This window comes from Hemitrygon akajei, chromosome 30, assembly GCF_048418815.1.
Source record: "Hemitrygon akajei chromosome 30, sHemAka1.3, whole genome shotgun sequence".
Classification (NCBI taxonomy): Eukaryota; Metazoa; Chordata; class Chondrichthyes; order Myliobatiformes; family Dasyatidae; genus Hemitrygon; species Hemitrygon akajei.
In genome coordinates this window covers 33,688,981-34,154,071 of record NC_133153.1, presented here as the reverse complement: position 1 = coordinate 34,154,071, position 465,091 = coordinate 33,688,981, and the positions used below count along the sequence as shown (strand labels likewise).

At 42.9% G+C, this 465,091-nt stretch overlaps 6 protein-coding genes across 11 annotated transcripts; 3 read left to right on the top strand and 3 right to left on the bottom strand.

Moving 5' to 3' along the window:
- The first annotated feature begins 52,654 nt into the window (after window positions 1-52,654).
- Window positions 52,655-118,298, top strand: st8sia2 (ST8 alpha-N-acetyl-neuraminide alpha-2,8-sialyltransferase 2). The gene is made up of 6 exons (XM_073032574.1): window positions 52,655-53,027; window positions 62,643-62,705; window positions 82,600-82,734; window positions 92,769-93,026; window positions 104,064-104,357; window positions 117,000-118,298. Exons 1-6 carry the CDS (start codon window positions 52,930-52,932, stop codon window positions 117,289-117,291), a joined length of 1,140 nt encoding a protein of 379 aa, XP_072888675.1. The 5' UTR covers window positions 52,655-52,929; the 3' UTR covers window positions 117,292-118,298.
- A 606-nt stretch (window positions 118,299-118,904) lies between these two features.
- LOC140718606 (endogenous retrovirus group 3 member 1 Env polyprotein-like) lies at window positions 118,905-125,861 on the bottom strand. Its single transcript, XM_073032573.1, has 2 exons — window positions 125,517-125,861; window positions 118,905-121,421 (listed from the first exon to the last, which is right to left on the bottom strand). The coding sequence occupies exon 2, from the start codon at window positions 121,127-121,129 to the stop codon at window positions 119,459-119,461; it is 1,671 nt and encodes a 556-aa protein (XP_072888674.1). The 5' UTR covers window positions 121,130-121,421; window positions 125,517-125,861; the 3' UTR covers window positions 118,905-119,458.
- Window positions 125,862-153,590: 27,729 nt separating this feature from the next.
- On the bottom strand, window positions 153,591-174,836 carry fam174b (family with sequence similarity 174 member B). Its single transcript, XM_073032575.1, has 3 exons — window positions 174,498-174,836; window positions 171,914-172,048; window positions 153,591-160,218 (listed from the first exon to the last, which is right to left on the bottom strand). Exons 1-3 carry the CDS (start codon window positions 174,809-174,811, stop codon window positions 160,215-160,217), a joined length of 453 nt encoding a protein of 150 aa, XP_072888676.1. The 5' UTR covers window positions 174,812-174,836; the 3' UTR covers window positions 153,591-160,214.
- Window positions 174,837-178,782: 3,946 nt separating this feature from the next.
- Window positions 178,783-255,029, top strand: ctc1 (CTS telomere maintenance complex component 1). The gene is made up of 24 exons (XM_073032572.1): window positions 178,783-178,932; window positions 179,700-179,887; window positions 182,245-182,509; window positions 184,965-185,194; window positions 187,241-187,382; window positions 190,264-190,572; window positions 191,915-192,043; window positions 195,066-195,292; window positions 198,215-198,389; window positions 201,841-202,041; window positions 208,323-208,455; window positions 211,259-211,373; window positions 217,352-218,024; window positions 223,542-223,631; window positions 225,353-225,493; window positions 225,888-225,982; window positions 226,453-226,562; window positions 226,962-227,127; window positions 228,168-228,245; window positions 229,347-229,512; window positions 231,901-231,965; window positions 235,532-235,697; window positions 238,921-239,050; window positions 254,545-255,029. The coding sequence occupies exons 1-24, from the start codon at window positions 178,891-178,893 to the stop codon at window positions 254,688-254,690; spliced, it is 4,182 nt and encodes a 1,393-aa protein (XP_072888673.1). The 5' UTR covers window positions 178,783-178,890; the 3' UTR covers window positions 254,691-255,029.
- Window positions 255,030-258,993: 3,964 nt separating this feature from the next.
- On the top strand, window positions 258,994-381,830 carry chd2 (chromodomain helicase DNA binding protein 2). 4 transcript variants are annotated; one of them, XM_073032568.1, is made up of 39 exons: window positions 258,994-259,509; window positions 259,723-259,991; window positions 287,551-287,773; window positions 291,950-292,036; window positions 296,569-296,630; window positions 299,898-300,062; window positions 302,104-302,241; window positions 303,699-303,832; window positions 306,110-306,335; window positions 307,029-307,129; window positions 316,912-316,956; window positions 318,915-319,096; window positions 321,356-321,480; window positions 325,395-325,611; window positions 326,951-327,040; window positions 330,246-330,436; window positions 332,212-332,400; window positions 335,993-336,155; window positions 338,857-339,009; window positions 339,925-339,996; window positions 342,528-342,677; window positions 343,998-344,146; window positions 345,353-345,449; window positions 346,493-346,585; window positions 349,659-349,832; window positions 352,791-352,969; window positions 354,577-354,618; window positions 356,842-356,984; window positions 359,030-359,168; window positions 365,571-365,721; window positions 367,170-367,292; window positions 368,663-368,794; window positions 370,894-371,031; window positions 373,770-373,901; window positions 374,183-374,361; window positions 375,786-375,888; window positions 376,330-376,543; window positions 378,840-379,080; window positions 381,307-381,830. In XM_073032568.1, exons 1-39 carry the CDS (start codon window positions 259,501-259,503, stop codon window positions 381,629-381,631), a joined length of 5,745 nt encoding a protein of 1,914 aa, XP_072888669.1. In that variant the 5' UTR covers window positions 258,994-259,500; the 3' UTR covers window positions 381,632-381,830. The 4 variants fall into 4 exon arrangements, with proteins under 4 accessions (XP_072888669.1, XP_072888668.1, XP_072888670.1 ...); XM_073032567.1 differs by having other exon boundaries at window positions 296,566-296,630; XM_073032569.1 differs by having other exon boundaries at window positions 258,995-259,509; window positions 296,566-296,630; window positions 375,786-375,882.
- Window positions 381,831-405,876: 24,046 nt separating this feature from the next.
- On the bottom strand, window positions 405,877-463,973 carry rgma (repulsive guidance molecule BMP co-receptor a). Of its 3 annotated transcripts, none has more exons than XM_073032566.1 (4): window positions 463,047-463,973; window positions 429,685-429,818; window positions 417,190-417,698; window positions 405,877-407,139 (listed from the first exon to the last, which is right to left on the bottom strand). In XM_073032566.1, exons 1-4 carry the CDS (start codon window positions 463,058-463,060, stop codon window positions 406,450-406,452), a joined length of 1,347 nt encoding a protein of 448 aa, XP_072888667.1. In that variant the 5' UTR covers window positions 463,061-463,973; the 3' UTR covers window positions 405,877-406,449. The 3 variants fall into 3 exon arrangements, with proteins under 3 accessions (XP_072888667.1, XP_072888665.1, XP_072888666.1); XM_073032564.1 differs by lacking the exon at window positions 463,047-463,973 and adding an exon at window positions 432,825-432,912; XM_073032565.1 differs by lacking the exon at window positions 463,047-463,973 and adding an exon at window positions 432,477-432,768.
- Between the last annotated feature and the right edge of the window lie 1,118 nt (window positions 463,974-465,091).

The following is a 465,091-nucleotide window of genomic DNA, read 5'->3' as shown; positions in this document are numbered from 1 at the left end:
ATTCCTTGCAGGCACGGCGGTTATTGAATTTAGGTCACTGGTACTATAAAGCGCTGTACTAACCATTATGCTACCATGTTGCCTCCTCATCTTGCAGAAGGACTAGTATTGGCCATTGTTTTATCAATCTGATTCTGAAAAGTGATCGCTGACCTCTCACATTTGAGTCTCTTTTCCACTTTTCCCTCTCTCTTTCAATCTTTTTATTAATATTTAGAATATTATGAATGAGATACAATTCAAATAATGGTAAGGGATTACAAATATATAGACTCCCATTATACATAAAGAAATACATAAACAATGAATACAGCATAAGTAAGTTTCCCAAAACATAAACCATATAGTATATATATGAACAAGGTAAGTTTAGATATTCCATAATATATAGTATAAAAAAGAAAAAAAAATCTATCTAAGAAAGTTAGCTAATCTACTAATCTAGTATCAAGAAAAAGAAAAAAAAACTAAGAAGAAAAAAAACTAAAAAAAACTTTTAAAAAAAGAGAAAAAAAAAGGGCTGTTCATAGTATCTCACGAGCATACATAAACATCAATGACGTCAACTCCGATCCTCTCAACATACATACGATTAAAGCTGAAAAAAAAAAACGATAAGCCTGGCACAGGGCCATTACATCATATGAAAATATTGAATAAATGGTCTCCATATCTTTTCAAATTTAATAGAAGTATCAAATACAGCACTTCTAATTTTTTCTAAATTTAGACATAACATAGTTTGAGAAAGCCAATGAAATACCGTGGGAGGATTAATTTCCTTCCAATTCAACAAAATAGATCTTCTAGCCATCAAAGTGAGAAAAGCAATCATTCGACAGGCGGAAGGAGATAAGTGAAGTAAGTCCATCATCGGTAAACCAAAAATTGCGGTAATAGGATGGGGTTGTAAATCAATGTTCAATACCACCGAAATAATATCAAAAATATCTTTCCAATATTTTCTCAAAAGTGGACATGACCAAAACATATGAGTTAAAGAAGCGATTTCTAATTGACATCTGTCACAAATAGGGTTTATATGAGAATAAAAATGAGCTAATTTATCCTTGGACATATGGGCCCTATGTACAACCTTAAATTGTAATAATGAATGTTTGGCACATATAGATGATGTATTAACTAATTTAAGAATTCTATCCCAATTCTCAATAGGAATAATAAGATTAAGTTCTCTTTCCCAATCATTTTTGGTCTTATCAAAGGGCACTGAACGTATCTTCATAATTATATTATAAAGTTTTGATATAAGCCCTTTTTGAAAAGGGTTTAATTCAAACAAACTTTCCAAAGTATCTGAAGACAGAGAATTTGGGAACGAAGGAAGTACCGTACTTAAAAAATGCCTAACCTGTAAGTATCTAAAAAAATGAAATCTAGGCAAATTATATTTATTAGCTAGTTGCTCAAAGGACATAAAACAATTGTCCAAAAATAAGTCGGAAAATCTTAATAATCCCTTAGTTTTCCAAGCCAAAAAAGCATGATCTATAATTGAGGGGTGGAAAAAACAATTAGATACAATAGGACTATTTAAAACAATTAGATACAATAGGACTATTTACACTTTTCCCTCATAATTAAGGCATGAAATTATTCCTTAGTAATGTGTGGTGAAGAGCCCCACAAGTGACAAATAATTGTAGCCTCTGGTGAAGTATTATTGAGAGGAAAGAGTCGGTCACAAATGCTACCATAGTTCATTTCCTTTAAAAACCATGGAGTGATTCCATGGCCCTTGCTATCAGCTCAAACCACAGATCACAGATATGGCATCACACCATGGAAAAGAATGTTGAACTACACCTCAGACAGCTGGACCTCATATCTGTGAGAAGACCATGGAGTTCAAGGTCCACTCCAAAAACTTACACACTGATGCTGAGGCTGAAACACTGGTGTTGTACCGAATGAACACTGCAGTGTCAAAAGTCCATCTTTAGGATGACTCACTAAACTGAGGCCTTGTCTTGAAGATCCCTTGACACCATGTTGTACAATGGCAAGGATCTTGCATCTTGTGTCAAGGTTTATCCTTCAACCTTGTTCAGCAGGGCAGATTATCTGCTCATTATTTCCTTGCTTTTATGAAACCTTTCCAACAGCTGCTGATATTTATTTCACAGTACATTACTGCTAAATGGGCCCTGTCCCACTTATCAGACTTGATAGTTTGAAAATGGACTTAGACAGGAAGCATTAGAAAGGCACTATTTTCAGATGTGAGCTGTATTCCAAAGATGTTTCAACACGGACGTGGCTCACTCATTCTTTCGGTTAGTTCTCTGAATTGCAAAGAAGGGAACATGCCAATCAGAATGAAAGGTTTATGTGGGGGAAGGAAGGAATTAAGAGTCATAGAGTACTAAACCACAGAAAAAGGCCCTTCAGCCCATCTAGTCCATGCTGAACTGCTGTTTTGCCTAGTCCCATTGATCTGCACCTGGACCATAGCCCTCCACACCCTTTCCATCCATGTACTTATCCAAGCTTCTCTTGAATGTCACAACCAATCACACATCCATCACCTCCACTGGCAGCTTCTTCCACATTCACACCACACAATAATTGAACTGAATTGAATTGAATGATCTTTATTGTCATTATACATAGGTACAATGAAACTCTGTTTGGCTTCCTCTCAGGCAATCAAACAAAGCGGTAGATAAAAACAAGACAGTAATAGAAAAACGGTATTAAATAGATAAGTAGCAGAAAATAAGTTGCAGCAGCACCAGAATATGCATAAAGTGCCGTTAGTGCAGGTATTTGAGTCCTTGTGTGTGCATGTGTGTGCTCACAGTTTCAGTCACTGTTCTGTGGGAGTGGTGTGATGGAGGCCACAGTTCTGGGGTAGAAGCTGTTCCTCAGTCTACTTGTTCTGGCTTTTAGTGTCCTGAACCTTTTGCTGGACGGAAGCAGGTCAAACAGGGTGGCCGGGGTGTGTGGTGTCTCTGGTTATGCTGACTGCTTTCCTCCTGAGTCTGCTGGAATAGATGATTAAGAGAAGAAGTTCCCCTCAGGTTTGCCTTACATATTTCACCTTTCACCCTTAACCCATGACCTCCAGTTCGTGTCTCACCCAACCTCAATGGAATGAGCTGCTTGCATTTAGTCAATCTCTACCCTTCACAATTTTGTATACCTCTATCAAATCTCCCCTCATTCTCCTACACTCCAGGGAATAAAGTCCTAACTTATTCAACCTTTCCCTGTAGCTCAGGTGCCCGAGTCCTGGCAACATCCTTGTAAATTTTCTGAGCCTGAGGTCACTCACAGTGCCTGGATCTCATGTCACGGCTTACTGAATAACAGTACCGTAATGGGGCAAGCGATATTTTCCTTCTTACAGATTCAGGTTGTGTGTAACCTTGGAAAGCCCAGAGGAAAAGATAAATAAAATGAATGGGAAGGAAAAGTACCCTTTAGGATGAATATATTACAAGTGCCTAGTGATAAGTAGTCAGAGCATAGGAAAGGGTGGAACGAGTTATCCGCCAAGAATTTCTGACAGACAATCATTTCTGTGAGATTCATTGAGGGCTTCCTGTCCTTACAACATATCAGTCATCTTTATGATTTCTCTATTTCCTATGTCCTTGGTTTCTCCTAAGTGTGAACGATGAGTCATGCATATTGGCAGCATATGCCGCCCAACAAGCAGTGTTGTAATTTGCCCAAAAGATCACCAAAAAACCCCAAAGAGATTATGGAGGTAAGTACACATGCAAATCCAGTGCATGCCCCTCCAAAGAGCAACAGTTTGAAAATGCTGCAGAAACACTAAAGCTGTTCAGACAAATGAGGCTTTAATGTCAACGAAAGTCACTCTCACCTCAGTTCTGCAGTTCAGATCATAGGCAGAATTCAGAATCAAGTTTATTTTCACTAACATATGTCGTGAAAATTTTGTTTTGTGGCAGCAGTACAGTGCAATACTTAAAAATTTACTGTAAGTTACAATTAAAAATTTTTTAAAAGAGCAAAAATAGTGAGGTAGTGTTTGTGGTTTCATAGACCGTTTAGAAGTCTGATGGCAGAGGTAGGGACCAATAATTTCTGGAGCTGTTGAAATCTGCAGTGGCGGAGGTGGGGACCAAGGCTGTATTAATGTTGAGGTCTGGCATCGGTGAGCAGGTTATTGGAGAGTGAGTGATGCCTGAACGTGCTGTTGGCATTTTCTTCCATTGTTCCATTGATGATTGAGAGTTAACTGGCTGCTTGGTCATAAATTTGATTTGATCCGTCCTGCTTTCTGTGTACAGGGAGCTACCTGGGCAATTTCCCACGTTGTTGGATTAATAGTGTGGAAGAGCTAGGCCGGGGACGCAGCTGGTTCTAGGGTGCAGTGCTTCAGTATTGCAGTTTTAATGGTATTGCTGCAACAAGCTTTGAAGATAAAGGATTAGCGTAACAGTTAGTGAAACATTATTACAGCTCAGGGTTTTCCAAGGTTTGGAGTTCAATTCCGGCGCCGTTCCGTAAGAAGTTTCAGCATGTCCTTCCCGTGGCTGTTCTCCAGGTGACCCAGTTCCCTCTTACAGTCCAATATTGTACCGGGTAGGTTGATTAGTCTTGTAAATTATCAACTGATTAGGTTAGGGTTAATCAGGGTTCCAGGGGCAGCATGGCTCAAACGGCCAGAAGGGCCTTCTCCATGCTGTACCACTAAATAAACAAACAAATCAGCTTTATTTGTCACATGTACATTGGAGCATACAGTGAAATGCATGGTTTTGTGTCACCAATGAGGAACACCGTCGAAGTACGTGGTGGGGGCAGCCCGCAGGAGTCAACATGGTTCCAGCACCAACGTAACTTGCTCACAACTCGCTATCCCTAACCTGTACTTGGGTGGATTGTGGGAGGGAACCAGAGCACCCAGATGATACCCATGTGGTCACAGGGAGTACGTACAAACTCCGTACAGACAGATTGAACCCCAATCTTCCGACCACCGGTGCTGTAATTAGTTATGCTACCATGGCAGATGCCTTCTCATCATGTCAAGTGAATCAGATTGTCTGTGCTGGTGGGGATCTCAGGGGGGGGATTTGTCTCTATACTAAGCTACAGCTAAATCAATGAAGAGCTGCAGGTCCAACCTATCACATTTTCAATCCCTGCCGTGCTGCAGATCCCCTCAGGAAAGCTTTGGCAGTCTCCCAGTGCACAAATTCTGATTTGTCCTTATCTTTTAACCCGTACACTTTGCCATTTTTGCAGCTGCTCCTCAGCTGGTAATTTAAGTGCCCAGACTGGCCGACTGTGATTGATTAGCTCTGGGACCTGGAGCATTCCTCCTCTTGGACGGCTGTCCTCTAAGTGCGGGGTGGCGAATCCGACCAGCTCTTTCATTGTACATCTCTTTTCAAGCACTGAAACCCTCAAAGGCTCTCCTTTGGCCGACAGCAAGGAATCTCAATGCCAGGAACTTAGCAATTGATTTCACTTGCCTTATTAAATGGTGGCTGGCAAAGTCTCGCTTCTCTGCTTCCTTTATAGGACTGGGGTTTGTAGACCTGCAGTGCTCCCTGTTATCTGGAGTGCTGCACATTGTTCTGATCTCCATAGTTTAGGAGGTGCTGGTGGCAATGAAGAGAAGGATAAATAAGGTCATTCCTGGAATGGAGAATCTATCTTCTGAGTTTGTGCCAATACTTATTCAAGTTTAGAGGCATAAGAGGTAAAACAAAATAACTGGAGAGGGCTTAACAGGACAGATGTTGTGGGGTTGCTTCCGCTGTGGGCAATCCAGAGCAATGGAGCATAGTTACACTGATGTATACCTCTGTATGATGTTCAAGCTGAACAATGCCAGTGACAAAGACCTTAGAGCAGAGGTTCCCAACCTTTTGATGCCATGGGGTAATACTATTAAGCAAGGGGGTCCGTGCAGGTTAGAATCTGGGGGGAGATGGTGAGGATGTGGGGAGAAGTTTTAAAAATGGGATTGATGTAGGATTACTGTAAAATTGGGCAGCACCGACTCAATGGGCTGAAGGGCCTAGTTATTTACTGTATCTCTCCAAGTCACTGGATATATTGAAAGGGGAGGTTGATAGGTTCTTGATTAGTAAGGGTGTCAAAGGTCACAGGGAGAAGGCGGGAGAATAGGATTGAGAGGGATAATTAAATCAGCCATGACAGAATGGTGGGAGCAGACTCAATGGGCTGACTGGCCTAGTTCTGCCCCTAGGTCTTATGGTTTTATGACTCTAAGTGAAGTTCGCACTGTGCCTAAAGACCCAATGTGAAAAGCAATCACTTAATCTCAACCCAATTCCAAGCAAGTCCCAGACCTTGTTGTACAATATTTGAGTGAATGGGACTTGCACAGGTGACTTTGGATAACTTCATGGAAGCTCCTCAAGTTCTAAATGTTCTCGAGGTCACCACTTACTTTGTGCACCAATCGCTGATGTCACAGACAGATTTCAAAGTGCACAAAATTAATTGGATCCTCAAAACTGTTTCCAAAGGCAACGTGACAGCCATGCTCTGTGAGACGGACCTTCTAGTCAGGGCAAGTTGAACAATGAGTAAAGCGACTTTTTTAAATAACAGTTTCCATCAATTGTCACACCACAGCAGAAGGCCATTTGGTCCATCAAGTCAATGCTGGATTCCTGTAGCGCAATTCCAACATTGCCCTTTCCCTGTTATTCCCCACACGTTAACTCCCCTTCAAAATGCTTATGCACAATGTTTCCACCAACGCTAGAGGTAATAATTTCCAGATTATAAAGGCATCAAAATGTTTTCTTTCACATCCCTTTTAAATCTTTTGCCCACAAAATTGAACTGTCTCCTTCACCTTGAATCATCTGCTAACGGAACCTGCTTCCGTTTATCTTCCCTCTCTACCCATCATATTCATGGTCACCTCTGTTAGATCTCCTGCCAGCTCTCTTTGCTTCCATGAAAACTTTTCAGCTGATCAAGTAACAATAGCTCAATTCTCAGCTGGGAAGTTTACGTGATCTGGAGTCTTCAATTAACCATGGCAAGTACTGAGTCATAGGACACAGAGATTGTGGAGGCATTAGAAATGATCTCTCAGGAATCACGTCCCTGGGGTGTAGTCCATCTGGTCTAGCTGACTTATCTACCTACCTTTAGACCTTTCACCTTCCCAAGCACCTTCTCCTTGGTAATAACAACGACACTAACTTCTGTCCCCTGACACTCTCGAATTTCAGGCATACTGCTGGTGTCATCCGCAGTGATGACGGATGCAAAATATTCATTAAGTTCATCCACCATTTCTTTGTTCCTCATTTCTACTTCTCCAGCGTCGTTTTCCAGCCATCCGAACTCCACTCTCACCTCTTTTTTACTTCTTTTACTCCTCTTTTATACTATTGGCTAGCCTCATCCTCCCTTTGGAGCATTTCTTCATCTTTGGCTTTCCAAACTGCCCAAAGATGTGCCAGCCACTGCTGTTCATCCCTGCTAGTGTCTCCTTCCAACGATCTTTGGCCAGCTCTTCTCTCATGCCTCTGTAATTCTCTTTACATCACTGTGACACTGATACATCTGACTTTATCTTCTCCCTCTCAAACTTGGAGTAGGTATAAGGTCATCACCAAGACCAAGGAGATGGTGGTGGACTTTAGGAGATCTAGGCCTCATATGGAGCCAGTGATCATTAATGGAGAATGTGTGGAGCAGGTTAAGACCTACAAGTATCTGGGAATACAGTTAGATGAGAAGCTAGACTGGACTGCCAACACAGATGCCTTGTGCAGGAAGGCACAGAGTCGACTGTGCTTCCTTAGAAGGTTGGCGTCATTCAATGTCTGTAGTGAGATGCTGAAGATGTTCTATAGGTCAGTTGTGGAGAGCGCCCTCTCCTTTGTGGTGGCGTGTTGGGGAGGAAGCATTAAGAAGAGGGACGCCTCACGTCTTAATATGCTGGTAAGGAAGGCGGGCTCTGTCGTGGGCAAAGTACTGGAGAGTTTAACATCGGTAGCTGAGCGAAGGGCGCTGAGTAGGCTACGGTCAATTATGGAAAACTCTGAACATCCTCTACATAGCACCATCCAGAGACAGAGAAGCAGTTTCAGCGACAGGTTACTATCGATGCAATGCTCCTCAGACAGGATGAAGAGGTCAATACTCCCCAATGCCATTAGGCTTTACAATTCAACCGCCAGGACTTAAGAACTTTTTAAAAGCTATTATTAATGCTTTTTGAGATAGTGATTTAGATGCATTTCATATTTTTTACTGAGTTAAGTATTGTATGTAATTAGTTTTGCTACAACAAGTGTATGGGACATTGGAAAAAAAGTTGAATTTCCCCATGGGGATGAATAAAGTATCTATCTATCTATCTATCTATCACAGCATCAACCTTGTACTGTTCTATATTACGCAGTACTGTGCAAAAGTCTTAGGCGCATATAAGCCATTGGGGTGCCTAAGACTTTTTGCACAGTGCTGTACAAGGATCTGCTCCATTTGGAAATTGGGTCTGGCATCCCACAATTGCACAGTGAAAGGTTTCAGGTATTTGTACAATGGCCTCTAATGCTAGAAATGGGTGTTTGGAAATTAATATTGGTGCGGACATAGTGGTGGTGGCAGGGTGACATAGTGTTTATCATAGTTCTTTACAGTGGTGCAGTCAGGGTTCAGTTCCAGCTGCTGTCCATAAGGAGTGTGTACGTTCTCCCCAAGACCGTATGGGTTTCCCCCCTGTACTTCAGTTTCTTCCCTCATTCCAAAGCCATACAGGTTAAGGTTAGAAAGTTGTGTGCCTGCCATGTTGGCTTTGGAGACATGGAGTACTTGTGGGCATCCTTGTACTATGTTGGTCATTGACACAAATGACAAATTTCACTGTATGTTTCAATGTAGGTGTAACGAATAAAGCTTACCTTATCTTGAATTCCCCATTTTCCTTCAAATAGGGTCACAGAATTTTCCCTTGAACAGCCAGAGTAACAGGAAGTTGATTTCTAATCTAGGATTCAACTTTCAGGATGTAGCAGTCCCTCTGTACTGGACTTGAATGCAAACTCTATTATAGGCTGGAATATACATTACAAAACCTGACCAGAAACTATAAAAGAACCAGCCCAACATTTTTTATTGAAAAAAACACAAAAAATTATTGAATTACATATTTCTTTTTTATGAAGTCCCTCTAATACTATATTTAAATTATGATATCCATAATTTAGCATTGCCGGTACCATTTATTTTTCATTCTGTTTTTGTGTAAAACGGCTTCTTATGTTCAGCTTTTATGTTCCGTCAATAGCCAAGTGCCTTATCAGCTGTGGCTTAAAATCATTGTTGTTTTCTGCATAGTTATTCACCTAAATCTTCCTCACACCCTTCACTTCCAGGTCCCCCTTGTAAAGTCAATATCTCTTGCTTTGAGTAGTGAGGAACTGTGCTGAAATAGATTTTTACCAGGCAGGTGGACCCACTGAAGAAAACAAGTAAACAGTGTATCAATAAGATTGAAAGGGCACAGAGAAAATTAACAAGGATGGTATCAGGAATTGAGGACATAAGTTACAGGGAAATGAAGAATAGGTTGGGACTTTTTTTCCTGGAACGTAGGAGAATGAGGGGAGGTTTGATAGAGGTATACAAAATAGATATAGAGCGATCAGGCACTTTGCTGGGAGTTCAGTGAGGTTTAGAGCTAAGTGCCCACGCAGCCTAGAGGCCTGGATGCCTGGGGACGGGTTGTGAGACCGTGATTGACTCCATTGCTTCTCTCTGACTGAGGCGTCGAGCAAGGTTGAAGTCGATGAGGATGAGAGCATGGATGGGTGGGTGTTGTGCATGTCTACCTGTGTTTGACTAGTCTTCCTCTCCCCCCACACCCCACGAGTTGCTGTCAGAGGAAAGTGCAGGAGTCTTGGGATCAACGTTGCAAGGATTGATGGGCTAGGCTGTGGACTCATTTTGGGGACTTTGAGGTCGATGTTGCACAGGTTCCTGGATTCCAGTTACGTTGTTTTTGCTGTTTTTGAGCGTTTTTCTTGGGGTGATCAATATAAACTGGGGTGCTTCGGCAAAGACTGGTCCTGCGCCTGCAGTGCCCTGAACTGAACTAAGCTGAACACCACTGGTCTCCTGGTTTGGTGTCTGAAATTCTGTGTGTCGTTTGTTCGCTCTCTGTTGTTTGTGCAATTTGTTCTTTACTTCATGTTTGATCTTTTCTTGCACAGGTTCCACAGTGTTTCTCTGTTTCGTGGCTGCTTGTGCAAGGGCAAATCTCAGAGTTCAATTCTGTATACATACTTTGATAATAAATGTATTTTGAACCTTTAAATCTTCAATAGGGTAGATTGCAAGCAGGTTTTTTCCACTGAAGTTTGGTGATACTGTAACTGGAGATCATAGGATGAAAGGTGAAATATTTAAGGGGTACGTCTTCATAAGTTTGATTTACAACATTTAAGAGATACTTGAATGGGAGGGTTATGGAGGGCTATGGTCCAGATGCAGCTCAATGGGACCATGCAGAATGGAGTAGATGGGCCAAAGGGCCTGTTTCTGTACATTAGTGCACTAGGACTGGAAGTCTAGCCAAGCTTATCGTCACGTGAACAAGTACAGTGAGGTACAGGTACAATGAAAACTTCCTTGCAGCAGCTTCAAAGGCTTCTGGGTACCAATAGTACACAGAACATAACTTGCAAGTAAATTATATGGTAAAGCAAGTGGTTCCCAACCTGGCGTCCACAGACTAACTGTAGGGATCCATGGCATAAAAAAAAAGGTTGGGAACCATTCACTGAGTAAAGAGAGGAAGAGAGGGAGAGAGAACAAAACAGACTGTGTAAAAGCTAGACCTTAGTATAAAAAATGCAACGATACAATCAGAGGCAAGTCCATTGTAATGCAAGAGGTGGTTCATAGTGATGCACCATCAATAACTCACTCTGAGACGTAAGAAGCGAGATATCGGCTTTTATTGACTGGAAGAATGAACAACACTACATCCTGGAGAATGAGGCCGGGCTCAGGCCTCAATCGCCTTTATACAGGGGTCTGTGGGAGGAGCCACAGGAGCAGTCAGCAGGGGTCTGTGGGAGGAGCCACAGGAGCAGTCCAGACAGGTATATGTAGTTCACCACACATAGTGAGGTAGGGTTAGCGTCTGGCAGGTCGGTTCAATCAGAGTCAGGTTTAATATCTCTGGCATACATAGTGAAATGTGTTATCTTTATGGCAGCAGTACAAAGAAATACATGATAAATAAATATAGAGGAAAAATGGTTACATTATGTATATGTTTACTAAATAGTTAGGTTAAAATAAGAAATAAGAATGTAATGTGGTAGTTCATGGATTCAATGTCCATATAGAAATTGGATGACAGAGGGGAAGAAGCTGTTCCTGAATCACTGAGTGTGTGCCTTCAGGCCTCTGCACCAAACTTCCCAATGGGAAGAGTGTGAAGAAGGCCTGTCCTGGGTGGTGGGGATCTTTAATGATGGATGCCACTTTCCGCTCCTTGAAAATGTCTTGGATACTTCGGAGGCTAGTACCTATGATGGAGCTGACTGATTATACAGGTTTCTGCTTCTTACTTCAGTCTTGTTCATTAGCGCCCCCCCACCCCGCCCGCCCCCTATACCAGACCTTATGTTCGAATGTAGCTATTCCTGAACCTGGTGGTGTGGGACTTGCAGGCTTCTGTACCTTCTGCCTGACAGTAGCAGTGAGAAGAGGACATGACCAAGATGGTGGGGTTCATTCAAAGGAGAAGACATGACCGAGACGGTGGGGTTCATTCAAATAAGAGAGCACGACTGAGATGGTGGGGTTCATTCAATGAAGAGAACATGATCAGGATTGTGGGGTTCATTCAATGAAGAGAACATGATCAGGATTGTGGGGTTCATTCAATGAAGAGGAAATGACCGAGATGGTGGGACTTACTCAAAGAGGAGAGCATGACTGAGGTGGTGAAGTCCGATTCATCAGAACTTCAAATTCAACAAAGGTACAAGAGACAAAAGGTTAACAGAGAAATACAAATATAAAAAAAAACTAAATTCAAAAAATTTTGAAAGAGTATTTTTGCAGAGGAAGTGCCTTGCCATTTTGATTCATGAATGTCAAGGCTGCTCAGGGATAATAAGGGAAAGTTATAAAATATTCAGCGTACTGGGATTCAGAAAATATTTCTGTTTGTGCTTTTGGTTTCAATGTCAACTCTTTCTGAAGATTAGGACTTTGCTTGAAGTCATTTATTTCTCCTAATTCTTTGTAAAGGGCTTGGCTGAATAGAGTTAGAACGAAATTTGGCATTTATTTAGTCAGCTCAGTATTCACTTCTGACTGCTTCATTGGAATGCCTGCTACTTTGGGCATTAAGATTTGAATTTTACCCGAAGGAGCTATCCAGCCCAAAATGCTGAATGCTAGCCTGTAGTCTCAGTATAAATCAGCTCCTATTCCCTCTCAGATAACTTTATTATGTCTTTTTTTAGAGGTAGAGCTCGGTAACAGTCTTTTCAAGTCCAACAAGAACATGCCACCTAATTACACCTGGCAATGTAACGATTAACTTGCCAGCCCATGTGTCTTCAGAATGTGGGAGGAAACCAGAGACCCTGGGGAAAACCCATGAAGTCACAGGGAGAGGGCAGTGACTCTTTACAGAGAGCAGTGGAATTGAACCTGTGTTGCTGGCGCTGTAATAACATTGCACTAACCTCTATTCTACCATGCTACCTTTAAACATACCTAACTGTTTAAACAAATCTTCTATTCCTGTCACCTGCATTTATCTGGCTCCTTCTTACATGTATCCATGCTACTAATAAACACTAGAAAATCTGCAGATGCTGGAAATCCAAAGCAACACACACACACACACACACACACACACACACACACACAAAATGCTGGAGGAACTCAGCAGGTCAGGCACAATCTATGGAACAGAGTAAACAGTTGACATTTCGGTAAGGGTCTTGGCCTGAAACGTCAACTGTTTACCCTTTTCCATAGATGCTGCCCTACCTGCTGAGTTCCTCCAGCTTTTTGTGTGTGTTCCATGCTAGTTATTCCGGTTAATCTCTGTGGCATGCATTGGTGACCGTCCCATACTTATGATCTCAGGATTCCTCAGAGGTGAAAAGACCTTCTTTGAGACTTTAAGACCTCACACCCTCAGCTTCTTTTATTTGAAGAAAACAAGGCCTGTGTATTTCCTGGTGGGATAGTTTCTCACTTATATATCATATTTTTAAACTTTCTTTGCACCATCGTCAGTGTCTCGGAGTGTCTTTATATTTAAAATCAAAGTGTGGAGATCAGAGCTGCTCAAAGTCTACCTCATGGGAAAACCAAGGTTCAATATAAATTGCTAATCATCTGAAGGATACTCATCATCATCATTGCGTGCTGTGTCGTACAACGTGGGCGATCATGGTCTTCCCATGACCATAATTGTTCTTGGCAAATTTTTCTACAGAGGCAGCTTACCATTGTCTTCTTCCGGGCAGTGTCTTTACAAGATGGGTGGCCCCAGCCATTATCAATACCCTTCAGAGATTGTCTGCGTGGCGTCAGTGGTCGCATAACCAAGACTTATGATATGAACCAGCTGCTCATATGACCATTCACTACCCATTCCCATGACTTCACGTGTCCCTGACCGAGGGGCTAAGCAGGTGCTACACCTTGTCCAGGGTTGACCTGCAAGCTAGCGGAGGGAAGAAGTGCCTTACACCTCCTCTGGTAGAGATGTATCTCCACCCTGCCACCCAAGAAGGATACTACGCCAAAAAATATGCAGCCCCTACTGATTTGCCTTTTAAAGTGGCGCATAGGGAGCTCAATTAACATGACTTAATTTGTCCTTAACTCCAGATGTTTAATCTTTAACTGTGTGAATATTAATTAGGTGCCCTTCTCCTATTGGGACACTGTTTCTCCTCCTGTGCAACAATGGAGGGGAGTTATCATTCACATATGTCATGAAATTTGTTTCTGTTTGTGGCAGCAGTACAGTGCAATACATAAAATTACTACAGTATTGTGCAAAAGTCTTAGACACCCCAGCTCTCTACAGTATATGTGCTAGAGTGTCTAAGACATTTGCGCAGTACTGTAGTAATTTTAAAAATTGCACTATAGTGCTGCCACAAAAAAAGATCATGACATACAGCATGTGAGTGATGGTAAACCTGATTCTGATATGGGTCTCTATTGTGGACTGGGAGTGGGAAGGGGACAGGAAGAGAGGAATCGTGGTTGGACAAAGGGGAAAGGAGCAGGAAGCACCAGAGAGACATTCGGTCATGATCAATAAGCCATTTGTTTGGAAGCGAATGACCTTGCCTGGTGTCTCAGGCCTGGGTGTGTCTGCAATCATGTCACCTCACTGTCCCTGGCACTCCTCCTCTGCCATTCACCTGTCCCACACCCCTCTCTCACCATTCCCAACATCCTTTGCTCCCGCCAGATTTACAAGCTCACTCTCCACTCCACGTTGACAATTACACGACCGTGCAAAAACCTTAGGCAGCCTAGCTACGCCTACTCCTTTGAATCTTACAATCTTATACACCAGTACATCAAGGTGGTATAAAAATAGAAAACTGAATCCAGAATATAATGTTTCGCTTATGGAGAAACTGCTGTGCAAGCAGATAAGTAACTGCAAGGCCACAAGTTAGATTGACTGAACACCAGTACAAGCCATGTTCCCCCAGACTTGTATCAGTAGTCATGACATCTGAAAACAAAAGGTGGGGGTTTTCCTGAGGGAGAGGTTACAAGGGAAACATAATTGCCATCGTGTATTTCTCAAGCCAAGCAGCCTGTTTTCACACAAGCTTATCCCAATTACTCGATGCCCCAAAGAATCGAATCGCTGACGGTTCCTGGTGTTTTCCGTCAGTGATGTGACTGCAGGTGTTGCAATGGGATAGACCAGCATTAAGCTGCACACAGCGCTGATGTTAGTCACAATGATTTGTGTTACTAAGGCATGTCTCTCCCTGGCTGCAGGCAGTCCTGCCTATCATGTAACCACACGTGCAAGTTCTTAATTAGCTGTCTGTCACACACAGTGAGCTGTGCATCAAGAGCTAAATTGGGAATTACTTTCCCTGAGAATATGCAGGAGATGTTTATAGAATATCCCCTCCCCTGGGCCCTTCTCTCCATCTCCCAGCACAAACTATGGCGGTCCTTGAATTGTCCCATAAATGACGCCCCTGTAATTGAAATAGCCTGCGTACACTGACATAATGGTGTGGGTTGTCATCTGGAAAGCTACTGTGAGATTCGCATTTGGCCTCGTATTTGGAGGGGCAACAAGTGTCGATAATTATGAGAGGTGGGCTATTTGGCCCCTCAAGATGCTGTCCCATTTAAATTGGTCACTGCAAGGCTGATCCTCAACCCCTACGATGCCACCTCAGCACTGCTGGCACGCCTTCTTTGAAATTGCATCGATATGTTGGGCCCAGGGTGGGTCTTTAGAGATGTTGATACACAAGACTGAGAGGAGAAGGGAAGTCACTCTCACAGATGGTAATGAATCTCTGAAAATTGTGGAGGATAGTTCATTGGTATTATTTAAAGTAGAGGTAGACATATTCTTAGAGGAAGGGGGTGGTAGTGAGAGCCATGGGGTATCTGGCACAAACAATAATTTGAGGATTGGGGTAGATCAGCTATTGTGTTACTGAATGGTGAAGGTTTGAGGCCTAGTGGCCTCCTCCTGCTCCTATTTAAGAGTCATGATGTAAAACAGCATGGAAGCAGGCCTTCAGCCCAACTTGCCCATGCCAACCAACCTGAGTGAGTCTTATTTGCCTGCCTTTGGGCCATGTCCTTCAAGCCCTTTCCCTTCCATGCTCCTGGACTCAAGCAAAAGCAGATGCTGGCACTGAGGGCAACAAGCAAGATGTTGGAGGGAAGTTGTGGGTCATGCAGCATCTCTGGGGAGAACTGGATGGTTAATGCTTCGGGTCAAGACACCACGTCTGGACAGATGTTCCAGATGTTAGCAGCTGCAGTCTCTTGTGTGTCCATTTTTCTACTCCTCTGCCAAGTATTTCCCACTTTTCCACCTTCAGGGATTGTCTGGCTGGTGTCCTGGGCCACATAACATATCCACTACCTGCTTCCATGACTCCACATGACCCTTATCGGGGGTGGGGGGGGGGTGCCTAGTAGATGCTACACCTTGCCCAAGGGGGACCCGCAGGTTAGAAGAGGGAAGGAGTGGCTTAACACCTCCTTTAGTAGAGACCGTACCACCCAGCCAATGTTGCAAGCTCACTAATCAGTAACCCTAACCGTATGTCTTTGGAATGTGGGAGGAGACCGGAACTCTTGGAGGAAGTGCAAGTCATTCTTACAGGCAGCAGTGGGGATTGAACCCCAATCGCTGATTGCTGTCACTGTAAAACAGTGCACTAACCACTTGTAACGCGGAGGCAGGTTCACGGGTTTGCTAAGAAGACACTAATTAGGAATAACCATATTAATCACTTACTTACAAACAGTAACTGATTCTATCAAACATCCAGATCCCCCCAAGTGACACAAACTGCAAAACTAAATTATCAACGAGCAGGTACTTAGCCAAGAGTGCATGTGCAGCATATTTTCCCAGTGGTTCTCCAGAACAGGTCACGACCTCGTTATGAAAATGAGAGCCATGAAGACAAAGGAAAGGTGCCTGAAACCAGACGCCCGCACCATGGCACACAAGGCAACCAATGGGAATGAGCTGTTGCATCCTCCAAATGTGCCAATCGATGTCCGGTACTGTAGAAGCGGCTTTCGATCGACACCGCAAAGCTACCGTCTGTGTGGAAAAGTTGCCCCTCAGGTTGCTTTTAAATCTTCCCCCTCTCAATGACCAAGGTCAGTTGAAGGACTACCCTGTCTGTTAGCTGAGAACAGTGCCTTCAGTCCAAACAGCAGTGATTTCAAACAATAAATGTGGAAGTTAAACTTTGGTGTGCTAATAAAAAAAATTTCCCTTTTCTCATTTATGGAATTATTAAGATGTTAGATGATCCCTCATTATATAATAATCGAATGTTATTTGGCATAATGACTCAGTGCTATACACCTGCAAGTCCCTCAGTTCCACATCAGCTGTGTTAGAGAGATCGACACGAGATTGGAAATTAACTTCAGATGATTTTCACCCTTGAATCAACAACCTTCGATTTTCTAGTCCATAAAAGTAACATTCGAAATTGTAATGAAAATCAACAAAAACTGCAGATACTGCAGTTTGAAAATAATGACACAGTGGTGTAGCGGTTAGCATAACACTATTACAGCACCAGCGAATTGGGGTCAATTCCCGCCAATGTCTGTTTGGAGTTTATACATTCTCCACATGAACACATTCAAAGTTCAAAGTAAATTTATTAGATGAAAAATTATTTAGATGAAGGGATTAAAAGTAACATTAGCAAATTTGCTGATGACACAAAGCTGGGTGGCAGTGTGAAATGTCAGGAGGATGTTATGAGAATGCAGGGTGACTTGGACAGGTTGGGTGAGTGGGCAAATGTATGGCAGATGCAATTTAATGTGGATAAATGTGAGGTTATCCACTTTGGTGGCAAGAACAGGAAGGCAGATAACTATCTAAATGGAGTCAAGTTAGGAAAAGGGGAAGTACAACGAGATCTAGGTGTTCTTGTACATCAGTCAATGAAAGCAAGCATGCAGGTACAGCAGGCAGTGAAGAAAGCTAATGGCATGCTGGCCTTTATAACAAGAGGAATTGAGTATAGGAGTAAAGAGGTCCTTCTGCAGCTGTACAGGGCCCTGGTGAGACCCCACCTGGAGTATTGTGTGCAGTTTTGGTCTCCAAATTTGAGGAAGGACATTCTTGCTATTGAGGGAGTGCAGCGTAGGTTCACAAGGTTAATTCCCGGAATGGCGGGACTGTCATATGTTGAAAGATTGGAGCGACTGGGCTCCAATTTAGAAGGATGAGAGGGGATCTGATTGAAACATATAAGATTATTAAGAGATTAGACACTCTGGAGGCAGGAAGCATGTTCCCACTGATGGGTGAGTCCAGAACTAGAGGCCACAGTTTAAGAATAAGGGGTAGGCCATTTAGAACAGAGATGCGGAAAAACTTTTTCACCCAGAGAGTGGTGGATATGTGGAATGCTCTGCCCCAGAAGGCAGTGGAGGCCAAGTCTCTGGATGCATTCAAGAGAGAGTTAGATAGAGCTCTTATAGATAGCGGGGTCAAGGGATATGGGGAGAGGGCAGGAACGGGGTACTGATTGTGTATGATCAGCCATGATCACAGTGAATGGCGGTGCTGGCTAGAGGGGCCGAATGGCCTACTCCTGCACCTACTGTCTATTGTCTATTGTCTATTATCAGAGTATGTATATGTCACCATTAACTACCTTCATTTACCTGCAGGCATTCACAGTAGAACAAAGAAATACAATAGAATCAGCAAAAAAAATGCTCAAAGACTGACAGAATTAATTTGCAAAAGAAGATAAACTGTGCAAATACAAAAAAAAAGTCAATAAATAACACTGAGAACATGAGTTGTAGAATCTGTGAAAGTGAGTCCATAGGTTGTGGAATCAGTTCAGTGTTGTGGTGAGTGAAATTATCCACACTGGCTCAGGAGCCTGATGGTTGAAGGATAATAACTGTTCCTGAACCAGGTGATGTGGGGCCAAGGGGTCCTGTGCCTCCTTCACAATAACAGCAGCAAGAAGAGAGCATGGCCTGGATGGGGTGTGTCCATAATGGTGGACCAGGATGGTGCAGGTTTGTTGATGTACGGGTCAGTAGATTAATTGGCCACATGGTTGTTATTGGCCAGTCACTTGGATGGAAGGGCTTGTTGTATCTCTAAATCAGGGGTTCCTGACCAGGGGGTCCACTCACCCCTCGTTAATGGTAGGGGTCCATGGCATAGAAAGGGTTGGAACCCCATGTTTTAAATAAAGCAGTCCTGATGAATGGTCTTGGCCCAAAATGCTGGCTCTTTGTTCCTCTCTATAGATGCTGCCTGACCTGCTGTGGTCTTTCAGCATCTTGTGTGCGCTACTGGAAATTTCCAGCATTGGCAGAATCTCTTGTGTTCATAAATTAACCAAAAGATGCTGGAAATACTCAGCAAGTCAGACCAGATCTCCAGATTTCTGATGAAGGGCCTTTAACTTGAAACATTAACTCTCTTTCTTGTCCTGTTGGCGTGAGTCTGACCCTCTGAGCATTTCCAGCATTTTCAATATTTTGTTTGAATCCGTGGCATTTTCTTCAACTTCTGGGCACATTGTGTTGAGCCTGAATGTCATACAAGTGCTCTTAATTAACACTGAGAAACCTGATGATAGAATATCATTTGTCTCAGTCACCCTTCCTGGCGATCTGGAGGACAAAAACTGGGACATGATCCTCAGTGAGTCATAATGAACAGTCAATCCCCTCTACGCCCCTTGCCTGTGCTAAATTACATATCATCTGCACAGAACAAGGATCTTGGTCCCATATGGCCTCTGTCAGCATTTTATGTTCTGCACAAATTTTCTTCTACCTCCTTCCATCAATCCCCATCAATGTAACCTTCAAATCTCTAATATCCCCTTAAATATAATGATTTTATTTGCCTCAAGTGCTCTGTGGATGTATAAGTACAGAGAAGCTATTGAATTCAGAACATAGCACAGTACAATGATGACTTTTTCCACTGAGGTTGGGTGAGAAGAGATGTAAAGTTCATAGATTAAGGGTGAAAGGTAAAATGTCAAAGGGAAACATGAGGGGGAGTTCTTCACTCAGAGGGTGGTGAGAGTGTGGAATGAGTTGCCACTGCAAGAGCTGGATGCAGGTTCAATGTCAACATTGAGAGAAATTTGGATAAGAATATGGATGGGAGGGTTCAGGAAGTCCAGTTATAAGTCTATAATTAGGCCATTTGGCCCATCAAGTGAGCTCTGCCATTCCATCATGGCTGATCCATTTTACCTCTCAGCCCCAATCTCCTGCCTTCTCTCCATTGTCTTCATGTCCTGACTAATCAAGAATCTATCAAGCTCTGCCTTAAATAACAAATTCCATAGATTCACCAAACCCTGGTAAACAAATTCCTCCTCATCTCCATAGAACCATAGAACATTACAGCACAGAAACAGACCTTTTGGCCCTTCTTGGCTGTGCCGAACCATTTTTCTGCCTAGTCCCACTGACCTGCACCTGGGCCATATCCCACCAAACCCCTCTCATCCATATACCTGTCCAAGGTTTTCTTAAATGTCAAAAGTGAGCCCGCATTCACCACTTCATCTGACAGCTCATTCCACACTCCCACCACTCTCTGCGTGAAGAAGCCCCCCCCCAATGTTCCCTTTAAACTTTCCCCCTTCACCCTTAACCCATGACCTCTTTTTTTTTCCCCTGGCCTCAGTGGAAATCTCCATTCTAAATGGACATCCTGCTATTCAGAGGCTGTGTCCTCCGGTCTTAGACTACCCCACCATAAGAAACATACTCTCCGCATCCACTCTAATTAGTCCTTTCAACATTTGACAGGTTTCAATGAGATCCCCCCTAATTCTTCTGAATTCCAATGAGTACTGGCCCAGAGCCATTGAACACTCCACATATGATAAGCCTTTCAATCCCAGAATCCTTTTCATGAAATGATGGGTCGATGGGATTTGACAGAATAATAGATTGGCACAAGCTGGAAGGGCCAAAGGGCCTGCTTCTGTGCTGTAGTGCTGTATGTCAGTGCCAAACACAATACCAAATTAAACTGAATCCCTTCTGCCTACACATGATTCACATCCCTCCATTCCCTGCATTTTCATGTGCCTATCAGAAAACCTCTTAAACATCCCTGCCTGCTTATCTGGCTTCCACCACTACACCTGACAGCTATCACTCTCTGTGTGAGAAAAACATTGCCCGCCTATCTCCTTTAAACTCTCCCCTCTCGCTTTAAATGCATGTCCTCCATGTCTCTCTTTCTCTCATGTAAACCTGACTCAGAGGAAAAAGATAGAGACAAAGAGAGCCCTGCTCCTGCTCAAAGTTGTTTTACTTTGTCTATAATAAAAGCCACCAGAGGAGATGTAATTTTATAAAAAAAAAACCAACAGCAATCTGTTTGCCTTCTGACATTTTGAAATGAAATCTCTCCAGAAGGAACTAAATAATTAAAGAACTGATCATATTTTTTTCACTGGTTGCAAAAACAGCTAGAAGGTCAGGAGGCTGAAATCTAGAGACATAAAAGATAGCATGGAAATGTATCCCTGGGTAATAGCGCTGAATGGGGTCTGCACGGTATCTGCTGCATGGTTGTGTTATCATTCAAGCTCAGTTCCATTGACATTGAATTGCAAAGGAGAACACAACATCACACACAAAACGCTGGTGGAACTCAGCAGCACTGGCAACATCTAAAAGAGTAAGCAGTTAACGTTTTGGGCCGAGGCCCTTCATCAGGACTAAGGAAAAGGAGAGATGCCTGAATTAAAAGGTGAGGGTGAAGAAAGAGGCTAGCTGGAAGGTGATAGGTGAAGTCAAGTGGGTGGGTGTGGTGAACTACATATACCTGTCTGGACACACCTCCCCTGCTGACTGCTCCTGTGGCTCCTCCCACTGACCGTGGCTCCTCCCACAGACCCCGGTATAAAGGCGATTGGAGCCTGAGCCCCGGCCTCAGTCTCCAGGATGTAGTGTGGTGGTCAATTGCTGCTTGTTCTTTCTTCCAGTCAATAAAAGCCTATATTTCGCCTCATGTCTCAGAGAGTTATTGATGGTGCATCAGTGGGAAAGGCTAAGGGCCAGAGAAGAAAGAATCTGATAAAAGAGGAGAGTGGACAATAGGGGAAAGGGAAATAATAGGCAGGTGAGAAGAAGTCAAAGGTCAGAGAGGTCGGAAAAGGGGCAAGGGGAGGAAAATTTTGTTCACCAGAAAGAGAAATCGATATTCTTACCATCGCCCTAGCTCTATATACGTGCCTAAGAATTTTGCACAGTGCTGTAGTTTTTCAAATGCCTTTCTCTGCTTCAGGAAAGATGACAGCTTCTTTTATATCAATCTGAAACGTGAGTTAGGACCTTGCTTAAAGATTTAAAGATAAATATTAGATTTATTTGTCACATGTAGATTGAACCATCGAACATACTGTGAAATGCATTCTACACACATTGAATGATGGTGGAGCTTAGCAGGCCAGGCAGCGTCTGTGGAAAAGAGTACAGTCGATATTTCAGGCCAAGACCCTTCATCGGGACCGGAGGAAAAGAGATGAGGAGTCAGAATTAGAAGGTGAGGGGAGGGGAGGAAGAAATGCAAGATGACAGGTGAAGCTGGAAGGGGGGCAGAGGGGTGAGTAAAGAGCTGGGAGGTTGATTGGTGAAAGAGCCAACCTGATGGCATGAACATCTATTTCTCGAACTTCCGGTAATGCCCCCCTTCACCATTCCCCATTCCCTCTCTCACCTTATCTCCATACCTGCCTATCACCTCCCTCTGGTTTTCCTCCCCCCTTTTCTCTCTTCCATGGCCTTCTGTCCTTTCCTATCAGATTCCCCCTTCTCCAGCCCTGTATCTCTTTAACCAATTAACTTCCCAACTCTTTACTTCACCCCGTTCCCCCCTCCCGGTTTCACACCTCACCTTGTGTTTGTTCCTCCCCTCCCCCCATCTTCTTACTCTGAATCCTCATCTCTTTTTCTCCAGTCCTGATGAAGAGTCTCGACCCAAAACGTTGACTATCCTCTTTTCCATAGAGGCTGCCTGGCCTTCTGAGTCCCTCCAGCATTTTGTGTGTGTTGCTTGGATTTCCAGCATCTGCAGATTTTCGCTTGCAAGTGAAATGCGTTGTTTGCGTCAACAACCAACACGGTACAAATACGTGCCGGGGGTCACCCGCGAGTCCGGCCCCACCATGTTACCTGTGTTCCTGGATTCTGGATAATGTCGACTGTTTATTCTTTTCCATAGCAGCCTGGCCCGCTGAGTTACTCCAGCATTTTGTGTGTGTTGTTCTGGATTTCCAGCATCTGCAGATCTTCTTGTGTTTGAGAGTACAGCATATTGGCAGCACAATAAAGTGTGCCTACCCCTTATTTTCCAGGCATTGAAAATCAACAAACTACAAACATTTGAAATAGCAATTAAAAACAAGAAATGCACAAAATATTCAGCAGGCCAGACAGCATCTGAGGGAAGAGAAACAGAATTATCATTTTGCCTCAAACAGCGACTCTGTCCACAAGTGTTGACTGAACTGCTGACTGTTTTTATTAATTACAAGGCAACCATGTCTCTATTTTGAAGAAGAGCAGCTCAGATATTTTTGGCTAATGTTTATCTCTTGCAAATTGTAAAACAAATCGCAGATTAGCTGATTGTTTTTATATTGCTGTAAAATTATTGTAGGCAAAGATTAAAGTGAAAAGATTTTTTAAAGATTAGCTTTATTTGTCACATGTACAGTACATCAAAACACACTGTGAAATGCGTTGTTTTGCGCCAATGACCAACATAGTCTGAGCATGTGCTGGGGGCAGCCCGTATGTGCCACCATGCTTCCGGCACTGAAGTAGCATGCCCACGACTTACTAACCCTACATCTTTGGAATGTGGGAGGAAACTGGAGCACCCGGAGAAATCCCAGGTGGTCACAGGGAGAAGGTGCAAACTCCTTACAGACAGCGGCAGGGTGTCGAACCCCTATCACTGATCACTGGCGCTGTAAAGCCATTGTGCTAAGCACTACACTACTGGGCCTCCCATTATGCTAACGTGCACTATATTTCGAAAAGCACTTCATTGGCAAACCAATAGATCCCCTCCGAACTCCTCGACTTGCAGCTCAGGACCACCCGAAGTGGTCAACCAAGCACATCTATCTTCGTCTCCTCTCCTCGGGGCACCTCCTGGCCTCGGACCCCCGCTTGGGGTCTGTTCCTCGCCCAGTTTACAGCATTACGTCCTCTCTCCCTCACCCCCTCGCGCCGATCTCCCCTAAAGCCCGCCAACAATAGCTTACAGACTCAGAAGAAAGAACAGCATTAATCCCAATTGGTTTACAAAGGAATACAATTCTCGTTATCAGTAAGTTTGAACCCAAACAAGCTTCCAGCACTCTCTCGCAACAAAGAAGCCTTCCTACTTTTAACAAACAAAGAAGCCATTTTGATCAACATACGCAGTAACAAAGAAAAAGAAGAAACCTCCTTTACACTTCGCTGTTGCTCGCTTTACAAAGGCAATACGTTTTCTGCATGGGAATCCAAACCTTTGGAATTCCTCACTATCTCCAGCCGTTTTCAGACAATCTATAAGCTGCTCCAACCCCAAGTTTGGTTTCCTCAAGCCCAGAACTGCCTCTGCATATAAACATCCTGAGAGTTTTCATGAAACCAGGCCCCATGCTAGAAAGGGGATGTTCCCTGCAAGGCCTTCTCAGTCGACATGGTCCTCAGAAGAACTGAATTCAGGCTTGCCGGCCTTGTTGAGATATTTTCAGCTAATTCTAGGGACAGAGGGGCCACAGGAAAGTATTATAGCACTAAAGGAAGCGGAATTACCCCACAACAATCAGCTGAACATTTCCCAGCTCTGCATTAAAATATAAAGACGAATTAGCTGCTGGCCTGTCCACAAGAACTAGAACAATGTTGTATTGGACCTAGCTGATTTACTCAGGATGTCCTAACGTAGATGTCAGAAGCACATGCAGGGAGCCTAATATTTCTTTTAGAAGCTTGAACATTGTTTAATGCAATGACATGGACCAGTAGTTCAAGGTTACAGCAGTCGTGCAGTGCTTAGCATAACACCATTACAGTGCCAATACCCGCCGCTGCCTGTGCGGAGTTTGGAAACTCTCCCTGCGTCCGCATGGATTTCTTCTGGATGCTGCGCTTTCCTCCCACGTTCCGAAGACATAGGTTGGACTAGGTCGCATTCCAGAAGATATAGAGTTGTGGCCATGCTATGTTGGTGCCAGAAACATGGCAACGCTTGTGGGCTGACCCCAGCACAGTGTTATTCATTGACGCAAACGACACATGTTTTGATGTTTTGATGCACATGTGATAAATAAAGTCAATCTTTCTATCTTTCTTTTCTACAGGTAAGTGGGATTAGTGTTGGTAGGTTCAAGGGAGCATGCACAAGGGGCCTGTTTCTGAGAGCACAACCCTCACTCATTATTCACTCCGTGCAAATTTTGGATTTTTTTGATTCCTTTTATATCTACGGTATCTGTGGTTCAAATAACTTCACATAATCAAGCGTATGCCTTATTCTGGTAGCTTGGCTACTTCTTCCCCCCCTTTGATATGTCCTTCAAGGCTAGTCAGCGTCTGTTGATAGGTTCAGATCTGACTGCCTCCAAAAGAGATCATGAGCTCATGTCTTCTGACAGGACTAAATTTCTTTGCTCAGGAACCTTCACTTTATGTAAAGTTAAATATTAAACAGAAGTCACAACTGCATAATCAAAAGCTCCCAAGGCACTGCTTGAAGAAAGCAAGAGAACCCTTCTGATATCTTGATCAATATTCCACTCTCTATGCTTGTCATCAACTGGTCGCTGGTGTTTGTGAAATCTAATGGCTGCTGTGTAGCTACTGCTTTGCTTCAGAAGTGTTCAAAAAGTTCAAAGTAAATTTATTATCAGACATGTTACCATATACTACCCTGAGATTCATTTTCTTGTGGGCATTCACAGAAGAATAAAGAAATACAATAGGACCAATAGAAACTGCACACCGAGACTGACAAACAACCAATATACAAAAGACAAACTCTGCAAATACAAAACATAAATAAATAATAGATAATAAATAAATAGATAGATAATACCGAGAACACAAATTGTCAAGTCCTTGAAAGTGAGTCTATAGGTTGAGGAACCAGTTCAGGGTTGAGGTGAGTGAAGTTACCCGCACTAGTTCAGGAACCTGATGAGTGAAGGGTAATAACTGTTCCTGAGCCTGGTGTGGTGTGGGACCTAAGGCTCCTGTACCCGCTTCCCGAAGGCAGCAGTGACAAAAGAGGATTGCTTGGATATTTGGCGGTGGGGGGGTGGGGGGGGGGGGGTGCCTCGATAACCGATGCTGCTTTCCTGTGGCAGAGCTCTTTGTAGATGTGCTCAGTGGTGGGGAGAGCTTTACCTGTGACGGACTGGTAAAGACGTCCACCACTTCTTTGTAGGCGTTTCCACTCATGGGCGTTGGTGTTTCCATACCAGCCTGTGATGCAGCCAGTCGGGATACACTGTGCACCTGTAGGAGTTTGCCAAAGTTTTAGAGTATGTGCTGAATCTGTGCTGCCTTGCCTGCTTTGTGACGGTGCTTTTGTGCTGGTCCCAGAACAGATCCTATGATAACGTTGGCCATTGTCTATTGATCCTGCTTACAGTTACTGTTCTTTAGATTTGTTAAGCATGCCCGCAGAAAAGGAATCTCAGGGCTGTATGTGGTGACATGTATGCACGCTGATAACAAATTGAACTTTGAAGAAATTCAAAGCTACTAACCCTCTCTACCTCCGATCCCCAACCGAGAGCTGGCTCATGGACCCCTCGTTTCTTCCTCCCGTTGTCACTAATCAATAATCTTGCTGTGCATCAGGTGCTTTAAAATCATAAGCTGCTACACAAATATTTTCCTCTTTCTTGTCCGTTATGCATCAAAATGTTGAACAGTTTGTCCCTCTGTGCTTGACTGATTGAATAAAAGACTTTAAAGGTTTCATGGTTAATTAAATCCATCCCCATGGGTAACCTTTCAAACATGGCAGCAAGAAATTACCAGAATGGATCTGTAGTTCATTTTTAATGCAGTGGTGAGCTTCAATAGCCTCAGCACTGAAATACTTGCTAAAATGATTGAAAATTGTTATTTTAACAGCCAAAAGTAAACAAGGTATTTTTTTTATCCTTGCTAATACAATTTTAACTATATTCAACAACCTGTTCAATAGACCTCAGTATTCATACAGGGATTATCTCTGTGGATTATCAACAAGCAAAATAATTTAATTACTAATGTAACACACACAAAATACAGGAGGAATTCAGTAGGTCAGGCAGAGTCTATGGAAATGAATAAACGTGTATATGTTTCAGGCTGAGACCTGTCATCGGGACTGGAAAGAAAGGGGAAAGAAGCCAGTGTAAGAGGGTGCGGGGAGGGGCAGGTATACAAGCTAGAAGGTGATAGATGAAGCCAGATGAGTGGGGGAGAGGGTGTTTGAAGTACAGTGCTGGGAAGTGATAAGTGGAAAAGGTAAAGTGTTGGAAAAGGAGGAATCTGATAGGGAAGGAGAGTGAACCATGGTAGAATGGGAAGGAGAAGGGGCACAGGAGGAAGATAATAGGCAGGTGAGGAGAAGAGAAGAGGTAAGAGGGGAGCCAAAGTAGGGGCAAGTTCCCACTGTGGTAGCGAGCCTAGTCCAAGAGTTGGAGAGTAGCATTGATCTCAGAAGGGGAGCAGTGAGAGTGTGCCTTCAGGGTAGGTACACCTTGAACAGACTTTGTAGTGGAGCAAGCAAATCTCTTAATTACCAGTTGGCTGATGGAGGGTTATGCCCAGACCATATCATTCACAAACAATTCTCCAACAATGTTCACTTTACAGACATAACTGTTAAATCTGCTTTGTTTTTTTCTGTTGCTCCAATTTTCAGGGGAACCCAAATATCCAAGAGAGTGTAATAAAACCGAGGCCACTCTACAAAAGTGGTTAATTGACACAGTTTCTACTTTTGCATCAGGCTCATTCTGTGACTGAAACTGAAGAGCTGTGCATGAGTCAAAAATTGAAAGATTCTGCAAGATGGCTCTGGACATACTTACACAGACAGAGGCTTGGAGGGGTCTCATTTCAAAGAAGTTTCATTAGATGTTGTGGCTGAGAAATCAGTCTCCAATGATGAAGACGACGAGGTTCCGATTCATTTATTTATCACATGTACACTGAAACGTTCAGTGAAGGGTGTCATTGGTGCTAACAAGCAACACAACCAAAGGATGTGCTGGGGCAGCCTGCAAGTACTTCCACACATTCCAGCACCAACACAGCATGCCTACAATATTGAACATGAGCAGCAGCAGGAACAGCAACAACGGAATAATAGCAACATAACAGCAACAAAATAAGCCTCTGTTCTCCCTCCCAGCCCCTCCCCCCCCCCACTCTCTCTCTCTCTCTCTCTCTCTCTCTCTCTCTCTCTCTCTCTCTCTCTCTCTCTCTCTCTCTCTCTCTCTCTCTCTCTCTCTCTCTCTCTCTCTCTCTCTCTCTCTCTCCTCTCTCTCTCTCTCTCTCTCTCTCTCCCCTCCAATCTCAGGACGGGCTGCCTCCAAGTCTTCAGCCACCAGTAGACTCGTGGGCTCACAGTCATCGGGCCCTTGACTCCTTCAGTGAACCTGCAGACTCGCAGACCCAAGGCTTCAGCTATTAGGCTCGATTTCCAGATTTCCAATTGACCTACGGACTTCAAATCTTGGTATCAACCCAGGACTCACTGATGACAAGACCCTGAACTCCAGGCTTTGAGCTCCAGACTCACTGATAATTGAAAACCAGGTGACGGTCAAAGGATACAACTTGCACGTCACGAACAAACAATGCTCACTCTCTGGTCATGCCTTGTGCGATGTTTTATTTTGCTTGTTGTTCCAATTTTTACCCATATGTCCGGGAGCAGCAGTCTTGTGAGTAGTTGACACGGCTGCCTCTCAGCTCCATGTCCCAGGTTTAATCCTGACCCTGGGTTTAATCTGTGTAGCGTTTGTACGTTCTCTCAATGGCAGTGTGAGATATCATCAAATGTTCCAGTTTCCTCCTACATTCTGGCACAGTGTAGTGGTCAGCACAATGCTTTACAGTACAGGTGACCTGGGTTCAATTCCCGCCACTGCCTGTGAAGAATTTTTACATTCTCCCTGTGACTGCGTGGGTTTCCTCTGGGTGCTCCAGTTTCCTCCCACAGTCTAAAGACGTACCAGTTAGTAGGTTAATTGGTCTTAGTAAATTGTCCTGTGATTAGGCTAGGATTAAATTGTAGAGGGGCGTGCTGGTTGGCATAGTTCTAGGAGCCAGACAAGCCTGCTCTGTGCTGTTCTCAATAAATAAATTCAAGAAACATACTGGTAAATTAATTAGTTGGCATAAATTTCTCCTAGCACAGGTAACTGGCAAAAGAATCAAAGGAAAGGGGCTGGTGGGTGATGCACCATCAATTACTCTCAGAGATGTGAGGCGAGATATAGGTTTTATTGGCTGGAAGAAAGAAACAAGCAGCAATTGACCACCACACTGCATCCTGGAGACTGAGGCCGGGGCGGTGTCCCCAATCGCCTTTATACCGGGGTCCGTGGGAGGAGACACGGTCAGTGGGAGGAGCCACAGGAGCAGTCAGCAGGGGGGTGGGGGGGGCGTGTCCAGACAGGTATATGTAGTTCACCACAGTAGGCACATGAAAGACTATGTCATAGGGCTACAAGGGGCTGGGGGGGGGGGGGGGTGGTTAGGACAAGAGGAAAAGGGATGGGTGGAATTATTTTACTGGGAGCTGCTGGGCTGAATGGCCTCCCCTATCTCATTGTCAGTAATAGGTCATTTGGCCCTTAGCTCCCTCTCACCGTTTCTGCTACAGCTTCTCCACCTACCACTCATCATCTTACGCAGGGGTTCCTAGTCTGGGGTCCGCGGACCCCTCTGTTAATGGTCGGGGTCCATGGCATAAAAAACGTTGGGAACACCTGATCTAACGGCTTCTGGAAGAATACGCATCGGCCTAGTGTTGTGTTGCTCAGGTGCTCACTATGTCAGCCCGGGCTTTGTAGACAGTCTCTGTCCCACCAGAGGCAATGCGGAAGCGTAGTGATGAGCATAACACTTTCAATTCCCCCCCCCCCACCCCACCCCCAGCTGACTGAAAGTAGTTTGTACATTCTCCCTGTGACAGTATAGGTTTCCTCTGGGGGGGGGGCTCTGGTTTCATCCTATGTTTCAAAGACATACGGATTAGTAAGGGTTAGTGAGTTGTGGACATGATGCGTTGGCGCCAAAAACATGGAAGTGCTTGACAGCTGCTTGAATGTGCTGGTCATTGATGCAAATGACACATTTCACTCTATGTTCCAATGCTTTGATGTACATAAGACAAATAAAGCTTTGCTTTTCTTTGATCTTCAGGAGGTATACTGCTCCAGAGGTTAATGTGTCCACATCAATATTTGCAGCATTGTTTTTCTCTTTCCAGAGATTCTGCCTGACCTGCTGAACGTTTCCACCGTTATGACTGGATTTCCAGCATCTGGAGGAAAAACGAGATGAGGGACAAGAGAGAAGCAGAAGGAAAGAGAGGGTAAGCAAGAGAGAGAAAGAGGTAAAAAAAGAAAGATTGAAAGAGGAAAAAGAGAGATGGAGGGAGAAAGGGAGAGAATAAAAAAGATAAAAGAGGGAGAAAGACAGAAAGGAAGCAAGAGTACGGAAAAGAGAAAGAAAGTGAGAGGGGAAATAGAAGAAGAAAGAACAATGAAGGACTGAGGAAGAAAGAGAGAGATGGATAGTGTGATAGCCAGATAAACAGATTTTTATGGAAAGGTAACACTGATTATTGGGGAACATGGACATACGAATTTCTGTCGGGCCATGGTATTCTCATTCTATGTTGCATGGCCACAGAGACTGGACTCCTGTCAGTGGACAGGCTCATCATCCAAGGCTGCATCACAGAGCGGAGGAGGGATAGAATACGCAGAAGATCAGAAGGTGAACAAGATTAAAACCGTGGACTTCTAGTGTTGGTATCAGACTCTTCCATTTGAGCAGAATTAGATCCAAAGGAAACTTCAGAGAAATGCCAGACGGGAAACTTCAGTGAAGTGTAATATTTCTCAGTGTTCCCTGCAGTAACTAAATAATACTGCCAATCGGAGCTGGTCTGAAAATGGTCTTTATGTTGAGGGTCCGCACCCATTGTGAGATGGGTAGAGACTGCACAAATTCTGTTCCAACAGGACAAAAGGCAGGAGTTCAGGTGTACAGACCTTGATATAAATCTGCTGGGAACACTTAGGTACATGAGGTAGACCACTTGTTGAGATAAGGACTAATTGTTCGGATCCACAGATGATGTCTGACCTGCCAAATGATTCCAACGTTTTCAGCTTTTCATTTCTAACTAGAAACATCACAGGCTGTCTCTAATCCCTCAGTCAAGATTTGAACCCAAGTTGCAGAGATAAAAAAGCAAATATTTAGCTAACTGTCCCAGCTTGTTCAAGTGCTACAGTTTTAAAATCAATAAACTTTTCAAGCAGCTCTCTTTTTTTATCTTTCCCACTGGAGAATTGTGATTCATTATATGCCAACATTCTCTCTATAAAGATAGCCCAACCTTCTCAGTGCTGGTTAAAAGGATCAAATAAAAACCAAGTGGGACAATTGTGATGCGAGCTGTGTTGCAAATCCAGATGAACAGATGGCTAAGTAACATATTCCGTCACTACTACTTTTGTGCACATATTTTATTGATTATTTAATGACTCAAAATTGAATTTGTTTCATTGGTTTGCACAATACAACTAAGACATTAATGGAGGTGAAAGAAAATGACAAAACTATAATGTACAAAATTCTGAGAGATAAATGCAAGCAGGCTTTTTCCACTGAGGTTGGGTAAAATTAGAACTTGAGATCATAGATTAAGGGCAAAAGGTGAAATATTATAGGGAACATGAGGGGGAACTTCTTCACTCAGAAGTTGGTGAGAGTGTGGAATGAGCTGCCAGTGGAAGAGGTGAATATGGGTTTCATTTCAACATTTAAAGGAAGTTTGGATAAGTACATGGATGGAGGGTTATGGAGGGCTATGGTTTGGGTCCAGGTCAAGGGGACCAGGCTGAATAATATTTCAGAATGGTCTATTTGGGTAAAAGGGCCTACTTTTGTGTTGTAGCAGTCTATGATTCAGAATGGAGCCACAACACTCAAATAATGTCACGACGTGCTGAATGGGAAACTCTTCCCGGGTTGAAAGCTAGGGCTTGGATGTTGGACTATCAGCTTCAGAATGGATAGCTACTCAGCTGATGGAGAGCATCACAATCCTGGCCGCTCATATCTCTGCTCAATGGACACAAACACAGTGCACGCACATGAAACACACACACACACACACACACACACACACACACACACACACACACACACACACACACACACACACACACACACACACACACACACACACACACACACACACACACACACACACACACACACACACACACACACACACACACACACACACACACCATTGCACTTTGTCTATCACAGGTCCTTGTCCTGTTTGAGTAAGGTCTGGACACCTCCACCCTCTGAGTGTTTCCTCGCAGAGGTCGCACTGAGATTAGAAACTCTTCTGAACAGCAGGAAAGCCCAGAGCTGTGCACACCGATTTCCAGTGTTTCACCAGCTACATCTGCCTTATACTTCACAGAGATCTGTGCATCAGAATGAAATATTTGCACACAGAAGGCTGCCACAACGGAATCAATCACCCTGAAACATTAATGGAGTGAGAACGGCACCTGCCTTTCTAGAGCAAATGACTTTTCCATTCCTCACCCAATGTGCCGAAATAGAAATTTCTCCAAACACGTTTCAAGGTAATATCTCTTTAAAATCCAAAGTCTTGGAGCAAAATCAAAGCGCAGCTTGCAGTTTCTAACAGTTCACTTTTCAGGATGTGCATCCCCTGCACATCACTTGAGATGCTACGGACGAACTCCTTCGTTGACCCTCTGGTGAAGATACTCCCACAGAGTTGCTGAGGAAGAAGCTCCGTGATTGAGACCAAGCGACTCTGAATGACTGAGGATGTAGTCATGACTGAGACTGGGGACATGGGTCAAGTGGTGAACTTGACCACTCAATGCCAGAGTGGTGAACGTAACGCTATTACAGCGCCAGTGACCAGCGATCGTGCCGCTGTCCGTAAGGAGTTTGTAGGTTCACCTGATGACCATGCGGGGTTTCTTCAGGAGCTCCAGTTTGCTCCCACATTCCAGACACCTACACATTAGTGTCAGTAAGTTGAGGGCATGCTATGTTGGTGCTGGAAGCGTGGAAACACTTGTGGGCCGTTCCCCAGCACATCTTCAGACTGTATTAGGCATTGACACAAATAATACGTTTCGCTCAAGATTTCAATATACAGTACAGTGCAAAATTCTTAGGCACATATATATATAGCTGGGGTGCCTAAGGCTTTTGCATAGCACTGTAGTAATTTTATGTATTGTACTGTACTGCTGCTTCAAAAAAAAACAATAATGTGAATGATGATAAACCTGATTCTGATATGGACCCCTATTGTGGACTGAGAGTGGGAAGGGGGCAGGGAGAGGAGAATCATGGCCGGGAAAAGGAGCAGGGAGATGGGAGGCAGCAGGAAGCACCAGAGGGGCATTCTGTAATGATGAATAAACCGATTATTTGGAAACAAATAACCTTGCCTGGTGTCTCTGGGCTGGGTGTGTCTGCACCCGCACCACCCCCTGTCCCTGGCACTCCTTCTCTGCTGCCTGTCCCATGCCCCTCCCGTGGCACTTCACCCTCGCCATTCCCAACTGCCTTTACTCCCACCATATTTACAAACTCTCTCTCCGCTCCACGGAAAGTACTATGCAAAAGTCAGGCACCCTAGCAACAGTGGTCTTAATATGCGCCGAAGGCATTTGCACAGTACATCACATGTGACACATGAAGCTAATTTTTATCTTTCATAGACGTTGGGATGGTGTAAGATTGGGAGAGAAAGCTGCAAGTTGTCTGTTCCATGAACCTGCTGCCTCTACCCTTTTTGCTAGTGGAGGTGCTATTGGAGTCGCCCAGGTATTAACCACAGAGCGCTTTGTGGGAGGTACATTTTGTAACTTCCACAACATAAGAAAGAATTTTTAGGATGGTGGATGAGGTGTTGATCAAGCACCTTATTAGTTACACCTGTATACCTGCTCGTTTATGCAAATATCTAATCAGCCAATCATGCGGCAGTACCTCAAAGCATAAAAGCATGTAGACATGGTCAAGAGGTTCGGTTGTTGTTAAGACCAAACATCAGAATTGGGAAAAAATATGACCTAAGTGACTTTAACCACAGAATAAATGTTGGTGCCAGATGGGGTGGCTTGAGTATCTCAGAAGCTGCTGATCTCCTGGGATTTTCACACACAACAATCTTTAGAGTTTGAAGAGAGTGGCGCGTAAAACCAAAAAAAAAAAAATCCTGTGTGTGTCAGTGCTGTGTGCAAAAATGCCTTGTTGGTGAGAGAGAGGTCAGAGAAGAATGACCAGACTGGTTCTAGCTGACAGGAATGTGACAGTAACTCTGATTACAACAGTGGTGTTCAGAGGAGCATCTCTGGATGCACAACATATTGAACTTTGAAGTGGATGGGCTACAGCAGCAGAAGACCACGAACATGCAAGAGATACCTAATAAAGTGGCCACTGAGTGTACACTACCAACACTGCCTTGAGGTTCATTTTATTTCAGGCATTTACAAGGGAAAAAAGGAATGCAGTACTTTATCATGAAAATCTATATATAAACAAAGACTGACAAACAACCGATGTGCAAAAGAAGACAACTGTGCAAGTAAACAAATATTGTTCTAAGGAAATGAATTACAATGAGTCCTTGAAAGTGAGTCTGTAGGTCGTAGAATCAGTTCAGAGTAGTGAGGAATGAAGTCATCCACCCCAGTTCAGGAGCATGATGTTGTAGAGTAATAATTATTCCTGAAGCTGGTGGCGGGGGACCTAAGGCTTCTGTACCTCCTTCCCGATAGCAGCAGCAAGAAGAGAGCAAGGCTTGGATGGAGGGGACCTTTGGTGATAAATGCTCCTTTGTTGGGGCAGCACTCATTGTAGACGGGCCAAATGGTAGGGTGGGGGGGGGGGTGGAATTTGCCTTTGATAGACTGGGCTGCACCTACCACTTTATGTAGCCTCTCTTTCCTGCCCTGCTGGTGAAACTCGATATACCTGGGAGTTGAGAAAGAGGAAGCTGGCATATTGTCTGTAAGATCAGCTTCTGTCAGGATACTCTTTGGCTGCTCTCCCAGTTTAGGCACAATCTGGATGATTTTTCAAGGTTGTCTGGGCTGCGAGCAACTATACTGTATCCATATTTGGCACAAGGTCAATGCTCAGTGCCATATCCAACTTTCTTCTTTTCATTTTAAACATGGTGGTGTTAGAGTCATAGCCATGAAAACAGGCCTTTTGGCCCATTGTGTCCGTTCGTGTCATCAGGTACCTATCTATGCTAATTCCCCTTCTGGGCACCTGCCCTGCAACCTGCATTGCCTTGGCAACTCAGCAAGTCAAAGCAACACACAAAGCAGGTCAGGCAGCATCAATGGACCATCGAGTTTGCATGTTGAGCTTGGAGAGAAAGAGGGGAGACAACTTGCTTAAAGGGGGAAGGGGTGGGACAACTGCTGGCAGGTGATAGGTGGATCTGTACGAGGAAGGGTAATAGGCAGGTGCGGAAAAGGGGGCGAGTGGAAATTTTGAACAACCATTGTGCTAAAGCAGACAAATAGTGCAAGTAATAAATATTACTGAGGACATGGGTTGTAGAGTCCTTGAAAGTGAGTCTATAGGTTGTGGAGTCAGTTCTGTGTTGAGCTGAGTGAAGTTATTCATGCTGGTTCAGGAACCTGATGGCTGCAGAGCAGTAACTGCTCCTGAACCTTGTCGTGTAGGACCTAAGGCTCCTGTACCTCCTGCCTGATGGTAGAACTGGGAAGAGAGCATGAATCCGGTGGTGAGGGATCTAAAGCACTTGTACCTTCTGCCCAAAGGCAGAAAGAGAAGAGAGCTTGGCCTGGATGGAGGGAGTCCTGGATAATGGATGCTGCTTTGTTGAAGCCACAGTCCCTGCTAGTGTACGCAGTGGTGGGGAGGGCTTTGCCTGTGATGGACTGGGCTGTATCCACTACTTTTTGTCGACTTTCCCGTTCCTGGGCATTGGGGTTACCATAGTGGTAAATTGGGAAGACATTCAAAGACTCTTTGCAGAAGTGCCATCACATGAAGTTGAAGACAAATTTAGGAAACACAGGGCCAAGAACAGAATGGGCTCAGGGATGCACTTCTTTCCCAGGGATCTCACTGCTTTGCTCTGCCGATTTAGATAGAGCACAATTTTAGAGTAACATTGTCTCTTGTCCTTCCTCCATCACCAAAAGCTTTGAGATGGGAGACAGATCCCTCCCAAAGATGTGGGATAATGGTTGCACATGCATGATCACCTCATAACTAAAAAGACACACTGTCCCCTCCAAATTCCAGGAAATTTGAATTCAGACAATAATTAGATCCTGACAGCCATCAGCAGCCCATCTTACATCTGGCCCAGCCTGTGAACAATCCCTCCTACTGTCACCAACAATATCTTAATTTCCCACATTGGCAGTCTTCCAGCAACTCTCTCTGAAAGTCAAGGACACGTTTCAAAGGTGGGCTGTGACTCTCCTGACTCATTCTGGAGTGAAAGAGAACTGCAGGACATGTATCACGGAACATTCCTTTTGTACAATGGTGTACCAAATGCTTCAAAGACTAAGATGCAGTCAATTAAATCAGTCAGATACTATAATGGGAAGCAGGTTGGACTGGTGTTACATTAGAATGAGGTCGGACAGCTGAATCACTGCCTTCATCAGAAATCTATGTGTAGATGACATACAGTTGGTGGAGAAATCATTCTGTGTTCCTTAAGATGGTTATCATGATTCACAGTTGCAAATATCGAATACTTATTAATTCATAGCATTCTCAGGATTAGGTTTAAAGTACACTTGCAGTTTCATGTATGGTAGAGGGATGAATCAGCCCTTGGTAATGTTGAAGCAATTTTTTTCTGTTTACTAAGATATCCTAGAGGGCTACTCCAGTACTTAGAGGTGAAGCTCCAACAGTGGTAATTGCTTTTCTTACCATAGTGATAGTCAACTATTCCTAAGCACTTCACTATTTTCTGTTTTTCCATCAGCTCCAGAATTCCTTCTACAATAAAACTCCGAGGAACTGCTACCCATGATTTTTCAGAATATTTTTGTATTTCTGTAGTAAACTTTGTTCATAATAAAACACATATAGAGAAGAAGAAACGGTGCAATTTTTTTTACATTCTGTAGTGTAAACTTATTTTTAAAACCATTATACCATAGCTATTTACATGGCCCAAAACCCCATAAGACATATGAACAAAATTAGGCCATTCAGCCCCTCCTGTCTGATCCATCATTCAAGCACGGCTGATTTATTTTTCCCACAGCCCAACTCTCCTGCCTGCTCCCTGTAATCTTTGACATGCTTAATATCCAATAATCTATCAACCTCCAAATTAAATATACCCAGTGGCTCAGCCTTCACAGCCTCCTGTGGCAGTGAATTCCACAGATTCGCCATCCTCCGGCTAAAGAAATTCCTCCTCATCTCTGTACAAAAGGACATCTTTCTGTTCTGAGCTTGTGCCCCCTGGATTCTCCCACTGCTGGAAACATCCTCCCCACGTCCATTCTACATAGGCTACAATAAGATTCCTCTCCTCCACATCATTCTTCTAAACTCCAGAGAGCCCAGAGGCACCAAACATGCCTCATACATTAACTCTTTCATTCCTGGGATCGTTCTTGTAAACCTCCTATGGACCCTCTCCAATGAAACAAAAAAACATAGAAGCATAGAAAACCTACAGCACGCTACAGGCCCTCCGGCCCACAAAGCTGTGCTAGAATAGATATGTGGCCCAAGACAACTCACAATTATCCAAATGTGGTCTGATCAATTCTTTATAAAGCCTTGCTTTCATATCTAGACGCCTCAAAATGAATGCTAACATTGCATTTGAGTTTCTTAGTATTGGCTCAGTCTGCAAGTTAACCTTTCGAGAATCCTGCACTACAACTTCCAAGTTCCTTTGCACTTCCGTTTCCTGAGCTCACATCCCGTTTAGAAAATATCGTGCTTCTATTCCTTCTACAAAAGTGCACAGCAATCCAGCTTCCTACACTGCATTCCATCTGCCACCCCATTGCCCATTCTCCTAATCTGTCCAAGTCCTTCTGCAACCTACCCGCCACTCCACTGATCTTTGTACCAGCTGTAAACTTTGCCACAAAGCCATCAATTCAACCATCCAGATGATCACGATACAAGGTGAAAAGTAACCAACCCAACACCAGCCCCTGAGGAACACCACTAGTCACAGGCAGACAACCTGAAATCAACCCTTTGGCTGATACACCCTTTCATTGTTTGAGGGGCTTCCCCATCCAACTCTGCCTTGTGTGTGTGTTATGGGAAGTAACTTAGACTGTGGTCTATCCTTACTGAAGCTTAGCATCAGCTTCTCCAAGCTTCAGTGCAATCTCAGCACATACTCCTGCTGCCTGGAATGAACCAATCAACAGCATTCCCTTCCTGGCATTACCTGGCAGCACACCCTTACAAGCATCTCCATGTGCTGGAAGGCCAACAAATTTCAGACAGACCAAAGGACATTTTTCACCAAGTTGATAATCTTCCAGCAGCGCTTGATGTCTGCCTCAGCATGTGTTCCTGGGGGAGCAGCCTATGGATCAGAGAGTCCTCTGGTACTGCCAGGGATAAACAAGATCACAAACTCTTGCATCTGTCTCCACACAGTCTGAAAAGAAAAACATTTCTTACCTGCCACAGACAGCCGAACGGCAGTGTACAGTGGGGTTGACATGTTGCCTGTACAGGAAGGATCTGATTTGAAGAGCCTCTCTCAATACCAGCTAAGTGAGGTCTTGGTGCTTGCTGGTCAGATCCGGTGATGAGGCATGCTACCAGATGATTTGAACTATATGCTCAGGGAAGAAACCCATCGATTCCATAGTGTCTTGCTCCCACAGTGTCTGCAGGATGTTCTACACTGACAACTGCCTGATGGACTTGAGACCAAAGGTGGTTAGTTGGAAGAACTCTTCCGCAAAGGATGGGTTGTGTAGCAACGTCCAACTGACTTCAGCATTATGCAGTAGAGAGGCCAGGCCTATTCTCCACAACAATGAGGACTGGTAAAACCCCAGCATATAGTGACACTTGGTGTCCAATCACCAAGTGATACAGCCACACATCAAGGTGGTCTTTAGGATGATGGTGACATTGGGTACACTTGTGCACAATTCTCTGGGGACTTGTGCAACAAAATCATTCCATCTTGGATCTCCAAATAAGCTAGAAGGTGTCCTGGGTTATTACTGAGGCAGAGAAGTTGGGGACATGCACCTACACCAAGTACAGCAGTCTTGAGAGAAGATCACACCAGATAGCCAAGTTCTTCCAGTTACTGACAGAGAACCCCATTCCCACAAACCAAGTTTTTGTTTTACTTACATGATCAACTCCAGCCAATTCTTGTTTCACACCTCAACTCAGAACCAGATCTGCAGTACTTTCAGTTTCCCCTCTCCACATATAAAAACACTGGAGCTTGGTTCTCACACTCCCTTTAACCTCACTGGGCCCCTCTTCTCAAGCTGTTTTTAGATTAGATTTATTAGTCAAATGTACTTCAAAACATACAGTGAAATGTGTCATTTGTATCAACATCCAACACAACCCAAGGATTTGCTGGGGGCAGCCCACAAACGTTGCCACACATTACGGCACCAACATAGCATGGCCACAATATTCAGCAGAACGTCATGCAGCCAACATACAACAAGACAGATGCAATGAAAGGAAAATAACAAACACAACACATCAGGCAGAATCTATGGAGGGGAATAAGCAGCTGACATTTCCGGCCGAGACCCTTCATCAGGATTGGGATTCTCCAGCATTTTGTGTTTGTTGCTCTGGATTCCAGTATCTACAGAATGTCTTGAGCTTATGAACTGCAACATGAGCTCCTTCCTACTCCCACCCCCAACAGGGATCACTGGCCCTCATTCTCAAGGTCCACCAACTATCATCCTTGACCTCATGGGTGGCAGGCCTTGACCCTCAACACCTGCCATTCTGACCTCCATTCTTGAGGATCACTGGAGTCTGACATCCAGACCTGCCAACTGACCTTGGTCCTCCAGACCTGCCTGCCACGGACCACTGACTTTTAAACTCAACAGAGTCTGGTTTCGTATGGTCCCTTTAAATTCTCCTGGTTCTCTGGAAAATATATTGTACAAATGCATAACAACTAAGACAAAATTGAAAAATGTGCTGCTTTAATCTTTACAAAGTAAATTTTATTATTAAAGTACATCTACGACACCACAGACAACCCCGCCCTGAGATTCATTTTCTTGTGGGCATACTCAGCAAATCTATAGAATATTGACCATAACAGGATCAGTGAAAGATCAACCAAAGTGCAGAAGACAACAAACTGTGCAAATGCAAATATAAATAAATAGCAATAAATAATAAAAACATGAGATAAAGAGTCCTTAAAATGAGATTATTGGTTGTAGGAACATTTCATTGATGAGGCAAGTGAATGTGGTGATCCCCTTTTATTCAAGAGCCTGGTGGTTGATGGGTAGCAACTGTTTTTGAATCTGGTGGTGCAAGTCCTGAGGCTCTTGTACCTTTTACCTGATGGCAGCAGCGAGAGGAGAGCGTGACCTGGGTGGTGGGCATCTCCGACGTTGCTTTCTATTTGTTCTAAAAAAAATCTTTCGATCCAGCACCATCAAAGTCCCGAGGATGCTGGATTCTCGGAGTTTTACCGTACTTTCCGAAAGTTAACTGTGTGTTATAACTCACAAAGTCACACAGGAACATTTTGTCATGTTCCCACTTTCCAGAGACTGGGCTACAAGCAGGGTGAGATGCTTACAATGCAATTGTAATGAATAAGTGATAAGAGCGGAGCAGATAACAAAGGAGTATTGTGATTGGTTGGCCAAGAGCCATTATTCCCAAAACAATTTGCTTCAAAAGATGCTAATTTCAATTCTTCATTGTTGGCTTCCTTCTGCAGTTTTGATATTAGAGCTATCTTGTCAAGCTGGCTGTGTGTAAGTGATAAGCTATTTGCATGGAATCGTTTTCATTTCTGCATTTGGATTAGATACTGTGGTATCTGGGGTGGTGGGGTAGAGTTATGTCTCTATCAAAGGAGGTGTAAGGCATTCCTTCCCTCCGCTAGCCTGCAGGTCACCCCTGGACAAGATGTAGCACCTGATTCGCCCCCCTATCAAGGTCACATGAAGCCATGGGAGCAGTTGATAGATGCTGCTATGAGAAGCAGGTGCATATCACAAGTCCCGGTTATATGCCACTGATGCCAGGCAGACAATCTCTGAGGAGTATTGATGATGGCTGGGGTCACCTGTCTTGCCCAGAAGAAGGCAATGGCAAACCAATTCAGTGGAAAAATTTGCCAAAAACAGTCATGGTCATGGGAAGACTTTCTTCACCCATGTCATACAACACAGCACATAACGAACAATCTCTGGTATCTTTAATCACCGATGAGGCCTTTCTCTCTTGAGTCATACAGAGTAACTATGAAATATCCGGCCTGCATCAGAATGAGGTTGAAACACAGGGTGGTCTTCAGAGATCAGGTAAAGGCAGAGACTGACAAGGACAAGGAGTCACCTGACCCAGAGACCTCATTGCCTGATGATAGAGCAGCCATGGAAATAATGTTTGAAGTTTCAAGTAAATTTATTTTCAAAGTATTTACGGTGCTGTGCAAAAGTCTTAGGCACCCTGCTATCCATACGTGCCTAAGATTTTTCCACAGTACAGAAAATGTCTCCATATACTACCCTGAGATTAAATTTTTGCAGGTATTCACAGTAGAACAACAAAATACAATAGAGTCAATGAAAAAGTATACAGAAACAAGGACTGATAAACAACCAATGTGCAAAAGTAGATAAATTGTGCAAATACGAATGAATAAATAAATAAATAAATAAATAATACAGTGAATGTGAGTTGTCGAGTCATTGAAAATGAGTCCATACGTTGCCTTCCGTGATCACTTCAGTGTTGAGGTGAGTGAAGTTAGCCATGCCAGTTCAGAAGCCTTATGGTTGAATGGTAATAACTGTTCCTGAACCAGGTGGTGTAGGATCTAAGGCTCCTGAATGTCCTTCCTGATGGCAGCAGTGAGAAGAGAGCATGGCCTGGATGGTGGAGGTCCTTGATGATGGATGCTGCTTTCTTCTGATAGCTTCCAGATGTGCTCAACTGTGGGGAGGGCTTTGCCTGTGATGGACTGGAAATGGTGGACGTATCAGTTGTCACTTCCCCGAAACCTATAGGTTTTTTTTTATTTTCACGGATTGGAGTATGGCAAACATAACCCTGTCATTTGGAAAAAAAAGAAAACAGAAAGTATATATTAGTTAGCCGGAGGTCACTTTATTACCTCCTGCACCTAAATTAATGACTGCTGAGTATGTTCATGGTCTTCTGCTGCTGTAGACCATCCACTTCAAGGTTCGATGTGTTGTGTATTCAGAGATGCTCCTCTGCACACTGGTGTTGTAATCTGTGGTTATTTGAGTTACTGTCTCCTTCCGATGAGCTTGAACCTATCTGGCTATCCTCCTCTGACCTCTCTCATTAACAAGGCATTTTCACTCACAGAACTGCTGCTCATTGAATGTTTTTGTTTTGTTTTGTGCCGTTCTTTCTAAACTCTAGAGAGTGTAATGCATGAAAGTCCCAAGGGATCAGCAGTTTCTCAAACCACAGTGTTTAGCACCAACAATCATTCCATGGTCAAAGTCACTTTCCCATTCTGAAGTTTTTTATATTCTGCACGATTCTCTGTAAACTCTAGACCAGGGGTTTCCAATGTTTTTTAATGCCATGGACTCCTACCATTAACTGAGGAGTCTGTGGACCCCAGTTTGGAAAACCCTGCTCTAGAGACTGTTGTGTGAAAAAATCCCGGGGAATCAACAGTTTCTGACATACTGTCTGGCACCAAAAATCATTCCATGGTCAAAGTTACTTAGATTGTATTTCTTCTCCATTCTGATGTTTGGTCTGAACAACAACTGAGCCTCTTGGCCATGTCAGCATGCTTTTATGCATCAAGTTGCTGCCACATGATCACCTCATTAGATAGTTGCATTAATAAGCAGGGGTACAGGTGTACCTAATAAAGTGGCCACTGAGTGTTTATAAATGGGGTGGGAGTTGCTTGAGTCTATTGCCAAGCGTGAGCTAACAGGACACTTGGAAAATATCAACAGGATTAGACAAAGTCTTCATGGATTCTGGAAGGAAATTTTTTTTGACAAGTCTATTGGTGTCTTTTGAGAATGTGACTGGTAGAGCAGATAAGGGACAATCAGTAGATGTGGTTTATGTGGATTTTCAGAAATACTTTCATAAAGGCTTTCATAAACAGAAAATGTTTGTGTGCAAAACTTGTGTATTGGCATGGATAGAAGTTTATTTGAAAAGCAGTGCACAAAGTAAGAATAAATGGCACTAACTAATGGAATATTCCAGTGATAAGATTCAAGATTCAAGATTCAAAACCTTTATTGTCATTCTAACCGTACACCAGCTCTGCAGGGCAGAATGAGACAGCGTTTCTCAGGAGCAGTGCAATCATAACACAACAAATGCAACACTAAATAATAAACATAACAATAAATAGTAAAACACAACAGCCACATGTCAGTTAAAAACAAGTTATAAGTGTCCAGTGCAAGTTAAAAGTGTCCAAAGCAGAGTCAGGTAGAGCAGCTACCGGTATTTAACAGTCTGACTGCCTGTGGGAGGAAGCTGTTTAGTAGCCTTGTGGTTTTAGTTTTGATGCTCCTGTAACGCTTACCTGAGGGCAGAAGAACAAACAGTTCATGGAGAGGGTGTGAGGGGTTTTTAATGATGTACCGTGTCTTCTGGAGGCATCGACTCTGAAAGAGATCTTGGACAGAAGGTAGGGAGACCCCAATAACCTTCTCTGCTCCCCTAACCACCCTCTGCAAGGCTTTTTTGTCAGCAGCACTGCAGCTTGGGCCCATTTATTCACATTATCTCCCAATGGTTTGATGGTGGGAACCAGATGTAATATTTCAAAGTTTTTCATCCACACTAAATTGTGTGTGATTGGCAGAATTGTGAGGGTGGGGGTGGGGTGCAAAAAATTTTAGACCAATTGAGCAAATGGACAGAGTATGTAATGCAACTTACTGTAGGTAAATGTGAAGTTATTCGTTTGCACCTGAGAAAAACAAAATGGAGGAGTATTATTCAAATTAAGTTAAAATAGAAGTTGTGACTTTAGAGACCCTGTACACCAGTATCCGAAACCTTATATGGTGGATCTTTAAGGTTGTCATAGCCAGGGGAGGTAGTGGGGTAAGCTGTTCAATGCTCTCCACAGTGTAGGTCTCAAGTAGACTCTGGCAACCAAGTCCAGTTCCCAGCCTTCACAGGTGACTTAGCGATTAAGCTCAGTGGACCATTTCTACTGACAGGAGAAGGGGCAAAGGTGGACTACTGGCACCTTAAAGCCAGTAGCTTCAGGCATATTAGGCTCATCAGCTGTGGTTGGCAGCTCATCTAGGAGAAGGAAAACTCTGATCTCAAACCTCCACTGTCTAGCGGCTATTTCAAGTCAAGGGGAAGGCTATTGGAGTAAACCCCACAGAAAAATCCGGAGCTAGAGACCCAAAGGCATGGAGTTCAATGCTGACTGGCAACTCTTATTGGTGCCAAACTGTATCTGTCTCTGCCATCCCTTCGGATTCATTGGCTGCTTGGGCAACAGCTTGCCTTCCATATCATACTGCCCTGGCTTGCATGTCATGTAGACAGCTAAGACGCAATATCCATGGTCACCCCCACCATTGGGGGGGCTTCATCCAGAGATGTAGCAAGCGGCTAAGAAGTCAAATAACATGACCTCATTAGTTTCCTCCAGGTGTTGTGGTTTACTCCCACATTCCAAAGATGTACGAGTTAGGAGAAGGGTTAATAAATTGTGAGCATCCTATGTTAGCACTAGAAGCATGACGACACGTGCGAGCTGGTCACAGCACATCTTCGGACTTCTGTTGACAATGATGCATTTCACTGTGGGTTTGATTTTCTAATATACCTGTGACAAATAGAGTAAATCTTTCACGAAATTTGCAGAACACAGAGAAGTAGAGAGGGTATAGGTTTGATGGGATTGCTTAACTTGATAGACCCAATAGACTTATTCAAAGTCATAAGCGAAAACGACTATATTCTTCCAAGGTGCATGTAGCACTTGATCTTCACCGATGGCTTTGCCCCAGCACTAATGGCACTTTTTGGAAGGAACATTGCTTGCTGTCCTTGTTTCATGGCACAGAACTGTTCCTGGTGGAAATGCTTCTAAGAATACGGAGATTCTGCCATTTTTATTTTAGATGTTTTTTTAATCCCATGGATCCCTACCATTAACTGAGGTTGGAGACCTCTGTTTTGGAAAAGGCCCTTCTGGCCTACTGAACTGCGCTGCCCAGCAACCTACAGATTTAACCCCTAGCCTAATCACAGGACAATTTACAATGACCAATTAGCTTACTAACCGGTATGTTCTTGGACTGTGGGAGGAAACTAGAGCTCCCGGAGGAAACCCACGTACACACAGGAAGAACATTAAAACTTTTTTTTTACAGAGGACAGCAAACTCTGACTCCCCGAGCTGTAAGAGCATTGCGCTAACCATTACACTACCATGGTGCCCCTGCTTGTCCCACGGAGGGAACAAATTCTTAGACCCAGTGATCAATGCTCTCATTGACAGGGTGAGCGACCCTGGTTGACCATGTCAATACCATCAACACTCAGAAAGTTAGGTGTTCCTCTATCCTGTTCCACCTCTGATCCACCAGCATAGCTTGATTATCTATATCATATTTTTCTTCATTTTATCTTTGAAAACAAACTCGCACCGAGTCCTATTCACTCATAAGCACAAGAGATTCTGCAGATGCTAGAAATTTTGAGCAGCACACGCAAAATGCTGGAGGAACTCAGCAGGTCAGGCAGCATTGATGGAGAGGAATAAATAGTCGATATTTAGGGGCCAAGACCCTTCATCAGTACTGCATCAAAACAAATCAAACTAATAAAATTATGAAAATTAACCTTGGTAATGGGTCAGACCTGATAGATGGTCTCGGCCGGAAACATCTACTGTTTAGTCCCCTCCATAGAAGCTGCCTGACCTGCTGAGTCCCATTCACTGATTGCCCATGTGTTACTGACAACACACACACACACACACACACACACACACACACACACACACACACACACACACACACACACACACACACACACACACACACACACACACACACACACACACACACACACACACACACACACACACACACACACACACACACACACACACACTGTTACGAACCCCGTAACTGGGTCACTTACCAGCAAAGATAGAGAGGTCCGTTGAAGTCTGATGGTACTATTTTTAACAGTATTTATTAGTAAAAATACACAAAAATAATATCAATGCAAACATACAGATAATATTCGTCGTCAATACTAAATCTAAAAGTGCGGGTATAATAATAATCAATAAGAAATAGCTCTATCGTTGTCTAAGGGATAATGTATTGTCCGATGGAAATATAAAAGTCACTCAGTTCATTCAGGCTGCAGCCTTTTGGTTGGAGAGAGAGAGATTTTTAGAAACCTGCCGGCTTTCCTTTTTTATGATTTCGATCCGTCAGAAGTCCCATTGGTGTGGCCGTTCACTTGTGGCCTCTCCTTTAGCTAAGCCGTTCTTCCATGGTAAGGCCGCCAATCCCAGGCAAAGGGAAAGGACGCACGCGAGCCCCACCGGCTGTCGCTATTAAATGCTGTCACGGAATTTCTAGCATTTCTCCTGGTGCGTCTAAAGGGGTTGTTCCCCAGACCCTCTTTTATCCTTACTCATGGGGTCTCAGATGTCAATCAGGTTGGGATGATGCAATCCCTCAACCAGCCCACTCTGGTCATCCCTGAGGGGCTTCAATGAATAGTACAGTACTCAATACACAATTCCGTCTCCAAGAGACAATAGCCGTTATCAGGGGTTTTGTTTTCACTGAGGCCAGGACACATTCCAAAACCTTGTGGATTCTCTCTCATTTCCTGGGTCCCAGACCCGAATTAATAGCGATCTGGTGATTCTCAAAAAGGAGGGGACTTTGGCCCCTCAGAGTTGTGGCACATTCATAACAGCACACACGTGCATTAACACATGTGCACACACACACACACACACACACACACACACACAGAGTAATAGAACTAGTTAACCAACACTTCAATTTAAAATCACTTCCTGCCTCTATAATCTTCTCCAGCTTCTGAGAGTTTCACATCTGCAGTCCTTTACTGTTAGAAGTTTCTGTGTGCTGCAAACCACCTCAATATTTAGTTGCTGTAAAAGGAACCGGGCTCCTGGACCGGCGTGGAATGCTTCGCTCGCCTCTGCACTGAACTGACGGCGCACCCTGTGAACTCACATTCAGGGACTCAGCCTCTGTTATGCATGGTTTCTCATGGATTCTACTGCATTTCTTTGTTTTCCTGTGGTTATCTGCAAGAAAATGAATCTCAAGGTTGTATAGAATATAGAACCTACAACAGTACAGCACCGGAACAGGCCTTCAGCCCACAATGTTGTGTTGAACCAAATAAATTAGTAATCGAACGGCCAACTAAACTAATCTCTTATGTTGACATAATATCTATATCCTGCCATTTCCCTCACATTCATGAGCATATCTAAACATCTCTTTCAATTCCCTAATGTATTTGCCTCCACCAGGTAGTGCAATCCAGGCACCCACCACTCTCTGCATAAGAAATTTGCCCCTCATATCTCCTTTAAAATTGCCCTCTTTCACCTTCAATGCATGCCCTCTGGTATTAGACATTTCACCCCTGGGAAAAAGATACTGTCTGTCTACTCTGTCTATGCCTCGCACAAACTTATAAACCTCTATCCAATCTGCACTCAGCCTCTGCCATGCTAGAGAAAACAACCCAAGTTTGTCCAGCCTCTCATTTTAGCACATGCCCTCTAACCCAGGCAACATCGTGATAAACCTCTTCTGCACCTTTTCCAAATCCTCGCCATCCTTCCTATAATGGGATGACTAGAACCGTACGCAATACTCCAGATGCAACCTTACTAGAGTTTTATAAAGCTGCAACATAACTTCCTGACTTTTGAACTCAATGTCTCAAGCATGCCAAATGCCTTCTTAAACACTATCAACTTGTACAGCTGCTTTCACGGAATTATGAACTTGGACCCCAAGATTCCTTTGCTCATCAACACTGTTAGGGATCTTGCTCTTAGCAGTGTATTGTCTTTTTTACATTTGTCCTACCAAGCTGCAACACTTGACATTGGCCAGGTTAAACTCCATCTGCCATTTCCCTGCCCATATCTGCAACTGATCTATATCTGCTGTGTTCTTTGCCAGTCATCTATGCTATCCAGAACATCACCAATCTTCACATCATCTGCAAACTTACTAACCAACCCATCTACATTTTCATCCAGATTATTCATATACATCACAAACAACAAAGGTCCCATAACAGAACCCCGAAGAAAACCACTAATCACAGATTTCAGCTAGAATAAATACCTTTAGCCACCAACCACAATCTTCTATGGGCAAACTAGTTCTGAATCCAGATGACTAATTCACCATTGATGTCATGCATCTGAATCTTCTGGATGGGCTTCCTATGAGGGACCTTGTCAAATACCTCACCAAGATCCATATAGACAACCTCCCCGGCTGTAGCTTTATCAATCATCCTTGTAATCTCATCTAAAAACTCAATCTAGTTAGTAAGACATGACTTGCCCTGCACAAAGCCATGCTGCCTCTCCCTGATTAGTCAATGGTTTTCCAAATGCCCATAATTCCTATCCCTAAGAATTCTCTCCAGTAACTTCCCTACCACTGATGTGAGACTCATAGGTCTATAGTTTCCAAGATTATTCCTAGTTCCCTTCTTGAACAATGAAACAACAATAGCTACTCACTAGTGCTCTGGGACATCATCTGTCACTAGAAAGGAAATAAAGATATTGGTCAAATCCCCAGCTATTTCTTCATTTGTCTCTCTCAATAACCTGTGGTCTATCCCATCAGGCCTTGGAGACTTATCCACCTTAATGCTCTTTAAGAGTAGCAACACTACCTCCTCTTTTACTTCTAAATGCCCTAGCATATCAATACATTCAGCACTGATCTCCTGACCCTCCACATCTTTCTCCTTGATCCAAGCAAATATTCACCCCTTTATCTTTGAATGGTCCCACCTTCTCGCTAGTTATCCCGCCGCTCTTGATGTATGTATGGAATGACTTGGGATTCTATGATCCTACTTGCCAAGGACTTATCATGGCCATTCTTGGCCTTCCTAATTCCCTTCTTGAGCTATTTTCTGACTTCATTACAATCCTCCAGGGCTCGGTTTGGCCCGAGTTCCTAAGCTTCATGCACATTTCTTTTTACTTCCTGACTAAATTCATTACCTTCCTTGACATCCGAGATTCTTCTGCCTTGCCATCCTCGTCCTTCCTTCTGACTGTAACAGACCTGTCCCGTACCCTGTGCAATTGGTCTTCAAATATCCTCCACTTGTCAGATGTGGACTTGCCCAAAAACTGTTCCCAATTAACCCTTCCCCATTCCTGCAGAATGCTCTCATAATTTGCCCTGCTCCAGTTTAATTCTTTCCTGCAAGATCCACTCTTATCCTTATCTATGGCTATTTTAAAGCCTGCTGAGTGAAATGGTCACAGAAGCACCCTGCACTGACTGCTTACTCCCCTTATTTCTCCTGGTGGTCACACATCTACCACCTGAAGCCTGCGCTCTGGGCGTGACCACCTCAGTAGAAGTTTCATCCATGAGGGTTTCAGCCTCCCGGGTGGTGCTGAGTGCATCCAGCTCCAGTTCCAGTTCCTTGACCTTGTCTGTCAGGAACTGAAGCTGGGTGCACTTCCTGCAGCTGGAGACTATTAGGTACCCTGAATTCCCATATCTTACAGGAGGAGCATTCTACCGGCTTAACCATCCTGCCTGCACTGAACTAAGGACTAAGGATTTACAGACAACAACAAACAATTACCTGCGCTTTCTGTTTTGAATATTTGAGTTTCACACTCACCTAGGTCACTTTCTCGGCCTCCTCTCACTGAGCTTGTCTCTAACTACTCTAGCCCATGTTCCACAATCGAACCAAATGATAATAAATGACTCAGCACCCTTAGCCCCTGACTGTTCTCACTAAAGCCTACTGAGCCAACACCAGGCCTCTTGAGCACTGGACGACTCATGCAATAGCTGCTCCACTTAAAACTCCATTCTTTTCATTGGATTAAATAAAAAGTACTCTCACCGAGACTTGTTCATTTCAAATGGTTCCTGCCCTGCAGCAACATTGCTCTTTCATTCATTCATTCAAAGAATGAATTATATGTTTTACATACATTGACAATAAATTTACTTTGAGCTTTGGAATTCCGTCCATAAAACTCACCACCTCTCTCTTGTCTCCTTTACGTACTTCCCTCAAACCTATCTATTCAACGCAATCTGTAATGGTCTTCCCAGGACTTCAGGCCTCTCTGCCCAGCAATCCCCCGATTTAACCCAAGCGTAATCACAGGACAATTTAAAATGACCGATTAACCTACCAACCGGGACATCTCTGAACTGTGGGAGGAAACCAGAGCACCTGAGGAAACCCACATAATCACAGGGAGAATGGGTAAATGCCTTACAGACTGAGGCAGGAATTCAACCTGGGTTGCTGGTACTGTAAAGCGTTGTGTTAATCACCACCCCATTTCACTGTGTTAAGTGCAATGAATTGTCATTGTAGTCACATTTACATTATAAACCTCCCGCTCTCTCCTACTTTTAGCTCAGAGGAATCTAATTCAAAATCCACTCCGTTCTCAGCACAGGAACGATGAAATATTCCCCTCAACTTCTCTTCTGATGGGCGGTGGGGGGGGGTTGCAATTTACAAAAGTCAATTAGTCTACCTGGGTGGTATAGTGACATCCGCGCTGGACCTCGAAGGAGTGGTCCCGGGTTCAAATCTGGCCGGCTGCTGTCACACTTTCCATCTGAGCTGGGCTGAGCGGCAGCTAGCAACCCCGCCTCGTAAGAACAGACAAAACTGCTGAAGGAACGGAACGGCAACAATTTGTCCACCTGCCCCATGTAGGTAGGTAGGTATGGAAGAGGAACACAGACTCCACATGGGCAGCACCCGAAGTCGGTCTCAGCAAACAGGCCACGCATTTTGGGATAGACGATTACAGGCTTTGTTGAATAGACATATTTCAAAAGGAAGAAAGAGAGTTTTGCGGAAGGAATTGCCGACGCCAAGGTGCAGCAATTAAATCTAGAGGTTGTCTGTAACACACCGCTGGGCCAGCATGAGCCTGTCTAATTAAGGGAGTTGCTAAGCAAGTCTGCAAATAAAATATTGTCTAGGAACCGATTATTGCCATTGGACACTAAGGTTCTGCAAACATTGCTGGACTGACACCACATAATGATGTTTCTACAATAACCCTAAACTGTATTTCTGAATAAATTGGGTTGCAAGCAGAATAAATGACGCAGCGTTTGAGACCAGACATGAGCTCAAAATAACTAGTGTTCCCTTCATAGAATGTGTTGGTTTAAAGGGCTGGCGCCACTCCGGTGGGGCAGGGTTTTGACAAGGGACATTTTCACTTTAAGGACGACGTTTCTTCACGATGTCTTCGGAGAGACGCCCGGAAGAAACTTTATTGTTGCGGCCCCCCTTCGCGTTGCTCCAGCCCTATGCAAATACACATGAGCTGGGATTCCAGTCCCACTGGATTCCGAGGAAACCTTGGAAACGAGAGGAGGCAAGGAGAAGAAAGGGACGCGGTTGATGAGATCTGGGCAGCGGGTGATGTGAAGTGGATTCAACTACGTTTGGACGGTGGAAATCGCGCGCGCACACACACACACACACAGAGGGTAAAAATTGAGAGCCAGTGAAACAAGCAGAGAGACAGATAGACCGACAAGCCGGTGAAACACACACACACACACACAGAGTAAAGGCACAGAGAACTGGTGGAACAAACATCACACACACACACAAGGTAAACACTGAGAGCAGCTGAAACAGACGGAAAGGTAGACAACGGGTGAAACACACTCACACACACACACACAAATACGAGGTGAAGGCACAGAGAACCGGTGTGACAGAGACAGAAAGAGGTGAGAGAAAGAAAACGGGTGGAATACAGACATATACCCACACACAAGCGACCGATGAAAGAGAGAAAGAGTGGAGACAGCGGTGGAACATGCACATAGACCACCGATAAAACACTCACGAGTGAAAGGAAGACAACGGTTAGCACACACACACACTCTCACATACACACACACACACACACACACTCTCAGAAGGACAGTGCGTGGAACAGAGAGGGAGAGAGAGAACAGAAACATTAGGGACAGCGGGAGGGAGAGAAGGAGGGGAGAGCGGAAGGAGCGAGAGAGGGAGAGGGGAGAGAGGAAGGAAAGAGGGAGAGGGGGTAGAGAAAGAAAGGACAGAAAGAACGGGGACAACGGGTAGAACAGAGAGAGAGAGAGAGAAGGAGGAAGAGAGAGGGGGACAGAGAAAGAAAGTAGAGGAAGATCAGGGACAAAGGGTGGAACAAACCCACACACACACACACACACACACACACACTCAGCATTAGTTCGGGAGTGACGATATCAGCAACTTGCAGATTGCCCCTCTGCCCTGCGAAGTGTAAGTGTGCCTGTAACACATCTCAAAGTGTGGCACAGAATGCGCCTGGAATTCACCAGCTGGATGTTTGGACTCCTCGCTCTGCTGGCAATCCTTCTCGTCCTGGCGGATATTTCCGAAGTGGAGATAGAATTCGGGTAAACCTCTTTTGTATTTTTAGTACTGAGACGTGTTCATTCACCGCCACCCATCCCCCGGCATGTCAGATTAGCCGTTCAATTCTTTTCAGGAATGTGGGATTACACCAGGGTTTGCTGTTTCAAATCCTGTTGAGATGTTACATTCCTTCTGCCCTTTTTCCAAACGCCGGGCAGATTCCAGTTACTTTAAATGTTCAGTGATTGGGGAGAGGGAGTCTCGATGTTAACGTCCACACCTTCCTATTCTGTCGCTTTATTCAAATAAAAGCACAGAATCGACTTTCAGAATTTACTCACATCCTACTCGGGGCCAGCTTCTCACTTGACTCCTACTGTACGGTAAATATCGCTGTTTCCCTCTCTCTCTCACTCTCTCTCTCTCTTTCTTGCTGTCTATCCGTTCCCTTCACTCTGAGCCTCTTCTCCATTCTCTTTGTTTCCTTCCCTTTCTCCCAACCTTCCTCTGTCTTCCATATTTCACACCCCAAGCATTGTTGGATATTTTCATTAACTGCAGCTATGCCCCCCTCCCTCTCTGCCCCCTTTTTCTGTAGTTCTTTCTTGCTCTCTGTCCCTTTTTCTGAAACAGTTCTCCTCTCAGTCTCTTATGGTCGATCTCATTCTATCTCTGCCAATTTCATTCCCCTCCCCAAGCTGGTTTTTATTTTGTTCAGTCTATATTCATTTATTACTATGTATATGATGTGATTTGATCTTTACTTACTCTTACCATGTTCAGACGTAATTTACCACCATTATCCTGAGTACATTAGGACTTCTCAGCATCACGGTCTCTACCCATATATTTTATTCTTGCCCTCTGATCTGCACAAGTTCACAACAAATTCCACTGGGGCTGCAATAGATCGGAGTATGGAAACACCAGTGCCCGTGAACAGAAAAGTAATGGATATAGCCCAGTCTATCACAGGAAAAGCCTTCCCCTCCACTGGGCACCTCTACAAGGAGCGTTGTCACAGGAAAGCAGCATCCATCATCAAGGACCCCCACCATCCAGGCCATGCTTTCTTATCTCTGCTTTCATCGGGCAGGAGGTGCAGGAGCCTTAGGTCCCACACAACCTGGTTCAGGAACAGTTATTACCCTCCAAGTATCAGGCTCCAACCAGTGTGGACAACTTCATTCACCCCAGTATGGAGCTGATTCCATAACCTATGGACTCACTTTCAAGGACCCTACGCTTCATGCTCTCAGCATTATCATCTTTGTATTTGCTCAGTTTATCCCCTTTATTGGCATTCCCCACTCCAATTCTGACACATCGGTCCATGGCCCTCCCTACTTCCACGATGAGGCCACTCTCAGGTTGGAGGAGCAACACCTCATGTTCCACCTAGGTAGCCTCCAACCTGGTGGCATAAATATCGATCTTGCCTTCTGGTAAAAAAAATTTCCCTCTTCTTCTATTCCCTACTCTAGCCTTTTAGCTTTTCTCACTTGCCTATCACCTCCCCTTGGGTCCCTTTCTCCTCTGGTCCACTCTCTTCTATCAGAGTCCTTCTTCTTCATCTCTTTATCTTTTCCGTCTATCACCTCCCAGTTTCTCACTACATCCCCCTTCCCCTACAAGTCTACCTTCCCCTCAGCTGGCTACACCTATCACCTTCTAGTGTGTACTCCTTGTCTTTCCCCCACCTTCCCATTCTAACTTCTTTCCCCTTCCTTTCTAGTCCTGATGAAGGGTCTCAGCCTGAAATATCGACTGCTTATTTCTTTCCACAGACGCTACCTGACCTGCTAAGTTTGCCCAGCATTTTGTGTGTGTTACCCTGGATTTCCAGCATCTGCAAAATCTTGTGTTTCTGCCAGTGTTTGTTAGTGTGTAGTTTTTCATTGGTTCCATTGTATTCTTTTCTTCTACTGTGAATAGCTGCAAGAAAATAAATCCCATTTGTTTATTGTAAACCAATTTTTTTTTTAAATTTCATGATGCGTTACTTCCTAGTTCATCTAAGAGTATTTGCAAATGTATTCACAAACAAAACACATGTTCAACGCCACAAGAAAACACGTTATTAAAATTAGCACAAATGCAATACGAAAGAAAAAATAAATCTCTACAGCAGTAAGTAGTAGCAATGTAGAAACCAAAATAACACTCATCATTCCCTAAATGAGCTGATCTGTGGAACGCCATAAAACTTTCACGCAGCCTCTTCTCTCTCTCCTCCAAGTGGATGACAACCTTTTCATGGTTTGGAGGCTTGTGTGCCTCAATGACCCGAAGAGCTATGTTGGCTGGCTTCAGGGCTTTATTCTTTGGCTCTTGGTAGGGCCACACATGCCAACAGGTCAAAGGGTAGAGGTCAGACTAAGAGTGGTCTACTGGTTCTCCAGGTTCAGGGGTTCAGCTCAGGGGTAACAACCCTGACTGGTAAAATGAAACTTGTGGAAACAGCAATGCATCTCAGTGGCCAAGTACAGACAGAGATGGAAGATCTTCACTGCTGCCCTAAATGCCAGTGGTGTAATGGGCAGTGAGTAAGTTTTCCCTCTCTCTCTCTCCCCCCCTCCCTCTCCCTCTCCCTCTCTAAGCATACTCTGACTCCCTTGACATATAGTTCCCTATCTCAGTGCTAGCCACCAACCGTGACCTAGCCTAGGGCAAAACTCTCTTCCCTTGCACCAAGAAGGTGCCCCTTTTATACCCTTCAAAACCCCTTACACTGGTACTTTTCTGTGCATTTGGTCACCTTCCCATGAAAAACATAGTTTTCACCATCTTCCACTGTTATAGCTGTATGCTTGTACGGTACTCACTTCACTTTCTCAAAACATTGTTGTGGACTGGGTCTCCTGTATTTCCTCAGAACAATCCCACTCCAATCTAACAACATTTTGCCCTACAAGCTTCCATTGTATTTTAGCATATACTAAGGAGGAATCAAGTTTAACTTTTTCCTTCCATATGTGGTGACATATAACTACTTTGAATTTATTTATTTAGAGATACAGCACTTTAACAGGCCCTATGAGCCTGTGCCAGTCAGTTACACCCACGTGATCAATTAACCTACTAACCCATATGTCTTTCGATTGTGGGAGGAAATTGGAGCACCCAGAGAAAACCCATACATAAATGTTTGCAAATGTAATTTCTTTTGCTTACAATAGGTTTCAATAGTTACATTTCGTGTCAGAGAAATGTATTCAATGTATATCATGAAATTCTTTTTCTTTGCAAATATCCACAGAAACAGAGGAGTGTCCCAAAGAATGAAAGACAGTTAAATGTTAGAACCCCAAAATTACCCCCCCAGCTCACCCTCCCATGCATAAGCAGCAGCAAAGCAGTGACCCCCCCCCACCAGCAAAAAAGCAACGGCACCCCCCACCGAGCACTCAAGTGTGCAGCAAAGCATCAATAAAGACACAGACTTGCAGTACCCCAAAGCCTACTCGCTCACCCGGTATAGTGTGATCATCAAGACAATGTGCGGCTAAATGCAAGCTGAGAGTGGCCTCATCGTGAAGCGATGACTGAAACGTCTGTCACCTCTGGTTATTGTCTTCTGTGTAAATTGCCTTTGTGTGATAACTTACAGAGAGTGATCTAAGCCCCTCCACCTTCCGATCTCCATCACTTTGGCTTGTCAATGAATACTGTAAACACAGACAGACAGACAGACGTACTTTATTGATCCCGAGGGAAATTGGGTTTCGTTACAGCCGCACCAACCAAGAATAGTGAAGAAATATAGCAATATAAAACCCTAAATAATTAAATAATAATAAGTTAATCATGCCCAGTGGAAATAAGTCCAGGACCAGCCTATTGGCTCAGGGTGTCTGACACTCCGAGGGAGGAGTTGTAAGATTTGATGGCCACAGGTAGGAATAACTTCCTATGACGCTCAGTGTTACATCTCGGTGGAATGAGTCTCTGGCTGAATGTACTCCTGTGCCTAATCAGTACATTATGGAGTGGATGGGAGTCATTATCCAAGATGGCATGCAACTTGGACAGCATCCTCTTTTCAGACACCACCGTCAGAGAGTCCAGTTCCACCGCCATTACATCACTGGCCTTACGAATGAGTTTTTTGATTCTGTTGGTGTCTGCTACCCTCAGCCTGCTGCCCCAGCACAACTTGAGAGGTACTGTAAACTCAAGAGACCCCACCTTCTTATTCTGCCTTCCTTCGAATCTTGATGAATTGTCTCGGTCCGAGACGTTGACTGTTTATTCCCCTCCACAGATACTGCCTGACATGCTGAGTTCTTCTAGCTTTCTGCATGTGTTGCTCAATAAATAAGGATGTTTCCACAGTACAAAACCAACCACACTTTAACAAGTATCTAATTGGCCACAAAGCACTTTCAGACGTTCTGAAAAAGATTTAAGAGACACCAAAGGGTTCTTTAAGTCTCAGGCTTAATGCTCATGCGATGCTTGTTTCAGCAGGGACATCGGCTGTACTTAGCAACAACCTTGTTCTCAGTGAACAAAGAGGTTTCTCTGTACAGCAGCCAGAACCCGTATTGTTCTTCTATCTCTCACAGCACAGTACCTAATTTATGATTGTGGACACTGGTGCCCCACAAGGCAGCCTGCTCTATTCTCTGTACACTCATGACACAATAAACTGGGTAATTATAGGCCGGTGAGCTTCACATCAGTAGTTGGAAAGTTATTGGAAGGGATTGCCACAAGCAGCTATGGAGGCCAAGCATTTATGTATATTTAAGGCAGAGGTTGATAGATTCTTGATTGGTCAGGGCATGAAGGGACATGGGGAGAAGGCAGGAGAGTGGGGCTGAGAGGAAAATTGGATCTGCCGTGCTGAAATGGTGGAGCAGACTCAATGGGCCAATTGGCCTAATTCTGCTCCTATACCTTATGATCTTATTGTATTCTAAGGGACTGGATGCGAGTCTTTGGAGAGACATGGACTAATTCCTAATTAGACCATGGCTTTGTGTGTGGTAGGTCATGTCTAACAAATTTTGTTTGTAAAGGAAGTTACCAGGAAAGATTATGAAGGTAAGGCAGTGGATGTTGTCTACATGGAAAAATTCAAGGCATTTGCCAAGGTCCCTCATGGGAATTTGGTCAAGAAGGTTCCATTGCTCCGCATTCAAGGTGAGGTAGTAAATTCAGTTAGACATTGGCTTTATGAGAGCAGCCTGAGAGTGCCAGTAGATGGTTGCCTCTCTGACTGGAGGCCTGTGATTAATGGATCGGTGCTGGGCCCATTGTTGTTTGTCGTCTATATCAATAATCTGGATGATAATGTGATTAACTGGATCAGTAAATTTGCAGATGGCACCTAGATTTGGAGTGTTGTGGACAGCAAGGAAGACTATCAGAGCTTGCAGCGGGATCTGGGCTAGCTAGAAAAGTGGGCTAAAAATGGCAGATACAATTGAACGCAGACATCTGAGGTGTTGCATTTCAGTAGGACAAACCACGGTAGGTCTTACACAGTGAACGGTAGGGCACTGAGGAGTGCTGTCAAACAAAGGATCTGGAATACAGGTCTATAATTCATTGAAAGTGATGTCACAGGTAGATAGGCTCATAAAGAAAGCTTATGTCACATAAGGCTTCATAAATCACAGAACTGAGTACAGGAGATGGGATGTCATGTTGAAGTTGTATACCACATTGGTGAGGTCTCATTTGGAGTATTGTGTGCAATTTTGGTCACCTGCCTACAGGAAAGATGTAAATAAGGTTGAAAGAGAACAGAGAAATTTCCAGGGATGTTGCCTGGACTGGAGGACTGGGAGAGCATTCTGACAGGCTGCATCACAGTCTGGCATAGAGGGTCTACTGCACAGGACCGAAAGAAGCTGCAGAAGGTTGTAAATCTAGTCAGCTCCATCCTGGGCACTAGCCTGCAAAGTACCCAGGATATCTTTCGGGAGTGGTGTCTCAGAAAGGCAGCGCCCATTATTAAGGACCTCCAGCACCCAGGGCATGCCCTTTGCTCACTGTTACCATCAGGGAGGAGGTACAGAAGCCTGAAGGCACACACTCAGCGATTCAGGAACCGATGCCATCCGATTCCTAAATGGACATTGAAGTTTTGGACACTACCTCACTTTTTTTAAATATATACGGTATATCTGTTTTTGCGCATTTTTAAAAATCTATTCAGTATATGTAATTAATTTACTTGTTTATTTATTATTATGTTTTATTTTATTTATTATCATTATTTCTCTCACTCTGCTTGATTATGTATTGATTATGTATTGAACTGCTGCTGCAAAATTAACAAATTTTATGTTCCATGCTGATGATAATAAACCCGAGTCTGATTCTGATTCTGAGTTATATTGAATTGAATTGACTTTATTATTTACATCTTTCATAAATGTGAGGAGTAAAAATCTTTATTACGTCTTACGTTTATAAGGAAAGATTGAATAGGTTAGTACTTTATTCCTTGGAATATACAAACTTTGTAGAAGTTTGAGGGGAAATTTGATAGAGGTATACAAAACTATGAGGGGTAGAGATAGGGTAAATGCAAGCGGGCGATTTCCACTGAGGTTCAGTGGGACTACAACTAGACATCATGAGTTAAGGGTGATGCACCATCAATAAATCTCTGAGACGTGAGGCGAGATATCGGCTTTTATTGACTGGAAGAAAGAACAAGCAGCAATTGACCACCATGCTACATCCTGGAGACTGAGGGCCACGGTCAGTGGGAGGAGCCACAGGAGCAGTCAACGGGGGGGCGTGTCCAGACAGGTATATGTAGTTCACCACAAAGGGTTAAAAGCTGAAAGCTTTAAGAGGAGCATGAGGGGAAACTTTTTTTCTCAGAGGGCATGAGAGTGTGGAACGAGCTGCCAGCAGAAGTGGTGCATGTGAGCTCGATTACAATATTTTAAGAGAATTTTGGATGGGAGGGGTATGGAGGGCTAAGGTCCCGGAGCAGATTGATGGGAGAAGGCAGTTTAAATGGTTCAATGGTTTAACTGTTTTAAATGGTTTAACTGGATCTGCCGAAGGGCTTGTTTCTATGCTGTACTTTTCTATGACTCTGTGGCTGTGTGGCTAGATTCTGCTCTTACTCCACTCCAGAAGTTTGCAGATGATACCACTATAGTAAGCTGCATCTCAAATAACGTTGACTCAAGTCGAGGGAGGAGATTGAGAACTTAGTGGCATAGCGTCATGACAACAACCTTTCTCTCAATGTTCAAAACCCAAAAAGCCTGTCATTGACTTTAGAAAAGGGGGCAGTACACATGCTCCTGTCTACATCAACAGTGTTGAGGTGGAGAGCTTCAAGTTCTTAGGTGTGAACATCACCAATTTCCTGCCCTGGTCCAACCACGTTGACGTCACAGCTGAGTAAGCTTACCAACTCCCCTACTTCCAAAGGAGGCTAAAGAAATTTGCCATGTCTTCGTCGATCCCTACTGAAGATAATCTTTGCACCATAGAAATGATTGTGGCTGCAAACTGTGTCAGTATGGCATCTGCTCTGCACGTGACAGCAAGAAACTCAGAGACTTGTAGATATAGCAGAATGCACCCTCCCACTTGTCAGCCATAATGATGGACAGTGAAGAAACTCCCCCTTAGAGTCACCCTTAAATATTTCACCTTTCACCCTAAATGTAGGCATCTACTTCTTGTCTGTTTCACCCAACCGGAGGGGGGAAAGTCTGCATGCGTTCACCTGTCATAATTTTGTGCATTTCTCTACGAATGTGCAATAAGTATGCATAAATGTTAGAATTTACTTTATCATTCTGTCAAAGATTTGTTATATTAATCAAGGATCAGCTTTATTCACCATATACTGTACATTTACATGGATTTGGAGTAACAAAATGCTGGAGGAACTCAGCAGTCCAGGCAGCATCTATGGAAAAGAGTAAACAGTTGAGATCCTTCATCAAGGATTTTCCATAGATGCTGCCTGGACTGCTGAGTTCCTCCAGCATTTTGTGTGTGTTACTTTGGGTTTCCAGCATCTGCAGATTTTCTCTTGTTTATGATACAAGTATTTAAAATTTGCTGTGGCAGTGTTGGTGCAATGTGCAACAAAAATAATATTCAACAATTATAAAGAACAACGAATTATATAAATAAAGTTAGAGGTTAAAATATGGAATAAAATGTGAATAAATACATAAATAACAGCATGCATTTACAATGTAATCAGCATTATAATGCTTTTTCTTCAGGCTGGATTATTGTTTGAGAATGATATCAAGATGAGGAAATATTAACAATATTAAAAATCTTAAGCAGTTGATGTTCCAGCCATATAGCAGTAACTAATGGTCAAAATCACTGATAGAAGAATTTGATACAGATGCCCCAGTCAAATTTATATTAACATCAGACAGGACAAATTTGAAGTGAAAATTAACAGTGATGATCTCAAACAAATACTCAAAGTCACAATAATTCAATTTACAATTCAAAGTATTGGTCTTGGCATTTGAATGAAATATTAGCCTTTGCACCTCTGGTAAGTATCTGTGTCAATTGTTCAATCATTTCTAAACATTCGGACCATTCACTCTGGCACTAACATGGTCCCATTTTGGGATGTACATTGGTTGGTCTAGTTCACTATGAACACCCAAAAGGTTTGAACAGGACGGTTTTTGTTATTGAGAGAGCACAGTGTAGAGGCAGATTACAGAGGACAATCTTAAGAGAAGACATCATCAAACCCTACCTCCCACCTTGAGCCTCAAATTAGATGGAGTGTTGAGATCCACAGAGCTGGTCCCAAGTTAACGCACAATCACACACATAATGCTGGGAGGTCTCAGGAGGCCAGGCAGCATCAATGGAAAAGAGCAAGCAGTTGATGTTTCTGGTTGAGACCCTTCATCCGGACTGGTAATTGATTTTCAGCATCCGTAGACTTTTTCATGTTTGTGGTACCAAGTATACTGATTGAACCAGGCAAGGATATACTTACTTTTTTTAAAAACTTTTTTTATTGTGTTTTCAAATAGTTACAGAATAAAAGTGTGTGAAAAAGAAAATATGTGTTACCCATCCCCCCCTCCCCTTAACCCCTCCCCCCTAACATCCCTATTGAAAGAAAGAAGAAAGAAAGAAAGAAAGAAAGAAAGAAAAAAAAAGAAATGCCTGGATATTGGAAGATCCCCACATGCTCCATGGAGTTCGTAATAACTTTAGTATATATCTTTATTTCTTTCCCCAAGTAACCAATTGTTTCATCTTCGGAGCACCTATATATTTAATCCTGTCTTTTGTAAATAAGGGCGCCAAATTTTCAAAAATGTTTCATATTTATCTCTTAAATTATAAGTAATTTTTTCAAGTGGAATACAGCCATAAATTTCTTTCTTCCAACAATCTATACTTAAATATGTATCCGATTTCCAAGTAACTGCAATAGTTTTTTTGGCTACTGCCAATGCAATTTTTATAAATTCTTTCTGATATTTATTCACTTTGGATGAAGGATATACTTACTGAAGAAAAAGAGAATGATTCTAAGAACCAAATATTAAAGAGAGAGGTTGAAAAGGGAGAGCATTTAGTTTATTTTATGGGGAGATGAAATATAATTTTTCTTCTGTTGGTTATCGTTGAATATCCTCATGAATAATGATAATTCTCTTTCGGTGTAGGTTTACAGAAGGAAAGAGAATCATGAAGGCTTCCAAAGAAGCTCTACAGGACAAGTGTTTCAGGTATGTCGATGGTGATGGGATCATTTCTCTGTATCTCATTAGGAGAATATGATTCATAATTTCATAAGGAGAATTGAAATTCCAAATACTTTTCATGCTTAGAGGCAAATATGTTTACACAAAGCGTGGTGCTTTGGAATCATAGAGCACTACAGTACAGAAACAGGCCCTTTGGCCTGGTTCTAGTCCTTGCCAAACCTGGTCCCATTGACCCTCATTTGGACTAAAGCAGTCCACATACCTCCCATACACTTACGCGGAATAAACTGCCAGAGGAAGGTGGTTGGGGTAAGTACAATATCATCTTGTGAATGAAGTCTGAACAAGTACATGGATGGGAAAGGTTTTCATGATTCAAGATTGTTTATTGTCATTCTTCAGTACACAAGTGCAAAGGCAAACAAAATTCTTGTCACTCTGGATTCGACGCAGCATTAAAAAAACATAATAAGCATAAAGAACACAATAAAAAACAAAAAATGTATATAAATATAAAAGCACTCCTGCAAAATAATGTGTAAGTATAAGTTATATACATGGATTAATTGTGTGTACATAAAGTAAAGCTAGGTAATGTGTATTTAGTGGTGAGGGGGTGTGATGAGGTGGGTTAGTAGGTGGAGTGTTGATCAGCCTGACGGTCAAAATCAAAATCAAAATCAAATTTATTATCAGCATACATACAACCCTGAGATTCTTTCTTCTGCAGGATTACTTAGCAAGTCTATAGAACAGTAAATATAAACAGGATCAATAGACAACAAACTGCAAATGCAGATATAAATAGCCAACATGAAATAACAAAATAAAAGAGTCCTTAAAGGAGTGTAGTTATCCCCTTTTGTTCAAGAGCCTGACGACTAAGGGGTGGTAATTGTTCTTGAACCTGGTGGTGCAAGTCCTGAGCCACCTGTACCTTCTACCTGATGGCAACAGTGAGAAAAGAGCATGGCCTGGGTGCTGAGGATCTCTAATGATCGATGCTGCTTTTCCTATGGCAACATTTCATGTAGATGTTCTTAATGGTTGGGATGGTTTTATCCATGACATACTGGGCCAAATCCACTACCTTCTGTGGGATTTTCAACTCAAAGATATTAGTGTTCCTAAACCAGGCCACAATACCACCAGTCAGCACATTTTTCACCACACATCTATAGAAGTTTGCCAAGGTTTTTGATGATATGACGAACTTCCGGTGACTTCTGAGGAAATAAAGGTGCTGTGGTGCTTTCTTCGCAATTATATTTGTATGATAGGTCCAGGACAAGCCCTCTGAGATAGTGACATTCAGGAATTTAAAGTTACTGACCCTGTCCACCTCTGATCCTCCAATGATTACTTGCTCATGGACCTCTGGTTTCCCTCTTCTGAAGACTACAGTGAGTTTCTTGGTCTTATTGACATTGAGTGAGAGGTTGTTGTTATGGCGCCATTCAGCCAAATTTTCAATCTCCCTCCTGTATGCTGATTCATCCCCACTTTTGATACAGCCCACAACAGTGGTGTCATCAGCAAACTTGCATATGGTATTGGAGCTATCCTTAGCCACTCAGTCATAGGTGTAGAGTAGAGCAGGGGGCTAAGTAAACTATCCTGCAGTGCTCCTGTGCTGATGAGGATTGTGAAGGAGATGTTTTTGTCAGTCCAAACTGACTGGGGTCTACAAGTGAGGAAATCCAAGTGTTGCAACGAATGAGACGAACCCAAACGCAGGACACAGGCACGGAGATTTAGTTAGGATGCAGACACGGCCGTGAACATTGAACGGCAAACAAGAGGGAGGGCAGGAGACAGGCAGAATTAATCTTGACACAGAAAAACTGGGTTTCACAGCTAAACCTTGGAACTGGAGTAGAACTTAAAAAACTGATCTTGACATGGAGAGACTGAGTTTCACAGATAAATCTTGGTACTGAAACAAAACTTAGGACACACAATCCTAAGCGGCTGGGAAGCGTTAATTACCACACTGGCAAAACCAATGATCTGGCAACCAGTGGGTGCAAAGCTGGGGTTCTTATGCTACAGGTCTTGATGAAAACCAGGTGTGTCGTCATCAAAGGGAATTAACAGTTGGAACCGTGACACAGTCAAAGGGACAGTTGGGACTGTAACACCCAAGATCCCAATGCACAAGGGGGTATTGAAGCACAGATCTTGGAGTTTACTGATTAGTTTTGAGGGGATGATGATGTTAGATGCCGAGCTGTAGTCGATAAAGAGCATCTTGATTTGACATCATTGCTGCCCAGATGTTCCAGGGTTTGTGGGAAGTAACTGTTTTTGAGTCCAGTCATCCTGACATGGATGCTGCATAGCCTCTTCCCTGATAGGACTGGAACCAGGTAGCCTGGTGCCAATGATCAACTGGACATTTTTAACTACCAGTCATAGAGGGCTGCAATCCAGCACAGTGCAGTTTCTTTACCACACAGTGATGCAGCGTGTTAGGATGCTCTCCACTGTGCATCCGTAGGAAGTCATGAGTATTGCTGGGCGTAGACCAGCTCCCTTTCATCTCCTCAGAAAGTAGAGGTGTAGGTGAGCTTTGTTGACTGTAGAGGATGTGTTCTGGAATCATGTGGGTATGTGTGAGATGTGCATTCCCAAGAGGACCAATTCAGATTTTAATGAAGTTTGAAAGGAATTCCCCTACCACTTTGTTATCGGAAAGGGAGGAGAGAGAAAGAATGAAGAAAAGGCAGTGGCGAGGCTAGGAGAGCCACTAGTTTGTATCTCCAGCAGATGGGTTCAGTCTTGATGTCTGGTATTGTCTTTATGAAGTTTGGACCTTCTCTGTAAGACTATGAGGGTTTCTTCCTAAGTGCTTCTGTTTCCTGCATCATTCCAAGCAGAAATACTTTGTGTATGTAGGTTGGTAGGCTAACTGACCACTGTGATTTTCCATGTAGGTGAGAGGTGGAAAATGGGAGCAGAGAGTTTATGTGAATGTGGGAAGTTTAAAATGGGTCAGGATAGAACTAATATCAAAATAAGCTACTAAGACCATAAGAAATAAGAGGAGAATTAGGCCATTTGTCCTAACAAGTCTGCTCTACCATTTGATCATTCAATCATGGGTGGCTTATTCTCCATCTCAACCCCATTCCTGCCTTCTCCCTGTGACCTCTGACACTAATCAAGAACCTATCAACATCCACTTTAAGTATACCAATGATGTGAAATTCTTAAGTACCTCGGTTTTAATTGAACCACCTTACAACCTGGTAACCATAAGACCATAAGACATGGAAGCAGAATTATGCCATTCAGCCCATTGAGTCTGACCCTCCATTTCATCATGGCTGATCCATTCCCCTCTCAACCCGTTTTCTTTTGTTCTCACCGTAACCTTTCACACCATGACTAATCAAGAACCTATCAACTTACCACCATAAATACACACAATGACCTAGCCTCCTCAGCCATCGATTCACCACCTCTGGCTAAGGAAATTTGTCCTCATCTCTGTTCTAAAGGAACGTCCTTCTATTTTGATTTTGTGCCCTCTGGCCGCAGTCTCCCCTACTATAGAAAACATCCTCTCAGCATCCACTGTATCTAGGCCTTTCAACGGCTGGTGTGGACTCAGTGAACCGAAGTGAAAACTTTGTATCTCACTCGGTCTCTAATAACAGAAAATAACAACTTGACCAATATCCTGAAACTCAAGAGCAAATGATTTGGCAACCCTATTTAAGGATCGTTTCTGGGGGGGGGGGGGCGCAGAAAGAGGCTGCAATTGGATTAAAAACTTCTCCCATTTCAGAGACAAAGGCAATGAGGCTTTGGGATTGGCTGAGGGACATTACAGTAATAAGGGGTTTGCTGCATGGTCAGAAGTTCTGTCTTTCGCCAGATGTGTTAAAATAAGGTGGCACCTTCTCTCTTAATTGGATAGAAAGATAAAGCTTCATCTGCTGCTGTGAGTGATCGCTGTGCATGATCTGGTTGCTCTGTTTCCTATATTATGCCACTGAATTTCATTGGCTACAAAAATACAAAGTTCAAAGTACAATTTATTATCAAAGTACATATATATCATCATGTACAACCCCGAGATTCATTTTCTTCTGGGCTTACTCAATTAATCTATGGAATAACAGAATCAATGAAAGACCACATCAACTTGGGGGTTCAACCAGACTGAGGAAGACAACAGAATGTGCAAATACGAAAAGAATAATTAATAAATAAATAAGCAAAGATATTGAGAACATGAAATGAAGAGTCCTTGAATGTGAGCCCACCATCCTGAGGTAAGCAGTGAGAAGAGAGCATGTCCTGGGTGCTGGGGTTCCCTGATGGTGGGTGCTGCTTTCATGTAGAGGTGTTCAATGATGGGAAGGGCTTTACCCATGACGGCCATATCCACTACCTTTTGTAAGATTTTCCATTCAAGGGCATTGGTGTTTCCATACCAGGTAGTGACGCAGCCAGACAATATACTCTCCACTACATAGCTATAGAAGTTTGCTAAAGCTTTAGATATCATGCCGAAGTACTTTGTGGTTCAGGTTCATGTTCATTGTTGTCATAGGCATCAGAATGAATGGTATAAATGCCATGAAAATCAGCTTTCTGCAGTAGCACAGTTTTCATGATTCAAGGTTCAAAAACTTTATTGTCATTCTAACCGTACACCAGCTCTGCAGGGCAGAATGAGACAGCGTTTCCCAGGAGCAGTGCAATCATAACACAACAAACGCAACACTAAATAATCAACATAACCATAAATAGTAAAGCATAACAGCCACATGTCAGTTAAAAGCAAGTTATAAGTGTCCAGTGCAAGTTAAAAGTGTCCAAAGCAGAATCAGGTAGAGCAGCTATTTAGCAGTCTGACTGCCTGTGGGAGGAAGCTGTTTAGTAGCCTTGTGGTTTTAGTTTTGATGCTCCTGTAACGTTTACCTGATGGCAGAAGAACAAACAGTTCATGGAGAGGGTGTGAGGGGTCTTTAATGATGTACCGTGTCTTCTGGAGACATCGACTCTGAAAGAGGTCTTGGACAGAAGGTAGGGAGACCCCAATAAGCTTCTCTGCTCCCCTAACCACCCTCTGCAAGGCTTTTTTTGTCAGCAGCACTGCAGCTGGAGTACCAGGTTGTAATGCAAAAGGTCAGCACACTCTCAACCACGCCTCTGTAGAATGTAGTTAAGATGTTAGTGGGGAGTGATGCTTGTTTAAGCTTTCTCAGAAAGTGCAATCTCTACTGGGCTCGTTTCACAATCCCAGTGGTGTTCCTGGACCAGGTGAGATTGTCTGAGATCTGCACCCCCAAGGAACTTGATGTTTTCCACTCTCTCCACTGTGGAGCCGCTGATACTGAGGGGCGTGCTCAGGCTGAGACCGTCTGAAGTCGACGTTAAGCATTAAGGTGTTGTCACTGCACCAGCTCTCTAGGTGTTTGACCTCCTCCCTGTACATTGTTTCATCATTTTTGCTGCTGAGCCCCACCACTGTGATATCATCAGCAAATTTAATGATCAGGTTCTCCTTGAATCTGGCTGCACAGTCATGCATTAGCAGTGTAAACAGCAATGGGCTAAGCACACAGCCTTGTGGGGATCCAGTGCTCAGTGTGATGGAGACAGAGATGTTCCTGCCAACACGGACTGACTGTGGTCTCTCTGTCAAGAATCCAGAATCCAGCGACACATGGCAGTGTTAAGGCCAAGCAGCGACAGTTTCTCCACTAGTCTCTGCGGGATGATGGTATTGAACGCTGAACTGAAATCAATGTACAGGATTCTGGCATAAGTGTCTTTGTTGTCCAAGTGAGAGAGAACTGTGTGCAGTGTGGTGGATATTGCGTCCTCTGTAGAGCGATTTGGATGATAAGCAAACTGTAGAGGATCCAGCGATGAGGGGAGGCTGGCTGTGATATGAGGCTTGACAAGCCGTTCAAAACATTTCATCACTATGGGGGTCAGGGCAATGGGACGGTAATCATTCAGACAGGCTACAACTGATTTCTTTGCTACAGGGATGATTGTGGAGGTTTTGAAGCATCTGCGGACAATGGCTTGACTAAGGGAGATGTTGAAAATGTCTGTCAGGACATCTGCTAATACATCAGCACATTCCTTGAGCACACGTCCAGGGATGTTGTCGGGACCTCCCGCTTTTCGTGGGTTAACCCTGGCAAGGGTCCTCTGTGTTTGCTCTTTTTAAAAAAAATTTTTTTTATTGAATTTTCAAATGGTTACAGAAGGAAAAAAATTATCAACCCTTCCCCCCTCCCCTTAACCCCTCCCCCCAACATATCCCTGTAGAAAGAGAAAAAAAAAGAGAAAAAAGAAAGAAAGAAAGAAAGAAAGAATGCTTGGATATCAGAAGAGCCCCACAAGCTCCATGGAGTTCATAATAGCTTTAGTATATATATTTACTTCTTTCCCCAAATAACCAATAATTTTATCTTTGGAGCACCTATATATTTAATCCTATCCTTTGTAAATAAGGGTGCCAAATTTTCAGAAATATTTCATATTTATCTCTTAAATTATAAGTATTTTTTTCAAATGGAATGCAGCTGAAAGCTATATCTATTTTCATTTTCTTAATGTATGTTAAAATTCTTTTTCTTTTCACCGGTCCATTAAGCCCATTAACATTAAAACTTTAAAAATTCAGTAAATTAGTCATTATTTTTAACAGGGTTACTCCAGTCTATAGTAATACCTAACTTTTCAACTTTCATAGTACCTTGGGGAATCTTTTTAAAATTCTCCATGTTGCTATGTGTCTCCCCCCCCCCCCCCCCCCCGATTGTCCAGGCAAAGAAAGAAAGATGAAAGAAAAATAGATTATAAAGAAAAAATAACAAAATACCCCCCTACTAATGTTGTGAATAAAAAAAAACACAACATTACCCCCTCCGTTGTACGGGTCATGGCAATCGCCAATTTTACTGATGTGAATCCCATAGCAATCGATCTGAAGTTCCCCCAGCTCCCCCGTAACATAAAAAAGTATATATATGAGAAGAAAAAATAATATCACTACTCTCGATTAATATTTCTCAAATTTTTACCTTTCTCCCCCTGTATCATATAATTAAGAATATATTTAAATATTCTTCTGTCCTTAAACATCCATCAACTCCATTCACTGTCCCTGTCTTCATCTTTAATCCATTTCATGTTTAAATCTTTGGCTGTGGTTAGCGAATATTTGGGAGTTCTTGTGCAAATTCTTCCGTATCCCGATAATCAGTAAAAGATCTTCTTTTTCCGTCATCCAAAAAAATTATCAGGGTTGCCGGGTGGCGCAATATAAATTTATAACCCTTTTCCCATAAAACTTTTTTTGCTGGGTTAAATTCCTTTTTTCTCTTCAAAAGGTCATAACTTATATCAGGATAGAAAAGAACTGTTTTCCCTTCTATCATCAATGGCCCGTTTCTCTTTCTGGCACGTTGGGCAGCCACCTTCAGGATCTTTTCTTTATCTTGATATCTTAAGCACTTTATCAAGATTGATCATGGGTTTTGATCAACTTGAGGTCTTGATCTTAAGGCTCTGTGAGCCCTTTCAATTTCAATTAACAGTTCCTTCTTCCAGTTCCAAAATTTCTGGAATCCATTTTTGAAAAAAATTTATTGGATCCTCTCCCTCTATACCTTCTTTAAGTCCAACAATCTTAATATTATTTCATCTGCTAAAATTTTCAAGTACATCCACTTTTTCCAACAATCATTTTCTTTCTGATGTCCAGGCAGAAATATTATCTTCCATTTTATTCACTCTATCAATGGTGTCTCCCATTGTTTCTTCCAAGTTTTTAATTTTCTTGTCCATTTTGTCCTGTCTTTTCATCATTTTATCATACATAATCTTCATATTTTTAATATCTTTTTTATTACTTTTAATACTTTTAATTTGTACATTATTTGCACCAAAGATTTTTTTATGTCTCTAATATCACCTCCAACCCTTCTTTGTTTGTCTCTTCATCTTCGTCTGATTTATCCAGAGAATCTGATTCCACCTCATATTGACTTTCACTTTCAGTTCCGATCATAGCTGGGATTTGTAGTTTGGGTTGCTCATGTTTGTGCATGCCCCTTCCTTCACGCATGCGCAATTCCTGTTGCTCTTTTTTTTTGGAAACGGTTGATGTTGCCGCAGTTTCCTGTTCTGTATCGCCAGAGGTAAAATGCACTTGAGCCAGAGGCTCTTTCATGGCGGCCGGCCTTGATTCTTTTCCAACTTGTATTGTCTTCAAAGTAGTAGTTTTCTTCTGCTTCTGTTTAGGAGACATATCTTAAGACAATCCTGAGTAGTTTATAAGTAATTTTTAAAAAGTACTTACTAACTTTTCTTCACAAACATTATTTTACTGTTCTTTTACGGGAGAGCTGGATTTCCACATCTCGATCCTACGTCATCACGTGACGTCCCCCCCGTGTGTACTCTGAATCAATGATTGGAGCCGGTTGGTCAGATGGTAAGAAGGGATTGGCTCTCCCCCTTGCTGTAGTGTTTGATGCTTCGAAGCGTGCAAAGAATTTGTTAAGCCTGTTAGGAAGAGAGGCGTCGCTGTCATCAGTTTTCTGCCTGATCTTGTAGTCTGTCAGAGCTTTAATTCCCTGCCACATCCGTCTGGTGTCACCTGTGTCACAGAAGTGTCCATGTATTTTGCCTGTGTAGGCATTTTTTGCTTTCCTGATTCCTAGTGAAAGCGCAGACCTGGCTGAGCGAAGCGTATTCCTGTCCCCCGATCTGTGGGCTGTGTCACGGGCCTTCAGTAGCGAACGCACCTCTGTTGTCATTTTTATAACCACGTGCAGTGAAGGTTTTCATCACAGCGACATCCTCCGTGCATTTAGCTATGTAGCTGATTACTGCCTCCGCATACTCCTCAATGTCTATATGGTCATCATAGGAGGCTGCTGTTTTGAATTTTGTTCATTACAAGGGGAGGATAATAATGATGATGATGACGTTGACTCAGGCCTGAGAGGCCAGCGTTGGGCATTTTCACGCCTTACAAAGCGCGGAACGAAAGACTGTGTGGCTCGCCACTCCTCACGCAGACATTTCGCAATATTTTTCTTTATTTTGCGAGGTTGAGTTGCAGATGGAAAGCGTACTCAGGAATGGCCCGTCTGCATTCGAACCTGGGAACCTCCGTTCCGGAGTCCAGCGCTGATGTTATTATGAGGATAATAAGATAACATAAACTTAACGTAAATTATACATAACTCACATTTGGTGGTCACTTTATTAGATTCTATGCACCTGCTCATTAATGCAAATATCTAATCATGTGCCAGCGACTCAATGCAAGAAAGCATGCAATCATGGTCAAGTGGTTTAGTTGTTGTTCAGAACAAAAGATCAAAATGGGGAAGAAAAAGTGACCTTGATAGTTGGTGCCAAACAGGGTGGTTTGAGTATCTCAGAAACCGCTAATCTCCTAGAATTTTCACCCAAAACAGTCCCTAGAGTTACACACACCAAATGTTGGAGGAACTCAGCAGGTCAGGCAGCATCTATGGAAGTAAACAGTCAATGCATCAGGCTGAGATCCTTCTTCAGGACTGAAAAGGAAGGGGGAGGATGCCGGAATAAAAAGGCAGTGGGGGAAGGGAAGGAGGCTAGCTAGAAGGGTTAGGTGAAGCTAGATGGGTTGTAAAGTCTCTAGAGTTTACAGAGAATGGTGTGATAAACAAAAAACATCCAGTGAACGGCAGTTCTGTGGGAGAAGACGCCTTGTTAACGAGAAAGGTCAGAGGAGAATGGCCAGGCAGGTTCAAGCTGACAGGAAAGCAACAATAACGTAAATAATGATGTGTTACAACAGTGGTGTGCAGAAAAGCATCTCTGAATGCACAACATGATAAACCTCGAAGTGGACGGGCTACAGCAGTAGAAAAACAAAAAGATACACTCAGTGGTGGCTTTATTTGTTTAGAAAGTACGAAGTAAAGTGGCCACTGAGTATACAGTACATGCCAAAGTCAATGACAGTTTTATTATCAAACTACATACAATATATGTCTCCATGTACTACTTTGAGATTCATTTTGTTGCAGGAAAATAAAGAAATACAATAGAATTTATGAAAAACTATGCATAAACAAAGACTGACAAACAACCGATGTGCAAAAGAAGACAAATTACACGAATAAAACAAAATAATACTGAGAATATGAATTGTAGAGTCCTTGAAAGTGAGTCTGTAAGTTATGGCATCAGTTTAGAGTTGTGGTGAATGAAGTTATCCATGCTGGTTCAGGAGCCTGATGGCTGTATGGTAATAACTGTCACTAAACCTCGGTGGTGTGGAATTTAAGGCTTATGTTTCAAAAACAACTTCCACCCCTCTGCAATCAGATTTCTGAATAGTCCATGAACCCATGAATGCTACTTTATTAATCCTTTTCTTTCACACTATTTATCTGTAATTTATATTATTTTCTATGTCTTTGCCCTCTGCTGCTATCACAACATAAAAAATTTTAGGACATAAAAGTCAATGAAAATACAGCTGATTCTGATCCTATCTGAACACGGATTCTGATCTGAACACGAATCTATCTACCCAGTTGACTTTAAAACTTTCCATCTGTTGGGCCGCTTACACTTATCAAACACTGGTATTGGGTTTAATTCTTCAGATACCAGTGAGGAATAAGGAGTTAAAAGAAACTTTGAGTGAACTTTTACAACAGGGTTGTTAACCTAGCTATAAGTGAAGGAAACTGAAGAGTTTAGTGCGAGTGCACTCGTGGCCAATAAATGTAGAGAGATGGGGGAGGATCATGGTGAGACACTGGGCAGATGGAGATTTCTCTGTCTCTCTGCACATTGGGTGCTCGTTGGATTTTTCTTTTAATAGGTTCTTTTGGGTTTTTTTTGTTTTGTGGCTGCCCGTAAGGAGATGAATCTCAAGGTTGTATCATGCACACATACTTTTATAATAAATGTACTTTGAACTTCAGAACTTTGATGTGCGGCTGAGTGCTTACCTGGAGAGTGGAAGGTCACTGAGGATTACAGTTCTGGGAATGTGAGGAGTTGCACTTCGGTAGGTCTAACCAGGATAGGTCTTACACAGTGAATGGCAGGGCACGGAGGAGTGTGGAAGAGCACAGGGATCTGGGAATACGGAATGAAAGTGGTGTCACGGGTAATCAGAGTGGTAAACAGCTTTTGCGGCACTGGCCTTCATAAGTCATGGCAGTGAGTACAGGAGTTTGTATGTTATGTTGAAGTTGTATAAGATGTTGGTGAGGCCTCATTTGGAGCGTTGTGTGCAGGGGTCACCTGTCTACAGGAGATCTATCAATAAGATTGAAGGAGTGCAGAAAACATGCACAAGGATTTACTGGGACTTGAGGATCTGAGTTATCGGAAAAGGTTTGATAGGACTTTATTCCCTGGAACGTAGGAGAGTGAGGGAGATTTGATAGAAGTGTACAAAGCTATGAGGGTATAGATAGGGCAAATGCAAGCAGGCTTTTTCCACTGAGGTTGGGTGAGACTGAACTAGAGGTCATGGGTTGAAGGAGAAAGGTGAAATAATTAAGGGGTACACGAGGAGGAGCTTTTTCATTCTAATGCCTGTATACTGTTTCTCCTCTGCCCCCTCGAAACAAAGGCTACGATCAAAATTTGCAACCTTCTTAATTTTAAATGGGAGAGGGATACCAAATGTGTTATTCATCTTCTCAAAAGTTTGATTGCCAGTAAAGAGTGTCTTATGAGGAGAAGCTGAATGAGCTAGGACTGAGTGAAGGAGGATGGGAGGTGACTTGATAGAGCCAGCTCCTTCTTCCCAGAGCAGAGGCCGTAATTCTAAAGAGATCGGAGGAAAGTCTGGGGGGGGGGGGGGTGGTCAGAAGTAGTTTTTCACAGAGAGAGTGGTTGGGTGTGTGGAATGCACTTAAAGGGATGGTGGCATAGGCAGAAACATTAGAGACATTTAAGAGACTGTTAGATAGGCACGAGCATGAAAGAAAAATGGAGGAGGGAAGGGTTAGTTAGATGTTGGAGCAGGTTAAAAGGTCAGCACACCAACATGGGCTCAAGGGCCTGCACTGTACTGTACTGTTTATTTAGAAAGAAAAAGAATTACCGGCATGAATTGTCACCAGCAGCCAGCCTGACTGAGGTGTCAGTTTGAATGTTGCTCTGAGAAAGGACAAGTTTCGACAGCAGGAATTATCACCAGCTGCGAAGTCAATTCACTTGATGGTGCGGAGTGCACACAACCAGCCTCGAGCTTATTTTAAGTAGCAGTCTATTTCTGGCCTCTCCTCTTCGATTAGAGGCCACAGCAATTGTTCCCCTCTCACTTGGTTTGACATTCCTGCAGAGAGTCTATTGATTACCAGCTGCAACGCCTTGAAAATCTGCTCCAGCTCATGGTCCCTGTAATTTCTCAGCCTATGACAGGTGTTGCTGAAAGTTGGCACGAATATTCTTTGAACCACAGCTCATCAAAGCAGGGGAGTTAACTGCAGTTTCAGGCCTGCACAGGCAGGCACCGCCCATTTTCCACCCGGCTAACTGGAGTCCCTACCATTCGTTCCCAACTCGTCACCTGCAGCCTATTTAAACCCCTGTCCTTGTTCACTCATTCAAACCAGCCAGCCTCAACCAATCATTTGCTCCTAGCCTTCAGTTTCCTTGTTGTATTGTCCTATTGTATTGTCCTTGTGGCTTGTAATTTTGCAGTTTGTTATTAAAATGATAGCTCACTGCTAAATCATCTCAGCTGCTCTGCATTTGGACCAAGCCTCCTCTACATTTCTTGACACATAAGATCTGATCGCAGATTCCAGGAGTTGAGGAGTAGGGTCAGTCCAAGGGATATGTTGAGCGACCTGGAATCAGACTCTTTGGCTCTATGTGCATGCAGGAGGCAGAAAGGGTGAGTGACACTCCCAATCCCCAAGAGGAATTCTACAACTTCAATGTTCTTTGGTGCTTGGAAAGATGCACTAAACAAGCCCAGGAATGTTCTGTTTGCTGCAGATTTCCAAAGCCCACGCTACAGTTTATAGGAGAGCCAAACAAGCACAGTTAGGAGGCAACCTCAGAGGCATTAAGTAGGAGCTGGCCAACATTGTTTTGAAGGGAACACTAGCAAGGATGATGGCAGAGCAACACTGATTGGAGTGTCTGAGAATAATTCGGAGGACACAGGATCGGTTTGTCCCAAAGAAGAAGTATTCGAAAGGGAAGATGAGCAACCATGACTGACAAGAAAAGTAAAAGACAGCATAAAAGCAAAAAAAAGAGGGCATACAATGTTGCAAAAACTAGTGGGAAGCTGGAGAGTTAGGAAGCTTTTAAAAACAACAGAAGGTATCTCAAAACACAATAAGAGGTGATAATATTCTAAAAATGAAAGGGTTAACATATGAGGATTGTTTAATGGCTTCGGGACTATACCCGCTGGAATTTAGAAGGGTGAGGGGGATCTGATTGTAACCTACTGAATATTGAAAGGCCCAGATAGAGTAAACATAGAGAGAATGTTTCCTATAGTGAGAGACACTAGGAGCAGAGGGCACAGCCTCGGAACAACAGGATGTCCCTTTAGTACAGAGAAGAGGAAGAATTTCTTTCGCCAGAGGATGGTACATATGTGGGATTCACTGCCACAGATGGCTGTAGTCAAATCATTGGGTATATTTATAGAGGAGATTGATAGAGTGTCAAAGGTTATGGGGAGAAGGCAGGAGAGCGGGGGTTTGAGAGAGAAAATAAATCCCCCATGATTGAATAGCAGAGATACTCGATGGCCCAAATGGTCTAATTTTCTCCTATTCCTTACATGGTGTCGTAGCAGCAACGTCAAACGTGCGTGGATCAACAACTGATGTCACTGCTGTGAGCTCCACAGCCTCTATGCACAAATTCGTCACAGGTACAGTTCGAAGTTGCCATAAGGACAGTATGGGCTTGGAAGCTCCATCCAGTTTGGGTGGCAAAGTTACTATCCAATCATGTTAATAGTAAAATCACTCACAACATGACTGAATGTTTTGGCCAGTGGCATGGTAGCGCAGTAGTAAGCGCATTGCTTTAAAGCAATCACTGGCAGGGTCCAATTCCCACTGTTGTCTCTAAGGAGCTTGTATTTTTTTTTAGTTTTTTTTATTTAGATATAATATACAGCATTGTAACAGGCCATTGTGACCCAAAAAGCCTGTGCTGCCCAAATGCACCCAAGTGACCAATTATATAGGAGGAAATCAGAGCACCCAGAAGAAACCCATGCTGTCACAGTCACAGTTAATGGCAGGAATCAAACGTGGGTCATAAGAGTCATAGAGCAGTACAGCTCAGAAACAGGCCCTTTGGCCCATCTAGCCTGTGCCAAAACCATTTAACTCCCACTGACCTGCACCAGGACCATAGCCCTCCATGCCCCTACTATAAAATGTACCGATCCAAACTTCTCTTAAACATTGAAATCGTGCTCGCGTGGCACTGTAATGCATTATGCCAGCGTGCTGCCCCGTGACCATGTGGATTTCCTCCAGGTGCCCTGGTTTCCTCCCACATTGCAAAGACATTCAGGTGAGTAAGTTGTGGGCGAGCTAGCTTGGAACCAGGAGTATAGCAACACTTACAGACTGCCTCCAACACAACCCTCGCTGATTTGATTTGACACAAATGATGCACTTCACTGAATGTTTTGATATAGATGAGACAAATAAAGCGAATCTTTCTTTTAAAGAGAAATGCGTTGCGTTTCCTTTCCAAGTCAGAGATTCCTACTCTTTGCGCTATTGGCAGGGAACCAATCTGACTCGGGAAGCTTGAGCGGCTTCAGGCTTCTCAATGAATATGTAATCACTGCTGGCAGCAGGGCACCCTGACAAGCTTCGGGTATCGCAAGCACACAGCCCTGCTGACGGGTCTGCACAGAATGTTAACCAACATCATACACACCAGCAGCTCACTGGCACGCTGCAAGGAGCGCGGATTGACACTGATCTCTCATCCACAAATTAGACCATTTGCACCCATCAATCAGTCTGGCTCCCAATGGAATATTCACAGATCAACGGTTTGTAAAGCATTATTTGCATTTGCTGAATGTGTAACTCCTCTATTCCAGCTGTTTGAGAGTCACTAACGATCCTGAGTATGATTGAAAAATTGTAATTTATTTTCGTTTTAATTCTAAGGGCAGGGATAGTGAACATAGAATGTATTTTGTTTTAATGAAACACAGTGTGGAAGAGGCCCTACTGGCCCCTCAAGTCACACTGCCCGGCAATCCCCCTATCCTAGCTTAATCACAGGACAATTTACAATGACCAATTAACCTACTGTCTTTGAACTGTGGGAGGAAACTGGAGCCATGGGGACATCATAGAAACTCCTTATCAGCAGCAGCGGGAATTGAACCGGGGTCACCTGTGCTGTAAAGCGTTGTGCTAACCACTATACTAAAATGCCACTCCATTAAAGTACAGTACAGGCCCTTTGGCCCACAATGTTGTGCTGAGCTGGGGCCTCTTCAGTCTATAGTTCCCTTGGTCACCAGTGCAAGGTTGGCATGGTGGCATAAGGGCTGCACCGTAGCATAAGGTAGCAGTTAGCATAGCGCTTTCAGCGCCAGTGATCAGGGTTCAAACGCCGTGCCTATCAATAAGGAGTCTGTACATTTCCATCAGGCTCTCTGTTTCCCTCCCACATTCCAACAACATATAGGTTAGGGTTAGGAAGCTGCCGGCATGCTACATTGGCTGCACTTGGGGTCTGCCCCCAGCACATCCTCGGACTGTGTTGGTCATTGATGCAAACAACGCATTTCACTGTTTCAGTGTCTACGTGACAAACAAAGTTGACGCCCAGTTACGAGGATGACCTCCTGTGATCTCTCAATTGACCTCGTCGTGGCCCCGGCTCCTTATTTGTCCGCCTGCTCCTCACTTTCTTTGTCACTACAACACTAATTCTGCTTTCTGTTTTCTTTTTCAACATAACTATTTATAGAATAATTCAAGTGGCTCGGTGGCTCGGTGGCGCAGTGGTTAGCAGAATGCTTTACAGTACCAGTGACCTGGGTTCAATTCCCACTGCTGCCTGTAAGGGGGTTGTAGGTTCTCCTCGTGACCTCCCACAGTTCAAAGGTGTACCATTTGGTAGGTTAGTTGGTCATTGTAAATTGTCCCAGGACTAGGCTAGGATTAAATTGGGGCTTGCTGTGTCGCGTGGCTTGACGGACCAGAAGGGCCTATTCCAAGCTGTATCTCAATAAATAAAACAGTGAATGAATAATCTGTGTGAATTTCACACAAAACATAAAAGCTCAAATTATTATTGTTACTGTATCTCGATAGATATGACAATAATAAACCGAAAGCAATAAAGCACACAACAGTGTGTACTAGAATGATACAACAGTGTGTACTAGAATGATACAACAGTGTGTTGCCAACAGCTGTTTCAAAGTAGATTATCAAAGTACATATGTAGAACATAGAAACATAGAAAACCGACAACACAATACAGGCCCTTCGGCTCACAAAGTTTTGCTGAACATGTCCCTACCTTAGAAATTACTAGCTTACCAATAGCCCTCTATTTTTCTAAGCTCCATGTACCTATCCAAAAGTCTCTTAAAAGACCCTATTGTATCCACCTCCACCACCGTTGCCGGCAGCCCATTCCACACACTCACCACTCTCTGAGTAAAAAATTTACCCCTGACATCTCCTCTGTACCTGCTCCCCAGCATCTTAAACCTGTGTCCTCTTGTGGCAACCATTTTAGCCCTGGGAAAAAGCCTCTGACTATCCACACGATCAATGCCTCTCATCATCTTATACACCTCTATCAGGTCACCTCTCATCCTCCGTCACTCCAAGGAGAAAAGGCCGAGTTCACTCAACCCGTTTTCATATGCTACCCTGAGATTCAATTTCTTGCAGGCATTCAGAGTAAATACAAAGAAATACAATAGAATCAAAACTACGCACAAACAAAGACTGACAATTAATGTGCAAAAGAAGACAAGCGCAAAAATAAATGAATAAATAAAGAGGTAGATGGATAGAGAAAGAAATAAATAATAGTGAGAACATGAGTTGTCAAGTCCTCGAAAGTGAGTCCATAGTTTGTGGAATCTGTTCAGTGTTGAGGTGAGTGAAGTTATCCACACTGGAACCTAATGATTGGAGGGTAAAAACTGATCCTGAACCTGGTGGTGTGGGACCTCAGGCTCCCGTAATTCCATCCCAATGGCAGCATTGAGAAGAGAGCATGGCCTAGATGGTCCTTGATGGTGGATGCTGTTTTCTTGTGGTTTACTGTCATAAACAAGGAGATTCAGCTACTCTTTTCTTGTGTTCTGTGTAAGTTTCTCAATTGGTGCATTGCAATCTGGACATGGCTGGATCTACTCCAGGGAAAAATAAACAGCTGGAAGAAGTCACGACATTCCGTGATCTGATTTCTGGAGAAAATAGTTGCACTTCTAGTCACTCACATATTTAGATCTGACGTGAGGAGAAGATATCAGAGAGGGCTGTTGATCTGTTGCTTTCTGACACTAGCAGAGGTTGCCTCCCCCAGATCTTTACGTCACAGGCTGAGAATGACAGATGCACCTCGACCCAAAATGTCAACCGTCCCTCGGTCTCCACAATGCTGCCAGAACCTCTAAGTCCCTCCAGCAATTTGAAGCTTTGCTAGAGAATGAAAGATCATTGAGGAAGTGTGCAGAATCACATCAATGGTCTCATTGAAGGATGGAGCCAATTCTAGGAGCAATTCTTGCTTCCACTATCTGCACTTTAAATTTATAACTTATGTTCCTCTGTATAAGCAACAATTAACCATAGAATCATAGAACATTACAGCACAGTAAGGCCCTTCAGCCCTCCATGTTGTGCCAACCCATATAATCCTTGAAAAAAAGTACTAAACCCACACTATCCCATAACCCTCTATTTTTCTTTTATCCATTTGCCTGTCCAAGAGGCTCTTAAATACCTCTAATGTTTTAGCCTCCACCACCATCCCTGGCAAGTAATTCCAGGCACTCACAACCCTCTGTGTAAAAAACTTACTCCTAATGTCTCCCTTAATCTTCCCTCCCTTAATTTTGTACATATGCCCTAAATTCTGGTGTATCCACGATTGTAATACATGCCTGGGTAATAAATGGACTTTCAACTTTGAATATGCAACATGCAAGGGGGCAGTTTCTGTGTAGTGAACTCCCAGAAACAACTATAATGACTGTTTAATCTGTCTTTAGTATCTCTTATTTGCTGGCAAGTCCTGAAGGTTTGTATAAAATACAATCACTATGAGCTAGGGTTTTTCTCTTTGAAGCGAAGGAGGATAAGAGCTGACGTTTGTAAGATAAGCGACACTGATGGATTGGACACATCTTTTCTCCCAGGGAAGAAATGGCTAATACAAGAGGGCATAATTTTAAGATGATTGGAGGAAAGTATAGGGAGAGATAGAGCTAGGGTTTTTCACAGAGGGTGGATAGGTTCATGGAAATTCCTTCCAGGGGTTGGTAGCAGATGTATATAGATTAGGGACATGTAGGAAACTCTTAGATAGGAACATGAATGAAAGAAAAATGGAAGGCTATGTTGGAGAGGAGGATTAGATTCAGTTTGGAGTAGGTTAAAAGGTTGGCACAACATCGTGGGCTGAAGAACTATGTTGTACTCCTCTATGTTCTATCAAAGGTCAAGCATCAACTTTATTCACCATATACATTGACATGTTTTAGGAATTTGCTGTGGTGTGTTGGCGTGACATGCAGCAAACTATTATACAGAATGAAGAATTACATAAGGACAAAGTTAAAAGTGAAAATATGGAATAAAATGTACAGAAATACATAAATACCATATACAATTTTAAAAGATGGCTTAAAGTGTTTACAGTGCAATGCAGTGACTGAGTTTATAGATGGGGTGGGAGGGGGCTAACTAGGACAGTTGATCAGGTTAACTGATTGGGGAGAAAATTTTCAAGATGGCGTGAAGTGCACCTTCAGGGTGTGGCTCTCTGGCTCTGCGGATGACCCATTTCCTCGCCGGTGTCGACAAATGGAGCGTCGTGGGTGCGGCTGTCCGAGGCCTCTGCACTCGAGCTCCTTCAATGGTGCGGGAGAGTTTGCTGCTGATTCTCGAGTCGGGGGAGCTCTAAAGAGATGCTGCAGACTGGAACATTGAAACAGCGAGCCGCTGACCTCCCCTTTCGCTGTGGCAGAAGTGACGCCCCTCGCTCCTTCATTTAGAGAGAGAGAGAGAGAGGGCCGGTTTTGGATGGACTCTAGATCATGGTCTGTTTGGGGATTGGTGGGTGGGGGGAGCTGACACTTTCTGCTGGAATAAGTGGGAGAGTGGTAATGATTCGCTGCTTTTTGTGCATGGGAGGATGAGTGGGGTGCTTTGGGGTTCCACATTTTTCTGTCATTCATTCTTTGGGGTTTTTCTTCTGTTTTGTGGATGTCTGTGAAGAGCAAGACTTTCAGGTTGTACAGTCAGTACATTCTCTGATTTTCAATGGAAAATTTAACCATTGAAGTGCAAACACGAGGAAATCTGCAGATGCTGGAAATTCAAACAACACACACAAAATGCTGGTGGAACGCAGCAGGCCAGGCAGCATCTATAGGGAGAAGCGCTGACGAAGAGTCTCGGCCCAAAACGTCGACAGCGCTTCTCCCTATAGATGCTGCCTGGCCTGCTGTGTTCCGCCAACATTTTGTGTGTGTTGTAACCATTGAAGTGTTTATTTTACATCCTGTAGGTTGAGTTAATCCTAAATTAATGTGTCTTTAAAAACATCTTGATAGTTTTATAGTGTAATATTAGATTTTACCATGATGATAAAGGTTCCGTTGCAACGGGCAGCACTAATATTCATCATTTTGATTCCATAGGGGGGATGTGATCACAGATGTTTCATCCAGCACGCCCCAGCAGAAGGCTGGGAATAAGGAGATCACGGGACCACGAGCAAGGCACCCTGATGTACCCGACTGGAAACTTAATGCCACGCTAACAGCAAGGATACGGTAAGGAGCTGCCTCCTGCGACAGGTGATTCTTCCAAGCTTTCCCGGTTCTGAAGGGACTGACGGCCACAGTTGCTGGAATACGGAGCACAGGGTGGGCTACTGGAGGAACTCAGAGGGTCAGGCAGCGGAGGTGTGTGGAGGGAAGTGGACAGGTGATGATTAGGGTTGAGGCTCTTCATCTGCATTGAAAGAGTAGAGGGAGATATTTGCACTGTTGCTGTCTCTGCCCTTCCCTCCCCCAGCTGACTCCATCTACCAATCACCTCTCCTCTCCTCCTTGCCTGTCAGCTTTCCTTATGCAGGGAATGGGCAGGATCATGTACAAGCAGAAAGGATTCGTTCTAGTCTGGCATTGCCATCATGGGCCTGTTCCTGCACCATACTGTTCTAAGTTCTACGTTGTCTTGTCTCAACCCTTCCCTCGACCCTTTCGGTCCTGACTCGAAACGACAACTGTCCCTTTCCCTCCACAGATGCAGCCTGATCCACTGGGCTCCCCCAGTAGCCTGTTCCTCATCCCATACCTCACTATGCTAATTCAAGGGTTCGAATGGGTGGTGCCTCCCCATCCAAGGGACTGTAACTCTGTAGTTCTGTCACATGGGGTTCCTTCGGCTACTCCAGTTTCAAAGTCATGGATGGATAAGTCAGATGACCCACCATAAATGACTCTTTTGTGTAGGTCAGTAACAGCCAAGAATCGAAAGGGAAGGTGACCATCATGTGTGAGAGAGAACAAGTTTCAGGTAGCACAGGGGAAATGGGACTATTAGAATTAGTCCCTGGGAGGGCATAGATCTGATGGGTCGAATGGTCTCCTTCTGTGCTATTATACAAGCAGTCCCCAGGTTATGACAAGGTTACATTCCTGAGACCTGTTCGTAATCCAAACAAACCTCATTTTAAGCAACACACACAAAATGCTGGAGGAATTCAGCAGGAGAGGCAGCATCTATGGAAAAGAGTAAACAGTCAACAGGACTTAAACAGACGATGTTTCAAGCTGAGATCCTTCATCGGGACTTTTGTGTCTGTCATGCCATTTAAGTTTGAAATGAACATTAAGTTTGTATGGAGGGTGGGGGTAGGGTTACAGGAGCAGCAGTGATGGGAGAGCGCACAGAACATCAAGGGCGGCCAACAGCCAGCAACCCTGACACAGTGAGTGAGTCTTGTCTGCACCCCGGGTCCACTCAGCTTGATGCAGACTGGTGCATTTGAGGGCAGGGGTCAGGAGCTGGGAAACGGAAACCTCCAGAAGTGCCCCGTTCCCACCGTTGAGAAGGTATCTGCACCTGGCAAGTCCGTCCCCATCCATCCTGCCAGTCAGCTAAGTATTCATTCATATGCACAGGTCACAAAATCAGGTGTTTGCAACCCGGAAAGGACATAATTGTTACTTTCCAATTTTGTATTCCAATGTCCTCACCTCTACTACAAAATATAAACAATGGAAGCAGCATAGGCCATACTTTTCATCAAGTCAATCAATATTGATACAACCCTTGCTCTCAACTCCTTTGTCCTGCCCACTCCCCAAAAATCAGGGGTTCCCCAGCTTTTTTATGCCATGGAAAGACCCCTACCATTAGCCAAGGTGTCCATGGACCTAGATATCCCCAGATATTCTGAAGGTCTTTCCCTGTCGAGAATGTATATACAGCGTAAAGCAGCAAACTTCAGATGCTGGAGATTTGAGAGGAAATATAATAAAATATAATAGCCTCTGTGGAAAGGGAAACTGGGTAAATATTTCAGATTAATGATCCTTCATCAGAACTATGAAGGTGAGAAAACAGTATGATTTAAATAATGGAGAGAACCCAGGGGATATCTGCTCAGTATGGAGCTCCTCATATTCAGTTTTCTTTCTATACCCTTTGGTCATTTCCTTTGTTGTCTCTTTCTTTTTCAATATTTTTATTGATTACTTACAAAAAAGAACACAGAGTACAGGAGGATGTGTATCATATGTCAATTACACTGTATGTGAATCACACTTATAGTTTCATTACCCCATATTCATGTAAATTAAATTGAATTGTAATATTGAAAAGTAATAATTTTATTATTATACAAAAAAAATCTAAACCCACTATGGAGAAAAGCTGTTTGGTAAAGAAAGAAAAAGGGGAAAAAAATCCTTATATAGTAAAACATATGATTAGCCAACATCTGTACTTGATAACAAATCAAAGATTTTGAAAGTAATTCAAAAAAGGTCCCCACAATGTTAGAAAGTCTTGTCTTGATTCAGAATTTGCGCAACAAATCTTCTCTAAATTTAAGCATGACATAACATTGCTCAGCCATTGATCATGAGTAGGCGGAGCAACATCCTTCCACCTAAGCAACAATGCGCTCCGAGCTATAAGGGAAATAAAAGCCAGAATGTGCAAATCAGGTGTCTCCAAGATAATATCTTTTCCTCCAACAATACCGAATAAGGCAGTCAAAGGGTTTGGTTTAAAAATCTTTGTTGTCTCTTGAGATTAAATTTATTCTGGTACATTCCATAAATAAAGGCAGGCCACTATCAACATAATGGTTCTCGTTGTTTGTGGCTGTGGCAGGGGAGTACTTTTTTGTGTTTTGTATTCTATTTCTTGCACTTCATTTGCAGCTCAGTTTTAGATTATCCACTTGTGGCCCTACGTGAGGTGGAATGCAGTGACTCCAGTGCAGACAGCTAATTCATTTGAGTTTTCCATTAATTATGCCTGAGGTGCATTTTCAATAGAATGGAGCAGCCAAAACACTTATTTAATCAGCAAAATAAATAGAGAATTATAATAAGCACGTCCGGTTTATCATAAGTTATCGGTAAAGGCTGTGCAGTATTCTTGCAGGTTTTGTAGGCTTCTTCAGCCTCTTACTTTTCCCACCTATCACCTTCCAGCTTCTTACTTCATCCTTCCCCCCCCCCCCCACTTCACCTGCCAGTCTGTACTCCTTCCCTGCCCCGCACCTTCTTCCTCTGACTTCTTCCCCCCTCCTTTCCAGTCCCGATGGAATGGTCTCAGCTCAACTTATTCCCTTCATTGATGCTACCCGTCCACTGAATTCCTCCAGCATTTTGTCCGTGTTGCTTTCATTACACTGCCTGATATATCAAACAGAATTCCAGCTGCATGGCGACAAAGGCTATGTGCGCGGGCGCATTTCAGTCACCGTGCTGCCACGCAGCTTAGAGGGAACAGTGGTTGCTCTAGATTTTCAGCACCTGCAGATTATTTTGTGCTTGTGCAGTGTTATTGCACACCTCCCAAAGGATATACCTGACAGGAGTTGTGAAAGTGAGGTATTTAGAGTGGCAAGGACCACTGGGACTAGATTGCACAGCAGATTGAGGAGAGTTGTAATTTATGTAAAAAGGGAGGATTAAGAGAAAGCAGCAATAAGAAGAATGACACTGAAAAGGTGACTATGTCAGTTCTGCAGAGACGTGTATGCAGATGTGCAAGGCATTAGAAATATGTTTTGAGAAAATGGATTCACTAATTAAAATGGAATGATACATAGGAGACTGCTTAAAAAGGTTGAAAATTAAAATCAATTTAGTCTCCTGAACTGAAGGATGAAAGGAGAGGATAGAGGTAAGTTGTTTTATAAAATTTGCTAAGCCATGGAAAGATTTGTTTTTTGTCGAAAATTTGTACTGGCACCACTTTACCTTCAATTTATTTAAGTAATCTGAATAAAAGGTGCTAATGAAGTTTACTGCGATAGCTAGTATAACATGTTCAGATATGGAGAGCCGCAGGTGGGCTGAAGTTGTAAATTAACATTGCGATTCTGGCTTCTTCCCTCTCCCATTCTGACTTACTGAATGCCCGTTACGCATTTGGTGTTTGGGGCAGAAAGGAAGGTCCTCTATCTCTGGTGATATTCAGGGCTTCCTTCATCATGTTAGTACCTTCCTCGTAGTTTTCACTACTGTCAGTCATGCAAGTCCTGGGTGAAGACTCAGGAATACCTTCACACTCAGATGTAGAAGGATTCTTCGTTGCTGCAACAGTTGTGTTTGACCAGTCAGGACTGTTGGCCCTAAGCTGAACCCCCAAACCAGGAGGACTGGGTAGACCACTCTTAGTCTGGCCTTTACCCTTTGACCTGTTTGGCATGGGTAACCCTACCAGGATCCAAAGCATAAAGCTCTGACTGCAGCCAACTTAGCCCTCTGGGTCACTGAGGCATGCAAGTCTCCAAACCACAACAAGGTTGTTGTCCTCTTGGAGGCCTCTCCATTCCAGTCTCAATGAAGGGTCTTGGTCCAAAGCATCGACAGTTTATTCCCCTCACAGATGCTGCTTGACCGACTGAGTTCCTCCAACATTTTGTGTGTGTTGCTCTGGATTCCCAGCATCTGCAGAATCTCTTGGGTTTATTATAACATTACCCACCTCCACGTGGTCCAACTATCAAACAAATGTAGAAAACAGGAGCAGAAATAGGCCAATTGGTCATTTGTGTCTGTTCTGCCATTCCCTATTCTTCTATATTTCCTTCCAATCCATCATATCACAAAGTAATCTCTTGTCCCCAATAATTTTCCTTGTAACCTGTATTCCTCACATTCCCATCAATCACACCTACCCCAGCTTCATATAATCACCTAATTTGCCGTGAAGATTAGCTTTGTTTGTCACATGTATATCAAAACATCCTCCCCCTTCCCCCCCCCCACCCCCATGGACTGCTTGTCTTGCTAAGTTCCACCAGTATTTTGAGCATGCTGCTCAAGATGTCCAGCATCCCTTGTCAAGGAGAGAAGCAGGTTAGTTTCAGGAGCAGATTCCCCATTCTGGCTCCCCTCTTACTACTTCTCTTTTCCTCACCTGCCTATCACCTCCCTCTGATTCCCTTCTCCTTCCCTTTTCTCCATGGTCCACTCTTCTCTGCTATCAGATTCATTCATCTTCAGCTCTTTACCTCTTCCACCTAGCCCCTCCCAACTTCTCACTTTATGCCCTTCACCCACCCACCCACCTTCTCATTCACCTGGTCTCACCTACCGTCCTCCATCTTGTACTCCTTCCTGTCCTCTCAGCCTCTTACTCTGGCTTCTTCCTCTTTCCCTTCCAGTCTTGGTCTGAACCATAGACTGTTTATTGCCCTCTAGGGATCAATTAAATCCCTTGCTTACATAAAGCTCACATAGGGAACAGTGTACTTGGCAATAGTAAATATAATGACAAAGTGTAAAACAGTAGAATGATGTAAAGTGAAAACTAAGATAGTGTAATAGACAATAGACAGTAGGTGCAGGAGTAGGCCATTCGGCCCTTCTAGCCAGCACCGCCATTCACTGTGATCATGGCTGATCATACACAATCAGTACCCTGTTCCTGCCCTCTCCCCATATCCCTTGACCCCGCTATCTATAAGAGCTCTATCTAACTCTCTCTTGAATGCATCCAGAGACTTGGCCTCCACTGCCCTTCTGGGGCAGAGCATTCCACATATCCACCACTCTCTGGGTGAAAAAGTTTTTCCGCATCTCAGTTCTAAATGGCCTACCCCTTATTCTTAAACTGTGGCCTCTAGTTCTGGACTCACCCATCAGAGGGAACATGCTTCCTGCCTCCAGTATGTCCAATCCCTTAATAATTTTATATGTTTCAATCAGATCCCCTCTCATCCTTCTGAATTCCAGTGTATACAAGCCCAGTCGCTCCAATCTTTCAACATATGACAGTCCCACCATTCCGGGACTTAACTTTGTGAACCTACGCTGCACTCCCTCAATAGCAAGAATGTCCTTCCTCAAATTTGGAGACCAAAACTGCACACAATTCTCCAGGTGGGGTCTCACCAGGGCCTTGTACAGCTGCAGAAGGACCTCTTTACTCCTATACTCAATTCCTCTTGTTATAAAAGCCAGCATGCCATTAGCTTTCTTCACTGCCTGCTGTACCTGCATGCTTGCTTTCATTGACTGATGTACAAGAACACCTAGATCTCGTTGTACTTCCCCAACTTCTCGTTGTAAAAAAAAAGTTAAAGTGAAAATAATGGAAGAGATAAAATTAAGAGTTCAAGAATTTGGCCATATCACCGGGAAGAGGCAGCTGGCCGGTAATGTAGTGACATCTGCACCAGACTTTGAGGCAAGTAGTCCAGGTTTCGAATCCAGGCAGCCCCTTGCATGCTTTCCATCCGTGCTGGGTTGTACACTGAGCTAGCAACTTGGCCCCAGAAAAATAAGACAAAAAAAATGCTTAAGGAATGACACTGTCCAATGTGCCTCAGGGAAGAACAATCGGGAAGAGGTATGAAAGATATGATGGTTCAGTAGTAGATCGATTTAATTTCCCGCTATGGAGATGCCAGAACTGAGAGAGTGCAGACATTTTGATGGTTGTAAGAATGTGGGAGATTACAGATAGATAGAGAGAGATAATATCATGATGAGATTTGCAAGTCAGACTTTAAAATCCAGACACTTGGACATTGATAATTAAAGCTTGGACAAAATACTGAATTCAGGCAAGCCATTGATTAGGTGGAATTGTAACCAGTAATTGTCATCCAATTAATTGACAAGGTTGACAAGTAATTGTCAACCTAGAAAAGCAGGAGTCATGAATTATTAAAAATACAAAAAAAGAAAATTTTTGATATGTTAACTAGTTTGAAAACTTCTGTGTTTGTATATAGAGAGGTCTGAATAGAAGGTTAAAGAAACTTTTTAAAATTTGAGAAAATTGGAGAGTGACTGATGAAAGATTATTTCTATAGACTGGACACTCAAGAACAATATTTTTGAAATTGACCCTTAAAGAGTCAGTGGAGAGGTTAAAATTATTGCTTTCAACTAATAGTATCAGAACGTAATTCGGTGAGCCAATACATTAACAATTTGATAGGATAAATACTTAAAGTATCAGATAAAAAGATTGAAAGAAGTGATGAGTAGAGTAAGAATAATCCTTCATGTAGCAAAATGGATTGAGGAGTAACAATAGCCTCTTTTGTATCATAGAAAGATTTTTAAAGATTAGCTTTATATAACACACGTACATTGAAACTAGAAACATACGGTGAAATGCATCATCTGTGTTCAATGACCAACATAGTCCGAGGATGTGCTGTGGCAGCCCACAGCCTACATCTCTGCCACCTGAGGCACTCCAAAGATTCAAAAGTTCAGTTATTATCAAAGTGTACAACTCTGAAATTCTTCTTCTCCGGATAGACACAAAACCAAGAAAGAAAAGGATCACCAGCCCCCAAATCCTCCCTCCCCACACAAAAGAACAAACAAAAATGGAACAGGCACATCGGCCCCCAAATCCCTTACCCACACACGAGAAAACGAGAAAGATCAAGCAAAAAACACAGAATATAAAAAAACTATAAGATGGGGGGGGAAGTCTATAGTCCAAGGCCACATCCAAAACGCAGAAAACCTGGGTAATATTCTCCGGGCACAGCAACAGGCTCTCCTCTCTCAGGTCACAGAGTGATCTCCAGCTATTAAAAGGCAGGCAACCGGTGCTCACCTTCCACATTTGCCTCAATGTTTCGACCTCCCTCATTGCTTTAATTGGTGAACTGTGGAAGCTTTAATTGGCAGAATGGAGTTGAACAATAGCTCATGCCCCATCCCGCAGACTTCTTGCCATGGAGTTTACATAGGCTGCCTCTGTTTCCCAGAATCCTCTTGGAGACTGCAGAGCACCGAAGCACTGAAACGAACTCCAAACTTCCACATTCACCTCGGCGTTTCAACTTCCCTTTTTGCTCGGTGAAATGGAGTCAAACATCAGCTCACAGCCTGCCTCACCATTCCCAACGTCCCTTTCTACTGCTGGATTTCTGACCTCGTTCTCCGCTCTACGTTGACAAGTACAGAACTGTGCAAGGGTCTTAGGCACACTAGCAACATATATGTGCCTTCGACTTCTGCACAGTACTGTAAATTTCCTTTCTCAAGATTCATTCTCCTAAATTCCAGAGATCACAACCACAATATCCATAATCAGTGACACTTGGAGTGCACATCTCTTAACAAATAATCCAACGTTTGGTCAAAGAACAAGATTCTTAAAAGGCAAAAGAGGTAAAAAGAGTTGGAGATCAGAATCAAGTGTGATTACTGTGAACTTTATCGTTTTGCAGCAGCCTTACAGAACAATACATTTTAAAAATTACTATAGTTTAATTTAAAGTAATTTATTTATTATTTAGAGAATAGGCTTTTCCAGCCCAATGAGTCGTGTCACTCAGCAAACCCACCTATTTAACACTAGCCTAATCACAGGACTATTTACAATGACCAATTAACCTACCAACCCAGTACGTCTTTGGACTGCGGCAGGAAACCGGAATACCTGGCAGAAGCCACGCGGTCATGGGGAGAACGTATAAACTCATTCCCGACAGCACCGGAACAGAGCTCCAGAATCCGAACGACCCAGGCTGTAGTAGCGTCACCCTAACCACTACACGACGATGGTGGCCAAAGTTGTAATGAGAAGGTCTTACAACTAAATAAATAGGCAAGTGAGGTTAAATTCCAGCAACAAGGAGCCAAATGCAAACTGCTGCAGGAGTTCAATGGGTTGAGCAGTATCTGTGGCGGGGGGGAGGGTGGGAAGCAGATAGCTGACGATTTGAGTAATGACCCTGCTCAAATTGTGGACTTGTATTTGCACAGTGGGTCTTCTTTTGCATATTGGTGTTGGTCAGTCTTTGATTATATTAATTATATTGTATTTGTTCTACTGTGAATGCCTGCAAAAATGAATCTCTGGGTTGTATCTGGTGACATACACATACCAATAATAAATTGACTTTGAACTTTAAACTTTATCCCTCTGCCTCCACAGATGCTGCTTGACCCCCCCTGAACCCCTCCAGCAGTTTAATTTTTGCTCTAGGTTCCAGCACTTGCCTCTCCCATGACCCCGGAAGTTAGGACTTTGCAGCTGAAAGCACGGCATTCAAAAGTGAAATAATAATTACGAGTTCAGAATTGGAGGAGTGCCAATATACTGCAGAGTTGTAGGGTTGAAGGAGATCACTGTGGTGGAGAGCGGTGGCGCTTTGCAAAACTTTGAAAACAAAAGAGTAGGAATTTCTAAAGCCAAGATTTATATGAATTTCTAGACTGCGATGTTATAAATGACTATTTTTACAGAGAGAAGAATAAAGGGTCAGACCAGTAAAGGAAAATCTTCAAAGTGAAAATTCAAGTTCAATTTTTCTAATCAGTCACGAAATCAAAGTCTGTGAGCAAAAAAAAAATCCATTGAATTAAGCTAGGCCTGAAGCACCAAAAAGAATTCAAATTGAACTTGGGAATTTTGCGGATTGAAATTTTGGAAAAGCAGAGAAATAGAGAAGGGAACAATAAGGACTGGAGATGATCATAGTTTCATATTACTGTGGTTGATATTATTACATTTACCAGGGTAAGACACAAGAAAAAATACAAATTGCTTTTAGATTTATATTTTGTTTCAGCCCTTCCCTCTGAGTCCAGGTCATCGACTCATTCAATGTGAAACGGGTCCTTTGGACTAACTAGACCGTGCCAATCAAGACAACCATGTAAGCTGGTGTCATTCACTTGTTTCGGTCCACAGCCCTCTAAACCTTTGCTGACATTGTACCTGTCGAAGTGTCTTTCAAATGCTGTTAGTGTACCAGCTGGTGGGTCAGATTGAAAAGGTCAGGATGTTGGGTCCGGAGTTCAGCTTGCTGCTCAGGAGGTTTAATTGTCTCTGCACTGAACTGAAGCTCTGGCCTACTAACTAATGGGCTCCTGGCTCAGCTGTGACTTGCTTCCTGGCTGTGAGCTCGTTTTCATCAACCTTAGTTCTGAATGTTATTTCCTTACTTTTACTGTTTGCATGATCTATCTATTTTTCTGCACACTTCATGTTAGACAGTCTTTTTCAATGGTTGCTGAATCAGTGCTGAAGAAGGGTCTCAGCCCAAAATGCTGACTGTTTATTCATTTCGATTTGAGTTTTGTGTTTGTTGCTTCTTCACTTAAAGTTGGCTTTCTTTTTCCGTTCCTAGGAAAGACATTCTGAGGTTTCTGGATGCAGAGAAGGACATTTCAGTGCTGAAAGGCAGGCTGAAGCCGGGGGATATCATCCATTATATTGTTGACAGGGACAGGACTCTGAATATATCCTACAGCCTGTACAAGCTATTACCAAAAATATCGCCAATGAAAAATAAACACTTCAAACAATGTGCAATTGTTGGGAATTCTGGAATTCTGCTCAACAGTGGCTGTGGACAAGAGATTGATGCTCATGAATTTGTGATAAGGTAATACTAAGAGTTTAATAAGATAATAGGCCTTGAAAAGCAAAACTCTGCAGATGCTGGAAATCTGAGATAAAAGCTGAAACTGCAGAAAATACTCAGCAGGTCAGGAAGCATCTGTGGAGAAAGACACAGATGACATGTCATCTAAGTGGGGAAAATTTAGAAGGAAATTCTGAATATTCCCAGATCTGCTGAGAACTCATTGATTGAAATGTCAGTTCTGCTTCTCCTTCCACAGATACTTCCTGAATGGAAGGTAACGTACCTGTTTGGAGCAATAAGGAAAGTTGATAAACACTGAATATCCTACTTCAGGTGAAGGAAGTGCTGCATTTTATTGGATAGAAGAATGGCTGAGCTACTGGAATGAGTGGGCAGAAATGGGTCTTTGTCTGGCAATATATAATAAGTTTTGTGCTAAAGGGTTGGTACTGGGGCCTCAGCATTGTATAAATTATAAGAATAATTTGGGCAAAAGCATTGAAGATGAGACTGCCAAGTCTGTTGAGGACACAAAGGTAGGTAGGGAATTAAGTTTTCGTTGATTGTATTGTATTTCTTCCTTCAAGAGGACCACAACCTTGCCATTGGGTTTGGAGGCTTGTGTGCCTCAATGACCCAGAGAGCTGTGTTGGCTGGAGTCAGGGCTTTATGCTTTGGCTCTTGGTAGGGTCACCCATACGAAACCGGTCAAAGTTTAGAGACCAGACTAAGAGAGGTCTACCGGTCCTCCAGGTTTGGGGGGAGGGGTGGGGTTCAGCTCAGGGCTAACAACCTTGACTGGTAAAACAAAATTGTTACGGGAACAGCGATGAAGAACCCTTCCACATCTGAGTGGCCAAGGACAGGCAGAGATGGAGGACCTTCATTGCTGTCCTAAACACCTAAATGGGCAGTAAGTAAATAATTGTATTTCTGTGTTTTACTAAGAATCACCAAAAGAAAATGAATCACAAGATAGATCATGGTGACATATATGGACTTCAATAATAAATTTACTTTAAACTTTGCAATGGATTCTTTCCATTCAAGGTGATGATCAAGGATGTATAAAGGTTACAAAGGGGTATAGCTAAGTTATGTGATAGGGCAAAGATCTGGCAATGTGGAGTATAATGTGAGAACACGTGATGAAAGATTTCATAGAACAGAAGGATATGTGCACGAACTGGAAAAGTCTCCTGTGCTGGTACAGCAAATAATTAGAAAAGTTAACAGGAAGTTATCAATTATTGCCAGGGACATTGATTAGAAAAACAGGGAAGTGGAGTGAGTTTATAGAGGAAGCTGTAGGCAGATACATTACTATATTTAACAGACTTTAGACAGGTACAAGATAGAAAAGGTTTGATATATACCAAACAAAGGCAAGTAGGCTTAGTTTGGATTGACATCTTGGTTAGCATGGATGAGTCGGGCTGAAGGGCCTGGTTCTGGGCTGCATAACTCTATGACCACACTCAGTGGCTGGTTTATGTAGTGCAAATATCTAATCGACCAATCATGTGGCAGCAACTCAATGCATAAAAGCATACAGGTGTAGTCAAGAGGTTCTGTTTTTGCTCAGACCAAACATCAGAATGGGGAAGAAAAGTGACTTTGACCGTGGAATGGTTCTTGGGGTCGGACAGGGTGGTTTAAGTATCTCAGAAACTACGGCTCTCCTGGGATTTTCATGCACAGCGATCTCTTGAGTTTATAGAATTTGATGTGAAAATTTTTTTAAAAACATCCAATGTGAGGCAGTTCCGTGGGTGAAAATGCCTTGTTAATGAAAGAGGTCAGAGGTGGATGGCTAGACTAGTTCAAGCTGACGGGAAGAAAAAAGTAACTCAAATTACCACACATTACAACAATGGTGTTCAGTAAACCATCGCTGAATGCGCAACACATCGAGTCTTGAAGTCGTAGGCTACAGCGGCAGAAGACCACGAACATACAAGCAGTGGTCACTCTATTAGGCTACATCAGGTACCTAATAAAATGGCCACTGAGAGTATAACACTGGCAAAACTTTAAAACAGCTGCTGTCTGTCGGAATTTACCACCTGTAGTTGGCTTCAGGTCGAAACCATGGAGATCATCTTTCAGCAGCAGCTTAAAACTTGTAAACTGCTTTGAGGTATCCAGAGGATGCGATGTTGCTATCGAACTGCAAGTGGATTAATTTGCCACTGTAAGCTGTCTGAGTAAATTGGTAGCATCTGGGGGGAGTTAGAAACATAGAAAACCTACAGCACAATACAGGCCCTTCGGCCCACAAAGTCGTGCCGAACATGTCACTACCTTAGAAATGACTAGGAGTTGCCGGGACTGTGAAAGGAATAGGCTGTCGACGGCATAGTCTGCTCAGTGCTCTCAGCTCCACCCAGCCCCTGATTTTTGCAGCTCAGGGCTAGGGAGAGAAGGCACAAAGAATTGTCCTGTTCCATCTGGCAAAAGTTGACTGCAACCCATCCCACCGATCCTAAAAGCTTGTTCGTATTGTGGGCTGTCCATAAGATTGATTGCCACGCGTACATCGAAACATACAGTGAGATGTGTCACTTATGCCAACGAACAACATAGTCCGAGGACGTGCTGGGGGCAGCCCGTGATGGTCGCCACACTTCCGGCACCAACATAACATGCCCACAAGTCACTAACACTAAACTGTACATCTTCTGGAATGTGGGAGGAAACCCGAACACCAGTGGGAAATGCATGTGGTCATGGGAGAGAATGTGTAGAAGCTTTCTTTACAAGCAGCAGCAGCAATTAAACCCTAATCTTCTGATTAATGGCACTGTAAAGCATTACGCAAACAGTTACACTACAGTGCCGACCTGTTTGTAACCTAGGCTGTTGCCAGGCATTCGTAACCTAGGGAAGAGCTGCAAATAAGAAGCTAACACACAGACCAAGTCATCAACAAATAGTAATTTTTTTAAAAAGGACCTAGTGCTTTCCTGGCGTATACCCAGCTTGAAGCACAAGAAGAGTTTCTTCATCAAATCGTAATTTCTAAACTTTTTATTTTTAAAAATGTAGTAACATTTAACCTTCCTAAACTGTAGTCTTTCTGAACTAGGTGCATTTCTCCTCTGAGTACAGTGGTGTGAACACACCATGTTGTGAAAATGATCTGATCTGATGTAATTCAGAGGTGTCGATGTCAGCGTCAGCCATCTTGGAAGTCGTTGTTTACAAATGTCGCTTACAGCCATGACCACTTTATTTGCTCATTCTATGTCAACATAACCCTGGGCACTATAAAAGTCAGAATTGAGATTAATGGTATTTTTAAAAAGATGAATAAAATCCTGGTGTTTAGTTTTTTAGAAGAATTTCTGAAAGGCTGCTCCGGGGATTCGGCTCTACGGACTCAAGTTGGTTCGGAATGCTGTTGCTCACTTATATGGTTTGCAAGACTGTGTTTTTTTAATTGGGTTCTTTTGGATTTCTTGCTTTGTGGCTGCCAGTGAGCAGACAAATCTCAAGGGTGTATAATTTATACATACCTTGATAATAAATTTACTTTGTATCTTGAATTGAGATGAAGTAGAACAGATAAGTCAGTACAGACCTTGGTTAGATCATAATGAAGAGCTCTCTATATCATTCATATTCTGCTCTTTCACTACCTCGCTGTTCTAATGTGATGAAATGATGTGCCTAGACAGCATGCATAACTAAGGAAGTTCTTGCAGAGGGAGGTAAATAGCTGGAATTCCCTACCCTAGAGGCTTGTAGAATATGAATTGCGGGCGATACTTAAAGGAGAGGCAGATAAAATGTACTGTTGTAATGAATTAATCTGTACGAATGGCACGCAAGTCAACTTTTTCACTGTACCTCGGGACCTTAGCGAAGTGGCTAGCACAACGCTTTACAGTACCAGTGACCCAAGTTCAATTCCCGCTGTAAGAAGTTTGTACATTCTCCCCATGACCACATGGGTTTCTTCCAGGTGCTCTGGTTTCCTCCCACAGTCCAAAGACGTACCAGTTGGTAGGTTAATTGGTCATTGTTAATTGTCCCGTGATTAGGCTGGGGTTAAATCAGGGGTTGCTGGGCAACGCAGCTCAAAGGGCCGGAAGAGTCTATTCTGCACTGCTTCTCAATAAATAAATAAATATGATAGTAATAAACCAATGTGCCAATTTTCACAATAAGAACACAAAGGGTATGACAAGAATGATATCAGTACTGAGAAATTATTCCAACCACCAGAAAAAGGCTGAAAAATGATAGAGGATTTGATAGATTAGATATATAGAAGGGTAATATAATAATTCCAACAGAGAATCCAGAGAAAACTATCTTGCCCCAGAGGGGTAAGAATATGGGACTTGCTGTAGCTCTTTTTCTATTTATTGTTACAGTCATTGTGTGATCAAGACAGTATATTTGTTTCAACTATTTCCTTTAATTGATGTATTTAAAGAAAGTTTGGTATGAAAGGAATGAAGGGATATGTAGGTAGAGACACACAAGCCACTAACTCACGACAGCAGAAGCCTATGATCAATCCCGACTTCGATTGCTCACTGTGTGGAGTTTGCATGTCCCCCTGTGACCACATGGGTTTCCTCCAGGTGCTGTAGCTTCCTCCTATATCTCAAAGATGTCCATATTGGTTTAAAAAAAATAAAGAATAGATTAGCTTTATTTGTCACAAGTACAATGATATATACGTCATTGGCATCAACGACCCAGCACGGTCTGAGGATATGCGGGGAGCAGACTGCAAGTGCCACAATGCTCCAGGTGCCAACATAACACATGCGTAGCTTACTAACCCTTACTAAGCTATACGTTGTTAGAACATAGGAGGAAACTAGAGCATCCGGAGGAAACCCATGCAGTCACGGAGAGAACGTACAAACTCCTTACAGACAGCGATGGAATTCAGAGTCAGAATATAAAGTTCAATATCACTGACATATGTCATGAAATTTGTTGCTTTGCAGCAGCTGTACAATGTAATACATAAAAACACAATGAATTACAATAAGAAATATATATTGAAAATTAAACGCAATAAGTAGTGGGAAAAGAGAGCTAAGTAAAAATAAGGTGGTGTTCATGGGTTGATTCATTGTCTGTTCAGAAATCTGATGGCAGCGAGGAAGAGAATGTTCCTAAATTGTTAAGTGTGTGTCTTCAGGCTCCTGTACCTCCTCCCTGATAGTAGCAATAGAAGAGGACATGTTCTGGGTGATGAAGGTCCCTAATAATGGATACTGCCTTTATCGAAGCATCACCTTTTGAAGGTGTCTGGGAAGGCTAGTGCCCATGATGGAACTGGCTGAGTTTACGAACTTCTGCAGCTTTTTCCACTCCTGTGCAGTGGCCTCTCCATATCAGACAGTGATGTAATCAAATAGAGTGTTCTCCATGGTACATCTGTAGAAATTTGCTAGAGTCTTTGGTGACAGAATGAATCTCTTCAAGCTCCCAATGAAATATAGTTGCTGACATACCTTTTTTGTAATTGCAACAATATGCAGGGCCTAGGATAGACCTTCAGAGGCATTGACACCCAGGAACTGGAAACTGCTCACCCTCTCCACTGCTGAACTCCGGCCTTCTGATTGCTGGCTCTGTAAAGCGATACATTAACCGCTAAGTTAAATTACCCCTGTGAGTAGATGGGTGGTAGTACTTAAGGCAGTTGATAAGGATGTGAGAATTTAGTAAAATGGAATTAATGTAAATGAGTAGTTGATGGTCAATGTGAATGTGGTGGGCTGAAGTACTTGTTTCTTTACAGTGTGACTCCATTGTTCTACGTTGAAAGAGATTAGTTGATAAAAGATAGAAGCTAGAATGTAATATAAACCCTAGCCTAAACTAAATGGGCTGAATGGCCTGTTTCCCTGCTCTAAAGATTATGTGACACTTCTAAACTTGCAGACTGCAGCCCAGTAGTCTACATGCAAACATCAACAACTGCCGTGTCTCCTGTGGGCTCTTCTTCACACTCCCTGGCTGCCTGGCATTTTACAGTCGTACTTAATGCTCCTCTAATCATTTAGAAATTCCTGAACTGTCAGGCACATTTCATCTCATTTCCACTCTTGGACTTAACAGCTGGATTCTCCTGAGAACGTTGGATTAAGTCCCAACATGCAGTTCAATTGGATTAGCTGGTTCCTGCTGCCTCTCAGTCTGGAATGAAATTGATGCATCTGTGTACCTTCAAGCTCTCAATAGACTCTTCTGTACTCGTTTCATGTATACATTAGAGCAGAGCCTCTTGTCTATACAGAATCCCGCTAAAATTTTCTTCTAATAATACTCTCCTCTTCAAGCTTCTTTCTTGCATGTTCATTCCATTTGTAATCTATTAAATGTAATAATTACCTCAATATGAAAGCCTTCTGAAAACTTAATCTTCCTTGATTCTAACCCCGCTCCGTTCTCCTAAGAGGCTATTGTGTGAGTGGACAATCCCGATGGCTTCTTACCAGAAGTATCAACCAATGTATTTCTAAACTGAAGCTGTAAAAGAGCAAAGACTCAGAATAAAAGGATGTCCCTTTAGAACAGTGATGAGGAGGATTTCTTTAGCCAGAGGGTGGTGAATGTGTGGAATTCATTTACCCAGATGGCTGTGGATTCAGATTCAGATTCAGTTTATTGTCATTTAGAAACCACAAATGCAATGCAGTTAAAAAATGAGACAACGTTCCTCCAAAATGATATCACAAAAGCACATGACAAAACAGACTACACCAGAAAATCCACATAATGTTTGGCAATCCCCAATCCAGAGTCCGGAGAGTCTGCTGCGTATTAATATCGCGCTACCATCTTAGCGCATTCCCCAGAAAGGAGCTCCAATCCCACTAGCCAAAACAAGACCAAAAACTAAAGCTACAAGACCTGCACAAAACCACATAGTTACAACATATAGTTACAACAGTGCAAACAATAGCATAATTAATAAAACGCAGACCATGGGCACAGTAAAAATAGTCCAAAGATGTTAAAAGACTATAAGTTCAAAAGAAACCACCACACAGTTCCCACAAGTCCTCAGGGTCCTTGATAGACTCGCCATCCCATGCCGGCGGCAGAAGGGAGTACCCCCGCTATGGATTTCCAGAGCACCGCCCGACTCATCCTTGCAGACACAGCACACAATGAAAGCTCCGTCGAACCCAGCCTCGCAGACACGGCACACACTGAAAGCAACCTGACCACAGCGGACTCCGAGTCCGTCGAACCTCCGAGCCTCCGATCATCCCCTCCGGCACAGCTTCTCCGAGCACCATCCTCTGCCGAGCGTATTAAGACGCCCCCGCATTGAGGCATTGGGAACATTTAAAGCAGAGGTTGATATGTGCTTGATTAGTGAGGGTGTCAGAGGTCATGGGAAGAGCGCTGTAGAATGGGGTTCAGAGGGAAGATGTATCAGTCATGATTGAATGGTGGAGCAGACTCAATGGACTGAATGGCCCAATTCTGCAACGTCCAATAGTCTAACTGCGTGTTCACTCTTTTCCTCCATCTTCTTCATGTCCTTTCTTTCCTTTTCCACTCTGTCTTTTTATTTTCTTTCTTCCTTTCTCTCACTTTGTTAGTACCTACCCTAATGCGAGGTTGCACAGAGTGGTGGAACAAGCTTGGTGGGAGGCCACTTTCTGAACATAATAACTTGCAGTTGGGAGACGCACTTTGAAATTCTTCAGTGCATTGGGTTTTCCCTTGACTTGTGTCATGCAAGCTTTGCTTCCATGGCTGCTGGAAATTAATTGCTTCATATAATTTTATTGAACCTTATTCGGAAGTTGAACTTCCTCATTTACATTATGCCTGTAGAAAACATTAAAATATACACTCAGTGGCCACTTTACTAGGTATAGTTATACACCTGCTCATTAATGCAAATACCTATTCAATATTTTGTACAGCTGTAACTATTGTGTTTGATATTGGGGGAGAGTGCAGAGAGCACACCAGCACAGCAGTACGCAGACCATTCAACTGAATTTTATTGATAACCTCCCTTGTACAATATGTGAACTCCTCCCACGTGGGTGCGGCTGCGTGGCATAGGGTTAACCCATTAATGACCATAACACTTCCTCTTCTTGAAACAAAAAAGAAAAACTAGGCATGTGCTTCTTGTCTATGGAACTACACTGAAAATATATTCACTGAAATTGAGTGATTCAGTTCACTTCACCCATGGCACGCAACGTGCGCTCCTTACATAAACATAAAAAAGAATTGCAAAAGTATAACTGTCTTTCAATTTATTTTTAATAGTCTCTTTGTTTTCCTCCTTTTATTCACCAATTCCTTTTTTTGTAAGAACAGTCTCATTTTGTGAAATGTTAGAACTCTTAAGAAAAAACTGAATCTAATGGAGATCAGGGTAGACTACCTGAGCACTGTGGCAAAGTGAGAGGATTACTCTGCTCTTGCCCCAAACTATTAGACTCTATGTGAACTCCTCCCATGTGAGAACAGCTCATATGTGAGTGGCATAGTATTAACCCATTAACTACCGCACCAGTAACATGAAGTTGGACTCTTATTCTCAAGTACAACCTTCAGATACTATACCCTGTTCTCAGACCCTCAGTATTGGTTGCCCAAGTCCATCAATGTCTTGCCCCTCCATCTCACAAGAAACTGGAAAACAAACAATTAATTACAGAAAATAATAAAAATATTCAGCAGGTCAGGAGACATTTGTGGAGAAATAAAACAGAGTAGATGTTTCAGATCGAAAACTTTTTGAATGCTGACTGAAAGGTTCAAGGCTGTCCTTTGGGCAACATCTTATCCTCATCTACAGTAATTTTATTTATAAAGAGATGGTGAAATCAAAATTCAATATTTCCAATTGTTACGTACCCCGTAACTGGGTATCTAACCAGCAGAGAAAGAAGAATCCATTGGAGTCTGGTGGTACCAAACTAAAGGTGTTTATTAATAAAAATAAGCAAAACCATATCAATAATGCAAATATACATATAAAGCAAGTTAGCAGTAATAAACCTAAAAGTGTAGGAATAATAATAATCAATAATAAACAAGCTCTATTGATGTCTAGGGGTAAATAAATGGTCATAGAAAAGTATAAAGTTCAGTTCAGTTCATGAGTGCTGATGTAGTTATGGTTGTTGTATTGTAATCGTTGGGGGGAGAGAGAGAGCAAGAGCGAGCGAGAGGTAACAGCTACAGCAGCCAAACCTTCCTTTGCTTTCTTAATCCGTCGTATCGTTGTGGTCATTCAGTTATGACCCCTCTGGTCTTCAGCCAGACCGTTCTTCTGTGGTGGACTCATCACTCTGGCATGAGTGGACACACACACAAGTCCCCACCGGCCCTGCTGTCACACTGATAGCCTTACTGACCGACCTCCTGGTTTGGTCTTCGAAGCCCCCACCTTTCTTGTGGGTTCCAACACTCAATCAGTGTCCACTGGCGTGTCTGGAGGGTGTCTCTCCAGACCTGTCTTTTTATCCCTACTAACGGAGACTCAGCTATCAATCAATTTTGAATGACTGTGTCCATCAAATCAGGCCACTCCTTCAGTCCACTGAGGAATGTTATTGAGCAAACTATTGTCCTTGCAGCGAAACAGTAAATAATTCAAAAAGGAGTCATAATACAGTTAATCAGCAATTTCCCCCTCTCTCTTATCTGTCGCAGATGTTCTTACCTGTTTTTCATCTCTTTCTCATGGTCAGCATAACAACAGTAATAGTTCGTGGTTCTCAGGGGGGATGGTTAACTCTGTATCCCATTGTCCATCAGGTCTGTTCATCACTCATAACACAATGTAATATTTTTTAGTCTGGCTATGCACCTTTTCTGGAAAGCATCCTCTCTCTCTCCCCTATCTCTATTGCTGGGCTTCAGCCCTCTCTTCCCTCCCATTCCTGATGAAGGGTCTCAGCCCGAAACGTTGGCTACTCTTTTCTCACGGATGCTGCCAAACCTGCTGAGTTCTTCCAGCATTGTGTACGTATTCTCTCTCTCTCTCCTTTGATGCTGTCAGTGGATGGTGCTGGAGTTTGTGGTTTTGGGCAATGTTTAATCAACGTAATTTGTAGATTGGATTCTGTAATTCATGTTATGATGAGTTTCTGGTTTTTGTTTGCTGTCACACAGTTGGCTGATAAGATATTTGCATTAACGAGCACGTGTACGTAATAATGTGGCCATTGAGTGTGTACTTTTGCATGATTGCTGAGCAGTTTGATGATTGCCCTGTATAAGAAAGTTATGGTTTTATATGTAGACCCTTTCAACTGAATATGAAACTGGAAGGTAAACAAGCTCTTTTAGAACAATAATGGAATTCTGGTAGGATTCAGGAGCTGATCTTTAATAAGGAAACTTGTATCTTTAATTATGTAAGTAACAGGATTTTCAAAAGGCTGAAGAGAGGAAAAAGTTAAAGACACAAATGACGCTGAAATGCTTTCATTAAGTCCAACAAGAGTGGGTGAATGACAGGTTAATTGTTAGTGTTATTGTTTCAGGATGTCTGACCATTCCTGAAAACTTCTAGCATCTTCCTTAAATAGTCTATGTGACAGTAAATAGCCACTGAAGCAAAGAAGTGAGCTGATAATATCTGAACAAGAGTACAGCACTCCCACTGTGGTTCATTAGAGCTTGACCCTGAATTATATGTTTGTGGTCTGAAGTTCGGGTTGAACTTTCAGCTTCTGTGTTCAGGGACACGGACTCTGTTGGATATCAAGGAATTGACCAGTCAAGCATAAACACGAGAGATTCTGCAAATGCTGGAAATCTTGAGCGACACACACAAAAGGCTGGAGGAATTCTGCAAGTCAGGCAAAATCTGTGAAGCAGAATAGGCTATAAGCAGTTTGGAATGAGATCCTTCATCGGGTTTATTCGTCTCCATAAGTACTGCCTGATTTGCTGAGTTCCTCCAGCATTTTTGTGTCTGTTAATCAATCAGTGTCCTTTTTTCGCTTTCAATATTAAGATCCAGCACAGTGCCCACTTAGAATCAGGGATAACGACAAATGATTAATTTGCAAATTAATTTGTTTTAAGGTGTAATCTTGCCCCAGTTGAAGAGTATGCGCAGGACGTCGGACTGAAGACTGATTTGGTGACTATGAATCCTTCTGTGGTTCAGCGTGCATTTGAGGATCTGAAGAACGAGACATGGAAGGAGAAACTACTGCACCGGTTAAAGATGCTGGACGGCGCAATTCTCTGGATTCCAGCGTTTATGGCCAAAGGGGGAGAAGAGCGCGTAGAGTGGGTGAACAACCTCATCATAGAGCACAAAATCCACGTTCAGACAGCCTATCCATCACTAAGGCTTCTACATGCAGTACGGGGGTAAGTACCAACCTCACACCAGAACCCACATGCCACTTGGCCAAAAGCCTCCAAAATACACGCAACACTCACAAAATACCGGAGGAACTCAATGAGTCAGTCAGCATCTATGGAAGGAAGTGGATAGTCAACATTGCTGGCCGAAACCCTTCACCAGTCCAAGTGAAGGTTCTCAGCCCAAAATGTCAAACAACCCCAGTGAAGGGTCTTGGCCTGACATGTTGACCAATTCATTTCCCTCCATAGATGTGCCTGATCTGTTGAGTTCCTCCAGCATTTTGTGTGTGTTGCTCATGATTTCCAGCATCAGTAGTCTCTTATGCATCTCCAAACTGCACAGTCGATTTCACTGTCTACATAGAATTATGAGGGGGGGAGATGGGGTAGATAACTAGAATCTGTTTCCCATGGTAGAGGTGTCTATAATGGGAGTGTAGTCTTAAGGAGATAAGGGAGCTTTATGGGGGATCTGAGGAGTAACATGGGAGGCATGGTTAGCGTAATGCTATTATAGCCCAATGACCCAGATTCAATTCCACTGCTGTCTGTATGTTCTCCCCATGACTGTGTGGGTTTTGTCCAGGTCCTCTGGTTTCCTCACTCATTCTTAAGACAATATGGATTAGTAGGTTGACTGGTCACAGGGGCGTAAGTGGGTGGCCCGTTACTGTGTTGTATCTCTAAAGAAAAAGCCTTATCACACCAATACTAGTTAGTATCTGGAATGGTCTGTCAGAGCAGGTGGTGGAGGCAGGAACAGGAAAAGGAGCAACAGGGCCATCAGGACAGGTACGTGAGTGAGCAGGGCACAGAGGAATGTTAAATTAATGCAGGTAAGAGGGATAATTACACTGGACAACACATTTTTTGGAGGTATGGCTTCCTCAGAATTTTGTATTGTTTATGATTGACCATTTAAAGCTGAATACAAATATCATTTGAGACAATGTGTATCACATAGGAATTTGGGGAAACTAGCAATTAACTTTTATTGAATACAATGCATTTAATTGCACAATGATGCTGATGCTTTTCATTTGTATTCAGTGTCTGAGGCTTCTCATTTAAGTGTCTGACAGTAATCAGACAGCATTCATGGATTCCGGTTGTTCTGATACTGTTTCTCCATGAGCACCACGTCCTGGTGAAACCTTTCACCATGCTCGTCACTGGCAGCAGCAGGAGTTGCAGGGAAGAAGTCTAAATGGGAATGCAGAAAATTAATCTTTTGTGACATGTTGCACTTCATTGTTTTTTTAATGCTTGATGCATGTTGTCAACCAGCTGCACGTAGTCTGATGCTCTGTAGCTGCCAACAAAATTTTCAACAACATTCTTGAATGCCTTACATGTGATTTTCTCCGGTCCTGCTAGAAGTTCTTCAATTTGCTTGTCATCAATGACCTGTCTGTTTTGTGAACCAACAATATGCCATCCTTAAACTTGGTATCAGTTATTCTAACTTGAATTGTGAATTAAAATAACAAACACAGGCAATTTCAAAAAATGTTGCATGATAGAGAAACTCCATGGAGATTTTCATTATGAACAGTCCAAAATCCATAAGATCTGCCCAAAAATGTTTAGGAAGCAAAATCTCTGTTGTCCGGTGTTATTAAGATGGTCACAACATGGACGCAGTAATCCACAGGATCTATTTCGGTGCTTTACAGTTCAATGATCGGTAAAGTCATTGCCCTACTGGCATCTCCTGAGGAAGGCTGGCCTTAGTCCTGTCACAGGCTCAATATTCTGTTCGAGGCAATAAATGAGAACCTCACACTGGTTGCAACCTCAAAAGAGATTATGGTTATAATGAGGGCATCCATATCAATACCGGTGGAGATTCATTGTGGCCAAAATGATTCATTTGTCCCTTCATGGAGAATGTTCCAGCCAGCAATGCCATTTGATTTACAAACATGTCTCAGATTCAGATTCATTTACTTATCACATGCATATCGAAGCATATGGTGAAATGTGCGTCGTTTGCATTAAAGACCAACACAGCCTAAGGGCGTGCTGGCGGCACCCTGCAAGTGTTGCCACACATTCTAGCACCAATGTAGCTGGTCTGGTTGGAAGCTGATATCAGGAATTGCCGGGGAAAGCCCAGTTCGATTTTTGCTCTATTAATATGAATGAGCCAACAATTGTGCAGCATGTGCTTCTGCTCATCCAATTGCCAGGTGTACGTCTTCATACATAAGGTGCAGTTGCTCAATAATTAGCAGTAGAAACCCAATGGATTCTCCCCAGACTAATGCAAGGTGTTTGAGGCTAATTTGCTGCCTCACTGACTAAACCCAGTATAACGGCAACTCACTTTTTTATGGTTTTAACAGCAGCAGAAAGTCCCTTGTTGCCTCACGAGCACTTCACCAAATATCAAGCCACATGAGAAGATTATTAGAGCAGGTGAAAAAAAAATTGGCCGAAGTAGTGGATTTTAAGGGTAAGAGGAAAATTAGGAGGCTAGGACCTTGGCGTCTGAGATCAGAGTCACTGGAGATAGAATGATTAAATCTAGGGCTGTTTGGAGGGACTTTAGAGACAGATCACAGAACGGACTCTCTGGGCCACAATGTTGTGCTGAAGTAATTAATCGAGTAATTAGATGTCTAATTTAATTAATCCCTCCTGCCTATACCATGTCTATATTCCCTCCATTCCCTGTGGAATCATGTAGTGTCGAAGAGCCTCTTAAACACCTCTTTCTATTTGCCTCCACCACCACTCCTGGCACCAGCAACAACTCTCTGTGTAAATGAAAAACTTGTCCAGCACATCTTCTTTGAACTTCTCCCTTCCCAACGTAAATGCACGCCCTTTAGTATGAGACATTTCGAAGATACCGATTCTCCACTCTACCTATGCCTCACATTATCATATAAACGTCTATCAGCTCTCTCCTCAGCCTCTGCCACTCCAGAGAAAACAACTCAAGTTTGTCCAAGCTCTCCTTATAGTACATAAACTAATCTAGGCAACCCCCTGATAAATTCTTGTGTGCCCACTCCAAAGCCTTCATAGCCTTCCAGTAACAGGGGGGCAAGAGTTGAATGTAATGCTCCAGATGTGGCCTTTTAGGAGTATTATAAAGCTGCAACATAATTTCCAGACTCTTAAACTCAATGCCTCAACTAGCGAAGGCAAGCTGGCCATTCACCTTCTTTATCATCATATCAACCTCTGCAATCACTTTCAGGAATCAATGGAGTTGACCCAAGATCTCTTTGTGCATCATCTTGCCACTAATAGAAGAGCAAAAGAGTAAAAGGGAGGTAAGAGTTGATATTGGACCACTGGAAAATGATGCTGGTGAAGTGGTAATGGGGCACAAAGAAATGGCAGATGAATTTAGTAAGTACTTTGCTTCAGTCTTCATTGTGAAAGACACTGGCTGTATGTCAGAGGTCCGTGAGTGTCATTGATATTACAAAGGAAAAAGTGCTAGGCAAACCGAAAGGTCTTAAAGTGGATAAGTCAACTGGACCAGATGGACTACCAGGATGCAGTGGTCATGATCTTTCAAGAATCACTTGATTCTGGCATGGTCCCGGAGGACTAGAAAATTACAAATGTCACTCCACTCTTTCAGAAGGGAGGAAGACAAATAAGAGGAAATTATAGGCCAATTAGCCTAAACTCAGTGGTTGGGAAAGTGTTGGAGTCCATTATTAAGGACAAGGTTTTTGGGTACTTGGAGACTAGTGATAAAATAAGTAAAAGTCAGCATGGTTTCTGTAAAGGAAAATCTTGCCTGAAAAATCTGTTAGGGCTCTTTAAGGAAGTAACAAGCAGAGTGGACAAAGGAGAGGCAGTGGATGTCACTAACTTAGATTTTCAGAAGGCGTTTGATAAGGTGCTTAACAAGATAAAATCCTATGGTGTTACAGGAAATATACTGGCATGGATAGAGGAATGGCCGACAGGTAGGAGGCAATGAGTGGGAATAAAGGGGGCCTCTTCTGGTTGTCAGTGACAAATGGTGTTCCTCAGAGGTCAGTATTAGGACCGCTACTTTTTACATTGTTTGTCAATGATTTAGATGGTGGAATTGATGGCTTTGTGGCAAAGTTTGCGGATGATATGAAGATAGGTGGAGGAGTAGGTAGTGCTGAGGAAGCAATGCAATTGCAGTGGGAGTTAGACAAATTGGAAGAATGGGCAAAAAAATGACAACTGTTAGGAAATATATGATAATGCATTTTGGTAAAAGGAACAAAGGTGCAGACTATTTTCTAAATGGGGGGAAAATTCAGACATCAGAGGTGCAAAGGGACTGAGGAGTCCTCGTGTAAATACTCCGAGAAGGTTAATTCACAGGTTGAGTCTGTGGTAAAGAAGGCAAATGCAATGTTGGCCTTTATTTCAAGGGGGATAGAATATAAAAACAAGGAGATAATGCTGAACCTTTATAAGACACTACTCAAGCCACACGGAGTATTGTCAACAATTTTCAGCCCCTTATCTCAGAAAGGATGTATTGTCATTGGAGAAAGTCCAGAGGAAGTTTATGAGGATGATTCCAGGATTGAAGGGGTTAACTTGAGGAGCATTTGGCAGCTTTGGGCTTGTACTCACCGTGAATTTAGAAGATCTCATTGAAAGCCACTGAATGTTGAAAGGACTGGGTAAGGTAGGTGTGGAGAGGATGTTTCCTCTGGTGGGGGTATCAAGGCACAGCCTCAAAACTGAGGGGTGACCTTTTAGAAGAGTGATGAATCTGTGGAATGCTTGGCCACTGACTGTGGTGGAGGCCAAGTCCGTGGGTTTATTTAAAGTGGAAGTTGATAGATTCCTGATTGGTCGGGGCATCAAGGGATATGGTGAGTGGACAGGTGTATGGGGTTGAATGGGATCAGGGATCATCCATGATCAGATGGCAGAGCCGACTTGATGGGCTGGTTGGCCTAACTCTGCTCCTATGCCTTGTGGTCTTATGGTCTAACAAACACAAAAATGCCGGTGGAACTCAGCATCTATGGAGAAGAAGGAACGGTCGATGATTCGGACCGAAATCCTTCATCAGGACTGGAAAGGAAGGCGGAAGAAGCCAGAATAAGAAGGTGGGCGGAGGAGAAGGAGTTCCTCCAGCGTCATCTGTTTGTTCTTCTGTGTACTCCTTCCCCTGCCCCCACCTTCTTATTCCAGCTTCTTCCTCTTTCCTTTCCAGTCCTGAAGAAAGGTCTTAGCTTGAAACGTCAGCTGTTCATTCCTCGCCATAGATACTGCCTAACGGGCAGAGTTTATTTCATTTATTCATTTATTTGGTGCTACAATGTAGAGTAGGCCCTTCTGGCCCTTCGAGTCATGCTGTCCTGTCCAAATCCACTACCCTGATTAACCCTCACCTAATCACGGGGCAATTCACAATGACCTATTAACCTCGCTGGTACATCTTTGGACTGTGGGAGGAAACCAGAGCACTAGGGAAAAACCCACACATTCCACAGGGATGATTACAGTGACTCCTTACAGAACGGCGCTGGAAATGTACTCTGAACACCCTGAGCTGTAATAGGATCACGCTAACCACTACATTACATTCTGAGTTAGTTCCTCTACAGAATGCTTTGTGTTTATGATTTGCAATTGATCTGGTGGAGGACTGTAGAGATTAAGGAGGTAGTGACATTGGGAGCCAATGTATTCAGTGTGTTTGGGTAGATGAGATTCTGGGAGAAGATAGGATATGGGCAAAATAATTTTGGATGAGGTCACACTTATGGAGAGTGTTTGACAAGGGACTGGGTATTTGCCGTCAATGGGTAACAGAGACATTGACGAAGATTTGAAGATCACTAGTGAACTCAGGTGCAGGGATCACAGAGACCTTGGCAATTCAAACAAAACTGAAGATTTATTACATAAATTAACAAGAAAAACTAACAAGTGCTCAGGCAAACTATACAGATCTCAATGAACAGAAATCTCTAACAATACACAGAAGAACTCGGTCTGAGTTTCACCTGACAAGGAACCACAACGATCTAACAGAGGGAGGTTGGCACGACCCCTTGAAATGCACCCTGGAGCACATAGGAATTCCGGACATTGACAATACCATACTAATTAAATGATCTCAAATTGAATAAAAGTGATTAGAAACAACGAGAGTTTAACAATCCCCATGATCACAAATGAGAAGCCTGCAAAATCAAGTGGAAAACCAGGGCTAGTGCAAAGACAAACAATTAAACATAAAAAGCAAACAATCCAAGGACAACAGATACTCACAAGGTGACATTGAGAAAATACAGTCCAGGTACTAACTGACAAAAAAAAAATCAACCTTTGTCTTTAAAAACGAGCCCTGGTTGTGACAGAATGTTTCAATAGTGCAACTGCTTGGTGAGATCACTCAAGTGGGAACAAGTCGTGTTAGTCAGAAATATAACATAGAATGGGCAGACAGGGTAACTGCGTTGAATTTGACACATTCTCCAAGTGATCACATGGGCTTCCCCCTGGGTGCTCTACATTCTATAGACATGCTAGTTGGTAGGTTTATTGACCACTGTGGATTGCCACTCATTAGTGGATGACAGGATAATCAGGGTGAAGTGGATGGGCATGTGTGTGATGTAAGTGGGGCAAATGGGACTGATGGAATTGCTTAGAAAGCTGACACAGATTCCTCGGGCTGAATGGCCTCCAGAGTTATAGAAGGGAAGACACAGTATAAACACAAACGTACTGTGCTTTCAATGTCTGCAGCACTTTTGGAGACCCTTTCACACTAACCTGGCCAGTTGAGTATCACAGCAGACAGAACATGTGTAAGAGGTTTCCCTTGACAAATTTCAGTGCTAATAGTTGAGTATCTTCTCTAAGCTTCCACACACCAAGAGTGATTGAACATTTGGCTGGGAAGATCAGAAGAAGGTGTTGCACTACTGAATCACCTTAGCCCTTTTCTTAAATTGGTAGATTACTTACAGCATACAGTGAGCAAATGATTTAAAACCCTGATACCTATCCAGCTTTAGATAAACACTTTGACGCATAATTAGACTTGGCAAAGATGCCTGGAACTGTCATGACAAGATGCTCGGAGGCAAAGCAACAAAAATTATTCCTTAGCCAATTAGGAAAATAAAAATTAAGTAGTTGTTGGCTAATATTCACTAATTTAAAACATTCCTCAAAGAAATAAAAATGTTGAGCTCTTGCATGAGATTATGAACAATTTTAATTACAATTTTAAATTTGTTCTGACCGTGTGGCTGAAACAGAACTCTAGGAAAGGAATGACTGACACAAATATCTCAGTAATATAATAGAACTCCTGTTATCAATTGTTTCCTATGGTGGGGGAGTCTGAGACCTGAGGACACAGCCTCAGAATAAAGGGAATCCTTTTAGGATTTCTTTAGCCAGAGAGTGGCGAATCTGTGGATTTCACTGTCACAGGCAGCTGTCAGGGCCAAGTCATTGGGTATATTTAAGGCAGAGGTTGATAGATTCTTGATTAGTCAGGGCATGAGGGGTAGGGGAGAAGGCAGGAGATTGGGGCTGAGGGGAAAAATGGATCATGATAAAATGGTGGAGACTTGAAGGGTTAACTGGCCTAATTCTGCTCCTATATCTTATGGTCTTTTGGTTTTAGTCAATTTATCTTATCACTTCATCACCAGTATGATTATGAATTCAAGCTCGCTTCTTTTAATCTGTCCACTGTGCTAGGAAGCACCCCGGTGGATTTTACTATAAAGCTACCGTATGAATGCAGTCAATAGAGTCATACAGCACAAAAGCAGGCCTACAGGCCTAACCTATCCATGCCAACCAAGATGCCTAACTGAGCAAGTCCCATTTACCTGCATCTGGCCCATATCTCTCTAAACCTTAACAGGTCGAGGAGCATCCGTGGAAACGAGCAGTCAACGTTTCGGGCCGAGACCCTTCGTCAGGACTGAAGAGGGAGGGGGCAGGGGCCCTATAAAGAAGGTGGGTGGAGGGCGGGAAGGAGAAGGCTGGCCGGAAAGATCAAAGGGTGGGGGAGGGGAAGCAGGGAGGGGATAGGCAGGAAAGGTGAAGAAGGAATGTGAGGTGAAAGCACTGTGTAGTTGACCACAGCATCTGCAGTGTACTTTCTGTTCTTTCTAAACCTTTCCTTTTCATGTACCTGTCCAAAGGTCATCATTGTACCTGCCTTTGCCACTTCCTTTGGCAGTTCATTCCAGGAACCACTCAGTCCTGCTGTGAAGAAAGGACCGTGGGTCAACTTCATTTGCCCTATACATTTACGCGTATGCTGTGGTGTGTTGGCACTACCTGCAACAAAAAAAAACTCAGCAATTATAAAGAATTATATAAAATTAAGTTTAGAAATACGGATATGAAGGATTATTGCGGAATTCACAGGATCAAGGATCACAAACACAAGAATATCTGCAGGTGCTGTAAATCCAAAACAACACACACAAAGTGCTGGAGGGTCTCAGCAGGTCAGGCAGCATCCATAGAAACGAATAAACAGTCGACATTTCAGAGGCAGATCCTTCTGCAGGACTCAAATCAAGGTTCAACTGTATTCCCCAAAGGAGTGAATACGGTTATACACCAATTACACAATCATACACCAATTACATGTATTTGGAATTTGCTGTGGCATTGGCATGATGTGGAACGAAAAATATGACATTCAACAATTACAAAGAACAAATTCAGAAGTACAGATATGGAATAAAATGTGAATGGATGTGTAAATGCCAGCATGTATTTACAGTGTGAGCAGCATTATAAAAAGTAGCTTAAAGCATTTCCAGTGCAATGCTATGACTGGGGTAATAGATAGAGAGGGGGTTTGGGGGGGGGGGCTAACTAGAACATTTGATCAGATTAACTGCCTGGGTGACAAAACTTTTAAGATGTCATGAGGTTTTATTTTAATAGCCTGATTGCGCTTCTCAACAGAAAGCGTTTGGAAAAGGCAGTTTGCAGGGTTGGTAATGTTTGCAACGTCCCTACTAAATCTTTCCTTCCTCAATTTAAACCTACGCCTTCTAGTTTTGGACTCCCCTACCCTGGGGAAAAGACTGTGGCTATTCACCCCATCCTTGCCCTCACAATATTATTAACCATTAGAAGATCACTACTCTGCTATTACACTCCAGGGAATAATTTCCAAGCCTATCTAGCTTCGAGTTATAGCTTAAAACCTCCAGTCCTGCTAACATCCCTGTGAATTATTGTTGTTCCTTTCCAGTTTAATGACATCCTTACTGATGTGAAAACCCTAGACAACTAGACCGCAAAACAAGCTTAGAACACAGTCCTGTCAATACACACACACAAAGCTGACTCTCACAGATTCCCTGGACTATACCTCTTCCCACCTTGTTACTTGTAAAAAATGCCAACCCCCTCCCTCAATTCCTTCATCTCCACCGCATCTGCTTTCAGGATGAGGCTTTTCATTCCAGAATTAAAGAGATGTCCTCCTTCTTCAAAGAAAGGGGCTTCACTTCCTCCACCATCAATGCTGCCCTCAACTGCATCTCTTCCATTTCACGCACGTTTGCCCTCACCCCCATCCTCCTGCCATCTCACCATGGTTAGGGTTCCTCTTGTCCTCACCCTGGTTAGGGTTCCTCTTGTCCTCACCTACCACCCCACCAGCCTCTGCATCCAGCACATAATTCTCCGTAACTTCTGCCATCTCCAACAGGATCCCACCACTAAGTTCACCTTTCCATCCCCACCACTTCATGCTTTCCGCAGGGATCGCTCCCTACGTGACTCCCTTGTCCATTCATCCCTTCTCCACTGTTCTCCCTCCTGGTGCTTACCCTTGCAAGTGGAACAAATGCTACACCTCCTCCCTTACTACCATTCACAGCCCCAAACAGTCCTTCCAGGTGAGGCTACTCTTCACCTGTGAGTCTGTTGGGGTCATCCACTGTATCCGGTGCTCCTGGTGTGGCCTTCTGTACATTGGTAAGACCCAACATAGATTGGGAGACCGCTTCACCGAGCACCTATGCTCCATCCACCAGAAAAAGAGGAATTTCCCAGAGGCCATTTTAATTCCACTTCACATTCCCATTCCAACATATCAGTCCATGGCCTCCTCTACAGTCACAACAGGGTAACACACAGCTTGAAGGAGCAGCACCTTATATCCCAGCTAGTCAGCCTCCAACCTAATGACATGAACATCAATTTCTCAAACTTCTGGTAGTGCCCCCTCCCTTTGACCATTCCCCATTCCCATTTCCCTCTCTCACCTTATCTCCTTGCCTGCCCATCACCTCCTTCTGTTCCTCCCCCTTTTCTTTCTTCCATGGTCTTCTGTCCTCTCCTGTCGAATTCCCCCTTCTCCAGCCCTGTACCTCTTTCACCAATCAACTTCCCAGCTCTTCACTTCAGCTCTCCCCCTCCCAATTCCACCTATCACCTTGTGTTTCTTCCTCCCCTCTCCCCACCTTCTTACTGTGACTCCTCATCTCTTTTCCTCCAGTCCTGATGAAGGGTGTTGGCCCAAAATGTCGACTGTACTCTTTACCATAGATGCTGCCTGATTTGCTGAGTTCCTCCAATGTGTTATTTGGATTTCCAGCATCTGCCGATTTTCTCTTGTTTCTGATTGGAATGCAGTCCTATTTGCCAAAGTTTAAACCATACCCCTCTAGAACTTCTCTGTATTTTCTCTGACAATTTGTTCCATATTCGTTCCACCCTCTGTGTGAAGAAGCTCTCCATTATGTTCCTATTGTATTTCTCCCTCTCTCCTTAAACCTGTCACGAAGAGCGCTGGCAATATTGGAACTCAGGTGTGGAGGAAAGACAGACTCCAAAGTAAAGACCACGACACAAGCTTATTCATAATAATTCCAAAAGAGCATCAGTGGCTTGGCCCAGCTACATCGCAAGAGGTACCTCCTCAAAACTAGGACCCCGCGATTAGCACTCATCAGGCGTCCGCTGAAATAATACAAGCAACGTGGAATCCCTGAGCCTATCAAAATAAACTTACCAAACTTAAGCAACGAGTACTAAGACATAAACACAAGAAAATCTGCAGGTGCTGGAAATCCAGAGCTCACAAAACCCACAAAATGCTCGAGGAACTCGGCAAGTTAGGCAACGTTTCTAGAAATTCATAGATAGTTGCATTTCGGGCCAATACCCTGGAAAGGAAAGGGGAAGATGCCAGGGTTAAAGGGTGGAGGAGGGGAAAGAAGCTAGGTGGAAGGTAATAGGTGAAGTGGTTTAGTTTCATTTGGTATAATGTTTTGTGCAGACTTTGTGGGCCGAAGGGCCTGTACCTCTGTGTTCACACTTGTCAGGCTGGGACCTACTACCTTCTTGATGATAGAATTTGTATTTTAATTCTAATTTCTATCAGAATTTGTATTTACGATTTCAGCATACATTGTAGGAAAGCGTATGGTCATGCACATTGGTAGAAGGGATGAAGGTGCACACTATTTTCCAAAGGGGGAGAAAACTCAGAAATAGGAGCTGCAAAGGGGCTTGGTGACCTAGTGCAGTCCCTCCAAAAGATTAACTTGTAGGGTCAGTCAGCAGTAAGGAAGGCAAATGCAATGTTAGCATTCATTTCGAGAGGGCTAGCATAGGCTGTAATGCTGAAGCTTTACAAGGCATTGGTCAGTCCGCACTTGGAGTATAGGGAGTAGTTTTGGGCCCCATATCTAAGAAAGGATGTGCTGCCATTGGAGAGGGTGCAGAGCAGGCTTATGAAAATGACCTTGGAAATATACATCAGTTCATCTCTGTGTGAGAGGTGAACTGACATCATAGTACGATAGCCTCCGCTTTATTATTTTGTACGTTATTATTGCACATCAGTACACTATTTCATATTATTACTATTTTTACTTTATTATTATTCTGTATATATTATGTAGTTAAGCACACCGCTAAGTGTGTTTGTAAATATTCCTGCTGTAATGAAAGTATTTCCCACTCGGGGTCAATAATGTATTATTGTTATGAAAGGGTTAATATATGAGGAGCATTTGATGACTCGGAGACTGTATTTGCTGGAGTTTGAAAAAATGAGGGGGATCTTGTTGAAACCTACCAATAATTGAAAGGCCCAAACAGAGTGGATGTTAAGAGGATATTTCCAGCAGTGGGAGAGTCTAGGACCAGCGGGCACAGCCTCAGAATCGAAAGGTGTCTCCTTAGAACAGAGATGAGGAGGAATTTCTTTAACCAAAGGCTGGTGAGTCTGTAGCATTTATTGCCACATTTGGCTGTGCAGGCCAGGTTATTGAGTATACTTAAAATGGAGATTCTTGATTAGTGAGGATACCAAAGGTTTTTTTTAATAAACTGTATATATAAAGGAGGCATAATATTAAGGTGTTTAAAAGGAAGAATGGGGGGCGGTATCAGAAGTGATTTTTTTATACATAGAGTGGTGAGTGCATGGAACACCTGCCAGGTTGGTGGCAGAGGCAGATACATTAAGGCCACTTAAGAACTTCTTAGCTGGACACATAGACGATAGAAAAATGGAGGGCTGTGTGGGAAGAAGAGGTTGGATAGATCTTCGAGCGGTTATAAGATTGACACAACATTGTTGGCTGAAGGGCCAGTACTATGCTATATATATATTCAAATACATTTGTATTTTAAAGTATCTGATTTCCTTCTCCCTAGGTACTGGCTGACTAACAAGGTCCTGATTAAACGCCCCACTACTGGACTCTTGATGTACACACTTGCCACTCGATTCTGCGATGAAATCCACCTTTATGGTTTCTGGCCTTTTTTTAAGGACCAAAAGGGAAATACAGTGAAGTATCACTACTATGACAGTCTGACCTATGAGTATAACTCACGGGCTACTCCGCACACAATGCCACTGGAGTTCAAGACACTGAAAAGCATGCACCTGCAGGGTGCATTGAAGCTAAACGTTGGAGCGTGCAAGTTGGCGACACAGGGTTAGAAGGAAGTCTAGGGAAGAGGGAGACTCTCCACCACTAACACTGTGGGATGAATGGGAAGATGGATGAATCCAGGTTATCCTCACGTCGGGGGAATTGGCCACTGAGAGAACAGACTCATGTGGACGAGGCGTTGGTGCTGTGAATGCATGAGCATTCGAAACGGGAGTCAAACCTTTTGTATGAGGAGGGGAGCAGCAACACGGAGAGACCTCCACAGCGCAAATGGGCTTTTGCGAGATGCAGCACAGGCCCTCTCTGTCAGGAGAGATCTCGCTTCTTACGGAGCTGGGTCCCAGCATCAGAAACTTCAGCTCTTAAGTTTTGATCAAATTACGTTTTTCAGTTAAACTTGTGACAGATTTTGAATAAACACAGGAAACATTATTACTCACCCAAAGTGATTTAAGAATTTGTAACAACAGAAAGGCACTTTAATTGGAATTTCTGCTGGAGAGATTGTCTGCCTGTTTCCCTAACTTCAGTGGTCACCTGAAGGTAATGCCACCAAACTAGAAGAGTGAACAGAGTAATAGAAAACTGGATTAACTGAGTGAGAATAATTCAAATGAGAGATCTAAAATCACGAGATTTAATCAAGCGGTTGGTGTGCAGTTCCAAGCTGTCATGGAATCTGTAATGGACTATCACCACAGTTTGCTAGTCTCTGTTGTAATTCAGGGGCCACAGTTCTGTACGGTACAACCCAGAGTCAACTTCTCCTCTATTATGTCTGCAATTTTGCTCATTAAAATTACAATTGGTATACAGAATCTAGAATTCCCCACAAAATGCTGCCTAAAACTTGGAATGCAGGGTCTTTGGATTCCCTGTAATATTGTATTGCAATTGAATACAATGCAGAATCAGTGATTCCCCAAAATTCTGATCTGTAATTCTCAAGGCTCTGTGATTTCCCCATAATTCAGGGTTAGCTTTTCCCCATTATATAGTCTGTGATACACATCAATACAGAAGCAGTGATTCAAGCCAATTAAAGGTGTACACTTCACTATAATACTGCGTGCACAGTGCTCTGCAATAAGAGTCATTTTTCTCCCCCCCTCAGTAATACATCACTAACATTATGCACACAGGACTACTGCTTTCAAGAAGATGCAAGCTTCTGAGTGACAAAGTAGCTTAGCTGATAGAGGCGCTGCCTCAGGGCGCCAGAGACCCAGGTTCGATCCTAAACTCTGGTGCTTCCATGTGGAGTCTGCATGTGGGTTTAATGCTCCAGCTTCACCTCTCCCTCACAGGATGCTGTGGGTTGTTGGATAAATTGGCCACTGTAAATTGTACCCCTACTTCCTCAGATCTCCTCTAACCCTCTTACTCTTTATTGAAACCTATGCCTTCTGGTTACAAACACCTGCAGTGGGGAAAGTTTCCTACTTTTCACCATAGTTATCCCTGTATAATTTAGTATACCTCTATCAGAAATGCCCCTCTGCCTCCTCTGCTGCAAGGAAAAAAGATTCACCCTACCCTGTTTCTCCTTGTAATGGGAACGTCCCATCCCAGGAAACATCCTGGTGCATCTTCTCAACACTTTCTCCAGTGCCGTCACATTCCTATTGTTAGAAATAATCTTACACTCTGAGTCTCAGCAAACTGCAAAGCGGCAAAGCTTTATTTTTCACGAGTCTGCAGAGTCGGACCCAAAACTGCTCCAGCAGTATTGAGCCCAGAGCATTACATTTCATTTCCTTTTATACAGTTTCAAGTAGGTTATCACGTGTCCCTCAGTTGTTGTATCATTCCTACAATTATTCATAGTCAGCTCCACTCTCCCCCTCCCCACAGGCTTGTACATTTCGGGGGTCACATACACATTTTCTCATATCCTCTGTCCTTGGAGTTAGCCATCCGCAGAGCCATGTCTGCCAAGTTTTCAAACACTTATCGGCCTTGGAGTTAGCCACAAGAGTACAGCTTATCTCCATCTGTTTCATCCACCTCCGCTCTCAGCTCCTAGCTTAATGACTCCTTTTTAGTTCTTCATGATTACCATAAGGTACAGATTGTACCTATACAGTTTTGCAAGAATCTTATATCCTTATTTAGCAATGTGTCAGCATATGTTTTGTAAGCTTAGATCTTAGCACAGTCTAACCTTAACCCTTTCTCTTCTTACAATTCCACCCTTTTTCTTTTTAGAGTGTGCTAAGGATTTGTCCAGGGATTCCACTCTTCCAGTTCTCTGCCTCGTTGCAACAGCATTTTAGCCGGGTCAGCTGGGTTCCCTGGCTGCATTACCTGTACTACTACTCGCGTTATTAATGCTCTCAAGCAGGGTATTAAGCATGGTAATATGATTATCATTATGAGTATTCCGCCAAATATTAACAGGGCTGTTCGCCACCAGCTTCCTCCCAGCAGACTATCCAGCCAACTCAGGTTCCCTAAGGATCTCCAAGTTTGTACTGGCACATGGGCCAACTTCCGAATTTTGTCGGATATTTTCAACACTGCCTTTCCATTATCATTTATCTTTAGGCAACAGTTTGTCAGATTGAACTTTCCACAGACCCCTCCCTCGGAGGCCAATAGGTAATCCAATGCTAATCGATTTTGGTATATGGCTGTTCTCATCTGGCTTTGCTGCTCAGCCAGCAATTCCAGAGCCAATGCGGTTTGGTTGGTGATCACCTCTACTACAGCTTGTAGGCGTATTATTCGATTTAACATATATACCGGGGTTCGGTAACCCCATGACCCATCCTGGGCCCAAGTTGCTGGTCCGTAATATTCAATGATGCGTGCTGGAGGCCACTCGTCGCCCCATTCTCCCACCTTTATCTCCCGCTTCTCCCTTCTCAGTGAGTCAAATAACTTGATTCCCAATTCCCTATCTTCATCCTGGGGTAGGAGGGAGAACTCTGGCCTTATAAGGCCTAAGAAACAAACTCCTCCCCATCCTTTCGGCAATTTGGTGTATGCCTGATTCCCACAAATCCAGAACAGACCTTCTGGGACAAATCCTCCTTTCCTTGCTTTCCGCCAGGCTTTCCAAACACTGGGAATTCCTTCGTACGGGTTATGCCCACTGCAATTCCAGATTCCCGAATTGTTTCCCATAGCCGTACAATTGTCCTTTGCCCCTTTAGTTATGTACCAAGTCGGCTCCTCGGGCCACCAAGTGGCATTATTTTTTGTTTTAGCCAACTTTATACTCTGACATGGGCTTTCTCCTACTTTCACCTTCCCTTTTCTTTCTACACATACTTGTCCTTCCGGATAGTTTGTTAACTTCCATTCTTGCGTCCTCCCAGTCCTTTTCTTATCCCAATCATGAGCCAATAGCTCCCACACACTCAAACTCTCACCTATCCATGGCCATTGCTCGCTCATGTGGGGTCCCCCACAAACCCAACAGTCACTTACATTTAAACTTGTAGCTATTCGAGTTGCTAAGTCTATAAACAGGTTTTCCTTCATTTCCGGTCTTGTTTTTCCATAGGTTCCCCATTCTTCTCTGACTCCACCAAACTCTGCCCTTCCTTTTTCTTTCCTTTCACATATCCATTCTGTCTCAGGGCATGTACTTTCTTGTACACTCCAACTTCTCCCTTCTCCTTTTTCTTCTCTCACTGATCCACCGGGGTATCCCCTGTTCTTTCTCAGGGTATATTTTATTCCTCCCTCTTCACATTCCTCTTTTTCTTTTCCATAACATTGGTCATTTACATGTGAATGTGACACAAGGGCCCCGGGTCGTTCTTTTCCTTTCTCCAAAACTCGGTTCCTACACTTGTCACATTTCCCTTCTATTTTTCCCACATACAGAATTAAATATATTACAGTCAATAATGTAACAGTCCACATTGAGTTCATTTTTGTTGCCTTTTCAGTTTCACCACCAACGGTTCTTCACTGGGAACACAGGTCCACTCCGTGTGTCCCTCAGGCTTAACTGGTCCCTTTATTCTGGATGCGTGGGTCCACCCTTTCTCTTTTGTTCGTACGGCCGCCTCGGTGGTTAACAGGACCTGGAAAGGGCCTTCCCACTGTGGTTGTAACTTCTCCGGCTTCCAGGTCCGTACCAGAACCCAATCTCCAGGCACGATCTGATGTAAAGCAAAGTCGAGCGGCGGAGTCTGGGCCAAGAGACCCTTCTTCCGCAGTTCTGCAAAGGAACGAGATAGTGCCAGTAAATAGTTCCTTATAAAAATATCACCCCCTTGTAGCGTGGGGTACCCTTCTACCTTATTCCAATACGGGAGTCCAAACAGCATTTCATAGGGGGAGATTCCTATATCCTTCCTGGGTGCTGTTCGGATTCTTAACAGGGCGATGGGGAGACACTTAGTCCAGGGTAACTTGGTTTCTAGCATTAATTTGGTCAATTGCGCCTTTAAGGTACTGTTCATCCTTTCCACCCGTCCCGAACTCTGGGGATGCCACGGGGTATGGTATTTCCATTGGATACTCAATGCATCACAAATCAACTGGTGCGTCTTGGAGGCAAAGTGTGTCCCTCTGTCCGAGTCTATGGACCCCATGATCCCATATCTGGGGATTATGTTTTCTAGTAGTATTCGGGCTACTGTAGGCGCATCGGCCTTTGTGGTCGGGTATGCTTCCACCCAGTGGGTAAAATGATCCACTATTACTAACAGGTACTTCCATCTCTGCACTGAGGGTAGTTCGGTAAAGTCGATCTGGACTCTATGGAACGGTCTCATGGCCAGTGGCTGGCCACCTCTTGGAGTGGATCGCATCACTTTCTTGTTTATCCGCTGGCACGTCGGACATCCAGTTATCTCTTGCTGGGCCAGTGTGTATATTCCTTTGCATACATAGTCCCTCAGAATTGTGTCGCACATGGCCTGTACTCCCCAGTGGGTTTGATGGTGCAACTGTTGGAGGATGTTGCGGGTTACTTCCTTATTTAGTACCTGTCTCCCATCCGGGACCGTCCATTTACCATCAGTGTCTTTTCGGGCTCCTAGTTGGTTCATGCTATCAATCTCTATTTGGGTAAACATAGGTTGTTTAGTAAGTCCTTCCCTCACTGGTATCAAGGTCAGGAGTTGGATCGGGTCTTCAACGGCTGCTCGTTTGGCCTCCCCATCGGCTAGACGGTTCCCTACTGCTTCAGGTGTTGATCCTTTTTGGTGTCCGGGTACATGTACTACCGCAATCTCATTTGGTAGGGCCAGGGCTTCCAATGTCATACTTATCATTTGCTCGTGTGCCAGTCCCTTTCCTCTGGCCGTTATCAGTCCTCTTTCTTTCCATATCTTCCCAAAGGTATGTACTATCCCATAGGTGTACTTAGAGTCAGTGTATATTGTTCCGATCCTCTTCTCCAATATCCTCAGAGCCCTCTGGAGTGCGTATAATTCGCATGACTGGGCCGACCAGTTTCCCGGTAATCTCCCGGACTCCACTATTCTTTCAGTCTCTCCGTCAATGATGGCATATCCGCTGTGCCGTACTCCATCAATACATCGTGAGGATCCATCTATATACAATTCCTGTCCTTCTCCCAGGGGAACTTCCTGTAAGTCCTCCCGGCTCTTTGTTTGCAAGTCCAACAATTCAATACAGTCGTGTTCTGACTCCTTTTCTTCTAGTCCTCCATAGAGGAACTGGGCTGGGTTGCAACTGGAATCCTTTGCGAAGTTTAGGTCTTCTCCGGTCATCAGTATAGTTTCGTACTTTAGAATGCGGGAGTCAGTGAGCCACCGATGTGCCTTCTGGGCTAGTAGGGTGCTGACCGAGTGGGGAGAATGCACTGTGATCTTCCCTCCAAAGGTTAGTTTCCGGGCTTCCTCTACCAATACCGCTGTCGCTGCCACTGCTTGGATACAGGTGGGCCATCCACGCGATACCGGGTCTAACATTTTTGACAGGAAAGCCACGGGTTGCCGCTTTCCTCCTCTTAGTTGGGTGAGTACCCCTTGGGCCATTCCTTCGGCATTGTTGACGTACAGCTGGAATGGTTTTTCCAGGGCTGGCAAGACTAACACCGGAGCACGGATCAATTGCCCCTTGATATAGTTGAATTTTTGCTCCTCTTCCTTTGTCCATTTTACTGTTTGCTCATCTTGCCCGAGTTTATCATACAGAAATTTCACCAGGGGAGTATAATTCTCAATTAGAGGGCTGATGTTCAATCCTCCCCTATTTCCCTCTCTATACCACACCTCGGGCTCTATTTTCTGGTCGTCCTCTTCTTTTAATGCGAATAATTTTACTATTATTTCTCCATTGTTCGGCACTGTTCCAATGCCCAGTTGCACTTGCAGGTCCCTTCCTAATAGGTTGAATCCTGCCGAGGGCAGCAGGAGAAGGTCTTGCCTTGTTGCCCTATCTTCATATCCGACTTCCACATTGTCCACAATGGACACTTGTATCGTTTTTCCTCCGATACCGGATACCTTCATTACTCTTGTTCCTGTTCGGGCGCCGGGAGGTATCTGGATTACACTGGATCTTTCAGCACCCGAATCTACCATAAAGGTTGTATCTGACCCTTGGGGACCTAATTTCAGATTTACCAGGGGTTCCTGTCGATAGTTTCTTCTCCCCAAGGGTAGGAACCCCCGACCCCCCTAGTCTTCGTCCTCCATCATGGCATATGACCTGACCTCTCGCCGATACTTAGGACATTCCCGTTTAAAATGTCCTTCCTCGTTACAGTGGAAGCATCTTAGAGTCCTTCGCGTTTTCCTTCCTGGTTCTTGGCCATTGCCTCGGTCTGACCACGTTCCCCTCTTTTCCCTGTTTTCTGTGGTTACTTGCTGTACTGTCTGAACCATTATCCTAGCGGTCTTTTTCTGTTTCTCCTCGTCTCTTCTTACAAACACCTTCTGTGCTTCTCGCAGTAATTCGCTCAAGGGTTTTGAATTCCAGTCCTCTATCTTTTCTAGCTTTTTCCGAATATCTGGCCAAGCTTTTGATACAAATTCTACCCTGATTAACTGTTGCCCCACCTCTGTCTCCGGGTCTACCCCCGCATATTGTTGCATATTTTTCCGAATTCTATCCAGGAAGTCAGTTGGGGTCTCATCGGGGTTTTGATGACTTCCAAATGCCTTATTGAAATTATGACCCTTGGGGACCGCTTGTCTTATCCCCTTGATCAGGAATTCCCTCATATCCCTCATGTTTCCTCGTCCTTCAGGAGTCTGTTTGTTCCAGTTTGGCTCCGTGAGGGGAAACTTAGGTGCCCCTTCGGTAGTCTTTTCTTTCTCCCACATAACTATAGCCGCTTGTCTTATCATTTGTCTCTCTTGAGTTGAGAATAACGTCCCCATGATGGAATACATTTCATCCCAGGTGTATATATTAGGCCCGAGGAACTGATCCAACTGTTCAGCCAGTCCCATCGGATCTTCCAGGAGGTTCTTCATTTCTTTTTTAAAGGTTCTTACCTCAGTGCTGGTCAGGGGAACATTCACATACCCCGTTCCCCCATCAGGTCCACTCATCGGGACCTCCCTTAAGGGGCATAACTTGGGCTCCTCTTCCTTTTTCACCCGTTGTCGTGTCCGGGAGCGCGTCATAATAAAGGGGGGTCCTGATTGTGGTGGATTCCCTTCCTCCCACTTCTTCCTTTCTTTTTCTAACCACTCATCGTATTCCTCTTTTCGTTTTTCTTCTTCTTCCGCCCATTCTTCCCGTTCTTTTTCCTTTTCAGCCTCCGCCTCCCGTGCCGGATCGTCCGGTTGGAGGGGGGCAGAGGGAGCCGCCTCCGGTTGTTCAGGCCGGGGCACGTAAGGCGGAGGTAAATGATTCAATACTTCCCAAGGAGGTTTCTCCTTGTTCTTTGTTTCCAATTTGTAACTTCTGGCTGAGTCTCCTGGCCCCGAAACCCAGCAAGAGGCGTATTCACTTTCTTCTTCTTTTACATTTGGCTTAGAGTTTACATATATGTTTAAGGCCTGTCTAACCCAATCCTCATCTGACCCAAATGGTGGCCACCATACCGAGGACCCTTTTATTGGCTGTTTGGACCATAATTTGCAATATTCTACCATTCTCTTTTTCTGCTTTCCCTTTGTTCGTCCATATCCCCATCCTGCAAACATTCTACCGAGGGGGCTATCAGGAGGTACCTTCGGGAACAAACCCGAACTCTCCGGCTCCTCTTCCTTTGAGCTTCCCCCTCCCATTATTCCCTTCCCGGCCCGGTTCTTTTTACTCTAGGTGTCGTCACACCTAGTTTACCCGGTCACACCCACCTAGATCTCAGTTAGCTAGTCTCACTTACCCGGTGTGCCGTAGAACCGTCTCCTTTCCTCCCTGCTTTGCCGCCTTGCGCTGTCCGGATCTCACTCGCTCAAGCCGTTTCAGACGACGAGCAAGGAATCAGGGACTGCCGAACTCGGCAGGGTGCACCTTCTCCGATGTCCTTCCTCTCGCCCTCCACGACCGGAGTGGGGATCCCGGGACGAGCCCCCAAGCTGTTAGAAATAATCTTACACTCTGAGTCTCAGCAAACTGCAAAGCGGCAAAGCTTTATTTTTCACGAGTCTGCAGAGTCGGACCCAAAACTGCTCCAGCAGTATTGAGCCCAGAGCATTACATTTCATTTCCTTTTATACAGTTTCAAGTAGGTTATCACGTGTCCCTCAGTTGTTGTATCATTCCTACAATTATTCATAGTCAGCTCCACTCTCCCCCTCCCCACAGGCTTGTACATTTCGGGGGTCACATACACATTTTCTCATATCCTCTGTCCTTGGAGTTAGCCATCCGCAGAGCCATGTCTGCCAAGTTTTCAAACACTTATCGGCCTTGGAGTTAGCCACAAGAGTACAGCTTATCTCCATCTGTTTCATCCACCTCCGCTCTCAGCTCCTAGCTTAATGACTCCTTTTTAGTTCTTCATGATTACCATAAGGTACAGATTGTACCTATACAGTTTTGCAAGAATCTTATATCCTTATTTAGCAATGTGTCAGCATATGTTTTGTAAGCTTAGATCTTAGCACAGTCTAACCTTAACCCTTTCTCTTCTTACACCTATGGTGTGGTGACCAGACCTCCAAGAGGACCACAATCTTGTCCTGCTTTGGGGGCTTGCATGCATCAATATTGGCTGGAGTTGGGGCTTTATGCTTTGGCTCTTGGTACAGTCACCTATGCCAAAGGGTAGAGGCCAGACTAAGAGTGGTCCACCAGTCATCCAGATATGGGATTCAGCTCAGGGATAACAACTCTGACCGGTAAAACAAAATTGCTATAGAAACAGCAATGAAGAGCCCTTCTACATCTGCGTGCAACAGTATTCCTAAGTCTCCACCCATGACTGTTAGCAGTGAAAACCGAGACATGATGAAGGAAGCCTTGATGGAGATGGAGGACCTTCAGTGCTGCCTTAAGTACCAGAAATGTAACGGGCTGTAAGTAAGCAAAGGCAAGTGTAGAATCCTGGCGAGTTGATGGGATTGTAGGATCAATGGGTGGTTGATGATTGGCGCAAATTTGATGGGCTAAAGGGTCTGTTTCCATTTTGATTTTTTGCCTGACCCTATAATCTTTATTCCAATGTCGTAATTATCACAGCATCTTGAAATTATGGGTCATAGAAACAGGCCCTGTGACTCATTGCGTCCAAGCTGTCTGTTACATCCAGCCCACACCTGCCATTATTTCTCACACTTCTAGGCCCTACCAATAAAACCATAAGATATAAGAGCAGAAGTAGACCATTTGGCACATTGAGTCTGTTCTGCCATTCCATCACGGCTGATTTATTTTCCCTCTCAACCCCATTCTCCTGCCTTCTCCCCGTAACCTTTGATGTCTTTTCTGAACAAGAAACTATCAAGCTCTGTTTTTAAATACACCCAAAGACTTTGCCTCCACAGCTGTCCATTGCAAGATTCACCAACTCTGACTAAAAAGTAAGCCTCCTCACCTCTGTTCTAAAGGGACATTCTTCTATTCAATTACCTGTCTCAATGCTTTTTAAATCTGTTATCATTCCATCTCTTCCTTTGGCAGCTCATTCCAGATACCAACTACTCAGTGTGTGCAAAAGGTTATCCGATATATTCCCTTTAAATCCCCTCCTCCTCCCCTTAAATCTATGCCCTCCAGTTTTAGACACATCTACCATGGGATACCAACTATCTACTCTATCTATACCTCATAATCTTATAAACCTTGACCATGTCGCCTCTCAGCCTCTTTCCGTTCAGGAGAAACTGAGCCAGTTCTCCTCATAATTCAAGCCTTCCAATCCAGGCAATTTCATGAATCTTTTCTGCACCCTGTCTACTTTAATCACATCTTACCTGTAGCGTGAGCTAAAGTGCACACAACACCCCAAGTGCAACCTAACCAATGTGTCGTACACCCATAACATGATGTCCCACGTCTAAGAAAGGATGTGCTGGCATTGGAAAGGGTCTAGAGGATGCTCACAAGAATAATCCTGAGAATGAAATAGTTAACGTATGAGGAGCGTTTGATGGGACCCAAGACAAGACTCTTTGGCCTCTCAGGGCCCATCTCAAGTTTGTCTACAGCCAAGTTTCGTAGCTCTGTCCCTGCAATGTTCTGCATGTACTGATTCCCTTTCAGTTTTGATGATACATTTTCCATTATTTTCACAATTAAATGATTAATTATTAGGCACCTTATCTCCTTTCAGCACTTTGATAGGGAGATAATTCCATTTAGAATTCAATTTATTTTTATGATCTCTGAATGAAAATCTGCAGACGTTCTTGAGCTGGCTGGATACAATGGAAGAAAGTGGAGAGGAAATGTCAGCTTTATAGGAAGTTTTGACCATGAGAAAATGGGGAATATAAATTTTAATCTGTGGGAACAAAGCACTTATGTTAGTGGTCCTGAAAGTAGGCACACACTCAACATAAACAGCATGTATAGTTATATTTACAGAGACACACACACACATGCACTCAAACACAAGCATACACAAACAAGAAGACACCCACAAGCATGCATGCGCATTGCACGACACACACATACACAGACACATGATGCAGCCACATACACAAAAACGCAGACACGGACACAAACACATTGGCACTGGCAGAACATGAACACAAAGACATGTGCCGCCAAGAAAAGATACAGACACACATGTAAGCACACACACAGACATGTAGAGACAGACATGGACATAAATACTTTCCCATTCCCTCTTTCTCACTTAAGGGTAGAGGGAAGGAAAAATGAGAAAGAAGAAAAGCTTCTCTCTCGCTTTCCCAATCCCTCTACCTTTACTTTCTTATTTCTCCACACCATAGCAATGCCTCTCCTTCCCACTCTCTCCCCTATTCCTCTCAGCCTTCCTACATACCAATCACTCCAACTGTCCCCACAGGGTTCCCCACAAACAGCTAGGAGTTAGAGGGGTCTGCAGAGAAGAAAGTTCAACACAGGCCTAAGGCACTGGCTGAAAGTGACAAGTGGTGCTCTCAATATCCCCTCAAATTCTTGGTTCATTAGAAGAATCTCGTCATCATTATTTTGCCATGTTGTATGACATGGGCGATCAGAATCTTTCCATGGACCATGATTGTTCTTGGCAAATCTTTCCACAGAAGTGGTTTGCCATTGCCTTCTTCTGGGCGGTGTCTTTACAAGATGGGTGACCCAGTCATTATCAATACTGTTCAGACATTGCCTGGCGTCAGTAGTTGCATAACCAGGTCTTGTGATGTGCACCAGCTGCTTGTACCACCTTGTCCCATGGCTACACGTGACTCTGATTGGGGAGGGGGGTTGCTAAGCAGGGGCTACACCTTGCCCAAGGATGACCTGCAGGCTAGCAGAGGGAAGGAGCGCCTTGCACTTCCTTTGGTAGAGACGTTTCTCCACCCCGCCACCTAACAGAAGGGTCTACATGGCCCATTTTAGGTTATGCTCAGTCCTGATTAAGGGCCTCGGCCTGAAAGGTCAACTGTTTATTCCCCTCCATGGATGCTGCCTGACTTGCTGAGCTCCTCCGGCATTTTGTTGTGTTACTTGGGTTGTGACCCATGCTTTAATAACATTGCTCTGGAAGATGTGTCATCTTTGCTTCAATACAATATGCCTTTGTGGAAAATCATGTTGTGGCAGTGGAACTGGATAATATGTGTTTGACAATAAGGTAGAACTGCAATCTCATTACAAGGCTCTCCACCTCTCTGAGCTGCCTAGAACAACCATGGCTTATTTAGGATCAGAATCCAAATCCGGAGCAGAATCACCAGCAGATGAAATTTGTTGATTTTGTGGCAGCAGTACAATGCAATACATAATATTAGAGGCAAAAAACATTATTTACAGTAAGTATATAGAACGTAGAAATCTACAGCACATCGCAGGCATTTCAGCCCACAATGTTGTGTCGACCATATAATCTACACTAAAAACTGCCTAGAATTTCCCTATTGCATAGCACTCTATTTTTCTAAGCTCCATGTACCTATCTAAGAGTCTCTTAAAAGACCCTATCGTACCCGTTCCCACTGCCCCCGCCGACTGTGCATTCCATGCACCCACCACTCTCTGTATGAAAAGCTTACCCCTGACTCGGTACTTACTTCCAGGCATCTTAAAACTATGCCCCTTCGTGCTAGCCATTTCAGCCCTGGGGAAAAAAGCCTCCGACTATCCACACGATCAGCGTCTGTCATCATCTTAAACACCTCTATCAAGTCACTTCTCATTTTCCGTCACTGAAAGGAGAAAAGGCCAGGTTCACTCAACCTATTCTCATAAAGCGCATTCTCCAATCCAGGCAACATCCTTGTAAATCTCCTCTGCACTCTTTCTATAGTATCTATCTATCTATCTATCTCTATCTCTATCTCTATCTCTATATATATATATATATATATATATATATATATATATATATATATATATACATACATACATACATCCATATAGTTAAATACATAGTGCAAAAGTAGAAATAAACAAACTAGTAAGGTTGTGTTTATGGGTTCAATGTCCATTCACAAATTGATTGGCAGAGGGGAAAAAGCTGTACCTGGATTGTTGAGTGTGTGCCTTCACACTTCTGACCCTCCTCCCTGATGGTAGCAATAAGAACAAGGTATGACCTGGGTGATGGTAGTCCTTAGTGATGGATGCCACCTTTTTGAGGCATTAATCCTTGAAGATGTCCTGGATACTATGGAGGCTGGTGCCCGTGATGGGGCTGACTAAATTTACAACTCTCTGCGGCTTATTTTGATCCAGGCAGTAGCCCTCTTTGTACCACATGGTGATGCAGCCAGTTAGAATGCTCTCCACGGTACACCTGTAAAAATTTGCAAGTGTTTGAATTCACATGTCTACAACGCTCAAATTTGCTTTGGCTGGCCGTTCCCACTGGAATTACGTATGAAATGAGACCTTTAAATCGATGTTGCAACTCTTTAACATATCATGCAGATGACCTTTTGGTTTAATAACATGTTGCAGTGCCAAGAACTCGTAACGAGGAAAGATGACGTCATTGATTTGAAATCCTAAAGAACTGTAAATGATGGAAGCCTGAAATGAAAGCCAAAAGTGCTGGAAACACTCAGTGGATCAGGCAGCCTTTGAGGAAGGAGGAACACAATTCAAATTTCTGGGTCATCAACCCAAGAGATTCTGCAGATGCTGGAATTCTTGCAAAAAAATAACTGGAGGAACTCAGAAGGTCAGGCAGCATCTATGCAGAGGAATAAACAATTAACTTTTTGGGACAAGACACTTCATCTGGATTAGAAAGGAAGGGGGAAAGAGCCAGAATAAGGTGGTGGGGAGAGGGGAAAGGGTAGAGGTCGTCTCTCCAGCATTTCGTGAGCGCTGCTCTGGATTTCCAGCATCTGCAGAATCTCTTGTGTTTATCATTTGGTGTAGTGCGGTCACCTTGAAGTATACTTACCCTGAAGAAGTTTAAACCTTCTCTCTGCAAAGAGTTCAGTGAGACCCTCTTTCATTGCTCCCCCTCTGTGATCTCCGCTGTTCACCTCCCAGCTTCTCACTTCATCACCTCTCCCACACCACCTACCTTCCCCCTCAACTGGCTTCACCTATCACTTGCCAGCTTGTACTCATTCACCCCCGCCCCCGAACCTTCTTATTCTAGCACCTTCCCCCTTCCTTTTGAGTCCAATGAAGTCAATAAGCAGAATTCTGTTGTATGTGACATCATTTTCCAGGTGGAGCAGGATGGAGTGGAGGGCAGAGGCTATGATATCATCAGTGGACTGATTTGAGTAATAAGTGAACTAGAAAGGGTCCTTTGGAGCAGGAAAATGGACCCTTTATGACTGAATCAAAAGCAACAAGCCAATAAAAAAATCTAAATTTTCTCCTGATGAAGGGCCAGGGCCTTTCATCAAGGGTAATATTTACTTACTTGGGCCCTTAGCAACCAGTGGAGTACAGGCCATCAATGAACTCCCATCTCCATCACCCTCTGAAGCCGATGAAATTCATCGATGCTTCTGCAATCCATTGTATCCACTGTACAGAAGACAGGACTATACAGCTTCACCAGAGCCCTATTGGCTGGCCTTACCCATTTCCACCTCTCACGACAGGGACATAAGTTTGGACTTTGAGGGGCATCAGCGGCAATTTTGAAATTTTATTAGTGTGATTAGCCAGTGAATTGGCCCCAAACCATTGACCGTTGATTCCTCTCCCCAGATGCTACCTGACCTGCTGAGTTCCTCCAGCAACTTGTGTGTGTTGCTAATGTTTCTGGCTGACGGCTTTGGAGTATTTTCTGGGGTCACTAAATTATTTGGTCATCTGCAATTATTCGTTACTGCTGAGGCACTCAGTGTCAGGGTTAGAAAAAAGAGAAGCTTGCATTGAAAGGCATGGCAATGCTGAGTAAAGAATATTCTAAAAGCAGTACAGCTAAAACGGTCCAGTCGTAATGAAGGGTCTCAGTCTGAAACGTCGACTGCTTATCCCTCTCATAGATCAAGGATTAAAATTAGATGCTGCCTGGCCTGTTGAGTTCCTCCAGCATTTTGTATTTGTTGCACAGCTAATGAAGTACTTTGGTAGCTCAGCAAGATCCCATACAGGTAAGACAAGAGCAACCTTTAAGTGACAATGGTTGAGGAATAAGTAATGGCTAGGTCACAGTAGAGTTTTTTTTTGCTCTTTTTTGAAATGATGCCATCAGGAGCAGGAACTCAGTTCAGTATTTTATCTGAAACACACCATTGTTTTAAGTGCAGAACTCCCTGATAATTGCACAGGGGACATCAACCCCAAAGTTACAGGCTTGTAACACAGCTGACAAGGAAATTGCGTGCACATCCTAAAGAAACATTGGTCTAGCTGTGACCCGAGAACAAAGCCTTTCAATGGATCTATTGTGCCACTTTCTATTTGATGGCATAAAGGCTCACTCCACTATTAACTTCCTTTATTTGGCAGTTTGCAATTCAGAAATAAAATGGCTCAGTCTTAGCTCCTCAGATATTCATGAAAGTGACTCTGAATCAGTAGGTTGTGGGTTCAGGGTCCACTGTGAAGACTCTAGTCTAGGCTGATAAATTCAGTGCTGTTGCAAGGGAATGCTAAGTGGATAAGTCATTAAGCCAAATTTCCTTCTGTTCATTCAAATGGCATATCATCTGCCACTGTAAAACATGCACTCAGTGGCCACTTTATTAGGTGCACCTGTACACCTGCTCACCAACGCAAATATCAGCCAATCATGTGGCAGCAACTCAACGCGTAAAAACATGATCAGGAGATTCAGTTGTTGCTCAGACCAAATATCAGAATGGGGAAGATATGTGATCTAAAGGACTTTGACTGCTGGTGCCAGATGGGGTGGTTTGAGTTTCTCAGAAACTGTTGATCTCCTGGGACTTTCACACACAACAGTTCCCAGAGTTTGCCGAGAATGGTGCGAATAACAATAAACACCCAGTGAGCAACAGCTCCGTGGGTGAATGTGCCTTGTCAATGAGGGAGGTCATAGGAGAAAGGTCAGACTGGTTCAAGCTGACAGGAAAGCAAAAGTGGGCTGAATCGGCTACAACAGCAACAGACCATGTACATACAGTCAGTGGCCATTTTATTAGGTATAGGAGATACCCAATGAAGTGGCAACTGATTGTAAGTCTGCTTGGCAAGGAAATGCTTAATAGGGCAACATCCATTGGTTCAAGCTGACAGGAAGAAAACAGTAACTCAAATAACCATGTGTTACAACAGTGGTGTGCAGAAGAGCATCTCTGAAAGCACAACACATCAAATCTTGAAGTGGATGGGCTACAGCAGCAGAAGACCATGAACGTACAGAAATACACCCAGTGACCAGTTTATTGGGTGCCTCCTGTGGCCACTGAGTGTAAGATCACTGACTCGGACAAGGGGACGTTAAATACATTAAAAATTGAAGTAATTCAGTCCGGAATCCTGTGCTGCCTTGGTGAAGGAGCTGGGAAATTAATCTGCCTTTCCGTATCCTGGCTACTACTTCTTTCAAAGTGTTTTATTCAATTCCCTTTGGAAGCTATTAATGAGGCTGCTTCCACCATGGTACAGTGCAGATCAGAAATAACACACCACATTTTTTCTTCCTGCAACTGCATGTACTGCCAATTAAGACCACTGCTAATAAATCCCAGAGAAAATTCAATGGAAGCAACTCTGCTGGGAGGGTAGTGTAAGGATGGAAGTCTTTATGATACACCGAACCTATGGTGAACAACGGCTTTCGGGGAAAGCTGAAGAAACTCATGAGAGAGAAAGAATAGACGGATGGGGTGAAAAGCTTAGATCAGGGGTTCCCAACCTGGTGTCCACAGACCCCTTGGTTTATGATAGGGGTCCGTGCAATAAGAAAGGTTGTGAAGCCTTGGCCTAGATGGTGTAGAAAGGAAGACCATTGAACAGGAAACCCAGTAAAGGTTGATCGGCCAAATTATGTTCCTCTGCCACAAGTTCTACGCAAAGTAGAAATGATGTCAAGACTTTGGAGAAGGTGCAGAAGAGGTTTACCTGGATGCAGCCTGGATTAGAGAGCACGTACTGTAACAAGAGGTTGAAGAAAATTGGGTTGTTTTCTCTGGAGCGGCAGAGCCCAGGTGGGTTTATAAGATTATGAAAGGCATAGACAGTGCAGAGAGAAAGTATATTTTTCCCCAAGGTTGAAATGTCTAACACCAGAGAGCGTGAATTTAAGGTGAGGGTGAAAAGTTCAAAGGAGGTGTGAAGGACGTTTTTTTTACACAGAGTGGTGGGTATCTGAAATGCATTGTGGTGGGACTTTTAAGAGACATTTAGATAGACAGATGAACGAGTGGAAAATGGAAGGACATGGACACTGTGTAGGTAGAAGAGATTAGTTGGCTATATGATTAATAATATAAATGGTTCTGCACAACGTTGTGGGCCGAAGGGCCTGTTTCTGTACTGTTCTATGTTCCACACAAGTGAAGCAGAACTGTTGCCTTAATCCAATGCTTAAAATAAGTGAGCCCTGTTATGTTAGAGAAGTCGACGTTCAAAGTAATTATACATTTATACCATTATTCCCTAACTGTAAAACAAACAGCATGATATGCAAGTGAGAACAAGTGCTGGAGGCACAGTCCCAAGCTGAGGCTCTGCTCTTTGCATTAAAGGTAGAAGTTAATAAACCACAGACTGAGCCTTTATTTTTAATGGGAAGTCTCCATGGCAACTGATTCACATGAGTTATTAAAAAAAATGCTGCGCGCACGTGGCAGTCAGACAAAGAAACGCCGCTGGAGGTCAGTTGAACTGGAGGCTAAAAGGTATTGAGTAGGTGTCGACACACCAGGATCTTTCCTCTTGGCAGCTATTGACCAACAGAACAATGTGGAATGACTGACAATATACAGGACAGAGTAAAGCCTATATGAACTGTGTTATTCCACATCCGATCCATCAGTTTCAGCTCTGCCTTTCAGAAAGCCTCCCTTTTTCCTTTGACTCTCATAAACTCCTCACTTTTTTTTGTTGTTAGCATCTTAGCTGATTCTGTCCTGTTGGAATGAAGACCTTAAACAGTCACATCAATAAAATTCACATCTTGCACAACCTACCCCATTGTCCCATAACACTTGATGATGCTAGGGGTGATTCTTAAAACAGTTGGGTTAGTCTGAAGGATTCCTGGGAGTTGGTCTGAGCGAATGAATGATAATACCCTTCTTGCTGTGCACGAATGCTTGACCTCTTCATCTGAGTGACATGTTGCTAACAGTAAGGTGTAGGTCATGCCCAAACCATTAACAACAAATTAACCAGACAAAGAAACTGAATTTCAAAGTTCAAAGTACATTTATTATCGAAGTACGTATACTACCGGTATATACAATCTTGAGATCCATCTTCTTGCAGGCAGCGGCTAAACAAAGAAACACAATAGAACCTTCTCAGAACAGAGACCCTCCAACACCGAATGTGCAAAACACAAAGGACAAATCATGCAAAAAGCAACAAAGTAAACAAATATCACGCGGACTATGAACTGCAGAGTCCCTGACAGTGAGTTCACATCCACGGAGCCAGTTCAGTGCTGTGGCGAGTGAACTTCATAGAGGAGTGATCTGGACAACATGTTTTGCTGTTTGTTTCAATGTATGTGTGACAAATATGTATATGAAGGATATATAGAACTACGTGGAATGATAGAACAGATACTATGGCCCAAACCACCTAGTCTTGATCCTGTTTTTCTACATTTCTATGAAAGCCAGACCACGTGGAGGAGGGTAATGCTACATAAATAACAGAAATTCTGCCGATGCTGGAGATCCAGAGCAACACACGCAGAATGCGGGAGGAACTCGGCAGATCAGGCAGCATCTGTGGAGAGGAATAAACAGTCAACGTTTTGGGCTGAGATTCTTCATCAGGAGTGGAAAAGAAGGGAGAAGGAGCCAAAATAAGTTGAGGGAAAAGGAAGGAGTACAAAGAGGAACAAACACAAAATGTCAGAGGAACTCAGAAGGTCAGGCAGTATCTATGGAGAAGAATAAGCAGTCAAAGCTTCAGGCCAGATCTCTTCATCCAGACTAGAAATAATGGAGGAAGAAGACCCCTAGTAATGTCACGTAACACCAGAGTAATGTTACATATCCAACCAGAATCTCAACAAAGATGATGACACATCACAAAGGCGGTGAAAGTGGAGGGACACTGCAGTGAAGGGTCCCCAGTCATCTTGCATTCCATGCCACCGGACAAGTGTGCAAACACTGTTCTATCACCAAGCTGAACGACCACAACACTGATCATTGAACACAATCTATGGACTCCTGTTTAAGGACTCTACAACTCATGTTCTCGGTATTACTCATCTATCTGTCTTGTTACGTTTTATATGTTTGTCTTCTTTTGCGTATCAGTTGCTTGTCAATCTATTGTAATGCCCCGATTCATACTTTTACCGTTGTGCTGTACGTATTCCATTTTGGCAGTTCTGTACGAGCAGTCTGTTCTGTTTTCATGCTTGTTTGGGTTACTGTTGGAGATAAGAGATGAGGAGAAATGTGTGTCATCCGATTAGGCTGGTCGGATTAAAGGGAGGTTTCTCTGGTGAGGGAGACTGAGGTTGGGCTTGGAACTTTTGTTCGAGAGGAGATGAAAAGAGAAGATGCTGGGGAGAACCAGTCGTAGCGTACGATTCGGTGGGAGACCCATTTGTTCAAGATGGACCACGATCGACAGTCGGAAGGTGATGTGTGCTTTCACGTTGACTGAGGGCCCAGTGCGTGAGTGACAGAGAAGTTCAAGATGAGCTCCAACTTGTGCATATTTGACTGTTCAATCAGAGTGCTCCCTTTTCTTTTTGTTATTCTTTACTAACCCTTTAGTTAAGATTCATAAATATAATTCCTTTAATCGTATGCAGTGTACCATCTGTTATTTTGTGGCATTAATTTGTAAGAGGATAGCAAATGACACAGCAGCCACACTGGGGTGGGATCGAGCGTGCCTAAACTCACTAGTTTTAAGCAATTAGGCGGGGTGTTTCACTATTTTACTTATTTGTTCTACTGTGAACGTCTGCAGACATTTGAGTCTCAGGGTAGTATTTGGAGATGTATATAAGCTCCTTGGTAATTATAAATTTATTTTGAACTTCGAACAAGGTCATACATGGATGTTCCCCATTAAGGGAATCCAGCCTAACATCCTGGAATATGTAGATCCTGGGCCACCTTAGCCATCTGAGGAACCACCAATAGACAACCCCTTTGAGGAACATCATACTTGACTCGACTCACATTACACTACAACATCTACACATCCTTGTCTCAATCTTCTCTAACGTTATGTTTAACGTTAGTTCTCTAACTAACGTTATGTGCCAATTAGGCAATTATTTCTCCTCCCTTGATCAGAGAGCCTGAGAAAAGTGTTTCCTTGGGATCTCTGGCAAGAACTGCGGAACGACTGAGATTCACTGTAACTGCTTTCAGGCTCACTCTTTCGCAGCTCATAGATCAACCGCTTGTGCGGTTCCTCTGACGGAATTTAAAATTAGCTGGAATTCAGAATATATTAATTACAAGGACACTCTCAGAAACGTATGACATTACACAAATAAAAAATAGATTGTAGAATTTACACTGCCCCAGTAATGTGATGCTGTATTTCCATTAGGGGTTAATTCTTCTTGGTCTTTTTAAGCTCATCACCCCTATTAGACCCCTACAGAAGCTCAGTAGAGCCCTCTCTTCTGGGCCAGTCTTTGAAGTCGTCCTTTCCCATGTATGAGGTGTTTGGAGCTTCCATTGGCATTTCTGCAGTACTGAGTTTTTACGAGATGGGGCTGCTTGCCCCATGCCCAGCCTTCCTCCCATCTGTGGCGGAGTTATTGGGGGTTAATTACTGTTGTGTTAATGGTTAACGTGATTCCATCAAATTCCTGTCTCTGCAATTTGGAAGCAGCTGTCGGCACAAGCAGACAGGTTAATGACGGTGCTGGCACAATTAACACAGGTATTTGACACAAATGCATTAATTATGTGGAGAGCTCATTTTATGTGAATTAATTCTATTCATTGTGGTACTGATCAGCCACTCCAGCATTCTAAGAGGTACTGACCTGCCGCCGTCTAAGGCAGTCTTTGGATTTAAGCTTGGTGTGCTTTCAGGTTCAGTTTCAGATTAATTTATCGCATGTGCATAGAAACGTATAGTGAAATGTGTTGCTTGTGTTAACAACCAACACAGCCCAAGTAACACACACAAAACGCTGGAGGAACTCAGCGGGTCAGGCAGCATCTATGGAAAAGAATAAACTCCATCCCCTACACACCTTCCCCCTTCTCCTGCCAGTTTATACTCCTACCCCCTGCCCCATTTAAGTAATTTTGCGACTTCTAAAACCAATTGGCTGCACCAGAGATGATTCGGTTTGTCGTATTAAAGGGGGTGAATACCTATGCCATCAATTATTTTGTGTTTTATATTTAGATTACTTTTTAGAGATCTGTTTGCACTTTGACACGAGTCTTTTTCTGTTGATCAGTGTCAAAAAAGCCATATTAAATCCATTGTGATTCAATACTGTAAAACAATAAAACATGAAAACTTCTGGGGGGAGGGAGGGAAGAATACTTTTTAAAGGCACTGTATGCAACTTGGTCAGTATGGATGTGTTGGACCAAAAGGCCGGTTTTTATGCTGAATAGATCTACAACTATTAACCAGCAACTTGGGACAGACTTAAACAAATAACTAAATGATAAATGCACTTTCATCCATACGTTCACTCACAGAATGAACAATTAGCATTTATTATTTATACCTAATTACCCTTGGTTTGATGAGCCATTTGGCTGACCAATTAAAAGTCAATCACACTGCCATGGCTCATATGACGATAATGGTCAACTGTGTGAAAATAGCAACAAACGACCTGCTGGAGGAACTCCAGCAGTGCAAGCAGAACAACACACAGGCCAAGTGCAATCTGGGGGAAGAAAGGAATTGTTGACCTTTCAGATCAAATCTCTACATCATAGTGCTGCGGTTAGCGTGACACTATTACAGATTGGGCCAGAGTTCAGAGTTCAATTCTGGTGTTGTCTCTAAAGTGTTTGTACATTCTCCTTGTGAACCGCGTGGGTTTCCTCTGGGTGTTCTAGTTTCCCCCCAGAGTCCAGACATGTACCAGTTAGGAGACTAATTGGTCATTGTAAATTGTCTTGTGAGTAAGTTAGTGTTAAATATGTGAATTACTGTGTAGCACTGCTTGGTAAACCAGAGGTATCTGTTCCACGCTGCATTGCACTTGTGCTGGTTCTATTAAAGTGTTTTTTTTTGTGTGGCCTTAAACATGTGTGTTGTCTCTTTTTGTTTGTGAATTCCCTGAGCTGAACCAGGAAACAACACAATGAATTTTTAAATAATTTTCATTTTCACTTTGTTTTATCACGTCTAAGCCAGGCACTGCCACCGTGATTCTACATGAGTTTCAAATGCAGCAGATAATCCAGAGTTCTGTTATGGTCTGGTCCGGAGCCCGCATTCCGCGTCTTGATCCGGTCCACAGACTCTGGACTCCAGGTCTTGTAGCCGTCCCTCCTTTTGCCGTTGAGCCCAATTAGTCACACCTGTGGATCATCGTGGCTTGTTGGGGCTCAAGGAGGCGCACCTGATGCCCATCGGCTGGCGGTGTATATAGGGGACTCTGGGACTGAATGGAGTTGGGGGTTGCCCTGGTTTGGAGTTTCCCTTGTTAAAGGTGAGTTCTTTGAGTAAGTCTGGCAGTCACCCTGGATCTAGTTCCCTTCCTATCCCTTGCCTCTGTCAGGCAAGCCTGGCTGGACTGCTGTTGCCCAGTGGGGTCTCTGCCCCTACTTATCCCTCACTGCTGATGGGTTGTGCCCTGAAACCTACCCAGGTGCCCTGTGACCTGCTCAGGCCCCTGTGTTCCTGCCTGGGAGGTCTTTGCCCTGCCTAGGAGTTATGTGGCCTGCCCAGAGGTCTCTGCCCCTACCTAACCCTTGCTGCTGATGGGTTGTGCCCCATGACCTGCTCAGGCCCCTGTGTTCCTGCTTGGGAGGTCTGGGCCCTGCCTAGGAGTTATGTGGCCAGCCCAGAGGTCTCTGCCCCTACCTAACCCTTGCTGCTGATGGGTTGTGCCCCATGACCTGCTCAGGCCCCTGTGTTCCTGCTTGGGAGGTCTGGGCCCTGCCTAGGAGTTATGTGGCCTGCCCAGTGAACACTGGGATCCTCCTTGCCTGAACTTTTAGACTCTCCTGGGACCCCAGAATCACCTTGAATGTCAAGTCCCTCACGCACACCATGGTCACCACATCTTGTCTATCATTTAGTTGTTCCTGTCCTGCCCCTAGTACTTCAGTGCCTGTGTCCTGCACTTGGGTCCAGCCTCCTGTCCCCTTATGACAAGTTCAAAGTGCATTTATTATCAAAGTATGTATACATTATACAACCTTGAGATTTGTTCTCTAACAGGCAGCCTCAAAACAAAGCCAAATGAAAAAAGATCATCTAACACCCAGTGTGCAGAGAAAAAGAACAAATTGTGCAAACAATACTGCAAGGAAAAAGTGTTCTGAACTGAAGTCTGTAAAGAGTTCATAGTTCAGTACTGAGCCAAGTCATGGAGCAGCGAACTGAACCGGCCCATCTCTTGCCTCTGGCCCTGACACCCTGACCTTTTCAATCTGGCCGAGCGCCTTAATCAATGTCCAAACATTGGGTTCAATCGCCTCGATACTTTCTGGGGCCAATCCCAAATCCAACTACAATTTCACTAATGCATTCTGCTGCAAATTTCCAGGGTAGATAAGTGTGGGGTTCACCAACTGTAGTAAAAGAAATTATGAGGATGCTGAGAGACTGGCAAGTGTTGATGGTCAAAGCCACCTGCGTATCCTTGTAAATAAGTCTCTGGAGACTAACGTAAGTGTAAGAAGTGATTGAAACACAACTAAATGCTGGCATTAGTCAGAGTCCTAGAGCACTACAATGCTCAAACAGTCCTTCAACCCATCTAGTCCATGACGAGCCTAGTCCCATCTGCCTGGCCATAGCCCTCCAAACCTCTCTCATCCATATACTTGTCCAAGTCTCTCTTAAATGTTACAACTTAACCTACACCTACTACCTCTGCTGGCAGCTCGTTCCACACCCGCACCACGCTCTGAGTGTAGAAGGTCCCCCTTTGTTGCAAGAAATTTTAAATTTGTGCTTCACTTGGGCTTTTTCCCAACCCAGCTGAGGCTCACTTGGGAACACTCTTGCCTCCGAATCAGAGAATTCTTTACAGATTCCACCCCAGAGGCTTGAACATGTTACGAATGTGCCACAGCTCTGAGGGGCCGAAGGGTGCGGGGTAGCCCCCTCCTTTGTGAGAATCGCAAGATCACTGTTAAATCAGTTCAGGGGACCCAGGAAATGAGGGAAAGACATGCAGAATCCACAAAAGGGTTGGAATGTGTCCTGGCCTCCGAAAGGCGGACCCATTGATACCGGCTATAGTCTCTTGGAGACGGACTTGTGTATTGCATCCTGGACGATGCATCGAAGCCCCAGGCAATGAACCGAGGGGGAGGTTGGTGGAGGGATTGCATCATCCCAACCTGATTGACAACTGAGACCCTGTGAGTCAGGATAAAAAGAGGGTCTGTGGGAACAGCCCCTCAGACGCACCAGAAGAAACGCTAGCGATCCCGTAATAGCAAAAATCAGTGGAAGGTCACGTGCGTCTGTTTCCATTTGCCCCGGAATCGGTGGGCCTTTACCACGGAAGAACGGTTTTTAGCTAACAACGGGGAAATCAACTCCCAACAACTCTCGAAGGATTGACATCATAAAAGGAATGGGCAAGTTTTAACCCGTCTTTCTCTCCAACCAAAGGCTGCAGCCTACAGCTTGACTGAACTAAAGTGACTTTTATATTTCCATCAGACAATACATTATCCCCTAGACAACGATAGAGCTATTTCTTATTGATTATTATTATACCCGCGCTTTTAGATTTAGTATTGACGACGTATATTATCTGTGTGTTTGCATTGATATTATTTTTGTGTATTTCTATCAATAAATACTGTTAAAAATAGTACCATCAGACTTCAACGGACCTCTCTATCTTTGCTGGTAAGTGACCCAGTTACGGGGTACGTAACAAACACCATATTCATAATTAAGACTCTGGTGCAGCCTCCTATCCATCAGTCACGTATTTTCTACCCACAAGTGCATTACAAAATAGCCTTCAATGAGATCCTAAGCAATGTTGCATGGTTTGCCTCCAAAGCAGTACTCAGAGCAGACTGTACTATCTGAAGCACTGACTTTCAGATAAGGCTCTAACAGGAGTTTGTCCAGTGGATGTAATCTCAAGGCACTGATTTAAAGAATAGCAATAACATTAATCCCAGCGTCCAGTCCTGATGAAGGATCTCAGCCCAAAACATCAACAGTTTGTTCATTTCCTAGAGGCTGCCTGACCTGCTGAGTTCCTCTAGCCCTTCGTACGTGCTACCCTGGTGCCCTGGGCATTACATGTTAATCTGTATACAGTAATGGCATCAGGCTGTCTGATCATTATCATTTTGCTGTTTGTGGTTGCTTGCCTTTCTGTTTCATACTTCAGTGGTTAGCAAGGTTTCGGGGTAATTGGAGGAACATGATAAAATAGGCTGAAAGTCAGCATGGTGTCCTTCAGGGAACCGTTGCCTGACCTCTCTGCTGGAGTCACAGGCAGGACAGATAAAGATGAGCATGTGGATATTGTTTACTTGGATTTCCAGATGGCCTCGGACAAGGGTCTGCTTATGAGGCTGCTGAATAAGATGAGAGCCCATGGTGTTACTGGAAAGATACCATCATAAACAGAAGACTGGCTGACCGGCAGAAGGCAAAGAGTGGGAATAAGGAGGGCCTTTTCTGGTTGGCTGCTGGTGACTAGTGGTGTTCCACAGGGGCCGGTTGTTGCATCTGCTACTTTTCACGTTAGCGAGAATTATCCCAGAAATGAAAGAGTTAATGCATGGTTTGCATATGATGCATCTGGGCGTATACTTGCTGGTGTTTAGGTTGTACTGGTGGTTAATGCAAATAGCACATTTCGCTGTATGCTTCAATGTACATGTGTTAAAGGAATCTTTTTTCTGAATCTGAGATAGAAAAAGGATGCTATATGCAAGTCTTTCACTAACCCTAGGATATGGACAATGTGGTTATGTATAAACTTTATCAACATAAAACACTGAACACAGAAATTAAATGCAACACACTCAAAATGCTGGAGGAACTCAGCAAGTAAGGCAGCATCTAAAGAAATGAATAAACAGTCAACGATTTGGGCCGTGACCCTTCTTCAGGACTGGAAAGGAAGGGAGAAGATGCCAGAATGAAAGGGTTGGGGGAAGGGGAAGGAGGATATCTAGAAAGTCAAAGGTGAAGCTAGGTGGGTTGGAAAGATAAAGGGCTGGAGAAGAAGGAATCTGATGAGAAAGTGAAGGAGGAGGGGACCCAGAAGAAGGTGAGAGGCAGGTGGAAAGTGGTAAGATGCTAGAATGGGGAATAGAAGAAGAGAAGAGAGAAGGGCATTTTTTTTTACCAGAAGGAGAAATCAATATTCATGGCATCAGGTTTGAGACTACCCAGACGGAAGATACCGTGCTGCTCCTTCACCCTGAGGGTGGCCTCATCTTGGCACAAAAGGGGCCCGTGGACCAACATTTCAAAATGGAAATGGGAAATGGAATTAACATGTTAGGCCACCGGGAATTCCCGCTTTTGGCGGTTGGAGCAGAGGTGCTCGACGAATTGGTTCCCCCGTTCACAAAGGGTCTCTCCGATGTAAAGAAGGACACATCAAAAGCACCGGACACAGTAGACGACCCCAGCAGGTTCACGGGTGAAGTGCTCCTCATCTGGAAGTACTGTTTGGGGCCCTGATTGGAGGTGAGGGAGGAGGTGAATGGGCAGGCGTAACACTTAGCCCGTTTGCAGGGATAAGTGCCGGGAGGGGTGAATGGCTGGGAGCAAGACATATGGGAAGGCATGAGTGAAACACAGAAATATGTAGCCTGTTGGAATAGACATTATGTAGTCAAATGGTCCAATAGGCTGACCACCTAGTCCACGTGATCTCCTGATATTGACTGTCCAAAGGAAATTTTCAGCATTATTTTCCCTTACAGAGCTGGGGATTTTTCTCTGCTTGTTGTAAAGATAATATTTCTTTAACTTGAAGCCATCTCTGGGACTATATATAGGTCACTGCTTTAGTGAATGCTCACTGTTACAAAGCAGATGAATAATTCAAGCTATGCAATATATGAACAAGTATCCAGTTGCTAAATTGATGTGTGCTCTTTACATACCGTAAAGAATATTTTAATGTGCTTTGAAGGCTTAAAGAGCTTTCAGATATTCTTAAAATATTTGCAATCTGCTTTCTATATTTTGCACTTGCTGCTGCTCCCTGAAATAGAATCAAATTACAAGTATGCAGGTATAGGGATGAATATAGACACCCCGTGCAAGGTTAGTGATAGTTCAGCCTGGCTGTTATCTGTTTCCACATTCAAACGTTACTAATTGAAAGGTTGCAATGATTACAAATTAGGGGGTCTATACTCAAGTCAATTTTTTTGTAAGATTGTTCAATGGAAGATAGTTAACCCATTGGTATTGATTACCAGTGATTAGTTAATCCCAGGCCTGTACCTTGCTGAAGGGCTAGTTTTAATGATAGGCAGCTTACGGATCTGTGCGAGGGCGTGGGGTAGTTAATGGTAGAGCGGGGGTTTCCAACCTTCTCTGCGCTGTGGAGCCTTACCATTAACCGAGGGCTCCGTGGAGTCCAGGTTGCAAACCCCTGTAGTTGAGGGATAATACAATACCAAACACAAGGAAATCTGCAGACGCCACAAATCCAAAGCAACATACACAAAACACTGGAGGGGCTCACTTGCTGAGTTCTCCAGCATTTTGTATATGATACAAAACCAAAGCTGAACCCTCACCCACTCTTCCTTTTTATGCACACTTTTCAGCTCATCCATTAGTAGGAAGAACAATGACAGCCCCCTCGACCTCTTCCTACCTTAGTGCTGCTGAATTGTGAACATTTGGAGTCTCTTTTGCTTGAGGAATAAACACATACTCAACAGCTTCCATTTGTATCATCTTCACATTGTATTCCCACAAGTAAATAATAACCTTTACAAATGAAAGGTCAAATTGCTTTATCTGCAATTTAATTTGTGAAAGGCCACACTTCTCCGCGCAATATTGTTGCTGCGTTTTCTTTTCTTTCTTTGCCAAGACTGAGTCAATCAGTGACCTTCTAGCTAGGCTTTTCAAGTTCTCCGTTTGATTAGTTCCAAAGGGCTTTTATAGTTGCCACTGAGGGTTAATAGCTCTTGTAGATTGACCTTTTGCAGGAAACAAGTTTTACATTATTGCTTTTGTGGGACAATAAATCTTTGTTTGCCTTGAACAGCAAGCACTTATAAAGTATTTCCTCTTTGGAGTGAAGGAGGATAAGGGGTGACATGATGCAGTTGATGTTGAGGATCGCTGCCACCCATCCCACAATCATTTTGACCCACTACCATCAGAAAGGAGGTACAGGAGCATCAGGACCAGGACTGCCAGAATGGCTGACAGCTTCTGAATACCCTGCCATCACCGAGGTCTCGTCATTAGGACAGTGAGCTGTTTACTGTTTATTCTTTACCTGCCCTGCGCACTAAGTGCACTTTGAATTATATTTTATTAACTCATGTGTAGTATATTTTGTCTTATGTGCTGTGTGTGATATATGCTTTGTGGATGCACCATGGTGCGGAGGGATGTTGTTTTGTTTAGTTGATTATATATACAGTCAGATGACAATACATTTGAACTTAAACTTGATTTGGTACAGGTGTACAAGATGGTAAGAGGCATAGATTGAGTGGACACCAAGGGCAGAAATAGCTAAAACAAGGGGGCATAACTTTCAAGTCAAGTCAAGTCAAGGCACTTTTTATTGTCATTTCGACCATAACTGCTGGTACAGTACACAGTAAATACGAGACAATGTTTTTCAGGACCATGGTGCTACATGAAACGGTACAAAAACTACACTGAACTACGTAAAAACAACACAGAAAAAAACTACACTAGACCTACCCAGGACTGCATAAAGTGCACAAAACAGTGCAGGCATTACAATAAATAATAAACAAGACAATAGGCACAGTAGAGGGCAGTAAGTTGGTGTCAGTCAGGCTCTGGGTATTGAGGAGTCTGATGGCTTGGGGGAAGAAACTGTTACATAGTCTGGCCGTCAGAGCCCGAATGCTTCGGTGCCTTTTCCCAGATGGCAGAAGAGAGAAGAGTTTGTATGAGAGGTGCGTGGGGTCCTGCATAATGCTGTTTGCTTTGCGGATGCAGCGTGTAGTGTAAATGTCTGTAATGTTGGGAAGAGAGACCCTGATGATCTTCTCAGCTGACCTCACTATCCGCTGCAGGGTCTTGTGATTCGAGATGGTGCAATTTCCGAACCAGGCAGTGATGCAGCTGCTCAGGATGCTCTCAATACAAACCCTGTAGAATGTGATGAGGATGGGGGGTGGGAGATGGACTTCCCTCAGCCTTCACAGAAAGTAGAGACACTGCTGGGCTTTCTTTGCTATGGAGCTAGTGTTGAGGGACCAGGTGAGATTCTCTGCCAGGTGAACACCAAGATATTTGGTGCTCTTCACGAACTCTACCAAGGAGTCGTTGATGTTCAGCAGGAAGTGGTCGCTCCGTGCCCTCCTGAAGTCAACAATCATCTCTTTTGTTTTGCTCACATTCAGAGACAGGTTGTTGGCTCTGCACCAGTCTTTTAGCCGCTGCACCTCCTCTCTGTAAGCTGACTCATCGTTCTTGCTGATGAGACCCACCACGGTCGTGTCATCGGCGAACTTGATGATGTGGTTCGAGCTGTGTGTTGCAGCACAGTCGTGGGTCAGCAGAGTGAACAGCAGTGGACTGAGCACACAGCCCTGGGGGGCCCCTGTGCTCAGTGTGATGGTGTTGCAGATGCTGCCTCCAATCCGGACTGACTGAGGTGTCCCAGTCAGGAAGTCTAGTATCCAGTTGCAGAGGGAGGTATTCAGGCCAAGTAGGCTCAGCTTTCCAATCAGTTTCTGAGGGAGAATGGTGTTGAATGCTGAACTGAAGTCTATGAACAACATTCGAATGTATGTGTCTTTTTTGTCCAGGTGGGTTAGGGCCAGGTGGGGGTGATGGCAATGGCAACTGGTGAACAGTTGGGACAGTACTCAAACTGCAGGGGGTCCAATGAGGGGGCAGCAGGGTCTTGATATGCCTCATGATGAGCCTCTCGAAACACTTCATGATGATGGATGTGAGTGCAATGGGACAGTAGTCATTGAGGAAGGACACTGAAGATTTCTTCGGCATGGGGACGATGCTGGCGGCCTTGAAGCATGTTGGAATGGTGGCGCTGTTCAGGGAGATGTTGTAGATGTCAGTGAAAACATCTGCTAGCTGGTCTGCGAATCCTCTAAGCATTCTACCAGGAATACTGTCTGGTCCAGCAGCCTTACGTGGGTTGACCCTGCACAGGGTTCTTCTCACATCGGCCACGGTGAGACATAGCACCTGGTCATTAGGAGGAGGGGTGGACTTCCTCGCCCCCACATCATTTTCTGCCTCAAAACGAGCATAGAACTTATTCAGCGCATCTGGGAGGTGATGTTGTCCTGTAGTTGGTGATGTCCTGAATGCCCTTCCACATACGCCACGTGTCGCCACTGTCCTGGAAGTGGCTGTGGATTCGCTGGGTGTGTGCACGCTTTGCCTCTCTGATGGCCCGAGACAGTTTAGCCCTCGCTGTTGTTAGGGCTGCCTTGTCGTCTGCTCTGAGGTAAAGGTCAGAGCTAGGTATTTTACAAAAAGTGTGGTGGGTGTGTGGAACATCCTGCTATGGGTGGCAGTAGAGGCAGATACTTCAGGGATATTTAAGAGTCTTAGATAGGTATGTGGATGAAAGGAAAATGGAGCACTATGTGGGTGGGGAGGGCTAGACTGATCTTAGAGTAGGTTAAAAGGTAGGCACAACATCGTGGGCAAAGGACCTGTACCATGCTGTGCTGTTCTGAGCTCTATGTACATTGCAAAAATACGTTGTTTTCACTAATTATGTTGCAATGATTCTGTTGTCTGTAAACTGATGTCAACGTTGTAAAACTTGTAGACAATATTTTAACCTTCAATGCCAGCTTGTGTGAGAAGTAAATTTATTTTTACTTGTAACTGAGTTAGATCATAGAAACACAAAAAACCTACAGCACCATACAGGCCCTTTGGCCCACAAAGCTGTGCTGAACATGTCCCTACCTTAGAACTACCTAGCCTTACCCATAGCCCTCTATTTTTCTAAGTTCCATGTACCTATCAAGGAGTCTCCTAAAAAACCCTATCGTTTCCGTCTCCACCACCGCTGCCAGCAGCCCATTCCACGCACTCACCACTCTCTGCATAAAAATACTTACCCCTGACATCTCCTCTGTACCTGCTTCCAAGCACTGTAAAATTATGCCCTCTCATGCTAGCCATTTCAGCCCTGGGAAAAAGTCTCTGACTACCCACACGGTCAATGCCTCTCATTATCTTGTACAGCAGTTTAGGCAGAAAACTTGGCTATTTATTTTCATTTGGTCCTATAGGCTGCTTGCAGCATTTCATTTTTTTAAGGTAGACCAACTTTGGCACAGCTTTTGGGATTCTATTGTAGGAAGGAAGCCTAGATGAATTCAACTCTCTCTGCAAAGACTATTTAAAATCATTTTGCACCTCCTCCCCTCCCCAGAGTAGGCATATTCATAATTTTACATTTATGTAATGTTGACCATTCCTTCGCTTTCATTGAACAGCAAATTCTGTCAGAGAGAGATTTAAGAGGTTGTTACATAGGGCTCAGTCGATTAGTGTTTAGCAATGGGAACTCCTTTCCCCATAGAGTCTCTGTACCCAGCCTCAGTGCATCACTGAGTGTTCTCCTCCACTCAATTGTAGACAGCTCCTTGCAAGTTTAAGGCAAATGTAAGTGTGTCTTTCAATGAACTGATGATCTTCCAGCAGCAGTCGACACTTGTTTCACCAAGTGTTCCTGTGGAGCACAGAGTTCTGAATTGGATGGATCTTGTTAACTCCACCGCACCCTTTCACAAACTTTAGTCATGGAGTCAGAGCACTGCTACACAGAAACAGACCTTTGGGATCTATTCCATGCCAAGCTCTTGTTCTGCCTAGTCCCATCAACCTGCACCCGGACCATAGCCCTGCCCCCACCCTTTCCATCTATGTACTTATTCAAAACTTCTCTTAAATGTTGCAATCAAACCCACTTCCATCACTTCCACTGGCTGCCTGTTCCACACTCGCACCACCTCCGAGTGAAGAAACTCCCCCTCAGGTTCCCCATAAATATTTCACCTTTCACCCTTAACCTATGACATCTAGTTCCAGGCTTAGTCCAGTGGAAAAAAACCTGCTTGCATTTACCCTATCTATGCTCCTCATAATTCCATCTCTCTCTCTTAAATCTTCGCTCTTTCTCCTATGCTTCAGAAAGTAAAGTCTGAATCTATTAAACCTATCCTTATAAGTCAGGTCCTCAAGTCCCAGCAACATCTTTGTAAATTTTCCCTGTACTCTTTCAATATTAATGATATCTTTCCTGTAGGTCCGTAGGTGACCAGAACTGCACTTTCTGGGCAAAGGCAGGGAGAGCGATGGATGACAGTGCCACTTGCACTGTGACCAACTCAAGGGCAGTGTACAATGGTGCTCAGTCTCCAGCTGAGCCTGAAGAATTTGATGGGGAGAGATCTTCTCACTACCAGTCAAATAAAATCTTATTTGTTTGAGAGTTCTGGTGATCAGAACTGCCAAAAAACCTTCTTGGAGAACCATCTTAGAGGATTCACTGTCTCCTCAAGGACATTTGATGCCGACCACTATTTAATCAACTTGTGGTCAAAGTTGACCTTCTGCACAATCCTCTCAATGAGGAGACAGCTGGTGGACCATGTTCTGCAGCACCATGTCCAGGTTCATCCTTGTAATATGGATGACAGATGGAGCATCAACACAAAATCGCCCTTGGTATTGCAGGGTATTGCTCAATGCAGCTACATAAAAGCAATTATCAGAATGGGAGTTGTGTTGGCTATGCTCCATCCATCACCACCGAACAGACATAGAGAGTCACAAGGAACCGAAGGAGTCAGAAGGACCCGAGTAACCGGGGTTGGAAGTTCGTGCAAGTCCAGAAGTTGAAGCCCGAAGGTCAAATCTGTGATCAGGCGTCCCGGGGTGTTGTCCGAAGTTGGAGGCTCGAAGGTCAAATCAGTATTTGGTGTCTTGGGGTAAAGTTCGAAACTGAAGGCCCGATGTCTGCGGGTCTGAGAGTCGGGGACAAGAACTGGAGATGAGGAAACGGCCAGTCCTAAGGTTGGAAGTCTGAGTGGGTGTGTGAGTGAGTGGATGGGAGGAAAGAAAAAGGAACATTTTGTTGTTTTCTTGTTGTTGTTGTTGTTGCTGTTTCTGTTCTGTGGAACATTGTGGACATGCTATGTTGGTTCTGGACTAAGTGGCAACACTTTCAGGCTGCTCCCAGCACATCCTTGGGTGTGTTGGTTGTAAAAGCAAACAGCCCATTTCACTGCAAGTTTCAATAAAGAAATCCAAATCGTGTTCCTGCAGACACCATCCATTTTGGAACTCCAACTATGGAACCTGGCCTGGATGACTGCCGTAGAAACAGGGTATGGGTCACAACAGTATGCACCTGTAGAACCTCTTCATTCCAGAAAACAAGCTAAGATAGTATTATTACATTACTTTCTAGAGCAAGTGCGGTGAACCTTTTTGAGAGCATCTGCCCCAATCTTCTAAAATACTTCTCTCATGTGCCATTATAATTTTGAGCAGAGTTTATCATTGTTTAATGAGTTAGTAAGAGTAATTATCAACTTTTTTTTATGAAAAACACATCCTTTTGCTTATGTACATGCATTTACTGCTTAACTATTAATAAAAGAACATAAGAGCCAGATTGAAATAAATGAAGCATTTTAGAAAACCTATTCAAAAATTATTAATATTAATTTTTTTAAGAAAACAATTGAAAACATGAAGGCGTTTCTAAATAGCATTTGTATTGTAGTCATTTATTATCCAAATACTGATGTGTACACCAGGTCTTTGGGGATTTCAGAATTTATCATCCAGTGCTACATGTTCTCATTGACAGTTTGGCTAGTGCCAAGCTGATGTGAGACTTGTCCTGTGAAACTATCTCACTGCTCTTGGGGTGTAAAAATCTTTCCTGCTTCATTTAGCTGTAAATATAATCATTATACATCGTTTTTATTGCTGGGATTTTAAGAATTGAGGAGTGGCATTGCATGCTGTGCACCAACGTAATTTTTTTGCATGTGCCATCTTGAGTATGGGTGCCACAGGTTCACCACCCCTGTCTAAGGGGACGTATATATACAATATTCCAGCTATCTGCCCCCTAGGACCTTAAAGTTTCAGCAACCCATTATTATACTTACTCTACAATCTTGTGCAATCAATGCTATTTGTTTTTCTTTCTATTGTACTGCTTGCTCATTTGGGGTTGATTTGTGGCTAATAATTAGTCATCTCAGCTGAGCATAGAACATTACAGCACAGTACAGGCCCTTCAGCTCACAAAGTTGTGCCGACCTTTTAATCTAGGGGATCAATCTAACCCTTCCTTCCCACATAGCTCTCTATTTCTCTATCATCCATGTGCCTTAGAGTTTCTTAAATGTCCCTATTGTACCTCTACCACTAGCCCTGGCAAAGGGTTCTACACATCCACTGCTCTCTGTGTAGAAAAAAATGCTTTTACCTCTGACATCCCCTCTATGCTTTCCTCCAATCACTGAAAAATTGTGCCCTATTGGCCATCTTCACCCTGGGGGAAAAGGTGCTGGCTGTCCACTCCATCAATGCCTCGTATCTCCTTATACACCTCTATCATTTTGGGCTATTTAACAGTACAGTTAATAACACCTAAAGAGTAAAAGCACCACAGATGCTGTTTAGCCTGCTGAGTGTCTGTTTTTCTTCAATGGAGTTCTGAATCTGGACTCACGTAGTGGTGCAGTTATGAGTGGAAGACATCTTTTATGTGAAACACTGTCTTTTACTTTCCAATAAATCATTATTGCATTGGCTCATTGTCAATGTTTCATGAATCATTCAGAACACCTGACAGAATCCAAGACTACACTTGCCCTTCAGTAAAATGTCTGAACCAAAAGGATTCATTGTTTTCGTATGTTCCCACAATATTGGGCGTCACTCAGTTTGATCAGTCTGATCTCACTAGAGGTGGTTGTGAAATCAGTCCCCATCTAAATCTTATCAACGAAAACCTAGTCCAATGCTGCTGTTATAAACTGGGGGAGGTCTGCAACACTGCAGGTGGCATTGTTTGGATAAGATGTAAAACTGAATCCCATCTGCTTTGTTGAGCGGATACACTAAAAGGTAAGGATTTTAAAGATCAGCTGTATTTGTCACGGCACGTGTAAACATAAAATACATAACTTGCCTCAACACAATCTGAGGATGTGCTGGGGGCAGCCTGCAAGTGATGCCATGTTTCTGGCACCAACATAGCATGCCCATAACATACTATCCCTAACCCATGAGGCTTGGGAGTGCGGGAGGGAACTGGATAAAACCCATGTGGTCTCAGGGAGAATGTACAAACTCTTCAGGTGGCGGCGGGAGTTGAACTTCAATCACTGATGCTGTAAGAGCGTTAGCGCAAAGTGCTATGCTGCCACGCCACCCCAAATGCCAAAAGCTTCGGAAGAGAAGCAGCAGAATAATCCAAGGTCCTGACCAATATCTCCCCTACATCTAATACTTATAATAGAGTTCATCATTACAGAGGGTGGGGATATTTTGATGCTTTGAAAGTTGCTCTGGAAGATGGCTTTTAAACTATTTCAATCATTATGACTTATCGATAGTGACGCATTTCAAATTAATATCAGACAGTGTGTACAGAATATGACCTGAAATTCTTACTCTTCACAGCAACTATTTTGGAGAATGTGCAAAATCTAATAAGAAAGTAATCGATCCCCTGCTTTAACCGGCAATTTGACATTTCCATGGTGGGAGCAGTGCAGCTTCTCTGATGATGTTAAGCTGTGCCGAGATTTCTACTGGGAAAGAGGAACACATGTAAACTTGCACACACCCTACAGCTAAACAAATTAAGCAGGGCATCCAAGAACTCAGAAGTAATGCAAAATCACTCTGGTAGAGATATTTATTGTAAGTGAGTTAGAGTAATTACAATAAAAACCAGGATAATCAAATCACAGATTTGCTAATATTCCAGATTCTTTTTTATATCTTTTAGATTCATTTCAAAGATACGTTAAAAATCTACCCAAATTATCCAGTGTAAATTATTCCAGAAACTACATAAAACAAGCTGACAAATACAGCATAAAGAATAAGCACCTACTTGCTCTGACATAATTCTCCAGTGTAATACATAACAAATGGATCATAACTTAGTTACAAGTCAACAACTAGTGTTCTATAATCAAGATAATGAAAATTACTGTAACAGCATTATAAATTGTGGATACTCTGAGAAAATTAATTACTAAAACATCATCTATGCAAAAAGTAAGAGCAAGATCTAAGTGCAAATAATGCTCCAAGACCTTTCCTCCCAGTTGCACATAGATTAAGTGTGCTGAAAAGCTTCAACGTTATTTATATTGCAGCATCTCTAGAATCAGTTACTTTCCACAAGTGGGAAGCAATTCACTTCCATGGCAGATGTTGAGAACAAACAGAAATGTTAATGAGAATAGAACACTAGAATTTAAGATCAGGAATTGAAACTGATGTAGAATGCTCCAGTTGATATATTCAGAGTGGCACTCTACTCAGCTACTCGTCTGAAGTTTCTCACTGTGCTATATGTTCATTTCAGTAGTAAGGACAAATGCAATTGGAGTAGATTCTTTATAATTACTTTCATAGAGGATAAAAACAATCCAATCAGATAATTGTTTTAAATTAGAAAAAGAGAAACAACATTCAATCTTAAAGACACACAGTCAACATTTTAGGAACAGCTTCTTCCCCTCCACCATCAGATTTCTGAACGGACAATGAACCAACCATGAACACCACCTCATTATTTTTGCTCGCTTTTTGGACTAATTTATTTTTATATATATTTGTTATTGTAATTTATAGTTTGTTTAATGTATTGCACTATAATGCTGCCATAAAACAAATTATCATGACATAGTAGTGATAATAAACCTGAGTCTGATTCAATCTAATGGATCTGTGCTCTGCCCAGTCCTACTTAACTTCCCTAGCCTACCCAATGAACAAAGTCTTCTGTTGCTGCTTCTCCTCGTGCTAATAGGCAACAGTTTCTCCATGCTCAACAACCTCACTACTCGACACTTCTTCTGAATTACTTATTAACATTATATTTATAATTCTACATTTTAAAACTCCCACATTATTTTACTCAAATTATGGGATTATAGTTTCTGTAAATTTAGCTCAGATCTCAAAAATATCTGCTTATCATACCTTGACACTTTAGAATTCTCACAGATGGCCGTTTTCAATGAAATGCACACAAGCATGCATCAGCGACTCTACTCAACTACTGAGTATACACACCCCACTCAGGTATAGCAAAACCTTGGTCTCAATCTCCTCTTATTGCCAGTAAGTAAAGAATTAGGTAAATCAGGGGGGAGGGGAACAAGCACTTCAAGATATATTTACATTGTGCAACACTGTCCACTTGTAAAGCAAGACGTTGCAAGTGACAGCACAGCAGAGAGATTAATGCCTTGAGTCAAAGTCAGGAGCAGGTTACTGAAAAGAACTTTCCACTGTCTCGTGTTCTAGTCATCAAATTGGGGACAGAAAATAAAGCAGAAAATGCTGGAAAAACTCAGCTTGTCAGGAGAAGGAGAAACAATAAAGGCTTTTGAACCAGTGGATAACTTCACTCACCTCAACACTGAACAGATTCCATAACCCTCAAGGATTTTACAACTCATGTTCTCAGCAGTGTAGAGTTTTTCTTTGAATCTGTTGTATTTCTTTTGTTCTACTGTGAATGCCTGCAAGTACTTTGATAACAAATTTACTTTAAACTTGTAACTTCATTAATAGGCTGAAATAATGTAATTAAGACAAAGCAGTTTAACTCCCCTTAATGGCCACAACATTTTTAACTTAATAAAAAAAAGTCCCATTGTTTCACCCTTGGCACTCTGTCACCTTCATTAACTTATTGTCTTTCTCAGTCTGATAAAGGATCCCAGATCTGAAATGTTCGCTTTCTACTTTCAACAGATGCTGGCTGACTTGCTGAGATTAATCATAATTTTCTGTATTTATTTCAGATTTCCAGCATCTGCAGCTTTTTACTATTTTTTAAAACTAATTCCCACCAAAGAATATCCTTCTCTACCAGTAAGTAAATATTTAGACAAGTTCTTGTAGCGCAGTTTTAAATAGATTTCTCCCATTCCTTTGCTGACCTTACTGAGTTTTACATGTGACAATGAGACAATTAGCTAATGTGGCCGAACCTATCCTGATTGGAATACATTTTGACACAGCTGTGCCACAAAGGCCACCTAGTGGCTGTCTGCATACATGGGACACACAACCACCAAGACGGATTTTGGGAAAGTAATAGATTCATTCATTCCAGTTCCAATTATTCTTGGCCAATTTCCTGCACAGAGCTAGAGCTGGAATCAAGTAAAAAACCTTCAGTGATTAAAGAGAGTTACCTTACACAAGGGTAAAATTATTCAGTTTCATTCCATTTTGCCTATCACAAAGGTATATGGATTACCTTTACAAAAGGCTGCCTTGATTGCTTGATTTACAGATCTATTCCATGAGCTGAAATAATACCATATATTCTACTTTTAGTAAAAGTATTAGTTCTTAGTCTAGTTAATGGCTTAAAATGTTTTAATCTGCACCCATTATCCACAATGGTTTGTAAAACATTACTGATATATATGCCTAAGTTGACTGGAACAATTGCCAAGATGAGCAAGATACCTTATAGGGAAGTTGCATAAAACTGGCCAATAAAAATGCAAGTATGAGGGGGTCATTTAGACATACACGTGTCAATGGGGTAGTGACAAGATGTGCTTCCTCAAGACAACTTTTTATAATTTCACCTGTGAATTGTTAAATTGCTCACTTACTACCAACTTGTGCAGCAACTTTTACAAAAAGAGTAACACTTCTCTTAACTTATTTGAAGTTCTTAATTTCAATTTTAAAATTTTAAATCTAAGTTTTAAGCCTAACTCTTAAAGCTGTGTCTCAACAAAATAGATCCTTATACCCTTCACACTAAAATAGAAGTGAATAATTTTCAAAGGTCTTTATGTTTTATAAATGGTCTAACATGGATTGTCCTCATTCATTAACACCAGGCTCATTTCACTTTGTCTTCAGGCATTATGAAGGAAGAAATTAAACAACAGTTATGCATGCTACATTCAGTTCCCTTAACCAACTTCAAACTTCTGCTCCGAATACAAACATTACTATTATCCAAAAGAAAATTGTACATTGCATAAAATCTAGACAAAATATTTCTATTTGTAAAAAAATGTAAACATAAAACTTGCAATAGTAACATGATTGACAATGAATCTATTGTCATTTCAAACACATAAGATTTCTGTTCATTTCCAAGTTCTCCTGAAAGATTTAGTATACAAAGGATATAAAAGCCCATTGACTAAAATGTCAATAATCAAAGAGGTTCTGATTGTCAATATTCAGTACAAAATGGCACTTAAACGAGGAAATTAAACCTGGTCGTGTATAATGATTGGTAAGATCTGATAGATGAATGTGTATATATCTGATCTCCCACAATTTTACAGTCAGGAGTAACTATTAGAGAGACCAGAATTGCTGGCTATTTTTCTGTACACTCTTATGTCACAGATTAAATCCAATATTCCCCCCCCCCCCCACCACCCGCTCACCACAATCCAATGCTCATATTGTTCAAGTTAAAGAGATTCCACTTTCTTTGCTTAAACGTTACCTCTATGCTAAAAGCATTCTCATTTTCCCATCTCCTCCCAAGTGGCCACGTTTCTATCTAATTCCAGATGACATTATATCAGTACACTTCCAAGAATCGAATCCTGTCCCCACCCTTGGTACATCTTCCAGTAGCTGAATTGTGAGCCAGGAAGTATTTCCATCCTGTTCTCAGTCAACACTCAGGCACAGAAAATACATAGCAATCACAAAAGGGACATTTGCTGAAACACTGTTTAAGTGGAGTCAGAATAGACTACAATGAGCACTATAGCTAAGATTGCAGGTCTGGTAGAGGACGCAAAGTTTTTAAAAATTTGCTCACTTGAATTGTGGTGAAAATAGATTAACTGCAGATCTCATCCTTCCTATCTTTGGCTGCACTTTAGGGAATATTTAGCATGGTGGCATAATCTCATAATTGAATATTGGCATTCTCTAGCTGTGCTGACTTAGTAGTTCAGCATTTAACAACTTAGCATTTTATCTATGGAGGTGTAAAGAAAATTAGATTGCTACAACGGTTGACAGAGTAATAATTCAATGGATGTGATAGCTTAATTAGTTCAAGGACAAGCTCTTAGCCTGTAATAATCTGTAAATAAAATGTTTACGTTTATACCTGAGGGAGTGGCAGTGAGGGCAAGTTCCTGCTTCTGTAGAAATGGTATTCCAGCTGATTTTATCAGTCCGTCTTTCCAGCAGGACTGGTCTACCTTTCTGGGTTATACTCTTTAGTATTACGTCATCATGTTAAAACAAGCAATGCAAAGTATGACATTGTTTATGGAAAGTTGGTGCTCAAACATTTTGTTTCATACCAACATGTGTTTCTTTCTTCACCAAGGCAAAAACAAGTTGAGGGAGGATTCAAATTTCTATTCCTAGACAATGTGTGCTAGAAGTTGTTTTCCTTTAAAATATGCTAACAAAATTACTTTCAGTTATACTTCTCTTTTCACAGTAATCTCTACAGTTGCTGTCTTATCACGAGAGCAATCCATTGAGCTAACAACCTTCAGTCATAACAGGACATTCTCAACAGCAATTTTGTTGCATAGTGAAAATGTCCTACCCTTTCTCCAGACTTTAGTGATTAGCCTAAGACTTTTATGGTTGCATTCATCCAATCATGGGTTTAGCTTGCAAAGATCATTATGACTAGAGCAACATAAGGCATGTTGAACTAAACCACAACAACATGAAAAGTTATTGAAAACCACTAATGACATAGTACCACCAATTTACAATATAAACCAGTAACAAGAATGAGTGTTCTTCTATGAAGAAAAGTTCAGGTAGACCCACCCTAATCTAACTTCAGACTTGGGCAAGGATTTTTGTTATAAAGGACTCTGTCAATGTACTGTTTGAACATGAAATGCTTATGATTAGAGCAAATCAGATCTACTTGAAGTGCCTGTTGCATCGATTCAGTCTTTTTTAAATTGTCAGTCTTAAATTGTAACAGGAGTCCTACTATACATTTACCCTAGTTTGGTTAAAGCTTGAATCAGTTGGTTATCAGTGCACTACCATTCAATACCTGGTAAATGCCTTTGGTAAACAATTTATGCAGCTCTAATTCATTGTCTAATAAAAACCAAAGCAAGTTAACATATTTACTCAACAAGTTATAAATATAATGCTAGTTCCTCAGGGCCAGGTCCTGCTCTATGCTTATGTTAATCCACAATAGCAATGCAAATGCATACTGATTCCTATCTGTTGATTTGCTCACAATGCCAAAATTGTGCATACACAGATAAGCACAACTGTGTCTGTGAATAGTCAGAAGGGTTGGTGTTGGTACTGAAGGGTTAGTGTTAACTTGCTGAGATGTGATGTTTCACATTTCATATCCAACTACAGGCGCATTTCAAAACTACAGGATCAAAATCCATCCTGTTTCACTTGTGCAAAACATACACGATCGACTGTGTATTGCATTCCACTTTCAAAATAGAGTTTCACTTTTTAAAATTTATTTGGAGATACAGCACGGAATTGGTCCTTCAAGCTGTGCCATCCAGCAACCCACCTATTTAACCCTGGCCCAATCACGGGACAATTTACAATGACCAATTAACCAACTAATTGGTATGTCCTTGGACTGTGGGAGGAAACCGGTGCACCGGAAGGAAACTCACATGGTCAGGGGAAGAATGTATAACCTCCTTACAGGCAGCAGTGGGAAATGAACCCAAGTTGCTAGTACTGTACTGTAAAGCATTGTGCTAACCACTATGCTACCATGCTAAAGGGACAGAATTTTAAATGCACAGCAGCTACTCTGTATTGTAGGCTCAGCTCAAATGAATATAGATGAATTTCTTTTGTTTCTGAAAGCTATCACAACCTAATAGCAATACATATTATTTTAAAAACAAAGAATAAGTCCTAAACTTAATCCAAGGAAATAATTTTAAGCATTAATCTATATTCCACTTCACCTCATTATTGTAGTGCAGGTAGACCATTTGGTCGGAGAACAAATACAAAATTACTACCATAAGATACAATAATAGCATTTCAAAACATACACCATAAAATCTTGAGCTTGGATTTTAAAAATCCCTTCTATGAAGTCCATGGGAAACACATGAATATTGTGCTGGTGATAAACTGGATGATGACAATTTAATTTCCTATATACTTCTGTTTGCTATACACAACTAAGTGAATGAAAAGTTAATACACAGATGACAAAGGGATCCCAGTTTTCTTCCAGATGATCATTGTGGCACAGTGTGTTTGGCTTTCCATATAAGTTACTAAGCACAAATCTTCACCTGAGGAGAAAAGAAAGAAAAGTCAAAAGAGAAACAAACTTCATTCTGTTTCAGGAGCTTACACTGACTTATCTCTTCCTTTAGTGCTATCTGGTTAATTGGGACACATTGGGACCAGTACATTTTGGTCCAATTAAATGGCTGTCTCAATTAGCTGGTTTCATGGAAATAGTTAAAAAAAGACAAACTACTGTTTAACTGAGTAACAAATTATGTATTTAAATGAAACATAGAACAAATTAGAAGACTACCAATACTACTACAGTACTAGCAAACTGTGAAATAGTTCTTAATAGTTATCAATGGAGAAACTCATCCAGTGTACACTGACATTCTTTTGATTGAACAAAATCAGCACAGACACCTAGTACGGATAATGGATTGCTTTCAAACAATGCTGTTGATAATTGCGGCCTCCAAATGTTCATCTTCATAATCACATCAAAGGTGACTGGTGATACTTTCGTAATCTTCGTAGTGCCTAACTTGTTGAAGTAGTGAAATCTGGGCTGTTTCAATTGTGAATGCCTGAAACCACAGTAAGCAAAACAGTTCTGAATTGTCTTACTGCTTATTTCTCACTAACTATCAGAGACAAAAAAATCACTGTTTTTTGAACACAAGTACACCCAACTGACTCTAAATTGTTTGCTCCAAGTACAGTGCAGCATCTAATGACCTCACCAAATGAACACAACTGATGCTAGTTAGAAATTGTTTGGCAAGAGTCCTGTCCCAATTAAATGGCACAGTGTCCCAAATAAACAAAGGGAATCCGAGATATTTTCTTGATTAGTATTTGTTCTGTAACAGCTGTTCCAAATAAGCGACTGTCCCAGTAAACTAATGGCCCAATAATCTGGAATCCACTCTACATCCTGATAAACTGTAACTATGATTACCTGGATTTGAATATTTGGCTACTTTCTATTCCAAAAAAAGAACCATGTCATAATACTTAAGCTGTATTTTTTGGCTTATTATGTAATTAAAGTTTGTAACTATACATCAGCTAGCGACATCAATAATAATCTGGTAAGATGACTAAATATTTTTAAAATATGAGTTTAAGTTTTGTTGATGATGTAAATTCAGTTTAGTTGTATATTGTATGTAACATGTTAAATAGGATGTAACTGGTTAACTTTTCCTTCCACACATCCTACACTTACCATATTAATACAATTAGAATTACACCTGTAGTCAAATGCAAATTATGATCCTCAGAAATATAATGGAATTTAAATCAATAACATCATCTTCCACGCTTTCCTTGAAACTCAGTTCCATAGATTGACCATTCACTCACTGAAACTGTTTGTTCTCTTGGTTTTCAATGCACTCACACTTTTCAGGATAGATCTGGTTCTATTCTTCTGGACCAAGTGAAATAGCTTTTTTTTTTATTTTAATTTTTTATTTTAGCAATACAGTGCAGAGTAAGTCCTTCCAGTTCTTCAGGCCATGTCTCCCCAGCAACCCCCGACAAACCCGATGAACCCTATCCAAATCATGGGACAATTTACAATGACCAATTAACCTACCCAGTATGTCTTTGGACTGTGGGAAGAAAAGGAAGCACCCAGGGAAAACCCACGCATCCGTGGGTAGAATGGTGCCGGAAATAAACTCCGAACTCCAGAATGCTGTAATAGTGTCACGCTAACCACTACACTACCATGATGCCCAAGCTTGGTAAATGATAAAATAAAATGCAAGATCATTTCAAGATAGATTCTAAGGCCAAGAATCCACCTTATCGTACAAGAAGTCCATTCAAGAGTATAATAACAATGGGATGTATGGGACTTTTGTATCTCCTACCCAATGGGAAAGGGGAGAAGAGGGAATGACCAGAGTGGGTGGTGTCTTTGATTATGTAGGTTGCTTTACTGAATGAGCAGGAAGTATTGACAGAGTCCATAGAGGTGTTGCACTTTGGTTGTTTATCAGTCTTTGTTATTTATAGTTTTTCATAAATTCTTTTGTATTCCTTCCTGTGAATGCCTGTAAGAAAATGACATACAAGGTAGTATGTGGTGACATGTATTTTGATAATAAATTCACTTTGAACTTCAAAGGAGTAGACACAGTTTAACTTCTCACTTGATTGCTGACACCTCATGTGGCACTCTCTCAATGCTGCACTGGAGTGCCAGTCAAAATTATTGTGCTTAAGTCTCTCCAATGGGTCTTGAAACCAGATCCTTCCGATGGCTGTTCACTGACAGGAGAATAAAAATATTTCCTTCCTCTAGATTTTTCAATCCTATCCGGATGGGTCAGCCTGAGAGAACAGATGAACTTCTTGGCAGAAATATGCACTGCTATGTTTGGAGGAAAAAGAGCACTGCATACCAACACCAAAACCTCACCTCAACTCTGAAGCATGGTGGAAGGAGCACCATGGTTTTGTGGCTGCTTTGCTGCCTTAGGGCCTGGACAGCTTGCAATCGTTGAGAGAACAATGAAATCAAAATTGTATCAAAGCATTTTACAAGACAATGTCAGGGTAGCAGTCCATGACCTGAAGTTTAATAGAAGTTGGATGATGCAACAGGACAATGATCTGAAATATGAGAGTAAATTAACAACAGAATAGTTTAAAAAGAAAACACAAAGTACACTGCAGTTGCTGTGGTCAAAAAAGCTGGATGAACTCAGCAGGTCGGGTAGCATCTGGCCTGACAAAGGGTCTCAACCCGAAACGTTGACAGTTTAAAAAGAAAATTTGTGTTTTGGAATGGTCAAGACTCCAGACCTTAACTCAATTGAGATGCTGTGGCATGACCTGAAGAGAACTGGTCATGCAAGGTATCCCAGAAATATTGATGAACTGAAACAATTTTGTATGGAGGAATGGTCTAAAATTCCTATTTGTTATTATGCAAGTCTGATCAGCAGCTACAGGAAACACTTAGTGAAGGTTATTGCTGCTAAAGGAGGTTCTACCAGTTACTAAATACAAAGGTTAACATATTTTTTCAGCCTGGACTGTGAATGATTAAATAATGTGTTTAATAAAGACATGAAAAGTACAATTGTTTGTGTGTTATTAGTTTAGACAGATTGTATTTGTCTATTATTGTAACATAGATGAAGATCAGCAACATTTTATGAGTAATTAATGCAGAAAACCAGTTAATTGCAAAGGATTCACTAAATTTTTCTTGTGTGTGTGTGTGTGTGTGTGTGTGTGTGTGTGTGTGTGTGTGTGTGTGTGTGTGTGTGTGTGTGTGTGTGTGTGTGTGTGTGTGTGTGTGTATATATATATATATATCTATATCTATATATAGATAAATCACAGGACAATTTACAATGACCAATTAACCTACCAAACAGTATGTCTTTGGACTGTGGGAGGAAAGTGAAGCGTCCAGAGGAAACCCACACAGTCACAGGGAGAAGGTTTAAGGCAACGGTGAGAAATGAACCAAGGTCAGTGGTACTGTACCGTACCACTTTCTTGTGGACACTCACAGTAGATAAAAAGAAACAATGGAATCAATGAAAAACTGCATGAGGACTGACAGATAACCAGTGTGCAACAAACTATGCAAATACAAGAAAACCTCAACAATAGTAATAATAAGTAAACAAATTGCTTTAAAAGCCTCATGCAATTGACTACATTGAATCTAAGCTGCCAGCTTTCTGCTTAATTTCTAGCTAATGTATTCAAATTCTTTGGAAGATTAGCTCAGTCTGTTTGGATCCACTAGCTTTGTATCAGCTGTAAGTATGCAAACTCTGTGTGTTAGTAGCTTCCAAGTATTTGCTTATATATTAAACTAAAAAGATCCTTGCACAGATGTCAGTAGTAACCATATTTTCCAGTCCGACGACAATTACTGAACTACCAATTGAGTGTTTTACATATAAAGTGTATGACAATAAAACTTCCAAGTGATTGATCACAGTATCCGACACTAAACTATAAAAACATGAACTAAGCAGGTGATCAACATTTCAAAGCTCAAAGTAAATTTAAAGTACATATATGTCATCGTATACAAACCTGAGATTCACTTTCTACTGGGTACACTCAATAAATCCAAAATAGAATAATAACTATACTGTAATACAATCAATGAAAGACCACACCAATTTGGCTGTTCAATCAGATGCATAAGGCAGGTTTCAAGGGCTAGACATGGGGAGAGATAGTGGTGGCGCTTTGCAGGAATTTAGAAATTCCTCATGATGACAATAAAGACTTAGCAACTAATGGCAAGAATAAATTTAACTTTCTGCTTTCTACCAGGCACAAGACTCTGGAGTGTCAAGAGGTGCATCAGACTTTGCAAGATATGCAACTTCCAATGTAACCTTCTGTCATACAGCACCATTGATCAGAAGATTGGGAATCAAATACTACTGGTGTATGTAGGGAGTCTGTAAATTTTGTCCTTAATGCTGTGTGCCTCCTTCAGATGGTCTAGTTTCCTCCCACATTCCAAAGACATATGGATTAGGGTTGGTAAGTTGTAGGTATGAACCTCGAGAGCAGAGCTTAAGATGATGGCGCCTAACGGCAACTCCTTTGCTTGCATCTTCGGAAATAGCTCTATTTCTATCTTTAATATCTCGCATTTTTTTCCTTTTCAGGGTTCTTTTGAAGACTCTGACCTGGAGTTACACACTGATTTCAGTACTTTGCGAGAATGGGACCCGCTTTCAGTGCCTCATGACCAGCTGTTTGTCAATATGCCAAGGGCACGCCTTCAGGGTGCCAGATTTTCGTGGCTTTGGAGGCGGGTGGATTCAAGGTTGGTGCCATTGCAGGAAACTGGTGTGTCATGGGAGACGGAAGATCATAAGCAGTGAGCTGGCTGCTGGCTATGTGCCCAGAAACCCTAGATCTTTGGCCACAGAGCTTGGAAAAAGACCTTTAACGCCATAAATCAGCAAGTTGTTTTGTTATGTTTCCCCTCTCGCTGTGAAGTTATGTTTCTCCCTTTTGAGAGAGAAAGATTACCTGCAGAATGTCGAATTACTGGGTGCTGAATTGAATTGACTTTATTAAATACATCCTTCAAATACATGAGGAGTAAAAATCTTTGTTATCTCTCCATTCAAATGTTCAATTATAGTAATTTATAATAAATATTATGTACAACAGGATAGTCAATATAACATAGAAATAAAGTAGCATCAGTATGAATTAAGCAGTATGATGGCCTGGTGGAAGAAGCTGTCCCGGAGCCTGCTGGTCCTGGCTTTTATGCTGCGGCACCGTTTTCCAGATGGTAGCAGCTGGAACAGTTTGTGGTTGGGGTGACTTGGGTCTCCAATGATTCTTTGGGCCCTTTTTACACACCTGTCTTTGTAAATGTCCTGAAAAGTGGGAAGTTCACATCTACAGATGGGCTAGGCTGTCCACACCACTCTCTGCAGGGTCCTGCGATTGAGAAAAGTACAGTTCCCATACCAGAAAGTTCTTAGAATTTTTTTGGGGGGGGTCATACCAAACTTCTTCAATGAATAGTCTTTGGGGTACTGCAAGTCTCTGTCTTTATTAATGCTTTGCTGCACGCTTGAGTGCTCGGTGGAGAGTGTAGATGCTTTTTTGCTGGTGGGGGGGTTGTCACTTGCTTATGCATGGGAGGAGGGAGCTGGGGGGGCTTTGGGGTTCTAACATTTAACTGTCATTCATTCTTTGGGACACTCCTCTGTTCTTGTGGATGTTTGTGAAGAATTTCACGATGGATATTGTATACATTTCTCTGACAACAAATTGAACCTATTGAACGTTGACGACGGAAGCATGGCATCACTTGTGGGCTGCCCCCAGCACATCCTCGGACTGTGTCAGTCATGGATGCAAACAATTCATATCAATTTATGTTTTGATATCCAATTGTATATGTGACAAATAAAGCTAATCTTATCTTTAGGCTATTGAAGGTGGAGGGGGCGGAACGCAGTGATAGTAATGCAAAGGACAGGTGGGTACTCTCCTGTGCTGGAGAAGAACACTGTTTACTATAAATGGTTCAGTATTATTTGTTACTCATCAGCTCATGACCAAGTGTATTTTTGCCATTGCTTCAAGCAGGCGTAGGCTGCCTCATTTTCAGGGGACTTGTGAATGGCATTGAACTGTGCAATAGATGGTTGAAGATCAAAGGAACTCAGGCTGGGCCTAGGACACAGCGACAAGGAGTTCCTAGAGCTGAGTTGACTCGTTTCTAACACAAGCTCCATCTTTTGTGCAAGGTATGACTCCAAACCCTGCAGTTATTGACTTCAGTTTCATCAAGGCTTGTTGATGCCATACCTATTCAATGACTGTTTAAATATCATAGGCAGTTACTCACACGACCTCTAATCTCAAGAGGTCTACAGTCCAGTGATCCAGGGGAAACCAAAACTAGGCAGCAATGAGAAAGTTATTAGAAAGTTATGAAATGAAGAATGATGTTACTTTGATTAGACTAAATGATAATTAGAATAAGCCTATCATGCCTTTAGTGCTCACAGAGAACAGGGAAATTTTATATATTGCCAGCTAGGTTTGAGACATCAGTAGCAGGGTTTAACAAGTTTTCAACGTTTGTGTTAGTATTATAAGGAACCCTAGATTTTACTTTTTCCAGTGTTCTCAGCAGGTTGCAAAAAAGATGAAGATGATTGAAGTGCAGTTTAAATACACTCAGTGCACTTTATTACATACCTCCTGCACCTAATAAAGTGGCTATTGAGTGTATGGCCTCTGCTTTTCTGCTGTAACCCATCCACTTCAAGGTTTGATGGGCTGAGCATTCAGAGATGTCCTTCTGCATTCCACTGGTGTAACGCGTGGTTATTTGAGTTAATGTCACCTTCAACCATTCTGGCCATTCTCCTCTGATCTCTCTCATTATCAAAGCATTTTCACCTACAGAACTGCCGCTCATTGGATGATTTTTGTATTTCGCACCATTCTCTGTAAACTGTAGAGACTGTTCTGCATGTAAATCCCAGGAGGTCAGCAGTTTCTCAGATACTCAAAACACCCCTTGTGGCACCAACAATCATTCCATAATCAAAGTCACTTAGTTCACATTTCTTCTGCATTCTGATGTTTGATCTGAACAACAGCCAAACCACTTGAGAATGTTGCCATGCTTTTATGCATCGAGTTGCTGCCACATGATTAGCTGATTAGATATTTACATTAACAAGTAAGTGTATAGGTAGAATCAATAAAGTGGCTACTGTGTATAAATCAGGAAATGGTGATTATTCTTTATAGTTCAACACATTGACAGTTGAATGCTTACAGGAAATTTGAACCTCTCGCTGCTAAATATTTTGGTGCACACTTTTTAATTATTCATGAACTTCCTCCTATTTAACATTTAATACAGAACAATTCCTTAAACAACTTTTGCTGTCATCATGCCAGTTAATCAACATGGCCATATCCAAAGTACATTTGTTCAAAGTGAGAGTCAGACAAAAAAAGTGCAAAATCATGACAACTAGCTTAACAATAATGTCAAATGATAAAAAACAAGATTTTTTCTCAGTTTTTTAAAAAATGGTAGCATATATAGACAAAAAGAGGAATTTAAGTAAATATTTATGCGCAGGGAGAGTATGACTCAATTAATATAAAACCTAACTCCCCATTGTGTTGTGAACTATGAAGGAAAACTCCCAGAAATTATTCAGTAGTCTAAAGTGGGAGTAGCCTGCAAGGTGAGATTTATAACACTTGAACACATTCCAGTTTCAGTTTTAAAGGTGTCCACTACATTGAAAACACTCCCAGAATATGTTACGCAAAACATAGTTTCATCAACTATATTTGATCGTTCTAGAGAGCTGGTGTTTTGTTTTGCATCTTGCCTAATTTTTCTCTACAAACAAAATACCTTTTCTGTTTGAAAAAAACAGCATGCACGTTCCGCGAATTATTCAGCAGGCTTTTGCAGGAATTTGGAATCAACTTCATTGCCATTAAATACACTATGTTCTGAAATTTTTAAATGATCAAGTCTGTTCTCTAACTGCCTATGTGAATGATTTAACGTTGATGCCCGAATCTCTTCTACAGATTAGAATATTTTAATATCTCAAGGTGCTAAATTTACTAAAATAGAATGTTTTCAATGGGATACAATAAGTTTATCATGCTCTTGCATATAAATAATAGAAGAGAGAATCATTCAGCAAATTGACAGCATCTGGTTTCAGAATAGTCATTAACCAGTAAATTATCAACTATAATTCAGATACTGTAGTTGAATTGAATGAAGAAACCATTAGCTGCAGAAGTCCAAAGGCAGCCCTAATAAAAACCATTTAGTTCCAATCCAGATGGTATCACATTACACTGGAATTGATGTTTTAACACTGATGTTTGTAAGTATTTAAGAAGGCATTAGGAATAAATCTGCTAAGTTATTTTATTTACTCAAATATGGCTCTATAGATTTACTCACATGTGCCTCTATAGTAATTTAAACTTTTTTTAAAATTTAAATTTAAATTTGAACAGAGAGGCTATCCAGTTCCTTTGTATTCTTTTAGATTTGAATAAGTGCTGGTCAGAATGATAAGATTAAAAGCTATCATGTCACTATATGGACAATATTTTACAGCTGATACAAAGGGAAATGAAAACTAAATAGACTTGAATGTACAGGACTATTCAAACCAGTTGTAATTTATCAGGTCAAACTGCAAATTAAAATATGTCACAACATATCTTTCCATTGCTCATTGCTTCTTTCACTAAAAATCTATCCAAATTCCTTTTAGATTTGTCAAAGCCATCTATAGGTACTATGTTCATTATACGTTTGAAACATTTTCTTATATAGTCAGAACTCTGCCATCAGATTTCTGAACAGTCCATGAACACTACCTCCCTATGTTGCTCCCTTTTTGCACTATTTATTATTGTAACCTATGATAATATTTTTATTGTAAACTGTACTGCTGCTGCAAAACAACAAATTGCATGTCATAATCTACACTAAGAGGCTACTTTGTTAGTTACACCTATACACCTGCTCATTAATGCAATTATCTAATCAGCTAATCATGTAGCAGCAACTCCATGCATAAAAGCATGCAGACATGGTCAGAAGGTTCAGTGATTGTTCAACCCAAACATCAGAACAGGGAAGAAATGTGATCTAAGTGACTTTGACCATGGAATGATTGTTGGTGCCAGATGGGGTGCTTCATGCATCTCAGAAGCCCAGATCCCCTGGGGTTTTCACAAACAACAGTCTCTAGAATTTATAGAGAATGGTGCATAAAGCAAAAAGCATCCTGGGAGTGTCAGTTCTGTGCCTTGCAAGAGATCAGAGGAGAATGGACAGACTGGTTCAAGCTAACAGGAAGGTAACAAAAACTCAAATAACCACATATTACAACAGTAGTGTATAACAGAACATCTCTGAAAACCTTAAAGTGGATGGGCTACAGAAGTTGAAGATCACAAACATACACTCAGTTGCCACTTCATTAGGTACAGCAGATACACTAAAATGTGGCCACTCTGAGCATGTCAGTGATATAAATGTCATTCTGATTCTAAGCTGCTTCTTTTGTGAAATGAGAGAGGATTAAGCCTAATAATATACAATACCAAATAAAGAATTCTCTCACATGATCACTTTGAAATAGTTTCTGTTTACAATGTGGACTTAAAACGTGCAAGGTCAGGATAAATGCTTTTAGCTCTATCTGTAGAAAAGGAAGACAAGGTCAGTCAGAGGTAAGGAACGCGCTGATGAAGTGGCCTTAACGAAATGCTACAGTGTGTTTTTCAAGACAAATTCACTAATGCACAGCTTGCCCAGGGGATAGCATGCAGTCAAATAAGCTCCATCTTGGCTGGCTTCATCCATCTCAAGTGCTGCAAGAGCCACACTCATCTAGTCACCCACCGATGTTTCATGTCATGTGCCATGCACCTTGGAAGCAGTTAAAAGGTGTGTGAAGATTGAGTAGGCAAGTTACTTGCCATGTGATACCCAACTTCTGATGTGCCACTGTCAATAACGCAAAGAATGTCAATACCAAGGATGGCAAATCAGTTAATCTGCTACTGTGTTTCAGACTTTGTCATTAGAGATGGTCATCAGCTGGTGAAAATGTTCATGTTACTTATTGAAACCTCAGTTTCCCAGATCTTGATGCTACTTCAGGAGTTGTACATAGAATAAAACCCTGTTTTATTTTTCATATTATTATTATTATTACTAAGCATTTCTGTTTCTCACTTTTCTTATTTAGTTGTTTTTTTTTTGCTTGGATTAGACTATATTGAGATATAGTGGAGGGATGCAAGCACAGTCCCATAAAAAGGAATCAAAGAGCAAGTATTTGGTGAGGTGGTATTAGGCAAAACATAGTTGGTGCAGCTCTTTGAGAATAAACTGTACCCGGAAAGTTTATTTTTTTCCAGATATCTGTTAAATAGACACAAGAATGAGTCAGGAATAGAGGGGGTGGGATATGGAACATATATTGGCAGAAGAGATTTAATTTAAATTGGCACTCTGTTTAGCCTGGATTTAGCATGCTAAAGGGCCTGTTCCTGTGTCATACATTTTATATTCTATGAGTGTTGTAGTTCTCTGGGACAGCTAGAAATGTAGTTGTTTCTGGAACATAGGACCTCAGCAATGCAACTGAGCTGTTGTAGAGTCAGTTGTGTGAGTAATCAAACTATTCAAAGGCAGGTTTCTAGTGATGGAAGAATATAGCACAGGGGGCATCCACTGGCCCAATGTATTCATTGTGGCTGTTTGTAAAAGAAACTCTCAAACCCTCTGTCCAAAGAACAGGAAATCCTTGCCTTTCAGATACCTAACCTGCTCTTTTTCAAATGTAACTTCACAATCACCATTCACTGTGAATGCCAGACTTTAAGCATTCAATGGTTTATTGTCCCATCGCATTTAATTCTTTTGCCAATGGCTTTTATTTCACATCCTCTTGTTCTTCACCCAGCTGCTATGGAAACTATTACTATAGCATTCATGATTTTAACTACTTCTATCATACCCCTTGGAACTTTCTTTATATTGTTGTAACATGAACGAAGTCACTGGAGGGATGCAGCTGGTAGATAAAAAGGTAGTCTTTTATATTCTACAAATTGACACATTCTCAGGAGGAAGAGGCTTGTTAGATCCAATATTACATGACATTTTATATGTTAAAGATCAAAGGACAATTCTATAGTTAGAATGTATCTACAATGCTTCCTTTGAATTCCATATTATTTTCACACCTCCTTCTTTGTACCCACACTCCAGACACCCAAAATAAATGGTAATCAGCAATGTCTAGTTTTCAATTAACCTGTGTCTACAACTCCAGGAGACTCCTGTCCAGAGCTATATTTTAAATTTAATCTACAATGCATGTGCAGATCTAAAGATTGGTTTCTGAAATTACTATTTGTTATATACCCTAATTTCAGAATATACCCCCACAATACTAGCAAAATAACCTCTGCTTCTGCAATCTATCCATATAACTAAGGTCCCTCTTCCCTTCAATTACCTTGGTAAATCACTATTATATCTTCTTTAAAACATTTAGGAAAGATTTAAATCATGCTTCTCAGAATTGAACTGGTTTACAAAATATTAATCAAGTAAAAATGATCTTAAATAATAACATTATCACAGAAAATTAGCTTTGTAGATGTGACAGATGTCTTAAAAACTCCAAGTCATACCTGCTGTATTTCACGTCAAACACTGTTGCATCTTCATCATCGTCATTGTCTTCATTAAGTGGTGTCATTTCTACTTTTTCTGCTGGTGTTGTAATAATGTCATATTTCCTTGTTTTCCCAAGTCTTCTTCTAGACCTGAGAACAAGGGCAATGGTTTATTCATAAAGCTGCAGCTAAAGATTTGCTTCTTTCTCCTACCAAAAAAAAGCTATGAAACTCTAGCATGAGAGCAACTGTTTACAATGACGGGAGACCACACCATGCAAACACACATCCTGTCTCAGAATGACTGGCACTATTAGTGATTCAAAATTTGGCTGTTCCTTCCTTATAGTTTCAACTTTCATTCAGAAATCCCAGCACCAAAAATAATTATTTACTCTCTAGTTACTGAACTAAAAAAAAATTCTAACTTTACTTCAGATGTTCATTTGGCTCAGCTTTCTTGAATGCAAATAACCTTTTTTTTTGCAAATCCACATTTGGCATTACCCAGAAATGCGTGGGTTTTCCCTGGGTGCTCCAGTTTCTCCAAAGACATGCCTGGTAGGTTAATTGGTCATTGTAAATTGTCCTGTGATTAAGTTAGAAGTAATTGGGGTTGTGAGGTTGCCGGAGCAGCATAGCTTAAAGGGCTGGAAAGGCGTACACTCTGTTGTATCGCTAATTAGATAGTTAACTGAACAGACTCTATGCCAAGATAGATCTGAAATGAGCTTGGTCCAGTTGGTTGCATAGCTTGGATATTGAATTGAATTGACTTTATTTCTTACATCCTTCACAGACATGAGTAAAAATCTTTATGTCTCCAACTGTACCATGTAGAGACATGGTACAAGAACAAGTTTATGGCAGGGTGAGAAAATTCTTTGCAATTCAGCAATTTAAAAAATTTGCCAATATTATACAAGTTCCTAAATGTCTCCCAAGTGTCACCTCTAATTTCCCTGACTAAGGTATGATATAACTTGAGCAAACACGAGAAAATCTGCAGATGCTGGAAATCCAAACAACAACACACACAAAATGCTGGTAGAACACAGCAGGCTAGGCAGCATCTATAGGGAGAAGCAATGTCGACGTTTCAGGCCGAGACCCTTCACAGAGTCCTGACGAAGGGTCTCGGCCCGAAACATCAACATCGCTTCTCCCTATAGATGCTGCCTAGCCTGCTGTGTTCTACCAGCATTTTGTGTATGATATAACTTGAATTTGTTTTAAACAAGTTGGCAGTTTACCTTTTTTAAAAAAGGTTGGCTGTGTCAACTGATAAGAATTTCCTCCTGCAGTGCTGGTAAATTTGCTTCCTCCTCTTCAAATGTTGTGACTCACAGAATTATGAACTTGATGGTTCAAATGTATATTTAGATGGCTAATTTAAATGCTTAAATTGCAACAGGCATCGATCGTGCTATAAACAGATCTCTTACTTTTCATGATTTTTAATGGGTGATACACTGTGTAAGTCAACAACATAATAGAGAGAAGACAACACAAGTTAAATAGTGACATGAGCCTGTAGCTGCTGGAATCTGGAGCGACAACCTATCATATATATGAATAGGGAGGAAGAGAAGAGTTAAGGAGTGTCAAATTCCTTGGCAAAGTACTGGTAAAATATGTTGAACTGACATACAATGAGTCTTACTTTCAACAATGATTAATTGGCATATGTTGGACATCCAGTTTGAAACACAGGTGCCAACATGGCAATAGCAAGAGGTAAGTGGGACTAAGTTGCTGGTGCATAAATAAAGCAATACTTAGGGATGAGTTCAGGAAAGCATTATAGCAGTGAAATTGTATCTAAATCTATACAAATCTCTGCTGCTGATGGCCAATTGAGATAAGAGCACAACATTCCTTTTAATATAAATATTTATTTTTGGAGATGAATGCCAGGCTAATGTTCGGTGGCATTTCCAGCTGCCGTTTTGGTAGGATTTGAACTGGAGTGTCTGGATCTTCTGTACACGCCTCCAGGTCACTCATCTGGTAATTTAAATGTATTTACACCACCACACCCAGCTAAAAGTACTCCATAACCAGGGAAAGAGTTATGACTAACACTGACCTAGTCTAAACCTTTCAGTATACAACTTACTGCTACCATTTTCAGATCGAAAATAGAATCCTTCTGAACAGATGACACATCAGGTCATGTCTTTTAATCTATTGTAATATTATTAACAATTCTAATGTGGTTAAAATTATAAACTTCTTTGTTTAAATGTTTACTGGGAAGAAGTCACACTATGACTTGTGGTGGTGATACTTGCCTCTTCACCATAGTATCTCCCCACTCGCTCTCCTCCCCATTATTCCACCATTGGACCAATCCCCATTTCTCCGTGGTCCCACCAAAAAGACCAACCCTCAACGCTCTGTTTTCCCACGATTAGATCAAACCCCATGACTCCGTGGTCCCACCAAAAGACCAACCTTTAACGCTCTGTGATCCCACCATTAGACTTCCCACCACTTCCCTGTGATCTCACCCATCCCACCACTCTACCTTCCCGTGGACACACCATTGGCCCAAACCCCCTTCTACCACTTACACACAGCCTCCCCTCCAAGTTACCTGAACACCTTGACCGTCAGCCAGATGACCAACAGTAAAGCCACAGCGCAGGACGCTAGCACCAGGCCCTCGAGGGCCGGGAACTGTCGCAGCAGAGATCTCACGCTACCCAAGACGGTGGTGACGGATGTGGCGGTGCCATTGTGCTTGGGTTCGGATGAATTGGCACTCTTGCTGGAACGCAGGGTATCGAGGTTGTGCGATGACAACGGCGGCGGCACCAGCAGCAACACCAACCCGAAGAGCCAACAGCATATGACGGACCCCAAGGCCTGGGACCGGCGCGGCGATGCCCCCGGCGCAACGTTCCCCATAGTTACCAAGCGTCTGGCGCACCTCTGCCGAACCTCTGCCGAGAGAATTCGTCGTTTGATCTCCTGCAGCTCGCAATGTCCACCTGTCAATGGTCTAGAGGGATGTCGATCAACATGGTACCCCGCCTACAACCGGCCAGCATAGGTCAGATTCCACGCCAATCACATTTCCACCCCGCCCTCTTCACCGAAGAAGATTCTTCATTATGTGATTGGCTGATCCTCAACTGTCAAGTAAATGTCCGTCCCACTCCAAACTGAAAGGTTCAATTAAACATTTGTTTTCGTTTATTTTAGGATATATCTAAATGTCTTATAATTTAATAAGCAACTACTTTAACATGATAACTGGAAGTATAAATTGAGGACAACATATTGCTGTAGAGATACAAGAGATTCTGCCGGTGCTGGAAACTTGAGTACCACTCCACAAAATGCTGAAGGAAAGCAGCAGGTCGGGCAAAATCTATAGAAGGAAGTGAATAATCGGTGTTTCGGACCTAGACCCTCCATCAGCATATGTTGTAGAGATTATTTATACTCTATTAATAGCAGTAAGTTAGCTTTATTGTTTAACATTTCGAATTTCGTCAGGTATATTTGCAGAATTACATATGTAAGCCTCAGGTCCACCTGCTCACGTTCACCTAGGGAAATCAGCTTTCGGCCCTGCCAAACTGGGTATTCACGTTTGTACGGATGCCGTGTAATGTACCCCGATTACAAACCCGCAACGCAAAATATCAGACAGTACACCATATGCAATTAAATGATAGACTTTATGAATCTTAATCTGAATATAGGGTTAGTATGAAAATTAAACTAAACAAAAAAGGGCCCAAATTAAAGTCACGGTTTCAGTTGGAGCTCACTCAGCAGGCATTCCTCCACCATCGATCTCCACCAAACGTTACTGACCCTCGGATTCCAGTATACGCCGTCCGGTGATCTACCAGCGCTCTCCACACGCGTTCTTCCTCTACTTCTCTCCTCGACGAAAACAGGTGAAAAACCCCGGCTCCCAGACACACAAGAAAGAATCACATTTCTCCCATTGGTTAGCCACTCGTTATCTCTAGTTATAACCCAAACATTGCAGCTATAGAGAAACCATCGCCTCGGCAGTTAATATTAAAGAGAAGCCATTACACACATTTACAAAGTAGCACATACCACCTTTCAGAGCAGCTCTGAGTATCCAACTGTGGTGTTTGTTCCAAGAGTCCTGAGTACAAACTGCCAATACCTAAAACTTATCCCTTTTATTAGAGCGGTGAAGGATGGCTCCAAGAACACACTGTACAACTAACCAGAAAGTTAGGTGACAAAACAGATCTGCCCTGATCTGTGCCTGAAGTAGCCTTTAACAACTTGCTAATAGTAGGAACACTCATCTATTTTAACACACACAAAATGCTGGAGGAACTCAGCAGGCCAGGCAGCACCTATGGAAATGAATGCAGTATAGACAGTTGACGTTTCAGGCCCAAGACCCTTCTTCAGGACTGAGAAGGAAGGGGGAATATGCCAGAATAAAAAGGGAAGGAGGAGGCTAGCTGGAAGGTGATAGATGAAGCCAGGTGGGTAGGAAAGGTAAAGGGCTGGAGAGAAAGGAATCTGACAGGAGAGGAGAGTGGGCCATAGGAGAAAGGGAAGGAGGAAGGACCTAGGGGGAGGTGATGGGCAGGTGAGAAGAGGTAAAAGGCCAAAGTGGGGATTAGAGGAAGAGGGAAAGGGGAGGGAACTTTTTTTTTACCAGAGAGGAAAAACTGATATCCATGCCATCAAGTTGGAGGCTACCCAGACAGAAAAATGGTGTTGCTCCTCCACCCTGAGGGTGGCCTTATCTTGGCACTAAAGGAGGCCATAGACTGATATGTTGGAAAGGGAATTGGAATGGGAATTAAAATGTTTTCCCACCGGGAGGGTTCTGCTTGTGGCAGATGGAGCAGAGGCGCTCGACGAAGTGGTCCCCTAATTTACGACAGGTCTCATCAATATAGAGGGGGCCACATAGGGAGCATTGGACACCATAGGCGGATTTGCAGGTGAAGTGTTGCCTCACCTGGAAGGACTGTTTGGGGTCCTGAATGGTGGTGAGGGATGATGTGTACGGGCAGGTGTTGCTGTTAGACTCTTTGTAGGGATCACTGCTGGGAGGGGGCTTAGTGGAGAGGGACGAATGGAGGAGGGAATCACGGAGGGGGTGATCCCTGCAGAAAGCGGAGGGGGGAGGTTCAAATTTCAAAGTTCAAAGTCAATTTTTAAGTTCATATATGCCACCATATACAAACCTGGGATCCATTTTCCTACGGGCATACTCAGCAAATCTATAGAATGGTAACTATAACAGGATCAATGAAAGATCAACCAGAGTGCAGAAGACAAAGAAATGCAAATACAAATATAAATAAATAGCAGTAAATAACAAGAGGTAATGAGATAAAGAGTCCTTAAAATGAGATCATTGGTTGTAGAAACATTTCAACAATGGGGCAAGTGAGTGCAGTTATCCCCTTTTTATCAAGAACATGATGGCTGAGGGGCAGTAACTGTTCTTGAACTTGAGGTTCAAGTCCTGAGGCACCTGTACTTTCTACCTGATGGCAGCAGTGAGAAGAGAGCATGGCCTGGGTGGTGGGGGTCTCTGATTATGGATGAAAGTAGACATATGTTCAGTGGGATCTCTTTGGAGATGGCAGACATTGAGGAGGATGATATTTTTGATGCGGTAGCTAACAAAGTGGTTGGTAAAGGTAAGAGGAACTCTATCACTGTTAGGGGCAGGAGAATGGGTGAGCGTGAAATGGAGGAGATGTGGGCAAGGACAGTAAAATAGCACAGTACTGAAGAAGGGTCTCGGAACGTTGACTGTACTCTTTGTCATTGATGCTGCCTGACCTGCTGAGTACCTTCAGCATTTTGTGTGTGTTGCTTTGGATTTCTACAATCTGTAGGCTTTCTCATGCTAGCATTTTACAGGAGACAGGGTGGGAAGATAATGAAGATAACTGTGAAAATCGGTAGGTTTATACAAGATGCCAGTTGACAGTTTGTCTCCAGAGATGGAGACAGGGAGATGGAGAAAGGGGAGGGAGTTGTCAGAGATGGACTAAGTGAACTTAAGGGCAGGGTGGAAGTTAGAGGCAAAGTTGATAAAATTGATGAACTTGGCATGGGCGCATGAAACAGAGCCAATGCAGTCATCAGTGTAGCGGAGGAAGAGTTGGGGAGTATTACCAGGGAAGGCTTTGAACATGGACTGTTCTACGTAGCCAATGAAGAGGCAGGCATAGCTGGGGCCCGTGCAAGTGCCCACTGGCTACCCCTTGAGTTTGGAGAAAGTGGGTGGAGCCAAAGGAAAAATTGTTCAGGGTGAGTACCAGTTCTGCAAGATGGAGGAAGGTGGTGATAGAGAAGAATTGGTTGGTTATTTTGTCAAGAAAGAAGCAGAGAGCTTTGAGGCCTTCTTGATGTGGGATAGAAGTGTATAGGGACTGGACATCCATGGTGAAGATGAGGTAGTTAGGTCCGGGGAATTGAAAGTTACTCATGACTTCCCTATGTAATTTCAAAGGGATGGAATCAGTATGATTGGTTTCACTAGACACAAAGTATCAGTTGGCAATTAATCGTGTACAAGTTTTTATTTCCCGAAGTTCTTATGTTAGTTTATCCATAATTATGCTATCTATAAATGTTATGACTCCCTAACAAAATCAACTAACTGATTAATTGATCAAAAGTTTTGTGAGTTTTTAGGGAGTGTTTTCAGCCTACACGATTTTCTCTCTCTCTCGGTTGAAAGGTACCGCCCAACACGTTGGCGGTTCCAATTCATTTTTAATTTCCAATCCTTTCGCATTTGGGCACTGCAGATCAGACCTGGGGCAATCAATGATCACAGGACAGTGAACGCTGATTGGCTAGAGCCGACCGCCGCAGCGCGCATGCGCTTGGGTGAACTTCCTGTGGCCTGTGTGTGCCGCGCATTCAAAGTTCATTAGGTCTACAGCGTTGCATTTGTTGATATTAAATAACGACGTGTGTGTGATCACATTTAAGATGCATTGAGTAGCATGGAAGAATTTGTGGCGGAGTTTGAGGAGCCGAGCAGTGTTGTGAGTCACATTTTATTAACTAGGGGTTATAACAATGCGCATCAATGGATTGTGTCGCTGTCTCAGTTTAACTGCCAAGACTGTAGTTCAGATTATTTAGATGTCAGCTAGAGAATTTAAATTCTGTTAAATAACAACTTGTAAATGCTTTACCCCGTGACCTTGTGACATCTGGATAGATATGTCCACCGGGGACAGATCTGCTGTCCTCACCCTACATTACACGTTAACCCCACCACATCCGCTGATGTCTAACAGCCCTCTGGAAAAGACTCAACAAACGTTTGTCGAAGGGCAGTAAACATGTATCAAATCGATGCTTGCGACATAAAACGAAACTAGTTAATTCATTTCTTGCTGATTTCAGAATACTCTCGAGTACAACTTCCTTCGTATACAATGATTTTAAAGCTATCTTGATATATCTCTGATTAAAGTTTACTATATCTACAGTGTAGAAGTAGCTAAGAATAACTTGCACCATTCTGATCTTAAGGACTGTATCAGAAATTTAATATCAAATCCTTCGTGAAGATGCAGTGGGGGCAGTGAATGAGATTGCAACTTGAAGTATGCGCATTCTTGTGTAAATTGTCAATTCACATTTGGCATTTTTGATGAAATAATTACTGTAATCAATGGTGGAATTAAATGCTTTGAAAAAATGTCTGTTTAAGTTTATGCTTGTCAGTTATACTGTGCTACATACTTAGAGGTGAGGTTTATCATAATTTGAAGATGACTTTTTTTTTTGGATTGCCTTTCAGAATGCTAAGTGGCTCCAGGATTTGTACAGGTTTACAGAAGAGAACCTCCTTCCACTGGTGCATCCTGGAATTACTTGCAAGGAGCTGAGTAGCTGTCTTTTTAAATGCCTGAGCAGAGTTTGTCTCTATTCCGGTAATCCTTGCTGCCAACAAGGAAAAGATGGACTTATCCTCCCTTTAAACTACAGGTATTGTACACACAAATCGCATGTTTAGCAGGGTAGTTTCGTATATACAGATTTTCTAAATGTCGTGATTCAATTTTTTTTTAAAGCTTAGCACATTTATATAACAACACACACAAAATGCTGGAGGAATTCAGCAGGCCAGGCAGCATCTTGAAAAAGAGTAAGTAGTCGATGTTTTGGTCCGAGGTCCTTCAGCAGGACTGGAAAGGAAAGGGAGAAGTCACAATAAGAAGCTGGTGGGTGGGGGAAGGGAAGGAAGAAGTACAAGGTGGCAGGTGATACTGGGAGGGGAGAGGGGATGAAGTAAAGAGCTGGGAAGTTGATTGGTGAAAGAGATAAAGGGCTGGAGAAGGGGGAATCTGATAGAGGGCAGAAGACCATGGAAGAAAGGGAAGGGGGCCGAGCACCAGAGGGATGTGAAGGGTAGGTAAAGAGATAAGGTGAGAGAGGGAAACAGGAATGGGGGATGGTGAAGGTTGGGGTGAAATTACCAGAAGTTCTAGAAGTTGATGTTCATGCCATCAGGTTGGAGGTTACCCAGAGGGAATATGAGGTGTGGCGTCTCCAACCTGAGCGTGGCCTTGTCAGCCTCCTCACCTGCCATGATATGTCAGATTGGGAAGTAGAATTGAAATGAGTGGCCACCAGGTAATCCTGTTTTTTGAGGTGGACAGAGCAAAGGTGCTCAGTGAAGCAGTTTTCCAATCTGTGTTGGGTCTCACTGATATACAGGAGGCCACACCAGGAGCTCCAGATACAGTAGATGACCCCAACAGACCCTCCGGTGAAATGCCGCCTCACCTGGAAGGACTTTTTTGGGCCCTGAATGGTACTGAGAGAGGAGATGTAGGGACAGGTGTGGTACTTGTTCTGCTTGCAAGGATAAAAACCAGGAGGGACGAGTGGTCGAGGGAGTCGTGTGGAGGCTATCTTTGTGGAAAATGGAGGTGAGAGAAAGATGTGCTTGGTTGGGAAATCCTGTTGGAGTTGGCTGGAGGAGGGGGAATCTGATGACAGAGGACAGAAGACTATGGAAGAAAGAGAGGGAGGAGGAGCACAAGAAATTAATTTCCCAGCTCTTTATTTAACACCCTCCTCCCTCCAGTTTCACCTATCACCTGCTGCCTTGTTCTTCCTCCCCTCCCCCCAGCTTCTTACTCTGACTTCTCCCCTTGCATTGTATTTGTTGTCTTCTGCACTCTGGTTGATCTTCATTGATCCTGTTATGGTTACTAGTCTATAGATTTGCTGAGTATTCCCGCAGGAAAATGAATCTCAGGATTGTGTATGCTTACATGTATGTAATTTGATAATAAAACTTACTTTGAATTTTGATTAAGCAATGCTTGAATTAAAGTCTTGGGGCTTGTTTTTGTGCATCTGTGCCAGTTATTATGAATTTTGCTTTGACTTTGGTAGATTTTCTAGATGATGTGTAGCTTTTCACAATTTCCAGTTCTTGAGAGAAATTACAGAAGCTCGAGTCTTGAAGCTTGATGAGTTTGGATGGGATGATTGTGTTGAACGCTGAGCTGTAGTTGATAAACAGCAATCTAATGCATAATATTATTTATTTCTGGCCCTTCGAGTCACTCTGCCCAGCAACCCCCAACGACCCCAATCTAACCCTAACCCAATCACGGGACAATTTACAATGACTGATTAACCTATCCGGTACTTCTCTGGACTGTGGGAGGAAACCGGGTGTCTAGGGAAAACCTACACATTCCATGTGGAAGACGTACAGGGATTCCTTACTCCTAACACCTCAAGAAGTGTTACGCTAACTATTACACTACCACGGGGCCCATAATTTAAGTTTATATTGTCCAGATGGTCCAGAGCAGAAGGAAATCATTTCGGCTGTTGACCTGATGTGGCTGTAGGCAAACTGGAGCTGATCCAGGTCACCTGTGAGGCAGGAGTTGATTCACGCCATACTCAATCTCTTGAAGCACTTCATTAGGGTTCAGGTAAGTGCAATTGAGCGGTTGTCATTGAAACAGATCACCACACTACAAGTAGTGGAGGGGTAGGTTTCAAATCAGCTCACGTAGGTGCCACTAAAGTGGAAAGAGGCTATTGATCAGTCATTGAAACAGGAAGAGGGAGGTGGAGAGGTCAAGGCTTCAAACATTAACTAGTTGAATATCAGCTGTTACACTGGTCAGAGTAAATTTAATACCAAAGTACGTATATGTTACCATAAGTTACTTTGAGGCTCATTTTCTTGCAGGCATTTATGAAAAAATTAAGAAAAGTAGAATTTATGAGACACTACACATAAAGACTGACAAAGACAAGTTGCAGATTGGCTTCATTTACTTGCCCTATAACCGAATTTGATAATGTTGCAGATTTATATCTCTGTCTGAGCTACAATCACAGCAGAGGAGCCCATGTTGCAGTCACTTAACATGGAGCGCCTGTCAGTTTGAGGAGTGGACCCTGGACAAAGGAAACTTTCTGGTTGGTCACACGGCTCTCAGTCGCACAAGCCTGCTGCTGTGTGGTGTGCTGACAGACAAGATTGGTATTACTCAAGGTACTTCAGGGAGTGCAGAGCGGCGGAGTGATGGAAACCTGTACCTGCAGAGCAAGAATGGATTCATTCCTTGTGAGGTAAACAGATATCCAAACCTATTTGACTGGTTTTGAGGCAATTACTTTTGCTGACTTATCGAGTATATGGGATAGTTGATGGTGGAAAGTAACAATATTGCTTGGTTTTAGGAGTGGGTAATTTAGTCAAGTTGAAAGAATTCTTATGAATAAATTGATAGTACCATTAATTTTTTTTAGCAACTGTTCTTAACTAAAATATCTAATTTCTTCATAAACATACATTATGATGCATTAGAATCATAGATTTATAGAACACTACAGCACTGAAACAGGTGTCTTGGCCCATCTAATCCATGCTGAACTGTTATTCTGCCCGGACCTTAGCCCTCCATACCCCTCCACCAATGTACTTATCAAAATTTCTCTTGAATGTTGAAATTGAATCCACATCCATGACTTCTGCTGGCAGATCGTTCCCCACTCTCACTGCCCTCTGAGTGAAGAAGTTCCCCCTTATGTCTTCCTAAACATTTCACCTTGACCCTTAACCCATGACCTCTAGTTCTAGTCTCACCCAAAGCCTATTTGCATTTACCACTCGTAATTTTGTATACAGTACCTTTATCAAATCTCCCTTGATTTTACTACACTGCAGAATCTATCTGGACGTGACCTCAGATAGGCACAGTCAGGTGATAATTGTACAATTCTCTTTCAGACACTGGCATTCATTTTAAGCTATGAATAAGTTGTTCAGTGATGAAATTAACAACTGAATCTAACATTCAGATACTTTTTTCCCACATATTTGCAGGAAGTGATCTGCTCAGGTATAAAATTTAATATAACTTGAACTCTTGTAATATTTTACATTCCAAACTGCTCCTTGTGGTAATTGCAATAACTTGAAATATGCTGTTGTTCAGGATGCTTCCCAGGCATTTCACTGGTGCTCAATACAGTCCTGTATTGTGTTGACCCTGTTTGTGTTTGCATTTAAAACTTAATTGTCATGAGAAATGTGATCATATTTCAGTTGTGTTTGGACTACTGATGGCTGCAGGATGCCATTTCACAAAAATTAGCAAAACTCAAATGTTCTTAATTAGTTTTAGTTTGTGAATATAATTGGAATTGGAAAGCTTCACGTTTACAGGTTGGGAGCTAGAGAAGTAGTTGAATGGCAGTCTATTTCCTGGTTAAAAACAACTATCTAATTTGTGTGAATGGTTGACTTGGGTTCAGGAGATGGAAAAGAATTGAAATACTATTTTTTTTCCTTTGGAAAAAAAAGTACCAGGAATGAGAGCAATGAATTTTTTAAGCTTTAAATTGGCTCATAGTGCTTGCAAAATGACAAAGTACTTCATCAAACTATTAAATACCATTGGGGATTGGCCAAGTATATTTTAATATACTAAATATAGACTATTACGTTAAATATCAAGCACATAAGTGTAATTAAGAAGGCTTGTCTATGCCAAACTTGCTTTGGAGGTTGCAAAGATTTAGCATGACATTTAAAACTTTGACAAACTTCTATAGATGTGTGGTTTTAGAGAATATTGAATTGCTGCATCACAGCCTGGTATGGGAAAAATCAGTGCCTTTGTATGAAAAATCCTGCAAGCAATAGTGGATATGGCCCAGACCAACACAGATAAAGCCCTCCACACCATTGAGCACATCTACACAGAGCATTGTCACAGGAAAGCAGCGTCTATCATCAGGAATCCCCACCACCAAAGTCATGCTGTCTTCTCACCACTGCCATCGTAGAAGGTGCTGGAGGTACAGGAGCCTCAGGACTCACACCACCAGGTTCAGGAACCATCATGCTCTTGAACCAAAGGGGATAACTTCACTAAACTTCACTTGCCCCATCACTGAAATGTTCCCACAATCTACAGACTCACTTTCAAGGATTCTTCATTTCATGTTCTCAATATTTATTGCTAATTTATTTATTATTATTTCTTTTTGTATTTACACAGTCTTTTGCACACTGTATGGCCTGTTGGTACAGTCTTTGATTGATTCTATTATGGATATTGAATTTATTGAGTATTCCCCAAGAAAATGAATCTTAGGATTGTATATGGTAATGTATATGTACTTTAATAAAAAAATTACTTTGAAATTTCAAATATGTTAACAAAGTCAGATCCTTGTCTGGCTCTGCAAATGAGTTTAGGTGGAAAAAAATCTAGCAATAGAAAGAATCCTTGCCCATCTCCTAATATAAGTTAACCATTCAAGCAAATTGTATATTTAATTTGATCAGGAGATGGAGTTGTACGTAACTTTTTCTGTTAGATGCATAATACAGCCATCTGTGAAGCTGATACAGTCTCTCAATGTAAGCCGTTGTTTGCGGTGAACATGCAGATAAGAGTGTGAGAGAGTCACTTCATGCCACTGAGCTTTTTGAGTTTTGTACACATTTAATATGAAACTTTGAAACTTGTATATTTATATTTACTGTTTCTTTCCTGGTGCAATTTTTGACAAGATTCTCAATTTGGATCCGCAATGGTTGGAACATTTGGTCCTCCTTCCAAGCTGGAGTTATATTCCTGTGAGCGGTGGAGGTTCAAGACGCAAAGGGATTGAAGCTGGCTATCTTGAAGTAATTGAAGCGCCTTCCCTTGTGCTTCCAAAGCAGTCGGTTGGCAACTTTGTGGGACCAAAAGCCCTAACTGTATTGATGCCTGACTCAGCTATACATCTTCTGGACAAAGAGTAAGATCTTCTTGAAAAAAGTTGCTAAGATGTTTCATTGTGATGGTTCCTGTGTCTCTGAGATGCTTAAGACATTTTAAGAGTTAAACTATAGATTGTATTGCTGATTTTTCTAGCAATTATACTCCCATGCATCTTGATTGCAAAAACTGATCATCAATTCAGTTGTTTAAGTTCATGTGGTTGTTTTCAAAAGACCATCTGGTGTATTTAAAACAAAAATCAATGGTGACACATTCCCCTTTTTAATTTGAAGCAGTCAGAACAACTTGTGGATAATTTATTTTAACTGATCCTATCTACAGAGTAGTGGTAAATATTCATTACTTTAAGTTTAATTTAAAAGAAACCCCACAATTTTCCCCTTCTTAGAAGTTGGATAGTGTTTTGAAATCCATCCATTCCAGCTTAGCTCAACTGTAAATTTAAGAGCTACATGGGTGATAAGCTTAACCTGACAGCAGATCTCTGAATAACTACTTATCATACACTTAGTCCCACAGCCTTGGCAAAATTAAAAAAGCTTAAAATGGAACAAATGGAGTTTTACAGTTAATCCATACAAACAAATCTTTGGTGTTTAATTGACACTCCTGTATTTCTATCCCTGGATGACTTCTGAGAAATAGAAGTGAATTCATTCAATATGTTGTGCTCGAAAGTTTTCACAGATAGATTCCGCATCTTAAAAGTTTCTCTTTGCCCAGTATTTAAAAATGGTCCAATTTTACTTTCTATGAGGAAAGGCAGCCAATTGTATAAAAGAAAGGAGATGATGAGGTTCACCAGGTTGATTCCGGAGTTGAAGGGGTTAGACTATGAGGAGAGATTGAGTCACCTGGGACTGTACTCGCTGGAATTCAGGAGAATGAGAAGAGATCTTATAAAAACATATAAAGTTATGAAAGGGATAGATGAGGTAGAAGTAGGAAAGTTGTTTCCACTTGAGACTAGAACTAGGGGACATAGCCTCAAGATTTGGGGGAGTAAATTTAGGATGGAGATGAGGAAGAACTGCTTTTCCCAAAGAGTGGTGAATCTGTGGAATTCTCTGCTCAGTGAAGCAGTGGAGGCTACCTCAGTAAATATATTTAAGACAAGGTTGGATAGATTTTTGCATAGTAGGGGAATTAAGGGTTATGGGGAAAAGGCAGGTAGGTGGAGATGACTCCATGGTCAGATCAGCCATGATCTTATTTGAATGGCAAAGCAAGCTTGATGGGCCAGATAGCCTACTTCTGCTTCTATTTCTTATGTTCTTAAATTCTGCTCTGAAGCAGATAAAAAGCTCGAAAGCAGTTTAGGAATTCAAAAAGCCCACTGTGCAATTTTTAAAAAAAAACCCTTGTTACTGAAACAAACAGTAGGCATGGAACTCATTGCTTAAAAGGGTGGTAATCTCTGGTACATTATAGAGAGATTCAGCAAATAAGCAGGCTCTTGGACCCATCAAGTCCATGGTAACCATAAAGGACCTATATTAGCACACTAATCCTACTCTAACTCTTTCAATGTGATTTCACCATCAGAAGTGTATTGGCATTTGAGGAATTTGAAGGGACTGTTACCTTTGAAATTATATGGCCTGGTTTCTGTTATCGTCAATAATTATTGTTACATTTTACCAACTAACCCTTAGTAATGTAATACCATATGTAATGTGATGTATGAAATCCCAGGAAATCAGCAGTTTCTGAGATACTCAAACTACCCTGTCTGGCTCCAACAATTATTCCATGGTCAAAGTCACTTAGATCACATTTCTTCCCCATTTTGATGTTTGTTCTGAACAACAACTGAATCTCTTGACCATGTTTGCATGCTTTTTTTGCATTGAGTTTCTGCTAAGTGATCAGCTGATTAGATATTTGCGTTATTGAGCAGGTGTACCTAATAAAGCGGCCACTGAGTGTAGTGTGTGGTGTTCAATATCATCACTCATAAAGTCACTAAAGTCAGACGGTCAGATTTACTTGGAATGATATTTATTGGTCACTTGTTATAAATAGGAAGTGACAGTAATTTTATTGCTTTGTCTTTGCAAAGATTTCCTTGCCAAAGAGTGAAGCTGAATATAGCGGGAGAACTTTGCCGCCTCAGCTCAGTTTTGAGCATCCGAGGAAAAACCTTCTTCTTCTTCTTTCTCAACTCGTTTACAACTGATACTTGTCTTCCAGTTGTCATTCAGGTTGGTTTCTTTTAATGTTATAATCAATTTAAATTAGACTAAACTAGACTAGACTTGTGTCCAATGAATATTATATACTGTAAAATAATTGGAAACATATACAGTGATTTGTTTTAATCATAAGTTTTCAGAATAGTTGGTTTTCAAAGAAATGGCCAAGCTGATCTCATTTTATACTTGTATCATCAAATTTTTTTGGAGATGGGCCATAAGACATATGAGCAGAATTAGGCCATTCAGCCCATTGAGTCCGCTCAACCATTCCATCATAGCTGAATTACTTTGCCCCTCAGTGTTTCGTGTGGATGTGCTCATTGGCCGGGAGGGTTTTACCCATGATGTACTAGGCCAAATCCATTACCTTCTGTAGGATTTTCCACTCAAAGGCATTGGTATTCCCATACCAGGCCATAATGCAGTCAGTAAGCACATTTTCCACCACACATCTATAGAATTTAAATAGTGAAAAAGGCAAGTTGGCCTTCATTAGTTGCAGCACTAAGTATAGGAGTTGAAATTCTGTTACAGTTATAGAAGGCATTGGTTAGGCTGCACTCAGAGTACTGTTAACTGTTTGTTTACCCTGTTATGGAAAAGCTGTTTCTAAGCTAGAAAAAGTGCAGGAAAGATTTACCACATGTAACTCAGGCCCCCCCCCCCCCCCCAGTCCAGGCAACGAGGAGAGGTTGCATAGACTAGGACTTTGAGATTGAGGGATGACTTGAAGGTGTATAAGACTGTGAGGGACATAGACAGGGGGAAAGCATATGGACTTTTTCCCAGTGATGGAGCACTATAAACAAGTGGTATAGTTTAAGATCAGAGATGAGAGATTTAAAAGGGACAATTAGGGGCAGTTCCTTAGTGCAAAGGGTGGTGTGTATGTGGAATGAGCTGCTAGAACTAGTGGTTAAGGTGAGCACATTAGCAACGTTTAAATGACATTTAGATATGTATATGGGCAGTGGAGGTTTTGGACCAAAAGCAGGCAGATGGGATTAGCTCACTGGGCAGCACAGTCAGAACGAATGAGTTGGGTTAAAGGGCCCGTTTCCATGCTGAATGTTGCAATAAATGGCAGAATATTGGCTTATAACACTGACAGGCGGCTGCTGCTTTTCTCAGTGTGGCAAACTGACCTTCTGATAAGAGAATAACAAGTGCATTAGGCAAACTGTAAGAAATTACTGACGTAATGTAAAACATAAACTTATTGAAATGAATAAATGAATAAACCAGTGCTGAAAGCAGCAATTATATCTTGTCGTCTCCTTGTAGACTGGGTGGAGGAAACAGATCAATGTGCTGGTCCTAAGCAAAAAAGGATGTACCACTATTAAGAACGCATATATTTTAGATTCTTTCATTCCACTTGATTGGCAATTTGTAGCCTGCAGGGATAATATTAATAACAGAAGTAACTTAGTTCAAGTACCAATCTGATATTCCAATTCTATGCTTATATGAAATTCTTAATGAGAATATCATTTCATTCTGGGTAAACAAGTTAAAGCCCTTAAAATGCATGGTGTGGAAATTGCATTCAATAGTTTTTTTGCAATTCAATTGTAACGCTTTAGTGGAATGAGCTATGATAACTATTTTTTTTTTAGCTTTACTACAAATGGAGTATAACAAGTTGCCTGTAATAGTCTAGACTTAGATGATCAAATTCTGTCCATTTCACACCTCAACAACTAATTGCACACTTGTGATTTGTACTCATCTGCCTGCGGTAGTTTAAGAATGTCTTCTGTGAAAGTAAGTAATTACTGATTCCATCTGAGAATTCCTTTTACTGTTAGTGGTGTTAATTGGATATTTTTCATTCTGTTTCAACCTGATCTCTGAGCCTGTGTTTTTTTATAGTGCTATACTTTAACATTGATAAGGTGTCTGATAATACCACCTGGTGCTGGTATTATTTGCTTACTTTACAGCCATTAGCTTTCAAATAGTGGACCAAAATGAGTATGCATAGGAAAATGTGCATTTTCAAGTCTGAAATAAGAGTTCATGCCGTTTAAGAATTAAATTAGGTGTAAGAAGTTTCTAATTATGCTATGAATGGCCCCAAGCCTGACTGTGAAAGGAGGAGGGTTGGGCATGGGGCTAGCAACCCCATCCTGTAAAAACCTAGTGCTACAGAAATGGCAACAGAAGTTCTAACACCTCGTTTCTGGGAGAGGAATGATCTTTGTCTAGAAGTCCTGTCATTAAAACCGCAAGTCCTTGGAAGCCACGGGTGATTAGTCTATCATCCAGATGAAAGAATGGTCCAGGATAGAGGACCCTGGTGAGCTGCTGTCTTTGGCCTTTACCAGTAAGGGTGATGGGCTGACAAAGAATTTTATGCCAAACATAATTGGGCATTGTCAATGTAATGTTTTTTTTTCAGATATAAAGTATAAAGAATCTCAGAATAGAAGTTTGCCACCTTAGAGAAGATGAGGAATTTCTTTAGTCAGAGGGTGGTAAATCTGTGAAATTCATTGCCACAGATGGCTTTGGAGGTCAGGTTACTGGGTATATTTAAAGCATAGGTTGATAGTTTGTTGATTATTAAGGGTGTCAAAGGTTATAGGGAGAAGGCAGGAGAATGGGATTGAGAGGGATAATAAATCAGCCACGGTTGAATGGCGGAGCAGAATGATGGGCTGAATGGCCTAATTCTGCTCCTATATCTTATGGTCTAAAATACAGTGCAGATCATAAATGTTCTCATCCTCATACTTTTGAAGCAGTAGTGATGGTCATTTTTGTCAAATCAATTACTTGTAGTTTTGATATAAAAGGGGGTAATTATTTTGTATGTTGTAAACTCTATTTGAATGGGAAATGGATGTTTTTAACCCGAATTTGCCAATTTTTCTCCTTTTAGGTTCCTGCCAAACTAATGTGGCACCATTGCCTTGAGGTTTCAAAGAAATGCATTATTACAAAGGTCTTCGTTTCTGGTCTCCAGGGTACTGATTATAAAGTGTTTGTAGTGTCGTCATCGTCAGACTTCTATATTTATACTGAGGGACTAGTGAGAGAACAGACACTGGCAGAGTTTATGCATGCTTCAGATACAAATCGGATGCCATATAAAGAATCTTTTCAGAATAGAGTGTCCATGGACTGGTTAAATCAAAGCACAATCGAAGATGTTTACAAAAACAAAGAATCTAAAATAATTTCTTACCATGTGAGTATTCTGTGTTTGGAGGTAATGTCAAATTATACAGGGGTCAGAAGGTGAGGCTTTGGATCATTTTGGAGTTACCATGATCCCTTGTGCAACTTAACTTTGAAGAAGGAGCCTCTGTTTTAAGTTTAAAGTAAATTTGGGCAGGCTATTCAATCACAATGGGACAGTTGCTGCCTGGATCTGGTGGTGGTGTATGAGAACTTCATGGCAGAGGTTATTAGGTTATTTTCCAAAGTGAGAGTCCAATCAGTTTCTCTATCTAATTCAAGAGGTGCTGAGCCAAAGTCACTATTTTCTACTCTTTTACAGACTTTGCCAATTCATTTGTTACTGGACAAAAGTTCAGATTGACTCTACATTACTGAAGGTTACTTAGCTATTATATGCCCTGTTTGTCAGATGGATCAAGTCCAACAAAGCATTCTTCAATCAAAGTTCAAAATACATTTATTCATCTTATTACAGTCAGCTGCAAAACAAGGAAACCTCCCTGTAATCTTTGAGGCCATTACTAATCAAGAATTTATCAACCTCACTTTAAATATACCTAATGATTTAGCCTTCACAGCCATCCATGGTAATGAATTCCACAGATTCACCTTCCTCTGGCTAAAAAAATAAATCCCTCCTCATCTCTTCTAAATGGGCTTCTATTCTGAGTCTGTGCCCTCTGATCTACGACTCCCCGACCCCCCCCCCCCGCCCACTACTGGAGACACCCTCTCTGCATCCACTCTGCCAAGATCTTTCAATATTTAATACATTTCAATGAAGACCCCCCCCCAAAATTCTTCTAAACTCCAGTGAAAGAGAATAAGGTGAATTTTTTTTTTTTGGGTGCAAATTTTTGTCTGCAATAAAACCCGATAGGTATTTAGCTACCTACACTGAAGAAGTTTAAATCTTCTCTTTGACGGCCTACTCTGAAGAAGTTTAAATCTTCTCTTCGGTTCCAGCATCTGCAAATTTCCTCGTGTTAGGTATTTAGCTGATGGCCTCCCAGCACTCATTTGTTGTTATGAAATTGGTTCTCTGAAAGTTGCACAATGGCAGAGAGTGACTGCTCGCCATAATAACCAATCCCTTCCTCTGAGTATGTGTATAGCTTTCCCTGATTCTTTGTGTGATTAAACTTTCAGCTTTTGCTATTGTTGATTGCATGTATAAACCAGTGAAGTGTCTCTTTAGATTCATGCCTGGTGGGTTGTTGGATCTATACATTATTTGAAAGATTGTTTGTAAACTATTGATTAAGTCAAAGTCGAGTTTATTGACATATGCACAAGTACGTGTATGCTGAGTTGCCGCGAGAAATTTTAATTATGATTTTAAATTTCAGGGTGTGATAAGTAAGGTACTAAATTTTAGAGCAGGCCTATATGAACTGGATGGCAAGCTTGGCCTTTGTGTAGCCTACCAGCAGTTAGTGAATTATGGCCGTGGTTTACGTCCTGGAGCACGAGTGGAGGTAAAAATGTTTGAATTTTTTCTTCAGTTCTTCATTTTCCTTGTGATTTATAATGAACTTTATAATGTCTCATCTAGTGAGATTATTGGAGAAATTCTGTGCCAAAGATAGTTTAATTGTATCTGCTAATTGTCCAAGTTGTGTACAGTTAGGTCAAAGAATGATTGAACTTTTATATCTGATACTACTGAGCTAAAGTCTTCAGTTTATGTATATATCTTTCAATGAACAAGTGAAACTTTAAGACAGTCTAGTGTAGATGTGATACTTGAATATGGACATTGCTGAAAGATAATTTATGCTCAGCAGGACTTCAGGAGCCTATTGTCATCTACTGTTTGCTTAAACTAAGCTTCACGGAAGTTTATTTAAAGATACGGTGCAGAATAGGCCCTTCTGGCCATTAGGGCACGCTGCCCAGTATCCCCCAACATCCCCCAATTAAACAGTAACCCGATCACAAGACAATTTGCAATGACCAATTCACTTGTCCGGTACATCTGTGGACTGTAGGAGGAAACTGATGCAATGGAGGAGAACTCATACATTCCACTGGGAAGAGATACAAACTTATAGAGGATGCAGGGATTGAACTCTAAACTCTGATGCCCAGGATTGATAGCGTCATGCTAACCGCTACACTTGGACTGGAAAAAAGGAAGGGAAAATCTGTTTTTGCAAAACTGCTTTGAAGAGCTGTTAGCTTACAAATGAATCATCTTTTCCTGAGGAAGACTTGCACATATTTCCCCAGGGGTACTCTTGGCAGTGCTGATATACATGTAATAATGCACATTTTATTCCATATCTGTATTTTAACCACTAAATTATTTTTATACAATTCTTTATAATTGCGGAATGTTGTTTTTTGATGCATGTTGTGCCAACTCACCACAGTAAATTCCTAATATTTCTATATGTGTATGGCACATAACGTTGATCCTTGATCAGCTGAGGCCTTTGACATTGAGTTGATCTAGCAAGCATTTGTTTTTCTCTGCGATGCAAAATGCTCCATCTTGTGGCCTAGACATGAGTTTGCAACATCCTTCTGCTGAGAAGCAAAAAATGACTTGGGCCAAAAACTTTGAAGGTTGCTGCGTAGAAAGTAGTTGATGATGCATTTCTCCCACTTGTCAAGTATTAGAAATTTAAGACATCATATCTGTGCAGTTAATAATCATTTCTTTATATTCTTGGTACTGTGCAACATTTAATAATCTTTCTTCAAGCAATCATTCATAGTTTTTGTTTTCCTTGTTTTTTTTTTCAGAAATTAGAAAGTTCAAAGTAAATTTATTATCAATGCGCGTGCATGTCACCATATATGACCCTGAGATTATTTTTCTTGTGGGCATTCTCTGTAAATATAAAACCCAATAGGATCAATGAAAACTCGAAGATAGACTAAAAACCAATACGCAAAAAATACAGCAAATCGTGCAAATATAAAAAGAAAAAAAAATGTTGAGAACGTGAGTTGTAGAGTGTTTGAAAATTACACCATAGGTTGTGCAATCAGTTCAGTGTTGGGGTGAGTGAAGTTATTCACTCTGGTTCAGGAGCCTGATGATTGAGGGGTAATAACTGCACCGGGACCTAAAGCTCCTGTATCACCTCCCTGATGGTAGCAGTGAGATGAGAGCCTGGTCTGGGTGGTGGAGGGTCCTTTATGATGGATGCTGCTTTCCTGTGACACGATGAAGTACAGTAATTTGTGTAATTTTGGTGCTACAATCATTTTAAATGTGAAGTAGCGAATTGAGTACTGTTTTAGCCTTCTGAACCTGGATATTTGCTGGTATTATAAAGTATGTAATACAATGATGAAGTGCTGGTCACTGTAGCTGTGTTAAAACAGTGCAAACACAGGATATGGAAGCATTTTGAAGAACATTTAAAATTTAAGGATCATAAGACATAGGAATTGAATTAGGCCAATCAGCCCATCGAGTCCACACTGCCATTCCATCCTGGCTGATTTATTAATCATCTCAACCCCATTCTCCTGCCTTCTCCCCATAGTCTTTGATGCCTTTACTAATCAAGAATCTTTCAACTTCCACTTTAAGTATGCCCAATGGCTTGGGCTTCACAGCTGTCTGCGGAAATGAAGTCCACAGATTCACAACCCTCTGGCTAAAGAAACCCCTCTGCATCTCTGTTCTAAAGAGATGTTCCTTTATTCTGAGGGTGTGCCCCCGGTCCTAGACTCCCCCTCTATAGGAAACATTCACTCCATGTCCACTCTTACCTAGGCCTTTCAATATTAGATAGTTTTCAATGTGATATCTCCCCCCTCCCCATTCTCCTAATGTTAGCTCAAGTACAAGATTTTACCAACCTAATGACCCGAGGTTGCATTACTGATGATGTGTCCCAGTGCACACCCGGTTCGTTAAACCAAGTGGTGTCAGACCACGATAATGAAAGGCATGGGCTGGATTAAACTGGCTCCACGACACCACACTATTCGACATAGCACCTCATACCTCACCAGACAAAACTCCACAACTTTACCTCCCCCAGCCCCACATGTACATCTGCTATTCCTACCCTCAACCCTAATGCTAAGGTTCAAGGGGGGCACACTCCCCCACTAACCTGAGGTGCACCCGATTAACCCTGGCCACACCCCCACAAACTCACAACCTCTACACTACCCTATCCACCAGAACCCTACATGCTCAGCACTCAAAAGTCCACAACCCGATCTCTCCCAACCCAAAGTGTACATCCACCAGCCCTACCCTCAAGCCTAATCCTAAGGTCCAAGGGGGCACACACATCCACTAACCCTAGGCACGCCCCGATTAACCCTGGCCAACATTAGCTCAAGTACAAAATCTTACCATCTCTCCCAGAAAAGAGAACTCGATCCTGTGAGCAATCATTAAGAATTGACATTAAAATCTTGTTTAATCCTCCAAATCTGCTGTCTTTGTTCACTAATCATCTGTTTCATAAATCTTAAACTGAAAATGTTGAGATCCAGAATGGAGTGTTTTTATTCTTTCTGCAGGTCTTTGATGCCCACGTGCACGTGAAAGTATCTGACCATCTCCCACAGATCATGCTGTGCTGTTGTCTGAGGAGCACTTTGCACGTCACAGGATTTTCTCAGCTGAGTACAGAATATCAGCCCTTCTCTCCCAGTTGTAACGTATACATCAGCTTGCTGTTCAAGTATAACCTGGATCTCCCTACTTACTTGTGGCTAGTTCATGTTATAGACACACTTGTGCAAAGGTAACACTTAGAATGAGCTACTATTCAATTGAATATATAAGCTTGGTTCATCTTTGTGTGTACACTCAGTGGCCACTTTGAGTTACCTCCTGTACCTAATAAAGATGCCACTGAGCATATGTTCATGGCCCTCTGCTGCTGTAGCCTGTCCACTTCAAGGTTTAACTTGTGCATTCAGATGCTCTTCTGAACGTTTCTGTTGAAACATGTGGTTATTTGAGTTAATGGCACCGTCCTGTCAGCTTGAACCATTCTGCCCATTCTCCTCTGACCTCTCTCATTAGCAAGGTGTTTTCATCTACAGAACTGCTGCTCAGTGGATGTTTTTTTTCTGTTTTTTTTTTAATTGCACCATTCTCTGTAAACTCTAGAAACTGTTGTGGGTGAAATTCCTAGGAGATCAGCCGTTTCTGATACTCAAACCACTTTGTCTGGCACTAACAATCATTCTATGGTCAAAGTCACTCAGGTCACACTTCTTCCCTGTTCTGATGTTTGGTCTGAACACCAACTGAACATGTTGACCATTTGATGAGTTGCTGCTGCATGATTGGCTGAAGAGATATTTGTATTAATGAGGAGGTATGCAGTCACTGAGCATAGATAAATGGAACAAATTAGGCTCTCCACTGTAGCTTACTAAATTTCAACACTTGAATTAACTTCCTATGATTTGATCCCTTGAAAGCTGGTTGGGTGGATGGGAGGGAGGGATGAAAGGGGCTTGTTTTGCTGTTATGTAGTTGCTTTTTTAATGGTGTTACTTGTGTTGTCCTAGAGAACATGGTGGACATGGTACATTGGCACTGGAATGTGTGGTGACACTTCCCCCACATCCGTTGATTGTTAACACAAATGATACATTTCCCTGCGTGTTTCGATGTATATGCGATGAATAAATGAATCTCATTTTTGTTTTACCCTGTTGTCTTTTGACAACTGAATTTGCACTGTGGAGATCAGGCCAGGAGAAAATGCAGTTGATATATTAATGAAGTATAATGTTTGGACTAAAAGTTAAAGCTTTTTGAACATTTTCCAAACCCTAAGATGGTTTGGGTATCTGATAGGCATGTATTATAGCTGTGTATTTCATAACTTCCACATTCTTTTGTCAGCATTCTCATCTCTAGTTGCCCTCATTTCAACTTTCATGAACAATGGATGATGTTCTCACCTCCTACCTGCCCCAATTGATCAGTGAGCTTGTCTGTAGCATATCCCCAGAGTAATCCTGGTATTGCTGTGCCAGGAAGATTCCCTTTTTTCAGGATCTATCCTTCCCCCTTTTAAAGACTATCTTAGTTTGTCACATGTACATCAAAGCAAACAGTACTGTGTGAAAGTCTTATGCACGCTAGCTATAAAAACGTGCCTAAGACCTTTGCATAGTACTGTACAGTGAAATGCATTGTTTATGTCAATGACCAACACAGTCTGAGGTTACGCTGGGGGCAGCACGCGAGTGTCGCCATGCTTATGGTGCCAACGTAGTGTGCCCACAACTTATGAAACCTAGCCTACAAGTCTTTGGACTGTGAGAGGAAACGGGAGCACCCAGAGGAAACCCACGTGGTCACGGGGCAAGCATACACCCTTAACAGTGTTGGGAATTGAACCCGAATTGCTAGTGCTGTAAAATGTTGTGCTAGCAGCTATACTATGGTGCTCTCTTAACTGCCCAAGTTGACCATGCAATTTAATAATAACTTATTTTCTCCCTAGTTCTGTGAAGAATCTTCAACCTGAAATAATCACTTTCTCTTTCCTAAGATCCTGTTACATTGCATGCTTCCAAAGTTTTGTCTTTATTTTTAATTTTGAATGTATAACTTTGTACATATCCAATGCCAGAATGTATTCTTTCTTCCTCCCTTGACACTTGGGAATAAGCTTTAAAGTTTAAAGTCCAATGTAAATTTATTAAAGTACATACAGTATATGTATCACCGTATACCATTTTCTTGTGGGCATTCACAGTAGATCCAAAGAAGTATAATGGAATAAATGAGAAGCTACATACAATTAAAGATGGCCAAATAAGCAATGTACCAAAGAAGACAAAGCGTGCAAATACACAAAAAAAAGCAATAAATAATATTGAGAACGTGAGTTATTGAGTGCTTGGAAGTGAGTCCACAGGTGAGGCCTCACTTGGAGTATTGTGAGCAGTTTTGGGCCCCTTATCTGAGAAAGGATGTGCTGACATTGGAGAGGGTTCATAGGAGCTTCATGAAAATGTTTCCAAGATTGAAGGGCTTGTCATATGAGGAGTGTTTGATGGCTCTGGGCCTGTACTCACTGGAATTCAGAAAAATGAGGGGTGAACTCATTCAAGTGTATCAAATGTTGAAAGGCCTCAATAGAGTGGATGTGGGGGAGTCTAAAACCAGAGGACACAGCCTCAGAATGGAGATGAGGAATTTCTTTAGCAAAGAGTGGTGAATTTGTGGAATTTGTTGCCATTGGTGGCTGTGGAGGCCAAGTCATTGGGTATATTTAAGGCAGAGTTGATAAGTTATTGATTAGTGAGGGCATGGAGGGATACGGGGAGAAGGCAGGAGGTTGGGACTGAGAGGGAAGTGGATCAGCCATAATGAAATGGTGAAGCAGACTCGATGGGCCAAATGGCCTAATTCTGCTCTTGTATCTTATGGTCTTTTGGAATCAGTTCATGTCAAAGGTGAGTGAAGTTGTCCATGCTCAATGAACTATCAAACCCCAGACCTTGGAGCTTATTGATTAGTTTTGAGGGGATGATAGATCCAAGTGATAGCTTGATTTTCTGTTTTCTTTGTTTCACTGTTTTCTATTATGTAGAGAAAGCAAATTATTTATTTAACATTAGAAATGAAAATAAGCATGTTGTTGGTCACCATTGAGTTACACAGTCACTGTCATTTTGTTTGTTCTATATTGTAGGTTTTGCCCCTACTTTATGTCACGGAAGCACATGCTAAAGTGTGGAAGTGATATTGGCGTCATTGGAACATTTTTTAGCTCAATTCTAAACTATACTAAATGGAATTTACCCAAGACGACAAGGGACATATACCAGGAGATCCTGGCTGAGTCACATCACTGTCCTGTTACGGAGGTATTTCTACATTCTGCTTTGCTAGCTTGCTGTAAGATATGTTTTGTAATTTTTTTAAATTGATGCTTAACCTTTTAAACAATGATTACAGTGTATCATTCATTTTCTAGTTTTCATTAACCACACTCCAGCCTTATCAACATTATGCCTTTTTTTCTCCGCTAACTTCATTTTAATGTGGGCGTTGATTCCATGGAAGCTCTTTTAAAGCTTTTTCCCTTTCTTTACTCTTCATCAAATATCTTGGTTAAATGAGTTCCATTTTTAAAAAAAAATTGTTTAGGGATACAGTATGGTAACAGGCTCTTCCAGGCCAGTGAGACTGTGCCACTCAATTACACCCATGTGACCAATTAACCTACTAACCTGTACGTCTTTGGACTGTGGGAGGAAACTGGACCACCTGGAGGGAACCCACACGGTCATAAGGAGAACAGACAGATTCCTTACAGTGGAGGAATTGAACCCGGGTTGCTGGTGCTGGTGTAGTGCTACACTGCCATGCCAGTGTTGATCAGCAGTTTGTGGACCATCAGAACTGAGACCAAATCTGTTCTCATTCTTTTGATGGGAATGCATTGTGAACTAGAGTTCCAGAACAGATCTTCATAGACACAGAGACTCTCTGCTAATCATCAGCTGAACATGGAAGTAATTGACCTTGGATTAGCTGCAGTTGCAAAATTCAAAAGTAATTTGCAGAATATGAATACTGTCTGCATTTAAATCTGTGTTCATAAAAGATGTTTGTTTGTTTGATTGCTTTCTTTTCATTTTGTTTAGTCCTTTGCTGTACCTTGTATTGTGCTGGTGTTCATTTAAGGGATTTTTAAACAGAATAATAATTTTACTGAGATACTGTAACAACAGGAAAACCAGAACCTGTTTGCCAGGATTCCACCTCTATCTCTTCAAGTCCTCATGCCCTCATTTAATCAACTTCCTTTGCTCTACAACCGTTGACTACTCTCGCTGCCTGTGATCTGCCTTTTTTTTCATCTGTCTGACCCTGATTGTTGATGCCTTCACCTGTCTTGATACCTTTTCTGGAGTTTTGATCCTAAGCTTTACCCCCTCCCCAACCCTCTTAAGTCTGTCTGTATAACCTGCCCCCCCCCCCATGTAACTGTTGCTTTGCACCCACAGAAATAGTCCTATGTTAGAAATATTTTCCCATGTTTGTTACATTATAAATGCTGATCATATCATGTTCATGTTGTTAAACTCATTGGTAGCTTTCTTCTGCAAGTAATTTATTTGCATCATCCTTTTATAGTGTCTCCTAAATGAGTTTTCCCTAATTACTTGATAGTTCTGATCAAAGGATCCTGTCAAACTTTTCTCACCTCTTAACAAAGGCTGGATGATCTACTATATCGCTGCCATTTTAAGTTTCTCCATTTGCTCTCTTGACTGTTGAATGGTTCAAGGCATTGAGGGGCTTAGATCTGCTCTGATTTGAAAGGCGTGCTTGTAGTGCTTCATCCTCTTGGTCAACATTGTTAACATGTTGCGTACCTTCTGTGGTTTTACTTAACTTGTGACTCAGGCAACTTCCGAACAGACCTCTTGTGTGCTCAGATGGACTCTCAACCTCACAATCTAACTCATTTATGATCATGAACTTGTATAGTTTACCTGCACTGCACTCTTTTGGTAGCTCTTACACTTCATTCTGTACTGTTATTGAAGATGAGATTAGCTTTATTTGTCACGTATACAGGTTGTCCCCCGTTTTTCGAATGTTCGCTTTACGACACCTCACTGTTATGAAAGACCTACATTCGTTACCTGTTTTCGCTAACAGAAGGTGTTTTCACTGTTACGAAAAAAGGCAATGCGCACGCCGAGCAGCCAAATTCCTCCCCCAGAACTGCATTCTAGCCGGCATTGCTTAAACACATGCCTGTGAGCATCTGTGCTTTATGTCGATTTGTCCTGTGCATCCGTTAGCAAGATGAGTTCTAAGGTATCGGAAAAGCCTAAAAGAGCGCGTAAGGGTGTTACACTTAGCGCAAAACTAGACATAATAAAGCATTTTGATTGTGGTGAACGAAGTAAGGACATAGTGAGTTTGGCCAAGGAGGCTGGGTTTGTGGAAGTTGACGAAGATGATTTTGAAGAGGTTTTGGTATCCCATGAACAAGAACTGACAGATGAAGAGCTGATGAAGAGGGAAGGATAACAATTGAAGCCGAACGCAGTAGCAAACGGCCCGAAAGTGAAGTTGTCCAGGAACTGAACGGGAAGCAATTGCGTGAGATTTTCGCTGCGATTGACAACGCTGCAATGATTGCAGAAAAGTATGACTTTAATTTTGAAAGGGTACGTAGGTTTAGGGCATATTTGCAGGTTGGTTTGAGTGCTTACAAAGAACTGTATGATAGAAAAATGCGCGAGGCTAAGCAGTCAAGCCTACTGTCATTTTTCAAGCCTTCCACATCAGCCACAGCAGATGGTGAACCTCAACATTCGACATCGAGGCAGGCAGACATAGAAGAAGGTGACTTGCCTGCCCTGATGGAAACAGAAGACGATGACACCTCAGTCTCCTCTACCTCCCACCACCCCAACCTCCGACGACTCAGCCTAACACGCTGCTCACTGTCTTCCCGATTCCGGTAAGTGAAACTACACTGGGCGTACATTATTTGTACTTTATATAGGCTGTGTATTTTTATGTGTTATTTGGCAGCTTCATAGCTTAAAGGTTACTGGAAAGAGTGCTTCTGCCAAGAGCGCTTGCACTGAGTGTTTTTGCCGAGACCGCTTGTGTGAGATTTTCTTTACAGTGGACAGTGCTGCAATAATTGCAGAAAAGTATTCCTACATTATATAGGCTGTGTATTTATCAGATCATTCCTGCTTTTACTATATGTTAGTGTTATTTTAGGTTTTATGTGTTATTTGGCATGATTTGGTAGGTTATTTTTTTGGGTCTGTGAACGCTCACAAATTTTTCCCGTATAAATAAATGGTAATTGCTTTTTCACTTTACGACATTCTGGCTTACGAACCATTTCATAGGAACGCTCTACCTTCGAATAGCGAGAGAAACCTGTACATCAAAACATACAGTAAAATGCAGTGTTTGCATCAACAACCAACTTGGTCCAAAGGTGTGTTGGGGGCATCCGGCAAGTGTTGCTATGTTTCCAGTGCCAACATAACGTGCCCGCAATTTACTAACCCTAACCCATACATCTTTGGAATGTGGTAGGAAATGTACAGACTCCTTACAGACAGCGGTGAGAATTGAACCCAGATCACTCAGTCTGTAAAGTATTACGTTACCGTGCCATCCTGCTTCACCTGTTTTTTTTCCCCCCCTTCTGGCTCAGTGCTCTGTCTAATGATTTGATCCTTATAAATAGTATGCACGGCAAACTGTTCATTGTATCTTGGCACGTGTGTTAATAATAAACCAATCTCTAACTTCATATCTCTTTAGATCTCGCACCTGAATATTCCATGCCAGATTCCATCTTTGGCGGAAGTGTTATCTGTTGCTGAAGAACGAGCTTGGAATTCTCTCGACGTGTCCTCCTTGTTGCCTGATAACGAGATAAAACACTTGGTATCTTCGCAGCTTAATAGTAAGCTTGCTTGGTCTTTTGAAGTTTTAAAGCCTGAAGATTTCCAACCTCAGATGGTACTTTTTTTTTAATTGATACCTGCATTAATTTAACCTGTTTCCAATGACTTTTATTAATAGTTTGCTAAATCATTGCAAGTCAACAATATCAAGGAAGTTAAATACTATACTTGACCAGCATATCATTAGCCACTCTAAGCATTCATTGCTTGCACTACTGGCACATCATGGTGATATTGTGTACTTGTTACAAAATACCCTACAGCTACACGCTTGTCTGCTCAGAAAAATACCCCTTTTAATCCACAGCCTTTGCCTTCAGGAATCAAGTTTATTTGTCTCGTGTACATCAAAGCACACAGTGAAATGTGTCATTTGTAATTAACCAACACACCTGATGGTGTGCTGGGGACAGCCTGCAGGCGTCACCACACTTTCCATCGCCAATGTAGGATGCCCACCATGCTCAACAGGATAGCACTAGCAAGAGCAACATCACAAAAACAGCAACAATACAGCAACAGCAAAACAACCCCTTTCCTCTCTCCCTCCCTGTGTTTGTTTATCATGTGAATGTCAGAGCATACGGTGAAATGCGTCACTTGCATTAACAATCAACGTAGCTGAGAGTGTACTGGGGGAAGCCGCAAGGGTCACCACATATTCTGGCACCAACAATTGCTCAGCCGATCAACACAGCACAACAAACAGCAAAATAAACCCCGTTCCTTCGTCCCACCCACACACATACACGTCCTTTAACTCCAAGACAGGCCTCCAGCGTCCAGTGGACTCGGGCCTGCCGGCTCAAGTCTGTACCATAGAAAGATGGAAGTATACTGCAACTCCTCTACTGTCACTGTTTTAAACCTTGACACTTTCAGCAGACATTCAAGAAAATGGCTCACGTCTGCTTCCTCGAGGGCAATTAGGCAGGAGCAACATATGTTGTCCTAGCCAGTGATGTTCAAGTCCTGAAAGACTGAAGAAATAAAAATAAATGAATATTAATATGAGGACTCTTATCAGCTTTGCCATTGTATGAGATGATGACTGATCTTTTACTTGTCAGATCCACACATTCCTTGATTACCTTAAGTGCCACAATAGACCAGTGAAAGCTATTTTGGGGAAAAATTTTCTACATTTCTTTGTCCTAAACACAGCTGGTGACACTTTCTCTTGCATTATACTTTGTAGCTCTAGACCCTTCAGTCAGAGGAAACAGCTCTCTACACTCACTTTCAGATGCAACTTGAGCTCTATTTTAAGCCTATCCAACTCGATCTCTGTAGGACAGACCCCTCAACATTAAACTGCTTTAATGAAAAGTATGGCTTGTCCTTGGGTTGAAAAAAAATCAAACTTGCATGTTGTCCCTCCATGGCCTTGTACCATTACAGGAAGACTGTGCAAGTCTTGTGTTCCAAACCGCTTCCGTTACGGACCAACACTCCATTGGTTTCCATAGTTGCTAAGAATTCCTGGATGTTAACTTTCTGTGTTTCATGTACCTACTGAGTTAGGCTGAGAAGTGGCAGATGAAGTTCAACCCAGAAAAGTGTGTAGTGATTCACTTTGGAAGGTTGAATTTGGAGGGAGAATACAGGGTTAATGACAGTTTTTTATTATGGAGGAAAAGAGGGTTCTTGGGGGTCCATGTTCATACACTAGATTCCTCAAAATTGCTGTTCAAGTTGATAGGGTGGTTGAGAAATTGTATGGTATGTTGGTCTTCGTTAGTCGGGGGATTGAGATCAAGAGCTGTGAGTTGCAGCTCTATAAACTCTGGTTAGACCACATTTAAAATACTGTGTTCAGTTTTGGTTGCCTCGTGATAGGAAGGATATGGAAGCTTTAGAAAGGGTGTAAAGGAGACTACCAGAATGCTGCCTGGATTAGGGAGCTGTCTTTTAAGGAAAGTTTGAGTGAAATGGGGTTTTGTTCCTCTTTGGAGCAAAATAGGTTGAGAGGTGACTTGATAGACACGCACAAGATGATAAGACACATAGATTGAGAGGATAGCCAGACATCAGGCTGGAAGTATATAATTTTGAGGAGGAGAGTATAGGGGGTATGTCTGAGGAAAATATTTTAGATAGAGAGTGTGGGTGCATGGCACACAGTGCCAGAGGTGGTAGTAGAGGTAGCTATATTAGGTACATATGAGAAACTCTGAGATGTGAGGGAAGTATAAGATTGATCTTGGAGGTGGTTAAAAATTTGGCGCAACAGCATAGACCAAAAGGCCTGTGTTCAAAGTAGAATTAATCTTCTGGTGAATAGAGGTCCTTTCAAGAGTCTGATAACAGTGGGACAGCAGCTTAAAAATTAAGAAAAAAACATTAGCAAAGTAAGGATTACGATCTTAGAAAAATAGAGGGCTTATAGGTAAGCCCAGTAATTTCCAAGGTAGGGACATGTTCGGCACAACTTTGTGGACCGGAGAGCCTGTATTGTGCTGTAGGTTTTCTATGTTTCTAGTACTACTTGTGGGATGATGTACTACTGAGCAGGTAATACTCAAATGCAATCTTGGTGTAAATGCGAATCTGTAGTAACATTTCTCTGCCATGGGGTGGCTCTGTATCGAGATCCTCTGGCTTTGATGTGGAGGCTGGGTTCACCAGCAATCTGCATCACGTGTTGGCTAACGTGCAGTGATTGAATTGGGCTCAAAGATGTCACGTGTCACTACAGAGTTTCGTACTGCCAAGCAGACTTCGCTTCAAATTATGTGGAAAGAAATGCGTTTATGCTGGTGGAATTTGTAGCTTGTGGAAATGTTTAATAAGGGAAAGTGAGAAATAGATGCAGGAATAGATCACATGATCCTTTGACCTGCTCCTTCATTTTATCAACATCTTTCGCTCTGCCATTTTCTTGCAGTTTTCCTATCCTCTGATACCCTTACTATCCAAGATACATCAACCACTGTTTTGAATGAATTTCATGACTCTTCCTCCACAGCCCTGTGGGAAAGAAAGCAAATTCCAAGCATTCAGCATACCCTGTCTGAAGAGATTTCTTCTCTCCCTCAGTGCTAATTTTTTTATTTTTTTTTATTTAGAGATACAGTGTGGGAACGGGCCTTTCCAGCTCAAACGAGTTTGTAATACCCAATTATGCCCATGTGACCAATTAACTTTTAAACCCACACTACTTTGGAATGTGGGAGCAAATTGCATCACCCAGAAGAAACCCATAGGGAGAATGTATAAACTCCCCACAGATAGCAGCAGGAATTGAACCAGAATTGCTGGCACTGTAATTGTTACACTAACTGTTGCGCTACCATGCTGCCCCTAAATCATTCAAAGGAATCTGTTACAGCAAATGATATTGTCAGCAGCAGCAGCAGGATATGGTCTACTACTGGCTTTGGTTTTAATATCCCATTAAAGCCTCCTTACATTCTCCTCCCTTCTCAGAATCCCTCTTTATTTTGTCTCATCTGCAAACGTGGAAATAGGATATTTGGTCCTCTCAGCCAATTTGGTACTGTGCAAAAGTCTTAGGCATATTCTGTACGTATGTCTAGGGTGCTTTTGTACTGTACTTGTCAATGTGGAGCAGAGAGTGAGTTTGTAAATCTGGTGGGATCAAAGGATTTTTGGAATGGCGAGGATGGAGCTCCATGGGAGGTGACAGAAGGAGTGCTGGGGCAAAGGTTGGCGGGGGTGCAGACACACCCAGCCCTGAGACACCAGGCGAGGTCATTTGATTCCAAGCAATTGGTTTATTGATCATAACAGAATGTCTCTCTGGTGCTTCTCACTCGCTCCACACTCCCTTTCCCTTTTCCCAACCATGATTCCTCTCTCCCTGCCCACATTCCCACTCTGTCCACAGTGAAGACCCTTATCAGAATAAGGTTTATCATCACTCACATATGTTATGAATTTTTTTTGCAGCAGCAGTATGGTGCAATGCATAAAAATAATACAGTACTGTGCAAATATCTTAGGCACCCTAATTATATATATATATATATATATATATATATATATATATATATATACACCTATGACCTTTGCACAGTACTGTAGGTTATCATTGGCTGGGGTCATTGTAGTATTTCACTAGTCATTTCCTGCCCACCAGTGATAGACCATCTATCACTGTTCTTTCCTTAATATACAGGAGCCACTTCTTAATCTGCATCAATATATTACACCCATTTCTTTGTGTTTGAACATTGTAACTCATTGATTATGTGTGATCTTCTTGGAAGGCTTCTGAAAATCCATGTATCGCACATATATTGGTTCTTCCCTGTCCTTTTCACTTACTACGTGCTTAAAGAATTCCAGCAGATGAATTGAACGGATGACCAGAGTAGTTTTATTTAAATTGTGAAAGATTGCAGCATACCATTGTGCAGTGTGTCCTGGGAGTGCATGTGCATAAATTGCAGAAGTTTGTTTAGCATGCGGAACAGCTTTGTCAAGAAGACAAATGGGATGTTGGCCTTCATTGCTGGAGTCATTGAATTTAAGAGAAGAGAGGTTATGCTGCAACTGTACATGGTACTGGTGAGGCCTCTTCTGGAGTACCGCATGCAGTCCGAGTTTCCTTTCTTGAGAAAAGATACGCTGGCTTTGGAGACTGTGCAGAGGAAGTTCATTAGGTTAATCCCAGATTTGTGAGGGTTAGTCTCCGAGGAGAGATTGAGTCACTTGGGACTATTCTTGCTGGAATTCAGAAGAATGAGAGGAGATCTTAGAGGAACATAAAATCGTGAAGGAGATGAGATTGAAGCAGCAAAGTTGTTTCTACTGGACCAGGTGACATAGCCTTGATTTGAGGGAATAGATTTCGGGCAAAGATGAGGAACTGATTTTCCTGGGGAGGAGAATCTGGAATTCTCTGCCCAGGAAAGCAGTAGAGACTAAATCATCAAATATATTTAAGGCACAGATAGAAAGATTTTTGTATTGTAGTGGAATTAATGGTTTGGTGGAAAAGGCAGGTAGTTGGAGCTGAGTCAACAGCCAGAATCAGCCATGACCTTATTGAATGGCAGAGCAGGTAGACAAGCCAGATAGCTAACTCCTGCTCCTATTTCTTATGTTCTTATGGATAACCATCTCCTATACCATAGTTCTATAATTTCTTAATATAAAGGAATGAAATAAAAGTCTTAAAGAGAAAGGAGAACTGTTACACTTCCAATGACTGCTTTATTGTTATTATTAGTATAACAGTTAATTTCATAAATGACAAAAAATACTGTTACAACCAGCCATCAGAGAAATTAAATTTAACTCTCTTCATCCTCAACTTGGCTTGAGTTCCTGCATTGAAGCAATTCTGAAACTGTTCTTGCACAGATGTGCGGTTTGAATACGTCAACAGCCCACCTGTTTGTTTCACTAAAACTGCATAGAGAAATCCATGGCCACTGGGTAAACAAGAATTCTGCAATATTTCCCCCAGCAACATTTTGCAAAACTTTTTACTTCCTGCCATTACACCCGCAGTTCGGCCACCTGGTTCAAATACACTAAAATTGGACTAATTTAGTGTCTCTGGGTCACAGGAAGTGCTCTTGTAGTTGATTCATCATAAACAACTTTTAAAACAAGATCGGGTTAATTCGTCTTTGGCGCGCTTATTTGTTCTGGGAATGTACGTCATTACATATTCATTTTATAAAGGTGGTGTGACTTAGGTTAATTCACATGAAAATAGTTTGAAACGATTTTGATTTGCATGCCTTGCGCTCAGTGGCCCCTTGAACACCTGCTCGTTAATGCGAATAAGAAATCAGCCAATCGTGGCAGCAACTCAATGCATAAAAGTATGCAGACATGGTCGAGATTTAGTTGTTCAGACCAAAGATCAGAATGAGGGAGAAATGTGAGCTTAGTGACTTTTACTGTGGAAAGGTTGTTGGTGCCAGATGAGGTGATTTGAGTATTTCAGAAACTGCTTGTCTCCTGGGATTTTCATGCACAACAGTCTCCGGAGTTTACAGAGAATGGTGCATAAAACAAAAAAGAAATCCAGTGAGTGGCAGTTCTGTGGGTGAAAATGCCTTGTTAATGAGAGAGGTCAGAGGAGAATTGCCAGACTAGTTCAAGCTGACAGGAAGACAACAGTATCTCAAATAACCATGGGTTACAACAGTGATGGGGAGTAGAGCATTTCTGAACACACACCATGTTGAATCTTGAAATGGATGGGCTACAGCAACAGAAAACTGTGAGCATTCACTTGGTGACCAATTTATTAGGTACAAGAGATGACTAATAAAATGGCCACTGAGTGTGTAATTTTCAGTTGTGCTGTGGAGTTTGAGGTTTGGTTAACTTTTTGAATTTGCTTCTTTACAGATATTGAACGGTGTGTTCCAGGCTAATTCAGTGACGGGGTATTTGCAGCTTGTGGATGCATCAGGTTCACTGGACTGTGTGGTGCAAAACTCTGCAGTAAGCCAGACTGCATTTTGTGACACTTCATACATAGGTAAGAACTTGGTCAGCTTAAAGTGGCTGCAGTATCCTGTAGTTCAAATAATTCAAATTTTATTTCAAAGTAATATTTAATTTTAAAAACATATTGAACCTAAAAGAATTTCTCTCACCAATTAATTTGAAATTATGCTTTTCCTGTTATAATCTAATAATTTTGTAACAAGATTGTACACTTCCTTTGCGATGTGGATGTACTTCCTTGTGGAAAAGTTTGGATTTGGGAATGGTGGGATCATCTTGGGGGTAAATTTTCAACCAAATGATACCGCTCTCTCTTGAGATTTCTGGAGTTTATAAGCAGCTGCAGTTTTCTGAATTTGCTGCTCCAGGTCTTTACTCTAAGCAGACAGATCTCAAGATTGTATAATTTATACATACTATGAAAATACACACTTCAAATTTTGAACTTTACTCCCACTGGGATTGTTTGAATATCGGCTTCAGGTGGATTGCATCCATGTCCCATGACTTCGTTCACAGGAGATTCAATATAAATATTAAACTTGCTTGTCATAATTACATAAATAAAATGTAGAATGGATCTACTTTTGTAGAATTAAAAATATAAGAAAAACTCGGTTAATCCATTAAACTCAACTTCAGTGCCAAGCCAGCAGATTTTCAGGACTGTTAATTTTATTCCAATTAATATTCCAACAAACTTTAAATTCACTTTCACAAAAATACAACTGCAGATGCTGTGGATCAAAGAATATGTACACAACGCTGGAAGAACTCAGCAGGTCAGGCAGCATCCGTGAGAAAAGAGTAGCCAACGTTTCGGGCCGAGACCCTACTCTTTTCTCACGGATGCTGCCTGACCTGCTGAGTTCTTCCAGCGTTGTGTACGTATTCTTTAAATTCACTTTGATCTGATGTTACAGAGCAACATCATATATTCTGTAGTGAACTGGTCACATTAAAGGGAACACTAGAGACAAGTCATTAATGAGTTTCATGGAAGCAAGAGAAGAAGGGTTGCCAGAAGGGTGTGTTGGTGGGTGAGTGGAAGCCAGGGTCCCAAAATATTGGCGTGAGTACAGGAATCAACGTCTGGTGAACCAGATACCAACTCAATTGGATTTGGAGTTATATAGCATGTAGAAAGGCCTTTTGACTGACTGTGACTATGCTGACCACCAAGTACCCACCTATATTAATCCTGTTTACCAGCATGTGGTCTGTAGGCTTGATGATTTGTGCTCAGACAGATACCAAAATGTTGAGAGAGTACCTGTTTCCACCATCCACTCGGTTAATATGTTCTATATTGCAGCCCTGCTTTGGGTGAAAAAATTCTTCCTTGGGTAACCTGTAACAATCTTGCTCCTTATTGAAATCCATACCTCCTGGTTACAAACACTTCTGCAGTGGGGAAAGTTTCCTACTTTTCACCATAGTTATCCCTGTATAATTTAGTATACCTCTATCAGAAATGCCCCTCTGCCTCCTCTGCTGCAAGGAAAACAAATTCACCCTACCCAGTTTCTCCTTGTAATGGGAACGTCCCATCCCAGCTAACATCCTGGTGCCTTTTCTTGACACCTTCTCCAGTGCAGTCACATTCTTCCTTTGGTGTGGTGACCAGAGCTGCACGCGATATTCCAACTTGGCCTAACCAGCGTTACATGTCCCATGTCATTCAGAGCATGTTCCTGTATTCTGTGGCCCTGCTAATGAAGGAAATCATCCCACAAGTCACCATCACCTTTCTGTCTATGCTACGACCTTTGGGGATATATGGACTTCTACACTGAAGTTGCTGTGTTCCTCAATCCCCCTTTGGTGCTGTTCATCGTACAAGTCCTATCCATATTTGTCCTTCCTAAATGCATTGCCTTGCACTTACCAGGATTAAACTCCCATCTGCCATTTCTCTGACCCAGTTACCAGATAATTATCATTGAGAAGCCTCAGACTACCCACCTGGTTATCTACACCACCATACTTTGTTGTGTCATCTGCAGATTTGCCCATTGTGCCTCTTACATGCACGTTCAGGTGGTTAGTGTGTATAAGAAACAGTACAAGCCCAACTTTGGTTGCTTTGCTGGTCCACTGGTCACAGACTTCCATTCACAAAAACAATTCTCTGGCATCATCTTCTGTCTCATATTACCAAGCCAACTTTGGATCCATTTTGCCAATTACTCTTGGAACCCCAACCATATACTTCTGGACCAACCTTCCACGTGGAACCTCATCAAAGGTTGTGCTGATTTTCGACTAGACAGATCGCAGATTTTTGGAGTTTTACTCTTGAGTGACCTGAGAGGTAATTGCACAATAATGTTATGAAGAAATACATGTGAAGTAGTTATTTAAGAATCTAAACTGTGACAACTACGTCAATGTCGATGGGGTGGCACGATTAGCACAGCGCTTTATGTTCCCGCCACTGTTTATAAGGAGTTTGTACGTTCTCCCTGTGACCGTCTGTGTTTCCTTTGGGTGCTCTGGTTTCCTTCCACTTTCCAATGATGTATGGGTTAGGGTCAGTGAGTTGTGTGGACACTGAAAATGTGGTAATGCTTGTGAGCTGCCCACACTGCCCTTGCTGATTTGATGCAGATGATGCAATTCACTGTATGTTTGGATGTACATATGACAAATAAAGCTGACTAATAATGTTAAAAAGGACAATGATAACACATTGCTCTCCAACCACCATACCTTATCTAAAATTTGAAACGTTAGTTGGATTTCATGAGCTTTCACTATTTTCTGTAATTGGTTACTATTTTTGAATATTTTGTCTCTAATATGTCTGGGATTTATATTTGTCTCTCTTGCAGGCTGTCTGGTGCAACTGCAGAAATATCAGGTGGTTTTGGAGCGATTTATGAACAGTGATTTCCCATCCTCCAAACACCTTCGTGATCCAAGATTTATAAAGGAAAAGCACACCAGGTCAGTGTGTGGTAAATTTCATTAATGAAATTCAGAATATTAAGGTCAGTCTTGCAAGCTCTTAATCCTATTGTGACATGGTGTTACATTCCCTGTGACCTTGTTAGAATCAAACTCTTAACAAACTCATTGTATACGTATTGACAGTGAGTTTAACAAGTCAAGAACCCTGTGACCTTGAAGTTTAAAATTTAGGAAATGTTACTGATTGCACAAATTATTAATAAATCATACACTTTGTGTGTGAATATTGTTAAGAGGAAAGGAAAATTTCCAAGTTAGATGACTTGTACAGATTTATTAATTTCCCTTTGATGTTGCAGTTGTCGTTGTCGTCATTATCATCATCATCAAGTGCCATGTCACATGACAAGGGTGATCATGGCCTATGGCCATGATTGTTCTTGGAAAATTCTACAGAAGTGGTTTGCCTTCTGGGCAGCAACTTTACAAGATGATTGACTCCAGCCATTATCAGCACCCTTCAGAGAGTATCCACCTGGCATCAAACCAGTACTTGTGATATGTACCAACTGCTCATATGACCCTCCATCACCTGCTCCCATGGCTTCATGTGACCCTGATTGAGGGTTAAGTGGGTGCTACATCTTGCCCAAGGGCAACTTGCAAGCTAGTAGAGAGTAGGAGTGCCTTACACCTCTTTTGGTACCCTTCCGCCCATGTGGTTGTAAAAATAAATTAAAGTTAGCTTACACACCTTAAAATGAATGAGAGTTTAACCTTGCTCTTTTCCCATAACATTCAAATTCCTGAATATTTCCTAGCCTGATTTTGCATTCATTATGCTAATATTTAATAATTTCTCTGTCAAACTGAGATTGCCTTGCAATTTGATTTAAAAAGAACATTGGAAAATTCCATGAAGTTGTATCAATAAACATCTGAAGAGCTGCATCATGGCCATCTTGAGTAAGACCATGGCATCTATTCTGTGATATTGCGATGTGTATGGGGATGGCTGGTAACATTAATCAATGTTCAAAATTATTATTATTATGGTTACATATGAGGGCAAATCTAAACTGAATTGAAGTCCCATCAGCATGTGGAATTTCAAAGCATTCTCCTTTCATGTGTTTAAAATATCTTTAATGTTCAAAATTTGATTTAGTTTTCCTGGACAAAGCAAAAGTAAATTTCTGACTTGTCTACTCCTTATCATTGCTCAGCTGTCCAGATGAGAAAGAAAGAACAGGAGCAGGACTTAATGAACAAATATTTAACAATTACGGCATTATACCCATATCATTCAGTAAAATTACATAGAAGTTTACGGTGCAGAAGGTGGCTTCAGTACATCTTGTATGTACAACTCTTTAGAGTGAACAGAATCTCTCTCTTTCCTTGCCCTTGCACTTTCCTTGGGTGGTGGGGGTAGAGATGCGTCTCTATCAAAGGAAGTCTAGGGTGCTTCTTCCCTCAACTAGCTTGCAGGTCACCCTTGGGCAAGGTATAGCACATGTTTAGCCGCCCCCCCCCCCCCCCCTCCCAACAGGATCATATGATGCAGTGGGAGTGGGCGGTGGATGATGGTATGAGCAGCTGGTACACATCACAAGTCCTGGTTATGTGCCCACCGACACCAGGCAGACAATGGCTGGGATCACCCATCTTGTGAAGAAGGCAATGGCAAACCACTTCTATAGAAAGTTGCAGGGCCGTTGACCTACATTCTTGTTGGCAAAAATAAAAAAGGAAGATAACCACTGCTTGTTCAAAGAAAGTGGGAGTTACCGACTGACCAGCATTTATTGCCCATTCTTACTGAGTGCTTTGTCTGAGCATTTTGGGAATAGTTAATTAAAGCACATTTTAATTAGACCAGATTTGATTAAGAAGGCAAATATCATTTCCTGGAGAACATTAGTAAACCTGATGTTATTTTAGCCAGTTTGTTTGTTCCATCTGATGCTAATTTTTACTTGATTTATTTTCTAACGACTTGAATTTGAATTTCTCAGCTGCCGTGCTAGAATGATCTTGTGCCTCCAGATCAATAGTCTAGGCCTTTGGCTACCAGAAATAATGTAAAGTACAGTTGCACATTGGTTATTAAGAATCCAAATTATTCAGCTGCTAGAGAACAGTGCAACCACAAAATTTACATTGATATCTTTGATCTTGGAGGCACGGCGCATAATGCTACAGCCTCAGCGTTCTGGGTTTAACACACCACAAAGTGCTAGAGGAATTCAACAGCTCAGGTGGCAGCTATGGAGAGGAATAAAGATTCGATGTGTCGGGTTGAAACCGTTCATCAGGATTTGGCCCGAAATATTGATTGTTCATGTCTCTCCATAGATCAGGCATTTCCAACCACCTTTATGTCATGGACCAACACCATTAAGCAAGGGGTCCATGGATCCCAGTTGGGAACCCCTGCCGTAGATGGCTCTGACTTGTTGAATTCCTCCAGTATTTTGTGTGTGTTGCTCTGGATTTCCAGAATCTACTGAGGGTTCAAGGTTTGAGGTTTTATCCTATTCTTGGTGCTGCCTTTGTGAAGTTTGCAGGTTCTCATTATATCCCCCAAATGTTCCACTTTCCTCCCATATTCCAAGGACGTGCTGGTTGGTGGGTTCAATTACTTATGTAAACTGCCCCTCATATATGTTATTAAAAGGGGGAATTGGGACAGATGGGTGGAGGATGGAGATGATGTGAGTACAGGAAGGGAAAATGGAATTGGTGTAAGTCAATGCTTGATAACTGGTATGGGTGTGGAGATCAGAAGAGCCTCTTCCTGTCATGTTAGATGGAGTTATTATGTAACACAGTTAATGACATGGTCTTAGCATCAAATTGTTTTAGTAGTGGCTACAGGCCCTATTGCAGATAATTCTCTATTTGCATAAAAAAGGTATCAGATCATCTTAGTGGCAAATTAATGGAAAGGCAACAAAGCTGAATAAAGTAAATCATTCATCACAGAACAGAGGATGGTAGGTGACGATAGGTGTACGAAATGAGAGGCATGGAGAAATTGGGTAGCCAGAGGCCTTTTTCCCCAGGGTGGAAATGGCTAATGCAAGTGGGCTTAATTTTAAAATGATTGGAGGAAAGTATAGAGGGAATGTCAGAGGTAAGTTCTTTACACAGCAAGTGGTGCATGCGTAGAATGTGCTGCCAGGGGTGGTGGTAGGGGCATTTAAGAAGCATGGATGATAGAAAAGTGGAGGGTTATGTAGGAGGGAAGGGTTAGATTTATCTTAGAGTAGGTCAGCACAACATCATGCACCAAGGAATCTGTACAGTTCTGTATTGTTTTAGGTACCCAGTTTTTATAGAGTACGCTATCTTTGTAGCCATATTTTGATGTCGCTATCCACTGTCACGCCATAGATAGGACATGGCGATGGAAGGATGGTGGTGATACCTGTGAGGGTGTATGAGATGGTTGTTACCAGCCACTTCTTAGTCTAAATTAGGAATTAAATAAAATTGATATTGTGGATAAAACTGAATGCTGTGGAATTGTCAGCAAATTGACCTCCTTGACCTGTTAAGTGGAAGGTTTATTGAATTAATTTAAAGAAGTAGACTATAATATGTTTCCTTGGGATACGTTTTGGTCAGAACGTCACCTCTTTACAATTGACCTGAGTGAATACCAAGAAGGTCGGCTCATAATATATTTGCTGTCTTGTGTGTCGAATTACCTCTTCTGAGCACTATGGTTGAGTGATGGTTTTCACTTGCTTATAGGGTGGAGTGGTAGCAGGTTGATGGGTAGGATTTCTGACAAAATAATACCCATGCAGGTCTCTTGATAGGTATGAGAATTTCCTTTGCATGGTTCTCTGTTCCTCGGCCTTTGTAATTATTTGAATTAAGGACATCATTTTTTTTTTATTATGCTTCAACACTTGCCTCTCTCTGGAAGTAGACTTTTATGCCTCTGCTTTCTTTTTCGACAATGTCACTTTCTGTTCTAGCCCATTTCATACGATTTCAGCTGTGGATGCCTTGCCTGCACCTGCCTACTTCATCTCGCCTGACCCAACAACCAGTTCAGCCAGGTTCTGTTACTCTTTGTTGGAGGCTGTACTCAACATGATAGGTCCACTCTCTCAACCTCATAGACCTTTAATTAATGATGTCTACTTGTTGTTGGCACACAGGAACTTTTCTGCCATTTTCTTTGCTGGGTGGAAAAATAAACTAGATTTAAATGAATACGTAAATTTTGTTAAAGTTTGATAATGCAAGTGTTAAACATAAGTGAATTTATTTGCATTTATTTAAAGAGTATTTGTTTTATACAGCACCACTGTTTCAAAGCAAATTACAGCTAATTAAATGCTCAACTAAACACACAGTCAAGTTGAAGTGGATGTATTCTATATTCTGTGTCCAATAGCCCAACATCATTGACCATTCATTTTTGTGAAGAATAACCTTAGAAAGTGCCCAGAAAAACTGCTGAGAAGTCCTGATGCAGGGTTTCGACCCAAAATGTTAACTGTTCCTTTCACCCAGCAGATGCTGCTCGCCCTGCAGTGTTTCTCCAGCAGTCTGTATTTTTTTGCCACCCACTTGTTCCTGTGGCAGCCCTGACAAGAAGCAAGATAATGAGGCATAAAAACTAACTACTATTAAGAGAAATGGATCTGACATCTATTTATAAATTTGAATTGCCCCTCTCTAGGTTTTTAAAGCTATCTTTTTTTTGTAAAGTAGTAAGATTGCAGTGAAGTTGGATGAGATTTATAAATCAACATAGAGGATGAGAGTCGACTTGATCAAGGTGTACACGGTGGTAAGAGGCACAGATCAAGTGGACAGCTAGACACTTTACCCAGGTCAGAAATGGTTAATATCATGGGGCATAATTTAAGGTGATTTGAGGACTGTATGAGTGGGGGAGGGGAGGGGAGGTGGCAGGCGTAGGTTTTTTGACAGAGCTGTGGATGCATGGAATGCCCTGCTAAGGGTGATGCTAGAGGCAGATACATTGGGGACATTTAAGAAACTCTTTAGATAGACACATGGATGATAGAAAAATTGAGGGCTATGTAGGAGGGGAGGATTAGATTGATCTTAAGTTAGTTAAAAGGTTGGCACAACATTGTGGGCTGAAGGACCAGTACAGTATTGTCGTGTTCAATGTCGAATACTGAAGTTTTATATGTATTCAGAACAGATCCGTTCATCTACTCGTATACAGTGATTGTAAAGCATAGTACTACTCAAAATCTTTATATATGTAATGTTTATATCAGTATTTAATACAAAATTATTTTCGAATCTTAATCAGAATTAGTATTGAACCATTTCCCTCACATTAAACCTGAACTGGCAAGGCGAAGGCGACCAGGATTTTTTGAGGAGAGCTCTGCAGTATTTTTCCATTGGATTGTCGACGTGGCAGGGCTTGTCTTTAGGGGAATGACGAGAAAGGCATTCAGCTGTTGCAGGCTTCGCATTAAAACTACATGCAGTGAGACTTGATCACTGAGAGATTTTCTAATTGAGTGCCATCTTGAATTTAATTTGCAAATAAAAAGCACCTTGTACAGAATTTCTGCGCAGCATAAATAAAAGCTGCAGTGTGGAAAAGACGCCCAAACGTCCTTGCCCGCCGTGTTTGCTTTTTTGGAAGGAGGGCATATTTAGTGGCTATTATCTGCAATGCACGTCATTGTGAGCCGTCGGGGGATTTGCTGGGGAAGGCGATTGGTTCGGGCCGGAAGCGTAGAGGGCGGGGTAGCTTACTGCAGCAGATGTTTTTGTGGTTACTGAGAAGCCTCTGCTTTCAGCCACAGAGCTCCGCTTTTGTTGCTGTTGCCCTTGCCTTTTTTTAAACCCCCCCCCCAAAAAAAAACTGCGGGCTGGTTGCAATGCAAATACCCCCCCCCCCCAAGTACATACACACTGCAATATTCGAGTGCCCCCGTTCTCTCTCTGTGTACCAGTTTGTATTTTTATCGTTCTGATTGGTGTCCTGTTTTGAACAGGGTCTATGTCCAGTTCCGTGCGGGCGATGTGCGAGCGCTGGGCAAGGGGGCGAGAGGGGCAGGAGCGCCGCCCGTGCCGGTGCCGGTGCCGGTGCCAGCCGCCGGGGCGAGTGGCGAGAGCAGCCGCTGCAGTGGGGCATGCAGAAGCGATGAGGTCAGCGGCACCGCGTCCAATCAGCGGCGGGGCGGCCCTTCCCTTCCCAAAATGCCTCTGCTGGAGGAAGTTGTGCTGCAAGAAGGCCATGTTGGTGAAAGTGGAAGAACTGGCTGTTCACACCCATCATGGAGTGCCGGGGACGCGGCGGGCTGTGCGGGCGAGGAGCGGCGGCTGCGGGGAGCAGGTACCGGCGCTGGTCACCCGGCGGCATGCGAGGGCAAGAGGAGACACACGAGCCCCAGCGTGGGCTGCGTCGCACACTTAATGGTAGTAACTCACAAAGATGCCTTGATGCTTAGGAACTGTCAATATGGCAGAAACGAAGGCTTTGAGCATACTAATGGCTCTGGCGAGGTTTTCAGCAAGAGGACTAAGGCAGGGCTGGGACTGGCTTTCCGCGCTTCTGCCTTCGTTCTAGGAAGCCCCAGACAGTGGGAAGACGAAGGAAGCATCGAGGGATTGCCAGAACTGGAAACAGATCTCACTCTTTGTTCTGAATACAACAACCGTACACAAGTAAGTACTATTTTAATTGAACTTTGTCCTTGAAAACTAGTGTCTTGATGCAGCACAATTGGAGCTGCCTAATTATAGCAGCCATGGCTGTTCCTGTGCTGTGTTGTAATCTCTCTCAAATAGAAGTGAATTCGACACAAACTTCTAGTAGATTTGCAAACCTTATTTGGATAAATCTTCTAAATCACAAATAAACGACACTATTAACCCTTTAGGTTCTTTCCCCTAATAAAGCTCATTTTTTTGGTTTTGCAGAACTGCACAGAGGTCATGCTTCCAAACACTAATACCGTAGTAATAATCAAGCGACTAATATATTGCACTGGGTTAATAATAAAATAATGTTTGTTACTGATGACCTTCAGTGTGTTTACAAGGTTATGGTTGAAAACAAGTATTGCCGAGGTTGTGATCGATTAAGTTGTTTACTGAATGCAACTAAATCTGAAGTGATCCATGAGTTATTAAAAGATTTCTTTGTTTGGGTGTTGGCTTTGTTAACTGTTTGTACTGAGGGTGTCACATGATTTAATCGACCCTTTTCATGTATTTTGTATTTTTGCATTTTTAAGGTTTTGGTGTGGGGAAATTTTTAATCAGCCATCTTAACTATTCTGTTTAATTTGTAGTTGAGATTACTAATGGTGGAAGTACATATTCCTTAATTATGAAATTTTCAACTTTGCCCGGTAAAGTTCTTTATAAAACTGAAGCTCCTGATCTCAGAAATAAAAGAAATCTTTAAAATTGTCCTTAGCCAACAGAAACTATGCTGCAAAGTTTAAAAAAAATTCAGCTGCATTGATACTGCCACAGTACAAATAGCCCTTTATATTACACCAGCTCAACTCTTTTGAGAAATTGGTTAAGAATTAAGTCTGGCAGATATAAACAAAATCTGTGACAGTAAAATGATTGATTGCTAATAACTGTTTATTTAAAAAAAGTGGTCTTCATGTCTGAGCTTATTTATGGTTCAAGAAAACCGAAAATAAAACTGCTCAAGCATTTATTGATTGCTCTAGGTATTCACTTCAGAATTTCTTAAATTTTCTTTGATACACCAATTCAAACAAAAACTAAGCCGTGCGTAAACCTTCTTCTAACCTTGATCTTACTACGTACTTGTTTGAAAGAGTTGTACAGATATATTATACTCATCATTTTCTGTTTGCAGGATAAACATTCATTTGTCGTGTTACGGTGGCCTGATTAATTTTCTGAGTTCAAAAGTTCCTATATTGCTCTGTTTAAACTCATAATTATCTGTAGAAAGAATGGATCACATGAAGCATCAGAAATGGTCATCTGCATAATGAAGGGTGCAGTTTTTAAATCAGTATTTTATTATTTTTATGGTGATATAATAGTTTTGCCGTGAAATTTAGTAAATTTTTTGAAATAATTCAACTGTCAAAACCGTTTCATTTTCTAAATTTCTTGAACTACCCAAATGTAGATCTGTTTGATAGTGCATCCAAGTCTTAGGGTAGGGACTGAAATTTTGTAATTGTCACTTTTTTGTATTTAGCAATGCTTCGTTAATTTTATTCCAGCTTTTTAAAAACTATTTTGTGAATTTCCCAACATTTCTTAGCAGTCAAAAATATAGCTGAAAAAAATAACCCAAAAATTACAGGCAATATATTAATGACTTATTTTGTGGTACAGTTTCTGTTAATTCAGTTTTATTGTTTGGCAAATGTTGAATCAAGCACTTGATGTTTTTTTTCCTGGTTCAATTTAAGAACTGTAAATGCATAAATGAAGCTAATTGTTTTTAGCAGTTTTGACCTAATATTTTGTACAATCTTTTTAATGTTTTTGAATGAATTACTTTCATATGGTTCATATGACACTTCCCGCCAATTTATGGGTGCCCGGAAGTAGGTTCAGCTTTCCCTAGTCTGTACAGTGAAGACGACTAGCTTTGAGGAAGCGCCATTTTATTACAAAATCTATGCTTCTCCTCATGTACATTGGGGCAGTGGGGAAACCACACAAGCATAGGATTGTCATGATTACTTCTATTTTTCTGTTAAATGCTGCTTTTTGCAACAACTGCAGTCTGTCTAATATGTCTTCATTGTTCCTTTGGTGGGCTCTACAGTAAAAGGGTGCAAAATTAACTCTTGCATTCTCGGTAAATCGCAATGAAAAATACACTGCCTGTTATTTTTAATTTTCCATTTTCTGTCAGTAAAGAAAATATTCCAATGAAACTGGAATTGCGCATGAGATTTCCTTATTTTTTCAAATAGATAGTTTTGAAAGTTTAAAAAAACATTTGACCAGTTTAATTTAATAGTAAAATGGTGCAGGTTTCTTTTTGTTTGCAGTATCCATCATATGCCACCCCGAATTGTAATATGTGTGGAAGGTGTTGAGATTCAATTGGAGACATTAGAAGATCAATTAGAATAAAGAATGAGCAACTTAAATGTATCATTGTTTTTGGTATAATCATTCAAGTACCAATTGATCAGTGATTCTAGGTTTAACTTTTAATTAAATCCATATGAAAATATTTTGAAGGTAAGATTAAAAATGTATTTGGTGCAACAAATGACTCAAGTTTATTACTTCTGGTTGGCTTCTCTGTCCATCTGAAATTTAGAATGCAAGGTAATTCTGAATGCATTTCCGAATTGAAATGTTTAAAACCATTTTTGTTTCTAAAGATTGTAATGAAATTAAAATTGAAATTGAAATCTGAAAATGAATCAATAGCTTGATGGCATAAATAAATTGCTTCATTAATATTGCCATTTTAGTTTTTTAAAAATGTTGTCACTTGACGCATTCTCCTTGAAGTTTTTCAAAGAGGAGGAAGATGAGGTATCAGACAGGTGACTTTTCTGCTGCTTGTATGTGCTCAGTACAATGCAGGGAGTAAATAATGTGGCATTTTTTGTTGTTGAATATTGTCATGAAGAAACAATAGAAAAATGTCTTTCAAACATAAATCTGGTAATAACCTTTTAATTTCATGCTAAGATTAACATGATTGTATTTAGAAACGGGTATGAGAATGAAAATTGACTTGGGTTTTGCAAATGGAATATTCTTCAGCTGTGCCTCAGCTTGTGTAAATTTGGGAAATTTGCAACTGACCTTCAGTAGAAAATGATAGAGAAATGCATTAGGTTGTATGACGACATGAAAGATGTAGGTATCTAAAACATTTGCATTATTTCAATGTTGTCCTTTTATACAAAGAAACTGAGCCATTTGTTTACAGTAAAGTGGTAAGGATAGCATTTTGGTAAAAACCACAAAGTTACAGATAGATACTTTTTATAATAAGGTTTTCAACAAATTGATAAAACTATTACCAACAAAATGGCTGGTGGTGCATCTCTTGACTGGCTAATACAGTTATGGTTAATGTACAGTTTACAGTTTATGTACCAAGTTTCTTTAAAATAAGAATGAATGCGAAGAATATCTATTAGATGGTTGATTGGTGAATGTGTAGAAGAGAATTTGTTTATTTTGAACAGCATCTTGTAAGAAGCCCAAACTCTTCCTGATTGAAATGGTCAAAGCTGTCTAATGTTAAGTGATTAAAGCCCATGAAGTAAAAGGTGAAAGCGAAGTCCACAGATACAATCAAATTGTGGCCTTTTCTACACTTGAGGGATGAAATCCATTCTTGTATATAATTAGTATATAAAATGCAACCTGAATTTCTCACTAACATATTGGACAGATATTTGAGTTCCCTGTATGGTATTTCTTTATAGGCACTGTTATATTCGTTAATGTGGTAATTTGTTGTTAAGTGGTCCCAAAGTTTACCACAGCTCAGGATTTTAGTAGATGATTTTAATGCTGCATTATAGGTTTATGGATTCTGTATGTAAGACCAATCTGATATTTAGCAAATAAGGCAAGATTGATAATTAAAATAATATCAGATTCTTTGCTACAAAAGATTGATTCATGAATTGCACATCTTCCCTCCAGGTGGTTTCTCTCCAGGGCATTCTTGTAGGATCTTTTGTCACAATTTCTGTTGCTTTGTGTGACTGGCATTTGTATATCTCAGCTAATATTTTACACAACAATTGGACAAATTGTAGCTGCTGTTTGGCAGCTGGAGGTCCATTGGTTTGGAAGGAACCCTTTTTACCCTTATCCGTTCCACAGATAGACACGCACATGCAAATTGGCTTAAATCTAATGAAAGTTGCATTCTGTTCTTATTGCTTATTGCTGATTTCTGTATTTTTCTGTAAAATGTGCAAAAACTGTGAATGAGTTTCTTCTATGGATTTGACTTCTTTTGATTTGACTCCTTTCGAAACCAGAAGTATAGTTAATAGATTAATTGTAGCTTGGGTTTCATGGAAAGAAATCTTAGATGTAACAAATCCTTGAATGCAGGAATATGGGTGGTAAAAGACAATTGAAGTTTCGTCCTTTTTTTGTAGAAATAGTACAGATAACAGTTTGAGAAATGCCATTGTATTAAAGTAGTTCTGATTTGTCTGTGGAACTAAAATATGCTGTTCAATGTCAGGGTGGCCAAATTATAGAAGCCGTATGTTTCAGACTAGCTTTTTGTTGCTTTATTTGGGAATCAGTTTATGATTTTCAAGCAAACTCGATCAACTTGAGAAATAAAGGATTGCAATGCCATAGGTCCATTCATGTTTTAGAATTCCCCATTTTAATTTTCATGATTTTGGATCATACAAGCAGCAAATAAATTGTTTAATTTTGGGATCTAACAATCATTTGATCAGAAAAGCTTTGTTTAATCAGCAACATTAATTTTAGTAGTTTAGTTTATTGATATATTTGTAAATTTTAATTTTGAAAGCACTTAAAATGAGCTTCATGCTCGCTACTTCCTCTTTTGTCTCTACAGCATTGTTCAGTCATTTTGAACATGATTTGGTCACGAAACTGCTGAGATGAATTTTTGCCCTTCAGCTGGTATAGAAAATCAATTGCATTAAATGGCTGATGTGTTGATGTTAAATTTCACTCAGAATTTGGCATACCTTGTTTTAGGAATGGTATAAACCCTAAAATCAATGTTTTGATAGTATCAGGATAAGGAAGGTTATTACTTCAAGTGGCTCTGTTTTCTCCTTCCCCACTGCTATTAAAGTATTCATATTTGACTGTATGCAGGTGTTAATGACAACTTAATAAAATGCTCATTACAAAATATCAGCTATTTGAAAGCAGTCGATACACATTCAAAGTACTAGAATTGCATCTTTGGTTTTTGCTCTTGTGGTTTTTTTGTTTGTTTCATACTGATCCCTTACCATTGGAGTTTTTTCGCTGGCATGTTCTATAATAAAAGTGAACATTTCAAATGACTGCATTTAATACTGACTTTTTTTTACTTTTAAAGCTACAGCAGAAGTTTAGATACTTGAACGACGTAATTGTGGACAAATAAGAAACACTGGAGTAATTGTCTGTTAAGCTTTAGTCTTTTTGCACTAGCCATGAAGATATAAATAGTGTATAATATTTGCCTTCTGTCTCTTGCAGGTGCATTTGGATTTTGTGGGTGAAGCTGTGCGGTGGTACCATTTGATAAGTGTCGGGGGTGTGTACAGAGTCATTGGACCAAAGCAGGTGGTAAGGAACTAAAACCTGACTACAAATATACAGTCATGAGAGGCGGTTTGCATATTGCGGTTGCTTTTGAACTCATTGCCATGACAAAAAAAAAAATCACAACCTCTTGGCCCAGATTTTTCTGGTAAACGTTGACACTTCTGAAAGAGACCACTGGTGAACAGAAATGAGGAATTTCTTTAGTCAGAGGGTGGTGATTCCATGGAAAAGGGGCCGCCGCAGAAGCATAACAGAGCAACACCATTAGTGTTTGAGGCGTTGGAGTTCAGTTCTGTCATAACCTGTAAGGTGTTCTTCCATTCCTCCCCATAAACAGCGGGATTTCCTCTGAGTGCTCTGGTTTCCTCCCACATTCCAAAGACATACCAGTTCGTAGGTTAATTGATCATTATAAGTTGTCTTGTGATTAGGCTAGGGTTATGTAGGTGGGTTGCTGAGTAGCTTGGCTCATTAGACCGGAATGGTCTGTTCTGCACTGTATTCACTAAATAAATAATCACCATGGACATCTGTGGAGACCAAGTCATTGGGTATATTGAAAGTGGAGGTTGATAGGTTCTTGATTAGTATGGGTGTCAAAGATCATGAGCCGAAGGCAGAGAATGGGGTTGAGAGGGATGATAAATGTGTTGGAATGGTGGAACAGACTTGATGGGCTGAATGGCCTAATTCTGCTCCTTTTAACTCACTGTCTTATTCAGTTTAAATGGCAGCAAATTAGTGACTTTTGAACATTTGTAATTGAATGTGGAAGTTACAGATTTGGATGAAAGATAGCACCACATTTGTCCATTGTACCTCCATGGAGTGCAGAGTCAGAATGTGATCTTACTGACATTACTGGGATTTACACCGAAAAGTGTTTCCTGACACTGAGTTAAACCCAGGGCTAAATCTCATTCCCATAAATTTCAACAAGGATATGGGGAAGAAAGTAAATTCCTGTTTTAATTATTTGCAATATTTTTGCTTTTAATAAGTATCACTTTTTTATTAAGTTCTTGATACTTCAATGTTCTATTTTTTTGTACAGAGTAGAAGTAACTGCATGAGTGAATTATGAAGACACTGTTCCCGGATGCTTATTTTGTTGATACTGTAAAGCTCTCCCAGTGCTTCCCCGACATTAGCACTTGGGGTGGGGGAGGAAGGGGGCAGGAATTTAATTACAGGTTGTTCAATTGCCACAGAACAGTGACTGCTGTCTTTGGAAGAGTTTGTGTACCAACCTTTGTTGATGTACGCACAGAGTCCACCTCCTCTGGATTTCCCCAACAGGGAGCTCCTACTTGTACGGAATCAGGCATGTTGTTTAGCCGCCTTTCAGTGAAAATCAGAATGTAACAGTTTCTCATCTCTTTCTATGCGTTAACAGACTAAAAACCCTAACAACTCTGAGAGTAAAAGTGGTGTTAGCTTTGTTGATTTTGGGAAGAGTTTCTAGGGTACAGCTTCTCCAGTATTCAGTTCATGGTTCTACTCTACAAGCCTCATTGCTAGTATCCAAGATGCTTCAGGCAAACTTGGTTGTTCCCCACATCCCAGCTCAGGACAAGTTCATTCTTGTTGTGACTAGGAATTGCAAGTCCATGCAAGTGAGATCTGGCCCAGAAGGACTGCATTCTGATTTTTACTTTAATAAATGTTACAGCAAATTGATTTTGTGTAATTATCACTTAGAGAAAAGGTGGTTAATATCTCGTTTTACTTCTCTCATTCAGGGCACATCTGTATTTGAGCAGTACTCTTCCTCTGTTCCATTGAAGACTCTTCAGAGTGTGAACTGCCTTCGCAGCCTCGTTGTTCAACCTGACTGGAAGTTTCAGTATATTTCCACATTCTCCTCTTTACGCCAATTCCCAGTAAGCTGGTAATATAGAAATCAAAGAAAAACACAGGCACTGTGACATTTTTGCTATTTCAGGATTTTGTTGATGTGCTTTGGAGCATTAGAAAAGTTGTGCTTATATTATAATAGGCTTTGTATTATGTAACTCCTTGATGGTTTAAGATTGCAGTTCATGTGACTGGCTATGACAGTCAATGAAAGCAAGTGAAGGATGATTACTGTGATATTAAGAAGTAAAAGATCTATTCTTCTTTCTTACTCTAACAGGAATAATTTGTTTTATGGTTGTTGCTGTTTTATATACTGTATTAGCTTTATGGGCTCTGCCTCAAGTTTTTTAAAATACATTTGTCTCCAGGCAATAGAATTGGAACATTTTGTTTACTATAAAATTAATTACGTTGCAGCTTTCTGAAAAACACACAAACATGCCTGCTTACTTTGAAAAGTTGGCCTCAGAAATGCCTCATCTAAGCACGATTCAAGACATACTCTCTGGCAGGTAAGCACAGAAATGAGAAAGAATATTACCATCTTGTTGCTCTTTTGCTTTTCTGTCCTCTCATCTTTTGATTTACTATGACTCATTTATGGTTATACAAATTAAAGTAAATGTCAGAATCTAAATGGCCATTTTACAGATGAAGTTTAAACACTGATAGAAGAAAAAGGTTTTGGATTATGCACCGTTTTGTTATGTCTGAATTTAACCTGATCCTTTTTAGTGGGATCATTGGGCAACAAGTGGAGTGGGAATCCTTTAAACTACTCATGCATACAACACTCCATATTTTCAAAGGAATGTTGATGTTCACTTTATTTCTATAAATCCATATGTTAACTTTTGTTTAGCAACTTATCTCAAGTCTTTTTTTTAAAAATAACCTTAAATTTAACTAACAGAAATCCAAAAGGACAAATTGGCACTGTTGTAATATCCTCAATTAGAGTCTTATTTGGATTGTCTAACAGTTCCTCAGCATCGCTTGTCTCTTTCACTGGAATTATATTGGAAAGGGTGTGCTTAGAATCCAAACGATGGTCCAACTTTGCAGCTCCTATAACCGATATAGATACTAAAGGTAAGAATACAGTATTACCAACTGTACACAAAATTATAGTGTTTTTCTGAAATTGGTGTCCTGTGTTGGGTTGAAATATTGCAACGTATTGTAGCAATAATATTTGACAAATGCTGGACGCATAAATTTGTTCAGAATTTCTCATTAACTCCTAGATATTGCTGACCAGGGAAGATGCTAAGAGGTAGTTTCCTGTTTTCTCAGTAAAGAAAGGAAAAATTTACCACTTCCTTTCTCACCATAGGGAAGGTCAAGGAAAGAATTATCTTTTAGGTGGAGCTTCCAACTTTTTTTGTACTCGACATGTTTGCCAGGATGCTCATAGTAAGATTAATTTCTTAATGCTTACCTGGTGAATGAATTTTTTTTGTATTTAACACTGCCTCTTTCTTGTTATAGGTGTATTAGTTCCTGGTGGCTGGTGTCTGAAGTTCACTGTTGGACAGGTCCGGAATAGAGCCATGGCCTTGGATGTCTATGTAGATCTCTTAAAATTAACATACACCATTGGGATCTTACCAGGAAGTATAGTGGTATTTCGTAATTTGGAGAGAATTATATCCAGGTCAGTTTTTTTTTATTTCTGAACATGAAAGCCTTTTTGAGTCAGCTCTATCTCCTACTTTTGCTGGCCCGTTGATTTGATTTATTTGCATTGGCTGCAGCTCCCTTGATACGCTAACTTTACAAATCTATCACCTGGTCATCAGGGTGTCAGTAGCTCCATGACCTTTGCAAGGGGGCACTAGATTTCCATTGGCCTTTGTAGGCAAATGTGTTTTATGGCTGCAGCTCACCTTTTAGGATTGGATTTCCTCTTGCCTATCCACCTATGGAACTAATTACCATCTGTTGGTCATCTCAATGAGTCATTGAGGTGAAAGATCAGCATTTAATTTGTGGTGTTTATCATTTTTTGCATCCATCTGTTGGGTTTCAGTAATTATTGGATTTTCAATCTCGGACTTCCCATGATTGCTAATTTGTTACCATTTGGAACAGCATTTATGCTCACCTCTCAGGTTCAAAGGTTTAAACTCCTTACTGAAATGAGTTTTCTCATGGTCAGTCCAAATGAATGTCACTTGGGACCCTTGCAGCTGACAAATTGTCATAGTTTTGATTTAATAAATCTTGAATAGATTGTAACTGGGTCTCGAGGTGATTAATTCACTGCTTCTTTGGTCCTTCAGGGGCAGATAGCTTGGAAATAAAAAGTAAATAAAAAGAATGCTGAAATACTGCAGCTTTCGTGTAGATACTAAGTGCTGAAAGCATTTTTGTGTTAGTTGCAGTGGGCAAGTAGAAGGGTTACTGTTTAATGCCAGTTATTCTCCATTTCTTCACAAATACTGACTCGATGTTTCTGGCATCTTCGCCTTTATTACTGAGAAATGTATTTTTATTTTGTCTTGTTGATATCTTGTCTTATGTACTCAACTATATTTTTAAAGGACTATTCTTGGATCCAATTAAAAAGACTGAGTCGTCATGTCCTGTAGTTAAGATCATATGTTTGAAGGACATCACTGTACAGCCAACATGATTTTTTTCTTCTCGAAAATAAAATCCATCTCATTTTAATCTGTTCAAATCATGTTTCAGACACAACAATGTATACTGCAAATTTGTGCCTTCTAGCAGTGTCTCTGTCCTTGAGTTGTCTTCACTGGATGGTAAAAGGTTGGTATGGTTATTTGTATTTTGCTTACTCTAAAAGATTAACATACTAAGTTGAAAGAACCTGTGTATCACAGCAGCGTTCAACTGTTCATTGCTTTTGGGCTTCCTAAACATTTCGTAGTTTATAATTTCATTATTGGCATTGTAATTTATTAATTTTAGAAGCATAATATCTGTAGGAAAATAGTTTTCATATTTTGCTTTTTTTAAACTTGTAACTTAAATAACAAATTTGAAAGTTGATGTAGAACAGAATGCAAAAAATGAATTGTGGGCCTTTGAGAAACTTCAGCAGTTTCTCAGTCAATTCCCAACTCAAAAGCCCAAGTTGGTTCTAATGTTTGAACGACCAGGAAAGGGCAGAAAGACTCCTCTGTCACGTTTTGTCCCAATTCCTCTATTGTGTGTACTCCTATACAATACGAGAATTGAGAGCAGTTTAACCAATTATAGCTTCATAGTGTTACGAGGGCAAAGTCACATGACCAGTGATGTAATCTAGCAACTGCCGCTATTGTACACAAAGTAATCAAGCATAGCTTAATTCTTGCATAGCTCTGTAGAAGGAAAGCACTGTACAATTGAGCTGAAAAATATAACTTCCTTGAAGAGACACACACAAAATGCTGCATGAACTCAGCAGGCCAGGCAGCATATATGGAAAAGAGTAAACAGTTGATGTTTCAGGCTGGGACTCCTTATCAGACTGGAAAGGAAGTGGAAAAGTTGGAGTAAGAAGGTGGGGGGAGGAGGAAGAAGTTGCGAGGTGGTAGGTGAAAATGGGAGAGGGGTAAAGGATGAAGTAAAGAGCTGGGAAGTTGATTGTTGTCAGAGATAAGGGCTGGAGAAGGGGAATCTGATAGGAGAGGTTAAAAGACCATGAGGTGAAAGGGAAACGGTAATGGGGAATGGTGAAGTTTTGTATAGACACTGGTTGAAACTGACCAGTATGAAGTGAGATTTGGGAATAATGGTCGCAAGAATTTCAGTGAATTGACATTGTTAATGTTTAGGGAAATGGTGTAACTGGTTAATTTGAAGTCAATGATAGTTAATTTTTAATTTACCTTGTAACAATGTTTTCTTTGTGTCTGCTTTCAGTTCGTTAAGCAGCGCACCAATTGCAGAGCAGCCCTTCGTCTATCTTGGAAATTTAATCTCTGGGCAGGAGAACTGCCAACAAGGCATTGTTTGTTGCCACGTAGTTAATGTTCACTCTCTGAAACTACAGTGGGTTTGCAGTCGTTGCAGCAGTATTTTTAAACAGGTTTGTTTCATTTTTTTTTATGTTTGAAAAGATAGAAACATTGCTGGGACACAAGGGGCTATTCAGAGTAGGAAATGCAGCAAATATACAAAAGGTTTCTCCCTATAAGAAATTCAAGTTTATAGATGTTGAAAGATTAATTGGATTTCTGAATGGACATTGAACCCATGAACATGACCTGATTACATTTTTTTATTCCTGTTTTTGCACTACTTATTTAATATATCAATTCACATTTTCTATTATGCATTGCATTGTACTGTTGCTGCAAAGACAGCAAATTTCCTGACATATGCTGGAGATGATAAACCTGATTGTGATATGTTGATAAGACCATAAGATGCAGGAGCAGAATCAGGCCATTTGGCCCATCGAGTCTGCTCTACCACTTCATTATGGCTGATCCAATTTTCCTCTCAGCCCTAATCTTCTGTCTTCTCCCCATATCCCTTCATACCATGATCAATTAAGAATCCAGCCACCTCTGCCTTAAATAAGACTTGGCCTCCATAGCTGCCTATGGTGAAGAATTCCACAGATACACCGCTCTTTGGCTAAAGAAATTCCTCATCACTGTTCTAAAAGGATGCCCTTCTATTCTGAGGCTAAACACAAAGTACACTGCAGATGTTGTGGTCAAATCATCACGTACAAACAAGCTTAATGAACTCAGCAGGTTGGGCAGCATCCGTTGAAATGAGCAGTCAACGCTTTGGGCCGTGACCCTTCGTTATTCTGGGGCTGTGTCCTCTGGTCTTGTACTCGCTCACCATAGGAAACATTCTTTCCACATCCACTCTACCAAGGCCTTTCACCATTTGATAGGTTTCAATTAGGTCACCCCTCATTCTTCTGAACTCTGGAGAATAAATGCCCAGAGCAATCAAACACTCTTCATACGACAAGCTATTCAAACCTGGAATCATTTTCCTGAACCTCTTTTGAACTCTCTACAGTTGCAGCACATCCTTTCTAAGAAAAGGGGCCCAGAACTGCTCACAATATACCTTGTATTGGGAAAGTGTCCCTTCTATGTTGTTTGGTTTGTTACTAGGTTATACTGTACCAATATTCTGCTGAAATCAAAAGTTTCAGCATAATATTGGCTCAGTATAACGTGATAACAGATTACTATTCTCTCCAAGCCGTGCAGGTGTGCAACTGTGCAGTAACTGTAATGCTCCTGCGCCTATGGCCTTTGATGCCATACAGCTGGGGTTTTCTTTTATATAAATGTCCCATGCAGTTTTCAGGCCATGTAAAAAAAATTTCCTGTGCAGAGCAAAGGTTGGCCCTTGCAGTTGTTTTTTTAAAAAAAAGTAGAGGGAACATTGTAACAAATGAAAGCTAAATTTGATCAAATAAAACTTGATTTCAGGTATCAAAGGTTCAAAGGTCCAATTTAATGTCAGAGAAATGTACACAATATACATCCTGAAATGCTTTTTCTTCACAAACGTCCAGGAAAACAGAGAAGTGCCCCAAAGAATGAACAACCGATAAATGTAAGAACCCCAAAGTCCCCCTGTGGGTCCCCTCCCTCCCGTACTTAAGTGGCAGCGAGCAATAATGCCACCCCCCCCAACAAAAAAAAAGCAAGCATCGGTTCCACCTCCAAAGACTTAGTGTTTCATCCGGCATACGACATACTGCAGATTCTCTCCCTCCCTAATAAGGGAGAAGGAGGTCTCTCCATTTTTCACCAGTGAGTAGGGAGACATAACAAAACAACTCGCTGGTTTATGACGTCAAAAGTCCATTATGTCACTTTTTCCGAGCTCTGTGCTTGAAGATCGCAAAGATTTCAGGCCCACAGCATATGTCTTGAGTCCCCCAACGACACATGGGCCTCCTGCTGTGACACTGACCCTCGATCAGCTTGTCTCCAGAGCCCCGAGATCTTAGGCTTTTGAATTCGCGTGGACTCTCAGGCCGAACCCTTGGCCGGTTATGGAACCCCGAGAGTCAGCGTGTAACTCCAGGTCAAGGTCTTCAAAAGTACCCTGAAAGGAAAAAATAGAGATATTAAAGATGGAAATAAGAGCTTTTTCCAAAGATGCAAGTAAAGGAGTCGCAGTTTAGTGCCATCTTAACTTTGCCCTGCCTTCGGTTTGACAGAGTAGTGCAGATTAAAAATCTGTCACCAAATTTCTGAATATAATGATTGTAAATGGGCATAGTGTGGAAAGAAAAGTGACATTTTCAAGAGCTTCAAGCATATGGATCAAAGTACTTCCATGATGAAGAATACAGAATTATGTTTAAAAATAGTTGATTGGGGAATTAAAATTCAAGGTGAAGTTGAGAGTCTGGGTACTCATTTGGTGTCTTATTCACTTTTCAATAATGTATTTAATAATTAAATTATAATTTGATTTCTTCATTTAGGGAAGGTGTACACGAAACTCTGAACCCTGCCCATCTGCAGATGGTGTATTTCAAGCTTCTGCAAAGTAAGCATTGAGTATTTGGGAGCTGTTTTTTTTTAAATGAGCACCATAAGATCATTCTCTGTTTCAGCCACCCATGTGTTCAAGTCATAGAAAGTTAGCATTATCTCTCAGAATTTGGAATTCACTTAAATGGGGAAGTTTTAGCTCCTGATGACTAGAGTTTGTGCACACACTAGCTTACAAGTCAATGTAATCAAACTCAAAAGATTGTTTCAGTGTGGTGAATGTTTTCCCTCTAACAATGGATGACTAATATCTAAGCACACGTGCAAAAGAAGTTCGGACACAAAGGGTATATGTTGGAATGACACATGCCACAAATATTCAGCGGTCACTTCACTGTCACATATTGGGTTTCATGGTGTAATCCATGAGTTGGATTTGGGTTTCTTCTCCGTGATATTAGTTGTCATCTTTTCCTACCTTTTACTCCCACTTGCTTCTCTGGGCATCAGCTCTTTTAAGGTTTGCCTGTCAAACATCAGACAGAGCTCTCCAGATGTGTTTGCTACCCACACTTGGCTCATTAGCATTATTGTACCTGTTTCAAGAGCCCGTTTAACGCTGCTGGCATTTAAGGCAGCAATGAAGGTCCTCCATCTGCAACAGTGTTCAGAGTTTCTTTCATCGTGTCATTACAGTACACGTAAGTTTCAGGTGGAGACTCAGGAGCACCATTGGATGTAAGATTCTTCATTACTGTTTTTGTAACAATTTTGTTTTACCAGTTAGGGTTGTTAGCCCTGAGCTGAACCCCCCCCCCCCCCCCCCCACAAACCTGGAGGACCTCTACCCTTTGACCTGTTTAGCATGGGTGACCCTACCAGGAGCCAAAGCATGAAGCCCTGACTCCAGCCATTATAGCTCTCCGGGTCATGTAAGCTTCCAAACTACAGGAAGGTTGTGGTCCTCTTGAATATACCTGTGCAGCATTTTATTTCCCATGATAAATTTGCTTTTTTTGATCTACTGTGGATACCAGTCACGGTTTCAAATTCTCTGTTCTGCAAATTTCTTCCTTTTTATCATTTACTAAAATTAAGATGTTATCTTCATTTGAGCACTTTGACCTTGCCGAGCACTGTCTTCGTCTTCACCCTCCAGTGGTTTTCAGTTTGTAAGCGCTGTGTTTAACAGCAGTGAATCTCAACCTATTGATTTACTTTGATTTTTCTTTTTTCCTCCAACCTGGTGGTGTTCTGTATTTCTTAATAAAAATTTTGAAAACAATCTCTGGACTGTCTCCTTTAGATTTGGAATACAGCTTGTAATTGCAAAGCCACTTGTAATATGATTGCAGAAAAAGCATTTTAAAACAAGTGGAATGGGCAGAAGTGTTTAAACCAATTAATTTAGGATGCATGAATAGGCTTGTTTCCCTGAGAGCCTATTGCAAACAAGATGTTGAAATGGAAAATGTATAGTAATGCTCATTTACTCTTTAATTACACTGCTTCTGCAGACCTTTTATGTTATTCTGCATTTACTGGCAACACTTGTAGAAATAAGGAATTTCTATGACGTTGGCTTTATAGATGCATTGTTCTGGAGCAAGAATTTTCTTTTATGGGCTACATGTGTTGCTGATAGAACTAGCATTTATAACCCATCCCTGGAGTAGTTTGGAAAATAACCTGACTGGCAAACTGTTGAATTAAGAGTTGAAGATGGATGTTGCTTTGCATTCATGGCTATGATGCTCGCAATATTGCTGCAGCTTTGATCCACAATATTAATTGGTCCCCTATCACTATCGAAGCATTGAACAAATTTAACTCTTCCATGGAGCAACACTCACAAAAATGCTGGAGGAGCTCTGCAAGTTCAGCAGCATCAATGGAAGAAACTGAACAGTCCTGATGATGAAGGGTCTCATCCTTAAATGTCACCTGTTCATTTGTCTAAATGCTGCCTGACCTACTGAGATCCGTGTGTGTTGACTCAGATTTCCACCATCTGCAATCTCTTGAAAATTTCTGTGCTATTTTTTCTGACCACTGAACAGTTATATTTATTTTCCTGGTGCTTTCTCTCAAGGCTTTTTTATTCTTTAAGAGCTATAAACAATAAATTCTGTTTTAAAGTCCCCTTATTCTCTAGCTGTCACAAATCTCCCAACACTTGGACATTAAGTAATACGTCCCATGTATGTTCACCTCAGTTGCTTTTAATCTGGTGCTAGATCCCCTCTTGAGACTGAGGTTCCATTAATTAGTCATATTGAGAGACTGACCCGTGCATTAGCACATTGGACCTACTACTGATTTTGAAAAGTCACAGTCTTCACTCTGGGTTTTCACTGACATTTTATGGGCTGCTCATAATTTAGTTTTTTTAATGTAATTATCATGGTTCTTGCAGTGACTTCTGCCATGCTAGGCTAGTCCTTTCAGTGCTTCAGTGCTGTTCTGTGGTAGTACCTGGAAATGTACAGTAAGATTGAAGCTATCCTCTGGTTCCTGTCCGGAACTTGTGTCTTGAACCTTGGTGAAGCCCAACTTGAAAGTGTACAATACTTAAAACACCACTGAAAGCTAATCTATAAACTGTGGCAATTGCCTTTACCGCAACTCCTTTCTCAGAATTAATTCCTTCGTCCTGTTTTCAGAAACAGAATCACATTGAAAACATCTGCCGATTTACTTCACTTGCCAAACTTTTAACGACCCTTGTGATCAAAGAAGTCAAATTTAAGTTTTGCAACAGTGTGTATAAATTTGTGCAGTTATTTGCAAGCCAAGTTTGATGAGAGAGCTATTTAAAAAAAAATTCATGCCATATCAGAATTTCTTCTCTGAGAGTTAATCTGATCATTCATTCTAAGTAGTCAACCTACCCTTCTCTATTAATTACATCAGTCACTCCACTAAACAGTAAACACTTTAAACCACTTTTAAAGATGCTGTTTATGTTTGTAAGTGCTAGTTATGTACATTTTATTCCATATCTACCTTTTTTATATACTTCTTGAATGCTTTTTGTTGCGTATCGTGCAACATACTACAACACATTCCTAATGCATGTAAATACATATGGCACGAGGGGCCCTACAATGGGAAGTTAAACCTGCCCAATGTCATCAAGGACACGTATACAGAATGGTGCAGGTAAAAGGCCAGCAATATCACGAAAGATTCCACCTAGCCTACTGGTGCACTGTTTGTCCTACACCTGTCGGGGATGAGATTATGTAGCATCCACTCCAGGGCCACGTGACTCAAAAACATCTACTTTCCCCCAAGCTGTCAGGCTGATCAGCACTTGCACTTATAATCCAGCCCATCACCCATTAACCTATCCCCCTTGTCTGCACCGCCTATGTACACCTAGCACCAATTTATGTACTTGCATAGTTACCCACGTATATAAGTTGTTAATTTTGTTTTAGAGGATTGCTTTTATGTTTGTATGCTTGGGTATTTTATATGCTGCAATGGATTGGAGTAACAATTATTTTGTTCTCCTTTACACTTTTGTGTGCTGAAGAATGACAATAAACAGCCTTGAATCTTGAATGTAGTTGATCCTTAATGGCTGTGTTAATATTGAGATCTGTTGTGTTGCAGCATTATTGTGGAGGATGGAACTGCAGAGGCATGGGTGTACTGTAAAGATAAACAAATAGCACATTTGCTACAACTCAGCTCAACCGAGTGGGAAGGATTGCAGCAACATGTTGCCCAGCAGGGCAGTGTGTACTTCCAATACCAGGGTCGCAGTGGCCATGAACTGGTAAGTTGAATGTCCACTTTGTTTATAAAAATCCTTATTTTAGAGCAGTCTTGACTTTAATGTAGTCAGATACATTTCGTCTGCATTTGAACTCACAAGAATAACATTCACTGTGAGAACTTCTCTGTTGCCCCTTATATAAATACCCTGAAGTGTTTCGTGCCTGTCAAGTGTAGGGTTGTGTGTTGTGGAGGTGTTGTAGCCCATTGGTGAAGATAGCTGTTGCCCTGACAATCAAGCTTAGTAGTGTATGGCTAATTTGTCTGCACATAATTTGTTTCTAAGTATCTGCAGTTGTTCAGGTCATATTATCCTGCTTTTATTGGGAAAAGTTGCTGTACCTAGTTTCTATATTTTAAGAAGAACTTGTGACATTGTTTGATGCACAAACATCATATTCCAAGAAATACATGTAGTATTTTCAATAAATCCTTTCATGGGAGGTTCTGATGTACACAATGTGGCAGCTATTTTGCATACAATGCCTCAGACAGATTGTTTGATCAGTTAATCTGCTTTGGTATTTTGGGAAAGTGTTGCAGACAAGGACTTAAAATTCCCTGCTTTTCAGGAGGAAGTATAATATATACTACAAATGCCCCTCCTTACATCCGTGCCACATTTTAACTCGTGCTATTTCACATCAAATTGACATCATATTTCAACACACATGATCCTTGTCATCCAGTGTATTCATTTACACGTTGCTGTGAAAGGTGCTACACCATATGGATGCTCTTTCTGAATTTTGGGTTAGAGAAGCTGTTCTCATGTTGAGTTTCCTTAAGTATTTCAATAAAAATGGTGGGTGTCCAGCAGTAAATCATTCAGTTTACTCCAGGACAGCCAGTGTCTTTTTCCATGACAGAAATGACAAATTGAAAAAGCATAATTTTAAGGTGATTGGAGGAAAGTAGAGGGGCAAATTGGAGGTAGTCTTTCCCCCCCCCCCGCCACACAGTGGTCAGTGCATGGAATAAGATCCTAAGACATAGGAGTGGAATTAGGCTATTTGGCCCATTGGTTTGATCTGCCATTCAATCATGGCTGATACTTTTTTCCCCCTCCTCAGCCCCAGTCTCTAGCCTTCTCCCCATAAACTTCTATGCTGTATCCTATCAAGAACTGGTCAAGCTCTGCCTTAAATACATCCAATGACCTGGCTTCCTGTGGTAATAAATTCCACAAATTCACCACCCTCTGGCTAAAGAAATTTCTCTGCATCTGTTTTGAATGGGTGCCCCTGTGCCTGAGGCAGTGCCCTCTTGTCCTAGACTCCCCCACCATGGGAAGCTTCATTTCCACATCTACTCTGTCTAGGCCTTGCAACACTCGAAAGGTTTCAATGAGATCTCCCCTCGTCCTAAGTTCCAGCAATTACAGACCCAGAGCCATCAAACGTTCTTTGTATGATAACCCTTTTATTCCCAGAATCATCTTTGTAAACTTCCTCTGAACCCTCTCCAATGCCAGCACATCTTTTCTTAGATGAGGTCAAAACTGTTCACAATACTCAACGTGAGACCTCGTCATTGCCTTATAAAGGCTCAGCATCACATCCCTGCACTTGTATTCTAGACTTGAAATGAATGCTAACATTGCATTTGCCTTCCTCACCACCAACTCTACCTGCAAGTTAACCTTTAGGGTGTTCTGCATAAGATCTCCCAAGTCCCTTTGCATCTCAGATTTTTGGATTTTCTTCCTGTTTAGAAAATAGTCTGCGCACTTAGTGCATGACCATACATTTTCCAACATTGTATTTCATTTGCCAATCTCTTGCCTATTCTCCTAATCCAAGTCCTAATGCAGCCTGCCTGTTTCCTCAACACTACCTGCTCCTCCACCAATCTTTGTCTCATCTGCGAACTTGGCAACAAAGCCATCTATTCGATGATCTAAATCATTGATATGCAGCATAAAAAGAAGTGGTCCCAAAACCAACCCAGAATGCACTACAGGGGACGATGGTAAAAGCAGATAAATTAAGGATATTTAAAACAAGCACATGGATGAAATGAAAGTGGAGGGTGATGTGGAAGGGTAGGGTTAGATTGATCTTGGAAGTCAAAAGGTCGGCACAACATTGTGCTCTGAAGGGCCTGTACTGTGCTGTAATGTTCTATGTTCCGAACACACCGAAAGATGGACGTGGTGAAAACGATTTGTTTGTTTATTTCTGGTCTAAAAGAACTTTTAATATTTGTTTAACCATTCTGTTGACTTTATAATATGTTGTTCTCTTTGTTCTGTTTGTGCATTACTCGTGTATATCATGGCAAGCTCTTGACTGAAAATCAAGAGAACTTGGCTGTAAAGCTCCTTAAGTTGTAGGAGCAGGACTAGGCCATTTGGTCCCTTTGAGTCTTCACTGGCGTTCTATCAAACTCATTCACTTACTATCCCTCTCAAGCTCATTCTTTTACCTTCACCCTAAGACACCCTTACTAATCAAGAACCTATTGATCTCGGCTTTACATATACCCAGTGGTGGCCTCCACACCTGCCTATGCAATGAATTCCAGTTTCACCGTCTTTTGGCTAGAGGAATTCCACCTATCTCTGTTCTAAAGGAACGTCTTTGTATTTAGCACACAACGATGTGCATAAAGGAAATTTCTTTGTCTAAATCTTGAATCTTTCTAATCTTGAGTTCTGGTGCTCTTGAACTGAGTGTACTGGGAAGTCTGTGCTCTCCCATTTCAACCTTCTGTGCAGTTTTCCACTGAATGTTTCCTCTGTATGCTCATCCTTCATTCATCCATCTCTTTCCTGGTGTATTCAAAATTCCTGAGTTTTTGTCTTTCACTTTAGCTCCAAACTTGGTGCATCTCCTTGCTTTGCAATTTTGTCCCACCATCACACAACCTAGTCAGAAGTATCTCAATTTCCCCCCTCAGCCATAAAGCTTATGAACCAGGGTAGATCCACCAAATCGCATTTTGCCTGATTTCCTCCATTGCTCTCTAACCCTCTGTCTTCCATTGGGCAATAGATTTGACTTTTATTTTCAACTATTATAGGATTAAACTATATCATGTTCTTTGTTTGAATCAAATAGATGTGGACAGAATGAATGTATAAATCAGAGTTTCAGTTTTGGGTCTTGGATGCCAAAGTTGTATCAGAGAAATTAACAAAGTGATGTTAGAATATAATGGCATTTAATCACTACAATCAAAGTATTGCAAGTTTAATTCACCTTTTGTTTTCGTAATTGCAGCATGAAGAGAATATTGGAGATCTCTTAATGCAATACCTCGGAGTGGTCTGTGCTAGCCCTGTAGTCTGCAGATCCATTCAACTGCTCTTCAAAGTTGAGTCAAGAAGCAGACGCAAGTTAAAACAGATGGGTAAGTTGCTTTGTGGTCATTCTTCTACATTGGTGCTTGATACAAAATCGTGAGGATAAAACTGAATGAACGTAACCAAAATTGGTTGAACCTTTATTATCAAAAACTCACCGGAAGCTCAGTTGATATTGCTTGATGTTGAATTTAATTCTACTTCTGTTAATTGTCGTATTTGGCTGACCGCTCAATGTTATTTATTTAAAGTGTTGATTATTTCCTGTCAATTCAGCCGAATAGAATTTTTTAAAATTAAGTTTTTTAGTTTGTGTTGGCAGTGTTGAATTTGTAACTTCTTGTGATTGTGACATTAAAAAAAACACTTGTTATTTGCAACAATATGTCAAAGCAAAGAAATTTAGGATTGTTTTTAATTCAATACTCAGGACTATAATCCTACTTTGGGCTCATAAATATGTATGGTGGAACATAGCTTATCTAAGAATTTAATTCTGTAAAACACGTTAATCCCTTGCTTTGAAACCAAGGCAGTTGATAAAAGTGGCTGCCCATTTCAAATGGAGAATGTACATAAAATAACTCCTCAACTGCTTTTTGCATGACTTCATTTCTAAAGAACATTGGCTGTCTTTTGAGTGATCAATCTCTTTACTGAACCGACTTCCCATTACACCCCTGGTGTTTAGGGCAGCAATGAGGTCCTCCATCTCTGGCGGTGTTCGGAGCTTCATTCATAGTGTCTGTAGCTTCCTTTCGTGTTTTCACCAGTCAGTCATGCAAGTCCTGGGTGGAGATTCAGGAATACTGCTGCTCTCATGTGGAAGGTTTCTGTAACAGTTTTATTTTACCAGTCAGGGTTGTCAACCCTGAGCTGAACCCTCTGAATCTGGAGAACTAATGGACCACTCTTAATCTGGCCTCTACCCTTTGACCTTTTGGCAATGGTGACCCTACCTAGAGCCAAAGCATAAAGCCCTGATTCCAGTCAACAGCTCTCCGGGTCATTGAGGCACCCAAGCCTTCAAACCCTCTTGGAGGACTTTATTTGAGTTTACATGCAAATAGTTCTTTCATGATATCAGCTAACCAAGGCTCCACTGTAAAGCTTGAAGCCCATTATCCTTGGATCAGCATTGCTTAATGATTTCAGCTCTTGATTTAACAGTTCAATGTCATATTTTCCTTATAGCTTTTTTGTGAGGATCAGGCAAAATGTTATTTATTTTCAGATATTCTGGAGATGGTCACTCCAACTGTTTGAGGGTTAACAGTGCAGTGCAGAGTATGATGATGTTACACTCCCTCTGTGTAATTGCTCCAGACTGGCACTCCTTATTTCAGATGCTGAGTGCTTTATTGGGAACTGTGCATTAGGGAGATGGGGCCAATTCAGTTTCTTGAGTGTTTGTCCAAACTAGCTGTAGAGCAGTTATCTGTAAATTGTTTTTTGGCCGCGGCACTGGATGAGGTACAAAGTGCAGCATGTGCTAAGAAACAATATGAGCAACTTTTGCTCATGATAGGTAGTAGCTCAACAAAATAATATTTAGCTGAATGATAATGATTAGACATTAAGACTCGCAATTGAAGTTACTTTTCTAACTAGTAAACTACTGTTTCTCTTTTTCTACCTTACTTCTCCAAAGTTACTTTATCTCTAGCATTTGGTCATAGAGTACTAGAGCCACCATACAACAATGGAGAGCCATGGTAATGCAGCAGTTAGTGTGATGCTATTACAGCTTGGGGCGTCAGTGCTTGGAGTTCAATTCTGGTGCCATCTTTAAGGAGTTTGTATGTTCTCCCCATGGACTGTGTGGGTTTCCCTCCCCCAGTCCAAAGATTTGCCAGTTAGTAGGCTAATTGGTCATTGTAAACTGTTCTGTGATTAGGCTCGGGTTCCGTGGGTGGGTTGCTGGGTGGCAGAGCTCATTGGGCTGGAAGGGTCTTTTCCGTGCCGTAACTCTAAATAAATAAGCAACGTAGAACCAGGTCCGTCGACCCATCTGGTCCGTGCCAAACTATTAATCTGCCTAGTCCCATACGTGCACATAGAAAATAGTCCTCCAAACCACTCCCATCTACATACCATTCCAAACTTCTCCTAAATGTTGCAACTTGTTCCACAATCACACTGTCATTTGTTAACTTTTCCACAAGCTAACATATTTGAAGGCACTTCTGTCTGTGCATGAGTTGGTGAAAACTTCTCTGCATGCACTGCAATCAGTTTTTATTCAATTCTTGCTCATAGATTAAATGAGTTAACTGAGAATTCCAAATCTTGTTTCTTAATAATTAGTTGTTAATTGGATATTTTTCCTATTTCTTTCAAGAGAAGCATTTAGTGAATTTGCTATTTTGAGTTAGCTATACAAGTGAGTCATAATTTCAATTGCCAATATAATCTCCTGTTGTGTGACGCAAATAGATTGTAATGTACTGGTAATAATTTCCTTGATCACAATTGGGGTACAAAATCTGTAATGGCAGAATCTGCTGCCATCTTGTGTGATTATTTTTTTAATTTTTTTTTGGCTTTTCATGTTATTGATTAGACAGTAGTCATGACTTGATTTTCCAGGTGCTGAGAACACATGGGTCTGACTTGAACTTTTAGCCATATCATATTTGTTCCTAAATCTAAAGTTTTCTGTCACTGATGATAGTCATGACATCGCAGGTGGGAGATTTGGCAAATGTATTACTTTCAGTACCAAGGTGAGTTGTTTAGACCCATCCTTATTGAAGATGGTTATATGCTGATGGGACAGCAATGTTGCCTATCACATAATACTCAAGTCAGAATCTTTGATTAAGTTGATGTTTGTGACACCAGTGAGATGTGCTGTCTTCTCACTGCTGCCATCAGGAAGAAGATACAAGGACTCGAGACTTACACCACCAAGTTCATGAACGCTTACTGTCCTTCATTCATCAGACTCTTGAACCAAAGGTGATAACTTCACTCAACTTCACTTGCCCCATCAATTGAAATGTTTCCACAACTACTGGGCTCACTTTCAAGGACTCTTCATCTCATCTTCTCAATATTATTGCTTATTTATTTAGTTTTGTTTCTTAGCATTTGCACAGCTTGTTGTCTTTTCACTCTGGTTGAAAGCCCTAGTTTGGCAGTTGTCCATTGATTCTGTGGTTGTTACTGTTCTATAAATTTGTTGAGGATGCCCTCAAGAAAATGAATCTCAGAGTTCTATATGGTGACATATATGTACTTTGATAATTTACTTTGTACTTTGCCCTGTCTTAATGTTTTACTCTTGGGTGTGGAAGTTTTTAACACCCTGTTGGAGATTTAAATGACTTTGGTTAGTTCAGTGGAAGATATTTTTCTTACTCCACCCCAGAACATAATCTGCAGAATTAGTCATGTTTTGAGAGTTGTGGGCATGCCAAAGTGCAACATATCATTTAATTACTTTTGAAATGAATTCACCTTTGTAAAGGAGGCCCTACTTTCGCCAAGTGGCTCACCGTCCACCAAAGAGTAGTCAGAAATTGACCGGAGTAAAATGAGGCTTGTGTGTTTGGTAGCTAGAAACGGGAGACACACAAGTAACAAACAGTGACTATCTTCAATAAGTCATGTAGCCAACAATGCTCGTGACTAATGCCTTTGCTAAATCTTCTGCCAAAATCTTTATTTTGCAATGAATAGGCTGACACTTTAGACACTGTGGTTGTGTAATCTACAGTGAATAATTCGCCACCTGATTCCCTGCAACTACTTAATCTAAAAACCACAAGTCAGATGATGAATTCTTTTAGCTTCATTTCAAAAAAAAATCTCCTCTCTTGATACTGTCAGAACTGCACAGAACTATCACCTCACAAATTGTTCATAGTCGTCGTCACTATGTGCTGTGCCGTATGACATAGGCCATAATGGTCTTTCCATGATCGTGCTTATTCTTGGCACAGTTTTCCATAAAAGTGGTTTGCCATTGCCTTCTAGGCGGTGTCTTTACAAGATGGGTGACACCAGCCATTATTGATACTCTTCAGAGATTGCCTGGCATCAGTGGTCACATCACCAGGATTTGTGATATGCACCAACTACTTGTATGACCATTTGCCACCTGCTCCCATGGCTGCACTTGACCCTGATCAGTTGGGGGGAGCGGGTGAAGTTGTGGTGGCTAAGCAAGTGCTATACCTTGCCCAAGGAAGACCTGCAGGCTAGCGGAGGGAAGGAGTGCTTTACACCTCCTTTGATAGAGACAATTCTCCCCCCTCCCACTAGATTCTATAGTAATCTTCATCAAACTCAAATAATACACGTGCACAGTCTGTGGTTATTCTTGAAATGTCTGCAACCTTTGATTTTTTGTTTACATTTTGGTTGGCTGTCAGGGTTGGACTGCCTTTGCCTGTTTTTATTTTAGCCTACCCAGTCACAGTCACAGAATCTCCTACAGTGGCTTCTTTCCACCACACCATTACATGTATTTTATTTATAATGTGCTACCCTCAGTAATATTGTTTGAACAAGGTGGACATCATATTCCACATTATGCTGGTACCCTGCATTCCCTCACCACATTTTTCTGAATTGTTCTTCTGGCTCCATAATGTCAAACTGCTATGTGTGATCTTGCCTAAAATCAGCCAAAGTTCCATCTACTTAAACCTTGCTTAAAATGAAGCCATTGTCTTGGGTTCCCGTTTTAAAGATTAAAAGACTGCGTATTGGCTTTGTCACATGTACGTTGAAAAACAGTGAAATGCATCGTTAACAACAATGACCATCACATTCCAAGGATGTGCTGGGGTTGCTCAGATGTGTCTCCCTGCTTCCAGCACCAATTTAGCATGCCCACAACTTGCATGCAATATTACAATTTTTTTTTCAGTGCTGACTCCATTCCCTGCCTTTGGCTGAACTTGTTTGCCACCAAGGGATATCTGATGCAATGTTTCTCTATAGCATAAAGTCTCTCAACCACCACCACCAGAATATTGTCTACTTCAGCCTCATTCTATGTGCAGCTGAATCTCTCCTTGTTCCCATTGTTTCCAGATGCAACTGTTTTCGTATTCTGGTTATTCTCCTTTATTTAAAATTGAACTCCTGTCCAAATATCATACAAGGTTCTTCTAAATTGTAATTCCCCTGTATTTGCTGACCTACTCTAATTGTTTCTTCAAAGTTTCAAAATGACATTTTTTAACCTCCCTGCCTTCATCCCTCTTATTTTAATCTCTTACAATTCCACAGCTCTGAGATCTCTGCATTCCTCTAACTTTTTTTCTTGTGACATGTCTCACTATTTTTGCACCACAGTTGGTGACACTGAATTTAGGCCATCAATTCTCATGTCTCCAGTATTCTTTTTCTAAATCCTCAGATTTTGCATTTTTATTTACATACACTCTAAACTTTAGATCACCCATCATTGGCTCTGAGTTGTATTTTAGGCCTAGCAACAGTTTACAGCACTGATTGTGGCACATCAGTGCAGATTGTTCTAATAATTTGTGTCCTCTGGACTTAAAAGCGGCTCCAGGATCCTTAACAATCTGCTTCTGTGGGAAATGTAGTACGATTGGGCCAATATTGACATCTTAGAAAGAAGTATCTTTTACCAGGCTGTAGCAGAGGCCCAAGGTTTAAGTTATGAATATTGTACAAGTTGACCTCAGAATGTTTCATTGGAAGACTGACTGCAGACATAATGAACAGATATCTTTCTCACCCCGCCCAAAGTTAGCATGTGTTGGTGTAGTGGAAACCTAGTATTTGAATATTCTTTGCTGAGCTGAAAATATGGGAGTGCAGTCCAAAGAGTCATCCAGTGATGTGGCTGGGTGTTTTTCCGAGAAGGGAAAATCACTGCTCTTGGCAAATGGCATAGAAAGTAGGGTAAGTACAGGTTTCTTGCCATCCCTTTGATAGAATTGTGGAAACCTTAATATAGGAGGCAACCTCGAAGGCCTCAAGCCCCGTCTGATCTAGATGGCTGTGCATGCCCTCACTCAAGGGAGGTTATACTGCATCTACCCAATCTTCAAAGATGAGTTCACTTCTCTGTTTACTCTCCACACTGAATTTAACTGCCAATGTGCACTATTTGGGTCCCCCCCCCCCCTCCCTACCAAGGAGGAGATGCTTCCGGCTACCAAAGTAGTTTAAACACAGTTCATTTACTTTTAGTGATGTGTTTAAATTTAAACACCGTTCTTAAAGCATATCTAAAGTAAGGATCCTTAACTTATAACAGACTTCCAAATTACAAACTAATTTTGAAATACAAAGGATTTCCAAAACACAGGTACAATTCCTCGAAGCTAAAAAGACATATCCATGAGCTGCAGACAAACGATTCATTTCTCGCAGGAATCGAAGGCAGAGGAATGGATTCTAATTTGCCCCATGTTTCTGTCATTCTTCTTAATGTTCCTGGACCATTCTTTAAAAAGTCTGGACTGCTCTCTGCATTTATACTGTTTTCCTGCCGCTTGGGTGACTTCATGCGCGTGGTTTTTTTTTTCCAGATACCTTTTAACGCAAATATCTAAAAGTTTCTGGAGATAGAGATCTCGGGTACCCACAGTTAATGCTGTAAACTGATCAGCTGTTTGATATGCTAAGTGATAATATTAATCTGGTTTGTAAGCTTCTTTGAACTAAACAATTTAGCCAGCGTTATTGAGTTTGAAACAAGTCGAATTAACATACCCATTGTCTTTTACTGCACCTCTTCATCAGTTAGAACATAGAACAATACAGCACAGTACAGGCCCTTCGGCCCACAATGTTGTGCTGACCCTTAATCCCTGCCTCCCATATAACCCCCCCCCCCCCCCACCTTAAATTCCTCCATATACCTGTCTAGTAGTCTGTTACTAATGTATCTGCCTCCACCACTGACTCAGGCCCGGGTACTCACTGTCTTTTTAGCTTCAAATTGAGTATTGCTTGCAATTTACATTAGGAATTGAAAACTGGCTCCTGTTTACAATAGGCAGCTAAACAAAGAATATTGGTTGGAAATTTAACCAATATAAACAATACCTTGATTTTTTTTTAAGAAGTGTCGGCTGCTAGTGTTTAGAAAGCTAAGCTTGGCAAAAAAAGACCCCCTGGCCTTGGGTAGTGAATATCCATCACAGCTTTTCTCCAGGATCTAATTTGTGATTTTTGTGTTTATTCTTGTACCTTATTTATGTGATCCTCACATTTTTCCTTTAAGTTGTATAGTTAACATCTTTGACAGAAACCACATTTGTATTTATAGAATGTCTTAAATCTTCATGTGCAATCAGTTATCTTTGCAATGTAATGTTAAAACATTAATCATTGTGAACATAGCAAGTTATTGACAGTAGCAATGACAAACCTGATGGTGTTGATTTGCATAGTGTTGGCTGGATTGTATCTGTAGGGTCCCTTATTTTCAAGTAGCACCACATGATCTTAAGCATTTCATCCAAATCAGCCATTTCAGGTTTAAAGGACAAAACCTTTGTTAATGCAGCAGTTGGTGACACTGTATAGGTGTGTCTCTGTTTCTGAGTTTGAAAAACAATCAGAATTTGATAGGATGATTGTAATTTCTAGTTTGGAACTTCCCCTTTTCCCTTGCACTAATAGCAAATAGCTTTGGCCCTTTAACGTTCTGCAAACATTTGTGTCATACTAGATGGTCTGTTTTTTTTCCCCCCTGTAACTTGAAGATGGTAATAATTTAGTGGTGTTCATGACCTCTAGTTCTAATTTACTTTATAGTCAATGAGGTAATAAACAATAGCCACTATTGTAAAGTAGGAAATGTGACAGCTGCCTTGAGTGCAAGCCCAACAAGGCACTTGATCTGTTCCTGAGGTATAAACTAGTGGGTTTTAAAATACTTTATATGTCCACCTTGCGGAGAACAAATAGGCTTAGCTTATAATTCCTTTAAGAGGTAGCCCCTCCAATGCTTCAGTGCCTCCTTATTTGGATTCTGGATTATCAATTGAGTAGTTTGTATGAGGTCTCTGCACTGGGACCTAGTCACTGTCATACAACATGGATACAGGCCCTTTGGCCCAATGGGTCCATGCTGAAAACAGTGCCCCAACCATCTAGTCAAAATTCCTTCTGAGCCTCGCCCCTGCATGTACCTATCCAAGTACCTGCCTCAACCCCTTCAGGCAGCTTGCTCCATATACTCACAACCCTCTGCATGGAAAAAGTTGCCCATCAGATCCCTTTTAAAACTTTCCCCTCTCATCCAAACCATGCCCTCTGACTTTAGACTCTCTACTCTGGCGAGAAGACTGCTACCTTATATAAGGCTCTCATAATTTTAAACATTTTGGGAAGGCTACCTCCTCTTTCTCCTATATTCCAATAAAGACCTAGCCTGGCCAACCTTTCCCTACAACTCAATTGGTCCTTTTTATTTGGATGCATGGGTGCCCTGGTTCACAACTCTTTCAGGTGCCTTAAGTGAGATCTTTTCCACGTAGAGGATAGCTTCAACATTACTGATAACTAGCCACTTTGGTGCTTAATATGTTTTTTGAACAACTTTTTTCCCCTAAGATCTGTTCATGATTATCTCTGGATCTCCTCTTCAATATCACAAATCATATTAAAGATATTCTCAATCTCCTTTCCAAAACGTATTGCTTCACAGTGAACTGAGATTTCCACTTAACAATGCACTACGTGATATTTCACTATGCTAAAATCACTGGTTAAATTAGAGAACAAGGCTCAATGGGAGATACCTGGGCTCATGATTAACTGCAGTGTGAAAAAGGAAAAAAAATCTCATTTTTATTGCTCAATATCTTTCCTTTACCCTTTTTGTCCCAGAATTAATCTTTGGCAAGTTACTGTGTGTGTTCATCTTGTTTGTCTCTTTGTCATATGTTGGTGTTGAGTGAAAAATTTATTGCCAACATTGTGGTTAGTGCAGTTTGGTGTATCCTTTCCTGTTGTCTGTTTATCGTGCAAGCATGAAGGCACAGTTCTTTTGGTTGCAATTCTTCTTTCTTCTAGTGGTAGCTTGTTCTAGTGATTTCCAACTCTTCTCTAATTTGTTCATGTTGTTCAGCTGCATTGGTTGCACTTGAGCAATTGAAACAAGATTTTGAAGGAGAATGCTTGGTATCACATTTGCCTTAATTCTTTAATCTTTATTAAAATAAACATTGAGATTCTCTGCTGAAGGTTGCTACACAAGTCCTTATTGGTTGTGTACTTGTTGATGGCACTGCTTATCTGCATGGTCTTTTTCTTACTCACTTTCCTCAATGCTCTTGAGTTCTCTAGTCACAGTTTGACTCTGAAGTGGAAGATAGCCAAGCATGCTAATGCTACCTTGTATTGGATTTGCTTTCCCATTTCCAAATGTGGTTAAGGTTTTATAATTTTCATCATCTTAATTGATATTTGTAGAACAAAGCAGAGTTCATCCCATATCTCAGTTCTTTTAGCCTCTTTTTAAAAACACCATTTCCAAAGATGTGAGCAGTGCCGTTTTCAGAGATAGATTTGGAGATTGGCATAGCAGCATCTTATTTTTGTTAAAATTTGTCAGTTGCTCTGTCATTCCTCAGATGTCAGTTGTAAAATACTACAATGCAGAAGCGTGCCCTTTGGCCCATTCAGTCTGTGCCGAACTGTTAGTCTGCCTTGGCCTGTCAACCTGCACCAGGGCTACAGACCTCCATCCATGTACTTGTACAAATTTCTTTTAACTTTTGAAGTCTACCTTGCTTCCACCACTCCCACTGGCACCTCATTCCACACTCACAGCACCTTCTGAGTGAAGAAGCGTACACTTCCTCAGACATTGCCTCCTTGATTTCCATCACCAGACTAGGTTGGAATTGCACTTAAGGGTCAGTAGTCATAAATTGGTCCTGGCATTTCTCCTAAATATTTGAGCTATGCGTGGAGACCTATTTCCATCTTCCTAACTGGGGTGGTCCTCAGTGTGACTTGGATTTCGGCACAGAGGCAGATAATACATAAAATTTGTCATTCTCACCTCTTTGTGTTTATATTTGTGTTTTTTTCCCTTTTATTTCCATTGGTCGAAGGGTACAAAGCAAAGAATGGGAATAAGTGAGTCCTACAGTTTGCTAGATTGCTACCAATGCTGTCCCACAGCTATTCACAATTTGTTAATGTCTTGGACATAAAGATATTGAGTATACTATATCCAATATGACCAATGATGTAAAGCTTGAAGGTGTAGTGTGCTGTGAGGAAGTCAGAAATGTTCTTCAGAGTGGTATTAAGCAGGTGACCACAATGGTGGCAGATGGAGCACAATATGGAAAATAAGATGTTGTTCTTTTTGATAGATAGAATTGGAAAAGCATCCATTATGAATGTTGAGCATCTCTCAAGGCTAGGGGGCAGATGGATCTTGGTGTGGTGGTTCATGAAATAGAAAAAGTAAAGGTGAAGATGCCACAAGCAATTTGGAAGACAAATATGTTGTTCTTGATTGCAAGAGAGTTGGAGGACAAAAGTAAGCGAGTTTTGCTGAGATTGTACAGGGGTTTAGAGTACACTGCACTTTTTGCTTCCTTACCTTAAGCCTATCCTTTCAATTAGCTCAGAGTAGATTGGCTAGATTCACTCTGAGATAAGCATTTGCTTTATGAGCAAAGATGAATTAATTGGTATTCCCTGGACTTCAGAAGAATGAGAAGTGATCTCACAGAGGTACAAGATTCTGGAAGCAGTTGCCAAGGTAGATGCTAGGAAAATCTTTTGTTTTGAGATTAACTATTGATGCTGACCTAAGTGTTTTTTTTATTAATTCTCTACCTCAAGAGGATTGTGGATGAGCAGATATCAAATATATTCAACATTGGGATTGATAGGATTTTGCCCACTGAGAGAATTGAGGGATATATGGGAACTTGGTGGGATGGAATACAGGATCAGCCATGATCTTAATGTAAGGGCTCTGTGGCCTGTCTTTACTAGTTGTATTCTCTTTGTTCACAATCCACCTCAATTTCACTGTTCTATTTTGTTTGTCATGTGCAACAAGATTGTTGCTCATTTTATTGTCACAATTGTTCAAGTTGTGGTTTCATTAATTTGCATAGATGGTGACCGAGACATGATATTGCATTGTAAGTGTTGTATTACAGTATTTTTAATGCTTGGAATTAGTTTCTCTCTAAAACCGTGTCATAAGGAAATCATTGCACAGAAACAAATTCAATGGTGAGCATTAAACTTGTGTGAAACTTAACACGATTTCATGGTGTTTTTGCAGTGGTATATGATCAGTTCCTTTAACATAGCATTGTTTAGAGTCTTTTGTAGTTATGTGTACTGAGTACAATACCTTCTAATAATGGTCTATAACTATAGGACCGTATACAAATAATCTATCTTGACCGGGTTGAAAGTGATGCTCCCATTAGGGATATTTTTCTTTGTTGTAGTTTTCTCTATTCAATTTTTCCTATAAAGGAACGATGGTCCTTGCCTGTTCTTTGTCACAAAGAAATTTGTGTCCCAACTGTGATCCAGTAAGATTGTTTTTTAGGGATATCTAAGGTCTTTTTTTAAAAATGGGCATTTGGCACTGACTACTTGGAAAGCTTTTTAATTTAATAAAAATTCATAATTATAAAACTTTCAACTTTCTCTCTTCTCTTTCATGGAATTCATCTCATTCTTGTCACTGCCTTCCAAATGGTAATTTCCTATCCTAATGTAACTCTACAGTCTTATTAAAGTACTGAAAACCAGCTAAACTCATGGCTTAGAATATAGAACAACACTGCACAGGAACAGGCCCTTCAGCCAACAATGTTGTACTGAACCAATTAAATTAGTAATCAAGTGGCCAACTAAATTAATCCCTTGTGTCTACACAATGTCCATATCCTTCCATTTCCCGCACATTCATGTCCCTTAAAAATCCCTAGTTGATCTGCCTCTACCATCTCCCCAGGCAATGCATTCCAGGCACCCACCAGTCCATAAAAATAAAAAGCTTGCCCCACTCATCTCCTTTAACTTGCCCCCAATTGCTGTTCTATTCTGCTAAATTCCTTCATTTTCTTTAAAATGTATTCCATTCCTTTGCCCTCACCTTTGGGGGGGAATAAAATCTATTTTAAAAAGTTAATCTTGTGCGTACTGAGAATCACACAAGTACTTTCTCGGTACACGAGAAGAAAGTAAATGGTAAATAAGAAATGGGAGTGGAATTTATGGAAGAAGTGTTACCCATCAAATTTCAATTGCCACAGCCCTCTGAGTGAGACGCTACTCTTCAGTTTATTGGTCCTTTCCACATTTGGGAGTAGAGTGGCCAAGTAAGATGGCTGAGGCTAACACAAGGTCCAAGTTGGGACCTGGAGTTAGGAAGATGCTTCTATTTGGTTGTGAGAAAATGTGATGGTTGCAGAGGGAATTCAGAAGTTATTTACCTGACTGCTGCTAAGTCTGGAGAGATTTAATTAGGAAAAAAATAGCCATTCTATGGGTTGTGTTTTTTAAGAACAAAGGAGGATGAGGGAAGATTATTTGAAGTGTGGAAAATGGAGAAGATTAGATTGAACAAAAAGAACCTATTCGTTTGGCAGAAAGATCAATAGTTAGTGGCACGTGTAGATGGTAATTTATCAGAAGATTTAAATTTGAGGGGAAATGTTTCCTTCCAAAGTGTGGTGCTGTTTTGAACCACTCTTTGTGTTAAAGTGGAGCTGAGAAAGTACTTGGGTGAACTTGGACTCTTTTTGAGGATTAATAAATCAGCCATAATGGAGTGATGGAGCAGACTCAATGGTCTAATTCGGCTCCTATAGTTATTGTCTAACAAGTGCTGTGACCTAAAAGATGCAAATTGAATGTGACATTAGCTTCCATACCTTAGTTGACCATCAAGGACTTGCGTTGTGGGCTAAATCTCCTCCAGTGCCATGAATTTCTTGATTATGTATGCAACGAGTACGTGGTCAAAGGGTGCTTCAAAGGTTAAGTCTGTAGTATTACAAGCCATATGGAATTGAATCTTGTATCAATATTAATCCATCTTTTGATCAGTGTTGTCTACTCTTAGATTCAGATGCATTATAAAGTATTGTAGACTTTTTGAAATGCTAATTGGTGAAGAATGGCAGTGGAAGCTGTAGATGGAACTTGTTTAGTAGCTGTTGAGGCAGCAGCAATGCTATTTTGGTGGTGGTTTTGACAGTGATTAGTAATCCGCGTCATGAAGTCCAAAGGCAGGAGTCGCGAAAATCTGTAATTCAGTATTTTCTCAGTCCTTCTTGCAGACTCCCAATAATCTTTAATAATTTGTAAATTAAAAGGGTTGACTTTGTTAGAATTGGCAAAAGGGACCTAATACTTTGACTACTGTGGAATTTCTCATTTGTGCCCATTGACTTGACACCTTTCTCCAGGAGTCTACAGTTGATTTATTGAATGGAACCTCTTTAAAAATCATAAGTTTCAAAAAAAAAATGTAGTGCTTTTAGGTTTCGTTAAACTTTTTGAGTTATTGCTTTGTCACCATAAAGAACTGTATATATTTTAAATGGAATAATTATTGCACATGAATTGATGAAATTGTTTTAATTTATTGAGAATTATTTGACAAAGTCAAATCTGACGGGAGGCAAAGAGTAGGAGTAACTAGGTCCTTCAGCTGGAACCCAAGAGACTCACGGGATATTTGATTGATTTGGATGAGGGATTTAAACGTTGTACCTCCAAAGTTTGCAAACTGCAGAGTTGGGAAGGAGAGTGCATTAAAGTCCAGGTTGGTTTGGACTGGTTTAGGAAGTGAACAGATATGTGGAAGATGTAGGATAAATCTGATCTTATCTACTTTGGTAATAACAGGAAGGTATATTATCTGAATAGTGGTAGATTGGAGAAAAGAGAGGCACAACACGACCTTGGTGACTTTGTGCATCATTTGGTGAAGGTAGTCTTGCAGTTGAAGCAGAAATTAAGTCCTTAATAGTGAAGATCAAAATATAGGAGTAGGGATGTCTTGCTACAGTTGTACAGGACCTTGATGATAACTGCACCTTGAAGATTGTGCAGTTTTGGTTTCCTTATCTGAGAGTATATTCTTCCAGTGGAGCAGGTTCAGTGAAGGCTTAGTCAATTAATTCCTGAGATGGCAGGACTGATTATGAAGAGATTAGATCAGTTAGCTTTGTATTCACGAGAGTGTAGATGTTTGTGAGAAGATCACATAGAAACCTGCAAAATGTCAATAGGGCTGGTCAGATTAGTTGAAGGAAGGATGTCATCAATGGCCACAAGGTTACAATTTAAGAATAAGGAGAATGGAAATGATAAATATCCCAAAGTCACTGCTTTTTGAACGCCAACACATGCAACTGACTCTAAACTGTTCACCCTAAGCATGGTGTAGCATTTAACAGCCATACAAGTGCGCGCGACTGATTCCAGTTCAAACCTGTTCACCAGTAGCCTCATGGCCCAATTAAGTAGCATAGTGTCCCAAATAAATGAAGTGAATCCCAGCTATTTTCTAGTTTAGTTTTTATTCTTTAAGTGTTGCCCCAAATAAATGATGCCCCATTTACTGTTGGTAATAGAGAAGCTTTGGCAGAAATCCAAGGAATGCTCATCTTGGTTTGGAATGAAAATTAGAGGATGCCTTCCCTCCTTGCTGTGTCTTGTTTCATTCCTATCTTGACCCCCTCCCTCCCAAAGTAAAATGGAGTCTTTACTAAATGCTGCAAAAATGCACTTTGTAATATGGTAGAATTGTATCAATATCTGAATGTTATTCTGGGCAGTGCATTAAGGTGTTGGCAGATCGGGACTTCTAACTATTGGGCGTCGCAAAATCTAATCAATCACCTTTCACTACATCCAAAGTTTACAAATTATCATTTACATGTACATCAGAAGTTCTTAAGTTTTGCTCAGTTGCGGATAAATTCTGAGCAGGTGAATTTAAAGAACTGGGATTTGAACTCTACCAATACTTTTATGTTGAGATTTCTGATTTGACACAGAACAATTGGTTTAAGATGAGATTGGGTTCAAATTTGTTTTGATGTGGTTGCAGTAATGACCGCAAAGTTATTTTTAAAAAAATATTTGATTCGTAAATTCATTGATGTTTGTACTATGATTAGAAAAATTAAGATGTTACAGTATGCAATCATTGGTTTTGTATTTTTGTACATCTATCTTAACTATGAAGGGTTTACAGTATTTGGTTGACTAGTAATTAAATTAAATATTGTAAAGCATGTACATTAACATATTGAAATTATGGATTAAAAAGTGGAAAATAAGATGCTTTTACTGTAAAAGGTAAGATGCTTGAATATTTTGGAATGATGGAAAGAAAACTGCCCTTTGGATCTGATAATTACAAAATAGGGATTCATCAGACTATAAAATTTAATCTTACACCACAAAAATATGGAATTTGCTCTTTAATTGGAATGTGGTGTCATCTATGTGTTGTAATAATTTTGAAAGTGTTTTCCCTGTATTGCCAATATCATATGAACATAAAGATTTTCTCTCTCTCAAAAAGAATCCCTTCAAGTGAGGATATTGAAATGTGGAGATCACCAGTATAGCACCAAGATGGCGCCTACTTTGTCTTTGACTTGTTTGGACATAAAGGAAGTGGACTATCGAATGCTTTGTCACTTGGGAAATGATAGACTGATCCAATAGCAGGGCTGTTGGCCTGCATTGCCTTGTGCAGCTGTAGACCGAGACGTAATCCCCTGCAAGAAATCAAGAGAAATGATTGTCAAAGTTATTGCAAACTGAAATAATTGATGCATCACAGTCCATTGAGGAAAAGAACATTTTTATATTGCACTGATTTGAATTGACCAGTTTTGCCCAATATGCTGTTATAAAGCAATGCTTTAATTATCATTTATAATTAACAGAAGGTCCATGATGTTGAGTATTTTAGACTGCAAAAGTTGTATTTTGCTTTAATATAATTTGACTATATTTATGTATAGTGCGTTGTTTTTTAAAAATAAACCAGTTTTATTTAAACATTAATTAGTTGTGTATTTTGTTCTTGTACTAAATTACGTTTCTCCTATTTTCATTTAAGACACTAGTGCAGGAAGAATCGATGGGTTAGAATAGCCAGTGGAGTTATGTACATTGACCTTTTCCCCTCGGTGAATATGAATGAAAAGTTTCATCATTCCTATTTTCATCAGACTTTTGAAAGTATATAACAAACTTTTTCTGTCATTTTGCCTAATTACATCCTAGATGGTCAGATGATGTTGAAAATTAGTTACTTCCTGTTTCTTACTCCCTATCCCTCACTCGCCCATAAACATGGTTGATGGTAAGGTTGTAGCAGAGAAATTACTTTGGGGGAGATGGGTCTGTACCTTTGGTGTGCTGTTGAAATAGAGTTCAAGAGATCCTTGCAGATGAAAGTTAAAATTTATTGGATTGTTCTGGGAAATAGTTGGCATCCTGACTGATTTTGGTGGTCTTTTGGTTTATATTTTTCAGTTGTTAATCTTGGATCAATTCTTGTTTATATTTAGATCTTTGATCTTTAGCACGTGCTGGCAAATGCTGAGAACAAAATGTAAAGTTTTTTTCTTGCAATGAAAACCTTGCATGTAGAATTGAAAGTGTCTGAAATTATCATGAGAATCCTGCTTAATTTCTGTTTTGAGATTATGGATGTGTGATCATTGAAAGGGAAGATTATTTGATTATTTTTTTCATTGGAGTTGCCGTGTTGCCTGAAGCCTTTTTCATATTTATGTATATATGTATACATTTTTGTGCATATTACCTGTTATTGATGTGAAATCCTTGGTTATTTGTGCACTGAGATGCTATGGAATTGCTTGCTTGCAGTGATATGAATATGGGAATTAATATCTTTGGATCAGGGAGCAAGTCTGCATTTTGAGAGTGAAAACCTTATTGTTTACCAGAGTGATTTTTTTTGTATCCCTTCTTGAGTGTTGATTTAGGAATCCATTTGGAAGCTACAATGCCTCTGTATCTTCCCTTTGTGGATTATACCTACATTTGTATGTTTGAGAGCAAGCTGAGCCATAGTTTATGAAACAGTGAACATTTTTTGCTTACAAAGATTCATATTGTCTTAATGCTTTAAGTATAGCATGTGGAGAACTTATTAAATTATGTAAACTTTTAGGGCTATGTACAATTTCAAAGGGTTCAATTTGCAGAGGTACCACCACTCATTTGTGATAGGTTAAAGGGAATTAAGCATTATTGCCTTTGAAATAAGTATTGAGGATGGAGAGTTAACTGAATTACTATGGAAGGAGCATAATAAATGTTAAGCTATTTGCACTTTTACAACAAATGAGGCCAAACCTTGTCTAAATCTGGGGAATCCATTTACCTTGTGTGGAAATAATGGGTTAAATTTTGGAATACACTTCCAGAGGCTTTGGTGGCTCAGTTGCTCAGTGTATCAAAGGCAACCAGATTGGGTTTTTAGATGGTGGAGGAATGAACAGATAAAACATTTAATAAGAAAAGTGAAGCTAGGGTAAAAGATCCCCTCTGGTATTATTGACAGGCAGAAAAGACACAAGGACTGAGTGGTTTATTGTTAGATTAGATTTTGAGAACATTTTATTACTGAGTGCAGGGGCACATTGTGGAACAAATTGGTGCTAGTGGAGCAGGTTAAACTTGGGGGAAATGAAATGAGCATCATCAGAAGGATGGAAGAAGAAAAAGAACAAAACTTGTCATTAATACCTGAAAAGGAATAGTTGTATGGTATATTTCACAACTTTATGGCATTTGAAACTGGCCAATGAAGGACATTATTTTTGTTTTGAAATACAGAGCATGTAATGCACTCAGAAATTGATAATGTCGTTTGTTGGAATATTATGCTGCGCAAAGATGCTTATGAAGGTTAAAGCAATGCCCAATGGCTTTTGGAATGGTGTTTTCAGTGAATTTGGCAGAGAATAGTTTAAAAGTTGGTTTTTGGTGAAGATGTGTCTAATTACTTTGGTTTGCTGCTTGAGCTTACCAGCTCAGTTGAGTTTTCAAATGCTTTTTTAAGAATATTCCTCACGTTGAGTTTGGGATGCAAAAGTCTTGAATGACATGATGTTAGAACTTGGGAAGAAAAGGAAAATATTGTGTCTACTTGGTTTTGCTTTCTGGATTCCTCATGTTAAGCTTGGGATGTATTAAATCTTAGATATCAGAATGTTAGAACTTGGGGGGAAAATGAAAATATTGTCTACTTGGTTTTGCTTTCTGGATTTACCTATTCAAATATGTTTAGTACTGTTAAAAATGGTATGTATTCTAAATTGTAAAGAACTTGTTGCTACTTATAGCCAAACTAAGGTGCTTCATTATCTATGATTGTTGGGAAAACATTTGTCATAGGAATGTGGTTTTCTTATTGTGTTGTTTCATGACTTGGTGCTGTTGAACTGTTAACCAAAATCAATTTGGAATTTGCCTATCAATGTTTCCTGGTCATTCCCTGAAGCAGTCTTTTGGAGAGAGATTTATAAATGGGAAGCATTCAAGATATTGGGAATTTGTTGCTTTTTAACTTTCATTCATGAAGAATTGTCTAGATGTTGAAGAATGGAAATCTTGATGACTGGGAGGTTTTTGTTTGGAATATTCAGTTGTGCTTCCATGGAAGTTTCTGTGAACCTGGTGAACTTGCCCAAGAATTAACATATATCCAATGAAGCAAATGGGGTCCTTTAATTTGTTCACTACCAGAATACCAACATCATTAGTGCAGATCATAACATCTGATGGTCTTCAATGAACATTGGGAAGACCAGGAATCAGTTGATTTTCTTACATTATCAAATTCTATTGAAGAAGCTTGCCAGTTGGAACAATGGACCAAATTTGAGATATCCAAACAGGTCTTCAGAGAGAGCCTTTTTTGAGAACCCATGATTTGCTTTGATTTCATTCCTCCTTTTTTGACCAACATTTTTCTCATTGTCCATGTTTGGTGTTCATTTGCCATATAAATGGTAGGAGAAAAGTTGTTACCCGAGTTGATTCTGTTAGCTGTTTAGCTTGCACCAGATTTGAGGTACACCACAGCTGACATGAGAATCTACTTTTAAGTCAACTGGGCTGTTTGCACCATGAATGGAATCAGTATGCCATTGCTCAAGAAACTTGATCTATGTCAGATTTAAATATGTCACCATGTAGGATGAAGATTATTTTTACTCTTCTACCCAGTGGCTCTCTACTGGGTGGTTCATGGTCCTTGCTAAATAATGGACAACCAGTTGGAAGTCTTTGCTTCAAATCTCTCCATCTATGCCAAATCATTGGTATCACAAAAGCTTCTGGAAAACCAAGAAATACTCATTTAAAAAAAAACTGGGGAGTGGTGAAGGGAGTGGTGAAAAAAGTACATTTGAAAAAATGCCTCAAAAAGAAAACAGAAGACGACTAAAGTCTAAATTATTTATCTAATAAACAATGGTAAAAAGAATTCTTAGCCATTGGTTACAAATACATGCCAGTCCTTGAAGAACGAGATGTGGGGGTGGGGTGACCAGATCTGGAGTTAAATGGAAGCTGCTCCCTCCGTCTGTATTTAAGTTCCATTTTTTCCCCCTCCATATTATCTTCCTGAAGAAATCCTTGTAAGTCCATTTCCGGCCACGAGAGGAACTATTTTCTTTCTGACCAAGGGTATATTTTAATTGTTGAGAGAACAAGGGGGGGGGGGGGAAAGAACGACAAAAGAGATTTGCTTGGAGTCTCCCACCCAGGAGGAAAGGGGGCTCCCTCCCCCCTCCAGGGGTTGAGGATAGGTCCCAAGTCTTTCATGCGTGCCCCCAATGGGTGTGAGAATGTGTGGAGTGGGGCAGGGCTGGGTCTGGAGCTTCGGTCCAGCACCTGAGTCCGGGGAGGGGAGGGAGGGAAAAAAATGTTGCAATTATTTCGCAGCGTCGTGGCTGTCAATCAAAGGGAGCCCGGGCGCTTGAGAAGAAGCTCTATGGCGGCGGTGGTTAGGCGATATTCACTGCACTTCCAGTACACCTAATGCAACTTTTCACCAACTTCCACCACTGCAAGCCAGACTGCGCCTCCTTTCTGTGCAAAAACTCGCAGCCAGGAACCACTCCAGACCTGGGGCTGCACAGAAAGCCCCAGCACCCCTTTTTTTTTTAAAAAAAAGAAAGCCCTTATTTTTTTTTCTTTTCTTGGCTGTGTGTGTGTTTGTGATTTTTTTCCCCCTTTTTCCGGCAAGCAGATGTCGTTGTTTTTGAGCTTTGCAGACATGGCGCACCTCCATTTTTGAGCGACTTTGTGCGCTTTTATTTCTTCTGTGTATATTTTCACACGCCGGGATCAAAAGGGAAAAAAGAACAAGGCATGATTTTTTTCAACTCTTCGACTTTTTGGAGCCTTTGAGAGAGAAAAAGAAATCGGTTTCGTTTTAGCTAAGTTTAGTCGACGGTGCAGAAACTAGCTTGAGCCTCAGCCATACATGGAACAGGTATGTTTATTTTTAATAGAAATGTCTTAATTTTAAAAAATATTTAATATAAGCCTGCGATTGCGTAGTTAAAATTCACTAGATTGATTTTGGGTGACTTTTTATTTGATGCGTTAAGTTTCGGGCATGTCAGTTTCTTAGCGTGGCTTTGAAAGGAATGTACCTGTTCTTGTGTTGTATTTCTTTATTTTTAACCGGGCTGTTTTTGTGTAGAGCTTGTCGGAGTGCGACAATGGTATTGAGTGCTTAAACAATGTCGCTGCTGCGTCAGGGCTTTGCAAGTCGACCAGCGGGCAGTCGCTGACTCCGGTGGACTTGCTCGCTCGCTGCGAGTTTGACAGAGCAGAGCGGCGTTCGCTCAGTCCCCATCCACGTGTAGCCCAGAACAAAACCGAGCCCCCGAACTCGCCCGGCCCCACCACCATGTCCAGCCAGGGCAAAAACACAGAAGACGACGGCTCAGATCACAGCAATGCTTCCAGGTACGAGCTCAGTGTATGTGCGTGTGTCTGTCTCTCTCTCTCCCTCTCCAGCTCTCCGTGCCCTGTTATTTTGGGGGTTTGCACATCGTTTGCCTTGTTATCGATGCCTGTCTCCCCTTCGATCACCCAAGCAAAATTTCCCCATTTCGACCAAATCTTTAATCGATGACCTTGAGATTCCTAAAAGCCCCACCCTATTTTTTTGATCGCAGTTTCCCCAACTTATGATATACCATTTGGGCCTATATTAAGCAATGGAAATACATTACAAGGCCGTCGATCCTCCTTTATCGTTTATTTTATAATATTCCAACGAATATATTCCTTCCGTTTATGTTACTGAAGTAAAATGACCTTGTGGTTGCTGTTGCTGCAATGCACCATTTTACTGACAATGCAGACGGGTTTGAGAATTTGAGGATTTGGTGTCCATAGTAAACCCATAGAAGTAAATTGTAGTAAATATACTACAAAAAGTTACATGAATGAAAAAATTTTCATATTTATAGTTAAATTAAGAAGTGTCAGTTGGAAAGTTGCTTCTAAGTCTATATTTTTATCCCCACCATACCATTTCACTATATGTCTTAGGGTATTTTGTAAATTTTTATTACAATTTGGTGAAAAGTTTACCAAGCTGGTATCCCAAACTCCTGTGTTGAAATAATAAAGTACATACTTTATATTTAGGCTTCTCCTAGTATGCATCCATGCCCTGTGCCACGAAAACGCTTTTGTCTTTGTGGAAAATATTTTATTGTCTTGAATATACCTTTTAAAACTTAAAAGTTTTATAATTGTTTTAATTACTTTGCGATATTTTATACAGCTCATGTTGTATATCTATATGTGTGTGTTTCTTTCAATACTGGGTAAATGATGAATTTATACCACAAAAATAAAGATATTTCTCAAAGAAGTTGAAGCTTTTCTTTGAAAGACACTGAAACTTTTATTTATTGTTGAACTTTTAACAGGTCAATGGATATTGTGACTTCCAAACACCTGGCTACAGGTGATACTTATAATAGCAAAGATGTTAAGCTGGATGCATAATATTTTGCTGTAAATTTGCATCTTTAAAACAAAATTATTATCTAGACATTACCATAGCTATAGATTAACATGATTTGAATTGGATTTAGTTTTCATTTGAGATGTAGAATTTAATCATTCTTTAAAAGATGCTGCAAATCAATATTTATCATTTACTGTTTTTAATGTGATCTTTGAACATTTTCCCACCTTCCATCAGTATGACCCACTCGAGGTATATTGATTGAGATTTGTAGATAATTTACAATTTGGTCAACTATTTAATAGTTTTTCATATAAAAAATATATTAATCTGAACTTTTGGTGTTTTACTTTTACATGTGAATACATGTTTTTTTTGTGGATTTTCGTAAGATATGTCCACCATGGACATTTTTGACTTTTACTGTCATTGTATCTCTTGGGTGGTCACTTGAGGTTTAATATCTATGCTAAGATTGCCCTTGGGAATACCATGGGACTAGTTTCACTCTGGACCTACTCCACACACTCACAAGGTGACTTGAACACTTGAAACTATTAACTTTTAAGGAATTGCTCTTCACTTGCATGGGGGTTGATGCAGTCCTTTTGTGGATTTGTCATTGTCCTCTTGAGTTGATGAAGGACCAATGTCCATCCACCTTGATCTGGGCTGGGAGGGACAGTCTTTTTAGATGGGGAAAAATACTTCAGTTTTACTGGTTCTGTCATGAAAACTGCCAGCAGTGTGGAAATTGGTGTGCCTTCCATGAAAAACAGGCCATCCATTCATCTGGATGGTGTGATGGTCCTGATATAGGCTCTCAACTGGAAACATGGACTATCCATTTCCCTCTATAGATGTTGCCTGATGTTCTGAGTTCCTCCAGCTCTGCATCTGTAAATTTGAGTTCCCTTCATTAGGATGGCTTCAGAAACTTTCAAATATTTGATCAACTGCGAGCAGACAATGGTTTCTTAACTGTGGTTGTTGAGAATATTGGTTCATAGTGGACCAATGTTTGGAATGGATGGCTCTGTTCATTCTGTTGAGGGAAAGTTGCTGGTATTCCAAAACTGACAGCCATCAATATAGTCACAGGGTTTCTGTATCTTGTCAAATTCTACCATTCAAAACAGGTGCAGATTGAGTATGTTTACACATGCTGCCTGTTTAAAATATCTAAATAAAATTACACAACATACTTTGGGTTCTAGTGTCGTGCCTAGCCTTAAGAAAATATTCGCAGGTTGCTGGTATGTTGTGTTAAAGTAAGTTAAATTCAAACCAATTAGGGCAGCTAACTTATTGCAATGAGCGATTGATTACTCAGGGTATCTTGATTGTTCAAGACATTCTCATAACCAAATTGTTTTCCCTATTTTTGAAATACTTAGCATAAAAGTTATTCATTCTTCTTTGGGGTAAGTGAAGAAATTCTTGAACACTTACACCAAGCTACATTACTATTTGTGGAAAATAAGCGTAGAGCTTTGTGTAATGACAATTGAGAGAAGCACAACATTGTAAAGATTGCATGTTGGAAGTTGCTGGTAGGTTCATTTGAATTTCTTAAGTTAAATGTAAATATTAATAGAACAAGATGTTTGAGGACACAAGAGTGAGTGAAGTCATATATAAAGTTTTGATGCTGATTTCTTGTTAGCTCAGCAGCAAGAGGATAGGATGTGTGGTTATGGTTGAGTTTGCACACTGTCTCATAGAAAGGAACTCCTTTTCTGCCCATTGCTAAGGTTGTGGTGGGAGAAGGCAGAAAATAGTGTAATTAAAGAAATCTAACCACTGCCATCCATGCACACATCTTTTACAGTTGCAAAGACAAAGTCCATCCAAGCTGCTTTAGCTACTGAATTACCATTTCTGTGACAATAATATCACTGGAATGGAGCACGGTTTAAATCATTTGCCTTCGCCCATCTCAGATCCTGAACCTGGTCCCCACCTCAACCTCTCAGACTATGGGTGAATGTGATGTTGATCAAGGAATTACAGATTTAAAATCTAGCTCTCACCCTGATTCTTTAGGGGTATAATTGGGCCATTGATGTTTTCAGCAAATGTGGCGTACTTGCCTTGGAAGGCAATTTTACTACACACCTCCATAAACTTGACTGGTTTCCCCTATAGAAGAAACTTATCACCGGATAGATTATGGAATTATTTGGGATTTCATGGCCCCCATTTATGCTTAATGAGTAATGTTTATGTTTTATAAATTGTATTTATTGTATGGTTTTGGAATTTCCATGTTCCATTTGCTTATTCTGACTAACCAGTGGCTGCATTTTGGAAGGTTCTGAAATATTAATTCACTTGTGTATATGGAGAGCGTGGATTTATTGTGGATCCATTTATTGTACTGGATCCATAAGCAATATGGCTAAATATTTGAACTGAATTTTAGGTGCTTTGGTTTTGAAGATGAAGTGTAATATCCAGTTTTTTTTGCAGTCAAACCATTTAATAAGATGCCTTATCCCAAAAAATAACTGCCCTGAAATTTGCTGAGAATCAAAACAGAAGAATGTGTATTTGTGGGATAGAATAAAATATTCCTTACAAAAGGAATGCCCGCTCTCCTTGCATAGATTCCAGTTGTAAATGGAAATTGAATATTCTTCCATTTGTTATTGTACTGAAGTCAGGTTTATGGAGCAACAATAAAATGTTTAATTTCTGTTGTGTAAGATGGTTGTTTTCAAGGAGTCTTGTTTAAATATAAGTGTTAACAGTAATATATGATGAGTTATTTTATTGTCAGTATGGAAATTCATTTTGTTTGGGCAGTGTATGCTTGGGGATAGGTGCTCTTTGTTTCAAAATAGTTGTGCTTTCATGTTTTTACACTGGGATCCTGTCAGTTTATTTGGCAGCCATTTTATGAAGGTAGAAATCATTATCAAGAGCATGTTTTTAACATTTCTTCAAGAGGTTTCTGCCAGTTTTCTACCAATAAATTAACTTGTATGGCCAGCTGAAACCTTGTGTGCGTGCATTTGGCTGTTATGTGAAAGTTGGAGGCAGGGAAGAGTGGTTTAAAAGGATGGTATAGCTGTCTTTTTGAAAGCTTTTAGTCAGCTGCAGTCAACTTCAGAGAGACAAAATGGCTCTGCTTTACGCTGCATAACTAGACAGACATACTGCATTGCATAGTGTAGTTAGGAAGTACAGGAAGCTGGTGATGATGTAGCTGGGTTCAAAGGTTGTGCTCTGGAATTTGATTGGCTCTCCGCGTAGTAACAGAACTGCCTGCAGCAGAGCTCTCGACAGCTCTGTTCTGGACTGACGTCAGCACTGCCTTTGAAAGCCTCCCTTGTCAAGCAAGCCGCTCTATTTAGCTGAGAATTCTTGCTAAGCTTGCATCATGGCCAGCAAAATCTCTAGGATTAATCAGCTATTTTCCTCCACTGTGTGTATTTTATGTTTTTTTTAATGAAGCTTGCTTTTTTTTTAATTTATATAGAATTCTAATATATAGTTACTGGAAGCTCGTATATGATCCCTATTAAGCTCGGATTGATGACCTCATTTTTATTTTCTGAGATTCCCCCCCCCCCCCCCCCCACAATAACGTTTCTGCCCTTTTATTAATTTCAAGGAAATGGTACCAGCTGTCAGGGGGTGGGGGAGCCTACACTGGGGTTAGCACTTTTGTTGCTTTCTGAATGAGCTTTATAGGGATGAGGACAGATGTCTTGATGGTTCTTCAGCGCAGTTGGATAGCTGGTTAGGATCGCTGATCTCCCCTGCCCTGCTATTGTGTGCGAGTGCACATTGGTTAAACTCCACTTATCGAAGAAACTAAATGAACTATCTGACAAACTTTAGAGCTTTAATTAATACTCTGAAGGATATTATTTGCAGATTTTACTCAAATCTATTATATTTATTAACTGCTGCCTCCTCTTTAAAGTCATTAACTTGGATAAGGTTTGCCCAGTCACCTGATGCATAGCTTTGGGGTATACTGTGAATCACTCTTCCTCTGACTGTTTTCTTTACACCCCATTTCACAGGAGGGCCTATATTGTGTTTGCAGATGAAATCCTTTATCTTAAACCTCCAGTAATATGGAAGCTAATGTTTCATTCTGTCACCTATTGCTGAGATTGATGGTTACAGCAATTTCTTTAAAAGAAAGATACTGAAAGATCTTACAAACACAATTCCATGCTTAGGTTAATATATTTACTCTGTATGTTAAGCCAAAGTTTAGCTTCATGTATTGCTACTTGCAGCAAGCTCTGTTCACCAGTGCACCTTGCTATCTAAGGTCAGAGTAACAGAGTTTCGGATCAAGGATTCAGGAATGGGTTCCTCCCCTCCTCCATCAGATTTCTAAATGTTCAATTAACCCATGACTGTTACTTCAGAATTCTCCCTTTGTGCACTTTGATTTTCTTTTTCTATATATTTACTGTAATTTAGTCTTGTTATGCATTGCAATGTACTGCAGTAAAATAACAAATTTCATGACCCATACCTGTGATATTAAACCTCGTTCTGATCTGAGTGGCTGCTGTTATGTAACACAGAACCTTGATTCAATTTGGGCACCTGGGGACATGTTACTGCTACAGTATTGATAGCAGTGGCATGACAATAAACTGGAGATCAGAGAACTAACACGTGGAAAGTGCAAGAGGCAAACATTTTATGACTCTTAATTAGTCATTCCACAACTCTCATTAATACATAATTTTCAAATTTCAAGGTTCAAAGTAAATTCATTAACCACCCTTACTGGAGAAGGAGGGTTGAATTACAGTTGAAGGATCTATAGGTCTGGGACATCGGGAAATAAAACCCTTGCATTTCATGTGGACATTGGTGGGTGAATAAATTCATTAGCTCTGCAATACAAAACAAATGACAGTGTTGACAGTGAAACTGTTAGTTTGTGGTAATCCCATTCTGGTGCTGCCTTACTGTTCACAGATAGAAAGTTGCCATTCTTGGTGTGGTCTTTTTGTGGCTCCAGACCCACCAATGTGGTTGACAGCTAAACTGTTCACAGGCAGTTTAGAGGTGAGCAGTAGGTGTCAGCTACACCCACCAGCCTTGAGCTAATGAATAACACCACTTGGCTTCTCTGAAGAATTGTCACCTTGTTGAGGTGAAGATGCTTGAAAGTTCCTGAGAACCCAACAGCAATGTCATGTGGAGTTTAGCCATCTGGCCCCTTGCTCCAGGGAGGGTCATCCATGGTGCTAAGGTCAAAGGGGGAGGTTCCAGACAAAATGTGTTCCAAGGTGATCAGGCAGTGGAGCTAGTGGAAGGTGATGACACATCACAGCAGCAGAGAAGGTGGAGGAAGGCTGCAGTAGTGAAGGGTATCCAGTTGTGTATTCCACACTACTGGTTCTGGATCCTCATCTCTGAAGGATCGTGTGGTGGTTATCTTTGCACCATATACCCACATTAAACAGTCACACACAGGTATTCTCCATTAAGGGAGTCCACCCCAACATCCTGGTTTATGTGGATTCTGGATCGTTCTCTACAGCCACCTGGGACTCCCCTTAGACAACCCCTTAGGAGAACATCATAGTCGCCTTGTTACTGCACTTCTAACACCATTTGGGTTTATGCTGCCACTTGGCAATGGCAATTTCAATGACATAGCGACATTAACCCAAGAGGTGGCTACCCTATATTACGTAAGTTTAAATTCATTGTTTCAGGCCATATAAGTTATTGCGCAGTTTAATAAGGTAATATGCAGGTTCGTATTGGAGTTTGACACAAAAGTTTTCCTGCATATCTTTGAATATAGTAATGCATTATCTTAACTGGCTGATGAAATCACTTGGTCCTTTAGCAGGGATTGCGTGGAAGGAGGCCTACTTGACCACAGTTTTGAATTTTGTACACATTTTAGTAGAAATTGTTTTAAAATGTGGTTTGTCATCTTTGAGCAGGTTTACACACTGGGATTATTTTTAACCTTCAGCCAATTTGTTTTGATGGATTGGATTGTATTTGCAGTATCCAAGATGTGGCAGTGAACAAACTGCATTTCATTTTGCCTAAGCAAACAAAAATTTCATTGTGCTTCAGAAAGAAGTTTGATTGATGCAGCGTGCTATGCTCGTGTGCCATCTGGAAGACAAAAAACAAGCTGGTGTTTTGGGTGAGGAACCCACATCAGAGCTTGTGACTTTCAATCAAAGCACCGACCTGTTATGCAAAGACTTGGTAACCTTCACACTGTCAGCATTTCTTCTTTTGGATTTTAACTTTCTAATACATGGTCCTCCTCCAGATTTGTCTTGCTTTGTTTCTGGTTCGAGTCTTGTAAGTTGGAATGCTTTAGTCATTAAAGATTTATGGGACTACTGAGTAAAAAAACATCCATTGTACAATATAGAAATCTTAATTAAGTCAATGCAAGTGCTTTGAAATTCCAATTAAGGATGCAGATCCAATCTGGGAAAGAAACCTATGGTTCTTGGGTAGTCTGGCCTATATGTGACTTCATACCCATCGCTATGTTTGACTATTAATCATCTCAGTATAAAGACAAAGAGATGGACAGTAAAAACTGAATTGTCAGTTATGTCCAATGAGGAGTTTTAAAAAATAATTCTCTGAGCTTTGTAGGTATTAAGCAAAAGTGTAGATGCTTTCCTGAAATGAAAACAGGAAAATGTTGGAAATATTTAGCAGATCGTGCATCTGTGAAGAGCGATGAATGTTTCAAGCCTGGAAAGTGCTGTTGAAGGGTACTGTTCCTGAAATATTGACTATTTTTCCATAGGTACTGTCAACCCTCGATGTTTCCCACATTTCCTGGTTTTATTAAGGAATATTCTTTCATTTAAGCATGCCCAGAATGGTTAACTGAGAGAAATGGTTATATAGCAGATGGAGATATTTCAAATAAGAGACTGCTTGTTTGTACCATGTGTGGTAATGTTTTGCAGCTTGCAGTATTTCCCAAGGCAGTCTGACATACCTAACAACTAATCAGCGTATTTAAAAACAGTGTCCCCAGTTAACTGAGGGAGGGAAATATTCTCATCAATACATCTCTAAACTTTTCTTGCATCATATTCAAACCTTGTGCCTTTGAAAACTTGTTCTTCAAATTTTCCTGCATTGTGTCTTTTGAATCAAAGTGCAGGAAAGCAAACACAGCAGACTGAAGATGTGGGAATTTGGAGCTAAGAGCAACTATTGGAGTAACTCAGCAGATCGCGCAGCATCTATGAACAGGTGGAATTGTTCACATTTCCTGTTGAAACCTGCTTTAAACCCATAACTTAATTTATTTTTCCTTCACAAGTGCTGCTCAAATTCTTCCAGCAGTTTATTTATTTTTTGCTGATAAATGGGCCATTAGTTTGTATCTGTTTAAAACTTCTCTTTGGGACCTAGAAGTTGATGGGCATTAGAAATAAGAGAAAATCTGCAGGTGCTGGACATCAAAGCAACAAAATGCTGGAGAAATTCTGCAGGCCAAGCAGCATCTATGAAAAAAGTAAACAGTCGATGTTTTGGGCCGAGGCCTAAACCTTTTCTCAGGACATCGGGGTATTAGCTGTTCTCCGGTGCCTCAGCCTCATTGTTAGCCAGAACTGTACACTTACTATGGAGTCTAATGCAATAATCTGACATGAGATGATGGGGACTGGTGGGTATTTCGTGATGTGGTCTGCTCCTTACACGATTTTGGGTTACTTTTTGTGTACAAATGTCAAGTGGCCCAGCATGCCATTCAGTGCTCCTCTAATATGAGTGGATGTGAACCAGGAGTCAGTGAAGGAAGTTTATAAAAGGAAACACAACAAGAAGTCTTGAAGCAAAGATCGCCATCTCTCCAAAATAGTTATAGTATACTTCTCACTGGAAAGAATATATAGAGCTTTGGTTTAATGTCCCATTCAGAAGATGCTGTCTTTAAAAGTACTGCACTACCACAGTGCTGTACTGGAGTGTCAGTGTAGATTTGTTTGCTCTAATTTTTGGAAGGGGTCTTGAACCCACAACCCTCTGATTTCCAATGGTGACTAAGCTTTATCTGTGCCTTTGTATACTTAACCAAAGAAAAATAATCTGCAGTGTTTTTATTAGACTTTGGAATATTCAGTTCATTTAAGCACAGGGAACTTTCCATTTTGGGCAGCTGATGTTGATACTGACCATTTCCCATACACAGTGCATCTCCTCACTGAACTTGGAAGGACACCTCTCTGCCCAGAATGGCACCCTTCCATTTCCCACACCTCCCAGCTTCTGTGGCTGTACTTAAGGGGGACCTCAACAAAATATTTGTGCTGCGGAGTTCCTGCTCACCAAGATTGGATTTTGGTCAATAGGTTTCCTGAGATAGCAATGATACTCGCTGAATCCTTTTTTTTATATTTGTCCTTGTTTGCCTGACGTGGGCATGGAGAAGCTTTCAATGGGTCTTTCTTGATAATGGCCAAACACCAGTAATGTTAATGTTAGCAGGCAGGAGATTGTTGTATCAGTTTATTAGGTTAGTACCTAAGCTCTCCATTAAAGCAAGTGAACCAGTATGGACCAACAAATCTCTGCTAGTTCCCAGGGAAACAAACCTATCAGTTTCATGCCCAGCCCTCACTTTTTTTTTTCCTGTCATTTATTCATTATTGCCTCCTGTCAGCTCCCCTTTGCGCAAGCCCTCCAGAAGGTGAAATCCTCTTTGGAGGAGAAAAAAGGCTTGCATTCTCCCATTATATTGATTCACGGTTCAATTTATATAGCTGTTGTTGTAGAGGTGCAGCCATGTTGACTGGGATGGAAGATGATGAGTGGATAATGTTACAAACAGGAGATAATCTGCAGATGCTGGGCCTGAAATGTCAACTGTTTACTCTTTCTCACAGATGCTGCCTGGCTTGTGCTGACCTCCTCCCAGCTTTTTGTGTGTGTTGAGTGGGTAATGTTACTTCTGTTCTTTCTGCTGTCCCAATACCTGCAGTATATGCCTGGATTTCCTCCACCTGGTTACCAGTTGTACAACTAGGAAGAAAGCTGTTTCTTTCAATTTATTATCATCTGTCCTGGCAGTAATTTCCTGAATCAATTGTTTTTAATATTTGATAATAAATATTATGGTATGAGGCACGGCCCTCCAACCGAGCAGGTTATTGCTGAACAGCTGTAAAGCAAATGCAAAACCTGGAAAAAGTGCTTCACATTTTGCAGTGCAGACTAATAGATGATTGAATCAATTAACTGCCAGGAAACAAGGAAAGAAACACAAAAACATCATTTATCTAATTATTCCTTGCCTAATGTTTCAGAGTAATTGTGTTATAGATTTTCTGTGATGCATGAAATGTATTTTTGTGCATGTAAATTAAGATGCAAATATTGTATGTTCAACAAAGTGCAAATGGGATGAATTAAGCATTGAGTTTGCAGGTGGAAGGAGCCGGTTGGAGAGAAATTCACCATAAAATGACAGAATTGTTCAAACTTGAAACTCACAAAGTAGATTGGGGCACTTGGAACTAAGTCTTGAAATTCTTACACGCAAATCTGTTAACATTTTCGTTATGCAGCAATTGAGACACAGGTGAAACACATTTTATTTGATTTTGTAGCCATAAGTTACAAGCCTAGCAATCATGGCTATTAGTTCCTTCCTTCTCACTGTACACTTGATCTTGTGTTTACTCTCTGAACTTTATGCCTTATGGTACCCTAGTACTAGAGTGTAAATACTGTCTTGCGAAGCACTTTGGAATGTTTTAAAAGGCCTATATAAATAAGTTTTGTCGGTAACTACAGCGAGATTGTGCAAGTTCTCGAGAGCACTGCACTCGGAATCTATGCGTATTCTGAGCGGAAGTGGTGGAGTTCTTATTAGGCTCTTTCTTGAAATCTTTGGGCTGTTTTATAAAAACAACTTTCAATTGCCAGTACTCGTAAATTTGAAAAGCTGTTCATTTTATAATGTTTCTTTAAAAGGGTCACTTTGGTAAAATTTGATCCTTGTACAGTATTGCAGTCAGTCATAAGACATGGGAGCAGAATTAGGCCATTCGGTCCATCAATCTGCTCTGCCTTTCTATCATGGCTGATTTATTATTCCTCTCAATCCATTCTCTGGCCTTCTGCCTCTGCAACCTTTGCCACCTATGCTAATTAAGAACCTATCAACCTCCACTTTAAATGTTCCCAATGCCTTATTGTCACAGACAGCTGTGGAAGTTGAATTCCGCAGATTTGCCACCCTCTGCCTGAAGAAATTCCTCCTCAGGTCTGTTCTAAAGAATTTCTATGTATTCTGAGGCTGTGCCCCTCTGGTCCTCTCCTGCTACAGGAAACATCTCCACATCCACTCCATCTAAGCCTTATAATATTCCATTGGTTTCAATGAGAACCCTTTATTTGTTTAAACTACTGTGAGCGCATAATTTGGGTGAGTTGACTCATTTTGTCTTCCGATCTTATGGAAATATAGCAGCCTTCTGGATTCAATATCAAATTCTTGATGTCCAGATGGCTCATTTATTTTACTTCTTCCCTCATCGGAGTTGGTTCTAAAAGTTGACATGTTGACTTACCTCCTGAATATTGAAAGGACTAGATAGGATGGACATGAAGAGGACATTTCCAGTAGTGGAGAATGTATTGCTGTTGCTTTGTCTTCAGACAAAAGTTTTAGCATGTCATTCCTCTGTAACAGGTGGAGTTTTAATACTTTCTGTTCCCTTGGACACTTATTGGCTGGCCTTAATGTGTGAGCCTGTGTTCTTTGAGCATTTGCTGTTCAAAGTAAATTTATTATCAAAGTACATATATGTTACCATATACAACCCTGAGATTCACTTTGTTGTAGACACTCACAGTAACTACAAGAATCTATGAGAAAACTACACTATAGAATCTATGAAAGACTGTACCCAACCGGATGGACAAACACCAGTGTGCAAAAAAAAAACAAACAGCAAATACAAAAATGAGAAAATAATAATAAATAGCATATATTGAGAACATGAAATGAAGAGCCTTGAAAGTGAGTCCATAAGCTGTGGGAACAGTTCAGTATGGGATGAATGAAGTTATCCTTTCTGGTTCAAGAGCCTGATGGTTGAAGGGTAATACCTGCTCTTGATCCTGGTGGTGTGGGTCTTGAGACCCGTGTACTTTCTTCTTGATGGCACCAGTGAGAAGAAGGCATGGCCTGGGTGGTGGGAAACTTCAAATGCTGCTTTCCTGTGAAAGCCTTCCATATAGACGTGTTCAACAGTGGGAACCTTGGACCATGTCCACTACTTTCGTTGGTTTTTCCATACAAGGGCATTGGTGTTTCCATACCAGGCTGTGAGGCATCCAGTTAATATACTTTCCACCTCACATTCATAGAAGATTCGAAATATTATCCAGGGCACCTCAGTCAATCCAATCGTTACAAAGTTTGACTTCACGTGTAGAGTCATATTTATAAAGCACAGAAACCAGTCTTTTGGCCCAACTTATCCATGCTGGCCAAGAGGTCTAACTGAGCTAGTCCAATTTTCCTGAATTTGGTCCTTATCTCTCTTGATCTTTTCAATCCTCTTATCTCTAAATGTTATTGTACTCACCTTTCCAGCAGTGCTGAGGAATGGCAACCAATCAATGTTTTAATTTAAACTTCCCTCCCAGTCTTACCCAAGCTGGGGTTACTAAGGACAAATCTGACATGGTTACTCAAGATGGAGGTGGACTGAATGTAGAGTCTTTCAATTTCATGGCTTCCATTTTGGCAGTGTCCTGTAATTGTACTTAAATGTGTCCTTTCTTGTGCCATTCCTCTGCATCCGCACTGTTCCAGCAATAGCAATTGTTCTCGTTTGGTGAGCCTCCTGTATTAAAACTGGCTTCTTAATGTTTTTAAACAAGGACAGTGGATGAAGGTGCATGATTTGGTGTTCAGTTCTTATTTATCACTGTCTGAGCCTGAAGCTGGTTCAAGTGATCCTCAGCTAAATAAATTTAACAAAACAAACTGCAAAAAGAATAACTTAACATCAGGAAAACAGGTTGCCTGAACTCTTTGTCGGCTCACGGAGCTGAGTGGTGGCCATTGGTTACACTGTGTTATCTCGCACACCCAGTTTTAATCAGGGATGTCATTGATTTGATTGGGTTTTATTGTAGTTCTGAGATGGTGGAAGTAGAGTGCTATAAAATGGCGAACGGACCTGGCAAAATACCAAATCCCTGGAACTTTCTGGAACTGGAGCAGTTGAATTTCAGTGCTGCCATCTTGTAGTGGCTGAAAGAAATGTCCTGCCGGGCTATACCATGTCCAGGCTTATTTTTGGGTGGTGTTTAATGACAAATGAGAGATTGTTTAACACTCGAATTTAAATGAACCTTGCTGTAAGGTTTATGATTGTAAATTTATTTAAAAGATAACCATTCTTCAGTGTTTGTGTGTGACGTAGCATTTCATTTAAAATTCATCAGCTTGATTAATTGTCGTGTCTTATATTGAAGTATTTATATGCATGGAATCGCATTGATGGCCTCAATTTCAGCAACTTTAAAAATTAATATTTTTTTCTTGGGGGTGGAGGGGAGAAATCTGTTAATTCAAACCACTGCAGAAATGAGCATATGCAGCCTCACAGTATGTTGTGCTGTGGTGCATGTTCTTGGCAGCAGAGGGCATTTTGACTGCTCGCCTTACAGTGTGCAGTAAAATAAAATTCTCAATGTTATTTAAATTATTAAAATGATTTGAAAATTCTCTATGGACTGAAAACATCTCTGAATATTTCCTTTAAAGCCTTTTGTGGTTTCATCCATATGCAGATGCTTAATATACATAAAATTCATCAATTAGCCCTTTCAGAAATATCAGTACACCCGCATTAGCTTTGAGCTTTTGGGTTCAATTTAACAAGTGTGGTGTACTTTTATTCTTGCAAGTGAAATATTTTGGAATGTTATTTTCTTACAGGGTAATGTGCTTCAGAATTGGAGATGGCAGTTTTGATGCTTTTAAATTACCAGATAGAAACCAGTTACATTCTCATCCGCACCTCTGCCTCTCTCCCTTGGCCACAGAAGCCACTTTCAATGTGATCGGGAGAATGAACAGTAATTGAATTTTCCATCGTTTTCCCAGCTGTGAGAACCATCTGAGATGAATTATTATAGTGTTTTAACACTGAAGAATGTTACTTTAAAATCAAGTATTTGCCTATGACCTGACCAGTGGGAATAAAACTCATTCTAAGCATCATTGGTTCAGAAAGCTGGCACTTTTTTGTATTTTATGGTGAAAATCTGTCCCAGCTGTCTGTGTGATTTTGTTTAAAATTATTTTTAGCATTACATTAATGAAGCTGAAAGTATAGCTAAATCCAATTGGTGTGCCTATAAATATGAAAATAAATATGCTCTTATGGCTCACTTTAATTTTTAAATTCCTTTTCTTTGTATAACTGAGGTTTAAAAATGTAAACAATGACAAAGAATTGGTCTAGATCTCTAGAAGAGACAAGATTGTTGCAGTAAAATAATTTTAATGAAAGCATTTTGGGTATTGGCAGTTATTTTAAACTTGCTTCCCTCGAGAAAATAATGGACTACTATTTGTCCTTAGGAATCTGATTTTCTGAATGATTCTTGTGCTTGGATTTTTAACTGTAACCTGCTTGTATCTTGGGACCCCAGAGTTAATTCCTCTTGAATACAGTCTTAATCAGTAAATTAAGCTCTAGAATCTGAATCGCAAGGATTTTGATGCTTTCTATATGACAATATTCTCTGAAAAGTGAATATCTTACAGCCGCACTTAATCAGAATCAGGTTTAATATCAGTAGCCTATGTCATGAAATTTATTGCAGTAGCAGTTACGTTATTGCAGTAGCAGGACATAATTTAAAAAAACTATAAATTACAAGAAGAAATATATAATCATGTAGAGCAAAAAAAAAAGAAAAATAACTAGTGTTCATGTATCATTGTCCGTTCAGAAGTCTGATGGCAGTGGGGAAGAAGCTGTTCTTAAGATATTTTGTGTGTGTTCAGGTTCTTATACCTCCCGTCTGGTAGTAATAAGAGAGTATGTTCTGGGTGATGGGGATCCTTAATGACAGATGCAGCCTTTTTGAGGCATCCCCTTTTGATGATGTCCTCATTACAGGGGAGACTAGTGCCCATGATGGAGAAAGCTGAGTTTGCAACTTTCTGCTGCTTTTTCTGATCCTCTGCACCGGTCCTTGCGTACTAGACAGTGATGCAACCAGTTACAATGCTCTCCGTAGTGCACCTGTAGAAATTCACAAGCTTCTAAAATTGAGTGTCCAAATTCCCTGCCGGATCTCTTTTATCTAAATTAATCATGCTGTACTCGTAATTACGCACGTAGGTGTGTTAGTACTTGAGCTCACTCCTCCTCAGTGTGACTAAGCCAGCTCTGGTAGTTAATATCCCAGTAAATAAACTAAATTCATCACCACCTCCAGTCCATTGTCTCCTCAGAAAATCACTGCTTTCTGCTTTTCTAATGATTCCCCTGCTCTCTTTCACATCTTCCAACTACAGTTTGCTGAAGAGAAACCTCCCTGTGTGTAGTTGTATATTTATAATGTTTTGAAAATGTGGGTAGCCCCTTCTCTGGGTCACTGACACACAGGCTTTATGCTCAGAATTATCTTGCATCATGCCTGTGCTTATTGTACTCCATTGTGTTTTACTCCTACCCTGTAGTTTTTTTGTCTTCGTCGATATTTATCCGATTTTTCAGAAGGTAAAGCAAACCCTTCTTCCTCACATCAGACAATGGGTGATGGATCAAAATAAAAACACAATGTTGGAAATAGTCAGCAGGTCTTGTGGTATCTGTGAAAGAAAAAGCCTTTAATGTTTTCAGGTCAAAGACCCTTTAGAAACAAGGAATCCAATCTAAATTAAATATAAAGAAAAGTTGCTTCACTCCTGACCAAATTTTAACTTGTATCTGTGTTATTGAAAAGCACAGCACAGAAACTGGCCCTTCAGCCCATCTAGTTCATGGCTGAACCAGTTAAATTACCTACTTCCTTCCACCGGTTCTGGTACCGTAGCCCTCAATACCCCTACCATTCAGGAACCTATTCAAACTTCTGTTAAATGTTGAAGTTGTGATCACGTGCACCATATGTGCTGGGAGCTCATTCAACACACTCACAACCCTCTGAGTGAAGAAGTTTCCCCTCATGTTCCGCTTAAACCTTTCAGCCTTAACCCATGACCTCTGGTTGTAGAACCACCCAACCTCAGTGGAAAAAGCCTGATTTCATTTACCTTATTTATGCCCTTCATAATTGTGTATACCTCTATTAAATCTCCTCTCAATCTTCTACATTCCAATTCTCATTGCTTTCTACATATTTAACAGCATCTCAAAAGTATTGAACTGACACATAAAAATGTATTAAAGCCAGATTTTGATCACTTAGTACTATCTCCAAATTTCACTGTGGCACTGAACAATTTCATGTGCTCAAGTGGCTTCAGCATGCTTTTCTTAAGGCAGTAACCGTTTGAAGAAATGAGAGGCTAGATGCTGGAAACTGGAGCAGCAACAGTTCTACTAGAGAAAGGCAGCAGGTCGAACTGCATCTGTGTGTGGAAAGAATTATCCTGGTGTTAGTGTTTGACCCAGAATGAAAACAATTGTCTCCCTCTCTCCACCCATACATAGATGCTGCTCAACCTGCTGAGTTTCTCTAGCAGATAGTTTGCCTGAATCTCACCCCCCTGCATTCACCCAGATATAATCTTTATCGAAACATGCAGCAAAATGCATCATTTGCATCAGTGACCAGCACAGTCCGAGGATGTGCTGGGGCAGCCTATAAGTGTCACTGTGCTCCCAGCATTAACGTGGCATACACGCCCAGAGCTTACAAATATCTTAGTCTTTGGAATGTGGGAGGAAACTGGAACATCCAGAGGAAACTCCCACAGTCAGGAGAAGAGTCTTGTACAGCAAATTCACAGATGTTGCTGTCCTCGAAATGGCCTCCGTACTCTGAGCAATTCCATCTTGCCTCATAGAGAGGCAACGTGTATTTGTGTTACATAATTTAAAACGACTTTATATCCTGCGTGATCATTACAAGGGATGTAATTCAGATAGCTGAATGTTACCTTTCAGATCACTGTTTACTATATGCTGCAAAATACACTGGAACTGGATAAATAGACCTTGTAGAATTCTTTTTTCCCTAAATAAATCTGTTGTATCATGTCTTCTGTCATTTATTTTTATTTACTGAGATACAATGTGGAATAGGCCCTTTGAGCCATGCCACCCAGCAACCCCTGATATAACCCTAGCCTAATCGCGGGACAATTTGCTGTGACCAATTACCTTACCTTGCTTGTACATCTTTGGACTGTGGGAGGAAACTGGAGCACCCGGAGGAAACCAGCGTACAAACTCCTTGCAGGCAGTGGCAAGATTTGAACCCAGGTCACTGGTACTGTAAAGCATTGTGCTAACCACTTTGCTACCGTGTTGAAGCCTAGCATTATAAGACACCTTGCTAGCCCACAATGAACGATCTGCATGGCTTTTTTTAAAGTGTTAATTTTGTAAGGGTGATTTCTGAAGTTGTCACTTTACTACCCAGGAGAAATCATTCATGCTTCTGTGCAGTGCTTCAAGCTTCATTACCAGATTGTATGCACAGCATCAGATATTTGCTTGAGCCTATTAGCCCTCCAGTCAGAGCAGAAACAAATCTCTGAGGTTCTGACTTGACATTGACTAGGAACTCCTACGTAAATGCAGCCTGAAGTCTTTAGTGCGTGGACCCCCTCTCTTTTTTGCTGAGTTACACAAATAGGCGTCAGCAGGTTTCTGTGTATGCCTGTTAGTGGGATGTATGGTCATGTGATTTCTTCCCAAATTGAGCGTTTGTTCCACAGAGCTAAGTGTTTAGTCCGTGAGATCCATGATCCATGAGTCTTCCAAAGAATATTTTTTGAAGACTGCACATATTGGAAATCTGGGATCAAATTAGAAACTGCTGAAAGCAACTAGTACCTGCAGGCAGCATCTATGGAGAGAGAGAGAGCAGTTAACAAATCATGTTCGGGATTGATCATCAGAACTGGGAAGGAAAGTAAATCGAAGCCACATGAACCTTGTGCACTCTCTTGCAGACTGTAACCTCCAATGACCGCACCACTGATCTTGTCACTTTATGAGGATCAGGGGAGTGCCTTGCTAGTGTGTGAACTTGTTATTTCCTAGGAAAGCTGAGCTCCTGGCCGCAGAGAAAATCCCATGAAATTTGAGCACTGTTGCCCCAATCAAATGGGTGGTTTAATCCCTGGCTTAACTTGCTCTGGATTCCAAAGGCGTGCTGCGTTTTCTGAATAAGCTCAGACATCGCGATGTGAAAATCCCTGAGGGAGTGGGCTTGTGTGTCCCTCGCCAGGTGGAGCAATTGCATCGAAAGCCCTGAGCTTTACACAGGACACTTTTTAAGGTCTTCTGATGTAACCCTGGTGGCATTTACTGTAAACTGATGTCACTGACCATCTTCTTTCATTCACACTTACTTAGAACAAAGAGTACACTGTTGCAGATAGTAGTGGTGGGTATTTTCAGAGGTGCTTGTGTTTGGAGGGGGGCAGTCTGGGTGTGTGCTCCAGGAGGAACGGAGTGTCAAGCCTTCCCGATAAGTGACACCAGAACTGAACCTCCATGGTGAAAATGAAGCAGTGGGGGCTGGTGAATTGTGGAGGGTATGTGAGAAGGGTTTGGTCCAGGGTGGGGGGGGAGGGGGATGTAGATACAAGATGGAGTCGAGTTTGGAGGAGATGAGTTTGGTAAGGTATGAGCAGGTAGAAACTATAGTACTGTGCAAAAGTCTTGGGCACGTCCATATAGCTAAGGCGTTGAAGACTTCTACACAGTACGTGGTGCAGGGAGTGACTTTTTTTTAAAATCTGGTGGGAGTAAAGGATGTTGGAAATAGTGAGGGTGGAGCACCACGGTAGGAGTTTGGATAGGTAGAGGAGGAGAGTCAGGGGCAGGTGGTGGAGTGGGTGCAGACACACCAGGTAAGGTCACTTAATTTCAAACAATTTTGTTTATTAATCATTGCAGAATATCTCTTTGGTGCTTCCCACTTCCTCCCTTTTCCCATCCATGATTCCCCTTTCCCTGACCCCTTCAGTCCATTTCGCAATCAGGTTTATCATCACTCACATAAGTCATGATTTTTTTTGTGTGGCAGCAGTACAGTGCAATGCATAAAATTACTACAGTACTGTGCAAAAGTCCCTGGCTGAATATATGTGGCTACAACTTGTACACAAGTACAGTACAAGGGCAGTCCTATTTGTAAATCTTGGGTAGGAGGTAAAAAAAACAGGTGGTGTATGGTTGGGGAACAATTATTTGGAAGGTGTAGAATGAGTTCTCCAGAGCTGCTGAGGTCTGTGATGATGGGGGATACAGAGGTGATTATGGGTATGGTCTTTGCACTCTGACCTCTGCAAAGTAGAGGTCAGTCCACACTACAATGGCATCATCTTGTTTGCGTGTTTGATGGTGACCAACCTTGAGCTCACTCTGTTTTTTCAGGAGAGGTCTGATCCAATCTTTCCTTCAGTTCTTTTAACGTGATCTTGCCATACTCCAAACTGCTTGAGGTCTGAAAGCTGTGTGTCTCCTTTAAATATATTCAGTGACTGAATCTCCACAGCTCTCTGGGGTAAAACAAAATACTAGAGTCATGATACGATCAGAGAAGACATTTCTCATCTGTGGGCGATTTCTTAATCTGAAACTCCCCAGTTCCTGGTTTCTCTCTAGGGAAAACATCTCAGCATTTACCCTGTCAATCTTCTCTGAATCATTGACTTAATCTGATTCCTGTAAATTTCAGTGGCTTAGATTCAACTTGCATTTATTAATTGGCCTTGCATCCAAGGAATCAACCTGACTTCGCTGCAGTGGCTCCAATGTACATCAATCCTTAATGCCTGTGATATTTCCAGCTTTCTTAAAGGCGTCTTGTCAAGACTTCCCTACTTCTGTACTTTATACCTCCTACCGTAAAGACAACAACATTAGTGTTGTCGAACTCGATCAGGGAGGGGTTACGTAGCATCCATGCCAGGACCACCAAACTCAAAAACAAATACTTCCCCCAGTAAGGTCTAGTCAGTACCTCCATCCACTAACCCACCCACCACTACTTTACTACTTCCTGTCAGTCACCTTATGTACAGATCTACCCATGCTAGAGTCACTTTAAGGGCATACAGTACATCAATCTTTGTGTATATATCAAGTATTTATACTTATTGTGTTCTTTATCTTAGTGTGTTTTCTTCTGTGCTGAATCAGATCCATAGTAACAATAATCTTATTATCCTTTACATGTCTTAACTGGAAATGACATTAAACAATCTTAAATCTAATTATGGCCTACAGCTATATATATTTTTTCTTTTCCATTTACCAGATCCTTTGGTATTGCAACACAGAGTCATAAAGCACCACGGCACAGAAAAAGGCCCTCCGGTCCATCTAGTTCATGCCAAACTGTTTTTCTGCCTAATTCTATCAGTCCACATCGGGGCCATGATCTTCCATATTTGTCTCATCCATTTTCTTCTCTAAACTTCTCAAATGTTGAAATTGAACCTGCATTCATCACTTCCTCTGGCAGCTCATTCCACACTCACTCCACCCTCTGAGAGAAGAAGTTCCCCTTAAATATTTCATCTTTCACTCTTAAGCAATGACTTCTAATTCTTAGACATTCTGTAGTCTTGCTTTACTTTATATGATAAATCACTTTTCATTCGTCCAAAGAGCCCCCCCGCAGTGGTGACGTACTGGGGCTGCTCTGTGTTTGGAGAGTTAAATCCAGTTAGAACCTTAACAGTGAACAGGACCCTGGGGTGTGTTGTAGAACAAAGGGACCTTTTAGTACAGGTGTCCCCCCGCTTTACGAATGTTCACTTTACACCACTTCGCTTTTACAAAAGACCTATAATATTAATCTGTTTCACATTACAAAGAGGATTTTCGCTTTTACGAAAAAAAATTTCCATATAAATTAGTGGTTCTTTGCTTTGTCATTTCAGCTTAAGAAATGTTTTGTAGGAACGCTCTACCTTTGTAGAAGGGGGTGCACCTGTACTAGTACATAGTTCCCAATACGGTGCAAGAACTATAAATTACAAAAATAAAAGTTGCATATAAACAACAAGGTGGTGTTCATGAGTTTGTGGATGATTCAGAAATCTGATGGTGGAGAGGAGGAGCTGTCTGCTGTAGCTCCTCTCTGATGGTAGTAATGAGAAGAGGCCATGTGCAGAATGATGAGTATCCTGAACATTGGATGTTGACTTCTTGAGGCACTGCCTCCCACAGATGCCCTCAGAGATGGGGAGGGTCTGGCCCATGGTGGAGCTGGCTGACGTCTCTCTTGCAGGGTGATGAAGAAGGCTGGTGACACACTGGCTGTTAGGGCATTTAATGTAAAAGTTGGGAGGTCATGGTACAGGATGTTGATAAAGTTGGACCTGGAGTATTCTATTCAGTTTTGGCCAGCTTGCTAATGAAAGCATTAGTAAACTAGAAAGAGTGGCAAAAGGTTTATAAGGATGTTGCCAGGACTTGAGGGACCATGTTTTACAGAGAGGTTGGCTAAACTAGGACTATTCCTTGAAGCATAAGTGACTGATAAATGGCAGCACCTAGGATGTTGTGAAAAAAAAACCAAAACGATCAAAAATAACTGCATTTTGAATCAGTGTCTGTCAGCCTAAATTGATAACATAACATGAGCACAGATAACTGCACTATTTGAAAACCGTTGGCTGTAAAATGACGTAGTGTTTAATGTTCTCACAAGTACATGCGGCTGATGTTAGTTAGAAACTGTTGGCAACGGTCTCTTGTCCCAATTAAGCAGCATGGTGTCTCAAATGGACAAAAGGATTCCCAGCTATTTTCTCTTTTAGTTTTTGTTCTCTAAGAGTTGTCCCAAATAAGAGGCTGTCCCACTTAATCAATGTACTAGTTAACTGGAAGCCACTGCATTAAATAAATGAAGCAAAATCACATAGAGTGCATGAACCACAAAGCTAGCACAAGAGTGTAACAGATAATGAGGAACGTTGACTCTTGTATCTGTTAGTGGAAGCATAAGAGTATGGCATCTCGGGACAACAACATAAAGTGCTAGTGAGACCACGTGTAGTGTATGGTGAGCAATTTTGGTCTGGATGCTTAAGGAAAGATTTTTTTATTCAAAGTGGTTCAGAGATGTTCCAGTAGGATGACCCATGTCTGGAGATGTTGCCTTTTGTGGAAAATGATTAAACTTGTTGACTATCCACTCATTGTTAGACAGGGTAAATGCTGTGAGGTTGTTTCCACTTTTGGGAGGACTCCATAGCCAGATAGCATGGTCTCAGAGATGGAAGTGGGCTGGGGCTGTGCCTCCTTTAAGATTACGGTGAGGAAGAATTTCTCTGGGTACTCAGTACCACAGTCATGAGGACAGAGTCCTGGGGTACACTAAAGATTGAGATAATGAGATTTACAGGAAGATGTTTCCTGCTTGGCATAGCTGCCTGCTGCACCTCCAACAGTGCCCTTAGGTCAGCTGTAGGGTCATCAGCCAGAGACCATTCATTGATGCTTCGCTTCCTTAACCCTGGTGCATCTGGTGGCAGAATTGTGGCAGGGAGATCTTACCACTCCCTGCAACTTTCAGTGGGGTTAGTCGGTCCACCAATTTCTCTGCAGATTTTTAATAAGGGAATCAAGGTTTATGAGAAAAGGCTGGAAAAGAGTCCTCGGAGAATATTGGATCACCCATGTCTCTTATCAAGTGGTGGAACAGGCTCAGTATAGAGATGACCTCTACTAATTCTGGTCTTGTAAATGAGGGAGGCACAGCAGTGTAGCCTGTTAGCACAACACTTTACAGTGCACCAGCTGTAAGATTGGGGTTCAATTCCTGCTGTTGTCTGTAAGGAGTTTGTACATTCTCCCCGTGACAGCGTGCGTTTCCTCTGGGTGCTTCAGTTTCCTTCCACAGTCCAAAGATGTGCAGGTTAGGGTTGCTATGTTGGAGTTGAAGCATCACGATACTTCAAAGTAAATTTGTCAGTACATACGGCCCTGAGATTTGTTTTCCTATGGGCATACACAATAAATGTAAGAACCCCAATAGAATCAATGAAAGACCACACCCAACAGGACCAATGAACAAAGGACAACAAACTTCAGTACAGAAGGATTCAAAATAAATAAGCAATGAATATTGAGAACATGAGATGATGAGTCCTTGTGGGCATCCTCCAGCCCATCTCAGACTGTGTTGGCCGTTGATGCAAAGCAATGCATTTTACTGTACATGTGACAAATTAATCTGTGACTTTTATTATCAGTAACCTTGTGTACTCTTGTTTAATAATCTTTGATGTGATACCTTGCTGAATGTTTTCTGAAAATCCAAATACAACACACCTTACTGGTTCTCCATTGTCTACCTTGATTACATCATCGAGGAATTCCGGAAAATCAACCAAAGGTCATTTTCCTTGCATTGAGTCATGTTGACTCTACTTGTCTAATGATTTACAGGAGATTTGTCATAGACCAGGAGTTCCCAGCCTGGGGTCCATGGATCTCTTGCTTAATGGTATTGGTCCATGGCATTAAAAAAGGTTTGGAGCCCTTGACTTAGAGGGATATGGGCCATTTGCAGGGAGGTTTAGACTCGCATAGATCAGGAGTTCTCAACCTAGCTTAGTGGTGATGGACCTGAAAGCTTTTCTGTCTCTGGGAGGTAAGTAGCAAGCAACCAATGAATCTAATGACAATTGTCCCCAACCCTTTTTATACCATAGATCCTTTGCTAAGTGTGATTGGTCCATAGCATAAAATGGTTGGGAGTCCTTGGCATAGACCTATCGATTGATTGCTACTTACTTTCCAGAGAAAGAAATTGTTTTCAATTCCTTCCTCCCTGTAGCCCTTTGGCTGTTATTATTGGGGCATGTATTTTATGTCACGTACATGAAGACTGAATCAGAACACCAATTTAGAACGCTAGTCATTTCAGTCTTTACCATCGTTAATTCCCTCGTCACACTCTTAAGGGACAAATGTTCGATTTTGTGTACCTGTGTAGTTAAGTCATCATGATCATGGTAGAAAGCAAACAGACAAGGTACCAAACAGTTGCAGTTGTCTCTGAAGCTGCAGACCAGGTCACAGGGGTGGGGGGGGGGGGGGGGGGGGGTGGCAGGAGTGACGGTGTAAGGATTGATGATGGAGAACGTCAGGAGGTCCATTGACATCTGCAGCAGTAGCTGTGAAATTTCTCATGCTTGGCCCAAGCCTGTGTGCCTCCAATATTTTAAGCGGCACCCACCTCCGTGTATTTTCACCTTTTAACGTCTTTGGTTGAACTTGTAGTTTTAGCAATGTGTGGCTTGTAAGACTTGGTGAGCTGACTGTATTTGTCTACTTTGAGACAACTGTTGGTCCTCGTGGTTTAGGTAGGGAGGTGCTGGCGCCTACTAAATGAGCTTTATTATGCAGAAGGACTGGTGACCAAATGTTAAGAAGTAGGTACATGCTGTCTTGGTAGAATGGCATAGGATTTGTGATTGGGGGGGGGGGGGAGTGTTCAGATTGGGTTGCAAAATATTTATTAGATCTTTGAGCTTCTACCTGCATTTGATTCTGTGCTTCTCCCTCCAAGTTCTATGCGTCACCATCTCTGCCATGCAGAGGTATCTGCAAACACTGTCTCTTCATCTACAGCTCCGGGCCTCACTCCAACGCATGATGTGGGCCTCTCCAATTTTTTTTTACTTCTCACTTACCCATTTGGTGATGATCCTCTCCTTTCTCATGGTCCACTCTCCTATCAGATTCTTCCTCCTTCTGCCCTTTAACTTCCATCTTCTCACTTCATCCCGCCCCCCCCCCCCCCCCCTCACCTGGTCTCACCCGTCAGCTTGTACTCCTTCCCCTCTCCTCCCTTTCTCATTCTGGCTTCTTCCCCATCCCATACCTTTCCAGTCCTGTTGAAGGGTCTCGGCCTGAAACGTCAACTGTTTATTCCTCTCCGTAGATGCTGCCTGACCTGCTGAGTTCTTCCAGCATTTTGTGTCTGTTCCTCCTTCAGCCCTTTACCTTCTCTGCCTATCACCTTTCATCTTCTCACTTCATTCTACCTTCCCCCTCGCTTGTCTTCATCTCTGGCCTCCCAGCTTGTACTGCTTCCCTTCTCTCCAGCCTTTCTTATTCTTCTTCCTCCTTCCTTTCCAGTACTGATAAAGGGTCTTGGCCCAAAATATCAACAGTTCATTCCCTTATTCCCCCCCACCCCGTAGATGCTGCCTGACTAGCTGCATTCCTCTAGCATTTTGTGTGTGTTACTGTCTGAGCTTGTGTTCAGAATAGATTTGTTGCAGTAGAGTGGGTATTTGAGCCTGAGAAGACCTCAGTGACTCTTCTTTCTTCTTGGGTGAGAAAGCTTTCTCTTACTACCGGCATATCTGATACTTGAACCTTCTGGCTCCCTTTTTCCTTCCTCTCTCTCCTGCTGGGTTGGCGTACTCAGTTCTTGAATCATTTGAAACTTATGTGAATTTCCTCCCAGGGGAGCACGTGCCATTCCTTCAACGTTAGCACTGCACAAATTAAAAATACACTGACCAGTTAGTGAAATTTACTTCTGAAAAAGCAGGAATGTATTGTTGAAATAGATGAATGAAGGAGTTAACATATGAGGAGTGTTTGATCGCTCTGGGCTGTATTTGGAGTTTAGAAGAACGAGGGCGGTTCTCATTAAAACCTATTGAATATTGAAAGGCCTAGTTAGGGTGGATGATGTTTCCCACAGTGGGAGTGCGAAGGACCAGAGGGGACCAGCCTCAGAATAGAGGTCCATTACAATTACAACAGAGATATAATTGTAATTCCATTACAACAGAGATGAGGAGGAATTTCTTTAGCCAGAGGGTAGTGGATGTGTGGAATTAATTTAAAATGGAAGTCGATAGGTCTTTGATTATTAAGGGCATCAGTGGTCATGGGGGATGGGCAGGAGGCAGAAAAATGGAGTTGAGAGGAATCAACCATGATGGAATGGCAGAGCAGACTACAGTAACCGGGACTTAATTCTGCTCATGTGCCTTATGGTCTTATGAAGAGCAATAATTATGTGAATAGTGGAGCAGGTTCAAAGGTTGGATATATTTTTGCATAGTGGGGAATTAAGGGTAGTGGGGAAAAGGCAGGTAGGTGGAGATGAGTCCATGGCCATGATTCTATTGATGGTGGAGCAGGCTCGATGGGCCAGGTAGTCTGCTGCTGCTCTTATTTCTTATGTTCTGAAGTAAAGGGTGGAATGGACAAGTTTTGCTTCTAATTACAGTACTGTGCAGAAGTCTTTGGCACATATATATAGCGAAGCAGCACGCACAAATGCTGGATCAACTTAAGCAGGTCAGGCAGTATCTGTGGAAATGAATAGTCAATATTTGGGCTGAGACCTTTCTTTAGGACTGAGAAGGAAGGTGCCAGAAATAAAGGTGGGGGGAAGGGAAGGAGGCTAGCTGGAACGTGATAGGTGAAGCCAGGTGAGTAGGAAAGATAAGGGTTGGAGAGAAAGGAATCTGGTAGGAGAGGAGAGTGGGCCATAGGAGAAAGGGAAGGAGGAGGGGACCTAGGGGGAAGTAATAGGCAGGTGAGAAGAGGTAAAAGGCCAGAGTGGGGGAATAGGTGAAGAGTTGGGGGTATTTGTTTACTGAAGGAGAAATTGATATTCAAGTCATCCGGTTGGAGGGTACCCATACAGAATATAAAGTGTTGCTCCTCCACACCAAAAGAGGCCTCTAATCTTGGTACGAGAGGAGGCTCTGGCCTGCACATTGGAAGGGGAATGGGAATTAAAATGTTAGGCCACTGAGAATTTATAGCGAGGGTGCCTAAAGCTTTTTGCACAGTACTGTATTTGTCAATGAGGAGCAGAGAGCGAGTTTGCAAAACTGTCAGGATCAAAGAATGTTAGGAATAGTGAGGGTGGAACGCCACTAGAGATTGTGGGACAAGAGGCAGCGAAGGAGTGCCAGGGACGGGGTAGGTGCAGACGCACCCAGCCCCGAGATGCCAGGCAAGGCCTTTTGATTCCAGACAGTTGGTTTATTGATCACTACTGAATGTCTCCTTCCACTCCCTCTCTTCTCTCTTCTACTTTTCCCAACCATGATTCCCCTTTTCCAACCCCCTTCCCACTCTGTCCACAATAGAGACCCATATCAGAATCAGGTTTATCATCACTCACAAATGTCATGAAATTTGCTTTGTTTTTGTTTTTGCAGCATAAAATTACTACAGTACTGTGCAAAAGTCTTAGACAACATAGGCATATATACAGTATGTGCCTAAGACTTTTGCACGGTACAATGTATTTCTAACTCAGGTGCTGTCACACTGTCTGTAACTGTGATCAAGTGTTCAACCCCCGATGTTTCTTTTCCTCACTTCTCAGCAATTTAGCTTCTGAAGAATCCAACCACTCTGCCTCAGGATCAGAGTCGGGCAGCCAGTCTGAAAGTGAGCAGGCAAGCGAGTCCAACAACAGCAGCTCAGAGTCCTCCGAGTCCCAATCCGAATCGGAAAGCGAATCGACTGGCTCCAAGTTACAGCAGTCCGCCCCCGAGAACAAGGACAAGCCTTTGAGTAAGAAGGAGAGGATAGCTGATGTTAAAAAGGTACCTTTTAAAGATAAACGGGGTGTTACTTGCTTTGTCACGGTTAAGGTATTGCCTCTAAGCAAGCTCTGCTCTTCAACAGGAGGCTAGATCAGAAATGTCACTGTGCGTTTTCACACCTCTGTTTTGAATTGCCCAGTAGAAATTGTTTCAGCAACATGGAATATGATCACGTCATCTTTAAATAATCACATGGCATCTTTTAAAACAAAATTCTTGAGGCTACTTTGGGGTTTGCCTATGGAAAATCTCAGCCAGTTAATGAGGCATCAGGTGTTCAAAGCAAGTCATGAACATCTAAAACAAACAAAAAAAACATGAATAGTTGGTAGCTCAGGCAGGGTCTATGGAAAGAGGAATCCTGTCAATGTTTAAGGTCAATACTGTTTCATCATAACTTTAGCTTTTATTCATTGGTAAAGTTTGATTTTAAAGATGCAAATAAGCTTAAGTAGGATTTCATCCGTCATTTAACATCCTATTTTAAACAGTGTTTTCGTCTCATTTAATCAAACTAAGAACTGTTTTGATATTTTGTTAAATAAGGTTCTAGAATAATTAAAATGGTGGAAGGGTGCAGGCCTTATGTTGGTCTGTGAAGCCAAATTGTCACCCCAAACATCAGTTGTATCAAACAGTATACTCAAGATCCTCTCTACTACTAAATGCGTGGGAACCCTAAACTCCAGGGAAGTTTTGGACGGGCGGGAATTGATTTCAGTCTGTGCTTCCAATCCTCATACTTTCTGGTCACCATGCAGGAATTGAAATGCATGCATGCCATGTTCTCGGTCATTTCCCTCCAAATCTAGTTGCTTTCCCAGCTGCCACCCCGTATCTGATCACAGCTGGAAGTTCCTGAACACACACCCGGGAATTTGGCTTGATTTGTGCTCAGTAAGTATAATATATTAATACTTTATTCAATGAAAAGATGCTGGAATTACCTTTTTGGGGACTCAGACAAGTCCCCGAAGGAGGAAAATAAACCTATTCACTAAAATCAAAGTAAATTTAGTATCAGAAGTACGTATATGTCACAGTATACTACCTTGAGATTCATTTTCTTGCAGGAAAATAAAGATATTAATAGAATTTATGAAAAGCTATATAAAAAAAAGACTAACAACCAATGTGCAAAAGAAGATAGATTGTGCAAATAAAAGAATACAGAGGAAATGAGTTGGAAAGTGTCATTGAAAGTGAGTCTGTAGGTTGTGGAATCAGTTCTGAGTTGAGTGAAGTTATCCCACGCTGGTTCAGGAACCTGATGTTTGTAGGGTAATAGCTATGCCTGAGTTTGCTCCTGTGGGACTTCAGTGTCCTGTAGCTCCTGCCCAATGGTAGCAGTGAGAAGAGAGGGTGGCCTGGATGCAGGAGGTCCTCGATGATGGATGTTGCTTTCTTGTGGCAGTGCTCCATGTAAATGTCCTCAGTGGTGGGAGGGCTGTATGGGCTATGCTGGTTTGCTCCCCCGAGTTAAATTAACACGGTGTCTGATCAAACACAGTTTGCAGTCTTGGTTTCCAAGCCACTGAGTGTGGGGTGGAAGTGTGCGTAATGTTTCAGAGGTCTGGACTAACGATACCCCTTATTGTTTGAAAGCTTGCTAATCATCTGCAAGGTTCTTGTAAGAAAAATATGCAATGTGTGACTTGCTATATAAACTTACAGTGGTCCATACTTGCACCTACATTCCTTTTATTAATCTGGCCATGGAAACATAGCAGAAGACTAGGGGTATGCATGGGAGCATAGAAGACAGTGGAAGACATCAGGGGGTGGTAGGCATGGGCATTAATTCTGTGCCCAGGTGTAACAAAACCTTTCTGTGTTAGCAGCAACCTCGGGTATATCGTTTGATGTTTATTGCTGTTTCATGGCTTTTCAATGGGGTGTGTCCAGTATATGAATATTTTACTAGTTTTGCTATACAAAATGGCAGAGAGTGTATCACAGAAGGTCATAGCTGTTCTGACTGTGGCTTCCTCTCCGCTCGTTGCTAGTTCCTCATTACCCTGGGCTCCTCCACAGAACAAGAATGTCCCTGCCTCAGCCTTGAATCTGCCAAGTGATTAAGTCTCCATGGTTCTCTGGGGTGGAAAATCCCATAGGTTCACTCATCCTGTGAGGGAAGAAATTTCTTTCCATCTCTCCACTGAATGCCCTCTTTGAACCATACTGTCCAGTTCTGGACCCCTCTATGAAGGGCAGCGTCCTCTAAGCACCTCCCTCATTAAATCCCCTCACAACCTTGTATGTTCCAGTAGGTCATCTCTTACACTACTAAACTTCAATGAGTCTTAAGTTCAAGCTGGTTAACCTTTCCTCAAGACAGCTTCTTCACCCCAGCGCGCTTCTCCAGAGTCAAATTCAGACTCAAGTTCTCTTATTTATCACATTTAGCGAAACATGCAGTGGAATGTGCCATTTGCATTAACAACCAACCTAGGATGTGCCCGCGATTGTGGCCACACATTTCGGCGCCGACATAGCATGCTCGCCACGCTTAGCAGAACAACACCAGCAGTAACAACAAAACAACGGCAGCAAAGCAAGCCCCTTTCCCATCTCTCCCACCCACCCACACGCTCACTGTCCTCCAGCTTCAGGACAGGCCAACTTCTTGTATCTCTGTTCGGTGTATGTATATCTCCAAAATCAGGAGACTAGGAATGTGACTCATGCACCATTGTAGCATGACTCTCACTCCCAGCTTTGAAATAAGACCAGCATACTTAACACTTTCCTCATTAATGCTATCCATACACACTAGCTTTTTGTTTCATGAAGAAATCTCTCAGCAGCATTTTGTAATCTGGTGAATTGATTCCCCTTACCTTATAGTGGAATCACTCATTCTGTGAGCAACCATTGACAAGGTATTGTAACTGTACATTATATCTTTCCAGTTACCAAATAACACTTACGCTGCTAAGCTAAGTATTCTTATTTCTGTTTCTCAACCACCTTCCTATTTTAAACAATATACAGTACTGTGCAAAAGTCTTAGGCACCCTAGCTATACATGTGCTTAAGTCTTTTGCACAGTACAGTACGTGTTGCTGGGAATTCAGATAAGTAGTTTCAAAGGAATGAAGCGTTTATGCAGTTTACACAGTAGTTGTGACCCTTCTTCTCAAGTTTGGCACCATTGATATAAAGATGTGTTTTTACTGCATTCAGATACCAATGTAGTTATAGTCTTTGAATAAGTAGTCTTGGGTGGTAACTGGAAAGGTCATTGTGAACTGCACTCTGTGCAACTTTAATTAGGTACACCTCATTAAAATGCAGACATCTCATCAGCCAATCGTGGCTGCAGCTCAATGCATAAAAGCATGCAGACATGGTCAAGAGGTTCAGCTGTTGGTCAGACCAAACATCAGAATGGGGAAGAAGTATGATCTAAGTGACCTTGACCGTGATTGATTGTTGGTGCCAGAAGGGGTGGTTTCAGTATCTCAGCAACTCGATCTCTTGGGATTTTCACACACAACACTCTCTAGAGTTTACAGAGAATGGTGCGAAAACCAGAAAGCATCAAGTGACCGGCAGTTCTGTGGGTGAAAACATCTTGTTAATGAGAGAGATCAAAGGAGGATGGCCAACTGGTTCAGGCTGACAGGAAAGGCGACAGTAACTCAACTACGCATTATAACAGCGGTCTTCAGAAGAGCGTTTCTGAATGCACAACACATCAAACCTTGAAGTGGATGGTCTACAACAGCAGAACACCCACAAACGTACACTCAGTGGCTATTTTTATAGGTGCAGGAGGTACCGAACAAAGTGGCCACTAGGTGTATATCTCAGTGAAAAGATGGTGGTAAATTTCTTGGATTAGAATACTGTGCTAAAGCTCACTCTTTTTCCTGCAATTGTCAATGCAATATCTCGTTCTATGGATTTAAAGTTATTTGGATCCCTGAAGCGTATCAGTTTGTACAACAGTTGTTGTCACCCCTGGATTCATGGTAGAACTGTTTTACTTCACAGATAGAAATAATCTTAAATAGGACTTCATCCAAGTCATTTAAAATCCTATTTTAAACAGTGTTTTTGTCTAGTATAATATTCAAACTAAGACCTGTTTTGACATTTTGTTAATAAAATTCTAGTATAATTAAAGTGGAGGGAGGGTGCAGGCCTTATGATGGTCTGTTTATATTGCAGATGTGGGAAGAATATCCAGATGTTTATGGGGTTAGGAGGTCAAACCGCAGCAGACAGGAACCGGCTCGACTTAACGCTGGAGCAGAGGTGAGTAGTGGAGAAAATAAATATTTAAAACCAGGGACTCATCAGGTTAAATCGGTAGCAAAGCCCATAATTATATCCTCACTTGCCCCCTCCCCCACCGCAAATAGTCTTTCCATCATTCCTGAAATGGTTTGGTGTATTCTTTTGTAAATTATGCTTCTGTAATGTTCAGATGCATTACCAATAGAGAATGCCATCATAATTGTAGCCATAATCCTCTGTCCTAGCCTACTGACTTGTATCTCCTTATCACTTAGATAATGAACTTCATACCTGTTCCACCTCCCAAACTTAATTACTGTTCTTTTCTCTTTCAGTAAGCTCTTGTTCCTAGAAGCCACATCAATATTTTTTTTTACCCCAATAGCCATTTTCAGCCCTAGACTGTGCCTGCTCCAACTATAGTTGGCTTCAAAGTTCAAAATAAATTTATTATCAAAGTACGTATATGTCACCATATACTACCTTGAGATTTACTTCCTTGCATTTATAGGAAAAAATAAAATAACATTAAGAAAACCGATACACAGACAAAGACTGATAACACCAATGCGCATAAAAGAACAAACTGAAAATAAAATACTGAAAACATACGTTATAAAGAGGCCTAGGTACTGTAGAACATAGAAGATTGAGAGGAGATTTGAAAAAGGGATACAGATAGGGTAAATCAAGCAGGCGTTTTCCACTGAGGTTGGGTGGGACTACAACCAGATGTCATAGGTTAAGGGTGAACGGCGAAAAGTTTAAGGGGAACATGAGGGGAAACTTCTTCCCTCAAAGGGTGGTGAGGGTGTGGAATGAGCTGTCAGTGCAAGTGGTGCATGTGAACTTGATTTCAACATTAAGCAAAATGTGGATAGGTACATGGATAGTAGGGTTATGGAGGGATATGGCCCCGTTGCAGGTTGATGGGATTAGGCAGTTTAAATGGTTTCAGGATGGTCTAGAAGAGCTGAAAGGCCTGTCTGTTTCCGTGCTGTACTTTTCTATGACTCTGAGTCCTTGAGAGTGAGTTGGTAGATTGTAGAATCGGTTCAGAGTAATGGTGAATGAAGTTATCCACGCTGGCATGTTGTTTATGCCGTTGAAGTTATCAGCTGAACAGGGGTCAGTGAATAACAGTGGGTGGCTGGATGCCTGACTGATCTTTATATCAGCAGCCTTGGGCCACAACTCAGAGCTGCCACCTCATAGTTCAATCCTGGCTGTAAGTGCTGTCCGTGTGGAGTTTTCACGCTCTCCCTCTGATCATTGTTTCCCTAGGTTTTCACGTTTCCTCTCACATCCCAGGGATGTCCGTGTTGATCGGTTGAGTAGCCACAGTAAACTGCTCCTGGTGTGGAGTTGTAAATTGCACCTGGTGTCTGGGTGAGTGGTAGAATCTGGGGGAGGTGAACAGAATGAGAGGGGAATACAATGTAAGAGAGAAGAATTAGTTGAAAAATAGATGCTTAACACACGCTCAGAGGGCCAAGGGGCTTATTACTGTGCAGTAATTTTTTTTTGAGGAATAAATGCCATAGTGGAAATGAATGTTTGATGGTCAGTGTAATCTCAGTGGGCTAAATGGCCTATTTCCATGAAACGCAGCTTTATGGCTCTCTTTATTACTGGCCTTGCTGAGACTAGTTAACTTAGTACTGATTTTAGGCCTCTGCCAGATAATGTACAATAGATAACATGGTGTAAAGCATTGAACAATTCCACTGACCTGTTTTTCTGTTACCAAAGGAAGCTTGTCCTTAAAAACCTGTGTCTGAAATGGATCTGAAAAGGGCTTGCATTACTGTGGCAACCTTTACACTGGGGAGGGGGGGGGAGGGGGTCCCAACCTTTTTTATGCCGTGGACCCCTACAATTAACCAGGTGGCCCGTGGACCCCAGGTTGGGAACCCTTTCTTCTCAGCTTTTCAGGTTGGCCTACAGTCCTTGACAGCCAAGACCATTTTTGAAATGCAACCAATTAATTAACAGAGAGAATGTGACAAAAAAAATCACCCATAGTATCATCTCACAAACAGTCATAAGATGACAGCCAGGCAGTGCATTTTTGGCGTTGGTTTTTGAGGGTTAAGTATTGACCTAAAGGTCAGGGAGAACTGCTGCTGCTTTTCAAATGGGAACCTTTTTCATCCTCTTGTGCAACACCCAGGCCAAAAGGTAGTGCTTGTGGCAAAGCCACGGTCACTACTCTGCCCATCAGATTGTCAGCCTAGAGTTTAGTGCTGAAGTCACTGGAACTCAGAGAAGCCCACACTTTCATTGCTAAAAACATGGGTTATTCTAGGGCTTTGCCCTCCTCCAATTTCAATCCTTCTCCCCCCCCCACCCCCAACCTTCACCAGCCTGATTCCACTCTCACAGAACCTTCCAGTAAGTAAAGCTGGCAAAACATTACCTAAGTGTTTTGTTGACTAGAGATTTGCTTGGTATTAATCGAACATATCCAGGGCAAGGGACTGAACTTTGGAATGAAAAAGTCATGTTTTGCTTTGTAATACAGTTCTACTCTGAAGCTTTGCCTTCCTGTGAAATACATGGGACGCCAATAACTTTAACACCTTTTACTGAGAGAGGGCACTTTGTCTCGGCAACAGAATGTTTGCAGTGTTTGTGTAGCATGTCGCAGGATCTTTCAAAGCAATCTGAGACACCAGTTGCATCACCCCTAGGGGAGCTTAGGCCGCCAACAGCAGCTCACCAGAGTCCATTGTCCTGGGCTGGTCTTTCAAGTTGTCCCCAGGTGTAGCCCATCTAGGCGAAAATCCTTTCTCTCCCAGGGATGAGATCTTTGGAGCTTCTGTTGGTGTTTCTGTAGCTCTGGGTTTTTACAGAATGGGGTTGCTAAGCCCCCATGCATAAACCTCCTCCTTTCGCAGCCGGGCTTGGGACCGTCCATGGTGAAGTTACCTGAGACACCACGTTGCGTTGAAATGCAGTGTCTCGTACACAGGTTACTATACTGCACAAATCTGGTTCTTTTTGCAGTCTCCCCTTCACCGAAGTAGTGGATCGAATTCTTTAAATAATTTTCTGAGCGCTGAACACATTTCATGTTCACCTGATCTGCCTGAATTCAATGACTGAAGAATTTGTTTCCAGTCGTGGGGGAGTTGCTTGTTGGTAAAGTTTATTTTAAAAAAAATCTATTGACATGTGAGTGGGGGAGCAAGGATTTAAAAACTTGGCTGGATTTTTAAAGTTTTATTTTCCAGGAAATGGGAACATAAGTATTCCATGGAGTTAGCATTGTCTAATTTTTATTACAATGGTTAAATAAATTTCCAACAGTTGTTCTGTGTAGAATAGATGTACACATACTCCAATATCATCTTGGTGGGTGAATTTAAATGGGGCAGACCTGTTTCCCCTTCACAATATGAACTTCCTAATTTTTTTTTAAACCTTCCTCTTGATTATTCCCTTTCATTTGGAGTCCTGCATCCATGGGCGGATCCCGTGGTCCGTGTCGGTCAGGGAACGGATAAACTGGTCAGCCTGACCACTTGATAGTCATGTCAGTGAATAGCTGAGAGTCATACAACCCCATAGCACAAGAACAGGCCCTTCAGTCCATTGAGTCTGTGCCAAACTGTTATTCTGTCTGCACTTGGACCATAACCCTCCATATTCCTCCCATCCATGTACTTATCCAAATTTGTCTTAAATGTTAAAATCAAACCCACTACTGCTGGCAGCTCATTCCACACTCTCACCACCTTGAGTGAAGAAGCTCTCCCTCATGTTCCCCTTAGACTTTTCACCTTTCACCCTTAACCTGCGACATCTAGTTCTAGTCTCTGTGGAAAAAGCCTACATGCATTTACCCTTTCTATGCCCCTCATAATTTTATAAACCTCCATTTTTCCCCTCATTTTCCAATGCTCCAGGGAATAACCTATTCAACCTATAACTCAGATTCTCAAGTCACCAACGACTTCTACAACTTGAACATAATGTCCCAACTCCTCTACTCAATATACGACTTATGGAGGCCATGTGCTAAAAGCTCTCATTACAACCCTACCTAATTGTGACACCACCTTCAAGGAATTATGGGTCTGTATTCCAGGATCCCTCTGTTCAACTGCACCGCTCGGTGCCCTACCATTCCCCGGTCTGTCCTTACAGCACCTTACACTTGTCTGCATTAGATTCCATCTGCCATTTTTGAGTCCATTTTTCCAGCTAGTTTAGAGCGCATCAGAACTGGGAGGAAAGTGTTCAGAAAATGGGAGGGAGCCCATATTGGTCCAGAAGGCAGAGAGACTGGGGGCAGATAAATGAGTCCTCTCAACACCTGCGATTTATAACTAGCCCTGTTGGGGGCGGGGGGCAGGGACTGGTGTATTACGAAAGCTGTTAGCCCCACCAGAATGCAGGAGCCTGTGCTTAATCGCAAAAATGTGGAGTTGGAGGATTTCACTGGGTTGGGTGGGGGTCGGGTCGTGGGCAGTTGTGCCCCTCTTGTCAGGGAGGGGGATTGCAGTGAAACACTCAAGGAATCTTCTTTCTTTTAACTATAGCAGGAGAGCAGTGAAAACTCCGAGAATGAGGCTCCAAAGCGGCGAGGAAGGAGGAGAGCCACCAAGTGAGTGTTCGGAATGAGCTTGTGCTTATAGACTGTGATTTAATGCAGTGTGCTGTTATATTTACTGTGCCAGAAATCTTGGCTCCAGCCATGGGGCCTGTTGGTGATGGTGGGGGGGGCGGGTGGAATACTTACCTGAAGCAGCAAGGGTCTGTATTGAGTAGTCGCAGTGCAGGTACTGGAGGCAAGATCCTTAAGTGTTGCTGAGCGGAGAGATCTTGGGATCTAAGTTCATAGCTCCATGAAAGTGGCTACACAGGTCAATAAGGTGGCTAAAAAGGCTAATGGAATGGTTGCTTTTATTAGTCGAAGCACTGAGTTCAAAAGTCAAGAGGCTAAGTTGCAACTTTATAAACCACATCTGGAGTATTGCGTACGGTTCTGGTCTTCTCACTATTGGAAGGATGTCGAGTTTTTTGTAGAGGGTGCAGAAGAGGTTTGCCAGGGTGCTGTCTGGTTTAGAGGATGTGTGCTATTGTGAGAGGCTGGATAAACTTGGGCTGTTTTCTCTGGAGTGGGGGAGGCTGAGGGGGGATCTGATAGAGGTTTATGAGATTATGAGAGGCATAGATAGAGTACACAGGGAGTATCTTGTTTCCCTGGGGTGAAATGCGTAATACCAGAGGGCATGCATTGAAGGTGAGAGGGGGTAGGTTCAGAGGGGGATGTGAGGGGTCAGTTTGTTTTAACTCAGAGAGTGGTGGCTGCCTGGGATGTGCTGCGTGGTATGGTGGTAGAGACAAATGCATTAGAGGTTTTTGAGAAACGTTTAGATTGACACGTGAATGTGAGGAAGATGGAGGGATATGCACAACATTGTGGGCTGAAGGGCCTTTTCCTGTGCCGTACTCTTCTATGGTCTATGTACGATGATTCAGATGAGGGCTCCCCGGATATCCCATCAACTCTCTTGAGACCGGACTTTGGCTTAATGCTCCCTTTCTTTACGTCTGTGCCCAAATGTAAAGCAAGGGAGCGTTTTCTGACCTCATTGTAAAGAGGTTAATTGATGTGTACCTGACCACTCATTGTTCACACTAGGTAAAGTGCAAGAGCAGGTGACGTGGTAGTGTAGCGGCCAGCATAATGCTTTACAGTGCCAGCAATCAGGGTTCAATTCCCAGCGCTGTCTGTGAGGAGTTTGGTTGTTCTCCCTATGACTGCGTAGGTTTCCTTCCACAAAAATGTCGTGCTGTTCTTTTTGACACCTTGTGGCGCATCAGACGACATTTTCGCCCATCTCCGTAGCAGTTGACTGTTATTTTATGAGGCCAAGTTGCTAGCTTGACGCTCAACCCAGCACAGATGGGAAGCGTGCAAGGAGCCGGCCAGATTCGAACTCGGGGCCATTTGCCTTGAAATCTGGTGATGCCACTACACCATCGGCCGGCTTATTCCAGAAGTGTACTGGTGAGCAAGTTATGGCCATGCTGTATTGGCACTGGAAGTGTGGCTCCACTTGTGAGCTGCCCATAGCACATCCTTGAATTGTGTTGGTCGCTGATGCAAAGTGAAGCATTTCACTGTGTGGTTCAGTGCCCCTGTGACAAATAAAGCCGACCTTTTTTCAACTTATACAGCTAAATAATAGCAGCCTCCTTTGAGGCTCCCGGCTTAATACAAAGTTTAACCTAGTCTCGCACAGGGGTTTGGTGTATGCCATCCCTCTGCCATTGTATGCTTGGCACTGACGGCTGTATAGTAAGATGCCACGGTAGAGCAGCAGTTAGCATGACGCTATTGCAGCTCAGGGTGTGTGGCTTCGGAGTTCAGTCCCAGTGTCGTCTGTAAGCAGTTTGTGCGTTCTCCTCAGCACCCCAACGGGTTTCCTCCAGATCCTCTGGTTTCCTCCCACAGTCCAAAGACGTACCACTTAATAGGCTAATTGGTCATTGTACATTGCTCTGTGATTGGACTAGGGTTAAATAGGTGGCTTACTGGGCAGCGCAGCTCGTTGTGTCAGATGGGCCAGTTCCGCTCCGTATTTCTAAGTAGAATTGTGCAGGATTGGCATTTGGAGGTCATGATAGTAAACTGATTCTTAGATAGTTTTCCCAAATCTGGAATAATTTGATCTGAACTCCACCTTGGCAGCTGGGGGACCTAAACTGCAATTAATGTTAGCTACAAACATTGCAGCGTTCACTGGTCTTTGGGAAAGGAAATACTTCTGGCCTTTATCCTGTCTGACTTGTTTATGACTTTGGACTTGCTGAATTCAGCTCTTGTCCGCTCCCAGCAAGCTATGTCATTACCATCGCAAGGAGGCAGATTCCTGTGAGCTTCCTGAGGAAGGCGTGTCTGTTCAGGGAGATTATTTTAACAGCAATGACTGTGTGTTGTGAATGAATGTTAATGTTGTGCCATGTCAGATGGGTGTTGCGAAATGTTGGGTCAAAGGGAAACAGCTGATTTCCTGGGAACCAGTTAAAATTTTTAAAAATTGACTCAGTGCTCAGCTGCCTCTCAGTGTGCGTGCACAAAGCTCAAGTGAAGTTCTGGATGCACTGCAAAGTTAATCAGTGAAGATTTTTTAAAGAGTCCACTGTTTCTGCCTGCATGTGGTCCATAGCTTTCCAATTGCAGCATAATCACTTGCCTATCTAAGGACCTCTGTCTCCACCACATTCCCTGGCAGAGTACTTTCCAGGCACTCATCACTCGCTGTAAGAACTCACTCTGCCCTTCCTTTAAACTTAACCTCTTACCTTCAATGTTGTTCTTGTACCCACGTCACCCACTTTCCCTGGCAGCTTGTTCCATGTGTGTATCATTTAAATCTTTCTCCTTTCACCTTAAACATATGCCTCCCAAGTTTTTGACTCCTTTTTCTTGTGGTGGTGGGGGGGAGCAAATACCTGTTCATTCACCCTATTGTGCCCCTCATTATTTCACACACCTCGATATGATCGCTGACACGAGATTCTGCAGGTGCTGGAAACCCTGTGCTACACACACGGCATGCTGGATGATCTTAGCGGAGTAGGCAGCATCTATTGAGGAGATTAAACAGCTGATGTTTCATCGGTGTAGAGTCTTGGCATGAAACATCAGCTGTTTATTCCTCTCCTTGGATGCTGCCTGACCTGAGGACATTCAGCATTTTGTGTGTGTCACTCTGGCAGGGCACTCCTCATTCCCCTGTGCTCCAAGGAATAAAGCTCCCCTTGTAAGTCAGGCCCTCAACTCTTGCCATTGTTTTTTCCTTCTTTTCCAGTGTTTTGTCTCATCTTGTTTTGAGCTAACCACCCCCTTTTGTTCTCGTAGCAGTTGGAAGAACACAAAAGCCGAGATTGAGGAGGATGAGGATGAAGAGGAGAACGAGGAAGAAGGTGATGAGGAGGAGGAAGACGAGGAGGAGGAGGAGGCAACTGGCAGTGCGGAAAGTGAGCCTGTAAGGAAAGTGAGGGCCCGTCGCCCAGTTACCAGAAGGTGAGGGATTGAGGTGGAGGGCGGGAGAGTCATGGTCAGTCTTTCTTCTTTGAGAGCAACAATGCCTGACTGCAACTTAAACCTCTCAGGGTCAACTGGTATATAACATAGTTCATGAAAATTTGAAGCAACACACATGAAGTGCTGGAGGAACTCAACAGGTCAGGCAGCATCAGTATAAGCGAATAAACAATCAACGTTTAGGGCCGTGGCCCTTCATTAGGACATGAAAACTTCAGAGTGCCTTTTGCTAAATTGGCAGAACTTTCTGTCCATGGATGGTTAAAAGTTCATGGGCTTCCATTTGTCAGTTGTGGGAATTCTTCATAAATTTTGAGAGACCGTAAGACTTAGGAGAAAATTAGGCCATTCAGCCCATCGAGTTGGCTCTGCCATTTCATCATGGCTGATTTATCTTTCCTCTCAACCCCATTCTCCTGCCTTCTCCCTGTAACCTTTGATGTCCATACTAATCAAGAGCCTATCAGCCTCCACTTTAAATATACCCTACTTTGTGATTGAGTAAGAATGGGGTACAGGCAATTGATTGATTATTGTCACACTATAGTGAAAAACCTAGTTTTGCATGCCATACGTACAGGTCATTTCTTCGCGTCAGTACATTGAGGTAGTACGTGGCAAAAGTCAGGCGACACAGTAGCGTAGTGATTAGCATAATTGTGTGCTGTGGGCCTGTCACCGTAGCGATTAGCATAAGACTACTCCAGCACCGCGACCTGGGTTCAATTCTGCCGCTGTCCGTAAAGAGTTTTTACCTTCTGGCTGTGACCGCGTGGGTTTCCTCTGGGTGCTCCGGTTTCCTCCCGCATACGGGTTAGTAGGTTAAGTGGATACGTGGGTATAATTGTTTGCTGTGGGCCCGTCATCGTGTTATACCTGTGAATAAAAAGTAAAATTAATTTTAGTAATGGAATGCAGAATGAAATGTTACAGCTGCAGAGAAAATGCGGTGCAATAACGTGCAAGGGCGATGATGAGGTACATGGTGAGGACAGAAGTCCGTTTTATTGTATGAAAGGTCAATTCAGTTGTCTAATGTAACAGCTGGAGAGAGGTCCTCCTTGGGGTATGAGCACCTGATTTACAGACAACCCGAAAGTACTAACGAGGTCTGGGAGACTGACGGGATGGATGGGGTTGGTTCTGTGGGGCTGCAGGCATCTTCTATCGGGTGGGGTTTGGTATTTCCACGTGTCTTCTCTCTCCACTCACTGGGAGCACTGAGCAACCTCACTTGTTCACACAGCCAGTGGCAGCCACTCGTCCAGCGCCTTCTCGCTCTCTCACCACTGCTGTTCCTGTTATCCTGTCCCACATGTTGTTTGTTCATTCTGACTTATGGAGAGTCTGGTTTAACTATTCTCAGGAATGAATAAAGTACCATGCTGGACCTGTACTTGCCTTTTTGTCCAGTAGCCAAATTTACCACTAGGTCTGTTTGAAACATCCGTTCCTTTCTCTTCCCATCTCTGTGTCTCTGCATCGTTCTCTCTTCACCACCTACCAGCCTCAATTTCGATCTCAATTAGGGCGGCACAGTAGCTTAGGGGTTAGCACAACACTGTGACCTGTGTCCAATTCCTGCTGCTGCCTGTAAGAAGTTTGTACGTCTCCCTGGGACTGTGTGTCTTTCCTCTGGCCGCTCCAGTTTCCTCATGTTGGTAGGTTAATTGGTCATTGTAAATTGTCCGGTAATTAGGTTAGGATTAAATCAGATTGTTGGATGGCACAACTCGAGGGGTTGAAAGGGCCTATTCCGCCCTGTATCTCAATAAAATAAAAAATAATCAGTCTCCTGGTGCCTCTTTATCCTTCATCCCATCTCTTGGGGAAAAACTTTTCTCCAAAGGAGTCCCAGGAGTAACAAGAGATGGTGATGACCTGACACTGCAGTGGGTTTGTTTCATCTGGGGAGCATGGATGGATGTGATTGACCCAGGGGTCTCATTTGTTGGTAAGCTGCATGAGTGGGGTTCCCTGCTCTGAGGTGGGACTGATCCCTCACTTGTCCTTTTCCCAGACCTATGCCAAAGAGCCGAGGCAAAAGGCAAAACACGCGGAGGGGAAAGAAGAGGCGGAGGGATTCTTCTGATGAGGACGACGATGACGACGATGCTCCAAAGCGACAAACACGCAAGTGTGTGACCAAAAATGTGAGGTTAGTAGAGTCTTGAGCGATAGGCTCTCGCCTCACTGGAGTTGAATATACAGTCGCATTTCTCAGGCCGGGTTCTTGGAGAATAAGCATTCTGATCTATCATGGTAGAATGATCAATAATAAAAATTGCATATAAACTTTTAAAGTGGGAAAATGTCATGAAGCATTTCAGAGTTCTATCATGTACAACTGACACCAGAGATATGAAGGCAGCTGACCAGACTTGTAAAGAGAGTTGAATGCCTCGACAAATGTATAAAAAGTTGGGGCGCCAGAGAAGTTTTATAATGGATTTCCAGAGCTGAAGGAGAGGTAAAATTAGGGGCTGCTCAGTAGTTCAGAGTCGGAGGAACAAAGGTATACCTTGTTCAAGCTGGAGGAGATTACAGAAATAAAGAATCAGTGGTTTATTATTATACACTGTCATGCAGATAAATCAATCTATACACAACTTTATTAAGTTATTACAGAAGAAAAGCAAACATGGAATGTACAGTAGTACAGTGTTCTAATGTTACAGTAACAGAAAGTGACACGCAGGTGAAGTGCAGTGGCCATCACAAGATTGAGTTAAAAGTGGGCCATTCAAGACTCTTATTGCAAGAGGATAGAAGCTGTTTTTGAGCCTCATAGTACATATTCTCAAACTTTTGTATCTTCTGCCTGAGGTGAGGGGAGGGGAAGAGAGAATGACTGGCTGTTTTCCCAGGAGATTTGAAATCAGGAGTACAATTTTACTACGAAAGTACTAAGTGACTGAGAAGCAATGTGTGTCCAACATTGTACGGGCGGTGCTAGTTAGGACACAGGCAGCTACAGAATCTATAACGATCTCAGCTGCAGAAGGGTAGAGAATTTTACTCTAATGACCTTTCATCAGAACTGGTAAATGTGATTGACAAAGGCGCATTGGAAGATGCTGTGAAGCTGGGGAGGAGAATTGAGAACCAAAGGATGGTCTGTGATGGGTTGGAAAACTGGAGGGATTAATTGCCCTGAGATATAATGGTACAAATTTGGTTGTGTTGTGTTCTACATGCTGGTTGGTGTCTCAGTTCTAATTTGCTCAGTTAGGGGGCAGCAGGATAGCGTAGTGGTTAATATAATGCTATTACAGTGCTGCTGACCTGGGTTCGTTTCCCACCGTCTCTAAGGAATTTGTACATTCTTCCCATGACTATGTGCGTTTCCTCCTGTTGCTCTGGTTTCCTCCCACATTCCAAAAGTCATACGGATTAGTAGGTTAATTGGCCACATGGATGTAACTGGGTCACTTGAGCTTGTTGGGCTGGAAGGGCGGGTTACTGTGCTGTATCTCTAATTTTAAAAATAAATTAAAAATGGCTTATTTTTCTCTGTTACTGGAAAGCAAGATCAGTGAGGCCTGAATGGGTTAGTTTGTAGGCCCGGGGCAGTGGAAGATGGCCCCTGTAATGCAAGTGTCATTGTGTTTGCAGTTATAAAGAAGATGATGATTTTGAGACTGATTCAGATGATCTCATCGAAGTTACAGGAGAGCCAGCAATGGAAGAGAATGACGACAGTGAAACAATTGAGAAAGTGATAGACTCCCGCATTGGGAAAAAAGGAGGTGAGGTTGAATCCTTTTGCTGGAAAGAGCAGTGTGTGCTTTTGTATTCCATATTCTAGCCCGTGGACGAGCAGCCGCTGGTCATGGATCGGGCCTGGTTCCCCTGTTTGCACGAGTGGAATAAAAGAATTGCCTTCAGATCTTCCAAGTTATCAGGGAGTGGGAATTTCCCCCCTCTCCAACACGTAACACACCATCTGTTGGGAAACTCCACAAGTCAAAAACAAGAAGGGAGAGAGATTGTTGGTTGGTCCATAATGAGCCCCACAGGAGACATTAACTCTTTCTTTCTGAAAGGCAGCAAGTGCTGGTTTGATTCTAACATTGTGGTAACTTGGGGAGAGTCTTCGTCCAGGGAAATGTCCTCTCGCTTTCCCCATATTCCCTTCCCTCCATAGTTCCTCGCTGTCTCTTGCTCTGGAAGACCCTCTCCTTGTTGCTCCCAATTCTGTGCCCTTCCACCTCATGTCTTGTGTTCCCTCTCACCTGCTTTGCTTTCCTCCTTGTCCTTACACAAGTCCCTTGAAGGGATTGTCAGGGTCAATCCTGATGACTTGTTTCCTATTGGAAGAGAGGGGAACTTGGAATAAAGGTATTCACCACACAAGGCCTTGTAAACCTTTGGCATTCCCAAAACAGGAGCCTGGATGTTTGGTTGCCGAGTATGCTCATAGAGGAAATTGAGAAGATTTTGGAAATTAAAGCAATTGGATGAAAAACTGGATATAGTCAACAGGTCATTCGGCTTTCCTGGTGTGAGAAGCAGTTAGGGTTAATGGTTGATGACCACCTTCACATCTGGGGGGATTTGGAGATTAAACGGTCATGTGGATGAGGCCTGGGGTGAACTGAGATCCTTACCAAATGGCGAAGCGGACTCAAGGGGCCTTCAGACGTTCTCCCACATGTACCTGTGCCCACCTTCCTCAGTCTTTCTTCACTCATCCCTACCTTGTTCCCCCTCACCGTTCACCTTCCCTGGTCAACACCCTGTATACGTTTATACGGAAGCTAGCTCTTAGCTGACTTTGTGCAAATGTAGTTGCCTCTCCTTGTTTGGCATCACTTGAGGGCTGAGCGGTCAGGTAAAGTTCCTGACGGGAAATGGACAAGTTGACGTGTTGGGTTGAGACCCTTCATTTGGACTGTAGTTCCTCTAACTGTTTTGTTTCTTTACTCCAGATTCTAGTCTCTCTGTCGTGTCTCATATCTTGAGCTCAGCCTGAAGTGAGCTGACTTCAGTGTCGAGGTCACATTGGGTGTTTATTGAGACTGAATGTCGGTGGTGGGGTGGGTTTGTTCCCTTCCAGCCCAGCTTATTACTTTATCTGCATTTTCCTTGTCCTTGTTGTTTGATCCTCACACAATTGAACAACAAGTTTGAGATTAGTTATGTTTACATTGATAGTTTGACGGTAAGATTTAGGAGAATTAGGTCATTCAGCCCTTTTCATCTGCCCAGCCATTCATTCATGGCAAATATTTTTCTGCTCTATTGTCCTGAATTCCCGTAACCCTTAACGCTTTCAAAAATCAAGAAGCTTTCAGATTCTGCCCTAAAAATAAACCAGTGATTTGGCCTCCATGACCCCCTGTTGCAATGAATTCCACAATTTCAACCCCCGATCCTGGCTGCAGAAAATCTTCCTCCTCTCATTTCTAAAGCCTCGTCCCTTTATTCTGAGACTGTGCCCTCAAATTGTCGACCCTCCTACTAATGGAAACATCCCTTCCAGGTGCACTCTATCCAGGCCCTTCAGTATTTGGTAAGTTTCAGTGATAATTCCCCCGGCCTTCTGAATTCCATTGAGTAGAGGCCCAGAAGATTCAAATGCTCTTCGTACATTAAACCTTTCATTCCCAGGGTCATCCTTTAGAACCTCCTCAGGATCCTGTCCAAGACCAGCCTTGACCCAAAGTTGCTCATGGTATTCCAAATGTTGGCGGTCCAGCACCTTCTAAAACCCTGATCTTTGCTTTAGTGTTCTAGTCCACTCGCAGTAAATGCTGACATTGTATTTACCTTCCTTACTCCCAACTCAACCTGCGTTAGCCTTAAGAAGTTGGCTTACAGGTCATCACACTTGGATTGATTTCAAATTGGCTGCTGTTGCTTCACGTACCTGAGAAGAATCCTAATTGTCCTGACCTTGATCGTCAGTTAAAATAATGCACTGTAGTGGAGCCATCTGTCTGGTAGCTGGCGTGGTGATGGTCTGCTTGGCAGGGCTAGTGATTCCGCATTGGTTTTATATCTTCTTTCCTCTCCATCGACAGCTGTTGGAGCGCGGACCACGGTCTACGCTGTGGAGGCCGATGGGAATCCAGGCGCGGATTTTGACCCAGAGAAGGATGAGTCAGAGCTACAGTACCTGATCAAGTGGAAAGGCTGGTCGTACATCCATAATACCTGGGAGAGTGAGGAGACGCTGAAACAACAGAAAGTGAAGGGCCTGAAGAAACTGGAGAACTTCATCAAAAAGGAAGAGGAGATTAACCAGTGGTAATGGATGGTCTGTTGCTAGTTTTGTACTCAGTATTGACTGCAGAAGTTGGGATGTTATGTTGAAGTTGTATAAGGTGTTGGTAAGGCCATATTTAGTTCTGGTCACTTACCTACAGGAGCAATACCTTTCAAGATTGAAAGTGTGCAGAGAGAATTTACAAGTATGTTGCTGGGACTTGTGGACCTGCGTTACAGTGGAAGGTTGAATGGGTTAGGACTTTATTCCCTAAACTGTAGGATAATGAGGGAAGATTGAGAAACGGTATATAAAATTGTGAGGTGTTTAGATAGGGTAAATGCAAGCAGGCATTTTCCACTGAGGCTGGGTGAGACTAGAAGTAGAGGTCATGGGTTCAGGATGAAAGGTGAAATGTTTAAGGGGGAAGTTCTTCGCTCAGAGAATGGTGAGAGTGTGGAACGAGCTGCCAGCGGAAGAGATGGACATGGGTTCAATTTCAACATTTAAGAGAAGTTTGGATAGGTACATGGATGGAAGAGGTGTTGAGGGCAATTACTGGTCATATCATTACACCTGAAGGTTGCCTCTGAATTATTTAAGAGAAGTTTGGATAGGGATGTAGGAAGGATTTGGAGGGATGTGTTCCAGGACTAGGTAGATGGGACTGGTCTGGTTCATATGGGCTAGTTTCTGTGCTATATTAATTTATGACTTTTATTTCAAACCCGCAGGCTGGCCAAAGCTTCCCCAGAAGATGTCGAGTACTACAACTGTCAGCAGGAAATGACTCACGAACTCAATAAACAATACCAGATTGTGGAGAGAGTGATTGGTAAGAACAGGCCGACAGTTTTTCACTGTGTGAAACGAAAGCTAATGGTTGCGTTGCGTATGTGTGTTTCTGTGATCTGTTGAGAAAGGGAAGGTGGAAATGTGTTTCATGTTGATGCTGAATTAAATATTAAGATGTTAAACGTGATCTGTGCCTTAAAATGGAGGGGATCGCTGTTGAGACATAGGAGACTGGCTGCTGCTGGAATCTGAAGTGAAAACTACTGCCAGAGGAACTCGGGTCAGTCAGCGTCTGTGGAGGGAAACGGGCAGTTGACATTTGGGTCGAGACCCTTTATTTGGATTTAAATGTTATGACTTTGAGTATTATAATTGGCTTCTGTTGATCATCTAATGAGATACAAGGATCATTAAGCTGTTAGGTTAGTTTGGTATCCTTTAATCAATAGTCATATCATATTGCACCTGAAGCTTGCCTCTGAACTATTCAAGATAAGTTTGGATAGGTACTTGGGAACGCTTTGGAGAGATGTGGTCCAGGTGTAGGTAGACAGAACTGGGCAGAAGATCGGATCACTTTTGTTTGTAGGGATGCTGGGTCAGAGTTGGGCCAGGTTTATTACTCTGTTCTTTGAGACTGGACTGCAGTAGAAGCTGTTATAATTGTGATTAAAAAAATATGCAAAGCTTGTTTGGGATGTTATAAAGGTAAGATAAAACTTTATTTGTCTCAAAGGGAATTATTAATCAGTGCAAAATACAGATGTGGAATGAAACCATTTACTTATCTACTTGAGGAGGAGTTGTAGAGTCTTATAGCCACAAGGAGAAAGGATCTCCTGTGACGTTCAGTGGTGCACCTCGGTGTAATCAGTCTACTACTAAAGCTGCTCCTCTGTTTGTCCATTATGTCATGGAGAGGGTGAGAGGGATTGACCATAATGCTCTGTAACTTCAGCAACATCCTCCTCTCAGGCACCATCAGGGAGTCCAGTTCCCCCAGAGCAGAACCAGGCTTCTTGACTAGCTTATCGATCTTCTTGCTGTCACCTTGCTGCCCCAGCAGAGTGCTGGCCACCACTGAGTCGTAGAATATCTGCAGCCTAGTAGTGCAGCCGTTGAATGACCGGAGCCTCCTTAGGAAGTACGGTCGGCTCTGTCCCTTCTTTTTAGTCCTGTCCAGTTTATTGTCCAGGAGGTTCCCATTTATTTGTAGTCCTGGGTGACTTACACATCTGTTCCCTTGATGGAGATCGGAATACAGGGAATATTCACCTTCCTGAAGTCCTCCAACAACTCCTGTATCTTAGTATTGAGGGGAAATTCCATTTTGTCATTTGTTATCTGTCATATGACCTCAGCTTTCTGTGAAACACCTGAAGACATTGAGAAAGAGAAGCAGGAGTTGGCCATTCAGCTCCTGGGGAATGATCCACCATTCAATAAGTTAATAGCAGATCTCCCAGCAGAGTGTCACCTTCCTGCGCTATCCCCATGTCCCTTGATCCCTCCTGGGTTGAGAATTACAATGATTCACCATGCTCTGGGTGAATAATTTACTTGGCCCCTCTTTACTCGGGAGACAAATACATAATCTATAGAAGTGAGACAAAGTAGCGTGAACTTCATGAACCCTGTACAGATTGCAGAGGAGGAGGTGTTTGTTACCCTGAGGCAAATCAGGATGAATCAATTACCAGGACCTGACAAGGTGTTCCCTCAGACCTTGCGGAAGGCTAGTGCAGAAATTGCCAGGGCCCTAGCAGAGATATTTAAAACACTTCAGCACCAGCAGAGGTACCGGAGGGCTGGAGAATAGCCAATGTTGTTCTGTTGTTTTTTTTAAAAAAATCTGTAAATCAAAACCATGAAGTTATAGGCAGGTGAGCCTGACATCAGTTGTGGGTAGATTATCAAAGGTATTCTAAGGGACTGGTTGTGTCAGTATTTGGATGGACATGGACTGATGAAGGACAGTCATCATGGCTTCGTGCATGGTTTGAGGAAGTTACCAGGAAATTGGATGAATATAAGGCAGTGGATGTTGTCTACATGGACTTTAGTAAGGCATTGACAAGGTCCCACATGGGTGGCTGGTTGAGAAGGTCCAGTCGCTCAGCATTCAGGTTGAGGTAGCAAAGTGGATCAGACATCGGCTTTGTGGGAGAAGCCAGAGAGTGGTAGTAGGTGGTTGCCTCTTTTGCTGGAGGCCTGTGGCTAGTGGTGTGCCACAGGGATCGATGCTGGGTCCTTTGTTGTTTGTCATCTATATCAGTGATCTGGATGATAATGTGGTTAACTGGATCAGCAGATTGTGGATGACACCAAGACTGGAGGTGTGGTGGACAGTGAGGAAGGCTGTCATGGCTTGCAGAGAGATCTGCATCACTGGAAAAATGGCAGATGGAATTAAATGCAGACAAATGTGAGGTTTTGCATTTCAGTAGGACCAGTCAGGTTTTACACAGTGAACGTTAGGGCACTGAGGAGTGTGGTAGAACAAAAGGACCTGGGAATACTGGTACATAATTCGTTGAAAGAGGTGTCATAGGTAGATAGGGTCATAAAAGAAAGCTTTTGGCACATCGGTCTTCTGAAGTCGATGTACTGAATACAGAAGATGGGTTGTAATGTTGAACTTGTATAAGATGTTGGTGAGACATAATTTGAAGTATTGTGTACAGATTTGGTCATCTACCTACAAGAAGTATGTAAACAAGTTTGAAAGGGTGCAGAGAACATTTCCAAGGATGTTGCCGGGTCTGGAGGACATGAGTTATAAGGAAAGATTGAATAGGTTAGGACTGTATTCTTTAGAATGTAGGAGATTGAAAGGAGATTTGATAGAGGTATACAAAATTATGATGGGTATAGATAGCGTAAATACAAGCAGGCTTTTTCCACTGAGGTTGGGTGGGACTACAACCAGAGATCGCAGGTTAACAGTGAAAGCTGAGAAGTTCAAGGAGAACATGAGGGGAAACTTCTTCACTCAGAGGGTCATGAGAGAGTGGAATGAGCTGCCAGCACAAGTGGTGCACGTGAGCTCGATTTCAGCGTTTAAGAGAAGTTTGGGTAGGTACACAAACGGTAAGGATATGGAGGACCGCGGTCCTGGCGTAGGTTGGTAGGAGTAGGCAGTTCAAATGGTTTGGCATGGATTAGATGGGCTGAAGGACCTGTTTCTGTGCTGCACTTTCTATGACACTATGAGTCTTCTCTTATTTTGGGAATTTGACCCTTGGCATGAGATATCATAGCCACCCAAAGGTCCCAGACTGCATTTCCTTTGTTAGGCCCTTTAAGAATTTAGTCTGCTTTATTTCAGGTTACTGATCGCCAATTAGCAGCACCAGGATTGCCCCTTTTTGTCTGTTACACATATAAGCATCTTTGGATGAGATTCAATTGAGTTCCAAGTTGAATTTTCTTTCAACTATACATGAATACCTATGAGTAAAGCCAAGCGAAACAGCATTTCCCCAGAGCCAAGGAGCAAAACACAGTCTAGTAGTCATATATAGCACAAGGCACACAGAGCATTTATAAGACAGCGGTAAACATACTGTCACACAAAAACAAATATATATATTTAGCCCCAGTCCCTGAGTGACATGTCCTGTAAATTGATGGTGCATGGCTTTTATTGGCAAGAACAAGCAGTCCACAGGCGAATGTCTGCGTGCAGACAGTCTGGCTTGTCTTCTACAGAGCAAACACTGGAGGGTAGCACAGGAGGGGGCAGCCCCCAGTCCAGCATCGGTGCCAAACCAGATCGCCTCCTGCGACTGCTGCATCAGGCAAGCCCGCAGTATGAGGCCTAGCCCTTGCCACAGCCGAGGCCGCATAGCTGCCCCCACTATCAGTCTCGCTAATAAACCCGTGAACCAGAGTTGCAGTACTTCGCATTGGCAGTGTCCACAACGTGGTCTTGCGATCGCAAGAAAAATGTCCAAGGCTATCGCTCGCTGTTAGTTTGCACACCGCCGTCGTGGACTGACTCCCAGCACCTTTCTGGTGGCAGGCAGTGACACAGTCCGCAACAAGTCCTGCTCTTCTGCCAACGAGCAACTCGGGGAGGGGATAGATCTGCAGTACTTAATGTCCAACATTCTGTTGTGATTGTAAAAAAGAGAAAAACACCTGTGGTTGGACCTGGAGAGGCCGCTGCATCCATCTTTCTGGTGATACCATTCTAAGGAAGTAGTCTGCTGATGCTCTAATCAGAGGGGATTCTGCGGATCTGGACATCTAGAGGAACACACCTTCCAGCTTATACCCCTTCCCCTCCACCCCACATTATTTTGGCTTCCAGTCTCATCCCAAAACGTCGATTGTTTACACCCCCCCCATAGATACGGCTGAACTGTTGAGTTCCACCAGCATTTTTTTTGTGTGATATGTCTCCTGATATTACTCTTGAAGCTTGCACAAGGGAGATGTTGAGGGACGATCTACCCGAGGGAATAAGGCACCCAAGGAGTAGCATCCCATGTGCCTTTGGCATACGCCTAGTGCGGGGTATGATCCCACTGAGGTAGCTGTGTAACTTCAAGCCAGTGTATGACTCGGGATTGATTGGTGGTGTGGGCAACACAGACAAAATGCTGGAGAAACTCAGCAGGTCTGACCCTTCATCAGGCCTCTACAACTCTTGGTGCAGAACATCAACTGCTTATAAGCATCAGCAAAATCTCTTGTGTCTTGTTGTTAGAGACTCTTAATTCTCTCTAACTGAAGAGGCAGGTGTCTTCCCCCCCTGCTCCCCCGCCATGAACGAATAAACAAAATTCAACTAAGACTCCATCCCTCTGCTAGGTTTCTCCAAGGAGCAAAGCTGCCAGTTCTGATGAAACCTGATTGTTAACCAAAACCATACTTCAAATTGGCTCAAGAATTTTTTGATTCCTGCAGAGTTGGTGGCACGTAGTCTATGGAAATGCAAACTTGGAGGAATCCTTGTTATTTTCTTCGAGATTGGTCCACCTCTTAGTAATGTTCATTTTTTTTCCAACCAAGAGATTTTGCAGACACTGGAAATATTGAGCAACGCACGTGTGCACACACGCACACACAAAATGCTGGAGGAACTCAGCAAGTCAGGTAGCGTTTATGGAGAGCGGATAAAACAATTGATATTTCAGGCTGAGACCTTCATCAGGACTGGGAAGGTACGGGGCAGAAGTCAGAATAAAGATTGGAGGGCAAGAAGTACAAACTGGCAGCTGATAGGTTGAGACCAGGCGAAGGGGGTTGGGGGGAGGGGCTATGAAGTAAGAAGCTGGGAGGTGATAGGTGGGAGAGGTAAAGAAAAAGGAATCTGATAAGAGAGGTCAGTGGACCATGGAAGAAGGAGGGGAAGCAGAGGTTGATGATGGACAGGTGAAGGGAAGAGAAGGGATAAGAATATTACCAGAAAGGGGATTGGAAGAAGAGAGAAGGGGGTGGGGGGGCTGGAGAGATTACTGAGTGTTGGAGAAACCCATGTTCATGTCACCTGGGGTTATCCCCCTCTAAAGATGCTGCCTGACTTGCTAAGTTCCTCCAGCATTTTGTGTCTGCTGTTTATTTCTCCTCTCTCTCTTTTCCCCCCATGAGATCAGTTCAGTCCATAGTTCTCGCTGCCAAGCCACCTTGATGCAAACAACATCTGCTGCCCAGTGTTTCTTTGCCACCTAATCCGTGCCAAACCATGCTTTTCCAAATCCGTGCTGGCTGGCCAACCTCTTCCTGCCCCACCTGACCACCAAGCGAAGATTGAGAATAAATCCCAGGGAAGCACTCGGGCATTTAAGATGCAAGATTCAAAATGGTTTATTGACATTCGTCAGTGCATGAGTATAAAGGAGATCAAAATGATTGTTACTCCGGATCCAAAGCAGCATAAAAAAGCCACTAAGCATAAAGAACACAATAAAAACCCACTAAATATAAATATAAAGACAATCCTATAAAACACAATGTGCAAGAAAATGAGTGTGGCTGTATATACATAATATTAGCTTATATCGTTCGTTTGTTATGTGCCATGTCGTATGAGGTGAGCGATCATGGATTTTCCATGACAGGATTGCTCTGGGCAATTTTCTCTACAGAAGCGCTTTGCCATAGCCGCCTTCTGGGCAGTGTCTTTACAAGACGGGTGACCCCAGCCATTATTAACACTCTTCAGAGATTTCCTGCATGGGCGGCATCAGTGGTCACATAACCAGGCTATATGAGCACCAGCTGCTCATATAGCCATCCGCTAACTGCTCCCACGGCTTCATGTGACACTGATTGAGGGGGTGGGGGTGTGCAAAGCAGGTACCACAACTTGTCCAGGGGTGGGGAGGGATGGAGCACCATAACACCTGTTGATAAATCTCCATCCAGCCACCCATATATATAGCTTATAAACACAGACTAATTGTACGTACATAAGGTGACTCTGACAGGTAATGACAAGTGACTCTTAGTAACAGCAGCAGGGCTTATGAAAACACAGTGTAAGTATTGTAGCCAAGCAGATGTTCCAGGATTCTGTCACAAAACATACTGGAAATTCAAAACCAAAAACAAAATGTTGGAAACACTCAGGGGGCCAGGCAGCAACTGCAGAGAGAAAAACAAGGTCAATATTAAGGTCACAAAAAGTGAAAGAAAAAACAAGCGAGCACGCGGAGCAGGGAAAGTGGAGTGAATCCCTGTAATAAGCTTAATAAGCTGGTAAGGAAGGCGGGCTCTGTCGTGGGCAAAGTACTGGAGAGTTTAACATCGGTAGCTGAGCGAAGGGCGCTGAGTAGGCTACGGACAATTATGGATAACTCTGAACATCCTCTACATAGCACCATCCAGAGACAGAGAAGCAGTTTCAGCGACAGGTTATTATCGATGCAATGCTCCTCAGACAGGATGAAGAGGTCAATACTCCCCAATGCCATTAGGCTTTACAATTCTACCGCCAGGACTTAAGAACTTTTTAAAAGCTATTATTAATGCTTTTTGAGATAGTGATTTAGATGCATATCATATTTTTTACTGAGTTAAGTATTGAATGTAATTAGTTTTGCTACAACAAGTGTATGGGACATTGGAAAAAAGTTGAATTTCCCCATGGGGATGAATAAAGTATCTATCTATCTATCTGAATCCCTGTAATAGGGTACATGCTAACGTTGTCAGGGGAACCATACGTAACTGGTAATATACACAAAGTGCTGTGTTAACCTGATGAAGGGTCTCAGCCCGAAACAGGGACTGCTTATTCTCCTCCTCAGACGCTGACCGACTTGCTGAGTTCCTCCAGCGTGTTGCGTGCATTGCTCAGGATCTCCAGCATCTGCAGAATTAAGTGACAGCGCGTTGCATCACTGGGGCTGCGTGGGGGCATTCCCAGGATTATGATGCAACATTTGAGAGTGTGACCCTGAATCAGGGTGGCAGGGAACTCCTGTTCTTCCCATAATTTTTGCTGTGGTTGACTTTTATTTGTCACAAATTTGACAAGACTAAGTGATACTGATATTCCCCTTGCTTAGCCATTGCAGTATAGCTCATAGGTTAGTGTAGAACCCGACACAGTGGCGGGAGGATTGGATGATGAATCCATTGGCCACTACAGAAATGGTAGCTAGAGTCAGAAAAGACATGAGGTACAGCCATATCTGGGGAGAGAATAGGGCAAAAATAATGAAGCAGTTACCTTAAATTCAATATTAAGCCCTAAGAGGTTTCAGAGAACTCCCAGAGAAGATGAGGAGCTGTCCCTCAAGCTTACATTGGGTGGAGTCGGATCATTGCAGGAGGATACAGGTCTTGAGTGGAAGCTGGGCAGAGAATTCATATGACAGACAATTGAATTACTAAACTCTATTGACTTTACATCCTTCACATACGCGAGGAGTAAAAATCTTTGTTATGTCTCAATCTAAGTGTGCCATGTGCAATCATAGTAATTTATAATAAATAGGACAGTCAGTGTGATATAAAGTACACTCAAATCAGCATGAGTTCACCAGTCTGATGGCCTGGTGGAAGAAGCTGTCCCGGAGCCTGTTGGTCCTGACTTGGAGGCTCAGAGTTACTCTTGTGGTCTGAACGAGATTATTTCTTACCCAACATTACCATTAGCGGATAGTTTGATTATCGCATTGTTTATGGAATCTTATTGTGCCGAATTTGGCCACTTGTGTTTCCTGCATTGAATCCAGTGAGGTATTTTGAAATGTAAAAATCCTTCAGGTTACCACAAAAGAGTTGTGAATTGAACGGCCTAAATGTAAGTTGTCTCATTTCCTTGTTGAGAGTTAATGCTAGAGTTCAGGGTGAGTTTTCACAAGTTTGTTCTGTATTAAAAATCAGTCTTTTAGATATAAAACTACAGCGAGCTAAGGCAGCCAGCTCTTACTAGGAATACTGATGTTCTACTGGTTTCCTGGGTTCAGTCTCACAGAGGAATAGAACTGCTTAATTACCGTAGATTCCGGACTACAGAGCGCACCTGATTTTTAGCCGCTGGCACTAATTTTAGAAATAAAATCATTTTTTTAAATGTAAAGGCCGCACCGGATTTTAGGCCGCACCGGATTTTCGGCCGCAGGTGTCCCACGTTGTAATATGAGATATTTACACAGAAAGATATTACACGTGAGGATTTTTTTAACTTTTAATTAAATCCATATGGTAACAAAAACAAATACATATTGCAAATGCTTTTTTTCGAACCGTGCCCGTACGCGGCTACTTTTAAATATACGTTGCGTATACTTCTTTACTGAACAACATTCCAATATCTCCTAACGACTGGTAAAAAATATATATACTGCAGCCTACCAGGAAAAGTTATTGATACCTTTAACTTAAAAGCAGAGTTCGCTCGGATCCAAAGCCGCTCGCGGAATCCGCTCCCCCCCCCCCTCCTTTCCGTTTCATCGCAAACGGCATTTAAAAGCAGAGTTCGCTCGGATCCAAAGCCGCTCGCGGAATCCGCTCCCCCCCCCCCTCCTTTCCGTTTCATCGCAAACGGCATTTAAAAGCAGAGTTCGCTCAGATCCAAAGCCGCTCCGCCGCTCGACCCCCTCCTTTCCGTTTCATCGCAAACGGCATTTTCCCACAAGACGCGGCGAAACCGGGTGTGTCGTCATAGCATCCCGCGATGTAGTACAGAAAACAAATATAGTTTAAACTAAGAGGGTAGGTAGCACAATGCTTCGAGTGTTTTCCATGTTGATGAGGGTGAGTACAAATGACTGATTTACAATAATTTAATTGTGAAAGTGCGCTTGATTTATCGTACAATTTCATTGGACCTCTGTGAACTACTCATCAATTTTATTGGTCTACTGTTACGAGGCAAAATGTTTACGAGGCGGCATGAAAAAAAAATGCATTAGCCGCTCCGGATTATTGGCCGCAAAGTTCAAAGCTGTTCAAAATGTGGGAAAAAAGTAGCGGCTTAAAATCCGGAATCTACGGTATTTAGATCAAGGGTTCCCAGCCTGCAGTCCACGGGTTCTTTGCTTAATGGCATTTAAAAAGATTGGAAATCCATGATTTAGACCTTCCCTTTCTGATCAGTTCACACAGGTTGGGTTTCCATGTTGTCTTCACCCTGCACCAGTTAAGCATCAATAAAGCAAAAGATTGTGTGTAGAAGTACCAGAGAATTTTATGTTTAATTCTGCCACGTTAATTGTATAAAAAATAGTTCTGTAAGGAATTGAACTCATCAGTGACATAACAAGCCCCTGGAATTTTTCTGAGTCAGTTTGTGTGTCTACTGAGTGAATATTTGAGTATGCTGTGCAAACAGATTCCAAGTGAAATTATCTTTCTCCTCAGCTATGAAGACTAGTAAATCATCTTCCACTCACTCTGACTTCCCATGTAAGTATTCTTAAAGTGTAATCTCAAGGGAGTTTCTCCTTTTTAGTACCATTTTGTTCACTAATCTTGTCCTGGTTATTGAATGTAAACGTAATCTTAGTTCTCATTTCTATATTGATAAGGGCTATTGTTACCTGTACAGGGCAGTTTAGAAGCAGGATGTATGTTTCACAGATCGGCAGCAGCCGTAGGCATTCTCAGAAAATTATAAAGATGAGCTTTGTTTGTTATCTATACATTGAAAGATACAGTGAAATGTGTTGTTTGCGTCAAATAAAATCAACGAGGATTGTGCTGGGCAGCCGACGAATGATGCCACACTGTGTGTGCCATGGTAACATGCCCACATGCCAACATACCATGCCCTAACTGTACTTCTTCGGAATGTGGAAGGAAACCGGAGATCCTGGAGTGAAACCACACCTTATGGGGAGAATGTACAAACTCCTTATAGACAGCAGCAGGAATTGTACCCCAATCTAACAGCTGCCGCTGTTAGAGCATTGAGGTAACCGTGCCGCCCCATTCTTCTGTGACCATTCACAGATTGGAAACTTTTCCACTTCCCTGTGGCTCAAACTTGTACTGAGAAAATCATGACATTAAACAGCTTCAGAGGTCAAAATTTACAACATAGCAGCAAGGCCAGTCCTTTTCTCCCTTACTTAACGTGCTACCCGTTCAATACACTTGTACTTCTCACCTCAGGTCCTCAATGGCATTTGAAGGCAGAAGGCAGTGGAGGCCAAGTCTCTGGATGCATCCAAGAGAGAGTTAGATATAAGAGCTCTGATAGCGGGGTCAAGGGATATGGGGAGAGGGCAGGAACGGGGTACTGATTGTGTATGATCAGCCATGATCACAGTGCATGGCGATGCTGGCTAGAAGGGCCGAATGGCCTACTTCTGCACCTATTGTCTATTGTCTATTTCTGTAGTTAGTAATTAATTAATTTTACTTTTTTATTTTGAGGAGTGGTTGACGTTGGGTACTACTTTGGGATTTATTTCTGTTGAAGTCTGTACCCTCATTCATGGGCTGCTATCAGACCAGAGGGAGCTTGGGGTGCTCTTAAATGTAGGCAGCTCTGTGTCAGTCTTTATTTATTTAATTATTGATATGCAGTGAGGAGCAGGCCCTTTTCTGGCCCTTAAAGTCATGTTGGCCAGCAATCCCCTGATTTATTCCTAGCCTAATCATGGGACAGTTTACAATGACCAGTCAACCTACCAACCGGTATGCCTTTAGACTGTGGGAGGAAACCCAGGCTGTCACGGGGACAGCACCAGAATTGAACTTTGAACTCTGGGACGCCCCGAGCTGTCATAACGTCTCCCAAACTGCTTATGCTGTAAAATTAGGAGAAATAATTGTTAAAATCAATGTCTGACCATCAAATCAGGGGACTTATCTAGACAGTTTTAAAATTAGAACAAACTTTCTGGATAGTGTTTCATTTGGAGATACAGTGCAGTTAGAGAGTCTTTCGGGCCAATGCTCAGTTACACTCATATGACCAATTAACCTACTAACCTGTATGTTTTTGGAATGTAGGTAGAAACCGGAGCATCTGGAGGAATCCCACATGGTCACATGGAGAATGTACAGACTCCTTACAGACAGTGGCTGGAATTGAATCCTGATTGCTGGCACAGTGAAGCGTTACACTGTTAATGCTGCCCTGCATAACCGTGTGATGGAATTCAAAGTTACAGTTTTAGAGATACCTGAAGCTTAACTGTTCCTTAATCGGTTACTGCTTTTGCTTTCTTCAGTGCTAGCCAGTAATGTGGTTCCGGGTTGAACTCACCACTTGCAGCTGAGGTGGTCAGGGAATTGAAAGAACTAGCAGCCTTGTGAGTGACGTCTGCAAGCAGAGAATGAGCGAGTGATACTCTGTGGCTGCCTGTCGTTGTCCGTGTATTGTCTCTGACTCTTACCTGCCTCTTGCTCTGCAGCACATTCCAGCCACAAAACCTCGTCCTCTGGCCAGCCCGACTATCTCTGCAAGTGGATGGGTCTGCCATATGTGGACTGCAGCTGGGAGGATGGCGCACTGATTTCCAGAAAGTTCCAGGCGTGCATTGATGCCTTCGATAACCGCCACAATTCCAAAACGATTCCTTCCAAAGACTGCAAGGTGATTGTCATTTGTGAAGGTACCATGTTTATGTTCAGTATAATCTTGTTATCTTCTCCTCAAAACGCTCAAAAATTGTTGGGATTATGGCCAAAGTTGTAAAAATACGCAGTTATAAAGTCATAGAGTAAACTTGCATAGAAACCTTCAGTTCAGTTGGGCCATGTGACTAAGATTCCTGTCCATGTGACTAAAATTCCTATCTGTGTGACCAAAAATCCCATCTAAACTAGTCCTATTTGCCCACTCGTGTTTGCTCTGTAACCCTCTAAAACAGGGGCGCCCAACCTGGGATCCATGGACCCCTCGGTTAATGATGGGAGTTCATGGCATAAAAAAAATTAAAACTACTCTAAAACTTTCCTAACCATGTGCCCATCCTAGTGTCTTTGAGTTATTAATACTTGCCTCAATCACTTCCTCTGGCAGCTCACTAAACATACTCATCACCCTTTGGGTGGAGAAAGTTGCTCCTTGGGTTCCTATTGTTAAGGAATGCTGAAGCAGATGTTTTCATTAATGTAATCACAAACAAGAGAAAATCTGCAGATGCTGGAAGTCCAAGCAACACACACAAAATGCTGGAGTAACTCAGCAGGCCAGGCATCATCCATGGAGAAGAGTACAGTCACCGTTATAGGCCGAAACTGTTCATCAGTGAATTCAGCATTGGCCCTTTAAAAGGCTTGCGTGCCTTTGAGAGAAACAAGTTGTATCCCATACAAGAGAATCAAATATGCCCTCAACACCATCTCCTGCTGCTGGAATCCCCACCCCAGATCCACTGTAGTAGAGCTGTGCACTCTCTCCACTGTAGCCGCGAAGTGATATCCAGCAGATTGATTCTTGTAAAGTTAGATTCTTGTAAAAGTTAGCGTCACTCTTTTTTCACTGACTTGAGATGGATAGAGTTACGCATTTGATGGTTGAGTATATATCTCCGTGGCATAGGTGTACTTGAGACACCAGGTTTCATTGGCTGTCCAACCCTAGAGTCTCACTGTGATGTATTCAAGGCACGCAGTGCTTACTGGTGGGAGGTGCATTGGAAGAACCCCGTTCATCTCTAGAACAGGACAGCACAAGAACAAGTCCTCTGGCCCACGCTATTGTGCTGAACTTTAAATACCTAATTAAACAAATACCTTTCCACCTACGTAATGCCCATATCCTTCCAGTCCCTGCACACTTGTGGCTATCTAAGAGCTTCCTTAGTGCCTCTATCATATTCAGGCACCCACTGGTCTGTGTGAAAAAAGAAACCCTGCCCTGCACATTTCCTGTGAACCAACCCCTGCTGACCTTAAATGCATGCTCTCTGGTGTTAGACATATTGATCCTGTATGAAGGATATCCTGTCTTCTCTTTCTGTGCCTCTCTAAACTGTATAAACTTCTAACAGGTGACCCCCCCCCCCCCCCCAAGCTTCCGTCACTCGAGAGAAAACAACCCAAGATTGTCTGACCACTCCTTCTAGCACATGCTCTCTAATCCAGGCAGCATCCCGGTGAACCTCTCTTCTACACCTTCTCCAAAGCCTTCACATCCTTCCTGTAAAGGGGCAACCAGAATTGAATTCCAACCCTCTAGATGTGGCCTAACCAGAGTTTTATAAAGTTGCAACATAACTTCCTGACTCAAACTTAATGCCTAAGGCAAACGTGGCACACACACGAGGGGCAGTTGGCTCTTTAACTGGGGTCCACTGGCCACCCTGTTAATGGTCTGGGTCCATGACTTAAAAGAGATTGGGAACCCCTGATCTGCAGTATATCGTGGACTGGAATAGGACAGTGTCATATAGGCTGAATCACTGGCACCATTGATGGGTTTGAGTACCCACACCATTTAAAAATTTTTTTTATTGAGACACAGTGTGGAATAGGCCTTTCACACCCTTCAAGCCACACTGCCCAGCAAACCCCAATTTAACCCTAACCTAATCATGGGACAATTGACAATGACCAATTAACCTACCAACCTGTATGTCTTTGGGATGTGGGTGGAAACCCATGTGGTCACAAGGAGAAAGTACAAACTCCTTACAGGCAGTGGTGTGAATTGAACCTGGGTTTCTGTAGATTCTCTAGTATAGTTTTGTATATCCTCCCAAGAAAACAATGCCATTCGACCCATTGAGTCTTATACTAACTCTCCAAACAGTCTGTTTTCTTCCCCACCACTTATAACTCCCACTTTACAGGGGGCTTGCTAATTCACAGACAATGAAATAAAAGATACTCGATTCATCTTTTCCAGGTCTTGAAGCAGAGGCCGAGATTTGTTGCCATAAAGAAGCAGCCTACCTATATCGGTAGTGAAGGCTTGGAATTGAGGGATTACCAACTTGAGGGTCTGAATTGGCTCATTCACTCCTGGTGCAAGTACGTATTTGGATGCAATCTAAGAGTTGTGATTAATTTAATTTTTTTTTAAATTTTCTTATACGTTGGATGTGAGTGTTGTAAATGTGGCCCGCTTTAATTGGGCATCCTTATTTGCTTTCAAATTGATTGTCTAGTGAACATCAAGAATTGATTGACTGGTTAACATCATTGCTTGTATTGAAAGTCACATTTGGATCCGTATGAGTAGAAGGCAGTAGGTGTTAACTAACCCAAACCAGAGGGATCCAGCTGTCGGGTATATGCACCAATAATGTTGTTGTGCCGGGGTAGTTCAGTTCATTAGTGTTTCTGAACAATTACTTAGTTTTCTGCATTAATTACTCATAAAATGTGCTCTGATCTTCATCTAAGCCATAATAATAAATAAACACAATCTGCCTAAACTAATAACACACAAACAATTGTACTACTTTTTGTACAACATTTGAACAATCACAGTCTAGGTTCAAAAAAGTATGTGAACCTCTGGGGTAATTCCTTCTACTAAAGCTATTTGGAATCGGGTGTTCCAGTCAATGAGATGAGATTAGAGGTGTGGGTTGTAGAGGTGCCCTGCCCTATAAAAAAGACACACAAAGTCAGGTTACTGACAGAGCCTGCTCTTCTCAATAAAGAATTGTTTATGTGCACCATGCCTCAATCAAAACAACTTTCAGAGGACCTAGGAAGAAGATGCATGAAAACTGGAAAAGGCTACAAAAGCATTTCTAAAGACCTGAGTGTTCATCAGTCCACAATAAGAGAAATTGTTTACAAATAGAGGAAATTCTATACTGTGCTACTTTCCCAAGGAGTGGGGATCCTGCAAAGATCACTCCAAGAACGCAACGTGCAATGCTGAACGAGGTGAAAAAGAACCCAAGGGTAGCAGCAAAAGACCTGCAGAAATCTCCAGAACTTGCTAAAGTCCCTGCCGATATGTCCGCTATAAGGATAACACTGAACAAGAATGCTGTTCATGCAAGGACACCACAGAGGAAACCACAGCTCTCCAAAAATAAACGTTACTGCACCTCTCAAGTTTGCAAGAGACCACCTGGATGTTCCTCAACGCTTCTGGGACAATGTTCTGTGGACAGATGAGACAAAAGTTGAACTGCTATGTTTGGAGGAAAAGGGGCACTGCACACCAACACCAAAACCTCACCTCAACTGTGAAGCATGGTAGAAGGAGCATCATAGTTTGAGGCTGCTTTGCTGCCCCAGTTCCTGGACAGCTTGCAATCATTGAGGAAACAATGAATTCAAAATTGCATCAAGACATTTTACGGGAGAATGTCAGAGTAGCAGTCCGTCACCTGAAGCTTAAAAGAAGTTGGGTGATGCAACAAGGCAATGATCCGAAACACAAGAGTAATCAACAGCAGAGTGGTTTAAAAAGATGAAAATTTGTGCTTTGGAATGGTTAAGTCAGAGTCCAGATCTTAACCCAGTTGAGATGCTTTGGCAAGACCTGAAGAGGGCTGCTCATGCAAAGTATCCCTGAAATATTGATGAACTGAAGCAGTTAGTGTATGGAGGAATGGTCTAAAATTTCTTGCCGTTGTGCAAGTCTGATCAGCAGCTTCAGGAAATGTTTGGTGGAGGGTTATTGCTGCTAAAGGAGGTTCTACCAGTTATTAAATACAAGGGTTCACATGCTTTTTCCAGCCTCCACTGTGAATGATTAAACCATGTGTTCAATAAAGATTTGAAAAGTACACTTGTTTGTGTGTTACTAGTTTAGGCAGATTGTGTTTGTCTATTATGTAACTTAGATAAAGATCAGACCACATTTTATGAGTAATTAATGCAGAGAACCAGGTAATTACAAAGGGCTCAAAAACTTTTTCTTGAATATATTTGTAATGGTAAGTTATTTGATGCTGCAGTGTTTGGCAAGCTTGGCATTAGCTTGCAGACGTTTCATGACCAGTGGAGATGACATCCTCTGTGTGCAGTTGTTGGTGTTTCTCTCTGGGAGTGCTCGCTTTCATGTAGCATGGTTCCCTTCTGGAAACTCTGGAAACAAACATTGAAATAGATGCCATCTACAAACCTCTAAGAGCCAAAGAAACACAAGCCAACAGAATTCCAGGGTCCACTGACGGGGTAGCCAATCAGGGCTAAGGCAAGCGAACGGGGGCCTTTATAAGCGCGAGCACTCCTAGAGAGGAACACCAACAACTGTGCATTGAGGATGTCACCTCGACTGGTGATGAAACGTCTGCAATCTAATTGCCAAGCTCGGCAAACACCGCAACATCAAACACCTCAACCCGAGCCTCCAATATTCACCACCATCCTAATGGTAAGTTATATATCCACCTTCATGCAAGTGCCTTTTGCAGTTTGCTTCTAGAGCTTCACGTAAACAGTAGCACGTTAGAATGGTGAGGAATTGGAAAATGTACTTCAGATGTATCAAATAACTAAAAAGTGCAACGTACCCTTTGCAAGAGGTGTTAGAAGCCTTTTAGTAGAATTATATGGGGCCTTGGTGAGATCAGACCTGGAATATTGCATGCAAATCTGCGCTACTTTCAACTTGCAAGAGGGAAGTGCTGTGATAATGCATGTTTGTCATGAGGTGAGATTGATCGGATTGGGCAATTCTCAGATTAGATTTATAGTAGGTGATCTCTTTAGAATGTACAAAGTTTATCATGAAACTGGGCAGGGTGGACGTATGGAGTCTTAACCAATAGTGAATTAATAAAGGGCTGTTCGTTCAGGACAGAGACAAGTTGAAACTTTACCTGAGGAGTGATGAATCTTAGGAATTCTGTATCCAAGAGGGCACTGGAGACCTGGTGGATGATTATATATTCAAAGCAAATATCTTCGAGATACTAGAGGATTCATGGGGTTGAGATTATTGCCGGAAAATGCACTGTTAATAGATCAGCCATGGACTTCTTAAATGTCAGAGCAGGCACAAAGTACTGAATGGTTTCCTGCCTCACCGTGTGTCCCTTATGGGTTTAATTGCACATTAATCTCATTCCTGATGTTTCCTTTTGGCACAAGGCTAGCCAGAGTGAGTGGGGTGTGACCGAGAGCCTGTGCCTGTCCCATCAGTTCCCAATGGCTTGAGGGAAATATTAATGAACTGTGGTGTCCATTAGCAAACTCCTAGCCTTTCCTTCCATTGAGGGCAGATCCGGGGATCAGACCTCATTAGTGCCCTTCACTGCCAAAGTAAAATTGAGGAGGGAATTGGGTTGCAATTTGTCAAGGCTTCAAAACCGTTAAATATGAAAGAATATAACTAAAAACAGTCTGTGGTTAGATCTGGAAAATTCGTATTGGTATTGGTTTATTATTACCACTAGTACCAAAATACAGAAAAAAAAGGTTTGTCTTGCAAACTGCTTTACAGATCAAATCACCACACAGTGCATTGAGGGAGAATGAGGTAAAACAGTGGCAATGCAGAATAAAGTGTAAAGGTTACCCAAAAAGTGGAGTACAGATAAAGTGCAAGATCATAACGAGATAGACTGTGAGGCCAAGAGTCCATTATATTGTACAAGAGAACAATTCAGTAGTCTGATAACATGGGATAGAAACTATCCTTGAGCCTGGTGGTATAAGTTGTCAAGCTTTTGTATCTTCTGCCCAAAGGGAGAGGGGAGAAGAGAGAGTTTACTGGTGTGTGTGGTCTTTAATTATGCTGGCTGTGTTACGAGAAGTACAGACTGAGTCTGTAAAGGGGAGGCTGGTTCCTTTGATGTGCTGAGCTGTGTCCACAACTCTCTGCAGTTCTCTGCGGTCACGGGCAGAGCAGTTGCCATACCAAGCCTTTCTGCATCCAGACAAAGTTGATGTTGCATGTTTAGTTCCAATCACACCTTCCTTTTAGTAAGTCTTTTTTTGACAGCTTTTTTTTTCTTTCTCCATTCCCTCAGGGGCAACAGTGTGATCCTGGCCGATGAAATGGGTCTGGGTAAAACTATCCAGACCATCTCCTTCCTCTCAAACTTATTCAACCAGCACATGCTGTACGGCCCCTTCCTGCTGGTTGTCCCATTGTCTACCCTCACTTCCTGGCAGAGAGAGTTCGAAATCTGGGAGCCCAACATGAATGTGGTTGTCTACATTGGCGATGTCATGAGTCGTAATACGGTCAGTGTGACTGACGCCTTGCTTGCAAACACTTGGCCAAGATCGCGGAGTTTGAAATTACATCAGTTGCGGGAAATGCACTGCAGGTTAATCAGCATCTGATAAACTGGATAATGCCTGGGCAGTACTGGATGGAAATGTGACTAGTACCTCACCTTTAGATCCTCAGGCTCAGAGCCACTTGCAAAGCTTCAGCTCTGCTGTTTTTGTAGACTTGTTTGCCCGCTGGGGTGTGGTTCCACATTTTTAATGTACCTGCCAATGCTGCTCTTCTGCAGTTTAAAGCAAAAATGTGATTCACAGGGCCTAATGTGTTCCAGGTAATAATGGGCTGTGCCCTTTCACTATACCACCCAGGTGATCTTTTAAACCAGGTTGTTTTTATTTAAAGATCCCCCAATGAAACACTATTTTGCCATCTTCAAAAATGCTTCAGAGTTTAATTTTTCAAACTAGTGCAAAAAAATGCGTTAGGTGATTAGCTCCACAATCATTGTTTTTTTTTCCACAGTTCAATTAGTTTTTGGATATATTTCGTTCTTTCAGTAAGTCAATTCATTGTTGGTATTTTCTTCCATTGTGTGCCCAGTTGTACCTATGATCCAGCAGATGGAAAACAATCCAACTCCTTCCTCAGAGAGTTGGCTGTTTTATTTTTGTGTGTTTGCTTCAGAGATTGAGAGTTAGTGATTGACATTTGAAAATGTCAGCATCTGAGAAAGCCAGCTTTGCCTTTCTCTCCCTGCACTTTGATACCCGCTGCACCGTTTTCAGCCGATACGCTAGGGATCAGGCGACAGCCCAGAGCCAGGTTTTCCAGAGCTCAGTTTCCTGCTCACTTAATCAGTTGAGTGAGCTGGGGACTAAAGTTGCAGTCTCTCTGGGTGGCAGCACAGTCTGAGCCATCCCCACCTTGGCTGCATGTTGCGTGCTCTGCGTGTGCTTACTGACACGGTCGGTGGTCACACTTGCAAAAGACCATAACCGTGGCGTTGTTAGTAAAAGTCACTTGGTGACTGTCAAAGCACCTAATGCTTTGCTAATACCAGAGGTAACTGGAGAAAGGTTTAGGGAGGATGTCAGAGGTAGTTTTTAACACAGGCAGTCATAAGTGGCTGGAATGTATTGCTGGGGGTGGGGATTGAGGCAGATACATCAGGGACATTTAAGAGACTCTTGATAGGCTCATAGGTAAAAGAAAAAAGGAGGGTTATGGACTATGTAGGAGGGAAGGGTTTGATTCGTTGTGGAGTAGCTTAAAAGGTCATGGACTGTACTATGCTGTACTGTTCTATGTTAACCCCACGCTTAGAGCTAATTAAATCTTTCTGTCTCTTAGATCCGAGAATATGATTGGATACACCCTCAGACTAAACGATTGAAGTTTAATGTTCTGATAACAACATACGAGATCTTGCTGAAGGATAAGGTAATAAAACTTCAGGCTCTTGACTGATAACTTAAACAATAGTGCTGGGTCTGGGATATGGCCATTCTGGCACTGGGGAAGCATGAAATTTTCCTTCCACCCTGGCCTTAGGTCACTGCCATCCCGACCTGGACACTGCAACAGGGACCTTACCAGCTCCTCAAGCATTTCACTGAGATAATAGCAGACACCGTGTATCAACATCTGCTTCAGACTTCAGTGAGCATGGATCTCCCAGTCTCACAGAGGGGCAGTTTCTCAAGATCCATTGACCCAGCTTCAATCCTAACCCCTGGCGCTGTCTGCATGGAGCTTTCATGTTCTCCCTGTAATTATCTGCTTTCCTCCCACATACCAAAGCCCTGAGGGTTGGTAGGGTAGTTAATTGGCCATCTGCAAATTGCCCTTGTTGTGTACGTGAGTGGTAAAATTGAGGGGGGGAAATAAAATGGGGTTAATTTAAATGGGCTAGTATGGACCCAATGGGCCAAAGGGCCCATTTTCACCTTGTGACATACATTTCCTAACTTTACTCCTTAAAGACGTGGCCATATTGTCTTCCCTAATTCACAGCTTCCCACAAGCAGAAATATTTAACTCTCTTCAATATCATGAAAACTTCCATCGGTCCCACTTACCCTGGCCCAGCCGGAAAGCTGCCAGATCACTAGGGGAGTAAGTGTTTCTCACCAGTTCCTTAGGGGTGCGTACTCTTCCACGTTCCAGCACTGGGAATGTCCAGAATATAAGGCAGTGTTTTGACAAGTTTAAGTGTGATTGGACATACATGGGGGAAACAAGCACTTTTTCTGATCTTTGCCTTTCTGTCATGCTGTGGAGGTAGTGAGGCATCTGTTCGTGTACACATTTTGTACGTGAAGGGGCCCACTTGTGAATCAGAATCGGGTTTATTAACAGTAACATAGGTCGCGAAACTTGTTTTAAGGTAAAAAAAACTACTAAAAGTTACAAAAATACAAACAGTGGAATAGTGAGATAGCGTTCATTAGTTCATGGACCGATCAGAAATTTGATGGCAACTGGGAGGAGCTGTTCCAGAAACATTGTGTGTCTTATTCAAATAGTCATAGAAAGGTATGGCACAAACAAGCCCTTCGGCCCATCTAGTCTGTCCTGAGCCATTTAAATCTTCTACTCCTATTGCCCACAGTCCATCCATGTACCTATCCTGATTTCTCTTTAAATGTTGAAATCCAACTCTCATGCACCACTTGCACTGGCAGCTGGTTCCACACTCTCACAACCCTCTAAGTGAACAAGTTTCCCCTTATGTTCCCCATAAAGTTTTCACCTTTCACCCCTAACCCAGGAACTCTGATTGTAGTCCCACCCAGTCTCAGCGGAAAAAGACTGCTTGCATTAATCCTATCTGCACCCCTCATAATCTCATATATCTCTATCAAATCTCCTCTCAATCTTCTTCGTTCCAAGCAATGAAGTCCTAACCTATTTAATCTTTCCTTATAACTCAGGTCCTCCAGACCCGGCAACGTGCTTGTAAATTTTCTCTGCACTCTTTCAACCTTATTTACATCTTTCCTGTAGGTAGGTGACCAAAACTACACAATGGTGGTGGCATCCGTCGGTCTCAAGAGACCATGGATCTGCGCCTGGAGATTCCAGGGCGCAGGCCTGGGCAGGGTTGTATGGGAGACCGGCAGTTGCCCAAGCTGCAGGTCTTCCCCTCTCCACGCCACCGATGTTGTCCAAGGGAAGGGCACTAGGACCCATGCAGCTTGGCACCGGTGACGTCGCAGAGCAATGTGCTGTTAAGTGCCTTGCTGAAGGACATAAACATGCTGCCTCAGCTGAGGCTCAAACCAGTGACCTTCAGGTTACTAGTCTGATGCCTTGCTCACTAGGCCACGCGCCAACACTGTACACAATATTCCAATACAAATATAAACCATTTGGATTTTTTTTCTAAAAGGTGAGCAACTAAAATGTTCAACATAAAAGTGAAGACCAGGCAGATCTGGTCCCAGATCTAAAATGTGTATTGTTTCTCTCTATGGAGATGTGGCCTGACCTGCTTAGAGAGCTGCTTATGAGTATGTTCACCCTTGTAACAAGGATAACTGCAAACTACTCCCTTTGCTTTGCTTTTTGATATTGTGTAACCCCATCAAGCATTTCAGATGTAGCAGCATTCCTCAGAGCCAGCTCTTCACTGTGTTGGGAATGTGAGTGTCTCTGTGCAGACCTGTGGCCAGTTTTATTACCAGTAATCAGCCTGTTCTGGTCTGTGTAAGGGTGTAAGCATTTGTCCCTAATGCAGTATAAAAATAAACACTCAGTGGCCACTTCAGGTACCTCCTGTGCCTAGTAAAGTGACCACTGCACATATGTTGCTGGTTTTTTGCTGCTGTAGCCCATCCACTTCTAGGTTTGAAGTGTTGTCCGCTCAGAGATGCTCTTCTGCACCCCACTGTTGTAACGTGTGGTTATTTGAGTTACTGTCGCCTTCCTGTCAGCTTGAACCAGTCTGGCCAATCTCTCTCATTAACAAGGCATTTTCACCCACACTCTCACTGGATTATTTTTGTTTTTTTGCACCATTGTCCGTAAACTCTGCAGACTGTCGTGCGTGAAAATCCCAGATCAGCTGCTTCTGAGATATTCAAAGCACCCCGTCTGAAACCACAATCATTTTGCAGTCAAAGTCACTTAGATCACATTCTGATGTTTGATCTGAACAACTGAACCTCTCAACCATGTCTGCATGCTTTTATGCATTGAGCTGCTGCTACATGATCAGCTGATTAGATATTTGCATGAATGAGCAATTGTGCATATAAAGTGGCCACTGAGTTTATAAGACCATAAGATGTCGGAGCAGAATTTGGGCAGTCAGCCCAGCGAGTGCTCTACCATTCCATCAGCCGATTTATTGTCCCTTTCAATCCTATTCTTCTGCCTTCTCCCCATGACCTCTGACACCTTTACTAATCAAGAACCTATATTCAAGCCTCTGCTGTAAATATATCCAACGACTTGGCCGCCACAGCAGTGAATTCCACGATTCACCACCTTCTGACTAAAGAAGTTCCTCCTCATCTCTGTATAATGAAAGTAAAATAGAAATCTGATAGGGAGCCCATGGTGACTTTGAATTCATTGGGGAGATCACTGTGCTGAAATATCTGTTGTTGATCATTACTAATACTCTTTTCTTCCCTGTCAGACTGTTCTGGGCAATATAAACTGGGCTTTCCTGGGAGTTGATGAAGCTCATCGACTGAAGAACGACGACTCCCTCCTGTACCGGACCCTGATTGACTTCCGCTCCAACCATCGGCTGCTGATAACAGGGACACCACTGCAGAACTCGCTGAAGGAGCTCTGGTCGCTACTGCACTTCATCATGCCCGAAAAGTAAGCCGATCCCCTGTCTTGCTCACTTGTGAGCAATCAAGCGTGGCTTGGTGTTAAGGAAGAGGCTTTGCCAACTCCCTGATCAGTCTGATGGGGTTCAAAACCACTGTGGGGACTTGCTGAAGTGGCCCCCTTTATCTACCTGATGAGGGGCATTTGGCTTCCCAGTTCTGACCCTGTATGTCCCAGTGATAGCAGTCAGGAGTGTGAGCTCTTATCCAGCTATTCTTGACTTCTGTCCTAAATGGCTGTGTAAGTGCAATAAAGAATCTTCTGTGTATCCATAAGAAGTATAGCAGAGCTGTAGATTGAGCAGTGGATTGGAATCAGTTGGGTCCTCCTTGATGTATTTGTTTCATGGCACTTCTTGCACTTATGTTAACAAGGGGTGCAGTGTCTGTTGGTTCTCTTCCAAGTCCCCCTTTATCCTGACCCAATAATACAGGCTGTCCCCATTTCCATAAAGTCCCCATAAAGGCTTCGGTCTTGAGAACCGTCAGTGAGTTAGTTTCTGTCCGTTGGAAACATTCTTTTTCTCCAGCCGCTCATACCTACCGCTCCACGTACTCTAGCGGTAATCCTTCCAATTTGTGCTACCCATGTCCATGATGAAATGAATGGCTGTGTGTGCAGACTCCAGCTATCACTGAAACATTATCATTACTGTTGTGTTTGTGAGGAGCAAGAATGATATCAAAGTAGGAGGATTAAACTGTTTGCTCAGTTAAGTTAGCCACAGTGCAGCTGGTGGATTACTTGTAGCGCAGGAGCGACAAAACAGGCCCGCCGAGATGGAAAACGTGTACACTTGAAACCCTGTGCAAGAAGAGGGCCTTTTGTATATAGGAGACCCATTCAATTCACCATGCAATCAAAGTAGCATTTGCTGTCGTCACATTCAATCTACTATGGTTCAATTACTATCTTAAAAAGTAAAGATTACATGGGAGAATTTAGTTATGCAGGTGTGCTCCGCTTAATGTCCATTCCGACAACGTCCGATCGCATGTACGTCCGTAGTCCCGATCGGAGAACGTGACGTAGCGGACGTAACCAATCTCGTGCATCGTGTGTCTCTTGAGTATAGTAGCGTTATCTCTGTGTTTAATTTTCTTTGGAAAGTATTACCGTAAAGTGCATCATGACTTCCAAACGGAGCAAAACTACTCCTAGTGATAGCAGCAGTTTAAAAAGTGAAAGAAATTAAAAAGTTTAAAATGAAGTAAAAAAATTATAGTGTTTGTATGTATTATAGGGTACAGTATACAGTTTTAGTGTAAGTTCTTGGCTATTTAGTCAATACAGGTACACTACAGTTTTCCATATAGGTTTGCTATGTATATAATAATGGCGTTCGCACAATGTCCAAATCGTTCTGTGAAACATCTGATTTCACAGAACGTATCGTGGACATTAAGTGACGCATACCTGTACATAGATTTCCATCATCCCGGGCATCTGGGGAGCTCCTATATATTTTTCCTGACTCATCAGTTTGTCAAAGTTCTTGAATTTTTATCTTCAGTTTTGTTGTGGTAAGTAACTTCAAGAGGAGATCTGTAGTAGTCAAAGAGGGAAGCTCATCACCACTACCTCAGTAAAAAGTGAGCAGAACCCTCATTCCATGAAAGAATAAATAGCAGAACGAGAAGTTTTCTTAGTTTTGGTATTCATTAAGTGCTGCACCAGTGGAGGTGCTGTTAGTCACTTCTCGTTCTGGATGTGTTGAGAAGGTTCAAAGAACTTGGCTGATATCTGGTTATTTGTTCTTCCAGGTTTGATTCTTGGGAAGACTTTGAAGAAGAGCATGGCAAAGGGCGGGAGAACGGTTTCCAGAGCCTCCACAGGGTCCTAGAGCCCTTCTTGTTGCGCAGAGTGAAGAAGGACGTTGAGAAATCTCTGCCTGCCAAAGTTGAGCAAATTCTCCGGGTGGAGATGTCCGCCTCACAGAAGCAGTATTATAAGTAAGTTCCTCAGCCGCTGTATTTTGTCATCTAGAATGGCTTTGACAGCTGAAGAGGGCACAGGCTCTTTGCATTATCCGAACAGTTTCTTCTCCTATGCCTCATTTAATGAATTAAACCAAGAGTTGTATTGCATAGAAATAGGCCCTTCAGCCCATCTAGTGTGTGTTGCCTTTGGCAAAAGAGGCAAAAACTAGGTGGCCGTCAAAAGCACTGAGAGAGATAAAAAGATTAGCGTGTGTAAAAGTTTCTGCTGGGTGGATGTACAGCTGGAGTGGGAATGGTTCAATGAGTATCTGAAAGGAAAGGATATCTTAAAATCTACAAACGCTAGAAATCAGAAAATGCTGGGAGCACTCAGCGGCTCAGGCAGCAACAGTGGAAAGAAAAAACACGTAACGCTTTGTGTCTGAGACGCTTTGTCAGGCTTGAAGAGTCAACAGTTTCTCCAGAAGTGCTGCCTGACCTGCTGAGGGACTGCAGCGCTTTCGGATTGCATTTCTGAAACAAAAGATTCGTTTGGCTCACTTTTAAGGACTCTTCATCTCAGGTTGTTAATATTTATTGTTTTTTTTCCCCATTATTATTGTTTCTTGATTAATTGGTTAGATGTGAAAGGTGGAAAGCTTAAGGGGAACTTCTTCACTCAGAGGGTAGTGAGAGTGTGGAATGAGCTGCCAGCACAAGTGATGCATGTGAGCTTGATTTTAACGTTTTAAGAGAAGCTTGGTTAGACACTTGGGTGGTGGGGGTATGGAGGGCGATGGTGTTGGTGCAGGTCAATGGGAGTAGGCAGTTTAAATGATTTTGACATGGACTAGATGGTTTATGGTTATTATTCTGTAGATTTATCAAGTATGTATGTAAGGAAATGAATCTCAGGGTTGTGTATGTTGACACGTGTACTTTGAAATTTGAGAGAGTCTAGGGATGTGGGTTTAGTTGGTTTAATCTTGCTTAAAGAGGGAATACCATGGATAGGCTGAGCAGCCTTTATCTGTGCAGTAACCTTCCTGCAAATCTGTTCAGATACTGGTGGCCCGGTAGTCAGCCTGTCACCCAAGTGGCCATTCCTCGGGTCTGAGCGTTAACAGCAGGGAGAGATCTCTTTGCAAACTATTGAACACCGAAAGGCCTCACTAAAGTGGATGGCTCCACCAGTATGAGAGTCTAGGATTTGAGGGCACAGTCTCAAAATAAATAAACAAACCTTTAAAGCTGAGGTGAGGAGAAATTGCTATAGCCAGAGAGTGTTTAATCTGTGGAATTCATTGCCACAAAAGGCTGTGGAGGCCAAGTATTGGGTCTTTGTGATTGGGTGGTGTCTTGATTAGTAAAGGAGTTAAGGGTTATGGGAAGGGGTTTAAAAGAAATCAGAATGAGGTTATATATCACTGTTATATTTCACAGCATATGTCATGAAATTTGTTGTTTTGCGGCAGCAGTACATTGCAATACATAGTCATAAAATCTATAAATTTCAATAAGATGTATATGTATTTATAAATAAATTAAATAACTAGTGCAAAAAGAAAGAGAAAAAAATAGGAGATGTTTATGGGTTCATTATCCATTCAGAAATCTGATGGCAGAGGGGAAAAAGCTATTCCTGAATCGTTGAATGTGAGCCTTCAGGCTCCTGTACCTCTTCCTTGATCGCAAGGGCATGAGGGTTGATGGGGACCCTTAATGATGAATGTCGCCTTTTTGAGGCAGCTCCTTGCGCAGGTGTCTTAGATGCTAGGGAGGCTAATGCCCATGATTGAGCTGGCTGAGCTTACAGCTTTCTGCAGCTTTTTCCGATGATCTTTCAATCACTGCACATTGTCATGTCTTCGGTGTAACCTACATTGCAGCCGGCCCCTGTCCCTTTAGCAAAGAATCAGTGTATTAGACTCGGTTTGTTAATTTGAGAATTTACAATAGACTCTGTCTTGGAGCTGTGTCCTGAAGCGGGATGAGATACAGACTGGATTCAAGGGAACAAGCAACTTGGATCAAACAAAGGTCACCCGACATCTGACTGCAGTGATCACACACGTTGTATGGCGTTGCAATGTGGCAGACAGGTGGAGTGCCTTGCAGAAGAGCTAACGGAGGTGTTTCTGTTCTGAAGTAGGGTTGGCCTATGAACAGTGGTGGCTCTTTTTTTCTGCGCAGATAATTGGTTTATGTTGCAGTCAGACACAGCGAGAAGCTTGTCTGTTCATACTGTTTGTACAGATCAAATCATTACACAGTACGTTGGGGTAAAACAGTAACAGTGCACAAGAAGAGTGTAACAGAAAGTGCAGTGTAGGTAAACAGTAAGGTGCACGATCATAACGAAGTAGATCATGAGGTTAAGAGTCCATTTTAGCATACAAAAACTATTTTAATAGTTTTTCTCAGTGGGGTAGAAGCTGGCCATAAACATGGTGATATGTAGGAAGAACAAGGACGAGTTTATGATTGATTGCAAACTCAGGGTAGAGTGTATGTGGAGCATCAAATAACCTTTCTGTAATTGTTTTGTAGAATTAAGAACAAAATTGTGACAGGTTCAGCCAATCATTTCCATGTCAGTAGGAAAAAAACTGATCTCACCTTCCAGTGCAAAGTTAATAACCACAGCTTTAGAAATACACGTCCAAGTAATTTATAAATGGAGTGAGGGTTTCCGCTCTAGCACAGTTCACAGGTGGTGATTACCAAACCCTTTTCAACCTTCTGAATGGAAAATCTTAAACTCAGATCCATCTAATCCTTGTGCCAATTACATGGAATTTATAAATCAGTGTTATTGAGCACTCCTGTATAGAAACAGGCCCTTTAGCCCATCTAGTCTGTTCCTAGCTATTATACTGCCTAGTCTCCTCGACCCCCACCCAGATCACAGTCCTTCGTACCCCTCCCATCCATGTAATTATCCAAACTTCTCTTAAATGTTGAAGTCGAGCCCACATCCAACTCGACCTCTGGTAGCTTGCTCCATACTCTTACCACCCTTTGAGTTAAGAAGTGACACCCTCAGGTTCCCCATAAAAGTTTCATATTTCATCCTTAACCTATGATCTCTAGTTGTAGTCTCACCCAACCCCAATGGAAAAAGCCTATTTGTGTTTACCCTATCTATACCCCTCATAATTTTGAATACCTCTATCATATTACACCTCATTCTCCTATACTCCAGGGTTGGGGGAGGGGAGTGTTCCCAACCTTGGGTCCCTGGACCCCTTGCTTAATGGTATTGACTCATGGCATAAAAAAAGTTGGGAGCTCCTGATATGGAGGATAAAGTCCTAATCTATTCCATCTTTCCCTATAACTCAGACCCTCAATTCTTGGCAACATCCTTGTGAGTTTTCACTGTACTCTTTCAAACTTATTGACATCTTTCTTATAAGTAGACCGGACATAATACAACAAATGCCTCACCAACATTTTATGCAAGGTCAATATAACATCACAACTCCTTTACTCACTTAAGCTCCCTGTTTTTGACCTGTTTGACAAAGCAATAGGTTCTGTCTTGGCCCTTTGTAACGCCATAATACAGTTTGTGACTTTCCGCTGAGGTTTCCTTTGCTCATGAATTATCCTCTTGATGCAGGTGGATTTTGACGAGAAATTACAAGGCTCTCACCAAGGGGAGCAGGGGGTCTTCCTCGAGCTTCCTGAACATCATGATGGAGCTGAAGAAATGCTGCAACCACTGCTACTTGGTCAGACCGTGTGAGGAGGAGGAGACGCTCACCAGCCAGGAAGTGTTGCATGTGGGTTTCACCGACACACCGCCATTGCAGAGACACTTTCAATATTTACTCTGTCCCAGAGACAGGATCATCACAGACACTGTCTCCATTATGTTTTCTGCATTTACAGTCAACCCTGCCGCTGATGCCTCAATCGGAGACGTGTCTTAATCACTCAGTGTTTCAGTGTTTTTCCCATTCCACTTTAATGACGTTATATTCCTTTTCATCCCAATTTAATCGTTCACTCGACAGAAATTGCATTTTCTTCTGGTTAGTGTCTTATCCGTTTCCAGTGTCAAACCCTAAGCCCTTTGCAGTTTTTCTTGAAGAAACCCATATGTTCACGGTGGGGGGGATGGAGGGGTGGTGTGGAACGTGCAGATTGCTTACAGATGGCAGAGGGAATTGAACTCTGATCTTACAGCTGTAATGTGTTGCACTAACCACTGTGCTACCATGCCGCCCCCTACCTCAGTCTTCTGGGTTGCAATACTGGGAAGTTATTTTTCATAGCTGAATAGGCCCTTCAAGCTGTGCCGCCCAACACCCCCTCAGCAACTCCGATTCAACCCTAAGCTAACTAGACTATAAACCACGGGACAGTTTACACTGATCAGTCAACCCACCCCCTTTGGCTGTGGGAGGAAACCGAAGGACCTGGAGAAAACCCACGTTCCATGGGGAGGAGATACAGCGGACGTTGGGACTGAACTCTGAACTCCGACGTCCCAAGCTGTAACAGGGTCGCACTAATCGTTGTACTAAGACCCTTTGGCTCCTTTGCCCCAGATCCCTCCTGAATTCCACAGACTTGCGTTATCACCCAAATATTAATTTCTGCTTCGGCCGGATAGCGGCACGTGACAGGACACATGGCGGGTCTCAATTGTTAGATCACTGTAATGGGGAATGATGAAGGGAACAGGATCTAAAGCAGCTTCTCCCAATAAATGCCTCATTTAGTTTCAGAAAAATGGAATGAGTGGAGGATGATCGCACAAGCTATTTGTTTGGTATCGGTCACAGAACAGTGCAATCACAGACTTGATTGACGTGGAAACGATTCTGTTATTGCTACTCTGCCCAGCCATAACGTTAACGGCATGTGCAGTTATCCAGAAAGTGCATCCTTCACTCAAGTTTCTCCAATTTCAGGCTCAGTAATATCGAAGTGCATCTTTGGAAAGGGGCCTGTGTATTGATCTGTATTTGCATTGACACACTGAATACGTGCAGACACAAGAGAGTGCAGATGCTGGAATCTGGAGCGACAAACAGCCTGCTGGAGGGACTCGGCAGATTGAGCAGGTCTGATGCAGGGCTTTAACCTGAAGCTCTCAACACATCTGACTAGGTTTAGTTGGAATTCTATGTCATTGTCATTTACCAAAGGGAGCAAAACAATCCGTTCCGATAGCAAGTGAAAGAGACTGCTCTTACCACCCTTTTTTTAAAATCCGTTTTGTCCTTCATTGTATGAGAAGCCTCCCCTTAGTTTGAACTATCACTGCCTCCTGTCTCTGAAACCAGTGAAAGGTTCTGATGGAAGGTCGTCACCCTAAAAAAGTATTCCATTCCTCTCTCCATAGATGCTGCCCGGGCTGTTGAGTATTTCCACCATTTGGTTACTTTAAATTGGTAAACTTATTAATAAACTTTTGCAGCAATTTCAGTTCAATAAATGCACACTCCTTGTCAATTAAAAACAGTGATGTGCAAAAGTCTTAGGCAGAGTTTTATAGCTAGAGTGCTAAGAATTGTGTACAGTCTTGTATTTGTCAACATGGAGTAATGGAGATCAAGTTTGTAAATGTAGCGAAAGCAAATGATGTTGGGAATGGCGAAAGTGGAGCACCGCGGGAGGATGGTGGGACAGGTGGCAGAGAAGGCGTGCCAGGGGCGGGCGGTGGCACAGGTGCAGACACACCCTGTACTGAGATTGGATTCCAAACAATTGGTTTATTAATCATTACAGAGCATCTCTCTGATACTTCCCACTCCCTCCCCTTCTTCCAACCACGAATCCCCTCTCCTTGCCCCCTTTCCACTCTTAGTCCAGAATAGAGACCCATATAAGAATCAGGTTTAGTCTGTGCCAGGGTAGGGCCACCCTCAGGGTGAAGGAACAACACATATTCCATTTAGGTAGCCTCCAGCCTGAGTGTTGATTTCTCCTTATCCTCCCCCCTCTTTTCTCTGTTTCCCAGCTGCCTGTCACTTCCCGTTGGGTCCTCCTTCCCTTCCACACATGGTCCATTCTCTTCTCATATCAGATTCCTTTTTCTCCAGCCCTGGGCCTTTCCTACCCATCTGGCTTCACCTGTCATCTTCCAGCCAGGCTCCTTCCCTTCCCCCACTGTTTTATTCTGGCGTCTTCTCCCATTTCAGTCCTGAAGAGGGGTCTCGATCAGAAACGTCGACTGCTTTATTCATTTCTATGGATGCTGCCTGACCTGCTGAGTTCCTTCAGCATTTTGTGTGTGTTGCTCAGGTTTATCATCACTCAGATACATGTCATGAAATTTGTTATTCTTTTGCGTCAGCAGTACAGTGCAATACATAAAATTACTACAGTACTGTGCAAAAGTCTTAGGCACCCTAGCTATATATATGTGCCAGAGCCGTTTGCACAGTCCTGTAGAACGTAGATTTTCGTGGCTGTGGCTGTTGCTTATTTTTGGTAACATCAATTCTTTTGTCCTACTTTGATTCTCTACAGAATCTGATCAAGAGTAGTGGCAAACTGATCCTTCTGGATAAGCTGATGACCAGGCTTCGCGAGCGAGGGAATCGGGTGCTCATTTTTTCCCAGATGGTGCGGATGTTGGATATTCTTGCCGAATACCTGACCATTAAACACTATCCCTTCCAGGTAAAGTTTAACAGAGAAATTGAGCCCAGAAGCCTGTTTCACAAAGGATTTTGTTGGCTTTAGTCCCCAGTCAAGATGGCACCAAGCTGCAACCTCCATGGACGTTGCGGCTCAGTTTTAGTTGTTTTATTGTAGCGATATTTTTGGGGATCGTGGGGATGATTTTGGGGACAGAGAAGGAAGTCAGGGTCAGGTTAGGGTTTTTAGGGACAAGGATGTGAATTAGAGCACAGGATAAGCTGTTAAAGTGCTTGCAACTCAGAAGTGGAACCTCCACGGACTAGGCCGGGATATCAGGCAGACAGATCAGCGTGAACAAAGCTGGGGGCTCCCTCGGGGGTCAGTGAGTTGCTGGCGGATTCCAGAGTTGGAGTTCCATGTATGCAGGAGGAACAAGGCCCGATGACTCCCTGGAGTTCGAGACCTAGTGTTCAGAATGTAGGCATTGACAAGGCCGGAATTCGAGGCCTGGTGAGCGGTGGGTCTTGTGGTCGACGCTGAGAATTGGGGACCGGGGGGGGGTGGGGGGGGGGGCGGCGGGGGTCAAATCAGAAGTGCAAGTGTCGTGGTAAAATCTCTACAAGTCCGCAGAGATGGGCGTCCCCAGACAGAAATGGTAATAACACGTCCACCGTGTGCATTTTCTGTTTTCTGCTGAAGTCGCCCTTGTTCTTTGAAGCTCAGCAATTCAGCAGGTCAGTGCCAGAGAGCAGCGATACTGCACCACCAGCCAAACTCCCCTGCCACGGCTACCCAGTGAGGGAGAGGAGCCCTGAGACCTGTTGACCAAGCAAGAGCCAGGGTTATTTTGGACCAAGCATCAGAGTAAAAATAGAAATGAAATCTGAACTTTTCAGAGTTTCTATCTGGGCTTTGAGCAGGCATTGAAGCTGTTTCTGTTTCATCATTTTGCAGCGTTTAGATGGGTCTATAAAAGGGGAATTAAGAAAACAAGCCTTGGATCACTTCAACGCAGAAGCATCTGAGGTAAGGACACAATAATTTACAACCTTGGTAGTGAACTGAGCCACACCACTTCAAACAGACTTCGTAATCTGTTACTGGTTCTGAGATCATTTATCAAACTTTAAATCCTTCTTGGAATTGTTGAGTAACTCCTGTGTTATCCAGATACTATTTAATAATCCTTGCTCATTCTGCTATTGTTTACTTAATCATCACTGAAACGAGCAAACTTTACGGGTGAATCCTTGCCCAGAATCTTTTATTTTGGGCTATTCCATCTCCATTACCGTGTATAACTTCGTTTTGGGAAGATGCTTCATAAATGATAAATGAATCACGCATACACATGTAGCTCAAAGTACTCACAAAACGATCTTTATCATTTAAGTACAAGCTGTCATTTGTCAGTGCATGATTTATTGCAGAGATTTTCTGTGTAAATAGTTTGGTCAGTAAATGTTATGGAACGGGGGCTACACTGTAAGGGCTAAAGTTGTAACACTCGTCAGCAGCTCTATTTTTAGATCAGAACAGGACAGACCCTTCAGCCCATGATGTTATGCCAACCTTTTAACCTACTCTTAAGATCAATCTTAATGCTTTCCTCCCACGTGGTGCTCCATTTTTCTTTCATTCATGTGCCCATCTTAGAGTCTCTTAAATGTCTCTAATGTATCTGCTGGGTGGAGGGGTGGAGTTATGTCTCTACCAATGGAGGTGTAAGCTATTCCATCCCTCTGCTAGCCTGCAGGTCACCCTTGGGCAAGATGTAGCACCTGTTTAGCCCCCCCCCCCCCCCCCCAATCAGGGTCACTTGAAGCCATGGGAGCAGGTGGTGGATGGTCGTATGAGCAGCCGGTGCAGATGACAAGTCCTGGTTATGTGACCACTGATGCCAGGCAGACAGTAACTGAAGAGTATTGATAATGGCTGGGATTACCCGGCTTGTAAAGACACTGCCCGGAAGAAGGCAATGGCAAACCGGTTCTGTAGAAATATTTGGTCATGGGAAGACTGCGTTCACCCACGTCATACAACACGGCACATAATGATGATGAGTGTGGTTGCCTCGACCAGGCACTCACCACTCTGTGTAAAAAATAAACAACTTACTTCTGACATCCTCCCCTATACTTTCCACCATTCATCTTGAAATATTCCCCCTCATATCAGACATTATCACTCTATATATTCCTCATCACCTTGTACACCTCTATCGTCACCTCTGATCCTCTTGCACTCCAAAGAGAAAAGCCCTAGCTTGCTCAACCTGAGACATGCTCTCCAATCCAGGTAGTGTCCTGGTAAATCTCTGCATTCTCTATAAAGCTTCCGCAGCCTTCCTATAATGAAGTGACTAGATTAGAAAACACAATATTCCAAATGTGATCTAACCAGAATTTTATTGATCTGCAATATTACCTCCATCAGCCTCCATTACCTCTTTTACCTTGTGGCTCTTGAACTCAGTCCCCAGCTAATGATGAGCCAACACACCACACGCTTCTCAATCTTTGTGTTTAGTGCACGTTTCACTGTGTATTTGTGCAGTATGAGTTGGGGACGGGTTGTGTGCTTATTGATTTTTCACTGCCCAACCTGGCACAGCCTTGTGTTCCAGTTCTTGAAAACTTGCGCTGCCCAGCTCATCCACCTCACTACAGCTATCTTCCCGAAATCCATCTAGGGAGAATTCTAAACTTGGCTGTCCTGCAATGCTGCCGTCACCATGGCTCTTCTCACGTTTCCTCCCTCGTTCCATCGGAATCCTAGGAACCGTGTGCTGTCCATGCTTGCTCCTCCTTTGTGTTATAAATAAAGCACCTCTGTGTGTCCCTGAGGCCAGAGGCTTGTTTTGACCCCTCGTCTGAAGAATTCCGACCCAGAGCCTTGTGGTTTTGTATAATTTGTAGGGTTCTGTAAATTGACCCTTTTTGCCGTTGATGCACCACATTTATACTCTTCGTTTCATGGACACACAGGAGACTGTTGGAATCTAGAGTGACTCAGCAGGCTGGGCCTGATGACTATATACATGTATATGATCTGACCTGAATGAACAGTGTCTAAGCCAAGCTTTTCACTGCATCTTGGTACAAGTGACAAAGCAAAAGATAAAGTAAATTTAGTAGGTGTCGTGTAGGTAACTGATTAAGTACAAAATCATAATGAGGTAGATTGTGAGGCCAAGTGTCCCTCTTATTGTACAAAAGTTCTATTCAGGGAATCTGATGACATTGGGATAGAAGCTGTCCTTGAGCCTGGTGGTACGTGTTTTCAGGCTTTTGTATCTTCTGCCAGATGGGAGAAGGAAGAATGTCTGGGGTGGGCGGGCTCTTTGATTATGCCAGCTGCTTTACAGAGTGACCATAGAGGAGAGGCTGATTCCTGTGAGGTGCTGAGCTGTGTCTACAACTCTCTACAGTTTCTTGCAATCGTGTGCAGAGTCGTTGCCATAGCAAACCGTTCTATAGGTATTCGGGATCTCACTGTGTTCACAAGCTCTGAGTCCTTTCTGTACGTGTTAGTCCTGGATTACATTCCCGTTTCAGGATTTCTGCTTCCTCCTGTCCACGAGAGCGGGAGGACTCGGGATTAACCTGGCCTCTGCCGACACTGTGATCATCTTCGACTCTGACTGGAACCCTCAGAATGACTTGCAAGCTCAGGCCCGGGCTCACAGGATAGGCCAGAAGAAACAGGTCAGTGTGCTTGCCGGGAGTGCGTGAATCGTATCAGCGGCGCCACCACCTTGAATTTCTCAGCTTAAAAGCTTCTAAAGCACTATGTGGTAAACGTGGTGGGTCTTCACTGTGATATTCAGCATTTAATAAAACCAACCGTCTTGGTTCACTGCTTCAGTGGTTCCATTTAATATCAGAGAATGTATACAGTATACAGCCTGAAATTCTTACTCTCCACAGACTTCGATGAAACAGAAGGAAATCACCAAAGAACAAAATGTTAGAACGCCAAACTCCCCCCTCCCCACCCAAGCAAAAGCATCATCCCCCACCTGCCTCATCAAAAAGCATCAGCCCCCCCCCCCACTACCCGCCATGCAAGGAATAGCAGGCCGTCTCAGAGACCCATGATCTAGAGTCCATCAGAACCACCGTTCACCTCAGCTGTTCAATGTGCCATAATGTGAGCCGCAAGGCATCCACAAACAAGAGAAAATCTGCAGATGCTGGATATCAAAGCAGTACACACAAAGTGCTGGAGGAACTCAGCAGGCCAGGCTGCATCTATGGAAATTAGTAAACAGTGGAAGTTTCAAGCTGAGACCTGAGGATGGATGAAGGGACTTGGCCTGAAATGTTGACTGTTTTATCCATCGATGCTGCCTGGCCTGCTGACTTCCTCCAGCATTTTGTGTGTGTGGCGTCCACATAGCTTCCTTAAGCAAGGGGGAGCTCTTACAAAGAAATAAAGTATCGAAAGGGAAATTGATCCATGGTCCACTCTCCTGTCCGATCAAATTCTACCTTTCTCAGCCTTCTGCCTCTTCGACCAGTCATCCCCCACTTGTCTCAAGTTCAAGTTCAAGTTGCTTTTTATTGTTGTTTTGACCATAACTGCTGTACAGTACACAGTAAAAATGAGAGAACGTTTTTCAGATCATTCCCACTTCTTCCACCATCTCTCCCACCTCCCCTGCCTCCCACTCACCTAGATTCGCTTATCACCTGACAGCTTGAGTTCCTCCCCCTTCTGCCACCCTTTAATTCCAGCATCTGCTCTCTTTCTTGTCCTGACGAAGAGTCTCGGCCTGAAATGTCAGCTGTTTACTTCCCTCCAGAGACTCTGCCTGACCTGCTGAGTTCATCCCTCATTTTTGTACTATTACTCTGGTGCTAGTGTTTTGTTTCTGCCATTTTTCATAAACACGCCCAATACGTCGGACACTGACGTGAACACCAACAGCAATTCCAACTGCGTGGTCCTTCCCTTCACCAGAGGCTAATCCTTGCATGACCATCACTGTCCGTAGCCTGTAAAGTTCTGTCCCAATATTGCAGGTGAACATTTACCGCCTGGTTACAAAAGGGACGGTGGAGGAGGACATCATCGAGCGCGCCAAGAAGAAGATGGTCCTGGATCATCTGGTCATTCAGAGGATGGACACCACAGGGCGGACGGTGTTGGATAACTCAGCCCGTCCTTCACAGTAAGTAGTCATGTTAAAGTGCTCCTCACTATTTTATCTTCCCCTTTCCTCCCTTCCCCTGACTTTTCACTTTACCTCTATATTCCCTTCATAGCTTTACGTTCTCCTATCTCACCATACACAGCCCCCTAATCCTCCCACCAAGCGCACAAGAATATTAAAATAAAAGGCGTCATTAATAGCAACCACTTATCTCTTGAATTGTAGAAACAAAGGAAGTTATCCTGCAAGCCATGACTGGTCTGGTTAAGACTTTCTGTGGCTACAGAGCAATCAATGTGGGTAGCTCCTAATTGTCCTTTAAAAGCACCCAGCGGGGGGACCATTTCAGGGAAATCAGGGAAGAGTAATAAATGCTCACGTCAGAATCAGGTTTATTATTGCTGATGTATATCATGAAATTTGTTGTTTAATGTCACCAGTACAGTGCAATACATGAAAAAACTATAAATTACAGTAAGAAAAAATATGTATGTATATATTTATATTTTTATATACATATATGTATGTGTGTGTGTCTATATATATATATGAATTAAATTGATTTTATTACTAACATCCTTCATATACATAAGGAGTCTAAATGTGCAATGTGCAGTTTATAGTAATTTGTAATAAGTAGTATGTACAACAGGACAGTCAATATTTACAGTTGCGTCAGCATGAATTAAGCAGTCTGATGGCCTGGTGGAAGAAGCTGTCCCGTACTCTGTTGGTCCTGGCTTTTATGCCACGTTACCATTTTCCCAGATGGTAGCAGCTGGAACAGTTTGTAGTTGGGGTGACTTGGGTCTCTGGTGTATAAAATTAATGCAAAAATAGGTAGTTTTCCTGAGTTCATGGACCATTCATAAGTATGACGGTGCAGGGGAAGAAGCTGTCCCTAAGACATTGAGTGTGGGTCTTCCGGTTCCTGTGCCTCCTCTCTGATGGTGGTAATAAGAAGAGAACATGTCCTGGGTGATGAGGGCCCCTGATAATGGAAGATGTCCTCGATGCTGGGGAGGATAGTGCCCATGATGGAGCTGGTTGAGTTTTCCGACCCTCTGCAGCTTTCTTCATTTACTGTGCAGTGGCCCCTCCAGACCAGATGGTGATGCAACCAATTAGAATACCTCTCCTTAGTACACCTGTGGGAATTTGGTGACATAATGTGAACAAAAATTACTACTGTGTTCCTCTCTGATGGTGAATTTTTGCTTCCAGCTCAACACCATTCAACAAGGAGGAGCTGACAGCGATTTTGAAGTTTGGAGCTGAGGAATTGTTCAAGGAGCCAGAAGGCGAGGAGTCTGAGCCACAGGTATCATTGAACTTTGTTAAGGGACTCCTAGTTATTGAGAAAGCTATGGTGCTCCCATCAAACTTATCAACCGCTTCTTAGTAAAATCATCAGTGAAGTTTCACACAGCAAAGTGAAGAGGGTTGAAATGTGGAATATTAATTTGTGATGTCTGTGAATGTTCTAAATAAATAAATGGGGAGAACTATCTCTAATAACGGGGAAAAAACAGGATTAGGTTTATGAGGCAGACAGGAATGAGTTGTCCTTTTGGGAAATAGATGTCAGATTGTGACAGAATTCTGATTCGGGAGCAGCAACAGAGCAGTTAGTGTAAAGCTTTACAGAGCCATCGGTAGGGGCTCAGTTCCTGCCGTTGTCTGTCAGGAGTCTGTACGTTCTCTCTGTGACCGTGTGGGCTTCCTCTGGGTCCTCCAGCTTCCTACCACTTTCCGGTTGGGGTTACTAAGCTGTGGGCAGCTACACTGGCACTGGAAGCAGGGCGACACTTGCAGGCTGCACCCATCACATCCTCGGCCTGTGTACGTTTCGATACACAGGTGACAAATAAAGCTAATCTTATCATCTCGGCTTTCAGAAGGGAATTGGGTAGACGCTATGAAAGGAAAGGAAAAGGGAGGAGAGTGGGAATATCAGAGATTGCTTTCAGTGGTTGGTGCAGGGACAGCAGCCAGAAGTGCTGTTGTGAGGTAATTCTGTAGTGAAAACGGAATACTCTTGCAAGTACAACAATGAGCTGCTGGAAGAATTATCACCTTAAAGGCAGAAAAATGGTTGAGAGTGAAAATAATCAGCCATGGAGCAGATTCGATGGGCTGTGTGGCCTAATTCTGCTTCTATGTCTTATGGTCTTATGGAATCTGTGGAGAGAAGTGGGCAGTTGACTTTTTGGGTTGAGCTCTTCAGCTGGACTGATGGAGGGTTTCCACACATAATATTAAATGTTCATTTCCCTCCACGGACGCTGCCTGGCCATCTGGGGTCCTCTAGCAGCTCATTTTTAATGTCTCAAAGTTCTCAATCTTGTGTTTCTCCTCTTTCAGGAAATGGACATCGACGAGATCCTGAGACTGGCGGAAACGAGGGAGAACGAGCAGTCCGTGAGTCCCACTGACGAACTGCTCTCCCAGTTCAAGGTAAAGGCTGCGTACAACTGGTACGCTTCCTGCTGTGATGGCATACAGGGGATGCTTTGTAATTGCAGTGTTTACCTCACAAGCAAGATAACTTCATATTCATTACTGTTCCTGCAGGTGAATCCAAATCTGTAGCAATAGGTGGTTGCTTTTGACCTTTTCCCTAATATGGACACATCCTGGATGCAGGGAGGTGCTAAATGCACACTTCTCATTCATTTGTTGAGAAGGCTGGAATTCTTTGCTCTCTTTCTCATGCACTTAGGAGTCAATAATTAACACAGTCTACGTGCTCCTTCTTTAGCTTCCCCTTTCCTCCCTTTACCTGTCCTTTTCTTTTGCCACACTATTCCCTTCTTACTTCTTCCTCCTTGGTCACCATACACCGACCCCGCACTGAGGAGCCACTGATGCGTATCAAGTTCAAGTTTAATTGTCAATTCAGCCTTCACGTTTATAGCTGAATGAAACAGCGTTCCTCCGGGACCAAAGCGTGAAATACAGCACACGCACATAATGGTTACGGTAGCACATACAGTCACAAATAATATCGACACAAGTCCCCAAGTGGCATGGCCTGAAGATTGATGGTGCATGGCATGTTGTCCTTGAAGCCATATTTCTACACAAGAACTAGCTTGCAGCAGTTTCTTATCTGGTGCCGGGTCATTCGCAGTTGAAGGCAATCTGGATTGTCTTGCGAGGAGTGATCACTGGAGAGCCGGCCTGTTGGTGCCAGCTCCCAACCCAGCATGGACTCCAGCACACTCTGTTCTCTTCCACGCCGCCTCGGGCACCTGTTCTCCTGGGTGGCTGCAACAGCTGACATCGCGGCATGAGGGCCTGGTCCGCTCAACAGCCGGAGGTCACCCACTTCCTCTGCCGTTGGTCTCACCAATAAACCTGAATTACAGTATTTTGTTTATGGAGTCACAAATCCCAGACTATTTCAGGATGACAGATTTCCCTCCCCTATTTGGTTGTTTATGATCACCTTTACTGAAATCAGTTCTTTATTTCAAACTTGTTTAATTACCTGAATTTAAATTCCCAATTTGGTGCTTCAAACCTCAAATTTCAGATTCTGGATCACCTGCAAAAATCTTTGGACAAACGTTCAGAAACTTGACTGCTGAGGGAAATTGGGGATAAATACACAGGAGACTGCAGATGGCAGAATCTAGAGCAACACCTAATCTGCTGGAGGAACCCAGCGGGTCGAGCTGTATCTGTGAGACGAAAGGGATTGTCGACGTTTCCTGCATCAGTCCTGAAACGTCCTTTCCTCCCACAGATGCTGGTTAACTCTCTTAAGTTCCTTCAGCAAACTGTGATTGGCGATGAATTTGATTTGTATCATAAGTTGTAAGTTCCCTGCATTTCTGATTCCCTGCAGAGTCTTGACCCAGAACATTGATGGTGCCTTTCCCACCACAGATGCTGCTATCAAATATTGAAAAGCCTAGATAGACGGAATGTGGAGGGGATGTTTCCTGCAGTTTGTGGGGTTGGGGTGCCTAGGACTAGAGGGCACAGCCTCAGAATAAAAGGACCTCTCTTTAGAACATAGATGAGGAAGAATTTCTTTAGCCAGAGGGTGGTAAATCTGTGTAATTCGTTATCACAGTGGAGGCCAAGTCATTTAGTATATTTAAAGCAGGGGTCCTTGATTAGAATGGGCATCAAAGATAGGAGAATGGGGTTGAGAGGGATAATAAATCAGCCACGATGGAACGGCGGAGTAGACTTGATGGGCTGAATGGCCTAATTCTGCTCCTAGTCTTTTTCCTTCAGATTCCACAATCTGTAGTCTCTTCTGTCTCGTGGCCCTCAGCGCTGTTGGCACTATCAGCCAACAATTGACTTCCGATGAATTTGGAATACAGGTGGCCCCTGTTTTTCGAACGTTGGCTTCACGACAGCTCGCTTTACAAAAGACCTACTTCAGTACCTGTTTTTGCTAACCAAAGACGATTTTCGCTTTTACGAAAGAAAGATGCCCGCTTTATATGTGTGTTTACCCCGAGAAAGACTACCAGAACTGTGAAGCCTTGTGCGGACAGTTGTGTGCGCATGTGCGTACGCCTTGATTTTTTTTCTCCAAATCGATTTTGGCTCGCTGTCTTCCCGATTTTGTTAAGTGAAACTACACCGTACATACAATATTTCTGCTTTATGTAGGCTGTATATTTATCATATCATTCCTGTTATTTTAGGTTTTGTGTTATTTGGTAGGTTATTTTTCTGGGTCTGGGAACGCTCAAAACTTTTTCCCATATAAATTAATGGTAATTGCTTCTTCGCTTTACGACATTTCAGTTTACAAACGGTTTCATAGGAACGCTCCACCTTCGGATAGCGGGGGAAACCTGTATTCAGAATGCTGTGGCGTTACTTCCTTTATCACGCACTGAGACACAGGAACCCATGAACACTACCTCATTGTTGGTGATTTGCTCTAATAATGTATTCTTGTAACCTGCAGTAAATATATGTCTTGTACTGTACTGCTGCCACAAAATAAATTGCTTGTCATATAAATCTGTTTTGGAGCACAAAGTATGGTGGGGAGGCATTGGATTTATTTAATTATTTAGAGGTACACCATGGTGACAGGGCGCTATGATAGCGTAGTGGTTGGTGTGACACTGCGCAGCTCAGGGTGTCAGAGTTTGATCCTGGAGTCCTCTGTAAGGAGTCTCTTCAATTCCTCCTTGTGGGATGTGTGTGTTTGCCCCAGATACTCCAGTTTCCTCTCACAGTCTGACGATGTACCGGGTAGGATAATTGTCCTCTGATTCAATTAGGGTTAAATCAGGGTTGTCGGGGGGGTTGCTGTGGCACTACAGCTCGAAGGGCCGGGAGGGCCTACTCCCTGTTGTATTGCTAAAATAAAAATAACATAAGCAAGTTCTTCCGCGCTGCCCAGTTCCACCCGTGTAACCAATTAGTGCAACATAGAACAGTACAGCACAGGAACATTGGCCCACAGTGTTGTGCTGAAGGACTTTAAACCCACACTGATGCGTATTGTGACGTTATCCCCTCTGTGTTCCTTGTGTCGCTCCCTTAGGTGGCTAACTTCACCACAATGGAGGAGAACGAACTGGAAGTGGATGAGAAGCAGACCAAAGAATGGGACGACATCATCCCGGAGGACCAGCGGAAAAAGATCGAAGAGGAGGCGCGGCAGAAGGAACTGGAGGAAATCTACATGCTTCCAAGGAGCAGGAGTTCAACTAAAAAGGTATGGAGCAAGTCCGCCAAGGGTGAGACTGTCAGACATTGTGCGTATCCTCTCAAACAATCCAGAGTTTTTCCACAGTGTATAGGCATCAAAGTGTGGAGAATGGGATTGAGAGGGATAGTAAATATACCATGATGGAATAGTGGAGTAGACTCGTCGGTCCAAATGTTTAATTCTGATCCTAAGTCTAATACTATGTTTTTTCTTCCCTTCTTGCTCTCGGGTCTGGAGCTGGCTGGTCTTGGGACAAGGCTGATCATATTGGCCCAATAAGAATTTCTCAATCAGGCAGTACCTGTGGAGAGAGACACAGTTGATGTTTTGAGACAAAGACTTCTTGTCGTAATCTTCCATTTGTTCTCCTCAGCCTGAAATGCTGGTTGTGTGTCTCCTTCCACAGATGCTGCCTGACCTGCAGTGTGTTCCTCCTCTTAGCGCCTCAAAGTTTAGAACAGCATTGATTGAAGACGGACAAGTTCCAGTTTCTAGTAGCGGGGCCACTTTGTGTTTGGAAAGTTGTGGCACATGGGAACATCTGGGAGAGAGGAACAGTCCTTTCAGTGGAGCTTCCCCTTCCCTCATCCTTCAGAGGGACGTCCTCTTCTAGCTGCAGCTGATACCTAGTGAGTGTTCGAACTCTCTCCCTCAGTGGCTAGTGGAAGCAGGCTCTGACTCTTCCGAAGACAGAAGTAGATAGATACCTGGTCAGCGAGCCAGGTGTAAGGCCACCAAGACCAGCTGGAAATGTGGGGTTGAGGTTACAGACAGATCAAATAGTTGATTGATGATTGGTTGGCTGTTGTATCCGGTGGCAACGGAGTTGTGCAGTTCTTCTGTGATGTAAACTGCATGAAAAAAAACCTGTGTGGGAAAGTTTTTAAAGTGGAAAAGACGTTCCACTCTCTTAACCTTGGAAGTCCAGGTCCAGTGGCCTGAGTAATCATTCACTTCCTTGGTTACAGTGGATGACTGTGACTTCTCCGTGTCCTGGTATGCTCTCACAGCTTACTTGGGCTCAAGAGATAAAGGATTTACTTGGAGTTTCACTGACCTGTCTCCTAGGGTGAGGGGTTATACTTTAGAGTGAGCCTGCTCTCTGTAGCATAGAAGCTGAGGAGGATTTGGGGTGGATACGCTTAGCCTGTTTCCACTAGTGAATAAGGCTGAAACAAGGCGCACAGGCGTCTGATATGGGGGTTATCCACTTCGGGCTGAAATTCCTTTGCACTGGAAATGTTGAGGCTTCAGGATTGTTTATTGTCATTCTTCAGCACGAGTGTAAAGGAGAACAAAATGATTCTCACTCCAGATCCAATGCAGCATAACAAGCATACGGAACATCATAAGAAAAAACAAAAAACCCCACAATAAATATAAATATGAATGCAAACCTATAAAGCACAATTGAAGCCTGATTTATATTTCTGCGTCAAATCTACGCCGTAAGGTGACATGCACCTCCCCAAAAAGGTAACTCGCGCGTCATGGTGACGCAGACCGCAACAACTCTGATTGGTCCGCTTGGTAGCATCACATTTCCTCCTACGCATTTCTGGTAGCTGCTTCTCCGCCATGTCTGTAGGGTGTGTGTACACTGATGCGAAATAAGTGGTTGGAGACAACGGACCTAATCGTCAAATCTACCTGCTGACATCCAAAAGTATTTGAAATGCATTTCCTCGTCCATGTCTCTCACGAAGAAACTCAACACAGTGGCATAGAAACCCCACCGCCAACTAGCGTTTTGGCGTTGAGTTGCAGAGTGACACAGACACAACAACATACGCAGAAGTATAAATCAGGCCTACAGTGTAGCCCGTACGCAGAAGTATAAATTCAGCCTTTACTGTTACATACATTGGATTGCTTGCATGTACATAGAGTGACGCTGGGTGTTGTGTATGTAGAAGTGGGCAGTACAGTGGTTGAGGGTTCCACAGACAATTAGAAGACTGAAGGATTTTTTGATTGTAAACAGGATCCGTTAATTTGGAGATAATGAGGCCGCAGATTGGTTATCGCCCTGAATGGCAGCTCAGAATTGTGGGACTGTACAGCCTCACCCTATGCTGCCAGCTGTGTCCTTTCTATTTTAAACACAAGCCTATTGGTCCCAGATTCTGCTCGCTGGCCTTGCAAGTCAGCTGATAATCAGTCATGCAAGAGATGCAAGACAAGACCCACAGGATAGAAGAGTAGAATTTGGCCAGTCAGCCCATTGTGTCTGCTATTCCATTCAAACATGGCTGATTTTTCTTAAACCCGTTCTCTACTCCTCATAACCCTTAACTAATCAACTCCTTTAAATTCATCCAGTTACTTTACAATCCAAATATATCTGAAGACCATAAGACATTGGAGCATAATTAGGCCATTCGTCCCATTGTGTCTGCTCTGCCATTCTATCATGTCTGATTTATTATCCCTCTCAACCCCATTCTCCTGCCTTCTCCCTGTAGACCTTTGAAACCCTTTCTACTCAAGAGCCCATCAACCTCCACTTTGAATATACCCAATGGTTTGGCCTCCACAGATTCACCACCCTCTGTTTAATGAAATTCCTCCTCATCTCTGTTCTTAAAGACATCCTTATATTCTTAAACTATGCCCTCAGTTCGTAGACCCACCCACAAAAGAAAACATTCTTTCCACGTTCACTGTACCTAAGCCTTTGAATATTTCATTCCAGTGTCGTTAAGAGAAACAATTTGCACCCGCACCGATATTCCCTCCTTTGAAATTAGTACTATGTGATCCCTCATGGAACTGGATCCTGTACCGCTTGACGTTCCTGTGGCTCACTTGTTGTGTGGGCTCACACTTGAGCATCGTTCCTGCAGGGCAGCTTGTGGCCTTATCAGCTCACCAAGGAGGTGATGACAGCAGGAAGGGCGAGTGGGTGAAAGTGGGAGGAAAATGGAAAGCTGGTGTCCAGCCTAACCTTACCGCCGGTTTCAGGCTCGGGCTCACGGCAGCGATTCGGACGCTGGGTCGCGGCGAAGGCGGCAGCGCTCGTCCGGATCGGAGAGCGAAACAGAGGAGAGCGAAGATGAAGAGAAGCGGCCCAAGCGAAGAGGCCGGCCTCGCACCGTACGCAGAGACATGGTGGATGGCTTCACCGATGCTGAAATCCGGAGGTAGGTTGCAGTGATTTGTCCGTCCGGCCTACAAACCAGCTTGGAGGCACAAGTGACTCCAGGAACTGGAATCTGGAGCCGGAGGAACTCAGAACGCCGAGCAGAATCTGTGGAGGGGGTAGGAATTTCCAACAAGGAATTGAGGTAGGTTTTCGACCCAAAACAACAGTAGAAAACAGAAGAGCAGGTGCTGGAAATCCATAGCAGCACACCCAAAATGCTGGAGGAATTTAGTAGGTCAGGCAGCATCTGTGGAGGGGAATAAAGAGTCGACATTTAAGGCGAGACCCTTCTCCAGGACTGGAATGGAACGGGGAGGAAGGAGGGGGTAGGGGTAGGAGTACAAGCTGGAAGGTGAAGCCAGGTGAAGGGATGTGTGGGGAGAGGGATGAATTGAGAAGCTAAGAGGGGTGAGTAGAAAAAGGACAGGGATCTTCCTTCCCAGTCCTGATGAAGGGTCTCGACCTGAAACATAAACTATCCATTCCTATAGATGCTGCCTAAGCTGCCGAGTTCCACCAACACTCCTAATGTGTTAAACATGAAGTAGTTACTCCTGTCCACCTCACCCTTCTCCCCACACGCAGCTGTTTCTCGACAAGCTGAGTTCCTCCAGCAGATTGTTTATCCGTTCTTGTGTTTACGTTTCAAAGCCTTGGAAGATTTAGAAAGGTTGTGCTTACGTTGCTTGATTTTACTTTGAGACTTCAGAGTTCTACTTGCCTGTGTTCCATCTTGCGGCTGCCAAAAACTGTTCCTAACACCAATGGCTGCTCGGCTGTCACCCCTACCTTGCTAACCTGATTTACCTTCTGTTAAACGGTGCTTTCATTTTAAAATTCATACACACGAGAAAATCTGCAGTTGCTGGAAATCACAAAGTGATGGAGGTACTCAGCAAGCCAGGCGGCATTGATGGAAAAAAGTACAGTCAACGCGTCGGGCTGTCAACTGTTTACTCTGTTCCATGGATGCTGCCTGGCCTGCCGAGTACCTCCAGCATTTTGTGTGTGTTGCTTAAAATTCTTACTCCTGCTTTCAGTCCTTTTCTCCTCCAGCCCCCTCCAGCCCTCTGAGGTGTCACAGCTACTCCATTTCTGGTCTCTCTGACATTTAGTCTATTTTAGTTCCATTGGTGGGCATGCCTTCAAATGCCAAGGCCTGGATCTCCGCCACATATTTACCTCACTCTCATTAAAATCCTCCTTAAACGCTACCTCTCAGCAAACCTTTATTCATCCACTGCAGCTACGCTTTGATTAGTGTCTCACCTGACATTGTTAGACTCTGTATGAATGCATGTTGTTGTTGTTGTTGAATCCTAAGTCAAGCTTCAGGGTGCAAGATTGCAGGTTGTTGCTTACAGTGCGATAATACTTAGCTTTCACAGTTTTTCCCTTGAAATATGGGAATAAATTACAGTGAATGCAAGGCTGTTGGATGAGAATTGGTTGCACAGTAGCGTAGTGGTTAGCATAACGCTTTACCAGTAACACAGGTTGAATTCCCACTGCTGGAGTTGCTAGGCAGCCCGGTTTGAATGGCCAGAAGGGCCTATTCTGTGCTGTATCTCAATAAATAATTAGATTTTTATCATTTTCCTGCAGGTTTATTAAGAGTTACAAGAAGTTTGGTGCTCCTCTTGAAAGGTGAGGTTTCTTTCTGAAGAACCCTGAACCCTTTTAATTCCTCCTCCAAAGTTTTAGCCACATCATTGCCTGACTATTATATTTACACCTTATTTTCCTTCTGTTTTTGTCCCGGAGGCACGCTGACTCTTTGCAGCGGGCAAGAATCTCACCAGACCAGCACCAGCAATCTGCTAGAGAAAGCCAGTGTGTCAAGCAGCATCTGTGGAGGCTGAAGGATGCATCTACATATTACTTACGCACTTTAAACTTCTGGATCTCCTATCCACTCCACCCAACTGCTTCTACCTTTTCAATATCCCTCCCTTTATTCCGCTTACCACCTTCCTTATCGGCATCAGAAATCTCTTGCGTCTCCGCTAACACCTTCCAGTCTGTGTCCCTACCATGCGGCACGGTACCATAGCGGCTACTTCACCGCCTGCTAGTACCCGCGATTGGGAATCAGTTCCCACCACTGCATCTAAGGTCTTGGTACGTTCTCCCCATGACCCTGTGGGTTTCCTCCGGGTGCTCTGGTTTCCTCCCATGTTCCTAAAAGACGTACGGGTTATGCTGAGTGAGTTCTGGGCATGCTCGGTTGGTGCAGGAAGCATGGCCCTTAGCCCGTCTCCCTGACTGTGTTGGTCGTTGGTGCACAACAAAACTTTCCACAGGGCGTTTCGATGTACATGTAACATATAGTGCTCGTCTTTAACTTTAAATCTACCTCTGCCACACCGCCCAGCTCCATCCTTCCCCTCTCTCCTTTTAATAGATATCACCCACCAGCCACTGTCTCCCAACTCTACCCTGCACCTGGCTCCATCTGCTCTTCAACACCCCTTCCTCACCCGCTTCTACCTATCGTCAGCCTCGCCCCTCCCCTTCCCTCTTTGTACCGCCTGTCTCCCCACTATACTCTCAGTCCTGACGCAAGGCCTTGACTTGATATGTCGACCCATCTTCGGGCCCCCCCGCCCCCCGTTGATCGTGCTTGGCCTGCTGAGTTAGTTGTGCTGAAAATGTTGACTGAGCGATCCATTACAGCCAGTCTTATCATCATCCTAATGACCATGAACGTTCAGTCAGGACAGCTGTTTGGCTGAATGTATACTTGCCACTGACTCGACACAGTCTGGGTACACAGGACAACAACTTTTCAAAAGTGTTGCTTCCTCAGAAACTTTTTTTTGGTTTATCATCGACTGCTTGAAGTTGAACACATATAATTTCTGACTACTTGTAACATGTGGGAATTTGGAGAAACAAGTAATTAACTTTTATTGAATATAATGCATTTAGTTGCATAATGATGCAGATGCTTTACAGTAGTTCAACTAAGCTAAAAATGTCCTGATGATTTTCGTTTGTACTCAGTGCTTGAAGCTTTTTGCTGAAGTGTCCAACAAAATCAGCCAGTATTGATGGATTCCACTTGTCCCGATACCGTTTCTCCATGACCACGATGTCCTGGTGTAAGCTTTCACTGTGCTCATCATTGACAATGCCAGGAGTTGCAGGGAAGAATTCCAAATAGGAATGCAGAGAATTGAATCTTCAGTAACATGTTTCACTTCATGGTGTTGTGGGCTTGAAGCACGTTGTCAACCCGCTGCACATAGTTTGGTGCTCTAATGTCGTTGCCAAGAAAATTTTCAGCAATATCCTGGAATGCCTTCCCTGCGATTTTCCCTGCTCCCACTGGAAGCTCTTCGAATTGCCTGTCATTGATGACCTGTTTGTTTTGTGGGTCAACCAAAATGCCTTCCTTAATCTTGGCATCAGTTATTCTGACTTGAATTATGAATTGAAATAACAAATATAAGCCTTTTTTTAAAAAAAAAAGTGGTGCGTGCTAGAGAAATTTCATGGTGATTTTCATGAACAGCAGCTTAAAATCTATGAATTACACCCAAAAGTATTCAGGAAGCAAAAATCTTTGTGGTCCAGCGGTATTTAGACGTGGATGGTAGGGGTATGGTCCCAGTTCAGGCTGATGTGAGTAGGTAGTTTAAATGGTTTGGCATGGATTAGATGGGCCAAAGGGCCTGTTTCTGTGCTGTACTTTTCTATGACTTTAATGTTAGTAGCTCTTTGGTCTTTATATCTCAAAAGTGTGTGTTGGTTCCACCAGTTAAGACATTATGGAGGAAGTGATTTGTTTTTTAAAGTGCATTAAAATATATTTGAATGTTTCTTTTGTTAAAAACCAATGAAGATCTCCCTTTTGCTGTGTTCTAGGCTCGAGGGTATAGCACGCGATGCTGAGCTTGTGGACAAGTCCATTGCAGACCTGCAGCGGCTGGGTGAACTCATTCACAACAGCTGTGTGATGGCTCTCAAGGAGTTCGAGGAACAGCTGAAGGAGAATCCAGGCTTCGAGGGTTAGTTCCGGACCCTGGGCCCCTCCTCGCCCATCCCCTGGCCCCACGGCTCTAACCTCGCGCCGCTGGTGCTGTGAGGTCTGAGGGACCCTGGTGGGGATCCACCGACTGCAGGGCCGCCATGTTGGCGCAGCTGCCTCACAACTTCAGCGACCCGGGTTCGATCCTGGTTGCTCTTGAGTTCAAACCTGAAATTCGGATAAGTACACGGGTGGGAGGGGTATGGGGGGCCCTGGTCCAGGTACTGGCTGATAGGACTGGGCAGAATAATGGTTTCGCACAAACTGGATATGCTGAAGGACCGTTTATGCACTGTGGCAATCCTTTACTCAGAAGGTACAGTACAGAGTATGACACTGACAGTGTACTCACACCTCACCCAGATCAGTTGATAGGTCTTGAGTAAACTGAATGACCAGCTCCACTGCAGCATCGAATCATCATCAAGTGTCTGTTATGCTGCTGTCGTTTAGGGCAGCCATGAAGGCCCTCCATCTCTGTCTGAGCTTAGTCGTTTTCTGTATTGTGCCCCAGTTGTGGTTCAGGGTCTTGGTCTCAGGGCTTCCTTCATCGTGCAGTAGCTTCCTCTGGGTCTTCACTACTGTCGGTCAAGTAAGTCCCGGTGGAGACTCGGGAATACTGCTGTTGTATTGCTGTTTCCATAACAGAATGTTTTTGGATCAGTCAAGGTTGCTAGCTCTGAGCTGAACCCTCTCCCACCTACCCAACCTGGAGGGCTGGTGAATTGCTCTTTGTCTGGTCTTTACCCTTTGACCTGTTTGGCATGGATGATCTTACTGAGAACCAAAGCATGAAGCCCTGACCCCAGCCGACGTAGCTCAGTGGGTCTTTGAGACACGCAAGCCTCCAAACCTTGCGACAGCATTACGATCCTCTCGGCGGTTTGCAGCAGAGAATGGGAGCAGAACAAGGCCATTCATTCCTTCGAGTGTGCTCTGCCATTCCATCATGGCTGATTTATTATCCCTTTCAACCCAATTCTCCTGCCTTCTCCCTGCAACCTTTGATGCCCTCACTAATCAAGAACCCATCAATTCCCACTTTAAACATACCCAATGACTTGGCCTCCACAGGCAATGAATTCCACAGATTCACCACCCTCTGGCTAAAGAAATCCCTCTGCATCTCTGTTCTAAAGAGTTGTCTAAAGAATTGTGTTCAGTTCTGGTCACCTCATTATAGTAAGGATGTGGCAGCTATGGAGAGGGTGCAGAGGAGATTTACCAGGATGTTGCCTGGTTTGGAGAACAAGTCGTATGAAGCAAGGTTAGCAGAGCTGGGACTTTTCTCTTTGGAGCATAGAAGAATGAGAAGGGACTTGATAGAGGTCTACAAGATTATGAGAGGCATAGATAGGGTGGATAGTCAGTACCTGTTTCCCAGGGCACCAATAGCAAACACCAGAGGGCATAAGTACAAAATTAAGGGAGGTAAGTTTAGGGGAGACATCAGAGGTAAGTTTTTTACACAGGGGGTTGTGAGTGCCTGGAATGACTTGCCAGGGATGTTGGTGGAGGCCATCCACCACCATTAGGGGTATTTAAGAGCCTCTTGGACAGGCACATGGATGAAAGGAAAATAGGTTATGGGGTAGTGTGGGTTTAGTATTTTTTTCTTAAGGATTATATGGGTCGGCACAACATGGAGGGCTGAAGGACCTGTACTGTGCTGTAATGTTCTATGGTCTGTGTATTCTGAGGCTGTGTCCTGTGATCCTAGGCTCGTCTGATGTATCTAGGCCTTTCAATATTCGATAGATTTCAATGAGATCTCTCCTTCCCCCATTCTGATGGGCCAGAGCCATCAAAAGCTCCTGATATGTTAAGCCTTTCATTTCTATGGATCTCCTCTGGAGCCTCCTGAATGGCAGCACATCCTTTCTTAGATAAAGGGTCCAAAACTGCTCACAATATTCTGAATATGGTCTTTCCAGTGCCTTATAACGTCTCAGCTTTGCAGGGTGAACTCCCACAGTTGTTAATCCGTCAACAGTTCCTCTCACTGTTTCTCCAACTCTCTTTCAGGGAAGGGTCCGGGTAAGAAGAGGGGTCCGACCATCAAGATTTCAGGTGTCCAGGTCAACGTTAAGTCAATTCTGATCCACGAGGATGAATTTGAGGCTCTTCATAAAGCCATTCCCCTTGACCCTGAGGAGAGAAAAAAGTGAGTTAACTAATTTGTGATTGAGTTGGTAATAAATCGAGGCATTTATTTTTCTCTGAATACATTTCCCATGGTACCACTTTGAATTAGCTGTAAAGTAATTAAGGGAGAATCATCACTGAATGATGTGCATAACGTATTAGCTTACTGCTGTGTTGAGTAGCTGTCACTTTGAAATGCTGGTAAACTGGTACAACTAGTTTTGTTTAGATTCCAAATGAATTTTCTACAATGTGGTACAGTGCTTTTGAGGGGACACCGTAAGACTTTGGACGCGGAGGCAAATTTCTGCAGATGTACCTGGAGAGTATTCTAACGGGCTGCATCACTGTCGGGAGGGGGGAGGGGGGGAGGCTACTGCACGGGCTCGAATTAAGCTGCAGAGAGTTGTAAATTTAGCCAGCTCCATCACTGGCACAATTCTCCATGGTATCCAGATCATCTTCGAGGAGTGGTGCCTCCTCCTAAAAAGGCAGCGTGAATCGTTAAGGACCCCCATCACCCAGGTCCTGCCCTGTTCTCATTGCTACCATCAGGAAGGAGGTACAGGAGCCTGAAGGTACACACTCAACGATTCAGGAACAGCTTCTTCCCCTCTGTCATCTGATTTCTGAATGGACATTGAACCCATGAGCACTACCTCACTACTTTTTTATTTCTATTTTTTACACTACATAACTACTTATTTAATTTAACTATTTTATATATATATATATATACACACACACACACACACAGGCTTACTATAATTAGCATTTTTACTATGTATTACATTGTACTAATTCCACAAAGTTAACAAATGTCATGTCATATGCTGCTGGTATTAAACCTGTTTCTGATAATGATAGATCCAAGCGTGACAGAACTGAAACATGGTCCTGTATTTATTATCCAACAGCAAAGCAAAAACCTGCAGTTGCTGGAAATCTGAAGTAATAAAAAATGCCAGAGATTTGCAGCAGGTCTCGGTAGCATAGTGGTTAAAACAGCGCTTTACAATACCAGCGACCCGGGTTCAATTCCTGCCTCTACCTGTAATAAATCTGTGGCCATGTGCGTTTCCTCCCACAGTCCAAAGACGTACAGGTTGGTACGTTAATTAGTCATTATAAATTGTCCCATGATTAGGCTATGGTTTTTTTTATATTGAATTTTCAAATGGTTACAGAAGGAAAAAAAATTATCAACCCTTCCCCCCCTCCCCTTAACCCCTCCCCCCCCAACATATCCCTGTAGAAAGAGAAAAAAAAAGAGAAAGAAAGAAAGAAAGAATGCCTGGATATTGGAAAATCCCCACATGCTCCATGGAGTTCATAATAGCTTTAGTATATATGTTTATTTCTTTCCCCAAATAACCAATAATTTTATCTTCTGAGCTCCTATATATTTAATCGTATCTTTTGTAAATAAGGGCGCCAAATTTTCAGAAATATTTTGTATTTATCTCTTAAATTATAAGTAATTTTTTCAAATGGAATGCAGCTAAAAGCTATATCTATTTTCATTTTCTTAATGTATGTTAAAATTCTTTTTCTTTTCACTGGTCCATTAAGCCCATTAACGTTAAAACTTTAAAAATTCAGTAAATTAGTCATTATTTTTAACAGGGTTACTCCAGTCTATAGTAATACCTAACTTCTCAACTTTCGTAGTACCTTGGGGAATCTTTTTAAAATTCTCCGTGTTGCTATGTGTCTCCCCCCCGATTGTCCAGGCAAAGAAAGAAAGATTAAAGAAAAATAGATTATAAAGAAAAAAATAACAAAATACCCCCCCTACTAATGTTGTGAATAAAAAAAAAACACAACATTACCCCCTTCCGTTGTACGGGTCATGGCAATCGCCATGATTACACACGTGAATCCTGTAGCAATCGATCTGAAGTTCCCCCAGCTCCCCCGTAACATAAAAAAGTATATAAGAAGAAAAAATAATATCACTACTCTCGATTAATATTTCTCAAACTTTTACCTTTCTCTCCCTGTATTATATAATTAAGAATATATTTAAATATTCTTCTGTCCTTAAACATCATCAACTCCATTCACTGTCCCTGTCTTCATCTTTAATCTGTTTCACTTTTAAATCTTTGGCTATGGTTAGCGAATATTTGGGAGTTTTTGTGCAAATTCTTCCGTATCCCGATAATCAGTAAAAGATCTTTTTCCGTCATCCAAAAAAATTATCAGGGTTGCCGGGTGGCGCAATATAAATTTATAACCCTTTTCCCATAAAACTTTTTTTGCTAGGTTAAATTCCTTCTTTCTCTTCAAAAGGTCATAACTTATATCAGGATAGAAAAGAACTGTTTTCCCTTCTATCATCAATGGCCCGTTTCTCTTTCTGGCACGTTGGGCGGCCGCCTTCAGGATTTTTTCTTTATCTTGATATCTTAAGCATTTTATCAAGATTGATCGTGGGTTTTGATCAACTTGAGGTCTTGATCTTAAGGCTCTGTGAGCCCTTTCAATTTCAATTAACTGGGTTCCTTCTTCCATTTCCAAAATTTCCGGAATCCATTTTTGAAAAAAATTTATTGGATCCTCTCCCTCTATACCTTCTTTAAGTCCAACAATCTTAATATTATTTCGTCTGTTAAGATTTTCAAGTACATCCACTTTTTCCAACAACCATTTTCTTTCTGATGTCCAGGCAGAAATATTATCTTCCATTTTATTCACTCTATCAATGGTGTCTCCCGTTATTTCTTCCAAGTTTTTAATTTTCTTGTCCATTTTGTCCTGTCTTTTCATCATTTTATCAAACATAATCTTCATATTTTAATATCTTTTTTATTACTTTTAATGCTTTTAATTCATGCATTATTTGCACCAAAGATTTTTTTATGTCTCCAATATCATCTCCAATCTCTTCCTGTTGCTCTTCTTTGTTTCTCTGCATCTTCGTCTGATTTATCCAGAGAATCTGATTCCACCTCATATTCACTTTCACTTTCAGTTCCGATCATAGCTGGGATTTGTAGTTTGGGTTGCTCGTGTTTGCGCATGCCCCTTCCTTCACGCATGCGCTATTCCTGTTGCTCTTTTTTTTTTGGAAACGGTTGATGTTGCCGCAGTTTCCTGTTCTGTATCGCCAGAGGTAAAATGCACTTGAGCCCGAGGCTCTTTCATGGCGGCCGGCCTTGATTCTTTTCCAACTTGTGTTGTCTTCTAAGTAGTAGTTTTCTTCTGCTTCTGTTTAGGAGACATATCTTAAGACAATCCTGAGTAGTTTATAAGTAATTTTTAAAAAGTATTTACTAACTTTTCTTCACTTAAACATTATTTTACTGGTTTTTTACGGGAGAGCTGGATCCTACGTCATCACGTGACATCCCCCCGATTAAGCTATGGAGTTGCTAGCTGGTACAGCTCGATGGGCCAGGAGGGCCTATTCCGTGTTATAATGCAATAAGTAAATATATAAATAAAATGTTCAGCAAGATACAGAATTAATGCAATAGATCTGCAAAAAATGAGTTATAGTGAAAGGTCATAAATGGTATTACATAGTGGCAGGTCCACACGGTTAATTTGGGCATTGTTTTAGCTTTATTTTTGTTTGGCTGGTGGTGAAGTGGCGTCCGCATTGGACTTCGGGTGGGGAGTGGTCCCAGGTTCGGATCCAGCTGGCTCCTTGCCTGCCTTCCCATCTGTGCTGGGTTGAGTTTCGTACACCAGGCAAAACGCAAAAAGAAACAGCAAGGTTGCCGCCCGATGCACCAAAGGCTGCAAGAGGAACTTTACCTTTTTACCTTCAGCTTCATACCTAGTTCGGGAAGGACCTGGGAATTCTATTGTATTTTATGTTGTCCGAAGAACTTTACAGCCAGTGAGATTCTCTTGTAGGAGACACTGCAGCCAAAACTGATACTATTAATCTTGGGGTACTATTCAAGTGATGAGAATGATCCGGTGACCCTTCACTGCAATGTGTGCAGTGACCACCAACCTCAAGTGTGCTTGAGGACCAGTTAGGGATCTGTTCTTGATCCAGTGAGTGCCAAACCTTCCAGCCTGTGAATGTCAAACCTTGAAGGCTTCTAATGGGATGGAAATTCTGGAGGGAAGCCATTGCCTGATAGAACAATAAAGTTATGAATGTTGTCCTGATACTGTTATTCGTCCTAGAACGTCATAGAACATAGGCCGACGGGTACTGATATGGCATTGGACTTCGAGGTGAATGGTCCTATGTTCTAGTCCGGCCCGGTTCTTGCATGCTTTCCAACCATGCTGGGTTAAGCATTGAGCTAGCAACTCGGCCTCATAAAAACATTCAAATGTTATGGAAATGGCAACAATGCCACCCGATGTGCCACAAGGTGTGAAAAGGAACAACAATAATATAGAGCAGTACCACACAGTACAGGCCCAGAATGTTGTACCAAGTCATTTGCATTGTACCGTAGTAGTTCAGTGTATTGCACTGCACTGTTGCTGCAAAAAATGCAAATGCCATAACGTATATTAGTGATAATAAATCTGATTCTGATGTGGGTTTCTGTTGTGGACTGAGAATGTGAAGAGGGCAGGGATAGGAGAATCATGATTAGGAAAAGGAGAAAGGAACAGGAAGCACTGGAGAGACATTATGTAATGATCAATAAATGAACTGTTTGGAATGAAATGACCCAAAACGCTGCTGTGGCACTCCACCCTTGCCATTCCCAATACCCCTTGCTCCCACCAGATTTAGAAACTCGCTGTACTGTGCAGAAGTCTTGGGCGCCCTGGCTGTATACATGTGCCTCGGTCTGAAGATCGCTGTCACATGACTGATTAATTCTGGCCTCAATTCATCTTCTGTTTCTGTTCCTCAATCTATCAAATGTTTCTCCATTTCTTCTTTAAATGCTTCCAATTTCCCAGCTTCCACCACCCGCCAGGGCAGAAAACTCAACACAGGTTCGCAACTCTGAGAAATCTCTACATTATGTCAGAACTTCTCAAAATCTACTCTTTATAATCTCAACAATAAAGACACCTCCCATTCTTCTAAATTCTAACAAATACAGGCTCAGATTATTTCAGTTTTCTTGGTAGGACAACCTTGTCTTCTCAACCATTAGCCTGATGAATCTCCTTTATACTACTTCCAACGTTACTATGTTTTTTCACTAGGTAAGGGAAACAAAAGCATACACAATATTCCAGATGAAATTTGTCTAATACACTGTACAATTTCATAAAACTTCCCTATTGTTAAACTCCTTTGTAATGAGTCTCCAAAAGGATCATAGCCTTGTTGTAGGGTTTGAAGGCTCATGTGCCTCAAGGATCCAGAGAGCTATGCTAGCTGGAGTTCAGGGCATCATGCTTTGGCTCTTGGTAGGGTTACCCACGCCAAGCAGTCAAAGGGTAGAGGCCAGACGAAGAGTGTTCCACCAGTCCTCCAGGTTTGGCATTTCAGCTCAGAGCTAACAATTCTGACTGGTGGAGAAAAAATTATTACAAAAAAAACAGCAATAAAGTAACCTTCGTTGCTGCCCTAAATGGCAGTGGCATAACAGGCAGTAACTAACTGCTCCTTTGTAATGAAGACTAAAATGCTGTTTGCCTTCATCTCTGTTGTTTGGACCTGCTTGCCATCTTTTATCTGACTGAAGGACTAGAGCGCCTAAATCTCTCCGTGCTTCACTTACCCTCACTTGCAGTCTTCCTCCATTTAGATAACGGGGCGGGCTCATTCCAGCGCCTCCTTTGTCATCGCATCCCATCACAACTGTTCGAGCTGATCGCCCGTGCTCGAGGTTTGCAGAGGGGGAGCTCTGGAGGTGCCAGGGTTCAGAATGAGGCTTATTACCACTGCCTGGTACAATGTGAGATTTGTTGTCTGCAGCAGCAGTAAGGTGCAAAGACAAAATTACCGTGAGTTATATCATAAACCGTGCAAGCTGGAAACGGATAATGAGGTGATGTTCATGGGGGCTCACGGACTGTTCGGAGGGGAAGGAGGTAATCCTGTATCGTTGAGTGTGGTCTTCAGGCTCCTCCCTAATGGTAGTAACCAGAAGAGGACATATCCTGGTCAGTGACCAACACGGTTGTCCATGGACCCTGAAGACAAAGGCGTTCAGGGTGAATGCTGTCCAGAGCTCCTCAGCCCACAAGGATACAGCTGGATTTTCCATCAGTCGATGCCCTCCTGATTTACGACGGCACGGTTAGAATAAGGCTCTACAGCGCCCAGCAAGGGGCTATTACCGTGCAGTATCTCCAAATAAACATGGGTGGGTTGTAACACTGACACAGAAGGTAGCTCATGTACGGAGTATCCTGCAACTTGAATCGAACCAGTGAGTTGTAGTTCTTTGCAGTCAGTGTACTGTTACCATGGAGGTCACCTCTGTGTGTTATCTCGTATACGTTCCGTGCTTTACACGCTGTTCCTGCTATGTAGGTACCGCTTGCCCTGTCACGCGAAGGCTGTGCACTTCGACACAGATTGGGGTGTGGAGGAGGATTCCAATTTGCTGATAGGGATCTATGAGTGTGGCTATAGCAACTGGGAGCAGATAAAAATGGACCCAGATCTACAGCTTACCAATAAGGTAGGCCATTCCATGTTCCATTCAATAAATCCACATCCAGCGACTTAGGAAGCAAGCCAATTAACTATTTTTTCCTCTGTGATGTTTCCTCCTTTGAGGTAGATTTCTTGGAGAACTCTGTGATGTGATAGGTTCCTATGCAAAAAGCAATGAAGTCCAGCCCTATTGCGGAGTAATTCTCTCTAGGGTTCCGAGTGCAGTAAGTTTGGGCAGACTGACGAGGGTGGGCTCTTACCCAGAGAGGCTGTGTGGTGTGGAACAGGGTCACACATTGAAAGGGGTACTTGGCCGTCCCAAGTTGTGGAGAAGGGTTTACCCAACATCTAATGGGAGTGTGAGTTGGAAAGGGAGGTTGCTTACTGCTAAAGACTGAAATATGAAGATGTTCCACTCTCCAGCATCAGCTGCCCCTGTTGACGTGTGCAGTGTCATAAGGAAGGGAAGGGTTGCTCTCCTCCTCCCTTCTCACACTGGTGGCTGGTGGGTGAGATTCCTCTGCTGCCTCGTTCAGGCTTGTCACTCGGGGCCCACACCATTGTTATCGCACTGTCTTTGCACAGGAGAACAGCTGTGCTCAGAACATGGGAGATTTGCTTATGTGTGTTATGGTGAGTGTTATGGTGTGTGTGTGCTGGGTGAGTGCGCGTATGTTTTTACGAGTGCTGGGTAACTGTGTGTGCTGGGTGAGTGCAAGTGTGTGCTGAGTGCCAATGTGTGTATATTTGAGTACCTGTATATATGTGCTAAATGTTCACAAGTGTGAGTGCCAGTGTGTGTGTGCTGAGTGAGTGTGACTGTGTGTATGTGTGAGTACTGGATGAGTGCGAGTGTGTGTGTGCTGGGTGAGTTCAAGAGTGTGTGTAAGTGTGTGCTGGGTGAGTATAAGTGTGTGTACTGAGTGAGTGTGTATGTACTGGATGAGTGAGTATGTGTGTGTCGAGTGACTATGAGTGTGTGTGTATGTGTGAGTGCCAATGTATGTATATGTGAGGGTAAATGCAAGTGTGAGTAAATGCGTGCTGAATGTACACACGTGAGTGCAAGAGTGTGTGTGTAAGTGTGTACACGTGTATTGCATGTATGTGTGCATGCACACCACTGTGTTTGAAGGACTAAATCCCACTACATCAGTGGTTTCATACCAGGAAATGTCATTCAGTGTTGACTACTGGTTTAGTCTCTTAGAAAAACGCATCAAAGAACATTGGATGTTTGAAACCTAGTGTAGTCCCCTGTTATTTTACCATTGACATCTCGGTACATTTGCCAGGAGGCTAACACTGAAACCAGACATTGAGGAATAGAAGTGGTGTCTGAGAAGCTGTAGGCATCTAGTTAAAATGCTATGAGCTCAGAGCATGAAACACGTTGTATTAAGGAAGTTCCATGCGCTGTTTAATTTTGCTGCACGCTGTATTTTGACCATTGGCGCTATCTTCCCCCTTCAGATTCTCCCGGATGATCCCGATCGGAAGCCACAGGCCAAGCATCTCCAGTCACGAGCCGACTACCTAATCAGGCTGCTGAAGAAGGACATGATCAAGAAGGCTGGGCTGAAGCAGGAAGAGGAGGTCAGTTTTAAGAGAGTTTCCGGTGAGACCTGGGGTAGGAGAGGCAGAAAGCAGAGCCAGAGAGAGAGAAGGGGAAAAATGGAAATCAGGAGGTTGGTTAGACGGGACAATGTAACGAAATCAATGGACTCTTGGAATCCAGGAGGAGGACTGGGTAAGAAAGGTGAACGATTTATTCGTCACATGTCCAGGAAACCCACGCAGTCACGGGGCCAGTGTACGAACAGTGGTGGGAATTGAATACCCAATCTTACGGCTGGCACGGTTTTATGCTAAACGCTGCTCAAAGATGTGGAGCTGAGGACAGAATCAGGTTTATTATCACTAACATACGTTGTGAAATCTGTTTTGTGGCAGCAGTACAGTGCAAGACATAAAATATCATTCTAAATTAGAATAAATGGACAGAGTGAGCAGAGGGGGAATAGTGAGGCAGTTTGTTTATTTATGGAGATACAGCAGGAATAGACCCTCCTGGCCCTTCGAGCTGTACTGCCCAGCGATCCCCCGATTTAACCCTAGCCAGATCACGGGACAATTTGCAATGACTAATTAACCTACCAACCGGTACGTCTTCGGATTATGGGAGGAAACCAGAGCACCCGGAGGAAACCCACACGGTCACGGGGAGAACGTACAAACTCCTTGTGGACAGTGGTGGGAATTGAACCGGGATCACTGGTACTGTTCTACGCTACTGTTCATGAACCATTCAGAAATCTGATGGCAGAGGGGGAGAAGCTGTTCCTAAAATATTGAGTATGGGTCTTCGGACTCCTGTATCTCCTCCCCGATGGTAGCAATGAGAAGAGGCCATCTTGGATGGTGAGGGATGAGTTACAACGCTGATTAACATACATAAAATGCTGAAGGAACTCAGCGAGTCAGGCAGCATCTAATGAAAGCAATAAACATTTGACAATTTGGGCCAATACCCTTCATCAGGACTGGAAAGAAGAGGCAGAAGCTAGAATTAATAGGAGGGGAGGGAGTACAAGCTGGCAGGCGATAGGTGGGTGATTATCTTTTCCACCTATACCACCCAGCTTCTCCCTTCATCCCCTTGCCCCAGCCACCTTCCCCCTCACCTGGTCTCACCTATCACCTGCCAGCTTCCCCTCCCCCCACCTTATTCTGGCTTCTTCCCCCTTCCTTTCCAGTCTTCTCAATCGTGCTCCATAAGGTGGACCTCTTCACCAAGAATCATGAGACGTTGTCTGCCTTTTCCCAAGTTTCTCCTGTCCGCGACACAGCGGTGGGTTCAGTTGTGTTGGGCGTCCATCTCCAACACTTGAGTTGGCAGGCAGTGAGCGAGGCTGATGTGGAACCTTGGCACCTTTGTTAACCAGCACCATCTTTGTGTTGAATAGTCTAAACCAAAGAAGCGGAAACCGCGAGTGAAGAAGGAGAACAAGGCGCCCAGACTGAAGGATGAGAGTGGTAACGACATCTCCTCCCCTCGCCTATCTGACAATGCTTCCGAGGAGGATGGTGAGCTAAAGGTGAGTGGTGGGCCTTCCCTGCTTCAATCCAGCTTTCTTTTCAAGTTGGTACTGCTGGCCACTATCACCCACACTGGGGAACAGCTTTCCCTTCCTCTTTCATGAATTAAATTTACAACAAAACCTATTTCAGTTCAATCCTGCCATTGCCCGCGTCTGATTATTATGGATTTCCTCTCTGCATTTGCGTTAGGTCTTTTGCCTTTGTTTGAGTGAAAGCATTGAAAGGATGTTGCCTGGACTAGAGTGAATGTCTAATGAGGATAGCTTAAGTGAGCTAGGACTTTTTTTTTTGCAAAAGAGGATGAGAGGAGACCTGATAGAGAAGATCAAGATGATAAGGGTTATAGATAAAATGGACAGTCAGAGCTTTTATCCCAGTGTGGAAATAGCTGATACAAGAGGGCATAATTTTAAGCTGAATGGAGGAAAGAATAGGGATTGTCAGAGGTGTTTCTTTTACACCGAGAGTAGTAGATCCAGGGGTGATGATAGAGGCAGATACATTAGGGACATTTAGGAAACTCTTGGATTGGCACATGGATGAAAGAAAAATAGAGGGCAATGTGGAAAGGAAGAGTTAGATTGATCTTAGAGTAGGTTAAAAGGTCGGCACAACATTGTGGGCTGAAGGGCCTGTATTGTGTTGTTCTATGTTCTAGATGCCTCATTGCAATTAGATGGGTGTTTAGTGAAACCACACCAGGAATACTGTCTCCTAGGTAAGGGGAGGTTTACTAGTGACGGAGGAAGTGGGATATAGATTCTCCTGACTTAACCTGGGGATTAGAGAGGTAGGGGATGTTGAGTTGTGATTAGGACACTGGGTCTTTATAAGAAAGAGATCTGATCGCTTTGAAACGTACAAAATTCTTCCTGGGTTTCACAGGGTGGGCATGGTGACACTTACCCCGACCAGGACGTTGAGCTTCAGGTGTTGCAGCCTCATGAGAAGGGGCTGGCCTTTGGGACTGAGATTAGAACTTCCCTCACCCTGAAGTAGCACATCTTTTGGAATTCTTCATCGAGGAGCTTGGTGAAGGTGCAGTCACTGAGTTCAAGATTGAAATGGATTTCTGGCTGTTAGGGGAATCGGGCACAGTAGCTGTTAATACAGGGAAGGTGGAGTTAGTACAGAAAATGTGACTTGTGATGATCAGCTATGATCTTATAGAAGGGCAGAGAATCTTCCTGTTAGGGCTTGCATTGTTAAAACGATTACATTTTGGGTCATTTGCCTTTCATTGATTCTGCTTTCCCTCTCATATTATACTCAATACTTTTATTAGATCCCTCCAGCACTTCCAAGCCTAGATATCCCTTTTCTTTGTAGGGTTGTTCGCTGAGCCTGGAGGTTAGATCACATCACTGTCGACTGGTGACAAAATGTTTGTAACCTAACCTCCAGGCTCGATGAACAACCCTACAAACAAGCAGCCAACCCGAAGATGAGGTCATCGCATACAAGGCCAGCAATTATTGCACATCCTCACTTGACTTCAAAAGGTGGTGGATCACCCTGCTGGGTGATGGTTGTTGATATAGCCACTGTGCTTCCATAGTGATGTTACCCAAAATATGAAATCAGAAATATGTCTGTAGTCCAACGCCATTGAATCCCACAGCTCCAAAGGGAACCTCTGGCCTATTGTAGCTGTGTCATCATTATTCCATTCTAACTGTGTGGTTATTGGCTCATTGTAGCTGTGCCATCATTCACCCATTGCAGCTGTGTTCCCATTGGCCCGTTGTACCCGTGCCCCCATTGGCCCGCTTCCCCTTTTGTCTATTACAGCTGTGTCCCCATTGTACCCAGATCCCCATTTGCCCGTTACAGTTGCATCATCTCTTGGACAGAGCTGTCTAATTAGCCACGCTACTATTACTTTCCTGTTGTTCTCTTAAGGGTTTGTCCTTTTTTTTAATCCAGTTTCAATTCGACTGCTTCCTGTACCCTTCCAGCCAGCGATTTTAAGATTTACACTCAGTCATTGCATTAAAGCTCTTCTGATGGAGGTGAAACTGTGCTGAGGTGGACCGGTGTCGGTTTCTTAACCAGGTCTGGCTTTAATTTTTGGTGCTGGTTGCTCTCCCCTCAGGATGGCGGTTTGGACCAAACTCCAATGAAGAAAAAACTGAAGAAGAAGGACAACAAAGAGAACAAGGAAAAGGGTGATGTGAAGAAGGAAAAGGATGGTCAGAAAGGGAAAAAGAAGACCAAGACCAAGAAGGAGAAGGTATTGGAAATGCTGACCTGTGATAGATTAGAGTAAATGAGGGGCATCTGTTTGTCAGGTTCCTTTCCAACGTTCCTGTCTGCTCTACGTTTGGGGACGTACTTTTCCATGTTGGAGATCTGTGAAGAGAGTCTGATATTGGTTCTGTGGAACTCAATTCCAAGTGTTGAGTCCATGGTGACTTGTGCATGCGAATTACAGACATTATTGTGGTCTGTTGGATCAAACTTATAACCAGGAAAGAATGACCATCCCAACGTCCTTCCCTCTTCCATTCCACTTCGGATGAATGGTCTCAGCCCGAAACATGGATGGTCTATTCCACTCCATCGATGCTGCCGAACCTGCTCAGTTCCTCCAGCACTTTGTGTTGTTGCTGTGGATTTCCAGCATCTACAGAACCTCTTGTGTCTATGCTTTGATCGTCCTACTGCCAGCTTGCTCCGTGAGTGCTGGGAAAGCAGGGTGGACAATGAGGGCGAAACCCCAACCGCCAAGCTGATTACCCTGCCAAAGCATAGTTCAAAGCCAATCTGCCGGAAAACTCGATGTGTCGAGCAACATCTGTGGGGGAAGGATTAAGTCCTGACATGGGGCGCTGACCTGAAAAATCAATAATTTACCCCCGCCCTCGCCCCACCTTTCAGATACTGCTTGGATCCACTGAGTTACACCAACAGATTGTTTGTTGTTCTGGATTATGTTCGCAGTAACTCTCACCCATTTTGCAGGGCACCTGCTCATTTGATGTCCTTTGCCAGAGATGCAAGTTCAGGAGAATTTCAGGGTGATTCTGTGCGGAGGGTGAACTCGCGGCACCATATGCTTTGGGGCAGTTTTACTTGTTTGGCGAAGAACTAAACTCTGAAGTGATAAAGCTTCCAACTAGCTTTGTCGGGTAGCTGGCCAGTTTTACTTGGTGGTTTTGCTCATGGAAGCAAGGTCAAATGTTTGATACCAGAGGGCATGTACAGGAGATAAGTTGAAAAGGAGTGTATGGGGTATGGGGTAACAAGGCACAGATGCCTTGTGCAGGAAGGCACAGAGTCGACTGTACTTCCTTAGAAGGTTGGCGTCATTCAATGTCGGTAGTGAGATGCTGAAGATGTTCTATAGGTCAGTTGTGGAGAGCGCCCTCTTCTTTGTGGTGGCGTGTTGGGGAGGAAGCATTAAGAAGAGGGACGCCTCACGTCTTAATAAGCTGGTAAGGAAGGCGGGCTCTGTCGTGGGCAAAGTACTGGAGAGTTTAACATCGGTAGCTGAGCGAAGGGCGCTGAGTAGGCTACGGTCAATTATGGAAAACTCTGAACATCCTCTACATAGCACCATCCAGAGACAGAGAAGCAGTTTCAGCGACAGGTTACTATCGATGCAATGCTCCTCAGACAGGATGAAGAGGTCAATACTCCCCAATGCCATTAGGCTTTACAATTCAACCGCCAGGACTTAAAGAACTTTTTAAAAGCTATTATTAATGCTTTTTGAGATAGTGATTTAGATGCATATCATATTTTTTACTGAGTTAAGTATTGTATGTAATTAGTTTTGCTACAACAAGTGTATGGGACATTGGAAAAAAAGTTGAATTTCCCCATGGGGATGAATAAAGTATCTATCTATCTATCTATCTAGATTTTTTTTACTCAGAGAACAGCGTGCCAGGGATGGGAGTGGAGGCGGATAAGATAGTGGTGTTTAAGAGGCTCTTAAATAAGCAGAGAGATTGGTAGATTGGTAAATTGGTTTATTATTGTCACATAAACTGAGTTACAGTGAGACATTGTTTTGTATGCCATTCATACAGAGTAATTTGGTACAATCATGCATTGAGTTAGTACAAGGCTAAACAATAACAGAATGCAGAATAAAGTGTTTCTGCTACAGAGAAAGCGCTCTGCTGGCTGGCAGTGGGGTGGAAGGCTTTCCTGCCGTAGATTGACAGGAGTCTGTACCTTCTCGTTCTAGGGAGTCATTCAGTAATCAGAAGCTTTCCTTGAGCCTGGTGGTATCTGTTGCAGGCATTTGTTTTTGTCTTCGGCCTCGTGAGAGCTGAAGAAGAGGGAATGTCTAGGGTGGGTAGGGTTTTCAAGGAATACGAGACCATAAGACAGAGGAACAGCCTGTGGAGACTGATCCGCCATTCAATCATGACTGATTTATTTTCCCTCTCAACCCCATTCTCCTGCCTTTCCCAGTAACCTTTGATGCCCTTACTAATCAAGAAGCTATCATTCTCCGCTTTGATATAATTATTTTGTCTCAACACGGTGGGCTGAAGGGCTTGTTCCTGTGCTGTACTGTTCGACTGTATGTTACATGTCAGCAGGTGGGAGTATCAATGAGAGAAGCCAAGCTATCACTTCTCGCTGAAGGAAAGTGTTACCCCTCCAGTCTCAAGTCTACTGTGTGTCTCTGCTACTTCGCCGCACCGTCCCCAGCGGTGAGCTTTGTCGTGGATCTTGGGCGCCGTGGTAGCGCAACGCTGTTACAGCTGGGGCTCTGTGCTCTGTGTGGAGTCTCTGTACGTCCTCCCTGTGGAATGCACTGGTTTTCCCCTGGTGCTCTGGTTTCCTCCCATGGTACCAGGGCGTACCGGGTAGGTTAATCGGTCATTGTAGATTGTCCCGTGATTAGGTTGGGGTTAAATCGGAGTTGTTGGTTGGTTGCTGGGGTGGCACGGCTGGAAGGCCCCTGCTCCGCGCTACATCAAATAAATTTTTCACTTTTCTTCCCACCAGATGAAATCGGACGCTAAAGACAAGGCTCGGAAGTCTGTTTCCAAGGGTCCAGTGCACATTACGGCAGGTAATGACCCAGTGCCAATTGGAGAGGAGGGCGAGGACGAATTGGACCAGGAGACGTTTAGCATTGTAAGTGACCGCACCAGAATGAATATCTACATTCTCCTGCTTTTCAAATCTTTTGAAGGAAACGGAAAAGAAGCTTACACAGATTAATCTCTGTCTCTTTAATTTTGTGAGTTTTGTGCTATTTAGTTGGTGGAAAATGGCATCTTTCTGTGGCATGATTTTAGAGCGGGGCAAGCTAGGTAACAAAGATCACCTGAGGAGGCTGAGACAGCCGATACCTTTGTTTCCATGAATTAATTACAAAATGCTCTTCTCCCACCCAACCTCCCAAACCTGCCTAGTGCAAGGAGAGAATGAGGCCGGTGAAGAAAGCCCTAAAGCAGTTGGACAAGCCGGAGGATGGGCTTTCAGAGAAGGAACAGCTACAGCACACTCGCAGCTGCCTGTTGAAGATCGGAGACCGGATCACCGACTGCCTGAAGACCTACACCGACTCTGAACACGTGAAGATCTGGAGGAGGTACGTTAAGCTACCCTTCTACCTCCTAAGACCCACTCCTCTGTGCTACTGGCTGAACTTGGGGCTTGTAAGATTCAACTTTTTCTCGGGGTCAGTGTCATTTGCCATAGGCGTTTACATGTCTTAGAAACCTGATGAGGTGCGTTGGTCAGGGCACATCATGCAACAACATTGAACAATGATAAAGAATCATTTAAAAATAAAGTTACAGGTCAAAGTGCAGATGTGGAATAAAATGTGAATAAATATATAAATACCAGCATGTATGTACAATTAAACAGCATTATAGGGGTGGGGCAGTGGTGTAGTGGTTAGCACAACACTAAAGTAGCAATAACCCGGGTTTAATTGCTACCGCTGCCTATAAGGAGTTTACGTATTTTCCCTGTGACCGTGTAGCTTTCCTCCAGCTTTGGTTTCCTCCTACGTACCAAAGACCTACTAGTTGGTAGGTTAATTAATCATTGTAAAATGTCCCGTGATTGGCTAGGGTTAAATCAGGGTTGCTGAGCACCAAGGCTCAAACGGCTGGAAGAGCCTACTTTGTGCTGTGTATCAATAAATAAATAGATTATGAGAAGTGGTTTCAAGTGCTTACAGTGCAGTGACTGGCAAATCAATTCAGGTGGAGGTGAACTAGAACGGTTGATCAGATAAACTGCCTAGGAGAAGAAACTTTTAAGATAGTTTGAAATTATTGTTTTAATAGCCCTTCTGCGCCTTCCAGAAAGGAGTTTTTGGGAAAAAAAACAGATTGCAAAGTGGGTAATGTCTACAATGATTTATAATACCATAAGATATAGGAGCAGGATTAGGCCATTTGGCCCATCAAGTCTGCATTGCTGTTTCATCATGGCTGATGATTTTCACTCTCAGACCCAATCTCCCCATATCCCGTCATGCCCTGATCAATCAAGAATCTGTCAACCTCTACCTTAAGTATATGTAAAGACTTGGACTCAACTGCTACCTGTTGCAGCAATTCATCACCCTCTGGCTAAAGAAATGTCTCATTTATAATGCTGTTTATCAGAAATCTATATAATATACAGTTGTCTATTAAAACATGGTATGGGCTTTTCATGCCCTTAGTTAATCACAGCGCTGACAGTAATTCTGTGTAAACCTGTGAGGGTGTAATATACGTCTCCAATGCTGATCCAGTAGGTAATCTGTGTGCTGGGATGAGTTGATCATGTTAGAACAAACACATTTGAGCTGATTCCTGGAACTTGAATTTGTCTTTGTTGGAAAAAGTGCTGCATTGTCAGAGGTGCTGACTTTGGACCCAATCTCTTCTCTTCGCCCTGCCTTACTGGTTGGCTGCACTGGCAGCTACAGTTGCCACGTCTTAATTTTAAAAATATCACAAGTCCAAAACTGGTATGGGTGTTCAGTGAACCTTTCCCTTGTACTTCCCGCAGAAATCTCTGGATTTTTGTCTCCAAGTTCACCGAGTTTGATGCCCGGAAGTTGCATAAGCTGTACAAGTTGGCACAGAAAAGGCGGTCCCAGGAAGAGGTAAAGGTATTCCAGATACGTACTCACTCACTCCTTCCTCAGCACTGGTCGTGTGCGCTGCTCTTGGAAGCAGAGAGGGTTTAGGGGAGATGGTTTGGCTAAAGGGCTGAAGAAGATGGAATCTGATGGGAGAGGAGGTTGGACCATGGGAGAAGGGGAAGGGCGAGGAGCACCAGAGGGGGGTGATGTGCAGATGAGGAGAAGGGGTAAGGGGAGCCAGAATGGGGGATGAGTTACTGGACTTACTGAGTTCTACCAGCATTTTGTGTGTGTTTCTCTGGATTTCCAGCATCTGCAGGATTCATGTTTTTCTTTTGGTTTTTTATCCCTGGAATTGCTACGGATGTCTGGGAAGTTCCAGAACGACGGAGCCCCTCTGGTGTTTAGCTCCTGACTCGGGCTCTCTGACTCCGATCTAACATCCCTGGATGTTCTGCTTCCCTTCAGGAGGAACAGAAGAAGAAAGAGAATAATTCCGAGAACAAGCGGCAGTTCAAGCCAGAGCTGTCGGGATCGAGCCGGGACTCCATGAGCTCGCAGCCACACATGCAGCACGGGCCTCATGGTCCCCAGCTGCTCCCCCCGCACCACCAACAGCAGCTGCACCCCCACCACCGAGACCTCTACACCCAGCTCAACAAGAGGCCTTTCAACAACTCAGGTAAGATCCCAGTGAGATTCACCACGAGGATAAGCACAATCTGAGCTACCCACCGAACACCCGCTGTCCCTGCAGCTCGCCTAGTGCGATTGGATACATTGGGCTCAGGTTACCGGCTAACGCTCAGCTTAAGTGTCACCTTAAGGCCTGCAATCATGATACCTGCGGGCCAGTGCAGAGGGTTGAGTACCATATATTACTGGTCTATCATAAAGGCCTGGAGATGAGATTTAAAATCTCACGACAGCTGAAGAATTTGGATTCAAGTACTTCTGGGATAAAGAGCTCATGTTGGTAAAGGTGAGATTGCCAGGTTAAAGTACCTTCAATTTATTTAGAGATACGGCACAGTAACGGGGTCTTCTGACGCAACAAGCCGGCGCGCCCCCAACTACACCTGTATGACCAATTAACTGTACTCCACGACTTTGGAAACCAGAGCACCCGGAGGAAACTCGGTTAGAGTGAGAACGTACACAGACAGCGGCGTGAATTGAACCCAAGTCCTGGGCACTGTAATAGCATATTACTAACTCATATGTTACCGGTCCTTGCTCAGCCTGACCTGTAGGATTGCCCCACACTGCAGGAGACATACATATCTGAAAGGACAATGGTCCATCTCTTCTGACATTGGTCCACAATGCCAATGTTCCCAAAAGCACGGAGATGGGTTTGTGAATCTCAAGGGTCCGTAAAGGACACCGTTGACCAGTTGGCCCCAATGATGTGGGCTTTGTAGCTAGTGAATGAAGACACAAGGTAAGGACTCAGTCCCCCTTCTGACTACCTGGGCTGTGGTTTTCCCTTCTCCGTAGTTCACTCAACTTTCAACCTAGTTTTTACTCTAGGTGCCTCCAGATTCAATAGATCATTGTCACTACTTCTTGCATCTTCAGTGTAATGCCATCATGTGACACATCAGCCCCATTCTTTCTGGCATTCCAAAGAAACCATTCCCTGCCTTTTCTGTCCCACCTCCACCAACATTTTGATCCCTTCCTCAGAGCAAGTACCGCTGTAGTTGCTTCTATCCATCGCACCATCCCAGCACCTAAACACTCTGTGCAGGTGAAGCAACGGTTCTCTTGCGCTATCCCACATTCAGTGCTTGTGGTGTGATCTCTGCACAAGAGAAACGCTTCAGTTCAGTGCACAGGATTAACCCCGAGTCCCAGATCCCTGTCCGTTTGATTTTGTGTCCCACTCCCATTCTGACCACCTGCATTGTTGCCATGAAGCTCAAGGCAAGTTTAGGGAGCTGCAGCTCACCTTATGTTCAAGTACATGCAAGTTGTAGGACTCAATCTCAAACTCTTCACTGTCAGGTAAAGTGTTCTTTCTTTCTGTATGTATCACCTCTGACCATTTCTGGCTCTCATCTTGATTCTTTTACTGTCTGTAGACTCTGGCCTACCTGGCACGTACTACTGGCAATGTTAACATGGCTACTAACAATGCAGTACAGAAGCAAGTACAATCTGACCTTAACTGCAGCTACGTTTTCTCACTGGGTCTCATTCTATCGCAGATATTCCCTCTGTTTCCCCATCCCAACCTCACCTCCTCTCCCACTGAAAACTAACCTTTTCTCTCTTTCCCTGTTCTGATGAAAGGTCCCATGGTCCCAGACCTGAAGCCATTTCTCTTCCCCTTCCCACAGGTACTGCCTGACCCGTGGGGTGTTTCCAGCGATTTTGTTACTGATTTCCAGTGCCTGCAGTTTTTGACGTTTCATGTAAATAGATCATGCAGCTATGAATATGGACCGTAAGATGAGCACAATAAGGCCGTTCACACCATTGAGTTTGCTCCACCATTCAATCCCAGCTGATTTTGTTTTTCTCAAGCCAGTCTCAACCCCTTAAGTGGCTTAACAATCGAGAACCTGTCAGTGTCTGCTTTAAATTTACCCAGTGACTTGGCCTCCACTGGACTCTGTGGCATCAAATTCCACTGGTTCACCACCCGCAGGCTGAAGAATTAACCTGCTCATCTCAGTTTAAAGGAGACATCCTTCCATTCTGAGGCTGTGCCTTCTGGTCTGAGGTTCTCCCACTATCGGAGACATTTTATCCAGGCTTTTCAGTTTCAATGCGATCGTCTCATCCTTTTCAGCTCTATTTAGAGTACAGGCTCAGAGTTATTGAAAGCTCCTTGTAGATTAATGATTTATTGCTGTGTACGTGTAAGTCTGCGGGAGGATCTTGTAGACTGTAGGCGGTTTGTCCTGAGCCCTTGCTTTTCTGCCAAAGCGTGACCCGCTGAAGTTCTGGCTCTCCTTTGCTTCCTGTAGATCGGGGAGACCGGCAGAGGGATCGGATGTACAACTACAGCAACCAGCACTGGGCAGCAGACCGGCACCACCCCTACGACCAGCACAGGTACAAGGACCATCACTTTGGCGACCGGAGGCCTCGCGGAGACCCCCACAGGAATTCTGGCAACTACCGGCCGAACAACATTCACCGCAAGAGACCGTACAACCAGTACGGCAGCGAGCGTGACCACCGAGGTCATCGAGATTATTATGACAGGTGAATCTCCTTGCTCACTTGGTGCTGATGGGTACAAACACAAGGATATAAAGTATAGGAGCAGAATTAGTCCATTCAGCCCATCGACTGTATTGCTATTCAATCATGGCTTATTTGATGGAATTCCCTTGGCGTCCATTTCCTAACCTTTAATGCCTCCCTTCATTGAAAGACCACCAGGGTTCTGATGAGAATTTAGGATCTGTTGGGACTGGTCAAGCACACTTAGCTCTCTGTGGCTTAGCGGGGGGGGGGGATATCACTTCGGACAGATGTTGATGCAGGTTACACATCAGGGAGTTCAGGGGAGCTTCTGGTCAGGTGATTACCAACTAGAGGGGCAGTACTGGACAAACATGGGGATACCCCAACTGGAAACTGCCCTCAAAGTCACTTACAAGCCTGACTTTGAAATAAGTCGCCAATCTTTCACCATCAGTGGGTCAGAATCCTCTGTCCCTTGGAACGTTTTAGGGAGACCCATGCGTGATTGAATGGCAGTAGTGTCAATGGGTTGAATAGCGTTTTAAGAGGGCAGCTCACCCCCCACTTTCTCAGAGGGAGTTAGTGATAAACAATTAGTTACTGGCACAGCCTCTGTAAAGCTCAGCTCCCTCGAATGAATAGGTAAAAGGAACGATGATGCTGATGACCGTATGGCCACGTGGAACACTGGGCTGGACTTGGCCAGCAGCTCATAGGCAGATGCTGGTACCAGGCTGGTGCAGAGAGGTGGATTATATCGAGTCAACTTCTGTAGGGGAGAGATTTAGCCAGGCATTGATGTGGGGATGGTGACATTTCAACGTTTGTTTCTGATGTGGTATCTGTGGTGGTGGCGGGAGGTTTCACAAGAGGCAGATGTTTGGTGAAGCTGGACCGATGTTCACAGAAGATATCACACCAAGTACTCATGGGTTGTGTTCGTCTCAGCTGTGGATGGATGGTCCTGTACTGACAATTATCCCTATAGATCAGTGGTTCCCAACCAGGGGTCAACACCCCCCCCCCCCCCCACCCCCACCCAGGTCTTGGCTTAAAATAAAGTTGGGAATCCCTTGCTGTAGATGGATAAAGACTGTTGCTCCTTTGAGTGCATAATTCCTGCACCATACCGTTTACCTGCACTGCACTTTCTGTGTGCCTGTTGCACCTTATTCTGCATGGTTTTACCTCAGTGCACTGTTGCAGTGATCTGATCTGTATGAACAATTCACTCTATTCTTTTGTTTCTATTCGATCCATCGAGTCTGCTCCGCCGTTGCATTGTGGCTGATTTATTGTCTCTCTCCACTCCATTCTCCTGCCTTCTCCTTAACCTTTCATTGTTAAGATTACTTTTCCGGTGGTAAACTTGCAACGAGTACGACGTGTGGAGATGTTTGTAAACTTTTACTGCAAGTCAAGTCGAGTTTTATTATCGCATGTGCACGTATGGTGAGACTATCAACCTCCACTTTATATATACCCGATGACCTGGTCCCTACAGACTCACCACTCTCTATATAGAAATCCACCCTCATCTGTTCTAAAGGGACGTCCCTTTATTCTGAGGCTGTGCCCTCTGGTCCTAGACTCACCCACTATAGAAATCATCCTCTCCATGTCCACTTTATCTAGGCTTGTCAATATTTGATAGGTTTCAATGATATTCCCCCCCCCCCCCCACACACACATTCTTTTAAACTCCAGCGAGCTTAGCTGTGTGGCTACGTACAGCTCCAACACCTAATTCCAGTTTGCTGGTGACACCACTGTTGTGGGCCGTATTAAAGGTGGTGATGAACCAGCATGCAGGAGGGAGGTTGAAGGTTTGGCTGAGTGGTGTCATTGCGACAATCCCTCACTCAGTGTCAGCAGGACCAGGGAACCGATTGTGGACTTCCAGGAGAGGGAAACCAGAGGTCCCTGAGCCACGGATCATCAGAGGTGGAAGAGGGTCAGTAATTTTCTGGGTGTTACTATCTCAGAGGACCTGATATAAATGTAATTGCAAAGAAATTTACGTTGAACTCTTGAACACAGGCCCAGAGCCATCAAACACTCCTCGTACGTTAACCCTTTCATTCCCAGAATGATTCTGGTGGACCCCCTCTGGATCCTCTCCAATGCTAGGACATCCTTTCCTGGACTGGAGCCCAAAATGACTGCTACCATGTTAAGACTGTAACGTGAAACTCGGTACAATTTGCTTGAACTCAGCTGAGCCTCTGTTTGTCGTTGCAGGCGTCATCAGGACATGAAGCGCCGCAGGTCAGACGAGTTCAGACCTCAGGACCACCACAATCTAGGGCACCAACCAGACTTCCGCCGACTGCCTGATCACAGGGGAGCCGGGCCCTACCACAGCCAAGGACCTTCCGAACACTATAGACCATTTCACATTGAAAAGCCAATGGAGCACAAGGTGCCTGCGCCAGACCATCGCTCACCTCTCTCCCAGAAATCACCCCATGATTCGAGGTCCCCCCATGAGCACCGGTCCCCTCTGGACCGCTCGCTGGAGCACAAGAACACTCCCGACTACAACTGGAATGTGAGGAAAACGTAGAGTCGGTTCTGAGGGAAACTGCTGCAAGTTCTCTGTGTCTTGTTTGAATAGAACCCTCACATCGTTTTCCTCACTCACGCACACACACACGCACACACACACGCACATGCACACACTCACTCACACACACACACACACACACACACACACACACACACACACACACACACACACACACACACACACACACACACACACACACACACACACACACACACACACACACACACACACACACACACACACACACACCAAGGAGAGACTACTGTGATACCAATGGCAGAGCGAATGTGAAAAATCCGGGTACAATGGGAGAGGTTTCTGCTGCTTGAACAGAGGGATGTTTGCAATTTGGACAAAGACTCGGGTCAGCATCGGTGCAGAATTTGCCCTGGCTCACTCTGGAATCTTAACCAGCCTGGGAGGAAAGGAAAAATCGACCTTTGGGAGATGGCAACTCTTGCGTTACAGGCAATGATTCTATTGTTCTGTTTTTTAAACTAAAAAGAACCCTCGAGCAGGCTATCAGCAGAGAGTGTATTTCGTAAGGAAACTGTCCTATCTCCTGTCAACTTTGTCTGCTTAAACAACTTCTCTGTTTTACTTTAAACGTACGTGACAAATGCTCTCTGTGCTCAGTGGTGTTGGGCAGGTCCGTCCTTCTCCTAAGTAGATTTCCAAAAATCATGGAGGTGGGGGGTTTGGGGAGGGGGCAGGTCTCTGCTAAATGTCGGCAGCAGTACTAGTGTCAAGGTAGAGGGAGTGGTGTGGTGTCCACTACTCCATCTGTCTGACACTCCTGTAACTTGCTGAAGGAATACCAAAAAGAAAACGGGATGGGGGGGGGTGAGCAGCAAGTTCTTATTCTTCCGTAGACGAGGCTTTTGCGCCTCTTTAGAACAGAAAGCAGTGTGGTCAGGACTATCAGCACTTTGTATTCGGTTGGAATGTACCTTTTTCTGACGCTTCAACCTGTCTTTAGAATGTAGTGTCTTTATTTGCAACAAAGAAGTATTAGGATATTGCCTACTCAAGAATCAAAAGATTAGTACCTTGATTCTAACAGTCTTCAATGCCCACAATATTGAAGTCTTGGGCCGCGGTCTCTCACAACGTAAGCACTTTGTTCAATTCGCTTTTCTCTTCATGCTGCCTGTTCCGAGGCGCCTCGGTTTGTGTGGATCATTTTAATCCTCACTGTAAAATAACTTATTTTTTTACTACTTCGTTCTGACCTGTGTTTGATAGGAGGGGTTTAAAGAAATAACGTACTTTTTTTTGTTAAAAGACAGAGCAGGTGAGAAAAGATTGATTTGCCAGAGCAGAATGGTAGGTGGCTGTGAGAAATATTCTCAAAGCGACTGACTGTGCCATACAGTGTCAAGGTTGTCAGTGTTGAAGCTCCAGTGTGTCTCTGCATTTCTGGACCCAGGACTCTCCTGAACGTTGTTCTTTTTTTAAAAAGTTGTTTCCAGTCAAGGGGAAAATGAAGCTTTGTCTCCTTTTGTGCCCTGCAATCCACCTTCACTCTTCCCCACCAACGTGGCTGCTTTTTCACACCGGTTACAAGTTCACTCACAGCCAACAACACAACTGCACATGCCTGTCAACGGTTACGGCTGAGAGAACCTTCTGCATAACAGACCAATCCAATTTAACTTTTTGGGCTGGGGTGGGGAGTGTGACGGAGCAATTTGAGGGGGTTTCTGAACGTCGTCATGTTTAATTTCTTTTTTTTTTGAAGAAGTGAACTCCTGGAAACACTTTGCCCTTCAGTGGGGAGAGGAACATTTCTGGTCAGGGGCTCCAGCATTGGGGAACATAAAAGAAGCAGGCTTTAAATGATGGGGAGAACAAAGTGGACGTCTGTGACAGGGTAAGGTGGTCATGGTAATGGTTACTTTATGAACAAGACTAGCCAAAAGGAATGGGGACAAGGATAGGATGAATATAGAACACAGTACAGGCCCTTCGGCCCATTATGTTGTGCCTACCTTTTAACCCACTCTGTAAGATCTATCTAACCCTTTCCTCCTACGTAGCCCTCTATTTTGTCTATCATCCAAGTGCTTATCTAATGCGGAGTGAAGGGATATGGGGAGAAGGCAGGAACGGGCTGCTGATTGTGGATGATCAGCCATGATCAAATTGAATGGTGTTGCTGGCTCGAAGGGCTGAATGGCCTAGTCCTGTACCTATTGCCTAATGCCTCTAATGTATCTGCCTCTACTGCTAGCCCTGGCAGGGAGTTCCGCATACCCACCACTCTCTGTAAAAAAACTTAACTCTGACATATCCCCTCAAACACCTTAAAATTATGCCCCCTCGTCACAGCCACTTCCGCCCTAGGAAAAAGTCCCTGGCTATCCACTCAGTCTGTGCCTCTTATCATCACGTACACCTCTGTCAAGTTACCTCCTCTTCACTCCAAAGAGGAAAGCCCCAAGCTCACTCAACCTTTCCTCATACGACGTGCTTTCTAATTTGGGCAATGTCCTGGTAAATTTTCTCTGCGCCCCCTCTGAAGCTTGTCCGTCCTTCCCAGTGACCAGAACTGAACACGTATTGCAAGTGTGGTCTAACCAGAGTCGTACAGAACTGCAACATTACCTCACAGCTCTCGAACTCAATCTCCCCCCCGACCCCCCAAACTAACGAGGACCAACACACCATACACTGCCTTAACAGCCTTATCAATTTGCACAACAACTTTGAGGGATCTATAGTCCTGTGCCCCAAGATCCCTTTGTTGGTCCACAACGGTTACCTGAATTCAGTGTTTAAGTCCCTAGGCAGCAACATACCCAATCAGGAGAGATGGTGGTTTCCCTCTGGTCAGCATTCAATCACAGGCTTGCACTCTGCAGCTTAGAATGCTATTCTTTTGTGTTCTGATGCAAGGTTTTGGTCCAAAATACAGACTTTCACTCCTGACACGCTGAGTGTTTCCTTTTTCTGCTGCTTTTTCCCCCGATTTGGAGGTTACGTTTTCATTCTAGCTCCAATCGGCTTTCTTTCAAGTACAATGAGCTGAATAAATCATTTCTCATCTGTATATTGTTTGGGCACTGATGCACTAAGAGGCTGTGTAACCTTAACTTATCCTTCTCATTTCATGTTAAGACCATAAGATATAGGAGCAGAATTAGGCCATTTGGCCCATCGAGTCTGATCCTTTATACCTCTCAGCCCCAATATCTAGTGTGCTCCCCCTATCCCTTCATGCCCTTACCAATCAAAAATCTATCAACCTTTGCCTTAAGTATTTGTAAAGACTTGGCCTCTACAACGGCCTGCAGCAAAGAAATCCCCAGATTCACCACTTTGACTGAAGAAGATCCACCTCGTCCCCCTTCTAAAAGGACACCCTTCTATTCTAGTCTTAGACTCCACCACCATAGGGAACGTCCCTAGGTGGTGACTCTCAACCTGCTCCCATTTCCTTGACTTGAGAGGTCCAGTCAACAGGGACAGACAGCTCAAATAGCAGTGAAAAAGTGTTAGTTAAGCAATGCAATCCCTCTCCTCCCTCCCCCCCCCAGTTCTCACTGTGAATGTAACAATACCTCCTCCCCGGACTGAGTGGAATTATGAACTTTTTTAAGGAGTGCACAGCTAATGAATGCCAACTGAGATCTGGTCTGCTTGTCCCCAGACTTGAGCTTTGGCGGTGAACCTGGCAGTGGTTGGTTCAGTCGGTGATTGGAGGAGGACAAGTACACACACTACCTTATTCCTCACTGACATTCATTTTGTAACATTGCTACTTAGCCTTGTGTTTTCTGCTGCTAACCGTACCGTCCTGCAACTGTGGGGCAGAGATCCTGACAGTGTTAGCTGTTGAATGGCAGGTGTCAATTAAACTGCACTGCGCCATTGGTTCACGTAACATCACTTCAATACCGTAGTAACAGTTGGTTTAAAATATTAAAGAAGCATTAAGGGTTAAATTTAATGTTTGCATACTCCAAGTCTGAAGGAATGATGGTCACAAGGCTCCATGTTTCTGCACCGCTGGTCCAGGCGTGGCCTCTTAACCTTCATCCGGCGCTTGAGCCTGACCCCTTCACTTGGAATTCGCTCTTCCCTGTATTACCGTTCTCCTTGTTAGAAGTTGTGCCCGCTGGCTGAGGCGACCCACCGACCTTGCCCGACACGTTACTTAGAACGTAGCTGGCCCGCATGGTGTCCACATGTGATCCTCAGCATAGTGAGCAGCTTATTTCAGTTCTAGGGCATTCGGACACACCTTGCTGGGATTTGGTGGGGTTAACAGTACCGTGCCTGTGCTGTAGGTGCAGTGAACCCTGCGATAATTCCTATATTAAGTCACACAACCCCACACTATCAAGGAGGAAGTGAATAGTGGGTACAGAAGTGTCTGTAGTGTCAATGGCAGAGAAACAAAGGGGGGACTGAGCCCCACGGTCTGAACTGGTGACGTCTCCTACTTCAGCCCAGGATAAGCCACGTGTACAGTAAGGGAGTTAATGCAAAGCCAGATGATGCATTGTTAATGTGAAATCTGTCTGGGACGGCTGTGTGAGGACTAAAAGTTGGATTGGTTTGTTTCCTGACACTTTTAACTGTAAATTGGCTGTTTTCTCAATGCACAATTGCGATCAAACTGAACGTAAGGAGACCAAGGAGCTGGATGGGGAGATGTGTGGGATTTTATGGTCATAAGCAGTAGTACCCACTGAGGAACGAGCAGTGCCAGCTCGTCAGTGTGATTCGCACCTTCGCTGATGAGGGAAAAACATTCCCAGTGGTAACTCGTGTGAAAGGTGCCCTGGAGCCCCAAAATGGTGCTCCGGGCAAGGCAGTGACTCTCCCTCTGTTTGGATGAATTGTTCTGTGAGGAATTTGTAACGATAAACGGGAGCTACTGTGCTAATGAGTGATGGAGATTGGGAACTAGGGGGAAGAGCCCTTTCAAAGGGTCTTCTGAAGAAAATTCCTGAAATTGACCACTTAAAACTGATTCGTTTTACCCTGGTGTAGAACGCTATGTGTAGGGTGAACATAAACAAGTGCAACTGTTTATTGCTGAGGGTTCTGCAATGTGCAGTTGGTATGAGTACTCTAAATCTTCCATATGACAGTGTTGAGCTTCCAATGCTGCCTCTGTGTATCAGACACAATGTGAAGCTCTTAGAAGAATATATTACCCTGTTTTACATTTTTAAGGACATTTTTTAGCCACAAATCCTAGACAGTTATAATGATGGAGATGTCTATGGAATGGAAGAGGATGAGAAAAGAGAAATCAGCTGCCAAGCCCTATGTATTTTGTTTTGCTGAAATGGTCGGTACAGTTTCTGTAAAAACTTATGTGGACTTTTTAAATGACTTTAAAGAAAAGTAAATATTAATTTATATTTGTGAAAAGGCCACTGTTAGTGCATTTTGATGTAAATACTTTGTTTATAGTACGTATTAAATTTTCCTACACCTTAACTGTCTGCTGTGTAGTTATTACAGAGGGGTTACCATTTGATGGTGCTCCTCGATGTGCAGCGTGGGGACGGGAGCCTCTGTGATCAAGCTGACAATGAAATATTAGTGTCAGAATCAGGTTTAATATCGCTGGCATATGTCATGAAATTTGTTGTCTTTGAGGCGGCAGTACAGTGCAATACACAAAAACACTGAATGACAGTAAATCTATATATTAAATAATTAGTGCTCACGGGTTCAATGTCCATTCAGAAATCTGATGGCAGAGGGGAAGAAGCTGTTCCTGAGTCACTGCTGTACCTCCTCCCTGATGGTAGCAATGAGGAAAGGGCATGTCCTGGGTGATGGGGCTTTAATAGTAACATGCCTCACAGTGCCTTGACAAATAAAATCTAGTACGGATTACTTGAGGAGTTCTTGGGCCAGCAGTCAAAGAAGTGGGATTTAAGGAAATGAGTGTTTGGGAAGCAAATCAAAAGTTTTCTGGCCGTGCCAGGTGAAAGTACAACTACAAATGGAAAGGGGGAAAATAGAAAGCATTCACTGGCCATTTTGGTGCCAGCTGTATCTAATAAAGTGACTATTGCGTGTATGTCCATGGTCTCCTGCTGCTGCAGCCCATCCACTCCAAGGTTCAATCTGTGTGTTCAGGACATCTTTAAAAAGCAAGACGCCTCTAGAGGGTAGCATCCATCATTGAGGACCCTCACTATCCAAGACAAGTCATTACTATCAACTGGGAGGAGGTACAGATGCCTGAAGACACACTCAGCATTTTAGGAACAGGTTCTTTCCCTCCCCATCAGATTTCTGAATGGACTATAAACACTGCTTCACTAGTTTTGCTCTCCGTGCATTGCTCTTTCATTTTTTTGATATAATTGACGGCATGGTTTATGTATTGCACTGTACTGCTACTGTAAAACATTTCATAAGGTATCACTCAGTGGCCGCATCTTTAGGTACAGGACTGGAACCTGGTCTGGTTGTCTGCTGCTGTGGCCCTTCTACTTTGAGGTTTGATGAGATGCTCTTCTGCTCACCACCGTTGTAACACCTGATCATTTGAGTTACTGTCAGCTTGAACCAGTCTGGCCATTCTCCTCTGACCTCTCTCATTAACAAGGCATTTTTCTCCATGGAACAGCCATTCACTGGATTTTATTTTTTTGATTTTCACACCATTCTCTGTAAACTCTAGAGACTGTTGTGCGTGCTAATGCCAAGAGACCAGCAGTTTTTGAGATACTCTAATCACTCCATCTGGTATCAACAATCATTCCATGTTTAAAGTCATTTAGATCAGAATTTTTCCCCATTCTGATGTTTGGTCTGAACAACAACTGAACCTCTTGACCATGTCTGCATGCTCTTATCCATTGAGTTGTTGCCACATAATTGGTTGATTAGATACTCGCATTAACAAGCAAGTGTACCTAATAAAGTGGCCACTGACTAGGAGTAGGGCATCTGACATGGCCTTACAGAGGTGTATAAACTTACGAGGGACTTGGTAAATGCACACATTCTTTTTCCCAAACCAGAGGGTACAGGTTTAAAGTGAGAATGGAGAGGATTTAAAAGAAACCTGGAGATAACTTCAGGTGGATATATGGAACGAGATGCCACAGGAAGTAGCAGAAGCAGGTTCAACAACATCCAAAAGACATTTGGATAGATACATGGGTAGGAACAGAGGGGTATGAGACTAGATTAGATGGTTATCATGCGCAAGATGGGCAGAAAAACCCTGTTCCCATGATGTGTGGCCTGTCAGGTTTAACTTGCCTTTCATTGTCACTTGCTAGCACAATCTCGTCCCACTTTATTCTCTTGATATCCAGAAATCTCTCGTTTTAAATAAACTCAACAACTGGACTCTTTGTGGTGATGCACCACCATCAAATTTCTCATCTCACTCCTGGATGAACAACCCCTGGTTCTAGGCTCCTTGGCCAGAGGAAACTTTAAGCCCTTCAAACACTGTAAGGACTTTCGAGTTTAAACAGGATCTCCTCTCATTCTTCAAAACTCTAGAGGACTTAGTTTTTATCCAGTCAATATTTGCCACACTCCTATGTACATGCATCAACTCTTGGGTAAAAAGATCAAAACTGTTCAGAATCAGGTTTAATCTCACTGACATCTTGTGAAATTCGTTATTTGTGGCAGCAGTTAAGTGTAATACATAAAAAATACTATGAATTACAATAAATATTTTTAAATTATTTCAAAAAGAGATCAAAAATAGGTTCCTGGGTTTATTGTCCATTCAGAAATCTGATGGCAGAGGGGAAGAAGCTGTCCCTGAATCGTTGAATGTGTGTCTTCAGGCTCCTGTTCCTCTGATGGTAGCAATGAAGAGTACGTCCTGGATGATGGAGCACAGTGCCACCAAGATCCTAAGTAACTGCAGGTAATGCTTCCTTATTCCTCTTTTAAAGTCATTTTGAATAAAAAATGAACTGGAATTGTTCCATTAGAGAGAATGGGAGGAGCGTAGAGATCTGCATGGGTAGGTGAGACCACTGGGGTTTATAATTAGTTTTAAAATTGAGCCATGCACTGCACAAGTTGGGCTTCATGAGTGTTGAGACTGATATACAGGGTGACACAGGAAAGTTACATTCCTAGAGCAAAATAAAACAAACTGGAGGAGCTCAGAGGGTCCGGCAGTATCTGGAGAAGGAAATGGGCTGCTGAGGTTTCAGGGCGAGACCCTTCCTCTGGTTTGAAAGATAACCAGAAGCAAGAAGGGCGATCCAAATGAAAGAGGGAAGACCATACCTCCACCTAGATTAACCTATCACTTGTCAGTAAGACCAAGGAATTGATTGCGGGCTTCAGGAAGGGGAAGTCGAGGGGACACACTCCGGTCCTCACAGAGGAATCCGAAGTGGAATGGGTGAGGAGTTCCAACTTCCTGGGTGTCAGCATCTCTGAAGATCGTGTAAACTCATCTTGGGCTTTCAGCTGGGTACTGGTATCAATTATAACTGACGTTTCAATACCTGCGTTCGGCTGGAAACCCAGGAGAGCTACCCGCCATATACGCTGGGAAAACACTAGATCCTTTTTCTCTGAAAATCAATCCTGAGCCCAACATACTGAGGCAATTACAAAGAAGGCACGATAATGGCTATAGTTCATTAGGAGTTTGAGGAGAATTGGTGCGTCACCAAAGACGCCGGCAATTTTCTACAGATGTGCTGAGGAGAGCACAATACATCATGTTCTTGTTTGGAGGGACTGCTGCACTTCATCGGGAAAAAGATGCAAAAAGTTGTAAACTCTGCCGGCTCAATCACGGGCACTAGCCTCCCCTGCATCCCAGGGCACTTTCAAACGGCAATGCCTCAAAAAGGCAGTATCTATCATAAGGACCCCATCACCCAGGACATATCATCTCCTCATTGGTGCCATCGAGGAGGTACAGGAGCCCGAAGACACACACTCAATGTTTCAGGGACAGCTACTTCCCCACTGCCATCAGATTTCTGAATGGAGGATGAATCCATTATTTTTTCTCCCTTTTTCCACTACTTACGAGGGTGATTGATAAGTTTGTGGCCCAAGGTAGAAGGAGATGAGTTATTAACCAAATTTTCTGCATAATCACTCAAGGAGTTGAACTGCATGTGCATGTAACAAGAGCTGTATAACATATCGCCGTCTACCTTAGGCCACGAACATCAATCACCCCTGCTGTGGACACTTTCTGGAGGTCCAAGATCCGTATGCTCCACGGCCGCTGGACTAAGTGTGTAAATGTAGGAGAGGACTATGTTGAAAAATAAATGTGCTAGGTTCTCAAAAATTGACTCCTACTTTAGCCCATGAGCTTATCAATCACCTGGTATTTAATTTAATTTTCTTATTTATTGAGATACAGTACAGTGTGAAATAGGCCCTTCCCAACCTTCAAGCCGTGCTGCCCAGCAATCCTTCGATTTAACCCCCGCCTAACCAGGGGACAATTTACAGTAACCTACGAAGCAGCTTGTCTTGCAGCCGTGGGAAGAAACTGGAGCGGCTGCAGGAAACCTAGGCGGTCCCGGGGAGAACGGGGAGCTCCTTACAGGCAGAGGGGTGAAATAAACCCAGGTCTCTGATACTGTAAACAGTTGTGCTGTCCATTACACTGCCATGCCACCAGAGGGCAGCATTGCTTCAAGTTGCTCAGTGGCCAAGCCCCTCATCCATCACAGTAAATGTACCACCTGTCCTCTGCATCATAAATACTATATTAACATAGCCAAGCTAGTCAAATGTCATGCCTTATGGGTCAGGTATACTTATTATGGTTTTATTTCTATGTATTGCAATGTACTGCTGCCACAGGACAATAAATTTCATGACAAATGCCAGAGATATTAAACACGATTCTGCCTTTTGTTCCACCCCGCCCCTCCCCTCCCCTCTTTCACTCCAGGCGGAGAGTCTTGACCTGAACTATTGGCTGTCCATTTCTCTCCACAAAAGCTGCCTGGACACCCATATTTCTCAAGCAGCTGTCGATTCCCGCATCTGCAGTCCACTATATCTCCGAGGTACACTCCGAGCCGGCAGGGGAGTGCCGCACCAGAGAGTTGACATTTGACCGTGGTCGCCAGGTAGGGTTAACGATTCTCTGACAGCTCACTTGGTCACCCTCGAGGAGCCAGGAGAAGCCGACTGAGCTTCTCACAGTATTTGGCCTTAGGAATTAATGGACGAGGAAATGGAATTCTACCAGAGAGGGGGAGAAGGCTGATCCGATAGAAGCAAAACGCTGGAGGAGCTCAGCAAGCCAGGCAGCGCCCACGAAGGGGAATTTACATACAGTCGATGTTTTGGGACGAGACCTGACCTGCTAAATGTTGCCGGCATTTGGTGTTTTATTTCACCATTTGAACCTGTTGAACTCAGAATCCAGGTCAACAGTCTGCAATACTTTCAACTGGAAGATGTCCTTCTAGTGGAAAATAGGATTCAATAGCACAGAGTTACGAACCCCCAGGACAGTGGAATCAGAGTGGGTTGTTGGAGACCATACAAAGGATCTGATGACCTGAAGCTAGGAGTTATACTTGCAAACAGAACAAAATGTTCCCACTTACTGCTTGGTTTAGTTGCCTTCTGTTGGTTTTTAAAAGCTTCCCAGTCTTCTAACTTTCTAATAATTTTCGCTCTCTTTGGCATTTATGTTGACTTTGACTTCTCTTGTTAACCACGGTTGTGTCATATTGCCTTTAGAATATTTCTCCCTCTTTGAGATGTATATATCCTGTGACTTCCAATTTGCTTCCAAAAATTCCAGCCATTGCTGCTCTGCCATCATCCCTGCCAGTGTTCTTTTCCTTTCAGTGTTTGGTTTCCCTGAACAAAGAGGAGACTACAAGCCCAATATACTGACTCCTGTACTTAATACATGTTCATCCCAACATTAAACAGAAAGAGTTTCCTTTCTCTCGGAGTAGTTGCTCTTATCAGTCCCATGTATTTTTGTTGCCATCCATTAGAATACTGTGGAAGTATCAAGAGATATTTGTGTATTTTCGAACTTCTGAGCAACATCAACTTAAGGCGTAGCTTCCAAGGGGACCACGTTAGACTAGAAGACATTGGAGCAGAATTAGGCCATTCAGCCTATCGTGTCTGCTCCGCCATTCCATCATGGCTGATTTATTATCCCTTTCAACCCCATTGTCCTGCCTTCTCCCCGTAATCTTTGATACCTTTAATAATTAAGAACCTGTCAACCGCTGCTTTAAATATACCCAATGACCTGGCCTCAACAAACCTCCGGCGAAAAAAAACCCTCCTCATCTCTGTTCCAAAGAAAGATCCTTCTATTCTGAGGCTGTGCCTATTGGTCATAGACTCCCCCATTATAGGAAACATCCCCTCGACAGCCACTCTAACTAGGCCTTTCAATATTTGACGAGTTTCGATGAGATCTGCCTGCCTCCCCACCATTCTTCTAAACTCCAGTGACTGCAGGCGCAAAGCTACCTGGAGAATGGCTAGTACATTGTAAGCAACGGTTACAATTTACTAAATTGCAGGAATACCTGGTAAAGGTGTAGGGTTCTTGGACAATAGGGAGGGGGGAGCTGAAAGGGCAGATGAGCTGCGCCGTTTCCATTAAACGACTGGTTGACACATAGTTATTCCAGGTGTCGTGTACCATTGTAACCACCAGAGGGCAGCATTGCTTCAGGTTGCTCAGCGGCCGAGAGTCTCATCCATCACAGTAAATGGATCGTCTGTCTTCTGTATTATAAATACTGTATTAAAATAGCCAAGCTAGTCACAGGAAGCTCAAATGTCAGGCCTTATGAGTCAGATATTTTATTCTGCGGGGTGGGGGGGGGGGGTTGGAGAACAGATAGTTTCTCAGCTTGAGGCAGCTGAGAATCTTGGAGTGAAAGTCCACTGTTTTGGCCCTCTGTTCAATCAGGGTGGGGTGGGGTTGGGAGAAAGGTTTCCAGATTTAATGCCTCATCTGTCTGTCTGACCCAGGCCTTTGTCTTTATCCCGGATGTCAACCCTCGGCCTTTAGAAGAATGAGATTATTACCCTAAACCATTGGGGCTCCTGAACCAGCGTGGACAAAGTCACTCACCTCAACTCCGAACTGATTCCACCACCTACCAACTCATTTTCATGGACTGTACAGCTCATGTTTGTTTCTTTCTTTCCTTCCTTATTAATTTTTTTTTGTACTTGCACAGGTTTGTCTTCTTTTGCGCATTGGTTGTTTGTCAGACTGTGTGCGAGTTTTCATCAATTCTACCCTGATGAATCTCAGGGTGGTATATGGTGACATACACATACTTCATTAATAAATTTATTTGAATTTCAAACACTAATTGCTGGAGTAACATAAGCCACACTGCATCTATAAAGAGGATCTATGAAGACCTACCTGAAACATCGTCTGTCCGTTTCCCTCCACAGATGCTGCCTGATGTGTGGCATACGTGTTGCACTAGTGTAAATAGGTGACAAGAAATTAAGGGTTATTGATGGTGCTGAAAAACGGAACATAATATCCTATTAGTAGGTTCAAAGGTCAGCACAACGTCTCGGGCCAAAGGGCCAGTACTGTACTGTGATATTCTGTTCTATTACAGAGGAGTAACTTTGAGAATCGGTCTCATGGGAGTGCTGAGAGCTAGGTTATTCATGATGGGCTGAACAGCCACCTATTTCACAAGAAAATACAAGAAGCATGGAAATGATGTTCCCCCTGTGCAAGTTTTTACCCAGTGACAACAGCATGGGCGCACGGAATGATTTCTTCAATGAAAACAGTATAAATCAGCCAGTTCTAAAATCTGCAGACAAATCATCACAAACTCCACGTTGTCAACACCGCCTCAGAAACCGGAAAAGGAAACGTAATTGTGTACGATCGTGAAATATACCCAACAGGCCAGCGAGGTACAGGGTGACAAGCTTTTGTGCGTAGTTTAAATTTCTTGTGCGCTGGCATGCGCGTGCACACCTTAGAGGGAACATTGTACAGAAATACTAAAATATGAGAAACAAATACTAATGCTTCCTTTAACTTTGTTCAGAGATAAATATTGGCCAATAGGCCAGACTGAAATAGTGCAGATGCTGAAAGTAAAAGAGAAATACTGGAAATACGCAGCAGGTCGGGCAGTGTCCGTGGAGAGAGAAGTGATTTGTGTTCAGCTTGCACAGTTCTTGTCACCACATTGCTGGAAATTCAGGTTTTCTCTGGATAGGATGTGGAGATATTTATAGGAATATTAGGATCGGAACACTGTAATAGTGAGGAGGACTTGTATAGGGTGGGGTTGTTTTCTGAGTGGAGGAGGCTGAGGGGAAACTGAATTGAGGTGTACGATGTCATGAAGGGTTCAAAGAAAGAGCTTGGACTTGCTGTCCTTAGCAGAGGGGTTAAAATGAGGTTCTGTAGGCTTTAAACTGTGGTTCTTCACAAGGGCTTTTGGACGCGCTGTGCGGCCTGACAACTCGCAGTCTCCAGCAGCGGCCTGGAAGACGAGCGCCTTTGGGGAGTGGTCCCATAGTCGACCCAGTTCCTCGCTGATTTCACCGACTGCAACTTCGTGGGAGACGGAAACATCGGGACAGCAGGCGGGGTGCGCTGTTGTCGGGAGTAGGCCTCTGTGCTCGAATGCTTCCGCTCTCTTTTGATGGTGAGTGAGAGCCTGTCGGCCCCCGAAATGGGGGGGGGTGGGGGGGTGGGATTTGGAGAAGTGAGGCGGAAGATTGTAACATCGAAACAACGGGTTGCTGGTCTCCACTCTTGTTACTGCAGGAGTGACCTCTCTCTCCCTCACTGGAGAGGGAGAGCCTGTCTGAGGTACTGAACTGCTGTGGTTTTGATGGACTCCCGATAAAGGGGGGCTTTTGCTATTGTTTACATAGTGGGTTGGTGCTTCTGCTGACACAAGTGGGGGGGGGAGGGGGAAGTGGGAGGGTGATGGCGAGGGTTGACACTTCTGCTGTTTATGTGATGTGAGGGGGAGGGGAGCGTTGGGGTTCTGATGTCTCTATCGTTCATTCTGTGGGGATGTCTGTGAAGAGAAAGAATTTCAGGCTGTGTCCTGCATACATTCTCTGATATGAAATGGAACCATGTCAAACCGGCAGAAGGATTTGAGAGATGATGAAGGTGCGAGGAACATGCCGTCGGAAAGGGCAATATGAACAGAAACTCTCATCACCCCTACACAGCATTTGAGAGAGCTCTGACGTGCAGGGTTTGGACGCAGTGCTGGAGCTAGGATGAGGGCAACTGGCCTTCTTTGCTCTCTGTGGCCCCCTGCACTTTACTTCTGGAGTGGAATTTGAACCCAATACCTACTGGCTTAAAGGCAGATATCCTTTCCCCTCTTGCCCCCCCTCCCCCTTCCCCAGATGAGCCAACATCAGATCCACAGACCACTGCGAGGAGAATTCAATCCAAAGAAAAGTGTTTGGAATTTAAGTCTCTGCCTTGCTCCCTGTTTGTTCGTGTCCCTCAGGTCCTTGCTGTACAACTCTGCTGGAAATCCTGATTGAGAAGTTGCAGAACCTGGGCCTCTGTACTTCCCTTTGCAGTTGGATCCTCGACTTCCTAACCGGAAGATCACAATCTGTGCAGGTTGGTGATAACATCTCCTCCTCTCTGATGATCAACACTGGCGCACCTCAGGGGTGTGCGCTTAGCCCACTGCTCTTCTCTCTGTATACACATATGACTGTGTGGCTGGGCATAGCTCAAATACCATCTATAAATCTGCTGACAATACGACCATTGTTGGTAGAATCTCAGGTGGTGACGAGAGGGCGTACAGGAGTGAGATATGCCAACTAGTGGAGTGGGGTCACAGCAACAACCTGGCACTCAACATCAGTAAGACGAAAGAGCTGATTGTGGCCTTCAGGAAGGGTAAGATGAAGGAACACATACCAATCCTCATAGAGGGATCAGAAGTGGAGAGAGTGAGCAGCTTCAAGTTCCTGGGCTGTCAAGATCTCTGAGAATCTAACCTGGTCCCAACATATCGATGTAGTTATAAAGAAGTTAAGACAGCGGCTATACTTTATTAGGAGTTTGAAGAGATTCGGCATGTCAACAAATACACTCAAAAACTTCTGTAGTTGTACCGTGGAGAGCATTCTGACAGGCTGCATCACTGTCTGGTATGGAGGGGCTACTGCACAGGACCGAGAGAAGCTGCAGAGGGTTGTAAATTTAGTCAGCTCCATCTTGGGCACTGGCCTACAAAGTACACAGGACATCTTTAGGGAGCGGTGTCTCAGAAAGGCAGCGTCCATTATTAAGGACCTCCAGCACCCAGAGCATGCCCTTTGCTCACTGTTACCATCAGGGAGGAGGTACAGAAGCCTGAAGGCACACACTCAGCGATTCAGGAACAGCTTCTTCCCCTCTGCTATCTGATTCTTAAATGGACATTGAAGCTTTGGACAATCCCTCACTTTTTTAATATACAGTATTTGCCTTTGCACATTATTAAAAATCTATTCAATATACGTAATTGAATTACTTGTTTATTTATTATGTTTTATTTTATTTATAATTATTATTTTTTTCTCTCTCTGCTGTATTCTGTACTGCATTGGACTGCTGCTGCTAAGTTAACAAATTTCACGTCACGTGCTGGTGATAATAAACCTGATTCTGAAATAGGGAAATCGGAGCCGGGGCCTTCGGTGTCGCCAGCTCAGCGGAATTGCTGCCGCTCCTTTTACTCTGGGGACGGTATGTCTCTAACTCACTGATCCATCAATCAAACGGTGAGACAGCTCCAGTGCAGCGATCAACACAACGGGCTAAAAATACCCCGCGCTGAGTGTGCAGCCCGCAGTGGGATTTCTCGCTGCGTGCTTTCACTCCACAGAAAACCAGAGGGAAGACATTTGACTCACCACCAGAGTGGCATCTAGACTCGGCAACCCCGCTGCACAAGGAAAAGCCCTCTGGCCCACGAGGTTGTACTGAAGTAAGTCAGTGATTAAATACCTAACTAATCCCTTATGCCCTTAGGGTGGCCTCATGAGGGGCAGTGGCCCAGAACCCGTTTATTCCTAACTTGGGGTGGTGACGACAAAGCCAATTGACATGTCGTGCATTCAGAGACACCCTTCTGCGCACCACCGTTGTAACGCATGGTTATTCGCCTTCCTGTCAGCTTGAGCCAGTCTGGCCATTCTCTTCCGACCTCTCTCGTTAACAAGGTGTTTTCACCCACAGATCTGTTACTCACCGGATGCTTTGTTGGTTTTTTTTGCATTACTCTCTGTAAACTGTAGAGACTGCTGTGCGTGAAGATAGGAGATCAGGAGATCAGCAGTTTCTGAGATACTCAAACCACCCCGTCTGGCACCAGCAATCATTCCACACTCAAAGTCACTTAGATCACATTTCTTCCCCATTCTGATGCTTGCTCTGAACAACTGAATCTTTTGACCATGTCTCATAGGTTTCAAAGGTGCTTTTAATGTCAGAGAAATGTATGCAATCTACATCCTAAAGTGCTTTTTCTTCACAACTCTTATGCACGCTTTTATGCTTTGGGTTGTTGCTGTGATTGGCTGATAAGACATTTGCAATAACAAGCAAATAAAGTGGCCACTGAGTGTGTTTCTGTATGGTTTCCACTGCAGAGGAGTTAATCCAGCTGCATTCTTACTTGCAAGCTGTACACCGTCCTAAATTGCTTCTCCTCCATCTCACCGCGGGTCTAAATCCCGGAACTTGCTTTCTAACAGAGACATATTCTTACGAACAGTGAGCAAGATTAGGCCTTTCACCTATTTTTAACCATCTCTGCCATCTGATAAAATGGCTGACGTTTTTTTACCAAGTGCCACTCGCCTATACTAACCCGACTCTCTTTTACATCCACAATTCTATCAATGTCTGGCTTCAATAAACTGGGCAGCTGAACCTTCACAACCTTCAGACAGCGAATCTCTTTCCAAATCTGGCCTCTTATTCTTTGACGTTGACCCCCCCCCCCCCCCCACCCCAGGTTTGAAAATAAAAATCTAAGCCAGCGGCATGGCTGGGTAAAGAAGGACATCCGTGGACGTGAGGTTTTTCCCGCGGGAGGGGGGATTGGATCGGTGGGTTCTCGGCTTGGATGCCATTGCGAGCAGGAGGCCCTAAGCCTGGTCGATCGGTAAGACCTGGAGTCTGGAGCCCAGTGGTCGGCACTGAAGATCAAAGCGAGAAGGTTCACTGGGAAGTCCAGAATTTGAAGCCCAGTGGCCAAAGCCTAGAGAGGCTGGAGGCTGGAGGCCTGCCCTGGAATTGGAGGGGAGCGGGTGCTTGTGGGGTGAGTGAGGAAAGGGACTTGTTCAAGATTCAAGGTTGTTTAATGTCATTTCCAGTACACAAGTGTAAAGGAGAACAAAATAAACTGTTCCTCCGGATCTGATGCAGCACAAAAAAAAACACAAGAGCTAAAGAGCACAATATTGATAACAAGCAACAAATATAACTACACAAGGATAGCGTCTATAATAGATTGATTTAATGTCCATAAAATGACGCTAGGCACAGGAGTGTCTGTACATAAACTGACTGACAGGGAATGATAAAAGTAGTGGTAGTTGGGGTGTTTAAGCAGGCGTGAGTTGATATGGGGGGGGTGGGGGTAATCGGGTGTCCAGGGAGGGGTGGCATCTCTGGTGAAGAGCTTGGCATGTCTATTCTGGGGCAGCTCACTCACCTTTAGTCCAGCATTAATGACCCCCATCGCTCAGAACAGGCCCTCTTCTCATTGGTACCATCGGGGAGCGGTACAGGGGCCCGAAGATGCAGACTCTTTCCCCCACCACCATTAGATTTCTGACCAAACTATGAACCCATGAACGCTACCTCACTATTTCTTCTCTCGTTCTGCACTATTAAAAAAAAATTCTTATTGTAATTTTTAATATTAATCGCACTGTACTGCTGCCTTAAAACAAATTTATTAACACAGGTCAGCGTTATTAAAGCAGGTTGTGATTCACTGGACTCTCAGCTTTCACCTGTGGCTCCAAGGTACGCAGCTGTTTGTATGGGGCCGTGGTCACACCCCCAGGATGCCATTTTGACAGGTGGGCTACAGCAGGTGAGGGCAGCTGGCAGGCCTCATACCACAGGTGAGATAGGGGTGTGCCTGTCCTGGATGTGAAGTCGCCTCCAGCAGACTGGCCCAACAGCCAGGAAGGCGGTATTTGCAACACTCCGTGGAGAGCGAAGGGCGTGACAAGGCACGGAAGGCGTCATGGTCCTCCACTGCAACCAAGGGAGACCCCAATTATGACTATTTGTACCACAGAACCCAGACTTCTGAGTGGGAGTGGAGTTTTCCCGAGTGTAATGGCATTTTCACTTTATGGGCCCACCCTTACAGGTTTCTTTGTGTCTGTCATTGTTGAATACATTATCCTTCAACCAGCTGACCCCAACACTGTTGGAACAGCAGAGCGTTCTGCTAAAATCCACCACCTTAAACACGCACAAAAACTCAAGCAGCAAACTGAATTTGTTGAAATTCTTAAGTCAAAAATTTTACTCATAGTTTTCTCAATAATAAATAATTTACATTATGTACATGCAGGGAATTCCTGCTAAATTTTATACATAGAAAATGGAGTTGTTTCTTATACCCAACCCTCCAAAACCTCCCCCACCCCACCCTCCCACCCCAGATCTGTTCACTGAAACATCAAGTACCATGCCACACACTCCCTGGGCACCCAGGTACCCATCTACTAATCGAAACAATTCAAAGCAGAACTACAATCACCATTAAAAATCGTCACATCACAATTGAAATAAAGTGCCATTCTTCTTGAACTCTCTTAAAGGGGTTCCGTGGGCACACAGACCACCTCTTAAAGGGAAAGGACGGGAGATTCCACCTGGGCTCCTCAACCTGACGTGCTCTGCCATGAACACCTGACAGTGCATGACTGAAAAAGGCCACTGCTCGCATTTAGAGTACTGTGAGCGGTTCCGGGCCCGTAGATAAGACGTGCTGGCATTGGAGAGGGTGCAGAGGAAGTTTACGGGAATGAAAGGGTTAGTGTACGAGGATTTGATGGCTCTAGGTCTGAACTTGCTGGACTTTAGGAGAATGAGGGGAGAGAGGGCTCTCACTGAAACTTATTGAATGTTGGAAGGCCTAGCGCAGATGTTCCCAACAGTGGGCGAGTCGACAACCACAGGGCACAGCCTTAGATTAGGACGTCCATTTAGAACGGAGATGAGGAGGAATTTCTTTAGCCAGAGGGTGGTGAATCTGTGGAATTCATTACTGCAGACGGCTGAGGAGGCCAGCCCATGGGGTACATTTCAAGCAGGAAGTTGGTGGGTTCTTGATTAGTAAGGCCATCACAGGTTACGGGGAGAAGGCATGAGAATGAGGTTGAGAGGGGTAATAAATCAGCCATCATCAAATCACAGATTTGACTCAACGGCTCAAATGGCCTAATTCTGCTCCAATGTCTCACAGTCTTATTAATGCACTGGTCGGGGGCCTTACCTCAACACAAGGGTGCCTACGAGACCCCTTTTCATTTCATAGAAACCTGAAAGAGATCTGCTTTTGCAAATCCTTTCTTCTTCAATGTGAGAAAAATGCAACCAAAGCACATCAACAGGTTTTTCGGGGGGGGGGGGGGGGGGGTTAAAAGTTCAGACATTAATAGTTAAAGAAATATTACATTACTCCATATGTACAATCACAAATGTTCACCAAAAGTCTCCATATATTATATCAACAAATATAAATTACACGGGAACCATATAAAACGCTGCATTTACAGTGGTACTAACTCCAGACCATGCAGTGATCTCCACACCAAGAGCCCCCAAATCACACCAGTCCACACAAAGTGCCTCTGGGCCACGGGGGAAGTGGGGGGAAAGGGGGGGATTGAGGTACGGAGTCGTTTTGATTGCGGGCTCTTCCATTATTGTTACTGAGACTGAGGAGGCTTTGGTATGGAAACACCAATGCCCCTGAACGGAAAAATCATACAAGGAGCAGTGGATACAGCCCAGCCCCCTCCACCTTTGAACACACTGACACAGAGCAGAAGTAGGCCATTCAGCCCATCAAGTCTGCTCACAGGAAAGCAGCATCGATTGTATTATGGTTACTGGATCTACTGAGTGTGCCCGCAAGAAGATGAATCTCAGGGCTGTATATAGTGACATACGTATACAAGGATAATAAATTTACTTTGAATTTCACATCTAAGGCTGTGCCCATTGTTCCCTGCCTTCACTCATCTTGGCACTGGTACGTTTGTTCGGCCAAGCCGTGAGGAGATCCCGTCTTCCGGAGCCGGGCTCGTGACTGCCATCTAGAGAGCGGAGTTGAAACCGCACGGGCCAGAGCCAGATGGACGGGTCTGGTCCTGCCTCACCCTCACTGCCACAGACCCCAAGCGAGGGAGCACAGGGCTCTGAGTACCCAGGCCACCATCCCCAAATCATGAGCACTACAGAAGATGAGCAGCAAACAGCTTAAAGCTCGGGATAACACAGGAAGCGTTGGCTCTTGGTGTAAAATATGTTGGTTTAACTTCAGAGGTTCAGCTTGCTGGAAAGCCCAATGTAAACCCTGCAACTGATTATACTCACTGGAAATAGCTTTGATTCTAGTCTGGTGACTTAAACCTCTTAAGAGAAGTTCCACATTATGATCTGAGTACAGCTGAGCTCTCAGCCTTTGAATGCATCTTAATCCTGACCCAGCCCTTTCTAGCCTTTAACAGTGTGAACAATGTTGGCATGCCAAATAATTCCTACTAGAATTTCCAGACCATGCGGCAACACCACGGATCTGACCTCTGTATCTGAAAAATGTGGAGCACCATACAAGACACAGGAGGAAAAGTGGGAACTGTGTTGAGATGAAGGGACTCAACCTGGAAACGCCGACTTAATATTTCCCTCCATAAATGCTGTCCGAACTGCTGAGTTCCTCCAGCGTTTTGTGTGTTTGCTCCAGATTTCAGCATCTTTCGAATCTCATCTCTCTCAAACTGTTGATTTTCTCTCATTTGACAGGATTACAGACACACAGGGCTGCAGAGACTGTGCCAAACTGCTCCTTGGAGCAATAATGTACAATCTTCCACCTAAAACACTTTGACTGGGGGGGGGGGGGGGCATTTTCTTGCTGCTATGTATACTACTGCAGAATTTTCTAATAATCCTTGTTAAATTCATCCCCGTTTTCTCCACCTTACCTGGCTGTAATCTTTGAAGAACAACTGTCATGTCACCCAATAGCCAGAGGTGCAATGCTCTTAATAAATAAAATTTACAAGTGAATCGCATTTTTATGTGCATCTATAAAATCTGTCCGAAGGCCTGACCCCCCAAGGGTTAAACTCATAGCAGCACCCAGACCCCGTCCCATCAACACAGAGGAACAGTTTCCCACACCCTTGCACACCGGACAGAACTCACCCACTCACACGTGCTACTGTACACCGGCACATACAAGGACATTCACCTATTCACACGTGTTTACCGACACGCAAGCACACACCACAAACATGCACACACATGTATAGCTAGTTCACCAAGATAGCCACAAACGATAAATAGCCTGTGTAATGCACACAGAATGCTGGAGGAACTCAGGAGGTCAGGCAGCATCCGTGGAGAGGAACAGTCAACATTTCAGAACGAGACGCTTAATCAGGTTTCCTGCAGCTCTGGATTTCTACCATCTGCAGAATCTCTTGTGTTTATGTAGAGGAATAAACAGTTGGCGTTTCAGGCCAAGACAGTCTCATTCCGAAATGCCGACTACTTATTCCTATTCATAAACACTGCCTGACCTACTGAATTCATCATTTTGTGTGTGTTGCTCTGGATTTTTGCAATATCTCTTCTGTTTATGATAGCCTGAATAAACTTGCAGAGGTTACTGTCCCAGTTTGGGTGGGTAGTATTGGAAGAGGGTGTAGTTTTGTTACCCGAAGAGTAATACTGTACAATCCCTGCAGCCTCCCAGCAGTGATCAGACAACGGACAAGGAGCAGATATCTTGGCTGGTTTCCCCAGTTCTATTCCTCCTCAGGTAGGGGCCAACCAGGCCAAGGAGAGAGCAGGGTCCCTGCCCCACCAGGACACTGCGCAGCATAAATGACATCCGATCCTTCACGAGGCGGTGGGAATGGAACGTACAGTACATCTTGGACTGTGCGCAATCCCCCTTCCTCTCTCAGCCTGCTTTATGTGATGTTCACCCCTTAACACTCTTCAGTAAATAGTCCCTTACTGTTCCCCTCTACACAGGAGAACCTTTCCAGTTCTCCTCTGTCACATAATTCCAGAGTCCCAGGTGTGGAGGAATCAAACAGGACAATATATATATATTTTTCTCTTTGCTTTTCTGAAATTGTAACCATATGTGCTACTTGTTCTACGTGCAGTGTGCTGCTGGTAATGTGTTTTGCACCGTGGCCCAGGAGGAACACTGCTTCATTGAGTTATTTTCACGAATGGTTGAATAATTAAACTTGAACTCAACAGGGGCTCCATCTCCAAAAGGCGATGCCTCAAAAAGGGGGCATCCACATTAAGGACCCCCATCACCCAGGGACATACCCTCTTCTCATTACTGCCATCAGTGAGGAGGGAGAGGAGGCTGAAGACACACACTCAATGTTTTCCTGCTCAGATTTCTGAATGGATAATGAATACAGGTACACAACTTCACTATTTTTGTTCTCTTGTTACACTACTTATTTAATTTTATATATATCTACCTGTTATTTATAATTTTTTTTAATGTATTGATATATTGCACTGTACTGCTGCGCACAACAACAAATTTCCACAACTATGTCAGTAATACTAAACCTGACAGACTGGGAATGGAGGGCAAAACCATGGAGACAGCTTCTGAGCAATGCATCCAGGCTGAAAGCCAGCCAGCTGTAAGGAGCAACGCCACAGGTCAGAAAACTATCCAATGGGCAAGGACGGTCAATTCAGGCACCAATCTATTTCCTCGACAGTCTTGGCATCCAAGCCAACATACCAAATGTGCTTGGTGGAGAACCCGAACTATCATTCAGTACGCGAGCAACTTGGGAACCACGGTGATGGCTGCTAAGACTAAGAGGCGATGAAACTGTGTTGAAGATCAGACCCTAGAGGTGGATTCAAGCTATGGAAGACTACAGCCATTGGGGCTGGGTGACTCTGATGTAGTCTTTGTGCCAGACACTATATTCATGTGGAATCTGGTCACTTCACAACCCCATTTGGCACCTTACAGTCCTGAGGCAAAAAGATGTGGTAGGCTCCACCCTGAGTCATCTGCTTTTAATCTGCAGTTGACCTCAGCACCCCTGGACCGGGGAGGAGAGAAATATGACTGGAGTTAGGGGCTGGCTTCCGCTGGACAAGTCGTGCCTAGTTAAGAAGTGGGCCGAGAGTGTGATAGCTGGGTACCGTGAAGCCCCCCAGTTGTGCAAGTAGTCTGCTAGCATCCACTCGCTAGATGTTCAAGTGAGGAACGGCCCTTTGCTTGGCAAGCGGAGGGAAAAGGCCAAAAGGTTCGACAGAATGCTATCAAAATCCTGAAAGCAGGAAAGCAAATCTGGCACCACCCCTTTGAGCCTCACCGACTTTCACAAAGGCACCATCCTACCTGGACGTACCCCAGCCGGGCACAGCAACTGCTCCGCACGTGGCCGCAAGGAACTGCAGAGAGTTGCGGGCACAGCTGAGTACATCACAGGGGCCAGCCTCTCCTCCGTGGGCTCTGCCCACACCTCTCGCTGCCTCAGCAAAGCAGACAGGCAAAGACCGCCCCCACTCCGACATCCTCTCCTTCCTCCCACTGGGCAGAAGATTAAAAAAAAGCCTTAAAGCGCGTACCAACGGGTTGAAGGGACAGTTTCTATCCTGCTGTTATACAGCTATTGGAGGGTTCCCCAGTAGGATTAAATGGATCTTAGGCCTCACAACTACCTCATTAAGGGCTTGATGCACCTTATTGTCTGGCTACATTGCACACTCTATTCTGCATTCTCTTATCTTGTACTGCCTCAATGCATTGTATGAATAGCACGTTAACATTTTTCACTCTCCCCCCCCCCCCCACCCCCCATGCCTGCGACAGTAATAAAAACCAACGCAACCCGTGTTGTGATGGGTTTAGTGTGGCAGCTCAGAACAAAGCTGCGACTGTGACCGCCGACAACCGAGGGCTCTGCTGTGGGCCCACTTCCCTCTCCGGGGGGGTAGGACAGGCTGTCGGTGGGGTGGCGACAGTCTGTTGAGAGGTGGGATCGAGTGAGATCCAGTGAAATGAGAGGGCAACCGTCCGGTGAGGGGTGGGATCCAGTGAAACGAACTGGCGACTGTCCGGTGAGGGGTGGGATCCAGTGTTCTATCACTGTCTTCCCAGTGCCAGGAACACAGTAAAGTGCAAAATCACACTGGCTTCCTCCACTGTTCTACTGGACAGAGAGAAAGAGAGATTGATTGGAATCCTGACAGGAACTCAAGAGCTGAGATTTAAACGGACGGGGGTAAGGGGATGAGTGAGCCTCCGCACACAGCCCTGGTTTACTGCAACACCGCATCCCGGTGCGCTGTGGCCAAACACCCTACAGATCACCACAAACACGCAACCACAAAACGACGGCTAGGTACCACGGACGAGGCCGGTGATCCCACACAGCGCGAACGCAGAGACGCGGGTGCGTGCATATCTTTCTCGGTCTCAAAATAACTTGGGAGCCAGCAGGAAAGGGACAGGTACCGACGGGAAACGGGAGAGAGGGAAGGAACGGGGGAACAACCGGACAGCTTCTGGGAAGTCCCACTGGAGCAGCTATAGACGTGGCACGAAGGAGCATAGCCAGAAGAGCAGCAGCACGTGTCCAAGCACAGAGCAGCAGATGCTGGGGAAGACAGCAGCACCGTTCCCCGTCGGGAGCTCAGCTGTCCTTTGGTAAATGTGATACTTGTCTCTGTTCGAGTGCAAGTTCTTGACGTCCTCTAGAGCGTAGTATGCCGCCAGTGTGAAGTTCATATCTCCTGTGGTCAACAGGTCAAAAACGCAGGACCAGAAGTACAGGTCCTCCACGGGCAGTTTCTCTTTGCACTTGGCCGCTGCGGTCTCGTGCGCGGACACTTCCGGCGGCCCTCTGCCCCGGGGCGTGGTGCGGCCGCCCGTCGACTGCGGCAGGCGCCAGTCCATCCGCTCGTTGGTGGGGCAGCCCCGCAGGCACAGCTGGAGGCCCTGGTTGTCCTCGAACGAGCTCATCACCTCCTCCGGAATGCGGATGGCGAAGGTGAGGTAACGGCCGACCTGTCGCACCACGATGGTGGTCCCGATGTACTTGGCCTGGATCTCGATGTGCTGCCCAGACACCTTCTCCGTCACCCTCAGGCTGTTCGCCCCGTGCTTGTCGCCGCCGTTCCTCGAGCCGTCAACGAAGGCCGCCGGAAGGTCATCCGTCTCCGCCTGGTACACCTTCTGGTCAACGCACTCCTGGAAGCTCTTGAAGATGATCGTCAGCTGTAGAAAGAGGGAGAGCATGGGAGGGAGGGAGGGAGGGAGCGAGAAGAGGGAGGGAGGGAGGAAGCGAGAGTGGGAAAGAGGGAGGGAGTGGTAGGGAGGGAGGGAGAGAGCGGGAAAGAGGGAGGGAGGGAGAGAGCAGGAAAGAGGGAGGGAGTGGTAGGGAGAGAGCGAGAAGAGGGAGGGAGAGAGTGGGAAAGAGGGAGGGAGAGAGGGAGAGAGAGAGAAAAAAGAGATTAGTGAGTTCTTCATCCAATTTAATACAACAGGCCTCCAATCAGTGCAACCAATGCAATACATCCAGACACACTAGACTGACTACAGAACCCCTGGGCCGCTGGAAACTGAGGGAATTCAGGGGAACGTTCTTGCTTCATTTGAATCACTCATTGGGAAAGGTTGTTGTGAATTGTGCAGATGTATTTCAAGGAAGGCTGGAGAACCAGAGGACCAGAAAGGAGCAAGTTTCTACTGATAATACTAAGATGGAAGATGTACAGAATGAAAACAGGACCTTTGGCCCGTTGAATGTGCACTGTCCATCACGCATCCATTTACACTAACCCCACTTTATTCTCCCCACGACCCCATCATCTCCCCCCAGATTCCACCACTCTCCGACTCACTAGGAGGTATTTCTAATGGTCAATTGACCCACCACCTTTGGGGCATGGGAGGAGATCAATGCCCCTAGCGGAAGCTTACACGGTCACAGGGAAAACGGGCCAACGGCACAAAGGCAGAAGCAGCAGTCAGCAACAAGCCTGGCTCCCTGGAGCTGGGAGAAAGCAGCTCGTCCTGCTGATGCAATCTGATCAGGATGGGGAAAAGTGGAACCAGACTGCAGTGGAGCAATATGTGGAATAGGCTGCATCAAATGTCGTCCCTACGCCTGTAATCTCTCTAAAATGTCCCATACCTGCACCTGTATTAAGTGACCCATTCCTACGCCTGTATTCTAACCAAAATGACCCATTCCTATGCCTGTACTCTACCTAAAATGACCCATACTTGTACCTGTATTAAATGACCCAGAATACACCTGTATTCTAACCAAAATGACCCATTCCTATGCCTGTACTCTACCTAAAATGACCCATACCTGTACCTGTATTAAATGACCCATTCCTACGCCTGTATTCTAACCAAAATGACCCATTCCTATGCCTGTACTCTACCTAAAATGACCCGTACCTGTACCTGTATTAAATGACCCATTCCTACGCCTGTATTCTAACCAAAATGACCCATTCCTATGCCTGTACTCTACCTAAAATGACCCGTATCTACGCCTGTATTCTAGTCAAAATGACCCAAAACTAGGCCTGAACTCTACCCAAAATGGCCTGTATCAATGCTTGGATTATACCTGAAATCCCACATGCTTATGTGGGATTTGTTGTAAAACTGAACGTAATCTCTATGGCTTAGGCTGCACATGGAAAAAAAATTATTTGCAGTTTATCTTCTTTTGCTCTTTAATTGTTTTGCCAATCTCAATCTGTTTATTTACAGATTTTCAGAAAGTTCTGTACTATCTCCCACCCCGTGAATGCCTGCAGGAAGAGGAACCTCAAGATTAGATACGGTACTTGGATAATAAGTGTACTTTGAACTTTGTCCTCTCTGTGTTGCCTGCTCGACCTGTGTGTTCAGATACCTATCCGTTAGAGGGAAATTGGTTTTACATCATACCGGGCTGTGCAACAGTGTAAATCACCGATCCCCCTCACTGGAGGGGGGGGGGGGAGAGGGGGGTGAGAGAGGGGGGGTGTGAGAGAGGGGGGTGGGAGAGAGGGGGGGTGGGAGAGAGGGGGGGGTGGGAGAGAGGGGGGTGGGAGAGAGGGGGGTGAGAGAGAGGGGGGTGAGAGAGAGGGGGGGTGGGAGAGAGGGGTGGAGAGAGGGGTGGAGAGAGGGGTGGAGAGAGGGGGGGTGAGAGAGGGGGGTGAGAGAGAGGGGGGTGGGAGAGGGGGGTGAGGGGGGCTGGTTGAGAGGGGGTGGGTGAGAGGGGGGTGAGAGAGAGGGGGGTGAGAGAGAGGGGGGTGGGAGAGAGGGGGGTGGGAGAGGGGGGTGAGGGGGGCTGGTTGAGAGGGGTGAGAGAGAGGGAGGTGAGAGAGGGGGTGGGAGAGAGAGGGGGTGGGAGAGAGAGGGGGTGGGAGAGAGAGGGGGGTGGGAGAGAGAGGGGGTGGGAGAGAGAGGGGGTGGGAGAGAGAGGGGGTGGGAGAGAGGAGGGTGGGAGAGAGGAGGGTGGGAGAGAGGGGGGTGAGAGAGGGGGGTGAGAGAGGGGGGTGAGAGAGGGAGGTGAGAGAGGGGGGGAGGGGGTGGGAGAGAGGGGGGGTGGGTGAGAGGGGGGTGGGAGAGAGGGAGGTGAGGGGGGAGAGAGAGGAGGGGGTTGGGAGAGAGGGTGGTGGGAGAGAGGTGGGTGAGGGGGGAGAGAGGTGGGTGAGGGGGGTGAGAGAGGGGGGTGGGAGAGAGGGGGGTGGGAGAGAGGGGGTGGGAGAGGGGGTGGGAGAGAGGGGGTGGGAGAGAGGGGGGTGGGAGAGAGGGGGGGTGGGAGAGAGGGGGGGTGGGAGAGAGGGGGGGTGGGAGAGAGGGGGGGTGGGAGAGGGGGGTGAGAGAGAGAGGGGGGTGGGAGAGAAGGGGGAGATGCATTCATCTTCCCATTCCATAGGGATAATTACTGTTCCATCAGGAGCTGGCAATTGGGATAGATAGATTAGGGGTTCCCAAACATTTTTTAATGCCATGAACCCATACCGTTAACCGAGGGGCTGGGAACCACTGGACTGGGGAAACAGATTAGCTTTACTTGTCACGTGCACATCAAAGCGCACGGTGAAATGCATCATGTTTGTCAACAGCCAGTGCTGCCTCAGGATGTGCTGGGGACAGCCTCAAGCGCCACCAAAGCACCACCCACAACTTACTACTAACCCTAACCCGCCCCCGGAGGAAACCTACGTGTCCGCAGGGAGAGGGCAGACAGCAACGGGAGCTGAACCCCAAATGCTGCTCGCTGGTGCCGGAAAGTCGCTACCCTGCCCCCCATACTGTGCTGTGGATTACTCACAACGGATCTTTCTCAGCTGTTGTGGACAAGATTGTAAATATTTTTAAAAAGTCCTAAACGTTCATTAACTATTTTTTCTTTCTGGATCAGAACTGCCAGGAGCACGCTAGACTGGAAAATATCCTGTTAACTGGAATTAGTGCAACACACACAAAGTGCTGGAGGAACTCTGCAGGCCAGGCAACATCTATGGAATAGAGTAAACAGTTGACGTTTCCCTGAAACATCAACTATTTACTCTTTTCCATAGTTGCTGCCTGGCCTGCTGAGTTCCTCCAGTATTTTGTGTGTGCTGCTCGTTCTCTGCAGATTTTCTCTCGTTTGTAACTGGAATTAGTGCCTGGTTCTGACAGCAGGTGGCAGCATTGTCCCATCGTCCTCTGAGTGGGCAGGGATCTCAATCTGACAGTGGGGAAGGACAGGGACTTGGGCAGAATGCAGCAAAAACAAACAGCTTGTAAGTTAGTAACCAGACACAGATTGCCAAGGCACGACTTTTTAAAATCCCCTCCCCCCCCCATTTGCCACTCTGACCTTTTACCTTTTCTCCCCTGCCTATCATTTTCCCCTGGGTCCCCTCCTTCTTCCGTTTCTCCAATGGTCCACTCTCCTCTCCCATCAGGTTCCTTCTCTCCAGCCCTTTACCTTTCCCACCCACTTGCCTTCACTTACCACCTTCTGGTTAGCCTCCTTCCCCTCTCCCCACCTTTTAATTCTGGTGCCATCCCCCCTCCTTCTCAGTCCTGAAGGGTCTTGGCCCAAAACATCGACTATTCATTCACTTTCATAGTTGCTGCCTGATGTGCTGAGCTCTTCCCGCATTTTGTGTGTGTCGCTTTCGATTTAGAGCATCTGCAGACTTCCTCGTGTTTATAATTAAAGAGGTGATGTGGAGTGAGGGAGCTGATACTTGGATCCAACCGGTGGAAGGGAGGTCATTACAGGTCCAAAGAGTTCCCAAAGTTGGGGAAATCAAGAAAGAGAGAGCATAGGTTTAAGCAAGTGTTCCCAACCTTTTTCCAATATCATTAAGAAAGGGGTCTGTGGACCCCAGGTTGGGAACCCGTTTTATAGTGAGTGGGGAAAGATTTAACAGGAAGCTGAGAGGCAAATTTATCACACGTACATTGAAACTACTGTGTGATGTATTGTTTGTTAACAACCAATACAATCTTAGGGCAGCTTTTAACATGCAGAGCTGGTAGAAGAAGTGGTAGAGATAAGTATAAATACAACATTTAAAATACATTTACAGGTATAAGAATAGGTTGAGATAGATAGTGATTAAATGTGGGCAAATGGAATGAGCTTAAATGGGCACCTTTGTTGGCTTGGACGTGTTGGTCTGTAGACGGGCACTTTGGTTGGCATAAATGCATTGGGCTGAAGATGGGCACATTGGTTGGCATTGACATGTTGGGCTGAAGGGCCTGTTTCCGTGCTGTATAACTATGAGCCAACTCAGGGAAAGTTGGCAGATCACAGGAAAGGAGTGAGGTAAGAAACCTAGAGCTCTGTCTGAGGGAAAGACCAAGGAAGAGATAGAATTCTACTTCCATCAACTTCGTGGGTGCATATTTTGAGCTTTATTGTTATTTAGAGATACAGCACAGTAAAAGGGCCTTCAGGTCCAGCAAACCTACACCACCCAATAACACCCCGTGACCAATTAACCTAATAAAATGTACAGGTTTGGAATGAGGAGGGAATGGAGCACCCAGAGAAATTCCACATGTGCATAGGGAGAACGTGCAAACCCCTTACAGACCGCGGCAGGAATCGAACCCGGGTCACTGGTGCTGTAATCGCATTACATTAACTGCTGCATTAGTGTGTGTTTTCCCCCCCCCCCCAAATCACCTGAACCCAACAAGAAACACATCAGCCCCCGTAGTGAAAGCTTCAATCAACCACCAGCCTCGATCGAGATGCTTCCAGATTCACACTGTGTCTCTGAGAAGTGTTTATTCTCTATGGACCTGACTCTAATTCATCCACCACTTTGTCACCCCTTCACAGGAACGATGTGGAGGCTTTGGAGAGGATGTAGAAGAGGTTGACAGGACTCTGCTTGGATCAGAGTATGAGCCGGAAGGAGAAGTTGGAGACACTTGGGTTGTTTTCCTCGGTGGGAGACCTGATGAAAGTTTGTAAACTTCTGAGAGGCACAGATAAGGTAGTCAGTCAGAACCTTTTCTCCCAGGGTAGTATAAAAGCCTTGTACAAGTCATGGGCGAGTAACATGTACAGTTTTCATCACCCTGTACAGGAATGATGCGGCTAAATGGGAAAGAGTGCAGGAAGGGTCTGGAGGGAGAGGCCGCAGCCTAAGTTAGGCCTTTATTCCTTGGAACGTAGAAGAGTGAGGGTTGACTTTGCAGAAGTGTTTAAAAAAGATGTGAGACATTGATAGGGCGAGGGCAAATCCTTTCCCCTGTATAGGGGCAGTCCAAAACCGGGGGGGGGGGGGGAGGGGGAAGAGATGGAGGATTTAAGAGGGACCTGAGGGGCCACTTCTCCCACGCAGAATGTGGTGAATGTATGGAATAAGATGCTGGAGGATGTGGTTGAATCTAACACAGACACAACAGTATCGTTTAAGAAGGACTTGGAATAGATAAATCAGAATTAGGTTTAATATCACTGGCGTATATTGTGAAATTTGTTAACTATGCAGCAGGAGTAGAATGCATTACATGGTAATAGGGAGGAAAACTGTGAATTCCATTCAGTGTATTTGGCCTGAAACGGGTTGCCGGGGTAGTGTGGAAGCAGATATGATCGTGTCATTTCGATACGATCAAGAAAGGGAGGGATATGGATCGTGTACAGGAAGAACAGAATTAGTTTAATTTGGCATTGCGTCTGGCACAGATATGATGGGCTGAAGGGCCTGTTCCTGTGCTGTACTAACTCTCTTTCAACCCCATCAGATTACATGGTCATTTGAAACCAGCCCACACAGCACCTCAAATCCATAAGACCAAGAGATGGATGTCTTGGGTCAGGGAAACTGCCCTTTTAATTGGCTCCTCGCACTTTCTGGTGCCCAAGCATCGGGAGAGTTGCTCTCCCCATCGGCTTTCTGTTTCATCCACTCTTCATGGCTAGCTTCAAGGAACGAGCTAGCTCCCCACGCAGACAAATCTGGCCATTTGTACACCACTCTTAACGAACCCACCCCTCACCATCCCTGTCCCTCCCCACAGACCCAGAGTGCCACGGTTATAATCCCATAGCCCCCCGTAAAATTGTTCGTTCGTTAAGTGCCGTGACGTATGACGTGGGCGATCATGGTCTTTCCATGACCATCAGTGTTCTTGGCAAATCTTTTGACAGAAGTGGTTTGCCATTGCCTTCTTCTGGGCAGTGTCTTTACAAGGTGGGTGACCCCAGCCATTATCAATACTCTTCAGAGATTGTCTGCTTGGTATCGGTGGTCACATAACCAGGATTTTTGATCTGCACCGGCTGCTCGTACGATCATCCACCACCTGCTCCCACGCGTTCACGTGACCCTGATCGGGGGACTAAGCAGGTGCTACACCTTGCCCAAGGGTAACCTGCAGGCTAGCAGAGGAAAGGAGCGCCATACACCTCCTTTGGTAGAGACGTATCTGCACTCTGCCACCCCTGTAAACTATAAGAGCCACATAAGACTTGCCTATTGCTCTCGGGTCAGCATCACTATGGGATTTACCATCAGGCCTGCTAAGAGAGGAGGGGAGAGAAGAGGCAGGTTGGAAGAAAGTAAACTCCAACTAGAAATACATTCCATCTGGCATTGTTGTTTCTAACTGAGATTCCGGTATCTAAAACTCATTCAGTCATGGGGCAGACAAAATAGGCAGAAAGTGACTATCATGTTGTGCTGAATTTCAGGAATATAGAAACACACAGCGAGGAGAGGGGAGGGGGAAAGAAAGGTGATTCTTATCTGCAAAATCACATTAGCAGGTTGTCTACTTCTGGATGAGGTAGTGCCTTTCAGTGACGTTAATGCACCATCAGCCTTCCTCCGGGCTGTCAGCTCGTGAAGGGATCTTAACCTTCACCGGACATGAAAACACAGGCAGGTTCGCTCAGCGTGTCCTCTCCCTAATTGCACTTGGCAGTGAGTCAAAAATCTAGCCGTCGAGTGCGTACGTGGCACAGCGTTCAAACCTAACTCGCCTTACTAGCGGGCAGGCTACGCCGGGACTCTGCAGATGGAAATATGGCCGGCACTGGGAGTGGCACCTAACGGCAGACAGGGGAGCTGATGCCAAAACAGAGTACAGGCCCTTCAGCCCACGATGTTATGCATTTAAGAAGTAGTTAGGATTTCAACTTAGATTAACAGGCCCTTTCGGTCCACAAGCCTGCGCCGCCCAATTACACCCGTGTGACCTACGTCTTTGGAACGTGGGAGGAAGCCAGGCACGTGAAGGAATCGCACACAGCCACGGGGAGAACGTCCCAAATCCTTACAGGCAGTGCCTGGAACCGAATCCCGTTTCCACTGGCACTGTAGTAGTCTTATGGTAACCGCTACGCTACCATGCCGCCCGAGTTAGCCAACCCCTGCCAAGGTTCACGAAGAGGTTCATTTCTGTAGCACCTTCAGCAACCTCTGGGTGTCCTACAGCGTAATGAAGTCACTTCTGATCTGGAAAAACCGTTAGAGAAAGGTGGAATCAACCAACCAGGGCTCCCTTAATTCAAGTACGAGAGGACATGCACTGAAAGCGAGGAGGGGAATGTTTGGAGATGTGCGGGGTAAGTTTTGTTTAAAACACATTACAGAGCGGAGGCTGACACTGGTAGTGGTGGAAGCGGATTCAATAGTGGCCTTTGTTAGATACACACATGAACGTGCGGGGAAAAGACTAAAGGTGAACCTTTATCTGTCACATGTACATCAGAACACGCAGCGAAACATGTCGTGTTGCGTCTACGACCAGCATAGTCCAGGATCGAGCTAGGGGGCAGCCCACGTGCTGCCGGCAACAACACAGCATGTTCACAACTCACTGTCTATCTCTGTAATGTGGGAGGAAACCAACGCAGCCGTTGGGAGAACGTACAACTTCCTTACAGACCGCGGTGGGAACTGAGCTCCAACCGGCGATCGCTGGCGGTGGAAAGTGACTGCGCTAACCGTGACGCCGCAGTGCCGTCCCCTAGTACCCAACAGTTTGCTCCGCTGGCAAACCTCCCAGCACCTTTCCGATGCACTCAATGAGCTTGAGGTTTATCCAGTAGCCTTGTGCCACAGCCGTACTCGGACAGGATGCCCTCAGACTGAGACCTCAGGCGGGTAGTGCGAAGGAGTGAACCACCAAGAACCTCCTCCTATCAGAAAGTTCACCGTCCAGAGCACGGGGGGATTTGGGGTTCGAATGCTTTTACTGTCAGTCACTCTTTGGGGTATCCTGGTTTCACGGACGTCTGAGAAGATCAAGAATCTCAGGTTGTATACGTTCTCTGATATTAAATGGAACTACTGAACAGCAGATTGACTCTGGACTAAGTTGGAGACAAGGTGAGGGTGGGTAAAATGTTGGTACCTTGCGGGCTGCCCCCATCACAAACCTCGCTGGTTTGATTTGACGCGAGATGACCATTTCGTTGTATACTTTGATATACGTGCGACAAATAAAGCTGGTCTTTATAACCACTGAGGTTGTCCGAGTGTAAAGCCGTTACATGTCTGTACCGGGGGGGGGATCTCTTGTGTCTTTCCACTGGCCTGCTCTCTTCTGCTTACCCACATCATAACAGGAGTATCAAAACATAGGCCACAGGCGAGGCAAGGGCTTCCAACCATTTTTATGCCGTGGACCGTTAAATAAGGGTCTGTGGATCCCAGTTTGGGAACCCTTGGGTGAGAGGAAGGAGTATTAAAGGGATCTGAGGGGAAATTGTCAGAGAGAGAGAGAGCAACTGATATAAAAGCATAAGACATGGGAGCAGAATTAAGCATTAGGTGATGGTGTCCCTGTTCAATCTATTATCTCTCGTAATCCCATTCTCCTGCCTTCTCCCCGTAGCCTCTGATACCCTTACTAATCAAGAACCAATCAACCTCCACTTCAAATATACCCAATGACTTTGCCTCCACAACTGGCTGTCTGAAACACGTTGCCATAGGAGACAGTGGATCATATACCATCACTATGTCTAAGGGACATTTAACGAGGCAACGTGGGCAAATGCAATCAGTGTCGACGTGCAAAGGGGTCAGAATGGACTCGATGGACCGAAAGAACCACTTCTATGCTGTGCGTTTGCATTTTATAACAAAACGTTCCTCAGTGATGAATTCCTCAAGGGTTGTAAAGCCTCCTTTGCACTCATACCCGAACCAGGATAAATAAAAGCAGGAACGGGCCAGTCGGCTCCATCAATATGGACTTTATTTCCCAACCCAGTCCACGCTTGTGACCAGAAACTGGTGAGTCCCAGCTGACCACATTCAGCCCTCTGGGGATCTGCATGAAAAACATGCAAGAGAAGTCTTTCACTGTATCTTGGTACAAGGGACGGTAATAAACCAACACCGGAAATAAGTAATCTTCAGTGCAAAGAAACTGCTCATTTCAATCCCTCATCACAGATTTTTGCAGCTACACATCACAGAAAACAGGCCATTTGGCCCAACTCATCCATGCTGACGAAGGTTCCCAACCCAAGCAAGTCCCCATTTGCCTGCTTGGCCCGTATCTCTCTCAACCTTTCATCTCCATGTACAGTACTGTGCAGAAGTCTTAGGCACATACACATAGCTAGGCTTAGGGTGGTCCGTATATGGAAGTGGTTGAAGCAGGTACGTTAAGAACATTCAAAAAAGACACTTCACAGGTACATAGAAAGCATTTTGATGGATTTGGGCCAAATGTCGGGGAATTGGACTAGTTGGAAGGGACACTACGGTCAACTGGGACCAGATGGGCTGAAGGGCCTGTATCTGTGCTGTGACTCTGACTGCTAGCTCTTACCTTGCTGGTTGCCGTGGCGCTGGAGGTCCGGACGACCGCCACGTTGGTGACCTGAACAAACAGGTAGCTGTTGTCGATGAGGGGCCAGGCCCCCCGCACCTTGCAGGTCTGGAAGTCGTCAGAGAAGGTGCGGAGGTGAGGGTCCCCGAAGAGGCCGCAATGCGTGTAGTTGGCCTTCCTCCCATGCTGAGACAGGCTCTTCTCGTAGCTGCAGGTCTCAGGGGCATCCGAGTGCACCATGAAGTCCTGCGAGGTGGGCTGGGCGCGGGCGGGCGCCCGGGTTGGTCCCGCCCGGGAGCAGTTGTGCTGGCTCATGAGGTCCTCAATGCCGTGGACGGCGGAGTGATACGCCAGGTCCCCGCGGCAGGCGCGAGCCGTCTTGCGGGTGCACTGAGAGTAGGCCCGCAGCGCGACACAGAACTCCACCGACTCTTCCCCACCCAGGTGTAGTCCGGATGTGGCCGACAGGTACTCCGAATTACACTTCAGGATCTTGCACTGGCAGCTAACTGTGGAGAAAAGCAGAGATCCACATCTTAGGTTACATAAATAAAACACTGGAAGAACTCAGCAGGTCAGGCAGCATCCGTGGAAGGAAATAACAGTCCACATTCTAACCGAGACCTAGATTCAGGACTGGATCTTAAATCACAAAGCTACTCAAGTCTGCTCCACCAAGAAATCCTGGTGGATTTTGTTTTTTTTTAAAACCTCATTCTCCCTATCACCGTCAACTGCCTTACCAGTCAAGCACTTATCAAGCTTCAATGTGCCCAATGATTTGGCCTCCACAGCCCTCTGTGGCAATTCCACAGATTTATTTCCTTCCGAGTGCAGAAATTGCTGAACTCTGTTTTAAAGGATGTGGTTGCCCTCAGATCCTAGACTCTTCTACTAATAGAAACACCCTCACAACAATCGTACTCCCTTTGTTCCCCCAATCTGTCCCATCCAAACCATCTGTTGCTAGATGCATTTGTTAGTTTATTAGACGAGGCACTGAGTTCGAGTAGGAACTTTATGTTTTAACCTTCAAGAAGTTTATAGTGCCAGCAGTCATCGATCGGGCTTCGATTCCCATTACTGTCTGTAAGGAGTTTGTAAATCCTCCTCAACAATAGCATGAAGTATGGGCTTTGATTCCAGTCACTGTCTGTAAGGAGGCTGAACATTCTCCTCAACAATAGCATGAACTGTTAGGAAAAAAAATTACCTGTCACTGATGAATGGGAGAAAAAAAGTTTGAGTTATCACACAAGTAGAGAACTGCCCAATTAATGCATTTTAGCTGAATACATCTCCAACGTTCCTGTTGCACATTGAATCCATGGCAGGAAATGCAAGGATTAAGAGCTTTAGTTATACAGAGGGTCCAACCCAAGGCTGGTAAACCCTATCGTTAACATATGTGAGTACGTGATATTCTGAAAGTGTTGATGGAGGTGATTATGGGAAGTGTGGAGACACTTTGTCTTCAAGCTCCACTTTGAAGTCAAAAATCCATTTTCTGACTTAATTCCCCCACAATTTAGAACCCTAACTCTTTGAACAAAAAGATACTGAACCAAAGTGCCAACACTTTCCACCTCTGCATAGTGTCTTTTTAACTGGATAAATACTTGTTATTTATTTTATTTAGATCAGGGATTCCCAACCTCAGTTAATAATATGGATCCATGCCATAAAAAAGATTGCGAACCGCAGATTTACAGATACAGCGCAAAGCAGGCCCCTCTTGCTCAACGAGCCACGTGGCCCAGCAACCCACCTATTTAACCCTGGTCTTAACACGGGACAATTTACAGTGAACAATTAACCTTCTAACTGATATGTCTACGAACTGTGGGAGGAAACTGGAGAGCCCAGAGGAAGCCCAAGTGCTCAAGAGAAGGATGTACAAACTTCTTATAGACGGCGCTGGAACTGAACTCCGACCTCCAATGCTACATCGCGCTAACCGCTACGCTATCGGGGCTAGCGGTCAAATCTCAGAACAGGAACTCCAGGATGGAAGTTCAAAGTTGCTCCCTGATGAAGGAGGGGTTCAGAACTGTTGTGAGTAAACATCATCAGGAAAGAAATTAAACTGAAGCCACACCCACCTATAAAATCAAAATCCCGCAGATGCCAGAAATCTGAAATAAATACGAAAGTGCTGGAAATACCAGGAAAGTTGTGGTGAAGGGGGTTTGTCTCTCCACAGATGTCACATGATCCCAATGTTTACAGATTTTTGGTTTTTATATGGCCCAAGATGCTACTTGACCTTTCAAATGTTTCCAGCAATTTTGATTTCATATTTCTGTTAATTTATCTCCTGTGAATTCTCCCACGTGGATGGAAAATAGCGCCGGAAATATTTCAAAACAAAAAGGGCAGCGGGAGGACTAATCCAGAATTGGAGCCAACACCTAAAAATCCGATTATATACAAGTGCATTCCTCAGAAAGTTCTGTAATCTGCAGAATGCCCTACCCTTCTCGCTCTATAAAATCCTTTCATACTTTCAGAATTAAAAACCACATTGCCACCGTGGTATGACCTAGTTAAAGGGCAGCAGTGTAGTCTAGTGATTAGCACAATCACATTAGGCTGCCAGCGATCACCGATGCCCGCCGCGGTCTGTAAGGAGTTTGTATGTTCTCCCTGTGGCCGCGTGGGTTTACTCCCCCACATTCCAAAGTTGTACGGGTTAGAGTTAGTTAATTATGGGCACGCTATGTTGGCATTGGAAGCATGGTGACTCTGTAAGCTGCCCCAGCCCAATCCTGACTGTGTTGGTTATTAACACATATGCTTCAACGTTTTGATGTGCACGTAACAAATAAAACTAACCTCTCTCTTGTTTGAGAGGCCATTCAGCCCATCGCGAGTCTGTTGGTTGAAAAGGAAAATTCAGCATTGTCCTACAGGTTACAGCTCTGAAAACGTACCTGGGCACGTACTTCAAACACGATGAGGAATTCAACCTCCACCTCTTTCCGTCACTACAAATCCTTAACACTTTCTGTGTGTAAAGTACTTTCTCCTCCAATCTGTCTAGCAAGAACTTTTAAATCTATGCCCCTTAGCTTTTGACCCCACTGCTAAAGAAAATAGGACCTTCCTGTTTACATTATCAAGATCCCTATGGTCTTGGCTCAGCTTCCCGTCTAAACCTAGCCAATCCAATCTTTCTATTCTGTTAGCATCGCTGATCCAGTGTCCCGAGCTTGATCCAACAGTCTACTTGGAGCTTGCACATCATCCCTTTAATTTCATGTGTTTCTAAGAGGGTGCTGACATGTCCTCTTGCATCCTGAAGACTTACTTGTAGGGCACTTAATGATCGTAAATTGCCCTAAGTGTAGGTTCTGAGGGGTATAGACAGAGTAAATGCAAGCAGGCGTTTTCTACTGAGATTGGGTAAGAGCCAGAGGTCAGGGGTTAAGTGAAAGGTGAAATGTTAAAGGGCCTGTTACTGTGCTGTAATTCTCTATGACCCTAAAGAGCAGAAGAATTAAAGAGGAAAATGCCAGGTATGTGACCCAGAATGAAACTGGGGGGGGGGGGGGGGGAATGTAATTGATGGGGGGTTGCTCTGCCAGGAGCTAGCAGGGGACATAGTGGGGTGAATGTCTTTCTGTGTCACAAGAGGTAAGTATTCCTCTGCATTTTCTCTAGTGCAATCCCGCCTTTTTCCTGGAACGTGGTAACCTACCTTGGCGAGTTAAAGCTACAGTGCAGAATCTGGGCGCATTATCACTGACATACAGGGCTGTGCACATAGATATGCCTAAGGCTTTTGCGCAGTCCTGTAGTGATTTTATGCATTGTACTGTACTGCTGCCGCAAAAAATAACTGATTTCATGACACATGTAATCGATAAGCCCAATTCTGATATGGCTCTCTGTTGTGTTTGAGAGTGGGAAAGGGGCAGGGAGAGAGGAATCATGGTTGGGAAAAAGGGGAGAGGAGTGGGAGTGGGAATCACCAGACATTCTATAATGATCAATAAACCAATCGTTTGGAATCAAGTGACCTGGTGTCTCAGGTCTGGGTGTGCCCGCACCCACACCTCCCCACACCCTGGCACTCCTTCACTGTCACCTGTCCCACATCCCTCGCCATTTCCAACACCCTTGGCTCCTGCTGCAGTTACAGACTCATTCTCTGCTCCTCCTTGATGAGTACAGTTCTGTGTAAAACTTTTGCACAGTATTGAAAACCATGACATTTGTTGTTTTGTAGCAGCAGTACAGCGCAATGCATAAAGTACTATAAATTAAGAAATATATCTATGAAAAATAAGTATTGCAAAAAGAGAGCAAAAATAGTGACCCAATCACTAACAAGTGCCGCTGAGGGGTCTCAGCCTGAAACGCCATTTGTACTCTTTGCCACAGATGCTGCCTGGTCTGCTGAGTTCCTCCAGCATTTTGTGGGTGTTGCTAAAATAGTAAGGTAGCATCATGAGAAATCTGATGGCGGAGGGGAAGAAGCTGTTCCAAAAATAATGGGTGTAGGTCTTCAGGCTTCTGTTATCTCCTGTACATGAAGAGAACATGTCCTGAATGGCTGATGCCGGCTCCTTGAGGCATCAGCTTTTGAAGATGTCCTCATGCTGGGGAGGCTTGTGCTCACAGTGTTTAAAACAGCATAGGAAGGCATCATGTCGGGGTCACCAATTGTAGCAGTGTGCTACACGCAGCGCTGAAATAACGACACGTAGTCGGTGAGCTGCAGTCGCAAAAGAGGTTTATTCAAACTTCGCGGCCTCGCTTTAAAGCCTTCCTGTTCCCGCGTTCCCCGGGCGGGAACGCTGTAGGGGGCGCATATTCACGGTCCCGTCCCGCACGCGGGCTTTTCCCCTGGTGAAGCAGGCTTGGCGCCCTTTTTGGGACCGGCCTCAATGCCGGCGCGCGCCACTTTGTGAGCCGGTTCGAGTGCGCTGGGAAGTGGGTCGCCACAATACAGTCCTAAAAGTGTGAGAGTACAGACTGATCCGGGAAGCACGGACTGAATGCATGAAAAGTTATTCAGCATGGGCAATCACCTGAAATACACCTGAAAAAATAAAACTGTCAGCCTCCACATATATACCTGTTAGCAGTACACAAGATACCAAAAACAAAACAGCACATGTTTAAGAGCAGAGGCGAGAGATTTAAAAGGTGCATCAGGAGCAGCTCGTTCACGTAAAGAGTGGCGTGTACTTGCAATAAACTGCCAGAAATAGGGGTAAGCTCATTCAGCGACATTTAAAAGCCATCTAGATAAGGAAAGGTAAAGGAAGATGGCACCAGTGAACGTTACCAAAGGTGACATTCTCAAGACGGTTTACGAAGCTACTGCTTTCATTTCTTTTGAGTCTTCCTTTTACTTCAGATGTGCTTCTGCAACCATTGGAGCTACATTCTATATTCTGCCGGTGTGTTTTCCGGCCCATCGAGCGATCTGGCGATTTGCTGTCTCCGAGAGTGTTCCATGAGGCTCCGTGTAGCTTGGAGGCCGGGAAGCTTGGAGATGGGGAGCGTGACCACGATCGACACTATTTCTACTTGATCTCGCCAACTGAAGCGCCGGGGAAGATTGAAATCGTCCAGGTGGGTGATGAGGGTGAATGAGTGTTCAGTGCCGCCTGCTAGCCTCTCGCTTGCTGCTGTCACGGGAAGGTGTCTGCATGTGAAAGTTCCTCTCTTTCTCGCTTGCCTTCTCGTTCTCTCTCCCTCAATGCTGTCGGAGCATGGCGCCGGAGCAAGGCTTAATCAATGCGGTTTGGGGAATGTGGACTGAAACACGTTACGATGTGTCTATTTTTTTTTCTGATCGCTCCCTTTTTTAGTTGCTAGTTTGGGCGATCTTGGATCAGGGTGGCCTGCAGATAATAAACACTGAGCCAAACTGAAATATGCCTTTTGATTTTGTGTTTTATATTCTGCGTTTTCCATTTGTTTTTTGCTGCTGTCAGCACGATTTGTTTCCCTCCTCCTGCATGTGGGGGGTGGGGGGGGAGAGGTTGATATTTCATTGAACAGGCTCCATAGTTCTTCTCGTCTCGTGGCTGCCTGCAGGAAGATGACTCTCTGGGTTGTACACTGCATACATACTTTGATGATAAATGTACTTTGAATCCTTGAGGCAAGTCTATGGGTACATGATGTTTAGAGAGCTAAGGACTAAATCCGGGTAGATGGGACCAGCTCTCTGGGCAACATAACCAGCATGCTTCTCGACTGTGCGACTATGACTTTGTGGGGTTAGTTGGAGATCTAGCAATCTCTTCCAATGAGTAAGAAGGGCCAAACAGCCTCCTCCCATTCTGTAACGTCTCCACTACTCTTTCCCAGCCGAACAGCACCACGAGTCAATTCCTCAATCAGAAGGCTGCATTTCGATCACATGGATACCTGGCACTGATTAGGAGACCACGATCTAATTTGAGAGATTCGGGCTGTATCACAAATCCCACCGCAAAGCATCGCCATCTCATAATTGTCATCTGAATCCAGTGATGGGAGTCCTGAGCCGGTGCATAGACAACTGGATTAAGGACTGACATGATTAAGATACAGCTTATCAGGAAATATCAGAGGCTGATGACCCTTATTACAGCACTTAATAGATTTATGCCATCAGCTGAGAAACTTCTACAAGGTTTATATGACAGCAAATTATATTCCTTGGATATAAAAGCCCTTCTTTGCCCTTAGCTATTCTACAAATAAGATATTCACACGGCGTTTCTTTTTGAACATGGAATCAAAACACTAACAGCACAGCAGGCCGCACCAACCCTGTTGTCTCACCGCAGCCCAGTAGAGAAGCTGAGCAGAATCCTTGCTCTTGTCTGAAGTCTCACATACACCTCAGGCAGAAATCCTTCTGAATAGATTGGGGTTGGATGCCTCCAACACCCTTTCAGCTTTGAGTTAATGAACTCACAACCTTTCCAGTATTTTGTTTACATAATTTTTTTTTAACAATTAGAAGTATTCTGCCAGTTAATTTAAAACTACACTCCTTAATTAGTATGAACTTATTTTCTGTGGGAAGACGGTCCATTTTCTTTATTCTATCCAGGCCTCTCATAATTTTACAGTACTGTGCAAAAGCCCAAGGAGCTGCATATATTGTTAGGGTGCCTAAGACTTTTGCACTGTACTATGGTAATTTTATATATTGCACTGTACTGCTGCTGCAAAAGAAAACAACAAACTTCATGACATACGTGAGTGACGATACACCCGGTTCTGATACGGGCCTCTATCGTGGACTGAGAGTGGGAAGGGGGCAGGGAGAGGGGAAACACGGTTGGGAAAAGGGGAGGGAGCAGGAAGCACCAGAGAGACATACTGTAATGATCAATAACCCAATTGTTTGGGAATCAAATGACTCAGGGCTGTGCACCCGCGCCACCCAGGCACACATTCTCTGCCACCTGTCCCGCACAATCCTCCGCGGTGCCCCACCCTCGCCATTCCCAACATCATTTGCTCCGGCCAGATTTACAAACTCTCTCCCTACTCCATATTGACAAAGACAGTACTGTATAAAGTCCTACAAGGAGAGAATCAGACCTTTCATCCCAGTGGACCAGAAAACCATGCCAACCCAACAATCTCTCTCCGCAACAATATTTTCTTCCCTTCCAGTGCTGTTAGCACCATCAATCTGAACGACACCAGGCTGCCTCAAGAAGGCTACGTTTATCATCATAGATCCTCACCATCCAGGCCATGCTACCATTAGGCAGAAAGTGCAGAAGCCTGAAGCACCACACCACCAAGTTCAAGAACAGCCACTTCCCTTCAACCATTCGTTTCTTGAACCATACTGCACAACCCTAATCACTACTTCAGTACAGCAACACAAGGCGCATTGGCACTACAATGGGCTCTGTTTGCATTTTGTTCTAAATTGTATATAATTTATGCTAGTTCCTGTGTTTCTTGTGAACGTCGGTTTTCTGAAGCTCGACACTTGTGATGTTGCTGCAAGTAAAATTTTCATTAACTTGTGCACTGGACAATAAACTCAATTTTGGCCTTTATTAGCCTTGTCATTCACGTCAGAATTAATGCGGGAACTGCAGACCCTTCCTCACATGGGGGAGATGGCTGGCAGCTGGGTGGTTTGTAAAGTGATGCCTTCATCTTAACACTTACACTGGGATCCGTCTGCTCCTTATAAATGGGACCCAAGGTTCCCTATACCATCCAGAATGTCCCCTCTCCACCTTGAGTGGTCAGTCAGGTTGACTGGCCAAAGATGCTGCCTGACCCATTAAGTCCCGCCAGCGTTTTGTCCGTGGAGTTGAAGGGAAAGCTTTCTGACAGGTGCTGGCGAGCGCTAAAAAAAAAATGTTAACACAGCCCATCATATTCCAGATTTTCCAGTGGTTTCTGGATTTAGATCATCCGAAAGACAGCACCTCTAACAGTGCAGTTTCTAGAGTAAATCTTGAACACACAAAACCTCAACACTCTAAGGTAAAATCACAATGCATCTGGAGTATTGTGAGCAATTTTGGGCCCTTATCTAACAAAGCATGTGCTAACATTGGAGAGGGTCCAGAGAAGGTTTACAAGAATGATCCTGGGAATTAAAGGGTTAACGAAAGAGGAGCATTTGCTGAATCTGGTCTGTACTACTGCAGCTTAGAAGAATGGGAGGGGGAATCTCATTAAAACCTATCAACTACTGAAAGACCACGACAGAGTGGACACGGAGAGGAAGTTTCCAATAATGGAAGAGTCTAGCACAAGAAGGCACAGCCTCATAATACAAGGAGATACCTTCAAAACAGAAAGGGAAGAATGTTTTTAGCCCGAGGGTGGTGAATCTGTGGAATTCATTGCCACGGATGGCTGTGGATGACAAGGCATTGGGTATATTTAAAGCAGAGGTTGATAGGTTCTTGATTAGTCAGGGCATGGCAAGGTTACAGAGCGAAGGCAGCATAATGCAGTTCGGAGGGAGAGTAAATCAGCCATAATCCAATGCCAGAGCAAACTCAATGGGCTGAATTGCCTAATTTTGATCGAATCTCACGGACTTACAGTCTAACCCACTGGGACACTAAGGGTAGTAATGGAGACAGTGAAATTAATATTCATTCTCCAATGAGAAAGGTCACTATGAAAATAATATTCCGGCAATTTTCCCTCCCCTTATATGCAATGACTCTCACTGAGCTACTTCATCTGAAGAACGCCAAGTCCTGAGCAGTGATTATTGACCATGGAGGGGGTCACAGTTGAGGCAAATCCTCTGCCTTGTTGCCCAATATATCAATCATGTCTGCTGAGGGGTGGAGCAGGCAAAATGGTACTGGGAGCCCTGGCTGATACCTTCTCGTCTCCCTGGCAAAGATTATTGGCATTCTCAGACCCAGGGCTACAAACTGGCAGCAGAAAAGGTCCGAGCCTGAGTCTGTCCTCCTCAACACAAGTCCTCACAACAGCAGTTAATAAATCCACTAAAAGCAATGGGGCACACATGACTCCACCATCTGGTGAAACACTGACGCATTTTGTTATTCTTGGTTACAGGCAAGGACTATAAATCTCTGAACTCACGGAAGTTGCCATTCCTGAATTATATACATTGAGCTGTAGAAAGATAATGCTTCCTAATTCCTTAGAGTAAATTCATTAGGCAGAACATTAAAACAAACTGATGTTTTTTTCTAATTATCTTTACTTTGAAACAAGTTTTTGAGTGGACATGCTTTTGAAATAAGTAAGCTACTCATTCCACAAGTGAAGGGTGCAGTTTCTGACTGATCATTTTGATCCCTGCCCGATACCTTTAGGATTAAGACTTTTGGAGAGAGAGTCGCATTTCAGAAATGGATGACTCACGTGAATTTACTTTGGCAGTTCGTTTTCCAATTATTTCCCCTTCCCTGCATCACAGAATAGCGTCCTACTGAGAGCAAATGCCTTCTCTTGCATCGCATCCAAAGTAGAACTTAGTTGGCAAGTGTAAGCATGCTATTTGACTGTAGGATCAATACAACTGAACTAAAATCCTCCAATTACCAGTCCGTCTCTCAATGTTCAAAGTAAAGTTATTATCCAAGTACATACAAGTCACCATATACAACCCTGAGATTCATTTTCTTGCAGGTATAAAATAGAATAATAACCACAACAGAATCAATGAAAGACCCCACCGACTGGGTCATTCAACCAAGTGTGCAAAAGACGACAAACTGTGCAAATACAAAAAGAAATAATAATAATGGTAATTAAATAAGTAAGTAATAGATGTCAAAAACATGAAGAGTCCTTGAAAGTGAGTCCGTATCAGTGATGGGGCAAGTGATTGGTTCAAGAGCCTGAGGGGCTGAGGGGCAATAACTGTTCCTGAACCTGGTGGTGTGAATCTTGAGGCTCCTGTACCTGCTTCCTGGTGGCAGCAGCCAGAAGAGAGCGTGTGGGGATCCCTGGTGATGGATGCAGCTTTGCTGGGCAGCATTTCACGTAGATGTGCTCAACGGTGGGGGAGGACTTCAGGCGGGATTGGAAAAGGAACCTTGAGAAACAATTCGGGTGAGAACCCCTCTGATACCCACTATCCCACACCCCGACACCTGAGACAGCAATGTAGCTGCTGTGCTGACATGGACACAGATTAGGATTTATGGAACACTACACTGTACACACAGGACTAGAGCAGAAGCACAGATGGAGCACAGTTGATACCTCTGCAACTATCACAACTTGCTAAAATGCCTTAATACAACACCACAATATACACTCAAGCAAATTATAGGATTGCACTGTGTATTTAAGAACAAAAGAATGAAAGTTGTTTTCTAAACATCTGTCAATTCTAAAACAGTTTTCACTGAATGAACAATTGCAATCAAACATACTTGCTTCAATTGAGAATCGCAAATTAGATTATGGTGGTTTCTCTTAAGAACCCCTTTTATCCATGAAGGGTCACGGTGGTGGTTATGAGTTTAAATTTAACAGCTCGCCTCAAGACCCAATACAATATAAAACTTTAACCTTCTGAGAATAAATATTTATAACAACATGCAAATGATCAGCCACCTTCCCATTGACACAGAGAGAATGGTCAATTTGGATTGGTTTGATCAAGCAATTTACATTACAAAGCCTTCAATAGAGCCAGCTCGATTTTCCCACATAGCAAAAACTCTGAAGGGACCTCAATAGAAAGAAAAGGCATTAAAAGAGGGGGGAAGATCTGAAGAGGAAAACATGCTCGAATTTTAAATGTAAAAAAATGGTTAGCACAATACACAGCAAGATGTTCAGCAGTATACTGCCGACACACACACACACACACAAAACATCGATCTTCAAACCTAATCACACTCATTATCATCGCATTTCCTGGATCAGGTCTCCACGCTGAAAGGCTAAATCGCAATCTAGCGCACAGTGCAATCAATATTTTTATACATCGCTGTGTTTACTAACCGTGCAATCTGCAATTAAAACTATTTTTTTACGAAATCGGTCGGAGGAGGATGTTCATAAAAAGCTTTTTTAAAAGCGCATTTAATTGCAAAGCGCGACGTGTTGTTTTGATTTTTGCTGTTGAAAAGAGATTTAATGGAGCTAGATAAGGTCTCTCTTCGCCGATCTAAAGACGAATTAGCCAGATACGTGGTAATATAAACCCAATGGGCGTTTGATACAATTAAGGATTTTTTTCAATTTCCACCTCAAGAGGTAAAATTAAGGAACTAGGAAATGCTGATCAGGACTATGGTTAGAATGGATTGAGGGTTTTTACAGTGTTGCCAATCTGAATTAAAGCCAAATGAATAATCAACATACTTAAAGCATTTTGTTTTTAAGAGATTGCATCACAGTTTAGTCCACACACGGGCGATCTTTACAAAAGTGCCAACTTCTGAAAAGTTGTAAGGTTTTACTAAATTACCAGGCGCTGCCCATCCCCCAATGAAAACAGACCGATTCTGTGGAGGTCTTTTTAAGACCCTCAGAGAACAGAGCAAAAAAAGAGAGGAAAAAAAACACACTACTGATTTGTTCGGGGGAAGAAAACGAGGCGTTTTGGAAATGTTCACACATTAACCGGGGAGAAAGATTTCTACTAATACATCGCTAGGTTACTGATGCCAAGAGTATTGGGTCTGGTCTCCCGTGCTTAACTCGCTCCAATCACAAAACAAAAAGTCTTCAAAACTCTATCCTAAACACTAACTTCAAATGGCAGCACAACTTTAATAATCTTTCTAAAACTTTTCTTGCAATTTTAACAGCCTTATCCATTGGATGTGACGGTCTATTTTAAAATGGAGAATTAGTTTAAAAGTACGCTTCACATAATTTCTAATCCGCTGTGTTAAAAAATAAGATCTTGGTTGCAAAAAATCAGCTTGCTGAATATTTTGCTGCATCTGAAGTCAGACGCATTCTACACTTAACCCACGCAAATCCAACTTTTAAAAAAAACAGAGAGCTTGCAACTTCTCTTTGTGCGATGGAATGTCTTTGCTTTACCTGCTGGGAGGCACAGGACGATAGTCAGGATTTGAAGGACTCCGTGGCCGAATGGGTCGCCCCTTCTCCCCATTCCCATCCATCCAGCCCAGACTTGGCTCCCACAGAAGTCCAACTCTCCAACTCTGCTCGCCCTGAGAGAGGCAGAAAAAAAATACAGAAATCAGAAGCACACACGCCAAGGAGAAAGAAACCGCCGAGATCCACACAGCTCCATCAATCATGTGTCCGGGAAGGCTCACTCCCTCTCGCTGAACGAATAGGACAGGAGAAGCTGGGCCCATGGCTCCGCCCAGAATCACAACCGAGCCAGCAAGGAACCCAGAGTCGGTGAGAGAGATTCAGATTCGGATACATGGGGGGAGGGGTGTGAGGGGAGGCAAAGAGGTGAGGGGGGAGTGGGGAGGAGGGAGGGGAGGGGGAGAGTGGAGGGAGGGAAAGGGAGAGGGGAGGGGCTGAGGGGGAGAGATGTGTGGGAGGTGTGTGGAAGGGGAGGGAGGGGTAGGGGGAGTGGGAAGGAGGGGAAGTGGGGAGGGGGAGAGGGGAGGGAGGAGAAGGGGAGGGGTGGGGCTGAGGGGGAGAGATGTGTGGGAGGTGTGTGAAGGGGAAGGGGAGGGAGGGGTAGGGGAGTGGGAAGGAGGGGAAGTGGGGAGGGAGGAGAAGGGGAGGGGTGGGGCTGAGGGGGAGAGATGTGTGGGAGGTGTGTGAAGGGGACGGGGAGGGGGTGAGAGTTGAGGAGGGAGGGGAAGTGGAGTGGGAAGGTGGAGGGGGAAGTGGGGTAGAGAGGAGGGGAAAGGGAGGAAGGGGTAGAAGGGAGGGAGGGAGGGGAGAGGGAGGAGGGCATGAGTGAGAGAGGGGGAGAAGAGGGGAGAGCAAGAGAAGCAGCCAGAAATTTAGAAAATATCCATCAATTCTGAAGCAGCCAGATTATTTCTAGAGGGAGCAAAACGGAGCCAAAAAGAAAGTAAAACAGAAGATTACAAATAAATCTGGCTGGTCTGTTGAGAGACAGAGATCCAAGAAGGAAAATTAGAGCGAGAGAGAATGAAACGTTTAGATACACTCAAAGAAAAAGAAATGCCTCTTTGCAGAGTAACCCCTGATTTTGGGAAGAGCAGACGTGTTATCTACTGCTGCACTTCTTCACTCTGATTACCCCAAATCTATGTAAATACCAGTGTCTGTTTTAACTTTAAGTAATGTGGGTGCAAGTTTGATTTCAACATCTAAGAAAAATTGGGATAAGTACATGGATGGGGGGGTATGGTCTGGGTGCAGGTCGAAGAAACTAGTCAGAATAAGCTTGGCATGGACTAGATAAGCCAAAGAGCTTGTTTCTATGCTGTAGTGTTCTCAGTCTCTAGTATTTCAAGGTGTGTGACTGGGAGTCAGAGGGGGATACATTGTGTAAGTACTCATAAAGTCACACAGTCACAGAGTAATACAGCATGGGATCAGGCCATTCGATCCATCTGGTTCATGTCAATCAAGGTGACCTCATTTGGCTCACATCCCTCTATATCAGGGGGTTCGCACCCTGGGGTTCACGCACCACTTGCTTAATGGTGTTGGTCCATGGCATAAAAAAATGATTTGGGACCCCTGCTATAAACCTCTCCTACCACTTACTTATCTAAAGATCTTCTAAATTTCATTATTATACCTGCCTCAACTACTTCCACCAACAGCTCTTTCCACATGCAGGAAGAGGTTACCCCCTCAACTGTATTAAAATGGGCAGTGGACTTGCCACACCTCACAGGGATCCTGGTTTTAAACATAACTCCACAGTCCACTGCAGATATTAAAACATAATATGATAAGTCATCTGGTCAATCGTTTCAACTATTCCTTCCAGTTCTCTTTGCTGCCTGAGCTGCTGAATTTTTCACTTATTTCAGATTTCCAGCGATTATAATGTTTCTGATGCAAAGTAACATCGAAGTAAAAAAAAACTAGTAAAGTAAAATACATGATAAGGGTGAAAGGTGAGAAGTTTAAGGGGAACTTGAGGGGAAACCTCTTCGCTCAGATGGTAGTGAGAGTGTGAATAGGCTCTCCTCACAAGTGGTGCATGCAAGCCCGATTTCAACGTTTAAGAGAAGCTTAGGTACGTGAATGGGAGGAGTATGAAGGGCTATGGTCTGGATGTAGGTTGATGGGAGTAGGCAGTTTCAATGATTCAGCATGGACTAGATGGGCTGAAGGGTCTGTACCTGTGCTGTACTTTTCAATGACAATGCATGTGTGGGGGAGTGGGGTTGATGATGTTTTTGGTGTTTCTTTGAATGGGTTCCATGGTTTCCTTTATTTCATAGCTGTCTGTGGGAAGGCAAATCTCAGGGTTGTAGTACACTGCATACATACTTTAATAATAAACGAACTTTGAATCTTTGTCTCTCCGATTCTATTCTACCATATAATACTTTAAGATTCAGTTAGGATACTCTCCACCGTGCAGGAATAGAAGTTTGTCAAAGCTTCTGGTGACATGCTGAATTTACACAAACTTCTAAGAAAGTAGAGGTACTTGCATGATCTCTTTGTGTTTGAGTTTGAATGTAAAGTGAATCTGCACTAGAATAGTTTCAGGCCAGTGATTCCATGCCCGAGCTATTCCAAATCCCATCAACGTCCCTTAACATTAGTAATTTTCAACTGAACCTCTTCAAATCCACAGATAACAGCAACCAAAATCGATACCTTATCAAAACCCCAACGCAACCAGTTGTGTCATATAATAAGAACAGAAAATCCCAGAAACTTATTTTTCTCCACAGATGCTGTCTTACCAGCCGAGTATTTGTAGCATGTTCTGTTTCTATTTCAGATTTACTGCAGCTGCTGTATTTTATTCAAGTTCCTGGGTGTCAGGCTCTCTGAAGGTATAACCTGGTCCCAACATACTGATGCAGCTATAAAGAAGGCAAGACAGCGGCGATATTTCATTAGGAGTTTTGAGAGATTTGGTTTGTCACCTAAAACATTCGAAAACTTCTACAGATGTACCGTGGAGAGCATTCTGACAGGCTGCATTACTGTCTGGTGTGGGGGTGGTGGAGGGGAGGGTGGCTACTGCAAAGAACTGAAAGAAGTTACAGAAAGTTGGAAAATCAGTCAGCTCCATCATGGGTACTAACCTCCATAGTATCCACGACATCTTCAAGGAGCGGTCTCTCAGAAAGGCGGGATCCATTATTAAGGATCCCCATCACCCAGGTCATGCCCTCTTCTCATTGTTACTGTCAGGAAGGAGGTACAGAAGCCTGAAGGCACACACTCAACATTTCCTTTTTCCTGTCTGCTATCCGATTTCTGAATGGACATTGAACCCATAAATACTACCTCACTTTAAAAAAAAATTCTGTTTTGCATTATTTTTAACCTAACAATTTAATACACACACACACATAATTGATTTACTTTCTTCTCTTTCTATATTATCACATATTGCATTGTACTGCTGCTAAGTTAACAAATTTCATGACACATGCTGATGATATTCAATATGATTCTGATTATTCAATTCGGAACCATTTCATCTACGTATCATGGATACCGCCACGTCCTCTCATTTTAGCCTCAGCTTCTCCGAGCCTTCTGCCTAATCATAAATAGAGGACATTAGTGAGCAGGAATGGTCCCCAAACTCACAATAGGTGCCTCGTGTGGCTAAGCAAAGTGTTTGACCAACACCTGCTAGAAAGTGAAGTCTGAACCTTCCTACACAGAGTCCTTCCCCCACTCAGTGTTTGTGGTGGGTTTCAGAACCTCAGCTGCTCAGCCAAAAGGGCAGAACTTGTTAAAAAATGTATATTAAAACCCCTTGAGTCACCTCTGCCATTCAGTGAGAAGATGGCTGATCTCCACTTTCCTGCCCACCTTCTCAATCCCAATTTCCTTTGATTGCCTCCATGAATCCCTCAGCCCCTATCATAAGCTGGTTTTTAGATTTAGATTTGGAGATACAGCATGGCAGGTGGCTCTTCTGGCCCAATGAACGTGTGCAGCCCAATTATGTCTATGTGACCAACCTACTAACCCATAAGTCTTAATGTGGGAGGAAACCACAGCACCCAGAGGTAAGCTACATGGTCACTGGGAGAGTGTACAAATCCTTACAGATGGTGGCAGAATTGAACCGGGGCCACTGGTATTGCAGCAGTGTCATGCTATCCACTATGTTACTGTGCCAGCTCCGTAATGAGCATTCAAAGATTCATTTGGCTCCCAAGTACCCAGCCTTGTATGCTGGGAGGCTCCTCTCCTTGCATCTTAGTTCCAGATTCCAGGGAAATAGCCTTTCTGCTTTTAACCTGCCAACCCCCGTTATCTGTTTCAGAACATGTATCATCGCAGTGCGGGTTATTTTTGTGTCACGTCGCAGAAACAGGTAAGATCGATCTAACCCTTCCCTTCTACAATCTCGAGCACTTTCTCAAGATTTCTTTCCAGAAACCTTACATTTTGATTTGTGCTTTGGATATATTTAATGTGGTTTGAAACTAAATGAAAAAAAAAATTGGAAATGTGGGCATAAATATTTGGAAAAGACATGACATTTCCCTGAGTCATAAGCAGTCAGCAGAGAGCACTACACTTCTACTAAAGGTCTTCGAAAGGCTGTTGTGATGTTCCATAGGAGAAAAGGCCATTTTTTTTCTGATGAGAAGCCAAAAGAATTGAGTATGAAAGAATAATACATTTATAGCTTGCAATCCCCAAAGCTGTGTCCCCCTTTTGAAGCTACCAGTGTTCCTCCACATTACTGGCTCATTGATCAGGCATAAGTCCAACATGTCAAGAGTTATCTCCACCAATGGGACACCACTTCAATGTGTGATCCCATTGGTGGAGATAACTGGGAACTGGGACTCCCCGGGAACCAGCAGCATGAGGCAGTCCTGGTTAGACTCCCTTCCTTAGCTCAGGGGCCCCCAAGCCATCTGTCTGTTGTCCTGAGCTTGGGTCATGTTAGGAGACTGACTGATATCCTCACCAGACCCACACAAGGAATGGCCACTAGGTCCACTGAAACTGAAAGAGCCACATCTGGGAGGGGGGGGGGGGGAACAGATGAGACGTGAGAGGATCACAATACGTAGCCAAAGCAACACACACAAAATGCTGGAGGAACTTATCAAGTCAGGCAGCATACATGGAGGGAAACAAACAGTTGGTGTTTTGGGCTGAGACCCTTATCAGGATTAGAAAGGTGGGTGGGGGGGGGAAGAAGCAGAATAAGAAGGAGGGAAGGGGAGGGGGAAAAGTACAAGCTGGCAGTTGATAGGTGAGACCAGATGAGGGAGAAGGTCGGTGTAGGTGAGACCAGGAGAATGGGAAGGTGGGTGTGAGACCAGTGAGGAGGAAGGTGGGTGTTGTTAACACCAGGTGAGGGGGAAGATAAGTGTAGGTGAGACCAGGTGAGGGCCAAATATTATTATCAAAGAGGCCATAGATTTGTGAAGTAATAGAGCACAAAAGAGGCCGCTATGTCTATCAACACACACAAAATGCTGGTGGAACACAGCAGGCCAGGCAGCATCTATATGGAGAAGCACTGTCGACGTTTCGGGCCGAGGCCCTTCGTCAGGACAGTGCTTCTCCTTATAGATGCTGCCTGGCCTGCTGTGTTCCACCAGCATTTTGTGTGTGTGTTGTTGTTTGAATTTCCAACATCTGCAGATTTCCTTGTGTTTGCTCTGCTATGTCTATGCTGACCAAAAAGTACCAGTCCCAGTTTCCTAGCATTTGGTTCGGGGCCTTCCATGCCTTGACGATCAAATACCTGTACAGATACTTCTTGAATGTGGTGAGAATATCTGCCTCCACCACCTTGTCAGGTGTGTTGCACATTGCAACCATCCTCTATGTCAAATATTTCTTCCTTAAATCTCTGTGAACCTCTTACTCCTCATCTTAAACCTGTGCCCTCTTGTCTTAGCCGTCTCTACCATAGGGAAATGCTTCTTACAAACAAATCATTGCAGTCAACATGTGCTGAAGATGGCCCAGGATCACTTTGCACGGAGTGATGTACTTGAGAAGGATATTAAACGCTCCATTACAGGAAACCGAGTTTCTCACTGCAAGGACCCACAAGCATCAATGTAATCATCGATGTTCAGTGATATTATGGGGTGTATTGGCTATATTGGTGTTAGGGAGGAGATATGTGTCTACCAAAGGAGGTGTAAGGTGCCCCTTCCCTCTGATAACCTGCAGGTCACCTTTGGGCATTACACCCTTGAAATTACAGTCTCAAAGTAGCAATACAAATGCACAGATATAGATATTAGAAGAGAAGTAGAAAGAATAAAAAATAAGTTACCACAAACAGTCTAACAGCACTGCCCCAGCTGTAGGTTGACTCATTATAGAGCCTAATGGTCCAGGGTAAGATTGACTTCATATAGCGCACTTTGGAGCAGCACAGTTGTCTTAGTCTATTACTAAAAGTGCTCCTCTGTTCAGCCAAGGTGGCCTGCAGATGGTGAGAAACCTTGTCCAGAATTGCCAGGATTTTCTGTAAGGCCCTTTGTTCTACCACAGTCTCCAGTGTGTCCAGTTTGACTCTTCTAACAGAGCCAGCCTTTCTAATCAGTTCATTGAGCCTGTTGGCATCACCCATGTTGATGCCATTGCCCCAGCACAGCACCGCATAAAAGACTGCATATCCATGTCCTGGTTATAAGCCTACCGACACCAGGCAGACAAACTCTGAAGGGTATTGATAATGACTGGGTTCCCCCATCTTGTAAGACGCTGCCCAGAAAAAGGCAATGGCAAACCACTTCTGTAGAAAAATTTGCCAAGAACAATTATAGTCATGGATAAATCATGATCACCCACGTCATACAACATGGCACATGATGATGATGTATTATTGGCTATAATTCCTGGGAAAAATGTAGTGCTTTTATTCCAGTAATGTGTTGAATCTTTTCAAGCAAAGTCCAAGTAAGTTTATTATCTAAATACGTATATGTCACGTACACTTGAGATTCATTTTTATAGACATTTACAGGAAAATAATGAAATATAATGGAATTTATGTGAAACTATACATAAACAAAGACTATCAAACAACCAGTGCAAAAGAAGACAAACTGCAAAACAAAAATAGTACAGAGAACGGGTCATGGTGTCATTGAAAGTGAGTCTGCAAGGTTGTGGAATCAGTTCAGGGTTGAAGTGAGCGAAATTATTTATGCTAGTTCGGGAGACTAATGCCTGTAGGGTAATAAATGTTCCTGAATCTGGTGGTGTAGGATCTAAGGCTCCTGTACCTCCTTTCCAATAGTGGTAGTAAGAAGACAGCATGAGCTGAATGGTGGAGGGTCCTTAATGACAGATGCTACTTTCTTGTGGTGGTGCTCCTTGTACATGTGCTCAGTGGTGGGGAGGGCTTTGCCTGTGATGGACTGGGCTGTATCCATTACTCTCTGTAGACCTATCCGTTTCTGGGAATTCGTGTTTCCACACCAGCCCGTGATGTGATATGGGTTCTGTACCAGGCTGTCATCATTATCCTGTGTAATTCATTTATTTATCATAAGATATGTACACAGTTGGCAATACATTGCCCCAAAGCTAAGGGGCAGTTACATTAGCCACTTTAGTGAGTCTGCGGTTAGATATAGGTCAAACAAGGATACAAGGGTAAATACCCTTCTGTGGATCACATTAGTGAGCCAGACTAATCTTAACCACAGTCCTATTGTAACAGTTACACTTACCAAAACTAGCTTTTAAGAGTAATTCCAGGAATGCTTAATTACTAGAATATAAATTCTCTAGCTACCTACCGGCAATTGTGTCTGAGGAGGAATTTTTTTTTGGCAGGGAGTGGTTTTGTTTATTGCCCATTACGCCACTGGTGTTGAGGGCAGCAATGAAGGTCCTCCACCTCTGGTAGTTTTCAGGGCTTCCTTCATCATGCCAGTAACTTCCTCTCGGTTTTCACTACTGTCAGTCATGCAAGTCCCGGGTGGAGACTCAGGAATACCGTCGCACTCAGATGTAGAAGGATTTTTCATTGCTGTTTCCGTAACAGTTTTGTTTTACCAATCGGGGGTTGTTAGTTCTGAGCTGAACCCCTGAACCTGGAGATCTGGTACACGACTCTTAGTCTGGCCTATATGCTCTGACCTATTTGGCATGGGTGACCCTACCAAGAGTCAAAGCATAAAGCCCAGACTCCAGCCAGTCATTGAGGCACGCAAGCCTCCAAACCCTACAACCTCTTGGAGGCCAGAGAGTGGTGTATGTGAGGAATTGACGTGGAGGCCATGTCATTGAATATTTGTAAAGCGGAAAAATGATATGTTCTTGATTAGTAATGTGCAAAAGGTCATTGTGAGAAGGCAGGTAAATGAGTTTGAGAGGAAAAATATATCAGCTAGATTGAATCACGGAGCAGACCCGATGGGTTGAGTGGCCTAATTCTCCTATATTTTATGGTTGATGGTCTCTATATGGTCCAGAACTCTAGCTGCTAGTCCACTGACTTAACACAACATAATCCTCAAACGATTAAGTCAATTCTGGTATGGGGGTATGGAGATCAAGCAAAGTTATTCTGGGTTGCTTTGCCTCACATGAAAGACCCGTCTAGGTTACACGGCCAACAGTATTGCAATCCAGGAATCCTTTAAACCCAATTGTGAAGGTGTGGAGCACAAATAGAGGTGGCACAAGATCAAGGAGAGATCAAACAGCTTGCGTTGGCTTCAGGCCAGGCATCTGTTTGCACAGTGCCAATACAGGTATCAGAGTTTTGCTGGCTTCATTCTTTGGTAGATGTCATTTATTTTTGTCCTACTGTGATACCACCACGGAGGAAGTGTGTGGGAGACAGGTGGGTGCAATGTTGGGGTAGTTGGGTGGGGGTTGTATGCTTTGTTGAAGTCACGGGCAGGAAACCGTCATTATGGATGTTACCCACCCAGCAAACTAACTTTTCCTAAAACACCCTCTGTAAAGCATTATTGAGCTTTGAAAACAAAAACTTCATGCCTCCTTCAAAGTTTCTTCCCCAAGGCAGTTAATCTGTCAACCATTCTAGTTAGAACCCTCTCGTTATTACACTTGTTGCTGCACTGTAAACTCTTTAAACCACTTTTTATAATGCTGTTTACATTGTAAATACATACTGGTATTTATACACATTATATTCCATATCTGTCCTTTAGCCTTTAACTTCATTTTTATATAATTCTTTATTCTTAATAATTGTTGAATGTTGTTTTCTGTTCAATGTCACACCCACACACCACAGTAAATTCCTAAAACATGTACAGTACTATGCAAAAGTGCAGAAGTCTTAGGCATATATAGGCCAGGGATCCTAAGACTTGTGTACAGTACTGTAATAATTTTATGTATTGCACTGTACTGAAACAAACTTAATAACATATGTGAGTGATGATAAACGTGCTTCTATTATGGGTCTCTATTGTGGACTGAGAAGTGGGAAGGGGGCAGGGAGAGGGGAATCATTGGGGAAGGGAGAAGGGAGGGAGGGGGAAACACTGGGGAGAAATTCTGTAATGATCAGTAAACCAATTGTTTTGAATCAAATGTCTTTGCCTGGTGTCTCAGGGTTGGGTGTGTCTCCACCTACACCACCCCGCACTCCTGGCACTCCTTCTCTTCCAGTTGTCCCACACACCTCCCATGGTGCTCCACCCTTGCCATTCCCAGCATCCTTTGCTCTCACTCTCCTCTCCACCTTGACCAATACGGTACTGTGCAAAAGTTTTAGGCACCCTAGTTATATTTATATATATATATACCTCAGACTTCTGCATGGTACTGTAAATGTATATGGCAAATAAAGTTGATCATTGACCCTTGGTATGTTTTTAATACATTGACACAACTGGGTTTGAATATTTGCTGCTGACTATATGCACACAGTTAGTTATAGATTCATAGAATATAGCACATTGTACAGTGCCAGGCAGCATCTACGGAAAGGATATAAAGATGAGGCCTGATGAAGGGTCTCAGCCCAAAAGCCCAACTCTTTTTTTCCTTTGCATAGATGTTGCCGGACCTGCTCAGTTCCTCCAGTGTTTTGTGTGGGTTAATCTGGATTTCCAGCATCTGCAGAATCTCTTGTGCTGGAGATGTCAGCATTCTTGTTCACTTGGGAGATTGACTTGGCCGGGTGCAGATAGTTTAAGTTGTTTATCAGCTATTTGTGGAGTGTTCACAGAAGGATATATCCATCTCCACTATGAAACATTTATTTCAGTGTTTGCTTTTACATACTTCAGTGTAGGATTTTGCTGCTGAGATGGGAAAACACTTTTTGATTGGCACAAGCAGGTTCAAGAAGGTGAAACCCTAATTTCTTGCTGCTTTCCTTCTGGATAGCTCTGAGTGGGCTTAGTGAACAGTGAAGTCCCCTTTAACTAGCTCCAACAATGTGATAGAAATTCATTTGGCTCTTCGTTTTAAGTTTGGTAGAGGAAAGTTTAGGGGAGATGTCAGAGCTTACACAGACAAGACGGGTGCCCTGCTGGGGGTGGTGATAGAGGCAGTTACTTTAGGGGCATTTAAGGGACTCTTAAGTGGATGTAAGAAAAATGGAAGGTTATGTGCTGTGCAGGAGAGAGCAGGTTTTTATAGGTTGTCATAATATCAAGGCTGAAGAGCCCTTATGTTCAATGTTGTACAGTGAATGAGCACTATGATATCAGCTGACTGCGGCAATCCTCTCCATTCAGTTACATTCAAACTAAAATAAATTCCTACCGAAGGCAGCACACGCAAAACACCAGAGCAACTCTGGTCGGGCAGCATCTACGGAAAAGAGTAAACAGTCAATGCTTCAGCCAAGCCCCTTCTTCAGGAATGAGAAGGAAGGGGGAAGCTGTCTGATTAAGAGTGGGGATTAGAGGAAAGTGGGGGGCAAATTTGTTCTCCGGAACAAGAAATTGATATTCATGCCATCAGGTTGGAGGGTACTAAGAAGGAATATAAGGTGTTGCTCCTTCACCCTGAGAAGGGCCTCATCTTGGCCAAGAGGAGGCCATGGATCAACATGATGAAACTCAAATGGGAATTGGATTCCTACCCAATATGTCTTACTCCAATCACTAAACAGCCACTTCTATAATATGTTTGAGAACATTTCTTCCTTTACAATGCAAATACTTAGGGGAACCTATTCTATTCCTTTCTGGGGCAGGAGAGGTCAAATTGAATGAGCAGCAGAGAAAGATATTAAAATAAATATTGATTGATAAAACAACACGGATTTATATAACACCTTTGCTACCCTCATGACATCCCAATGCTCATCATGGCTTGTGAAGTACCTTTAGTTTTGCCTTTGTAAAGTTGCTGAGAGATTGGCCTCTGCTGGGGTCATTGGGTGTTTCAGGTCTTTCAACCTCAGACTACACTTGCTCAGGTGACCCAGCCAGTAATGATCAGGCCCTGGCTTGAGCCCCAGCAGAATTGGTCCATGGGTCACACCTCTTGATCCATAGCCATCCGGAGGCTCACCCAGCAGCCTCTTTGACGGCCCTCATGGCTCTTTCCTTTGCAGCCCCCATAATGCCAAGGAGAGAGTAGCGATCAGCCAGCAAAACCTCTACACTCCACCTCTATAGGCTGGCATTGTGTCCTCCGCGCCTGTCTCTGGCACTGCTCTACCAGTTCCTAATAGTTGGATTTCTTACGCTCAAACGCCTTCTCAGTCTGGTCTTCCCAAGACACTTAAGATAAAGGCGAAAGGTGCTGTGATTTTTGACGTTAACAAGCAGTATATCCTCTGGCTTACTGTAATATCACAACACCTTGCTGGAGGTCCCTCAGATTTTCCGGAATGTTCCAATGAATACATTCCACATAAAATGAAATTTTTGTTTAGAGGAGCTGAGTCTGGGGCTGGACGCTGCAGAGGTGAATTATGGCAAGCACTTCATTCTCTGCTTCTTTTGCTTTTCCTGAAGAGGATGGACGTCTCTTAAAGTCCAAGCCATCATGAGAAGTGGAAGTGGGTAAGGCTGGCCAACAGGGCTCTGGTGAAGATGTCCAGTCCAGTCTCCTGTACAGTGGATACAATGGGTTGCAGAAGCACTGATAAACTCCAACCATACCATTGACATCAGAGGATGATGTAGACAGGAGGCCATCGATGGCCTACGCTCCACTGAGAGCTAAGGGCCCAACTGAGTAAATAAGAAGAGGATCAACATAACTAGCATCTCTGTTTAGCCTGGTCCACACTGAAGTTAATCCAAACCTTTGTCAAGTTCCAGGTCATTTGCAGACAATATAACAGCTAAATTACTGGACAAGTAATCCCAGACTGTTATCCATAGGTGTGTGTTTGATTAAGACATCTGGAGAAGTTATATCCAGTTAATTAAACTGACATCGGAATAAAAGACTGATGTTTGCAAGCATTGAGGACATCTTCAAAAGTTGATGCCACTGGAGGGTGACATCCATCGTTAAGGACCCTCGTCATCCAAGACATGTCATCTCATTACTATCACCAGGGAGGAGGTACAGATGCCTGAAGACACACATTCGATATTTTAGGAACAAGTTCTTTCCCTCCCCCATCAGATTTCCGAACGGACTATGAACCCATGAACACTACTTCACTACTTTTTGGTCTCTTTATGCGCTACTTATTAATTTTTTAATATATATTTATTATAATTTATAGCATGCTTTATGTATTGCACTGTACTGCTACTGTAAAACAACAAATTTCATAACGTACTACTCAGTGGCTGCATTACTAGGTATACGACTGGAACCCAGTGTGCCCTTCTGCTGCTGTGGCCCCTTCAAGTTTCAATATGTTGTGCATTCAGATATGCTCTTCTGCACACCAGGGTTGTAACACGTAGCTACTAGAGTTACTGTCGCCTTCCTGTCAGCTGAACCAGTCTGGCCATTCTGTTTTTACTTCTCTCATTAACAAGGCGCATTCATCCACAGAGCTGCTGCTCGCAGGCTCTTTCCCTGTTTTTCACACCTTTCTCTGTAAACTCTAGAAACTGTTGTGTGTGAAAATCCAAGAAGATCAACAGTTTCTGAGACACACAATACCACTCTGTCTGGCACCAGCAATCACTCCACGGTCAAAGTCACTTAGATCACATTTCTTCACCATTATGATATTTGGTCCGAACAACAACTGAACCTCCTGGCCATGTCTGCATGCTTTTATGCATGGAGTTGCTGCCAAATGATTGGCTGATTAGATATTTGCATTAATGAGCAGGTGTACAGGAGGTACCTAATAAAGTGGCCACTGAATGTATGTTACTGATAATAAATTTGATTCTGATGGTCATGATCATATTGGAAAGTTCTGTTGGTTCACCCATATCTTTTTGGGAGGAAATTCTGCTAATTTATGCGATCTGACGCGAACCATTGCAAACTTCCTGATTCTCAGCTGCCTTCTGAAATACCTGTTAAAATCTCTTAATTTCAGGAACGATAGTGATCTTTAATATAGGAAGATATGATAGTGATGTTTAAGAGGGATTTATGTGGACACATTCAGGGAATGGAGGGATATGGACCATGTGGTTTAGTTTGGTATGGGCCCCCAAATCCTAAGAACTTTCTACAGGTGCACAATTGAGAGCACCCTGACGGGCTGCATCACTGCCTGGAATGGGAACTGTACCTCCCTCAATCACAGGACTCTGCAGAGAGTGCTGTGGACAGCCCAGCTCATCTGTAGATGTGAACTTCCCACTATTCAGGACATCCACAAAGACAAGCGTGTAAGAAGGGCCTGAAGGATCATTGGGGACCTGAGTCACCCCAACCACAAACTTTTCCAGCTGCTACCATCTGGAAAACGGTACCACAGCATGAAAGCCAGGACCAACAAGCTCCAGGACAGCTTTTTCCACCAGGCCATCAGACTGATTAATTCATGCTGGTACAATTGTATTTCTATGTTATATTGACTGTCCTGTTGTACTTACTATTTATTATAAATTGCACGTTGTGCAATTAGCCGGAGACATAACATAAAGATTTTTACTCCTCATATCATATGAAGGATGTAAATAATCAAGTCGATTCAGTACAGACATTGTGAGCCGAGGGGCCTGTGCCTGGACTATACCATTCAGTAGTATGTCCCATGTTTTAATTATTAGGGATAGGCAACAAATACTGGCCTTGTCAGTGACGCCCATATCCTGTGAATAAATAAAAGAAATCAGTTTGAAGTTCTTGATCTATTTGTTCCGCACACATTCCACATACCTTCTTATAGAGTTGGCTTGCTGTGACTTTTGGGCCATGCCAGGGATTGGAATGTGTGCTTACGCTGTGAACAGTTCTGAGAATCACAGATTATTATAGAACATTGAGAGTACAGCACAGGAATAGGCCCTCCAGTCCGCGAAGTCTGTTCCCTGCACGATGCCAAATTTAACATAATTTCAGCTGAAGGCAGAATACAATGCCAGTATTCTGAGCAGTGTGGAGAAAGAGAGGGTTTACATCCGTAGATCCCTCAAAGTTGCTGCGCAGGTTGTTATGGTTGTTAAGAATGGTGTGCAGGCCTTCGTTAGTAGGGGGATTGAGTTCAACCTTGCACTCAACTTCAGTAAGACGAAAGAGCTGACTGTGGACTTCAGGAAGGGTAAGACAAAGGAACACACACCAATCCGCATAGAATGATCAAGTGGGGAGAGTGAGCAGTTTCAATTTCCAGGGTGTCAAGATCTCTGAGAACCTAACCTGGTCCCAACATATTGATGCAGCCATAAAGAAGGCAAGACAGTGACTATATTTCATTAGGAGTTTGAAGAAATTTGGGTATGTCAACAAAAACACTCAAAAACTTATATAGGTGTACTGTGGAGAGCATTCTGACAGGCTGCATCCCTGTCTGATATGGGGGTGGGGCTACTACACAGGACCGAAAGAAGCTGCAGAGGGTTATAAATTTAGTCGGCTCCATCTTGGGTACTAGCTTACAAAGTACCCAGGATATCTTCAAGGAGCAGTGTCTCAGAAAGGCAGCGTCTATTATTAAGGACCCCCAGCACCCAGGACATGCCCTTTTCTCACTGTTACCATCAGATAGGAGGAACAGAATCGTGAAGGCACACACTCAGCGATTCAGGAACAGCTTCTTCCCCTCTGCCATCCGATCAAACATTGAACCCTTGAACACTACCTCACTTTTTTAATATTTCTGTTATTGCCTGACTTTTAACCTTTTCAATATACCTAAACTGTAATTGATTTACTTACATTTTTTCTCCCTCTGCTAGATTATGTATTGCATTGAACTACTGCTGCTAAGTTAACACATTTCACGTCACATGCCAGTGATAATAAGCCTGATTCTGAGCCACGAGGTAATGTTGCAGCTCTATAAATCTCGGGTTAGACCACACTTGGAATATTATGTTCAGCTGCAATCGCCTCATTTCAGAAAGAATGTGGAAACTTTAGCGAGAGTGCAGGAGAGATTTACCAGGATGCTGCCCGGTTTAAAGAGCAGGCTTTATGAGGATAAGTTGAGTGAGCTATGGTTTTTCTATCTAGAGAGAAGGAGGATGAACGGAGTCTTGATGAAGGTGTCCAAGATGATAAGAGGCATAGATTGTGTGGACAATCAGAGACATCTGAACCCGGGCAAGAACACATTGACAGTCTAAACTTATATCCCACTCATAATTTTATCAGGTGCCCCCCCCCCCACCCCAGCTTCTGATGCTCCAGAGAACATAATCAAAGTTTGTCCAACCTCACCTTATTGCTCATGTCCTCTAATCCAGGCAGCATCATGGTAAAGCTCTTCTGCACATTATGACATGAAAGTCCTCAAAGTGCGTTGCTGATGCCCTACACCACCGGCCAACTATTTCTGTATCTCAGGCCAAAATTTGAAAATTGTGGTCTATTGATCCTTGAGTGATCTGCTAATGGAAACAGCTTTGTTCAACTTACCATATCCAAGCTAGTTACAATCTTGTGTCAAATTCTCAGCTTTCTTCGCTTCAAGGGGAACTACCCCACCTTCCCCAATCCAACCTTGCAGTAGAAATTGTCCTTCAAGGCTGGTGGTGGTCTCAATTGGGCCTGATTGAACACAGTGAGAAATAGGAACGGGCTGATAAAGCTAAGGTCACAAAAATGCCACAATCAAGTCTTTCCATCTTCTCATTGGTAATCTTCTTCCAGTAGTCCTAAGATTGGGAAGGCCACTAACAACTAGAGAACCAGTTTATATCAATTAAATTAGTTAAACTGAAGTGCCAAGATAAAGTGGACATGGGGAGGAATAGAGGGTACAGCCTCAGAATAGAAGTACATCCCATTACAACAGAGATGAGGAGGAATTTCTTTAACCAGAGAGTACTGTATCTGTGGAATTCATAGCCATATACATCCTTGGAGGCCAAGTTCTTTGAAATGCCTGTAAGGAGTTTGTACGTTCTCCCTGTAACCACATGGATTTCCTCCGGGTGCTCCGGTTTCCTTCCACATTCCAAAGACGTACCAGTTGGTAGGTTAATTGCTCATTGCAAATTGCCCCATGATTAGGCCAGGATTAAATCGGTGTTTACTGGCTGGCTTACTCTGTGTTATATGTCAATAAATAAATAAAGTGGATGTTGATATGTTCTTGATTAGTAAGGATGCCAGAAGTTACAGGGAGAAAATGGAAGAATTGGGTTGAGTGGGAATACTTTATAAATCAGCCTGGATTGCGTGGCGGAGCAAACTTGATGGGCCAAATGGCCTAATTCTGCGTCTATGTCAAATTGATCACTTCAGTTTGTATTGTCTCCAGAAAGTACTGACGCACCTGTTGGGCAGCAGAGTCATAGGTAGACATTATCCTTTGAAAAGTGAGATTGCTCTGCTCTCCCTTATTCCAATGCTTGGTAATGTGACTAGTGGGAATTCTCATAATCAACAACAATGCAGTATTTATTTGGCAATGCAATGAAAAGTTCCAAAATGCTTCACAGGTGGACTATCAAAGAGGCTAACATAAAAGGCACAGAGAGAAATACTTACATTTCTATAACATCAAGGCACAGAAAGAACGACTTGAATTTCTATCACACCTTTCATGATTTCAAGGTCTTTCAAATAGCCCCACAGCCAATCCCTTAAACTCATTGTTGTTAAGTTCTCACGTGCCCGTAGTCTGATTCTTTTTACCACTAAGGTACCCGTGGAAGGTGCCACGGTAGCGTAGCAGTTAGTGCGACACTATTGCAGCTCGGGGCGCCGGAGTTCAGAGTTCAGTTCCAGCGCTCACAGTTAGGAGTTTTGCACGTTCTCCCCGTGATTGGGTGTGTTTCCTCCCACAGTCCAAAAACGTACCAGTTAGCAGGCGAATTGGTCATTGTAAATTGTCCTGTGATTAGGCTAGAGTTAAATCGGTGGGTTGCTGGGCAGCACAGCTCGTTCGGCCGGAAGGGCCTGTTCCGCGCTGTATCTCTAAATAATTAAAAATACCCTATGGGGTAATTTACGGTGCTGAGTTAACTCACCAATACCTCTTTGGGATGCAGGAGGAACCTAGAGGACCAAGAGGAAATCCACATGGTCGAAGAGAGGATGAACAGACTCTAACACTTATAGTATGTGACTAAGATCAAACCCAAGTTCGTGCAGCTGAGAGACAGCAGCACTAACTGCTTCACCATCACACTGCCTGTTGTCGGGTAAGGGGCAACCCTCTACCTTAGACAATCCATAAGTCTATTAGATATAGGAATAGAATTAGGCCATTTGGCCCATCCAGTCTGTTCTGCCATTAATTCCCAGCTCATTTTATTCTTCAACCTCATTCTCCCACTTTCTTCCGGTAATCTTTACCAGGAATTCAAGAACTGATTACAATTTTACAATTCAAGAACTGATCAATCTCTGCTTTAAATACACACAATGAATTGGAACCAATTCCCACAGATTCACCACCCTCTGACTGACAAAATTTCTCTTTATCTCAGTTCTAAGAGGACATCTCTTTGTTCTGTGCCTTCGTATCCCAGAATCTGCTGCTAACAGAAACACCCTCAGCATGTCCACACTATCCAGGCCTTTAAATATTTGGTTGGTTTTGATGAGATCTTCCTCATCCTAACTCCTTTAAGTATGGACCTGAAGCCAAAAAGACACCTTATATTGTATGTTAAGCCTTTCATTCCCTGAATCATTCTGGTAAGCCTCCTGTGGATCCCCTCCAGGGGCTAGCACGGGGGCCAAAATTGCACACTATCTTCCGAGTGTTGTCTGATTAAGCATCTTATAAAGCTTCAGCAGCCGCCTTTACTTTTATGTTCCAGACATAAATAACCCATCCTATTATCAGCTTTTTTAACATTTTTTATTTTATTGAGATACAGTGCAGAATAGGTCCTTCTGACTCTTCAAGCAACCCCAGATTTAACCCTAGCCTAATCATGGGACAATTACGATAACCAATTAACCTACCAACCGGTACATCTTTGGACAGTGGGATGGAACCGGAGGAAACCCATGTGGTCACGGGGAGAACATACAAACTCCTTACAGACAGCAGCGGGAATTGGACCCGGGTCGCTGGTACTGCATAGCGTGCTAACCACTACGCTACCGAGCCGTGATGATGTTGACAGAGGAATAAATATCACACAGGGATATTGAGGTTAAAATTCTGTGAAATAATGCCACAGAGAAGAAGGCTCACTGAATACAGGGTAGTTCCTCCTTACTACACACTAGTGCCAGCTTAGATTTTGCACAAGCCCAAACAGGATTTTAGGAGGATTAAAAAAAAAAGATTTGTTTTATTTGTCACATGTACTGTTTATCGAAACATACAGGAAATGCATCATTTGCATCAATGGCCAACACAGTCCAAATATGTTCTGGGGGCAGCCTGCAAATGCTACCAGGCTTTCAGCACCAACATAGCATACCCACAACTCACTAACCCCAGCTCGTACGTCTTTGGAATGTGGAGGGGAACTGGAGCACCTAGAGGCAAACAGTGCAGCCACAGGGAGAACGTGACAGAATTGAACGCTAGCTGCCACACTACTGCGCTGCTCCAGTTAGTGGATTAATACCTTCGGGAAAATACTACAGCAGGCAGCTGAAGCCTAGTTAAGGAGGTGCACCCTAGTGAGTGCTTGAAAGGAGGACGAGCACGCGGCTGAGCTCCTCGGAAAGTTAGGCAGAGGGAATACAAAGCATTGGCTGCCAATGGTACAGAGATTAAAACTGGAGATGCACCAGGCTCCACGCTATGGAAATGAAAAACAAATGCAAGGAAAAACTGGAAAACAAGTGAAATAAGTGGGTAGCATAATGCTTTACAGCGCCAGTGATCGGAGTTCGATTCCCGCCCCTGTCTGTAAGGTGTTTGTACATTCTCCCTGTGACACTGCCTTGGTTTCCTCCATCTGCTCCGGTTTCCTCCCGCAGCCCAAAGACTTATGGGTTAGGGTTAGTAAGTTGAGAACGTGCTATGTTGGTGCTGCAAACACGCCGATATGCATGGGCTGCCCCCAGCACGTATTCGGACTGTGTTGGTCGTTGATGCTTTTCACGGTACGTTTCAATGTCCATGAGACAAGGAAAGATAATCCGTTAAAAAGAGAAATTTGGCATAGCTGGAGAGGAGCTAGAGTGAGCCAATGAACACAGGAGGTGGCAGATGAAAGGGACTTGGCTCATGTTGATTTTGTAATCATAACTTAATTTAAGCAATTATTGGGGTAAAGGTCTCAGACAGATTATTGGTCTTCCAGAGTTATACATTGAATTAGTTCCAGACCGTATCCGAGCTAATGCCCAAAAATCTGAAACAGCCAGAATATCTACAATTTATCTAATTGAAAAAGCAATTCCATCTTATTTGAGCTTTGCAAGGATTCTTCTGATGCAGTCACCAGCCTGAAGGATTTTCAAAGCTGAGTTTTAAATCATTCATATCTCACCTGAGAATAACTTGCAGAAGTACTGTGAGATTTTTTTTAAACTACTTTCAAAATTTGAGGGAGGGCGGGCTTTAGACAAGCACAGACTGTGCAGCACTTGTTTATGTCTCTATAAGAGTAATTTCCTTTGAAAGCGAATTTTATTTTATTTATTTAAGTTAGGGATACAGCACGGTAACAGGCCCTTCCAGCTCAAAGAGACCCGTGCCGCACAATTACAGCCAAGTGACCTATTAACCTACTAATCCGTATGCCTTTGGGGTGTGGCAGGGAACCAGAAAAACCACACAATGCAAGCCCCTTTCAGGCAGTGGCGGGAATTGAACCTGGGTCTCTGGCGTTGTAAAGCATTACACTGCTACACTCTTGTGCTGCCCCAAATAGAGAATTATAACAATATTTTTATACAGCACTTTAAATCTAACAAAATTGATTTGAAGTACTTCATAAGTGTCCTCAAACAAAGATAAATACTAAGACATGTAAGGAGATATTATTTATTTAAGACAGTTCAGAGGAACAGGTCATTCTGGTCCTATGAGTCACATAGCCCAGTTACTCACCTATTTAACACTAGCCTAGACACAGGACAATATACAATGACTAATTTATTGACTAACTGGTACATCTTTGGACTGTGGGAGGGAACCAGAGCGCCCGGAGGAAACCCGTGCAGTTCATGGGGAGAACGTACAAACTGCTCACAGATGACGGCGGAATTGAACTCTGGGGTGTAATAGCATCACGCTAATCACTACACCACCATGGCGCCGATAGACAGGGCTGAAGGAGATTTTAAGGAGAAGTGAAAATGAAGAGGGATTTAACAACAAGAGTTACACAGGGAAGGATGGTGGCTGTTAGAGCGCGAGATGCATCATTAAATCTGGGGATGATCAGGAGCCAAAGCTGGAGGAGCACAGAGATCTTGCAGGGTTGTGGGATTGGAGGAGATCAAAGGGATTGTGGGTTATTCAAGTTCAGTCAGTCTCTGGAAATATTTATGAAGATGGTGCGTTTTAAATTGCAGAGTCTATCTGAAGCTTGCAAGGGGTTCAATTTTCAGTTTTAGCCATCCCCAGGTAACAAACAGGTACCATTTTTACAGGCGCCATGAGTTGATTTTGGCCATAAGTGGGAAAACACACAAATGCCACTCAGTATGCAGAATGCATCAAAAGCACATCAGACTGATAAGAAAGAACAGCTACTAAAAGTGCAGAGAGAGAGAGGGGAAATTATACTCAGTGGCTACATTTTTAGGTACCTCCTGTATCTAATAAAGCGGCCACTGAGTGTATGTCCATGGTCTTCAGCTGCTGTAGCCCATCCACTTCAAAATTCGAAGTGTTGTGACTTCAGAGACGTGCTTTTGCACACCACTGTTGTAATGTGTGGTTATTTGAGGTACTGTTGTCTTCCTGTCAGCTTGAACCAGTCTGAACATTCTCCCTGGATCTCTCTCATTAACAAGGCACTTTCGCCCACAGAACTACTGGACATGGGATAATTTTCATTTCTTGCACCATTCTCTGTCAACTGTAGAGACTGTTGTGTGTGAAAATCCCAGGAGATCAGCAGTTTCTGAGATACTCAAACCACCTGGTTTGGCACCAACAATGAAGAGGTCAATACTCCCCAATGCCATTAAGCTTTACAATTCTACCGCCAGGACTTAAGAACTTTTTAAAAGCTATTATTAATGCTTTTTGAGATGGTGATTTAGATGCATATCATATTTTTTTACTGAGTTAAGTATTGTATGTAATTAGTTTTGCTACAACAAGTGTATGGGACATTGGAAAGAAAGTTGAATTTCCCCATGGGGATGAATAAAGTATCTATCTATCAATCATTCCACTTGATCTACATTTCTCCTCCTTTCTGTTTGGTCTGAACATCTGAACCTCTTGACCATGTTGACATGCTTTTATGCATTGAGTTACTGCTGCATGATCGGCTGATCAGGTACTTGCATTAACGAGCAGATGTACCTAATAAAGTGGGCACGGAGTGTAGTTCAGCTGTTCATAGGAACAAAATAAGTGTTTGCTTTGGAGTTCTGTATTTAATAATATTAAATCTAATCATTTTGGATTTGGATTTAATAATATTGTTGGAGCTTGTTTGTACGTCTGTATATCAGGTGTTCATAATCTGGGGCTGGCCTTTATTTCAGCTATTGAAGTGACACAAAAGAGAAAGAAAGCTCCTTGAAAAGGAGTGATTTGAAAAGAATGACTAACATAAGCTCAGTGCCTTTCATAAAGGTGGAAAGAACACTTGGTGTCGTAAGAAAGTATGCATTATATGAATGTTTATTATTTTCTTGTTCCTCCTTTGTTGGAATGTCCACCTATTATTAAGGAGGAATAATAGATGGACATTTATTATGTCCATCTATCTCCTCCCAGTACTGCCAGTGTATTATCCTGCAACGTGACCCTTTGTGGATAACTTCACTCACCACAACTCTGAACTGATTCTACTCACTTTCAAGACCTATTTACATCTCCCATTCTCGGTGTTTCTATTTACACAGCTTGACTTCCTTTGGTGTTTGTCTCTCTATGCTTATGTATGGTTTCTTGTAAAATTCTATCTGTATTTCTTATTTCCTGCAAGAAAATGAATTTCAAGATAGTAAATGGTACCATACACGGGAAATATTTTGATTATGAATTTACTTTCAGCTTTGAATCCAGGGGGTAAGGTGGGGCCAAGAAAAATTTCAGTGCTGGAAATGATGTTCCCCAGTAAATTCTTTCCTTAAAGATTAATGCTCTTGAAGACATTCTCAGTGGAACTTGATATAATGACCAAAAAAAAAAGACATTAATGAGCAGAAAAAACTGCATGAAACCTGCAGTGTGACATTTACAGTGGTGTATACATGTTCAACGTAAGAACATACATATGGTGGAGACCAGTCAGGAACAGATAGAGTGAAAGTGTGTCGTCTCTTTCCCAGGCTTAGGGATTTAAAACTACAGGACATGCAGTAGGTTTAAAGTGAGAAGGAGAGATTTAGTAGGAATCTGAGGGGCAACTTTATCACTCGTATATGAAAAAGCTGCCAGAGGAAGCTGTTGAGCCAGGTACGTTAATAACATTTAAAACACTCTTAGACAGGAACGTGGATTGGAAAGGTTTAGAGCAGGGATTCCCAATTTAGGGCCCAAGGACCCCTTGCTTACTGGTATTGGTCCTTGGTATAAAAAAGGCTGGAACCCCTGATTTAGAAGGATATAGACCAAATACATGCAAATAGGACAGGATTATGGGAACTGTGCTGAATCACCCTATGGCTCCTTCTTTCTATGAGAGCATGGCAAATCTGAACTTTAACACCATCTACGAGGGGTGATTGATATGTTTGTGGCCCTAGGTAGAAGGAGTCAATTTTAGAAAACCTAGCACATTTATTTTTCAACATAGTCCCCCCCTACATTTACACGCTTAGTCCAGCGGTCGTGGAGCATACGGATCTTGGATCTCTAGAAAGTGGCCACAGCAGGGGTGATTGATAAGTTTGTGGCCTAAGGTAGAAGGAGATGAGTCATACAGCTCTTGTTAAATGCACATGCATTTCAACTCTTTATGCAGAAAGTTTGAAGTTAATAAATCATCTTCTACCTTAGGTCACGAACTTATCAATCACCCCTGCTGTGGACACTTTCTGGAGATCCATGATCCGTGTGCTCCACGGCCGCTGGACTAAGTGTGTACATGTAGGAGGGGACTATGTTGAAAAATAAATGTGCTAGGTTTTCTAAAATTGACTTCTACCTTAGGTCACAAACTTATCAATCACCCCTCGTAGTTTCAAAGTTCAAAGTAAATATATTATCAAAGTACATAGATATCACCATATACAACCCTGGGATCAATTTTCTTGCAGGCATTCACAGTAGAACAAAGAAATACAATAGAATTAATGAAAAGCAACGCACACAAAGACAGGCAAACAACCCATGTGTAAAAAAAAGACAAGTTCAAAAATAATAAATAAACAAGTAAATAAATAATGCTGATAATACGAGTTGTAGAGTCCTTGAAAGTGAGTCTATAGGTTGTGCTCAGTGATTGGTTCAGTGTTGAGGTGAGTGAAGTTATCCACGCTGGTTCGGGAGCCTGATGGTTGAAGAGTAGTAACTGCTCCTGACCCTGGCAGTGTGGGACCTAAGGCTCCTGTTCCTCCTTCCTGATGGCAGCAGCAAGCAGAGAGCATGACTGGGATGGTGGGGAGTCCCTGATAGTGGATACAGCTTTCTTGTGGCAGTGTTCCTTGTAGATGTGCTCAGTGGTAGGGTCTGCTTTTCCTGCGATGGACTGGACTGCATTCACCACTTTCTCTACACTTCAAAGTTCAAAGTAAAATTTATTATCAGAGTACATACATGTCATCATATACAACTCTGAGATTGTTTTTCTGCGGGCATACTTAGCAAATCTATAGAACAGTAACTGTAAATTGTAAACATCAGGAACGATAAACTGTAAACAAGTGGTGGAAATGCAGAAATAAATAAATAGCAATAAATAATGAGCATGAGCAACAATATGACAGAGTCCTTAAACGACTGTAGCTATTCCTTTTTGTTCATGAGCATGATGATTAAGGGGTAGTAACTGTTCTTGAACCTGGTGGTGCGAATCCTGAGGCTCTTGTACCCTCTGCCTGATGGCAGCAGCGAGAAAAGAGCTTTGCCTGGGTGGTGAGGATCTTTGATGATTGATGCGGCTTTTTTACAGCAACATTTCATGTAGATGTACTCAATTGTTGGGAGGGTTTTACCCATGATGTACTAGGCCGAATCCACTACCTCTTGTAGGATTTTCCGCTCAACGGCATTGGTGTTCCCATTCCAGGTCGTAATGCAGCCAGCCAGCACCACACATCTGTAGAAGTTTGCCAAGGTTTTCGATGACATGCCGAACTTCCACAGACTTCTGAGGAAGTAGGGGTGCTGTCGTGCTTTCTTCCCAGTAATATTTATATGATGGGTCCAGGACAAGTTTCCGTGCCATGTTGTGGTGCAGCTAGGGACATACACAAACACAGGCAAATGGGAGTGGCTTTTATGGGATCTATCCTGTAACTCTATGGGTCCTCACGTCTGTCCTCCTTTCACTGAGACTAGGGCAAAACTGAACCTTGACTCCATTCCTTGCCTTGACTATTTGTTTATTGAGATACAGCGTAGAGTAGGCCCTTCTGTCCCTTTGAGCTGTGCTGCCCGACTTAACCCTAGCCTAATCATGAGACAATTTACAATGACCAAATAACCTACCAACTGGTATGTCTTTGGTCTGTGGGAGGAAACCGGAGCACTCGGAGGAATCCCACGAGCTCACGGATTATGATGTTGACACTTTGTGTTCATTAGCATTAGAATATAACTACAGATTGAACAATGAATTACTTCCATTTAACGAGCTCACAGGGCCAGATTTAAATGGCTGTGCACTATCATGGGTCTACTTATTGGAAGAGAAAATACCAGCATTCAGCTATGCCTTTCACAATCTCACTGTATCTCAATGGCCCTTCTTGACAATGAAGAAAATACATTGGTGTGGGAATTCCTTTAAGTCAGAGTTTCTTAACCATTTTTATGCCATGGACGCCTTTGGTAGTCTGGTGAAGCCTTCTCAGAATAATATATTTCAATATATCGAATAAAGTACATAGGGTTACCAAATAAACCAATTATATTCAAATATTGTGATGGAAATATTAAATTTGTAATATAATAATATGTACTTCTTTATTAACACATTAAATAGGTCCCATAATTTCAAATTAGCAATGAACATGCTGTAAACAATACTTTGAAATTTTTTTAACAACTGTAATGTGATAGGAAAATATCCATTGGTGACAAAGTCATAGGTACTACTAATGCTACTATGGTTTGTTGCCTGCATTCATAATTGAAGGAAAATGCTAAATTTCTGTTAGAAGTTAGTGAAAACAAAGATGTAATTTTTTTCCCCATCCAAGTTCTCGGACACTCTGGAATCTGTCCCCGGGCCTCGGAGGGGCTGGACCCCAGGTTAAGAACCTTTGCTTTAAGTGGAGAGTCACAACGACGGGTTTATGACTAAGCTTTGACTTGGCAACAGTGATGACGTTCTTCCTCTCTGTGCCTTGCGGCGTATCGTGCAGAAACCTTGCCGTTTCTTTAGCATTTTGTCTGTTTTTGTTGACGAGGCAGAGTTGCCAGCTCGACATTCAATCTCGCACGGATGGAAAGCGTGCAAGGAACCGGCTGGATTTGAACCTGGGACCAGTCCGGTGCTGATGCCACCACACCACTGGCTGGCAACAAAAGTGATAGAAAAGCCTTAAGTTAAATGTTTATCTAATATTCAATGCTTTAAGTTACCCTGTTTATTATTTTGCTGAAGAGCACCTCATAGCTTAAGTCTAGTTATTGTGCTCGGTGTCACTGAACCAGACAAAAAATGCAAACCACAATATTTTCCCAAATGCAACAGTGATGGAGACATCAAATTATATATATGTTGCATATTTTTATGATAATCGGAAACAGACAGCCAGCTGTATTACTTTGCCAGTTCCTCACAGTCAAGGATTTGATATCCCACCCACTCCACTCAAAGTTCATTCAATAGAAAAAAAACGAAAACTAGTTCCATCACGGGCACTGGCCTCCCCAGCAACTAGAACACCTTCAAAAGGTGATGCCTCAAAAAGGCAGCATCCGTTGTTAAGGACTCCATCACCCAGGACATGCTCTCTTCTCAATGTTATCATCGAGGAGGAGACACAGGAGCCTGAAGACACACATTCAACATTTTAGAAATAGCCATCAGACTTCTGAATGGACAACGAACCCCTGAACACCAGCTCAGCATCTTTCCCTCTTTTTTTCTGCACCACCTAATTAATTTATTTTTTGAAATACATACTATTGTAATTTATAGTTTTTATTATTCTGTATTGCAATGTACTGCAGCTGCAAAACAACACATTTCATGACATATGCCAGTGATATTAAACAGACAGGAATCAGCCATTCAGCCAGTTGATATTGTGTGAGTACTTGAAAGATCATAAGACCATAGGACACAGCATTAGGCCATTCCGTACATTGAGTCTGCTCCACTAGTCTATCATGGCTGATTTGTTATCCCTCTCAACCCCATTCTCCCATCTTCTTCCTGTAACCTTTGATGCCCTTACTAATCAAGAACCTATCAAGCTCTGCTTTAAACAGTTGTCTGAGGCAATGAATTCACCAGCTTCTGGCTAAAGAAATTCCTCCTCCAAATAAAAGAGCTCAATTAGCCCAGTCCCTTGTCTTTTGCTCACTCCACAGCAGTTTTCCCCTTTGTATGTGTTCTCACCGCTTATCCAGTCAGTGCGTTTTTGAATAAAGCACTGGTGATTGGAATAACTTGTTCTTTTAACAATTATCTTCAATCTACTATTAAAAACATAGATGAAATATTGAAACACAAGTGCTAAGCAAACCCTATGGTCCTTCCACCAATTTGGATAACTTTAATGCAAAGAGCCAAGATGACAGTCGCAGACTTCCTCTCTCAATAGGACACTTTGCTGTACGAACAGACAAGCTTGCTGGGAGGGGGTTCACGCAGGGACGTTGGGGTGGTGACAAGCTGCCCGAGGAATGGGCAAGACGAAGAACAATGAGAGGTTTTTGAAAGAAGGGAGACTGGTGGCGGCATGGCAGCGTAGCAGTTAGCACAATCACTTTACAGCGCAAGCGATCACTGATCAGAGTTCGATTCCCACACAGTCTGTAAGGAGTTTATACGTTCGCCCTGTGATCTGTGGGGTTCCTCGGGGTGTTCTTGTTTCCTCCCACATTCCAAAGACCTATGGTTAGGGTTAGGATTCTGGGCATGCTATGTTGGCACTGGAAGTGTGGCAACGCTTCTGTGCTCCCCCCCAGTACAAACTTTGGACAGATTGCATTGTTTCCTGATGCAAAATTCACTGTAAATTTTGATATTTCAATATATGTGTGACAAATAAAGCTAATTTTAAAAAAAATCTTTCACCAGTTAGCTTCAAAGATGGAATTATAGACTCACAGAACATTCATAGCAGCGGAGAAGGCAATTCAGCCCATCATGTGCATGCTAATTGTAAACGAGCTGCCTAGTTCCATCCCTCAGCCTGTAATTACACCTCCAATTGCATTTTAAACGTGCTAAAGGTTTATTGCCTCTACCAGCCTCTCAGACAGTGAATCCCAGACTTCTACCACCACCTGGGTGAAAATCACTTTCCCTCTCACCTCGCTAATCCTTTCATCAATATTTTAAATTCACGCCTCTTGGTTTCTGCCCCATTTGCTAAGCAAATAACGATCCATCTTATTTTCTCTGTTAAGGAACCTCATAATTTTACACACCTCAGGAAGTCTCCCTCAGTCCCCCGTGTTCCAAAGCACACAACCCCAGCACGCTGCTATAATATTCCAATCCTCAGGGACCAAGTTATATTCTGGTTGTGAATGTGGTGCCTTCCAATGGGATGTATGCCAGTGACATGGGCAACAGCTGATCTCCAAGTTGCACAAGGCTTATTGGGGACAGAAACATGTTCGCTTTGGGGTTTGGCTGGATGGAACAGAGGTCATTAGGAATACAGGGCTTGCAGCACAGAAACTGTTTGCTTGGCCCATCCAGTATCTGTTAGTCGAGATCAGTCTCATTATCTACCTTATATTATCTAAACCCGTCAGCATGTCATATAACATAGACTATGACAGTACAGGCCCTTTGGTTCACAATGTAGTGGCAACCTTTTAACCTACTCTAACAGCAATCTAACCCTTCACGCCTCACCACTGCAGCCTACATTTTTCTTTCATCTGTATTCCTATCTAAAGTCTTCAAAATGTCCCTAAAGTCCCTAATACCACCACCCCTGGCAGAGAATTCCCCACACCCACCACTCTCTGTGTAACAAACTTATTCCTAGCTTCTCCTCTGTACTTTCTTCCAATTACCTTTAAGTCATGCACCTTTGCATTAACCATTTCCGTCCTAGGAGAAAATCTCTGGCTGTCCACTTCATCCATGCCTCTTATTATCTTATACACTTTATCAAGTCACCCCTTGTTGTCCTCTTCCATTGTCTTCCTATCATTTTCTTCCTTGCTTGTTGTCCTTCAACTACCTCTACACCTCATACCCTGGAGAGAAAGGAACACGCCTGTCCTAGTATGCGATGTCACCTCCGGCGGGCTGGGCGGATGAGATCTACAGTGAGATCTGTGAAACAACAAAGTAATGCAATGCTCCGTGGAGAGCAAAAGGCAGGGAAAATTACAGAAGACATCATGGTCACCTAGTGCAAACAAGGAAGACCCCAGTTTGTGATGCTTGTTTGTACCACTGGACCTGGACTTCTGAGTCAAGAGAGTGGAACTGCCCCAGTGTAATGGCTTTTCAACTTTAGGAACTTTCCCGTATAGGTTTCTTGTCATTGTTGGACACGATGGACAACCACCACAACCACATCTACACAATTTGTCTCACCAGTGGTAAATCCCATTTTGCAACTGTTCACGGGCTAAAAAATGTCGCTCTTGACCCCCCCCCCCACCCAGCTGGATTTAATGGTAACCATCTTTGACAACTAAAAACAATGTAAAACAGTTTTCTCAATAAATCCAGGCATCTGTTGCATTCAAAGTAACACAAAGAAATACTGGAGGAACTCAACAGGTCAGGTAGCATCAATGGAAAAGAGCAAACAGTTGATGTCTTGGGGTGAGACCCTTCTTCAGGACTGAGAAGGAGGAAGCTGTCTGAATATAAAGGTGGGGGTAGAGGAAAGAGGTTAGTTGGAAGGTGATAGGTGAAACCAGGTGGGTGGGAAAGGTCAAAGGCTCGAGAAGAAAGAATCTGGTAGGTGAGGAGAGTGGATAGTAGGAGCAGGGAAAGGAGGAGTGGACACAGGGGGAAGTAATAGGCTGGTAAGAAGAAGTGAAAAGTCAAAGTGGGGAATAGAGGAGGGGAGGGGAATTTGTTCACCAGAAGGGGAAATCGATATTCATGCCATCAGGTTGGATGGTATCCAGACAGAATATAATGTGTTACTCCTCCACCCTGAGGGTGGCCTCATCTTGGCACAAGAGATCAACATGTTGGAACAGGAATGGGAACTGGATTCCTACCCAATATGTTTTACTCCAATTACTGAAGAGCCATTTCTACAATATGTTTCTTACCTTACAATGCAAACATTTGGGGGAGCCTATTCTGGTGCAGGAGAGGTTAAGTTGAATGAGAAGCAGAGAAAGATATTGAAATAAATATTGATCTATGAAACAACAAAGACTTGCATTTATATAACACCTTTCCAAAGCTCAAGAGGAGGCCTTGGATCAACACAGCAGAACGGGAATGGGAATTAAAATATTTTGCCACCGGGAAGTCCCGCTTGTGACGGACGGTGTGAAGGTGCTCTTACATCCATTTCAATCTTTCTGATAGGATATTGGAGAGCAGTAAAGATAAATACACAGTCAATATTGGTCAGAAAATGTTGGAATGAAAGTTTAAGTGTGTGGTACATATCAGCGTAATCATGCAATAATAAGCATTTATGATTTATATAATTTTCAGATCACATTTTAATGATCCCATTTCCCTCGGAGTGTATATCCAATTTAGAAAATCTGTTTAAAATGTCAACCAATTTATAAAATTATACATTTCACTACATGCAGCCAAAAGCCAAATGACAAGGTCTGAAGTTTGTCTCAGAATGTTCCAGCCTGCTCATTTCCCTCAATTCCACATTTTAAGCATTGTTAATTTTGTTCATTCACAATCTATATGATTAACTTTAGAATATTTGAGTAATTGGTCTCAACCAGCAACAAAATGTGCAATTTATCCTTAAGTCACTCAAAGCGCAATGCCCAGTGAAATCAAGCAAACTGCAGCAGTAAGCAAGTACGTAAGAGGAAACTTGAAGTGGTCTTTTAGTTTTAAATTGATTTTATCGCGTGTTGGAAACAGCACAGAAAGCTATGATTCAGCATCAGCTGTTGTGTGGGCAAAGCAAACAAAGGATGGTTAACATGACAAGAAGAAAACTCATGGATCCAACTTAGGATCCCATTTTAAAACCATGGGTGCAGGCAGTTGAAGTCCACTGGATGTTACTAACACCATTTAATGAAATTTATAAGGTTCAACAGGCTAGACACAGGAAGGATGTTTCTCTGACCAATGCTGTATGACCAGGGATCATGATCTCAGAATAAGATATAGGAGCAGAATTAGGCCATTCAGCCCATTGAGTCTGCTCTCCCATTTCATCTGTCAGATTTATTATTCCTCTCAACCCCATTCTCCTGCATCCTCACCATAACCTTTGACACCCTTACTAATCAAGAACCTATCAATCACCATCTTTGGGCTAAAGAAATTCTTCCTCCTAAAGAAAGAGCTCGACTAGCCTACTCTCACCTCTTTTGCTTCACTCTACAGCAGCTTCTTTATAACTGTGCGTCCCCGTTCCCTCCTGAACTCTTTATTGAATTTGAATAATTGGCAGTTTCACACAGAGGAGAGCTTGCAAAAATCAGCTATTGAGGCAATATAAGACAATATGACAAAGGAGGAGAATTAGGCCATACAGCCCATCGAGTCTGCACTGTCATTCAATCATGGCTGATTTATTAACCCTCTCAGCTCCATTCGCTTGCTTTCTCCCCGTAACCTTTGCTGCCCTTACTAATCAAAAACCTATCAATCTCTGCTTCAAATATACCCTATGAACTGGCCTCCAGAGCCACCTGTGGAGAATAAGAAATAGGCCATTCAGAGCTGATAGGGAAAGTATTTCTTCACTTAGGGTAAACTGTCTGCCCTGAGGGGCTGTGCTTATTCCTGTGTTCAGGAGGTCGCTGGATAGGAAGGCAACCTAGAGACATGGAGTATGACAGGTGAAGGATCAGTCATGATGAATGGCTAAGCAGCCTTGAGGGGCCAAATTTCCCTCTCCCAACGTAGATAATGGCACAGAGAGTCCAAGCCCCTCTAAGAGGACCACAACCTTGCTGTAGGGTTTGGAGGCTTGAGTTCCTCAGTGACCGGGAGAGCTATGTTGGCTGAAGTCAGGGCTTTATGCTTCGGCTCTTGGTAGGGTCAACCAAGCCAAATAGGTCAAAGGCCAGACTAAGAGTGGTCCACCAGTCCTCCAGGCTCGGGGGCTCAGCTCAGGGCTAACAAAACTGTTACAGAAACAGCAATGAAGAGTCCTACATCTGAGTGCGACGGTCTTCCCGACTCTCCACCGAGGAACTGCATGACTGACCGAGAAGGAAGCGGCGAACGCCGCCGGAGACGGAGGATCTTCATTGCCGCCCTAAACGCCAGCGGTGTTACGGGCAAAAGAAGAGTCCAAGCCACTCGTTCTCGTCCATCTCCCGTAAGGTGTCGCTGTTCGACTCTATACACCAGTGACTGGCTTGCCCACTCTTTTCACACGAAATGTTAATCTAGCCCCGGTTGCATTTCTACACTGAGGAAAAAGGAATGGTTGAGGGGGGAAAGAGAGAGAGAGACCATTCCGAGAGCCATTTAAATCGGATCACTCCAGCAATTATAAGACATAGGCAGTAATCAAAACATCGCCACCTCTTCAATATGCAACCAACAAAACCACAAATATGCATCCAACTACCAAACACTAACCATCTGGACTGCCCTGTTCTGGTGTCGATAATCGCAGAGCCTTCGGGCCATTTACAAATATCATCTGCGCCAATCTAACGTTGATCAAAGTTTAGCGCGTGTGAAATTTACCAAAGTCTCGCTTTAGCGTGTAATTTTATTAATAGGAAGAGTAAAATCCAATGAGAATTAACTCGGTATGATTACCAGAGAATGTCTCTTATCCAACAATTGTTATTTTTAAACGCGGTGCTTATGCCTTTACCCGCTAGTGCACTTGTTTAAACGAATTCAAATCGCGCGTCTCAATTAAGGTAACCCAGCATCGAAACGCTGCAACGCCAAGTTCTGCGAAGATCCAACTTCAACGCGGTAGAAAAAGAAAATGCAATTTAAAATATATATATATATATATATAAGACTGAATGCCACACACAAAAAAAACACAAATGCACACAGAAGATTAAGCCAGAAACCGCGCAGAAGTCTGGAGATAATTATATACACACACTGAAACTGATTGACAGTTCCAACGAAAATCACGCAAAGATATCGAAATCTATCTTGTCTGAGACAGCACACGGGCGATTAGAGCACTTTGCGTCTTCCTACTATTACACGACAGCACCGCTTAGACAAATTAATTTCGCATCTTGCTTCGGGTGATGTTGAACTTCCAGACCCCTTCTGCCCGTTGCTTACCTTGGCTGAGGCATGTAAGTCTGTACCCCGGGTGGGTTAATGACAGCTTCTGGTGCTCTGTGCTCAGACCCTGGGTTGGGAAAAGGAAGCTTGTCTTATGAGATTATCTTTCTTTTGCCCCCTCTTTTTTTTTCCTTGCCGTGTGTCTATCAGAAGGCTCACGCACTCCAGAGCGTTCCTTATCTGGCTAACACAGGGTCCCGATATTAGTTAGGGTGGGGGGATTTTACATACGGCTCGTCATATACAAACAGCGATGAAATGGAGAGAGGGAGAGAGAGAGAGAGAGTTTCAACAATATCCACGTGTTAAGAGCTTCGTTAAAATGCAGAGAGCGGGAGGGAGGGGGTGTAGAGGGCAGCGCAGTTCCAACACACGCTAGGAATGCGATTCATTTGATCGGAGGCCATAAAATGTGTCACCAACGGAGGAAAGGGGACGTGGGAACAGAGAAAGTCGCAGCTCCGCAAACCGCGCACACACATACAACAGAGAAACATTTAATTACAGTGCACACACACACACACACACACACACACACACACACACACACACACACACACACACACACACACACACACACACACACACACACACACACACACACACACACACACACACACACACACACACACTCCCCCCACCCCGACCAGAGTGGGACGGACGGTGTGAAGAACATTTTTAAAACTGTGGGGCCGTGTTCTCGCATCTATTTTGATCGTTCTGCACAATTGGTTAAATAAAGAAATACAGACGAAAGAGAACTGAAACTTGTCAAGGATTTACAAGGGATGGGTAATAAGGCAGATCATAAATTCTACCGTAAGAGTTTGCGCGTGCTGTATGGAAATCATAAAAATCCACGGGTCGACGCCGGCCCTCTTATCGAAGGATAGCATCAAGCTAATGAATTCTCAAAATGCAATAAACACCGATTGCCACGGCTTGTAGTGGTTCGCGCCGTTCTGGTCAGAATAAGACAGTGAAAGGCGTTAGAAATGTGCGCGTTGTGGAAGGGAGAGCGGTTGGGAGGCGTGAGGCAGTTCGGAGCGAGAACAACCCCTTCGACCTAATCCCGTCCAGACACTGGAAAGCAAGCAATCCTCCAAAGCCATACTATAGGCAAGCATCGCTGAGGAAAAGCTGCAGTGTTAGAGGAACTTAATAGCGATTATCTCCCTGAGCAATCGCTCACTTTTTCCCAAAAATATACTTTATTCACGATTATATATATAATATATAGATATATATGATATATAACGTGTATAATATATGCATATCTGATATATATGTAGATATATATATATAGGTATATTATCATGAATAAAGTCTATTTTTGGGAAAACAGCAATTACTGAGTGCAAACCCACGAGGAAATCTGCAGATGCTGGAAATTCAAGCAACACAACACACAAAATGCTGGTGGACTTCAGTCCTGACGAAGGGTCTCGGCCCGAAACGTCGACATTGCTTCTCCCGATAGATGCTGCCTGACCTGCTGCGTTCCACCAGATTACTGAGTGTATGTGTGAGTTGAGAGTTAAGGGGCAAAAGTTTAGGGGTAACACGAGGGGGGGATTTCTTCACTCAGGGAGTGGTAGCTGAGTGGAACGATCTTCCGGTAGAAGTGGTAGAGGCAGGTTCGATATTGTCATTTATAAAAAATTGGATAGGTATATGGACAGGAAAGGAATGGAGGGTTATGGGCTGAGTGTGGGTCAGTGGGACTAGGTGAGAGTAAGCGTTTGGCTCGGACTAGAAGGGCCGAGATGGCCTGTTATATGATTATATATTTGTGGTCTCCACTTCAAGGTTCAACGTGCTGTGCTTTCAGAGATGCTCTTCTGCACACCACTGTTGTAACTTTGAGTTACTGTTGCATTCCCTTCAGCTTGAACCAGTCTGGCCATTCCCCCCTGACCTCTCCCATTAACAAGGTTTTTCTTTGTTGTTTTTCACACCATTCTCTGTTAAACTCTAGAGTGAAAATCCCCAGGAGATCAGCAGTTTCTGAGATACTCAAACCACCCCGCCTGGCACCAACA

Coding starts and splice junctions, on each gene's coding strand:
- st8sia2 (XM_073032574.1), top strand. CDS start 52,930: ATGCGCCTGGAATTCACCAGCTGGATGTTTGGACTCCTCGCTCTGCTG. Junction 53,028..62,642: donor GAAGTGGAGATAGAATTCGG/GTAAACCTCTTT, acceptor CTTTCGGTGTAG/GTTTACAGAAGGAAAGAGAA. Junction 104,358..116,999: donor CTTCTACATGCAGTACGGGG/GTAAGTACCAAC, acceptor CCTTCTCCCTAG/GTACTGGCTGACTAACAAGG.
- LOC140718606 (XM_073032573.1), bottom strand. CDS start 121,129: ATGAACTCAATGTGGACTGTTACATTATTGACTGTAATATATTTAATT.
- fam174b (XM_073032575.1), bottom strand. CDS start 174,811: ATGGGGAACGTTGCGCCGGGGGCATCGCCGCGCCGGTCCCAGGCCTTG. Junction 172,049..174,497: donor CTGACGGTCAAGGTGTTCAG/GTAACTTGGAGG, acceptor CCTTGTTCTCAG/GTCTAGAAGAAGACTTGGGA.
- ctc1 (XM_073032572.1), top strand. CDS start 178,891: ATGGAAGAATTTGTGGCGGAGTTTGAGGAGCCGAGCAGTGTT. Junction 223,632..225,352: donor TCATTGGACCAAAGCAGGTG/GTAAGGAACTAA, acceptor TCTCTCATTCAG/GGCACATCTGTATTTGAGCA. Junction 231,966..235,531: donor GTATTTCAAGCTTCTGCAAA/GTAAGCATTGAG, acceptor GTTGTGTTGCAG/CATTATTGTGGAGGATGGAA.
- chd2 (XM_073032567.1), top strand. Junction 346,586..349,658: donor AACTGCTCTCCCAGTTCAAG/GTAAAGGCTGCG, acceptor TCGCTCCCTTAG/GTGGCTAACTTCACCACAAT. Junction 365,722..367,169: donor ATCTACAGCTTACCAATAAG/GTAGGCCATTCC, acceptor TTCCCCCTTCAG/ATTCTCCCGGATGATCCCGA.
- rgma (XM_073032564.1), bottom strand. CDS start 432,880: ATGGATCCCGCCTTTCTGAGAGACCGCTCCTTGAAGATGTCGTGGATA. Junction 429,819..432,824: donor ATGTCGTGGATACTATGGAG/GTTAGTACCCAT, acceptor TGCCTCTCTCAG/GGCGAGCAGAGTTGGAGAGT. Junction 407,140..417,189: donor GCGCCACGGCAACCAGCAAG/GTAAGAGCTAGC, acceptor CTCTTTCTACAG/CTGACGATCATCTTCAAGAG.